Source organism: Pinus tabuliformis, chromosome 7, assembly GCF_031772625.1.
Source record: "Pinus tabuliformis cultivar Carrire ecotype Pingquan chromosome 7, CPIR1, whole genome shotgun sequence".
Classification (NCBI taxonomy): domain Eukaryota; kingdom Viridiplantae; phylum Streptophyta; class Pinopsida; order Pinales; family Pinaceae; genus Pinus; species Pinus tabuliformis.
This window is the reverse complement of record NC_142293.1, coordinates 777,430,709-777,935,069: the sequence shown is the minus strand read 5'-3', so window position 1 is coordinate 777,935,069 and position 504,361 is coordinate 777,430,709. Positions and strand designations below refer to the sequence as shown.

Genomic DNA, 504,361 nt, shown 5'->3' with positions numbered 1-504,361 from the left:
TGTACATATGATACTTGGGCTAGTGGGTTGGTACATGACACTTGAATTGGTGAGCTAGTTATGTTGGGGATTGTATGCCTATGTGTAAATATGCTTTGAGTATAGAGCTCTTATGTGGTTTTAGGCTGTAATACGTAGACACACTAATACTAATAAAAATAACAACACGATTACAGATTAGGAGATGAAAAGAGTATAAGGGGTATAGAACATCATGATTGGGAAAGGTGAGGTAGCTAAGCCACGAAGTTATTATTTATTCCTACCCCAATACAAGGTAATATATTCTTAAGTAAAAATTGTTATATCCTAAGCCAAAAATGTAGAGTGAGATAATGTGAAAAGGCTTTGATATATAATCCTTATTGAAGTGTTAGCCTAAGTTTTAATAAAGGAAAAAGGGATACATGGGTTCCATGTACCAAAGCACACCATAAAACTACCATTTTATAATTAAAAGGACTCGTTGTAACACCAACATGTTTTTTATTTTATTTTTCCATATTCAAAGACAAAAAGTAAAAAAACGAGAAAAGAGAGAAAAATATGATGAAAGAAAAAGGAAGAGCAAAGAAGAAATGATAAAAAATAGAATAAAAAAAAAAGAAATAAAGCTTTTTCTATTTGTTTTGGTTTAATTATATTGCAGGGAAAATAAAAAAGTGTTCCCGCTAAATTATATAGAAGTGAGTGTTTAAAGTCAAAGACTAAAGGTTAAAATGAGCACAATATGAGTGGTGGATTGTCTAACATGTGTACAACCACACAAGGTCCATTTGACGAAATGAGCAATCCCTACCCTTGTCAAAGCTTAAAGGGGGGCTCAAAGGAGTTATTTTTTGAAACCACCAGGGAGCTAGATCAATGGTCAATATTAAATGAGCCCCCCTCCCATTTTCCAAAATTGAGGGAGGGGGGATGCTCAAAACCATAAGTGGTTTTCTCCAAGATGCAAATGATTAATGCGTAGATAAATGACAAGAAAGCGTGACTAATCAACGATTCAAATTCCACGTCATCCATGGTAGACGTTGATGTAATTATCCATGTCAGTGCCACACTAGCATGCCATCATCCAACATAAATGGTTTAAAACAAAAGTGTCGAATTACAAATAGAAAAGGGATTTTGTACCGGAAAAGCAGAACAAGTTTTTTTCTTTTAATACAAGCGAGAAGAAAGAACCGGTCACTAGCTCAAATTGACAAATCCTCTACAGTGTCATTCAATCCTACCACGTCAACTCTAGTTACACAATTACTGTCAAGCAAATTTGTTTCCTCCTATGTAATTCTTCTTTTCTCATTGTTTAGAACATGGTCAAAACCAATGAATCTATGTCAGAGAAGTCCAAAATTTGATAGCCCGCCTTTAGTAGACAGAGAGTCAGATATATATGATAGTCAATGCCCATTTGATTTATTTTCTATCTAGGAGCAAGTCATACACCGAGCTAGCCAGTCAAATGATTTATTCCACATTATCCAGCGAAGGTTGTCTTATGTCATTGTGCCCAGTGTTCATGATTTTCTAGAATATAGTAGTTAGCTTTGCTTTGCATATTTTCTTAAAAAATACTCCATAGTTTCGAAAGAAGGCCATAATGTTATACAAATCACCCCGGAATTAATTCAAAATGATTTTTAGTTTCCAGTCACTGAAAACTTACTACGACTCAATGATGAAACTTTAGCACAAGTTTATAAATGTCTACCTCAAAGTGACAACGAAAATCTGCCAAGGGTCATATTGCCTTTTGGAGCCTCAATTCCCCAACCAGCTATCAATTATCCTCTCTAAATCTTTTTTGAAATTTCCCAACAAGTCGTTTCGCAATTTCATGTATTCTTAGAGAAGATGATGTTGAAACTGTGAATGAAAAAACCTTTGGGTTTCTTAGTTTAATGATACAATTTGGGGTCACCATGGATATTCCAAACTATCTTTCTCAGTCCATCAATTTTTAATTTCTAAACTTCCAAGACACCAAATACTTTAGATATCCCTCTCACCTTGTGCATTTGATTTTGTATCGACATGTGACCAGATTTGTTCATATAGACTTGAGTATATTAAATGCATAGTAACAACCACACCATTTTTTTTATTGGACTGATGTTATCAGAAGAAAATCTTAGAATAAAGGTTTCTCTAAATATATTTACTCTTTCACGTCCACTATCTTCACTGTTTTGAATGGCCAACCTCCACCTAAGATCATGCCTATACCTACAGCTCATCCGAGATACAAGAGATAGAGAATGGTTTTTATTTGAGAATTACACTTAGATTAGATTGTATGGTTCTGAAATTCATCCATATCAATTATCAGTTTTCTTGCCTATGAGGATATTCACACTAAAATTTATTAGAAAAATTGTTCACGTGTATCAGTTTCATTTTAAGTGTGGGCATCGGGAACTAATGCTTAATCTTCAGAAGACAATAGGGCCTTTCCTTGTTAATGCCAGATAGGCCTTCAAAATACCAAAGGATATGCTAGAAGCTATGAATTTCACCAAAGGGAAAGTGTGGCAATATGATCCACATCACATTATTTCAGATAGGCGAGTTCACAGTAGTTCAGAACCTTATGGGCATGACAACCAACCAAATCTTGAGAGGTTGGAAAATAAAGAGTTCTAGATTGACGATCGAGCTTTTTAGAGTAAAACTACATAGATCACAAAGGATCAACATAATATTGTTGTAGATATAGATTTGAGCAAATTGACATTGAGATGACTGATCAACCTAAAGGAATAATGTCTAAAAATGAAGAAGAAGGTGAAATTGATATTACAGAAATTTAGCTAAGAGAACCACCTTCATGGCAACTTGGTTGAGATTCTAGAATGGTCTACTTCTTCATCAAGTGAAATCATAGGGATCTCCAATGAAACTATTCCACAAGGAGTAGAAGTTTTACAAATGGAATACCAAAAGTTAAAAGGAAATTAGTAAAAAAAGGCTAAGGAAGATTTAAAAAATCAGCCTTGGACACAATCAACCTATGATTACCAAACAAAGTTACTTTCAGCGATGGATACAGAGAGAAGTCAACTGAAGTTGTCTTTGATTCATCCTGCTCCTCAATCTATTTAATTTGCTCCAGATTTCAAAGCCATGAATGTATCAGTCAATATAGATGAGATTCCCCTCCCTTACAAAATTGATTTACATAAGAAAACTAGTGAAATGCTTTATCATGATCTAACCAAAAATGCTTTGACTATGTCAAAAGTAGAAAAATTGTTTTAGAAGGTTACTAACCAATTGAAGCAGGAGAAGGTCAAATTCAATCCTAAGCAAATGTAGCTAGAGGAGTATAAGGAGTTGATAATAAGATTCGGAGTTGACCCTGTAGAAAGAGAAGCTACAAAAACTATTCTGCAAAACAAGGAGAAGAAACATAAGCCTTGAAAAAGAGTTGAAGATGCGAGTGTCAGAGCATGTCTAGACATCAAAACTTCTATAGGTAGAAAAAGAGGAGCAATTACTAGCAGAGCTTATGGAAAGAAACAATGGATTTATTAAATTCCAGAAAAGTTTTTAGGATCTAGAGTGATCTATAAAATGTCACATTTGCATAGTTTCCTCTTCTGTTTCTTTAGATATTCAATTCCCCAAGATCCTTCAAAGCATTTGGCTAAATCTCTTTTAGACCTAAAGTTGTCCAAGATTGAATTAAGTAAGGCACAAAAGATTATGCAATGTCAACAAGATGAAATAACATAACTAAAGATGCAATTGTCTACAAAGGAACAATTATTAAGTCTTCGAGAGGAAAACAAAAACAAAATGGTAGTTGACAAATAGACATCATCGAGAAAAACCAATCAATTAAAAAGAAAAATGAGAGGGGATGTGCCCTCAATAGAGGCTAAGTTGCTAATCTGGGATGAAATAATACAAGAGGTAAGAACTATTTGGGGATACATTAACATCATTGCAGAACATAAAACCTTACTCACCAACACTCAACCTGCTAGAAAAGGTTAAAGCTGAACTAGGTGATAAGATTCAAAAGGAAAACCTATTTATTAGATATTTGAATGACTAGGCTATGAATGAATTGAGGGCTTTAGATATAGCAGACATAACTCACACTATTCAGAGATAAGAAAGGTTATAAAGAAGAATTCACTTAGAATTGAGGCCTCAAATTGGTGTAAGGAAATTAAGAAAAGTATCTATGTTTGACAAGATGTTTGATAAAAGAGTAAGAGAATGACTTCCAAGTTGTTGGGACAAACAAGGCAACTTATTCTCCCAGGAAGTATACATAAATTCTTTAGCTGCTACAAAAAACAAAGCCAACAAAGTGCCTAGACTCTCTAGTTCTTTGAAATGTCAAGTCATCTTCAATAAACTACAGAGAGAATTTCAACTCCTATGGTTAGTCAAAACCTTGTTTTTGGCTAAACCAAATTATACAAATTACAAAAATATGAAGATAATGTATGAGGAGATGGTAGCGAGGAATTTCTCCATTATGAACGATCTTTATTGGATCATGAAGAATATAATTTTCATTATTAGAACATTAGAAAGTGTGTTAAACGTATAAAACTTGAAATTTAATTGATTATCTCCACCTTTATCTTGATTCTAGGAAATTTGCCTTAACTTTTCTAGGTATATGTTGTTGAGTTCATCCAAGAGTTGGCGTAAGTCACATAGATTTTTTCTCAAACCATTTTAGATGTCCAATTTTACACTGAGAGCACTTAACCCAAAGTTAAAAATTAGCAAACATTACATTAATATTTTAAACATAGCCTAAATAAAATCTATACCAAGTTATACACACAACCTGAAGGAAACCTATATGGAATTGTCCAAATTATTACACAATTCAATGTTATTCTATGGTGAACATATAAAAAAATTATTTATTCTCCACTTTAGCGTTTCATTGCAAGAGATTATTCATGTTGTTGGGTCTTGCCAAGCATAGGTCATGCACAATTCTTCTTAATGTTCATTTTGTGGTGAACATATCAAAATTTGAAGGAAAGGATAATTGTAGCCAAAATCTATGAGGATGAAGAGTAGAACAGTTTTATGGCCGATGTCATAAAAAATGCTAGGGATTAGCCAAGGAAGCAACCCAATGTAGTGGATGCACCATTATTGTATATGCAACTGTGGTGTTTATTTTGCAAATGTAATGACTACATAAGACAGTGAATTTTTAGAAAAGATTAAATGATTGATAAAGATTTTTAAAAAATTCAAAAACTGTCAAAGAGTAATTTTAAAATGTGAGAATTTCAAAGTTGAACTTGACTAGATTTTGATAAATTTGTATGTTCATGCGCTAGCTTTAATATTGACATATTGATATTAAAATTTATTATACATGTTTGATATAAACATATGGTAAATTTATTATACCATGTGCTTGCATGCAATACTAGGGATGCCATCCATGAATGTGGGAATGCATCCTTTGTGTGTCCCCTCTTAACAACACACCTTCAAACAATTCATGTAAACTGATTGAGCTAACCCAGTTAACTACTCTCTGTCTCGTCAAGTATAATTTATTGTATCCCATTTGTTTCAATCTCTTCAAGTGACATGACAATGACAAAAATCACATGTTTTCTTATAAAACCTTACTCCCTTTAAAATACATATTTTGAAGAACCAAATCTGAATGTGAATATGAAAATTAAATCTGTATTTTCCTTTTCTTCTTTTGAAATATCACCATAATGATAATAAATTCATAAAAACAAAATAAATTTTAGAGAATCACTTTATCTTTAAAACAAAATGATGTCAAGAATATGAAGTGTTTTCTCTTTTCCATTAAAAAGAAGGCAAATATGTTTAACCTTTATCTATTCAACATACAGTTTGACCTTAATTTCTTATTTAGTGTGAAAAAAAATATGTGGAAAAAAATATATCTAATATTTATGTGAATAGCAAATAAATGTGAGCTACTCCTTTGTCCCTTTGTTTGGACTTTGCCTCCTTAATTTCATTCTCTAATCCTTCGTTTCGACTGAAATTCAATAGGCTATCTACAAGCACTTTGTCACCTTCGAGGGTTGATATTTGTGTTTTATTAGGTCCCTTAATGGGACATTCTTTTGTTTGGTGAAATAAAATATTATTATGTAAGAGATTACTGTGGAGAATTATTTACCATGGTATCGATATATAAAAGATTGCTAAGTCGAGTCAAAAATTAGAACCCCATTAATACTACCACACTAATATTTTATGATTGACTAACCTTTCCACAAATCAAGTTGACATAAACGAGTTGCTTACAACACGTAACTGTTGAATACATTTATTTGGAGACATGACAATATGAAATTTTTTGTGCAAAGGTTAATGTCTATTATTTTGAAATGAATATTAATACGAGATATGGTCTCAAGATTCTTTTTGAAAGCAATCCAACCCCTTCTAACTTAAGAATCTCAAAGGAATTCAAAATATAGCTCTTGCTTTAATGCTAGTTTAGAATAATAAATCATGTTAAGAGGTTTATCATTTTGTATACAATTAGATGCAGTTAGACTATTTCTTTGGCATGAGTTAGCTCCACTAATTTGGGAATGAACATTTCCAAGCTGATAGAATAGATTATCTAGGTAGGTCATGAAAATTTAAAAAATGTATGAAACATGTAAGCTAAAATTGGAAAGCATGAAACAAAACATTAAAATTAATAACTAAAAATTAAAGAAAAAAAATAATTGATAGTTGTAGAGTTCAATAATTTAAAGGAAGAAAATGTAAAACATTCAAGCTTTACAAAATGGGCAGATGGAGTAGCTGCTAATAATCTATAGAAGTGTGACATGGCAAGTGGGCAAATATTAATTTTATTATGGCCTAACAACAAGACAATATTCCACAACCATTTACAGTAATAGTCCTCAATAAATAAAAAATAGTACATCTACCAAAAAGAAAAGGTCTAACCCCAAAAGTTGATTAATATTTCAAAAGTTCAGATACGTCAAGTGAAAGACTTCAGATGAAAAGCCTTCAATTGGTTTAAAATATATCATGAAATTTCACTTGTAAATATTTTAGCATGACCAACAATGGTTTGAATAGAGCCAAGCAAGAATATTGGTTCGAGAGGCAAGACAACCACTCAGTAGCAACAATGCAACCTCAATTGCAACATAGAATAAAATTACATCAGTTGCCTCTAGCGAAAGAATAGTGATAGGAAAAGATAGGAAAACAATAGGGTAAAGGTATTAAACAATAAATAATTTTGTAACAAACATAAATATACATTAAATAGTAAATAATTATTGAAGAGGCATGTCCCATATGACATCCCTATTTATGAAAGGGCACCTTGCTATATATATATATATATATATATATATAGTGCCTTTTCTGTACAAATACATTCTAAGTACAAACAGCTATAGTGTTAGTTTATTTAATTAGTATCAAAGTTGTTCAACCCTTTGGTCGTTCAATCACCGCACTAGAGCCACATTAAGACTACCATTATATGCTCCAAGTCTTAAAATCATGGTTGTATGTTTTAAAGAATTAAGTGAGCTTATAGATTCATTACAGGAAACTAGAAAAGAAATTATAAAATTGTTGGGGAATATTGAAACACTGATTCAACACCTACAATACCAGTGCACATTAGTGTCCAAGAGGATGAGTATGAGCCAAGTGTTTGTTGATTTTGGGGTAGCATCAGATGTGCTCTAGCCATGAAATTGGTGGAGAGGCTAAAACACATGAGATCTCCAAGACCTAGAAATGGTTTGGGGAAATTCCACCTGGTTAGAGAGATATTAACATAATTAATATTTTTAATGGATTTCCTAAGTCTAAACTTAAGAAAATTAAAATATTAATGAGTATTAATATAAAACTAGGTGAGAAGGTTCTAAATGACATGGATCAAGCCAAATCTAATATTAGCCGTTGATTAGAAATTTAATCTCAGTTGTTGAAGACTCAACAGAAAAAGTATAAGTGGAGGCTTGAGGGTCAGTTGGAGATACACCAAGTTGATCAGTCAGTTCGATTTTTTGGAGTGGGATTTGTAAGAGAAATCGAACCAGTGATCAGAGTTGTAGCGATGGGTAGTGAGTGCATAACAGAGAGGCAAAGATAGTGCTGAAGGATCAGTGTCGAGGTAGAGAAGGTTGCGCGGAGCTAGCAGGAACCACACAGAGGGCCAAAGGGATTGCGCAGAGACTACCAGGGCCTGCATGGGTGACACAGAGGGCCAGAGAGCCAACGTAGAGCATCAGAAGGCTGACACAGAGGGTTCTAGGTTGACGCAAAGGCTAGGAGGGCTGACGCAAAGCCTTAGAGAGACGTTGGAGATATTTTCATGGAGCATACTTGTCGAATATCTGCTTCGGAAGAGAGGTATTACTGCTAGATTGATTTCTCTGTAGGGTGAGCTAGTTTGGCACCCAGTTGTACTTAAGAAAAGCTACTTAATAATAAAACCCTCAGAATTGTTGCACTGATTTTCCCGCATTGGGTTTTTCTGGGGATGATTGTCCAAAAATAATGGTGTCCCTTATGTGTTTGTCTATTTCTTTCAGTTGATGATCTGTAGATGGTTGAGACTATATTTGTGTTTATTTTCAGTATTTATATGGTTAAATAACTTGTTAATAAATTAAACAAGTGGGTGAAATAAACCAGATAGTGCAGGAATATTTTCTTATGAGTTAGACTTAGAAGTTTCAACATGGTATCAAACCATTACAAATCGCATGAAAACTGAAGGCACCAACTGAATCAGAGAATTTGCAGTAGAAACAACTACCCCAAGAGACAAAAGTTGTTCCGAAGAAGAAAGTAGTAGAGAAGGAGTGACGCAGAGGGCCTGCGTCATAATTTCGAGCCAGAGAAAGGGTCAGTGCAGAAGCAATGAGAGGCAGAAGAGGCTCACAAAGAGCCATGTCATCCCGCTCAGCCAAGCAGGGGTGACGCAATTGGCTAGAGGAGTGATTCAATCACTGTTGGGATTGCGCAGAGCCAAGAGGCTCAGTTTCTTCAGCTGTCGGGGCCTAGGGAGTTGTGGGCAAATTGTGAAGTTGGTGGGGCGATGTTGTTGTCGAAGCAGAACGGTACCTAACAGGAAAAAACTAATGTAGAGGGAACTGTTACGTTCGTGAATTTCTAGCCAAAAAATCCAGATCAGTATTGTAGGTTCAAAGGGATCAGAGAGGAGCGATTCAACAGTTGGCAGGAGGATTTCCAGGAGGGAAATCGAGACTCAGAGGGAGTCTAAGAGAGAACTTCCAGGAGGGAAGTAGAGAGTCAGAGGGAGTCAAAGAGAAGAACAGAGATGGCAATGAACAGACTAGGGGATCATGACAGGTTGGACGGGGCGCCCAACTTTGTCATCTGGAAGGCCAGGATCCTGTCTGTTCTGAATATACATCACATCAAGGCCTTCACCTTGAGAATCGTGGTTATCCCAATCGACCCAGATGATAACGAAAGGTATGAGGATGCAATGGCCAAGGAAAAGTGCATAATCCTTGATGGGGTCAAGGATCATATAGTTCAACATATTTCCGAGAACAATATGGCAAAGGAGATGTGGGATACCTTGACGACAATGTATCAAGGCACTTCCGTGCAGAGGAAGATGCTACTGGAGAATCAACTGCGGTCGTATCAGAAGCAGAAGGGGGAGTAGATAGATCTATTCCTCAACAGGTTGCAGGAAATTCGAGACTAACTTACTTCCATAGGGGCCACGCCAAATCAGGAGTTAATGGTGAGAACTACCCTAAACACAGTCTTCGAGGAGTGGGATACATTCGTCCAAAGCATTTTAGGCAGAGCGACTCTTCTAGGATGGGTAGAATTGTGGGAAGCTCTTCACTAAGAAGAGATCAGACGGATGACCAAGGCGAGAAGTAGCAACAAAGGAGGTCGAATCAAGAAAGAGGAGGAAGAGGATGCGGCTCTGGCATCTGCGCGGTAGCAGGGAAGAGGAAGAAGAAGGACATCTCCAAGATAAAGTGCTTCCATTGTGGGGAGCTGGGCCATTATGAAACCCAGTGTCCTAGGAAGAAGAATAAGGGAGACACTTCTCACTCCAAGGTAGCGCTAGCTAAGGTGGAGAAGGAAGTGGAGCCTGATGATGACTATGCCATGAGTGCTCATGCACCTCTAGAGAAGAGGTGGGCTGAAATCGAGTTGTAGTTAGGAGGACTACAGGAAATGAGGGGCAGGATCCTTGAGGTACCCAAACTCTTGGATCATATCCGGCTACGCAAGCCCCGAGTGACAGTAGTAGGATGATGGATGTCGGTAGAAGTAAGATGCGGATGGAGTGACAAAACAGTGCCAGTGTGTAGAGATCTATAGCAGTGTAGAGAGGGTTGCAGCAGTGGGAGAGGCACATAGGAGGTTGCAGCAGTGCAGGAAGGCGCAGAGGTGTTTGCAACAATGCAAGAGGCACAAAGTTGTTGCAGCAGTGCAGAGGCAGCTGACGGAGCACAAGAAAGCAGCAGAGAGAGCTTCAACATCAGGAGGGTTTCTAGCCTGACCAGGATGTCAGTGGTTGAGAAGATCAATTACCAACTTCTCAATAACTGAGTTGCAGTGCAGCAATAGCAGTGGTAGTGTTATAGGCAACATGAAGCAACACGATGAGAGAGGGCTACAGTGCAGATGCAATTTTGGGAGAAAGGACCAGCAACAACACGAATGCATAGGGAGTTGCAGTACAGATGTAATAGTGGCAGTGGTAGAGCCATGGGCAGTAGTACAGGAGGCAACAGTGTAGAGGATGTTGGGCAACAAGCCAAGCAACAACACAGGTACCAATGCCAGATGATCAGGGTGATGTTCAGTTGTGGAGCATTACTAGAGCACATTCCTCTCTAAGAGGGAGTGTTGATTTGGGGTAGCATCAGATGTGCTCTAGCCATGAAAATTGGTAGAGAGACTAAAGCACATGAGATCTCCAAGACCTAGAAATGGTTTGGGGAAATTCCACCAGGTTAGAGAGATATTAAAATAATTAATTAATAGAGTTCCTAAATCTAAACTTAGGAAAATTAAAATATTAATGGGTATTAATATAAAAGTGGGTGAGAAGGTTCTAAATGACATGGATCAAGCCAAATCTAATCTTAGCCGTTGATTAGAGATTTGATCTTGGCCGTTAAAGACTAAACATAAAAAGTATAAGAGGAGGCTTGAGGGTTAGTTGGAGATACACCAAGTTGATTAGTCAATTCAATTTTCTGGAGCGGGGTTTGTTGAGAGAAATCGAACCAGTGATCAAAGTTGCAGCGTGGGGCAGTGGCTGCATAGCACAGAGGCAGAGATAATGTCAAAGGATTAGCGCTGAGGCATAGAAGGCAACGCAGAGCTAGCAGGAGCCACGTAGAGGGTCAGAGGAATTGCACGGAGACTACTAGGGCCTGCGTGGGTGACGCAAAGGGCCAAAGAGTCAGCGCGGAGCATCAGAAGGCTGATGCAGAGGGTTCCATGCTGACGCAGAGCCTCAGAAAGGCGTTGGAGAGATTTTCGTGGAGCATACTTTCCAAATATCTACTTCCGAAGAGAGGTATTACTGCCAGATTGATTTCTCTGTAGGATGAGCCAGTTTGACAACCAGTTGTACTCAAGAAAATCTACTTAATAATAAAACCCTCAAAACTATTGCACCGGTTTTACCACATTGGGTTTTTCCGGGGATGATTTTCCAAAAATAATAGTGTCCCTTGTGTGTTTGTCTATTTCTTTCATTTGATGATCTGTAGATGGTTGAGACTGCATTTGTGTTTATTTTCAGTATTTATATGGTTAAATAACTTGTTAAGAAATTAAACAAGTGGGTGAAATAAACCAGATAGGGTTGAAAGATTTTCTACGGGTTAGATTTAGAAATTTCAACATGGTATCAGAGCATTACAGATCACAGGAAAACTGAAGGCACCAGCTGAATCAGAGAATTTGCAGCAGAAACAATTGTCCCAAGACACAAAAGTTGTTCCTAAGCAGAAAGCAGTAGAGAAGGAGTGACATAGAAGGCCTGCGTCATCATTTTGAGCTAAAGAAAGGGTTAGCGTAGAAGCAGTGAAAGGCAGAAGAGGCTCATGAAGAGCCACGTCATCCTGCTTAGCCAAGCAGGGGTGACGCAGTTGGCCAGAGGAGCAATTCAGCCACTGTTGGGATTGCGCAGAGCCAAGAAACTCAGTTTCTTCAGCTACTGGGGCCTAGGGAGCTGTGGGCAGATTGTGAAGCTGGTGAGGTGTTGTTGTTGTCGAAGCAGAACAATACCTAACGGGACAGAACCAAGGTAGAGGGAATTGTTACCTAGGCAGATTTCTAGCCAAGAAATCCAGACCATAGTTGTAGGATCGAAGAGGAGCGATTCAATAGTCGACAGGAGGATTTCCAGGAGGGAAATCGAGACTCAGAGGGAGTCTAAGAGAGAACTTCCAGGAGGGAAGTAGAGACTCAAAGGGAGTCGAAGAGAAGAGTGGAGATGGAAATGAACAAACTAAGGTATCAAGAGAGGTTGGACGGGGCTTCCAACTTTGTCATCTGGAAGGCCAGGATCTTGTCGGTTCTGAATAGACATCCAATCAAGGCCTTCGCCTTGAGAAGCATGGCTATCCCAGTCTACCTAGATGATAACAAAATGTATGAGGATGCAATGGCCAAGGCAAAGTGCATAATCCTTGATGGGGTCAAGGATCATGTAGTTCATCATATTGCCGAGAAGAATACAGCAAAGGAGATGTGGGATACCTTGACGACAATGTATCAAGGCACTTCCGTCTAGAGGAAGATGCTACTAGAGAATCAACTATGGCTGTATCAGATGCAGAAGGGGGAGCAAATAAATCTATTCCTCAAAAGGTTGCAGGAGATCCGGGACTAGCTTACTTCCATAGGGGCCACGTCGGATCAGGAGTTAATGGTGAGGACCGTCCTGAACGTAGTCTTCGAGGAGCGGGAGACATTCGTCCAAAGCATTTTAGGAAGAGCAACTCTTCCAGGTTGGGTAGAATTGTGGGCAACTCTTCACCAAGAAGAGATCATACGGATGACCAAGGCGAGAAGTAGCAGCAAAGGAGGTCGAATCAAGAAAGAGGAGGAAGAGGATGTGGCTCTGGCATATACAGGATAGCAGGGGAGGAGTAAGAAGAAGGACATCTCCAAGATAAAGTGCTTCCATTGTGGGGAGTTAGGCCATTATGTAACCCAGTGTCCCAGGAAGAAGAAAAAGGGAGAGGCTTCTGACTCCAAGGCAGCACTGGCTAAGGCAGAGAAGGAAGTGGAACCTGATGATGACTGTGCCATGACTGCTCATGCACCTCTAGAGAAGAGGTGGGCTGATATCGAGTTGTAGTCAGGAGGACTATAGGAAATGAGGGGCAGGATCCTTGAGGTACCCAAATTCTTGGATCATATCCGATATGGGAGCCCCCAGTGACAGTGGCAAGATGACGGAGGTTGGTAGAAGAAAGATGCGGATGGAGCGGCAGAACAATGCTAGAGTGCAGAGATTTGTAGTAGTGCAAAGAGGGTTACAATAGTGCGAGAGGCACAGAGGAGGTTGCAACAGTGCAGGAAGGCACAAAGGCGTTTGCAGCAATTTTGAGCGGCACAAAGTTGTTGCAGCAGCGCAGAGGCAGCAAAGGGAGCATAGTATAGCAGCAGATAGAGCTTCAACATCAGGAGGGTTTCAAACTTGATAAGGATTTCAGTAGTTGGGAAAATCAATTACCAACGTCTCAGTAACTAAGTTGCAATGCAACAGTAGCAGTGGTAGTGCTATAGGCAGCACGAGGCAGCATGATGAGAGAGGGCTACAATGCAGATGTAGTGTGGGGATAAAGGACCAACAACAGCACAGATATAGAGGGAGTTGCAGTACAGATGTAACAGTGGCAGTGGTAGAGCCATGGGAAGCAATACATGAGGCAATAATGCAGAGGATGTTGGGCAGCAGGCCAAGCATCAGCACAGGTTCCGGTCCCAGATGATCAGGGTGATGTTTAGTTGTGGAGCATTACTAGAGCACATTCCTCGCTAAAAGGGAGTGTTGATTTGGGGTAGCATCCGATGTGCTCTAGCCATGAAAATTGGTGGAGAGGTTAAAGCACATGCGATCTCCAAGACCGAGAAATGGTTTGGGGAAATTCCACCAGGTTAGAGAGATATTAAAATAATTAATTAATAGAGTTCTTACGTCTAAACTTAGGAAAATTAAAATATTAATGGGTATTAATATAAAACTGGGTGAGAAGGTTCTAAATGACATGGATCAAACCAAATCTAATCTTAGTCGTTGATTAGAGATTTAATCTCGGTCGTTAAAGATTCAACATAAAAAGTATAAGTGAAGGCTTGAGGGTCAGGTGGAAATACACCAAGTTGATCAGTCAATTTGATTTTCTGGAGTGGGGTTTGCTGAGAGAAATCGAACCAGTGATCAAAGTTGCAACGAGGGGCAGTTGCTGCATAGCACAGAGGTAGAGATAGTGCTGAAGGATCAGCGCTGAGGCAGAGAAGGCAGCACAGAGCCAACAAGAGCCACGCAGAGGGTCAGAGGGATTGCGCAGAGACTACCAGGGCCTCCGTGGGTGATGCATAGGGCCAAAGAGCTAGCGCAGAGCATCAGAAGGCTGATGCAGAGGGTTCCATGCTGACGCAGAGCCTCAGAGAGGTGTTGGAGAGATTTTCGTGGAGTAGACTTTCCTAATATCTGCTTCCGAAGAGAGGTATTATTGCCAAATTGATTTCTCTATAGGGTGAGCCAGTTAGGCACCCAGTTGTACTCAAGAAAATATACTTAATAATAAAACCCTCGGAACTACTGCACCGGTTTTACGCATTGTATTTTTCCGAGGACGATTGTCCAGAAATAACAATGTCCTTTGTGTGTTTGTCTATTTCTTTTAGTTGATGATATGTAGATGGTTGAGATTGCATTTGGGCTTATTTTCAATATTTATAAGGTTAAATAACTTGTTAAGAAATTAAACAAGCGGGCGCAATAAACCAGATAGTGCTGGCAGATTTTCTAACGAGTTAGACATAGAAATTTCAACATTATATTAGAGAATTACAGATCGCAGGAAAACTGAAGGCATCAGCTGAATCAGAGAATTTGTTGCAGAAACAGTTGTCCTAAGAGACAGAAGTTGTTCTTAAGCAGAAAGAAGCAGAGAAGGAGTGACGCAGAGGGCCTACGTCATCATTTTGAGCCAGAGAAAGGGTCAGCGCAGAAGTAGTGAGAGGTAGAAGAGGCTCACGAAGAACCACGTCATCCTTCTTAGCTAAGCAGGGGTGACATAGTTGGCCAGATGAGCGATTTAGCCACTGTTGGGATTGTGCGGAGCCAAGAAGCTTAGTTTCTTCAACTGCTGGGGCCTAGGGAGATGTGGGCAAATTGTGAAGCTGGTGGGGTGTTGTTATTGTCGAAGCAGAACAGTCCCTAATGGGACAGAACCAAGGTAGACGGAATCGTTACCTAGGTAGATTTCTAGCCAAGAAATCCAGATCAGTATTGTAGGAGCAAAGGGATCATAGAGGAGCGATTCAACAGTTGGTAGGAGGATTTCCAGGAGGGAAATCGAGACTCAGAGGGAGTCTAAGAGAGAACTTCCAGGAGGGAAGTAGAGACTTAGAGGGAGTCGAAGAGAAGAGCGGAGATGGAAATGAACAGACTAAGGGATCAGGACATGTTTGACGGGGCATCCAACTTTGTCATCTGGAAGGCCAGGATCTTGTCTGTTCTAAATAGACATTGCATCAAGGCCTTCGCCTTGAGAAGCGTGGCTATCCCAGTCAACCCAGATGATAACGAAATGTATGAGGATGCAATGGCCAAGGAAAAGTGCATAATCCGTGATGGGGTCAAGGATCATGTAGTTCAACATATTGCCGAGAAGAATACGACAAAGGAGATGTGGGATACCTTGATGACAATGTATCAAGGCACTTCCGTCTAGAGGAAGATGCTACTCGAGAATCAATTGCGATCGTATCATATGTAGAAGGGGGAGCAGATAAATATATTCCTCAGCGAGTTGTAGAAGATCCGGGACCAGCTTACTTCCATAGGTGCCACGTCGGATCAGGAGTTAATGGTGGGGACCGCCTTGAACGTAGTCTTTGAGGAGTGGGAGACATTTGTCCAAAGCATTTTAGGCAGAGTGACTCTTCCAGGATGGGTAGAATTGTGGGCAAATCTTCGCCAAGAAGGGATCAGACGGATGACCAAAGCGAGAAGCAGCAGCAAAGGAGGTCGAATCAAGAAAGAGGAGGAAGAGGATGCGGCTCTGGCATCTACAGGACAACAGGGGAAGAGGAAGAAGAAGGACATCTCCAAGATAAAGAACTTCCATTGTGGGGAGCTGGGCCATTATGCAACCCAGTGTCCCAGGAAGACGAATAAGGGAGAGGCTTATGACTCCAAGGCAACGCTGGCTAAGGCAGAGAAGGAAGTGGAGCCTGATGATGATTGTGCCATGAGTGCTCATGCACCTCTAGAGAAGAGGTGGGTTGACATCAAGCTATAGTCAGGAGGACTACAGGAAATGAGGGGCAAGATCCTTGAGGTACCCAAACTCTTGGATCATATTCGGTACAGGAGCCCCGAGTGACAATAGCAGGATGACAGATGTCGGTAGAATAAAGATGCGGATGGAGTGGTAGAACAATGCTAGAGTGCAGAGATCTGTAGCAGTGCAAAGACGGTTGCAACAGTGCGAGAGGCACAGAGGAGGTTGCAGCAGTGCAGGAAGGCACAAAGGTGTTTGCAACAATGCAAGCGGCACAAAGTTTTTGCAGCAACACAGAGGCCGCAGAGGGAGCATAGTATAGCAGCAGAGAGAGCTTCAGCATCAGGAGGGTTTCTAGCTTGACAAGGATATCAGTAGTTGGGAAGATCAGTTACCACCGTCTCAGTCACTGAGTTGCAGTGCAGCAGTAGCAGTGGTAGTGCTATAGGTAGCACGATGCAGCATGATGAGAGAGGGCTACAATGTAGATGCAGTGTTGGGAGAAAAGACCAGCAATAACATAGATGCAGAGGGCGCTGCAGTATAAATGTAACAATGGCAGTGGTAGAGCCATCAACAGCATTATAGGAGGCAACAGTGCAAAGGATGTTGGGCAGCAGGCCAAGCATCAACACAGGTATAGGTGTCGGATGATCAGGGTGATGTTCAGTTGTGGAGCATTACTAGAGCACATTCCTCGCTAAGAGGGAGTGTTGATTTGGGATAGCATCGGATGTGCTCTCACCATGAAAATTGGTGGAGAGGCTAAAGCACATGAGATCTCCAAGACCTAGAAACGGTTTGGGGAAATTCCACCAGGTTAGAGAGATTAAAGTAATTAACATTTTTAATTGAGTTCGTAAGTCTAAATTTTGGAAAATTAAAATATTAATAAGTATTAATATAAAACTAGATGTGAATGTTCTAAATGACATGGATCAAGCCAAATCTAATCTTAGTCATTGATTAGAGATTTAATCTCAGTCGTTAAAGACTCAACATAAAAAGTATAAGAGGAGGCTTGAGGGTCAGTTGGAGATACACCAAGTTGATCAGTTAATTCAATTTTCTGGAGCAGGGTTTGCTGAGAGAAATCGAACCAGTGATTAGAGTTGCAGCGAGGAGCAATGGGTTTATAGCAAAGAGGCAGAGATAGTGCTGAAGGATCAGCGCTGAGGCAGAGATAGTGCTGAAGGATCAGCGCTGAGGCAGAGAAGGCGTCGTAAAGCTAGTAGGAGCCACGCAGATGGTCAGAGGGATTGCGCAGAGACTACCATGGCCTGCATGGGTGACACAGAGGGCTAGAGAGCCAGTGCAGAGCATCAGAAGGCTGATGCAGAGGGTTCCAAGCTAACGCAGAGCCTCAGAGAGGCGTTGGAGAGATTTTCGTGGAGTAGACTTGTTGAATATTTGCTTCCGAAGAGAGGTATTACTGCCATATTGATTTCTCTATAGGGTGAGCCAGTTTGGCACCCAGTTGTACTCAAGAAAAGCTGCTTAATAATAAAACCCTCAAAACTGCCGCACCTGTTTTCCTGCATTGGTTTTTTCTGGGGACGGTTGTCCAAAAATAACGGTCTCCCTTGTGTGTTTCCCTATTTCTTTCAATTGATGATCTGTACATGGTTGAGACTGCATTTGTGTTTATTTTCAGTATTTTATATGGTTAAATAACTTGTTAAGAAATTAAACAAGTAGGTGAAATAAACCAAATAGTGCAGGAAGAATTTCTAATGGGTTAGACTTAAAAATTTCAACAGTGTTTTGGCAAAGAAATATATGACAACTGATGATGAAATCAGGGAGGAAAAGAATGAATTAGAAATTATTGATGAAGTTGATATTTTGTCCACGGAAAACCCCAACAATAATGTTGTTCTAAATTGGATAATGAGCGAGCACAAGCCTCCTGTAAAAACTGAAAAGGAGACCATGAAGCCCACAAAAGTGATTGTTGAGACCCCATTTATAGAAATACCCACAAAAGATGCAGAAAGTTTATTTGAGTAAATCCTTGTAAACCATGTATCAAGCCAACCAACGCTTTTCGTAAAAATAGAAAACAAAAATAATCCTACGAAGATCAAGAAAGTGATTGTGGAGACACTACCTAGAGAGATGCATCGCTGCCAGCAGCAGCAGGAGGTTGAAAGAAACCAACCTAACCTTCCCCATCTAGCATTAGAGGCCCACTCTGAATTGGAATCACTAGATGAGAAAGCAACAATGTCTTACAAATTTCTTGGCAATGACAGAGACACCAAGAGCATAGACACAACTTATATTAACAAATCTGCATGGTCAATAATGCTCATACAAATAAATAAATAAAAAAATTCTAATAAATTACAAAGTATTTTATGAAAATAGTTAGGGTAACTTTATTAAACTATAAAGCTACTTCAAAATTATATATATATATATATATAAAAGAATTCTAATAAATTACAAAGTATTTTATGAAAATTATATCTATATATATATATATATATATATATATATATATATATATATTCGAGAGGGAAATGGATAAACCACGATTCCAAGATGGTACTAATATTGAATTATACATACCAAAGTGACGTGTGCAACTAGAGGGGGATCATTTTCTTCATGCTTTGAAGGCAAAACATCCCTTAACGGGGTGGTAATGTAACAAATATAAATATATATTAAATAGTAATTAATTATTGAAGAGACATGCGACTATTTATGAAATGACACTTTGCATGATATATAAGTAGGACCCTCATCCTAACAACATTCAATTATATATATATATATATATATATATATATATATATATATATATATATATATATAATTTACAATACATTGTGTATTTTGTGTACAAATACATTCTAAGTACAAACAACTACAATGTTTGTTTATTATAAATTTTGGTTATCATTACCAGCAAATTGGTAATCAACACCAAATGTCAACACAACATGTCAATTACCAACTTCCACTGTTTTATACACAACATGTCGATTACCAACTTCTTCCACTGTTTTACTTTAAAAAAAAAATACAAATCTAAAGATCTCACGTTAGAAGTGTTTAATCTAACGATTAGCCAATGTGGTAACTTAGTGACATGCATCTATATTTTAAGCACAAAAATCGCTCATGGCAGATAATTGCTAAATAATTTCACTGTTTGTAGGAAAGTTGACTGATGTCTCCTCAAGTTGATCAAAACAATTATTTTCACAATTTATCTTCTATCTCGTATGCTATCTCTATTACTATCAGGGCTGGAATTTGACGTCCAGTAAGACGTATTTTGGGTTTCAAAATGTATTTGACGGTAATTTAAAAATTTAACCTGTCAGATATGACATCTCTTTTATATCTGCAACTTGTCAAAATGACGTTTGATTTTAAATTTAAACCGTCAAAAATTATAATACCAATACCATTTAAGTGATTTTCCACTTAGCATAAGTTTAAATACAAGTAGTTGGCTGCACTCTCAATCTCTCCGGCGTGCCTGTATTAAATCCACAACTCCACCATAAAGCATAATTGCATTGAATATTTATAACTGGGAATTCAGGTTTCCAACAACTGTTCTGCACTCTCAAGCTCTATAACTAGGATTACTCATAAAATTTTTGGTAAAATATTTTTATTTTTGGAAACCAAATGCAATTGACTTTTATCTATACGATTCATGTTAATTTGTTGTATAATGCAATGTCGTATAACACCCATAATTATTTCTAGTTAGAATTTGTGTGTTTATAAGTAAATTGGTTAAGGGTTCAAACTTAATACAATCCTAATAACCGAATTGTTGTCTCAACTAAAAACTTTTTGGAATAATCTTTTAAGAAGACACCATATGATTATAAGTTTTTAAAATGATTATTATATAATATTATGATTGATTGCATATATCAAATTCCAAATTTGATATGTTATTTATTTGTGTGAGCTTGTCGTATGTATTTTGAAACTTCACATATTCAAATTTAAATGGATTGAGATCGCATTTATACTAATATTACTAAATGCACCCAAAACTTTAAATTTATTAACATAAGCCTATCTATGCACTTCACACTTTCTCAACAGTTGAGAGGCCATCCTCATCCCACTCGCATGCCCAATCAGGGTTTAAAATGTCTATAGTTCACATCATTGCTATCAATGCAATGAAGCACTGAAGTATTTTGAGGTGTTTTTGACTTGTTAAAGAAATGCTAGGACTTACTCCAAAATGTGATTGTTGAGGTTGTACGTTTAATTGAGGCGGCTAGTTTTATGAGTTTTATGAATGTACATGGTTTGAGCTTAATAAAAATTTAGCTATTTCAACGAATGATATGCACTTGAGTAGGAGTATTTGTATGAGTAAGAATAAAAATAAATTATGGATATCTCATTATTATAAATCTTTTAGTCAAAAGCATTAAGTATGAGTCTTAGTAGTTTTTTTCTTTATCAATTCACACACACACACATATACTAAATTAAAATCATATAAAATTTAAAGATATAAAAATTAATGGAATTAAGGTCTAATTATTTTTCATTATATAATCCACTTTGCAAATTGAAATAATTTTTAATGTCAAATATTTTATAACATAAAATAAAATTGAAAGTGAAATAACCTATTCCCTTAATTTGAAAATAAGAGACTATGATTAAAAAGAGAGAGAATTAAACAAAAGATATTACTATGGAATAAAATTGCAACAATTAACATGTTTATGCTAACTTAGGAAAAACAAGGCACTTTTAGAGCAAGATTAATGAAAATTGAGATGCAAAAGTAGTTGAAAGAGAGTTTCGAGTAAGGGGAGGTTGACATTCAGAAATTTGCGTAGAACCTAAAATGAAAGGCATAAAAAATACAAAAAACGTCAACAAATTTTCACTTGACAGGCAGAGAGGATTTGAAATTCCAGGCCTGATTACTATGTATGGCCCAGCGAGTCAATGACCAGAGTCAGAATGTGAAAACTTTGAGGTGGGTTTCCAATTAACCAAACAGCATCATATACAGCACGTTAAACACAAAACGAGAAGAATACAAAGAGTCAAAAATATTGGAATTAAATTGATTCATGTTGAGACATACAATGCTGACATCTACCACATTATATTGGACATGGCACGATGTCCCACTGGAAATATACGTAGTACCAAAACTTTTGCTTTGCTCAACCAGGAAATGATCGAAATAGCCAATAGATTTTCAAACCTATTACCACAGTGGGCCATTATATACAAATTTCACTGTCAATTTTCCTGTAAGGACCCTAGACCATATAGCCACCTTCCAGCAGTATGAGATGGCTTCTTGTTCTGTTGGAAAATGATTTTGGTACAAAAACTATAAAGCAATATAGCTAGAATAGCCCTTAAATACTCTTTCCCAATGTACAAGCTAACTTCGAGACCTTAATGGTAAATCACATTTGACCAAAGAGCAAGAAGTAAGCTTGTCTTGCCTAGACTGTAAACAATAACAAATTTATAAGCTTGATCATTAATTCCACATTTATGGGTTGACCTGAGTTGTACCAAGATCTCAAGAACTTGGAATCTCTAAAAGCGTCCCATGAAGTTCATCAAGAGAACGATTAATTATTCTTACTTCTTGAATAAGAAAATGACAATCTCGATGGATTTGCTTGCAGGAAATCAAAAGCAGCTACTCCTGCAGCTCTTTTTGTTGATGGCGATTCACAGAGTAATGGTTCATATACTGATGCTTTGCTACTTTTTGGATGTGTTACAGAGAGAGGAGACACTTCCTTTTCCATGCTTTTTATAGGTGCCTCCAGGTTGGGGTTAGAGTGAGTATTTGGTTGTGAACGTTCCAGTTGTTGCAATATGTTAATAGCACTTGATCGGTATGTATAACGAAAGTACTTGAGAGCTGTTATAGGGCCCATGCCAAGAATGATTATAGCCTGCATAAGCAACTTCTAGTCCATTAGGTATTATAGAATCAAATATTTGAAAATGTTCATTGAAAAAATCAAAATTCACAGAATGAAACTTAAAGAGAACTAAGAAGTTACCAGCATGGTCAGCCAGTAAGCCGGTTGCTTGCAGACACGGAACATTATCGTGTACATTCCTGCCCATGGAAGAGTGCTCACAATAAAGTTGATCACATAAAATGCAATAAGGTTGCCCCAGATTGCAGCATGCTGTAAAATTGTGAAAGAGCTGAACAGTTGCAGAGGCTAAGTTAGCATAAATTGAAAATGAGAAACATCATATTTATGAAGTTACAAGGTTGAAACAAATACTCTGACTGATGGCATAGAAGAAAAGATCAATTTGGTACAATTGGATATTCCAAGTGATTACTTACTTTGTCTCTAAAGTAATAACAAAAGCCTGCAGCCAGATACATCCTGATAGTGCTACCATGGATAACTCCTCCATTTCACTTTTTTCATTGCTGTATGCATGTATTGTGACTAGAAATACAACTGCTGCCTGCAAATTAGCATAATTCTTAATACTTATCGTCTGAAATTACAATAGAAAAGGGAACAAAAATCTAGAAAACCCCCAAAACATGGGAAAATTTAGCATAGAAGCTTACAAATATTGCTCAGAACAAGTAGAAATCAAAGGCGGTTGTCATTTGTATTTCCATCGCCTTGATGTATCTTAAATATAGAAATATAAATTTCAAAAAATTAATCAATTGCAAAGTATCTGAAGCGAACAAAGTTCCTTCTTAAGATTAATTACTCCAAAAGACTTGGAATATCAAATTATCCATTAAGGATATAAATATTATATTAAATATGTGAATAAGAATAAGAATGATGATGAATTACAATGAGAACGAGAGGCTTGCTTATATACTAAGCAAGTGTCTCTTCATGAAGAGTCATGTCTTATTAGACATGCCTCTTCAGCCTAATTACTAGCTTAACTAATTATTATTTATGATTTATCTTTATTATTTATATTTATATTATTTATATATATTTTATTCATTACATTGCCTTCTTCCTCAAAAAGCTTTGTCCTCAAAGCTTGTCGATGAAAAAGGCTTGATCTCTTTTTCTGCTTCGAAAGTCTTTCTGTCTTGGAACAGTCAACTTCGTCGATACAAGCTGATATGATCTTCTTAGTGACAAACAAAATTGTCACACTGAGAAGGGATCAGCCCATCCCAGATTAATCTTCTGTATAGTATTCTGATCACTGGAATTTTGTAACGACTTGTCAGTGTAAGACTGGATGGATGTTACGTCATTATTCTCTGAAACATTAATTTGTTGTCTTTGGTTTGAATGGTCCTGATACGTAGCTTGGTTGATTTGTCTACTCTCGTGATTCGGATGCCGATATAAAGTTTTTAGATTTTCTTTTGGTGAAGATGTTGTTGAATTGGTTATGGAACATTCACTTGGGATTTCCATTGTCTGAACTGCAACATCTAAGCGTGTCGTTTCTTCAACTGATTTGTCTTCTTGAGTTGTCATATTCACTGGATCGGTATTCGTTCCCTTATTTTCAACTTGAATTGTTGCAACTGGAGATTTTGATACTTCTTCTTGAGTGACTTGTTCCAACTTATCTTTTAATGCTTTCTTATCCTCCTTAAGTTTCTTAGTTTGATTGAGCAGACTTTGATTATGGTTTCTCAGACATAAAAGTTCTTTGGTTTTTGATTCATCAACCTTATTTTCAGTGTTTTGAATTTTAAAATTTTCATCTTTTAGATCTCTGATTTGTTCTAATAAATTTTTATTGAGGTTCTTTAAACGCAAAGTTTCCTCTTCTTGTTCTGATAAGTGCTCCTTGAGTTCCTTCTTTGATGCTTTAGCTTTCTTGACTTGTTCGAGTAGCTTTTCTTGGTGATCTCTTAGGCGCGAAATTTCTTTGTCTCTGCTGCAAATGACTTCTTCAAACTCTTTTTGCTTCTTTGATATAGTTTTTTCGTTATCTTGAAACATCAAATCTGAGATATCCTTAAGGTCTTCTAATGAAGATTTTATTGATTTTGATTTACTTGTTATGTCTCGAAACATGACCATCTTCCCTTTATAAGGAAACGTCAAAACTTGTTTCTTTATGTTTAACATGAATGTACCAAAATCCTTAAACCAGGGTTGACTAAGTATGATGTCAGTGTTTCTATCCATCCTTACAACATGAAATTGAGATATGTAGTCATAATGACCTATTGTCACTTGTAGGTCACTAATTTTATACTTGTTTTGGTCAAAAATATTTTTTTTTACACTAATGCTTAGCTCTGGAATTAATAGTTGATTTGCCAAGTTGATGTTGATATAATTTTTATCATTGCTTGGGTTGATGGCAACATTAACTTCTCTTCCTTGGATATTTCCTTTTAATGTAATTACTCTATGATCTGTAACTGAAAGACCATTATAGGAAAACCTTTCTTCCTTCATCATTTTAACTTTGTATGGAAATTTTTTTTTTTTTAATAACTTATTTTATCTCCCTTTCTTTATATATATATATATATATATATATATATATATATATATATATATTTCCAATATTCTCCCTTAATGTGGATTGTTAAAAACTTGAATACCCTTTTATTAAAAAAAAATACTCCTTTATATTGTTGCCCTCTATATATGTATGTATTTCTTTATATTAAGACCCCTTTTCAAAATAACTTTATTATCTTAAAATAATAATAGTTTCACTTTTCTTTTTTTTAATAATAAATTGGTCCCTTTTTTATATACTTAATTACTCTCTTGATAACTTTTTAATGTCACCCCACTTAATATAAACGTCACGTCTTTTCATATGACACGGTCACGATGTTCACAATACTTTTTAAGTAAAAATAATATTTACCTTTCACATAAGAGCTTTTGTATGCCTGTTTTCTCTTTAACTTTTAAAATACCATGGGCTATTACCATGGGTTGTTTCTAAAACCTCGGTTAATGTTCTCCACGTAAAATGTAAAATGTAAAACTTACTACTGGTTTTTAAAACCACGGGCAATTACCATTGGTTTCTAAAATACCATGGGCAATTGTTTTTAAAACCTCGGTTAATGTTCTCCACATAAAATGCAAAACTTACCACTGGTTTCTAAAACCACAGGCAATTACCATTGGTTTCTAAAACCACGGGTTTCTCCACGTAAATTTTTTTTAATTCCCGCTTATCTTTATTATGCACTTTTATCAATAATGTAAAACCCTTCATATATATATATATATTTTTTTTTTTTTTTCACTTTTTTGTTTGTTTGTTTAGAATATATTATTTCCTTTCCTCTTTTTTTTTTATATACCCTTTTTCTTTATTCTTTATTATTATTTTTTAAAATAATGGCCAAAGACCTAAAAAATGGAGAATCTCCCAATATGTAGCGAAACGCTTCAATTATGACAGCAACGAAGTTGATGATAGGTTGATAGCCAAAGGCCTGGTGATCAGCCAAACGTGGCTCTGATACCAAATGAAGCGAACAAAGTTCCTTCTTAAGATTAATTACTCCAAAAGACTTGGAATATCAAATTATCCATTAAGGATATAAATATTATATTAAATATGTGAATAAGAATAAGAATGATGATGAATTACAATGAGAACGAGAGGCTTGCTTATATACGAAGCAAATGTCTCTTCATGAAGAGTAATTATTATTTATGATTTATCTTTATTATTTATATTTATATTATTTATATATATTTTATTCGTTACAATATCTATATATCAAGACCACTACATAAGAATTGTTTAAAAAAAAGTTGACTCAAACTTGGATTTGGCCATGTTGACCAAGTGAACAATAATCTGCTTTGACTTGGTCAAGCTGACGGAGCCATGATCAGCTGATTTGACTTGGCTTACTATAACAGATAGATGACCAGTTTGGTACTAAACTGGCCAAGTCAGTGTACAATTAGGCCAGTTCGATACAAAACTGATCCAACTCAACCAAGTCAATGCAATTGGGCACCCTAGAAGCCACAGTAGAATTTGATCTTGATTATGAGATTGATTAATTGGCACGGAATTATTTGGATTTGGATCCACTGGTAGAGTAGGTGTAGCACTAGGCATGGTAGGCACTAGCCATGTAGCTCCTGCTTCTACTAGTAATACTACTGCAATCACAAATTCCCTTGTTAATTCCAACGAGTCTTAGAACTATAAACCAGATCTTGTAGTTCATGCCAAGGATCCCACTTCTAGCAGTGACGATGAGTTTGATGATTGATCATGTTGATTAGTGATATACAGTAAGCTAATAGCTTTTAGCATCATGCAACTTGTTTTTAGACTCTACAGGCCATTTAAAGCCTCATTGGTTAAGTATTTTGTTTCAGATATGTATTACACTTGGTGCCAATTTGATATATTTACTCTTACCTGCTAAATACATGATAAATCATAAAACTTTACATATTTTGCCTCTATGGTTTGAAATCTTTAAAATATTAGCATTTTATGTATCTTTTAGTTACCTGAGTCATAAAAATCAAACCAGTCTGATCCCAAGCTGACCTAATATCAATTTTGAGTGGACCCTTGGTCAATTCTGGGTCCAAATCCAAGTTTGAAAACATTGTACTTAACCCCCCATGGGTTATCTTTATTGGTAAATGCTCTTTCTCTAAGTGCACAAAGGTTTCAAGATCATATATCATGGGATCCTTTGGGGAGTGTTGTCGCGCAGAATGTCCAAGCACCGTGACAACTGCTCAGATTGGGGTTTGTCACCCTGATTCCCAATCTCTTCGTTTAAATTGTCTCCCCACATCAGACTAAGAGGGTGGAACCTACGGAAATGGAATGAAGGAGTGGTTGGGAACCAACCAGTCTAGAAGACATAGTTGAGCGACCAAATACTTCTTTAGATCTAGCAAGACTTAAATGATTTGATTTATACAATTGATACCAGTTCCTTGTGGAGTCAACTATCTTTCTGAGAAATTTAGGACTAAGTACATGATGGACAACCGCTGCTAAAGAAAATGTTACTATGATGAAAAGAGATGCAAGATGCGATTAGCAAAGGGATGAGTGAGTAGTCTTGAGGTAAGATCGTTTAAGACTCAAGTACTTAGTATTGATTAACTTTATGACAAAGAGTACTTGATGAATGAAGAGATAATCTTTTACAAGACAAAGTGCCAAATATCTCAAGTGCCAATAAGATACACAAGATATATGCTCTTAACAAAAGGTCACTAATATGCCAAAAAATTATCATAACCACAAACCAATAATGATATTAATGTCAAGAAAGAGAACTAGAGCATTTATCCAATTTATGTTTCAATGACAATTACTTGAAAATTCCAGAACTACTTGAGAGATATTCAAATAGCCCAAGTTTTCTATTAGATCCAAATCGAATGCAAGCCTTTTCAATAATACTTAGCTCAATAGATTTCAAAATATTTACCATTCACCAAACAAGAAAACCTTTGGGCAATTTAAAATATTAGACTTATCTGTTCCAAGTGTGTGAAATGAATTTCCTTTAAGCAATGAGCTTGTGTGTATGTGATTCAGAAACTCAGAAAATAGGAGTTTAAACTTGGATTTTATTGCCAATAATTGTACCAAAAATTTGTTGACCTGAACTTATGCAAACAGTCATCCAAAAGCACTTATTTTCAAAGATTAGATTTAGGACAACAGCAAATTCTCTAATGACAGCAGTAAAATTAAAATGCCAAACTAAGCCAAACATGTCAAACAAATTCTGAATTGTGTTATGAACTCAAATCACTTGAAATTTCAGAATTTAATATAAGGCAGCCAATATGGCTTGGTGATAAAAAAAAACAGTAAAAAAGACTTTACGACAACAGGGGAATGCTTGTTGCAATCAAGAAGATCACCCTTCTAAACTCTTAGGGCAGTTACTCCCACAACGATATTAAAACTCCTAACTTTCAGAGAACTGTTTTTTAGGACAGCAGTGAATTGCTTAGGACAACAGCGAACAAATGTTATGACAACAGCAATATGACAATGAAAATAGTAAGCTATCAATGCTATCTTTATAACAAAAATTTACCGAAAATTTTCCAAACTTGCCCACATGAATTATGAAAAAATTTCAGCATGTTATGATGTGATTTCCATAATTATATGAAATCTGAGATACTTATTACAGTTAGTAATTAATATATGAAATAGGCTTAATGATGGATTCCCAACTCAAAAAATTAATTCCTTAATGTATTAGACAATTTAGGAACTGATTTTAGGCTAACCCACATGAAATTTTGTCACCATTAGAAAGGTATATGATTGTTGTAGCAAACAGTGAGGAAAAAGAGGGTTTAGAGATCAAACCCTTAGGCTCTAGGCCTTCAATATCACTTGCCCAAGTTGCCAAAAAAATTCCAACACCTAAAACACACATATTTACCAATTTTTCTGCAAAAAATCATCAATGATCAGCTTCAGAAAATTAAATATTCAGATCAGAAATGGAGCAATGGGAATCTAAGGCCAATGAGGGCTAGCACTAGGCCCAATAGGGCTAGGAGAAGGCAGATCTGAGCTGAGGAGCCCTAAAACTTGAAACTCTTTTTCTGAAAAAATAATTTTGCTTAAAATCTTCAAATTTGTTGCAAATTCTTTAATGGCTGGCCTTGCAAAAAAATTTGGGACAAGATCTTGCCCTCTAGGGCCTAAATTTGTCTCAAAACCCCTAGATCTCCTTGAAAAAATCTCAGATCTGAAATATTCCTTGAATGATTTCTCAGATCTATTCCTGCAAACAATCTTTGAGCCCAGATCTTGTCCCCCAAGGTCTAGATCTGGCTCAGATCTGAAGATTTCCTTGGCTGATTTCTCAGATCTATTCTTGCACAAGTGAAAAGAGAAAAACCCAATACCCAATATGCAAAACTAGAGAAAATTCCAAAAACCCAAGTGTTAAAATTCAAAATTATGTTATAAAATTTCAGATCTACACAAGTAAATAACATATCTATACAAATAATTTACAGATTTATCAGATCTGAGTATGAGTCCAACTCTGCTCCCAAATCTGATAATCTAAGGCTTTTAATAGTCAGATCTATTGAATTTTAATTAGATTTTTTAAATTTTAAAAGGAGGTGATAACTCGAAACCCTCTGTGTATCACCAACAAAATCTTATGATAAGCCCAAAGCTAATTTAGCTAGGCTCCTTAGAAAACATAGATCGAGAGTTGGTTGGTCCAACTGAAAAGTTCCCCTAATGTCTGAGGATCTGAAATCAAGATTTTCTTGCAAAACTCCATCCAGCAATAAAAAATAGAGCGAGAAAATAATAATAAAATTCAGACAAATAGAGATACCCGCTATTACGTTCAAAATTTAAATTATTATTCAAACCACAGTGACTAAGCAAGATACCTATACTCAAATCACTCTTCAAAAGCTATCTTCAATGGCTTTAGAAAAATATGTGCATGAAAACAACACATCTTACAATATTGCCATGAAGAGTAATACCAGCAGAATTTAACCCCAAAGTCTTTATTTATTATCCAGAAAAAAAGATTACATTAGAGCTTCTTGCTAAGCACACGATCAAAAGATCGGATCAATCAACTGAAAAATAACCTCCTATTTAAAAATAAATCGTCCAATGGCTAGTTCGAGTGATCCTCGTCAAAACAATCTCGATTGTTGATGAATATTTAAATTTCTTTTAATTTCATCTGTCAAAAATATTTAATTCTTGAAGAAATTCAAAATTTTCAATTAAATGCATTTTAATTAACTCAAAAATTAAAATTTTGAGTAAATTTCTCCAAAATATTGACTTTGACTTAACCCCAGAGATCAAAGGTTTAAAATTTATCAAGATAATTATATTACCTTAGTCCCTAGACCTCTTAAAATTTAATTTTTAAGGACCGATGAATTTTGCCTTTGGAGAATTTAAATAATTCTAGGACATAGAATTAATTAAAATTCTAGCTTATGATTTTAATTAATTTTTGGTCAAAAAATTTAATTAATTAACCTGAAGGGATAAATTATTTTTCCAACTCTCAAGACACTTTACATCATGATTTTCATTTTTTTACATCGTAAAGGGGAAAACCCATTTGTAATAGGCTCTCACAGACCACCCATTTCTGCGACACAAATATAATCAAACAGACCAAACAATTTGTAATAAAATAACCTGATCAAATAGTTAGGATTATTCCCAAATCACTTTTACATAGACTCGACCTAGAACACTAGGACTTGCCTAACATCCTAGTGACAAAATCCATTTCAGCTTTGGGGTAAGACTGGAGGGGAAAACTCTACCGAACATTCGAGAATGGATCGGTGAGACAAAAAACCTCCCAGAATGGAGATCGTCACTAGAAAGCTTGGTTTACCTAAGTTGTTACATACATGACACAATTTTGCTGAGATTATTTATATCATATACATGCAGAATGGGTTTACATTATAACATGATGATTAGGCTGATGATGATAGCTAGACGCCACTGACACATCGATCAGGCGCTATCCCTTTTGCGAAAAAAGGGGGTGTACTGCTATGGGCCGTTGACACTAGTGGTCGACTGGGAGCAGCTGGTAATCAATCCACCTTCTATCTAAAAATTCTAGTGAAGAAGGGGGAAAACTCTGCAAGGGCTGGCATGGTTTATTATTATCGTTGTTGTTGTTTTTTTAAATCGTTTTATTACCTATAATTAAGCTATAAAGTTGTTATCATTTTCATTATCATGCTAATGTTATTAATGGAAATATTCATCTCAAAAGGGATTATACTATTTGTTAATATCGTAATAATTAATATAATTCCAATTATTTTAAGATCTAATGTTAGCCTAGATAGTTTTGATATCATTAAAGGGAATACATGAAAATTTATTATTGTTTATAAATATTAAATACGAAAAAGGCCCATCTTAATTCATTTCTGGAGATTGATTAAATAATTTATTTATTGAGCTTATTTATAATTAAAAAATTTAATTTAGCTCACACAATTTTGATTAAACAGTGATTAGGTATACTATTAAGGCACTCGGTGGGTAAATATTTTCATCATTCTAGGCCTTGCAAGGCATTTGGATTTCGTTTTTGCAATAAGTGGTGGACTTGTCTAGGATGTTGTTGTTGTTGTTGTTGCGAAGGCGCATAGATCTTTCTCTTCCTCAACGGCTCTAGTTGGATGTTGTATCTCTGGTTGTGCTCTGCTCTAGATCCTGATCTGGGGTGGCTCATTTTTCTAGTGTCGGGGAACTGTAGTTCCAAGGATTTTTGAATTTTCAGGTGGTGGTGATCTAGAAACTCCTCTTTGAGATGACTTGGGTCTACATCTCATTATAACTCTCTGACATTCGTCATCTGACTACTTGGATTGGGATTCTCGTTCACATGCCCTTGATCAGGAATTGTATTTTTTATTCCCATACTTTTGGTACTTTCCCCTTTTGGATTGATATCCAATGACGATTACTATCTTTTGGCAATATGTGGGTGTTATGTTTTGTGGGTCCTGTACTTCGTGACTAGTGCTCTGCGGATCCCTAGATATTCTTGGCAGATATTAAATTATGACCTACCCCCGTAATAGATTATTAAGATAGTCTTTCAATTCTATTCCTCATCTTTCCATATCACTGGTCCTTTTTCTGCCCAATGATATTAGGGATTTGTTGGAGTCAGACACATCAGCACATGAGGCCTTCATTCATGCCACGTTGGACGCTGAATCAAATTATAGGTTACTTTCTGAGCCGAGCAGATGGGGGGCCCAAATGACCAGGACACTTAGCACACAATACTAGACCCGATGCACATGCCGGATGGTGTACATGCGGCTCCTGGTTTGCATGGGGTATATCACGTGGAAAACAGACAACGATCCCGGTGTCAACAACGATCCATCAAAATTACCACCTCGGTGCTTGCACTGGTTTTTGGTCATGATGTGTTGATCGACCGTGTTACCAGCCTGCAGAAGCGGGCACTTGTTGGTAAGTGGCATTTTGCTAATCTGAGTGAAGTTGATATGAGGCACTGGGTTGACACTAAATGGAAGTCATTGTTGGGCTACATGCCTACGGTGGTGAAATTGTTAAGCGGATGGTACAACTTCCATTTCCTCAGCCAGGAGGACCTAATGAAAATCAAGGCTATTCCTTGGATTAAAGGGAGGAGTTTTCTGGCTTTGCATTCTTGGTATATAGGATTTAATCCTTTGAAGGAAACACCACAAAACAAATTGATTTGGGTAAAGCTGTCGGGATTACCCATTGAATTTTGGACTCGACAAGTTTTTATGGACATTGGAAATGCTATTGGGAAGTTTGTTTATGTTGACCCACGGTGTTTGGGTGCACAGGATAAGCGAGTTGCATGGATTCTGATCGAAAAGGAGTATAGAGTTGGGTTTCCGGACCACATTGAATTACAATGGGGGGACACCCATCTGGTCCAATGGCTGGATTTCTGGGGGGTTCTCATCTGGTGTCTAAACTTCCATCATACTGGACATCTATTGGCGTAGTGTCCTCGTCGACTGGGTGGCAGGCATATGGCACACTAACAACATTGCTTCGATGCGACGGAGAAGGATGATGCAAAATTTGATATTCCACATAACAGGTATGGGGTGACTATTCATAGGTGCAGTGCACAACGGTCATCAGGTACTCCGACTTTCTCATATCCTGTACATTCCACTGCTTTTCAGTCTGGGATTCTAAATGATTCTGCCCCTATCAATGTTCCTTCTCCCCCGAGACTTCTGATGGGTCTGGTGTTCCCTCGACTGATGCCACCTCACCACCCCTGCTAGATAGGATTAGACCCCCTTCCCGTGTCGACCTGCCACATCAGAGTCATGTACCACGCCCTCCGACGTCATATGATGCGCCCTCCTCGCATATTATGTATGTCCCCGTGCCTTCACCTTCACATGTCTCACATCAATCCCCGGGGTCTAGAACCTGTCCTACATCGCCTATTTCACCCCTTTATTCCCCCACCAATTATGTGGATAGTGATCTTGATCTTCTCCTCCAGAAGAAGACTCTGGATCTTTAAACTCTCACTATCCACAAGCCACCTGGCTCATCGTCCCCCCGCATCAGTCCTTCTTCGGCGGGAAATATCATTGTTCATCGAAAGCACAACCGAGATAACAAACATTTCAGAGGACACCCTTGCCCCATTAGTCCATTTGATGCTCATACTCTCATTGATGTTCCTATCACTGCTACTACCTCTCATTGGGCCCTTGGAGCACGGAAGCCCACACCTGAGTTAACATGACTTTTATCCTTTCATTGAATATCCAGGGTCTGGGGGCTGCACCTAAATATCTGGCCCTCAAGGAACTATTCCTTTCTCTTTGTCCATATATCATCCTTCTACAGGAAACTATGCACGTGGTTCCGCAAGTGATTGATTATTTAAGGAAGATGCTTCCTGATTGGCATATGGCTGCCACTGATGTTGTTGGTCTCTCGGGGGGATTGGTGGCTATATGGGACCCTCGATGGGTTAAAGTTAAGGCTTTTTCATGTTTTGTTGGTATCTTCCTTGTTGGTCATATCCGTGGTTTAAAGGGTCGAATACATATTTTAAATGTATATGCCCCATACAGAGATCGAGCTGTCTTCTGGGATAACCTGATTGCGTCGGAGATACTGGGACTTGTGTCTCTTGTCATTGCAGGGGATCTGAACTGTACGATTGGTCTGGACGAGGTATGGGGGAGGTCCAGAAAGGTTGACGCTATGGTAGATCGGATCAAAGATATTATTATTGATTACAACTTTGTTGATATATGCCCTTCTAAGATTGTTCCAACTTGGGACAATGTTAGATCAGGGGATGGATATGTCGCAAAGAGGCTGGACCGTTTCCTCCTACATGAGCAGTTAGTTGAGAGATTTGGGACTGTACAATCCGAGGTGGTGAGTAATCATATCTCGGACCATTGGCCCATTATCCTACACAGTGTTGAAGTTTCTAAGTCTACCAATTAGAAACCCTCCATGCACTTTACTGATTTATTCCTACCTACTTGTTCCGATACTTAACAAGTTATTTACAATGTAAACACTGAAAATAAACACTAGTGCATGCTCAACATATTATAGATCATCCACTGAAGGAAACAGAATCAAGCACACAAAATGACACCGTTATTTTTGGACCAATGTCCCCAGAAAAACCCAATGCGGGAAAACCGGTGCAGCTATCTGAGGGTTTTCTTATTAAGCAATTTCAGAGTACAATCTGGGTGCCAAATTTAGCTTACCCAATAGAGAATTCCCTTGGCAGTAGTACCTCTCAGTCTGAGACAGATGTCCCAGCTAAAACCCCGAATAAACCCTCCGGCAGTTTCTCAGCTCCAATCTGCCCCAAAAACCCCAGCGTCTGCCTTCTAGGATTGTGTCAGCCTCTCTTTGCCCAGCGTTGGCCCTCCGTCACCTTGAATGGGCTTGCGTCAACCTCTCTCTGCCCAGCGCTGGCCCTACGTCACCCTGAATGGGCCTCTGCATCAGCTACGTTGGCCTCTCTAAAGCACTGCGCAACTCTTGGCTGCCTCTGCGTGGCCCTATGAAACCGGATTCGTTCATACCCCCTGGCGAATCCCGAATCGGTCGAATCCGACACGATTCTGGTCGGATTCGTGTCCAAATTGAAGGGCACGTCGTGTCATTTTCTGACACGTCGTGTCACTAACGTGCCGCAATTTTCCCAAATCGTGTCACGATTTTTGTGCGTGTCCTGTCTTTCTGATTCGTTTTGCTAGGTTTTAAACGGCTTGGTTGACGGGTATGCAAAGACAGTTGGTGCGGCAAGTTGTGTTGTTGCGGTGAGACAAGGAGCGGACTCTCAGCGCTGAGCGAGGAGAATCGACCTGTAACCCGAAAAGAATTCTCCTTCTCGACTCTTCCTTTGAACGTAAGAAAGTTCAAATAAGGATGAAGATGCAGAAATAGCGAGACACAGGGAAATTTATAGGCATGGCAACTTGACTGGCCAGAGAGGCCGAGGGTCACTTTTCTCTGTAATCCAACACTCCATCAAACATTTAAATAATATATGCTAGCATGTCCGTCAGTTCCATTAAAGTAACAGAACATCGTTTTCGATTTTATGAAAAATTTACCACGGAACGCGTCATGTCTCTCGAACTATGAAAATAAAATTTAATGGCGGTCTCCTTCGCAATTATGAATATAAAATCTAATGGCGGCCTCCTTCGCAATTATGAATATAAAATTTAATGGCGTTAGTGATTGGGCATCAGCAGCTAAATTTCAGATGAGAAATAGTGAGGCAAGTTGAGTTATGACGTTGTGGCGATAGGAACATTCATATGATTGCAGTGTCGCTGACTGAATGTGGAATCTGAATATTACACGTGACAATTCAATTCAATTCACCGCCCACTGCTATATATATAGTTATATAAACACCCAGGTTCCCAGAACTGCGTGCCAGCAAGGCCTGTGCCAGTTTCACGAACATATTCACTGCCTACGTCATTGACAGCTGGATTATTGGCAACCAGCCATGAACCATCCTTTAATTTTAGTAAAGCATATGTATTGGTTCAACTCTAATTTTAGTAAATATAAAGAGAGTAAGGAATATGATTGTTTTTAGCAACTTTGAGGATGATTTTTAGTTTAATGAATTTTAATGCAATAATTTTTTATTTATTTATAGTTATCTAGTATTTAACTTTATATCTAACATCACATTAGATATAGCATGTGACTCATTATATCATTAATTAAAATTTGTATAAGAAATATGCTAATATCTAATTTTTAATGTACATAGATATATATATATATATATATATATATATATTTTTTTTTTTTTTTTTTTAATAAAATAATATATAACGTGTCCTAACGTGTCTTGTTCCGGGGGTCAGCGTGTCCCGAATCCGACACCACGAATCCCGAATCCTACGTGTCCCGAATCCCCGTGTCAGGTGACTTAGGCGTGGCCCTGCGTGAGCGCTGGATGCTACTGTGTCACTCTCTTTGGCTCCTGTGCTGATCTCTCAGTACTATCTTTGCCTCTCTGTCTCTCTGTACTCATTGCCCCTCAACTGCAACTTTGATCACAGATTCTATCTCTCTTAGTAAACCCTGCTCCAGAGAATAGAATGATTGATCATCTGGTGTACTCTCCAAGTGACCCTCAAGCCTCCTCTTATACTACTCTCATTGACATATCAACGACTGAGATTAAGTCCCTAATCGACAACTAAGATTAGATCTGGCTTGAACCATGTCTTTTGGACCATTCTAACACAGTTTTATATTAATCCACATTAATATTTTAATTTCCCTAAGTTTAGACTTAGGGACTTCAATAAAAATATTAATTATTTTAATATCTCCTAAACTGTTTAGAATCTGCCCAAATCCTTTCTGGGTATTGGAGATCTCATGTGCCCCAATCACTGCACCAAATTTCGTGGCTAGAGCACATCTGATGCTACCCCAAATCAACACAATGGAGGAGGGGGGATTTCAGATGTGGGATGCCTTTTAAGTTTAATTGTGTATGGTTGGAAGACCCAGATTTTAACAATCTTGCGCGATAAGTCTGGAATAGAGTCAAGGTTAGGGACACTTCCCCCATGATGCATATACTGGATAAGGTTCGGGCTCTTAGGGTGGAGTTAAAAGCATGGGAGAAGAGAAAACAAAGTCAAATGAACAAAGAGTTACTTGACATTTTGAGGGAACTGGATGCCATTCGCCCTCATATGCTTATGCATAATCTCCTTGTTGATATCAGGAATCGTATTCATGCCCTGGAACTTAAAAAGAAACATATACTACTTATTAAAGAGTCTACTTGGCACCTAAAGAGCAAGGCCATACGGATTCGGGAAGGGGACAGGAATACAAAAAAAATTCACAGATTTGCCAATCACAGGAGAAAGCTCAACTCCATATGGGAAATCACTGATGCAGCCGAAAAGAGGGCACAAACACAGAGGGACATTTGTAGAGCCGTTGTTCTTCATTTTCAAAAGGCCTCTGCGGAGGACCAAATTTGGGGGGTGGAATTATATCCCTCCATGTTCGACGAGGCTGCAAACTCAGATCTATATAAAGCTGTCTCGAAGGAGGAAATTCAGGGGGTGCTTAAATCCTTTAAGGGGGACAAGAGTCTAGGACCTGATGGGTGGACGGTGGAACTTTTTACACATTTCTTTGACATTTTTAAGCAGGATCTCCTTGATATGGTGGAGGAATCGCGGACCAGGGGATATATACACCCGCATATTAACTCTACATATATTTCTCTCATTTCGAAAAGGACTCCCTCTGACTCTTTCTCAGATTATAGACCTATTTCACTGTGTAATCTTATTTACAAGATTATCTCAAAAACTATAGCTAACAGGATTAAGCATACTCTGTCTAAGTACATATCCCCTGAGCAGTTCGGGTTCCTGCAAAATAGACAAATTCATGATGTCGTGGTGATTGCCCAGGAATGTATGCACTCGATCCATTCTAAAAAATTAAATGCTGCTATTATGAAGGTTGACTTACAAAAGGCTTATGACTGCCTAGACTGGGGTTACCTGAGGTTGGTACTTCATAAAATTGGTGTACAGGCCAGATGTGCCGAGTGGATTATGGCCTGTGTTTCAAATGTCCAATATGTTGTTGTTATTAATGGTTATCCCACAGATTTCTTTAAGGGCGGGAGGGGCCTCATACAAGGTTGTTCACTATCTCCTCTATTATTCATATTGGCTATGGATGGGCTGAGTTTACATATAAAAAAAGAAGTGGCAGAGGGACAGTTTCAAGCACTGCACTTGGGTAGAGACATCATAATTTCACATAGTTTTTTTGTTGATGATGTGCTCATCATGGGGATACTCAATAGGTATGCATGGTTTACCCTTTTTCATATATTTGCAAAGTTTGGGAATGCTACCGAACTGTTCATGAATCTTCAGAAGTCTATTGTTCTACACGGCATATGCGATATGGAGGTTATTGCATATATACATAGACTTTTTGGAGTGGCTTCTGAATTATTGTCGGGGGGCATGAAATATCTTGGCTATCATATTAAGCCCTGTAGTTATAAGGTTAATGATTGGATGTGGCTTGTGGACCATTTCTATAAAAAAATATCATGGTGGCAATTCAGATGTTTATCCTTGGAGGGCCGGATCACTCTAACCTATGCGGTGATCACGCAGTTGGGAGTATACTGGGCACATCTATATCATCTCCCTCTCACCATTATTAAGAGTCTCAATCAGATTATGGCAAAATTTATCTGGTCCAGTATGATTAATAAAAACAAGCTCCATCTTGTCAAGCTGGAGTCCCAATGTTGCACAAAGCGCCCCCCCTTGGTTCCAAGCCTGGAAGCGCATCCTGTGCGGAAGTGCCTAGGAAGCTTCGCCGGAAGCGCGCTTCCGATTCATTTTGCCGCTTCCTGGACTTTTCGGAAGCGTGGCGCTTCGGAGGAGGAAGCGTACGCTTCCCGTACGCTTCCGAAAAAGCGTTTAGAAAATCGTTTTGTTTTCAATTTTTTTTTTAATTTTAGGTGAGTTTGCTTGTTGGGGGGTGGGTCCACCTTGGATTAGGGTGACGAATAAAGGCAAAAAAAATATAAATATAGCAGGCGCTCCCTCATGGTAATGTTAAATTCTTAACATTCTCCTTTATTTTTCATTTTCATTCTTTTACTTAAATTTTTAACATTACCATGAAATGACTCAGGATGTTTGAGAGTGGTTCCAGCCTCATTGGACTTCATATGGAGAAAATATAATTTCATATCCTATTCAAAATTTAGCAGACTTAACAGTTTTCAGGAATTCAGGATCATTGGGATTGTGGCATATCATTAGATTATGTCAAGTATGAAAGCATGTGATTAGCATTTAATCAAGAGCACCAAGCCCTATATGTACCCTAGTGTTGGTGGTGTTAATTGTTGAACTCCTTTGTCACGCGGCACGCCCTTAGCAAAAAATTACCTTTCAATCAAGTCAAAATCATCGATCAAGCATGTTAAGCTTTTTCTACCATATTTTAAGTCTTGAATTAAGTAGTTTGATCAAAATTGGGCAATGGCGACTAATATCCCTAAACAATCGAGGTAGAGGCAAAGGCTAGACAAGAGGAGAAGAATCTAGATTCTAGATGGTTGATGCTCGAATAATTAAGCATTAATGTACAATAGATGTTATATCTATCTTGATTTATGCAAATATTTGCATGTTTTCATGTCTTCTACAACTAATTTGGTATTTGGGATGTTTGTTGAGTATAAATGCAAAAATATATAAATAAATATATATATATATATAGCAAACGCTTCGCTTCCTAGATTTTTGGAAAATGATGCTTCCGCGTCCCCGCTTCCAAAAAACGTCCCTTCTTCGTGCAACATTGAGCTGGACCATATCTCTGCTCCAAAGAAAATGGATGGCTGGGGGATATTCAATATGAGGAGATTCGGTTGGGCATTACTGCTGAAATCACTATGGAGGGGGTTATTCGGGAATGGCACTTAGGGCATGATCATAAGACACAAGTATCAGAAGGAACACGAGTTTCCTGTCTGGATGCGCTGAGGGCATATTGGGATCGCATCGGGCTCAGCCATTTGGCTCAGCTTCACAAAAATTAGTAAATGTTTTTTGCAGAATCTTGCTTGGAAACTGGGTTTTGGACACTAGATTATTATTGGAATGGATCACATACTGGGTACTGAAGATGACTGTCGTATATCAGATGGTTTTATACATTGTATAAACAGTCATGGGATCTTCTTTTGGCACCAAGTCATATCGGAATGGCAAGGTCGATGTCCTATTTGGAAACAGACATGGGTACTGGGCTTGGACGGGCAGATGGCGCGAGAGTGGGAACAAATTGGAACTGGCATACATCTTTTAGGAGTATGTCGTGAGGAAGATAGGGACAATATTGCCTGGATAGGCAAAATGAAGGAGGGGGGCGTTGTGGTCGCTGATATATATTACACACTCTATTGTCAGGAGGTACAACACACTGAGGTATGTTGGTTCTACAAATTTTGGAAATCTAAAATCCCCATTAAGATCATTCTTTTTCTTTGGCTGGTTTGGAAGAATAAAAATCTAACTTGGGAGAACCTCCAGAAGAGGAATTGGCATGGGCCGGGGATTTGTGTACTATGCAGGAAAGCGGAGGAGAACAATTTCCATATTTTTCTAAGATGCCCTATGACTGCACAGGTTTGGAGCAATCTTGTTGGTTCTATTGGTTTTCCCTATAACCAATATGACAACATTATTGCTTGTTTGAGTTGGTGGAGTAATCAAAATTCCACATGGTGGAACATCCCCCTTATTCTCTTTTGGGAGATTTGGAGATGGCGTAACAAAATCATTTTTGAAAATTACAGAGATAATGTTATGCAGGTGTTGGATCACATTATTAAATGGTATTCTATTGGTAAACAACATGACACAAGGCCTAAGAAGATCATTCACAAACAGACTGGCCCGAGGATGGAGTACCCGGCTGGTTTTTTTGATGGGGTGGCACAAAGGAACAGATGTGGCTGTGGTTTCTAGATTGTTATATCACAGGAGCAGGAATTTTGGGTTCACTGGGGAGCTGGCAGAGGCATGAATATGAGGGCTGAAATGATGGCTCTATGGGGCCTTCTTTGGTTTACTAGCTATCTTAACATCACTTCTATTCATATATTATTATTGACCATGTTTTGGGATGTGCAAAAGTTAGCCAACCAATGCTCCATGGCTGGCTCAGTCAAATTGAGAATCTTTGGGCCTCTTTTAGAGACTCAACGATTGAGCATATTGGACGGGACTTTAATCAAAATGCTGATCGACTGTCTAAGAGGGGGCTACAGGATGTTTTGGATGGGATGCACATAGAAATCAAGCTAGGAGATAACATTGTGGACGTCGGGGTGCTTCCTTTACCTGGATAACAACAAATTTTCTAGATGATTACATATGCTGGTGTTGATGTTTTTCTTCCGTGGCTTATTATGTGACTCTGATATATCTTTTTGTTTGTTTTGTTCATAACAAATTTCCAAATATTAGATACCTGGCTGTTGTCTAATTAGATCATTTTGGTTGTATGATTGAAACCATTTTCATATGTTTATACCACTGGCTACATAGACATAAATCTAGATTGTAGACTATTTTTTTTGTGTTGTCAAGTCGGGATGGACTTCATATGACTGTATCTGATGATATATGATGGTACCTCTGGCATCCATCTTTATACATTATGTACTGAATATACTTTGGATATATATACTGCTTTTTTCTTACTGAAAAAAAAGGTCATTGGTTCAAAACCCATGGATAGTCCCACCTGCATAACCAACAAAAAGAAAATTAAAATTAACATTTTTTAATTTGATTATTGTGAAATTGACAAGGATAAAAATAGGAAAATATAATTAAGAGGAATTGAGTTGGTAAAAGTTGTTCTATAAGAAGCTGAAGGGCAAGGAAGAGAATGGAACTACCTAACACATTTCTCATTATCAATCTTCATGCTTTTTATCCTTCCCTAATGATGGGTAATGGAATTTACCCAAAATGTCAAAAACATCAGTCTTACTCCAAAGCATTACAATTGATTTTCCCTATCATAAAGGATACGACCTACAGAAAGTTTTGGAACTACACAATTTGAGCAAGCCAAACATATGACTTTTGTAATGAACTTTATGTTGGGATTTTAAAGGAAGTTTCATCACTGGAAACTGGAAAGAATCAAATGAACATATAGGAAAAGTGCCAATGTCACCTCACACAATTCCTCTTGCTTTGATCTAGAGCTTGCCATCCTCATGGTGGAGTCCCTAGGGGTCTAAACTCAAAAGCCTTCAATTGTACCCTGAAAAAGATTTCAGATTTGCATATATAATTGCTAAAATCTCTGAAGCAGTTCATATTGCTGTGATTCAAAACTTGAGAACACCGAGTACAATTCAGACTTGTTTAGATGTCAAATCAACAATTAACATTTGCAACAAAAGATGCAAATCTGCAAGTAAAACACTCAAAATCTGCAAAATAAATTGTTCATTTTGCACGCAATACACTAGAGAAGACAAAATCTGCAAAATCTGAAAGTTGATTGGGCACACAATACACTAGAGTCCAATCAACTCATAAATCCATCAAACCACTTACAAAAATTCAATGAACACTTGTGAAATTGGCAGGGATAGTGATCATCTATATAACCAAGGAAGTGAATACAAGGTCTAATAGATGATATTAGAGGACAAATCTCGAGGGGATGTAAATCTTGAGTGAAGGTAAATCTTGAAGGGAGGTCGAATGATCAATTTTACATGTCACTAGGGCTTCTAAGAAGCCCGATGAAGTCCATAAGTGCCACAATGACAAATAGGACTCCAAAAAGTAGTGGACAAGGGGTTGGCCCCTTGTTCTCCAAATAATAAACCTGTGGTGCTCCCAATGGGTGTGAGGGCACACAAGTAATCTCATGGGCCTCCAAGTAGGTCAAAGATGCCTGTAGACCATCTATAAGGGCTTAGATGATGGTGTAAGTGATGCCACATCAGCATACAAGTCCTAGTCATCTTCCAAGTGTATGGTACAATTGTGGGGCCGGTTGGGCATGGTGAACCAGGTGCATCTTCTTTGTCCAATAGGTGAACCTTGAGCAATCTCTGAACATCTTTGGGGATCCGTGGAGTGTTTTCTACTGTCGTGGGGATCCATGGTTCTCAACACACACCCTACATGTGCCAATGTAGCCCTTAGGAGGGTTAGGACCCCGTGTAGGGAGACCAAACCCAATATGGAGACCATCTGCAATCCTGCATAAGATCAAGTGCGTCCCCTAGCCTTCCACTATAATAAGTCATTTGAGGAAATCGAGTTAAAGAGCTTACAAACCATGGACAACAGGTGGGCACTTCCTAATAGCATGCCCTTCCATAGTGGGCTTTGGCATGTGCTAATGTCTCCAAGCTCCAAAGGGGGTTAACCACGTATCCTATTAGGTGGTTTCTACATTTAAAGGGGATCATATGTCCAAGATACACCCTTCAAAGGGTGGCGACATGTGATAAATAGATGAATGGAGTAGAGAATGAAAAGGTGCAACCCTGAGCCACATGTTGGGGTACTAGGGTAGCTAGCAAAAGGGAAGGCCCCTTTTGGGTATATAATGTATAGGAGGGAGCAATCATGGTACATGAGGTGCCCTAACCTTGATTTTTCCACCCTTCTTTATATGCCTTTTTGCTTTTATGATTTTTTTTTAATTAACTACTTGGGGCTCAAGGGATAAGAGCATGATGTGTAAGGTATAACAATGGATACCCTCTTTAGGGTAGGGCGGTTCGTTGCCCACCAGGGATTGGGACAATCATGGGTTCCTGAGTGATAAAGGAGGCTCATCTAGGGCCTATAGGAACCAAGGTGATGGCAATGATAATGGAGTAGAACTCATGTATTGGCTTTTGCCCATGTGTTAAATGTGTTTGTCCCAAACATCTTTTGCATTTTGTGGTACATTTTCTTGTTGAATGTGGCCAATTATGCTTTTACTTTTTTTTTTCAACTGCATCAACCTCCGGGGCATTGTTCCAGGTCCAACCCAAGGTGTGGGCAAGGGGAAGGGGAAGGTTAACCCTATGAGGACCCAGTGGAGAAATGTGGACCCAAGTTGGAGGAATGATGAATGGGGTTATAATGAGCGAAAGAGGAGCGATATATGTGGATGAGGAAGCGGGACCATGCAACCAAAATTAGGGTTTCCCATGAAGTACCATCCTAAAGCCCAAAGGCCAGTAAAAGAGATCCCACGGGATTAGGGTCCGAGGTTAACATCCAAAAGAGGTTTAGGGGACAAGAGAATAGACCTAGCCCACTCTTTCTGTCGAATCCCTCCATTAATCCATGCCCAGAAGTTTCCATGATAAGTAAGCTACAATACTCAATTACCAAATGACAAGGCATGCCTTCAGGTTTGGGAGGCCCACCTTCAAACATACAACCATGACAGATGGGTGAGGAATCACATGGCTGGCTCAGGTGGCAGAGAAATGGCACAACGAGCTAGTTGGTGGCTACAAGGGGCTGTTGGCTGCCGGCCGAGGACCTTCTCCTAGAAAAGAAATTCTAGGGATATTACCCACAAAATGGTGGGTAACACTCCCTAGGTAAGAGTGGCTAATAAACAACCTTATTGAGTATTCCCAACCCTTAAGGGGGTAGACAGGTCCAAGGTACACCCTTCAAGTGATAGGGGTCAAGTGAATGATGATGAAGCAAATAGGGACATTGGGGTCTCAAGGCCAAATGCCATGGGTTCAAGGGTGGTAATGATGAAGGATGTCCACATATTAAGGTGTATAGATGTTGGAGGGAGAAATTATGGTAGATTAGTTATTCCGACCTTTGTTTTTCCACCCTTCTTCATTTTCCTTTTGCCTTTTCTTGATTTTTATTTGTATTACTGCTCGGGGCTTCAGGAGATGAGAGCATATTGTGTATGATCTAAGCAATTATTACCCCCTTCAGGTGGGGCAAATCATTTCCCACTAGGGGTTGGGACATGCATGGGTTCCTTAACGATGTGGGGCCACTAACGGGACCCTAGGAACCAAGGTGATGGCCATAATGAAGGGGTACAACTCATGTTTGGCTTTTTCCTACGCACTAATATAATGTCCCAACCATCTTTTGCATTTTATATTCTTTTCTTTTGTTTCTTGCTTGTGGCCATGATATGCTTTTAACTATTTTTTCGGTGCATCAACCTCCGGGGCAACATTTCCGGGCCCAACCCAAACATGTGGACAAGGGGAGGGGGGGTACCAATGCCTTGTGGACCCAAAGAGGGAAGATGATGAAATAGGGCTTGTAATATGTGCAGGAGAGTGAAAATTTTGAAATGGGAAAACAACACCGCACTACCAAAATCAAGGTTTCCCAAGTAGTGTCCTTCCTGAAGCTATAAGGCAATAGGGGAGATCCCACAGGACTAGGGTTTAGGATTAACCCCCCATTTAAGGTGAGGGAACAAAACTACAGTCAAAACCCCTCCTCCTTCCAAGTCACCCAATAATCCATGTCCAATGTGCCCAAGGAAAAACAAGCATAAGCACCCACTGGACAATGAAAAACATACCTTTAGGATTGGATGGCCCACCTTCAAACATATGCTCTCGACAGGGCGAGGGCACATATGATTGGCTCAGGGAGCAGAGATCAAATGGCACAACGTATTGGCTACACTAGTTTCTGTCAAGGGGCTGTTAGCTGCAGGCTGAAGATAAATTTTAGAGAAAAATCCTCCTATGTGGTCACCCACTTTTGGTGGGTAACAGGTACTATATCTCAATTTTTAGGCCTTTTCCAATCACCTTGAGCCATTCACATTGAATATCCTTTAGGTGATCCTTTAGATAAGCCTCCCTTGTGGTGAAAGAACCACTAAATAGCTGGAGACAGGCTCTTAAGGTGACAGTGGTGGCCTTTCTTCCTAAGGCTGGATCTGCCTACCGAGGTTATGCAGTGGGCCTGCTAGATTTTGTGGCAACATTACCAAAAGAAAAAATTCAAGCAACCCTTACAAGCAGCAAACGTAAATGCCTAGACCTCATCCGGACAACTGCCTAGGTAACAGACTCCCTCTGACTAAGAATTATATCCAACCAATGATAAGATAATGATATCCAATGAATGATAATGAACATTACAGCCTTGAATGCGTCAATAATCAAAATGTGTAAAAAACATGTTATCGCTTTACAAGCATATTGGGTATCTCCATGATACACATTCTGCAGGCAGACAAATCTCATTCCACTTCCAGAGATCTGAACTGAAACATTAAAATGCCCAAAAATAAAGAAGAGAATGTTAAATGCAAGGTTAGATATATCACTTACATGAAACAGAGATCGTCCAAACCAACCTGCAAATGTACTGGGATTTAATAATCTGCAAAAGGAAAAGAAATATTTAGATTTCACTTAGCAATGATCAACAAATTCTGACTGGCAGTCATACCTACCCATTGCTATCTGTTCATATAAAGTTCCTAGGAATCAGAAAATAGACTAAATCAGCTATCACAGTAATTGGAAAAATAAATTCTGGCTATACTTACCTCCCTGCTTGACAGTAGAAAAGAATCTGTGGATGCTGCATGACTGTTCTTTCACTTAGATCTTTGTCAAGCACACTCATCAACACTGGAACACTTGTGTAGAAGACATTGTAAGCCATCAAGCTGAAAGAATTGAAAAGACTAGTCCCAGAAACACCTGATACAAAAGAAAAACTACCCACAATTTCCAGAATCAATGCTAAATAGCGATGAACTTTTCAGCATAGTAAAGAATCATCAAATTTGCACTCATTAAAATAAGGTAAGGCATAAGATAAAAATAAGGTGTCTTCTCATACTGAGGGCCTGAATTTTGTGTTCACATCTCCTAATGTGAAATAGTAGTTTAAAACATCAACAAAAGTGAAGATTAATATTTCTCTGAGTCAATTATTAAAGACAACATGGAAAGCCATAACATATTTTAGAAACTTACAAAATCTGAATAAAACAAATCAATAATGATTTGTAGAATGAATATTGGGACAAAAATGCAGTTCTATTGTATGAATATCTTCCATGTACAAGAATTAGACGCTTCAGGAACTTGAATTCTGCAACAAAGAGGACAAAAAGAATCAGATTCTGACTGGAAAAATTTGGCATCTCTTACAGGTCCAAAGACAAGCACCCTACACGATGCAAAGTTAGGATATATGTCATTGTCTAGTGAACAGAAATGAATGTGCATAACAGATTCAACATTATTCTCAAAATCCTGGTTTAGAATGCATACTTGTACACTTCAAATTGCAATATATTTCCATCATATTAAACCTATTGCCACTATCTACATTAGTCCAATTAATTTTGTACTACAAGACAGATTATAGGCGTTAGCTATAGATCCAATAATTGTCAGTATGCAGAGTATGGCATTTGACCAAATTCACAAATTCATACTCAGCATATTCATGTTGACCAAGTTTTGGGTGGTCAATACTCATCATGCATTTCCAACATCAACAATGAACAATTTTTGCATTTCTCCATACCACCAAGTACGTCGAGCATGAGGACTAAGTTCAGACTTTAGGAGAGGTGCATTCCCTGTGCAGGTTATAGAAGCCATCAGAACAAGAATGGGTGGAGATAACCTTTGATAGGGCCACCACATCCAACACTGGAGTGGCAGAGGCAGGAAGAGCAATAAGAGATACAGAACAAAAGATTCTAGTAATCTTCTCGAAATTCCTGGCAAAAGGGAACCAATCACCAAGCAGCACTAGAAGGCATCAAAGTAGTGTTGTTCGATATATTGAGAGGGGGTGAATCAGCATTTCTTAGCAATTAGCACTTATTAATCCTTTTCAAAGAATTAGTTAATCTTCAGCAGTATTATTATTATTATCTTCAGATAATCATAAACATTCACCAATAGTAAACAACACCATACAACAATGCAGAAAGATAGAGACAGTAGACACAAATTTTTACGTGGAAAACTCCCTCCAAGTCAAAAACCACCTAATGCTTCTTGGTAATTTTCTTCTCCCTTTTAAAATAAAATAATTACATCAAGTTCTCAGCCACAACTGAAGGAGACTCCAACCCCCTGAGTTACAGGCGCTAACCTGTAGGATGCTACTACACCCAAATAACCTGCTGCAACCGGAAGGACGCCCCAATGCCCTGAAAGTCAGGGCACAACCTGACAAGTGCCCCAACACTCTGTTTACCAGCTGCTATCGGAAGGATGCTTCGTCGCCCTGTAGTTTATCAGCCCAAACTAAAAGGATTCCCCAACACCTTGTGCAGGCTACGACCTGCCCTAGCACCACCCTGCCACCCTGAAGTGTTCTCAAGCCACAACTTGAAGGTGACTCCAATCACCTTGAAGAGTTGGCGGACCACATTTCACAATTTTCAAAATGGAGCCCTCTGTGATCTAAATCAATATAAGAAAGTTGTAATGAACATAATGTTGCTCTGCATACGTTGCACAAGATTACTAAACTGACCACTACATGTTACTGCTCAAACTGATCACTGCACAAACCAAGCCATTGAAGAAGTTGCAAATCAAATGCTGCCACATCAACTGTCAACTACTCAAACAGACCACTGACAACTGTACTGCTCAAACTGATCACTGCATACACTGTCGCTGCACTGCACTGCTCACGAATGAATAAGCGTTCAAGAGCTCATGAAGCAGTCTAACCAAATCACTAAACCAAGCTGCTAATGCTCCAGCAACTATCGGGGACTAATGTCCAATGATGGCACAGTCCTAGATGCCTTAGGTCATCCCTATGACCCTCTTGCAACTGTCTCAAGCTTTGCCCAAGAAGAGCTACCAACATATGTCTAATTACTGCTACTCAGATAGTCAATGTGCCATCATCATTTACTGTTGTTATATCAAGTAGATCCGTGTCACATAGGAATTCTTATGTCAATGTTTTTGTCTAGCTACTACAAACTAAGGATGAAACAATGAGAGCCCTGTGCATATATTGCTACTATTATAAGGTCACTGTCAATGAAATCATGTCACTATCAAAGTCAACAAAGACTGTTGCATACTGTGTAATAGATCACTTCAAGTTCCTATGCTTCTCATTGTATAAAGATGAAGCCTTTTGACTTCTTCTATTAGTGTACTATAACTGTCTTGCATAAATCAAGTCTCAAGATCACTGTTATAGTCATGAAGGAGTATAGATAGTTATATCAAGGTAAAGAGTCATAAATCATTGTTACTTAAGAAAATTTGTCACCTTCTACAAAAACCTTTCTCAAGATATACTGCTACTTGTCACTGTTAGTGTTACTGTAAATGATGAACACCCTTAGTCATGAACTGTGTAGTTTTTAAATTCTTACTGTGATTAAATATGAAATAACAGTCATTCTTTTTTGTTTATATCATCAAGATGCTTTTGCTTAATGTTGCTAACTTTTGACTTCCAGAGACGACTCCAATTGTTCCAAGTATAACTACAAGATATGCCTTCAACTTTAATGCTCTGAGCTAAAACACAAAACTTAAGTCAATCATTAGCTTAGTGCATTTAATCCTACCAAGGTGTTGAACATTACCATGTTATATATGAGGTCTGTAATGAGGTCACCTGTCGTATATATGACAAGACTATGTGTCAATTTATAGTCAAGTCTATATGTCAATAAGGTCACTCTAGATACAATCAGTTTTTTAGTCAACTATAGTTGTTGAATTGAGGCTTCTGTGATCCATAACAAGTATCTGATAGGGGTTTCGGCGTAAATCACATTATCAATCATTTGTCGACGCGTTTCAAACCAACAAGTGTGGTTCATCGTCAGGACAAGTTGAAGAACCAGATCATGGCTGCATGTTAAATAGAGAGAGAGAAGATCATCCAACGGCTATATTTGACTGGACTGGACCAAGGGACAAGGACAATGGCTATATTTGACTTGACTCGACCAAGGGATAGGGATAGGGACAGGGAGAAATAGTTTCGTTAATTTATAAGTTAGTTATGACTAATATCAATGTATTGTATTTAATTACTAATTGTATATAGATAAAAAGTTATAATAGAATATAAATAATAAAGGTTTATTAAAAGAATAACTAATTTAGCTCATAATCATTTCTACTACTAACCCCTAGGAGAAAGAATATATTGGTTACTAATAAGATAATATTACTAGTTAAGTTAATATTTATAATTAACTTTATTTTATTTAAAGGCGTAAATATTAATAGTATATGGAATAATCAAGTTAAATAAAAGTTTATTAGAAGTATAACTAATGTAGTTAGTTAAATAATCCAATTTATCTAATTATAACCCTTAGGAGAAAGAGTATATTGGTTACTAATAAAATAATATTATTAGTTAAGTTAATGTTTATAATTAACTTTATTATATTTAAAGGTGTCAATATTAATAGTATATAAAATTAAATAATATTATTGATGAATCAAGCCTCCTTTTATACTTTTCCTATTGATGAATCAACGACCAAGATTAAATCCCTAATCAACGGCTAAGATTAAAACAAACTTGATCCTCGTCACTTAGAAGTTTCTCACCCATATTCTTATTAATACCCATTGATATTTTTACTTTCCTAAGTTTAGACTTAGGAACCCATTAAAAATATTAATTATTTTAATAACTCCTCATCCGGGTGGAATTTCTCCAAACGATTTCTGGGTCTTGGAGATATCATGTGTTGCAATCCCTCCATAAAATTTCGGAGCTAGAGCACATCCGATGCTACCCAAAATTAACACTCCCTCTTAGCGAGGAATGTGCTCTAGTAACACTTTTCAACAAAAGTACTATACTGATCCACTACATTGGTCCTCTGTGCTCTTGATTCTTGGCCTGATGCCCTTCATCCACTGCACTGCTGCCCATGACTCTGCCACTGCCACTGCTACATCTGTACTACAACTCCTCAAAATGCTACCTCATGCTGCCCATAGCACTACCACTACTAACTGTTGCACTGCAACTCAGTTGCTGAGAAGTAAGCTACTAAAGATTTCACCAAAAAACTGACACGCTAGTCAGGATGGATGCCTCGTGACGCTGAAGCTACCTCTGCTGCTAATTTGTGTTGACCCTCTGCTGCTATTGCACTGCTGCAAACTACTTTGTGCCTCTCGCACTGCTACAACATCCACTGCGCTGCCTCAGACTTTGGCACTCTAGCTCTTCCATTGTCGCTCCATCACACCTCGCTCCAACCGACACCCGTCATTTTGCTACTGTCATTAAGGGCTCCCGAATCCAAGAGTTTGGGCACCTCAAGCATCTTGCCCTGCATATAGTCCTCTCGACTATAACTCCATGTCGCGCCACCTCTTCTCCAGAGGCGCATGAGCACTCATGGCACAATCGTCATCCTCGCTTTCCCTGTCATATTTCGCTAGAGAAACGTTGGAGTCAGATGCCTCCTCCTTGCCCTTCTTTCGGGGGCACTGAGTGGCGAAATGTCCAAGTTCCCCACACTTGAAGCATCTGACCTTGGAAATATCCTTCTTTCTCTTTTGCTGCCCTTGATGTCTCGATGATGCGAGAGCACCATCCTCCTCCTCTTCCTTCTTGACCCGGACTCCTTTGTCGCTACTCCCTACCTTGGTCAACCTTTTGATCTCTTCTTGTCGAAGAGCTGCCCACATCTCCTCCCAACTGGGGAGAGTCCTTCTGCCCAAGATACTTTGGACAAATGTCCCCAGTCCTTGGTGACTGCATTCAGGGCAGTCCTGGCCATGAACTCAGGATCTGGTGTAGACCCCAGATAAGTCAACTGGTCGCGAATCCCTTGCAACTTGAGGAGGAAGGGATCAATTTCTTCTCGCTTCTGCATCTGACACTATCTCAGCCGGCTCTCAAGCAACATCTTCCATTAAACAGAAGTTCCCTCATACAAGATGGTCAAGGCCTCCCACATCTCCCTGCTTGTTTCCTTTTTAGCAATGTGTGGGACCACATGATCTTTGACACCGTATAGAATCATGCATTTAGCCTTTGCTTGGGCCTCCCCATACTTCTTCAGTGGATCAGCATCAACCAGAACAACAACTACCTTCAAGGCATAGTCCTTGATGCGATTCTTGTCTAGGACTGCCAAGATCCTGGCCTTCCAGATGACAAAATTGGATGCTCCATCCAATCTGTCTTGATCCCTCAATCCATTGACTGCCATCTTTTCTCAACCAAATGTAGAACAGATTCTCTTCTCCCTCTCTTGCTGCTGCCCCAGCAAGACTCGGATCTGGATTTCTTTGGTGCTAGAAATCCTCTAAGGAACAAGCTCCTCTAGACTCCCTCTGAGTCCTGATTTCCTTCACGGAAATCCTCCCACCAAATGTCGAATCACTCCTCTCCAATCCTCTTTCGTTGTTGTTCAACAATTCGGATCTAGATTTCTTTGGCTAAAAATCTATCAAGGCAGTGACTCCCTCTACCTAGGCTTTGTCTCCACAGACACTGTTCTACACCAACAACAACAACATCCCACCAGCTCCTTAGATCGAATTTGCACTACTCCTCCAGCCTAGAGAGCTCATGCAGTCACTGTGTGAGCTCCTCTCGGGTACTGCATCACCCTCTACAGGCTCGAAATGCGGATGCAGGCACTGCGTGAACCTTTGCGTCACTCCTTCAACTGCTCTTCTGCCTCTGAAACAACACTGTCACTCTGAACAGCTGCTTCTCTGCAGCAAATTCACTGGATCTCCTGGTTGATGTCTTCAGTGTCCTATGATCTGCAATGCTCTGATACCATGTGAAAATTTCTAAATCTACACATTAGAAATCCTATTGCAATCACCGGTTTATCATCTCCTACTTGTTATTACATTCAACAAGTTATTTAATTTATAAACAGTGATGAAAAACACTACTGCAGGCTACACTGACATACAGATCATAAACTAAAAATATATGAGACAAACACACAAGAGACACTGTTATTTTTGGACAACACGTGCTCGGAAAAAACCAATGCGGGAAAAAGGTGCAACATATCGACGATTTGTATTATTAAGCAAGCAGAATCTGAGTACAACAGGTTGCCTCCCACACCAGCTAACCTTTAAGAGAAATCTCGGCAACAAGAAATACATTTAAGGGTTTACCTCGTTCTCCAAGTCACAATTGATCCACTGAGTGGCTTGACTCTGGCAAACATTGCGAAATCCCAGCGCAATCCCTGCTTGGGCCAACGTCTTACCTCTAGGAGACTGTTTCACCCCTTCTGCTGGATCGATTTACTAGAGGAAGATTGTTGTTAAGCCCTCCCGGCTTAGAACCTCGCTTCTCCAGCAAAATCTCGAACTTTTGACAAATATCCTGCACTGCCACTGTAAGAGACCCCCTTGGCCTGCGTCAGCATTGCGTGAACCCCTTCCTAGGCTGCATAGGCCTCTGTGTTACTGTTGCCTCTCTACCTAGTACTCTTTGGCTTGAAACTCCTTTTCGATCCAACTCTCTGCTTCTTCCCCTCACACTGCAACTCAGATCACATGTTCGATTTTCTCAACAAACAATGCCCCAGAAAAATCGAACTGACTGATCTCTCAAGTGTATCTCCAACTGACCTTCAAGCCTCCTCTTATACTTTTCCTATTGATGAATCAACGGCTGAGATTAAGTCCCTAATCAACAACTAAGATTAAAATAGACTTGATCCTCCTCACTTAGAAGTTTCTCACCCATATTCTTATTAATACCCATTAATATTTTTATTTTCCTAAATTTAGACTTAGGAACCCATTAAAAATATTAATTATTTTAATAACTCCTCATATGGGTGCAATTCCTCCAAACGATTTCTGGGTCTTGGAGATCTCATGTGTTATAGCCCCTCCACAAAATTTCAGAGCTAGGGCACATCCAATGCTACCCAAAATCAACACTTCCCACATTTCTCGGGTTGTATCTTTGCCCTGCAAGTGTGAGACCACATGATCTCAAACTCCATCGAGTATGAACCTCTTCGCCTTTCCATGCTCGGCCTTGTACCTCTTCTTTTGATCATTGTCCGCGGGAATAACCACAACACTCTTGACGTAAGATTCGAGATCATAATCCTTCAGAACAGCTAAGATTCTGGTCTTCCATATGACATAGTTGGAAGCTCCTTCCAACCTATCCTGATCTCTGAGCCCATGTGATGCCATTTCACCCAAATTGTCGAATTGACTCCTCTAGTCACTGCGCAGCACTGGTCTGCTGCGCAGTGATTGAAAAATTCGAACTATTGGCGAGAAAAGTCCTCTGAGGAGAAAATTCCCCTTCTATGTGTCTTCGCTCTTTTCCGACAGATTTCTGCCTCGGCAGAAACTGTGCCCTTCAAGTATTGCGCTAAGGCTTTGCGTCACTCCCTCTGCGTCTGCAAGCTCACGAATCGGAAATCATACCTCTTTGTCGACTCTCTCAGAGAGAGATAACCTAGGAATCTTTGCTTTCCCGACAAGGACTGCGCAATCCCTTCAAGGGGATTCAAATTGCTACCAAATGCAGCTATTAGCCTCTCTGCTCAGCACTGGATCTGCTCTTCCTGTTTCAAAATCAATTCTTATATACCATATGAAAAGTCCTAATCCTCAAGGAACCCCTACAGCAGCAAATATGAATCTACTTCACCTACTTGATTTTAATATACATTATCAAGTTATTCTCTGAACACTGAAGCAAATTACTTCTGCAACCTACACTACTTAAAATTTGATTACATGAAACAGAAAACTTAGCAAAAAACAAGATACATAGGACACAATTATTTTTGGACAAAATAATCCCCGGAAAAACCCAATGCGGGAAAATTGGTGTAGCAGCTCTGAGGGTTTTCTATTATTAAGTAGTAATTCTAAATACAAATGCTGGTTGCCCTCCTAACAAACCAGTGATAGAGAAATACAATGGTGGAGAACTGAGTGAGTTTTACCTCACTTCGCCCGGTAGATTCTGGCAACAAAACTGGCTAACCTCGGCTATCTCTATGTTGGCCCTACGTCAACCTTACAAGCGCTGCGTTAGCTCTACATTGTCTCTTTTGCCCATTGCGTCAGCTTTCCCGGTTGTTCCGACAGTTCCGGCTTTCTGCATGGAGGGAAGCTTCTGCTTCTGCACTAGCCTATCTGGCTCTGCGACAAGCCTGCGTGGGCCCAGATTGGCCCAACATCAGTCCTCTTAGTTGTTGCGCTGCATTCACAAGATTCTCGCCGCCTCTTTGTCAGTACTCCTGAACTATCCTTGCCCCTCTATTGCAGAATGATCACTCAATTCGAAATCTTAGCTTCGTAGCCCCAGAAATCAAATTCCAGATCAATTCGTTCTCTCTGTGTGTCTTTCTAAATGAACCCCAAGCCTCCTTATACTTTTCTCGTTGAGACTTCAACAGCTGAGATTAAGTCTCTAATCAACAACTAAGATTAAAACTTGACTTCATCCACCTTCTAGATCATTTTCAACCATATTTTGATTAATATCCATTAGTATTTTAATTTCCCTAAGTTTAGACTAAGGAGCCCCATTAGAAATATTAATTATTTAATAAAATACAATCCAAGTGGAATTTCATCAAATGTTTTCTAGGTTCTTTAGAACTCATTTTCCTTAGCATCCCCACCAATTTTCATGGCTAGAGCACATACGATGCTACCAAAAACTAACACCTTCAAGGTCTTATGCTTCCTAGGTAGCAGAGCTATTCTTTAAAGAAGTATTATGGCTACATGGTCTTCCAAATACCATAATCAATGCCTGAGATAGCAGATTTATGGGGGCTTTCTGCAAGAGCTGTTTGGACTAGTGGGGACAGAGCTCACACCCAGCACTAGTTATCACTGCAAAAACTGACGAGTAGACTGAGATCATGAACAAGTGGTTGGAGGGATACCTGCGTAATTATGTGACGGGGCAGCAGAGAGCATGGGTGAAGTGGCTTCACCTAGGGGAGTTCTGCTACAACACCACCTACCACATGTTGATTGGTATGTCTCCTTTCCGAGCTCTTTATGGGTATGATGCACTTTCTTTTTTTGACATGGTTTTTGGAGATAGCAAAGCCCCTGGGGTAAAGGCCTAGGTCCAAGAGATCCAAGAGATTCTCAAGGATGTCAAGGACAACTTATAGGTGGCACAGAACCAACAGAAGTTGTATGCTGACAGGCGCAAGGTGGAGAGGCAGTTTGAGGTAGGGGATATGGTCTACCTACGTCTTCAACCCTACCAGCAATCATCATTAAAGAAGAAGGGGGCTGAGAAGCTCAAGCCCCACTTCTATGGGCCTTATAGGATCGCCAGGAGAGTTGGGGTGGTAGCCTACAAGCTGGAGTTGCCACTCGAGAGGCGGATTCATAATTTGTTTCATGTCTCTTACTTGAAAAAGGCCTTGTGACAGCAGGTCACAGCAGCCACTGAACTGCCTCCCTTGGATGAGGGACATTGGTGTTGATGCCAGAAGCCATTTTGGAGACACAGGAAAGGAAGCTAAGGAGCAGGGTCATTTGGGAATACTTGGTTCAATGGAAGGATTTGCCGGTGGAGGATGCCACTTGGGAGAGTGAACAGATTTTATAGCACCCAACTTTGCAGTTGCTTGAGGACAAGCAACATTTGGGAGGGGAGGACTGTAATATCCCTTCTCAATAAATTTTTCCTAAGGAGGAAATTACCCATTTTTGCAATTTTGGAGGCTAATACAATTTTTGGACACCAACTAAGGAAAAGTGGGTCAAATTATTTTGTTAGTGGAATGTGGGGGCCACACCCACATGGAATACGCACCCCATGAAGAGAAATTCGAATGGCTAAGGAAAATCGACTTGTTGGATGGAGGGACCCACATGGGGAAAGGGGCAACTAGTATAAGTATGAGGAATGGAGCAGCTATTGGAACCTTTTGACATTCTCTCATTTACCTTTGTTGCTCAAGCTGTTTAGCTGGGTTACAAGTGTTGTTGAGCACACGAGTTTTCCAGGGAGAAGACTCAACCTTTTCTTCGGTGGACCTTGAGTGCCACCCTAGGAAGGCATCTCATATCTTAGTGGAAGGATTGTGGGGAGTTCGTGGTACTTCCAGCCAATCATTATTTATCCAGTTCGTACTCTAGAGGGGTCGCAGAGGCCAACTCATACTAGCTAGTAAAGCGAGTTCCTAAGGGTGTTTGGGGATGGAGAAACGTAGATTTGGGGTAGCATCGGATGTGCTCTAGCCACGAAAACTGGTGGAGAGGCTAAAGCACACGAGATCTCCAATAACTAGAAAGGGTTTGGGCAGATTCTAAATAGTTTGGGAGATATTAAAATAATTAATATTTTTAATGGAGTCCCTAAGTCTAAACTCAGGGAAAATAAAATATTAATGTGAATTAATATAAAATTGTGTTAGAATAGTCCAAAAGGCATGGATCAAGCTAGATCTAATCTTAGCCGTTGATTAGGGACTTAATCTCGGCCGTTGATTTGTCAACGAGAAAAGTATAAGAGGAGGCTTAAGGGTCACTTGGATAATGTTTATTTGGGGTAGCATCGGATGTGCTCTAGTCATGAAAATTGGTGGAGAGGCTAAGGCACATGAGATCTCCAATATCCAAAAAGGGTTTGGGCAGATTCTAAACAGTTTGGAAGATATTAAAATAATTAATATTTTTAATGAAGTCCCTAAGTCTAAACATAGGGAAAATAAAATATTAATGTGAATTAATATAAAACTGTGTTAGAATGGTCCAAAAGTCATGGATCAAGCCAGATCTTATCTTAGTCGTTGATTAGGGACTTAATCTCGGTCGTTGATTTGTCAATGAGAAAAGTATAAGAGGAGGCTTGAGGGTCACTTGGAGAACACACTGAGGGAGACCAGTCAGTTCAATTTCTGTAGCGGGGTTAGATGAGAAATTGAATGAGTGGTATGGTGAGCAGTCAGGAGGCAGCAAGTATGGAGCAAAGAAGCGAGATCAGCCATTGGAGATCAATGTTGAGGCAGGAGAGGCAGACACAAGGCTTTTCAGGCAGACGCAGAGGCAGCAGAAAATTGTGCAGTCACTAGCTGGGCCTACGTGGGTGACGCAGAGAGGCCCAGGGCTAACGCAGAGGGTTTGAGAGCCACGCAAAGGTCAGTTGGGCTAACGCTGGGATTGGGAGAAGTGCTGGAGAATTATTTCTCTTTGTGGGTAAGCTAGTTTGACACCCTGTTGTACTAAAGAATTGTTGAATAATAAAATCCTCCCTTGCTGCACCAGTTTTCCCACATTGGGTTTTTCCGGGGACTGTTGTCCAAAATATCTGTGTCAATGTGTTAATGCTTGTGCATATGTTTGTTTTTGTATTACGGTGTGATATCTGCAGCGGTATTTATTTTAATGTTTATTGAAGTAATTTTATAAATAACTTATTGTGGAATAAGTAGGAAAAATAAATCAGTTACTACAGTGATAGAATTTTCACATGGTATTAGAGCGAGCAAGTAGAGACAGAAAGGGAAAATCAGTTATGGGTCGAGACCACAATGTAGAGGCATCCACGTCAGGGGACTCACACAGATTTTCAGAAGATTGCACAAGAGAAAGAGATTTCGATTTCTCTATGTTGGCTTCCAGGCTGGAAGAAAAGTGGCGTGTATGACTAGTGTTGCATCATCAGAAGTATGGTATATAGACAGTGGAGTTTCGTGGCATATGACGGGAATCAGGGAATGTTTCTCAGAATATCGAGAAGAGAAGATGAACTTTTAGATCACCATGGAGAACAAGGCAAAGTGTACTCCAGTAGGGAAGGGTACCATAGTTTTTCAAACAGAATCGGGAGAATGGTTTCGTGCTACAAATGTGCTGCATGTCCCAGGATTGGGGATGAACTTACTTTTCGTGTCACAACTACAAGGCAAGGGCTATGATGTCTACTTCATCAAGGAGAAGGTATACGTCAAACACTCGAGCTAGAAAAAGAAAGTGCAAATCGGGATCAAAAGTAATCGATTGTATAGATTGTAACTAGAATCACCAATGGCACTAATAGGCAGTCATGGAGACAAGGACTTGAATGAACTATAGCACAGAGGAATGGGTCACTTGCACCATGGAGCTCTGAGAATTCTCAGGAGCACTGTAATAGGAGTTCCGAATTTAAGTACGGAACGAGATGATGTATGCAAGGGATATGCTCTAGGAAAGTATGCCAAGGCAACATTTCCTAGGAGCAAACACAGGGCCAAGAGTGTACTAGGATTGATACACTCTGATATCTGTGGACGTATGTCCGTCAAAGCTCTCAGTGGTGCCGAGTATTTCCTTACCTTCATTGATGACCACTCAAGGAAAACTTGGATTTATTTTATGAAAACCAACGATGAGGTTTTCTGTCGATTCAAGGAGTTCAAGGCTATGGTGGAGAATCTGACTGGGAAGAAAATAAACGTTTTGCGCTCAGATAATGGTGGAGAATATGTCGATAAGCATTTCACTGATTTTTGCGCTAAGGAAGGCATCAGAAGAGAGTGGACAACTCCATATAATCCGGAGCAGAATGGGGTAGCAAAATGAAGGAACAGGACTATTGTAGAAGCAGCTAGGGCCATGATGTATGATCATGATATGCCAAAATTCCTGTGGGCAGAAGCATGCAACACAACAGTCTATGTTCAAAACAGGACTCCTCATCGGGCAATGAGCAAGATTACTCTAGAGAAAGTCTTCACGGGGAAGACACCTGAAGTCAATCATTTCAGGATATTTGGGAGTCTAGCATATTGCCACATAGCCAAAGAAAAGAGGAAGAAGCTAGATCAGACTGCGGAAAAAGGATATCTAGTAGGATATAGCGAGAACGCTAAGACATACAGAATCTATCTTCCAGGGAGTGGGAAGGTAGTAGTACAACGAGATGTAAAGTTCATGGAGGACAGGGCTTTCAAAAGATTTCGCGAGATGCCTTCCAAGGAGCAGTGGAAAGAGGAGCCGTTGGCTAAGCCTCTTAAACCAACTGAAGTAAAGAATTCTTCGTCAGGACAGAAAGATTCTCAGGATGAGGAGAAGGAGCGAACAGAAGCACCTGCTGGCAGAGGAAGAACTAGCAGGGAACTTCATCAGATTCTGCGAGATGTAGAGGACTTCATCGGTGCACCAAGAAACAATAAGAGGGAGCGAAAACAGCGAGATACATATCAGGCATTAGTAGCTCAGGATGGAGAGCCTACCAGTTTCAAGGAGGCAGCTCAACATTAGGTTTGGCTAGATGTGATGGTAAAGGAATACAACTCCATAATGGGAAACGATGTCTAGGAGGTGGTGCCAAGACCTCAAGACAAATTAGTGATAGGTTCAAGATGGATCTACAAGATCAAATACGCTGCAGACGGCAATGTTGAGAAATACAAGGCCAGGTTTGTGGCTAAGGGGTATGCTCAAAAAGAAGGGATTGACTATGAGGAGACCTTCACCCCAGTAGTCAAGTATACATCTATTAGGACCGTGATATCTCTTGCAACCTAGATGGGATGGGAGATCCATCAGATGGATGTCAAAACGACATTCTAAACGGGGTAATAGAAGAGGAGGTATACATTGAACAACCAGAGGGCCTTCAAACTCATGAGAAGAAGTCTCATGTATGCAGATTGAAGAAAGCCTTGTATGGGCTGAAAGGCATTGAGAGCATGGTATGGTCGAATAGATGGCTACTTGCAGAAGATGGGATTTGTCAAGAGTGACGCGGATCCGAATCTCTACTATCTGGTTGTAGAGAACGAGTCGCTAATCTTAGTATTATATGTGGATGATCTCTTTCTGACAGGATCATCCAGACTCATTGGGGATTGCAAGAAGAATCTAGCCACAGAATTCGATATGAAGGATTTGGGACGAATGCACTACTTCCTAGGGTTGGAAGTTTGGTAGCAGAAGGGAGAAATCTTCCTTGGGCAAGGGAGGTATGCTACAGAAATCCTGAAAAGATTCGGGATGGAGAACTGTAGAACTATGGCTACGCCAATGATCACCAACTGGAAGAAGATTGATACATCAGAAGACAAGGATGTTGATCCCACCCTATACAAGCAACTCATAGGGTCCTTGATGTATTTGGTCACTGCCAGGCCAGATATTTGCTATGTTGTCAACACCCTCAGTCAGTTCATGGTGGAATTGAAGAGGGCGCATTGGGCAGTAGCCAAAAATGTTCTCAGGTATTTACAGGGAACAATCGATTATGGACTCTTGTACACTAGGAGTAAGGATATCAGAATGAGTGGATGTATTGATGCAAATTGGGCAGGAAGTTCAGTGGATCAGAATGGTACCTCTGGGTACTGTTTCAACATTGGATCAAGAATGACCTCCTGGTGCAGTAGGAAACAAAAGTCTATGGCTCTAAGCTCATCTGAGGCAGAATATATGGCGGCAAGCACAACTTCGTGTGAGGCCATATGGCTTAGAAAACTTCTTGTGAACCTATTCAGAAGGAAAATGGAGGCAACCAGGATCATGTGCGATAATCAGAGTTGCACCAAGCTCTTTGAGAATCCAGTCTTTCATAATAGGTTGAAGCATATTGATATCCGGTATCACATTGTCAAGCATTGTGTCCAACGAGGAGCTGTATAGTTGAGCTACACTACTATAGGAGAATGGGTGGCGAACATCCTCACCAAGGCCCTTGGAAGGACAAAGTTTGACTACTTCAAGGAAAAGATGGGGATGGTAAAGAACCCATTTCAGTAGCAGAAATGGGAGTGATAACAGCAAGGATGCAGAGGGAGTTGTAGTGCGGATGCAGTGTTGGGAGAAAGGACCAGCAACAACACGGATGCAGAGGGAGTTGTTGTACAGATGCAGCAGTGGCAGTAGCAGAGCCATGGGTAACAGTATAGGATGCAGCAGTGCAGAGGATGTTGGGCAGGGAGGCTTAGCATCAGCATAGGGACTGATGTCAAATGATCAGGGTGATACTCAGTGAGGGGTATTACTAGAGCACAATCCTTCGCTAAGAGGGAGTGTTGATTTGGAGTAGCATCAAATGTGCTCTAGCCACGAAAATTGGTGGAAAGGCTAAGGCATATGAGATCTCCAATACCCAGAAAGGGTTTGGGCAGATTCTAAATAGTTTAAGAGATATTAAAATAATTAATATTTTTAATGAAGTCCCTAAGTCTAAACTTAGGGAACATAAAATATTAATGTGAATTAATATAAAACTGTGTTAGAATGGTCCAAAAGTCATGGATCAAGCCAGATCTTATCTTGGCTGTTGATTAGGGACTTAATCTCGGCCATTGATTTGTCAACGAGCAAAGTATAAGAGGAGGCTTGAGAGTCACTTGGAGAATACACTGAGGGAGACCAGTCAATTCAATTTCTGGAGCGGGGTTAGCTAAGAAATTGAACCAGCGGTCTAGTAAGTAGTCAGGAGGCAACAATTACGGAGCAGAGCGGCGAGATCAGCCACTGGACATCAGCGCCGAGGCAAGAGAGGCAGACGCAGGGCTTTTCAGGCAGACGTAGAGGCAGCAAAAGACTACGCAGTCACTAGCTGGGCCTGCGTGGGTGATATTTGCAACAATATTTATTTCTCTTCTTTCTCTTCTTTCCCTTAGCCACAAGAGCAACATTCTCCTCTTCACCTCCCCCACCACTCTTGCTGCCACCCCTCGCACTCCTCTTGATCTCCTCTTGGATGAAATCGTCCCACATCCTCCTCCAACCAAGAAAGTGCTCTCTGGCTACCAAATCGTGGATAAAACCATCCCACTTCTCAATGAACCCATCTAAGGCAATCCTAACCAACTGCTCCTCTAGAACAACCTCTCTAAGGTATCTAACTCATTCTTCACTTGTGAGACTCTGGTGAGGAAGGATGTCACACTATCAGTCTTCGTCATCTTGTTGTTGCGTAGTTTTGGTCTCAACGCCATCTTCTTGTTCTCATTAGACCTCTAGTGTAAGGAGACTAAGGACTCGCACATCTGATATGCATATCTCAACCCTGAAACATGAGGGAATAAATGGTCCTTAATGGCATCTAGAAGGATCCTCTTTTCCTTCACATTTTTCTTCTTGAACTCCAACAATTGAGTTGGATCAGTGGGTGCTTGCATGGCTGCTTCAATAATATCATACACTTTCACCTCCTCCAGTGAAAGCATAATCCTCTCCTTCCATGGGCCAAAGTTTTCAGCCCCTGTCAATCTGTCCTCTACTCTCAACCCAATAGCCATGACCCCACAACCAACAATATGGAGCAAATCTGGAAGCTAGAACCTTCCTCCCCCTAAACCGTTAGTCTTTGGGTTTCTGGCAATGTTTCAAAGGTATTGGTTCACTGTTTGAAGACTTTAGATGCTTGTTGCCCTCTTTATCAACTGACTGAAATTTGAGATTTGAGTCTCAACTTGGCTCAACTTGGCTCCAATACCATGCAGAAAATTTACGATCTACACCCTTAACCCAATTTACAAGTTCGCATGTGTTTGTTTAGGCTCAACCCACATGTTTTGTCATGCTGATATAAATTTCAGTATGCATTTATTGTAAACATTAAAAGAGTACTTCTACTATTTTTCACTTTCCTATCAACTGGTAATTAATACAAAATTTAGGCAAGCATTCACACATATGAGACACTTATTTTTGGTCAAGCTGACCCCAGAAAAACCCCACAGCCTCTTGGGGAAAACCGATCTTCAAAGGAGGATTTTATTGCTTGAGAAATTTAGAATAAGTACATAAAATAAACACAGTACTTATCTCCCTTTTCTGCTGTAGCATTAAATGCAAATTTTTGGAAATTTGTGCCCACTATAATTTTCAGATTTTCACAAAATTTCATGCCTAGAATTTCTGCATTTTCTCTCAGCTCAGCTCCTCAAAATTTGTGGCCAGGATTCTGCCTCTAAAACTATGCTAAAAGGTGCATCGAAATCTGTGCTAAAGGGTGGCTATCTACCTCAAACTTTGTACCTCACTGCTACCTCTAATTTCGCACTGACAATGGTTGTATGAATTTCGGCTCTGACAACAGTGGAATCCTCCTCGAATTTCAGGCTACAGTCTTGTTGTCGCACAAAGTGTCTAGGCACCACGACAACACTTAAAGTAAGGGTTGTCACTCTAATCCTTACTCACTCCGTTTAGACTCTCTCCTAGACAAGTCAAGGGGGTAGTCCCTAAGGTAAATGGATGAAGATAGCCTGTGGAACATAGGCTCTAGGAGATTTTAAGGATGAACAACTTGATGAATTTAAAGCAAGTCTCGGTCAATTGAGATAGATAGATTAAAATAAGACACAATCACAAGATAAAAATGACTACAGACCAATGCCTTTAATTTGAATTAACCAAAGACTAAATAATAACAAGTCACCCAGAGCAATTTATAATGTGGCAAAGCGACGATCATGAACAATTAATTGTAAAATGCCCAAAACTTTAGCATACAGGATAATCTAGCAAAATAATCTTTCTCCAACAGTCAATATGATTTTTTAAACATTTATCGCACCTTGACAATAGAGAAACCATGAAAAATTAAGATTTTGCACTTAACACCAAAAACACCAAGGAACTTTAAATTAGTATTTTAATTATTCCTTAGGCAATTGCTTTAATGTGAAAAATGAAGAAGTAAAACAAATCAAAGGGTTAATAAAATAAAATTTTAATGGGCCATAGGCCACATTAAAAAAAAATTAATGTGAAATCGCAAACCCTTTAATTTATTTCATTCGTAATTCTAAAGTCACCAAAGATTTTTTTTTATTTTTTTTTAAATTTTAGAAATTTTTATGCTTTTTAATGTTTTTCAAATGAAAATAAAAAAATAAAATCATAAGTTAAATTCAAAAATGATAAAATCAAAAACACAAAATCAAAAAATAAAAAATCGAAAATCGAAAAACAACAACCCAAAACAAAACAAAAAAACCGAAATTTTAAACTAAAACAAATTTAAACAAACCAAAAAAAAAAAATCTAACCTAAATCTAACCTAACTCATAACAATACAAATGAAAATTAAAAGGAAAAGTCAAATATGCTAAACAACTTACTAAAACCTAAAAGCGAATACAAAACAAAATATATAAAAAAAGGCAAAGTGATTGTGTATGCCGGTTTGGAATGGCGGCAGTAGGAGAGGGAGGTCTTCGAGCTCGAGAGAGGGAAGAGATGGGACAGATAGCGAGGAGGTAGTTCGTGGGGGAACAGCTGCGGGAGGAGAACAGCTGCAAGTTAAGGGTGCAGGTTCGACAGAGTACGCAAACAGCAAAAGAACAGGACGCAAATGGAGCCGGAGAAGAGTCTAGGACGCAGAGATGGCAGTGGACAGGCAGCGAGAGGATAGCGATGGCAAAGACACAAAAAGCGCGGATTTGATGAGGAAATCGCAGGTTTACAGAGAGGAGAGGTCGAAGGGATTCATAGAGAAAGGTCTTAGAGGAGATGAGAATGCGGTTTTGAAGATCGAAGGAGGAAAGGGCCGCAATGCAAGGTTTATTGCAAGTTTGCGAGGACATGGAGCCGGATTGCAGGTCCAAGCAGCGAGGAATGATGGTAGCAAGCTCAAGAAGCAAAGAATGAGGAGAAACCCCAGGCAGCAAAACTGAAAAACGATTTCGAAATTTTTTAGAGAAAAAGAAATTTCGAATGTAGCAGACAAAGAGGAAAATGGTAGCTCAATGAACCCTTAAAAAACTTTCGAGAAACTTCTTATTAAGTTAATATATTCTGCTTCAAATTTATCAATAAAACCCTTATAAAAGAAATTCCAGAATTAAAAAATTTCAAACCCTTGGACTACAATGTTAATGCCCCTGCAAAAAATGGTTTTGAGGCTAGATCTTACCCTCCAGGGCCTAGATCTGGCTTCAAATCAAACTTCTCTTTCAGATCTACAACCTATACCTGAAAACAAGAACAGCCAAAACCCAAATATACAAAAATAAATAAAACCCCAGAAACCCAAGTCAAAAAACCAAAAAAAAATACAGATCATGCACAAGAATGGTAAAACTATCAGATCTGAGGAGTATGAGTCCAACTTCGCTCCCAGATTTGATAATCTAAGGTTCTCAACAATTAGATCTATCAATTTCTCACAAAAATTACAATTTTAAAATTTTAAAAAAGGTGTTTAAGCTCAATACCTTTCATGTATCACACATAAAATCTTATGATAAGCCCAGAGTTATCTTAACTGGGCCCCACATAAAACACAGATTGGGAGTTGTCTGGTCCAACTGAAAACTTCCCCTAATGCCGAAAGACCTAAAAATCAAGATTTTTCTGCAAAACTCAATTCATCCATCAAAATAGAACGAGAAATAATAATAAAATTCAGACAAATAGAGATACCTTCTATTACATTCAAAATTTAAATTATCATTTAAACCCAACGACTGGGCAAGATACCTGTACTCAAATCACTCTTTAGAAGCTATCATCAATGGCTAAAAAAAAAAATTATGCATGAAAACAACACATCTTACAGTGTTTCCATGAAGAGTAACACTGGCAAAAATTAACCCCAAAGTCTTTCTTTATTATTCAGAAAAAGATTACACGAGTTTTTCACTTAACACATGACTCAGAGATTGGATGGATCAACTGACAAATGACCACCTATTTAAAGATAAATCCTCCAACGGCTAGTTCGAGTGATCCTCGTCAAAGCAATCTTGACCGTTGATGAAGATTAAAATTTCTCTTAATCTCATCTGTCAAAATATTTAAAATATTTGGAGAAATTCGAATTTTTCAATTAAATGCATTTTAATTAACTCAAAAATTAAATTTTTGAGTTAATTTCCCCAAAATTTTGACTTTGACTTAACCCCAAGGATCAAAGGTTTAAAAATTATCAAAATAATTAATTTACTTTAGTCGCCTTTTAAAATTTAATTTTTAAGAACCGACGAATTTTGCCTTTGGAGAATTTAAATTTACCTAGAACCTAGAGTTAATTAAATTTTTGGCTTAGGATTTTAATTAATTTTTGGCCAGAAAATTTAATTAATTAACCTATGAGGGGATAAATTATTTTTCCAACCCTCAAGGCACTTTACATCATGATTTTCATATTTTTTTTATATCATAAAGGGGAAAACCTATTTGTAATAGACCCTTACAGACTACCCATTTCTGCGACACAAATATAATCCAATAGACCAAGCAATTTGTAATAAAATAACCTAACCAAATAGTTAGGATTATTCCCAAATCACTTTTACATAGACTCAATCTAAAACACTAGGACTCGCCTAAGATCCTAGTGACAAAATCCATTCCGACTTTGGGGTAAGACTGAAGGAAAACTCTATCGACCATCCGAGAATGGATTGGTGAGACAAAAAACCTCCCAGAATGTAGATCGGCACCAGAAATGTAGGTTTACCTAAGTTGTTACATACACAACACGAATCTGCTAAGATTATTTACATCATATACATGCAGAATGGGTTTACATTATAACATATTGGAGATTAGGCTGACAACAATAGTTGAATAGTACGACCATATCGATCAAGCACTATCCCTTTTGCGAAAAAAAGGGGTGTACTGCTATGGGTCGTTGACACGAAGTGATCAATGAGTCCCTGGAAAATCATGCCTCCTTGCCTCAAAATCCGTGCTTGTTGTAGCTTCTCTTCTCCTCGATTTTTGTGTTGTTGTACAACCTCCTTCCTCTAGAATTTCGAGCCTCCTCCTTGCTGCAATCTCTCCTCCTTCCTGAACTCTCTCATCTTCTCTCTTCTTCTCATGCTCCCTCTCAAGTGTGAAATGAAGAATGAGATCCCTTTTCTCGCTTTTGTCTCCTTGGAAAAAATTGAATCCCTAAACCTAGGATACAATGGTTGATATTTCATCCTCAAATCTCAAGATGTGTTGTTGAAATCAATTCTCCCAAATGACTCCCATCACACATTGGCTCCATCACTTAAAAGTCTCCTAGTACCTTTTTCAAGTTGTGTACCTTTTTTATTTTTCCTCATAAAGTGATTTTTCACCTCACTTTAATATTAGAAAAGTACAATTAGTACTTTACACATAAAGTCACTTTATAAAGTACAAGTGACTTTAATATTAGAAAAAGAACATGGTACAACACTTCTAAGTACCTTTTCCATTCATGACATCAATTTAACTCATAAATGTCAAGGCTCGGAAATAATCCCGATAAGGCACTTAGCCTGAGCATAGCGAGTGAAGGGTAAGGTCCCGGAGGGGCTTGCGCTTCCTAGTGCAAGGGATAACGTCGCTGGAGCGTCTTTCCAGTGAATGGCCCAACAAGGAAGGTGGGTTGAGACAAAAGTAAATAATGTGTTCACAAGGCTAAAAGGGATAAAAGCTTAGTAACACCTCTCCTTGGTACTATTTACAACAAGACTAGTTTATGTCATATCCCACAACACGGTAATTTTTCACAATTAAAAAATTGTGAACAGGGTTGGAATAGAAACCAAGCATCCAACAATATCATGGTTTTAAATATCATGGTTCTAGATAGAAAGAAAGGATCATTATGTAATGATGACCTGATATGAAACCAAATTCGTCCTTACCCCCTCGTGTCCCGGATCCCACAAATCAAACGTGATTCTCTAGGACACGTGTCCGATTCTCATGTCCAACGTATTCTGGAGCGTGTCCAACGTGTCCTGGAGCATGTCCAGCGTGTCTTGGAGCGTGTCCTCGAGTACACCCTTCTATCATTGTTGAAGATTGCAGATACAGGGTTTGCCTATTTATTCAACATGTTGAAGAGGTTAAGGGAGCTCAAGACCGCTCTTGGGGCCATGGTTATTTAGGGAGTTTTGGTCTTTTTGGAGAAAGACAGATCAAACAGCCTCAAAAAGAGTGAAGGACACAGTGTTAGATGATGCTTGGTGGGAGAGGGTAGATCTCACTATTAAGATCATGGACCCTATCATTACTTTGCTACAATTTGTAGATACAGACCAACCCATCTTAGGAGAGGTTTATGAGGGTGGGATTCCATGATTCAGTCTATGATGACCATTGTTTTACAGAGTGAGTGCCCCGAGTATGAGACATCATCAGAGGCCTTCTTCACCACCATATAGGATATTCTTGTCAACAGATGGGACAAGAATTACACACCCTTGCATTGTTTGGCTCACTCATTGAACCCAAAATACTACAGCCATGAGTGGCTAAATGGTGGACCTTCCCGCAGATTCCATCCTCACATGGATGGTGAAATTTTACAGGGTAGGAAGGATGCATTGAGGCGGATTTTTCAGGATAGAACATCCCTTGATGAGGTGGAGGATGCCTTTGCAAAATTTTCCACTGGCACTGGGCGATTTGCAGGCTATGATGTGATTAGAGATAAGGGGGCTAAGAAGCCCTATTCTTGGTGGGAAACTCATGGGGCAACAAGCCCTCCTCTACAACAGTTAGCCATGAGGCTCCTCTCTCAGGTGACTTCATCCTCTTGTTGCGAGAGGAATTGGAGCACATATGGGAATTTTGATTTTGATGACTTAATGAGAAAACTGCAGTTTCTTGTCTTTCTCCTATTGGATCATTGATGAATCTGTCACAATTGTATTTGTATGCATAATGTTACTTTGTAAAACTTACAAATTTTAAATTTACAATGTAGAATCTAGATCTATGTCTGAATTTGTATCATGAATGAGAATTTGTGTAAAAAAATATCTATTTAGTATAATATATATACATATATATTATACTAAATAGATATTTTTTTACACAAATTCTCATTCATGATACAAATCCAGACATAGATCTAGATTCTACATTGTAAATTTAAAATTTGTAAGTTTTACATATATATAATAAAATAATATATAATGTGTCCTAACATGTCCTATTCTGGGGGGTCAATGTGCCCATGTCAAACACTGGAATTTTTGTGTCCTGCGTGTCCCGTGTCCTTGTGTTAAGTGACTTAGATGACTTGGAGTTCACTTGCTGTCATAAGACTCACATACTTTCTCTGATGTTTCTGCCAAAAAAATGCTCAGCTACAAATAGGGCTCCACAACATGAAATCAGAAAGTGTAATAAAAGGGATAATGATTTTATTTACATTTTGAAGTTCAAGGCTGTCTATACTGCAACCAAAAATACATTCAAACTGGAGAAATATAGGCATGCCTAACTTGTAGACATCAAAATAAGATATCAGCCTGAAAATTATCACTTACATACAGGATAAACATATGATAAATGAATTAAGCTGAAAAATAAAATAAAGATCAAATATCAACATTTCAGAGAAACATACTTCCAATGCTGAAGTCTGCAGCCCTTGCAGCCTGCATGCCCTCCCGTCCACTGATGCCTACCCCTATATGTGCCTCCTGAATCATTCTCACATCATTTCCACCATCTCCAATGGCCAGTGTTCTGTAATCACATGCTTTTAGAAGTTCTACAAGCTGACATTGACGAAAAAGGATTCAATCAGTAAAAGGGTTTGATGTTATTGTGCATATCTGCACAGTTAATTTTGCTGTATAGAACATTTTTCTGTGTTAAGTTGTGATTTCTATATGGGCACTTCAATATGTTTTTATATACACTTTGCCATGTCAAATTTTGTCAAAATTATTTTCCTTTATTACAACTCAGATAAAGCAATTTAAGACAGGTCTGGTCAAAAGCAAACAGTAATAAATAAACTTTAGCTTGAAGCCATGAACTAGTTTCTTGCCTATACTTGGCAAAAGAATAAGGTGAATGAATACAGTCAGTAAGAAGAAAGAGTGGCATAGCATTAATACTAGCACAGCCATATAAATTAAATGGCTGGTAAATGCCCATAGGCATCAATCAATAATAAGCATCAAACAGTGTACTTCATCATACATCTCAAATTGTTAAAACTAAAAAAATCATAAGATTTGAAATAATTATTGTTGTTATTAATGATAAAAATAATATATATATATATATATATATATATATATATATATATATAAGCACGTAACAAGATTCTTAACCATGGAGATTCACCATCACTTTATCAAGGAGATTCTTAATCTATAAACAGGCTTTGTTACAACACCATGGGTCAATACCACAGCTTATCAATACCACATGCCCAGAAAACCATAACTCATTCATATGACAGTTTTTCTAATTATTGAATTTAATTAAATGGGCAAAAAAGGCATAACTACTTTGGAAATAAATCTCAGCCATTGATTTGTGTATACTATAAAAATATTCTAGAATATTCTATGGAGGTTACATCTCTACCATCCACATAATAATTATTGATAAAATTAAAATTCTGGAAGCCCTATTCCAAAATAGACATGCCTATCGGCATAAAAATCAGAAAGCTTATGGAGAGAGTGTTATTGATACCAATCAATCTGGACCAATTCACCACTTGAAGACCTCCAAACAGTTTTTGAACCAGACATGCAATGCAGTTTCATCCCAAACTAACCACTAGTCGAGGGTTTTGAGACACATGAGAAGAAATTTCATGTATGCAAGTTGAAGAAAGCTTTGTATGGGCTTAAACAGGCACCTAGAAGATGGTATGGTCGAATTGATGGCTACTTGCAGAAGATGGGATTCGTCAAGAGTGACATAGATCCTAACCTCTACTATCTAGTTGTAGAGAATGAGCCTCTAATCCTGGTTTTATATGTGGATGATCTCTTTCTAACAAGCTCATCCAGGCTCATCAAAGATTGCAAGGAGAACCTAGCCATAGAATTCGACATGAAGGATTTGGGATGGATGCATTATTTCCTGGGGTTGGAAGTTTGGCAGCAGAAAGGTGAAGTTTTCCTTGGGCAAGGGAGATACGCTACAGAGATTTTGAAAAGGTTCAAAATGAAGGACTGTAGACCTATGGCTACTCCAATGATCACCAACTAGAAGAAGATTGATGCATCTGAAAATAAAGAAGTCGATCCCACCTTGTACAGGCAGCTCATAGGGTCCCTGATGTATTTGGTTAATACCAGGTCGGACATTTATTACACTATCAACACCCTCAGTTACTTCATGGTGGATCTAAAGAGGGTGCACTAAGCAGCAACCAGGCATGTTCTCAAATATATACGAGGAATAGTTGAGCATGGACTAATGTACACCCAAGGCAATGACATCAGGTTGAGTGGGTTCACTGAAGCAAATTGGGCTGGAAGTTCAGTAGATCGGAAAAGTACTAGGGTACTGTTTCAACATTGGATCGGGAATGACCTCCTGGTGTAGTAGGAAATAGAAATACGTGGCTTTGAGTTCAACTGAAGCTGAATATATGGCAACTAGCACAACTTCGTGCGAAGCCATATGGCTTAGGAAATTGCTTGTGAATCTATTCAGGAGAAAGATGGAAGCGACCAATATTTTGTGTGATAATCAGAGTTGCATCAAGCTCTCTGAGAATCCAACCTTCCATGATAGGTCGAAGCACATTGATATCAGGTGTCACTTTATCAGAGATTGTGTCCAACGAGGGGAAGTACAGTTGAAGTACACCCAAACAGGAGAACAGGTGGCAGACATTCTCACCAAGGCTCTAGGAAGAACAAAGTTTGTTTACTTCAGGGAGAAGATGGGAATGGTGAAGAATTCGTTCCAGTAGCAGAAGCGGATAGTATAAGGAGTTGTTGTGCAGCGGTTAGCAGTGGCAGTGATATGGGCAGCATATTCAGAGGGAGCTGCAGTACAGATGTAGCAGTGACAATTGCAGTGTCATGGGCAGCAGTACAAGTTGCAGCAACGCAGTGGATGAGGGGCAACTGGCCGAGCATCAACAACGCAGAGGACCGATGTCGTGGATCAGTGTGATGCTTCTATTGGGAAGTATTGTTAGAGCACATTCCTCGCTAAGAGGGAGTGTTGATTTTGGGTAGCATCGGATGTGCTCTAGCTCCGAAATTTTGTGGAGGGACTAGAACACATGAGATCTCCAAGACCCAAAAATTGTTTGGAGAAATTCCACCCGGATGAGTTATTAAAATAATTAATATTTTTAATGTGTTCCTAAGTCTAAACTTAGGAAAATAAAAATATTAATGGGTATTAATAAAAATATGGGTGGGAAGCTTCTAAGAGACGAGGATCAAGTCTGTTTTAATCTTAGAGGTTGATTAGAAATTTAATCTCGGTCATTGATTCATCAATAGGAAAAGTATAAGAGAACACTTGAGAATCATTTGGAGATACACCGGGCAAATACTCAATAACCCGAGGGAAATTGATTCTCAAGGAGAAGGATTTCGATTTCAGATGGAGAGTTGCAAGGTGAAGGAAGAGGGAGAGCTTTGACGCAGTGATGTAGAGGGAGAGCTCTGATTCAGTGTTGCAATGACGTAGAGGGAGAGCTCTGACGTAGTGACGCAGTGTCGCAGTGACAAAAAGGGAGAGCAGTGATGTAGTGACGCAAAGGGAGAGCTCTGACGTAGTGACGAAGTGTCGCAGTGACGTAGCTCTTAGAGGAGGTGATGCAATTCCAGTGCAGAGCTTGGAGAAGCCATCACTGTCCAGCACTAGGAACAATGCAATCACCTGTGGGGTTTGTTCATCTGTCTCTTGATAGAGGTACTTCTATTGGGTTTATTCTCTGTTGGGTGAGCTGGATTCAGCACCCTAGTTGTATTCAAAAATCTGCTTAAAAATACAAACCCTCTATATGCTGCATCGGTTTCTCGAATTGGGTTTTTTCGGGGACAATTGTCCAAAACAATTGTGTTGATGTGATTGATTCTTGTGCTTGTATATCATTGTCATTTTCTCTATGCAATTATGTGATAAGTGCAGTAGAATTTATTCTAATGTTTACTAAAGGGTTTCGTAAATAACTTATTATGGGAAATAAGTAGGAGAAATAAATCAGTTAGTGCAGTAGAATTTCATGTTAGAAATTTTCACACCCCACATGTCAAACCAAGGGTGAGATGGGTCATCCCCTGTCCTGATCCCACTCACTACGAAGCAGAGTGTCCAATCGACCAACCAAACCCTTGAATCCCACAGCCAAAACAACTGTGGCATAGTCCTAACAATTGATGAAACCAACCTGTACCATGTCTCACGTCCCTGCATGCAATCAATAGATGAACTCCATACATCACGAACCAATCTGGTGCGTGCGACACAACCCTGCACTAGCCATATCACATAGTGGGATCTGTCGCCCTGCCTCCTAAAAGTGTTGCCCAACACTGCCCGGAGTCTAAACATCCACCTGTAAGCAAGGTCCACCAACCGTTGTAGATGCTCCAGAGACACCTCAGAATGTCTCACCAAAAGGGGATCATGCATCACCCTGAGTGTGGGCTCAAGGGTGGTGCAAGTGCTACCTCTGAAGGAGATTGGACTACCCTCGAGCCTGCATCCACCAACTTGGGTCCCGACCATATGCCACAACTGGAAAGCCTCTCTCCCAATGCACAATGTCCCGTCCAACTGTCTCAGATGAACCTCATGGGTCTTGTTGCTTGTGATGAGAGCATCAAGAGATGATATCCAAGTCCCCTGTGTCAGTGTGCAATGTTGGAGAGTGATAAATGGAAGCTCACAGTCGGCCCTGTGATCAACTCGCTCTCCAAATCTGAGTGTGCCAAACCCAATTGTGTGCCTGATGCCCTTGTTGGGATATCTCTCTGGCGGCAACACTCTGACAACCTGTTGTGCATCATCTTGCTCGACTGCACACAAGTACGTACCCCTACACACCTCTGCATAGCATTGAACTCCGTGGCACAACTCCATGCACCCCTAGATACCAACACTCAATGCCATACCCCCATGCACCATAGGGAATCCCATATGTGCCCATGCAACCACCATTTTGCTAGTACACCTGGCACGAAGTGATCCACCTCCTCATGTGCCCTGGTAGACTTGAGCGGCCTAACTCCACACCTGCTAGAGGGGATATCTCTACTATGGCGATCCTTGGTGACTCCTGTCCCCAATACCCCAATGGGAGAACATCATCTCCATACAATGCCCAGTCCGGTAGCCTACCCATGCCACCTACTTCCACCATCTCCTACCAGAGAATGCTAATCATCTTGCGACCCCATGCACAACCAACTTGCCAATACAATCCATGGAGCCTGCTCGCAAACCGCCTATCTGTAATACCGACTGGAATTCCCCTAGGGAATGTATGTGCTCAGTCACTGGGTCGACTACCTCATCAATTCCATAGCCATCCCACATGTCTAATATCGGATAGGGAGCTCCACCTGAATCCCAATGCCAACTTGGGCCTCCAGTGCCCTCAGTGTCTAAGAGCTCCCCCAAGCTTTACTCTTAAGTCCAGACTATGACCATCTCCATGAGTCCAGTCCACTCCACTGGGTATCAACTCAGAATCTCTCGCCATCCAACCCCAAGAGAGGGATTGGATGCATGAACTCCCGCACATAGAACAACACCGACATGCAGATGTTGCACCTTGTACAATTCCGATTGTCTCATCCCGTTATCCAGGTCAACCCATGAGATCTGACTAGGTAGCTTTGTCTCCCTCTCTCCAATGGGCAAAGGTGACTGAATAATGTTGCTAACCTGGTCATCCCATCTAGTATGTCTAGACAACTCCGCCTCGTTCAATCCAATGCGTGGGGGTGGGATGATAACGTTGTAGATCCTGTCAGTGCACCTCTGAAGCGAATTGTGTTGGAATCCCAACGTGTGGTCTTTATGCTGCCCCTCATCAATGGCTAGCCCAAAGGATGGTTGCACATCCTCCTCCATCATGGGCTCAACATGAGCCTCCATCTATTGATTTGGAGTAGCATCAAATGTGCTCTAGCCACAAAAATTGGTGGAAAAACTAAGGCACATGAGATCTCCAATACCCAAAAAGGGTTTGGGCAGATTCTACACAGTTTGGGAAATATTAAAATAATTAATATTTTTAATGGAGTCCCTAAGTCTAAACCCAGGGAAAATAAAATATTAATGTGAATTAATATAAAACTGTGCTAGAATGGTCCAAAATTCATGGATCAAGCCAGATCTAATCTTAGTCGTTGATTAGGGACTTAATCTCGGTCGTTGATTTGTCAACGAGAAAAGTATAAGAGGAGGCTTGAGGGTCACTTGGAGAACACACCGAGTTGATCAAGATTTCGATTTTCTGGGGCAGGGTTTGCTGAGGAAGTCGAGAGAGTGATCAGAGTTGCAGCTGAGGGGCACTGAATACAGAAGCAGAGAGGCAGAGATAGTACCAGGAGGATTAGCGCAGTAGCCGGGAGAGAGGGACGCAAAGCTAGCCAGAGGTTCACGCAGAGCCAGCCAGGGCTCACGTAGAGCCAACCAGGAGTTGCGTAGTGCCTCAGAGAGCCAGCATGGGTGAGGCAGAGGGTCTAAGGGCTGATGCAGTGCCTCCAAAGGTTGACGCAAGGAAAGCTAGGGTGATGTTGGGCATACATTGGGCCAGACAGGGCTAACGCAGTCCCTAGAGGCTGATGATGTGGCTTTCGTGGGGCAGATTGGAGCTGAGGAGCTGTCGGAGTGTTTATTCGGGGTTTCAGCTGGAGAATCTATCTCCGAAGGAGAGGTACTATTGCCGAGATTTTTCTCTATTGGGTGAGCTAGATTTGGCACCCAGATTGTATTCTAAAACTGGTTAATAAATCAAACCCTTTGATAGCTGCATCGGTTTTCCCCGCATTGGGTTTTTTTTTAGGATATTAGTCCAAAAATAACGGTGTCATTTGTGTGCTTGTTTCTATTTCTTTCAGTTGATGATTTGTAATGTGTTGAGCATGTACTTGTGTTTATTTTCAGTATTTACATGGTAAATAAATTGTTAATTAATCAGAACAAGTAGGAAGGAATAAATCAGAAAGTACATGGAGGGTTTCTAACTGTTAGACTTAGAAACTTCAACATGGTATTACAGTGTGGTTGCAGATCACAGAAGAACTGAGGACATCAACCGAGCAGAGCAACAACAGCAGAAAACAGCTGTCCCGAGTGACAAAAGTTGTTCCTAGCAGCAAAACAACAAGGGGTGATGCAGTGCCTGCATCATCAAGTTCGGGCCAAGAATAGGCTGTGAGGGCTAACGCAGTTGGTTTAGGGAGCTAATTTATCGGTGCTAGGACTGCACAGAGCCTAGGAGCTCTCACCTTCAAGTTACTGGGGTTTAGGAGGCTGTGGATAAGTTGCAGAGTGGAGTTGGTGGAGTATTGTTGTCAGAACAGTACCTAACAGGGCAAGGCCAAGGAGGAGGGTTTCTAGCCAAGAAATCCGAATCAGTGGTGCGGTTGCACAGACAATCAAAGTAGGGGGCATCTCGATATCGGCAGAACGATTTCCAGGAGGGAAATAGGGGCTCAAAGGGAGTCACATTGAGAACTTCCAGGAGGGAAGTAGAAGAACAGCGAAATGGCACTACACAGAGTAAGAGACCAAGACAGACTAGATGGAGCCTCAAACTTCGTAGTCTGGAAGGCCAGAATCTTATCCGTACTTGACAGAAATCATGTCAAGCACTTCGCCTTGAAGACGATAGCGGTCCCAGTTGACCCAGCTGACAATGACAGGTATGAGGAAGCAATGGCGAGGGCCAAGAGTATCATTCTTGACAGGGTCAAAGATCATATAGTACCACATATTGCTGAGAAGAATACAGCATAGGAGATGTGGGAGGCCTTGACCAAGTTGTATCAGCATACTTCCGTGCAGAGGAAGATGCTCCTAGAAAATCAATTGCGGTCATACTAGAGGCAGAAGGGAGAATAGATCGACACCTTCCTCGGTTGATTGGAGGAGATCCGAGATCCACCCATTTGCATAGGGGCCACACCAGATCCAGAGCTGATGGTGAGAACTACCCTAAATGCAGTCTCAGAAAACTGGGAGGTGTTTGTCCAGAGCATACTGGGTAGGGCGACCCTTCTAGATTGGGAGGAAATGTAGGCGGCTCTTCACCAAGAAGAGATCAGGAGGGTGACCAAGACGAGAAGCAGCAACAAGTGGATCAGAATTAAGAAGGAAGAGGAGGTGGATGCTGCCCTAGCATCTAAGGGTAAGCAAGAAAAGTGGAAGAATAGAACCTCTCCAAGGTCAAATGCTTCCACTGTGGGGAGCTGGGTCATTATGCAACCTAGTGTCCGAGGAAGAAGAGCAAGGGAGAGGCTTCTGAGACCAAGGCAACGCCAGCAAGGGCAGAGAAGGAAGTGGAGACAGATGATGACTATGCCATGAGTGCACACACACCACTTGAGCGAAAGTGGAGAGACATCGAGTTGTAGTTAAGAGGACTACAAAAGATGAGGGGCAAGATCCTCGAGGTACCCAACCTCTTGGATTATACCTAGCTACGGGAGCCCCAAAGAGGAGTAGCAGGACTGGCAAATGTCGGTAGCAGTGATGCGGGGGAGCGCCCCCCCCCCCCTTCGAACCCGCTCCCGAAGCGCGCTCCGGGCGGGAGCGGGTCGGGAGCGCGTTCCCCAAATCGCTCCCGGACGGGAGCGATTTTCGGGAGCGCGCTCCCGTAAAAAAATTTGCGCTCCCTGGTCTGTGAGGGAGCGCTTTTTAATGCCCGGGAGCGATCGGGGAGCGATCGCTCCCTGATCGCTCCCGGGCATTAAAAAACGCTCCGGGAGCGAATTTTAGTGAACCGGGAGCGGTTCGGCGGAAAAAAATTCCGCGGACCCGAAAAAAACAAAAAATTTAACTAATTTTTTTGGGTTTATAAGCCCAATGGGCCAAAACAAAATCATTTCAATGAGATTGAGCTTGAGTTTGAGAGCAAAGGAGCAAGGAGCAAGAGCTGAGGAGCAAGGAGCCAGAGCTGAGGAGCGTGGAGCAAGTGCCAAGGAGCGAGGAGCAAGCTTGCAGAGGTAAGTAACTTAATCATTTAGTTAGTTTAGTTGGTTAGGTAGTTAGTTTGTTTAGTTTAATTTACCTGTTTGAGTTTAAAGATCATTAATTTAAATTAAATTAATAAATTAAATGAATTAATCCCAATAAACTAAATTAATTTGCAGATTCAAGACTCAAACCCTACAAACATCAAACACGATGGACCTGGGGATTTTTATTGGCATTTTCCTCTTCCTGGTCCCTTTTCTGGTTATTATGGTGGTGGAGAGTAGGAAACGGAGGGGGCCTGAAACTGAAGAGGTGGATGAAGAAGCCGGAGGAAGTCAAATAGGTGAAAACCCCAGTGAGGAGGATGTGGAGGGTGAACATGAGGGTCAAAAAACTAAACAAGACCAAACTCCATTGTGGAAATATGTTCAGAGGCCTGAAACAGGGAGAGGGGGTGGAAGCACTAAATTTCATTGCCCCCATTGCAACAATGATTTCACAGGCTCATACATCCGTTTGAGAAGACACCTTTGCGGGAAAAGGGCATGGGATGGAGAGAAACAAATAGGAATCAGAACTTGCGACGCGGTGTCAACAGCAGATAGAGCCAAATACATAAAGGAAGAGGAGGACGCCCAATACAAAGCAAAAAGATCAAGGGGTTTCTTTGAAAGCTCACAAAGAACTCCTTCAGCATCCTCCCAAGGCAGTGGATATGGACATGGAGGCTCAGGGTCATCATCTTTACGCCGTAGAACCATATCAGATTTCCTTGATGAGGGGTGTAGGAATGATGTGGATTCAAAAATTTACAGGTTCCTCTATGCAAATGGGATACCATTCAATGTTCTACGCTCACCTTATTGGCACGAAATGGTTTCTGCCATAAATGATGCCCCTAAAGGATACAAGAGCCCTGGGTATGACAAGGCAAGAACAGTTGGCCTTGATCATGAAAAAGCAAAAATATCACATTCTTTGAATAAAATGACAAGTTCTTGGACTGACAATGGGGTGTCCATTGTATCTGATGGATGGACAAATGTAAAAGGCAAGCCATTGATAAGTGTTCTTGCTGTGTCCCGAAGTGGTCCCATTTTTCTAGCTGCACATGATTACTCAGACAAGTTCAAGACCGCTATCAACATTGCAGAAGCATTGCTTGAAACAATTGAGCGTATTGGCCCATACAATGTCATCCAAGTCATCACTGATAATGCTCCTAATTGTAAGGCAGCGGGAGCAATTATTGAGGATAGATACCCGAACATATTTTGGTCTGGATGTTTGGTTCACACATTGAACCTTCTGTTGCATGATATTGTCAAAAACAAAAATGAACAATACCAATGGATTGGTGATTTGTACAAGAGAGGAAAAAAAATGATAAAATTTATTACAAATCATAGCAATACCCATGGCCTTTTCCGCAGTCACTCGAGATTGGAGTTGCTGAAGATTGCGAGGACTAGATTTGGTAGCTATTACCTCACCTTCAGGCGCCTTTTGAAGGTAAGAGAGGGTTTAGCTAGCATGGTATCAAGTCCAAATTGGCAGGTGTTAAAGGAAAGGGCTACAAATGTAGCTGACATTGCAGGTTTTGAAACGGTGGAGGCCGCTCTTGATGGGCAGTTTTGGACAACTGTGAGACAGGTATTGGATTTCACCAAGCCAATTTATAACATGATTCGGTTTGCAGATACAAACAAACCAGTGATTGGCGAGGTGTATGAGCAAATGGATACCATGTTGGGGGAAATAAAAGACATTGTTAATAACAGAGATCCCGACTTGTACAATCTGATTCACGATTGTGTGTGTGAATGGTGGAAAAGGCTTAACCTTCCACTACATTGCTTGGCGTATATCCTTACGCCAAAATACTACTCAGATTCTTGGTTGGGCAAACCTGCAGCAGGGGGTGGTGTTAGGACCAAACCCCATTTAGATCGAGAGGTAACTAAAGGATATCTGGATGCATTAGAAAAGTTGGTGCCTGACAGGGAGGAATGTGCAGCTGTGCGCCTTGAAATAGGCAGATACTTCACTGGCAGTGGTTTGTATGGTAACTTCCATGCAATGGACGACAAAGATAAATTTGATTCTCTCACATGGTGGGAAACATATGGCGGCGACGGACTTTTGCGAAAATTGGCATTGAAAGTTCTTGCACAGGTTGTAAATTCTTCTTCTGCAGAGAGGTGTTGGAGCACCTACAGTTATATACATGATGTGAAAAGAAACAGGCTCAACGAAAACCGAGCAGAAAGCTTGGTTTATGTGCACTACAATTTGAGGTTGTTGAGCCATTACTGTGATCGGGCTAATGAAGATCCCACATATAAAATTTGGGACAATCACCCTGAGGACGACAATTTGGAGGATGGCATTGTACATATGGAAGAACTAGAAGATGAGCTTGTACGGGATGAAGCTGAAGCAGCTGCAGCAGCCATGCCACCTCCACCTCCACCATCCAGTAGCAGTTCTCGGGGCCCGAGTCTTGTTCCATTGCTGTCGCCACCTCCATCGACACCCTCGCGTGGAGGCTCTAGTTCTGGTCGTCGGTCTGGGCGGGAGACTCCTAGAAGACCGCCAAGACCTACTTATACTCCTGGAGACTCTCGTGGCAAGGGCCACTTGTAGATTTACAGTTTACTTGTCTTTTTTAGTTTCTATTAGACTTGTCACTTTAGTTTTCATAACTGTTCAGTGTTGAGTTTTGAGTCCTTGACTCTTGACTCTTGACTCTTTCATATCATTATGACATTATGATATTTTTTGTAAACATTATATCACTGTGACAATGAAAATTTGAAGTTTGAAGTTGGGCCTTGGCAATTATAACTCATTGGTAATGATTGTGAATTATGAATATGATGCTTTGTGAAAGACTAAAGTTGTTTCATTTCATCTCATTATTCATGTTTCATTTTATAAATTTTTAACATTTCATATCATGTTAACAGTTAGAAGTTAGGACTTAGAAATATCTTCGATATTACTTCTTGTAATGGTTAAACTTGGCTTACAAGTACAACTTGTTACTTTGGTGATCAATGATGATAAATGTTATTGAATTGAATGTTATTTTAATTTATTATTTTACTAAGGTTGATGACGATTATAATTTCTAGATGATTGATGTGATATGGTTCAATGATCAATTTATGTTTTTTTATGTTTTTTATGTCTATTTCATCATTCTACATGTTTTTGTTGACATATATGTATCAAAAATTAAAAAATATAAAAAATATATATATTTTTAAAAAATCGCTCCGGGATTCGCTCCCAAACCGGGAGCTTCTGAAAATGGTCGCTCCCGCTCCCGCTCCCCGCTCCCGCTCCCGCTCCCAAGTAACACTGGTCGGTAGAGACAGATGAGGATGGAGCGACAGAGAGAGATACAGTGCAGGATTCCCAGGACAACGTGAGGCTAGCAGACTGCAACAGTGCGAGAGGCACTGGAGTGTTGCTCCAGTGCAGGATGGCACAGAAAGGTGTGCAACAGTGATAGATGCAGGGAGTTGTTGCAGCAGCACAGAGGTCAGAGAGGGAGCACTTGTCAGCAACAAAGGGAGCTTCAGCATCAGGAGTGTCTCTAGCTTGACAAAGATGTCAAAGTTGGGAGATCAGTTACTTACTTCTCAGTAACTGAGTTGCAGTGCAACAGTTAGCAATGGCGGAGCTATGGGCAGCACGATGTAGCATGATGAGAGGGGATGCATCAGTGGCAGTCGCAGAGCCATGGGTGGCAGTGTGAGATGCAGTATTGTAGGTGATGGGCAGCAGGCCTAGCATCGGCACAGGGAGCGATGTTGGATGATCAGAGTGATGCTCAGTAAGAAGTATTACTAGAGCACAATCCTCGCTAAGAGGGAATGTTGATTTGGGGTAGCATTAGATGTGCTCTAGCCACGAAAATTGGTGGAGAGGCCAAGGCACATGAGATCTCCAATACCCAAAAAGGGTTTGGGAAGATTCTAAACAGTTTGGGAAATATTAAAATAATTAATATTTTTAATGGAGTCCCTAAGTCTAAACTTAGGGAAAATAAAATATTAATGTGAATTAATATAAAACTGTGTTAGAATGGTCCAAAAGTCATGGATCAAGCCCGGTCTAATCTTAGCCGTTGAGTAGGGACTTAATATCGGTTGTTGATTTGTCAACGAAAAAAGTATAAGAGGACGCTTGAGGGTCACTTGGAGAACACACCGAGTTGATCAAGATTTCGATTTTTTGGGGCAGGGTTTGCTAAGAAAGTCGAAGGAGTGATCAGAGTTGCAGCTGAGGGGCAGTGAATACAGAAGTAGAGAGGCAAAGATAGTACCGGGAGGATCAAGCAGTGGCCGGGAGAGAGGGACACAAAGCGAGCTAGAGGTTCACACAGAGCCAGCCAGGGCTCACGCAGAGGCCGCGACGAGTTGCGCAGTGCCTCAGAGAGCCAGTATGTGTGACGCATAGGCTCTAAGGGTTGACGCAATGCCTCCAGAGGCTGACGCAGGGAGAGCTAGGGTGACGCTGGGCAGATGTTGGGCCGGATAGGGCTGATGTTGGGGTTTTCATGGGGCAGATTGGAGCTGAGGAGCTGTTGGAGTGTTTATCTAGGGTTTCGGTCGGAGAATCTGTCTCCAAAGGAGAGGTACTACGGACGAGATTTTTCTCTGCTGGGTGAGCTGGATTTAGCACCCAGATTGTATTCTGAAACTGCTTAATAAATCAAACACTCAGATAGTTGCATGGTTTTCCCGCATTGGGTTTTTCTGGGGACATTAGTCCAAAAATAATGGTGTCATTTGTGTGCTTGTTTCTACTTCCTTCAGTTGATGATCTGTAATGTGTTGAGCATGTACTTGTGTTTATTTTCAGTATTTACATGGTAAATAACTTGTTAATTAATCAGAACAAGTAGGAAGGAATAAATCAGAAAGTACATGGAGGGTTTCTAATTGTTAGACTTAAAAACTTCAACACCAACTGCTCCTCCATAGACAACCCAACATGCAAGATATGCCCAACAGTTAGTTGTAGGTGGCTGTCATTCTGAAGCTCTGTCATAGATCGGGATGCCTCATCAATGGATGTGTGCTCAATTGCCTCCTCTAATCTGTCTACTGGGGCTACCAAAGAAAACTCCAACAGGGGTGACTCCTACATCACACTAGGTATATCCTCGTGCTCCTCCTGCGTGCCATTAGCCTCATGCTCAACTAGTTGGAACGTGTCTAGATGAACTCCCTCCTCTAGGGGTATGTTCTCTCTCATCTCATCACTACCTCTGCCTCCCATCTTCGTCTCTGCAATATTGCTACTAGTGTTTCATTCAACAATCATGCTCCTCTTATTTTCTTCATCTGCGGGTCGGCAACCACTGTTTCTTCTTGTTGCCCTTGCTGACAACCACTCTTCAAGAAGCCTCGCCAGTCTCTCTATGCTCTTAGTAACATTTTCAAATTTCTCCTACTGAGACATTTTTGGGCATAAGTTCAATTTGGAGAATAATGCAGGACTAGTGTTTTAGCCTCTGGAATTCTAGTCCACAATAGGACTTGAGCATTTGTGTGATTTAGACCCACAGCTGGCCAAAATCATGCTCTGATACCACTGTAATATTCCAAATGGAAATATACCATGCTAAACAAAGCAAACATAGCAGAAACACATACAAAAATTTACAACACATTTAACAACCAGAAATCTCCATGAATTGTGTTGATCTGAGCCATTTTATTAATAAATAAGAGGGTACAATGTGGTGCTGGAAAGAGTGCACCTGGGCTTGCTCAAGGCAAGCTAGCTAAGCTAAGCCCAAATGAACAATAACAAATCCCTCTCAAATGTGTTGTTACTCTCTCCTAGCCCTGCGCTGAAACTACCGAGAAAATATGTTGTTGGTTGCAAAGAATTGTTGCTAGGGCCTCCTCAGGTGCTCAAAATTTTGGCAAATTAACCTTAGACTCTCCACCAATAACCCACAAAGGAATTGGCCATATGTTGACCTTGGAATTTTGGCTCACCCCTAGCTCCTCTAATTGCTTGCTGAGTTGGTGCCTCTCTTTGACCCCTCAAATCTACCCAAAAAATTATGCCAAATTAATCTTGGCCTCTCCTCAATAAACCCAGTAAAACCCAAAAAGGGTTTGTCCTAGTTTTGACACTCCAAAATTTACCCCCAAATGCTTGGCCCTCCTCCACAAGCAGAAGATGTAACCTAAAGCAAATATTGTGTTTGCTGCTCCGCCAAAATGTTGGAAAATCCCCCCAAAAACATTTCCCCTAACTTCACCTAACGTTTCAGCCCCTAACTCCCTTCACTCCACAACCTACAAGCATGCCTCCTCGAAGAGCTGTGCAGTACATATACTATTGCTGCCAATTCAGAGCTGTGCAGTACATATACTATTGCTGCCAATTCTCTCCACAAACTTGCAATCCCTACTATTAGTATGAACTGGTATAGGTAGGATTCCCTCCTTGGGCTGGTAGTCGAAGTCCACCGAAGTAAGGGTCGAGATCTCCACACGAAGACACTCGTGTGCTAAACAACACTGCAAACTTGGCTTCAGCTCAAGCGTGCTATGTTAAAGACACAATTTCTAAATAGATGAATGAATGACCAAAACGAGTGCTTCTTGCTCTAATTATCAAAGAGCCTCCAAGATGCCCATGTGCGCCCAGCTCGACTTTCCCCACCAACTTCCCTCCAATGAGAGTGTCTTCCACATGTGGGTCGTAATTCTCCATGGGGTGGCCCCCACGCTTTACTAGAGCTGCAATATTTCCCTTCCTTCCCAATGTTTGGGCCCCCCTCACTTAATTCCAAAATTCATGTGGAACTTTTGAACCCACATCTCCTAAGTGCAAAAATGAAATAAGACAAAATTGAGCAAGATTGATATTTCCCTTAGCAACATTGCTGAGTGGGAATATCACATGTACAAAAAATTAACAGTTGTTTTTGGTCAAATGACACTAAAAAATCCCGTAAGGGAAAACTAGTGAGAGAGAGGAGATATTTTTATTTCTTCTGATAATTTATTACAGCAGTCAAATCAACAATAAATGCAACTTATCTTCCTTGGAAATCATGCCCAAATTCCTGTAACAAACATAACTATATATTAAATAATAATTAATGTAACCAATCTTTTAAATAATAAATAGTTATTGAAGAGGCATGTCCCAAAAGACATGACTATTTGTGAAGGGGCACCATGCCTAGTATATAAGCAAGGTCATCATAGTAACATTTAATCATCCTATTCATTCTATCAATATATATTATTTACAATACATTGTGTTGTTTACAATTTAAGTACAAACATATTAGTGTTTGTTTACTACATTGGTATCAGATTTGTTCGACCCTCTGGGCATTCAATTGTTGTAGCAGAGCCACGTTAGGCTACAGTAATATGCTCTAAATCATGAAATCGTGGGAACATATTCCCAAGCAGTATTGGATGACCATAAAACTAATCGAGAATTATTACTAGAAATGAGAGAAATACTTGTAAATTCAATAAAGCTTCTTGAAACATTGGATTTAACACTTGAAGATGTAGAGGCTATAAATGAGGCTGAATATGAGGAGGCGAAGTGCAAGACCACTCTTCAATAGGATTCAATTAGAGGCAATTAAGAAAGTGAAGCATGTGATCAATACCTAAAAGGTGTAGGAGCTATAGATAAGATTGAATCTAAGGAGAATATTGCATTCTTCAACTTACCAACATTCAATGAATTGAATGTCATTGTTGATCCTTTACCCCCCATTGATACCCATAACATAAATGATGCATCAGTGTACGGGGAGATTGGGTTAGGCACAAACTACAACTTGGAGTTTCTTGATGTTTGTGAACAAAGTCAAATATTGACATCACCAAGCCATTTGGGAGAGGATTCTATGTTGATTTGGGGTAGCATCGGATGTGCTCTAGGCCTCAAATTTTGCAGGGAGGCTTGGGCACATGTATTCCAAAGAACCCAGAAAGCATTTTGGGAAATTCCTCCCAGAGACAATTATATTAAAATAATTAATATCTTTTAATGGAACACTAAGTCTAAACTTAGGAAATTAAAAATATTAATGGGTATTAATCTAATTATGGGTGTCACTTCTAGAAGAAGTCAAAGATCAAGCCAACATGATCTGAGTCTTTGATTAGGAGTTAATCTAGGTCATTGGTTCTCCAACAGAAAGATATAAGATGGGGCTTGAGGGTCATTTGGAAAACACACCGAGAGATCAAGAGATCGAATTTCTGAAGTGAGAAGTTCTCAAGAGAAAATTCGATTGAGGAGATTTCTTGCAGTCGAGGGGTAGGGATAGCATCCAAAGAGAGAGAGATTTTCTCAGCCAGAGAATCATCAGCAGAGAGAGGTAGAGAGAGTGAGAGTGAGAGAGGGCCACGCAGAGTCAGCACAGAGGGTGAGAGAGAGTCTGAGATTTTGTTGGGGAGCATCAGTTTCAAAAGCCGGGAGCCGGGGTGTGAGACCGGGGGCTGAGAGCAGAGACTCTGGGCAGCAAATCGATCAACGGACTGTGTTACACAAAGCCTAGAGAGGTTGACAAAGAGACTGCATAAGGATTGCGCAGAGCAGCGTAGGGCATGCCAGAGGTACTTCGTTCAGTATCCGGATCAGCGAGGATTTTCTCAGTGATTGTGTGAGATAATCTCAAAAATCTTTCTGCCAGTATTCCTCTCTATAACTGAATAACCTGAGAGATATTCAAAGATGTATTCAGAATTTTCTACTGCTTAATAATAATAAACCCTCAGAACTGTTGCACCGGTTTTTCCAAGGACATTTGTCCAAAAATAACGATGTCTATTGTGTTGTATTTTCTTTTTTGCTTAGTCTCTTGTTTCCACATCATATTTAATTAAGTAAAGGCTGCAGTGTATGTATTACGATATTTGTCATACGAAACTGCAAGTAATTTGTTTAAAGGAATTTAACAAATAGGAGTAATATCTTCAGTTGTTGCAGTAGGAATTTCGGTTGTGGAATTTTCACATGGTATCAGAGCTACAGGTGAAGCAAGAAGAGCAGAGTCGGTAGATCCAGTGTCGAGCAGAAGTGGGAGTTTGAAAAAGTTGCAAGAGGCAATAGTTCGAAAACCCCAGAGGGTTGACGCAGTTCCAAGCCGGGAGGGTATATTTTCGAGGCAGTCTCTCTCTAAGTGGGTTGACGGAGAGGAGGACTTCCAGTATGACTTTTTGTCGGGGCAGAGGGAGCAGCGTTGAAGCCTCAGTGTGAGAGAGCTGGTGGGACGCAGATCTTCAGCAGGCAGATTGTTGGGCTGAAAAATGTCAGAAGAGAGAAGAGAAGCACTTTGAGGGAACTTTTCCTCAACAGACTTCCCGCTGAGAAGTCCATTTTCTCATTGGCTGAGCAGCAGCAGTGAGAAGCAAAGAGGAGATTTTCGACATTTTTGGCAGATATGGCAACCAGTGGCTTGAGGGATCAGGACAGGTTGGACGGAGCATCCAACTACGTCATCTGGAAGGCTAGAATGTCATTCCTTCTAGATGAGCATGCCCTCAAGACATTTGTCGACAGTGTGGTGGTTGTGCCAGCTGATCCAGATCCGCTGAAGAAGTACAGATCAGAAATGGCGAATGCCAAGAAGATGATTTTTTGATGGAGTAAAGGATCACGTAGTGTGTCATGTCGCTAGCAGAGGAACTTCTAAGGATATGTGGGATGCCTTGGCAACAATATATCAAGGATCTTCTGAGCAACGAAAGATGTACTTGGAGTAGAAGCTGAGATCTGTTCAAATGCAGAAGGAAGAGTGTGTGGATCAATTCCTCACGAAGCTTAAGGAGACCCGTGATGAATTGTTTGTTGCGGGGCATACACCTCAAGATTCAAAGTTGGTTAGACTTTCCCTCAATTATGTCTCAGATGAGTGGCAAGTCTTTGTCCAAAGTATCCTGGGCAGAGCAGCATTACTTAATTGGGATGAGATGTGGATAGCTCTAAAACAAGAGCCGCTAAGGAGAGACTTAGTCAAGGTCAAACTTGACAAATGCAGCAATAGCAATGGGTTGAAGCCCAAGGATGAGGAGGATAATGCAACCCTTGCATAGAAGGGACAGCAGGAGCAGTGGAGACGTAAGAAGGACGTCTCGTAGATCAAGTGTTTCAGGTGTGGTGAGATGGGTCACTACATTATTCAGTGTCCTCTCAAGAAGAAGGACAAGGATGAGAAACACGATCCAAAGGTTGCGCCCGCAAGGATGGAAGAGGAGGAGGCTCTAGCATTCATGTGATATCATATTGAACATAGTTAGTTCAATAATTTGGGATGTTTTTCCATTGCTGATGGAATAGTAGCAATAGTTTGCAGTGGAGTAGCAGTTGGCAGTGATAGTGCTAGCAACAGCGCAAATGCAGCACTTGAGAGGGAGTTGTAGTATGGATGTAGTGTTGACAGTGGCAGTACAGTTACAGCAAGCAGCGCAGTAATTGGTGGACAGCATGTCAAACATCAGCAGCGCAAAGGATGATGCTTCAGAGTCAGAGCAGTATGCAACAACAGTATATTGCTAGAGCACATTCCTCGCTAAGAGGGAGTGTTGATTTGGGGTAGCATCGGATGTTCTCTAGGCCTCAAATTTTGCAGGGATGCTTGGGCACATGTATTCCAAAGAACCCAGAAAGTGTTTTGGGAAATTCCACCCAGAGACAATTATATTAAAACAATTAATATTTTTAATGGGACCCTAAGTCTAAACTTAGGAAATTAAGAATATTAATGGGTATTAATCTAATTGTGGGTGTCACTTCTAGAAAAAGACAGAGATCAAGCCAACATTATCTAAGCCTTTGATTAGGAGTTAATCTAAGCCATTGGTTGTCCAACAGAAAGATATAAAAAGGGGCTTGAGGGTCATTTGGAAAACACACCAAGGGATCAAGAGATCAAATTTCTGAAGTGAATTTTTGGGAGACAATTCAATTGAGGAGATTTGTTGCAGTTGAGGGGCAGGGATAGCATCCGATGAGAGATTTTCTCAGCCAGAGAATCATCAACAGAGAGAGGCAGAGAATAATCCACTAGCCCAAACACAGAGTTTGACGCAGGGCCATGCAGAGGCAGCATAGAGGGTGAGATAGAGTCCAAGATTTTGCTGGGGAGAGTTAGTTTCAAAAGCCGGGAGTCGGGGTGTAAGACCGGGAGGCTGAGAGCAGAGACTCTGGGCAACAAATCGATCAGTAGATTGTGTGACGCAGAGCCTAGAGAGGTTGACGCAGAGACTGTGTGAGGATTAGGCAGAGCAGCGTAGGGCCTGCTAGAGGCATTTCGTTCAGTATCCGGATCAGCCGGGATTTTCTTAGTGATTGTGTGAGGTAATCTCATAAATATTTCTACCAATATTCCTCTCTGTAACTGAATAACTTGAGAGGTATTCATAGATGTATTCAAAATTTGCTACTGCTTAATAATAATAAACCCTTAGAACTGTTGCACCAATTTTCCCGCATTGGGTTTTTCCGAGGACATTTGTCCAAAAATAACGGTGTCCTTCTATTTACCTTTTTGCTTGGTCCCACTCGTGGAACCCTTCTTGGACTTCGTCTTGCCCTTTGCTGCAAGAGAAACATTCTCCTCATCTCCCCCATCACACTACCCACCACTCTTGGCATTTCGCCCAATGTTGCACAAAGCGGGGACGTTTTTTGGAAGCAGGGACGCGGAAGCGTCATTTTCCAAAAATCTAGGAAGCGAAGCGTCTGCAAAAGCATCTACTATATATATATATTTTATATTTTTTTGCTTTTGTACTCGAATTAAACATCCCAAATACCAAATTAGTTGTAGAAGACATGAAAACATGCATATTTTTGCATCAATCAAGATAGATATAACATCCATTGTACATTAATGATTAATTATTCGAGCATCAACCATTTAGATGCATCAACCATCTACAATCTAGATTCTTCTCCTCTTGTCTAGCCTTTGCCTCTACCTCGATTGTCTAGGGATATTAGTCAACATTGCCCAATTTTGATCAAACTACCTAATTCAAGACTTGAAATATGGTAGAAAAAGCTTAACATGCTTGATCAATGATTTTGACTTGATTGAAAGGTAATTTTTTGCTAAGGGCGTGCCACGTGACAAAGGAGTTCAACAATTAACACCACCAACACTAGGGTACATATAGGGCTTGGTGCTCTTGATTAAATGCGAATCACATACCTTCATACTTGATATAATCTAATGAAATGCCACAATCCCATTTATCCTGAATTCCTGAAAACTGTTAAGTTTGCTGAATTTTGAATAGGATATGAAATTCTATTTTCTCCATATGAAGTCCAATGAGGCTGGAACCACTCTGAAACATCCTGAGTCATTTCATGGTAATGTTAAAAATTTAAGTAAAAGGATGAAAATGAAAAATAAAGGAGAATGTCGCTTTTACTTTAAGAATTTAACATTACCATGAGGGAGCATCTGCTATATTTATATTCTTTTTGCCTTCATTCCTCACCCTAACCCAAGGTGGACCCACCCCCAACAAGCAATCTCACCTAAAATAAAATAAAATAAAAAAAAAAAAAAAAAAAAAAAAAAAAAAAAAAAAAATTGAAAAAAAAACGATTTTCTAAACGCTTTTCTGGAATCGTACGGAAAGCGTACGCTTCGCCCTCCGAAGTGCCACGCTTCATACTACCGAAGCGTCATATGAAGCGCGCTTCGTAGATTCAAAAGCGTGCTTCTGAGGAAAGCTTCCGAAATTTCCAGGAAGCGTCCAAAACAGGTGGAAGCGCGCTTCTGAATTTTGGAAGCACGCTTCCGGGAACGCTTCCTGGACACATCCACACAGGACGTGCTTCGGGCCTTGGAACCGGGAGGAGGGGGCACGCTTCCTGCAACATTGATTTCACCTTATTTCCCCTTGATGGAAATCGTCCCACATTCTTCCCCAATCTGGAAGATGCTCACAGGTCAATATCCCATCAATGAAAGCATCGCAACACTTGGTAAAGCCACTCATGGCTAATCTAACCAAATACTCACCAAAGATGGTTTCTCCCACGGCTACCAACTCATCTGTCACTTAAGTGATCTTGGTGAGGTATGCAAAACTGTGTCAATTTTGGTCATTTTGGTTTGCTTAGTTTTTCCCGCAATACCATTTTTTGGTTCCCATTAGTGCTTTTGAAAGGATTGATTAAGGTTGCCCACATTTCACAGGCATACGTCTTCCCCAAAACATGAAGAATAAGGTGGTCTTTGATAGCATCTAAAAAGATCCTCTTGGCTTTAACATTCCTCTTGTTAAAATCAGCCAATTGTGTTGGATCAGTGGGAGGGACTACTGCATTCTCAACAATATCCCACAAGTTCAAACTCTTGAAGCACCAACACAAACCTTTACTTTCACGGGCTAAAATTATCAGTGCCATTCAACCTATCAACAGTCAACGTTGTCCCCGTCCTCACAGTATGCTCCAGCCAACAGTCAACGTCGACCCCGTCCTGGCATCGTGCCATCCTTCTCTAGCTCCCTCCGCATTTGCCCCGATCCATCGTGTAATTACAGTGCCGACAAACCATCCTGTTGTTGATCGCTTTGTCCATATAAACCATCACGAGGGTTCGTTCCACGATTTTTCATTGAGTGGTGACTTCCGTTCATGTTATTAACTCATAAAGTTTATATATAGTGAAATTAAAAGAAATTAATTATATAATTCTATATAATTAAATATATATATATATATATATATATATATATATATATATATATATATATATAGTTAAAATAAAAAATAAAAATAAAAATCGGTTCCGCCAAGAAAAAGAAGAACAAAATGGGGAATAATAATGAAGAAGCCGACACAAAAAAAAATATCAAGAAGAACTCGATAAGGTACGATGTCACCTCGACAATGTTGAAAAGAAGCAGGCAGAGTTAGGAGAAGGACAAAATAAGATAATCAAAACTCAAGAGGAATTAGCAAGCGATATAAAAAAGATAGATAACATTGAGAAAATGTTGCAAGGAATGCAAAACCAGGAAAAAAAGGATTTTGATTATCGTTGGCAAGCCTTCTTAAATTGAGGGATGAAAACGAGCGAGAATCAGCTCGTAAGCTTAAGGAACAAGAAAAAAGGATGGATCGGATAATAGAAAGGGTTAATTCATTTTTTGTTAATCCCTTAATCGCTCAAGAACCAACACAAAGCCCCAAGACTTCAAATAGTGAAGATCCCCCAAATCATGAAATTCCACAAATGCCGCAAATACACTTCTCAGGTAGCCAGTGATATACAAAATTTCCAGAAAAATACTATCAACGAATTAAGAAGGAGCTCCCAAAATACGATGGTAAAGACCATAAAGGTGCTATTGTTTGGGTTAATAAAATGGAAGCTATTTTTGAATCAAACCCGCCAATAGAAGAACAAGAAAAGATCATGACCGCATCCAACAATTTGGAAGCAGAGGCATATGATTGGTTCCTATGGTGGTCTGGCAAATGTGACGCCCGTTCCTTTCATTGGAAGACCTTCGTGGATGCCTTGCTAAAAAGATTCTACGACGAAGAAGAAGATGATGTCTATGAAAAATTTGTTCATCTCAAGCAAAAAGGGTTTGTAAGTGAATACACCCATGAATGGGAAGTATTGGCTATGAGACAGATAGGATTTACTAATGAACAACTGCTTAAAATGTATGAAAGTGGACTTAAAGAGTATATTCGCACAGAATTGAAATTGTACAAACCTCAAACTATCGAAGAAGCTAGACATGCCACAAAGCTAATAGAAAGGGTTAATGCATTTTTTGTTAATCCCTTAATTGCTCAAGAACCAACACAAAGCCCCAAGACATCAAATAGTGAAGAACCCCCAAATCATGAAATTCCACAAATGTCGCAAATACACTTCTCAGGTAGTCAATGATATACAAAATTTCCAGAAAAAGACTATCAACGAATTATGAAGGAGCTCTCAAAATACGATGTTAAAGACCATAAAGGTGCTATTGTTTGGGTTAATAAAATAGAAGCTAGTTTTGAATCAAACCCACCAATAGAAGAACGAGAAAAGATCATGACTGCATCTAACAATTTGGAAGCAGAGGCATATGATTGGTTCTTATGGTGGTCTAGCAAATGTGGTGCCCGTTCCTTTCATTGGAAGACCTTCGTGGATGCCTTGCTAAAAAGATTCTACGACGAAGAAGAAGATGATGTCTATGAAAAATTTGTTCATCTCAAGCAAAAAGGATTTGTAAGCGAATACACCCACGAATGGGAAGTATTGGCTACAAGACAAACAGGATTTACTGATGAACAACTGCTTAAAATGTATAAAAGTGGACTTAAAGAGTATATTCGTGCAGAATTGAAATTGTACAAACCTCAAACTATCAAAGAAGCTAGACATGTAGCAAAGCTTATTGAACAAAAACATAAGTTCAAAATGTCATCATTCAAGGAAGACGAAGACCAACAACAATACTTAGGTAAAAAGGAGTCAAACAAATGTAGGTATTGTGGAGACAAATGGACGTCAGGACATAGATGCCTTAACAAGAAATTGTATGCTTATGAAGTTGAGAAAGAGTCAGACACTTCAAGTAATGAGTCAGAAAAAAGGATAAAAATAAAAATAATTGTCGCAAGTGCGGAGAAAACTAGATGCCAGGGCATAAATGTGAAGACACGTCCTTATGCTACTATAAAATAGTAGATGGAAGGCAAGTTGAAGTACAAGAACCTGATGAAGAAATTGTTGTCACACACAATGAAGATTCAGATCCTGAGGAACCATCATTAGTTGCAATCTCATGTGTCCAACAAAATCAGGGTGAAGAGAGCAATTCTTCAAAAGGTCAAAAACAACAAGTCACTGCAAAATACGTTCCACCACACCTTAAAAAGCAGAGAAACCAATCTCCAAGACAAAAGAACATTAAGCCTACTACTCTACCAACAAACATGACAAGGAGAGTACACTCTAAAACTCTAAAGCTTAAAGGGCTAATAAGAGGCACAAATGTCAATATACTTGTAGATTTTGGCAGTACTCACAATTGTATAAACATTGATCTTGCTAAACATATTAATCTTTTTATATGCCCAATCAAGCACCTAACCATGCCTGTCGCTACTGGGCAAAAGTTCGAAAAGATAGGAGAATGTCATAAGGTTTCAATCAGATATAAGAACTAGAGCTACAAATAGATTCATTTATCCTACCACTCAAAGAAATGGATATAGTTCTAGAGGCAAAATGGTTAATACAACTAGGAAGCTATACTACAAACCTTGAAGAACAATTCATGAAGTTTAACTGGCAAGGATGACATTATAAATTATATGGTGTTAACACTTCCAGCTTCAAGGAAGGTACAAATACACATGAGGACTTCACCAAGCACAAACAAGGTCAAGGTAAAGATGTCATTCCATAGCAACGTGTTCAACTAGAGAAAACTCTTCTTGTTATGCTTTGAGGACAAAGCATCTCTAAAGGGGGTGGCAATGTTATGAATAAAATATTCATAAAAAATATCAATTAATAAATAATATTAAAATAATAATAATAATAAATTAATTAATGGCCCATTAATTATGAAAGGGAAAAGGTCAAAAGGTGTGACCACTCACCTTCGTGGACAGTCAATGCCTATATAGGCACACCAGCACGAAGGATAGTAATCACTATTCAGATTTTATCAATAATACAATTACTTACTTACACTACTACATAGTCTACACATAATTACACTTGTGTACAGGCATTTATGTTTGTAACACTAGATTTTGAGGCAACACGTACCATCCATTGTTCTCCAGTGATACCAATCTTTCTATATCAGTTTTTTCACCTATAACTCCTTCCAAAACATTTTATGGTTCTTCTTTTCCATTACTAACAGTTCCTCTTGCTTGGTTTTCACAAATTTGCTTGGCTGGACCTATACTACTTGTTTATAGGCTCTGAGATCCTCATCATTTGGGTTTAGTTTATTGCAGTGTTACTTGGGAGTGGGAACGAAAGCGAGGAGCAAGAGCGAAAACAAGAGCGGGAGCAACATTTTCAGAAGCTCCCAGTTTGGGAGAGAATCCCGAAGCGTTTTATATATATATATATATATATATATATATATATATATTATATTTTGATACATATATGTCAACAAAAACATGTAGAATAATGAATTAGATATAAAAAACATAAAAAAACATAGATTGAATCATATACCAACAACAATCTAGAAGTTATAATCTTCATCAACCACGTCCACAAGTTAGTAACATACAACATATTGAGTTTCATGATTCATCAATCTTAAAGTTTCAAGCTTTCAAAATTCAATATATAACATTTATCATCATTGATCACCAAAGTTGTACTTGTAAGCTAAGTGTAACCATTACAACAAATAATATCTAACATGAAATGAAATGAAATAACTTTCAACTTTAATGAAGAATCATATTCATAATTCATTACTAATGAGTTATAATTGCCAACTTCAAACTTAAATTGTCATATATTGTTTAAAAAAATATCATAATAAATATGAAAGAGTCAATAGTTATAAAAGCTACTAGAAACTAGCAAAGAAAAGTAAATCTATTATCTATTTCTTATGCTTGGGCCTCTTTCCACCACGAGAAATGTCTAATTTTTTAGTCTTGTTGGAAAATCAAGATCTTTGTCATTAATATCACCCTCTAAGCATTAATATCCAAAGGTATCTTTGTCATTACCTCTGTATCTGTATAGGGATCTTTGTCATTAATATCACCCTCTAAGCATTAACATAAGATAGAAAAAGCATAGCATGTCAAGTCAAGATTTTGTTTGAGTGATGTGTTCATTTTTAGGAGGGTCACTAAGTCACAGGACACGTCCCTCAGAGTCTCGTGTCCCGTATTTCACGTGTCGGACACAAAAACTGCCCTAAAACGTGTCGAAAACGTTTTTCTTCGTGTCCTCCAATCGAGACACATGTTCTGGACGTGTCGAAAATGTGCCATAACGTTTTTTGTTCTTAGGACACGTGTCCCATGAAAATTGACATTTAAAACTTGCAACATGGTTTTTTTGGGTTTTTTTTTGTCATTGTTTGCCACCAAAGTTGAGTTTGTTCATCGCTAGAATCCAATTTGTTGTGCAGTGTGAGGAATTCCATCAGATTCAAGTGCAATGCTCACAACTTCACATCGACCTGGACATGGAGATGTAGGAGACGAGCGTTCGCATGCTTTGCTGAGAGTTTGGAGCACTTAAATTTCTTGTAAGTTGTGTTATAGCCTACGGAACTTAACTTAATTATACACGAGTGACCACGTATAGATCGTGTGTTGAAATAAAAATCCCAGCTCCCCGTCATGTGCTCATTGCTCACTACACCTTCGAGGTCTAAAGGGAGGGAAAGCTCGATTAACGCTCTGGTCAACAATGAAGTTTAAACACATATAAATTTATAGTTCATAAACTACCTTATGTGAAGTTTGAACATGATCAAACTTGTTTGAAGTTAATAACAAAAATTATAACATGAACAATGAACATTGAACTGTGAACATCATTGATGTAGTAAATTAATAAACTAACTAGTAAATTACTAAATACGAAATACTAAATAGTGTATACTAAGTACTAAATAGATATCATCATGATTCATATCTATATGGATCAAGCACTATATTTCAGTATTTTTTAATATATATATATATATATATATATATATAAAATGTGTCCCTCGTGTCCTGTTTCTGGGGTCGCTACGTTTCATGTCGAATACTCGTATTTACGTGTCCTCCGTGTTTCGTGTCCTCATGTCATGTGACTTAGGAGGGTCGTGATAGAGGAGTTTGACAACCAATGTCACTAACATCAAGGTACATAGAGGGATTGGTGCTCTTGATTAAATACGAGTTCCATACCCTAATACATGACAAAATTCAATGGAAACATTGCAATCCCCCAATCTTGAAATCCTGAAAAACTGATAAGTCTGCCAGATTTTGAAAGAAATCTAAAATTCTACTTTCTCCATATGAAATCCAATGAGGCTGGAACCACTCTCAAACATCCTAAGTCATTTCATGGTAATGTTAAAAATTTAAGTAAAAGGATGAAAATGAAGATTAAGGAGAATGTCACTTTTACTTTAAGAATTTAACATTACCATGAATAGCATATCAATACTAGGGCCTAGACTTGATCATTAAGCTGCCCCACTCAAAAATTATTTGTTTCCTTCAAAAAAAATTGCATTTCGAACATTACTACAAAACAAAAATTGCAAAAAAGGAAAAACGCTCCCAAAAAGCTAGGGAGCGAAATTTTTTTTAGGGAGCGCGCTCTTGAGTCGCTCCCACCCGGAGCGCAGATTGGGAGCGGGATCGGGGGGGGGGGGCGCTCCCCCGCAACACTGGTTTATTGTTTTCCTGGATTTATTGCACTTCTCATTGAACCAACAATTCATTGGGAAACGGTTGGAAACCCTCTCTATGTTTTGCATACATTTCGGTTTGCAAATTGCTAAACTAGAATAGATAGCTTTCATCAGCTTTGTAAACCTTCCATTCATTTTCATTTCTCCTCTAAGAAATCTCAGTTGCTTGGTGCTTCTCCATATCCCTTTCCTAAATATTAGAGAGAGAGAGAGAGCGTCCATCCATTTGAAAATTGAAATGGCATCATAAAATAAATAGTCTATAGAACCATGTAATAAACTTTTTGAACAATTCTTCTACATCATCCACCTCTTGCCTTAATCTGGAAACTAAACATTAGAGGATACATGTAGACACATGCAATTTGAATTGAACATAAATATATATAAATGCAAGTATCAATAAAAAACTAATAACCATAATCATAAATAAATAATAACTAATATTATTAATGAAATGACACATCCTTATATTCCCTCTAGAGGCCTGAGACAGGGAGCCCGCTCTCTCCCTTTCTCTTCATCCTCATGATGGAAGGACTGGGTAGGGATATCAAGCAGGCTAAAAACATGGGCAAAATTAAGGGTCTTCAAGTAACGGAGAATGGACAGACTCTTACTCACCAACAATTTGTAGATGATACCATGTTGCAAGGTATTCCCACAGTCAAAGAAGCAGTTGCCTACAAGCAAATTATCAATGCTTTTGCGAAGACTTCAGGTATGGAAGTTAATCTCACAAAATAAAAAATATTCTTCTTTAATACTAACATTGCTATTCAAAGGAATATCTCAAGAACCCTTGGCTTCCAAAGGGACTCCCTCCCCTCAAAATATTTTGGAGTACCTCTCACAGACAAACCAAGGCTTAAAAATATTTGGGAACCTGTACTAATTAAGTTGCAGGATAAAGTTAAGAAATGGACCGTTAGAGCCTTGAACTTGGCAGGCAGATTGGTTCTGACAAAGGCAGTTCTTCAATCCATCTCGGTTTTCATGTTATCAGCCCTTCCAGCTCCCAAAGGAGTCTTAGAACAAATAAGAAATATTCAAAGAGATTTTCTGTGGGGTAAGGAGGAAACAAGGAAGAAATGGGCCCTGGTTTCCTGGGAAAAAATCTGCAAACCCAAAAGCCATGGGGGTCTAGGCTTAGATGATCAGGAGATTCTTAATAAAGTACTAGGAGCCAAGCTTTGGTGGCGATGGGTGCAAGAGCCAAGAGCCCTTTGGGCAAGGGTCTAGAAAGAAAAATATGCCAGCTCTTGGCACACCAATGATCTCATCAGAATGTCAGGAGATATAAGGGGCTCTCTCATTTGGAACAGGGCTTGGGAGAATAGAAATATAGTGCAACAACACAGTTTCTGGGAAATCAGAGATGGTGAGCAAGCACTCTTTTGGGAGGACAAATGGCAACAAGAACCGGTGCTGTTAAAGGAGGACTTCATAAGTCTCAAATAGGAAACAGATTCCCAAGGATTGAACAAAGTTAAAGATTTCTGGAACATCCCTCAGGGTCAGGACAAGTGGAGAAACTGGAGTAACATTGATTGTAGAAATAACAACCTCATAACAACAAAAGCAGAAGCACTAAGAAGCATTTTAAAATAGAGGATGATCATGGTCACAGAGGGGCAGGATCAATTGAGATGGGGTAACAACAACAAAGGTACCTTCAATCTCAAAGAGGCAAAGTATATTCTCCTAGGGCTGGAGTCCTGTGTTCCAGAAAAATCTTGGAGGCAACTCTGGTCTCACCAAGGATGGATGAAAATCAAGCTCTTTATGTGGCTGGTGCACCATAAGAAAATTTTGACTTGGGACAATATTAGAAAAAGGGGCATCTTGGGGCCTTCTAAATGTCAGCTTTGTGAAGAGCAAGAGGAGACTATGGAGCACATCCTCAACTACTGCTCTTACACCACCTGGTTGTGGAATTCCTTTTCTAACATTTTCCAACAATCAGACAGGGACAGAGAGAGCATCACAAATACCCTAAATAATTGGAGGAGGAGCTTTTCGAAGAATGAAGCGCTTAATCGGGCATGGGCTTTCACACCAGGATTCATTATCTGGAATGTTTGGAAAGAAAGAAATAAGAGAATCTTTAAGGAAGAAAAAGCCAACCCTCAGAAGCTATATGATTTGATTCTAAAGCAGATAAGGGAAACAGTCAGCACCACAGTGTGCAATATCCCAGAGACTCCTCCCTCAAAAATGGAGCTGAGAACACTCAGACTGCTGGGATTGCATAAGATCATTCCACAAGGGCTTGGAAAAAAGAAAACGACAAAGAATACAGAGAAAGATTGCTGGCAGCCTCCTCCGAAAAACTACCTGAAATTCAATATTGATGGAGCCTCCAAAGGTAATCTCAGATTAGCTAGGTTTGGAGGAGTTTTAAGGAATGAAGAGGGAAGAATCATATTAATCTTCCATAGCCATTTAGGTAAAGCAACCAACAACATGGCGGAATTAATGGCAATGGAGCAGTGCCTAGAGATACTGATTAAAAATCGTAGCTCAAAAGTCATTATAGAGGCAGACTCCGAAATCACCATCAACTCTGTAAAAAGAATCAGCTGTGGATCCAAACCGGAGAAAGTCTCAAATCATTGGAGACTAATCCAGGTTTATCAAAGGATTCAAGCTCACCTTCAAGGTTTTGGTTCTGTTAGTTTCAATCATGTGTGCAGAAATGCTAACAAGCTTGCGGACATTCTAGCCAACCAAGGGGTGAACAATGAAGATTGTAGGATGGTGAAGAAGTGGCAGGATTTGCCCCAGAATCGTTTAAAGGTTCTTTGCTATAACCAAGCGGCAGAGGACATTGAGGTGGTCTGTCATAGTGGGAGGGTTTCTTGCAGAGGGGAAGTGTCCCCAGCCAATGATTCCTCGATGTCTTGATTTTCCCTTTGGGCGCCATTGGTTCGTGGATGGTTTTGAGACAATACTTTTCGCCTCTTCAGATCATTCTACGGTTATGGGTCCTTTGTTAGAGTGGAAGTGGCGGGAGAGTTGTTCCTTCAGTTATCGGATCAGTTTTCCCTGCCGGATTCGTGTGGAGAATAGATCCCCGTTCCCCCTTTTTTATTCCAGTGGCACTGATAAGATCGAAAAAGTCTCAGAGGCTGCAGGTAGGATGGCGGCGATTGCTAGGCGCATCTGGGAGAGAAGGGCCAATGTAGTGTATGGCCGGGAACAGAGGAACATCGGCGATCGCAAAACCAAGGGTCTTTTCATTCTGCTCCCATTTCCGCATCCTGAGTGGTTTTCAGGTGCTCGCGGCCCCAACAGGCGGGAAGTGGTTTTCCCCGTTCGGGAGCAATCACAATCGTTGAGCTCCACGTGGCGGTGGGGTCGGGAGGAAAACCACCCTTATCGCGAGTTATCTTCCGTGTTTGTTGGCCGGTCCGATATTAATATACACCGTCGGATGGCTCATGGGATTTCAACGGTTCAGATCACCCGTGCAGGTTTGTGGTCCCGGGTGTACAGGCAAGCAGCTCTTCAGTACGTTTTGGACCACAGCCTTGGGCTCATGCGTACAGGTTTTTAGATCGAGATTTTCTTTTTGGTTGAATAGGGGAGGCGGGATTTGTCTAACTCGAGAGGTCGTACCATAGTTTGAGAACTCGGGCGTTGGAGCCACCTTTTCTTGTCGACCGCTTTGAGTTTTTACGACTCCATGTCTAAACTCATATATTTTTCTTCTTTAGAAAGGTTTAGTTTGATGGTAGGGAGCAAGGAAAAGTTTTGCTTTAGTTTTTTCCTTAGTCAACGACCTTGAGGGTTGTGTTGTAACTCTATGTACTTTATGTCTTGATTAATGAATGGGAAGGTCCGACTCTTGCATTAGCAAAAAAGAAATGGCACATCCTTATAAAGGACATGACTTGATCAAAGGATGTGTCCCAGCAACCTCGTGACGAGTCAATATATATATATATATATATATATATATATATATATATATCATCATTCATTCATATTTTATGCAATATTTTATATTTAAGTTGCATGAAACGCCGAAACATTATAAAAATATATATAAATAAATAAGTGAATAACACATTATATTTGCAAGAAAAAAGGGAATAAGACCCATAGATGACACTTTAGAACGAAAAACAAGTCTATATTAACTCTCATAGAAGATTACATGATGGTTGAGTTTCGGCTATGTTTTAGAGTTTTAGGTATGGGAACGGCCCAAAACGCCGGGTTCCTAGAAGTTTCGTGCAACATAGTTTTATATATATATATATATATATGTCCCATATAGATTTCTGTTTGCTCTCCTTCTTATCTTGCACATTTTTATAGTAAACAAACATTATCCATTTCATTTGGTATCAGAATCAATTATGATCCCAAACTTTGGCCACACTCTTATCAGATCTTGTCTGATTCCGGATTTTGGCCACATCTTTTACAGACTGTCTAACCTGGCCTTTGGCCACACATATTTTCTGTAGCTTCTCTGAAACCTGGACTTTGGCCAAATCATTTACCATTTACCGCTGCTAGCTTTTAGTTGAACTCTTTCTCCATGCATTGAACAATTATATTCTGCTCCAACGAAATTTGAAAAGAAAAATCAGAAATTTAGTTGAAGAAAAATACCAGTCCACCGCATATTCAGAAAAGGGGGGAAAAGAAATCAGAAAAAGGACAAAATAGAATTTTCAGAGGAATATAAATACTACCATATATCGCATCAAAACAAATTCATAAGTATAGCCATAAATTCCAGTCTACTCCATCTAATTTGTCTAGCCAACTTACTGAGGAATATTAGTTGTCGAGGTCGGAAAGAGATTGGATCACTGAATTGCTGATTTGAACTAGCCTCCATTGGGAATACCAGCCTAGGCTGTGCTACTGTGCCTACAGTAGTTCAACTCAACAGAGGATTAACCACCACTGATTGAGGGTTCCGGTTAACCATGGCAGCCTTTATGTTCATCTGCTGAGGGGTTGAAGATATTAAACGTGTTTGATATTTGAGATCTCAATTTTGATGCCGCCATATCAAGAACACCCTTCTTAAGCATCGTAACTACTGAATAATTACCAAGGCCTCTTTCGTATTATCCCCTTGCAATAGGTTTGTATTATCCCATTGCAATAGGTGTAAATATAACAACGCAAGATAACACTTAGTGATGGCAGAAAAGATAGCACCAAAGATTGTGCCGGTCAAGGTTGTTAAATCATTAACCATCCATCCGTCCTTTCATATCAAATCGAAACATAAGGTTATGTGGAATAGTAGTATCGTTGCCAAAAAAGTTTGGAATCATAGCATCAATTGGGAGAACCCACAATTAGTTAAGACAAGTGTCCCCCTCATTAGGGAAAGGTAACCAAAAGACGAGTGTGATGTAACACAAATAAAAATACATTTAAAAGATGGAACCCCAGGTCTTGCTTATAAGTGGAATTAATTAGACAAGGTACTTTCTTATAAATCGGATTATAATATGAAGTGGACCAGTGGTTAAATAATAATTCTAAATATAATGTGAACTGATATAAATGAAGGGTTATTACCTAAGTCATATTCAATTATACAAAAATAAAATAAAGAGAAATAGCATTATCAAGGAAGTTTAAAAAGGGAGATATAAGTTCAAAATTAAGAGTATCTTTTAATGAAATCTAGACTAAAACAAAATGAACTCTAATAACGAGAAAATAGGAAGATCTCCTAAATCCTCAAAAAATTATCTTTCAGTGTTACTTAAAATCAAAGGGACACTCGCAGGGAAAGATATTACTATTTCCTTTGCTACCATTGAATTTAATAATTATATTAGTATTGAAATCGCTAACCAGATATTGGTTGTTGAGTTAAATATAATTTAAAGATTAGATCTTTTGAACAAGAGACAATATGACATAAGCAATTTACAACTGAACATTGGAGATTATACTTCCATATCACAATTCATTATTAGATCTTTTGTAGAATGATGACAATGACATAAATTTGTGTTCACCCTGGATGAAAAGATTGGGACTTACATCTTAAACACAAACAATTTTTTGACATTCTCCTATAAGAAGAAGAAGACGTCATTGTAGGATGTTAAAATGAACTCCGATTCAATAGCACCCTCATTAAAAGACCTTCAAGATATCTCAATGGTTATGTTTTAGGAATATCAATGGTTAACACCAATGCAAAAAGAATTTGACAAGGTTGTTGTCAATGTAGATGAAGAGATTTTTTGTCTGAAGGATCATAATCAAGAATTACTTGCACAAATCAAGAAGTCAAAATATAGGAAACAAAGCAATCACAAACTAGAACAGGAGAATCAAGATCTTGAAAAGAAATTATCAGAAAAAGATGAAGAAAGTTCCCACCTAAGGAACCTTAACCAAAAATTGCTTGGACAAATCAAAAATATGAAAATTAATTTTGACAAGCCAGAAAATAAAGAAAAACTTTTGCATTTAAGAGATCATAGTCAAGACTTACACAGATTGAAAAATAAAGGATTGATAAGAAATTGCTACAAAAAAAGCTAGTAGAAGGAAGCAACAAAACTTATAGCTTGTTGACTTTTAATGTAAAAATACACAAAGGTATTTGTAATGATAATTTATTATATATATAAAATATACAAGTGATGTTGAATGTTACAATGAAGACCCACATATATACCTAGGCCGGTGTCCTTTTGTGACTAGGCATGTCTTTTAGACATATCTTTTCACTTAACTTAACAACTATTTAACATAACCATCATTTCATTATTTAGTATTTATTTTTATTTATTTATATTTTATTTTATACAATTTATGTTCGTAACATTGCCTTCTTCTTCGAAAAGCTGTCCCCAAAGCTTATTTGCTAATAATTCTTTCCGGTATGTGTAAATCATTGGTACTATTCTCTTGGAATAAAGGGTTTTCAATTCCCCCTTCCATTTTTTTAAATAATATTATTATGATGATATTTTTATAATTAGATTCATGAAATTATATAAATTAATTAATTAATTTAATTAAATTAATAATAATAATAGTACTAATTAAATTATATATTTAGATTAATTAAATTATATAAATCAATTTAGTTAAATTTTATATTTCGTAACTATATAAAATATATAGTTAGTAACTTAATGGACCGTAACGGGGCAGAGTCGCATTGTTTTACTTATCCACCGTTTGACCATACACCACGCCGTTTCAATATGTCCAGGAATTAACATACAGGGAGCGGGTTGAAGCGGATCACGACCTACAGCATTCACTTTATCCGGATTTAATTTGTGTTTCTTTTTTGATTGCCTGTTCTTTCCAGACATTTTAGATCTTGCAAGTGGCGTCAATGCTTTGGCCATTTTGTTTCCATTAGTATTTTCACTCTCTTGTTTTTCTACAGATAGATGCCCTGTTGCATCTTGTTCACTATTATCTAAATCATCATTATTTTCCTCCGAAGAAGAGCCTCGAGGTTCAACAATATCATTTTCTTCCAACGCAGCAATGGTGACTGTCTGGGATTTTTCTTGCTTTTTTGATTTAGAAGCAACATCTCCATTTGATTTCTCAGGTGACAAATCCTTGTTCAAGACTACCTGCCCCTCTCTTATGCCATTGCTATAGCCCTCATGAGATACGGCTACTATTGATTTTTGGTAGCATCGGATGTGCTCTAGCCATGAAATTTGATGCAGAGGCTAAGGCACATGAGATCTCCAAGACCCAGAAATCGTTTGGGGAAATTCCACCCGGATGGAGAGATATTAAAATAATTAATTTTTTAATGAGACCCTAAGTCTAAACTTGGGAAAATTAAAATATTAATGTGTATTAATATAGTATGAGTGAGAAAGTTCTAAATAACGAGGATCAAGCCAGATCTAATCTTAACCATTGATTAGGGACTTAATCTCGGTCGTTGCATCGTCAACAGGAAAAATATAAGACGAGGCTTGAGGGTCAGTTGGAGACACACCAAGACACCAAGAAAGACCAGTCAATTTGATTTTCTGGGGCGAGGTTTGTTGAGGAAATCGAACCAGTGACCAGTTGCAGCGAGGGGCAGTTCGGCAGGAGGCCGAAGAATACATATCAAAGAAGCAGCAGAATACTGGAAGAGGCAGCGCGGAGCCTTGGAGGTCTGACACAGAGGCAGCAAGGTTTGATGGAGAGGCTGAGGAGGCTAGCACAGAGGACGAAAACCGCCAAGAGGCTAACGCAGTGGAAGCAGAGAGATTCAGAGGTTGCGCTGAGGTGATCCAGTGGGACAGACTGAGAGCTGATTGGCTGACGCAGAGCCAGAGAGGGTGATGCAGTTCCAGGAGAGGTGACGCAGTTCCAGAAGAGTGCTTAGAGCAGCTTTCGCTATCCAGCACAAGGAACAACCGCAGTCACTGTGGGATTGTTCATCCGGATGTTGATTAGCCGGAATATCTGTCTCCAGATTGAGGTATTGCTGCCGAGGATATTCTTTGAAGGGTGAGCCATTTCTGGCACACTAGTTGTATTCAAATATATGCTTAATAATACAAACCCTCATATGTTGCACCGGTTTTCTCGAATTGGGTTTTTTCGGGGAAGATTGTCCAAAAATAATGATGTCCCTTGTGTTGTCTCGGTTTATTTCAGTTGTTGATCTGTATATTTGTGAAGGTTTCATTTGTGTTTACTTCGATATTTATGTATTTAAATGACTTGTTAATTCAAAGAACAAGTAGGAGATAGTAAACCAGAAAATGCGGTAGAGCTTTATGATGCGTTAGATTCAAGAATTTTCACATGGTATCAGAGGGATTGCAGATCACAGGAGGATTGAAGGCACTGTTGACCTCTACCGGTCAACTACCCATGCAGTACACCCCCTTTTTCTTTGCAAGAAAGGGGCAGCACCTGATCAGCGTGTCCGTGCCATCCAGCAGTCATCAGCAGCTTGATCAATCTAATTGTAAACCCAGTCTGCATGTATTAATTGTAAATAATCTTAGCAGATATGAGTCGTGTATGTGAATTGCCTAGGTGGACCTAACTTTCTAGTGGTAATCTACGTCCCGAAAGGTTTTTCGTCTCACCGATCCATGGATCGGCAGAGTTTTCCTTCAAACCTGACCCCAAAGCCGGGATGGATTTTGTCATTGGAATTTTAGCAGAATCCTAGTGTGTTGATCTGCTAGATTATAGTTGTGTCGCAGAACTGGGTGATTTGTGAGGGTCTATGTTAAAGGGGTTCGTCCCCTTAAGATGTAAATTTGTAAATGTCATGATGTAATGTGTCTTGAGGGTCGAAAAATGTTTTAAATCCCCTCATGAGTCCTAAGTCCTAGGTCCTAGGTGATGTTTCCGAAGGCTTAGTTCGATGATCCATTTTTGAATTAAGAAATTAAAAAATGAATAAAAATAATAAAATAAATAAAAATTAAAAAATGAAATAAATAAAAAATAATAAAAAATTAAAAAATAAAGCAAAAACCCTAACTAATAAAATAATAATATTTTAAGTGAATAAATCGACGGATGAGATCAAGAGATGTCTTGATCCTCATCAACGGTCGAGATCATTTCAGCATGGATCACTCGAACTAGCCGTTGGAGGCATTTCCTTTAAGTAGGGTGCTAGGGGTCATTTTCAGATCATTCGATCTGTGAGTCTGAGACTGAAGAAGCTCTATTGTAAATCTGTTTCTGGTTAATAAAAGAAGACTTTGGGGTCCATATCTTGCTGGTGTTACTCTCTTGAAATGCTGTGAGATCATTTCATTTTCTGCATATGTTATTTTCAGCCATTAATAATAGCTTTTTTGTAGAGTATTGTGAGCACAGGTATCTTGTTCACTTGCTGGGGTTTGAATGCCGTTAGGGTTTCTGAAGTAATGGCAGGTATCTCCATTACTTTCTGAGATCCAGCAGCATTTTTGCCCTCTTTATTGACGATTGTTTTGAGCTATGCAGAAAACATCATTGAAGGAAATTTTGTGGGCGTTAGGGGAAGTTCTCGGCTGAACCAGCCAACTCCCGCAAGCATTTTTTGCTGAGCCCAGTTGGATTTGATCCTGGGTCTATCATTCGGTTTATTTTTCTAATTTGCATGAGAGATTTTCTGAAGTTCTTCACAGTGAAAACCTAAAATTTCTGTTTCTTTAAAATATTTTCGTGCTTATTGCCGAATCTGGCTGTTAAGGGGCCAAATCTGTACATTAATCAGTTGTTTTAGGGTTTCAAATTTTTGTCCTAGGGTTTCAAATTCTTGTTTTATACAGTTTTCATTAGGGTTTTGTCTTTTTTGCAATTGCAGGATCGCCATCGAGGTTGACACGCCGACACACTGTGCATAACCAGCAAATTTCAACGTGATGCACTCTTTGGTTGCTGGGTCTTGAGGTTCTCCGCCAACGAAAGGAACGATTATTTTTTTTACGTTGGTCTTTCTCCTCATTACACAGACGTTGGATATCAAACACAAATGATTTCAAGCCGCCACTGCCTATGCCCTGCTCATTCTGCCGTCAAGGGCTGGAGATCACAGTTACGTTGAAGAGCTGCCCATTTGCCTGCAACTTTCATCTGACGGCTAGCGTTCCCTGTAAAATCCGAATCCAGTCGAAGTCATTCAACAGAAATTCTTCAGCTCCAAATCATAATTTATCTCTGCGTCTTCACTCCTGTCACTGCTACCGCCGTATGATATCAAGCCATCGTATGCTGGTTTCTGAGCGTATGAGTGATTGCCGTCTGCATATTTCAAAGATGACCAGCAATTTACTTTCATCACGCCAGACATGACTGCACCAGCGTGAAGAAATTTTTTTCGTGGGCATCTTGCGTGTCTGCGTTACCAGTCAGCGAGCTTTGCAGTTTTACGTGCCTCATTCGAGCCACCAACAGGATTTCAGTTCAGTCAAATCCCTCTCGACATTCTTCAGCGTGATCAGGTGATACACATCGAACTCATTCCCATCAAGCGCCAGGTTAATCTTCACATTCAGCGGATGCCAGGTTGGTTCGATAAACCCGTTGTTTGACTGCGATATTCGTATGCGTGCATCCCATTTCCGATTTTTGTTATTCATTTGTGAGTTTTTCGATTTAGGTTCATTTTATTATTTTTTTGTTTAGTTCTAGTTTGAATTTTAGATTTATTACAATAGTTGCATAACATATCGTTGGATTTTATTAACGTATATATAAAGGTTTGTTTAGAACTTAGGGTTTCTTTATAATTTCGTTTTCATTTCCCTTGGTTTCTTTTTTTTTGTATTTTAAACAAAATCAAAAGCATTAAAAAGTTAAGCGTAGTTTTGGTTAAATTTTTATTTAGTTTTTGTTTTAATTAGATTCTAGTTTTTGATTTAATTTTTATATTAGGATTTTAGTTTGTATAAATTTTAATTCAAAAAATAAAAATAAATAAAAATAAATAAAAAATAAAAAATAAAAAAATAAAAAAAATTTGAAAAAGTATAAAAAAATTCTGTGGAAATTTTCTTTGTCAAATCCAGTTATTTTTCGGGAATTATCATGTTATATCTTTCATGCTGAGATCTAAAATTTTTTCAAGTCGAGATACGAAATATGATATCCGGTTAATGGTTTATGACTCATGGTGGTTTAAAGCATTCATTTTTTTTTTAAATTCTCAGTTGCCAGATATCGTTTTGGTCATGTGATTAAGCTGATAACAAATGATTGTTGTTCACGGTTTATGTTTCTATATCATTTAACAAGTAATCATTGTAATAACAATCTTTTAAGGCACTGGTCTGCTAATTTAATCAAATCATTTTAGTGCTTATATTACATCGTATCTCGTGTCTCCCAACCAACTGGTCGACAGTTGGCCTCATCATCTCACAGGGACTACCCCCCTTAGCCGCGGGAGACAGGCTTAAACGGAGGGATCGGTGATCAGAGTGACAGCCCCCGGTCTGAGGGTTGTCGTGTCAATCTGCGCAACAACAGGCACCAACAGAAGAAATCTGAAAATTTGCAGTAGAAGCAGCTGTCTCAAGAGACAACGTTGTTCTAGAGCTGAAGCGGCAAGAGAAGAGGTGACGCAGTGCTTAGAGGGTGATGCAGTTGCTCACGCAGAGCCTGCGTTAGCATTTTGAGCCAAGGGAAGGGCCAACGCAGAGGCAGAAGAGGCTCACGCAGAGCCACGTCATCCTTCTCAATCAGGTAGGATTGACGCAATTGGCTGAAGGAGCAGATTCACCCTTCGTTGTGATTGCACAAAGCCTGAAGGGCTCAGATTCTTTAGTTTCCAAGGCTAAGGGAGTTGTGTAGATTGTGATTTGAGGAGCTGGTGCAACGTTGTTTCCGTCGATGCATAACAGTGTCTAAGGAGACGAAACCAAGGTAAGGGGAATCACTACCTCGACGGATTTCTAGCCAAGGAATCCAGATCTGAATTACAGTTGCAAAGGAGGATTGGAGAGGAGCAGTTCGACAGTTGGCCAGAGGATTTCCAGGAGGGAAATCAGGACTCAGAGGGAGTCCAGAAGAGGAGCAGAGATATGGCAGTGAACAGACTAAGGGATCAGAACAGATTGGACGGGGTTTCCAATTTGGTCATCTAGAAGGCCAGGATCCTGGCAGTCCTGGATAAACATCGCATCAAGGATTATGCCTTGAAAGTAGTGGCTATCCCAATTAACCCAGCTGAGAATGAGAAGCATAAGGAGGCCCACGCGAGGGCGAAGTGCATGATCCTAGACAGGGTCAAAGATCATGTCTTGCCACATATTACTAAAAAGAACATGGCAAAGGAGATGTGGGACACCCTGACCTCCTTAGACCAGGGATCTTCCGTGCAGAGGAAGATGCTACTAGAGAATTAGCTGAGGTCATATCAGAGGAAGAAGGGAGAGCAGATAGATCCATTCCTTCTCAGGTTGCAGGGGATTTGCGACCAGCTTACTTCCATGGGGTCTACACCAAATCCATAGTTTATGGTCAGGACTACCCTAAATGCAGTCTCCGAGGAGCGGGAGACGTTTGTCCAAGGCATTTTGGGCAGGCAACACTCCCTGATTGGGAGGAGATGTGGGTAGCTCTTCGACGGGAAGAGCTCAAGAGATTGACCAAGGTGAAGAGTAGCAGGAAAGGAGTTCGAATCAAGGAGGAGGAAGATGCAACTCTCACTTCTGCGGGACAGCAAAGGCTACAGAAGAGGAAGAAGAAGGACATCTATAAGGTCAAGTGCTTCCATTGTGGGGAGTTGGGGCATTATGCATCCTAGTGTCCCAGGAAGAAAGGCAAGGGAGAAGCTTCTGATTTAAAGGCAGCTCTAGCAAAGGCGAAGCAGGATGTCGAGAATTATTATGATGTTTCCATGAGTGCTCATGTGCCTCTAGAGAAGAGGTGTGGTGATATCGAATGGTAGTCAGGAGGACTACAGGGAGAGGCAGGATCCTTCAGGTGCCCGAACTCTTGGATCACATCCGGCTACAGGAGCCCTTAACAACAGTAGCATGATGACAGGTGTCGGGTGGAGCAAGGTGTGATGGAGTAGCAAGGCAGTGCTAGAGTGCAGAAGCCTATAGCAGCACAGTGGAGGTTGCAACAGTGCGAGAGGCACATAAGAGGTTGTAGTAGCATAGTGGCAGCGGAGGGAGCATGGGTTAGCAGTAGAGGCAGCTTTAGCATCACGAGGCTTCCAGACTGACCAGGATGTCAGTGGTTGGGAGAAGTCAGTTACTTACTTCTCGGTAACTAAGTTGCAGTGTAGCAGTTAGCAGTGACAGTGCTATGGGCAGCATGATACAGCATGTTGAGAGGGAGTTACAGTATAGATGTAGCAGTGGCAGTGGCAATGTCATGGGCAACAGTGCAGAGGATGTGAGGCAGTAGGCCAAGCATCAGCACAAGTACCAATGTGGAGGATCAGTGTGATGCTTCTATGGTGAAGCATTGCTAGAGCACATTCCTTGCTAAGAGGGAGTGTTGATTTTTGGTAGCATCGGATGTGCTCTATCCATGAAAATTGGTGGAGAGGCTAGGGCACATGAGATCTCCAAGACCCAGAAATCGTTTGGGGAAATTCCACCAGGATGGAGAGATAATAAAATAATTAATATTTTTAATGAGACCCTAAGTCTAAACTTAGGAAAATTAAAATATTAATGTGTATTAATATAATATGGGTGAGAAAGTTCTAAATAACGAGGATCAAGCCAGATCTAATCTTAACCGTTGATTAGGGACTTAATCTCAGTCGTTGAATCGTCAACAGGAAAAATATAAGAAGAGGCTCGAGGGTCAGTTGGAGACACACCAAGACACCAAGAGAGATCAGTCAGTTCGATTGTTTGAGGTGAAGTTTGCTGAGGAAATCAAACCAGTGATCAGTTGCAGCAAGGGGCAATTCGACAAGAGGCCAAAGACTACATATCAGAGAGGCAACAAAATACCAGAAGAGGCAGCGCCAGTGTTACTTGGGAGCGGGAGCGAAAGTGGGGAGCAGGAACGAAAACAGGAGCAGGAGCAACATTTTCAGAAGCTCCCGGTTTGGGAGTGAATCCCAAAGCGTTATATATATATATATATATATATATATATATATATATATATATATATATATATATATATATATATATATTTTGATATATATATGTCAACAAAAACATGTAAAATAATAAATTAGATATAAAAAACATAAAAAAACATAGATTGAACCATATCACAACAATCATCTAGAAGTCATAATCTTCATCAACCACGTCCACAAGTTAGTAACATAGTAACATACAACATATTGAATCTCATGATTCATCAATCTTAAAGTTTCAAGCTTTCAAAATTCAATATATAACATTTATCATCATTGATCACCAAAGTTGTACTTGTAAGCTAAGTGTAAACATTACAACAAATAATATCTAATATGAAATGAAATGTTATAAAATGAAATGAAATGAAACAACTTTCAACTTTCATAAACCATCATATTCATAATTCATCACTAATGAGTTATAATTGCCAACTTCAAACTTAAATTGTCATATATTGTTTAAAAAAATATCATAATAAATATGAAAGAGTCAATAGTTATAAAAGCTACTAGAAATTAGAAAAGAGAAGTAAATCTATTATCTATTTTTTATGCTTGGGCCTCTTGCCACCACGAGAAATGTCTAATTTTTTAGTCTTGTTGGAAAATTAGAATCTTTGTCATTAACATCACCCTCTAAGCATTAATATCCAGAGGTATCTTTGTCATTACCTCTGTATCTATATAGGGATCTTTGTCATTAATATCACCCTATTAGCATTAACATAAGATAGAAAAAGCATAGCATGTCAAGTCAAGATTTTGTTTGAGTGATGCGTACATTTTTAGGAGGGTCATGATAGAGGAGTTCGACAACCAATGTCACTAACATCAAGGTACATAGAGGGATTGGTGCTCTTGATTAAATACGAGTTCCATACCCTAATACATGACAAAATTCAATGGAAACATTGCAATCCCCCAATCCTGAAATCCTGAAACACTGATAAGTCTGCTGGATTTTGAATGAAATCTAAAATTATACTTTCTCCATATGAAATCCAATGAGGCCGGAACCACTCTCAAACATCCTAAGTCATTTCATGGTAATGTTAAAAATTTAAGTAAAAGGATGAAAATGAAGATTAAGGAGAATGTCACTTTTACTTTAAGAATTTAACATTACCATGAATAGCATATCAATACTAGGGCCTAGACTTGATCATTAAGCTGCCCCACTCAAAAATTATTTGTTTTTTTCAAAAAAAATTGCATTTCGAACATTACTACAAAAAAAAATAGAAAAACAGGGAAAACCCTCCCGAAAAGGCAGGGAGCGAAAATTTTTATAGGGAGTGCGCTCCTGAAATCGCTCCCTTTTCGGGAGCGATTTTGGGAGCGCACTCTTGGCTCGCTCTTGAGTCGCTCCCACCCAAAGCGCGGATTGGGAGCAGGATCAGTGGGGTGGGGACGCTCCCCCGCAACACTGGGCAACGCAAAACCTTAGAGGGTTGATGCAGAGGCTGAGGAGGCCAGTGCAGAGGACGCAAAGGGCCAAGAGGCTAATGCAAAAGCCGTAGAGGCTGACGCAGTGGACGCAGAGAGCTTCAAAGGCTGTGCTGAGGTGATCCAATGGGACAGATAAAGTTGATTGTCTGATGCAAAGCCAAAGAGGGTGATGCAGTTCCAAGAGAGGTGACGCGGTTCCAAAGGAGTGCGTGGAGCATCTTTCGCTGTCCAACACAAGGAATAGTCAGAATCACCGTGGGATTGTTCATCTGGTTGCTGATTAGCCAGAATATCTGTCTCCGGATAGAGGTATTGTTGTCGAGGATATTCTTTGAAGGGTGAGCCATTTCTGGCACCCTAGTTGTATTCAGATATCTGCTTAATAATACAAACCCTCATATGCTGCATCGGTTTTCCCGAATTGGGTTTTTCCGGGGACAATTGTCCAAAAATAACAATGTCCCTTGTGTTGTCTCAGTTTATTTCAGTTGTTGATCTGTATATTTGTGAAGGTTGCATTTGTGTTTACTTTGATATTTATGCATTTAAATAACTTGCTAATTCAAAGAACAAGTAGGAGATAGTAAACCAGAAAATGCAGTAGGGGTTTCTAATGTGTTAGATTCAGGAATTTTCATAGCTATGTCATTTATCACACTTTTCCTTTTCACCTCTTGAATAGGCACGTTGGAGTTTTGAAGACTAGTCTTCTTTTGTTCTGCTTTTTGTTGAAGATTTAGGTAGTATTTTCAAGGGGGGCTCATTCTAGATACTTTCTCAGCGTGAAGAAATGACGATACAGTGGCATTATCCTTGGAAGAGAATGATATGTCCTCTCATTTTTTATTCACATATGCAACATTGCATTCAACCTGATCTATGAGTTGCTTCACTTGGCGCCGAAATCTATCAATGTTGGTTCTTTCATGGAAACGTCGTAAACGTACAATGACATTAAACGCTAAGTCATGGAAAGCTACATGATAGCTCCATTGAGCCAAGTGTTCAGTGAGGTGATGAAACACAAAATATACACACTCGTCTTGGAAAGCACGAGTGTTCAAGAAAACTTTTAGTAGTGTTGACCACTACGTGTCAATGACCCATAGCAGTACACCCCCTTTTTCACAAAAGGGATAGCACCTGATCGATGTGTCTGCGTCATCCACCTATTATCATCAGCCTGATTGTCATGTTATAATGTAAACTGATTCTGCATGCATATGATGTAAATAATCTCAACAGATCTGTGTCATGTAATTGCCTAGGTAAACCCATTTTTTTGGTAACGATCTACATTCTGGGAGGTTTTTTGTCTCACCAATCCATTATCCGATAGTCGGCAGAGTTTTCCTTCAGTCTTACCCCAAAGCCGGAATGAATTTTGTCACCAGAAGCTTAGGCGAGTCCCAGTGTTATCGATCGACTCTGTGTAAAAGTGATTTCGGAATAATCCTAACTATTTGGTTAGGTTATTTTATTACAAATTGCTTGATCTGCTAAATTATATTTTGATGTCGCAGAACTAGGTAGTCTGTGAGGGTCTTTTGCAAATGGGTTTTCCCCCTTGAGATGTAAAAAATGTAAAAATCATGATGTAAAGTGTCTTGAGGGTTAGAAAAATAATTTATCCCCTCATAGGTTAATTAATTAAATTTTCTGGCCAAAATTAATTAAAATCCTAAGCCAGAAATTTAATTAATTATAGGTCCTAGGTAAATTTAAATTTTCCAAAGGCAAAATTCGTGGGTCCTTTAAAAATTAAATTTTAAGAGGTCCAGGGACTAAGGTTAATTGATTATTTTGCTAAATTTTAAGCCTTTGGTCCCTAGGGTTAAGTCAAAGTCAAAATTTTGAGGAAATTAATTCAAAAATTTAATTTTTGAATTAATTAAAATGCATTTAATTGAAAAATTCGAAATTTCCTCAATAATTAAAATTTCAACGGATGAGATTAAAAGAAATTTTGATCCTCATCAACGGTCGAGATTACTTTGACAAGGATCACTCGAACTAGCCATTGGAAAATTTATCTTTAAATAGGAGGTCATTTGTCAGTTGATCCATCCGATCTCTGGATTGTGTACTAAGCTCTCAAGCTCTCTTGTATACTTTTTTGAATTAATGCAAAAGTTTTTGAGGTTTCAATGTGTTGTAGTGTTCCTCTTCATGAATTTATGGTAACATTGTTTTAATTTCTGCTTAATATTATGTGAAAACTATCAATCAATATCTCTCTTAGAATAATCTGAATACAAGTATCTTATTCAGTTTGTTGGATCTAGGGTAACATTTTTAATTTTGATTGAAGTAGCAGGCATCTCTATTTCTTCATAATTTTATTGTTGTTTTATTTCTCTACTTCATTTCATGGTTGATCTAGTGTTTGTATAAAATCTCTCTGCTTCTCATTGAGCATTTGGGGATAGTTCTCGGTGGGACCAGCGAACTCTCAACACATATTTTCTGAAGAACCTACTTCATATGAGCCTCATGATTTATCTAACGATAATCTTTTTTGGCAGGGTGTTTTTGGGCTAGTACCTCTCTAAAATTTCAAAATCTTTTAAATATTTTGTGGAAATTTTGATAGATCTAGCTATTAAGAGTCTTAGATTATCAAATCTAGAAGCAGAATTGGACTCATACTCCTTAGATCTGATAGGTCTGTAAATTATTTGTATAGATTTGTAAATTATTTGTATAGATCTGTTATTTACTTGTGTAGATCTGAAATTTTGTAACATAATTTTGAATTTTAACATTTAGGTTTTTGGGATTTTCTCTGTTCTTGTACATATTGGGTATTGGGGTTTTTTCTTTTCACTTGTGCAAAAATAGATATGAGAAATCAACCAAAAAAATCTTCAGATCTGAGTTAGGTCTAGACCCTAGAGGGCAAGATTTGGGCTCAAAGATTGTTTGCAGAAATATATCTGAGAAATCAGCCAAGTAAATCTTTAGATCTCAGCTAGATCTAGACCCTAGAGGGCAAGATCTGGACTCAAAAAATGTTTGCAGGAATAGATCTGAAAAATCAGCCAAGTAAATCTTCAGATCTGAGATAGATCTAGACCCTGGAGGGCAAGATCTGGGCTCAAAGATTGTTTGCAGGAATAGATCTGAAAAATCAGGCAAGTAAATCTTCAGATCTGAGCTAGATCTAGACCCTGGAGGGCAAGATCTGGGCTCAAAGATTGTTTGCAGAAATAGATCTGAGAAATCAACCAAGTAAATCTTCAGATCTGAGATTTTTCAAGCAGATCTGGGGGTTTTGAAATAGATCTAGGCCCTGGAGGGCAATATCTTATCCCAAATCTTTTTACAAGGCCAACCATTAAAGATTTTGCAATAAATCTGAAGATCTGAAGCAAAATAATTTTTTTTAGAACAAGGGTTTCAAGTTTTGGGGCTCCTAAGCCCAGATTTGCCTTCTCCTAGCCCAACGCTAGTTCTATTGGCTCTGTGCTAGCTCTCATTGGCACTAGATTCCCCTTGCTCCATTTCTGATCTGAATATTTAATTTTATGAAGCTAATCATTGATGGGTTTTTGCAAAAAATTTGGTAAAAATTTGTGTTTCAGATATTGAAATTTTTTTGGCAACTTGGGCAAGTGATCTTCAAGGCCTAAGGCTTAAGGGTTTGATATCTAAACCATCTTTTTTTCTCACTATTTTCTACAGCAATCATATACCTTTCTAATAGTGGTGAAAACACACATCTAAGTGGTTTAAAATTAACTAAAAAATTGCTAAATACATTAATAAGTCATTTATGTTTGATGTGTATCAAGAATTTGGCCTATATCTACATTTTGGGTCACTATTATCTCTGAATAATTCTATTTCTGAAGTCTGAAATATAACAGTGGAAAAATTTCATGTGGGTTAGCCTAAAATCAGTTCCTAAGTTGTTTAATACATTAAAGAATTAATTTCTTGAGTTGGGCATTCATCATTAGGCTTATTTCACGCTTTAATTGTTGGCTGTAATAAGTATATCAGATCTGATATAATTCTGGAAATCACATCATAACAGGCTAAAAAAATTTGATAATTCATGTGGCCAAGTATGGAAAATTTTTGATAAATTTTTGGCATAAAGATATCATTGATAGCTTACTGTTTTCATTGTCATATTGTTGTTGTCATAAAGTTTTTCTTACTACTGTCCTAAAAATTAATTTCTGAAAATTAAGTACTTTGTCATGGAATTGTGATAAAATGCATATCCTTTGTTTCATAAACTTATTATTTTTTGAGCATCTGTTGACATTGATATCGAATTGCAAAGTTGTTTTTGTTCTCTTTGAGCTAAATTGTATCAAGAAGATTTGAAATAAGCTGGTGTTTTAACTATAGTATCTTCAAGAGTTTATTTTCTAAGTCTTCATCTAAAAAAAAAGGCGAGCATTTCATTTGAGCAATTGAGGGCTTTTGCGGCATAAGTGTTTTCCCATTCTCGTATCTAACTTCATCTCATCTTCCGATGCATTTTCATATAAGTTAACTTTGCATAGATAAAATTTACTTCCAAGCATAAGCTTAGTCAATAGACAGATAGATCTCCATCTGTCTTTTCTTGAGAACCCTGTTATAATAGTACTTAAAATGGCGACCTTGCAGTCATCAAAGCCACAGTTCTCTGCAACGCCGAAGCACTGGGTATGTAGAATTTCAGGAGAGGTATCGTTAATCACACCTCAGTGTGCTTCTCCTGATTTTCTCTCTGCCAATTACTATGAAATCAGGCTCAACACGGAAAGGATTTAAGGGTTCACATTTAAATAGGCATTTAACTAAAATTAACCAAGATTCTTTCATCTCGCATTAGTTTTAGGATCAACATTTCATATAAAATATTCATTCATCTAAGCAGCAGTTGCTAATCGATTACTTGGTCTTAATTTCCCTAGCAAGATCGTTGACTCCATAAGGCACTGGCATCAATCGTTTAAAATCTAATTAAATCCTATAAGTCTTGCTAAATCTTAATCAAGTACTTGATTGCTTCACTGTGTCTCCCGAACTGGTTGGTTCCCAACTAGTTCTTCTTCATTTCACTTTTCCATAGGGTCTACCCCCCTTAGCCTGTTGTAGGGAGACAACTTAAACGGGCAAATCGGGGATCAGGGTGACAGCCCCCGATCTGAGTCGTTGTCGCGGTGCCTAGACATTCTGTGCGATAACATGTAGCTTTAATGCTATTGAAAAGTCAAAAGCTTTCCCATATCCTCTAGTTGGTGCCCTGTCCAGTTCTTTACACTCTAGCATATCAAAAAGTAAAGAAGCCACATGAATAAAAATTCCTCTAGCAGAAGCAAGTGTGTTTAACATTTTGGTACATCTCAGCTTCAAAGGGGCATAGCATGCAGTAGGCACCAAATGAGCAACTCCAATTAAAATCTGAGCCATTGGATAGGAAGGAGGCTAGAAGTTAATATTGTTGGCATTGGCACAAAGAAATTTAACACAGCGTTCAAGGCAATTCATATATTGCCATCTGTAAGCCTTCTCTAGTGCTTCCTTGGTATTTAATGTGAGCACACGTCGTAAAACCATTCCCAACTGATTAATGAATGTAAATACATGTTGATAAGCATTTGATAAGTCCACTCCATAGAGTTCCAACACAGCTCTTTAGGAACTCAATCTCTTGATGGTTTGTTGTGTTGACAAAATATGACTTGATGAGACCCTCAAGGTCCTTCCATCGTGGAATGTCTTTCATTTCTAAAATTGCTTCCCTTTTTCCACCTAACAGAGGCATTCACAGCAATTTCCTAAATATACCATCAATCTCACCAAGAACAGATATCATGATTGTGTTAAAGGTATTGTTGTTTACAATTGTCAAAATTGAAAAAGAGTCGTATCTTCCCCCATCCCAATAGTGACATGCAGTTCTAAAAGCTTGCAGGAGGCAATGAAGAGCTCCTATGTTTTGTCGCTCCTTTATTTCTTGACACCAAGCATCAACATGAGCAGCTATGAGGACCTTTTTTGATGACGGCTTCAAACTTTTCTTGTCACTCTCTTCTAGTTGACCAGGCTTCAGAATACCTTCCCTGAGATTCTCATTGTCTTCTTCAGAGTCAGTGTTATATTCATGATTGAATTGAACAAGTTCCTTTTCATGTTCTTTTAAAAATTTCAAAGATTTAGGATCCTTTTGTTTAAGTATCTCTAACTATTTCTTGTGCTTATCCATCTCTAACTGCAGTGTCTTATTTTGGCCTTGCAAAGCATTACTAGCATCATCTTCTTCTTCTGAATTATCATCCACAAATTCACTTCTAGATATATCTAAGAAGTCATTCTCTTCCTCCAAGGGCAAACCATCGCTTTTTGAGACTATGTCCTCAACGGGAGTATCATCTTCAGTGCTTTGTTCTTCCATCTTGACCTCTGCCACAGCTGCAGCATCTTCGACTATACCTTCTGAAATTTTGGCTCGAGAATCCTCTGCAACATTCTCATCTTCAACATTATAATTCATTTATCGCTTCACCTTGTTTCATTTTTTCACTGTCACTATTATCTTCCTTATTATCGATTCCCTTTATACGTGCTTTAACTTCTGCATAAGATTCTTCCCATTGCTGAAGTTTTTCTTGAATTTTACTAAACTGCTCAATGAGTTCAGGATGTAAACGTAATAGCATATTGTGCGGCGAACAACGTTCAAAGACTTGCATGGTTATATTGTGCAACATGGCTCTGATACCACTGAAGCAACAAAACTTATAGCTTGTTGACTTTAAATGTTAAAATACACAAATGTATTTGTAATAATAATTTATTATATATATAAAATGTGTAAGTGATATTGAATGTTACAATGAGGACCCACATATATACCTAGGCAGGTGTCCTTTCATGTCTACGCATGTCTTTTAGACATTTCTTTTCACTTAATGACTATTTAACATAACCATCGTTTCATTATTTATTATTTATATTTAGATCTATTTTATTTTATTTCATAAAATTTATGTTCGTAACATAGAACTTACCAAGAAAGCATGAATGATTAATAAAGAAACAATCACTGAACCCATGGAACTAGAGATGTCTTTGTACTTAAAAGATGAAATTGTGGAAAAAGGAACTGATACTGACCCAATCAACATCACTATTCAGGAAAATGAAAAGACAATTGAAGTAAGGTTATCTTCAAATGTTGCACAAACAACGGAAAATCCAATGTACTTAATATTGAAAATTCAATAACCAACAAAGTGACAAAGTGGTATTAACAAGACAATGCCAAATGTAAATCAAGAAAAAAGTATGATAATGAAAAAAAATTGCTACAAAGGATGCCTTACCTACATCCAAATCACAAGAGATGATACTTTAACTAATCAGTGTATCAACATTCCTCAGAGGAAGGACAATTTACAAACTACATTTCAAATAATATTAAATCCAATAAAATTCAATCTCAACAAATGTTGTTGGCATCGAATTGTGGTGGTCAGACCCTCTTATAGTTCGACAATTCTACTCAGTGCTTACAAGAGCATATCAACTTGTCTCACCAACCACTATAGCTACAATAAATAAAAAATCATGATACTGCATTACAAGCCAAAACAAGAGATAAGTCTTTCCAAACATATGCTTTGAGAGTAAAGCATTTCTAAAAGGGAAAGCAATATAATAAACATATATATATATATATGAAATGGCACGTTCTTACTAAAGGACATGACATAATCGAAGGATGTGTTCCATCAACTTCATGACCAGACAATGTGTATATATACCATCATGGTGGTCATTGTAAAGCATCTCATTCATTTGTATTTTATTCAATATTTTATATATATTTGTCCTATACATAACTCTTTTTACTCTCCTTATGTTGGATTTTTTTAATAGTAAATGAGCATTGTAATTCTATGGGGCAGAAGGGCTTCTGAAATAAATGAGAGAGAGAGAGAGAGAACCTGGGCTTTCTGTGATGGTGTTACACGACAACAGATGGCTGTCCTTGACAGCGTGGCCAAATCAGTAAAAGCTTCATAACGATGTTTAAGAATGATCTCCAATGTCCAACCATCCACAATAAACGCAACATCCTGCAAACATTTGTATAAAGCAAAAACACAGACTCAATTCAGTACATGATTCCAGTAAGAATAAAAACAGAAAAAAGGATTAACTGTCAATTAATTCCAACTCTTAAATCACGTTTTCCATTAGCATTAAAAAATATACCCATTTATTAAAAATGGTTGAATAGCAATCACAAAATGGGATGTACGCCACTTTCTCCAAAGCTCAGAGTAGGCTAAAGGGATTCCTTGAATCACATTGACACCATGTTTGAGTGGAGCGTGGAGACAGAGAGGCCTATGAAGGAGGCACCTGAGTGGTTACACGAATGGGAGCAAGGGTCACAGGAGGATGAGCCAGTGTCGCTAAGGGGTGAGGAGCAGACTGAGAGTAGGGTGCTGATGTCCAAGCCTCATCACCACCTTCTACACAAACTGAGACACCAATCAGCAGCTGTCCAACTCCAGACATAAGACCTTCTTCTAGAGGAGAAACCATTACCTTTTCCCATAACAGGGGCAGAGGAAATAAATAGCTAACTACTAAATTGATCATTTTAGACGACTCATGATGGTGACATACATCTATTATACATTTGATGTAATTGTATTGTGAATTCAATTTGAGTCTTGACTGGACAGATACCAGTATTGAAAATTTATGTTTGATCCATTATCTGGCATTTTATGTATTAGCCACGGTTTCATATTTCTGTGATAATGTAATTATATGATGTTCACCTTAGTTTATATTTGAAAAAGGTTAAAAAAAATATTTTCTATTTGTTGATACTTGTCATGGTTTGCCAATTTTTTCTCCAATGTTTCTGATGTCCCAAGGTCATGACCCTCTGCAACATTTTGGCAACACCAATGCTTGCAACATTGCTGTAAACATGATCATATTAAACAAATTTTGGTCAAAGGTTGGGTTTAATCTAACTTTCCTGAAGGACTTTTGGCTCTTGTGCAAAGTGCCATCCCTTTTACATTTAACACTTCAAAAATGCCTCATATAGAGGCCATCCTCCATTTCTCATATTTAACATTTCATAAACACAACAAACAGATTCAATGTTGATATTTTTACAGCATCCAATCATTTGAATGGATTTGTGACTATATCCTAGCGCTTCAAACAGATTAAAATCAGCCCAGGCATGATCATCACATTCGAGCCTAGGAGATATCTCGAATCATTAAATGGTTGCTGAGCCATGATAATAACAATCCACAGAACTGTTGCTCACCTGTAAGGACTGACCAAGCACATAGAAACAACAACAACAACAAAAACAGACTAGAGAGTTGAAAATGAAAATTAGAACGCAATACCATGACCAACCATGAGATTCTGATTACTGTTGCAGTTCCTGGTTATTATTCACCTATCTGATTAGATTATTTGTCTTCTGCAATTAACTTCTGACAAATACTCACAGGAACTGAGAAAAATAATAATCATAGGAACTGAGAAAATTATGTGCATACACAAATAATGAACACCAAATTTTCAGACAAATGTCTTCGGAAAAACCCCAAAGGGAAAACTAGTTTTGTAGATGAGGATTTTAATATTTTATTATTAATTCTTCAGCAAAACTATTACAACAGGTTGCCCTAAAATAGAAAACCTCCGGTAAAATATTTTCTTCACTTCTGCAAGTCTATATGACCTCCTGGAAGCAACTCAACCCCTCAGATCAAATTCAGCCTCCCTCTGGCTAGTCGATCTAACTCACACAATCAGCCTAGCAGATAAATCCGGCTCTCCTGGCAACTTGCACTCGTTAGGAAAAGTACTCAGCCTCCACTGGAAAATCTGATCTTGCTGGCAAATCGAACTTACTTAGGAAAATCGACCCTCTTATGGGAATTTCGTCCTTCCTCCAGCCTTTCTACTGGAAATTCGGCCTCTCTACAGAAAATCGATCTCCCTCTGTCATTGAGAATCTGGAAATCACTATGAAGATTTTCTCTCTGGAACTTTGAACTTCAATCTTTGTTGAAACCCTTCTGCTAGTGTCCCTACACTACCTCTGCGCCCTTGCTCTCACTGCAATGTTGTGTCTTCATCTCTCACTGATCTTGTGTGTTCTCCAAATAACCTATCGATCTCCTCTTATGTCATGTCCCTTCTCAAATACATTTGTAACAAAGTGCTGCTACACAATTTTGCACAATTTTGGCTAAGGAAGAGAACCCATCATTTTCGACTTAGGGACGTAAGAGGCAATTCAACTTTATTTGGTTGCTAGTGGAATGTGTGGGCCACCCACATGAGAATTCAAACTGGGCCATTCGAATGGCTTGGAGGGAAGTCGAATAGGTGGATGGAGGGGCCCACATGAGGCAAGGGAGGCCCAAGGAGTCTATAAGGAGGAAGCAGCTCTCATTTTGGGAATCATTCTTGCATCTTGCAAACAAAATTACTTGACTATTTGCTATGTTGTTTAGCTGAGTGATCCTGTTGTTTAGCCACGAATCTCTCAAGCGGGAGATTCAACATCTACTTCGGGGGACCTTCCATGCCCGCCCTAGAGAGGCAATTCCATAAGGATTGCGAGAGTTCCGGGGTGTGTTACAGCACTACCATTCAGCCAGAACAGGGAGTGCGTATTTCTGGGTAGTGGGAGAATACATAGGGCGAGTCTGGAGCCACCAGAGATCAAGTATTTCCCAGGAGAGTTAGTGGACTGAGAGAGCAGCAATAGGCCAACGTTCTTTGTGAGTTTTGGAGCCAGCAGAGCCAGCATCCCAGCAGTTCGAATTGTTGGACTTGGCGACAGCACAAAGGCCATTCTAGCAGTTTTCGTGGAGTTTAGGAGCAGGTGCCATAGGCCAAAAGCCCATCCAGGAAATCAAGGATTTGATAGTAGGGGTTAGCCCAACACTTTGGGACCATTTCCGGGAGGATTTACAGGCAATTTCCAGCAGGCCGAGTTTTGCAGTTGCAGTTGAAGTTGAGCTCCAAAGGGGTCGAATTTCAGAAATCTAAACCAGCCAAAATCCTTCAAGGGTTTTTCTGGGTTTAGGCCAAAGAGTTCGAGGTTAAAAGCCAATAATTTTCTGGGCAAAGGAAGTGGACCTTTCAGCCATTTGAACTTCAGCAGAAAGGCAATTTTCTGGGCAGCACAGTGCAGATTGGTGCAGCAGTTGGACAGCCTTCAGTTTAGCCATTTTCTCACCTTGGTTTGGTCATGCTTGTCCATTAAGACAAGCCCAGGTGCACCATCTTATTATCCATTATAGTTTGCCTTCAAAAAAGTAATAAAAGTGGCTCAACAATTCCTTATTTGCAGCATTTCCATGGGTGTTTAATGTGTATTTCATTTTTATATTCCGCTACACAGATTATTTTCTTTATATCACTTGTCTTCCTATTTAGGATCATTACAGTGGAATTTGAGCCTAGTTCTTGGCTCAACTGTGGGGATTGTCTCCTATGAGAGAAGGGGACCAGCAGAACATCACCTACCAAAGGCAAAGGTACCGAAGCAAAGAAAGAGAGTTGGAAATTGCTCCAGACACGGAGGATAGAGGGAAAGCAGTAGTAGAAGAGGAGGGCATTGTGGAGCCCAAGAGCAAGAAGAGATGGCTTTCGACAACCTCCTAAGGGCCAAGGGTCAGAAAGATATGCTGGAAAAGGTCAAGTCGCAGAACAGAGAGAGGACCACTCCTAGAGGGTTTCTGTTTGGGGAAACTTATGGGGCCTCTCAGCAATTCGAACATCCCTCACCAGCAGCACAGCACCCATCAACCAGTGGGCCAACTCGTGCTACACTGCCTTCTTTTGTACCAATGGCACAAATCAAACCTGCAACGGGTGAAGACCCCATTCATATGGGAGACTATTTCAGAGAGTGGCAGTCTATGGATGCAAACTTTAAGGAAGCCCTCTCTTTCAAAGATTTCTGCAAGCTCAAGCAGAGTGAGAAGAACAAGCATTATGAAGGACAGGGAACCCAAAACTACGAGTTGCAAAGGACCATTGGGAGGATGTACTTCCCTACTTTCGATTGCATTGCCAAATGCACAGCTAGGGCCTGGGTTGAGAAGATGGACACCTACTTCCAACTCAACCGGATGACAGAACAGGAAACCATCAAGATGGACACACTACACATGGAGGGGGAAGCCCATAACTAGTGGTTTCATGGCTTGACCAACCTAGGGCATGCCAATGTGGCTTCTTATGAGGAGTTCACCAAGAGGGTGGTGGAGCATTTTGACAAGAGAGATCCAAACGCCCATTTCAGAGAGCTGACCCAACTACGCCAAACAGGCAAACCAGAGCAGTACATCTCAAAGTTTCTGTGAGTATAAGTGTTGTTTCCGATCTATCAGAGGCTAAGAGGGTGTACACCTTCATTGAGGGCTTACTTGAGCCCCTGCGTGGACTGGTGAAGTCACGCAAACCCTCCATGCTGCAGGAAGCAGTCTTGTGCACCAGAGATCTACAGGGGGCCATCCCCAAGACTAGAGCACCTTTTCCTGCACGGACCCCTTTTCCACAAAAGGGGCATGAGACTAGACCTCCACCTCAGAGGACCACACAAGGGAGGGGGCAGCTAGATGATGAGACACGAAAGGACCTCAGGAGGAGGAAGTTGTGCTTCACATGCAGGGAGCCCTAGGCACCAAGCCATCGGTGCACTGCCGGTAGAGCACACTATATTGAGGTTTTTTCTGACAGTGACTAGGAGGACGAGGTGGAGCAGGATTGTGGTGTGGCAGATGGTGAGAGTCCGGCAGATAGAGGGCCACCACCACCACCTCCACAAGGTGGGGCATCCCTTGCCCCAGCCGGGGGAGTCCTTGCTTCCTTATGCAGGATTCCCAAATTTTTGACACTGAGGATCAGAGGCATTGTACAGGGGCAGAGGGTGTCAGTCCTAGTTGACAGTGGGGCTACCCACAATTTCATATATGCCTAGTTGGTTTAGAGGAGGGGCCTCACCACGGCTGAGTTTGAGGGCTTTTCAGTCCTACTACCAGGTGATTGTACTATACAATGCACTCGATATGTGCCTTCCTTGACAGTAGTTATGGGGAACTACTCGATGACAGATCATTTCTTTGTGGTTGATGTGCCAGACACCAACGTGGTGATGGGTGTCCAGTGGTTGTATTCCCTTGGGCGAGGCACAACAGATTGGAGGAAGCCAGAGATGGAGTTCATTGGGCCAGATGGAAAACTGGTAGTTTTGAGAGGCATGCAACCTTATCCACCTTAGACAGTTTCGGCCCACAGGATGGAGGCAGTTCTGCAACATGGGGACATTGCATGGGCAGTTGAGCTGAGAATTTTACAGGCTGGGGGGCAAGCTCAGTGACCACCACCAGACATACAGGCTTTGCTGGACAGATACGCAGTGTCAGTGTTGCAGGGGAGCGCCTCCTCCCCCCCGATCCCGCTCCCAATGCATGCTCCAGGCGGGAGCGACTGAGGAGCGGGTCAGGAGCATGCTCCCGAAAAGGGAGCAATTTCAGGAGCGCGCTCCTTAAAAAAAAAAACGTTCCCTGCCTTTTCGGGAGCATTTTGCCTTTTTTGCAATTTTTGTTTTGCAATGATGTTCCAAATGCAATTTTTTTCAAAGAAACAAATAAGTATTGAGTGGGGCAGCTTAATGATCAAGTCTATGGCCCTAGTATTGATATGTGATTCATGGTAATGTTAAATTCTTAAAGTAAAAGTGACATTCTCCTTAATCTTCATTTTCATCCTTTTACTTAAATTTTTAACATTACCATGAAATGACTCAGGATGTTTGAGAGTTGTTTCGACCTCATTGGATTTCATATAGAGAAAGTAGAATTTTAGATTTCATTCAAAATCCAGTAGACTTATCAGTGTTTCAGGATTTCAAGATTGCAATGTTTCCATTGAATTTTGTCATGTATTAGGGTATGGAACTCGTATTTAATCAAGAGCACCAATCCCTCTATGTACCTTGATGTTAGTGACATTGGTTGTCGAACTCCTCTATCATGACCCTCCTAAAAATGTACGCATCACTCAAACAAAATCTTGACTTGACATGCTATGCTTTTTCTATCTTATGTTAATGCTTAGAGGGTGATATTAATGACAAATATCCCTATACAGATACAGAGGTAATGACAAAGATACCTCTGGATATTAATGCTTAAAGGGTGATATTAATGACAAAGATCCTGATTTTCCAACAAGACTAAAAAATTAGACATTTCTCGCAGTGGCAAGAGGCCTAAGCATAAGCAATAAATAATAGATTTACTTGAATTTTCTAGTTTCTAGTAGTTTTTATAACTATTGACTCTTTCATATTTATTATGATATTTTTTTAAACAATATATGACAATTTAAGTTTGAAGTTGGCAATTATAACTCATTAGTAATGAATTATGAATATGATGCTTCATGAAAGTTGAAAGTTGTTTCATTTCATTACATGTTAGATATTATTTGTTGTAATGGTTACACTTAGCTTACAAGTACAACTTTGGTGATCAATGATGATAAATGTTATATATTGAATTTTGAAAGCTTGAAACTTTAAGATTGTGAATCATGAGACTCAATATGTTTTATTTACTATGTTACTAACTTGTGGATGTAGTTGATGAAGATTATAACTTCTAGATGATTGTTGTTATATGGTTCAATCTATGTTTTTTATTTTTTTTATATCTAATTCATCATTCTAAATGTTTTTGTTGACATATATGTATCAAAACATAAAACTATATATATATATATATATATATATATATATATATATATATATATATATATATATATATATATAAATGCTCCAGGATTCGCTCCCAAACCGAGAGCTTCTAAAAATGTCGCTCCCACACCCGTTTTCGCTCCTGCTCCCAAACACTACGCAGTGTTGTTTGGGGACATTCCACCAAACAGGGGATTTGAGCACGCTATTGAGTTGGATTCGGGTGTGCAGGCAGTGATCACCACCACTTATAGGCATCCCAAGGCCTATAAGGACAAGATAGCGAAAGCCATTCAGGAGTTGCTAGTATTGGGCCATATCAGGGCCATATCAGGCCAAGTTCCATTCCCTTTGCTTCTTCAGTAGTACTAGTGAAGAAGAATGATGGAACCCTTCGCATGTGCATTGACTACCGGACCCTCAACCGAAAAGAACTGAAGAACCGATACCCCATTCCCCGCATAGATGAGCTGATGGACGATTTTAGAGGAGTCAAGTACTTCCCTAAGATCGATCTGCGTTCAGGGTATCACTAGATCAGGGTGAGGGATCAAGATATCCCTAAGACAGCCTTTCGGTGCCACTATGGGCACTTCAAGTCCCTGGTCATGCCATTTGGGCTGACCAACGGTCTGGCCACCTTCCAATCATGCATGAACCATGTCTTCTGGGGACACTTGAGGAGGTTCATGCTAGTTTTCTTCGATGACATTCTGATTTACAGTCGGAAATAGGAGGAGCACCTCCAACACTTGGAGGAGGTACTCCGCATTCTGGAGGAGCAGCAACTTTATGCCAAGCTCTCCAAGTACGAGTTTGGTTTGACAGAGATGCTCTACCTAGGGCATATCATTGGTGCTGATGGGGTGAAGGTCCATGAGGAGAAGATTTGGGCCATCCGAGAATGGCCAGTATCCCGAGATGTGACTTTGTTGAGGGGCTTCCTGGGCATTTGCACCTAATACAGGAAGTTTGTCAAGGGGTTCTCACAGTTGGCAGCACCCTTGAATGATTTGACCAAGAGAGGGGCTTTCGCATGGATTGATGGAGCACAGGTTGCCTTCGACCACCACAAGGAGGTAATGAGCAATTTCCTGGTCTTGGCACTTCCAGATTTTTCCTAGCCATTCACTGTGGAGTGTGATGCATCCGGGGTGGGAGTTGGAGCAGTATTGTCATAGGAGGGGCATCCCATTGCTTTTGAGAGTCGGAAGCTCCTACCACATGAGTTGTCATATTCCATATATAACAAAGAGATGTTGGCCATCATGCATGCATTGGCGAAATTCCGACAATACTTGGTGGGCAACAGGTTTCGATTAAAGACTAATCACAACAGTCTTTGTCACTTCATGGGGCAGCAAGGCCTCAACAATAGGCAGCAGAGATGGGTCAGCAAGGTGTAAGCCTATGACTTCAACATAGAGTATGTGCGGGGAAAGCACAATGTGGTTGCCGATGCTCTATCTCGAAGACCAATTGGGTTATCCATTATGGGCATCTGCCATGATTGGAAGGCTCAGCTATTGGTGGAGTACTCCAAGGAGAGGAGGGCATGCGAGGTATTAGAGGGTACCCATGCAGATGAGCGTTACCGAGTGATGGATGAGGTCATCTATTACAAGGGGCACAATTTATTAGTACCCAACTCGCAGTTGAGAGAACGGGTGCTCCAGGCAGCACATGGTTCACCATTATCTGGGCACTAGGGGTTCCGGAAAACATATATGGCACTCAGGGAGAGATTCACATGGAAGGGCCTCAAGGGGGGTGTGCTGAAGCACATACAAGAGTGTGAGGCATGTCAGAGGAACAAGGGGGAACTGATCTACCCCACAGGATTGCTACAGCCACTTCCCATGCCTGAGGGGAAATGGGAAAGTATCTCTATGGATTTCATCACAGGGCTCCCCACAGTGCAGGGGAAGGACTGCATCTACATAGTGATCGAAAAATTGACCAACTATGCCCACTTTTTCGCCATCCCCACTAGATACATGGTTGCTTAGGTTGCAGAACTATTCTTGTGGGAGATTTTCAAATTACATGGGCTCCCCAAGAACATTGTGAGTGACAGGGACAACAGTTTCATGGAAGGCTTCTGGCAGGAACTTTTCAGATTGGTCAGGACCGAGCTCACTCCTAGCACCAACTACCATTCTCAGACAGATGGCCAGACCGAGAGGGTTAATCAGTGGTTGGAGGGGTACTTGAGGAACTACGTGATCGGTCAGCAGAGGGCTTGGATTCAGTGGTTGCATCTGGGCGAATACTACTACAACACCACCCACCTAATGTCCATTAGTATGACTCCTTCCTGTGCTCTATATGGATATGATGCAGTAACTTTTGCTGACATTCTTTTTGTAGACAGTCGGGCCCCAAAGGCCAAAGACTAGGTCCAAGAGAGCCAAGACATCCTCAAGGCTCTCAAGCACTCAAGCATAACTTGGTGACAGCCCAAAATCAGCAGAAGGTATACGCATACCGGTAGAAGACGGAGAGGCATTTCGAGTAGGGGCACTTGGTATACCTTCGGCTACAGCCTTACAGGCAGTCCACACTGAAGCATAAGGGGGCCAAGAAGCTACAACCACGCTTCTATGGACCCTACTAGGTGATTAGACGAGTTGGAGAGGTGGCCTATGAGCTAGAGCTGCCTCAGGGGTGCAGGATCCACAATGTCTTTCATGTCTCATGCCTTAAAAAGGTGTTGGGACAACAGGTGACAACAATTGTTGATCTTACCCCACTATATGATGAAGGCCACTTGGATTTGGAACCTGAGGGTATCTTGGAGAGCAGGGAAAGGAAACTAAGGAGCAAAACTATCAGGGAGTTCTTGGATAGTTGGAAGAACTTGCCAGATGAGGATGCCACCTGGGAGGGTCAACACATCTTGGAGCACCCAGCTTAGAGGTTGCTTGAGGGCAAGCAACATTTGGGAGGGGAGGACTGTCAAGTCCCTTCTCAAATACATTTGTAACAGGGTGTTGCTACACAATTTTGCACAAGAGAACCCATCATTTTCGACCTAGGGACTTCGGAGGCAATTCAACTTTATTTGGTTGTTAGTGGAATGTGGGGGCCACCCACATAAGAATTCGAACTGGCCATTCGAATAGCTTGGAGGGAAATCGAATAGGTGGATGGAGGGGCCCACATGAGGCAAGGGAGGCCCAAGGAGTTATAAGGAGGAAGCAACTCTCATTTTGGGATTCATTCTTACATCTTGCAAACAAAATTACTTGATTGTTCACTCTGTTGTTTAGTTGAGTGAACCAACTGTTTAGACACAAATCTCTCAAGCGGGAGATTCAACCTCTACTTCAAGGGACCTTCCGTGCCCACCCTAGAGAGGCAGTTCCATAAGGATTTCAGGAGTTCCGGGGGTGTGTTACAACACTACCATTCAGCCAGAACAGGGAGTGTGTATTTCTAGGTAGCTGGAGAATACACAGGGGGAATTTGGAGCCATCAGAGATCAAGTATTTCCCAAGAGAGTTAGTGGACTGATAGAGCAACAATAGGCCAGCGTTCTTTGTGAGTTTTGGATCCAGCAGAGCCAGCGTCCCAGCAATTCAAATTGTTGGGCTTGGCGACAGCGCAGAGGCCATTCCAATAGTTTTCGTGGAGCTTAGGAGCTGGTGCCATAGGCCAAAAGCCCATCCAGGAAGTCAAGGATTTGATAGTAGGGGTCAGCCTAGCACTTTGGGACCATTTCCGGGAGGATTTACAGGCAGTTTCCAGCCGGCCGAGTTTTGCAGTTGCAGTTGAAGTTGAGCTCCAAGGGGGTCAAATTTCAGAAGTCTAAACCAGCAAAAATCCTTCATGGGTTTTATGGGTTTAGGCCAAGGAGTCCAGGGTTAAAAGCACATAATTTTTCAGCCATAGGAACTGGACCTTTCAACCATTCGAACTTCAGCAAAAAGGTAGTTTTCTGGGCAGCGCAGTGCAGATTGGTGCAGTAGTTGGACAACCTTCAGTTCAGTTATTTCCTCACCTGGGTTTGGTCATGCTTGTCCATTGAGACAAGCCCAGGTGCACCATCTTATTATCCATTGTATTTTGTCTTCAGAAAAGTAATAAAATGGCTCAGCAGTTGCTTATTTGCAGCATTTCCATGGGTGTTTAATGTGTATTTCGTTTTTATATTCCGCTACACAGATCATTTGCTTTATATCACTTGTATTCCTATTTAGGATCATTACATATTATAATCTTTCATTGATGAATCAACGGCCATGATCTTATCTCAATCGATGTCTAAGATCATATTGACCCTATCAACTGACTTTTGTGAAACTCTCTAGAGGAAAATCAATTTACCCTAAATTAATATTGATTAATTAATCTATTTCCCTAAGTTAAACTTAGGAAAATTAATTAATTGCTTAATTAATTTTAATCAAGGCCTTTTCTTGTGAAACCTTTTCTAGATATTGGAGAAAATGTGTTCCTTAGCCTCACAGACACAATCTGACAATAGAACACCTATCCGAGCTACACAAACTTACACCAACAACGTTTAAGAATCTGCAATCATGATGAAAATTAAAGCAACAATAAAAGCGAACCTTTACTCTCAATTTTCAGTGTCTAAAAACATTGATAGAAACTTCTGGGAATTCAATGGAAGGAGATTGTGCCTCAAAAGATTGGATACAAGGAATGTTGTTGATCTGGATTGGAACATTATATTATTTGGCATCCATCTTGATGCTTTCAGAGTGGAAAAGATGAAGGAATCAAGTAACAAGACCATTTTTACTAGTAGGACCCAGTTTAGCGAATTAGGGTTTGAAACCTTTCAAAAGTAGTTTGACGCATCAAACAATGTTTTCTGAGAGTACAGCTTTGTCAATTAAATAGGGCACCCCCTACCACTATTCTACATAGAAATACCATTCTAATGGGAATACATCACCCCAATCGAAGTCTATATGCAAAAGTTATGCCACCCAGAAGCTATGTCACAAGGTTTGTCGAACTTCAACCTTGAGGTACAAAGTTTGGCGAACCTTAAAAAAATTTTGAAATTTGGAAAACCTCATCGAACCTCATAACCATTGACCAAGTCCATGGATCAAAACTCATAGCCTCATGTCACAACAACTCAATCTCGCAATCTATTCTTGCAGTTTCCATATCCGTGATAGCATTTTTTATGTTTGATGATGTTGATTTCTGACTATTTTATCCTATATTTCATTTTAAAAGTTATATATATATATATATATAGAGAGAGAGAGAGAGAGAGAGAGAAACATGATGGTGACCCTCATTTGAACGTCATCAAAAAATTCCAACTTGAGCCAAACCTAATCATTGACAAACTCAAACTCAAACCCGAACCATATGACTTATCATGGAAGTTGATCTTCCTGTTTTGACCACCATCATTCGAGACGATCCAACATCAACCCCCATTATTCATGGAAAAGGGGCTAGCCATGTGATCATGATGAAGAAGACTCTAGAAGAGTCAATATTGTAACTCTGTTTAACAGTTCAAGGAGTCCAACTTAACCACTAATTGGCTATCGGGCTATGTTATAATCAAGCCACTAAGAGGAAAAGGGGTTCCATTCTATTCAAGTGCATTTTGTTCAATAGATGAACAGAGTAGCCAAGGGTGGATAGGGAGAGAGAAACCAGAGAGGATTTGTGCATTGTAGTAGCCCACGAGCCACATGCCTCACTTAGGGGTTCCTTTCTATTCGAGTGCATTTTGTTACATAGATGAGCAGAGTAGTCAAGAGTGGACAGGGAGAGAGAAAATAGAGAGGATTTGTGTATTGTAGTAGTCCACGAGCCACAGATCTCACATCTTTGTACTTGCATCAATTTTCCATTCAAAGAAAGAGAGTAGAGTAGCCTCACCTTCGAGCTGGGTTTTCTCCCAAAAGGGTTTCCCAGGTAATATCTTTTTCCAATTGTGGTATGTTAGTTTTATTTTGTTGTTCTCTATTTTCTGCATTATTATAATTTGCATGCATATGCAATAAACAGCAATTAGCAGATCCATAAATCTAAGGAGAAATAAACTCTCATAGAGTAGATTCCATATTTTCTAATATATTTTGATAGATATGTTGTGATGAACTGTCCAATGAAATATCCATGGTAGTTTACTAATCATATTGCTATCAAAGCAAGTTTCCTTGGGTATATTGTGTTAGTTTTTGATGGATATGGTAGCATTGGACAGGTGTTCTAGTCTCATACGATACTAGGAGGCTAAGGAACACTAGATCTCTAAAACCCAGAAAAGGTTTCGCAAGATAAGCTTGGGAAACACCTTAAGTAAATTAATTTACCATAATTTAAATATTTCCTAACTTAGGAAAAGTGGTAAATTAAAGTTAATTAATTAAGGATGTTCAAAATTTCTCTACAGGTTTCTACTGATGAAGTCTAATTGATCTTAGTCGCCGATGGAGATTAAATCGTGCTCATTGAGACTACAATGAGAGATTATAAGAGTAGGTTGAAGGGCTTGGAGACAATATCAAAGTGAACAATCTTGAGAGGCAAATCGAGCTACCCAGTTTCCAGCCTTCAATAAGGGCACGGTTCAAGCCAGTGAAAGAGCATCAGAAGAGCGAGCAGAAGAGATTTGAGAGCAAACATCCAGAGGAGAGATTCCCAATATTTTTCCATTGCCAAAGTGACAGGAAAAGGGAGGCAGATTTCATCTGTAGAGGAGGTTGTACAAGTAGTGAAAATAACAAGAAACCCCAGTGCGAGTTGCCGAAAGAGCCACAAATCAATCGCTAAGGGCCACATCTATTTCCGGAAGGCAAAGCGAGTGGTTTCCAGTGATAGAGGGAGGGAGGCCGGCTCAATTAGAGCTAGTTTCCAGGTAGTGCGATTGAATCCAGAGCCACCAATGCACATTTTGGGCAGAGATGCAAGTAGCCAACAGGGAGTGCAAGTGGTTGGATAGAGGTCGAGTTGGTTTGCAAAGGAGATCTGAGATCTCCAGTATATTTTGCCAGTTGTGATCTATATTTGTCAAAGGATAGCCAGTTGGGAATCCAGTGGTAATAATTCTTAAATTGTTGCATAATAAAATAAACCCTCATCTACTGCACCGATTTTCTCTTTGGGCTTTTTCGGGTGATTTTAGTCCAAAGATATTGGTGTCATTTTATTGTGTGTGCATCTATTTCTCAGTTCCTATTTTATAATTTCGCAGCGTTTTTATTGTGAATAGTGCATCAGTGATATAATCATTATTTGGCAAAACAAATAAATTAATAATAGTTAGAAGATTAGACTCCAATTTGTGCATTTGTGGAAATTTCACATGGTATCAGAGCATTGAAGATTAGATCAGAAGCTCAGAGGTGGAAGGAAGAGAGATCATGCAATTTCAAAGGGAGATCTGAAGCACTTTCTCCAAATCTATGCATATCCAACCAGGCAATGCGAGAAGCAGACAGGCAAAAATCGATTTCCATTTCAGGGTGAAGGGAAAGTTCGATTTGCCCCAAAAGCAGTAGTAGCAGGTAGTAGGATTGCCAAAGAGGGTTTTCAGTGAGCAGATCTAGTGCAGAAGATTTGCAACAAGGGTTTTGCAGTTGCAGATCAACGCAGGAAGGAAGAGAAAAGAACGCTACAAGGATTTCCATAAATTCTCAGAGTGTTTCAGTTTTCCAGTTGCAGCAAAGGAGGTCGTGATTTCTACCAGCAGAAAGCCACAACAAACTTTTCAGTCCAACCAGTACGAGTTTCAGGGTTAGTAGTACATCACCAGATACTGAAGGACTTCTGAGAGGTAGAGAGAGTTACCCAGTAGAAGCAGCATGCAATGCGAATTCTAGGAAGGGCACCAAACACAAGTGTAGAAGCAAATCTACACATTCCAGGGCAAGTGCATGTAGCAGAGAGAAGGTTGAGTTGTCGCAAGGAGGAGATTTCTAGCATATAGTTCTCCAGCTTATTTGAGTGTCATAGATTTTTGCAGCTTTCTAGAGATGGTAGTACGATATTACCAAAAGACGACATGTGAGTTCGCTAGAATGCAGATCTGAGCAACAAATCGACTTTCAGTTGTTGGAGACAAGTGTCGAAGGAAGTGCGTGTTGCAAAGTGAAGAAGGGTCCCAGCCAGAGACAAGACTCGAAAGGAGATATAGCGACACAAGTTCCAGGAGGAGGGTATGAGCCTCCAGTGTGCCAGGTTGGGCAAGATGCAAGGGAGGAGGAGCAAGGAGGTCTAGATCTACCCATGGAGGGCTTGATTAGTAGATCAGATCCACGTGTTGTGTGTTCCCATTTGGATTAGTACCTATGCTACGGGAGCCAAAGAGATAAAGTAGGAGGAGAAATAGTCGTGATATGGAGGTACATGAGTTCAGTGATAGCAGGGTGCAATCAGGTATTCAAGAGACAATGCAAAGCCAAGGAGGTGCAGTCAGATTCTCGAGAGGCAATTACATAACCAAAACCAGGCATATTTAGTTACTTGGAGACAATTGCAGAGACAGTTGGGCGCAATCTAACACTCGTGAGACAGTTGCGAAGCTAGATGTCGTGACACAGACGTCTGAATTGCCAGTTGCAATTAGCAGACATAGTATCAGCGAAAGAGATTTCCTAGTTATTTTTGGTGGGAGATCAAAACTCAGAGGGAGTCTAGCTTTAGAGGGAGCTTGATCTTCAAGTTCTGGGCAGATCAGTACACAGTTCCAGTGGTTGTAGCAGCACAATCGTAATGCAGGAGCAACAGCGCAAAGGCATCAACACACTGAGATCAAAGTATGCACAGTAGCATGGCTGACAGTGTTTGTCAGTTTGATTACTTCACATTGATTTCCAATGACAGGGAGTCAATTCATCTTGAAGATGTGAAAAAAGGAGGTATAACAAATGTCATGCATCAGCAGCGCGGATCAGTTCGACTACATGTTCCAACAGACCAATACGTGGTTGATATACTCACGAAATCTCTAGGGAGAGCCAAGTTCGTCAACTTCAGAGAACAGATGGGTATAGTGGAGAACAACTTCCTCCCTAAGAGGGAGTGTTAGTTTTTGACAAATATGGTAGCATTGGACAGCTGTTATAGTTTCAGACGATGTTAAGGGACTAAGGAACACTAGATCTCCAAAACCTAGAAAAAGTTTCGCGAGATAAGCTTGAGAAACACCTTAATTAAATTAATTTGCCATAATTAAAATATTTAGAAAAGTGATAAATTAAAGTTAATTAATTAAGGATGATCGAGATTGCTCTAGAGGCTTCTATTGATGAAGTCTAATTGATCTTAGTCGTCAATAGGGATTAAATCGTGGTCTTTGAGACTTCAACGAGAGATATAAGAGCAGGTTGAAGGGCTTGGAGATAGTATCAGAGCAATCAGTTGTGAGAGGCAGATCAAGCTACCCAAATTGCAGTGTTCAGCAAGGGCGCAGTTTGAGCCAAGGAAAGAGCATCGAAAGAGGGAGCAGCTGAGATCTGGAGGAGAGATTCCCATTATTTTCCCAATGCCGAAGTGGTAGGAAAAGGGAGGTCGAATTCATCTGCAAAGGAGGTCATACAAGTAGTGTGAATAGCCAAAAACCCAGTGCGAGCTGCCAGAAGAGCCACAGATCAGTAGTTGAAGGCCATATCTATTTTCGGAAGTCAGAGCGAGTGGTTTCCAATGACATAGGGAGGCAAGATGACACAGTTAGAGCCAGTTTCCAGGCAAAGCGGCTGGATCCAAAGCCACCAGTGCTGCACATTTTGGGCAGAGGTCTGAGTACCCAGCAGGGAGTCCAAGTGGCTAGATAGAGGTCGACTTGGTTTGTAGAGGAGATCGAGATCTCCAGTATATTTTTCCAGTTGTGATCTATATTTGCCAGAGGATAGCCAGTTGGACATACAGTTGTAATCATTTTCAAATTGTTGCATAATAAAATAAGCCCTCATCTGTTGCACCAGTTTTCCCTTCAGGGTTTATTCGAGGATGTTTAGTCAAAAAATATCGGTGTCATTTTATTGTGTGTGCATTTATTTCTCAAATCCTATTTTATAATTCTGAAACATTTTTATTGTGAAGAATGCATCAGTGATTTAATCATTATTTGCCATAAACAAATAAATTGAATAGTTGCAAGATTAAATTCTAGTTGGTGCATTTGTGGAAATTTCACATGCTATCAAAGCATTGAAGATCAGATCATAAGCTCAGAGGCGAAAGGAAGAGAGATCCTACAGTTTCAGACGAAGATTTGAAGCACTTTCTCCAGATCTACGCATTTCCAACCAAGCAGTGTGAGCAGCAGGGAGGCATAAATCGATTTCCAGTTCAAGGTGAAGGGAAAGTTTGATTTTCCCTAGAAGTAGTGGCAACAGGTAGTAGGATTGTCAAAGAGGGCTTCCAGTGAGCAAATCAGTTGATTTGTAGAGCAGATCTAGCGCAAACGATTTGTAGCAAGTGTTTTGCAGTTGCAGATCAATGCAGAAAGGAAGAGAAAAACACACTAAGGGAATTTTCATAAATTCTCAAAGGGTTTCTAGTTTTCAAGTTGCAGAAAGGAGGTTGTGATTTCTAGCAACAAAAGGTCATAGCAAACTTTTCAGTCCATACAGTACGAGTTTCAGGGTTAGCAGTACATGTGCCAGACTCCAAAGGACTTCTGAGAGGTAGAGCGAGTTACACAGTAGAAGCAACAGGCAATGCAAATTCCGGGGCGAGTGCGTGTAGCAGAGAGAAGGTTGAGTTGCTGGAAAGAGAAGGAGATTTCTGGTATATAGTTCTCCAGTTTATTTGAGTATCACATATTTTTGCAGCTTTCTAGAGATTGTCACAGCCAAAAGAGGTCATGTCAGTTAGCTCAAACGCAGATATGGGCAACAGATCGACTTCCAGTTGTCGCAGACAGGTGTCGAAGGAAGTGCAATTTGTCTAGTGCGAGTTGCAAAGCGAAGAAGGGTCCCATCTAGGGACAGGACTCAAAAGGAGATATAGAGGAACTAGTTCCAAGAGGAGGAGGAGTATGAGACTCTAGTGTGCCAAGTCAAGCAAGGATCTGAGGGAGGAGCAACAAGGAGGTCTAGATCTAGCCAAGGAGGGCTTGATTAGTAGATCAGATTCAGTTGTTGTGTGTTCCCAATTGGATTACTACCTATATTATGAGAGCACAAGAGATAAAGTGGGAGGAGGAACAGTCATCATACGGAGGTACACAAGTTCAATGTTAACAAGGCGCAGTGAGATACTTGAGAGACAATGCAAAGCCAGGGAGGTGCTATCAGATTCTCGAGAGATAATTGCAAAGCCAAAACCAAGCGCAATCAGTTACTTGAGACACAGTTGCAGAGCTAGTTGGGGGTAGTCAGACACTCGTGAGATAGTTGCAAAGCTAGTTGTAGTTACACAGAAAGTGTGAATTGTCCAGATGCAATTAGTAGGCGCAGTTCCAGCGAAAGATATTTCCTAGTTATTTTTGGTGGGAGATCAAAACTCAGAGGGAGTCTAGCTTCAAAGGGAGCTTGATCTTCAGGTTTTGAGTTAATCAATACACATAGTTGCAGTGGTTGCAACAGCACAGTGGCAGTTTAGTAGCAACAGTGCAAAGGCATCAACAGTATGAGATCAGAGTATGCGCATCAGCATGGTAAACAGTGTTGATTTTGGAGTAGCATCGGATGTGCTCTAGCTCCGAAATTTTGTGTAGGGCTAAGTAGCAGGAAACGCTGGGCAGGGGTCCGTTTCCGTACGGAAACGAAACGGAAACGGGTTTCCCCGTACCGTACGGCGTGGAAACGAGTTTCCGTCCGTACGGGCGCGTTTCCCGAGATGGAAACGCGCCCGTACGGACGGAAACTCGTTTCCACGCCGTACGGGCCCCGTTTCCTGTAAAAAAGCACTTGTTTTTAAAAAAAAAAAAATTTCCTAATTAGTTTAGGGTTTAGCTTAGGGTTTCTAATCACTTCTAGAAAGCGTTTCTAAAGTTATAAAAGAGCTGTGCCTCTCATTCTCTCATCACACTATTCAGCAGTCTTGCACATATATATATTAATAATTTTTAAATGTTTTTAATATATATATATATATATATATATATATATATTATTATATATATTCGCGTTTCCCCGTTTCCAAAATTCGGGGAGGTCGCGTTTCGTTTCGCTTCCGCGTTTCGTGTCGCTTCCCCGTTTCCCCGTTTCGTGCAACTTAGGTGTAGGGGCTAGAACACATGAGATCTCCAAGACCCAGAAATCATTTGGAGAAATTCCACCCAGATGAGGAGTTATTAAAATAATTAATATTTTTAATGAGTTCCTAAGACTAAACTTAGGAAAATAAAAATATTAATGGGTATTAATAAAAATGTGGGTGAGAAACTTCTAAGTGATGAGGATCAAGTCTGTTTTAATCTTAGCCATCGATTAGGGACTTCATCTCGGTCGTTGATTCATCAACAGGAAAAGTATAAGAGGAGGCTTGAGGTTCAGTTGGAGATACACCAAGTGATCAGTCAATTCGATTTTTCTGGGGTGAGGTTTGCTGAAAAAGTCGAATAGGTGATCTGAGTTGCAGTAGAGGAGCACGAATTGTTGGGGTTAGAGGATCTTCTCTGAGACCCCGAATACTCATCAAAGAGAGGTAGAGATAAGCCAGAGGAGGCAGTGCAGACCAAGGGAGGCTGACGCTAGGCCAAGAGAGCCCATGCATTGCTTGACGCAGCGCCAACGTAGGGGAAGAGTTTCCCTCCTACAGAGGTCCACATTCAACCAAGGAGCAACAGGATCAGTCGAGAAGGCTGACGTCAGAGCTCCAAGAGGCAGAGGAGGCAGCACAGAGCTGACACAAAGTCTCAGAGTGCTCCACGCAAGCCCACGCAACTACTGCGAAGGGGCAACACAGTTGTAGCCAAAGATAATCAGTCCAGTTGCCGAATCGAAGGGCTTTTGCCAGGTGAAGTGAGGTAATCTCACTTAGGATTCTGCCAGTATATTTTGTCTCTGTAACTGGATAGTCGAGAGGGCATCCAAAGTTGTATTCAGAACTACTGCTTAATAATAGAAAACCCTTAGAGCTGCTGCACTAGTTTTTTCGCATTGGGTTTTTCCGGGGACGCTTGTCCAAAAATAACGGTGTCCCTTGTGTGTTTGTCTCATATCTATTTCAGTTTATGATTTGTATGTCAGTGTAGTCTGCAATAGTGTTTTTCATCAGTGTTTAAATAATTAAATAACTTGTTGAATGTAAAAACAAGTAGGAGATGATAAACCAATGATTGCAGTAGGATTTCTAGTGTAGATTCAGAAATTTTCACATGGTATCAAAGCATTGCAGACCATAGGACACTGAAGACATTACAAAGACGCTGTCCAGAGTGACAGCATTGTTTCAGAGGTAGAGGAGCAGCTGAAGGAGTGACGCAGAGGCTCACGCAATGCCTTTGTCAGCATTTCGAGCCTGTAGAGGGTGACGCAGTACCCGAGAGGAGCTCACGCAGTGACTGTGTCAGCTCTCTAGGACAGCACAGAGCCTGAGAGGCTCAAATCAGTCAATGGCAAGGGCTAGAGGAGCAATGCAGATTCGATCTAAGGAGCTAGTGGGATGTTGTTGTTGTTGGTATAGAATAGTACCTGTGGAGACAAAGCCACGATAGAGGGAGTCACTGCCTTGATAGATTTCTAGCCAAAGAAATCTAGATCTGGGTTGTTGAACAGTAGCAAAGGAGAATTGGAGAGGAGTGATTCGACATTTGGCAGGAGGATTTCCAGGACTCAGAGGGAGTCTAGAGGAGCTTGTTCCGTAGAGGATTTCTAGCACCGAAGAAATTCAGATCTGAGTCTTGCTGGAGTAGCAACAGGAGAAAGAGAAGAGATCCAGTCTTACATTTGCTTGAGCAAAGATAGCAGTCAATGGACTGAGGGATCAGGACAGATTGGATGGAGCATCCAATTTTGTCATCTGGAAGGCCAGGATCTTGGCAGTCCTAGAAAAGAATTGCATCAACGACTATGCCTTGAAGGTAGTTGTTGTTTCGGTCGATATTGATCCACTAAAGAAGTACGAGGAGGCCCAGGCGAAAGCTAAATGCATGATTCTAGACGGGGTCAAAGATCATGTGGTCCCACACATTAATGAGAAGGAAATAGCAAGGGAGATGTGGGAGGTGTTGTATTCACAGCTCACTCAGTGTCTTACTACTGGTCAGTGGTCCAGGATGCAGGATAGCAGGGAATTAAAGGCCATTTTCTGAGTCATGGAAGTCACCAGAACTTGATGGGACCCCCTCCATTGTAGAGTGTATAACTTACTACTCCTAAGTTATCATTCCATTATGGGAAATGACCTGGGCTCTGGACCTAAAAAAGTAGCGCAATTCCCGGGGACGTTGGCATGACATTGGTAAATTGGGTCTCTGGACGCTGGCAGGCAAACCTGTGAGAGCGACTTTGGGTTTCGGTCGTTGTCATGCCTATAGCACGAGAGTGACTGAAGCTTAAGATGTCCAGAACATCAGTGGGACCCAGGGACAGGATGTCTGAGTGGCTGACATGTCTCCTAAGGGTTTTGTTGTTGATGTGGATAGGTTGGTTGATGTGTTCCGTCGATTCCACTTCCTTAAGGTCACATAGGAGGTCAAATCCAATCATAGTAGCCTCTCGTCGCATGTTTACCCCAGTTGGTTGGTTACTTGGGTAGATGTGTGAGGAGGGTGTTACATCTATAGCATTCCATCCACAGACAGATGGGAAAATAAAAGTAGCAAATGAGACTTTGGTGTAGCTTTTAAGGGGTTACAATCATAAGCATTTAAAGACTTGGGATGAAAATTTGTATATATATACAACATTCATATAACAGAGCAATCCACACTTCTACTAGTAAGTCACCAATTGAAACTTGTTTTGGATATTTGCCACCTTCACCTTTGATATTGCATATGGACAAGGAGGGGCGAGGGAGGATCTTATAGGGGATGCCTTAAGGGCAAAAAAATTGTTGAGAAGATCAAGCAAATCCATACACAAGTACAAGAGACGTTGCAGAAGTCACAGGGAAAATATAAGGCTAAGCATGATCAGCATAGAACAAAGAAGTCCTTCAAGGTGGGAGACAAAGTATGGTTGCAGTTGAACAAGGATAGGTTACATGGTCCTCGTAAGAAATTCAAGGCTCTATGATATGGTCCCTTTAAGATACTAGAGAAGGCAAGAGATAATGCCTATAGACTCAATCTACCCCCATACATGCACATTTCCTCAATGGTGAATATAGAGAATCTGAAACTCTGTGAGCCTTCTATGCTAGATCAGGAAGAGGAACAAGTCCTAACTTCTGTAGAGGATTTGGCAACAGATGTTGAGGGAGAGTTGGCAGAAGATACAATTTTGTAGAAGAGGTCCAAAACTACAAGAGAGGGGCAACATGACCTTTGGCAGATTGGTTTGAAAGGACAACTTCCAAGCAAAGTTAAATGGTACACCTGAAATGGGGAGGTATAATCTAGATTAGATCATTATATTATTTTTCATCCATCTTGATGCTTTCATAGTGGAAAAAGTGGAGGAATCAGCTCATAGGACCACTTTGACTAGCGGGTCCCAATTTGGCGAATTGGGGTTAGAAACCTTCCAAAAGTACTTTGAGGCATCAAACGAGATTTTTAGGGGGTTAAATTTTGTTGCATAAACTCAGCACCTCTTAGCACTATTTGACATGCAAATACCTTTCTAGCGGCTCAAGAATCGCCACAATCGGAGTTTGTATGCAAAAATTTATGCCACCCAAAATTTGACCTTGTTTTGACCACCATGATTCGACAGGATGTTGACCTTCATGTTTTTACCACCATGATTCGACAGGATGTTGACCTTCATGTTTTTACCACCATGATCCAATGAGATGCCACACCAAATCCCCATTATTCATAGAAAAGGGGCTAGCCATGTGATCATGATGAAGAAGACTCTATAAGGGTCGATATTGTAACTATAGTTAAAAGATGGAATCCCCAAACTGAACCTCCAATAGGCTATTGGGTTGTGTTATAATCTGGCCACTAGGAGGAAAAGGGGTTCCATTATATTCGAGTGCATTTTGTTCCAAATATGAGCAGAGTAGCCAAGAGTGGATAGGAAGAGAGCAAATAAAGAGGATTTGTGCCTGTAGCAACCCACAGGCCACAAGTCTCACTTCTTTGTAGTTGCATCCATTTTCCATTCTAAGAAACAAACTATAGTAGCTTCAACTTCCAGTTGGGTTTCTCTCAAAAGGTTTTCCCACATTATATCTTGAGTCAATCGTGGTTTTGTGAGTTTTATTTCGTTGTTCTCTATTTTCTGCATAATTGTAATTTGCATGCACATGCAATAAACAGTAATTAGCATATCTAGAAAAGTGAGGAGAAATAAACCCTCATAGTTTAGATTTTGAATTGTCTAATATATTTTGATAGATCTATCTTGACGAACTGCCTAGTGGAGTATCCTGTAATGTCCCTTTCTGACTCTTAGAAGCAAAAAGAGATCGAGTCTTTAGCCTAATTTAGATCCCATACACTATTGACAAGAAGAATAAGGGGTCATCATAATAAAATAGAAGAACAATTAAATAGAAGGGGTAGAAAGTCACTTTCGGGGAAATTAAGTTACCCATGGTAGACAGAGAGGAGATTGAAGGGACACCCAAGGAGAATTATTGAGAAAGTGTCAAGGAGTTGTCAGAGTTGCCAAGTAAAAAGGGAAAACCCTAATTATTACCAACTTCAGTATTCAGAGACATACCCTAGCTATAGATCATTAGCTTCGGGGTTGGAAGACATTGCCTAGTCAAATATCTTATTGGCAATGGTTTCGGTGGCTGCAAGCCCCCCTAGCAAAATTATTTGGTGGACACAATGCATCTACAGGATCAAAATTGGCAGTTGGTTGGAAACAACATCAGGAAGATCAAATTCTTAAGGGGTCAAGTGGATCATCTAGCAAGGAAAGTTGATCCCCTATTTTTTAATGTCGAGTTGATGATATTTTCAAGGGATCATAGTCATTGAATTAAAAAGGGGAAAAATTGTTGATTAAAGAAGCCAAGTTTAACTCAATCCTATAGCCAAGTTCATCAAACACAATTTATCCTTGAAGGCCGAGAGAAGGTTCCTAAATCCTATTATGCTGAGCCAATACCGAGATCGAACGCATCCATAAGCAGAAGGGTTGCAATTCTTCCCTAGTCAAACTGACATAATGTCGCTCCCATAATAATACAAGGGTCGAGTACCTCAGTCTATCATATTGAATTCTTTTATGTGGGCCCAACCCAATCACCGGTGTCGATGGAGATTCTCAAAGCATGGAGACAGTATGCTAAAGTATATCATTGATCATCCCTCTGGCCGCATACCACTGTAGATTGGGTAAATGCTAGCTAAATACTACTAGTCGAATTGTATTGAAGCCTATGAGGTGGCCGATTTGTAGTTAACTCAGAGTTGTCATATTATTATTTGTTAAATCATTCCATTGTTGACCACAAAGGTTGGGCATATCAATTGACAAAGCCAAGTTCATCAGATTTGTAAGCCAAGTGAATGGGGCTAAGGTAAATGAGGCCGAGAATGGAATCCCTAAGGCCAAATCTCCAAAACTAGTGTAAAAATCCAAATCCTTTAATTACCAGAGGATCGAATTAAATTAAAATTGAATCTACGACAAATCCTTTGAAGTATTTCCACTACGGTTGTAAGTCTGAAGATTGTCCTACCATGAAATCCTTTTTGCCTAACCATCCTCTCTTTTTCATATATATTTATCACTTAAATAAAGCCATATCTACCAGGTTTTGATGAAGGTATGCAATAGTATGTTTTCTTGTTCATATTTAACTGTATACCCTATTGTTTTATTAAAGTTGCAATTGGCTACCGAATCAGCTTGTTTCCGCAGCTAATCCAGGTTTCCGTAGTTGTCTTCATTGTTCACAAGGTTCCAGAGTTCCAGGTCAGCAGCGAAAGGTGTGGATGGATAGAGGATGACTCCCTCATGGATACCTTCCTATCCACTTGAAACTGTTTGCTAAAAGAAGCACAGGAGATCACGGTCAAACTCCAAGTCAACTGTCAGATTAACGTAGAATAGAACCTGAGATCAATTGAAACCTTATCGTTTTGCTTTCGGAATAGAAAAACAACGGTTTAGCGATATAAGTTTAGATAGGTTAGAGATATTAGGCTTGAAATCTTCATACAGTTATGCCAAGAGACCTGCTATAAAGCTAATGGTCGCACTATTATTTGGGTGCACGCCGAATGATATGTTTATGAACAGTTTGTGAATTTCGTGTGAATAGAATTGGTTTTTGTGTGCAAGCGTTGTGTTGATTTGAAGCTCTGAACTGCTATGTGGAGGGCCCCTACAAACAGTGGCAAGTTTTAATCAAATACAATCTGATTTCCTTTAATTCTTCAATTGCTCTGTTTTGTGTGACAATGTTGCATAATGATCTCGTCAACAAATTGTTATCTGCATAAGAACTTTAATTTGCTTTATACCTAGCTTAGACTGTTATCTAATTTGCTTTATACCTGGTACTGCATAGTTCTTTCCTTTTCTTATTATCCAGCATAATTGAAGTGTGTTCAATTCACAATATAGATGTTGCTTGGGTTACTTTCTTTGAGCAGAAATTGAACAAGCAAGAAGACCTCTCCTAAAACAATTGAGTTCAACAGTATTCCTTCCTAGCTGATAGAATAGGTTTCTTTTTGAACTTAGAGAATTAGGAGTTGCAACATAGAGATTTAAGATCAAAAATCCCAAACAATCTAACATAAGTAAAATCACTCTCACATCATCTACAAACTAATTAGATAGAGATTAATTCCTAGGAAACTTAATCAACATCCCTAAGAATTACGACACTAATACAATTGACAAACACCGCCCCCATCTTAAGTTTAGATCTTAACAAATACATAATGACCTAATGAATAACTTCTAAGCACATATTGTGCACTTGTACTTCATCAGTCTACGCACCTTGGTTGACAATTTATGATTGCCAATTCAAGGACATCGAATTGACCAAACAACGGTCAGTCTCAAAAATTTTGTAAAAGCCCCTCCAAAGATTTCCATTAAATAAATTAGTGTTTGGCTTGCAATATTTTAATTTTTGGTTTATTCACTTGTTCATTTTGTCGGTGTTTCCATTTATAAAATTGTGTGGATCTATGAAACATGATAAAAGTTGAAAAAACTTTGAAAATCTTGTGAATTAAAAAAAAAAAGTTTCATTACATATCCATCACAATTTACTAGATCAATTGCAAACATCGTGTTGGCAAAAATATCGCCGAGGGTCTGGATAGATAAGATAAATCTATTAATTTCTGACTAATGACCACAAAAGTAGGTCAATGCGCCTCAAGAATACCACCAATAAGACTATAATGTGGAATGCAAGCTCATCTCCTAGAAATTGCCAAAAAAAATAAAAAAGACAAAAACAAAAACAAAAAAATTAAATTAAATTAAAAAATTTTAATTTTAAATTTAAAAAAAAAAAAAAAAAGTAAAGGTTAAAAGAAAAAAATTTTAAAAATTAAAAATTTAAAAATAAATTTAAAAATATATATATATATATATATATATATATATACATTAGTACAGCCTCAGAACACATGCATAGAACTATGGAAAAGGTACAATAACACAAAATATCGAGTGAGGTTGTCCAAGACTAGAAAAGTTGATAACTCAAAAGCTAGTGTAGTGAGAGAGTGAGAGAGAGAGGAGATTTGACGATGAAGCCAATGTTGTCAAGGGTGAGGGGGGCGAGTTAGGAACTAGATCATTGTCAAAGTCCTACAAAACCATTAGAGGGTTCGGCTATATGATCCTAGGGAGGATGTACGAACGAGGTATACTCCTAGCATCGAAGATTGAAAGAGAGAAACTCTGAAGGGATCCCTGGCTGCTCATCTGGAACTAGGAGGCAATCTGATGGGTGGGAGGCAATACCAAAAAATATCACAGAAAGAAAATATTGGTAACATCAGGAAAAATCACAAAATATCGAAAAAATTAGAAAAATATTCAAAAAAACAAAAAAAAGGGAGTTTATGCGCCATTGTCCACCGACAAAGGCGCATATTCAAAAAAAACAAAAAAAAACGAGTTTATGCGCCTTTGTGTTTGATTTGGGGTAGCATCAAATGTGCTCTAGCCACAAAAATTGGTGGAAAGGCTAAAGCACATGAGATCTCCAATTCCCAGAAATGGTTTCGACAGATTCTAAACAGTGTGGGAGATATTAAAATAATTAATATTTTTTAATGGAGTAAAATATTAATGTGAATTAATACAAAACTGTGTTAAAAGGGTCCAAAAGTCATGGATCAAGCCAGAGTTAATCTTAGTTGTTGATTAGGGACTTAATCTCGGCCGTTGAATTGTTAACGAGAAAAGTATAAGAGGAGGCTTGAGGGGCACTTGGAGAACACACCAAGTCGATCAAGAATTCGATTTTCTGGGGCAAGGCTTGCTGATGAAATCAAAGGAGTGATCAGAGTTGCAGCTGAGGGGCAGTGAATACAGATGCAGAGAGGCAGAGAGGGTACCGAGAGCATCAACGCAAAAGCCAGGAAAGAGGGATGCAAAGCAGGCTAAAGGCCACGCAAAGCCAGCTAGAGGCCACGCAGAGGTAGCCAAGAGTTGTGCGGTGCCTGAGGAGAGCCAGAGTGGGTGACGCAGAGGCTCCAGAGGCTGACATAGAGCCTCCAGAGGCTGACGCTGTGCCAAAGAGGCTGATGCAATCCCTAGAGGCAGATGCTGGGAGAATTCGTGGGGCAGATTGGAGCTGAGAGCTGTGGGATTGTTCATCTAGGGCTTTTAGCCAGAATATCTGTCTTTGACAGAGAGGTACTACTGCCAAGATCATTCTTTGTTGGGTAGCCGGTTTGGCACCCAAATTGTATTATGAAACTGCTTAATAATAAAACCCTTAGATAGATGCATCGGGTTTCCCACATTGGGTTTTTCCGGGGACATTGGTCCAAAAATAACAGTGTCATTTATGTGCTTGTTTTTTCCTTCAGCTGATGATCTGTAATGTGTTGAGCATGTACTTGTATTTATTTTCAGTATTTACATGGTAAAAAACTTGTTAATTAAACAGAACAAGTAGGCAGAAATAAATCAGAAATTACATGAAGGATTTCTAACAATTAGACTTAGAAATTCCAACATGGTATTAGAGCATGGTTGCAAATCGCAGGAGAACTGAGGGCATCAGTCGAGTAGAGCAATAACCACAGAAACAATTGTCCCGAGTGATAGAAGTTGTTCCTAGCAGAGAAGCAGCAAGGGAGGGGTGAGTTTGAGCCAGGAGGAGGATCAGCACAGTGGCAGAAGGGAGCAGACCTGACCTACGCAGTGCCCGGTCATCTTTCTCAGTGAGGAAGGATTGACGCCTATGGCCAGGAAGTGCGGATTTTGTTAATGCTAGGATTGTGCAGAGCCTAGAAGCTCTAACCTTCAATTTGCTGAGGCATAAGAGGTTGTGGGTAAGTTGTAGAGTGAAGTTGGTGGGGTATTGTGGTCAGAATAGTATCTAACAGGGCAAGACCAAGGAGGAGGGAGTTGCTATTGAGGATTTCTAGCCAAGAAAAAGGATCAGTGGTGCAGTTGCACTAACGATCGGAGTGAGGGCATCTCAACATTGGCAGAGGGGTTTCCAGGAGGGAAATTGAGGCTTAGAGGGAATCACACCGAGAACTTCCAGAAGGGAAGTAAAGGAGCAGTGAAATGGCAGTGAACGGGGTAAGAGACCAAGACAGACTGGACGGAGCCTCAAACTTCGTAGTCTAGAAGGCCAGAATCTTGTCCGTTCTAGACACAAATCATCTTAAGCACTTCGCCTTGAAGACGATAGCGATCCTAGTTGACCCGGTTGAGAACGACAAGTACGAGGAGGCAATGGCTAGGGCCAAGAGCATCAACCTTGACGGGGTCAAGGACCATGTAGTACCACATATTGCCAAAAAGGAAATGGCAAATGCGATGTGGGAGGCCCTGACGAAATTGTATCAGCATACTTCCGTGCAGGAGAAGATGCTACTAGAAAATCAGCAACGGTCATACCAGATGTAGAAGGGAGAACAAATCAACACCTTGCTCGATCGATTGAAGGAGATCCGAGATCAACTAAATTCCATAGGGACCACGTCGGATCAAGAATTGATGATGAGGACAGCCCTGAACGCAGTCTCAGAAGACTAGGAGGTGTTTTTCCAAAGCATACTGGGCAGGTTGACCCTTCCAGATTGGGAGGAACTATGAGTGGCTCTTCGCTAAGAAGAGATCAGAAGGCTGACCAAGGCGGGAAGCAGTGACAAGGGGGTCAGAATCAAGGAGGAAGAGGAGGATGTTGCCTAAGCATCTGAGGGAAAGCAGGAGAAACAGAAGAATGACCTTTCCAACGCCAAATGCTTCCACTGTGGGGAACTGAGTCACTATGCGAGCCAGTGTCCAAGGAAGAAGAGCAAGGGAGAGGCTTCTAAGACCAAGGTTGCGCTAGCAAGGGCGGAGAAGGAAGTGGAGACAGATCATGACTGTGCCATGAGTGCTCATGCACCTCGAGAGAAAAGTTGGGGAGACAGCGAGCTATAGTCAGATGGACTACAAGCGATGAGGGGCAGGATCCTCGAGGTAACCAGCCTCTTGGATTATACCTTGCTACAAGAGCCCCGAAGATGAGTACCAGTACTGGCGGATGTTTGTAGAGACGGATGCAGATGGAGCGACAGAGGGAGCTATAGTGCAAGAGTCCCAGGACAGCGTGATGCAGCAGTGTGAGGTGCATGGAGTTGTTGCAGCAATGCAGAGGTCAAAGAGGGAGCACTTGTCAACGACAGAAGGAGTTTCAGCATTGTGGGTGTCTCTAGCCTGACAGAGATGTCAGAGTTGGGAGATCAGTTACTTACTTCTCAGTAACTAAGTTGCAGTGTAGCAGTTAGCAGTGGCAGTGCTATAGGCAGCACGATGCAGCATGATGAGAGGGGCTTCCGTACGGATGCAGCAGTGGCAGTGCTATAGGCAGCACGATGCAACATGATGAGAGGGGCTTCCATACAGATGCAGCAGTGGCAGTGGCAGGGCCATGGGTAGCAGTACATGATGCAGCAATACAGAGAATGTTGGGCAGCAAGCCTCGCATCAGCACCAAGACCGATGCTGGATGATCAGGGTGATGCTTAGTGAAGAGTATTACTAGAGCACAGTCCTTGCTAAGAGGGAGTGTTGATTTGGGGTAGCATCGGATGTGCTCTAGCCACAAAAATTGGTGGAGAGGCTAAAGCACATGAGATCTCCAATACCCAGAAATGGTTTGGGCAGATTCTAAACAGTCTGGGAGATATTAAAATCATTAATATTTTAAATGGAGTCCCTAAGTCTAAACTTAGGGAAAATAAAATATTAATGTGAATTAATATAAAACTGTGTTACAAGGGTCCAAAAGTCATGGATCAAGCCATAGTTAATCTTAGCCGTTGATTAGGGACTTAATCTCAGCCGTTCAATTGTCAACGAGAAAAGTATAAGAGGAGGCTTGAGGGTCACTTGAAGAACACATCGAGTTGATCAAGAATTCAATTTTCTGGGGCAGGGCTTGCTGAGGAAATCGAAGGAGTGATCAAAGTTCCAACTGAGGGGCAATGAATATAGAAGCAGAGAGGCTGAGAGGATACCAGGAGCATCAGCACAGAATCTGGGAGAGAGGGAGACAGAGCAAGCTAGAGGCCACGCAGAGCCAACTAGAGGCCACACAGAGAAAGCCAGGAGCTGCGCAGTGCCTGAGGAGAGTGAGCGTGGGTGACGTAGAGGCTCCAGAGGCTAACGCAGAGCCTCCAGAGGGTGACACAGGGCCAGTGGGGCTGACGCAATCCCTAGAGGCAGATGTTGGGAGATTTCGTGGGGCAAATTGGAGCTAAGCGTTGTGGGATTGTTCATCCGAGTATTTTAGCCAAAATATCTATCTCTGATTGAGAGGTACTACTGCCGAGATCATTCTCTGTTGGGTGAGCCGGTTTGGCACCCAAAATGTATTCTGAAACTGCTTAATAATAAAACCCTCAGATAGCTGGACTGGTTTTCCAGCATTGGTTTTTTCCAAGGACATTGGTCCGAAAATAACGGTGTCACTTGTGTGCTTGTTTTTTCCTCCAGTTGATGATCTGTAATGTGTTGAGCATGTACTTGTATTTATTTTCAATATTTACATTGTAAAAAACTTGTTAATTAAACAAAACAAGTAGGCAGAAATAAATCATAAAGTATATGAAGGATTTCTAACAGTGAGACTTAGAAATTCCAAAGTCTTGCCAAAATATAGTGATATTTACAATATTATCATGATATTTTCAAGAATGAAAATATAAAACTGTTTACAGGCGATAATGTTGAGAAATCCAAAAATGTGGCAGTTAAATGATTTCTCTTATTATGACATTATCTTGTGATGTTTCTCATTATTACTATTTGTTATTTCGAATTATCTCTTCTTATCATCAAGACTAATGCCAAGCAACAAATAGAAGAGAACACAAGATGTAGGCACGCTGCAAGGGCAAAACCCCACTCTAGGGGAAAACCTCGTCAAAATTATTTCTTCAGTAGATTCAAGATGAGACAACCAAGACCCTTACAAAGTAGACTAAAGACTTCCTCCATCAGGTCATCCTAGTTTGATCTTCCTTTCACTTATCATCGTGTTAACACCAAACTGTGTTTGCACCTTATCCCTATAATGGCACTGAGACCTTATCACTGTAAGAGAACCGAACTAATGTCATTGTGATGTCATCGAACTGAAGTCATTGTGATAGCTCCGCACTGAGGTCACTGTAATAGCATCGAACTGAAATGGCATCCAAACTATGAGACTAAAATGGCACTGAATCACTGTGACATTCCACCGAAATTATGGTTATCGTGGAAGCACCGAACTATGGTAACACCGAAATTGTAGTAGCACCGAACTGTGGGAGCATAGCACCGAACTGTGGTTACTGTGGAAACACCGAAATCATCTGAGCTCTTCCATGTAATGCCATTGAAACATTTAACTCTAAAATGCCTTGTCCGAACTTATTTCAGAGAGATCTGAGCTTATTCTTTTGTGTGATAGTACCGAAAACATTTCACTGTAATCCGCAATAGTCTCTGAGATCTGTTGATTTGGGGTAGCATCGGATGTGCTCTAGCCATGAAAATTGGTGGAGAGGCTAAAGCACATGAGATCTCCAAGACCCATAAATGGTTTGGGGAAATTCCACCCGGTTAGAGAGATATTAAAATAATTAATATTTTTAATGGAGTTCCTAAGTCTAAACTTAGGAAAATTAAAATATTAATGGGTATTAATATAAAACTAGGTGAGAATGTTCTAAATGACATGGATCAAGCCAAATCTAATCTTAGTCGTTGATTAGAGATTTAATCTCGGTCGTTGAAGACTCAACAAAAAAAGTATAAGAGGAGGCTTGAGGGTCAGTTGGAGATACACCAAGAGAGATCAAGAATTTGATTTTCTGGGGCGGGGTTTGCAGAGGAAATCGAGCAAGTGATCAATTGCAGTGAGGGGCAATTCGGCAGGAGGCCGAAGAATACATAGCAGAGAGGCAGCGCAGTGCCGAGAGAGACAATGCAGGCTCTAGAAGGGCTGATGCAGAGGTCGTAGGAGCTGACGCAGAGGACACAGAGGGCCGTAGAGGTTGACACAGAAGTCGTAGAGGGCTTCAGAGGCAGCACTGGGGAGATTCTGTTGAGCAAACTGGAAACAGATCAGCAGATCCTGAGATGGGATAGGGTGACGTAGCTCCTGGAGGAGTGGCGCGGTTCCTGAGCAGTGCTTGGAGCAGCTTTCGTTGTCTAACATAGGGAACAACCGGTGTCGTTGTGGGGTTTGATCATCCGGTTGCTGATTTTCCAGAATATCTATCTCTAGATAGAGATACTACTACTATTGAGGAAATTCTCTATTGGGTGAGCCATTTTTGGCACCCTAGTTGTATTCACGAAATCTGCTTAATAATACAAACCCTCAATATGTTGCACCGATTTTCCCGAATTGGGTTTTTCCGGTGACGATTGTCCAAAAATAACGGTGTCCCTTCTGTGTTTGTATGTTATTTTAGTTGATGATCTATAGATGAGTTGAGACTGCATTTGCATTTATTTTCAGTATTTATATGGTTAAATAACTTGTTAAGGAATAAACAAGTAGGTGAAATAAACCATATAATGCAGGAAGAATTTCTGACATGTTAGACTTAGAAATTTCGACAAGATCTACGAGTTCATCTCTCTGATTTTGGTCGTAGGTTGCACTCCTATTTATAGTAGTTTCCCTCTAGTAATGAGCCGACATAAGTCCTTGAAGAGACGTGTCTTGTAGGCCGTCTTGAAGATGAACTATTTTGATGCCGAGTTGAAGGAGACTTGATGGAGTCGTCTTTGACCGATCAACATGACTTTGACTCAGATAAACAATCCTAAAGCCTACAATGGAGGCTTGACCTATGAGAATTGACCCAAGCATGAAACCCATGCTTTAACAAGTCAATTTAATAATAATAAAAATTATTTTTGCTTTCTTTTGACAAATATAATACATTTTGACTTCAAGTACAATTATGAAGACCAAACCTAATTACATTCTTCAACAGGTAATAACATTTTGGGCGTAAAAATTGTGACATTGCAATAACATCGCAATATTATCATGATGTTTGCAACACCGGATACAAGTAGTCAAATGAGAATTTCAACCAGGAAATCAAGTTGTACTGAGTTGCCACAACAATAAGCCTGTTTGCGCAATAAGCATAAATTTGGGGTGCACAAGTAAAATGAGCTAAAATAGAAAATCATGATAAACAACCAGACCAAAGTTCTAGATTTATGCACTATTGATCATATCTCATTAATGGATGGGCATAGTCACTAGAAAGCAATTCCTCTAGGGCATAAATGGGAGGTCCATGAAAATGAGCACAGATTATAGCTGAAATAAAGTCATGAAGAAGCTTATAATGCAGTCTATGTTGATTCTTGAATCAATATAAGACCAAACACCAATAAATGCACCGAGGGAACAGGGTTGTTACGGAAGTCATCAACATGATATCATTCAGCAAAGCATTATTGGAATGCAATAACAAATTTTTGTTTCTTTCAATAGTTATTATGCCAATATTCAGCAGTTAAATCAAGTATAGTAAGCTCACTGTAACCCAATGTCAACCTGGTTGACTTGAATGCATTGGCCCCACCAAACCATTATTTGAGTCCCATGTGGTTATGGCTCAAAAAGTCCTTTTTCCATGACTCTTGGCCCAATCCTTTATATGGGCTGCTTTTCTTTCATTCCTCTACCATTTCTCAAATATCACATTGAAATGACCCAGACTGTAACCACACTTATGCGGAGATCCATTAATAATGGAGAAAGATATAGTTCATTTGGCAGGTCTGGAAAAATAATTGAGAACTTTTTCTATACATTTTACAAATTCCAGAAATAATTGTAATCTGAATAACCTAATGTACATCACCAGATACATAAGAGAAGTCATAATATTTTCAAGTAGCTCCAAATTTGTATAGATATAATCTGAGCCCATGTCTATAAACAACAATCACATTAGAGCAATGAACCTTAAGTTAAAAGAAGCAACATTTGTTATCCACATATTTTTGTCCATAAAATATAATCAGCATGGGTCAACATTTTTTGTAGAGTTTCTCTAGATAGATTGCAATAACAATAAGTCAGCAACAAACCTTATGTTCAGTACTGCTTATTCTCATGGTAAGCAGCACACGTTCAAGACTTCTGGAGACTTCATCAAGATTCTTCCCTTGAATAAGCAAAAGCTGACCTTCTGGCTCTGCAAGATATTCAAATCTGGCATTGGCTGCTTGAACAATAAATTGGAACATGCTTCAAGTGAAAAGATGGTAATCAATTAGGAAAAAAACGACAAAATTGGCATCCCAACTATAATGCAGCATAGCATTTTAATATCTCCATTTACTTTTCAGTTAATTATTGTAGTGGTTTTGCCAATTATAGATCTAAAAGCTAGTTTGACAAATTCTCCCCAAGAACAAAAGAACTAAAAACAATCAAGAGCAACCCAAGAAAGGATTTTTGCAATAGGCCAATTTAGCTAGGATTTGGATCACTAATCACTAGGAGCTTAAACTGACTGATTCCCTTTTGGAATCTCTTCCATTATCAATGTTAAACAGCTTCCCAGAATCTAAAAAAATGGTTCGAGTTCTTCTGTTTAACTGCAATTAACTTTCCTGATGCTGAGACGGTCACTTCTTCCAAACAAGAGTTGCCAAAGTGACAATCCTTTCTAAGCTGTGCAATCCAGGATGAGAGACTCAGTTTTTCGAGAACCTATGGAAGGAGGGAAGTTACATCCAGCGTATGTGACTGAATATCCAGGATTGTTCAGCATCCATGTAGCTGGCCAGCCTTGAGACTCAGGCATTTTGAAGCCCAAATCAACAGGAAGGATGAAATGAGAAGATCCAGAGACCACTAACAATGACCCTCCTATGATGCTGTTCAAACAGCTACAGTAATTAATCAATTCTGTAACACAGTATCTATCTATGAGAAAATCTGATAATCGTCCTGGGGCAAGAATAATCATCTTGGAGCACAGGCCCCTCTCTCCCCAGCTAAAATTCCTTTGCATTTCAGAATATTCACTGAAATGTGTTTTGACATTTTCCAAGGTTACAACAAAAAAGAGCACCGTCTCCTCAAAACAACCAGAAACATGGTTGGTTTGCAGGGAATAAACCTTAGCAGAGATTTACCAGTTGTATTTTTGTCGCAATTCTCGTAAAATTGCTTCTATGATGTCAATTTTTAAGTTTTTTCACCATCCTATTTTGGGAAGAAAATGTAGATGATTCTTGGCATAGCTTATCCTCAGTTGGGTGTCAATTCTCTGGGGTTTTCTTCAATTCAATTTAGCATAAATTTCACCAACATTTGTTACCCAGATTTTCAGAATTCTCTAGATCAGTGCAGGTCCTTGTCCAAAAAATGTCATTGTTTCTTTCTTTTGAAGGGTTTATCTTGCTTTTCACTGGCTTCACAGGGCATCAACTGCTAGTTATTCCATTCTAATCTTCCTAAATAGCTCACTGGTAAAACCCAACTGAGGAGGGAGAAACAGCAAAAGGCAACTTTTGTTCTACAGGTGAACAATCCAATATAGACTAGCCTTGCTCAAAGACCAATTAGAGGCCTTCAAACTACAGTTCGGTGAATTGATAGTAATTATGAAAGAACAAAAGGGTATCATCAATGAACAACAACAAAAAATCCTTGACCAATCTGCTCAGATCAGCAGACTGGAAATATCCCTTGCTAAACTCATTCTCTTCTCGTGCAAAGTGATTAACACTGAACAGCAATCTAAAAAGAGATAACTTCTCTTTGAGAAGAACTGGACTTTGGTTGCTAACAAACAAGACCAGAAGGATGTTGCCACTAAGAAAGAATCTGTAAGCAAGGCCTCTAGGGTCCAAGCTGTTAGAGGCTCTAATAACTCCAAACCACCCCATTTACTGGATGATTTCATTCAAGAAACATTGGATGAAGTAGGATAAAGACAGTTTAAAGCCCTTAACTTATGAATAAGGGGCTGACCAAACAAAGAGATGTGGTTAAAGCAGCTTAATTTCTTACGTGATTTGGGTTTGACAGATCTTTCTCCTGACAGAGTTGATTCAATCAAGATGACTTACTGGTTATTAATTTTTTCATCATATGTGAGATCAGCAGCCCCAGTTAGATACATCATCAAGCCACTGATATCAGGCATGAGATTTTCAGTTGAGATTTCAATAGGCAACAGTGTTGATTTTTGGAAAGCAAAGTTTTTGTTGTGTAAAGCGAAAAATGATTGAATAGTGTACTCTTCTAGAATATTTTGCCCTGATCTGTTCCCATTCTAAACTATGTAAATAACTCCTGTCCTGCTTCTGCTCGCAAGAAGCAATTCCTCATTGTAGTTGTTGCAACTCCTTTTCCCTGTAACTCCTGAGCTCCCTGCAGTTTTTTTCATTCTCAACTCCTGCTGTACCTCCCAAACTCCCTGCTCCCTATAACTCTCATTCTCATCCAATACAATAAATTCCATTTTGGTTCCATTCTGACCTGCATCTTTAACCCCTGTTATGCTCCAACCTATAACATGTGCTGGCTTCCTGGGGTAGCTCTTGTGATTCCTCCCTATAACTACCAAGCTCCCTACTGCCTACAACTCCCATTTTACTCTCAACTCATACCTCTCATGGGTCCTCTCAAAACCTGTGATTCATTCTCCATATAACTCTCACACTGCCTCCGATTCTGCGCCTCTTAGATACCTACAACCACTATTCTCGCATTTCTATTCTCTCCTTCCTGCATGTTACCTCCCAACTTGTACATGTTGAAAAGTGTAACTAGGTTCGGTCTTCATAATGACATGTGATTGTGACTTTTGTAAATGATATAATAAAATTATTTTTGTAAGCCTTGCTTCACAGGTTTCATGAGCAAGTGATTTTATTTTAGATGGCTCCCATTGAGAGCCTTAGGATTTGTCATAAGGTCAAAGAATTAATGTCATGTATGAAGAGCTCTTCTTGAGTGTATGTAAAATGTATATGAGTCAATCTAGTGTCTAGAAAGCCCTACAAAAGACAAGCACAGTCCTCTTGAATTGATGTCGGCCTGCAATATGAAGAAAATAACTTATGTCGCCTCACCAAAATGTCACACCTATTCAGATGATCAAGTCGGCTTAATATATGGTTGAATCACTATATAAAGGAGGCTAGGCTCCTCACATAAAGACAGAGAACAGACTTCGCATATCTCTGAATTTCGGAAGAGGGAAAAGAGACTCAGGTTACCTCTGTTTCAGTGATGGCTACAAGGATGCGTACTACAGTTCTGTAAGGGAATTCGGATCCCTCTTATCTAGAGATCACAGTAAGAGAAAATAAGAAGGAGAAACTACAGTTAGAATTTCGGTGGCCTCTCACTGTGATTTCAGAAGACAAGGACAGTGACCTAGAGCAGAAGACAAAGGGAAGGCACTAACACTATCTCAGTATTGAGGAGAGTCAACTGTTCATAAGAAGACTATGTTTCAGATCAAGTTCTGTTTTAGACAAAGAATCCTAGGTGCTGCCACAGGAAGAAGGATCCAGTGCTAACCTCACTCAAGTCACAGCCTCATGTGAAAATTCCTAGTCCAACAAAACCCTACTAGAGCAAAAATTGAATTTACTTCTCCTACTTGATTTTAATATACATTATCAAGTTATTCTCTGAATACTCAAGCAAATTACTTCTACAGTCTACACTACTTTAATATTTGATTACATGAAACAAAAAACTGAGCAAAGAACAAAATACATAGGACACAATTACTTTTGGACAAAAGTCCCCAGAAAAACCCAATGCGGGAAAACCGGTGCAGCAGATTTGAGGGTTTTTCTATTATTAAGCAATAATTCTGAACACAATGCTGGATGCCCTCCCAGCAATCCAGTGAGAGGGAAAATACAATGGTGGAAAACTGAGTGAGTTTTACCTCACTTCACCCGGCAAATTCCGGCTGATCCGGCAGCAAAACTAGCTAACCCCGGCTATCTCTGCGTTGGCCCTGCATAGGCCCTGCGTCAACATTTCAAGCTCTGCATCAGCCCTACGTTGTCTCTTCTACCCACTGCGTCAACCTTCCTGGCTGTTCCGATAGTTCCGGCTTTCTACATGAGGGTTGCTTCAGCTTCTACACTGGCCCTTCTAGCTCTGCATCAGGCCTACGTGGGCCCAGATTGACGCAGCATCAATCCTTCTGGTTGTTGTGCTGCCTCCACTAGCTTCTCTCCGCCTCTCTGTCAGTACTCCCGAACTATCCCTGCCCCCCTGCTGCAACTAAACACTCAATTCGAATTCTCAGCTTCCTAGCCCCAGAAATCGAACTCCAGATCAATTTGTTCCCTCCGTGTGTGTTTCTAAATGAACCCCAAGCTTCCTTCTTATACTTTTCTCGTTGAGACTTCAACAAATGAGATTAAGTCTCCAATCAACGACTAAGATTAAAACTTGACTTGATCCGCCTTCTAGATTATTCTCGCCCATATTTTGATTAATACCCATTAACATTTTAATTTTCCTAAGTTTAGACTTAGGAACCCCATTAAAAATATTAATTATTTTAATAAAATACAATTCGAGTGGAATTTCACCAAACAGTTCTGGGTTCTTTAGAACTCATGTGCCTTAGCCTATCTACCAATTTTCATGGCTATAGCACATTTGATGCTACCAAAAACTAACACTCCCTCTTAGCAAGGAACGTGCTCTAGCAATAATGTCCAACTACATGTTGCTCTGTTTCTAAAGCATCTCCTTTCCGCACTGTTGCTGCCACCAACACTGTGTTGTTGTTGCAATTGTACTGCTACCCATGACACTGCCACTACCACTGCTGCATCTGTACTACAGCTCCCTCTCAAATGTTCCATCTGCTATGCTGCTAGCATTGCCACTGCTAACACTGCATTCGTATTGCAACTCAGTTGCTCAGAGAAGCAATTGAAAAATAATCCAAAATTACTAAACTTAACTGTGTTTAGCATAATAGCATGAATGTTGGAATCTGACTACTTCTAGTCTCCGACCCTCTGAATCTTCTGCGTTGCTGCTAACTTCTGCATTGTGCCATCTGCACTGCTGCCAACCTTGCTCTGTGTTGATCAGTCCCTGGTCTCAGGCTACTGCATCTATATCTCCAAACAATCCACTGCATCATCTGACACTAAGTCCATCTCGCTATTGTTGAATCTCGGGCTCCCATAGCAAGGAATTGACCCAAGAGGTGGACTCCTCAAGGATCCTACCCACTTGTAGTCCTCTCGACTACAATTCAATGTCGCCTCATTTCCCTCCTGGAGATGTGTGGGCACTCATGGCAAACTCATCTTTGTCAATTTTTGTTGCAGCAGCCTTAGGATCATGCGTTTCATCCTTATCCTTTTGCTACAAAGGACACTGGGATGCAAAGTGGCCCATCTCGCCATATCTGAAACATTTCACCTTCGGAATGTCCTTCTTCCGCTACTACTTCTGTTGTCCCTTTGATGCTAGAGTTGCATTCTCCCCCTCCTTGGTCTTCGAGCCACTCCCACTCCCTTAATTCTTCATGTTGAAGAGTTGCCCACATCTCCCATGAAGGTAGTCTTTCCCTTCCCAATATACTTTGGACGAAGACTTGCCATTTATTTGAGACTCCATTTAGGGTCATCCTCACCATCGCGATAGACTGAGGAGTAGACCCCACTACAGCAAGTTGGTCTCTGGTGTCCTGAAGATGTTGAAGATAGGAGTTACCTCCTTCTCCCTTCAGCATCAATGTCTGCTCCAACTTTTGTTCTAGATTTATCTTCCGCTATTCGGAAGAGCTTTCATATAGTGAAGACAAAGCTTCCCACATATCTCGGGTTGTATCTTTGCCCTACAAGTGTGAAACCACATGATCTCAAACTCCATCGAGTATGAACCTCTTCGCCTTCCCCTGCTCGGCCTTGTACTTCTTCTTTTGATCATTCTCAGCGGGAACAGCCACAACACTCTTGACGTAGGCTTCAAGATCATACTCCTCTAGAATAGCTAAAATTTTGGTCTTCCTTTGACATAGTTGGAAGCTCCTTCCAACCTGTCCTGATCCCTGAGCCCATGTGATGCCATCTCACCTAAACTATCGAATTGACTCCTCTAGTCACTACTCAACACTAATGTCTAGCAAGTGAGAAATTCGAACTTTTGGCGAGAAAAGTTCTCTGAGGAGAAAATTCCCCTTCTACGTGTCTTTGCTCTTTTTCCGACGAATTTTTGCCCCATCAAAAACTGCGCCCTTCAAGCATTGTGTTGAAGCTATGCGTCACTCCCTCTACCTCTGCAAACTCACAAGCTGGAAATCATACCTCTCTGTCGACTCTCTCAGGGAGAGATTTCCTCAAAATCTCTGCTTTCTGACAAGGACTGCACAATCCCTTCAAGGGGATTCGAATTGCTACCAAATGCAACTATTGGCCTCTCTGCTCACTATTGGATCTGCTCTTCCTGCTTCAAAATCACGCTCTGATACCTGATTTTAATATACATTATCAAGATATTCTCTAAATACTGAAGCAAATTACTTCTATTATTAATTTACATGAAACAGAAAACTAAGCAAAGAACAAGATACATAGGAAACAATTATTTTTGGACAAAATAGTCCCCGGAAAAACCCAATGCGAGAAAATCGATGCAGCAGCTCTAAGGGTTTTCTATTATTAAGCAGTGATTCTGAATACAACGTTGGATGCCCTTCCAGCAATCTAGTGATAGAGAAAATACAATGGCAGAAACCTAAGTGAGTTTTACCTCACTTCACCCAACAGATTCCGGCTGATCTGGTAGCAAAACTGGCTAACCCCGGCTATCTTTGCACTGGCACTACATCAGCCTTTCAAGCTCTACATCAGCCTTGCACTGTCTCTTCTGCCTACTACGTCAACCTTACTGCCTATTCCGGCTTTCTGCGTGAGGGCAGCTTCAACTTATGTGTTGGCCCTTCTGGCTCTGCGTCAGGCCTGCGTGGTCCCAGACTAGCCTAGCGTCAGTCCTTCTAGCTATTGCGTTGCCTCCACTAGCTTCTCTCCGCCTCTCTGTCAGTACTCCCGAACTATCCATGCCCCTCTATTGCAATTGATCACTCAGTTCGAATTCTCAGCTTCCTAGCCCCAAAAATCGAACTCCAGATCAATTCGTTCTCTCCGTGTGTGTTTCTAAATGAACCCCAAACCTCCTTCTTATACTTTTCTCATTGAGACTTCAACGGTCGAGATTAAGTCTCTAATCAACGGCTAAGATTAAAACTTGACTTGATCCACCTTCTAGATCATTCTCACCCATATTTTGATTAATACCCATTAATATTTTAATTTTCCAAAGTTTAGACTTAGGAACCCCATTAAAAATATTAATTATTTTAATAAAATACAATCCGGGTGGAATTTCACCAAATGGTTTTTGGGTTCTTTAGAACTCATGTGCCTTAGCCTATACACCAATTTTGATGGCTAGAGCACATCCGATGCTACCAAAAACTAACATCTCAATGATGTCGCAATTCGAACAAGGTTACAGTACAGTGATGAAGTCCTTAGTGATCTTACAGTGATGGATTTTGGAGCTCTCTCATTACTATCTCGATGAAGATCTCTAGTGATGTAGCCTCAGCGGTGGAAGAAGAATCTAGAAGACAGGAGCAGAAGAGGACTCGTGTCTTGATCATGGAGTGGCTAATAGGTTACGGGTCTTGGTCTTGCAATTCATCAATTCCAATCTCTAAGAAGAATTTGTGCAGGTTTTCCTCTCAAAGAGTGAGAGGTTTTGGCCCTGTCTCATAGCCTACAAGTTGTGTGTCTTGTATATTTATGTTCTTGCATTCGTTACTGTTTGATGAAGAAGAACACTAAGAATCTAACGTAAAGAAGATCCTAATCTAATCATGTAAAAAGCATTCACAAGCAGTCACCAAAGAAGAGAAATCATCTAATACTAATGCCCTAGATTTCTCAACATGGTATTAGAGCTAAGGTGTTGAAGTCAAAGGAAGGGCATCTAATCAAAGAGACAATCAAGGATCAAGTTTTAAGAAAGGCATCAAAGGAAGTTGAAGGTTACCAAAGCAAAAGATCAAGATATACATTGAAGAATCAAACCCTAGATTGAAGTAGTCTACAATAGCAAAAGTTTTAGATCCTCTAGTCATCATCAAGTTATCTACAAAGCAAGGTAGCTTGAATAACTTTAAAGACAAAGATCACATCATCCTGAAAGAAAGTCAAAACCCTAGAAGCAAATCTGATTTTCACTCATTCTCTACCAAAGAAATCGAAGTATCTTGAAGGCTAGAAGGCATTGTCATAATCTTCAAGGTTATAAAGCAAGCAAGGATCCTTGTCCTTATCCTTGAAGAAGATCATCCGAGGAAGCAGCAAATCATCCTCATCAAAAGGAGCAACCTTTTTCTATTGAAAAAAGGTTTTTTCATTTGGAGGAAGATCATCCAAGAGGGAGCAATAATACATCTTCCTCAACCATCATCAAAGTAATCAAGATGAAGATTTCATCTTTACTTGTCAAGTAAGTATCTTTCATTCTTTAAATAAATTTGGTAAAATGACTTCGTGTTTGCAAGATCTATAAGCTGGTTGGGTCATCGAAATTCCTTGCATGAAAAAGGAGGATAGACAGTCCTTGAAAAAAGTGAAGTCATTGAACACATCAATGAGAAAGGTCCCCTCTGAATTTATGGAAGAGATTCGTATGAAAGGTCCCCTCATATAGCAATAGTGGAGACATCAAAGAGATATGATAAGCTCTAAGAATAATCTCTGAAGATGCAAGTCACATGACTTAGATCTGATCTACACAAAATTGAAGGTATCAAAGAATGAAGGGATATCTTCATAATATCTTATCTACAAGATCTGGGAGAGATGATAAGAAGATAAACACCATTGATCTAAAATGCACTAACTAATGATCAAGGTAACAAATATCCATGAGGATAAGGAAAGTTACCTCATTCGACAACTTGTGATTTCTATGCAAGATAGAAGAAGACAAGTTGATGGCAAAAGTGTTGAAGGTTAAGGACTCAAACATTTGTTGGAAGGAAAGGAAGTTTGGAAAATTTGGGTCCTCACAGAAGAAAGAAGAGCATAGCTGAGATTCAATGCTATGGAAGTAAATACTATGGACTTTACAGGAAAGATTGTCCTAATGAGATAATATAAAAAGAAGAAAAGAAGCCCATATCGCCGAAGAAGTGGAGGATGCTGAAGAAAAGACTAAGTGAGAGATCTCAATTGAGATAGTCTTCCTCACAAAAGTTCTTGTCATAGCTCCTAAACCTTATAGGATATGGCTATAATAAGATGCATCGTGGCATCATGGAAGCATTAGAAACAAGAGCTCGTTGTTGATTTGTGGTAGCATGGGATGTGCTCTAACCATGAAAATTGATGGAAAGGCTAAAGCATATGAGATTTCCAAGACTCGGAAATGGTTTGGGGAAATTCCACCCTGTTAGAGAGATATTAAAATAATTAATATTTTTAATGGAGTTCCTAAGTCTAAACTTAGGAAAATTAAAATATTAATGAGTATTAATATAAAACTGGGTAAGAATGTTCTAAATGACATGGATCAGGCCAAATCTAATCTTAGCCATTGATTAGGGACTTAATCTCAGTCGTTGAAGAATCAACAGGAAAAGTATAAGAGGAGGCTTGGGGGTCACTTGGAGATACACCAAGATTGATCAGTCAATTCGATTTTCTGGAGCGGGGTTTGTTGAGAAAATTCGAACAAGTGATATGAGTTGCAGTGAAGGGCAGTGAGTACACAGCAGAAAGGCAGAGATAGTGCTAGAGGCCCAGTGTAGTGATTGAGGAGGCTACGCAGAGCCAGTAGGAGCCACACAGAGGCAGCTAGAGACCACGCAAAGGTTAGCAGGGCCTGCGTGGTTGAAGCAGAAGTCCAGAGAGTTGACACAGATAGGCAGAGGGCTGACGCAAGGGGTTCCTAAGCTACACAGAGGCTAGCAGGGCTAACGCAGATCCTTGGAGAAGTGTGGGAACGTTTTTCGTGGGGTAGACTAGTGCTAAGAAGCTAAATGTCTACTTCTGAGAAGAGTTGTTAGTGCCAGATAGAAATCTCTGTTGGGTGAATCAGTTTGTCACCTTAGTTGTACTCAATAAAGTTGCTTAATAATAAAACCCTCAAAAATACTGCACCAGTTTTCCCGATTTGGGTTTTTCCAGGGACAATTGTCCAAAAATAACGGTGTCCCTTGTGTGTTTGTCTATTATTTCAGTTGATGATCTGTATATGAGTTGAGACTGCATTTGTTTTTATTTTCCGTATTTATATGGTTAAATAACTTGTTAAAGAATAAACAAGTAGGTGAAATAAACCAGATAATGCAGTAGGAATTTCTGATGTGTTAGATTCAGAATTGCTTTGACGAGGTCGAGTGATCCTCGTCAAAGCAATCTCGACTGTGGATGAAGATCAAAATTTCTTTTAATCTTATCCATCGAAATTTTAAATTATTGAGGAAATTCAAAATTTTCAATTAAATGCATTTTAATTAATTCAAAAATTAAAATTTTAAATTAATTTCCTCAAAATTTTGACTTTGACTTAACCCCAGAGCCCAAAGGCTTAAAATTTCGCAAAATAATCTATTTACCTTAATCTGTGGACCTCTTAAAATTTAATTTTTAAGGACCAATGAATTTTGCCTTCGGAAAATTAAATTTACCTAGGACCTAGAATTAATTAAATTTCTGGTTTAGGATTTTAATTAATTTTGGCCAGAAAAATTAATTTATTAACCTATGAGGGGATAGATTATTTTTCTAACCCTCAAGACACTTTACATCATGATTTTTACATTTTTCACATCTCAAGGGGGAAAACCCATTTGCAAAAGACCCTCACAGACTACCCAATTCTACGACACAAATATAATCCAGCAGACCAAGCAATTTGTAATAAAATAACCTGACCAAATGTTTAGGATTATTCCCAAATCACTTTTACATAGACTCGATCTAGAACACTAGGACTCCCCTAAAATCCCAGTGAAAAAATCCATTCCGGCTTTGGGGTAACGTTGAAGGAAAACTCTGTGGACCATCCGAGAATGGATCGTTGAGACAAAAAACCTCCCGGAATGTAGATCGTCACTAGAAAATTAGGTTTACCTAGGTAATTACATACACGACACGGATCTACTAAGATTATTTACATTATACACATGCAGAATGGATTTACATTATAACATGATCCTTAGGCTGACGATGATCGCTGGATGGCAAGAACACATCGATCAGGCGCTATCCCTTTTGCGAAAAAGGGGGTGTACTGCTATGGGTCGTTGACACGTAGTGGTCAATAGGTAGCTTCCAGTCTCCACTCAATCTATGCGTATCATGAGAGAATTTAGCACTCATAAGTCTGCTTAGACCAAAATCTCCAACCTTGAAATGGTTTTCATTGACCAGGAATATATTTCTCAGTTTCAAGTCCTGATGAATAATGGCACATGGTTCATTATGCAGGTATGTCATTCCCCTTGCTATGTCCAAAGCAAAGTTATCACAATCAGTAGTTAACGTACTCAATGCACCTTTTTCTTCAAGAAACTGATGGAGATCACCCCCACTAAGGTACTCAGTTATCGAAGGAGGTTGCCTTGGGACTGCACCCAAAAACTGGACAATATTAGGATGTTGTGACTTGACTAGCAAGTCAACCTCATGTCTAAGGTCCAGAACCACCAACTTATTATTTGAAAGACAAGGCTAAATGATTTTTACTGCAACTGGTGTTCCATGCCAATTAACTATCCTAATCTCTCTAAATGATCCCCTTGTAATGTGAAAACTATTTGTGAAGTACAGTTCTGTTGGATTAAGTTCCCATTCACCCTTGTGTGGATGGAGAGGTGCAACTGTTTCTGCCTACAAAATGGCTTCAAAATAAGAATTCCATTCCATGCATCAGTGTCAAAAAAAAAGTATTACCCAACAAAAAGGGTGGGTAACAGTCCCATCAACCTACTTTGGTCACTAGTATATGTTAACATAATTTCTTTATTTCTCCTCATATCACAATCATAACTATCCAAATACTATCTACCACACAGCACACAACCTTTTCAGCAAAGGCACTTAATGATACTTAGGATTTGGTGTCAAGAACTATTTGGATGTTTCACTCTACCATGTTCCCTAGCAAAAGATTGCCCACAAAACCTCTTTTATTGGAGGTATTGAAGACAGAATAGTGGGAAACTCATTCTATAGCTTATGTGTCAAAGGACCCTTATGACCTTCTAAGACTGTCTCACACTTGAACAAAATGTGGAGGGGAAAAAATCATGAAGCACATTGGCTAAGGAGGTGCCAGGGCATATTTGGAAATATCACAACCTTGTAATATTCTTCTTACATTGTTGTAACTCTCAAAAGGAGGAGTGATCATAACCACAGTGGCCATACTCCCGAATATACTTAGAAGTGTGACAAACACTTGACTCAATTCAGTGACCAAGAATTGACCAGTTGATACTCACCATACACTAAACAGGCAAGTACGCTCTGAGTATCCCATGTCAATATTTTTTGGCATTAAAAAAAACATGATTTTTTATGTGAGCGTATATGTTGTACAAGGATGTCAATTATGTCAAGTCAGCTGCCTTTGCAAGTACAAGTACAGTAACTATGATCATAACTATCATGCAGACAATTTCCTCAAGATACAAGATGGCTGAGAAGATGAACAAACATTATACTATTTTTCATTTTACAAAGCATCCAACAATAAACAAAAGCCAGTAGAATAGAAAACAGTCACATAATAGGAAGTAGAGGAAACTAACATCACCAAAAGGAAAATATCTCTCCCATATATTAGTACATAGAATGACAACAAAATAGAACTTAACCGCAGGTCCATTCAGTCGATAATAGCTATCGAACTATCTGTCAACAAGCACTTTAATTGCATAGAACAAAGAAATATAACCAAGCAGAGGTATTATTGCAGTGTTGATATACTCAATCAAGCAAAGGTGTAATAACCATATGAAGCACCTACAAACATTTAGGCCCATTGTTGACCTTTTAGACTGTCGTTAGTCACTTAGTGTCGTTTCTCATGCCTGTGACTCAAAACTTTACACAACTATTGATTTCATTTAACATCGAATTGCAATTCATCAAATAACTTTGGATGTAACTTCAGGTGTTCCTGGCAATATGATATTAGACAATTTACGACAATGATGTAGTACAATGAAGCAATGATTATCAAATTGTATTATTTATTTTCTTCCATAATGTGGCTATTGCTAGCATTTCTCTTCCATATGAAATCAGAATCGAAAATGAACCAACCAGGAGAAATGAAGTTACACAGAAGCGCAATTTGAATTGCTGTATTCTGTTTGTCACCAGTAAGCATCCAAAAGTTTATCCCCGCTTTTCTTAGAGTCTCGATTGTTTCTGGAACACCATCCTTGAGATCAACAAAAGGAAAAGTTAGACCCAATGTTTTGACTGACAGCATCTACCAAATGCAATAAGATAATCGTTACAACGCTTTACAATTACTAACTGGAAAAAGCTACATTCAAAGATGTGTGCATATGACTGCATCCCAATATAGGAAGGCTGTGCTTACATGGCTTTCAAAAACAGCCGTCAAAGGCAAATCATACATACACTTGTCACTATATATTACACATAACAGAGTACACTGCCATAAGATAGTGCTACTGAGAAATATAGCATGCTAAGAGTATAAAACACCAGAGGATGCAAAGCAAAACTAGTTTTATGATTTGTCTGTGATGTAATCGTTGTAACATGGTGCATCTTAGTACAGCAAATCTATTCTCTAGAGAATCTGAACCTGCGTCATTTTCTAACTCTCCTTGTGCTAATCCAACTACCCAATTTAAAGAATTACAATAGTAAGCTTATGATTGCCAAATGCACAAATATAAACAAACAATTAGAAAAAGAAGCAAAGCCTATGCACAAAAAATAAGGTAGGTTTCAGAAAACCTGCAAACGATCTTCAATGGCAGTAGCCCCAAGTAGTTCAAGATTGTACTCTAACTGCTGGCAAACCTCAGCTACCTTCCACTGAAAAACAAAATCATTAATGTTAACTTACAGAAAACAGCATATGCTTACAAAATAATGCTGTAAAAAACTACAATTGTATCTACAATCATGAGCACGCATTTACAAGAATCCTGATTTCAGCAAGCATGAAACAGTCTGAACATAAAATGATTTAGGATGTGATATTCCTACTTAGTATTTTACTAAGTGAATATCAATTTTGGTTCATTACATAGTTACACTTAGGAGAAGTCGGCTTAGGGGACTCGCATTCAATTTTTGGCATAAGAGGCACCCCAACATTAGAGTTTGATGGAAGATTGCCGCTTTGGTGGAGTGTGGGGGCCACCACAAGGGAATTTCGGCCCACATGGAGAGTACACTCTCATTGGAGTGAAATTAGTGAGAAGAATTTGATGTGGGCCCACATGGAGAGTACGCTCTTATTGGAGCGAAATTAGTGAGAGGAATTCGATGTGGGCCCACATGGGCAATCTTGGAGGCAACTTGACAAAAGGAAGGAGGGGCTCTCATTTTGCTCATCATCTATCATTTTCAAAATTTGTCTTTTGACATAGCACGCTTGAGCAGTGAGCCAAGTCTGCATGTGTTGTTCAGCACACCGGGTGTTTCCGAGCGGAAATCCCAACCCTTGCTTTTGTGGACTTCGAATGCCAGTGCAAGGAAGGAGTTTACTTAGTCCAGAAAACCAGCAGCAGTCAGTTCATACCACAGCAGGGAGCACACTACAGCAGCATAGGGACTGCGCAGTCTTGAGTAGAGACACTCCAAGAGGTTGAGGAATGAGTGGAGTTTGTGGAGGAAACTTGGAGGGAAGGCCTAGGGAGCCTTCTAACCAATGTTCCACCAAGACTCTGGGACGGGGAGACACACAGGGGGGGCGTGTGAAAGGGCAGGGAGATGTCAAGGTATATATATATATATATATATATATAATTCAAATTCATATTCAATAATGAAAGCATAAATATATTGATCAATACATAATTGAATTAAATAATGAAATACATTAGTCCATATTCATCGTTCATACTAGTACATACATCATTCATACTCATCATTCATCCATACACCACGAGATTCAATAATGAAATACATTGATCCATATTCATCATTCATCATTCTAGAATTTACATTGATTTAAAAATTAAATTTATCATTCATCATTCTAGAATGTAAATTGATTTAAAATTTAAATTCATCACTCATCATTTTATAATCTAATTAATACTAAACAAAATAGACTATAGTAGATAACAATGTTATCGGAATTGAATAGGTGATCAAATTAGAAAACCCTCTAACAGGAGAACTAGTCGAAACTGGCCTAGTACCAGTAAAAAAACAGACCAAAAAACCAATCGACCAAAAACACCTAAAATATTCAAATTTTAGAGAAAAACATATATATTCATGTGCATCCATATGAATCCAAACCATTTATACACAAATAAGCAAAAGTTCTCATTTATATGGCATGTAAGGGTGCACATAACCAAACTAACACTAAGTGCAATCCATCAATCCATCATCTCAATTGGAGTTCGTATGCGAAACGACCTTTCTGTTTTGACCACCATGAATAGAGAGGATACCACGTTAGCCCCCATTTATCATGGAAAAAGGGGCTAGCCATGTGATCATGATGAAGAAGAATCTAGAAGAGTCGATGTCGTAACTCTAGCTAAGAGTTGAATGAGTCAAACTTAACCACCGGTAGGCTAAGTATAAAGAAAATATTTGCTTAATGATAAATTCAACAAGAGGATATGCCAAACCTTCAAGATAAGCCCTAGGTTGAAGCTTGCTAAAGATTAGGATTTGGTCGGGCACAAATTGCCTAGGGTTGATGATGCCAACCCTATGAGGGCAAATTTCACCATGGAAAAAACTATATTTTGAGTTTCTAAGGGCAATCAAGGTAAGATCGCACCAAAATATCCCTAGTGTCTTCCCCCAAGAAACCCTAGTTGAATTTGATGCTTGCCCTAGCCTTAGCGACTTGCCTTAAACTTAAAGCACTTGGGAAAATAAAAAGGAAGGAAAAGATAAAACGTTTGATGAATTTTGATCACCACAAGGACCCCAGTGCCTTTCGCTACTTGCGTGATGGAACCTTTAGAACTAAATTTGAAGAGGTATCAAATCTACGCATGGGGTGAGGGGGAAAACCCCAGTTTTCACTTACAAACCTTAATTACCTTTTTATGAGGGGAGAAATTAACAAGAAGAAAGCTCTCTAAGAGGCCTTCTACAACATTCAAGGAAACTAGATTTAACATGCAATAATTAACCAAGATTTTCCAATAAAAATATCCATTTAGACAAGGTACATTATGTAATATCCCCAATTTTGATTTTTCGTGTTAGAGATAATTTTCGAGAAGGGGAGAAATTTCCAACATTGGAGCTTAGGAGGAAAAATGAAAATTACAGCTTTAGTAGAGAGTGGGGACCACAGGGAGAGAAAAATCGACCTAAGTGGCAATTTGCACTAGTGAGAAGAGAGAGAAAGGAAGGGGTGTGAATTAGTGGAAAGTGGGGACCACCAAGGGAGAGAGGGACAACAATTATAAATAGATCTTGGAGGCCTCCATTTGGTATCTTTAATCATTTGACAATTTAAGTAGTTCTCTTGAGTTGATTAGCCAAGACAACCGTGTTGTTTAGCACAAGGAATTTCCGAGCGGGAATTCGACCCTTATTTTGGAGAACTTCAAGTGTCTCCCTAGTGAGGCAATTTGGGGAGCTCAACTCAGAGTTTCCATTGGGCATAACTACATGTTACTTCAGTTAGTATGTGTTCCTTCCAGGGCGTAGAGGTGGCTCGAATTACTTGTGGGGAGATCAATTACAGAGGAGTAGAACATTGGAGGATTTGCAGGTACTTTCCCTTATATTAGCCGGATATTTTTGTGGTGATTAGCAGCGTTGAGTTTGAGGTTGGGCTGGAAATTCTACATTTCTAGAAGTGCGTAGGGGTCTCGAGGTAGGCATTCACAGAGGTTGGAGGAATACAGATTGAGGTGAGATAAGGACCGGAGATTGGAGGTACTCCTTAACAGAGAATTTACCCAGAGTTGGGATAGATTTCTAGTGGTGGATTTGGACCTAATTCAGCAGTATCATTACTGTGGGGCATTTTCTGGCCAAATGGGGTGATTTGCACTTGTTGGGGGTCACCAGGGGTCGATGGATTCAACCCAAACCCTTTGGGTTTTTGTGGGTTTGGTGAGATGAGTCTAAGGGTAATTTTTGAGAATTTTTTGGGCGATATTCAGGCTTGAAATCCTCATTCTTATAGCAGGGCGAATTGCTAGTTCGCTGGGGAATTTGCACCACTTTGTGGGTTCGATTTGGCTTGGAGATAGGTCAAATATTTTCTGGGTATTTTTGGGTTTGAGGAGAGGAGCTCACGACTGCAATTTCAAAGCATTTTGGGCATTATTGTGAGAAAAACGCCCAATTCCATTTGGCAGTTTGTAGGAGACTTTATGGGCAGTGCGTATTATCAATTTGGACTTTGGAGCCATTTCAGTAGTTGGGTCAACGAGATTTCACCTGGGGTTTGCATAGCTTGCTTGGCAAGCCTAGGTTCCATTGTTCTCTCATTTTGTACTCAAATTTCCCCATATTAATAAAATGGCTCATATATTCTGCTCATATTTACTAGTGTTCTAATTTGGGTGCTTGATTTTATATTTTTCTTCTTGTTCCTAGTTCATAGCTCTATATTTACTGTTATTTTGCAATTAGTAATATTACACAATAGACAAATTGAGCAAGCAATAATCACATGTAAACCAATTAAAAAATCTGCAAATATACTCAAAAGTTTTCCAAGAAATTGTTTTCTTTCAATCCCAGAACGATATTTACACTACATAAACTAGCCTTGAATAGAAATAGCTCCAAAAAGACCACATCTCCACAAGTAGCTAATAGAAAAAGGCTAAGTCGAGCTCTCTAAAGGAGGCCAAAATCCACAAGTGATGATGAACAATAAGAATTGAGTGATCCTCCTTTTATAGGAGGTCTATCACATCCATCAATCCAGCTAAAAGCCCTATAACAAGTTTGATTTTGAGTAGACATAAAGTAAATGAATTACAAGCCAATCCAATAGCTCTACAAAATAAAATATGCCAATATTTGCCCAAACGTGAATCAAAATCCCTGTCTAAGTAGGACAGAATGGCCTTTTAGGGCTAATAAGGCTCTAAAAGTGCAAAACAAGGGCTAAATGCATCTGCAACTATCATGCTCAACCACAATTTGGGGAAAGGTCCTCAAACCAAGCCTCAAACATCTCCATGTGTCCAAAATTCATCTCTAGGTGCCATTTAGACAATGCATTGTATTCTCTCTCCAACGTTGGGGTTCCATGAGGCAATGCAAGCCCTCCGTAATCATCCTAGGGATGATCATCATCATTTGGGCTTTGGATCAAGGCATGCCCATCAAGTAGTGTCAAGGCCATCCCGAGGGGATGCTAGGTTAGATGGGAACATCATCAATAATTCTCAGGGCCAAGTAAAGTGAGCTTAGTGTTCTAGCATCTTAGGGTGCTCTGGCATATTAATCAACTATCAGGATCACCAAAGTTCCCAATGCTATGTTGTGGAAGGGCAACGTTGCATCTGCAAGGTCATCATGTTCTTTAGAAGTGTAGCACAACCTAGGCATCATGTGGAATAGGAGTGGAATAGATGTGCCCTCAAGGCCTCAACTACTCTGTGCAAAACCATCTCAAACTTAAGTAAAAGCAACCACTCAATCAAGGCAATGATCATAGATGCATCATAATGGACAATACTTAGTTGTTAAAGGCATAGTAATTGTTCGAATAGGATTACCTTCAAATATTTAACTAGAACACGTCCCATAAAAGTGTTCCCTACCTTGGTAGAGGTGTTTGTGTAATCAACACTATTAGGTGCCTCCAGACCCTAAGGGGAGGTTCCAAGGTCAACCCTTCAATTCATAGGGATTACTGACAATACGTAGCAACAGAGGGCAATGACTTCATGGCTAAGTGCCATGGCTAGGGGACCAGTTGATGGAGGTCCACATCCTAAGTGTATAGATATAATGGAGGGAGCAATCGTGGAGGCATGAGTTACCCCTTTCCTCGGCCTCCTTTTTCCACCCCATTGTCGCACAAATTGTCACGACAACGCTCAGACCGGGGGTTGTCACCCTGATCCCCGATCTCTCCATTTAAGCTTGTCTCCCGCGGCTAAGGGGGGTAGACCCTATAGGAAAATGGATGACCAACTGCGGACCAGTTGGGTTGGGAGACACGAGGGGAATCAAGCACTTAATTAATTTAGAAGTTAACGGACCAGTGCCTTGTGGAGTTAATGATTAAATGACTAAATGTTGCAGAAATATGAACCATGTAAAACAAACATTTATCATCAAATAACCCGAGCGATGTAAGATATCCAGTAAATTCACAATGCTTTAACGATGATCTAGCAATTTAAAACTTCGAAAGATAAAGCTCGATACACAACCACGTAATTTTAAACGCTAACCAGATATTACATTCATGATCATTCAAGCATGCCAAATCACATAAAAGATGATAAACATTAATCCCACATCAAAATTTTAGCCTCAGCAGGAAAAAATAAAACGTGATAAATCCCCGAGCCAAGACTGCATCTGGCAAAATATTTCCAAAATATTTTTATGTTTTTCAGATAAAGCAAAATTAGTCTAAGCAAAAGGCTAAGTAAATTAAAATTAGAACTAAAAAATCTAAAAAAAAGAAAAACTTAAAGATTATTTTTTATGCTCTTATGATTTTTTATTTTTTATTTATTTTTTTGTGATTAAAATCTAATTTTAAACAAACTTGACTAAATTAAAAAATTAAATTAAACTAAAAACCAAAAATAAAAGCCTAAATCTAATTCTAAACTAAAGTCCAAAAGGTAAAAAAAAAAAAAAATTTAACTTTTTATAAATTTTAATTTTTATAAATTTTTTTATTTTTTATTTTTTAAATAGAATTCTAAGATTAAGATAAATCTAAAAAATCTAAACCAAATTAAATCAAAATTTCTATTAAAAACAGAATTGAGCCTTTTATGAAATTTTTTATTTTTTTATGATTTTTTTAATTTATAAAAACTAAATTCCTTTTTTATTTAAATTCTCAATGTTAAAAGTTAAAACTAAAATCTAAAGTAACAAAGCTTGGATAAAATCTAAATAAAACAAAAATCAAACTATTCGCAAACTAAGGCCTAATCGAATGAACTAACCTAAGCTAAAACCATGAAATTATACAATGGAATAGCAATAACCCTAACCAAGCATTAAATGGAAACATAAAAAAAATCGAAGTGTATGCGTTTATTTTTGCAGGTTAGGAGTTTGACGGCAGAAAGGAATAGCAGGCCTCCAGATGAATAGCAGTCGATGGAGGGTTTAGCTTTTGCAAGCTGGAGAATGTACACAGCGAGGAGCACGCAGAGGTTATGACAGCTTGATGGGTTCGAAGCAGAGATGAACAGATCTGAGGTGGCTGCGTAAGGATGCTCGATGACAGGAAAAAACAGTTGCGGATAGCTGCGATGAGAGGTTACGTAGACCTGGCAGGGAGCAGCGTGGGAATGACAACGGTTTGGATGGCTGCGTGATGGATTAGGAAATGCGTGGAAGGAAAGGCTATTACTGCGGGCAGAGAAAGGCATAATATGGTGAGCAGTGAAGGGTAAAAGGGATACACACAGATTTGGACAATGGAATGGCAGATGAGGTATGAAGCTGCAATGGGAGATTTGAGAGCACTACGTGAAGAAGGGAAGGGAGTACGCAGGTGGAAGTGGTAGCATAAAGGGGAAGGAGCTTGCGTATGGAGTAAAAAAAAAAAGCAAAAAAAACATTGGCAGAGGAGGATGTGAGGAGCTGATGAGGGCTGCACAGTTTGCCTTCTTTTTTTAAATTCAAAATCCTCCTGCAATACAATAAATCCCTGAGCAACACTAAATAGATGATCAAACCCTCGAAACTTTTTAGAAAAAAACCTGCAAATTCTCCAGCAAACTTTAAATTGCCCTATATTCAGATTTGTCTTTTGAAAACCCTAAAAAAAAAAGAATTAAGATCTACACCTGCAATCTGCAATGGCAAAAACAGAACACCGGGAAGTGAAATGTGCAAGAAAGAAAACTGAAAATTCTAAAACCCAGCTAAAAAAATTTACAGTATTTACAGATTTTCGACTCTTTGTCAGCTACATTTGTCAATAATCCACAGTAATATTTTCAGAATATAAGTTTAATGTGAGATACTTCAGAAAACCCTGCATGCATTCATAAAAAATTACAGAAGATAAGCCCGGGACTAAAACTGGCTGGGCTCTTGCAGAAAACACAATCCAGGAGTTGGCTAGTTCAGCCGAGAACTTCCCCTAACGCCCGGTACTCAAAACTAAGGTTTCCTTCATAGCTTAAAATCAACCATCAACATAGAAGGAGAAAACAACAGTGATACCCCGATCAAATGGAGATACCTGCCACTATATTTCAGAATCTAAACTATCATTCCAACCCCAAAGATCAGACAAGATACCTGTGCCTAGATCAATCTTCATTAAGCTATCATCAATGGCTGAAAATAAAATTATGCAGAAAAATAAAACAATCTTACAGCATTTCCAGAAGAGTAACACCAGCAAGATTTTTAACCCCAAAGTCTTTCTTTATTACACAAAAAATGACTACAAGAGAGCTTTGTTTAGCTCCAGACTCTCAGATCCAATCTAATCTCAAATGACCCCTAGCACCCTATTTAAAAGAAAAATTCCCAACGGCTAGTTTGAGTGATCCACGTCAAAATGATCTCGACCGTCGATGAGGATCAAGACATCTCTTAATCTCATCTGTCGAATTTTTTAATGCATTAAAATTGAACTTCTGCATTTATTTACTCAAAATATTATTATTTTACTATTTTTAGGTTTTTACTTTATTTTATTATTATTATTTTTTTTTTAATTTTTATTTATTTTATAAATTATATTATTTTTTTATTTTTTAAAATTTTTATTTTTCAGTTATATATTTTTTTTAATTTTTTAATTTATTTTTTAAATGGATCCTCGAACTTAGCCTTTGGAAAAATCACCTAGGACCTAGGACTTAGGACTTATGAGGGGATTAAAACATTTTCTAACCCTCAAGACACTTTACATCATGACTTTTACAACTTTACATCTTACGGGGGAAAACCCATTTGACATAGACCCTCATAAACCACCCAGTTCTGCGACACAACTATAATCTAGCAGATTAACACACTAGAATTCTCCTAAGATTCTAATGACAAAATCCATTCCGGCTTTGGAGTTAGGCTGAAGGAAAACTCTGCCAATCATAGATCGGTGAGACAAAAAACCTTCCGGAACGTAGATTATCACTAGGAAATTAGGTCCACCTAGGCAATTTACATACATGACTCATATCTGCTAAGATTATTTACCATTTACACATGCAGACTGGGTTTACAACATAATATGATCAAGTCAACGATGACTGTCGAATGGCACAGACATGTCGATCAAGCGCTACCCCTTTTGCGAAAAAAGGGGGTGTACTGCTATGGGAAGTTGACACGTAGTGGTCAACATCTGGCTCCACTTGGGGGCACGTTGTTGCACTGTAGAAACATGAGAATCCAGAATCTGCATCCATGCAACACACAACAAAATATAAGTAGCGTCCATCCAGAAATCATCATATAACGTTAAGCACAGAAAGATATATGCTCTTCATTTATTAACTATCTAGAAAAGCAAATCTAATCCTAAAACAGAAATGAAATGCTGAAATGACAAGGAGTAGGGTTAGAAATACAATACAAAGGATGCCCCGTGGCATCAGATGTGTTCAATATAGTGTATACTAAGCATAGTTTTTAAAACCGGAACCGGTGACCGGACCGGTCCACCTAATGAACCGGTTTACCGACCGGAACCAGTCTAACCGGGACTGGTTTGGTCTAAACGAACCGGTTTTAGAAAAATACATTAAATAATTATTTTTTAATGAAAAAACTATTTTTAAGATTTAAAACCATGATTCCAAGCCAATAGAGACAAAATATGCAAAGATTGCTTATTGATATACCATGTAAAGCCTTAAAGGTGAATATATCAAAATGGCACCGAGTGCAATACATATCATCGACAAAATACATAAGCAATGAGGCTCTAACTGGCCACTAGAGTGCAAAAATAAAGCCTACAAACTATGGGGCCAGTGGCCTACTACAAGACTTCAGTCTAGACTCTACATATATGATAATAGTAATACTATAATAGTGATCAACATTATCACTTGAAGTTGAAACTTCTCATGAGTCTCAGTCACAATGATCAAACTCAGTTGGTTGAGTCTCGACTCCCAAACTGTGTAGCCACAAACTTCTCTATTGGTTCAGTGACTTGAGTCTCAAACTTCTGAAGGTATTCTGCCGTAATATGCCCTATTATTTCATTTGGTGCTCCACATGGCTTTACATGGCCTCCTATCCCAGCCAATTGTTGCTTGAACCTGTTAATACCCCCTCCTTGAATGGATTTTTGGCAATATTTGTAGATCATTTTGCCATCAATCATATCACAATGAGCCCATGCAGTATCTTTGGCTTTTGGAGGCATGATGACTCCCTGGATGGTAGATCATAGAAGTGAGAAGTTTATAACACAAAAAAAAAAAATCATGGACAGCAGACTCAAATGAGGAATTATCAAGTGCAAATCCTTACCTGGAAATGCAAACTAGCTCCCTTAGCCTCCTCTTGAAGATGGCAACTCCACTGACAGCTACACACTATCTCCAAAATAGCTCCAACTCCAACTCCAAGATGACTACTTCAGCAAAAACTCCACACTCTCCAAGCTCACAAACAAACTCACAAACACTCCAAATCAGTTGTGTGAGACAAATGAGAGTGAGAGAGGTCTCTTATAGCTTGGAGAGGGTGTTTTTGGAGGGAAAATACCTTTACCTCCCCCCCAAAACCCCTAAACCACAAACCAGCCACGCCTTTTTCCAACATTCGATGGGCATGCCATAAACCGACCAGTTTAGGACGGAACCGGCCGGTTTGATACAAACCGGCCGGTTCCGTCCCAAACCGGCCGGTTTTTACCGGTTAGGTCAAAAAATCGGGCAAGTGATGGGTTAAACCGGGTTTTTAGGCCGGTTCCGACCGGCCAGCTAGCTAACTGGCCGGTTTGACCGGTTACCGATTTTTCAAAACGGTTTTTAAAACTATGATACTAAGCATTTGCATGCTTTCAGGCAAATCTGTCGGCTGCTTGTCGGATGTGCCATGTCCAATTCTGCATATGGTAGGACTTATTCCTATCCGAAAATCAAGCTGCTCGCGGCCGTCTGATGCATCAAATCTTCTTCTCATTTTCTTTCTCTTGCACCGTTTCTTCTTGGTAGGTCGTATCACTGATGGCATGGAACTTTCTACTTCAAAACTTTCAGATGAAGTATGCAAGATATGTGTGACATGTATTTCTTCATTCTGCATCTGCCCTGCCAAGGATGATGGACCAATCTCACAGGTGCCATGAGTTATAACTTGATCTTCAATGACTGGTGGATTAACCGTGTGAGTATCAATCTGATTATTAATTTCCCTTTCATCCAGGCAATTTTCAATGGAACAAAGAACCTCATAACAAGATGGAGCTTGTTGTAACAGATAAGGAGGCTTCTAATCTATTGACATTCCTCGGTTTCTTTCATCTTCCAATTGCTGTTGAAATTTCTGAAACTGTATTTTAATGGCATCCATCTGACTAGAGTGTTCAACCTTTATAGCACTAATTTCCCTGGCATGGTTTTCTTCCATATCTTTTATTACTTTATCGTTCTTTTCCTTTATGGTCATTAAGCAATATTGCATAGAGTTTATCTCTTCCTTATGATTTGCTTGCATGTTTGTCATATTTTCCTCTAAGCCTGATAACTTGCTTTGCATAAAACTAATTTCTGTGTCATGATTAGTTTTCATGGCCTCAATTTCCTTAGCATGCTGATTTTGCATAATTTCCATCTCCTTATTACGTTTTTCCAGGTGGGCGCATAAATTTCTCACATCATTAGCGTAATTAGTTTGATTGACCTCCATATTTTTTACCAGCCGCATTAGTTCTTGTATAATTTGCTTCTGATCTTCCTTTTCATTGTCAACACTGTTTTTACAATTTGTCCCTGCTTTTCCACTATCATAGATTTGATTTGCAATGGTACAGGTGGATGGCACATTCTCATATGAAGAATTGTCTTGGAATCTTTCATCGACAGCTAGACCTTTTACAAGATTACTTTCATTCAGTTGCACAATTTTAGAGGCACAAGGCGAGCTATCTGGATCACCATATTTATCTTTAAAAGCATCGACAATGTCTTGTAAAGAAGTGAAAGAATCTTCAAGACAATTATTAAACCAGTTCAAAGCATCACCCTTTAAAGAATGGACAAATAGACGCATCTTGACATCTTCATGATTATATTGAGGAACTCTACAATATATGATCATTGCACAAGTAAACCTGTTTAAATGCTGTCTAACAGCGACTGAATCACCACCTGAGAACAAAAATAATTTAGAAATGGCCTCTTTTGGAAAATCATGGAGATTATCAGTAAAATGACATGGTTTAAATGAATAATCCATGATGAATAACAAGGGACCAAATGGATGATAGAACGAGATCTCTGCTCAAGAAAATCAATAGATGAAAGAAGTGGAGTCGCCACTTGAACAATGAATCTAATTCTAGGATCCAAAAAGCGACAAACAAGCTGATATGAGGGAGGCTCCTTGTCTGGGAAAAATAGAAGAAATGGAGTCGCCACCCAAACAAGAAATGAACCGAAGAGTAGGTGTTGATATGATGAAAGATAAGGTGATGAAAAGATCAAAAGACATCAAAGAATGTTGGCCGTTTGACAGGCTAATGAATGGCGTAAAAGATGAGATGATGCCAAAAAATTTTGACTATGCCAGCTCAAATGAAAAACAAGAAAGAAGAAATAATGATGAATGTCGAATAAACCAAGGACGGAAAAAACCTTTGTCCCTGGCCACGGCGCCAAAAAATGTTGTTGCACAAATTGTCACGACAACGCCCAGACCGGGGGCTGTCACCCTGATCCCCAATCTCTCCATTTAAGCCTGTCTCCCACGACTAAGGGGGGTAGACCCTATAGGAAAATGGATGACCAACTGCGGACCAGTTGGGTTGGGAGACACGAGGGGAATCAAGCACTTAATTAATTTAGAAGTTAACGGACCAGTGCCTTGTGGAGTTAATGATTAAATGATTAAATGTTTCAGAAATATAAACCATGTAAAACAAACATTTATCATCAAATAACCCGAGCAATGTAAGATATCCAGTAAATTCACAATGCTTTAACGATGATCTAGCAATTTAAAACTTCGAAAGATAAAGCTCGATACACAACCACGTAATTTTAAACGCTAACTAGATATTACGTTCATGATCATTCAAGCATGCCAAATCACATAAAAGATGATAAACATTAATCCCACATCAAAATTTCAGCCTCAGCAGGAAAAAATAAAACATGATAAATCCCCGAGCCAAGACTGCATCTGGCAAAATATTTCCAAAATATTTTTATGTTTTCTAGATAAAGCAAAATTAGTCTAAGCAAAAGGCTAAATAAATGAAACTTAGAACTAAAAAATCTAAAAAAAAGAAAAACTTAAAGATTATTTTTTATGCTCTTATGATTTTTTACTTTTTATTTATTTTTTTGTGATTAAAATCTAATTTTAAACAAACTTGACTAAATTAAAAAATTAAATTAAATTAAACTAAAAACCAAAAATAAAAGCCTAAATCTAACTCTAAACTAAAGTCCAAAAGGTAAAAAAAAAAGAAAATTTTTTAACTTTTTATAAATTTTTTTATTTTTTTTAAATAGAATTCTAAGATTAAGATAAATCTAAAAAATCTAAACCAAATTAAATCAAAATTTCTATTAAAAACATAATTGAGCCTTTTATGAAATTTTTTATTTTTTTATGATTTTTTTAATTTATAAAAACTAAATTCCCTTTTTATTTAAATTCTCAATGTTAAAAGTTAAAACTAAAATCTAAAGTAACAAAGCTTGGATAAAATCTAAATAAAACCAAAATCAAACTATCGCAAACTAAGGCCTAATCAAATGAACTAACCTAAGCTAAAACCATGAAATTATACAATGGAATAGCAATAACCCTAACCAAGCATTAAATGGAAACATTTAAAAAAAAAAAAAATCGAAGTGTATGCGTTTATTTTTGCAGGTTAGGAGTTTGACGGCAGAAAGGAATAGCAGGCCTCCAGATGAATAGCAGTCGATGGAAGGTTTAACTTTCGCAAGCTGGAGAATGTACACAGCGAGGAGCATGCAGAGGTTATGACAGCTTGATGGGTTCAAAGCAGAGATGAACAGATCTGAGGTGGCTGCGTAAGGATGCTCGATGACAGGAAAAAACAGTTGAGGATAGCTGCGATGAGAGGTTATGTAGACTTGGCAGGGAGCAGCGTGGGAATGACAACGGTTTGGATGGCTGCGTGATGGATTAGGAAATGCGTGGATAGAAAGGCTATTACTGCGAGCAGAGAAAGGCATAATATGGTGAGCAGTGAAGGGTAAAAGGGATACACGCAGATTTGGACAATGGAATGGCAGATGAGGTATGAAGCTGCGATGGGAGATTTGAGAGCACTACGTGAAGAAGGGAAGGGAGTACATAGGTGGAAGTGGTAGCATAAAGGGGAAGGAGCTTGCGTATGGAGTAAAAAAAAAAGCAAAAAAAACACTGGCAGAGGAGGATGTGAGGAGCTGATGAGGGCTGCACAGTTTGCCTTTTTTTTTTTTTTAAATTCAAAATCCTCCTGCAATACAATAAATCCCTGAGCAACACTAGATAGCTGATAAAACCCTCGAAACTTTTCAGAAAAAAACCTGAAAATTCTCCAGCAAACTTTAAATTGCCCTATATTCAGATTTGTCTTTTGAAAACCCTAAAAAAAAAAAAATTTAAGATCTGCAATGGCAAAAACAGAACACCGGGAAGTGAAATGTGCAAGAAAGAAAACTGAAAACTCTAAAACCCAGCTAAAAAAATTTACAGTATTTACAGATTTTCGACTCTTTATCAGCCAGATTTGTCAATAATCCACAGTAATATTTTCAGAATATAAGTTTAATGTGAGATACTTCAGAAAACCCTGCATGCATTCATAAAAAATTACAGAAGATAAGTCCGGGACTAAAACTGGCTGGGCTCTTGCAAAAAACACAATCCGGGAGTTGGTTGGTTCAGCCGAGAACTTCCCCTAAGCCCGGTACTCAAAACTAAGGTTTCCTTCATAGCTTAAAATCAACCATCAACATAGAAGGAGAAAACAACAATGAAACCCCGATCAAATGGAGATACCTGCCACTATATTTCAGAATCTAAACTATCATTCAAACCCCAAAGATCAGACAAGATACCTGTGCCTAGATCAATCTTCATTAAGCTATCATCAATGGCTGAAAATAAAATTATGCAGAAAAATAAAACAATCTTACAACATTTCCAGAAGAGTAACACCAGCAAGATTTTTAACCCCAAAGTCTTTCTTTATTGCACAAAAAATGACTACAAGAGAGCTTTCTTTAGCACCAGACTCTCAGATCCAATCTGATCTCAAATGACCCCTAGCACCCTATTTAAAGGAAAAATTCCCAACGGCTAGTTTGAGTGATCCACGTCAAAATGATCTCGACCGTCGATGAGGATCAAGACATCTCTTAATCTCATCCGTCGAATTTTTTAATGCATTAAAAATTGAAATTCTGCATTTATTTACTCAAAAATATTATTATTTTATTATTTTTAGGTTTTTACTTTATTATTATTATTATTATTATTATTTTTTAATTTAAATTTTTATTTATTTTATAAATTATATTAATTTTTTATTTTTTTTTATTTTTATTTTTCAGTTATATATATATATATATATATATATATATATATATATATATATTTAATTTTTTTTTTAAATGGATCCTCGAACTTAGCCTTTGGAAAATCACCTAGGACCTAGGAGTTAGGACTTATGAGGGGATTAAAACATTTTCTAACCCTCAAGACACTTTACATCATGACTTTTACAACTTTACATCTTAAGGGGGAAAACCCATTTGACATAGACCCTCATAAACCACCCAGTTCTGCGACACAACTATAATCTAGCAGATTAACACACTAGAATTCTCCTAAGATTCTAATGACAAAATCCATTCCGGCTTTGGAGTTAGGCTGAAGGAAAACTCTGCCAATCATAGATCGGTGAGACAAAAAACCTTCCGGAACGTAGATTATCACTAGGAAATTAGGTCCACCTAGGCAATTTACATACATGACTCATATCTGCTAAGATTATTTACCATTTACACATGCAGACTGGGTTTACAACATAATATGATCAAGTCAACGATGACTGTCGAATGGCACAGACATGTCGATCAAGCGCTACCCCTTTTGCGAAAAAAGGGGGTGTACTGCTATGGGAAGTTGACACGTAGTGGTCAACACACCCCTCAAGTGCGCCTTTTACTTCTTTTTTTATAATGCTTTTATATGGAGCATATCTCAAGGGTCCAAGCTTGCTCCTTATGATGTAGGATTTATTTACTCCTTTAAAATGAGTGGGATTCTCACTCATCAAGGTTGGGACATGCAAGGGTTCCTTATGATGAGATGGAAGATCTAGTGCTAAAGAACCGAGTGATGACTAATGAGGAGGTTAAAGGTCATGTTGGGATTTTTCCAATGTGCTAATCTTGTCTCGACCATCTTATGCTTTTATCTTTCTTGTAGCTGCATCAACCTCAAGGGAAAAGTTTTTTGGCCCTACTCAAGGATGTGGATATATGAGTGCCAAATCCCAATGAAACAATGACAGTTAACCCAAATTATGGAGGTGGTATCAAGTGAATGATGAAAAATGTTATGTATGGAATGGTTTTGGACACACTACTTCAACCCAAGTTTCCCAAGTAGCGCCCTTCCTATAACCCTAAGACCTTAGAGGAGGCCCCACTAGACTAGGACTAAATATTAACCCTCTGGTAAGGTGAGAGAACAAGTTTACAGTCAAGATCGATCAATCATCCAAATCACCCTTTTATCCATGTTAGAATGCCCAAAACATTAAGTAAAAGCACTTGATTGCAAAATGGTTAAATTACTTGTTGAGTGGTAGCCCATCTTCATTCAAGAGGAATGTCAGATGGTGAGAGGTGTATGACTTGTCCAAATGGCGGAAAAACGTGGCATATCATCATCATTGAGCAATGTGTAGGGTTGTTGGTTGGCTGGCTTGCTGTCCAAGATAGGAGAAAAAGTTTTCTCCTATATGGTTACCCATTTTGGCAAGTAACAAGCCCCAAATCTAAAAATTTGCCTTCATTAACAAAAAACATGATTTGGGTTTCATCCACTTAATTCTTAATCACTTTGCATCTATGTGGATTTGTATGATGAATGCTTGTTTCTAATAAGGCTAAATCAACTTATGTAAAGCATTACATTTCTATAGCATTGAACCATTTATGGTTTACAAAGTATGTCTTTCACTAGATTTGATTCTTTATCATTAAAATAAGTCTTTTCATCTTGTGGTTAATCATATTAGTATGTATTGTCTGAGTCAATGTTATCAGAACCGAACCGGTGATTGAACCAAAAAACCTTGTGAACCAGGAACCAGTCGGAACCAGTAAAAAACCGGTTTACCAAAAACACATAAAATATTCATATTTTAAAGAAAAACATATATATTCATGTGCATCCATATGAATCCAAACCATTTATACACAAATATGCAAAAGTTCTTATTTATATAGCAAGTAATAGTGCATATGACCAAAATAGCACTTACTGCAAAACATCGTTGAACCAAAAAAATCAATAAGCAGGCTTTAAAAGCCCTTTATAGTCTAAAATAACATGATAGTATGATACTACAATCTACAATACTACAACTACAACCTACAAGTGCTAATTGGCAATGTCATCATCAAAATCTTCAATCATCATCCTGATCATCCTCCTCATCCTCATTTGAAGAATGAGTAGCATCCAAGTCTACAATGATTTCCTATATTGGGATCTTCATCATCAATATAACCCTCTAAGCATTAAAATAAGATAGAAAAAGTGTAACATTTCAAATCAAGAATTTGTTTTTAGTACAGTCATGATAGAGGAGTTTGACAACCATTGCCACTAACATCAAAGTAAATAGAGGGATTGATGCTCTTTATTAAATATTAGTTCCTTAGCCTCGTACATGACAAAATCCAATGGAAATATTGCAATCTTCGCAATCCGATATCCTGAAAAATTGTTAAGTCTGCTGGATTTTGAGTGTAATCTAAAATTCTACTTTCTCTGTATGAAATCCAATGCGGTTGTAACCACTCTCAAACATCCTATGCCATTTCATGGTAATGTTAAAAATTTAAGTAAAAGGATGGAAATGAAAGATTAAGGAGAATGTCACTTTTACTTTAAGAATTTAACATTACCATGAAATGCATAGCAATAATAGGATCATAGGCTTGAATATTAGGTTGAGGACCATAGGCTTGAATATTAGGTTGGCCTAGGGGAGAATTAGAAGTGGGCCAACCAAATGAAAAAATTAAAAAAATTAAAAAAAAAAAAAGAATTTTTTTTACACTGACTTGGGAAGGTATAAACTGCACAAAACGAGTCCTAAACCGACCAGTTTGGTGGAATAGGCTAGTTCGGTATTGAACCAGCCTATTTGGGTTCGGACTGGTTTTGGGCCAAAGATGGTCGGACCGGCCAATTCCACCAATTCTGGTCTGGTTCTGATAACATTGGTATGAGTCTCTTATAATCATTGTATAATATGGGGATGCAAACATTGGCTTTTATAGAAACAACCAAAAGTGAAGAGGAGGTTATATGTAATGTCCCTTTTTATTTAATTCACATTTTTTTCTATCAAATTTCTTCAAAAAATCTCCAGAAATAATTTTGCAGAAAATTTTAATAAATTCCAACAAAAAATTGGCCAGTTAGTAAATCACAAATTTTCATTGAAAAATGCCACAGTAAAAAACCTAACCAATTTTATTAATAATGTTGAGGAAGAATTGCACCAATTTATTTATTTATTCATTTTTGAAGAACCTAGAAAATTGACCTGGCAAATTTAATTAGTTGTTGCAATAACACGGCCTCTCCGCAAATAAACTTAATTGCTCCAATAACTCAACCTCTTCACCAATAAATTCAATCAATGCAATAAGCAGCCTCTCCACAAATAAATTCAACTACTGTAATAATTTGACCCCTCTCCACGATTAAATTCAGTTGTTGCGATACTCGGCCTCTGCACAAACAAATTCCACTGTTGCAATATTTCGGCCTTTCCACAAATAAATTCAGTTGCTGCAATATTCGGCCTCTCCACAAATAAATTCAGCAGCTACAATATTCAACATCTACACAAATAAATTCAGCTACTCCAATAACTTGGTCTCTTCACAAATAAATTCAATTGTTTCAATAACTCGCCCTCTCCACAAATGAATTCAGCCCAACAAAATAAATTCGTCCCAGCAGAATGATTTCGATCAACCAAGATAAATTAGCCTGACAAGAGAAATTCAGCCCAATAGTATAATCTAGGCCCAATTAGATAAATTTAGCCAGGCAGGAGAAATTCAGCTCGGAAGAATAATTTAGGCACCAACTAGATAAATTCGGCCAGGAAAGAGAAATTTTGCTAAGCAAGAGAAATTTGGCCCAACAAGAGAAATTCGGCCCAACATAATAATTTTGGCTTCAAAAAATAAACTCGGCCTCACGTCAAGAATCAATACGACCCAAGGGTTTTAGTACGTAATGAACTCATCCCTAGTATATGATAATATTGGCCCCACAATGATCAATTTTGCCTCCAACAAAAGGGTAAACTTTGGCCCTGCATAATGAATCAATTCGGCTTCATACAATTTTTGCCCAAGGGCTTTTCATCCTTAGCAAGAGATGAACTCAGCCTTGCAAACTTTCATGGCAAAACTCTTCAAGAACGTGGCCCAGGTATAAGAAAATCCATCAAACCTCCTTGCTTGGAAGATAACTTGAGCTCCTTCAATTGTCATTGCAGATACCCTTAGTTCCGCAACTTGTCATAACGAATGTTGCCACATACTCACCAAATCCTCAGTAAAACGACTAAATGAAATTCACCAATTCAGTTCGAGTGAAGAACCCAGATGGCTCCTCCTTATTAACTCGCTAGGGTGTATCGTTGCAACACCGAAACCAATATAGATCACTATGGTGGATATTTCACCACCGAAGATGATCCACACTCAAAGTTACAAACCCTCACACAAAGCCTTGTGAGCCCACAAATCAATTTACCGAAACATCAATCACCTCCACAAATGAGCTCTTGCTTTTGTTTTGTTGTGATGGCTATCGAAATACCCTGGGTCATCTAAATACCATGGGTCAAATTTTCCTTCATTAAATAAAGTGACTTTATAATGTTATTTTTCCTTAGTCACCCTTTTAATTAATTCATCCCCTAGGATTCCACAATTTATTTTAATTTGTAGCCTACTGGAATGGCTAGGCTACTAAGCTGGTCTCTACTACCAACATCTGGAAAAAGGGACATTACATTGTATTGAGGTGACAATGATACAACTCCCATTAGTTACTCCAAGGTTGCCTCTATGGATTGGGTTGTTCCCACTTAGATGCTAAATTAAGTGATAACACTCTTAATTAAGAACGTTCCTCTACACCACTTACAATTCAAATTCGGGGAGGATTAGATCATCTAGTACAAAAACCCTATAGAATAAATACAAAATCTTAAATCAAGGGATGCCCTACAAAATTTGACATCATATACAATCCATTTTTCCTAGAAGAAATGAACCTCAGTATACAACAACAAAGCTTCCCTTTATTAGTTGCTCTATTGTCGGTAAAATGTCGAGGTGTGACCATGGGAGGATACATTTTTAACCTCTTATTTGCACATTTAAATGACAATATATACAACGAAGACAAAGGCCCAATGTTGCAAGATCTATCCCCCTAGGCCCACACCAAACCCCAGAACTACACACTAAAAAAGAATTGTGGTTAAAGCATCTCAGAAATAGCGCTTTGGCCTCAATTTACATGGTTCCTAGAAATTTGGAACTACCACGTGTCAAATTGCACTCCTACATGCTAAATCACGTTGTCGTCAGCTTCCTCAATACTCCCTAGTCGATCCCTGGATGCTCCATAGATGCTTCCTAGATGCACCCTAATGGTAATGTTAAATTCTTATGATTTTACCTAAATTTTTAACATTACCATTAATTGTTTCAGGATGTTTGAGAGTGGTTCCAACCTCATCCGAATTCATATGGAGAAAATCAATTTCATCTCATTCAAAATACAGCAAACTTAAAACAGTTTTAAGGATTTCAAGATCAATGGGATTGCAATATTTCACTAGATTCTATCATGTATGAGGGTATGTGATTGGCATTTAATCAAGAGAATCAAACCCTATATGTACCCTAGTGTTGGTGGCGTTGATTGTTGAACTCATTTGGCATGGCCTTAGCAAAAATGTACCCTTCACTCAAACCAAAATCATTGATCAGGCATGTTAAACTTGTTCTACCATATTTTAAGGTTTCGATTAGGTAGTTTGATCAAAATTGGATGGTGTCAATTAATGTCCCTAGAGAATCAGTAGAGACAAAGGCTAGAGAAGACAAGAAGAATGAAGGATGATACTAGGGATGAGGACCCTGATATAAGTGATAGTGGAACAATGTTTGTCAAGGAGTGGTGGAACATGCATGGCAATGCTACCCCACAGCTACAACATTTGGCAACAATGGTGCTTTCACAATTAGTGAACACTTTTGTATAGATGTGTTTAACAATGTGATGTTCCTTTTTCTGGTTTCCCTTATGGTGTGGTGAGGATGGACTTCCAGAGTTGGAGGCAACTAGGTCACAGGAGCAAGTTTACTCCATTAACAGGCCCATGGGTTTTTGGAGGGGCTTTATGGGATTTGGAGGAGTTCGCTTGCCATATTCCATCATCAGGGTCAGTTATGCACAGCTTGTTTTTCATTCCATTGCATTACAATAAGTCCCGTAAAACAAGGTTATTATTGAGCCTGTTGCACTCAAATTATCAAAATTTCGAAGAAGCAGAAGTACCAACTTTTTCAACAAGGATTGGATCACATACCAGCAGTCCATGTGTCATAGTCATCCCATTCTGCAAGTTATATATTGTAAATGATCTTAGTAAACCTTGAGACTATGTAACAACCTAGGTAAGCCTATAATTTGCTGACAAATTCCATCCTAGGAGGTTTTTAACCTCACTGATTACCTGTGTTTTTCGACACGGCTAATCAAGAGAGTTTTTTCCCTCCAACTTAAACCCCCAAATCTAGGGTGAAATTTATTGTCAAATTATTAGCCGAGTCCTAGCTTTTTAGTCGAGTCCGATGTAAAAATGGTTTGAGAGCAATTTAAGCTAATTGGCTAAATTAATTTATTACAAATCACTTAGTTTACTAGATCATATTGAGTCATAGATGGGTAATGTGTCTTGAGGGTCTAAGGCTTATGTGCATTCCCTCTTTTAGTCTTGTAAATGAAAAATCATATGTATTAGAGGGTTGGAAAATTAGTTAATCCCCTTATGTGTATATTAATTAATTTTTCTGGATAATAAAATTAAACCCTAAGCTAGAAAATTAATTAATTAGAATAAAGTTAAATTGTCTAGGAAAATAAATTCTCCAAATGGAAAAATTCATGCATAAATTTTTAAGGTCCTCCACCAAAGGAATATTGTATTTTTCAAGAAAATTTGGAGCCTTGGACCTTGGTGGCTAAGTCAAAGTCAAAATGTTGAGGAAATTAGCTCAAAATAATTAATTTTGAGCTGAAATGATAAATTTGAGAAATTCCTCAAAAATAAAAATTCAAGGGCCAAGATTAAAAGATCTTGAATTGTTTATCAACAACCAAGATTATTTTGACAACGATCAAAGAAACTAGCCGTTATTTTTCCATTTGGAGGATTTATATATAAATTAGAGAGTTGATTGAGTCTCTAGTCATCTTGATCTCTGGCTAGAAAATTTCTGCTGAAACAGCTTTGTAACTACTGTCCCGCTGGGAACTATTTTTTCAATCATAATAAAGACTTTGTGGTGTAATTCAAAGTGTTCTTGCTTATTGATTTGTGGTATGTGCTGACTATGGGAATTTCTATGTTGTGTTGAATATTGGTAAGATTTGTTTTTTCATTAGATAGAGATAGAACCATACTATTGATAGTTTTGGGCTAATCTTAGGTGGTTTGATTCCCCATGTGATCTAACAAATTATTTTGAGATAAATTCATAGTGCTTGCGAGTCCTTCAGTCCTTGGCCTCCAAGTTCATAAACTTAAGCAAGAATCATTGTTGCTTGGATTCCAAATATTTATATGGTGGATTACATCTTCACTAAGGCTATAGTATACATTGGGGTTTCTAAAGTATTTTTAGTCATTCTTTAAAGGGAAAAACTCCATAAAAATATTTTTCTCAAAAATTTAAAATTTTCGAAACCCTTGTATATTGTAGATCTTGTGAATAATTTTGTAGATCTAACTTGTAAATTATTTTTTCTAACTTGGGTTTTGGGGATTTTTAGTATTTTGTATATATTTGAGGTTTGGGTTTTTTTATTTTCATTTTTGCAGATTGGATCAAGGAATCAAGTGAGAGAAGAGCCAGATCTAGGACCTTGAGGGTAATATCTAATATTTAGACAATTTTGCAGGGACATTTACTAAATATTTGACCGCAAAATTCCGATTCGGAAAGAAACAAAAAAAAATATTGAGACACAAGTTCTCAGTTTTTGGCAGTGTTCCACGGGGACTCGCCCCCCCCCTAGGGATCTAGTTTCCTCGCTCCCCCGCTCTCTGGGGACTTGGGGACGAGTAGGGGACGTTTTCCCACGCTCCAAAAAATGAGGAAACTCAGGCGGACGTGCCAGGGGGACGTTTCCCTTTCCTGAGGGGGCGTTTCTATTAGAATATCTCTATTTAGTATTTAATGCTCAGTCTTTTAGCTGTTGCTATTTTTATTCTTTTAGCAGTTTCTTAGATGAAACTGTTTGTTTCTATATTCTACACAGAAACCTGATGTTTCTATTATTGTAAATATTCTTGTATTATCATTGAGCTGTTTGCTCTTGGTTAATAAATTTCATTCACTATTCTTTTACATGAGTGTTTCGCACTGTTTTATGGTATCAGAGCACAGGAATTTTTTTCGAAATAATTTTTCATAGATTGAAAAATTCACTAGTTCATTTCGAAACTGCTCTCAGGGTCTGTAGATTTCTTGATCTTCATTCCTTTCTAAGGTCGAGCCCTCTGTAAGCCAGGTAGCCTTCACTGAGTCTTAGCCTCGGCTTTGCTCATTGTGATAAAAGCTTACAGTCGTCAATCTCGATACAGAAAGGGATTCATCTCCTGCATTATCATTTTATGAGGATTTAACTTTGTGGCAGTGCTCAGAATCGTGAACAGTTTATTTGTTTTGAAGTCGTGTTTATTTTGATTGATTGGCCACCCGATCAACAAATTTGGAAGCCGTGCAGGACCGCCGACGCCTTTGAAGAATCAAGAGTCAAAACAGAGCTGTGGGGTCTGTTCTGAGGAGGGTTCCGGATCCATTCGAATCGAGGCACGCCAGAAACATATCAAAATTCCGGCACTTTCCAGCGGCACCAAAATTCGACCCGAGTTGCGAGGAGAAAACCGGCGAACGCTGTATCGAACCTCAGATTTACTTTGCCAACGAGAACGTGGCAACACACTCTTCGCTCACTCAGTTCGACGCTCAGTCTTCGCTCACGGGAATATCAGTAATCGCATGCCTACGAATCAGTAATCTAAGTTACAGGAATATCAGTAATCAAAGTTACGGCAAACCTACGAATCACGTCCCGTGGAGACCTGACGTCACGTCCCGGCAAACTTACGGCAAACCTGCTCACATTTTTCTCCAGAATCGAGTCCGTCCGAGACCCGATTGTGCCCGCAATTCGTATATATATTTTAGCCAAGACGTGCAGGACGAGATCCGAGCCCCCATTTATTTGCTGAGAAATCACGTAAAGGTATTTTCCAGCTTGCCGAGCCACCATTTATTTGCTGAGAAATCGTAAAGGTATTTTCCAGCTTGCCGAGCCACCATTTATTTGCTGAGAAATCAGGAGTTTTTTTAACAGATCGAGATCCTTCAGAATCACGTGACGGCAGTTTCACGTAAAGGTATTCTCCAGCTTCACGGTTTTTGCTTAGAAATTGGATTAAAGTTTATTGTGATCTTATTTGAAGCGGTGAGACCAGAATAAGCATCACAGTTAATTTTTTGAAGCGTGATCAAACCAGCATCACAGTCATTTTTAAGTAAGCATCAAAGTTATTTTTTGAAGCGTGATCAAACCAACATCACAGTCATTTTTAAAGTGGCGTGATCAGATCTGAGTAATATTTTTCTTTGTGCAAGTCTATTTCTTTCACAACAGAATTTATTAACAATTTGGTACAGTCATCTTGAAAGAAGATTTTTAAGCAGGCAGCTACACTTTGTTGTGTGTCAGACTTCTGTATTAACTTTGGGAAAATGGCCACGCTCACCAATCTGATGTTAGAAGGAAATCAACGCTTTAATGGCAGCAACTATAACATTTGGAAACAAAGAATGCTGACCATTTTTGAATACAGGCGTCTTGATCAGCTCATTTTGGGCAAAGAGCCTCGTCCCGGTACAGCTGGTACCGATCAAGATAAATTTGATGATCGAAATCGGGAGGCTGTTATGCTTCTCAAGCTCTCTGTCACTGATGATCAGTTACCACAGATTCCCTCTGGCAAGACCGCTGCCGAAATCTGGCAATAGTTGAAAGAACTGCACGAGACATCTGACAAAAGCAGAGCATTTTTTTCTCAAAAATCAGTTGTTCTCCATCATGATGGATGAACATATGTCTTTACAGGAACATCTCAACAAAATTAAAGACATTCGAGATCAGCTCGAAGCCATTGGTCGGACCATGGAGGAAGAAGATATGGTAGTCATTACTCTGAAGAGTCTACCAAAATCTTATGAACACTTCATAGAAACACTCAACATTACAACCACAAATGTTGATCTGAAGTTTTCAGATTTATGTACCAAACTTCTGCAGCAGGATCGGTGGAAACAGCAGTTTGGTAGTGGTACTTCATCAGTGGCCTCAGAAAATGCATTTGCTGCAAAATACCAGTCCTCTCAGTCCTTTCAGCAGAAAGGTTCTCCTCAGTATTTTGATCCTGCTAGGAAGAAAAGTGTGCAGTGTAATTACTGTCACAGGTTCGGTCACATGAAGAAAGATTGCCGACAGAGGATTGCTTCTGAACAGAAGAAACAGGGAGGGCCAAATCAGACAGCGAATGTTGCAGAACATTCCGAGCAGACAGATTCTGCCTTTTACGCCTTTATGGCTAAAAGGTCTTCAGAACATGTTCCTTCCTCTGCATGGTACATTGATTCTGGTGCATCACGCCACTTCTCTCACAGGCGTGACTGGTTTATTGACTTCTCACCTTTCAGTGATTCAGTGGTATTTGGTGAAGGTGAAAAGTACAATGTAGCTGGCAGGGGTACAGTTCAAATTCAGTCTGGTGGACGCACACTCATATTTCTCAATGTATACTATGTTCCTGGTATGGAGATCAATCTGCTATCTGTCAGCCAGATTATGAGGAATTCTCCTCAGCTTGATGTTGTGTTTAGTGCACACAAGTGCTCCATCATTGACAGGGAGACCAGTCTAACAGTTGCTGTTGGCCTAGAGGACCATGGTCTATACACGCTGCTTGACACCGGTGACTTTCCAGAAGTGGCTCTAGCAGCACGTGTCTCTCCCATCAGCACTCTATGGCATCAGCGATATGGGCATCTCAATATGCAGTATCTCTCTCAGCTCTCTCGGGAGGGACTTGTGTCAGGATTACCTGATATTCAGACTCAGCAGTTGGGGGTATGCAGCGCCTGTCAAGCGGGAAAGCAACATCGGTCTTCATTCCAAAATAGAGAATCTTGGCGCGCATCTAAGGTACTTCAGTTACTTCATGCTGATATTTGTGGTCCTATGAATACAGCTTCTATCACTGCTTGCAAATATTTTTTACTTATTGTAGATGACTTCAGTAGAAGGATGTGGGTGTATTTTTTAAAAAATAAATCTGATGCTCTTAGTACCTTTCAGACGTTTAAAACCTTAGTTGAAAAAGAATCTGGTTGTAATATCATGACCCTTAGGACAGACAATGGGGGGGAATTTTGTTCCTCAGCTTTTGCCAACTTCTGTGATATTCATGGCATCAAACGTCAATTCACCACACCTTACACTCCCCAGCAGAACAGTGTTGTCGAGCGTCGCAACCGCACGGTTGTTGAAATGGCTCGTTCCATGTTACAACATAGGAGTGTTCCAAACAAATTCTGGGCTGAAGCAGTACTTACTGCTGTTTACCTTCTTAACCGATCACCTACTCAGACTGTTAAAGGGAAGACTCCTGAAGAAGTTTGGTCTGGTCGTAAGCCTAAGATCAGTCATCTCAAAGTATTTGGCTCAGTTGCATATGTTTGGATTCCATCTGCTAAGCGCTCTAAGTTGGATCCCAAAAGTCAGAAACTCATGATGACAAGTTACAGTGATCATCACAAGGCCTATAGACTGATAGATATAGCCACTGGTCGTCTGAGCTTCAGTCGAGATGTAGTATTTGATGAAGACAGAGGATTCTTTTAGTCTTCTTCTTCTGAGCAGCGTTCTGAGGATCAGTCTCACAGTGTTCTTCTTCCAGTCAGTCCATCTAATGGGAGGGATGATGTAGCATCAGTATTTGATAATACTCTATCTGAGCTTCCTCCAGAAGCTAATCCTCCTCTTGCTGTCCCTATTGCTCTTGAGCCTTCTCCACCTCCTCCTGATATTGGTTCCTCTACTCCTGATATAGGTTCTTCTTCTCTTCGGCCAAAATGGTGGGCTAAAACCATAGGTGATCTCCGGGATGATGAGCTCCTTGAAGGTAGAACTTCTAGACATAAGAACAGACAACAGTCTACAGTCAATTTTGCTCTTATGGCTAACCTGCACATTATTTTTGAGCCTCAAACCTATTCAGAGGCTAAGGGTACATCTGAGTGGGAACAGGCTATGGAAGCCGAATTCCAGAGTCTTCAGAAGAATCACACCTGGACACTTTCTGATCTTCCTGCCGAAAAAAAGCCCATAGGCTGCAAATGGGTGTATAAAGTGAAATACAAAGCTGATGGAACCATAGACAAGTATAAAGCTCGTCTTGTGGCTCGAGGGTTCTCTCAAAAGGAAGGCATCAATTACGAGGAGACTTTTGCTCCTACCGCCAAGATGAGTACCATAAGGCTTGTTCTTGCCCTAGCAGCTCAGTTCAATTGGAAAGTTCATCAGATGGATGTAAAGAGTGCTTTCCTAAATGGTGATCTTCAAGAAGAAGTCTACATGACGCAGCCTCCAGGATTCAAGGTTGCTGGTCAAGAACAGAAAGTGTGTCGGTTAGCTAAAGCAATCTATGGATTGAAACAAGCTCCTCGGGCTTGGTACATGAAAATTGATCAGTACCTGACAAATCAGGGTTTCCAACGGAGCCCATCTGATGCAAACCTGTATATCAAGCATACTGGTGATGATATCTTGTTTGTGGTTGTCTATGTGGATGATCTTATCATTACTGGCAGCTCTGCACATTTGATCCATGGGATCAAACAAGATCTATGCAGAACTTTTGAGATGACAGACTTGGGACTTCTTCATTATTGTCTGGGGGTTGAAGTGTGGCAGACTGAAAATCAGATCTTTCTCTCTCAGTCCAAGTATGCCAAAAATCTTGTGGAAAGGTTCAGAATGCAGGATTGCAAACCGACCACGACTCCTATGGAACCAGGGCTCAAACTTTCAGCACAGTCATCCTCTCCCCTTGTGGATGAAACTTTATTCAGGCAATTAGTGGGCAGTCTCATCTACCTTACTGCTACCAGACCTGACATCAGTTTTGCAGTAAGCTACATTTCTCACTTTATGTCAGCCCCTAAAACTAATCATTGGATAGCAGCAAAGCGGGTGCTACGATATGTGCGTGGTACTTCTGATTATGGCCTCTTATACACTCGCAGCTCCAATCCTATTCTCAGTGGCTACACTGACTCTGACTGGGCCGGTTCGGTTGATGACCGTAAATCTACAGCGGGGTATGTGTTTAGTCTAGGATCTGGTGCTGTTACTTGGACTAGTAAGAAGCAACAGGCAGTGGCTCTCTCCTCAACAGAAGCAGAGTATCGGGGAGCAGTTAAGGCATCCTGTGAGGCAATTTGGCTTCGTCGTATGCTTGCAGATATGCATGTTTTCCAGACAGGGCCTACTTCTTTGTTTTGTGATAATCAGGGAGTGCTCAAACTTGCCAAGAATCCAGTCTTTCATGAACGAACAAAGCATGTGGAAATTCATTGCCACTACATTCGACAACTGGTTGAAGACGGCTCAGTTCAGTTGCACTATGTTCCCACAACAGAGCAGCCCGCCGACATTTTCACCAAGCCTCTTGGTCCTGATAAATTTGTAAAATTCCGCGGGTCTATTGGTGTTGTAAATAGATTGAGCATTAAGGGAGGGTATTAGAATATCTCTATTTAGTATTTAATGCTCAGTCTTTTAGCTGTTGCTATTTTTATTCTTTTAGCAGTTTCTTAGATGAAACTGTTTGTTTCTATATTCTACATAGAAACCTGATGTTTCTATTATTGTAAATATTCTTGTATTATCATTGAGCTGTTTGCTCTTGGTTAATAAATTTCATTCACTATTCTTTTACATGAGTGTTTCGCACTGTTTTAGTTTCCCTTTGGTGTGTCTTGACAGCTGTTTTTTTAAGCGACAATGCTATCGTAACTAATCTACAAATGGAGGTTCCATGTTTTTATATTTTCTTCCAGCAATCAATTCTTCCGTGGAGTCACCATGGTTCCGTGGAGCACCTCTGCTTTGGCATTTTGATTTTACTCTTGCGATGAGATCCGAAACATAGAAGTCACGCCAACTAACCTTGTGTCAAAATATTTGAATTTCAGTATGAATGCAACTTTCTTGAAAGAAACCAGGTTTCCATGTTTCACTTATAAATTTAAAATTTTAAATATATTCTACAGGTTTTCATATGACAGCCTTGTCTACGGCCACACTGGTTTTCATATGACGGCCTTGTCTCAATTTTGAATATATTCTGCAGGTTTTATCATTGCACAGTACAACAGCCCTTTCCGAATCATTGGGCATGTGAATGAAGTTTGGAAAATCATCACAGCATCTGTCTCAGAGTAGTGTCAACCAAACTTGACTGTGCTGAAGAGTGTGAGTTGAATGCAGCTTCTCAATGTGTATATATTGTAATGGCCCTTTGCAAGTACTATTGTGGAATCCATGAAAAATAAATTCTCTCGCTCTAGAACTTCGCTATAGTAACTTATAGTTTTAACAATACAAAAGATGGGGACCTGTGTATACTTGCTGGCTTGTTTGTATAATCTCCAGACTCCTGTAGATCCTTACGCGATATTGTTATTTAGAACCTATCTAAACTAGTACCAAGGGCATATATTTAAATTAAAACTTTTCATATGACGGCCTTTTGTCGGAAGCTGTTCAATTTCATCGATGAAATGCATTTGTATTAAAAACACAGCTCTATAAACCAAGATTTCAATGGGATGTAACTTACCAGCCAGTCATTATGTTACTAGTTTTAATTTTAAATCCTTAAAGGAGGTTGAAGGTCTGGATATTTTATTATTTTGGGCATATCACTTACATCTTTAGGATCTGATCTTCAATACAAACTGTGCAAGAGGAAGTTTGTAATGGTCGAGGTCTTCTATACATTTGAATTCGCTTGCTATCAATAGACCTTGTCATGATTCTCGGTCTCCCTTTTAGAGCAAAATAGTGGCATCTTCAGAGATCTGAAGCAAAGTTTGTAACTAATTCAAGGCACGTTGACGGAGCTGAGAGATTTATCATTTATGTGCAGACTACAAAACAATTGAGCATAGGTTTAAAATTTTAAATTATATCCTTTTCTTTCCTAAACGCAGAAGGTATTAGAGTATAGACTATTAGTTGAGTGAATAGATTATAGAAACAGTTTTAACTTTAGGAGCAAAGGATTTTTCTTCATTTCTTTTTTTATCATTATGTTTTGACTCTTTCAATTCAAACCAAATTGTCATAGTGGACTCAATTAATAAATTATATTTTATATTTATAAGTTTTTAAGACCCTGATGCTCCCCCACATTTCCTAAAAAATGGCGGGGAGCTTTTGCATAGGCCGCTCCCTCGCCCCCTCGTCCCGGAACCTTGGTGGAACATTGGTTTTTGGCCTTCTCTTGCCATTTCTGTCCCCGATCTATCATCCTAGCCCATTTATCCCCGCAAATTTGCTTCCCTTAGCCTTGTTCTCCAATTATTGGCCTCTTTTGCCCCAAAATTGACTTGAAACCCTAAACTGAAATTTGAAAGCTAAATACTTGGCAGTTTTGCTGGAGCAAGGTCTCAAAATTTTTATTTTTCAAGCGGCAAAGTGATGCCAAAGTTTCATCGATTTTCAACAGTCGGATCTTCAAGGCTTTGGGCTTGACATCTAAACCCTTGTTTTCGGCAGTTTTATTATGACAAGCGAATTACTAATAATTAGGCCCTAAAATCACAAACTAAATGGTCAAGATCATTTAAAATTGCAAAATCTTCATTTTCACAAATTTTGACCTCTTGGGTATTTGAGTTTTGGCCTAGATCTAACATTTAAGTTTGTTGGATTTTTTTGCATAACTAAAATTTTCTGCAGTTCTGAAATTTCTGAATCAAATACTTAATAAGGGCCAAGAACTGAAATTTTTCAATTTCCAGAAAATTTTACTATTTTTGGAAATATTAGGGCTTGTCTTAAGCATTGTTGGGTTGCTGATCTATCACTGTTTCACTGCTGTAATAACATATCAGTTCTGAAATTTTTGAATCACATCCTCTAAATAACTCCAAAAATTAATTTTTTCAAGTTTGGCGAAATTTTTCTATTTTTGGAAATATTGGGCATCTATTTTTGGCTTGATTAGTTCACTGATTTGTGGTTAACTCACTGTTGTAACAAACATATCAATTCCTAAAATTGTTGAGTCAAACTCTCTAAAAGCCCTAAAATCAAAATTTTCAGGTTCTGGTGCATTTTACTATTTTTTGGCATATAGGTCGTCTATTTTTGGCAGTTTTATCTTGCTGATCTGTCTTTACTTACTGTTGTATGTCAAGAAATCAGATTTGAAATTTCACTGGATACATCATCTTAAAGTGATTTAAGCAAGCTAAAGTACATTTGTTGGTCATTGAAATTTCAGTGTTTTATGTGTTGGGCAAATTTCATCATCTAAAGTGGTTTATGCAGTGTTGTTACAACATTGATAAAATCTGAATTTTCTGTAGTATTGTTGGTAGAAATCTGTGATCAGCATCTTGATTGACTATTTTAAGCATTTGGCACCTTAGGTTACATAGTATCTTGTGAAATACAAATATTGTTGAAATTTACACTTGTATCTCTAAGCATTTTATTTTGTCTAAGGTTGCAATTTGCTATTGTTAGGTACTCTTAAAAGGATTCTAATTAAGTACTTAAACAACTTAAAAAAATCTTAACTCAAGATAAATCTCACTCATAATCTCTTGCATAAGGATATTAGATCTAGATTTGCATTAATAATTTACCTCCTAGCATAAGCTAGGTTGATAGAGGTATAGGACAACCCTTCTTATCTAGCTTGAGAAGCCTTAGCCACTCTTCGGTCATTAACACGGTGACCTTGCAGTCATCAAAGCCACAGTCTCTGCAGTGCTGGAGGCGTCAGGGGATAGAAGCCTAACAGAAGTTATCGTTAATCAAGCCCTAGCTTACTTCCTGTTAGCCTCCTTCCCACAACCTACCTTGGAAGTTGGAGCCCAGCTTCAAAATAGTTAAAGGAGGGTTACACTTAGACTAGGCATTTAACTAAAATTTACCAAGATCACTGCATCTCACATAGGTCCTAAGACTTGCATATCATATAGATTAGTCAATCATTCAAGCAGCAGGTGTCCATCCGGTCATTTGATTCCAATTCATAAGAAGCAAGAATTTGCGACTCCATTAAGGCACTGGTCTCATAATAGAAAATCTAATTTAATCAATAATCTTGCACAATTTCAACCAAGTGGCTAGGCCACTCATCTGTATCTCCCAAGTAAGTTGATTCTCAATTTGCTTTCTTTCACTTCATTCCATAGGGACTACCCCCCATAGCCTATTGTTGGGAGACAGCTAGAGCGGAGTGGGCGAGGATCAGAGTGACAACCTGCGTCATGAGCGTTGTCGTGGTGCCTGTACAATCTGGGCAACAACAGAGCCTAAATTAATTGTGCTTAAGGTGGCATTCTGGGAGGAATAGTTGATGGAACACCTTACTGTAATAGCTCGTTGGAACCGGAATGAGAAGATCTACAAGATGGGATGGTGAGAAGTCACTTTCAATGGCCTAAGGTGGAATGGTGGTTGATTTACCATTTTCCCAAATTAAAAAGGTGTTTTAATTGGAATAAAAGGAGGGACAAGGTACTAATTTATATATATATATATTTTTTAATAAAATAATATATAACGTGTCATGTTCCGGGGGTCCGCGTGTCCCGAATCCGACACCACGAATCCCGAATCCTACGTGTCCCGAATCCCCGTGTCAGGTGACTTAGGTACTAAGTGATTGAAATAATAATAAAATAAAGGCTTCTAGAGGGGTCCATGAGATCTATAAAAGAGTAGGAGGAGAAAACATCTTGGAGTTGAGCTTCTTTCTTGTGGAGAGGTTTGGAGAGTCGAAAGTTCCTAGCTTCAATAGTTGCCCCAAGACGGAAACCCTCAGGTGATTCAATGAGAGTGGGCAAGTACTCATCTCTCACCTTGGAGAATTCATCCAAAATTCACAGGAGAGCTTAGCAATTGCAGTTCAGTTTAGTTTTGGAAGACCAATGTAGCATTGGAGCAGATTCTTGAGGCCATCTTTTCCATCTCAGCTATATTAGTTGTATCAATGTTTAAACCCCAGTTTATCTATTATAATAAAAGTTGAGATTATTTATGTTCATCATATAATTATATTTGCAGTACTTTATTTGTTACATATTACATGGCAATGTTTTGTTAAATGAATGGAAAATTTTATTTGGAGAATCAGTGATTTTGAGATTTAGCCAAATATTCCATTTGAGATATTACAGTGTCTTCTAGCCTGAGTATTTATTGCAGATTGACCAAGAAGACTAGTTTCGGTGATCCACTATAATCACCCTAGCTAGTATCAATCGGTACATCAATTCGGTGATTTTTTGACAGCCGCACTACTTGGCTATTTATTTTCTTGCAAATAATCCTTCAAGGTGTTGAAAGAAAGATTATTTTCTAGAGGAACGTACGGCCAAATTTTTCTATTTGCTAGGAACCAAAATTTTGTTGCAGAAATATATTTATGCTAGAGGGAAGCACACCTTTTATAGGGTTCGAGATCTACTTTTACATCTGAGGCCGAAACCATTTATGGTAAGCAGACTGAGATCCCTTAATCTAGAGGACAAGTTTCCTTATATGGTTAAGATCAAAATCCAGGCGAACAGTCAATTCAAGTCATTTCACTAAAGAATCGGAGCCCCTAACCATGCAAATGCGTGGGCCAAATCACAATAGTCAGATATTCCCTTTATTGCTATTTACAGACCAGTGAGTTTGTTCGCTGAGTCAATCTAAATGGGGTCAAGCCAATCGAAAAGGGTTGAGCGGCATTAGAGCTAAACCACAGTGCAGCCAATGGGAAGACAACGTTCCGTCTAGCAACCGGGTAGCGGAAATCAGCCACATATACGAAGTGCAATTGGGAGAATGTTGGAAGTGATTTCCTAATAAACCTGTGCAAGGTAGCTGCCGCATTCGCTAAGGCCGATTCTTGTTGAGACATGAGACTGTGAAATTGTATGGAACTCGCACAATCAATTCTCCATTGTCGAAACCCCTGAAGTCACATTGCCAGTCAAATTTGATATGCGTGGAAGCCTGCGTATAACTAAGGAACAGAGAGACCTGCGCATGGAATCTCATGGTTGTAGACTCCAAACAAATATACTTGTATACCATATTGGTGGCAGCTAGTGTGTGATCAGTCTGGTGTGTTTCGCGTTGTTCATTGGTAGCAGAATGATTGTGAAGCATAGCCCAATCATCATTGGTTTACGTAGCCATCGACACTGTTAGTACGAGGAACATAACACAGGCAGTCGATTGCGCATCCTGACATTCTCTCGTGAAGCAGCCACAAGTTCGAGGTTCCAGAACACTGACAAACCACGTTAGTGGAGAGACAGGTTACAAATAGCATCTGAATTCACGTTCACGAGTGGACCAATCCAAGTTCTAGATCATGTTGTGCGCTCCGCGTATACATTGACAAAGTTTTAGTGTGCTTGCATCAAATATCAGCGATTGAGATCCTAGCGACAAACTAATGTTTGTACATAAATCGTTGGCCAAGATCAACTATTGGTTTGGTATTCTCATGCGTGGGCAATCAAGAAGAACGCAGAGGCTCCAGTGAACACGAAGTAACAAGTTTACTGAGTTCATGGGCATATAGGAAATGTGTTAATTAAGTATACCTGCGAATTGAGGCGGAGGAAAAGTGTGGGTGTCACTTGTGTGTTTTGTTGCAGAGACATAGCACTGTGAGCTAACAATGTTTGTTGCAAGAAATGGACGTACATGGCTCAAAGTAATACGTTGTTCTGAGAAAAAAATATGTATGCTGCAAGCTACAGTGATAGTGGGAAGCGTCAGAGATATATTTTCTAGTGCATGTTGCCATAGTTAATTCTAATTTCTAAGAAAGTGTTGCTAATCAGAATCATTGAGGTCTAAATTTTTCAGACGCAGAGTTGTATTAGTCTAGGGCCATATTGCTATATTTGTTGTTGTAGCATCAGGATTGAGGATGGTTATGATATCTATGGATTGAGCAAGTTGTGAAATATATGTATGTCATGTTGTTGGGTTATGTGTTGACAGAGCATATTGTTGAGAGCGGACCGTGGCCAGAAGCTGAGGACAACATCCTCTTCAGAAGTTAAATTGATTGCTTGCAGCAGTTCCAATCATCCTATATTACCAGGTTGTATGCAAAAGGTTCCAGGTTCATTAAACTGTATTCCCTCTGAAATTATTCTATTGTTGGAATTCCATATCTTGCTCTCAAAATGATCAAAGAATTATCTATTCATTAACTATTTAGCAAAATATCTCAATGAGTGATTGTATCTCTGAGAGAGGGAGTCTATGATTAATTCTCGGTTTGTGAGGTCAGAGGTATTTAATTGTTGCTAATGTAAGAGGTTTCATAGGTGTGAAGTGTCTTAATGTATGGTTGTACTTGACAAAGCTAGGGGTTTGATGATTCTCATTTGATCAGAGATTTATTGTCATTGAGTGTTGTTGTATGGCAAAAATTATGAGCTTGAAGACTCATGCTATGTGTTGTTTGTCCATATCCATGTCTTGTATCCTACTGTTGGTTGGTGTATAAGAAAGGTAAAGTATATCTTGTCTACCAATAGTTTAGTTGCTACAGGTAAGACAAGGTGTATGTGAGTTGTCTGGTTATATTACTATTGTGTACTATTGTTGTGTTGTTGTCAAAATCTTGTATGAGTCAGATTGATGTACTTGTCATCATTGGGCTAAACTATGGAGGAACTCACAAAACTCCTGAATAAATTGAAAAGATTGAACAGTATAAAAGTAAACTCCTTTAACCATCATGCATCATTGAACCAAAAACAAAAACAAAACAACAGACCTTTCTCAAGAGGGGTCCATGCCATTCTTCAACAAGAGCAACCAAGGGATTGTTGAGAAATCTAGGGCATTAGCATTCGGTGATTTCTCTTTGATTAGTGACTGTTTATGAATGTATTTTTTTTCTTTAGATTAGGATCTTCTTCTTGTTAGATTATTAGTGTTCATCTTCATCAAACAATAACCAATGCATGAACATAAATATACAGGAGACACAGCAGTAGGCTATGAGCTAGGGCCAAAACCTTTCACTCTTTGAGAGGAAAACCCGCACAAATTCTTCTTATAGAGATTCCAATTGACGAATACCAAGACCAAGACCCTTCCCCTATTAGCCACTCCAAGACCAAGACACCAGCTCTCTCGATAGTCAACCTTCTGCTTGACTCCTCTTCCACTTCGACTTTCTTCGCTTATCACCATGAACTGAGATCATCTCCTATCGAACTGTAGTGACATGGAAACTCATCACTGTCATAACACCATACCGAATTTCTATGGCTTCATTAGAACATTGATATGTGGCTTCCAAAAGTCCGAACTTCATGCTATCGAACTCCTTGACTGTGATTATATCTGAGCTCCTTGACTCCTTGTTGTCCCTTGAAAAGTCCTTACATTCCCTTTATCATGAGAGACCTTCGCTGCCCTTTCAGTACCTTCTTTCTGTGATCCAAATCTCAGAGAATCTGAGTTTCTGAACTGTGATTACCCTTAAACATATCCTCACTATCCTCTTAACTTCATTGTAATTATCATCTGAAATTACAGAGATGTATACGAATTCTCTGTTGTCCCTTCCATCGAACTTGTCTATGATATACCCATCCGAAAAACCTAAGAGATCTGAAATTTTTCTATGTAAATGTGAAGAGCCTAGCTGTGTATATATAGTAGTTTGTCTCCATAAATAAGCCGACATGATCTATCGAAGAGACATGTCCCTTTAACTGTGAGTCGACATGAATTTAATTTATTCATTTGGAGGCCGACTTGAAGAGGATGGCTAGTGCTTGTCGTTGAGGGCTATCCAGACATTTTGTAGACTCATATACATTGATATATCCCCAAGAAGGGTTCTTCATACATGACATAGACTCTTTGACTTTTAATGACCAATCCTAAGGCTCTCAATGGGAGACCAATCCTAAGGCTCTCAATGGGAGCCAACTAAAATAAAGTCACTTGCTCATGAAACCCATGAAGCAAGGCTTACAATAATAATTTTATTTTTCTTCATTACATCATTTACAAAAGTCACAATTACATGTCATTATGAAGACCAAACCTAGTTACACTTTTCAACACTCCCTCTTAAGAAGAATCGGATTGGTAAATCTTTTGTATAGCATCACATCAACCAGCATTGTCACATAGCAAGGCCTTGACTAACAGCTCTATCTCTCCACAAGATCTAAGCTCAATGCTGGCGAGACCAATGATTTATAGACACTCTCATCATTGTCTCTCTCGGAACATACCCTACCCGGGTTCTCAGGGTGTGTTCCATGAGGACTATTCTTATCTTGGATTCCCAGTCCTCAAAGAATATCGGTCCTCCATGACTACTCTTATCTTGGATGCCCTATCTCATCCTCAAAGAGTATCGGATGCCAAATGATTACCCAATCCTCCATTCTGTCTTCCCAAGTGAAGACAAGAATGACATGTCTATCTCTCCCTCTTAATTAGGGAGGACATATCTATTCCAATAAAGGAATGTACTCATTCCTACACAAGGAATGTACCTAAGCTCCCTCTTGGCTTAGGAATTTCCAAGTTTCTTCCAAGTAAGAAACTTGTTTCTAGGCTCCCTCTTAATTAGGGACCTACAGCAACTCCTCGGGTGGAGATAATGGAACAACCAGCTGCTTTGAAGAACTCCTTCCTTCGATGTCATGAATTTCTTTGTCATGGAGTCTTCATATTTTGGGACTTCTTCATAGGGAAAATATCATCCATCACTTTCATCCACGAGCTAGTCATGTCATCATTCTTTTCATCAGAAAGTGATCCATCAGTATTCATCTAGCCTTGCTTCATGTCATGTTGCTTTCATGCCATATTTTCCATAATCATCTTACATCCTTCTATATGGTCCTCTTGGAGGTCATCCACAGTTCTTCCCTTTGGCAGTCCTGCATAAGCCCATCCAGATATTTGTTCAAAAATAAGAAATGAACACTTAACTCGAAATCACCTTTGTGATGGTGTTTCATCATGACATCTTCCTATAGGTACCAGCATCTTGCATACATGTTGACACATCTCCCAAATCCATTGTTAAGGGTCTCCATCTTTTTCAGACTTCCATCAGAGCCTTCATATCTTTCTGGGAGATTTCCTAGTCAAATCTTCTTAGTCTTTTGAATGTTGATTGCCTTTATCATGTTGCATATCTCACAATCTCTTCCTTCCTTTCTTCACACATTCCATTCCCGGAAGCTTCCAATCAAAGTTCCTTAATTGTAGTCAACCACCTCATACTTCATATGAGGACATATTATGTTGATTTCATCTAGTGTGACTTATGCCTTCCTGCATCCTTTCAAAGGAGGAGATCATTTTCCCTTGATCATGCTTCTCAAGATAGAAGTAGTGATCCATGTTACCTGCAACCATACAACATGACATTATAATATTAAATACAAGCATACATACCTCATTTACCTTTAGGTCATCTAGGCTTCTTTCAGCAGCTTCCTTGATTGAAAAGATCTTCAACCCCTTGATCTGCTTCATCTCTCATGTCATCATACCATCATCCCATGAACTCCACAAGTTGGAGTTCCTGATGAAACACTTGCTTCCTCTCTAGATCAGTGAACCCTTCGATGAGGATTCCATCAAAGAATCTTAAGGATCTTGCATATCCCTATTTGGCAGATGTTTCCTTTTTGACTTGATGTATAATGAGCCTTGTCTTGGATGACTTCTTCCTTTCCTTAAGTTTGCAATGAGGTTCCCAAGAGCTATATCCTTCATATTTGACTGCCATGGATTTTGTTCTAGACATCCTTCATGTTTCCTATGGTGATGTCACAAGCTCTTGTTTCTAATGCTTCCATGATGCCATGATGCATCTTATTATTTATTATAGCCATATCCTATAACATAAGATTTAGAAGCTATGTCAAGACTTTTTGTGAGGGAGACTATCTCAATCGTAGAAGAGATCTCTTACTGCTCTTTAGACTTCTTCTCTTCATCTTCCTCCACTTCTTCAGTGATATGGGCTTCTTCTCTTCTTTTGATATTGTCCCTTTAAGACAATCTTTCCTGTAATGTCCATAATTTTACATCCATAGCATTGAATCTCAGCTATGCTCTTCTTTCTTTTTTGAGGACCAAAATTTTCCAAACTTCCCTTTCCTTCCTGCAAATGTTTGAGTCCTTTAACCTTCAACACTTTTTCCCTCAACTTGTCTTCTTCTATCTTGCATAGAAACCACAAGTTGTTGAATGAGGTAACTTTCTTATCCCCATGGACATTTGTTACCTTGTTCATCAGTTAGTGCATTTAGAACAATGATGATTATCTTCTTATCATCTCTCCCAAATCTCGCAGTTGAGATCTTATGAAGATATCCCTTCATTCTTTGATACCTTCAATTTTGTGTAGATCAGATCTAAGTCATGTGACCTTTATCGCATCTTCAAAGAATATTCTTACAAGCTTATCATACACATCTCTTTGATGTCTCCAATATTGCTATATGAGGGGACCTTTCATAAGAATCCCTTTCCATGAATGCAGAGGAGACCCTTTTCAATGACGTGTTCAATGACTTCACTTTCTTCGAGGACTATGTCTATCCTCCTTTTTCATGCAAGGAATTTCGATGACCCAACCAGCTTATAGAGCTCCTTGCAAACACTAAGTCATTCTACCAAATTTAATTAAAGAATGAAAGATACTTACTTGACAAGTGAAGATGAAATCTTCTACTTGATCACTTTAATGATGGTTGAAGAAGATGTATTGGTGCTCCCTCTTAGATGATCTTCTTCCAAATGAAAAAGCCTTTCCTTAATAAAGAATATTGCTCCTTTTATGATGACAATGCCTTTTGATCTAGCTCCTTTTGATGAGGATGATTTGTTGGTTCCTCGGATGATCTTCTTCAAGGACAAGGAGAGGATCCTTGCTTTATAACCTTGAAGATGATGACAATGCCTTCTAACCTTCAAGATACTTCAACTTCTTCAGTAGTGAATAAGTGCAAATCAGAATTGCTTCAACGGTTTTGACTTTCTTCAAGATGACGTGATCTTCATCTTTAAAGTTCTTCGAGCTACCTCGCTTTGTAGATAACTTGATGACGGTCCTTTGATCATGACTAGAGGATCCCAAATTTTTGTTGTTGTAGACTGCTTCTTCGATCTAGGGTTTTATTCTTCAATGTAGATCTTGATCTTTTTCTTTAATAGCCTTCGACTTGCTTAGATGCCTTTCTTGAAACTCGATCCTTGAGTGTCTCTTTGATTAGATGCCCTTCCTTTGACTTTAACACCTTAGCTCTGATACCATGTTGAGAAATCTAGGGCATTAGCATTAGGTGATTTCTCTTTGATTAGTGATTGTTTGTGAATGCATTTTTCTTCTTTAGATTAGGATCTTCTTCTTGTTAGATTATTAGTGTTCTTCTTCATCAAACAATAACCAATGCATGAACATAAATATACAAGAGACACAACATGTAGGCTATGAGCCAGGGCCAAAACCTCTCACTCTTTGAGAGGAAAACCCGCACAAATTCTTCTTATAGAGATTCCAATTGACGAATACCAAGACCAAGACCCTTGACCTATTAGCCACTCCAAGACCAAGACACCAACTCTCTTGATAGTCAGCCTTCTGCTTGACTCCTCTTCCACTTCGGCTTTCTTCGCTTATCACCATGAACTGAGATCATCTCCTATCGAACTGTAGTGACATGGAAACTCATCACTGTCATAACACCACACCGAATTTCTGTGGCTTCATTAGAACACTGATATGTGGCTTCCAGAAGTCCGAACTTCATGCTATCGAACTCCTTGACTGTGATTATATCCGAGCTCCTTGACTCCTTGCTATCCCTTGAAAATTCCTTGCATTCCCTTTATTGTGAGAGACATTCGCTACCCTTTCAATACCTTCTTTCTGTGATCTGAATCTCAGAGAATCCGAGTTTCTGAACTGTGATTACCCTTAAACATATCCTCACTATCCTCTGAACTTCTTCACTGTAATTATCATCCGAAATTACAGAGATGTATACGAATTCTCTGTTGTCCCTTCCATCGAACTTGTCTCTGATATACCCATCCAAAAAAACCTCAGAGAGATCCAAAAATTTTCTGTGCAAATGCGAAGAGCCTAGTTGTGTATATATAGTAGTTTGTCTCCATAAATAAGCTCATGTGATCTATCGAAGGGATGTGTCCCTTTAACTGTGAGTCGACATGAGTTTAAAACTTTAATTTATTCATTTGGAGGCCGACTTGAAGAGGATGGCTAGTGCTTGTCATTGGAGGGTTATCTAGACATTTTGTAGATTCATATACATTGATATATCCCCAAGAAGGGTTCTTCATACATGACATAGACTCTTTAACTTTTAATCACCAATCCTAAGGCTCTCAATGGGAACCAATTAAAATAAAATCACTTGCTCATAGTAATTTTATTTTTCTTCAGTACATCATTTACAAAAGTCACAATTATATGTCATTATGAAGACCGAACCAAGTTACACTTTTCAACAAGGATTTGTAGGAGAGGCCGGAAATTGGAAACAAATTTTTTTCACTTGGGACAAGTCTGAAAGACATGAGGGTTACAGTAGAATCCCTTCTCAAATTGAAGGAACTAGACTCACTCCTTTCCAAGGTGAGTTAGTCAGACGAGAAGAAGCTATGTTGGGCTCTAAAACTAGCCATGCTTGCCCTTATACAACACAAGTTCTTGGAGTACCCTTGTGAAGGGGTCAATCTTCTAGTTGCATCTTGTCTCAGTAACATCATGAGGTTGATCGCACCTATCCCGCCCTACAATCATGATATTGAGGGGAGTTTTCAGAATGATAGTAGAGACCTTTCAGGACTTGGATAACACCATGGGTCCTACCTTTGGGAAAAAGCTCGATATTTTAGAATCCATGGCCATGCTCAGATCTTAAAACATCATGTCTGATCTAGAGTGTGATGACTTGATTCTTCAAATGTTCCAATACTTCTTCAGCATCAAGAATCATCAACCTGACATGGTCAAAACATGGTCAAAACACACATGCATTCCATTTTGTCTTCAGTTATGGGAGGCCATGATACCATTTGTAAGAAGTTGCAGTCTAAGTTGTTGGCCATATGGAGGAAGGAACAATTGGTCTCACCTGTTGCTTATGAACTAACCAAAAGGTTAGTTGAGTAGAACATAAACTTGTTTAGAAGACAGTTGACCAGGGAGGAGTTGTTGAGGATTTGTGGATCATGCAATAAGAATGAGTTAAGGAGACAGGGGCTTTGCTTCATTTGCAGGGAACATTAGGGGCCTTACTACTCATGCTTAAGTGACACAGAGGAGATGAGAGAGGTAGATCAGGAGAAGATTCCTTATGACTATTCGGATGAATATTCTTCCCTTATAGCTGAGTCCACTGATTTTCACACGGATAGCTCTGATGAGCATGAGCAGTCACGTGGAGTTGTTGACCGTAGCCCAAATATGCATTCATGTTTGATGGGTGAGTCATTAGTGATGCCTCAGCATGAGCAGCATATAGTGGAGCATGAGACAAATGAGGAGGAGGATATGCACAGTGCAGCGTCCTTGGAGAGTCGGCTGAAGGCTCAAGCTGGAGATCCAAAGGAGAAGGATGAACAGCCATCTTTTGAGCCAACCTTTGATGAGTAGCAAACTGATGCACAGGAAGCCAATAGACTTGCAACACTTTCAGATAGCAGCCCTCTCCAAGCATACATAGACAAGGCTTGCAACATGGTTTGCCCGCTTTGATCCATTATGGGGAGAGGGTCAGGGTCACTTAGACATATCTAGTTGAGTAACCAAGTAGACCTACATGAGTTGGGCACGTCATAGCACAGTGGACTTGTACCATATACAGGTGCCCATGCATCTGATCCTTCCCATAGGATGGATTGGCGAGAGATCATGAGTTGGTATCCTATTGATGGTGCGATATTCTTAGTCAAGGGCATAGTACAGCAGGGATCCTTAGACATGACGGATACTACATGCTCCAGTTGGCAGTGGGATGTAGGCCAACAGCTCTTCAGCGTTCCATCCTAGCATCAGCAGAGTGGGATTGGCATTGGTTTGTGCCAGGGGTTGGATTGGAGAGAAGTGGTGAGTTGGTATTCGATTGATGGAGCAACATCTATAGCCAGAGATAGAGCACAATTAGAGCCATGGAATAGGGGTGTTGATGATTGGCCATGATGGCATTGGAATCCAGGAGGATCTGTTCATGGCGGGGCGAGTCAAAGATTAGTTTGGAATTCGGGCATTAATGGCTCTGTTCATGGTTGGGTAGCACAGAGGCATGGTATCACCCAGTGGTTTGTATGGGATCCGAGTGTTGGTTCTCAGTTGCACTAGACCACCAGATTGGTCGACAGATATGGATTGCTTAAGGACAAGCAATCTTGGGGTAAGAGGATTTGTGACATTCCTTTTTCTGGTTTCCCTTATGGTGTAGTTAGGATGGACTTCCAAGGTTGGAGGCCGCTAGGTCACAGGAGCAGGATTACTCCATCAGCGGGCCCAGGGGCTTCTGGAGGGGCTTTATGGGGTTTGGAGGAGTTCGCTTGCCATATTCCATCATCAGGATCAGTTCCGCACAACTTTAATTTCGTTCTGATGCATTCCGATAATTCCCGTAAAAAGGGGTTATTATTGAGGCTAACTCAATTAATTACGCTTAAGGTGGCATTCTGGGAGGAATAGTTAACAAAACATGTTAGTTTAATAACACATTGGAACCGGAATGAGAAGATCTACAGGATGGAATGGTGAGAAGTCACTTTCAGTGGCCTAAGGTGGGATGTGTTGAAGAAAAGTGTAACTAAGTTCGGTATTTTTCAATGTAATTTTGATCTTTGTACTTGTCAAGAAAAAGAATTATTACTTTTATAAATAATATGAATGAATTTCTTGCTCATTCCATAGGTCTAGATAAGTCAAAGAGTCAAAATTATATTGAAGAGCTCTACTTGAGCATCTATGTAATGAAAAATGGGTCAACCTAGTGTCTAGCAACCCTCCAAATGACAAGCATCATCCTCTTTGTCACGTCGGCTTGGAAATTGAATTAAAAGGTAGTCAAGTCGGCTCAAATAATAGAGACATCGGTTAGAGTGATCCAAAAGACATGGATCAAGCCAGATCTAATCTTAGTCGTTGATTAGAGACTTAATCTCGGTCGTTGATGTAGAAATTTTGAATAATATGACACTTATTCACAGAGAGTATCCCGATTATACACTATTGCGGAATACATGCATAATACATAACCTCCTCTACGTTGATCATCAATTTTGCAGAATTAAAAACAATGAAACATCAATCGCATGTGCACATTAACACAATATGTAATCCGGGGAAAGCATACAGCTGAAAACCCCACACTATCTGTATATTATAATGATTGAGAACATGTAACAATACATAGTAAAATACTCCTCACAAGTAGTCAGTACTATCTCCACCTGTTACACACAAAACTAGCTCAAATCTGAATCAATCACAGGTTCAAATCTCCTCCACTGTCTGCCTGCCTCCACTGCGCAATCTTGCATGAGAATAGATGAGTGTGGCTGATCCAAACTCGTTTTTCTTTGGCTGAACCACGCTATCCTCATTGGCAATACTCAATCCATTGATTGTGCAAATCTCATGCACAACTATAGTCACAACTGATAGCAATCTCAACCTCTAACACCTGTCTCCACTGAACTGTCCATGCACTGAGTTAACTGATGTATTATTTAGTTGCTTTATGAGTTAATAATTAGTGGATTAATTAACAATTAATTCACATCACTCATCACTCATCACTAGTGTATTTGCAGTTAAACTAAATACAACTAGTTCAACCAAGTCAAACTGAACACAACTCCATCAACTCCTCAATCAACTTCACCAAACTCAACCACTTGAGTTCTAACTGAAGTCCATCATGCAATAGCTCAACTGACCCATAAGAAAAGCTTATTTCCTTCTGACAGTTGCATGTGCCACATCTGTAGCTCAAACTGAAGTGCTCCAAGAGGATAAGATAATGTTTATAGTCCAAATATTATTATGAGCTAATAATATTCGACTATTCTATTTTTAGCCTGGCAGTCTAAAAATAGAAATCGCCCATATGTCTAAAAATAGAAGTCCATCTATTTTTACCAACATGACCAATCATCCACAAATAGCATCCTGCAACTCATAGACCATGATCCATATGTCTAAAAATAGACTTTGCGCCAAAAATAGCCTGCGGGCCCACTTAGTGAAGGTGACTTCTTTCCACTAAGCTCCATCATTTTGTTGCATTCTCAACAAAAAAATGGTGGAGAGGCTAAGGCACATGAGATCCCCAATACCCAGAAAGGGTTTGGGCAGATTCTAAACAGTTTGGGAGATATTAAAATAATTAATATTTTTAATAGATTCCATAAGTCTAAACTTAGGGAAAATAAAATATTAATGTGTATTAATATAAAACTGTATTAGAGTGGTCCAAAAGACATGGATCAAGCCAGATCTAATCTTAGTTGTTGATTAGAGACTTAATCTTGGCCGTTGATGTAGAAATTTTGAATAATATGACACTTATGCATAGAGATTATCAGTGATCCTCACTTCTTAATCACTGAACTTTCTCCATGCCATAAAAGATAGTTTCAGGTATATATGTGTGTGTGTGTGTGTGTTGATTTGGGGTAGCATCGGATGTTCTCTAGCCACGAAAATTGGTGGAGAGGCTAAGGCACATGAGATCCCCAATACCCAGAAAGGGTTTGGGCAGATTCTAAACAGTTTGGGAGATATTAAAATAATTAATATTTTTAATAGATTCCCTAAGTCTAAACTTAGGGAAAATAAAATATTAATGTGTATTAATATAAAATTGTGTTAGAGTGGTCCAAAAGACATGGATCAAGCTAGATCTAATCTTAGTCGTTGATTAGAGACTTAATCTCAGCCGTTGATTTGTCAACGAGGAAAGTATAAGCAGAGGCTTGAGGGTCACTCGGAGAAAACACCAAGAGATCAAGATTTCAACTTTCTGGCGCTGGGTTTGCTGAGAAAGTTGAGAGAGTGATCAGAGTTGCAACTGAGAGGCAGTTAATACAGAAGTAGAGAGGCAGAGATAGCACCGAGAGAATCAACGCAATAGCCGGAGAAAGGGACGCAGAAGCAGCCAAGGGTTCACGCAGAGCCAGCCAGGGCTCACGCAGAGGCAGCCAAGAGCTGCACAGTGCCTTAGAGGGCCAACCTAGATGATGCAAAGGGCTAGAGGACTGACGCAGTGCCTCCAGAGGCTGACGCAGGCCAAGCCAAAGTGACGTTGGGCTAACGCTGGGCCAGAGAGAGGCTGACGCAAGCCAAGCCAAAGTGACGTTGGGCTAACATTGGGCCAGAGAGAGGCTGACGCAGGCCAAGCCAGAGTGACGTTGGGCTAACACTGGGCCAGAGAGAGGCTGACGCAGTCCCTAGAGGCTCACGTTGGGGTTTCGTGGGGCAGATTGGAGCTGTGGAGCTGCCAAAGTGTTTATCCGAGGTTTCAGGCAGAATATCTGCTTTCGAGTAGAGAGGTACTACTGCCAAGATTTTTTCTCTGTTGGGTGAGCCGGATTTGGCACCCAGATTGTATTCTGAAACTACTTACTAAATCAATCCCTCAGATAGCTGCACCGGTTTTCCCGCATTGGGTTTTTTCGGGGACATTAGTCCAAAAACAACGATGTCACTTGTGTTCTTGTTTCTATTTCCTTCATTTGATGATCTGTAATGTGTTGAGCATGTACTTGTATTTATTTCCAGTATTCACATGGTAAATAACTTTTTAATTAACAAAACACATAGGTAGGAATAAATCAATAAAGTGCATGAAGGGTTTCTAACGTGTCAGACTTAGAAATTCCAACATGGTATTAGAGCATGGTTGTAGATCACAGGAGAACGAAGGACATCAGCCAAACAGAGTAGCCGCAAGAGAAAACAGTGGTCCCAGGTGACAGAAGTTGTTCCTAGCAGAGTAGTAGCAAGGAAGGGGTGATGCAGTGCCTGCATCATCAAGATTGAGCCAGGAAGAGGCAAAGCAGAGGTTTAGGGAGGCAAAGACAGGCTCACACAAAGGCCAAGAGGGCTGACACAGTTGGCTAAGGAGGTCGATTTGCTAGTGTCGGGATTGCGCAGAGCCTAGGAGCTCTAACCTTCAGTTTGTTGGGCTTTAGGAGGCTGTGGGTAAGTTGCAGAGTGGAGCTGGTGGGGTACTGTAGTCAGAACAACACCTAACAGAGCAAGGCCAGGGTAGAGGGAGTTACTGCCAAGGTGGAATTTTAGCCAAGGAATCCAGATCAATGTTGCAATTGCACAAACGATTAAAGAGGGGCATCTCGACATCGGGAGAAGGGTTTCCAGGAGGGAAATCGAGGCTCAGAGGAGTCATACCGAGAACTTCCAGGAGGGAAGTAGAGGAGCAGCAAAATGGCGCTACACGAAGTAAGAGACCAGGACACACTGGACGGAGCCTCAAACTTTGTAGTCTGGAAGGCCAAAATCTTATCCGTACTAGATAGGAATCATGTCAAGCACTTCGCCTTGAGGACAATAGCTATCCCAGTTGACCCGACTGATAATGACAGGTATGAGGATGCAATGGCGAGGGCTAAGAGTATCATCCTTGACGAGGTCAAGGATCATATAGTACCACATATTGCCGAGAAGAACACGGCACAAGAGATGTGGGAGGCCCTGACCAAGTTGTATTAGCGTACTTCCGTGCCAGTGTTACTTGGGAGCGGGAGCGGGAGCGGGGAGCGGGAGCGGAAGCGGGAGCGGGAGCGACCATTTTCAGAAGCTCCCGGTTTGGGAGCGAATCCCGGAGCGATTTTTTAAAAATATATATATTTTTTATATTTTTTAATTTTTGATACATATATGTCAACAAAAACATGTAAAATGATGAAATAGACATAAAAAACATAAAAAAACATAAATTGATCATTGAACCATATCACATCAATCATCTAGAAATTATAATCGTCATCAACCTTAGTAAAATAATAAATTAAAATAACATTCAATTCAATAACATTTATCATCATTGATCACCAAAGTAACAAGTTGTACTTGTAAGCCAAGTTTAACCATTACAAGAAGTAATATCGAAGATATTTCTAAGTCCTAACTTCTAACTGTTAACATGATATGAAATGTTAAAAATTTATAAAATGAAACATGAATAATGAGATGAAATGAAACAACTTTAGTCTTTCACAAAGCATCATATTCATAATTCACAATCATTACCAATGAGTTATAATTGCCAAGGCCCAACTTCAAACTTCAAATTTTCATTGTCACAGTGATATAATGTTTACAAAAAATATCATAATGTCATAATGATATGAAAGAGTCAAGAGTCAAGAGTCAAGGACTCAAAACTCAACACTGAACAGTTATGAAAACTAAAGTGACAAGTCTAATAGAAACTAAAAAAGACAAGTAAACTGTAAATCTACAAGTGGCCCTTGCCACGAGAGTCTCCAGGAGTATAAGTAGGTCCTGGCGGTCTTCTAGGAGTCTCCCGCCCAGACCGACGACCAGAACTAGAGCCTCCACGCGAGGGTGTCGATGGAGGTGGCGACAGCAATGGAACAAGACTCGGGCCCCGAGAACTGCTACTGGATGGTGGAGGTGGAGGTGGCATGGCTGCTGCAGCTGCTTCAGCTTCATCCCGTACAAGCTCATCTTCTAGTTCTTCCATATGTACAATGCCATCCTCTAAATTGTCGTCCTCAGGGTGATTGTCCCAAATTTTATATGTGGGATCTTCATTAGCCCGATCACAGTAATGGCTCAACAACCTCAAATTGTAGTGCACATAAACCAAGCTTTCTGCTCGGTTTTCGTTGAGCCTGTTTCTTTTCACATTATGTATATAACTGTAGGTGCTCCAACACCTCTCTGCAGAAGAAGAATTTACAACCTGTGCAAGAACTTTCAATGCCAATTTTCGCAAAAGTCCGTCGCCGCCATATGTTTCCCACCATGTGAGAGAATCAAATTTATCTTTGTCGTCCATTGCATGGAAGTTACCATACAAACCACTGCCAGTGAAGTATCTGCCTATTTCAAGGCGCACAGCTGCACATTCCTCCCTGTCAGGCACCAACTTTTCTAATGCATCCAGATATCCTTTAGTTACCTCTCGATCTAAATGGGGTTTGGTCCTAACACCACCCCCTGCTGCAGGTTTGCCCAACCAAGAATCTGAGTAGTATTTTGGCGTAAGGATATACGCCAAGCAATGTAGTGGAAGGTTAAGCTTTTTCCACCGTTCACACACACAATCGTGAATCAGATTGTACAAGTCGGGATCTCTGTTATTAACAATGTCTTTTATTTCCCCCAACATGGTATCCATTTGCTCATACACCTCGCCAATCACTGGTTTGTCTGTATCTGCAAACCGAATCATGTTATAAATTGGCTTGGTGAAATCCAATACCTGTCTCACAGCTGTCCAAAACTGCCCATCAAGAGCGGCCTCCTCCACCGTTTCAAAACCTGCAATGTCAGCTACATTTGTAGCCCTTTCCTTTAACACCTGCCAATTTGGACTTGATACCATGCTAGCTAAACCCTCTCTTACCTTCAAAAGGCGCCTGAAGGTGAGGTAATAGCTACCAAATCTAGTCCTCGCAATCTTCAGCAACTCCAATCTCGAGTGACTGCGGAAAAGGCCATGGGTATTGCTATGATTTGTAATAAATTTTATCATTTTTTTCCTCTCTTGTACAAATCCCCAATCCATTGGTATTGTTCATTTTTGTTTTTGACAATATCATGCAACAGAAGGTTCAATGTGTGAACCAAACATCCAGACCAAAATATGTTCGGGTATCTATCCTCAATAATTGCTCCCGCTGCCTTACAATTAGGAGCATTATCAGTGATGACTTGGATGACATTGTATGGGCCAATACGCTCAATTGTTTCAAGCAATGCTTCTGCAATGTTGATAGCGGTCTTGAACTTGTCTGAGTAATCATGTGCAGCTAGAAAAATGGGACCACTTCGGGACACAGCAAGAACACTTATCAATGGCTTGCCTTTTACATTTGTCCATCCATCAGATACAATGGACACCCCATTGTCAGTCCAAGAACTTGTCATTTTATTCAAAGAATGTGATATTTTTGCTTTTTCATGATCAAGGCCAACTGTTCTTGCCTTGTCATACCCAGGGCTCTTGTATCCTTTAGGGGCATCATTTATGGCAGAAACCATTTCGTGCCAATAAGGTGAGCGTAGAACATTGAATGGTATCCCATTTGCATAGAGGAACCTGTAAATTTTTGAATCCACATCATTCCTACACCCCTCATCAAGGAAATCTGATATGGTTCTACGGCGTAAAGATGATGACCCTGAGCCTCCATGTCCATATCCACTGCCTTGGGAGGATGCTGAAGGAGTTCTTTGTGAGCTTGGTTCAAAGAAACCCCTTGATCTTTTTGCTTTGTATTGGGCGTCCTCCTCTTCCTTTATGTATTTGGCTCTATCAACTGTTGACACCGCGTCACAAGTTCTGATTCCTATTTGTTTCTCTCCATCCCATGCCCTTTTCCCGCAAAGGTGTCTTCTCAAACGGGTGTATGAGCCTGTGAAATCAGTGTTGCAATGGGGGCAATGAAATTTAGTGGTTCCACCCCCTCTCCCTGTTTCAGGCCTCTGAACATATTTCCACAATGGAGATTGGTCTTGTTTAGTTTTTTGACCCTCATGTTCACCCTCCACATCCTCCTCACTGGGGTTTTCACCTATTTGACTTCCTCCGGCTTCTTCATCCACCTCTTCAGTTTCAGGCCCCCTCCATTTCCTACTCTCCACCACCATAATAACCAGAAAGGGGACCAGGAAGAGGAAAATGCCAATAAAAATGCTCAGGTCCATCGTGTTTGATGTTTGTAGGGTTTGAGTCTTGAATCTGCAAATTAATTTAGTTTATTGGGATTAATTCATTTAATTTATTAATTTAATTTAAATTAATGATCTTTAAACTCAAACAGGTAAATGAAACTAACAAAATTAACTACCTAACCAGCTAAACTAACTAAATGATTAAGTTACTTACCTCTGCAAGCTTGCTCCTCGCTCCTTGGCACTTGCTCCTCGCTCCTCAGCTCTGGCTCCTTGCTCCTCAGCTCTTGCTCCTTGCTCCTTTGCTCTCAAACTCAAGCTCAATCTCATTGAAATGATTTTGTTTTGGCCCATTGGGCTTATAAATCCAAAAAAATTAGTTTAATTTTTTGTTTTTTTCGGGTCCGCGGATTTTTTTTCCGCCGAATCGCTCCCGGAAATTTAAAATTCGCTCCCGGAGCGTTTTTTAATGCCCGGGAGCGATCAGGGAGCGATCGCTCCCCGATCGCTCCCGGGCATTAAAAAGCGCTCCGGGAGCGCGGGAGCGATCGCTCCCTGAAGCGCTCCCTCACAGACCAGGGAGCGCAAATTTTTTTACGGGAGCGCGCTCCCGACCCGCTCCCGAGCCGCTCCCGCCCGGAGCGCGCTTCGGGAGCGGGTTCGTAGGGGGGGGGGGGCCGCTCCCCCGCATCACTGTTCCGTGCAGAGGAAGATGCTGCTAGAAAATCGGTTGCGATAATACCAGATGCAGAAGGGAGAACAAATCAACCCATTCCTCGGTCGATTGAAGGAGATCCAAGATTAGCTAACTTCCATAGGGGCAATGACGGATCTAGAATTGATGGTGAGAACAGGCCTGAACGCAGTCTCAGAAGACTGGGAGGTGTTTGTCCAGAGCATACTAGGCAAGGCAACCCTTCCAGATTAGGAGGAAATGTGGGTTGCTCTTCGCTAAGAAGAGATCAGAAGGCTAAGTAAGGCGGAAAGCAGCGGCAAGGGGATCAAAATCAAGAAGGAAGAGGAGGAGGATGTTGCCCTAGCATCTGAGGGAAAGCAGGAGAAACGGAAGAAGAAGGACCTCTCCAAGGTCAAATGCTTCCGCTGTGGGGAGCTGAGTCATTATGCGACCCAGTGTCCAAGGAAGAAGAGTAAAGGAGAGGCCTCCGAGACCAAAGCAACACCAGCAAGGGTAGAGAAGGAAGTGGAGACAGACAATGATTGTGCCATGAGTGCTCAAGTGCCACTTCACAAGAAGTGGGGAGACATCAAGCTGTAGTCAGGCGGACTACAAGCGATGAGGGGCAGGATCGTCGAGGTACCCAGCCTCTTGGAGTAGACTTGCTACGAGAGCCCTGAAGAGTAGCAGTATTGGCGATGTCAGTAGAGACAGATGCAGATGGAGTGACAGAGGGAGCTACAGTGCAGGATTTCCAGGATAGCACGAGGCTAGCAGGCTACAACAATGCGAGAGGCACAGGAGTGTTGCACCAGTGCAAGATCGCACAAAGAGGTGTGCAACGGTGCAAGATGCATGGATTTGTTGCAGCAGCGCAACAGACAGAGAGGGAGCACATGTCAGTGACAGAGGGTGCTTCAGCATCAGGAGTCTTTCTAGCCTGACAGAGATGTCAGAGTTGGGAGATCAATTACTTACTTCTCAGTAACTGAGCTGCAGTGCAACAGTCAGTAGTGGTAGTGCTATGGGCAACCCGATGCAACATGATGAAAGGGGTTGCAATGCAGATGCAGCAGTGGCAGTGGCTGGGCCATGGACAGCAGCACAGATGCAGAGGGAGTTGCAGGATGGATGCAGGAATGGCAGTGGCAGGGCCATGGGTAGCAGTACAGGATGCAACAGTGTAGAGGATGTTGGGCAGCAGGCCTAGCATCGGCACAGGGACCAATTTCGGATGATTAGAGTGATGCTCAGTGAGGAGTATTACTAGAGCACAGTCCTCACTAAAAGGGAGTGTTGATTTGGGGTAGCATCGGATATGCTCTAGCCACAAAAATTGGTGGAGAGGCTAAGGCACATGAGATCTCCAATACCCAGAAAGGGTTTGGGCAGATTCTAAACAGTTTGGGAGATATTAAAATAATTAATATTTTTAATGGAGTCCCTAAGTCTAAACTTAGGAAAAATAAAATATTAATGTGTATTAATATAAAATTGTGTTAGAATGGTCTAAAAGACATGGATCAAGCCAGATCTAATTTAGCCGTTGATTAGGGACTTAATCTCGACCATTGATTTGTCAACGAGAAAAGTATAAGAGGGGGCTTGAGGGTCACTTGGAGAAAACACCAAGAGATCAAGATTTCAACTTTCTAGGCTGGGTTTGCTGAGAAAGTTGAGAGAGTGATCACAGTTGCAGCTGAGGGGCAGGGAATACAGAAGCAGAGAGGAAAAAATGGCATTGGGAGAATCAATGCAGTGGCCGGAGAAAGGGACGCAGAAGCAACCAAGGGTTCACGCAGAGCCAGCCAGGAGCCGCACAGTGCCTCAGAGGGCCAGCGTGGGTGACGCAGAGAACGAGAGGACTGACGCAGTGCCTCCAGAGGCTAGCGCAGGCCAAGCCAAAGTAACACTAGGCTAACACTGGGCCAGAGAGAGGCTGACATTGGGGTTTCGCGGGGCAGATTGGAGATGTGGAGCTGTCGGAGTGTTTATTCGGGGTTTCAGCCAAAATATTTGCTTCTGAGTAGAGAGGTACTACTGTCGAGATTTTTTCTCTGTTGGGTGAGCCGAATTTGGCACCTAGATTGTATTCTAAAACTGCTTAATAAATCAAACCCTCAAATAGTTGCACAGGTTTTCCCGCATTGCGTTTTTCCGAGGATATTAGTCCAAAAACAACGGTGTCACTTGTGCGCTTGTTTCGATTTCCTTCAATTGATGATCTGTAATGTGTTGAGCATGTACTTGTATTTATTTCCAGTATTCACATGGTAAATAACTTGTGTAGGTAGGAATTGTTGAAGTTTCTAAGTCTACCAGTTAGAAACCCTCCATGCACATTACTGATTTATTCCTTCCTACTTGTTCTGTTACTTAACAAGTTATTTACAATGTAAATACTGAAAATAAACACTAGTGCATGCTCAACATATTACAGATCATCAACTGAAGGAAACAGAAACAAGCACACAAAATGACACCGTTATTTTTGGACCAATGTCCCCGGAAAAACCCAATGCGGGAAAACCGGTGCAGCTATCTGAGGGTTTTCTTATTAAGCAATTTCAAAGTACAATTTGGGTGCCAAATCCAGCTTACCCAACAAAGAATTTCCTTGGTAGTAGTACCTCTCAGTCTGAGACAAATGTCCTGGCTGAAACCCCGGATAAACCTTCCGACAGCTCCTCAGCTCCAATCTACCCCAGAAACCCCAGCGTCTGCCTTTCTGGACTGTGTCAGCCTCTCTCTGCCCTGCGATGGCCCTGCGTCAGCCTTCTGGCCCTCTACGTCAGCAACACTGGCCTCTCTGAAGCACTGCACAGCTCCTGGCTACCTCTACGTGGCCTTGCGTGAGCCCTAGCTACTACTGCATCACTCTCTCTGGCTCCTATGTTGATCTCCCGGCACTATCTCTGCCTCTCTGTCTCTCCGTACTCAGTGCCCCTCAGCTGCAACTCCGAACACTGATTCTATCTCTCTTAGCAAACCCTCCTCTAGAGAATAGAATCACTGATCATCTGGTGTGTTCTCCAAGTGACCCTCAACTCCCCTCTTATACTTTTCTCGTTGACATATCAATGGCCGAGATTAAGTCCCTAATCAATGGCTAAGATTAGATCTTGCTTGATCCATGTTTTTTGGACCATTCTAACACAGTTTTATATTAATCCACATTAATATTTTAATTTCTCTAAGTTCAAACTTAAGTACTCCATTAAAAATATTAATTATTTTAATATCTCCTAAATTGTTTAGAATCTGCCCAAACCCTTTCTGGGTATTGGATGTATCATGTGCCCCAACCTCTCCACCAAATTTCGTGGCTAGAGCACATCCGATGCTACCAAAAATCAACACTCCCTCTTAGCGAGTACTATGCTCTAGCAATACTCCTCACTGAGTATTACTTTGATCATCTGGCATTGGTCCTTGTGTTGATACTAGGCCTGCTGCCCACCATCCTCTGCATTGTTGTATCATGTACTACTGTCCATGGTTCTGCCACTGCCACTGCTGCATCTGCACTGCATCTCCTCTCATAATGTTGCATCGTGCTGCCCACTGCAGCACTATAACTCAGTCATTGAGAAATACGTAATGGATCTCCCAACTTTGACCTCTCTGTTGGGCGAGAGACCCTCCTGATGTTGAAGCTCCCTCTGCTGCTGACAAGTGCCCCTTCTATGACCTCTGTGCTGCTGAAACAACTCCCTGGATCTCGCACCGTTGCACACCTCTCTGTGCCATCCTGCACTGGTGCAACACTCCAGTGCCTCTCGCATTGTTGCAGCCTGCTAACCTCGCATTGTCTCGAGACTCCTACACTGTAGCTCTCTCTGCCTCTTCATCTACATCCGTCTCTACCCACATCATCCAGTCCTGCTACTCTTCGGGGCTCCCGTAGCAAGGTGTAATCCAAAAGGCTGGGTACCTCGAGGATCTTGCCCCTCATCGCCTGTAGTCCGCCTGACTACAGCTCGATGTCTCCCCACTTTCTCTCAAGTGGTGCGTGTGCACTCATGGCACAGTCATCATCTGTCTCCACTTCCTTCTCTGCCCTTGCTGGCACTGCCTTAGTCTCAGAAGACTCTCCCTTACTCTTCTTCCTTGGACACTGGGTCGCATAATGACCCAACTCCCCACAGTGGAAGCACTTGATCTTAGAGAGATCCTTCTTCTTCCGCTTTTCTTGCTTTCCCTCAGATGCTAGGGCAACATCTTCCTCCTCTTCCTTTTTGACTCTGATCCCCTTACTGCTGCTTCCCGCCTTTGACTATCGTCTGATCTCTTCTTGGCAAAGAGCCGCCCACATCTCATCCCAAGGTGGAAGTGTCCCTCTGCCCAGTATACTCTGGACAAATACCTCCCAGTCTTTTAAGACTGCATTCAGGGCTGTCCTCACCATCAATTCCTGATCCGGCGTGGCTTCTATAGCAGTCAACTAATCTCGGATCTCATTCAGTCCTCCGAGGAAGGTGTTAATCGGTTCTCCCTTCTTCATCTGATATGACCTCAACTGATTTTCTAGTAACATTCTTCTCTGCACAGAAGTATGCTGGTACAATTTCTTTAGGGCCTCCCACATCTCATTTGTCGTTTCCTTCTCGGCAATGTGTGGTACTACATGGTCCTTGACCCCGTCAAGGATGATGCTCTTGGCCCTCGCCATTGCCTCCTCGTACTTGTCGTTCTCAGCTGGGTCGACTGGGATAGCTATCGTCTTCAAGGCGAAGTGCTTGACACGATTTTTGTCAAGTACGGATAAGATTCTGGCCTTCTAGATTGCGAAGTTTGACGCTCCGTCCAGCCTGTCCTGGTCTTCTTACTCCGTGTAGTACCATGATGCTCTTCTACTTCCCTCCTGGAAGTTCTCGATATGACTCCCACTGAGTCTCGATTTCCCTCTTGGAAATCCTTCTGCCGATGTCGAGATTGTTGGAATTTCTAAGTCTAATCCATTAGAAACCCTTCATGTACTTTCTGATTTATTCCTACCTACTTGTTATGTTAATTAACAAGTTATTTACCATGTAAATACTAGAAATAAATACAAGTACATGCTCAACACATTACAAATCATCAACTAAAGGAAACAAAACAAGCACACAAGTGACACCATTGTTTTTGGACCAATGTCCCCGGAAAAACCCAATGCGGGAAAACCCGTGCAGCTATCTGAGGTTTTTATTATTATGCAGTTTCTTAATATAATCTAGGTGCCAAAACCAGCTCACCCAACAGAGGATAATCTTGGCAGTAGTACCTCTCCTTCGGAGACAGATGCTCCGGCTGAAACCCTGGATAAACACTCTGGCAGCTCCTCAGCTCTAATTTGCCCCACGAAAAACCCCAATGTCAGCCTCTAGGGAGTGTCAGCCTCTAGGCACTGCATCAGCCTCTTCTACCCTCTGCGTTAGCTTTCCTAGCAATTCCAGTAGTTCCCGGGTGTTCCCGGCAATTCCGGCTTCTGCCCTCTACGTCAACTTTCCCTACTGTTCCGACAGTTCCGGTTGTTCCCGGCAGTTCAAGCTTCTGCCCTCTGCGTCAACTTTCCTGGCAGTTCCCGCTTCTGCCCTCTGCGTCAACTTTCCCGGCTATTGCAGTATCCTCCCAACACTATCTCTGCCTCTTTGCTTCCATATTCACTGCCCCTCAGCTGCAACTCTGATCACTCTCTCGACTTCCTCAGCAAATCCTGCCCCAGAAATTTGAAATCTTGATCAAATCGGTGTGTTCTCCAAGTGACCCTCAAGCCTCCTCTTATACTTTTCTCGTTGACAAATCAAAGACCGAGATTCAGTCCCTAATCAACGACTAAGATTAGATCTAGCTTGATCCATGACTTTTGGACCATTCTAACACAATTTTATATAAATTCACATTAATATTTTGATTTCCCTAAGTTTAGACTTAGGGACTCCATTATAAATATTAATTATTTTAATATTTCCCAAACTGTTTAGAATCTGCCCAAACCCTTTCTAGGTATTGGAGATCTCATGTGCTTTAGCGTCTCCACCAAATTTTGTGGCTAGAGCACATCCGATGCTACCCCAAATCAACACTCCCTCTTAGCGAGGATTGTGCTCTAGCAATACTCCTTACTGAGTATTACTCTGATCATTTGGCATCGGTCCCTAATGCTAGGCCTGTTGCCCATCATCTGTACTGTTGCATCTCGTACTGCCACCCATGGCTCTGCCACTGCCACTGCTGCATCTGTACGACAACTCCCTCTGCATCCGTGCTGTTGCCCATGGCCCTGCCACTGCCACTGTTGCGTCTGCACTACATCCCCTCTCATCATGCTGCATCATTCTGCCCATAGCACCGCCACTGCTAACTGTTGTACTGCAACTTAGTTACTGAGAAGTAAGTAACTGATCTCCCAACTCTGACATCTCTGTCAGGCTAGAGACACTCCCGATATTGAAGCTCCCTTTGTCATTGACAAGTGCTCCCTCCCTAACCTCTGCGTTGCTACAACAACTCCCTGCATCTATCACCGTTGCACACCTCTCTATGCCATCCTGCACTAGTGCAACACTCCCATGCCTCTCACACTGTTGCAACCTGCTAGCCTCGCGTTGTCCTGGGAATCCTACACTGTAGCTCTCTCTGCCGCTCCATCCTCATCCATCTCTACCAACATCCGCCAGTCCTACTACTCCTCTTCGGGGCTCCCGTAGCCAAGTATAATCCAAGAGGTTGGGTACCTCGAGGATCCTGCCCCTCATCTTCTGTAGTCATCTTAACTACAGTTCGATGTCTCCCCACTTTCGCTCAAGTGGTGTGTGTGCACTCATGGCACAGTAGTCATCCCTCAAGGCAAAGGCCTTGATACGATGTTTATCTAGAATGGACAGGATCTTGACCTTCAAGACCACAAAGTTGGACGCTTCGTCCAACGTACCCTGATCCCTCATCCCATTCATGACCATCTCTCTACTCTTCTCTGTCAACTCCTCCGAGTCTCTCTACTTCCTGCCTGGAGGTTCTTGGTTCGACTCCTATTGAGTCTCTCTACTTCCCATCTGGAAGTTCTCTGTTTGACTCCTCCAAGTCTCTCTACTTCCCGTCTAGAAGTTCTCTTCTGCACTCCCTCTAAGTCCCGATTTCCCTCCTGGAAATCCTTCTGCCAACTGTCAAGTTGCCCCTCTCCAATTGTTTATGCAACTGCAACACTGATCTAGATTCCTTGGCTAGAAATCTGCCTTGGCAACAACTCCCTCCCCTTGATCTTTCCCTGTTAGGTACTATTCTGACTACAATACCCCACCAGCTTCACTCTACAACTTACCCACAGTCTCCTATACCCCAACAACTGAAGGATTGAGCCACTTGGCTCTGCGCAATCCCGGCACCGGCAAATCAGCTCCCCTAGCCAATTGCGTCAGCCCCAGTGTTTTAAAAGTCGGCCGCCTAAGAACCGACTTGGCCAAGTTGGTCCGAGCCGGTAAAAAAAATTGCGACTCGGTCGTCGAATTGGTTCAATCGGCCGCGTTAAGACTGACAGGGCCGAGTCATGCCATGACTCGGCCAGGTCAGTCTTAACTCGGCCGAGTCCGAGTTCATGCAGCCAGTGAACCCCAAAAACGTAATTTTTTTTTTATGTTTTTTCTCAGTGTGGAGGACTCCAAATGGTTTTATTAATTGGTTTTTTGGTCTTTGGGGTCCATTCCCCTCTCCTAGTATTGATATGCTATTCAAATTGCATGGTAATGTTAAATTCTTAAAGTAAAAGTGACATTCTCCTTAATCTTCATTTTCATCCTTTTACTTAAATTTTTAACATTACCATGAAATGACTCATGATGTTTGAGAGTGGTTCCGGCCTCATTGGATTTCATATGGAGAAAGTAGAATTTTAGATTTCATTCAAAATCTCGCAAACTTATCAGTTTTTCAGGATTTCAGGATTGGGGGATTGCAATGTTTCCATTGAATTTTGTCATGTATTAGGGTATGGAACTCATATTTAATCAAGAGCACCAATCCCTCTATGTACCTTGATGTTAGTGACATTGGTTGTCGAACTCCTCCGGGATTCGCTCCCAAACTGAGAGCTTTTGAAAATGTTGCTCCCATTCCCATTTTCGCTCTCGCTTCCCACTTTTGCTCCCGCTCCCAAGTAACACTGAGCCAAATGATGTTGGCAACTCTAGCAGTGGCCAGTAGTACTGGTCACAGACTTTTGTTGTAGAGGCCATTTATAGCCTCCTTGGTTATGTGTTTTTGTTTTGATCTCTATATCATCATCGTGTATGTATTGGACAGTGCACTGGGTGCCATTTTGATATAATGGATATATTCATGAGCCTACTTTGATCATATGTTGTCTTCTATCTATATTCTAATGTTATGTGTTTGGAAACATGAATGAAAATCTTTAAAATTGTGTGTTTTTATAAAAAATAAATATTTAATGTATTTTTTACAACGACCGAGTCGATGCCGAGTTGGAGTTGGAGTCAAAGTCGACCCTCGGCCGAGTCGGAGTCGGAGTTTTAAAACATTGGTCAACCCTCTTGGCCTCTGCGTGGCTCTGTGTGACCCTGATTCTGCCTCCCTTAGCCTTTGCGCTATATTTCTCCGGCCCAGAATGATGATGCAATCCCTCTACGTCACTCCTTCCTCTGTCGCCTTCTACAAGGATCAGCTCTATCACTCGGGACAGCTGATTTCTGTTGTTGTTGCTCTGCTCGGTTGATGTCCTCAGTTCTCTTGTGATCTGCAACCACGCTCTGATACCATGTTGGAATTTCTAAGTCTAACCCGTTAGAAACCCTTCATGTACTTTCTGATTTATTCCTACCTACTTGTTTTGTTAATTAACAAGTTATTTACCATGTAAATACTGGAAATAAATACAAGTACATGCTCAACACATTACAGATCATCAACTGAAGGAAACAAAACAAGCACACAAATGACACCGTTATTTTTGGACCAATGTTTCCAGAAAAACCCAATGCGGGAAAATCGGTGCAGCTATCTGAGGTTTTTATTATTATGCAGTTTCTGAATACAATTTGGGTGCCAAAACTGGCTCACCCAACAGAGAATAATCTTGGCAGTAGTACCTCTCCTTCGGAGACAGATGCTCCGGCTGAAATCCCAAATAAACACTCTAGCAGCTCCTCAGCTCCAATCTGCCCCACGAAAAACCCCAACGTCAGCCTCTAGTGAGCGTTAGCCTCTTCTGCCTTTTATGTCAACTTTCTCGGCAGTTCCCAGTTGTTCCCGGCAGTTCCGGCTTATACCCTCTGCGTCAGCTTTCCCCGTTGTTCCGGCAGTTCTGACTGTTCCGGCTTCTACCCTCTGCGTCAGCTTTCCCGGTTGTTCCGGCAGTTCCGGCTTCTGCCCACTGCGTCAGCTTTCCCGGCTGTTCCGACTGTTCCCCACAGTTCTGGCTTCTGCCCTCTGCGTCAACTTTCTTGGCTGTTGCGCTGATCCTCCCAACACTATCTCTACCTCTCTGTTTTTGTATTCACTGCCCCTCAACTGCAACTCTAATCACTGTCTCGACTTCCTCAGCAAACCCGCCCCAGAAAGTCGAAATCTTGATCAACTCGGTGTGTTCTCCAAGTGACCCTCAAGCCTCCTCTTATACTTTTCTTGTTGACAAATCAATGACCGAAATTAAGTCCATAATCAACGACTAAGATTAGATCTGGCTTGATCCATGACTTTTGGACCATTCTAACACAATTTTATATTAATTCACATTAATATTTTAACTTAGGGACTCCATTAAAAATATTAATTATTTTAATATCTCCCTGTTTAGAATCTGCCCAAAGCCTTTTTGAGTATTGGAGATCTCATGTGCCTTAGCCTCTCCACCAAATTTCGTGGCTAGAGCACATTCGATGCTACCCCAAATCAACAGAGATGCCCCCTACTCTGATCGTTTGTGCATCGCACCACTAATCTGGATTTCTCGGCTAGAAATCCTCGGTAGCAACTCCCTCCTCTTGGCCTTGCCCTATCAAGTGCTTTTCTGACTACAGTACCTCACCAGCTCCACTCTGCAACTTTCCCACAGCCTCCTAAACCCCAGCAACCTGAAGGTGAGAGCTCCTAGGCTCTACACAATCCTGGCACCAGCAACCCGGCCTCCTCAGCCAATTGCGTCAGCCCTCCTAGCTCTTGTGCGGCTTTTCGTGAGTCTCCCTTTGCCTCTGTGCTGCCTTTTTCTGGCTCACCCTTGATGATGCAGGCACTGCGTCACCCTTCCCTTGTTGCTGCTCTGCTAGAAACAACGTTTGTCACTTGGGACAGTTGTTTTCTGCGACTATTTCTCTGCTCGGCTAATGTCCTCAGTTCCCCTGTGATCTGCAACCACGCTCTGGTACCATGTTGAAGTTTCTAAGTCTACTAGTTAGAAACCCTCCATGCACATTACTGATTTATTACTACCTACTTGTTCCGTTACTTAACAAGTTATTTACAATGTAAATACTGAAAATAAACACTAGTGCATGCTCAACATATTATAGATCATCAACTGAAGGAAACAGAAACAAGCACACAAAATGACATCGTTATTTTTGGACCAATGTCCCCGAAAAACCCAATGCGGGAAAACCGGTGTAACTATCTGAGGGTTTTCTTATTAAGCAATTTCAGAGTACAATTTGGGTGCCAAATCCGACTTACCCAACAAAGAATTTCCTTGGCAGTAGTACCTCTCAATCTGAGACAAATGTCCTAACTGAAATCCCGGATAAACCTTTTGGCAGCTCCTCAGCTCCAATCTGCCCCAGAAACCTCAACATCTGCCTTTCTGGACTGCGTCAGTCTCTCTCTGCCCTGCGTTGGCCTTGCGTCACCTTGAATGGGCCTGTGTCAGCCTCAGGAAGCCTTGCGTCAGCCTTATGGCCCTCTGCATCAGCAACGCTGACCTCTCTGAAGCACTGTGCAACTCCCGGTTGCCTCTGCGTGGCCCTGCGTGAGCCATGGCTACTACTGCATCACTCTCTCTCACTCTTTGCCTCTCTGTCTCTTTGTACTCAATGCCCCTCAGCTGCAACTCCTATCACTGATTCTATCTCTTTTAGCAAACTTTAGAATGGTTGATCATCTGGTGTGTTCTCCAAGTGACCCTCAAGCCCCCTCTTATACTTTTCTCGTTGACATATCAACGGCCGAGATTAAGTCCCTAATCAACGGCTAAGATTAGATTTGGCTTGATCCATGTCTTTTGGACCATTCTAACACAGTTTTATATTAATCCACATTAATATTTTAATTTCCCTAAGTTTAGACTTAGGGACTCCATTAAAAATATTAATTATTTTAATATCTCCTAAACTATTTAGAATCTGCCCAACCCCTTTCTGGCTATTGGAGATCTCATGTGCCCCAACCTCTCCACCAAATCTCACGGCCAGAGCACATTCGATGCTACCACAAATCAACAAGAATAAATCAGTAAAGTGCATGAAGGGTTTCTAACGTGTCAGAGTTAGAAATTCCAACAATATATATATTGCAAAAGTAATCCAAGGAATACCTCTCACAATTCATGATTACATCATTGTCTTAATATAGTTATTACATCAAGACAATTTCGGTGATGAGACAGTGGCTCTATACAGTGCCACCCACAGTTTAGTTATGTTATTCAGTGACAAGTTTGGGCTCTCTAAACATTGCATCTCTACACAACTCTATGCACATATAAATCACTGTCTCAATGCAGTGCCATATCAATATATTTGCCATAGTCTCAAATTGTGTCTATGAATATGATCTCAATAACATGATGCTCGGATCATAACATAGTATCACTAGCATGTCAACAATATGTTGAAGTCAAAAATACCTTAAAGATGAATTGGCAAGGTCATGAAGCAGTTTCGGTGACGTCAAGACCACTAATGTCATGGTGCTAGAAGGTCTCCAAGGAAGTCGTGATGAAAGGATACTAATGATGGGCAGCTCAAGCAAAAGAAGCATCAAGGTGAAGATCTCCTCTTCACACACCATGTAAGTATCTTTCAATTTTATAATCAGATTTGGTTAAATGATTTCATGATTGCAAGGGGATTTATAAATCGGTTAGATAATCGAAAGTCCTTGCATAGAATAAGGAGGATTGTCATAATCCTCATAAAAAAGATAAATCATTGATATCTATGAAAAAGTCTATAAAGGTCAAGCATTGTTTGAATCCATCAAGAGATTCATCGGATTCATATTATATCAGTCAAAAGTCCTCTCATACCTAAATAGCAGAAGAGGAGACATAAACAGAGATATATGAATTGCTAGATATACTCTAGGAAATTAAATTAAAAAAGGTCACTTAGACCTACACAATAGTAAAGGTATCAAAGAATAAAGGAATAACTTCATGAAGATCCAGGAAAGATGATAAGAAATTAGTCATCAATGATGAGCAAGGTAACAAATATCAATGAACAAAGAAGGTTACCTCACCCAGCAATTTGTGGTCTCTATGCTAGAAAGAGAAAGACAAGTTGCAGTCTATAGTATTAAAGGATGAAAGAATTCAACCTTGTGCAGAAAAGATAGGCAAGGTTGGTCCTCAGGAAAAGACAAAAATAAGTATAGTTAAGATTCAATGCTATAGAAATATTTTGGAAGTTCATATCACTGAAAGATGGAGGAAGCTAAAGAAAAGGGCCAAGGAAAGAGGGAGTATCAAATCTCTCCTATGAGTAAGATAGTATCCCTCACAAAAGGATCCTATCATAAGCTCCTATATCTTGTGTTATAAGATATGACAATGATAATAAGATGCATCATGGCATCATGAAAGCATTAGAAGCAAGAGCTCGTGACATCACCATGGATATCATGAAGGACAAAAGGGACAAAATCCATGGCAGTCAAACATGAAGGATATAGCTCTTGGGAATCTCATTGAACATTGAAGGAAAGAAAGATGTCATCCAGGACAAGGCTCATCATACATTAAGGCAAAAAGGAAACATCTGCCAGATAGGGATATGCAAGATCCTCAAGATTCTCTGAAGGAATCCTCATCGAAGGGTTCACTAATCTAGAGAGGGAGCAAGTGTTTCATCAAGAACTCCAACTTATGGAATTCATGGGATAATGGTGTGATGACATGAAGCAAATCAAGGGATTGAAGATCTTTTCAATCAAGGAAGCTGCTGGAAGAAGCCTAGATGACCTAAAGGTAAAATGAGGTATGTATGCTTGTATTTAATATTATAATGTCATGTCATATGGTTGCAGGTAACATGAATCATTACTTCTATCTTGAGAAGCATGATCAAGAGATCTTCTCCTCTGAAAGAATGCGAGAAGGCATAAGTCACACTAGATGAAATCAACATAAAATGTCCTCATATGAAGTATGAGGTAGTTGACTAAGAAACTCTGATTGAAAGCTCCTGGAAATGGAATGTGTGAGGAAGGAAAAGATCGTGAGATATGCAACCATGATGAAGGCAATCAACATCCAAAAGACCAAGAAGATTTGACTAGGAAATCTCCCAGAAAGATATAAAGATTGATGAAAGTCTGAAAATATGAAGACCCTTGACAATGGATATCTTTGGGAGATATGTCAATAAGTTTGCAAGACGTTGATACCTACAAGAAGATGTCATGATGAAGAGCCATCTCGTAAGGTATGATTTAATTTAATATGATGTTTTGATTTCTTGAATAATATATGGATGAGTTCATGTAGTTCTACTAGAACAAGACTTGCAAGTACAAGTACAACCAGCATTCATGCGATGGATGGAACACCTGAAAGAAGCATGGAGAGAAAAGAAGTAGCCATATGAATGAAGTTCCAGATGTATGCCAAGAAGGCCACTTTCCATGAAGAAAGGAATCACATGACGGAATAAGAAGGAGAGTGATCGATGGTTGTTGCCCTACAAGGAAGAAGCTCAACAAAATTTCATGACATCAAGGAGAGAAGTTGATCAAGCACTTCAAGAACCCATGAAGAAGAAGTTGTTGATGTATAAAAGAGTCCCTAGCTAATGTTGATTTTTGGTAGCATCGGATGTACTCTAGCCATGAAAATTGGTGGAGAGGCTAAGACACATGAGATCTCCAAGACTCAGAAATCGTTTGGGAAAATTCCACTTGGATGGATAGATATTAAAATAATTAATATTTTTAATGAAACCCTAACTCTAAACTTAGGAAAATTAAAATATTAATGTGTATTAATATAATATGGGTGAGAAAGTTCTAAATAACAAGGATCAAGTCAAATCTAATCTTAGCCGTTGATTAGGGACTTAATCTCCGCCGTTGAATTGTCAACAGGAAAAGTATTAGAGGAGGCTTGAGCGTCAGTTGGAGACACACCAAGACACCAAGAGAAATCAATCAGTTCGATTTTCTGGGGCAAGGTTTGCTGAGGAAATTGAACAAGTGATCAGTTGCAGTGAGGGGAAACTCGGCAGGAGGCTAAGGAATACATATCAGAGAGGTAGCAGAGTGTTGGAAGAGGCAGCGCAGAGCCTAGGAAGGCTGATGCAGAGGCAGCGCAGAGCCTAGGAAGGCTAATGCAGAGGCAGCGCATAGCCTAGGAAGGCTGACGCAGAGGCAGCAAGGGTTGACGCAGAGGCTAAGGAGGCCAGCACAGAGCAAGCAGAGGGCCAAATGAGCTGGCGCAGAGTCCATAGAGGCTGACGGAGTTGACGCAGAGAGCTTCAGAGCCTGTGCTGAGGAAGTCTGTTGGGCAGACTGACAGCAGATTAGTCGAGAGAGGGTGATGCAGTTCTGAAGAGGGTGACGCAGTTCCAGAGGAGTGCGTGGAGCAGCTTTCGTTGTCCAACACAAGGAACAGCCGCAGTCACTGGAGGATTGTTCATTTGGCTGCTGATTTGCCAGAATATTTGTCTTCGGATAGAGGTATTGTTGCCAAGGACATTCTCTGAAGGGTGAGTCATTTCTGGCACCCTAGTTGTATTCAGAATCTGCTTAATAATAAAACCCTCTATATGTTGCACCGATTTTCCCACATTGGGCTTATTCATGGAGACATATCCACTATATATACCCCATCAGGGTCTACGCAGAAAGAGTGACAAAACTCAGATAGGTCTGAGATTTTTGGATAAGATTACAGGGTTTCAGAACTTCGCATAAACCTCTACTACTTCGGATATATCTGAAATTTCGCTAATAATCTCAGTGATATCTCAAACAAGTAATGGAACAGGAATCTCGGATGAAGACTATGTTGAAGTGTTACAGTTGAAGAAGGAGTCTATAAGTTTTCGGATGGATATTACAGTCTCGGCATAATGAGAAGGAGCAATGATGACAGTGACAAAGATAATCACAGTCTCAACTATTACAGTCTCGGCATAATGAGAAGGAGTAGCGATGACAGTGACAAGGATGATCACAGTCTCAACCTAATGATGATGGAAGGATCGCATAGTGACACATTTTATCTCGACTTACATTAAGGTGCAGTCATGATCCTATTACAGTCATGGTCTCGTTCTTGAAGGTTATGATCTCGATGAAGGTGCAGAGATAATCTCAGTGGTGATCTCAAGGAGCAGTCATGGTGCAGCAATGATGATCTCGATGAAGCAGTAATGATGATGATGACCTTGGCAGTAAGAAGAGGATTGGTGTCTTGGTCTTGGAGTGGCTTGATAGGTCAAGGGTCATGGTCTTAGTGAACTTAGAATCTCTATAAGAAGAATTATGTGCGAGTTTTCCTCTCCAAGAGGGAGAGGTTTTGGCCCTGGCAGAATGCCAACTTCTTGTGTTCTTGTCTCTTTGTTTTGGTAGTAGTTTCATGAAGTAAACACACACACTCATAATAAGAAGAAGATCAAGATAAGATAAATGGTAAAATCATTTCACAAATTGTTATCAAGTATAGAAGAATCTATCTAATGCTAACTGCCCTAGATTGTTCAATAGGATGGTGACCGATTTACCATTTTCCCAAATTTTAAAGGTGTTTTAATTAAAATAAAAAGAGGGAAAAGGTACTTAGTGAATAAAATAATAACAAAATAAAGGCTTCTAGAGGGGTCCATGAGATCTATAAAAGAGGAGGTGGAGACCATTTGAAAACATATTGGAATTGAGCTTCTTTCTTTTGGAGAGGTTTGGGAGAGTCAAGGGTTCCCAACTTCATTAGTAGACCTAGGATGGAAACCCTGGAGTGATTTAGTGAGAGTAGGCGAGTACCCATCTTTCCTTTTCGTGAATTCATCTAGAATTCACAGGAGAGCTTAGCAGTTGCAGTTCAGTTCAGTTTTGGAGGGTCAGTGCAGCATTGGAGCAAATTCTTGAGGCCAGCTTTTCCATCTCAGCTATATTAGTTGTATCAACATGTAAACCCCAATTTATCTATTATAATACAAGCTGAGATTATTTATGTTCATCATATTATTATTTTTGTAGTACTCTATTTGTTACATTTTACATGGCAATGTTTTGTTAAATGAATGGAAATTTTTATTTAGAGAATTAATCCATTTCGATATTTAGCCAAATATTTCGTTTGGGATATTACAAACAACTAGCTCAGTTTATTGTTTTGAACCTTTTAATCTTCATATTTTGGTGTGTAGATGGCCTATCTTGTAAACACAACTATTTGGTCATGTTATTGTTGGCAGTTGCTAAATAACCTATTTCATTCCATAAGTTAATGGTCTACTTTCTATTATATGCCCTAAAAAATTGTATGTTTGCCCTAAAAAATTGTATGTTTGTTTGTAATTGACAAAATCTAGATTCTAGATGGTTGATGCTCAATTAATTAATCATTAATGTATTATGGATGCCACTTCTATCTTGATTTATGTACATATATACATGTTTTCATATACTCTGCAACTAATTTGGCATTCTGAATGTTTTCTCCTAAACATAAATGCAATATAATATATAAATATATTAGACGCTTCCGGGGCACTTTGCTTCCAAGGATTTTTAGAAAATGACACTTTCGACGCTTTGCTTCTCAAAAACAAACCTGCTTTGTCCCCGCTTCGTGCAACATTGCAAAAGCACCAATTTTAGTAGAGTCTAAGAAGAAGAACAAAGCATGGTAGCAGTTCTCTAGTGATTGCTAAAACATTCTACATAACTGGGGTATATATTTTACCCAAAACAATACTCAGTTAGATGACATGAAAATAAATGCAACACTAAGTAGATGGAAAGCTCTATCCACCTTGCATGATAAATGTAGGCATCCAGACTGGGTAGTAACACAAATTATTCCTGGCCTTATAAGTTTTCTTTTACATTCCTGTATCAATCAGGTTACACCGTTACACTCAACATTTGTTTGGGATAATTACAGGCGAGGAATCTCACTTGTTTCTGGAGCTAGGTACAGATTAGACTCAATATTTGTTTGGGATAACTACAAGGCAAGGAATCTTGCTTGTGTCCGTATTCCTGCATAGCTGCAATGAAGTTCTTAGTTGGGCCCATCTCCTTAGCAGTTCTTGACACAAGCATTAACCTTGAACCAATTTTCTAAGTTAATATCTTGATAGGTGCTGCTGGGTAGTTTCAATCCCATTCCTTATGAAGTTTCATTTCGCTGTAGTTACTTGAGATTAAGGAGGGAATACTAAGGGGAATCTTAAGATTCCAGGAAAGAAAAAGTTACAAGAGCACAGGTGGATTATCATTAAGAGCTTTTGAAGCAAAGTTGAGCAGAAAACATGGAGCTTGCTTAAGTATAATCTTTAAATGGATTAAGAACTGGGAAGGGTGAGAGTCAATCTGTCTAAAGCATAGGGAAGAAGTAGAGACTTTTGCACAGAACAATTCAACTACCATTTGTGATAAAGAAATTCAAGAAAGGGACATGAATGAAACATGTGAACAAAAGCTCTAACTAATGGCAAAACTGAGAGGTTAAAATCTGGTGAAGCCAAGAGCAAAATGAAACGAGGGCCATGTGAAGCATGTGATTTGGTATCCTGCCCACTCTCAACACACATGGAAGCAGAGGACATGTGTAAATGTACCATACCTCTCTATCAATCAAAGAACTACTTGCTTCCTTGTACATAATGGACCAATCCCTGTATTCATCTTCCTTCAAGTCCCTCCATGCCAAACATAATGTTCTCAAACCCAACTGTGCAAAATGCTCAACTGCCTCCACCACAGGCCTCACTTGTTGCTCTGTAAAAAAATCAGATAGTTAACACACTTCAGTAAATATTTCTGCAATTACAAGAGAACATCTCTAAGATCCAATTCATAAACATGATCAGCTAACACTACTATGCATCTGCCACACATTAAACACTCTGAAGAATACGCATTGAAACTGAATAGGTATTAAGCATAAGCCATGTATAATAAATTTACAATTCCTTAGAACTACACTAACCTCAAAGAGAACAGAAGGGTTTCCCAACGGAATTCTTTACATAAAAACATATTTTCATTGATATTAAGTGGTTAGGATTTTAACTTCATAAATTTCACAAATAGTAAAAGATGTATACCACAGTTTCCCATGTAACTGTTTCAGACACCAACAAGTTTATAGAAAGGATTGCTTACAGTCGATTTTGCTCATGGTGCATGGAAATCACCTTTTCCCTAGCTTTTACAAATATAAATAAAAGCGCCTTGAGCAGAGATTAATTTATTTTATTTACAAAGTTCTCAACTTAAAATCATTTTTTTTTCTCAATGGTTAAAAACTTCCACCATATTGCATTCTCACAAACATAAATTAATGGATGGTTCAAAAAAATTGTGTTTAAGACTCAATGATGAGAACTAAATACCCACTTGGCTCAAGTATTATTGGGAATTGGTCTCTGTCTTAGTTATCCACCAAAACAAATTCAATTCTATGTGCCATAGAACATACAATTACCTGTACGACTCCTTCCTGGGTAATAGAAAGTAGAGAAGTGAATGAAAATGCAGAAGGGTTGGCCACTAACAAGTCTGTCAACCAGTCAATACGATGTTTGATGTAAACTAAGATGGGAACAAGATATGAAGAACAGACATTTCAATTTAGCTCTAATTTATATTTTTTATGCCTTTTATTATTGTTATCATAGACTATTTATTTGCACCAATTTATGATTTAAAACTCTAGTTAATGACAGCCACATTTAATTTCTTGATTGTATGTGATTGCGAAATTATTTGAGTCTATATTGGTTGACCTAAGCCTCTATTTTGAACCATAGGAAGCCTTGAATTTACATTCTTCGCATATATTGCAAGGGTGATGATCCATAAACTGCCATGGATATTCCACTAGACAGTTCGTCACAACCTAAGTAACCGGATTCATCCGATAGGCCCCACGAATCCCGAATCCATCGTGTCTGACGCGATTCTCTCCAGATTCGTGTCCAAAACCCATGACACGTCATGTCCTTTTTTGACACGTCAAATCCGACTGGGTGTCACGATTTTGGGAATCGTGTCCTGTTTTCAAGGACTCGCTACGCTCAAAAAGTGACCTACGCGGTTATGAAAAGGCCGCATTTGGTCATTACAGCCATGCATATTTTCATTTGGCAAGCGTTTTGGCAGCTTCATGATCAAGTCTAGGCCCTGGTATTGATATGCTATTCATGGTAATGTTACATTCTTATAGTAAAAGGACATCCTTTTACTTAAATTTTTAACATTACCATGAAATGACTCAAGATGTTTGAGAGTGGTTCTGACCTCATTGGATTTCATATGGAGAAAGTAGAATTTTAGATTTCATTCAAAATCCAGCAGACTTATCAGTTTTTCAGGATTTTAAGATTGGGGGATTGCAATGTTTCCATTGAATTTTGTCATGTATTAGGGTATGGAACTCGTATTTAATCAAGAGCACCAAACCAGGAGCTTCTGAAAATGTCGCTCCCGCTCCCAAGTAACACTATTCCTGATGATATGGGTCTGGACACCAGTGTTGAGTTGGCATTGGCCAACATGGATCTCAATTATCCAGTGCTAGAGCCTATTAGATTTGATGACTTAGAGGGGTCATCCTCCACACCAGCAGATGCAGAGGCGACTATGGATACAGGGGAGGAGGAGGATGCAGAGGAGAGCAGTGGGGACCATGATGATGAGGACAATGATGCTGATTCTGATGTTGATTGATGCCTTGAGGCTTGTATACCTGTAGTTGTTTTATATTTTCTATTTCTATTTGCCATTGGCATTGCACCAGCACTACCTATGTAACACATTTTGATTTGATGACTTAATGAGAAAACTACAGTTGTCAATGTGTTTATCTTACTATCTTGTAGTTGTAAGTTGTCTTTCAGTTATGAATTATGAAGCATGATTTATGTGACCAGTACCACTGACATGTATTTGAATTCTGTATGTACTATGCATGCTAATAGCTATAGATGAAGATCTATGGTTGAAATCAATAAATTTGTATCATTAATTAAAATTTGTGTAAGAAATATCTAATTTTTAATATATATATATATATATATATATAACGAATCCTACGTGTCCTGTTCTGGGGGGTCAATGTGTCCGAATCCGACACCACAAATCCTGAACCCCCGGTCAGGTGACTTAGGTCACAACAAATCTGATAAAGTTATATTTAAAATCTGAAATTCTACATTATTACAGTTTTATTAGATTTCTAGATTTGGAGATTTACTGTTTATAGTGCATGCATGTGAATTTAAAATTATGCAGAAAATAGAGAAAAGCGAAATAAAAGCTCACACACACAATTGGCACAAGGTATTGTCATGCTTTGGTGTTAAAATTGGCAACTAGGGCCAAACTCCATGTGGGTCATCTTATTAATGGCAGCTGATATTTTTCTTGGATCCCTCTCATCGAGAGGTGTAGGATTGATATAAAGATCATTTGATTCCGATAAGTATTCATGGAGATATGAATTTATTTGTGTTATAAGACAATTTGTCAAGGTCGGCCAGCGACCAAATAAACCCCTCATGTGCTTCATGATTTAGTATAAAAAGAGGTGACTTGATAGTCATTTCTACACACTTCTATCTTGATTTCTCTCCACTTGTCTTGGGTTTTAGTGGAAGAGAAATCTAGGAGTGGAAGCCCTAGACGTTGGAGGAAAAGAGGTTGCCCTAGCCGCAGTCAAGAAGAAGAAATACGCTGCCCTAATCTAGAGGACGCAGTCATGAAGAAAATCCCTAAACGTTATCAAGAAGGAGCCCTAAACCTATATGTTGGTCCCTACCCTAACGCAGACCTAAAGGCTGCCCTAACGCAGACTTAAAGGCAGCCCTCACTAAGACCTCAAGGCAACCCTAACAAAGTTATCCTAAGGCAGCTCAAGAAGAAGGAGTACATTGATGAGAAGGGTCTGTTTTCGGCAAGAAAACATCTGTAATAAGGCCAAGCTGCTACAGGAGGTAAGCCGCAGGCCTAGAGGCAAATCTGGGCAAGATTTAGGGTGTTTCCCTTCACTGTTTTGGGTCCGAGTTTGAGCAGGTGACAAGGCCAAACAGCAGCAAGGTATAGTGCTGCTAAGATGCATAGGACAGCAGCTAAGATGCATGGGACAGCAGCAAGGTATAGTGCTGCTAAGATGCATGGGACAGCAGCAAGGTATAACAAGTTGTGATGGTACAACAATGACAGTAGCAAAACAATGGGCTAGCAAGCAACCATGGTGTGGCAGTATGAGCAGTGACAACATTAGCAAGATGTCACAATATTGGAAGGTGCAACATAAGTTGCAGCAGTATGATGCATGGTCATGAGGTCCAGCGTTGTGATGATGGGAGCAGCATGGTGCAGCACGATGAGGTGCAGCATGATGACGAGATGCAGCACAATGATAGGTGAAGGAGTCACCTTGGAGAATCAGTTGAAGCAGCATGTCTTCAACTGATCTCATGTATCATCTTCTTAAAGATGATCTAAGCTCTTATTTAGACAAGTCAAAGTATTGACTTCTATTGTAAATGTACTATCTCTCTCTCTGTTGAACTATTGAATAACATATAAGAAGAATTGATCAAGGGTTTCCCCACATTGGGGTTTGTCCTGGCTAGCGCCACATCTTGTGTCCTCTTGCCTTGGCTTGTCTTCTGCAATTTATATTTATGTTCTATCTGCAGTTTACTTTAATGCTGATGTGATTGCTAATCTAGAAAAGATATTGAGCTAACTGTGAAAATTGAAATAAATTTCTCTATGCATAGAACATACATAAATAAATTGTATGTGTTTGGGAAATTATTTGAGTCTATATTGGTTGACCTAAGCCTCTATATTGAACCATAGGCCTTGAATTTACATTCTTTGCATATATTGCAAGGGTGATGATCCATAAACTGCCATGGATATTCTACTAGACAGTTCATCACAACTGATCTGATAGAATTATATTTAAAATCTAAAATTCTACATTATTACAGTTTTATTAAATTTCTAGATTTGGAGATTCATTGTTAATAGTGCATGCATGTGAATTTAAAATTATGCAGAAAATAGAGAAAAGCAAAATAAAAGCTCACACACACAGTTGACACAAGATATGCTTTGGGAAACCCTTTCATAAGAAAAACCCAACTGGAAGGTGAAGTTTCTCTGCTCTCTTTCTCTAAATGGAAATATGGTTGCAATAAAAAAGATGTATGGTATATGGCCAGTGCATTGCTACAATGCACAAAACCTCTTTGTGTGCTCTACCTCTTATCCCTCTTGGCTATTTTTGCTCAACTATGGAGCAAATGCACTCAAAAGAATGGAACCCCTTATCCTCCTAGTGGCCCAATTATAACACAGCCCAATAGCCTATTAGTGGTTAGGTTTGACTACCTCAACTCTTAACCAGAGTTACAATATAGACTCTTCTAGAGTCTTCTACATAATCACGTGGCTAGCCCCTTTTCTATGAATAATGGGAGCTGACGTGGCATCCTCTTGAATTATGGTGATGAAAACAGGAAGGTCAACCTCTGAGTGGCATAATTTGTAATGTTCCTAAACAGGAATTTCAGTGATATACAAAGCATGCAAACAATCCAGCAATCAAAAAAATGAAATAGACATCAGGCACCCATGAAAACTCTGGAAATGGAGAACCGTTGAGCCAGTTTATTAATTCTTCAAGGGCAAATACAAAAATACAACAACAAAATAGAATGGTGCACCTAGGCTTGTCTCAATGGACAAGCATGACAAAACCCAAGTGAGCAAATGTTGAACTGAGCGCTGGCTCAACTCCTGCACCAAAACTGAACTGTGCTACCCAGAAACTACACTATCTGCTGACATAGAAGGGTTGGAATCATTGCTTCCCATGCTCAAAAAATTACGAGATTTCAGCGCCTTGCTCCTTGGCCTAAACCCACAAAAACCTAGGAAGGGTTTGAGCTGGTTCAGACTTGTGAAATTCGACCCCCAAGGAGCCCAACCTCAGTTGCAACTGCAAAACTTGGCCTGCTGGAATGAGGCTATAAATCCTCCTGAAAAGTGCCCCAAAACTCTGAGATGATCCCTCCTACAAATGTCCTGCCTTCCTGGATGAGTTTTCGGGTTGTAGCTCTTCCCCTCAAGACCCACGAATTTGTTGAACTGGCCCTCCACACTGTCCTCCAAGTCTGGAATTCAAACTGTTGGTTTGTTGCCTTCTCTGACCCGAAAACTCTTCTTGAATGTTGGCCCAATAATTTCCTTATGATTCCTTGGCTCCTCCGGCTAATGGTTGACCCAAGGTGGCTCTATCTCCCTCTGCGTGTTCTCACTGCTAGCCTAGAAATACACACTCCATGAAGATAGTTGAGTGAGTATGCTGCAGAAACTCCCCAGAACTCCTAAAAATGTTGTGGAACTGCCTTCCTAGGGTGGCACTCGAAGTCCCCCAAAGGTAAGGTTGAATCTCCCGCTTGAGAGATTCGTGGTTGAACAACCAGTTGACTCGGCTAAGCAGCTCGAGCAAACAGTCAAGTAAATTCGATGTACAAGAGTGAATGAATGACCAAGTGAGAGCCTCCTTCTCCTTATGACTTCGTGGGCCTTCCTTTGCCTCATGTGGGCCCCTCCAATCAACTATTTGAATTCCCTCCAAGCCATTCGAATGGCCTAGTTCGAATTCCCACATGGGTGGCCCCCACCTTCCACTAGCAAACTAATCTGGCCGAAATTTCTCCTAAGTCCCTAAGTCGAAACTGTTGGGTCCTTTTCCTTGGCAAAAATGTGCAAAATTGTGTAGAGATAAACTTGTTACAAATGTATTTGGGAAGGGACATGACAGTCCTCCCCTCCCAAATGTTGCTTGCCCTCAAGCAACTTCAGAGCTGGGTGCTCCAAAATGTGCTCACCCTCCCAGGTGGCATCCTCATCCGACAAGTTCTTCCAGCATACCAAGAACTCCTTGATGGTCCTGCTCCTCAGCTTCCTCTCCCTCCTCTCCAGGATGGTCTCAGGCTCCAAAACCAAGTGGCCCTCATCATCCAATGGGGGTAACTCTACTGCTGTTGTCACCTGTTGCCCCAACACCTTTTTAAGGCACGAGACATGGAATATATTGTGAATCTTGCTCCCCAAAGGCAACTCCAGCTCGTAGGCCACCTCCCCAACTCACCTAATCACCCGGTATGGCCCATAGAAGCGGGGTTGTAGCTTCTTACGCCCCTTTTGCTTCAACGTGGACTGTTTATACAACTGTAACCGGAGGTACACCAAATCCCCCTCCTCGAAATGTCTCTCAGTCCGGTGTCGATCTGCTTACACCTTCTGTTGGTTTTGTATTGTCACTAAGTTATCCTTGAGAGCCTTGAGAATGTCTTGGCTCTCTTGGATCCAATCTTTGGCCTTTGGGGGCCCGGCTGTCTCTAAAAGCAACATTAGCAAAAGATAATGCATCATAACCATACAAGGCACGAAAAGGAGTCATGCCAATGGACATGTGGTGGGTGTTGTTGTAGCAATACTCGCCCAAATGCAGCCATCGAATCCAAGCCCTCTACTTCCCAGTCACATAGTTCCTCAGGTACCCCTCCAGCCACTGATTAACTCGCTATGTCAGGCCATCTGTCTGGGGGTGGTAGCTCGTGCTAGGAGTGAGGTCGGCACTGACCAACCTGAAAAGCTCCTACTAGAAGCCTCCCATGAAGCTGTTATCCCTGTCACTCACAATGTTCTTAGGAAGCCAGTGTAACCGGAAGATCTCCCTAAAGAACAGCTCTGCAACCTGTGCAGCAGAATATCTGGTGGGGATGGCGAAAAAGTGGACATACTTGGTCAACCAGTCAACCACTACATAAATGCAGTCCTTGCCATGCACTGTAGGGAGCCCCATGATGAAATCCATGGATATACTTTCCCATTTCCCCTTGGGGATGGGAAGCGATTATAACAATCCTATAGGGTGAATCAACTTCCCCTTGTTCCTCTGACATGCCTCACACTCCTGTACGTGCTTCAGCACGTCACCAAACAATTTTTGGGTCTTGGAGATCTCATGTGTTCTAGCCCCTCCACAAAATTTCGGAGCTAGAGCACATCTAATGCTACCCCAAAAATCAACAATATGTTTTCGGAACCCTTGATGCCCTAACAATGGTGAGTCATGTGCTGCCTGGAGCACTCTCTCCCTCAGCTACGAGTTGGGCACCAGAAATATGCACCCCTTGTAGTAGATAACCTCGTCCATCACCCAACAACGCTCATCTTCGTGGGTACCCTCCAGAATCCCGCATGCCCTCCTGTCCTTGGTGTACTCCACCAATAGTTGGGCCTTCCAATCATGGCAAATGCTCATGAGTGACAAACCTGCGGGTCTCTGTGATAGAGCATCGACCACCACATTGTGCTTTCCCCACACATACTCTATGTCGAAGTCATAGGCCTGCACCTTACTGACCCATCTTTGTTGCCTATCGTTGAGGCCCTACTGCCCCATGAAGTGACGAAGACTGTTATGATCAGTCTTCACCCCCGAAATCTGTTACCCACCAAATACTGTCGGAACTTGGCCAATGCATGCATGATGGCTAGCGTCTCTTTGTCATATATAGAATATGATTGCTCATGTGGTAAGAGCTTCCGACTCTCGAAAGCAATGGGGTGCCCATCCTGTGATAGGACTGCTCCAACTCCCTCCCCAGATGCATCACACTCCACGATGAAGGGCCGGGAAAAATATGGAAGTGCTAAAACTGGGCAACTACTCATCACCTCCTTGAGGCGATCAAAAGCTGCTTGTGCCCCATTAGTCCATGCGAAAGCCCCTCTCTTGGTCAAATCTGTCAGGGATGCTGCCAACTGTGAAAATCTCTTAACAAACTTTTGGTAATAGGTGCAGATACCCAAGAAGCCCCTCAACGTTGTCACATCGTTGGGTACTGGCCAATCACGGATAGCTCGTATCTTCTTCGCATGGACCTTCACCCCATCTACATCAATGATATGCCCTAAGTATAGCATCTCTATCAGGACAAACTCGCACTTGGACAGTTTGGCATAAAACTGTTGCTCCTCCAAAATATGCAACACCTCCTCCAAAATATGCAGCACCTCCTCCAAGTGTTGGAGATGCTCCTCCCAAGTCCTGCTGTAAATCAAGATATCGTCGAAGAAAACAAGCACAAATCTTCTCAACTGCCTCCAGAAGACATGGTTCATACACGAGTAGAAGGTAGCCAGAGTGTTGGTCAGCCCAAATGGCATGACTAGGAACTCAAAGTGCCCATAATGGCACCAAAAAGTTGTCTTGGGGATGTCCTAATCCCTCACCCTGATCTGGTGGTACCCCGAACGTAGATCTATCTTAGAGAAGTACTTGCCTCCTCTAAGCTCATCCATCAACTCATCGATGCGGAGTATGGGGTACCGATTCTTCAGTGTCCTCCGATTTAGGGCATGGTAGTCAATGCACATGCGCAAGGTTCCATCCAGAGTTGCAGGAAGCGCCCCCCCCCCCCCCCCTGGATCCTAGGCCGGAATCGCGTCCCGTACGGAAGCGTTCCGGAAGCGCCAGCAGAAGCGTGATTCCATTTTTGACGAAGCGCGGTTCCGAGTTTTTGGAGCGATTCCTGGTTTTTAGGAAGCGTTGCCCCCGAAGCGCGCTTCGGAGGGCGCTTCGGGCCTCCGGAAGCGCCACGCTTCGGGCCCGAAAGCGCCACGCTTCAGGCCCGGAAGCGCACGCTTCACGAGCGCTTCGGAGCGCTTCCGGAAATTTCCGCGCGGGCAAGGAATTAAACTTAAATTTTTTTTAATTTTTTTTAAAAGTTAACTTAACTTGCAATGAGGGGGTGGGTTAGGGTGAGTTTAGGGTGAGTTTAGGTGAGGAATGAAAAGCATAAAGCTCCCATTCATTCCTCATTTTCTCACTTTGAGTTTATGAGAGTTGGAGAAGAGAAGAGAGGAGAGGAGAAGAGAAGAGAGAAAAGGAGAGGAGAAGAGAGGAGAGCTTGGAGGAGTGAAGAAGGAGGAGCTAGGAGAAGGAGGAGGAGCTTGGAGCAAGAGCTTGGAGGACTTCATCTACAAGAGCTAAAGAGGTAAGTTCAAACCCCAAACTCCCTTGTTTTTTTGAAAAAAAAATTGTATTTTTCTCCTCCCTCTCCTACTCTTTCCCATTGTTTCTACTTGCTCCTTTATTTACAGGTTGTCCACCACCTATATCCATATTCCAAGATGGTGTTCTTTTGGCTTCTATGTATCATTCCACTCTTGGTTTTAATGATGGCAAGGGTGAGGAATAGAGGGGAAGAGGAAGGGGATGAACTTGGTCCTAATAGTAGTGACCCAATGTATGATGAGGAGGAAGGGTTTGAAGAGGAAGGGGATGAACTTGAAGGGGACACTGAAGCACAAGATGGGAAAGGTACATCAACACCCTTGTGGAACTATGTGACCAAACTTGATGGGGGAAAGGGTGGTGGATCTTACAAATTTGTGTGCCCTCATGGTTGTCATGGAGGAAAACCATATACGGGTTCATATACCCGTCTAAGGAGGCATCTTTGTGAGGTGCTGGACAGTGATGAAAAAAAGGGTTCTGTGGGGGTACAAATTTGCCCAAACATTTCAACTGAAGAAAGAAGAAAATACATCCAAATAGAGATGGCTGTACAACAAAAAAACAAGAAACAAAAAACTCATTCTGAATCAAGTGCAACCTCTAAATTTGGTAGTTGCCCATCTCCTCATGGTACTTCTGCAACCTCTGGAGGTAGAAAAACAATAGGGGATTTCCTTAATGTTGCTGGGAGGGATGATGTGGATGGAAAGATAGTCCGTTTTCTTTGTGCTTGCGGTGTACCATTCAATGTGCTTCGCTCTCCCTATTGGCATGACATGGTAAAGGCCATCAATAAAGCCCCAAAAGGATACAAGGCCCCCAACTATGAGAAAGCTAGAACAGTGTTATTAGAAAGAGAAAAAGCTAAGGTTCAAAGAGCTTTGACACGTTTTACACATGAGTGGGTGGATTCTGGGGTATCCATTGTATCAGATGGGTGGACAAATATTAGAAACCAACATTTGATAAATGTTCTTGGTGTTTCTTCTAGTGGTGCAGTGTTTATTGCATGTCATGACTCCTCCTCCATCAGTGCAACTGCACAAAACATTGCAGATCTCCTATTGAAATCAATCAAAGATGTTGGTCCGAATAATGTGGTTCAAGTGATCACAGATAATGCAGCAAATTGTAAGGCAGCAGGAAAAATTATTGAGCGTACTCATCCACACATCTTTTGGTCTGGGTGCCTGGTTCACACATTGAACCTTTTGATGCATGATATTGTGAAACACAAAAATTGTGGGTGGATTGCTGAGGTTTACAGGAAAGGGAAGCAGCTCATTAAATTCATCACAGGGCATACAAGGGTAAACTACTTCTATGGCACTTACTCCAAGTTGCAATTGCTTAAAATTGCAAAGACAAGATTTGCTAGTTATTACCTCACCTTTAGGCGGCTAGTGAGGGTGAGACAAGCTTTAACTAATCTGGTGTGTGTTGAAACATGGGATGAAATTAACACTGACACAGATGGTGCTAATGCAGTCAAGGACACTGTTCTTGACAGTTACTTTTGGTCACAGGTTAAATATGTTTTGCAATTCACCAAACCAATTTATTACATGATCAAGTTTGCAGATTCAGATCGACCAGTAATTGGGGAGGTGTATGAGCAAATGGATTGCATGTTGGGGCAGATTAAAGACATTGTTGAGCCTAGAGATACCACCTTGCACAATTATATTCGTGTAGAGGTGCAAAACCGATGGGAAATGCTAAATATTCCATTGCATGCATTAGCATATGTTTTGACACCTAAATACTATCATCCATCATGGCTTTCAACACCAGCACCTGGGGGGGGAAGCAGGAAAAAACCACACCAAGATAGAGAGGTTCACGAAAAATATATGGCTGCATTGAGTAAATTAATCCCTGATGAGGAGGAGACTGCATTGGTACGGAGACAGGTGAGCAACTATACGCTCAACACTGGTCCAATTGGGAGCATGCATGCAATTCAAGATCGAGAGACTTTTTCTGCTCTTGAGTGGTGGAACATGCATGGAGGGGGTACTCCACTTCTACAGAGTTTGGCATTGCGGGTGCTATCACAGGTGGTAAACACTTCTTCTGCAGAGAGGTGTTGGAGCTCTTATTCTTTCATCCACAGTGTTAAAAGGAACAGGTTGAATTTAGACCGGGCAGAGAGCTTGGTTTATGTTCATTACAACTTGCGATTGTTGTCCCATTACTGTGAAGATGCAAAGTCTAATAAAGACTTGTTGATTTGGGACAAGAATCCAGAGGAGCCCAATTTGGAGGATGGAGTGTTGCGACTAGAGCAAATAGAGGATGCTCTTATCCAGGTATGTCCATTGTGGTATGAATTTTCCAATTTTCCCTTATAAAGCATTTCTCTAATTCATGTTTTTAATTTTTTTGTTAACTAGTGTTTTTTTTTTTGCATGAATTTTTTGAGCGATTCTAGGATGATGATGACCGTGTTGATATGCCACCACCCCCACCCCCATCTGGTCCCTTGGTTCCTAGGTTCCATGGTTCAACACCAACAGCAGGGGGTTCTTCTTCATCAGTTTCAGTGCCACGACTTACACAGGGACCATCTTCTTCATTGCCACCACGTGGAGGCCCGCCATCACGTTCTATTCGTGGTGGAAGGAGGAGAGATTAGTAGATATATTCACAATCTACTACTTTTTGTCATAGATTACTCATTAGACTTGTAGACTTGTGAATTTGAATTTTGAACCTTTTTGGCTTGGCGGTGACCAAGTGACATATTTTGTAAACATTATTATTTGAATTTTGGACATGACAAATGTTGACAGTTGCTCACTTGCTAGATAAATCATAATATGCTCTATGTTTTATGTTTTATAATATGCTTAAATGTTTTATGTTTTATAATATGCTTAAAAATTTGATGTATGTTTGTAATAGCTAGAATATAGATGATTGTTGTACATACTAGTAACTACAATGGAATCATGGATGCCATATCTATCTTGATTTATGCAAAAATATGCATGTTTTCATGTCTTCTACAATTAATTTGGTATTTGGGATGTTTGTTTTGAGTATAAATGCAAAAAAATATAAAAATATATATATATATATAGCAGACGCTTCCGCGGACGCTTCGCTTCCTAGATTTTTGGAAAATGACGCTTCCGCGCTCCCGCTTCGCTCCCGCTTCGTGCAACATTGGTTCCATCCTTCTTCACCAACACTACTGAAGAAGCAAAGGGACTAGAACTTGGTCTGATATGGCCCAATGCCAACAACTCTTCAATGGCCCTCTCAATCTCATCCTGATAGGCCTTAGGATGCCTATAAGGGGTAGTGATCACCGCCTGCACACCCGACTCCAACTCAATGGTGTGCTCGAATCCCCTGTCTGGCAGCTACCCTGGTGGAATATCCACAAACACTACTGCGTACCTGTCCAACAAGGCATGTATGTCCGGAGGTGGTGGCTGGACCTGTCCAACAAGGCATGTATGTCCGGAGGTGGTGGCTGGACCTGTCCCCCAACCTCTGAAACCCTCAACTCCACTACCCATGCTATGTCCCCATGTCGCAGATCTGCATCCATCCTATGCGCTGACACTGTCTGGGGTGGATACACATGCATGCCTCTAAGCACTACTGACTTGCCATCCGACCCGGTGAACTCCATCTCCAGTTTATTCCAATCAATAGTGACTCGCCCAAGGGAGTACAGCCACTAAACACCCATCACCACATTGATGTCTAGCACATCAACCACAAAGAAGTGGTCTGTCATCGAGTAGTTCCCCATAACTACTATCAAAGCAGGCACATATCGAGTGCACTACATGGTATGGTCACCTGGTACTAGGACCGAAAATACCTCAAACTCAGTCGTGTTGAGGCCCCTCCTCTGAACCAGCTGGGCATCTATGAAGTTGTGGGTAGCCCCACTGTCAACTAAGACCGACACCCGTTGTCCCTATATAGTGCCTGTGATCCTCAATGTCAAGAATTTGGGGACCCCGCATAAAGAAGCAGGGACTCCCCCAGATGTGGCAAAGGATGACCCTCCCTATGGAGGGTGTGGTGGTGGTCCCCTATCTGTCGAATTCTCACAGTCTCCCACACCACACTCCTGCTCCAACTCATCCTCCTGGTCACTATCTGAAAAGACCTCAATATAATGTGCTTTGCCAGCAGTGCACTAATGGCCTGGTGCCCAGGGCTCCTAGCAAGTGAAGCACAACTTCCTCCTCCTGAGGTCCTTCCGTGTCTCATCATCCAGCTGTCGTCGTCCCTGGGTGGTTCTCTGAGGTGGGGGTCTAGTGTCATGCCCCTTCTGTGGAAAAGGGGTCCGTGCAAGGAAAGGCGCTCTGGTCTTGGGGATGGCCCCCTGTAGATCTCTGGTGCACATAACTGCCTCTTGTAGCGTGGAGGGTCTGTGTGACTTCACCAGTCCATGCAGGGGCTCAAGTAAGCCCTTTATGAAAGTATATACCCTCCGAGCCTCCGATAGGTCTGGGACCATCACTGAAACTCGCAGAAACTCTGAAATATATTGCTTTGGGTTGCTTGTCTGGGGCAGTTGGGTCAACTCCCTGAAATGGGCCTCTAAATCCCTCTCGTCAAAGCATTCCACCACCCTCCTGGTAAAATCCTCATATGAAGCCACATTGGCATGTCCCACGGTGGCCAAACCATGAAACCACCAGTCATGGGCTTCCCCCTCCATGTGCAGCGTGGCCATCCTGATGGCTTCCAGCTTTGTCATCCAGTTGAGCTGGAAATAGGTGTCCATCTTCTCAACCCAAGCCCTAGAAGTGCACTTGGTAGTGCCATCAAATGTAGGGAAGTACATCCTCCCTATGGTCCTCTGCAGCTCATAGCTCTGCGTGCCCTGTCCTCCATAGCCCTTGCTCTTCTCATTCTGCTTGAGCTTGCAGAAATCTCTAAAAGAGAGTGCTTCCCTAAATTCAGCACCCATAGATTGCCACTCTCTTAAGTGTTCTCCCAACTGTGTGGGGTCTTCACCCCTTGTCGGTTTGATCTGTGCCACAAGTATGAAAGAGGGCAGTGTGGCTAGAATTGGCCCACTAGCTGATGGGGGTTGTGTTGTCAGTGAAGGGTGATCGAATTGTTGGGAGGCTTTCGAAGTTTCCCCAAATAAGAATCCTCCAGGGGTGGTTCTCTCTTTGTTCTACATCTTTATCTCCTCCAGCATCTCTTTCTGGCCCTTCGATAAATCATTCAAAGCCTTCAAGATGGTGTCAAAAGCCATCTCCTCCGTGCTCTTGGGCTCTACCATATCTTCCTCTACTACCACTGCTTTCCCCCTGTCCTCTGTGTCTAGAGTCATTTCCAACTCTCTTTCTCTGCTCTGGTACCTCTGCCTCTTGTATGTGATGTTTTGTTGGTACCCTTCTCTCATAGGAGAAAATCCACATAGTTGAGCCAAGGGGTTCTCACAATTGGTAGCAACCTTAGCCGATTTGACCAAGAGAGGGGCTTTCGCATGGACTGATGAAGTACAGGTTGCCTTCGATCTACTCAACGAGGTGATGAGCAGTTGCCAGGTCTTAGCACTTCCATATTTTTCCCTGCCCTTCACCATGGAGTGTGATGCATCCGAGGTGGGGGTTGGAGCAATTTTGTCACAGGATGGGCATCCCATTGCTTTCGACAGCCGGAAGCTCCTACCACATGAGCTGTCATATTCCATATATGACAGAGATGTTGGTCATCATGCATGCATTGGCCAAATTTCGGCAGTACTTCATAGGCAACAGGTTTCGAGTGAACACTGAACAGAACAATGTTCATCACTTCATGGGGCAGCAGGGCCTCAATGACAGGTAGCAAAGATGGGTCAGCAAGGTGCAGGCCTATGACTTCGACATAGAGTATGTGTGGGGAAAGCATAATGTGGTGACTGATGCTCTATCTTGGAGACTAGCTAGTTTATCCTGCATGAGCATGTGCCAAGATTGGAAGGCTCAGCTATTGGTGGAGTACTCCAAGGACAGGAGGGCATGCGAGGTCTTGGAGGGTACCCATGCAGATGAGCGTTACCGAGTGATGGATGAGGTCATCTATTACAAGGGGCGCATTTTCCTAATACCCAACTCACAGTTGAGAGAGAGGGTGCTCCAGGCAGCACATGACTCACCATTATCCGGGCACCAAGGGTTCCAGAAAACATATATGGCAGTCAGGGAGAGATTCACTTGGAAGGGCCTCAAGGGGGACATGTTGAAGCACGTACAAGAGTGTGAGGCATGTCAGAGGAACAAGGGGGAGTTGATCCACCCTGCAAGATTGCTACAGCCACTTCCCATCCCCGAGGGGAAATGGGAAAGTATCTCTATGGATTTCATCACAGGGCTCCCCACAGTGCAGGGGAAGGACTGCATCTACGTAGTGGTCAACAGGTTGACCAAATATGCCCACTTTTTCGCCATCCCCACCAAATACATGGACACAGGTTGCAAAATTGTTCTTTCAGGAGATTTTCAGGTTGCACGGGCTCCCCAAGAACATTGTGAGTGACAGGGACAGCAGGTTCATGGGAGGCTTTTGGCAGGAACTTTTCAGATTAGTCAAGACCGAGCTCACTCCTAGCACCAGCTATCATCCTCAAACAAATGGCCAGACTAAGAGGGCTAATCAGTGGCACCTGAGGAACTGAGGGATACCTGAGGAACTACGTGACCGGTCAACAGAGGGCTTAGATTCGGTGGTTGCATTTGGGCGAGTATTGTTACAACACTACCCACCACATGTCCATTGGTATGACTCCTTCCCGTGCCTTATATGGATATGATGCATTATCTTTTGTTGACATTGCTTTTGGAGACAGTCGAGCCCCAAAGGCCAAAGATTGGGTCCAAGATAGTCAAGACATCCTCAAGGCTCTCAAGGATAACTTGGTGACAGCCCAAAATCAGCAGAAGGTGTACGTAGACTAGCACAGGACAGAGAGGCATTTCGAGGAGGGGGGCTTGGTGGACCTCCGACTACAGCGTTACAGGCAATCCACATTGAAGCAAAGGGTGGCCAAGAAGCTATAGCCCCGCTTCTATAGGCCCTACGAAGTGATTAGACGAGTTGGGGAGGTGGCCTATGAGCTAGAGTTGCCTCCGGGGAGCAAGATCCACAATGTAATTCATGTCTCATGCCTTGAAAAGGTGCTGGGACAACAGGTGACAGTAGCAACAAATTTACCCCCACTAGATGATGAGGGCCACTTGGTTTTGGAACCTGAGGCCATCTTGGAGTGCAGGGAAAGGAAACTGAGGAGGGTGAGCATATTTTGGAGCACCCAACTTTGAGCTTGCTTGAGGGCAAGCAACATTTCGGAGGGGAGGATTATCATGTCCCTTCTCAAATACATTTGTAACAGAGTGTTGCTACACAATTTTGCACAATTTTGGATAAGGAAGAGAACCCAGGATTTCCGACTTACGGACTTGGGAGGAAATTCGACTTTATTTGGCTGCTAGTGGAATGTGGGGACCACCCACATGTGAATTCGAACTGGGCCATTCGAATGGCTTGGTGAGAAGTCGAATAGCAGGATGGACGGGCCCACATGAGGCAAGGTAGGCCCAAGGAGTTAAAAGGAGGAAGAAGCTCTCATTTGGATTTTGTTGTAACATGAATAGTTTTGATAATTTAAATTTGTTGATATAATGGTTTTTAGTAGTTTAGAAATAATAAATGGGTCTGCAAGAGTAAATGCGCCCTCAAAAAGTAAATTTAAGTTTCATTAGCTGGTTGATTTAGTTAATCATGCATTTAAACATGATTAAATGATGTAATAAAGTAAATTCAAACTTGTTTTACAAACCGCTGTGAATGAATTTTCAAAAACTGAAAGAGGTTTTTGTTGATAACATCCTCATGTACAAAAACATCTCTCATTTTTGTAACAGCTATTATGGATTGGGAGATGCAAATGCATCTTTGAAGGCATGTTTTCCAGATATTTCCTGTTTTAGTCACCTTTTTGCAGAGGATATTGTGACTAAACAAAGATGAATATTTGGAAACTGGAAGAGGTTTTGGTTCATAATATTCCAAAATACAAAAGCCTATCTCACGTTTCATACAGGTGTCATGGGTTGGGAGATACACTCTCATCATGTTTAGCCTATTTTTCCGACTGTGCACTGTCCTATGTAAGCCACCTTTTTGCATAAACTATTGTGGATAATAAGAGATGAATCTTAGGAAAGGAGGTTTTTGTTCCTAAGATACTATACTACAATAACCTCTCTCAGTTTTCACACAGCGAGCACGGATCGAGATATTCGAAGGGATGACTGGACCCTACTTTTCAGAAATTTGGGAGGAAAAAGCTCAAAGAGTTAGTGACTTGGAGGCCACCTCATCAAATATGAGTTGCAATCAAATTCGAATTTCTCTTCTTTATCAACAAAAATCCTCAAGGATAGTACAAAAACTCTTCAAATAGTTTTAGTTACATTTATTTGTGTTCTATTTTTGTAATACAGTTTTCAGATATTTGTAATAGCTCTTGATATTTTTATCAAGATATTTTGTGAGGAAATTGTATAAATACTTCATCAATTGAAGTAATATGGGTGGGCTTTTGATGCCAAAACTCTTAACTCTGTAATAAAGCTTATGTTGTAGTTTTTCTAATGAAAGCCTTACAGCTCTAGTTTTGACATAATTTTGTGCTTCGAGTATGTTTTTCCAGTTTTTCATATCTTATTTCTACACATGATAAAAGTGTTTATAGGAAGGTTTACAAAATCATTATCTTTAGAAAGAGATTTGTTTATTGGACTGTTTGTTCATCATAACTCCTCTTTAACTGGTTTTTGTTTTGTGCTTTCTGACAACCATTAAAAGAGATTAGCTTATTAGGTTATTTGTCTGAAATAGCTCCTCTTAGAATTGGTTTCAGTCTAGCCATTTTGTTTCCCTTTAAATCTGTTTTGTTGGGCTATAGAAATCTTCTACATGCATCCAAATCTTCCTAGTTGTTAAGTAATCAGTCTGGTTACTCAATTATTAGGAATCTCCTTACATTCTTCGGTCAAATTCTTATACAAATCAAATTGTTCTGTTAGGCTGGAAGCTAACACTTTCAAAGGGAACCTTGTGAGAGAGCCTTTAAATCATAAATAGGAATTTTCATTGATCGTCTACCACCCCCAATTAAAACCATAAATCTGGCCATTGTGTTTCAAAGGCTGTTGTTCAGTGAGGGAGCCCCCTCTGGTTCAAGGGCCAACTTGAGCCTAAAGGCTGGTTGAGTTGGTTTCCTGGCGTAGTTTTTGTAGCCAAGGACTGCCTACAGGAAACAGGTACAACAGATTCATTCTTACACCTTGCAAACAAAATTACTTGACTGTTCGCTCTGTTGTTTAGCTGAGTCAACCGGTTGTTTAGCCACGAATCTCTCGAGCAGGAGATTCAACCTTTCCTTTGGGGGACCTTCCATGCCCACCCTAGGGAGGCAATTCCATAATCATTTTAGGAGATCTGGGAATGTGTTACACCACTATCATTCAGCCACAAACAAGGAGTGCGTATTTCTGGCAAGTTGGAGAATACGCAGGAGGAGTTGGAGCTACCATTGATCAAACATTTGCCAAGACAACTAGAGGATAGGGAGAGCAGCAGTAGGCCAGCATTTCTTGTGAGTTTTGGAGCCAACAAATCCAGCATCCCAGCAGTTCAAATTACTAGGATTGGGGACAGCGCAGAGGGCCAGTCCAGCATTTTCGTGGAACTTAGGAGCAGGTGCCATAGGCCGAAAGCCAATCCAGGAAGATAGAGGATTGATAGTAGGGGTCATCCCAACACTTTGGGACCATTTCCAGGAGGATTTACAGGCAGTTTCCAGCAGGCCGAGTTTTGCAATTGTAGCTGAAGTTGGGCTCCAAGGTGGTCAAATTTCAGAAGTCTAAATCAGCCAAATTCCTTCGTGGGTTTTTCTAGGTTTAGGCCAAGGAGTCAGTGGTTAAAAGCATATAATTTTCTGGGGCACAAGAAGTGGACTTTTCAGCCATCCGAACCTAGCAAAAAGGCAGTTTTTTAGGCAGCGCAGTGCAGATTGGTGCAGCAGTTAGAGCAGTCATCGGATCAGCCATTTTCTCACCTGGGTTTGGTCATGCTTGTCGATTGAGACAAGCCTAGGTGCACCATTCTATTATCCATTGTATTTTTCCCTCAAAGAAGTAATAAAATGGCTCAGCAGTTCCTTATTTGCAGCATTTCCATGGGTGTTTAATGTGTATTTTGTTTTTATATTTTGTTGCACAGATTATTCACTTTATATCACTTGTATTCCTATTTAGGAACATTACAAATTAACAAATGTTGAGTTGGCATTGGCCAACTTGGATCTTAATGAGCCAGTGCTAGAGCATGTCACTTTTGATGATGGTGATACTCTTGAGGGTCATCCTCCACACGAGCAAATGCAGAGATTACATTGGATACAAAGGAGGAGGATGCAGAAGAGAATAGTGGTGGTATTGATGTTGATTTTGATGTTGATGAGCTATAAGCATAGCCTATAGCCTAATGGCAACAACATATGAGATTCTTTCTTCTTGTTCTACGGTTTCGGGTTCTAGTGTCTACCTTGTTTTGTATTTGCTATTTTCCATTAGCATTCCTAGTCAAGAGTCCTCAGGACTCAGCACCTATGTAATACATTTTGATTTTGATGACTTAATGAGAAAACTACAGTTTATGGTTAATTACTTGTTTTAGTCCAATATCAATTTATCGTCATTGATGTAGTAATAAGTGATTGTATGTATAATGTCAATCATGATTGTATGCATAATCATGATTGTATGCAACAATGTTACAATGTACATGTATGAATGAATTTGTATCATCATGAGAATTTGTGTAATATCATAATATGATGTATCTATTAATATTTTTAATATATATAGTATATAATGTGTCCTACGTGTCCTGCTCTGGTGGGTCTTTGTGTCCCATGTTGGACTCTCGTATTTGCATGTCTTGTGTGTCTCATGTCCTCGTTTCAGGTGACTTAGTTTTGGACCTTTTAGTATTCATATTTTGGTATTTAGATGTCCTATTTTGTTAACATAACTATTTGGTCATGTTATTTTGACAATTGCTAGATAACCTATTTCATTCCATATGTTAATAGTCTTCAATAATCATGATTGTATGCATAATGTTACAATGTACATGTATGATTGAGTTTGTATCCTCATGAGAAATAGTGTAATACCATAATATGGTGTATCTATTAAATTTTTTAATATTATAATTATATATATATATGTCATGTTCTGGAGGGTCTTTGTGTCCCATGTCAAACTCTTGTATTTGCATGTCCTGTGCATCTTGTGTGCCCATGTCAAGTGACTTGGTTTTGGACCTTTTGGTCTTCATATTGTGGTATTTAGATGGCCTATTGGAACGAACAAAGTTCATACTTAAGTTAAATACTCCAGAAGACTTGGAATATGTAGATCTCCATTGAGGATATGTAGATCTCCATTGAGGATACAAGAATATATATTATAATGTATGAATGAGAATGATACAAATCAGAGTGAGGACCTGCTTATATACCCTAGGTAGGTGCCTCTTCATGGAAGGTCATGTCCCATTTAGACATGCCTCTTCAGTACTAATTACTAATTAACTAATCATTATATAATTATCATCATTATTTATATTATCTTATTTATATATATTTTATTCATAACATTGCCTTCCTCCTCAAAAAGCTTTGTCCTCAAAGCTTGTTGATGAAAAGGCTTGATCTCTCTTTTTGTTTCGAATGTCTTCTTGTCTCAGGACTGTCATCTTCGTTGATACAAGTTGATATGATGCTCTTAGTGATAAGCAAAAATTGTCGGACTGAGAATGGATTTGACCAACCTAAATCAATCTTCTGCAGAATCTTACAGTTACTGGATACTTTGTGTGAATTTTTATCACAAACTGAATTGCACTGACATTAATAGTCTTCGGAACAAAAGTTTGCTGTTTCTGATCTAAGTGATACAAATATGAAATTTGATTGAGTTGTCTACTCTTGTGATTCCGATGTCGATAGGGAGTTCTTCTGGTTTGATTCCTTTATCATGTATGTGGCAATATTCTGATTTACTTCAGGTTACAGTGTTGTTGAGTTAGTTAGAAAACCTTCACTTGGGATGTTCATCGTCTAGACTGCAACATCTAAGTGTGTCTTTTCTTCAACTGGCTTGTCTTCTTCTTGGGTTGTGATATTGACTAAATCGTTATTTATTCCTCTTTCTTCCACTTGGACTGACGACTTCGACACTTCTTTCATGATAAGTTCTTCTAACTTGTCTTTTAGCAACTGTTTGTAACTTTTAAGCTTCTTTATTTGCGTAAGAAGGTTTTGATTATTATTCCTTAGACGTGAAAGTTATTCGTTTTCAGAATTGTTGACTTTAGCCTTAATATCCTTCTCTTCATCTTTTAAACTTTTGATTTGTTCTAATAAATTTTTATTAAGGTTCTTTAAACATAAATTTTCCTTTTCTTGTTCGAATAGGTGCTTCTTCAGTTCCTTCTTTGTGACCTTAGTCTTCTTGACTTGTGCAAATTAATTTTTCAATGTGGTCCTTGAGGCGAGAAATTTCTTCATCATTTTCCATTACTTCTTTGTAATGCATATCCGCAAGATCTTCATATTCCTGTTGTAATGCTTTCTTGTTTTGCCCAAGTTTGGTTATTTTGTCTTTCTCTCGATCTTCCAACTACACTTTCTCGGTACACTAGATTACATCATTTTGTAGGAGTGATGATGAGCGTTCCACTTGCAATTTGGATTCCACTTTTCTTTGTCTCCTTATTAAAATTTGCATGTTGTCACTTAAATATTACCATTAATTGTTCTATATCTCTTTGATTGATTGTTTTAGTGCATCACTTAGAGTTTCAACTAAGGTTAAAAAATTGTAACATTTTTTGCAAACCAAATTTTAATTTCGGAATGACTCTTGACAATTAGAATATCCCTCTGAACAAAACAGAGATTTTGAAAAAAAACCATTGCTTCTTGGTGACACCACCTTTTTGTTTTTTCCTCACTTTTGCCTTTTAGTGAGTATTTGGCCACATGAATTTTTAGTCACCCTAATAATAACCCTTCAAAACCTTAATAATAGATCTGTAATAATTTTTTCTCCTTTAAAAACCTTCAATTTACTTTTCACCTTTTATTTTGAATAATACTTGCCCTTTTATTTCCTAATATTAAATTACTCAAACCCTTTAGAAATAATCTCAATACTCTTATCTATTTTAGTGGAAGCTTTCCTCATATTTCAAAAAAGGCCCATTTTTTTTATTATAATAATTTTTTTGGCCCTATATATATATATATAACTTTCGACCTTTTTAGTAGCTTAAACTTTCAATTAAACCTTGAATTAAACATGCATAAAAGGTCACAAAAAGAGTCACGACCCTTCTCTTCTCATGGAACAATTTGAAATTGCACGAACAGAGGAGAGAAAACGACAAAATCTGTAACATGATGTCAGCTGCACGATGGCGTTTTGGATTACTGGCAGCAACAACGAAAGGCTCAAGGCAAAAGTAATGGTGGCTGGAAGGTTGAAAGACGGCTAACAAATGACTGTGGCTTGTCACTATGTGTGTGGCCTGTTGTTGAACGACTGCAATGGAGCAGGGTGGGCGACAAGAAATGCAGGGACTGAGTGTGCACAACGAAATGCCACTGGCAGATGGGGGAGGCAGAAAGGTGGCTATGGTTACCTGAACTCAGCGGATAAAGCGGTGGTGGCGTGGAAGAGTCAACGTGTCGTCGCAACGGTGGTTGGTTGTTTGGATAATGTTGTAGGTGGGAGGTGCCTGTTGTTATGAGAGCGGTGGCTGGTGAATGTTGTGGTCGATGGCAAAACTGGCAAGCCAAGGAAGCCACTACGGTTGGGACAGTGGCGATGGCGTTAGTGCTGAGATCTACGAGTTATCGTCGTATCGGGTTGAGTGGCGTTCAACAGATATGGCATGTGCCAGGCAAATGGTCAGGCGACGATGCTATTAGGCGTCAATAACGGAGCGGGGAGTTGTGCGGCTCAACGACTATGTTCCTTTTTTTTCCCTTCTTAAATTTTTTGTAAAAATATATACTCTTTTTTTTCTTTCTAATGTATATTTCTTTTTTAATTTCTTTTTTTCAATATTTAATTTCTTTTTTTTCTTTTATATATATATATATAGAGAGAGAGAGAGATATAGATATTATAAACATTTTTAGACTTTCTTTTCTTGCTTCGGTTTTTTATTTTTATTTTTATTTTTTAACTATATTCTTTCTTTTCCTTTTCCTTTTTTAATATAATATTTCTTTTGAATTTATTTTTTTTGAATTTTTAATTAAATTCTCTTTTTCTTTTTCTTTTTTTAAATGGCCAAAGGCATAAATGGCAATATGGAAAAACTCCAAATTCTTGTAGTGAAATGCTTCAACAGCAACAATGTTGACGAATCTAATGGTCAAAGACCTAGATCGAAGAACACAGCGTTGTGCAGTGGCTAAGCAGCCAGAGGATCGAACAACTCTGATATCAAATGAAACGAACAAAGTTCATACTTAAGTTAAATACACCAGAAAACTTGGAATATGTAGATCTCCATTGAAGATACAAGAATATATATTTATAATGTATGAATGAGAATGATACAAATGAGAGTGAGGATCTACTTATATACCCTAGGCAAGTTAGGCAGATGCCTCTTCATGGAAGGTCATGTCCCATTTAGACATGTCTCTTCAGTGCTAATTACTAATTAACAAATCATTATACAATTATCATCACTATTTATATTATCTTATTTATATATATTTTATTCATAACACCTATTTTGTTAACATAACTATTTGGTCATGTCATTTTGACAATTGCTAGATAACCTATTTCATTCCATACATTAATGGTCTACTTTCTATTATATGACTTGAAAAAAATTAAATTTGTAATTTTGTTTGTAATTGATAAAATTCTCTATTCTAGATGGTCGATGATCAAATAATTAATCATTAATGTACTTTGGATACCATTTCTATCTTGAGTTATGTATAAATATGGATGTTTTCGTATTTTTTGCAACTAATTTGAGATTTTGGATGTATTTTTTTAATATAAACATAATGCCATATATATATATATATATATATATATATATAGCATAGACGCTTCTAGAACGCTTCACTATCGAGAACTTTTGGACTTTTGGGGAATAACACTTCTGATACTTCGCTTCTCAAAAACACACCCACTTCGTGCAACATTACTCTATAATTCATACACAAGTAAAATCGAGCATAGTGGATAACCTTACATGCCCTAGGAGGGCTGACATCACCTTCTATTTTTGCTGTTTCCATAGATCCAACAGCCCTAAAGTTGGTTATGCTAGTTCAGCCATAATCTCTATTTGAAGCCCTTGTTTCTTTCTTATTGGAGACCATTGGAAGGGCTTTTCTTAGGCTGCTATATGCCATTGCATTACCTACTATTGAAGATTCTTCAAACCCTAACTTATAGCAGCACATTCACTGGTTTAGATTAGAGTGCTTGAACCCTAGCATTGAATACCTTCGTCATTGAATACGTTCATCATATTTGGCCTTGCCAAGCCATCTATCCATCCTTAGACCTTCAAAAGCAAATCATCTTGGGCACTAGTATTAGAATATCCTTACAGGGTATATAGGGAAGCATCAGTTGTGGTTGAAATCCCACTAAAGAGCAGAAGGAAGGTTGATGAGGTGACAATGGCAACTCTTCCTCATTGTTGCCATAAGGTTTGGCTCCTCTCCCAATGAGGCTTTGCACCAGGCCAACTAGATTTCGCAGAAACACCTCCCATGCTGAAGGCACAGTGCCAAGAATGAAACCCCCTTTGCAAAACCAATCTAATCCTAACACACCAAATACCATGCAAATAAGTGTATCCTTAAGGCCAAAACCTTAGCCATGATTTTATAAGCAAAGTGATAGGCCACCAACCTCCAATAGAATCTCTAGAGGCATTCTTGGGAATAAGTTTGACCATAACTTGACTGAGAAACTCTAGCAAGCCTTGAATAAGCTTGACCATACCTTGATTAGCAAATTAACACTAATGAGATCTTTATGAAATATTGATTTTTAACTCACTTAATACTCCAATAGTAAGGTTAGGTACAATTTAGCTGAATAGCAAACACAAATATGGATTGAGTTCACAATGATTTCAAAAGACAAAACCAGGAAATTTATCTCCAACAGGCAAATGGATTAGTGGTGGACATTCTTTGTAATGCAATTATTTCTCTAAATTGTTAACATCTATTAAATATGTTTGACCAGTCTGGTCTTTATATGGAGTTACACCTGAGGGCCTGTTCACTCCTATTTGCAATATCCATTGGGAAGAAGAATATGTCAAAGATTGAAAACTAACCTATTTAATTAGCTGCAGAATGAACAGTGAAATATACAGTCAGAAAATGTATGTTTTCATTGTTCAAACTCAAGATATTTTCATAGGAAACAGAGCAAGTAATCTATGGTAAACACACATTCTTAAATTTGCATAGATAGATCAACACTTGGATTGGACATGTGCTCCTGTACCTAAAAGGAGTTTTCTTTATTATAAATCATATGAAAGTTTATGTTTGCTGTGAGCATGTCTACCATACAAGAAGGTTATCTCACCGCTACAAATGCATGGAAAGATTGCTTCATCTGCTCCTTTGGACAGAAGCATTATCCTTCCATTCTGGCAATCCCTGACAACCACCGACATGCGTTTCCTATCGGAAGTGAACTCCAGTGTATCTAAAATCTCATACTGCAGAACCAAGCCATTGAAATTTACATCTGCAAGACATATAATGGAAAAAAAATAAGTCAAATAGTAAGCAGGACTAAGAGTACTCCAGAAAATCCTTGTTTTCAAAACTCTCAGCGCCATAACCTTTCCATAGATCCCATGTTTTCTAGGATAAAAAATCCACAGAATTCCTAACTCCATGAACTAGGGGAACAAGTTTAGTAAAGTCAAGCAAATAATAAGTCATGGAACAGCAGTTATATTCATTTAGTTGAGACATAGGCATATCAATCCATGGAAAGAAAAAATCTGCTGGCACAAGAAATTGGAGGATAACACATTTTATCACTGAAAAATATTACAAATCTGTAAAGTCATACTTTTACCATAAAATTAGAATATACTAATATCAGTGCATACCAAGAAAATTTCCTGTTTTACTGGTAAGAGCCATATGCAGGCAAGAAGCAGCATTCACAAGAGCCTCCTCATCCTGGGACTGTGATTTATAGGATATTGAACCACTAGCACTGCAAAATATCTAAGATACTCAGGCGCCAAATCAACATCGCCAAGCTAAGCCTATCAATAAAGTAGAAAAGAAGAAAAGGCATCCACATTAAATTAACTATGTTTTATAGTATAACCAGAACATAAAAATGGATTGAAAAGTTTACAACTACCTTTTAAGAGGCACAACAGTATTACAAATCGCCATAACTGTGAGAAATTTAACAACTTCAGGGACCTTGTTTGCAATAGCCCGAGCCAAATCAGAATCTGAAAAAAAAAACATTAGAAGGATTGTTATGGACAGTAATTTACATGCACAGTCATTGCAAAAGCCAGTTATTTGAAAATAGCGGAAGTTTTTGTTTCACTCCAATAATCCATTCCTCGAGTTCGCCTATAAGACTCCTTAATACAGGGGATGATGTCAGATATGGAGCATTCATTAAACATAAAAGAACTTGAAAAAAGGAAGGGGGGATCAATGTTCTTTTGGAAAATATAGGACCCTGGTACACCACCTGGATTTGGCATGGAAGACATCCATGTGGTAGAAAAGAAAATTGTTGCTTTTACAGGCATACATCGTTATCAAGTTTCTAATGAGGTGGGGTTCATGGGTGTCAAATTGCAACAGGTGAAAGTCTAACTGGAGGAGAGTCACCTGGCACTATGAACCTTGCACTACAAACCAGATCCCTGAAGAAAAGGCTAGAACCATGGGCTCTAGAATAAGCAATGCTCAAAAACTTTTCTGGGAAAGCCAAGAGGCAGTCAAGGTATTTGCTCTTGAGTCTAAAATGAACATTGTGACTCATAAATGAATAGATTACACAGCTTTCCTGGCCAGCTGCCTCTTTTTACAAAGTGTGTTCTATTTCACTAGACTCAAAAATAAAACATGCTCATACATGATATGACCTAGCGCACGTGCAACTCGTGTTTAGATATACACAGACGATTTTAGTTTTTTTATCATGTATCTTATCAAGCTTTTAAATTAGGAAGACTATTGTCTCAGAAAGCGACCAAGGTCTACTCAGCCGAATGCTCAGTTTGAATGTAGATTTCCCTGTGGATATGAATACATAGTCCTGGTCCTACTCTACAAAGAAAAAAAAGACTATTAAAACAAAAAAGGAATTGGAGAAAATGGACTGAATAGTATTGCTAGTAACTTCAACAGCCGCAATAAAATCAATGCAAATCCCACCTTTTAAAGCATCACCGCTTTCATTTCCATAGCAGACACCATTGATGCAGCATCGCCGGAAAACCATAATATTTTCAGTAAGTGTTCCAGTTTTATCAGTTAAAATATACTCCACTTGGCCGAGGTCTTCATTTATCCCAGTACTGCAAACACCAAACTGCAAGTCATTTTTGGATAAAATAGAAATGCCAATAAAGGACACTAAAAACCAAACTATCTGCATGTGTGGGAACTTGCATCTAAGCTTCTTTGTCCAGTATCAATTATAAAATTATCAGGCTTAAAATGTACTCATATATCTTAGAGGCAGAATGACGTACTTTGCTGCATGTGCTGGAGTATCACTCTTTTCATCATACATTTGCAAATCCCAATCAATGAACTTTGCGTATAAACTCTTCACTAGATCTAAAGATACCTGTGATAGATTCAAAACTGAACATTTTCAGGATGGAGGAAAGAGCAGAGCAAAGACATCAATGCAATGAAGACCATAAAAATGAGAAACATGTGTGCCCTGTGATAAAATTGAGAAAAAACAATTATTCTATGATGTTACATACAAACACAAGTTTCATGTAAGCTGAACCCAGGTAAATATATAACATAAGTGAAAAGAGAATGCCAAATCCCTTTCAGTCCTTGCACAAAATCAATTACCAAGACAATGGTGAATCCAGTGCTTCAAACATATAAATCCAAAAATATGGGCAAAATATGCAAAGGAAAAGGAAACTCTTCCTCATGACTGGAAATGAACTACACATAAAAGCACATATGAATAATAGCACAAACTTCAGAAGAAAGCTACACCCAGAAGTCCAGTCTCACATGATATTTATATTTTCTCTAGAAGAATTCCATTCTGCAGTAGACAGCCCAATTTCTCATAGACATGCAAATTACTTCCCGTTTAGAACATTCTTTTGTGAACCACCCTTTCCTTTATGGCAACATTATGTCACAAGAGCCTTACTTTATAAATATCTAACCTGTTGAAGAATTCCTCCATTTTCTTTTGTAAAGTATTAATGCAGTTAAAGACACTAATAAGATATGTGAATTTCACAACTATAGACCACATTTGCTTGGTCCGAAACATAGATAATAGAAATTTGTTCGTGATTCATCTGGAAGACTCTATACACAAAGATATGTGAAATTTGATTTATCTGCATGAAACAATTGGCTGGATGGGTCTAAGGTATAGAGGAAGAAAATGCAGGGGAATAAAATGTCCAGAATAGAAGGAAAGTTAAGACCTCATACTACAACTTGTCAGCCAGATAACAAGAACAAAGATGAGTTAAAATATTTTCATACACTACTAAACTGGGTATTACATATAATTTCAACGAAAGGCATAAAATATGTAGCTAAAACTAGCAGAGAGCATTGAATCCTATAATCCAAACATTCCTGAGAACAATAACAGGTATATTGGCACTCAACATATTTCCCTCTTTTCATATCTCCAAGGAAGAGAAATCGGATGAAAGAGATGAAGCATATTTGTCATGCCATACTCCACTATAAGGAATTAAGACATAAGCAGATTGACAAGAAAAACAAACAAGATGAAAAATGGAACTTGTTTCAAGATAAATAAGAACCGATGCTTTGGATCAGAGGTTGCCCCATAAAAAACCACTCACAAAATTCTACAAGGACAAGTATGGGGCCCCTTGTCATGCCTGAAACACGTTAAGAAAAGAAAGTATCATTATAGGCTTACCATGAATGCAAGCATATGTAAGCACCATGATATATAAGATGATCATGTCAAGCATTGTGTAACCAATGAACAGTCACACCCTTAAAAATATGTTATATGTCGTGTCAAACATCCAAAGGAGCACCCCTCCTAATTGTTAGCACCACGCAATCCTAGCACACAACCTTATAACAACCATGATGATCCCTAACATATGACTAGATCCTGTGGTTCTACAGATTTGCAGACAGCTTTCGAAATGGGGATGGCATGCTATGCCACTACACAATTTTTTGGCAAAAGATTTTGTAATGTCCCCAATTTTTGCATTACCTTGTCATGAGATTAGGAGAGATTTCCAGAACTTATGTCAACCAGGTCACAGGAGTAGGATTGCATTCTATGTCGCAAGGTTTGTCAAACTTTAACCTTAAGGATCAAACCTCATAGCCATTGACCAAGTCCATAGATCAAAACTCATAACTTCATGTCTCAACTCAAGCTTGTAATTTATCCTTGCAATTTCCATGTTCATGATAGCATTTTTGGTGTTTCTTGATATTGATTTCTTACTTTTTTATCCTACAATTTATTTTATATACACACACACACACACACAAACACACACACACATATATATACGAACCCAATGGCGAACCTCATTCGAACCTCATCAAAAAAATTGAATTCAAACCGAACCTAATCATTGCTGAACCCAAACTCGAACCCGAACCATGTGACATTGATTGCATTACTGGTCGACTCAGAGGGTTTTTAGGAGTTTTACAGGGTGCAACTAGGATCGTTTGCAATTTTTCATCATCAAGATCAGTTATGCACAATTCGATCTTGGTTCCGATGCATTCCGACTATTTCCATAAAACGGAGTTATTAACAAGCATATTTTAATTAATTACGTTTAAGTTGTTTTGGCTGATTACTTGGAGAAACACCTTAGTGCAATAGCTCATTGGAATCGGCACAAAAAGATCTACAAGATAGGATGATGAAAAGGGGTTTTGGGAGGCTGGTGTGATCATGGTTGTAGTTTAAACATTTTCTGAAGATAGAAGTGACTTTAAATTAATAACAAAAAAGTCACTTATTAAATAAATGGAGAAAAAGGGTTTTTATCTAATGGGTAAATAAAAAGGGGCAAAAGCCACTTGGAGAAAACGAGGAAAATGCACTGAGTGGCTGATGAATAAAATAATAAAAGGAGACTTTAAGAAGATGGAGAAGATTCAACGAAAGCTTATAAAAAGAGAGAGAAGGCCATTTCTCAATCATTCTAGTTTAAGATTATTTCTCAATAATTGATTGTGGCTCAGGCGAGTTTAGCTCGTGTAGGAATTTAGAGGGTAAGTTCCTTAGATAGAACACCAAGGGACACCACTCACAAACAGATCACAGATCAGTACACCAGTATTCTTGACGTGGTTAAAGCCCTCAAAGAGGGAAACAGTCCACGGCCTGAGCCAATGCGGCCACTTCAGGCAATTTATTAATGTAAAAGAAAGAAAATTTACATAAGCTTCTCTCATGAACGGCCACCTTACAAATGACCCTCCATGCTCTTTAAATAGAGATCATGGACCAATCGGGTGTTAAGCCACAGATCAAGTGTTGGTAATACCGAGGAGAGAATGAACCATCGGATCACTTCATGTCTAGAACATATTGTGATTGTCAGATTGTAAGTTACAAAAGTACATAGTAAATAAACACACTTTACCTAACTATACACTAGAACAAGTTATACTTAACTATTTCCTATGTGTCGGAATATCCTAACATCCCCCCTTAAGAACAACTTGGGATAGGATTGAAGGATGTACAAATATGACAATAGGAGTAGGAAGGATGCATTAGAGCCTATCCCCCCTTAGTGACAACTTCCTGAACTCCAACCATAAATCAAAGTTTAGTAAACTTCGCCTTTGTGAGAGCCTTTGTAAAGATCTCTGCAACTTGATCATCGGTTGAACAATATTGCACTTAGATTTTAGACTTCTGTGGGCGTTTTTTTGATTCATGATCCGGATTAACCACAGTTCTTAGTTGCACTTCAAGAACATGGTCATGAATGAGCTTTCTGATGAAGTGCATGTGTAGTTCAATGTGTTTGTTGCGCTGATGTTGGACTGGATCTTTGCATAGTTGAATGGCACTTTGATTATACACCAAAGTGTAGTCGAATACTACTGCTGAAAGCCAAACTCTAACAGGATCTGATGAAGCCACAGGGCTTCCTTACTAGCTTCTACGATGCCACGATACTCTGCTTCTGCTGAAAAAAGAGAAATGGCACTTTGTTTCTTGCAAGCCCATGTAATAGGTCAAGAACCAAGAGTGAAGACATAACCTACATTAGACTTCCGATCATCAGGGTCACCAGCCCAATCGAAAACAGTGAAACCAACCAATAGAGGAGAAGCTTCTGCACTATAATGAATCCCAAACTGAATTGTACCTCGAACATAACGAAGTATTCTTTTAGCTTCTTTTCAATGACTTTCATGTGGGTTTTGCATAAACCGAGCAATAAGGCCAACAGCAAAGGAAAGGTCACGACTGGTATGGGTCAGATACAAAATTTTTCCTACAAGTTGACAGTATAAGGTAGCATCAACTTCAGGGGAAGTACAAGTGACTGAAAGTTTGGCTCCAAACTGAAAGGGAGAAGGGGATGGCTTACAATCTTCCATGTGAAAGTGGCGTAGAAGATCACAGGCATACTTGGACTGGGAAAGAGAAGTACCTTCCTTGGATTCCAAGACTTGAAGACCAAGAAAATAATGCAAGTGTCCTAAGTCTGTCATTTCAAACTGCTTTTTAAGGCTGGAATTCACATGGTTTATAAAGGTGGGATCACTACCAGTAAGGATAAGATCATCAACATAAAGAACAAGAATGATAAGAGACTTACCCACTTTCTTAGTGTAGACAGTATTGTCAGAATGACACCTAGACAAGTTGTTATCTAAAAGAAAGCTATCCATTTTGGCATACCAAACCCGAGGGGCTTGCTTGAGAGTCGAGACCATAAAGGGATTTCTTAAGCCAATATACAAGGTTGGAATCGGTCTGTATAAAGCCAGGAGGTTGTTCTATATAGATTTCTTCATGCAAGTCCCCATGCAAGAAGGCAGATTTAACATCCATCTAATGGACTTCCCATTTGAAAGAGGCAGCAAGGGAAAGAACAAGGTGGAAAGAATTTATTTTGGCAACAAGGGAGAATGTTTCAATATAGTCAATGCCTTCAACTTGTGAAAAACCCTTAGGAACAAGACGAGCTTTATGTTTATCAACTTTTCCATCTAGTCCAAACTTGGTTCTATAAACCCATTTGCATCTAACAAGTTTTCGTCCCTTTGGAAGAGGAACAAGATCCCATGTATCATTTGCCAATAATGAACAATATTCTTCATTCATAGTTGTGTTCCAATCTGGATGGCTTGAAGCTTCTGCAAAGGTGTCAAGATCATAATTCGTTGAAGCTTGAGCCAGTAAAGAAGAGGCTCTATCGAACTGAGAACGTGTACGTCGTTGATCTGTAGGAACACCTGCAAGAGCACCTGTTGCATCTTGAGTAGCACAGACCCATTTTGGAAGCTAAGGAGCTGAAGGAGGATCCCGAGAAGGTGGGGGAGGATTATCATCATCTGAAGAAGAGATATTTTTAGAAGTAGAAGGGATAGAGAGAGGTGGCACATCCACCGAACTAGGCTCGTAGGCCGATATATTTTCAGCAAATTTTACATCTCTTCTAATGATAACGTTTTTGGATTTAGGTGAGTCTATATCCTTTGACATCTTCAGAATATCCAACAAAAATACATTCTTCACTCCTAGGTTCTAAGGCTTTATGTTTCTCATCCGGAATATGGACCCATGCTTCACTTCCAAAAACACGAAAGTGACTTACAACTGGTTTAATTGAGCCCCATGCTTCTTCTGGAGTGACATTCTTTAAAACCTTGGTAAGAGTGTGATTTACTATGTAACTTGCACAATTAATTGCTTCTGCCCAAAAATTAAGACTAAGTCCTTTAGATTGAAGCATACAATTAGCCATTTCCTTTAAGGTGCAATTCTTCCCTTTAGCTACACCATTTTGTTGTGGAGTATATGGAACAGTATGTTGCATTTGAATTCCATGCTCAGTGCAAAAGTGATGAATTTGTTGCTAACATATTCTCTGCCATTATCAGATCTTAGCTTAAGAATTTGATGTCCAGATTGTTTCTCAACAAAGGCTAAGGCCAAGAACATGTTAAACACTTCACTTTGTTGGAATTTCTAATTCTAACCCATTAGAAATTCTTCCTGCACTATCTGGTTTATTTCATCTACTTGTTTAATTACATAACAAGTTATTTAACCATATAAATATTGAAAATAAACACAAATATAGTCTCAACATCTACAGATCATCAACTGAAAGAAAACAAGAACACAAGTGACACCGTTATTTTGGACCAATGTCCCTGGAAAAACCCAATGCGGGAAAACCGGTGCAGCTATTCTGAGGGTTATATTATTATGCAGTCTATCTGAGAGTACTATTGGGTGCCTAACCAACTCACCCAACAGAGAAAAATACAAGGCAGCAATACCTCTATATCCGGAAACAAGTATTCAGAAAAATTGTCCCACGAAACCCTCTCCGGCACAACTGAAGCTCAACGCTGGCTCTTCTGGCCTCTACGTCAGCCTCCTGCTGACTTGCATCAGCCCTAGGACCCTCTGCGTCAGCCTCCTGCTGACTTGCATCAACCCCAGGACCCTCTGCGTCACTCCCTCTGCCCTCTGCGTGGATGACGCAGTCTCTCTGGGCTCTGCTCTGCCTGGACTGACTGTTGCTCTCGCTCTCTCTGCTTTTGTGCTGGTCTTCGTGCACAACGAAACGAAGAATCGTGCGGAAGGGCGACTTGGGTAGGGCGCGTCGTGCATGCCAAAATGAAGGATTGTGCAGACGGGCAACCCGGGTAGGGCGCGTCGTGCACGACGAAACGGTGAAAACGGTGAAGTGTTGGAATTGTGAACGGAGGTGTGACTCGTGCGGAGGCGCCTGTGTGTGGCGACTTGGTTACGACGAGGCGCGCCCAAGTTGGGCAAACAACACGATCGTTCGACGAGGTGAACAAAGGGTTGGTGAGTCGTGCAAAGGCGCCAACGAGCTGGGCAACCGAGTTTGCCGAAGTTGGAAATTTGGCTAAGTGTAAATCTGGGGTTTCCCAAGATTTAACTTGTACTTATAAAAGAAAATTATATATATTGATTCGGGCAGACTCTTATTGCAGGGAGTTGCCCCTCCCTTTATACTGTTGTGCATTTGTATATGTGTTATTTGTTGTTGATGATGAATATGTATGGGTTTTCATCTGTATAAAGGATAAAGATAATACTTGGTAACAAAAAAATAAACTAAGTATGAATGTTAGGCGTAGTTCATGAACATAAGTATTGGTGAAAAGAAAGTGTTCAGTGGTGCCGCACCTCGCTATAAGCGGTTGAAAGTTGTCGTAGTTGTCGTGGTTAGAGTTGTGGTGGTCGAAGTTGTCGTAGTTGTCGTGGTTGAAGTTGTGGTGGTCGAAGTTGTCGTAGTTGTCGTGGTCGAAGTGTTGATTTATGGAATTGGACAAATAAAGCTTGTTGAAGTCTTCTCTTTAGAACAGAATAAGGCAGAGTTAGATAACCTTTGAAGAACTTATAAGCTGTCTTTGAAGGAGTATCCTTAGGAATTCCTTGAAGCATAAATTGAAGGCTTGTTGGGCACTTTTGAGGCTTGTTGAAGGGACATTGAAGACCTGGGATTGTGTTGAGATTGAAAGGTTATTTTGAAGGTTTAGTCAAAGCATTGTTGAAGTCCCCTTGAAGTCAAAATTAAGAAGCTTGTTGAGGATATTGTGAAGACATATTGGGAAAGAATTATTGAAGACTTAAGCCAATCTTGAAGGCATCCTTGGAGATCATAATGCACTGATGAAGCCCTCATGATGTGACCTTGAAGAATTTTGTTTGGGTAACATGAAGAGTTGTGGAGATACCTTCTAAGAAGAAAAAGTTGTCATTGATGAGGTAAGTACTTTGAAGATCAATTGAGGGCATTGTTGAAGGTGAAGATATTGCCAGGGCTTGTTGCAAAAAACATTGAAAGCCTTGAAGAACCATTAAACTCATCTTAAAGAATTGAAGTATAGGGTTGGAGCCCTAGAGGATAGGAGTCCTCAAGAAGACCAGGTTGGAGCATGTAGCAGTGAGAGGGTTGGAGCCCTAGTGGTTGGGGCCTCGTGAAGTCCAATTCGGTGTTTGGAAAAGTACAAGTTGGAGCCTGGTGGACTGAAGATTGGTGTCTTCATCTAGGGTTGGAGCCCTAAGCATTATTGTACTTGATATATTGTAAGGAAGAGAATTGGAGTCCTCGTCATTTCTAATTAATAAAATCATTTGTTCTATATTGTTCATTTTGTGTTATGGTTATAAGTGATCTAAAAACTGGTAAAATAACAATTGTAAATGAAACACTGATTCACCCCCCTCTCAGTGTTTCCAACAATTTGTTGCGCCCAATTCCGTGCTTAATTGTTGGAGACAATTTTATCGTTGAGGCAAAGTTTGTTGGAACCGAGTTATCTTTGTAGAGAGGTCGAGTTTATTGTTGGGGGCCAAATTGCTTGTTCAGGTGGAGGTCAAATACATCATTCTAGAAGGGTCGAGTAGTTGACTATAGGAGTGCCGTATTGATTGAGTTATTTGTTGGAGTTGTATTATAGGTTCTCATATTGATATTCTTCATTGAAATCTCCTGATCAAATTAATAAAAATCTAGTTGTGCCTTAAAATATTTCTGATGTAAGTGTTTATTAGTTTCGCATACAAAGTGTTCGAAGAAAAGCTTGCACACAAAGTGTTTGTCAAAATTCCTAAAGGAGAAAATATAATTTTTGCAAGTTGTGTTAGCATCTTTCAGATATGGGATATTACAGTGGTATCAAAGCATGATCTTGGCTAGTTGTGGGCCTAATTCCAAGTGATGTCGAGAAGAAAAATTCTAGGACTAGAATAAGAAGCTTAACAAATCATGGGTTCCAACAGCTATCAATACTATTCAACAGTTAGTAGAGATTGGGAGTTGTGAACTTCTGATTTGGCTGTGGGATTCAAGGATCCAGTTGGATGATAGATCACTCCACTTCTCGATGAGCAGGGATATGACAGCGAGTGATCTAGTTCATTTTGGGGTTGACACGTGGAGGATTGCTAAGGTCTTCACCATGTGTTGATGCAAATTTTCCAATGTTCCACCAAGGTTCCAGGACGAGGGGGCGAGGGAGCGAGGATACGCGGGAGCAGCCTATGCAAAAGCTCCCCACCAATTTTTAGGAAACGTCGGGGGGCGTCAGGGTCTTAAAAACTTATAAATATAAAATATAATTTATTAATTGAGTCCACTATGACAATTGGGTTTGAATTGAAAAGCTGCAAAGCATGATCATTGATATGAATATCATTATCTAATATCATATAAATTTAAAATTCTAATTTATAATCAAACATCATACATTATGATTAAACTTTAAACTTTAAACCATATTGATGTTCCACTTCCTACTATGAACATTAAATATTGAACACTGAACAGTGAATATTGACATAAAATTATAAAAGTCAAGTCTGATACATCATACATCAAGAGTCCAAATTTTATAGAATTATAAAAGATTAAAGTCAAGTCTGATACATCAAGAGTCAAAATTTTATAGAGTCAGAATAACATAGGAACATCAACATATCAAAAGATAAACGAGCATAATGCAAAATATGCCTCAAGGTAATGCCCCAAGGTAATGCTCAAGCCTCAAGGTGATGCCCCGCTAGTCTCTACATCCAGCTGCTACATGAATAAATCAGGATCAACCATATCACCATCTGAATCTGAATCACTAGCATTCTCAAACATGCTAAGTGGCACACCAACCAACCCCATCTGTCTCTCATCAAGTCTCTCCTCCGTATCTACCTGTGTCATCCTCTGGATCAACATCCCATCGTGTTACTGGTCCCTTCAAATACTCAGGTGTCTTCCTATGCTCAAGACGTAGGGCACTGTGCACAGCAACTAACTTCCCCGCTCTTTTAGAGGTAAGCTTGTTCCTCTTGATAGAGTGGATGAAGCTATATGTGGACCAATTCCTCTCTGCGGCAAAGGAACTAGCAATCTGAGACAACAAACGCATGGCTAGATCTTTGAGCTCTGGACAAGGTTGCACGAAACGGGGAAACGGGTACGAGTTTCCGAAACGAGAAGCGATACGAAACGCAACCTCCCCAAATTTTGGAAACGGGGAAACGCGAATATATATATATATATATATTAGGACATTTAACATTTAAGAAATATGTGCAATCATAAAGCATATATGATACATTCTAATTTATTACATTATGATAAAATTGTCAATTGTCAATGCATAAACTATAAGTATCTAAATTTACATCACATTTACTCATGAATAATCACATAATGAAAATAGAAATATCCAAAATCAGCCACGAGAAATTTCTAATTTTTTGTCTCGTGCTTGATTGGGAGTCTCCTCCTACATAGTCGAATGACCTTAGTGCTCTTGATTAAATACAAGTTTCATACTCTAGTACTCTACATTCTCTTGATTATTGGGAGTCTCCCCTGCATAGAGGGCTTTGTTCTCTCGATTAAATACAAGTTCCATACTCTAGTACATGATAAAATCCAATGGAAACATTGCAATCCCCCCAATCCTGAAATCCTGAAAAACAGATAAGTCTGCTGGATTTTGAGTGAGATCTAAAATTCTACTTTCTCCATATGAAATCCAATGAGGGCGAAACCACTCTCAAACATCCTGAGTCATTTCATGGTAATGTTAAAAATTTAAGTAAAAGGATGAAAATGAAAAATAAAGGAGAATATCACTTTTACTTTAAGAATTTAACATTACCATGAACTGCATATCAACACTAGGGCAAAAGTTCACTTTTATAACTTTAGACAGGCATCTGGAAGCAACTAGAAGTCACTAGGCTAACGTAAGAATAGATTAGAAAACAAATTAAAAAAAAACACAACTAAATGCTAAAACGTGGGTCGTACGACCCTGAAACGCATTTCAGGTCGTACTGGCCACGTTTCAGTTTCGTGAAACGTGGCAGTACGGCCTGAAACGCGTTTCAGGGCCGTACCAAACGCGTTTCAGCGTTTCGTACTCGTTTCCGTACGGAAACGCCCTCCTACCCCACGTTTCCTGCAACATAGGCTCTGGAGCACCATCCCCATGCATCTTCCACCAACCAATCGGGTCATCTTGGGCTAGATCTATGCGATCTGCCCGAGCACCACGTGTGTTGAAGGGGCCACTAAGAGATGCAAACTGAACAAACTGTCTTCGAAATCTTGACCCCTCCTCCTCACTGTCCATCTTTGCAATTGTATCTAGGAAGCCATTCTTTACCTCTGGATCATCAATAGGAGGCACCCTCCCAAGTCTCTCAATATACCATTTTGGGTTTAATGCATATGCTGCCATGTGAAAAGTTGTGTTCATGTGATCCCACCTACACTGAATGATGGGTCGAATCTAGGAAGTATAGAACTCTAATGAGGGCTCCCTCTGTTGAATGACTACCTTCACACGACCCAACATGCTATCAAAGGTCTCATAGATTTCTCCAAGACTAGGAGCATCTAAATTAGTGTAACGAATGACCTCCACAATAGGGCCCAAGAATGACACCAAATAAGAACAATCTGCCCACCAATCATTGTCCAACACCTGAAGCCTGACCTTCTTCTTAGTGTCTGTCTTTGATTCTGACCACCTTCCCCACTCTGAACTCACAACCAAGGATTGTAGAGGTGTTTGTACCTCTATCATCCTCTCCAATAAGAGAAAATAACTAGCATATCTAGTATCAATGGGCTTGAGGAATTCCTTCTTCGTGTGAGCCCTGTACATAGCCAAGGAGGTGTGGTGGTTGCTGATAAACCTCTGCACATCTCTTGTCGCTGACACCAAGTCTGATATCCACTGAATCTTGCCAATGTCCTTCGGTGCATTATTGAGTGCATGCACACAACAAGGAGTCCAAAAAATGTGTTGATACCTGTTTTGAATCAATAACCCAGCTGATCTACAAATTGCTGATGCATCTGTCACAACCTGCACCACACTATCAGGCCCAACATCCTCTATAGCTTCTCAAAGAAGTTCAAATTGGAAAGATGCATCCTTGCGCTTTCCAGAACAGTCAACAGTTTTAAGAAAGAATGGACCTTCTAAAGATGTCACTATGATGTTGATTAATGAGCGTTTTCGGATGTCAGTCCATCCATCCATAAAAATAGAGCAACCAAACCTCAACCCTGTTTGTCTCATTCTCTCTTTCTGCACATTGATTTTGGACACTTGTCTATCTAAAATTGTTGTTCGTAGTTTATATTCTCCGGGTGGTACATATGAAGGCCCTATTTTTGCAATTGCTTGGACCATTTCCTTGTAATAAGGAGAACGAACAACATGGAAGGGAATTCCATTAGCAAAAAGAAATTTGCCAATTGCATCATCTGTGTCATCTCGATCTAGAATGTTGTACATCCCAGACACTGTACCACCCATTGCACAAGAACGAGATGCCCTAGTAGAAACCTTTGTCTTTTTTGATGAAGCACTGGATGGAGGAATATTTGTAGATGGATCAACATGTCTACTAGAAAACAATCATTTTCCAATGGTTGCCCTTTCTAGCCTCCAAAGTTGCTCTATTTGAGCTGAATTCAGGTTCTTTGAGAGACACATATTGACTCCTTTACCTGTAATAGCCAAAATGTGTTGCTTCACCCTGGTATAGCTGCCAACAAAGTGATGCCCACAAATATTGCAAACCCAATCACGTGAGCCACCACCAACTTTTGGATTCTTTTTTGGCAGTCTAGTTGCATAGATTAGAAGTGGTTTTAGAGGATTAAATGTCCCCTTTGCAAATTTTTCCAGCTCTCTTGGTGGGCCTCCAGAATCTACACCATGCCTATTCTGGTATCTTGCCCCCTTGTGACCGCTTTCAACTTCTTCTTGTGCATCATGTGGCTCACTACCACTGTAGCTACTGTCACTGTTCTCACTGTTCCCAGAAGAAGTTTGACTCTGACTCATAGTTGTAAGTTGTAAGTTGTAACTTTGTAAGTTGGATGACAAATCAAAATGTAAGTTGCAGCCTATAGGTTGCAACCTGTAATGAAAATAAAAAAAAATTTAGAAGCATTACATAGGCTAGTAGCTACAGCACAGTGGCACACACATTGAAGTTTTGAACACTGATTTTTTTTTAATTTACAAGAAAAAAATAAAAATTAATACAGTGAAAAATTATAAACAATTTTAAAAAATTAAAATTTACAAAAACAGTTTCAAAACTTAAAAAAGAAATGAAAAAAGGAAAAAAAACGCAGCCTAAAAAATTAAAATTTACAAAAAAAAAGGAAAAATTAAAAAACAGTGAAACTAAAGTTTCTAATTTATTTTTTTTAATTTGTTTAGAAATCAAATACATTATATAATAAATTAAAATAATAATAATAATAAGAAATGCAATTACAGATTTCAGAATTACAAAAAAAAATTAAAATGAAAAAAAATTACTAACAATTCTCAGTTTTGGTACTTACAGTGCTCGACAAGGAGGGGTGCTGCTTGCGATGGAACGTTGGACTCACTGTTGCTCGCTGCTCACTGGAGGAACAACGCTGGACTGGAAGTTTGGAACAATGCTGAGGAACCTCCGGAGTCCGAACCAATCCTCCCTGATGATTGCTGCTCGATGGAGGAATTAGGACCGTGGACGTGGAGTCGTGGACTACTACAGCGCTACTCGACGTGCTCGTAGACGGTAGGATGTTGCTCGACAGAGGAAGGGAGGAGTTCGGAGAGTGGAGCGAACGGTGTGAGGGTTTACGCTTTAAAATCAAAACATAAAACAATGAAACATTGAAACACAAATGCTAAGTCCCGAAACCCTACGCTGTTTAAGTGTTAACAATTAATTAAAATAATTAAAGTTTAGTTTCAATTTAAAGTTTAAACCATTTTATTTTTTAAAATCGTGTTCTCGTCCCCTCTCGTCTCGTCCCCCTTTTCGGAAACGACCCCTCAGGGCAGGGAAACGACCCCTTGGCACATCCCCCTGCATACCCTGATTTTTGGGAGCGTGGGGAACGCCCCCTTCTCATCGCCAAGTCCCCAGAGCGCAAGGGAGCTAGAAAACTAGACCCCTGGGGGGAGAGGGGGGGGGGGGCGAGTCCCCGTGGAACACTGAAATTTTCCCTGTTGTCGCTCAGGATCGAGTCTAGTTGTAGACCAGTAGACTCTGACCTCACTAAGATGCCTTGGAAGGATGTGCTTCATGGTTGTGGGTTCAAACCTTATAGATATTTTGGCATATGATTCTAGGTGAGGAGGATTCAATATGAGCGTGATGGGCAGTTACTTATGACTAGAGTGGCAGAACGTCAACATGGCAGTCTCTTTTTGAGATTAGCATGGGACCCTAGCATTACAAGGCTTGGAAATTCAGCTATCATTAGGTATGAGCTAGTTTTTACAAGGGGAGATCACTCAAAACTTCCATTGGCCCTCAGTTTTGCGAAGAGTGTTTCACTTCTCAATGATTCATTGATATTATGGAGCACCTTTGTTATGAATATAATTTATATAAAAAATAATAATAATCATAATAATGATTAATTAAATAATGATTAGTATAGAAGAGGCATGTCTCTAAGGACATGACCGTTCATGAAAGGGTACCTACCTAGGTATATAAGCAGGCCCTCATTTGTAACAATCTCATCATCATATTCTTGTTCATAAATTATATATATATATATATATATATATATATATCCTAAATGGAGATCTTCATATCCCAAGTGTTCTGAAGTATTTAACTTATGAGTGTGAACTTTGTTCGTTACATTGGTATCAAAGCTATTTGACCCTCTGGGCACTCAAACACTGCATTGAGTCAGTTTGATCAAGCCTTTAGCGATCAACTCTCCATCAACTTAATTGTCGTTATGATCAAAGCGTTTCTCTACACAATTTTGGAGATTCTCCATTTTGCCATCAGGCCTTTGGCCATTATATATATAAACAAAAAAGTTTAAGAAAAAATCAAAAGGAAAAACATTAAAAAAAAATAAAAACATAAAAGATAAGTTCAAAGATATTTGAAACAAAAAAGAAAGATTAAAAAAAGCGAATATATAATATTAAAAAAAAATATTAAGAAAAAAGTATATATATAAAAAAAGGATATATATATATTTTTTTTAAAATATGCTATAAAAGAAAAAATTTAAAAAAAAAACAAAACAAAATTAAAAAAAATTAAAAATCAAAACAAAAAACAAAAAAATGGCCAACAGACTATCGCAGGCGACATAGTCGTCGACGCTCAACAAGAGTCGTTGCCACAGCGTACAACGAGCGAACACAGTAGTTGATGCCACCCTACAACTCTGCCATACCACCTGCTCTACACGTTACCACTACCTTGCCAACCACTTTCATTAACCTTTCTGCAGTCCAGCAACTTAGCAGTTGCAACCATCAATCGCTCTTCTGCCGCCCTAATTTTGTGCTTGTTTAACCACCAAACATTGTATTTTTCATTGTGAAATCCTCATCATATAATTTGATCCTCCATAGCCCCACTTCCATATGTAATTTGCCAATGTATTTTTGGTTGTCCAGAAAATTGTTGCTAAATTGGTTATTGTTGCCCATATAAAATCGTATCACTAGTTTTAACTATTTGATTGGGACATCGAATCGATCCATACATCAATTGAAAATTTTGCACCCAATTGATCAGTGCATTGATTTGTACATTCACATTCGTACACGAAAATAAGGTAAATATACATTAAAAAAAACAACTCCAAATTACAATTCAAAAGGTACCAAGTTTAAGTAAAATATTACGGGTGTTAACGAACGCAAAATAAAGTCAATCATTGAAGAGAAAAGAATGGAGTCTATAACAGAAAAGAATGGAAGATTTCCATAAACTTCATATAGCTATGCCTCAATGTTATTTAGAATTAAGGGGAGTCTAGCTGAAAAATATGTTGTTATTTTTATTTCTGCTACTGAAAATAAAAATCATATAAACCCTACATTCGCAAACCAATTGATATTCCTAAGTCAAACAGAATCGAAAAATTAGACCACTGGGATAAAAAACAATATGACATAACCAATTTACATTTACAATTAAACATTGGGGATTATTCTTTTATATCGCAATTTTCTATTCAATCCCTATGGAGCGATGAAGGAGACATTATTTTGGGTTCACCCTCGATGGAAACACTAGGGTCCTTCATCCTAAATACAAAGAAGAAATTTCTAACATTTTCCTACAAGAAGAAAAAAATAACGCTACAGGATTTTACATTGAAACCAGATTCAGTAACACCAAAAAACATAAAAGATATCGCAAAAATAATCTTTTTAAAAAGTCAGAAGTCAATGCAAAATATGCAAAAGAAAGTTGACAAGACTGTCAAAGAGAAAAACAAAGAAGCTTCTCGCCTTAAGTACCACAATGAAAAATTACTTACATAGATCAAGAAGTGCAATGCTAAGAAGCAAAAATTAAAGCAAGAAAAGGAAAGTTCTAAAAAGAAACTCATTGAGAGACTATCAGAGAAAGAAGAAAAGAATTTGTGCATAAAAAACCTTAATCAAACATTATTAGAACAATTTAGAGATTTAAAAAGAGAAGCTTGAGCGTCGAAAGGAAGTTGAATCAGAAGCTTAAAAACTTTCACGTTTAAAAATCATAGCCCAAACCTGCTTACTCACATTAACAAACTCAAAAATGATAAGAACCATTGAAGAACAAATTTGAAGAACTTATTGTAAAAGAAGCATCAAAATATTCAAACGTAACAATCCAAGTTGAAGAAAATGGAACGAATATTGATACAATCAATATCACAACTCAAGAAGATGACAAAACAGTTGAAGTAAAAACGTATTCAGATGTTGCAATTTAGATGATGAAAATTACAAGTGAAAATTATGTAACCAATTCAACAACATCAATACTTGAAGTAAATCAAGAAATTACCACATGCATGATAAGGGTAAATCAAATTACAAGAACTCCTTATTGACACCCAAATCATAAAAGCAGAAATCTCAACCAATCTGCAAATCCATATCACTCAAACCATAAACAACTGACTTATATTCCAAATAATATCAATGTCACCATAATCCAATCTTGTGATAACAATTCATCTCAAGTTTCCAGTAACTACAAGATTTCACAGAAAATTTTTCTCAATTCGACAATTTTATTTATCACTCAAAGGATCCTACATCTTGTATCATCAAAGATGACAACTCGAAGATTTCTGAAGGTTGCGAATAGATTACAAGAGAAAGAAACAAATGACACGCCTTATCAACAATATGCTTTAAGGACCAAGCTTTTTTGAAGAGGAAAGCAATGTTATGAATCTAATTTATATAGAAATAATATATATATAAATAATAATCATAATCATAAGAATGATTAATTAAATAATGATTATAATCATAAGAATGATTAATTAAATAATGATTATAATAGAAGAGGCATGTCTCTAGAGTCTAAGGACATGACCATTCATGAAGGGGTACCTACCTAGGTATATAAGCAGGCCCTCATTTGGAACAATCTCATCATCATATTCTCATTCATATATTTTACATATATACTTGTATCCTCAATGAAGATCTTCACATTCCAAGATTTTTGGAGTATTTAACTTGTGAGTATAAACTTTGTTCGTTACAGCCTCACTAGCATGGCAGTGTGATCAGTAGGAGAAGGTCGTGGTTAGTCCATGTGAGCAAGAATCCTTTTCAGCAAGAGTTGTATTGTACCTTCGAGAGTTCAATCTTGAGGTCCATGGGATTGGTTTTCCGATAGAGCAGCTTCTTGAGCAGTTGATCGGGATTTTGCATTATCGAGATGCTCTATTTATTGGCAGTATGCAAAGAGCCTCTGGCGTCTATGCTTTGTGGTGGAGTGAGCGGAGCGAGGAATGCTTCACGGTGATCAGGATGGTTTGGGACCTTGGTATCATGAGATCCATTCGTGTTAGGGTAGTAAAATGGTCTAGAGTGGCTCAGTGGCACATTTGGGACCCTGGTATTAGTTTGGATCAACTTGTGGAGCGGCAGCATGTGATGACATTGCTTGAGGAAAAGCAATTTTGGGGAGGGGAGACTATAATGTCCCCAATTTTTGCATTGCCTTATGATGAGATAAGGAGAGATTTCCATAACTTATGTCAGCCAAGTCAAAGGCGTAGGATTGCATTATTGGTGAGCCCGGAGGGTTTTGAGGAGTTTGTTAGTTTTTGGTAGCATTGTAGTCTATATGGTATATGACTGCAGGTTGACTGTTTGGCCAGAATTTGAGTAGGTAGAATTCGACTGTTTTGAGGGTTATTTCACCTTGTTGTCTGGAGGCCAAAGTTGACTGAAGTTGACCGAATATTTGAGGGTCAAATCTTCCCTATTGACCAGCATTGAATTTTCTGGTTAGGGCTCTTTTGTTGTTGTTATAAATTATCAGAATTTGTGAATTGTACTATCTCTCTCTGTTGAACTATTGAAGACTAAAAGAAGATTTGATCAAGGGTTCCCCACATTGGGGTTTGTCCCTGGCTAGTGCCACATCTTGTGTCCTCTTATCTTGGCTTGTCTTCTACTGTTTATGTTTATGTTCTATCTGCATTTTACTATCATGTTGATGTGATTGCTAAACTAGATATTGATATTGGGCTAATAAAGAAATTGAAGTAAAATTGCTCTAAAGCATAGCATAGAACATACCATTGTTGCCTGAAATTAACAAGGAATGAGAGTTGAGGTGAAGACAAAGCCCAAGAAAGAGTGAAAGAGCAATCATCAAAGACAGTTGGACAAGGACAAAAGACTCAATGGGTTCCTCATATTCTACTTCCAGAAGACAAGCACCATGAAAAATCTAACTATCATGGATGGAAGATGTCTCTTGATTTGACCTTGGAAGAGAATGAAGTGATGGATTATGTGCAGGGTAAAATCCCTGAGCCTCCTTCAAATGCACCGGCTACTGCAAAGACCAAGAACAATAAGGTTGAAGTCAAAGCGAAGAAGATTATCAGGGATTCTATTGACAAGCATCTGGTGGCCTATATCTCCGAATTGAAGACCTCCAAGGAGTTTACGACAATTTGGTCGACATGTTCAAGGTTAGTAATGCTAATCAAATTCTCTTTCTCAAGAATAAGTTGAAGGATATTAACAAGGGCAAGGACGAGGACATTTAATCCTATTTCTTGAGGATTACTAAGATCAACAATGATCTACTCTCGATTGGAGAAGTCATTCCTGACAGAGAACTTACTCTCACCACCCTTAGAGGACTCCCACCTGAGTGGTATGTATTTAGAACCATTATACTCAACAATGATCGAATTCCAGGGTTTGAAGAATTGATGTCAATATGCATTTAAGAAGAAACAAGAATGGTGGAGCAAGAAATGCCATCTAATAGAAGCAGCCCCACTGCATTCTCCGCTCATGCCAAAAGGAGGAATAATGCAGGATCTAAAGGTCATTTCCATGGAAACCCTGGATCTAAGGGAGGAAGGAAGGGCAAGTGCTTTGTTTGCAATAAGTTTGGCCACTAAGCAAGGAAGTGTCCTAATAGAAGGGATACACCTCGAGATGATGACTATCATAACAACTCCAAGGGCAACTTCAACAACAACGATCAAAGGAATGGCAGATGTGAAAATTCCTAGACTCGAAGGAACCCCTCCTGCAGCAAATCTGAATCTACTTCACCTACTTGATTTTTAAATTACATTCATCAAGTTATTCTTTTGAATATTGAAGCAAATTACTTCTACAGCCTACCCTAATTAAATATTTGATCTCATGAAACAAAAAACGGAGCAAAGAAAAAGATACATAGGACACACTATTTTTTGGACACAATAGTCCCCGGAAAAACCCAATGCGGGAAAAGCGGTGCAACAGCTCTGAGGGTTTATTATTATGCAGGAGAAATATTTGAATACAAATCTTGGATGCTCATCTAGCAATCATTTACAGAGAAAATACTAGCGGAAAATCTGAGTGACTTTTACCTCACTTCACCCGACAGAATTCTGGCTGATCTGGCATAAGACTGGCTAACCCCGACTATTTCTGCGTTGGCTCTGCGTCACCTTTTTTGCCCTCTGCATCAACTCTCCCAACTGTTCCAACAGTTCCCGGCAATTCCAGTTGTTCTGGCAGTTTCGATTTCTACGCGACACGCAGTTCTTCTGTGTTAGCTCTCCTGGCTACTACGATGCCTCTGCATCAGCTCTCCCGATTGTTCCAGCAGTTCCGGCAGTTCTAGATTCTGCGTGACTTGCATCTTTTCTGCGTTAGCTCTCCCGGCTACTGCACTGCCTCTCTGTAAGCTCTCTTCACCTCTCTGCCAGTATTCTCCAGAAATTCCTCCTTCTGGATTCTCACTGCCCCTCTGCTGCAAGATCTCCCCAATAGATTTTCCTCCTAAGAACTTCTCACCTCAAAAAATCGATTTCCTCAATCTCTCTGTGTGTATTTCCAAATGAACCCCAAGCCTCCATTTTATACTTTTCCTATTGAGTCTTCAACTGCTGAGATTAAGTCTCTAATCAATGGCTAAAGATTAAAACATGACTTGATTAGCCTTCTAGATCATTCTCACCCATATTTTGATTAATACCCATTAATATTTTAATTTCCCTAAGTTTAGACTTACGAACTCCATTAAAAATATTAATTATTTTAATATTTTTCTAACCGGGTGGAATTTCACCAAACGGTTTCTGGGTTCTTTAGAACTCATGTGCCTTAGCCTCTCCACCAATTTTCAAGGCTAGAGCACTTCCGATGCTACCAAAAACTAACAACAAGTCCAATGGCAAAAGAAAAAGGAATGCGGTACATCAAGGAAATGGTCGACCCTCCAAGAAATCAAGGAACTCCAAGTATGATGAATCCAATGTTGTTAACAATAAGCAAAAAGAGTATTATCTTATATTGGCCCTCTCCACTGCCTCTCCTCCAAACACTTTGGGAAATTCACTGATTGATAGTGGTGCCTCAAGCCACTTCACCGGATACAAGGAAGCCCTCTCTAATCTGATAGAAAAGGAGACAAACTTGGAGATCATCCTTGGTGACAATGAGTAGGAAATGTTACCCTTAAATTGAATCAAGGTAACACTATTCATTTCCAAGAAGGTACTCAAAGCACGCTTGGCCAAGGCACTAAAACGAAGGAAAAGGCCCGATCCGCTTCAGATTTTGGCTGAAGCCACCTTGAAGGAGCATGGTGCTCAATGATACACCTCCAGCTCAAAATTCAGAAAATTTGGAGCAATTTTGGTCAATTTTGAATTTTTTGTGCCAAAAACAGGTTTTTGCCCTCAACGCATAGCGCGCCGCGCGCTACCCTTAAGTTGGGGAGGTCCATTTCACGAAAACTCAGCATTTTTGGATTTGTCATGACAAAATACACTTGCTCAGCCACTGCCAAGACATTTCATGGAGATTTGAGCCCCCAAAAGGTCAAAAAACAAGCAAAAAATGACCTTCTGCCACTTTTTGGACACACAGGAAGCAGTCTTGGGAGATTGCAATTTTGGAGGGGCAAATGGCCACCAAATTGAGAAATTCCACTTGGGCTGGAGAGTAGACATCCAGACCTTTCCAACAAGCCCACTTGTGCCTCATTTGGATGCCGGGAAGTGCCCCAAAAGTGGGCTGAAAGGCGCGCTACGCATTGAGAAATGGCGTGCTACGCGTCAGGGAAATTTGCTAGTTTTGCACCTTCAGCTCAGGAAACGCAGCATTTGACCAGTTTTGACTTTTTGGTGGGATTTTTCATCCTCCTTGATGTAATTGATGTAATTTTATGTTGACATGACACTTTTTTACCTATTCTAGAAGATTCATTCATAAAATGGCAAAAAATTAATGAATGAATTGGTTTCCTAGCTTATAGAGGCAAGTTGTTTTGATTGCCTAGTTTGTAGTGCTCAGTTTAGAATTGGTTGAAACAGCTCCTAGGATGATGAGCTCGACCCCTAGAGGCAACGAAATGTGTTAGCTTGCCTATATTATGTACTTTCTTAGCCATTTTCATGGTTGGACTCTTGAGGGATAAGCTTAGACTGTATTACTCTTTGTATCTCTGCAATTTTGGCAAAGGAAAGACCAGGGTTTTGCAGCACTATTTGGGATTCCTGTGGTGATTTGTGTTGATGGTGTGTTTCTCTCATGTACTTGTAAGTTTGTTATGTGTATCATTTTCCTACTCTTCTCTTCTGCAAATTAAGTAAATGAAGTGTTAAGGTAGAATTCATGGTTTCTATGCTCTGCCTTTAAGTTTGCTTAATATCTATGTTTTCATCTGTTTAAGGAGAACTCTCGATGGTTTCTTGCTCTCCTTGACTCCTCACCGGTCATATCTATCCATTCACTTATTTCAAAGGCATCAAGACAATCTCCTACCTTGCCCCAAAAAGACCTCTGCAAAAACTGTGTCTCATCCCCGCACCCAAAATTGTCGTGCTCAGTTTTCCAACAAAACCCTAAAAATCTAAAATCAAACTTTCCCTATTAGTTTACTAGCCTAAAATCAGTGTTCTTTATTGGTCATCTCAGCCCTTTGAAGACCTTTTTCCGAGATAGACCCGGAGAGAGCCCTCTCCTGTCCCCGTAGGGCTAGCTACGAGGCTAAGTGGTTTGATGTTGCCTTGGATTTTGTCTTTTTCAGCCTGAGGCCAGATTCAAGCGCTAACAGAACCTACATCAGATGGATGTCAAGACCGCCTTCTTGCATGGTTCAATCAAAGAGGAAGTCTATGTGGAACAACCCGAGGGGTTTGAAGTTCATGATCGAGAATCTCATGTATGCAAGTTGAAGAAAGCGCTCTATGGATTGAAGCAAGCACCCCATGCTTGGTATGAGAGGATCGATAGTTATCTGATGAAGTTGGGATTCACTAGAAATTAAGTCGATCTCAACCTTTACTTTAAGGTTGAAAATGATAAACCTCTCATTCTGGTACTTTATGTGGACAGCCTCTTTCTGACAGGTGCAAACCCTCTCATTCACAAATGTAAGAGGGAGTTGGCTTCTGAATTTGAGATGAAGGACCTAGGACCGATGAACTATTTCCTAGGGTTGGAGGTCTGGCAAAAGCCAGGTGAAATTTTCCTCTCTCAAGGAAAATATGTCGTGAAGATATTGGAAAGATTTGGGATGGTGCACTGCAAGCTTGTGACTACTCCAATGGAACTTAACTTTAAGAAGTTATGTGGTAGTGCTGCTGGACTTGAATTGGGAAATGCTTCTGAGTATCGTCAACTCATAGGAGCACTGATGTTCTTGGTGAACTCCAATCCGGACATATATTTTGCAGTTAACACATTGAGCCAATACATGGTTGAGCCTCATCATATAAATTGGATTGCCGCCAAGAATCTGCTGAGATATCTTCAGGGCACAATCACTCATGGACTGAGATATACTACCGGAAATGTGAGGCTACATGGTTATTCTAATGTTGATTGGGTTGGCAGTGTGGTGGATCTGAAGAGCACTTGTGGATGTTGTTTTTCTTTGGGTTCTGCTTCGATATCCTGGATGAGCAAGAAGCAGAAATCGATTGCCTTGAGCACCGCCGAGGCCGAATACATAGCTGCTAGTATGGCCTCCTGTGAAGTTGTCTGGTTGAGGAAGCTCTTTAGTGAGTTGTTTGGACATGTGTTGGATACCACCGTGATCCTCTGCGACAACCAGAGTGGGATCCGATTATCAGAGAATCTCGTGTTTCATGATTGCTCCAAGCATATAGATATCAGGTACCACTTTATTCGGGATATGGTACAACAAGGAGCAATAAGGCTCCATCACATTGGGACTAATGAGCAGGTCGTCGATATTTTGACAAAGCCCCTGGGGAAGGTCAAATTCTTGGCCTTCCGAGAATGACTTGGAGTCGTGGAGAGACCCTCTTATGAGGGTCCTATATGAGATGGACATTGAGCTCTAGGAGCTCTAGGGGGCTTGGGGTACTTCTTGGAGCAATGAGCAAACACAGGGTGAGTGGTTCAGCCTTCCCTTAGTGGTTTGTTGTGTACAGGGTGAGTGGTTCATCCTTCCCCTGCGATACCGCTTGTTGACATGTGAGCAAGATGAGTGGTTCATCCTTCTCTTGCCGAGATATCCTACCCATGCAATCTGGGACTCATGGGAAGTACCACTCATCTGGCCAATGAGTAGGGAAATGAGGATACGAACCATAGGACTACTGATGGACGCATTGTGTACTATTGTACTCCCTATGCTAGGATGTCCAATATTGATCTAAGATCAATTGGAATTGACTTCGGGTCAGTAAGAGCAGTATGAGACACTCTCTTTTGATTGGGACTGACTTCAGGTCAGTAGAGAATGGTATGATACATTCTCGACCACTTCTTCTTCTTCATAGTTCAGCAGAGCAGTCCAGAGTAGTGCATTGATGGTAGCGATAGTAGAGATTGGCAAATGGATTAACAGGTGGAGTTCTCCCTAGTTGAGAGGGAGTGTTAAAATTGGCAACTAGGGCCAAACTCCACATGGGTCATCTTATTTATGACAGCTAATATTTTTCTTGGATTCCTCTCTTTGAGAGGTGTAGGATTGATCTAATGATCATCCCATTATGACATGTACAAATGAAGTTATGAATTTATTTTGATTATGGACAAATTGTCAAGGTCGACCAGCAAACTCATGTAGGCTCAAAAGCCCAACAGTCGCATCTATTCATCCTCAACGTTAGCCTATAAATACATGGTGCCTCATCCTCATTTGGACATCACTCATCTCCACACATCGTTCTCTCCTCATCTAATTGGGTACGAATTTCTGAGCAACTTCTCTCTCCACATGTGCAAAGGAAAGGACATCAATTTTCTGTTTTGGATGTTGACCAGCGTCGACAAAATTCTAGGAATGGTTTGACCAGTGTTGACATGTTTGGCTGCATTTCTGTGAGTTAAATTTCTGTTTGGGCAGGCCGCATTTTTGGGCACATAAATCGAGGCAATTAGTATTGTTTGACCAGCGTTGACTGTGGTTAGGGCTAACGACAAGTTGACTGTTTGACCAGACTTTGACTGCGCAGAATTCGACTGTTTTGAGGGTTGTTTCATCTTGTTGTCTGGAGGCCAAAGTTGACTAAAGTTGACTAAATCTTTGAGGGTCAAATCTGCCCTATTGACCAACATTGACTTTTCTGGTTAGGGCTCTTTTGCTACTATTATAAATTATCAGAATTTGTAAATTGTACTCTCTCTGTTGAACTATTGAAGACTAAAAGAAGATTTGATCAAGGGTTCCCCACATTGATGTTTGTCCCTGGCTGGTGCCACATCTTGTGTCCTCTTGTCTTGGCTTGTCTTCTGCTGTTTATGTTTATGTTCTATTTGCATTTTACTATCATGTTGATGTGATTGCTAAACTGGATATTGATATTGGGCTAATAAAGAAATTGAAGTAAAATTGCTCTAAAGCATAGAACATACCATTATTGCCTAAAATTAACAGATCTCAAAAACCCAGAAAAGGTTTCACAAGAAATACCTCAATTAGATTGACTGACCAATAATTAAATATTTCTTAACTTAGGAAAACTAGTCAATTAAATTAGACTAATTGAGAAAAATCGATTTTGTTCTAGAGACTTCCAGAAAAGTCATTTGATGGGGTCAAGATGATCTTAGCCATCAATTGTGATTAGATCGTGGTCGTTGGTTTCTCAACAAGATATTATAATAGCAAGTTGATGTGGTTGGAGAGACACACGTGAGCAGTTCGACGTACCCAATTGAAGTGATTGAGCAAGGGTGCAATTGAAGCAAAGGGAGACACCGGCAGCAAGGGTTTTAGTAGTTATTTGGGAGGATAATTTTGGTGAATATTTCCATAGATTTTCTAGTATTCTAGTGACAGAAAAGGAGGTCAATTTTAAATTTAGAAGGAGGTCAAAATAGCAGTGCAAGTTAGCCAGTTTACCCAATGCATATAGTAGGAGCAGTATTTCCTCTTGCAGTTGCCAGAAAAATTGTTGGAGGTGCGAGTAGCTTTAGGAGGTAGAGGGAGGCAGTTCGACTTGCAGGAAAGTTATTCTAGAGGCTGTATGAATTTTAGCAGAACCGTAGTGCGCATTTCTAGTAGGTGGTGCAAATAGCCAAAAGGAGTGTGAGTTGCTTGGGAGAGGACAGATCAATTAGCAGAGGAGACTTTGTGTCTCCAAACCATTTTTGCAATGGAGATTATTTTGTCGGAAGCTTTGCCAATATTAGGCAAGTAGTTGTAATTTCTCAAATTGCTAAAGAATTAATATAAAACCCTCATTTGTTGCACTAGTCTTCCCCACATTGCGGTTTTTCTAGGGACGATTGTCCAAAAATATTGGTGTCTAATCTTATGTGTGTGCATTATTTTCTCAGTTCCAGTATTTAATTTTGTGAAGAATTGCAGCAGTGAATTTATTGTTATTTGTCGTAACATTGCTAAAGACAAATAAACTACATAATTTTGGAGACAAATATGTTGATTTGGGGTAGCATCGGATGTGCTCTAGAAACGAAATTTGGTGGAGATGTTGGGGCACATGAGATCTCCAATACCCAGAAAGGGTTTGGGCAGATTCTAAACAGTTCAAGAGATATTAAAATAATTAATATTTTTAGTGGAGTCCCTAAGTCCAAACTTAGGGAAATTAAAATATTAATGTGAATTAATATGAAATTGTGTTAGAATGGTCCAAAAGACATGGATCAAGCCAGATCTAATCTTAGCCATTGATTAGGGACATAATCTCGGTCGTTGATATGTCAACGAGAAAAGTATAAGAGGAGGCTTGAGGGTCACTTTGAGAGAACACCAAAGTGATCGGTCACTCTATTCTCTAGAGCGGGGATAGCTAAGAGAGATAGAATCAGTGATCGAAGTTGCCGCTGAAGAGCATTGAGTACAGAGAGACAAAGAGACGGAGATAGTGTCGGATGATCAGCGCAATAGCTGGGGAGAGTGACGCAGTAGCAGCCAAGGCTCACGCAGGGCCATGCAGAGGCAGTTGGGAGCTGCACAGAGCCTCAGAGAGGCCAACGTTGCTGACGCAAAGGGCCAGAAGGCTGACGCAAGGCCTCCTAAGGTTGACGCAGACCCATTCAGGGTGATGCAGGGCCAGCGCTGGGCAGAGAGGGGCTGACGCAGTCCAAAAAGGGCAGACGTTGGGGTTTCTGGGGAAGATTGGAGCTGAGGAGCTACCGGAAGGATTATTCGGGGTTTCAGCCGGGAAATTTGTCTCAAACTGAGAGGTATTACTGCCAAGGAAATTCTCTGTTGGGTAGGCCGGATTTGGCACCCAGATTGTACTCTGATATTGCTTAATAAGAAAACCCTCAGATAGTTGCACCGGTTTTCCCACATTGGGTTTTTCCGGGGACATTGGTCCAAAAATAATGGTGTCATTTGGTGTGATTGTTTCTGTTTCCTTCAGTTGTTGATCTGTAATATGTTGAGCATGCACTAGTGTTTATTTTCAGTATTTACATTGTAAATAACTTGTTAAGTAACAGAACAAGTAGGTAGGAATAAATCAGATAAAGTGCATGGAGGGTTTCTAACTGGTAGACTTAGAAACTTCAACAAAATATCCAGTTACGCATTCATGGAAATTTCACATGGTATCAAAGTTGATTTAGCGCAGAGGGTTTGCCGCAAAAGGTTTTGTAGGAGTAAATCAGTGTAGGGCCAGGAAGAGAAAGCACATGGAGTTTTATAGCCCAGTTTATTAATTTCTCTAGTGTATTTGAGTTCTCGGATTTTCCTGATGTGCTCGTAGAAGGATTGAGAGATCATGACAGTTTGGATTTGTCTTCCAAGTTGGAGGATGAAGTTTATCTCATAGCTTGCCCCTCTAGCTTCATGTCCACAAGTGTTTGGTACATAGACGGTGGAGCCAATGTTGCACGAAGCGGGGACGCAGAAGCATCATTTTCCAAAAATCTAGGAAGCGAAGCGTCTGTGGAAGCATCTACTATATATATATATATATATATATATATATATAAATATTTTTTTGCTTTTATACTCAAAACAAACATCCCAAATACCAAATTAGTTGTAGAAGACATGAAAACATGCATATTTTTGCATAAATCAAGATAGATATAACATCCATTGTACATTAATGATTAATTATTCGAGCATCAACCATTTAGATGCATCAACCCTCTAGAATCTAGATTCTTCTCCTTTTGTCTAGCCTTTGCCTCTACCTCGATTGTCTAGGGATATTAGTCAACATTGCCCAATTTTGATCAAACTACCTAATTCAAGACTTAAAATATGGTAGAAAAAGCTTAACATGCTTGATCGATGATTTTGACTTGATTGAAAGGTAATTTTTTGCTAAGGGCGTGCCGCGTGACAAAGGAGTTCAACAATTAACACCACCAACACTAGGGTACATATAGGGCTTGGTGCTCTTGATTAAATGCTAATCGCATGCCTTCATACTTGATATAATCTAATGAAATGCCACAATCCCATTTATCCTAAATTTCTGAAAACTGTTAGTCTGCTAAATTTTGAATAGGATATGAAATTCTATTTTCTCCATGTGAAGTCCAATGAGGTTGGAACCACTCTCAAACATCCTGAGTCATTTCATGGTAATGCTAAAAATTTAAATAAAAGGATGAAAATAAAAAATAAAGGAGAATGTCACTTTTACTTTAAGAATTTAACATTACCATGAGGGAGCATTTGCTATATATATATTTCTTTTCTTTTTTTGCCTTCATTCCTCACCCTAACCCAAGGTGGACCCACCCCAACAAGCAAACTCACTTAAAATTAAAAAAAAAAAATTGAAAAGAAACGATTTTCTAGACGCTTTTCTGGAGTCGTACGAAAGCGTACAGGAAGTGTACGCTTCGCCCTCCGAAGCGCCATGCTTCGTACTGCCGAAGCGCCTTATGAAGCGCGCTTCAGAGGAAAGCTTCCGAAATTTCCAGGAAGCGTCCAAAACAGGCGGAAGCACGTGTAATGTTCCTAATTAGCCTTAGCTAATTGGAATATTCGATTTTGCCAAATTTTGCCTTCTATAGTTATTTTGTAAATAAAAAAGTGAAAAAGGGGGATATAACTCACTTTTAGAATAAAAAGTCACTTCCTAGTAGCACAACATTGTGACTTAGAGGGGGAGCCAAGGGAGCCAAGGGGGACGCAGAAATGGAGCCCAGGCAGACACATGGAGGGACTGCGCAGGAGGGGAGGAACACGTGGCAAAAGGGGAATCACACAGGAGGAGGTGAGCCTTGGGATTGAGAGAGGCAGAAGCTATAAAAGAGAGAGGAGCCCCCTCATTTTGATCATTCAGTTATGTGCATTTGTGATAGTCATTTTGGCTTAGAGCACGCTGGCTGTTTAGCTAGTCTACAACATTGTTTAGTGCATTAAGTGTCTCTGTTTGGAGATCTCACCCATAGCTATGGGGGACTTCGAGTGCCTGCTCGGGTAAGTTATTTTCGTTGGCATTTCAGCAGCAATATCTTCAGCATTTTAGCAGCAGTTTTATTAGTATTCTAGAGGGTTACGCAGTACTGGGAGAGGGACGCAGTTCTTTTTGGGAGCAATTCTGGACTGAGGGTTTGTGAAGGTTTTGAGCAGAGGGATTGATCAAGAGATCAGCTCTTGCATATTGGAGGAGTTTGGCAGAGTTCTGGGCCGAGTTTCGTAGGGTTTTATTCAGCGGCAGCGCAGAGCAGTGAGGAACTGCGCAGAACCCCAAGGGGGTGATTTTCAGGGGCCAGCCATTCCACGAGAGATTTCTGGGTTTTTCTGGGTTTCTCGAGTAGAGTATGATTGCAAAGTTTCAGCTTTTTCTGAGGAGGGGAGCAGCCCCAAATCCTCATTTGATTTCTAGCAGCACAGCAGTTTCCCAACAGCTTGGACGCAGATCAAAGAGGGGCCATTCCTTTGCTATTCTGAGTGTATTTCTTCGCTTGTCTAGTGCAAGTAGAGGTGCCATCTTCCTGATCACCTCCTGTACTCATTTTATTACTCAGTGTAATAAAATGGCTTAGCATTCTCTTTGCATTTCTTGTGTATCTGCTTATGTTTCATTTGATATATATCGTATCATTGTTATTTGTATCTCTTTGAGCATTCTCGGCTATTATACCACTTGTATGTTTTTATTATACTCTTAAACAGAGCCTGTAAAGGGCTAGGTAGCCTCCAGATCTCGTCCTCTTTTTAGAGGCGACATATCTGGTAAACGCCCTCCCAGTCCATCTCTGGTTGGAGTTTGCTTGTGTTTGGGGTATATTCCTGATAAGGGACATTACAGTGGTATTAGAGCATAGATCTAGCTCAGCCTGTGGAGCTAGCAATCTATGACACTAGGGGAAAAACCCTATATCTGTTACAGAGGTCGGAGATAAAGAGACATTGGGCGTAGGTTGGAGAATACCTACGGAGAGGGAGACTGTGTTCCAGTTGTGGACGCAGAACAGAGGGAGCCTGTGGTGGACGCAGAACAGAGGAAGCTTGTGGTGGACGCAAAGCAGGAGGCTCCAATGGCAAATGATGACGAGAAGAGATTTGTGGATATGCTCCTCAAATCAGTGCAGGATCTATCGAGGCAGATTGAGGTGATGGGGCAGAGATTCACGACAGTAGAGGACAGACAGCAGGAGAGCCCACAGGTTTTCCAGGTTGGTGAGGGATCAGGTGCATCCCACCATTTGCCAGAGCAGCGTGATACTGCGCAGCAGGTGGCCTCACATGCCCCTACACGCTCTACCATGCCCACTTTCTTAAGAGCAGACACGGGGGCCATAGCCCAGCAGGAGGCAGAGCCTGGACACATGGGTGATTATTTTGCAGAGTACCAGGCCTATGGGCAGGAGTTCAGGGAAGCCCTCTCATTCCGTGATTTTGTTCAGCTCCAGCGGGATAGTAGACCCCGCGACCATCACAGAGGGTACCGGCATTATCATGATGGTGACACCCACCGTGCAGCGAGTAGATTCCACTTGCCTACGTTTGATGGTTCGACAAACAGTTTGGCAAAGTCTTGGGTGGAGAAGCTGAACATTTATTTCCAGCTTAACCAGATGTCGGAGACAAAGGCCATCAAGGTGGCAACATTGCATTTGGATGGTGAGCAGAGGATTGGTGGTTTCATGGGATGGTTACACTAGGACACTCCATGGTGACAACATATGCCGAGTTCACGAGGAGGTTGATGGAGCGATTTGATCGGAGGGATCCGGAGCAGCATTTTGTTGAGCTGACGAGGCTCAAACAAACAGGGACCCAGAGACCTACATTGCCGATTTCTTGAGGGTCTCGGTGATGGTGACAGATCTATCCACAGCACGGAGGATCTATATGTATGTTGAGGGGATAGCAGAGCCACTTCGGGGTCTTGTCAGATCCGCTAAACCAACCACCCTTCAGGATGCTATCAGCAGGACCCGAGAATCCAGGACGAGTGCAGATTGACGATGATGTCAAGAGGGAGCCGAAGAAGAAGCGGTTGTGCTTCACATGTCAGGAGCCATGGGCACCAGGACATAGATGTGCTGCTATTAAGGCACATTTCATTGAGGTTTTCTCCAAGAGCAGTGGAGAGGAGGATGACGAGGATGGTGTGGAGGCAAGAGATAGCCATGACATGCAGGGACCTTTGCCACCTCCACCGCCAGCAGCAAGTGGTGCATCTTTTGCACCCACCAGAGGGGCCCTTGCAGCATTGCGACGAGTTCCCAAGTATCTGACACTACGCGTACGAGGGACGGTACGTGGCCAGCAAGTGTCAATTTTGGTTGACAGTGGGGCGACCCACAACTTCATCAATGCACAGATGGTTGAGCGGAGAGGCATACAGACAGAGAGCTTTGATGGGTTTTCAGTTTTGGTCCCAGGAGATCAGACCATGGTGTGTGCACGTTATGTACCAGAGTTATCTGTGACAATGGGCACTTACACATTGACTGACCACTTTTTCGTGGTTGACATTCCGGACACCAACATGATACTGGGTGTTCAATGGCTCATCACTCTAGGGAAGTTCACGACAGATTGGAAGACCCTAGAGATGGAGTGGGATGATGAGAAGACAGGGAGGCATGAGAAGATACAGGGAAAGCATACATATCTGCCTCAAACTGTTTCGGCTCATCGGATGGAGGCAGTCTTCCGGAAGGGAGACATAGAGTGGGCAGTAGAGCTGCGTGCATCAGAGGCAGGGACTACAGGGCAAACAGTGCACCCAAAGATACAGCCCATCCTTGATCGGTATGCCATAGTATTTGGGGAGATTCTGCCGGGTCAACCACCGGACCGAGGGTTTGAGCACACTATTGAGCTTGAGCAAGGCATACAAGCAGTGATTACTACCCCCTATAGGCATCCCAAATCCTATCGAGATGAGATAGAGCCGGCTATCCAAGAGTTGCTGGCTCTTGGGCACATTCGACCAAGCACGAGTCCTTTTACTTCTTCCGTGGTGTTGGTGAACATTGAGGATGTGCATCGATTATAGGGCCCTGAACAAGAAGACCCTGAAGAACAGGTACCCCATACCCAGGATCGATGAGTTGATGGACGAGTTGAGAGGAGCACGGTTCTTCTCAAAGATTGATTTGAGATCTGGGTACCATCAGATTCGCGTGAGGGAACAGGACATTCCCAAGACCGCCTTCAGGTGTCACTATGGGCACGTTGAGTTTTTGGTGATGCCCTTCGGGCTAACCAACGCCCCAGCTACATTCCAGTCTTGCATGAATCACATCTTCCGTAGTCACTTGAGGAAGTTTGTGTTGGTGTTCTCTGATGATATTCTCATTTACAGCAAGACATGGGAGGAGCATCTCCAGCATATTGAGATAGTGTTGCGTATCTTATAGGAGCAGCAGTTCTATGCCAAACTCTCCAAGTGTGAGTTTGGGTTGACGGAGATGTTGTATCTGGGACACATCATAGGGGTGGACAGAGTGAGAGTCCACGAGGAGAAGATCAGGGCCATCAGAGAATGGCCAAAGCCGAGAAACGTGACTGAACTTCGAGGGTTCATTGGTATTTGTACTTACTACCAGAAGTTCGTCAAAGGTTTCTCACAGCTTGTTGCACCCCTGACAGATTTGACGAGGAAGGGGGCATTCAATTGGTCAGATACAGCGCAGCGAGCCTTCGACAGGCTCAAGGAAGTTATGAGCAGATGCCCAGTGCTTGCATTGCCAGATTTTACGCAGCCATTTGTCCTGGAGTGTGATGCGTTGAGAGAGGGGATCGGCGCAGTATTGATGTAGGCAGGTCACCCTATAACCTTTGAGCGCCGGAAGCTCCTTCCAGACGAGAGGTTGTATTCTATATACGACAAGGAGATGTCGGTCATCATGCATGCACTGGCTAAGTACCGGCAGTATTTGGTGGGTAACAGGTTCAGGGTGAGGACTGATCACAACAGCCTCAGGTTCTTTTTGGAGCAGAAGCAGCTACAGGAGAGGCAGCAGAAATGGATCAGTAAGATCCAAGCATACGACTTTGACATTGAGTATGTCAAGGGGAAGAACAACGTGGTAGCAGATGCCCTTTCACGTAAACCAGCTACGTTGTCTCTTATAAGCTTGGATACAGATTGGATAGCTTGACTCCTAGTAGAGTACTCCAAGGACAGGTTTGCATGTGAGGTTCTGGATGGACAGGTGGCAAATGACAGGTACAGGGTGATCGATAAGGTCATCTATTACAAGGATCGGATCTTCTTGACTGAGGGGTCTCAGCTCAAGAAGAAGATACTCTAGGCTTCACATGATTCACCATTGGCAGGCCATCAAGGGTTTACCAAAACCTACAAGGCCATTAGAGAGAGGTTCTCCTGGAAGGGCCTCAAGGAGGACGTACTCCAGCATATCAGGGAGTGCGATGTTTGCCAGAGGAACAAGGGAGAGATGAGCCATCCCGCAGGTTTATTGCAGCCTCTTCCCATTCCGGAGGGGAAATGGGAGAGCATTTTGATGGACTCCATCACAGGATTGCCCACGGTATAGGGCAAGGATTGTATCTTTGTCGTCGTTGACCGACTAACAAAGTACATGCATTTCTTTGCCATATCCGCACACTACACAGCAGCATAGGTGGCCGAGCTATTCTTCAGGGAGATCTTCAGGCTACATGGTCTTCCTAAGACCATTGTCAGTGACAGGGACAACCGTTTCATGGGCGGGTTTTGGCAGGAGCTTTTCCGATTGGTGGGGACAGAGTTGACATCGAGTACCAGTTATCACCCACAGACGGATGGGCAGACAGAGATAGTTAACAAGTGGCTGGAGGGCTACTTGCGTAACTATGTCAGTGGGCAGCAGCGAGCATGGCTGAAGTGGCTGCATCTGGGGGAATACTGCTACAATACTTCACATCACATGTCCATTGGTATGTCACCATTCTATGCCTTATATGGGTATCATCCTCTATCTTTTGTTGACGTGATGTTTGGTGACAGCAGCGCTCCTAGAGCCAAGATTTGGATCCAAGAGATTCAGGATATCCTCCGAGCTCTCAGGGATAACATGGCTGTAGCACAAAACCAGCAGAAGTTGTATGCCGACGGGGGTCGAGTGGACAGGCAGTTCGAGGTAGGGGACATGGTCTACCTACGATTACAGCCATACCGACAGTCGTCACTGAAGCAGAAGGGGGCTGAAAAGCGCAAGCCCCGCTTCTATGGGCCATAGAGGGTGATACGCATGATTGGACAGGTTGCATATGAGTTGGAGCTGCCCCAAGGCAGCAAGATTCATCATAACATTTTTCATGTATCATGCCTGAAAAAGGCATTGGGGCAACAAGTGACAATGACAGATGAGCTACCACCCATGGATGATGAGGGGCATTTGGTATTGCAGCCGGAGGCTATCATTGACACCAGGGAGAGGCAGCGGCGGCGCAGGACGGTCCGGGAATTCTTGGTGAGGTGGAAGAATTTGCCGGATGAGGATGCCACTTGGGAAAGTGAGAAGATCTTACAACATCCATCACTTCAGTTGCTTGAGGACAAGCAACATTTTGCCGAGGGGACTGTAATATTCCTAATTAGCCTTAGCTAATTGGAATATTCGATTTTGCCAAATTTTGCCTTCTATAGTTATTTTGTAAATAAAAAAGTGAGAAAGGGGGATATAACTCACTTTTAGAATAAAAAGTCACTTCCTAGTAGCACAACGTTGTGACTTAAAGGGGGAGCCAAGGGGGCCAAGGGGGACGCAGAAATGGAGCCCACGCAGACACATGGAGGGACTGCGCAGGAGGGGAGGAACACGTGGCAAAAGGGGAATCACGCAGGAGGAGGTGAGCCTTGGGATTGAGAGAAGCAGAAGTTATAAAAGAGAGAGGAGACCCCTCATTTTGATCATTCAGTTATGTGCATTTGTGATAGTCGTTTTGGCTTAGAGAAAGCTAGCTGTTTAGCTAGTCTGTAGCACTGTTTAGTGCATTGAGTGTCTCCGTTTGGAGATCTCACCCTTAGCCCCGGGGGACTTCGAGTGCCTGCTCGGGTAAGGTATTTTTGTTGGCATTTCAGCAATAGTATCTTCAGCATTTTAGCAGCAATTTTATCAATATTCTGTAGGGCTGCGCAGTACTGGGAGAGGGATGCAGTTTTATTTGGGAGCAGTTCTGGACTGAGGGTTTGTGAAGGTTTTGAGCCGAGGGATTGATCAAGAGATCAACTCTTGCATATTGGAGGAGTTTGGCAGAGTTCTAGGTTGAGTTTCGGAGGGTTTTATTCAGTGGCAGCGCAGAGCAGTGAGGAACTGCGCAGAACCCCAAGGGGGTGATTTTCGGGGTTCGGCCATTCCACAAGAGCTTTCTGGGTTTTTCTGGGTTTCTTGAGTAGAGTATGATTGCAGAGTTTCAGCTTTTTCTGAGGAGGGGAGCAGCCCCAAATCCCCATTTGATTTCTAGCAGCAGCAGCAGCACAGCAGTTTCCCAGCAACTTGGACGCAGATCAGAAAGGGGCCATTCCTTTGCTATTCTGAGTGTATTTCTTCGCTTGCCTAGTGCAAGTAGAGGTGCCATCTTCCTGATCACCTCCTGTACTCATTTTATTACTCAGTATAATAAAATGGCTTAGCATTCTCTCTGCATTTCTTGCGTATCTGCTTATGGTTCATTTGATATATATCGTATCATTGTTATTTGTATCTCTTTGAGCATTCTCGACTATTATACCACTTGTGTGTTTTTATTATACTCTTAAACAAAGCTTGGAAAGGGCCAGGTAGCCTCCGGATCTCATCCTCTTTTTAGAGGCGACATATCTGGTAAATTCCCTCCCAGTCCATCTCCGGTTGGAGTTTGCTTGTGTTTGGGGTATATTCTTGATAAGGGATATTACAGCGCGCTTCCGGGGACGCTTCCTGGACGCATCCGCACAAGACGCGCTTCGGGCCTTGGAATCGGGGGGGACGCTTCCTGCAACATTGGGTGGAGCATCAGCACATATGACGGGTGTTAGAGACTACTTCCCAGCTACAAGGAGGAGGAGATGGACTTCTGAATATAGATGGGAAACAAAACAAAGTGTAATTCAGTTGGGAGAGGTACCATCCGTATTCGGAGAAAGTTAGGCAAGAACACTAATGTTACAAATGTGTTGCATGTACCAGGTTTGGGCATGAACCTGATTTCAGTTTCTGCACTATAGGATAAGGGATACGATGTCTACTTCGTAGGGGAGATGTTCATTAAACACCAGAGTTGGAAAAAGGTGAAGCAGATTGGAGTTCGAAGAAACAAGCTTTATAGGTTGCAGCTTGATTCTCCAAAGGCACTTGTTAGCAGCAGCAGTAGTAGTGCTAGAAACTTGGGAGAGTTGTGGCATAGGAGAATGGGACATTTACACCATGAAGCATTTAGGATGCTCAAGGAGACTTCAATTGGTGTTCCAGAATTAAGCATGTAACATGATGATGTGTGTGGGGATGCGTACTTAGGAAGTTCGCTAAGGCAACTTTCCCAAGAAGTGACAGTAGAGCAAATGGTGTGTTGCAACTTGTACATTCAGAAATTTGTGGTCTGATGTCCACCAGATCTCTCAGAGGATACGAGTATTTTGTAACCTTCATAGATGACTACTCTAGGAAGACTTGGATCTACTTTTTGAAGACGAAGGATGAAGTCTTCAGTCGCTTCCAAGAGTTTAAGGCTCTTGTGGAGAACATGACAAGAAAAAGAATCAAGGTGCTTCGTACAGAAAATGGAGAGTACACGGATAGTGACTTCACGGGGTTCTATGTGAAGGAGGGCATCAAGAGAGAGTGGATAGCTCCATACAATCCACAGTAGAATGGAGTAGCGGAGCAGAAGAACAAAATGATTGTTGGGGCAGCAAAAGCTATGTTGTATGACCAGGATATACACAAGTTTCTATGGGAAGAGGCATGTAGCACAGCAGTGTAAATACATAACAGGGTTCCTCACAGAGTGTTGAGGAAGATGACACCTGAGGAGGTCTTCACATGGAAGAAACCAGAGGTTGATCACTTGAAAATATTTGGTAGCATAGCATATTGTCATGTGTCGGATGGCAAATGAACCAAACTTGATCAGACTGCAAAGAACGGATATTTTGTTGGCTACGGTGAAACGTTCAAGGCATACAAGATCTATGTTTTGAGCAGCAGCAGGATCATTTTGAGACAAGACGTGAAGTTTCAGGAGGAGAAAGCCTTCAGGGGATCTCACGAGTTGCCAACAAGTGATCAGAGTGAGCCAACAAAAGCTCCAAGGGTTGAGCAACAGCAACAGGGACAGTCGCAAGGCCAACAGAGCACGACTTTAGTTACTAGTATGAGCACTAGCTCGGGTGCAGGTGATCCTACGAGTTCACCGCAGATGGAGCTGCATGGGCGGCAAGAGGAGTTGGAAGCTCAACCCACCACCAATGGTAGAACCAGTAGAGAAGTTCGTCAGACATTGAAGGATGCGCAGGAGTTTGTGGGAACTCCTAGGATGGGCAAGAGGGAGCGTAAACAGCTAGACAAGTACAAGGCATTGGTGACAGAGGTTGTTGACAGGGAACCTTCCAATTATGAGGAGGTTGCACAGCATCAGGTGTGGCAGGATGTCATGGTGGAGGAGTACAACTCCATCATTATGGGAGGTCGTTCCTAGACCAATCGACAAGGCAGTGGTTGGCTCCAGATGGATCTACAAGATCAAGTATGCTGCAGATAGCAGTGTAGAGAAGTACAAGGCTAGGTTCGTGGCCAAGGGGTATGTGCATAAGGAAGGGATTGATTATGAGGAGTCCTTCGCACCAGTGACCAGATATACTTCTATCTGAGTAGTGATATCTCAAGCAGTGCAGATGGGATGGCAAATGAACATCAAGACAACATTCTTGAATAGTGTGATAGAGTAGAAGGTGTATATCGAACAAGCAAAGGGCTTTGAGATGCATGAAAGAGGAACACACTTGTGTAGGTTGAAGAGAGCACTATACAGGCTCAAACAAGCTCCCAAGGCATGGTATGGTCAAATAGATAGCTACTTGCAACAGATAAGCGTCTTGAAGAGCGAAGCAGATTCCAACCTCTACTATCTGATGGTAGGGAGTGAGCCACTCTCCCTAGTTTTGTATGTGGGTGATCTCTTCTTGACAGAGTCATCAGGGCTCATAGAGGACTACAAGAGGGACCTAGCAGCAGAATTTGAGATGAAGGATTTGGGACTGATGCACTACTTTCTAGGCCTGGAGGTATGGCAAAAGGGTGAGGAGATCTTCCTTGGTCAAGGGAGATATGCTATGGAGATCCTAAAGAGGTTCAGGATGCAAGACTGTAGACCCATGTCCATGCTTATGATTACTAATTGGAGGAAGATAGATGCATCGGAGGATGCAGATGTGGACCCAACCTTGAATAGGTAGTTCATCAGGTCACTCATGTATATGTTCAACACAAGGCCAAACATTTGTTTCGCAGTCAACACTCTCAGTCAGTTCATGGTGGAACCAAAGAGGGGGCATTAGACAGTGGTGAGACGTATTTTGAGGTACTTGTGCGACACAATCGAGTATGGTTTGAGGTATACTCGTGGTGATGGTGTCAGTTTATGTGGGGTATGCAGATGCAAACTACGCAGACAGTTCAATGGATAGGAAAAGCACCTCAGGGTGTTGCTTCAATATTGGATCAGGGGTTGTCTCTTGGTGCAGTAGGAAGCAGAAGTTTGTGGCACTGAGTTCTATAGAGGCAGAATACATGGCAGCAAGCATGGCCACATGCAAAACTATTTGGCTTCAAAAGCTGCTAGTGGGTTTATTTGGTCAGCAGATGGATTCGACCAGTATCTACTGTGATAATCAGAGTTGCATCAAGCTCTCTGAGAATTCAGTGTTTCATGATAGGTCAAGTATATTGACATAAGGTACCACTTCATCAGAGATTGTGTGCAACGTGGATTAGCTCGGCTACAACATGTTCCACAGATCAACAGGTTGCAGATATACTCACAAAGGCCTTGGGTAAGGCAAAGTTTGTCTACTTCAGGGATAAGTTGGGAGTAGTGGAGAACACCTCGCTAAGAGGGAGTGTTAGTTTTTGGTAGCATCGGACAGATGTTCTAGTCTCGACTCTCTATGGTGTCTAAGAAGCTAAGGAACACGAGATCTCCAAAACCCAGAAAAGAATTCGCAAGAAATTCCTTAGAAACACCTCAATTACATTAGTTGACCAATAATTAAATATTTCATAAGTCTAACTTAGGAAAATTGGTTAATTAAATCAAATTAATTGAGAAATTTTGATTTTTCTCCAGAGACTTCCGGAAAAGTCATTTGATGGGATCAAGGTGATCTTAGCCATCGATTATGATTAGATCATGGTTGTTGGTTCTTCAATGAGAGATTATAAAAGCAAGTCGATGGGGTTGGAGAGACACACTTGAGCAATTCGACTTACCTAGTTGCAATCATTGAGCAAGGGCACAGTTGAAGCAGGGGGAGACACTGGCATCAAGGGTTTCAGCAAATATTTGGGAGGAGAATTCCGGAGAAGATTTCCACAGATTTTCCAATATTCCAGTGATAGGAATGGAGGTCGATTTTATCTGCAGAAGGAGGCCAAAATAGTAGTGCAAGCTAGCCACTTTACCCAGTTCCTGTAGCAGGAGCAATATTTCCATTTCCAGTCACTGGAAGAATTGTCAGAGGAGGTGCAAGTAGCTTCAAGGGGCAGAGGGAGCCAACTCGACTTGTAGGAAAGTGATTCTAGAGGCTGTACGAATTTCCCGTAGTTGCAGTGCGCATTTCTAGCAGGCAGTGCGAATAGGAAGGAGTGCGAGTTGCTTGGGAGAGGCCAGATCAATTTAAAGTGGAGACTTTGTGTCTCTAGACTATTTTGCCAGTGGAGATTAATATTTGTCGGAAGCTTTGCCAGTATCAGGCAAGCAATTATAATTTCTCAAATTGCTGAAGAATTAATATAAAGTCCTCATCTGTTGCGCTACTTTCCCCACATTGGGTTTTTCCAGGGACAATTGTCCAAAAATATTGGTGTCCAATCTTATGTGTGCATTATTTTCTCAGTTCCATTATTTAATTTTGTGAAGAATTGTAGTAGTGAATTTGTCGTTATTTGTCATAATATTTCTGAAGACAAATAAACTACATAAGTTAGGAGATAAATATCTAGTCACTGCATTCGTGGAAATTTCATAGAGTTTTACGAGGTCTGACTAGGATCGCTTGCCATTTTTCATGATCAAGATCAATTCCACACAGTTCAATCTTGGTTCTGCTGCATTCCGATGATTTCTGTAAAATGGAGTTATTAATGGACATCTTTTAATTAATTATTACACTTAAGGTGTTGTTTCAGGTTGATTAGTTGGAGAAACACCTTAGTGTAATAGCTCATTGGAATCGGGACGAAAAGATCTACAACACAGAATGATGAAAAGGGGTTTGAGGAGGCCAGTGTGATCATGGTGGTAGTTTAAGCATTTTTTGGAGATAGACAGTGAGACTTTAAATTAATAATTAAAAAAATCACTTATTAAATAAAAGGAGAAAAAGAGTTTTTATCTAATGGGTAAATAAAAAGGGGCAAAAGCCACTTGGAGAAAAGGAGGAAAATGCACTAAGTGGCTTATTAATAAAATAATAAAAAGAGACTTCTAGAAGATTGCAGAAGATTCAGTGAAACCTTATAAAAAGGGAGAGAAGGTTATTTCTCAACCATTAGGGTTTATGATTATTTCATGATAATTGATTGGGGCTCAGGTGAGTCTAGCTTGAGGATTTCAAGCAAAGCTCTCTAACTAGTTTCAGTGGGCATCCATTGCCACCCTAGCAGGTTCTTAGCTAATTCCGGTGGACTTTGAGTGCCACCCTAGTTGGCTTGCGGGAAAATCATACAAGTTTTCCCTTTGTGCTTCAATTGCGGGTTATTTGGGAGACATTTCTTTGGTGGGACGAATTGGTTATTATTGCCGAAGTTGGAGATTAGATACGAAGATATTTGTCGGAGCACAGTTTATTTGTTGGGCTGAGTTTATTTTCCAAAGCCCATTTATTTGTTGGTGCCAAATTTATCTGTTGGGGCCGAATATATTTGTTGGGCCAAGTTTATTTGCCAGAGCTCAGTTTATTTGCTGGTGCTGAATTTATCTAAATTTATTGGGCTGAGTTTATTTGTCAAAGCCCAGTTAATTTGCTGGGGCCAATTTTGTGTTTAATTGTTGGAGCCAAATTTATTGCTGAGGTTGAGTTTGCTGAAGCCGAGTTATCTTTGCAGAGATGCCGAGTTTATTGTTTTGGACCTTTGGTCTGAATTGTCTGTTCAGGTGGAGGCCAAATTCACCATTCTAGAAGGGCTAAGTAGTTGACTACATAAGTGCCGCATTGAATAAGTTATTTGCTGGAGTTGTATTATAGGTTCTCAGATTAATATTCTTCGTGTAAATATCTTGATCAAATTAATAAAAGTCTGGTTGTGCCTTAAAATATTTCTGCTGCAAGTGTTTATTTGTTTTGAGTATAAAGTGTTCGAAGAAAAGCTCGCACACAAAGTGTTTGTCAAAATTCCTAAAAGAGAGAATTTAATATTTTTGCAAGTTGTGCTAGCATATTTCAGATACGGGATATTACAGATTTATTGTAAATGAGTTAATTTGAAACCAAACTTTAATTCCATAATATTAAATAATTGGTAGTTCTAGCATTTATGATATTACACATTGTAAAAGGCCATATGGCCAAATGCATATTACTCAGTTAATTAAGGGCTCGTTAACACCCAAAATTGCACCCATGCAATTCTTGTGTTAACTTCCAGATTTGTTCATCAAGCTAGCTCAACAGGGGCAATCCTTCACAGCATTGTTGGTAAAGCAGTTCCCAACCATTCCTTTCAGAGATCAGTTTGCACATGGGGTTCATTTCCAATTTTGCGGTTGAGATTCAGAGGTGATCTAGGGTACATTCAAGGTTTTTTTGGCTCATATTGAATTTGTTGTCAATTTGCATGTTACTTTCAGACACTGCCATTTTTATCTGGTAGTGTTAGAAGGCCTGAATGGAAAATCAAATGGCATATACTTGTTCGTTGGAGGCATGCAAGTTGAATGAACCTATTTTTGTTTGCATGCATGATGGTGTTGTTTTTAGTCGTGCCTATTTTGAGACATGTTTTTTGTACTAAGTATTGCCATAGGGGTTATTTTGGCATTCTGGGGTTCCTACTTTTAAGGAGGGGTCACTGCTATTTTTAGCAGTACATGGCACCCACGAGGAAATGACTAGTCAAAGAGATGCACCATGTGTCAAGGTGTGCAAAACAATCATTTCCCTAATTATAGTTTGATATGCATGAGGGCATTGGCATGTGCCTTGGTACAGACAAAGAAAAAATAAACGATAAATTTAATAGTGTATCTCGCCCAAGATATCTTTGGAAAAGATTTTGCCTTATCCATACAAGCAACAGTTCAGCTGGAGATTACTTATGGAAAGAGAATATTTTCTTACGCACAAGGAGGACAAATTAGTTAAGGTGGACACATGCAGCCTATTTTGAACTGAACCTTATCTATTCAGTGCCAGTCAAGTGCACCTTGCATGAGAGACTACTTCAACTCCAATTCAGTTACCAATAAAATTTTAAACATGCATGTTCTACATAACTCAATAACAATAGCACTTCTTAAAAAATAGGTTCCATAGGCCTTGTCTGAGAGGAGATTAAAACCCAGGGAAAAGAAAGCATAGATATATGCTACAAGAACCTACCAAACATTGGAGTCAAAAATGTTATTACCATTCTTCCCTAATAAAAAGCATATGACATAGTTATTCAGCACAGAGTACATAGATAATATTTGTTATGGTCTGAATGTCAAACCAAAGAGTGAATATTTTATTTTTGAAGAATTGATTCCACATGGTCACCAATTGGGACAAAGGATGTCTGGACTCCATACATACCCAAAGCCATCGAGAGAAGTTTGGAGCCCATTCCTACACAGGAGACATATTGTGTGTCACCCTTTTTAGGGGCAAACATCTAGGGGATGTGGGGGACGTTCACCATATCCCCGAGTATATCAAATGGGGATGTCAACCTACAATATACAGGTTCCCATGGACAGGGTGCACATGCACCACAGGTGGGGACAGGCCCTTATGCATTCTCAAACGTTCTTTCAGAACAGTTCAACATCATACAGTAATAGGAGAGGATTTTCTAAATGGCAAAGCTTCATCAGTCTAAAGAACATTGTTTCTTTAAAATGAGGGATGGGGAATTTCAATTTAACATGTGATTCGAAACATTCACCTTGGAGAAATCAAACCAAGACAATATGGCAATACTGTTGGCCTTCTCTTAGTCTTATTCTTTATCATCTTATTCGAATGGAAGGGTTTCCGCAGCAATAGATTTCCCTATAAGTACTTACAACAGCACTAATAACTTCCTTGAGATAATAATATCTAATGCAATTGATTGACATATATATTTCCTAAAATAAGTCTCTTCTTCAATATTTGCGACTGTTCAAGAAAATATATAACATATAAGGTTAGAATAGATAATATCGCTGCTATTTGTATGTATACTCCTAAACAAGAAAACTGTATCCTTAAAAAAACTTCACATCTCATGCCATCAAAAGAGATCCAAAGTGGAATCACAAGTCGTAAATTCATGTGAAAATTTGAATATGGACCATCATCTAGAGGAATCCTTTTTTGCCTACTGAAATGATGAAATAAAGAGATTGAACTTTTCAGACGAGATGGCAAACCTTAATAGAGATAGGAATCATGATTGAGCAGAGAAGCTCGAAACGCAGTGGAATGACAATAAAGTCGTACCAAGGTCCTTCTTTCGGATATTGCACATACCATTTCTGAAAAGCAATAGCAAGATTTGAATCAATGTCCTCTAACAACTGACAAACTCTGTTATACATAATGCTCCAATTAACTACATTTTAAAGAAACAGCACAGAAGAAAGGCTGTTTCCAGCACAGTAAGATACTATGATACAAACAATATAAATAAGCATCTGAAAAGAAAGATAACAATTTTGATCCTTCAGAAATTTGAAAGTTCAATATAATAATAAATCCCTGAGAACATGCAAAAAGGTTCCAACAGCCAGCCATGGAGTGCACCCTCAAATTCAAGACCAAAATTTTTTGAAGCCAAAAAGAACAAGACATCCAAAACTCAGCCACACTAACGATGTCAGAAATCATTTGACAAACAAAATTAGAAAGGACTGCTCATCTGGGTTAGAAAGTTACAAGTGTCTTTGGTACACAATTTGAATTTCCCATTACATTTCTCATATTACAATAATATAATCTCTAGTTAGCTTCCACAAAACTGACGTGTAAAGGACATGGGATGCCCTTTGAAAACATAAAAGGTGAAGAAAAGGGATTCCCCAGCAAATACTAGAGGTAATCCCCAGTAAGTACAAAATGTAGTTGATATTACCACTCGAGGCCTATATCACAAAGAATTTGGGATACATTATGTTGGTTGAGGGAGGAAGTTGAAATGTTTAAAAAAGGTCATTTAAATTTTAATCTTTTAAAAGAATATGCACCCTCATTGCAATGAATAGCCTTCCAAACAATAGTCTCCATTTTTTCTCATCATCTCTCTCCTTTTTTAGCACACATCCTCTGAAATTTCATATTCAAATGGTAAGTTTATCGTTGTTCAAAGTTACAGGTTGAAGTTACTAACGATTTGGTAGTTTCTCTGGCAATAAAGAAGCAGTATGCTACAAATGAGGAAAGCAAACATGACATGATGTGTGCAAATGATGCCTGCTTGACCCCTGTTATTACTGGCCAGGTAGTTAACATTGAGATTAGCTTAAAGTCTAGATCTTGTTGTGTAGATTTTAAAGGGAGTCCCTATATAAAGATGTAACGACCAAAAGTTGTATACGCAGCGGAAATCATTAAAATACTTCAAAGACGTAAATGTCCATTGTAAGACGTGTAACTATATATTGAATATTGTATAAGAATTGATATGAGATGATTACAAATGAGAATGAAGGTTTGCTTGTATACCCTAGGCATGTGCCCTTTCATGAATAGTCATGTCTCTAAGACATGTCTCTTCATTACTAACTAACTAACCATTAGTTAATTAATTATTATTTATTATTATTATATTTATATTTATTATTTTTATATGAATTATATTCATAACATTGCCTCTCTCTTCAAGAAGTTTTGTCCTCAAAGCTTACTGAGAATATCTTCTCGTCTCTGAACTTTCATCTTCATTGATACAAGATGATATGATGCTCTAAGTGATAAACAAAATTGTCGTACTAAGAACGGATCGGACCATCCTAGATTAATCTTCTGTGGAATCTTCTGATCTCTGGAAATTTGTGATGAATAGTTATCGTAGGACTGGATTTTGCAAACTTCAGTATTCTTGGGAACATAAATTTTTCGTTTATGTTCTGAGTGATACTGGTACGTAGATTGATTGGAAAGTCTACTCTTGTGATTCGGATGTCGATAAATAGTTCTTCTGGTTGGACTTTCCCTTATCATGTTAGTGGTTGTTTCTTGATTTCCTTCAGGCATTGTTGTTGTTGAGTTGGCTATTGAATCATCACTTGGAATTTCCATTGTTTGAACTGCAACATCTGCATAAGTTTTAACTTCTATTGGTTTCTCATCTTTTTGAGTTATGATATTGACGGGATCGGTATTTGTTCCTTTATCTTCAACTTGGACTGAAGGCTTCGATACTTCTTCTTGTGTAAGTCATTCTAACTTGTCATTTAGTGACTTCTTGTCACTTTTAAGCTTCTTTATTTGTGTAAGTAGGGCTTGGTTATGATTCCTTAGACATAAAAGCTCTTCGCTTTCTGGATTGTTGGCTTTATGTTTAGTATTCTCCTCATCTTGTAAACTTTCGATTTGTTCTAATAATGTTTGATTAAGGTTCTTTAAACGTGAATTTTCCTCTTCTTGTTTTGATAAGCGCTTCTTGAGTTCCTTCTTTGTGGCTTTAGCTTTCTTGACTTGTTCGAGTAGTTTTTCATTGTGCTCTCTGAGGCGCGAAATTTCTTTGTCTTTACTAGAGATGACTTCTTCAAGCTCCTTTTGTTTTTCTGATTGGATCTCTTGGAACACCAATTTCAAAATCTCCTTAAGGTTTTGTGATGAGCGTGTTGTTGATTCTGACTTTATGGTCATGTCTTGGAATGTGATCATCTTCTTCTTATAAGGGAACATCAAAACAAAAACAAAAAACAAAAAAATTAATGTTTAAAAAAAAGTACCCAATTCTTTAAACCAAGGTAATCCGAAAATTATGTCAATCTCTTCTCTAAGCATAGTTGCTACACCAAATTGAGATACATACTCATATTCATCAATTATTACTTGCAAGTTTTTAATTTTGTATTCGGCATCGAAATAAGAGGCTTCTTTATTCTCAATTATATCTAATCCTGAAATTAATAATTGATTCGCTAAATTAACATTAATGTAATTTTCCTAATGATTCTCATTGATAATGATATTAATATATTTTCCTTGAATATTCCCTTTTAATATACATAATCCATAACATGGGATCATGCCCCATTTTAGAAGACTCGTTGTCCCCATAGCGGCCAGACTCTTGCAAGATTTTGAGTGTTATTCAACCTTCAAAATGCTCTTGATCTTTCTATACTTGTACTTTGAATCATTGTTCTTGGAATTCTCAGTTTCTCCTAATCATTTGTTATTGAGATGAAGTCATCCGTATTATCCACATTCATGTTTTCTTCCCCTCAATGTTTTATTTCGGAAGGAATAGTGAATTCAAAAGATGGGTTTGATTCTTATTAGTGAAGTTCTCCTCTGCTGAATTTAAAGGTTAGATTCTTCCAATCCTTCTATCCTTAGTGCAGTAAAAGTGTCTGGCTTTGTTACTGCCATCGAGCTTTCTAAGTGTGATTTTGATCCATCAATTAATTGAAGTATTTGATATTTTGACAATGTATGTCATTCGAATGACAAATTTTTTTAATATATTGCTATATTCTTCAATGTCTTTGGTAACTTTTCCTGAAAGAAAGACCTCTACTTTATCACATTCAGGAGAAAATGTTTCTAACATGTATATTATTTCACCAAAACTTAGGGGGTCTTATTGTTTATCTAACATTTGGCCATTCTTTTTCCAGAGTCCAGACCTTGTCAGGTGTAAAACTACTGTTAGCAATTTAGCGTCCATGCTAGTTGAAATAAAATTCTACCAATTTAATCCAACCTAGAAAATTTTATCCAGTCCCTTTTCCGTCAAACTGAGAAAAGGTCGAATTCTTGGGCTTTTATGTTTGGATTATTCATATGTAACAGCATTCTATTCTTCTAGTACTGAAGCTAGGATTTCTGCATTAATGATATTTTAATTTTGTATTAGAAGTTTTTAAGTTTGGATCATAGTTTGAGATTGGCACTGCATAGCTTTACTTGTTGAGATAGTTGATCATTTATGGTATGATGGTCTTGTTCTTCAGCACTAATGGTCTAGCCACTTGCCTTTGTCATTGTGTTAAGATGTGAGCAAAAAGTATTTACTCAGATCTCATACAACCATTATGAACTAGTAAAAATTACCATTTGGAAGGAAGACATTTAGGGGTAACTCCTCTATTCCTTCCTTTGTTAGTTTGATAATAATTTGATCCCTTGCTTTGTCTACCCATTTAGGAACTCTCGCAAGGGCATTGAGTATGTTTATCAAGCTCTAGTTGGTCTTGTTGGTGAGGTACTCCCATGACGACCCCTTCTTGTAGAGCCTTGGTCTTCATAGTTTATCTTGATTAGATAGGGGGCTATTTTGCCTTATTGGTTCTAGTCTCTTCATCCTTATCCTTAGATAAAATAGACCAAATTTTAAGCAAGGTTTTCTTCTCAACCCCATAACCCCTAGTTGGATAAGGCATTTGTCTTCTCCCATCAACCAACCAAAAATTACAAAATACCAAAATCCTTTTCTTTTTTATTTTCACAAAGAAATCTAAGAAAAAAACATTCAAAATCCTATGTCAGATTTTTTTTTCCTAGCCTAGCACAAAGTTAATTGCTTATTGCATTTTCTAGACTAGCTTAAGTTAGGGTTTCATTTTACTTTCCTATCTTAAAGTTAAAACCGTAAGAAGCAAATCTGGCCCTTAGGATTGTGGGTCTAAAGTTCATTCATCAATCTTTGGGTTGTTTTCATATCTTTATGTAAATCTATAAATTGCATAAAGAACCAAATTTACACAATGTATATAAAGAATATCTAGCACTAAACTTAGCATTAATTTCATATACTAGAAGGTTCATTCCAGTATTATCATCTTTCCTAGTTGTGAAATCATCTTTAAATCAGGATTACTTGCATATCTCACACTTAGAGATCTTCTTGGTAAATTCTAAGCTAATCTTAATAAACCCTAAGGTGAATTTACCTTGAGATTCAAGTTCTTGTCATTTCACATTGGTCTACTTATTGTGGACTTGAATCAAATGCAATTTGGCTTATTATTTCATATTACATCTTGAAACCCTAACTCACAATCCAAAACTTGTGCTTTAATGTTGATAATTCATCTTCTTGGATTGATATCTGTTGTCGCGCAGATTGACACGACAACGCTCAGACCGGGGGCTGTCACTCTGATCCCCGATCCCTCCGTTTAAGCATGTCTCCCGCAGCTAAGGGGGGTAGACCCTATGAGATAATGAAGACCAACTGCCAAACAGTTGGTTGGGAGACACGAGACACGATTAAGATAAGCACTAAAATGATTTGATTAGTTAGCAGACCAGTGCCTTGAGAGATTGTTATTAAAATGATTACTTGTTAAATGATATAGAAAAATAAACCATGAACAGTAATCATCTATCGTCAGCTAAATCACAATGCTCAAAAACGATATCCAGCAACTGAAAGTTTTAAAAAAGATGAATGCTTTAAAACACCACGAGAATCGTAAATCATTAACCAGATATCAATTTCGTGTCTCGACTTGAAAATTTTAGATCTCAGCATGAAAGATAATAATCCCCGAAAAACAACTGGATCTGACAAAGAAGAATTCCAAATTTGAAAACCCTAATGAAGTATGCCAGAAAATAAACTAAAAACCCTAAACCCTAAATGAAGACTGCATAAAACAAAATATGAAACCCTAGATCAACTAATTTAAAGTACAGATTTGGCCCCTTAACAGCCAGATTTAGCAGTAAGCACATAAATATTTTTAAAGAAAAGAAATTCCAGATTGTCACTGTGAAAAACTTCAGGAATTCTCTCATGCAGATCAGAAAATTAAACCCGAATGATAAGCCCGGGATCAAGAACTGGCTGGGCTCTTTCAGAAAACACAACCCGGGAGTTGGCTGGTTCAGCCGAGAACTTCCCCGAACGCCCGGTAATCTGAAAAAAGGATTTCCTGCACAACTTAAAATCAACCATCAACGTAGAAGGAGAAAACAATAGTGAAACCCTGATCAAATGGAGATACCTGCCAATATATTTCAGAATCTAAACTATCATTCAAACCCCAAAGATCAGACAAGATACCTGTGCCTAGATCAATCTTCATTAAGCTATCATTAATGGCTGAAAATAAAATTATGCAGAAAAAATAGAACAATCTTACAACATTTTCAGAAGAGTAACACCAGCAAGATTTTTAACCCCAAAGTCTTCTTTATTGCACAAAAAAAATGAACTACAAGAGAGCTTCTTCAGCACCAGACTCACAGATCGAATCTATCGACAATGACTCCTAGCACCCTATTTAAAGGAAATGACTCCAACGGCTAGTTCGATTGATCCATGTAGAAATGATCTCGACCGTTGATGAGGATCAAGACATCTCTTGATCTCATCCGTCGATTTATTCCCTTAAATTTTTTAATTTTTTATTATTTATTATTTTATTTTATTTTTTAAATTTTTAAAATTTTTTATTATTATTTTTTAAAATTTTAAATTTTTTTATTATTTATTATTTTATTTTATTATTATTTTTTTTTTTTTTAATTTCTTAATTTTTATTTATTTTATTATTTTATTATTATTTTTTAAATTTTTAAATTTTTTATTATTATTTTTTAAATTTTTAAATTTTTTATTATTATTTTTTTTTTTTTTTTAATTTTTAAATTTTTTATTATTTATTATTTTTTTTTTTTTTTTTTAATTTTTAAAATTTAATTTTTTATTATTATTTTTTAAATTTTTAAAATTTTAAAATTTTTTATTATTTTATTTTATTATTTTTTTTTTTTAATTTTTAAATTTCTTAATTTTTATTTATTTTATTATTTTATTTCATTTTTTAAATGGATCATCGAACTAAGCCTTTGGAAACATCACCTGAAACCTAAGACTTAGGACTCACGAGGGGATTTAAAACATTTTCAACCCTCAAGACACATTTCAAGATGACTTTTTACAATTTACATCTCAAGGGGACAAACCCACTTAATACAGACCCTCACAAAACACCCAGCTCTGCGACACAACGATAATCTAGCAGATTAACACACTAGGATTCTCCTAAAGTTCCAATGACAAAATCCATCCCGGCTTTGGGGTCAGGTTTGAAGGAAAACTCTGCCGATCCGTGGATCGGTGAGACGAAAAACCTTCCGGGACATAGATTATCATAGAAAGTTAGGTCCACCTAGGCAATTTTACATACATGACTCTGATCTGCTTAGATTATTTACAATTCATACATGCAGACTGGGTTTACAAGCAAGAAGATCAAGCTGCTGATGACTGCTGGATGGCACGGACACGCTGATCAGGTGCTGCCCCTTTTTGCAAAGAAAAGGGGGGTGTACTGCATGGGTAGTTGACCAGTAGAGGTCAACATCTGGCTCTACTTGGGGACACGTTGCTGCTTGCAGGAATGTGAGAATCCAGAATCTGCATCCATGCAACACACAACAAAATATAAGTAGCGTCCGCCCAAAATCATCATATACATTAAGCACAGGAAAGATAAAAGCTCTTCATTTATTAACTAACTAATAACATGAAAAGTAAATCTAATCCTAAAAACAGAAATGAAATGCTGAAAAGACAAGAAGTAGGGTTAGAAATACGATACAAAGGATGCCCTACGACATCAGATGTGTTCAATATAGTGCATACTGAGCATTTGCCTGCTTTCAGGCAAATCTGTCGGCTGCTTGTCGGACGTGCCATGTCCAATTTTGCATATGGTAGGACTCTTTCCTATCCGAAAATCAAGCTGCTTGCGGCCGTCTGATGAGTTAAATCTTCTTCTTATTTTCTTTCTCTTGCGCTTTTTCTTTCTGGCTGGTTGAATTACTGATGATCTGGTACTTTCTGTTTCAAAACTATCAGATGAAGTGTGCATGATATGTCTTTCTTTAGCCCGCATCTGATCTTTATCATTCTTAAGTCTGTCCGGATCACCTTCAATTAACCATCTTTCAATCAAATCAATAACCTCCTCATAATAAGATGGAGCTTGTTGCAACAAATGAGAAGGCTCCTGATCTGTTGATGTTCCCTGGTTTCTCTCATCTTCTGATTGCTGAAACCTTTGAACCTGTATTCTAATGGCATCCATCTGACTAGAGTGTTCGACTTTCAAAGCATTGATTTGTCTGGCATGGTGTTCTTCCATGTCTTTTATCACTTTATTGTTCCCTCCCTTTATGTCCATCAAGCAATGCTGCATAAAATTTATTTCTTCTCTGTGATTCGCTTGCATGTCAGCCAACTGATTATTATGATTGAATGTCATGATAGTCATTTCCTCATCCATAGTGAATAACTTATTTTGCATAGAGTCAATTTCCCTATCATGATCAGCTTTCATGGTCACCATATTTTCCTCTAAGACTGACATCTTGCTTTGCATGCTTCTAATTTCTGTTTCATATTTAGTTTTCATGGCCTCAATTTCCTTAGCATGCTGATTTTGAGTGACCTCCAACTCCCTATTACGTTTTTCCAGATGGGTGCATAAAGTTTTCACATCATTGACATAATTAGTTTGATTGATTTCCATATTTCTCACCAGCATCATTAGATCTCGTAAAATTTGCTTTTGCTCTTCCCTTTCATTGTCATTTGTCCCTGATTTTTCACTATCATGAACTTGATCTACAATATTTCCGGTGGATGACACATTTTGACATGATGAATCGTCTTGGGATCTTTCAGCTGGACCTCTTATCAAATTACTTTCATTTTGTTGCACAATTTTAGAGGCAGAAGGCAAGCTGTTTGGATAACCATATTTATCTTCAAAAGCATTTATAATGTCTTTTAAAGAAGTAAAAGAATCCTTAGGAAAATTGTTAAACCAATTCAAAGCATCATCTTCTAAAGAAAGGACAAATAGACGCATTTTGATATCACCATGACTAAACTGAGGGGGTCTGCAATATTTGATCATGAAACGAATAAACAAGTCTAGATGCCTTTTAGCAGCGATTGGATCACCATCTGAAAAAATAGGTAATTCAGGAATGGCCTCCTCCGGAAGATCATGGAGACGGTGAGTAAAACGACATGGTTTAAATGAATAATCCATGATGAGCAATAAGGGATCATATGGATGATAGAACTAGCTCTTTGCTCAAGAAAATCAAAAGATGAAAGAAGTGGAGTCGCCACTTGAACAATAAAACTGATTCTAAGATCCAAGAAGTAATCAACCAACAGATATGCGGGAGGCTTCTTGTCTGGGAAAAAATAAGAAAATGGAGTCGCCACCCAAACAAGAAACACACCGAAGATATGCTGATGATATGGCGAAAAATAAGGCAATAAAAGATCCAAATGATAACCTTAAAGGTCGAGTCTGCCAGCTCAAATGAGAGATGAGAAGATGAATGAAAAGTCGTTGAAAACACCAAGAAAAAGTATCCCCGGCAACGGCGCCAAAAAATGTTGGTGTTGCCGGGCCAGATGAAAAGATAAGAAATGAGAAAAATGATTGTCGTTGAAACGTCGAGAAAACAATATCCTCGGCAACGGCGCCAAAAAATGTTGTCGCGCAGATTGACACGACAACGCTCAGACCGGGGGCTGTCACTCTGATCCCCGATCCCTCCGTTTAAGCATGTCTCCCGCAGCTAAGGGGGGTAGACCCTATGAGATAATGAAGACCAACTGCCAAACAGTTGGTTGGGAGACACGAGACACGATTAAGATAAGCACTAAAATGATTTGATTAGTTAGCAGACCAGTGCCTTGAGAGATTGTTATTAAAATGATTACTTGTTAAATGATATAGAAAAATAAACCATGAACAGTAATCATCTATCGTCAGCTAAATCACAATGCTCAAAAACGATATCCAGCAACTGAAAGTTTTAAAAAAGATGAATGCTTTAAAACACCACGAGAATCGTAAATCATTAACCAGATATCAATTTCGTGTCTCGACTTGAAAATTTTAGATCTCAGCATGAAAGATAATAATCCCCGAAAAACAACTGGATCTGACAAAGAAGAATTCCAAATTTGAAAACCCTAATGAAGTATGCCAGAAAATAAACTAAAAACCCTAAACCCTAAATGAAGACTGCATAAAACAAAATATGAAACCCTAGATCAACTAATTTAAAGTACAGATTTGGCCCCTTAACAGTCAGATTTAGCAGTAAGCACATAAATATTTTTAAAGAAAAGAAATTCCAGATTGTCACTGTGAAAAACTTCAGGAATTCTCTCATGCAGATCAGAAAATTAAACCCGAATGATAAGCCCGGGATCAAGAACTGGCTGGGCTCTTTCAGAAAACACAACCCGGGAGTTGGCTGGTTCAGCCGAGAACTTCCCCGAACGCCCGGTAATCTGAAAAAAGGATTTCCTGCACAACTTAAAATCAACCATCAACGTAGAAGGAGAAAACAATAGTGAAACCCTGATCAAATGGAGATACCTGCCAATATATTTCAGAATCTAAACTATCATTCAAACCCCAAAGATCAGACAAGATACCTGTGCCTAGATCAATCTTCATTAAGCTATCATTAATGGCTGAAAATAAAATTATGCAGAAAAAATAGAACAATCTTACAACATTTTCAGAAGAGTAACACCAGCAAGATTTTTAACCCCAAAGTCTTCTTTATTGCACAAAAAAAATGAACTACAAGAGAGCTTCTTCAGCACCAGACTCACAGATCGAATCTGTCGACAATGACTCCTAGCACCCTATTTAAAGGAAATGACTCCAACGGCTAGTTCGATTGATCCATGTAGAAATGATCTCGACCGTTGATGAGGATCAAGACATCTCTTGATCTCATCCGTCGATTTATTCCCTTAAATTTTTTAATTTTTTATTATTTATTATTTTATTTTATTTTTTAAATTTTTAAAATTTTTTATTATTATTTTTTAAAATTTTAAATTTTTTTATTATTTATTATTTTATTTTATTATTATTTTTTTTTTTTTTTAATTTCTTAATTTTTATTTATTTTATTATTTTATTATTATTTTTTAAATTTTTAAATTTTTTATTATTATTTTTTAAATTTTTAAATTTTTTATTATTATTTTTTTTTTTTTTTAATTTTTAAATTTTTTATTATTTATTATTATTTTTTTTTTTTTTTTTTTTTAAATTTAATTTTTTATTATTATTTTTTAAATTTTTAAAATTTTAAAATTTTTTATTATTTTATTTTATTATTATTTTTTTTTAATTTTTAAATTTCTTAATTTTTATTTATTTTATTATTTTATTTCATTTTTTAAATGGATCATCGAACTAAGCCTTTGGAAACATCACCTGAAACCTAAGACTTAGGACTCACGAGGGGATTTAAAACATTTTCAACCCTCAAGACACATTTCATGATGACTTTTTACAATTTACATCTCAAGGGGACAAACCCACTTAATACAGACCCTCACAAAACACCCAGTTCTGCGACACAACTATAATCTAGCAGATCAACACACTAGGATTCTCCTAAAGTTCCAATGACAAAATCCATCCCGGCTTTGGGGTCAGGTTTGAAGGAAAACTCTGCCGATCCGTGGATCGGTGAGACGAAAAACCTTCCGGGACATAGATTATCATAGAAAGTTAGGTCCACCTAGGCAATTTTACATACATGACTCTGATCTGCTTAGATTATTTACAATTCATACATGCAGACTGGGTTTACAAGCAAGAAGATCAAGTTGCTGATGACTGCTGGATGGCACGGACACGCTGATCAGGTGCTGCCCCTTTTTGCAAAGAAAAGGGGGGTGTACTGCATGGGTAGTTGACCAGTAGAGGTCAACAATATCAATATAATTTCAAATCTGAAATTCTCCAATAAAACACTCATAAAACAAATTTGAAGGATAAGGACAGCCCAAGTTTCACCTTTGACTTGTCCTCAACTAAGCACATAATTGGTTCACACTTGAAAGCACATTACATAAGGTCAATTGGTGTTAAATGATTTCATCTCTTGTGTACCATTTAGCTAAGAATTGTTTATTTTGCTAGTTACTTCTTGCAAGTGGTTAATGTTACCACAAAATCTAGCACCCTAAGAACTCTAGGTTAAGGGCGACAAAGGAATCCACCACAATAGTCGCCTTAGTAGTGGTTCCGTTGTTTTGTGGGTGGATTTTATCCCCAGAAGGGAGGCTTCCCCAACAAGTCATGGATATTAACCCAAGGATTCTTAAGTTGAATACCCTCCAAGGATCTTGTTATATAGACACTCCAAAACAATCTCCAATAATATAAGGCTTCAAGTGAAATGACCTAGTGAGTTGAAGGAACCTATGGCTAAGTCTAGAGGGCTAAGATAAGTTCTTGAGATGCTCAAATAGAGTCCAAGAACATGCTACTTTGTATTTGATGATTCAAAAAATGGTATAATGTGATGGAGAATTATGTATCAGTTCCTTGGCTTATCAATGAATTTATGGGCATATGGAGTCAGATAAGTAGAGACTATGACTAAAGACCTTGGTTGGAGCAAGTAAGGGAAAGAAAAGCCTCTCAATCTAACCCTAGTGATTTTCAATCAATAGGAAATTTAAGGTCAATGAATCTTATTCTAACTTTGTTGATGGATACTAAAAGACAAATCTTGCAAAGGAGATTTTAGAGCCATAAAATGTTCAACATGTCATGATAATTTAGATCTAAACCAGATTTGGCACTAACCACTAGTCTCTAACTCATAACACGCCTAAGTGGATCATTGTGGTTTATGCTCTTGTTCTTGAGGTATTATCATAAATCATTAAATCACTCATTATTGGAACCCTTGTCTTTATAAATGCTATATATTTTATGGGATTTTGTTATGAATATGAATATGGAATTATACAAATAACAAATATAATAATAATAATTAATAATCATGAATAATTATGAAAGGGCATGCCTCAAAACACGTGACTCCTCACGAAAGGGAACTCATGCCCAATATTTATACAATGGCCATCGTTGTATTCAATCATATCACTTTTGTACGTTCAAAAATTTATATATAAAAATCATTTATCCTATGATAGATATCCTCATATCCTAAATATTTTGTGTGATAGCGAACTTTCTTCATATCATTTGGTATCAAAGACTTGTTTTCTGATTCCGGCCATTGGCCACATAGGCTTTTTAGCCATTCAATAAAAAATTTGGAGTTTCTCCCTATTCTACAGGTCCTTGACCACATTAAAGGGAATTTTCCCAAAATGATAAACTACACTGAAGAAAAGGAAGAGTAAATAAGACAATCTTGATTCCTCATTAATTGATATTGGTGGTTTACAAGCTCGTGGTTTTGGCAATAAATGATAATTGCTCATGGTACTTGCAAGGAAAAGATAAACAAAAGAAATACAATTACCTCTTAAACGTAATGATTTTACATTGAGGAAATTATCCACGAATTTAAAGGTGTGGAAATTTCTAAGTCTGACACATCAGAAATCCCAACCGCATTATCTGGTTTATTATTTCCTACTTTTTCTTTCCATTAACAAGTTATTTATAAATATAAATATCGAAATAAACACAAATGCAGCCTTCACACATATACAGATCAACAACTGAAATAATTGAGACAATCGCACAAGGGACACCGTTATTTTTGGACAATCATCCTCGGAAAAACCCCATGCGAGAAAACTGGTGCAGCAGATATGAGTGTTTTATTATTATGCAGTTTTCTGAATACAACTAGGGTGCCAAAAATGGCTCACCCTTCAAAGAATTTCCTTGGCAGAAGTACCTCTCCTCTGAGATAGATATTCCAGCTGATCAACAACCTAATGATTGATCCCACAACAACTTAGACAGTTCCTTAGCTAGACAGTGAAAGCTGCTCCAAGCTTCTCTTTGGAACTGTGCCACCCTCCAGGAACTACGTCACCCTCTTCTGCTCTGAGTCTGCCTCTCAGCTTTTAGTCTGCCCCACGAAAGTACCTCAACGCTACCTCTTCAGCCCAACGTCAGCTCTACTAGCCTCTGCTACTTCTGCGTACGTCTCCCAAGGCTCTACGCTATCTCTCCGACACTTTCTCTGCCTCTAATACGTATTCTCGACCTTTTGTTGAACTGCCCCTTGCTGCAACAAATCACTAACTCAATTTCTCAGCGAACCCTGCCCCAGAAAATAGAATTCTTGATCAACTTGGTGTATCTCCAACTGACCCTCAAGCCTCCTCTTCTACTTTTCCTGTTGACGATTCAACGGCCGAGATTAAGTCCCTAATCAACAACTAAGATTAGATTTGACTTGATCCTCGTTATTTAGAACTTTCTCACCTATATTATATTAATACACATTAATATTTTAATTTTCCTAAGTTTAGACTTAGGGTCTCATTAAAAATATTAATTATTTTAATATCTCTCCATCTGGGTGGAATTTCCCCAAATGATTTCTGGGTCTTGGAAATCTCATGTGCCTCATCCTCTCCACCAATTTTCATGGCTAGAGCACATTCGATGCTACCAAAAACCAACACTCCCTCTTAGCGAGGAATGTTCTCTAGTAATGCTTCATCATAGAAACATTACACTGATCCTCCGCACCAGTACTTGTGATGATGCTTGGCCTACTACCTCACATCGGTTGCACTGCTGCTTTCTGTATTGCTGCCCATGACATTGCCACTGCCACTGCTACATCTGTACTACAGCTCCCTCTCAATATGTTGCCCATGCTACCCCTAGCAGTGCCACTACTAACTATTGCACTGCAACCCAGTTACCGAGAAGTAGGTAACTGATTTTTCCCAAATACTGACATCCCGATCAGTCTGGAAGCCTCGTGATGTTGAAGCTACCTCTGCTGCTATCCTGTGCTCCCTCTACTGCCACTGCGCTATTGTAAACACCTCTGTGTCTCTCGTACTGCTGCAACCTCTGTTGCGCTGCTACAGACTTCTGCACTAGAGCACTGTCTTGTCGCTCCATCAGACCTTGCTCCGCCCAACACTAGTCATCATGTTGATTTAGGGTAGAGCATCGGATGTGCTCTAGCCACGAAAATTGGTGGAGAGGCTAAGGCACATGAGATCTCCAATACCCAGAAAGGATTTGAGCATATTCTAAACAGTTTAGGAGACATTAAAATAATTAATATTTTTAATGGAGTCCCTAAATCTAAACTTAAGGAAAATAAAATATTAATGTGAATTAATACAAAATTGTGTTAAAATGGTCCAAAAGTCATGGATCAAGCCAGATCTAATCTTAGTCATTGATTAGGGACCTAATCTCGGTCGTTGATTTATCAATGAGAAAAGTATAAGAGGAGGCTTGAGGGTCACTTGGAGAACACACCAGGAGATCAAGATTTCAACTTTCTGGGGTTGGGTTTGCTGAGAAAGTTGAGAGAGTGATCTGGAGTTGCAGCTGAGGGGCAATGAATACAGAAGCAGAGAGGCAGAGATAGTGTCGGGAGGATTAGCGCAGCAGCCAGGAAAGTTGACGCAGAGGACAGAATCCAAAACTGCCAGGAACAGCCAAAATTGCCGGCAACTGCCGGGAACTGCCGGGAAAGCTGACGCAGAGGGCAGAAGCCGGAACTGCTGGAACTACCAGGAAAGCTGACGCAGAGGGCAAAAGTCGAAACTGTCGGGAACAGTCGGAACTGTCGGGAACAGTCGGAACTGTCGGGAACTGCCGAGACCGCCGGGAAAGCTGACACAGAGGGCAGAAGACGCTGACGCTGGAGTTTTCCGTGGGCCAGATTGGAGCCGAGGAGTTGTCGGAGTGTTTATCCAGGGTTTCAACCGGAGCATCTGTCTCCAAAGGAGAGGTACTACTGCCGAGTTTTTTCTCTGTTGGGTGAGCCAGATTTGGCACCCATATTGTATTCTGAAACTACTTAATAAATCAAACCCTCAGATAGTTGCACCGGTTTTCCCGCATTGGGTTTTTCCAGGGACATTAGTCCAAAAATAACGGTGTCATTTGTGTGCTTGTTTCTGTTTCCTTCAGTTGATGATCTGTAATGTGTTGAGCATGTACTTGTGTTTATTTTCAGTATTTACATGGTAAATAACTTGCTAATTTATCAGAACAAGTAGGAAGGAATAAATTAGAAAGTACATGGACGGTTTCTAACTGTTAGACTTAGAAACTTCAACACATCATGCTACTGTCGTTAAGGGCTCCCGTAGTCATATGTGATCCAAATGTTTGGGCACCTCAAGGATATCACCCCACCTCTTCTCTAAAGGCGCATGAGAACTCATGGCACAATCATCGTCAGTCTCGACCTCTTTCTCAGCCTCTCCCTTGTTTTTCTTCCTGCGACACTGGGATGCATAATGTCCCAGCTCCCCACAATGGAAGCACTTAACCTTGGAGATGTCCTTCTTCTTCCTCTTCCCTTGTTGTCTCATAGATGCTAGAGCCGCATCCTCCTCCTCCTCTTTCTTGATTCGTCTTGCCTTGCCACTACTCCTCGCCTTGGTCATCCTCCTGATCTCTTCCTGGCGAAGAGTTGCCTGCATCTCCTCCCAACTGGGAAGAGTAGCCCCGCCCAAAATACTTTAGACAAATGTCTCCCACTCCTCAGAGACTGCATTCAGGGCAATCCCAACCATAAACTTTGGATCCGGTGTAGACACCACAAAAGTAAGCCGGTCGTGAATCTCCTGCAACCTAAGAAGGAACTGATCTATCTGCTCTCCATTCTACATCTGATATGACCTCAGCTGATTCTCCAATAGCATCTTCCTCTGCATGGAAGAGCCCTGGTATAAGGTGGCCAGCGCCTCCCATATCTCCCTTGTTGTGTTCTTTTCAACAATATGTGGTATGACATAATCTTTGACCCTGTCTAGGATGAAGCATTTTGCCTTAGCCTCGGCCTCCTCATACTTTTCAATAGCAGTTGGGTCAACTTGGATAGCTACATTTTTCAAGGCAATGTCCTTGATGCGATGTCTGTCCAGGATTGTCAGGATCCTGGCCTTCCAGATGACAAAGTTGGAAGCCTCGTCTAACCTTTCCTAATCCCTCAATCCATTGACTGCCATTTCAGCTCCTCTTCTGGAATCCCTTTGAGTCTCGGCTCCCCTCCTAGAAATCTCCCTCTAAGTACTGATTTCCCTCCGAGAAATCCTTTGGCCAACTGTCGAACTACTCTTCTCCAATCCTCCTTTGTCGCTGCAACACAGATCTGGATTCCTTGGCTAGAAATCCGTCGAGGTAGTGATTCCCTCTACCTTGGTTCTATCTCCTTAGACATTGTTCTGCTTTGACAGAAACAACGTCCCACCAGCTCCTCAAATCACAATCTGCCCACAGCTCCCCAAGCCCGGGCAGCTGAAGAAACTGAGCTCTTCAGGCTCTGCGCAATCCTGGCAAACGCTGAATTTGCTCGTCCTGGCCACAGCGTCGATCCTTCTTGGCTGAGAAAGATGACCGGGCACTGCGTAGGTCTGATCTACCCCTCTTTGCCTCTGCGCTGACCCTCCTCCTAGCTCGAAATGATGACGCAGGCTCTGCGTCACTTCCTCTCTTGCTGCTTCTGCTCTAGAACAGCGTTGTCTCTCGGGACAGCTGCTATTGTTGCAAATTTCGGATTTCTGCTGGTGCCTTCAGTCCTCCTGTGATCTGTAATCCTCTGATACCATGTGGAAATTTCTAAGTCTGGCACATCAAAAATCCCTACTGCATTATCTGGTTTATTATCTCCTACTTGTTCTTTCCATTAACAAGTTATTTATAAATATAAATACCAAAATAAACACAAATGCAACCTTCACACATATACAGATCAGCAACTGAAATAACTGCGACAAACACACAAGGGACACTGTTATTTTTGGACAATCTTCCCCAGAAAAACCCAATGCGGGAAAACCGGTGCAGCAAATATGAGGGTTTTATTAATGTAGTTTTCTGAATACAACTAGGGTGCCGAAAATGGCTCACCCTTCAGAGAATTTCCTTGGCAGAAGTACCTCTCCTCTGAGACAAATATTTCGGTTGATCAGCAATCGGATGATTGATCCCACAACAACTTAGACAGTTCCTTAGCTAGACAGCGTAAGCTCTCCAAGCTTCTCTCTAGAATTGTGTCACCCTCCAGGGACTGCGTCACCCTCTTTTGCTCTGTGTCTGCTTCTCAACTCTCAGTCTGCCCCACGAGAGTACCTCAGCGCTGCCTCTTCAGCCCAGCGTCAGCTCTACTAGCCTTTGTTGCTTTTGCGTCAACCTCTTGGCCCTCTGCGTCAGCCTCTTGGCCCTCTGCATCACCTGCGCTGGCCTCCTCAGCCTCTACGTCAGCCTTCCAAGGCTCTGCGTTGTCTCTCCGGCACTTTCTCTGCCTCTCTGATATGTATTCTCTACCTTCTGTCGAACTGCCCCTCGCTACAACAGATCACTAACTCGATTTCTCAGCAAACCCTGCCCTAGAAAATCGAATTCTTGATCAACTTGGTGTATCTCCAACTGACCCTCAAGCCTCCTCTTATACTTTTCCTGTTGACGATTCAACGACCAAGATTAAGTCCCTAATCAACGGCTAAGATTAGATTTGGCTTGATCCTCGTTATTTAAAATTAGAACTTTCTCACCCGTATTATATTAATACGCATTAATGTTTTAATTTTCCTAAGTTTAGACTTAGGGTCTCATTAAAAATATTAATTATTTTAATATCTCTCCATCCGAGTGGAATTTCCCCAAACGATTTCTGGGTCTTGGAGATCTCATGTGCCTTAGCCTCTCCACCAAATTTCATGGCTAGAGCACATCCAATGCTACCAAAAATCAACAAAAGGTGTGTTAAGTGGATATATATTTAAAAGCTAAAGGAAAATATATACATATATAAGAGAAGTTTTGAAATTATATATATGAAGGTCATAATTCAAATTTTATAAAGGATTATTTTAAAAAATCTATTTAAGTTCATAGATTACTAAACTACAAAGGAAAAGTAATATATATATATATATATAGATCAGTGTTTTTAAAACCGGAACCGGTGACCGGACCGGTCCACCTAATGAATCGGTTTACCGACCGGAACCGGTCTAACCGGCACTGGTTTGGTCTAAACGAACCGGTTTTTAAAAAATACATTAAATAATTAATTTTTAATGAAACAAAACTATTTTTAAGATGTAAAACCATGATTCCAAGCCAATAGAGACAAAATATGCAAAGTTTGCTCATTTATATACCATGCAAAGGTGAATATATCAAAATGGCACCGAGTGCAATACATATCATCGACCGAAGTGAAAAGCTTCAAATGATGCTAGCACTGTAACATATGAGAATATGGCAGTATTGTGCCACAAGTGTTTTACACCTTGCTACACAAAAGACTCAATGATCAACTTGATGTTAGTTCATGAATTATCACAAGAGTGTAGATAATTGCTTCAGGTTTTGTGTAGATCTGAGAAAAGGTTAACTATACCACACATAACTTTTTGTCAAGGATCAAATAGCTACATAAGTGAGCTTTTTCAACGATGCCAAGTATTGATGAACCTTAACCTCTAGATAGTGCTCAACATTGTTGCTTCTAGGTTTGTTAGGCTTTGAATTGACTTATATATTGCCTTATCAATGACTGCGAGTCGTTCTCAGGATTATTCAAGACCAATGCCACAACAATTAAGCTTCAAAGAATCTAGCAATCAAAAGACTCATAGATATGTCACAAAAACAATAAAACAGAGTCAACGAATCCCCTTCTGATTTACATTAAAAATCTTCAACTGACACTATCACTGCAAGAAATAAGACATTTCCTCAAGACGCCAAACACATGTCACAAAAATTGTCTTTCAACAAGCAAAATTTTCGAAGGTATGACAAGGGAATAGACTGTAATATGTGCTTCTTCAAGCCACCTGCGATACCCTTGTCAACCATTTTAAAAGAAAATAGCCCAATGCAAAATACAATCTCCAAGAAGATAGACGAGATCAAGGTTTGTTGAGATGTATGGTTATTGGAAACCCTAACTACAGTCACAGTTTAGTTTTGAATACGTCACAGGTCTTCACAAGATAGATGAATTGAGGTAACGTCCAAAAATTATTACAGTGAGCAATCTTGTTTTATGGTAAGGTTAACGTTCTTTTGAAGTGAGGCTGAGGAGACTTTGTGGATTAACTTCAGCTAAGCCCTAACCAAATCTCAGAGCCAAAGACAAAAAGAAACTCGCATCCAGAGGAGACCATAAACAGGCGGGCTGTCCATAAACCGGCCGGTTTAGGACGGAACCGGCCGGTTTGCTACAAACCGGCCGGTTTTGACCGGTTAGGGCAGTTTTTTGGGCAAATGAGGTGGCTAACCGGGTTTTATAGGCCGGTTCGGACCGGCCAGGCGTCCAACCGGCCGGTTAGACCGGTTACCGGTTTTTGTGGCCGGTTTTTAAAACTATGATATAGATATATAAGAGGTTCTTTATCAAAGATCGGGAACAGTGTAATCAAGGAGTTCCGTGTCAGGTGGAAGGACTTGCCTGAGGAGGATGCTACATGGGATGGAGAGAAGGTGTTACAGCACCCAACATTGCAGTTGCTTAAGGCCAAGCAAATTTTGGTGGGAAGGATTGTGATATCTCTGTTAGGTTTTGGTAGCATTGGAAGTGCTCTAGCCTTGAAAATTGGTGGAGAGGCTAAGGCACATGAGTTCTCAATAACCCAGAAACCGTTTGGTGAAACTCTACCCGGATTGCATTTTATTAAAATAAATATTTTTAATGGAGTTCCTAAGTCTAATCTTAGGGAAATTAAAATACTAATGGGTATTAATCAAAATATGGGTGAGAATGATTTAGAAGGTGAATCAAGTCATGTTTTAATCTTAGCCGTTGATTAGAGACTTAATATCGGTTGTTGAAATCTCAACATGAAAAGTATAAGGAGGCTTGGGGTTCATTTAGAAACACACAAAGAGATTGAGGAAATCGATTTTTTGAGGTGAGATATTCTCAGGAGGAAAATCGATTGGGGAGATCTTGCAGCTAAAGGGCAGAGATAGTTCGGGAATATTGACAGAGGCAGAGAGAAGCTTGTGGAGGCAACACAGTAGCCAGGAGGACTGACGCCGGGCCCACACAGCATTGACGCAGAGCCAGAAGGGCCAGCGCAAAGGAGAAACTTGCTTTCCACGCAGAAATTCGGAACTGCCGAAACAACCAAGAAAGTTGACACAGTGGGCAGAAGAGCTAATGCAGAGCCTACACAGGGTCACCGCAGAAATAGTCAGGGTTAGCCAATCTTGTTGTCGGATCAGCTAGAATTTGTCGGGTGAAGTGAGGTAAAACTCACAAAGACTTTTCGCCATTGTATTTCTCTGTCACTGGCTTACTAGGAAGGCTACCAGCATTTGTATTCAAAATTACTGCTTAATAATAATAAACCCTCAAAGTTGTTGCATCGGTTTTCCCACATTGGGTTTTTTCGGGGACTATTTTGTCCAAAAATAACTATGTCCTATCTATCTTGTTCTTTGTTCAGTTTCCTTGTTTCATGCAAATCAAATTTAAAGTAGTGTAGGTTGCAGAAGTAATTTGCTTTAGTATTATTCAAAAAACAACTTGATAATGTATATTAAAATCAAGTAGGTGAAGTAAATTCAGATTGGGTGCAGTAGGGGTTAAGGATTAGGAATTTTCACAGTCTCCAACTTCATAAATTTTGCTAAGTATAGCCCATTTTGCAATTTTGGCATTGGACGCACATGGTGACATTTTTGGACATCAGAGAAATGGGAAAAATCAAGTTCCTAGTGGAAAGTGGGGACCACTAATGGAGGCAATTCGACCCTCAAGGAAAAGGAGGTGAGTTAGTGGATTGTGGGGACCACCAAGGGGGTATGCATGGGCCTAGAGTACTTGAGGCGAAAAGGGAGGAATTTGGGGCATCTTTTGACTATCAAACTTCAGAAAATTCAACCTCTCTTGAATTTGTTTAGCACAAGAGATGGAGTGTTGATCAGCACAAGGATTTCAGTGTAAATTCTGCACATTCTTCAGAGAACTTCGAGTGTCTCCCTAGTTGTGACTTAGAGGATTCCACTTTCGGGCTCTTACAGAACTACATTGCAACAAGATTTTCTAGTTTTGCACACTTCCTGGGCACAAAGGTAGTTCATGTGGCACATTTTGGGTCAGCTAAAAAGGGTTCGAGAAGTTGGGTAATTGCACGAGGATTTTCCCATTCGATGCGGGAGTTTTGGTGGTGACTATGCAGGCCTAGAGAGAGGCATTTCTATGGGTTGAATTTAATCCATTTCTTGCAATGTGCAATGGTTCCTGGACAGAGATTACGCAAGTGTAGGAGAAGAGGAGTTTTATAGGGACAAGGGCTAAAGGAACTTGGATTATCAAAGATAGTTTCTAAGTGCAGCATTGGGAGGCCTCTTCAATGGAGGATTTGAGCATTTCAAGAGTGGCATTTCCCAGCAGTGCGTACAGCTGGCCAGAGAGCCACTCACACCACTTAGAGGGCTTTTCCATCACCCGGGATCAGCCTAAACCCTTTCTATGTTTTTGTGGGTATTTGGAGGAGAGGCCATAGCTAAAGTTTCAGAATTTTCTGGGCAGCATACAGGGAAAAATCTTCAGTTCCAGTTGGTAGCCAGCAACAGAATTTTTTGTGCAGTGTGCATTTCCAGTTTGGGGTCATTTCCACATCTAGGTCAACGAGATTCCACTTAGGGGGATAGTTGTAGATCAGACGTACAAGCAAGGGCAAAGTAACAAGCTCAATCCCCTTGAAGTCTCCTCCACATGATCAATTGGAGGTTTACTTTCAAGTGACCCCAAGTACCTTTCGGTACCGTTGTAACATGTGCACATCACTATACCTTGGCTAATGAAGTGGGTACGATCACTTCACCAGATTCGACATGATCTCGTGCTTAACTCATGTACAAGAAGAGCTTCCCAGAGCAAAACTCAAATAATTGGATTTTCTCTCCCTAACTCAAGATTCTAGGCAGTGGATTGCAACAACATAGAACACTGTGGAAAATTAACAGATAAGTTGCCCAACCCATGACGAAAACCACCTACCAATCACACACAATGCCCAGTGTTGCATCTTCTTTTTTTCAGAGGAAAAAAACCAATATAGATTTATATTAAGAAAATATAAAAGGTCTTCAGTACATAAGACAGATGAATGAGCTATAAGATAAAGCCCCCCACTATTTGCTGAGTAACAATAGACAGATAGTCCAAATCAACCAGTGACTGAAACAGGAAAAACATAAGACAGATGAATGAGCTATAAGATAAAGCCCCCCACTATTTGCATAATAACAAAAGACAGATAGTCCAAATCAACCAGTGACTGAACCAGGAAAAACCCATAAAACACATCTATATAGCCCGCTTGTCCAAGATTGCCACAGATAACAAAACTGGAAGAAACAGCCCGCATAATGTAGAAGGATCCGACAGCTTCTCCTTTTAACGGAGATCCAAAAAGACAAAACCATCGATGCCAGAAAATAAGCAGCCGCAGAGTCATGTATCATGAACATTTGGCGAGAGGACATTTTGGTGAGAAGATTCATGGAAAGCCAGGATCTTCTGAAGAATAGCATGTAGGGGTTCCCTTGAACCTTGGAAGATATGTGCATTTCGCCAGATCCACATGAACCAACAGGATATAATAAACAGCGACCTCCAGGATGAGGATTGCCTACTCCACCATATAAAAGCATCCTGAACAGAAGAAAAAATCATGTAAGGAAACCCAAACTGTAAAGACAAATCATACCAGATATTGAGGGTCGAGGCGCATTGAAAGAACATATGCAGATTTGATTCCACTTCGTTGAGGCACATGGGACACCTGCTCGGCCCCTGCCAATTTTTTCTCTGAAGAACCTCCCAAGTAAGATTTTTATTCCAATATAACAGCCAGGAAAAGATGATCATTTTGAGAGGACATGTAGCCTTCCAGAAGCGGGAAGGAAACAACGGAAGAGGACTCCCTCCAATGACAGAGATCAAATCAGCGTAAATAAGCTTCACGCTCGCAGGCTGATTGGTTCTTTTAAGGCTCCAAACCAGAAGGTCTTTAGTGCCCGATCGCATGATTCCCAAGCTGTTGAGACTTGCTTTAACCGAATTCCATAGAGAGAACATCGAAGGAGGCAGATGGAAGTCCTCCCCTTCTTTCCACACCGGGAAAGAACCAGACCATTCCTTTATCAGCCTATCCCATGTAAAATATCCCAGCCTGTGAAGAAAGAGGACCAGCGGCAGAGGAAAAGAGAAATTTCGGGCGCATGAAATTGAATCATAACCAATGAACATACTAGAGCCCGAGAAGAGATTCCAACTTAAATACTGCATAAATAAATGCTGAACTTTCCTGAGACTCTGCCAAATCGACGATCCACTCCTGATGCCAATGGACTCCCTCCTGTACCAGTGTTCAATGCACCTTCCTCTTAGATATTTTCCTTTTATAATCTTGCTCCACGGCCCATCACCGAAGATACCTCGATGGAGAGACTTACATAGGAGAGCATTTCCAAAGATGCGCAGGTCGAGAAGACCCCATCCTCCAGCATATTTTGGTTTTGATATAGCCGCTAACTTAACAAGATGCATTTTGTTCTGAAATGAGCGTCCTCCCCAAAGAAAATTTGCGATCAGCCTGTTCATATGATTAATAGTACTTGAAGGGAGATAGAAGATATGTGCCCAATAGACTGAGAGTTGAGAAAGGACAGCCTGGACGAGAACGAATCTGCCGGCCAAAGAAAGAAGTTTAAACTCCCATCTTGAAATCCTTTTATAAAACCGATCCAAGAGCCATAACCAGTCCGATTTTGTGTTTCCTTTTGCCTTTAAGGAAAATCCCAAGTATTTAAAACCTTGCGATATAGAAACAGGAGCAATACTCATCAGTTCAGCTATCCAAAGAACTATTTCCATATTTGAATCATTATGATACAAGGAGGATTTTCCCCTATTAATAAACAGACCAGTGGCTTTCTGAAAATTAACAAGAATATCATTTATGCACAACCATGAAGCCTTGCAAAGCATAGCCAAGATAAGGACATCATCCACGAAGAGATTATGAGAAAGGGAAACCTGCTTGCAAATCTTTACCGGGCGACATCGCTTCTCCACAACTGCTTTATTCAACTGCAAGCTAAGAGAGTTCATAACCAGAATAAAGAGTAATGGGGACAGGGGACAACCCTGTCGGAGACCTCTCTCCGCCTGAAAAAAAGGAGAGGGGTATCCATTTACAATCACTGAATATTTAACATTCTCAACACAGCTCATAACCCAGTTAACACTTGGGGACTTCAGTCCAATTTTTGCCAGCAGGATTCTTAAAAAACCCCAATCCACGCAATCATACGCTTTTTGCAAATCAATCTTGAGGATGGCCGCGTCCATATTCTTAGACAGCATTGAGAATAGAGCTTCCTGTGTCATAGCGACCGCATCCAAGATAAATCGGCCCTTTAAGAAGGCATGCTGATCCCTCGAGATAAAGGAATTTAGTGTAGGTTTCAATCTTTCTGCGATGATTTTTGAGGATAATTTGAACAAGATGTTACAAAGCGAGATAGGCCTGAAGTCATGAAAGGATTCAGCCCTGTACTTTTTTGGAATCAGAGCAATAAAGGTTGAAGAGGTGGCAGAATGTATGCTTCCAGACATCCTAGAAGCGTCAACCATCCGTAACAAGTCCGTTTTAATAAGATCAAAGAAGTGGGAGAAAAATTCGATTGGCCACCCGTCCGGACCCAGACTTTTATCCTTTTTAAAGGACTTGATAGCGCTCAAGAGCTCTTCCTCGGATATTGGCTTTATAAACTCATCATTTGCAGCTTCATCGAACATTTCTGGAACCAGTTCTATGCCCCACATAGCATCTTGAAAGAGAACCTCCCTTCTTTTAAATTGGTTTTGGAAAAAACTCACGGCCTCCATTGTGATCTCATTCTGTGATATGAGAATATTTCCCATTTCGTCTTTTATGCTCCAGATAGAGTTCCTTTCTCTCCTTGCATTAGCGAACTTATGGAAGAATCTCGTATTCCTGTCTCCTTCTTTGAGCCAAATGGATCTACTCTTGAGACGCCATGTTGCCTCCTCCTTTTGCAAGATCAATTGTTTCCTTTTCTCCAGATTCCTTATCATAATTTTTCTTTCTATAGTTTGACTGTTTGGATCAGCTGATTGTAAAAGGAATTCCAGCTCCCTTCGTGTAATTTCCAGCTCATGTTTATCCAAGCTCCTCTTTTGTTTTTGCCAATCTTTCATCACGTCCCGCAGACTATCCATCTTTACGCGGAAAGGCATATAAGGCGCCATTTCGGCTTCATGGATGGATTTCCATTTACTGGAAATTAATTCATTAAAAGATGGATCTGCCAAATGTATCCTATTGAATTTAAAGGGATAACCAAGCCTTATGACATTTTCGCGCCATTTTAGGAGAATGAGTCTGTGGTCTGAGGTGTGATCACTTCCAATTGATAAAACTGGCATTCCCATATTTCCAATAATGCTAACATGCATAATGACTCTATCAATTCTCTTTTAATGAATTAATTTCTAGTAAATGGAAATCCATCCATGAAGCCGAAATGGCGCCTTATATGCCTTTCCGCATAATGCATCTAAGTGGACCAAGCTTTTTAGTCAAGAGAAAAATGAGACTTCATCTAGGGTTTCCCTTCCAAATTTGGGGCTTTGATCACATAATAGTGTTACTTCCCTAGGTAGGAGTGGCTAATAAACGATCCTATTTATTGCTCGCAGCCCCTAAGGGAAAAGGCAGTTCCATGGTACATCCCTCAATCAATAGGTTTTATGTGAATAATGGTGGAACGGAGGGAGAACAATGGGTCTCAAGGCCATATACCATGGTCAAAGGGGTAGCAATGATGAGGAAATACACATTCTAGGCACACAAATGTGAGGAGGGAGCAATCGTGGATGCATGAGTTACCCCAGCCTTTGTCTTTCCACCCCTCTTATTGCATGTTTCCTTTTCTTGATTTTTCTTTGTATTGTTGCTCGAAGCTCTAGAAAAATGAGAGAATGTTGTGAATGGTGTGTTGCAGTAGATTACCCCCTTAAAGGTGGGGCAGTCCATCGCCCACAAGAGGTTGGTACATGCAAGGGTTCCTTTAATGATGTGGCAAGGCAACATTGGTTCTAGGAACACCATAATGTTAAGGGGTAGAGCTCTAGCTTGGCTTTTGTGCACGTGCTTAATGTTATGTCTTGGTCATCTTTTGCATTTTATACTCGTCCTTTTCTTTTGTTCTTGCTTGTGGCCATGATATGCTTTTCACTTTTCTTTTAGTTGCGTCAGCCTCTCGATGCAAGTTTTCCAAGGTTGACCTAGATATGTGGAGAAGGGAGGGGGTGTGCTAGAACCCAGTGGACCAATGGTTACGTGGACCCATAGATGAGAGGTGGAGTATAGGGCTCATAATGGACAGAGGGAAGTGATAAATATGAAATGGGGAAAACAGAACCACGCTATCTCAATTGGGGTTTCCCAAGTAGTGTCCTTCCTAAAGCCATTGGCCAATAGGGGAGGTCCCACAAGACTAGGACTGAAGATTAACCCCACATTTAAGGTGAGGGAACAAAACCATGATCAAAACCCTTCCTTCTTCCAAGTCACCCAACGATCCATGCCAAACGCCCAAATGAAAAACAAGCATAAGCACCAAATTGCATGATCAATAGCATATCTTTTGGATCGGATTGCCCACCTTCTAACTTGTGCTCTTGACAAATGGACGAGGAAACATACAACTGATTCAGGTGGCAAAGAGAAAATGGCACAACACATTGGCTACTAGGTGGTTGACAGGGTTGTTGGTTGTCGGCTGGAAGAAGATAGTAGAAGAAAAGTTCTCCTAGCGGTACCCACTTTTGGTGGGTTACAGATACTTCTCTCTTCTTGATGAATATTGGTAGAACTTGAATAGATGCATGGTCATTTGAGTAGCTAGTCTTTCTTCATATTGGTTATGTTTATGGATAATGGTTATTAATTATTTACCAAAGTGTTGCTGATATTTTTATCTCATTCTCCCTCAAGCCCTCGATCAAGCTCTTTTGAGATGACCTGAGTGAAACTCACTCCCTTATCCCATCTTCAAAGGTTGGAGGATGCCTAGGTAAAACCTTTATGATAAAGGCGTGGATCTGCCTTGGTCGTTGAGCCTAAATCTACTCCAAGTCTCTTGAAAAGAGTTGCTCCTTGACCCCATATGCCCCCAAAAATATATTGGCAAGATAAGGCACTAATCTTCTATCCTCCATCATGTTGATTTTGGGTAGCATCGGATGTGCTCTAGCCTTGAAAATTGGTGGAGAGGCTAGGGCACATGAGATCTCCAAGACCCAAAAATATTTTGGAGAAATTCCACTCGAATGAGGAGTTATTAAAATAATTAATATTTTTAATGGGTTCCCAAGTCTAAACTTAGGAAAATAAAAATATTGATGTCTATTAATAAAATATGGGTGAGAAAGTTCTAAGTGGCAAGGATCAAGCTAGTTCTAATCTTAGTCGTTGATTAGGGACTTAATCTCGTTCGTTGATTCGTCAACACGAAAAGTATAAGAGGAGGCTTGAGGGTCAGTTGGAAATACACCAAGTGATCAAAGAATTCGATTTTATGGGGCGAAATTTGCTGAGGAAATCGAGTTAGTGATCAGAGTTGTAGTGAGGGGCAGTTTAGCAAGGGATTTTCATCTGAGGCTGAAGAATACATAGCAGAGAGGCAGCGCAATGGCGATAGAGACAGCGCAGGCCATAGAAGGGCCGACGCAGAGGCCGAAGAGTTAACACAGAGGACACGAAAAGCTGACGCAGGTGACGCAGAAGCCATAGAGGTTGATGTTGGGCCTCAAAGGTAGTGCTCGGGAGATTCTGTGGGGAAGACTGGGAGCAGATCAGTAGATTCTGAGCTGGGAGAGGGTGACGCAGTTCCAAAGCAGTGCTTGGAGCAACTTTCGTTGTCCAGCATAGGGAACAGCGGGAGTCACTGTGGGGATTGATCATCTAATTGCTGATTTGCCGAAATATCTGTCTCCGGATAGAGGTACTATTGCCGAGGATATTCTCTGTTGGGTGATCCATTTTTGGCACCCTAGTTGTATTCACGAAATCTGTTTAATAATACAAACCCTCTATATGTTGCACTTGTTTTCTCGAATTGGGTTTTTCCGGGGACAATTGTCCAAAAATAACGGTGTCCCTTATGTTATTGTCTCAGTTTATTTCAGTGCATGATCTATATATTTGTGAAGGTTGCAATAGTGTTTACCTCGATGTTTATGCAATTAAATAACTTGTTAATGTAAAGAACAAGTGGGAGATTGTAAACCAGTAATTGCAGTAGGGGTTTCAGATGTGTTAAATTCAGAAATTTTCACATGGTATCAAACCAATTGCAAATCATAGGCGACTGAAGACACCAGCCAAGAAATCTGAGAGTTTGTAGCAAAGAAGCAGTTGTCCCGAGAGACAGCATTATTCCAGAGCCAGAGAGGCAGAAGGAGGAGTGACGCAGTGCAAAAGAGGTGACACAGAGGCTCACGCAGTGCCTGCATCAGCATTCTGAGCCGAGAGAGGAAGACGCAGTAGTTGGGAGGAGCCCACGCAGTAGCTGCGTCAGCCATTAGGGCTAGCACAGAGGCAGAGAAGGGCAGATCAGGCTCACACAGAGCCACATCATCTTTCTAAGCCAGGAAGGATTGACATAGTTGGCCAGGAGGAGCAGATTCAGCCCACACAGAGATTGTGCAGAGCCTGAAGGGCTCAAATTCTTCAAGTTGCCAGGGCTAAGGAAGTGTGCAGAGTTTGATTTAAGTAGTTGGTGGGATGTTGTTTCTATCGATGCAGAACAGTGTCTAAGGACAGTCAACCAAGGTAGAGGGAAGCACTACCTCGAGATATTTCTAGCCAAGAAATCTAGATTCGGGTTGCAGCAGCAAAGGAGGATTGGAGAGGAATGATTCGACGGTTAGCCGGAGGATTTCCGAGAGGGAAATCAAGACTCGGAGGGAGTCTAGAGAAGAGGAGCAGAGATGGCAATGAATGGGTTGAGGGATTAGGACAAATTGGACGGAGCATCCAATTTTGTCATCTGGAAGGTCATGTTTCAGGCAATCCTAGACAAACATCGCATCAAGGACTATGCCTTGAAGGTTGTTGCTGAACCGATCGACATTGATCCATTGAAGAAATACGAGGAGGCCCAGACTAAGGCCAAGTGCATGATCCTAGATGGGGTCAAAGATCATGTAGTACCACACATTGCTGAGAAAAACACAGGAAGGGAGATGTGGGAGACCCTGACCAACTTGTAGCAGGGCTCTTCCATGCAACGGAAGATGCTATTAGAAAATCAGCTAAGATAGTATCAGATGCAGAAAGGAGAGGAGATAGATCCCTTCCCTCTCAAGTTGCAAGAGATTCACGACCAGCTTACTTCCGTGGGGTCTACACCGGATCCAGAGTTCATGGTCAGGACTGCCCTAAATGCAGTCACCAACTCTCCCCAATTGGGAGGAGATGTGGGCAGCTCTTCGACAAGAAGAGCTCAAGAGATTGACCAAGGCGGGGAGTAGCGGTAAGGGAGTTCGAATCAAGGAGGAGGAGGAGGATGCAGCGCTCGCATCAGCGGGATAGCAGGGGCTACAGAAGAGGAAGAAGAAAGACATCTCCAAGGTCAAGTGCTTCAACTGTGGGGAGTTGGGACATTATGCCTCTCAGTGCCCCAGGAAGAAAGGCAAGGGAGAAGCTTTTGACTCAAAGGCTACTCCAGCAAAGGCAGAGAAGGATGTCGAGACTGATGACGATTGTGCCATGAGTGCTCATGCGCCTCTAGAGAAGAGGTGGGGAGACTTGGAGCTGTAGTCGAGAGGACTACAGAAGGGGGGCAAGATCCTTGAGGTGCCCAAACTCTTGGATCACATCCGGCTACGAGAGCCCTTAAAGACAGTAGCATGATGACAAGTGTCGGGTGGAGCAAGGTGTGATGGAGCGGCAAGGCAGTGCTAGAGTGCAGAAGTCTGTAGCAGCACAGTGGAGGTTGCAGCAATGCGAGAGGCACAGAAGAGGTTGCAACAGTGCAGTGGTAGCAGAGGGAGCACAGGATAGCAGCAGAGGTAGCTTCAGCATCACGAGGCTTCCAGACTAACCAAGATGTCAGTGTTTGGGTGAAGTCAGTTACTTACTTCTCGGTAACTGAGTTGCAGTGCAGCAGTTAGCAGTGGCAGTGCTATGGGCAGCATGGTGTAGCATGTTGAGAGGGAGCTGCAATACAAATGTAGCAGTGGCAGCGGCAGTGTCATGGGTAGCAGTACAGGAAGCAACAGTGCAGTGGATGTGGGGCAACGGGCCAAGCATCAGCATAGAGGACCGATGCGAAGGATCAGTGTGATGCTTCTATGATGAAGCATTGATAGAGCACATTCCTCACTAAGAGCGAGTGTTGATTTTGGGTAGCATCAGATATGCTCTAGCCTTGAAAATTGGTGGAGAGGCTAAGGCACATGAGATCTCCAAGACCCAAAAATCGTTTGGAGAAATTCCACCCGGATGAAGAGTTATTAAAATAATTAATATTTTTAATGGGTTCCTAAGTCTAAACTTAGGAAAATAAAAATATTAATGTGTATTAATAAAATATGGGTGAGAAAGTTCTAAGTGACGAGGATCAAGCTAGTTCTAATCTTAGCCATTGATTAGGGACTTAATATCGATCGTTGATTCATCAACAGGACAAGTATTAGAGGAGGCTTGAGGGTTAGCTGGAGATACACCAAGTGCTCAAAGAATTCGTTTTCTGGGGCAAGGTTTGTTGAGGAAATCGAGTTAGTGATAAGAGTTGCAGTGAGGGGCAGTTCAACAAGGGATTTTCATCCAAGGCTAAAGAATACATAGCAAAGAGGCAGCACAGTGCGGGGAGAGTCATCGCAAGCCATAGAAGGGCTGACATAGAGGCCGAATAGCTGACGCAAAGGACACAGAAGGCTAACGCAGGTGACGCAGAAGCCGTAGAGGCTGACGTTGGGCCTCAGAGGCAGCGCTGAGGAGATTCTGTGGGGCAGACTGGGAGCAGATCAGCAGATTCCGAGCCGAGAGAGGGTGACGTAGTTCCAGAGTAGTGCTTGGAGCAGCTTTCGCTATCCAACATAGGGAACAGCCAGAGTCACTGTGGGGTTTGATCATCTGATTGTTGATTTTCCGGAATATCTGTCTCTGGATAGAGGTACCACTGCCAAGGATATTCTCTATTGGGTGAGCCATTTCTGGCACCCTAGTTGTATTCACGAAATCTGCTTAATAATACAAACCCTCTATATGTTGCACCGGTTTTCCTGAATTGGGTTTTTCCAAGGACAACTGTTCAAAAATAACGGTGTCCCTTGTGTTATTGTCTCAGTATGTTTCAATGCATGATCTGTATATTTGTAAAGACTGCAATAGTGTTTACTTCAATGTTTATGCAATTAAATAACTTGTTAATGTAAAGAACAAGTGGAAGATTGTAAACCAATAATGCAGTAGGGGTTTTTGATGTGTTAGATTCAAAAAATTTCAACACATCATTTTTTCCTTTTTTTAAATCCTTTAAACCATTTTGTTGGGATTTACTCTTTGAAATCACCTTGTAATTTCTTGATTGTGTGTGTTTGGGGACTTCCTGACCCTTTGAACTCAAATCTTGAAATCGCCCTCAAAGCCCTAAAATCCCTAGCAATGATAATGTAGGGAGAACCTCCCTTGAGCCAGAGGAGAGCCAAACAGAGGTGAGAAGAGGGTTCGTTAGGTGACAGTGGCCTCCTCTTAATTACACAAGGACTCACACTTGAAGTTTAGGACTTTATCTTAAGAAATGCAAGATTTTGTTGTACTTGTAACATCCTTAATACTCATAATTTCATGAATCTACTCAGTTAGCTTTGTATGAAAATTCAATTAATTGGATATTAATAGTTGGAAATGGCATTCAAATGTCTTAAAGATGCTTGTACAACATCAACCGAGGAACTTTTCCATCTTCTGGATAAAGAGATATACCTGCAATAGAGGAGAGTATGGAAATGTCCAAATGCTCCTGAAAACTACAAGTCCTAATTAGATAGGTGAAAGTTGCACATATATTTATTTATTACAACAAGAGCTGATTTGATAGGTAGACAGCACCAATTTAATAGGTGAATGTTACACAGATGTATTTACTTATTGAACAGGATCTAATTTGGTAAGTAGACGGCACTAATTTAATAGGTGAATTTTATAGGGATGTATTCACTTATTGAACAAGCACTCATTTAAGAGGCAAACATTACTGGCTTGTATTTAAGTATTGAATTCAGTCTTCTAAGCTTCACATGTAAGGCCAATGCCATTGGAAAATAATAATTCCTTTCATCTTCATAACAGCCTAGTTTAGATAGCCTTCAGCTATGTTTTATTTGGAAACAGTTTATTTTCCTTAAAGAAACACAATCTCTATAAATCACTAAAGTCTAATGACTCAGATAGATGTCATACCTTTCGTGCTTCAGAGGCTTTCCAAACATTCCCAGCAACACCTAGAATCACGACCACAACTAACTGGAACAAAAAGATTGCACCAGTTAACTTGTCAATCATTGCATCTACAGCTGTAAGTTTGGGTTCTGGCAGACCTCTGGTCATACCCAATTTTGTTTCATTCCCTGTGAAGGAAGATCAAGAAAATAGACTGAATCATTGATCTCGATTCTCAACACTCCAATTCTGGAAAAGTTAAAGCTATTTAATCAATGTCAACTTAAGTTTTACATGCCTGTTTCTCTTACTGCATCAATTATACCCTACATCCCTATCTAAAATGAATGCCTTAAGTGTGTGCCTTTAACAAACCTCTGATTCGTATTGTGACACACTCAGCAAGTGTATGCATGATGTAACAGGAATGAAATTACCACCATAAATACATAAGAAAGCTAAGTAAATCATTGCCATAAAGCAAGCTAAACAGTAAAGTGATAAAACTTCGCAATTGTTGAACAAATTTAAAGAAATCAGCCATTACAAATCACCTTAACAGGAAATGGGCCAAAAAGGACAATGAAAAGAGAGGCTTAAGAGGTGCCAAAGAATCTGGAAATCCCACTCTCCCTTTATGACTAAAGTGTTAGTTTTTGTAGCATTAGAGGTGTTATAGGCCGAAGCATTCTACAGCGGATCATGGTATTACATTGACACAAATTATTGAAGAGGTTTGGGAAGACAAAGAAGAAGTATTCTGCTGCTTTGTTGACTTCAAAAATGAATTTCACACAGTCCCTAGAGATAAGTTGTGGCGTAGAATGGAAGAACTTGAAATTCCTTTGCATTATAGAGCCGCTGTCAATAGACTTTATGAAGAGGTGAAAGTCAAAATTGGAACCTCAGCAGGTATTTCAAAAAGCTTTAGAAGTGACATTGGAGTCAAGCAAGGTTGCCCTCTATCCCCACATCATTTTGGTTTATATATTGATAAACTGTTAGAGTAGCTAAATCTACAAGGTGGAGATGGTGTTCGGTTGGGGGAGTTTGTGATAAAGTTTCTTTCATATGTTGATGATCTTGTATTGACATCTAAATCAGCCCATGGATTGCAGACGCGCCTATATGCCCTTGAGCATTTTCGTAGAGCAGTGGGGATGCAAGTCAATACTAGCAAAACCAAAGTAATGATTTTCTCTAATAAAAGGAAGCAAAGTCAGCATACGTTCTTCTTTGAAGGCAACACTCTTGAAGAAGTAAATGAGTACAAGTACCTCGGGATTGATTTCAACAACAAACTTAATTGGGAGGACTGCAGAAAGAAGAGAATTTTAGGAGGGTGGAAAGCATAATTTGCTCTTTAAAACAGATGTAAAGAGGCAGAGTTATGGGATTGGAAAACCATTAAAGTACTATTTGGACTCCTAGTTTGTCCAGTGATGCTATATGGGTGTGAATTGTGGGCTAGCAGCACCCCCATCTCAAAATGGAAACAAATTGAGAAATCCAAAAAAGTTTGATCATGAGCAAGTTCAAAATAAAAAATTCAGTACCTTATGAGATAATGTTAAGTGAAACCGGAGCAACTCCCAACGAAGCAATTGTTGTGGTGCACTCATAAGATATCTATAAAGAATTGAGCAAATGGGAGTAGGTAGATGGCCTGATGTTATCTTCAAGGAAGGCATGAGTGAAAGAAAGAAAACACGGATGAGACAAAATCACACATGGATTCAAAAATGGAATATCTACTTCAATGCTTGTCCCACAAATAGCAAGGAGCTAAAGAATTTTGTTATGGAGAAGTTTCGTAAACAGGTATGGGGAAAAGAGTTGGGTATAAAGAAGTACTACATTGAGGAATTCAACCCTACGTGTGATCTACAACAAAAAGAGTTCATTGGAGCTAGCATTCCATGGAGGGCAAAGTTTCTTATTGCTCAATTAATAACCAACTCGCATCAACTTTGATGTGAAACAGGACAGTGGAAAAGACCTAAAGAAGCTTGGGAAGAACGAGCGTGTACATTTTTCACATCTGGGGCAGTGGAATAGGAAAAACATTTCATTTTGGAATGTGATGTGTTCAAAGACATCAAAGAAAGTTATGGGAATATGTTAGCATCGGTTTCTTGGCATTGTCTTTTCAACGAGGGGATTGTTGGAAGGTTGGGCCAGCTCATCATCAATTTGAATAAGAAAAGGATTGAATTGCAAAAGGCGAAAAGCAGGGAACCAATGGTCCCATAGACTATTTTTAGTCTCGTGGACGTTAAAATATCATTTTTATTATAGTCTCGAAACTTTGTGGAGAGGCTAAAACATGGGAGTTCTCCATAACCAAGAAATTGTTTCTGGAAATTCCACCTAGATGTGTCTCAATTAGATTATTAGCCTATTTTTAATTATTTCTTAAGTCTAAACTTAAGAAATCTGGTTAATTAATCATAATTAATTGAGATAAGGCATGAATCATCTAGAAACTCACACGGATCAACTGTGAAATAATTTGGGTCCTTGATTAATTTTGAATCTTGGTCGTTGGAGGTCCAACAGAAGATTATAAGAAGTTGATGGGTAGATGGAGAACACAATTGTGAGACACACAGAGTTCGATTTCCTTGGAGAGTTTGATTTTCCAAAGAGCAACAGTCAGTTGCAAGAAGAGTTCGAGCTTCAGAAGGGAAGCAAAGACAGAGAGGGGCAGGGACAGTGATCCGGAGGAAGTTTTCCAAATCCAGAGAGGGAGCAACAAGAAGTCAAGTTATTCTGAGTGAGCCAGCGCAGAGGACTGCGCAGTCACCTTCAGAGAACAATTTGATTTAGCTGTGGGAAAAATTGATTCAACTTCCAGAGGCCTAGAAAGTCTTCCAGAAGGCGGAGAATCATTTTTCTCAGCGGAGACAAGCAGAACGACTTGATCAGAGGCAGTTACGGGCTAGACGTCCAAAGGTCTGCGTAAGCACTGCGTAGAAGCCAACGTGAGGGGTCCAGGAGGACGAGTTTCTGAAGTGAAGTTGTGTCGGGTTGCTCGTGGAGGAAGGGAAATTCCCTTATAGATAATTTTGGCCAAATTTCTTGCTATTTGGATTGCCAATTGGGCATCCATAGATTGAACTCAGAATTTCACTACTGCATAATAATAAAAACCCCCAGTTGTTGCACAAGTTTTCCAAAGTTGGGTTTTTCTGGGGACATTTGTCCAAAAAGTCAGTGTGTCATTTTTTTGCTAGTATATTTCTCAGTTTCTAGCACTATTATTTTCTGCAGTTTTATTTGTGAAAGTTGCAGTGTGATTTATTCAATATTTGTCGTAGCAAATAAATTGTTAAATTAATTAACAATTAGAAGAATTAATTCCAGTTGTTGCAATAGGATTTCAGTGGTGAAATTTTCACATGGTATCAGAGTGTGATTTATATGACGGGGAAGCTCAAAAGCGAAGGCAGAAATTCGTTGTTCAGAGGGAGTAGTTTCTAGAGGTATGTAGAGCCTAAGCCAGGCAGAATGAATTGCTTGGGGAAATTCGATTTTTCAGTGCAGGTTCGCAGAAAAATTTGGCTTGCCAGATTCAGTGATTCCAACAAGCATAGGGAGCAGCAACTCAGTTATTTTCACTGGGCAGATTCCATGTTTGGGCGTCAAGGGTTTTGCAGCAGCAAAATCAACATTGGGTGGAAGACAAATAGCACACACAAAGGGAAAGTATCTCAGGGGAACTCGAGTTTTAGAGATCTAATTTTTCCAGTTGCAGATGGCAGTAGTTGTCCCCAGATTTCCTCACTCCAAAAGGGAGTGTGTGTAGCAGAGTTAGCAGCCAAGCAGAATGAAAGAGGGACAATTTCGACCAATTCTAGAGATAGCCACAGTTGGGCTTAGAGATCAGGATAGGTTGGAGGGAGCTTCCAACTATGTCATCTAGAAGGCTAGGACGTCCTTCCTTCTGGATGACTATGACCTGAATGCCTATGTGGAGAATGTGGTAGCAATACCCCAGGATGTCGATCAACTCAAGGAGTACAGAAAAGAAATGGCAAAGCAAAGCGGATGATTTTGGATGGAGTCTGAGATCATCTAGTCTCACATGTGATAGACAAAGGTACGGCCAAGGAGATGTGGGATGCTCTCTCTAAGCTATTTCAGAGTTCTTCCGAGCAGCGGAAGATGTTTCTCCAGGAGAAGTTGAGGAGCATAAGGATGTGTTAATTTTTGGTATGTTCTATGCTTAAAGCAATTTACTTCAAATTTTCATGTTAGCCCAATATCAATTTCCAGATTAGCAATCACATCAGCATGATAGTAAAATGCAGATAGAACATTAACATAAACAGTAGAAGACAAGCCAAGACAAGAGAACACAAGATGCGGCACCAACCAGGGACAAACCCCAATGTGGGGAAACCCTTGATCAATTCTTCTTATATTCTTTAATAGTTTAGCAGAGAGAGAAATAGTACAAATATACAAATCTGAGATTTTATGACAGCAGTAGAAAGTACATCATTATGACAATCTTCAATCATTAAGAGTGTTGTAGCATATCCTAATGCAACATTCCTCCAATTGCTAGCTGCTCCAGCAATTCTGGTTAGGGCACAATATGCAGCCCTAAACTCCCTTGACTGTGATGGATGGTTGATCTGATAAGGGCACCTGAAGTTGACTTAAACTTCCTTCACAATCTCCAAACAATCCAAAAGAGCAGCTCTAAGAAACCCTTGCTATGATGCTATGGCCTATGGCCTAGCACATAGCAACTCTGAAGTAAATGTCCTCAAAACAGTTACATAAACATCATCAACACAACAGCACTTTCAAGCATCTAACTGTGTACATATGTTGATATAAGGAGCATACTTCAACGCTTTCCTTCAATGTATAACTGTGGCTTATCAAACAGTCCTTAAGGCATGACTATATCAACTTCCTTTATCACACAGTCACCTACAGCAAACACGATGTCTATCCATGCATTTTAATGCTGAGATAAGACACTTTCCAGTTGCGTTCAGGGCTTCCCCTTACAGCAAATTAGGGCCTCCCTTTAAGTGTGGATTAAGGCACCTTTGACCTGCGGCTAGATCTCCCTTTAGGACAGTGTATAGAAGCTCCTCTTGGCTACGGATTAAAGCCTCCCCTTGCTGCGTATAAGAGCCTCCTCTTGCTGCATATAAAAGCCTCCTTGACTGTGTATATTTCTCCTCTTGACTGCGGCCAGATCCTTCTCTTTTCCTGTGGCTATGTCTCCTCCCTTTAGGACTGCGTATAGGGCTGCAATTAGGGCTCTTTCCTTTAGACCTCTCTTTCCACCAAAACCCAAACGAGTGGAGAGAGAGATCACAAGAGATGAGTGTATCAAATGACTTGAAGACCTCTTCTATTTATAATGCAACGTTGAGGATAAGTTGGGGTAATTTGGTTGTTGGCCGACCTTGACAAGTTGTCAAATAATACAAATAAATTCGTATCTCCATAAATACATGTTGGAGTCAGATGATCTTTAGATCAATCCTACACCTCTCGAAGAGAGGAATCCAAGAAAAATATCAGCTGCCATAAATAAGATGACCCACATGGAGTTTGGCCCTAGTTGCCAATTTTAACACTCCCTCTCAACTAGGGAGAACTCCATCTGCTAATCCATCTGAAGGTCCATACTATCTCTGCCATCAATGCAATGCCCTACACTGCATTGCTCTGCTCTGCTGAACTATGAAGAAGAAGAAGTGATCGAGAATGTATCATACCATTCTCTACTGACCCGAAGTCAGTCCCATATAAGGAGTGTCTAATAGCACTCTTACTGACCCGAAGTCATTTCCAATTGATCCCAGATCAATATCATCCTAGCATAGGGAGTATGGTAGTACACGATGCATCCATTGGTAGTACTATGGTCCCTATCCTCATTTCCCTACTCATTGGCCAGATGAGAGGTACTTCCCATGAGTCCCAGACTTGCATGGGTAGGATGTCTTAGCAAGAGAAGGATGAACCACTCATCCAGCCTACGTGTCGCCATGGGGTATCCCAGGGGAAGGTTGAACCACTCACCCTGTAGACAACAAATCACTAGGGGAAGGCTGAACCACTCACCCTATGATTGTGTCTCGGTAGGAGAAGGATGAACCACTCATCCTGCCTACATTGCAGACCACTAGGGGAAGGTTGATCCACTCACCCTATGGTTTCTCATCGCTCCAAGAAGTACCCCAAGCCCCCCTGGAGCTCCCAGAAATCAATATCCATATCATACAGGACACTCAGGAGAGGGACTCTCCACGATTCCTAGTCATTCTTGGAGAGTCAATAATTTGACCTTTCCCAGGGGCTTCGTCAGAATATCAGCAACCGGCACATCAGTTCCAATGTGATGGAGCCTTATTGCTCCTCGTTGTACCATATCCTGGATAAAGTGGTACCTGATGTCTATGTGCGTGGAGCGATCATGAAATATGGAATTCTCCCACAATCGAATCCCACTCTGGTTGTCACAGAGGATCACGGTGGTATCCAGCGCGTGTCCAAACAGCTCACTGAAGGGCTTCTCCAACCAGACAGCTCACACAAGGCCATACTCATAGCTATGTATCCAGCCTCAGTGGTGCTCAAAGCAACCGACTTTTGCTTCCTGGTCATCCAGGATATCGAAGCAGAACGCAAAGAGAAACAGCGCACAGAAGTGCTTTTTGCGATCCACCATACTGGCTGCCCAATCAGCATCAAAATAGCCAAGCAGCCTTATAGCTCTGGTAGTGAACCTAAATCCATGAGTGATTGTGCCCCGAAGATATCTCAGAAGATTCTTGGCACCAATCCAATGTGAGTGATGAGGCTCAACCATATGTTGGCTCAACATGCTAACTGCAAAACATATATACGGACGGGAGTTCACCAAGAACATCAATGCTACTACGAGTTGACAAAACTCAGAGGCATTTCCCAATTCAAGTCTGACAGCACTACCACATAACTTCTTAAAGTTAAGCTCCATCAGGGTAGTCTCAGGCTTGCAGTCCACCATTTCAAATTCGGAATCCAACTCCCTCTTATGTCTGTAAATGAGAGGGCCTGCACCTGTCAAAAATAGGTCATCCATATAAATCACTGGTGTGAGAGGTCTATCATCCATAACCTTAAGGCAAAGGTTTGGATCGGCTTCACTCCTAGTGAATCTCAGCTTCATCAAATAGCTGTCAATCTTCTCACACCAAGCCTAGGGTGCTTGCTTCAAACCACGGAGAGCTTTCTTCAACCTGCAAATATGAGGTTTCTGATAATGAACCTCAAACCCCTCGGGTTGTTCCATATCTAAGGTTTTGCTATTACTTGAGGGGAATGGTCCCCTTGTAAGTTTTCCTTCAGTACATCTCGGACATGTACCTTCATTCTTTTCTTTGAATTCAGGTATCCCTGTCATCATCTGTCTTACATCGGGTAGGGCCTTACAATGAAGATGGGCAGACCTTTGGTGCCATTGAAGAGATGTGTCACACGACATGGTCCCCAATGGACTTCCTACAACTTGATACAAAGTGCCAACCCTGAACCCAAGAGTAAAAGCATCTTTAAAATTCCTTTTCCAAACACGTACCTTTCCATCGATGAATGCCACCTTGTAACCTTTGTCTTCCATTTCCGAAATGGACACCAGGTTCTTCTTGAGATCAAGTACATAAAGAACTTCTTGTAAATGAATCGTGTTACCCTGATCCATTGAAGAGTAACATTCTCTACACCCTTTACGGGATAGGTGGCATCGTTCTCCAAGAATAATCTCCAAGTTTGTTTTCTTCTCTATCAAATTAGAGAGCGCTTCCTTGTATCCGGTGAAGTGCCTTGAAGCACCACTATCAATAAGCCAATTTCCCAAAGTGTCCAGAGGAGAGGTAGTGGAGAGGGCCGATATAAGATAATACTCCTTTTGCTTATCAGAAACAACATTTGATTCTTCATACCTGGAGTTCCTTGCTTTCTTGGAGGGTCGACCATTTCCATGATGTCTTGCATTCCTTTTTCCTTTGTCATTGTACCTGTCATTCATTCGATTATTGAAGTTGCACCTGGAATGATTGTGATCATCATCATGTGATGTGTCCCTTCTATTTGGACACTCCCTCGCATAATGGCCAAACTTATTACAAGCAAAGCATCTTCCCTTCCTTCCACCCTTAGATTTGGGCTTTGCATTGAAGTGATCTTTAGACCCTGCATTATTTCTCCTTTTGACATAAGCGGAGAAAGCAATAGGGTTGCCTCTATTAGAAGGCATTTCTTGCTCCACCATTCTTGTTTCTTCCTAAATGCATCTTGACATCAATTCTTCAAATCTTCGAATTCGATCATTATTGAGAATACTAGTTCTAAATATATACCACTCGGTTGGGAGTCCTCCAAGGGTAGTGATAGTAAGTTCCCTGTCAGATATGATTTCTCCAATCGATAGAAGATCATTCTTGATCTCAGTGATCCTTAAGAAGTAGGATTGAATATCCTCGTCCTTGCCCTTCTTAATATCCTTCAACTTATTTTTGAGGAACAAAATTTGATTTGCATCTCTAACCTTGAACATGCTTACCATTCTATCGTAGATTTCCTTGGAGGTGTTTAGATCAAAGATGTAAGCCACCAGACGCTTGTCAATGTAATCTCTGATAATCTTCTTCGCTTTGACTTCGCCCTCGGTGTACTTGTTCTTTGTAGCAGTCAGTGCATTTGATGGAGGATCAGGGATTTTACCCTTCACATAATCCAGCACTTCTTGTTCTTCCAATGTCAGATCAAGAGACATCTTCCATCTGTGATAGTCAGACTTTTCACAGAGCTTGTCCTCATCTGGGAAGTGGGATGAGGAACCCATTGAGCCTTTTGTCCTTTTCTTTCCTTTAGACCTCTCCTTCCACCAAAACCCAAACGAGTGGAGAGAGAGATCACAAGAGATGAGTGTATCAAATGACTTGAAGACCTTTTCTATTTATAATGCGACGTTGAGGATAAGATGGGGTAATTTGGTTGCTGACCAACCATGACAAATTGTCAAATAATACAAATAAATTCGTATCTCCATAAATACATGTCAAAGTCGGATGATCTTTAGATCAATCCTACACCTCTCGGAGAGAGGAATCCAAGAAAAATATCAGTTGCCATAAATAAGATGACCCACATGTAGTTTCGCTCTAGTTGCCAATTTTAACAGGATGCAAAAGGGCAAAAGCATAGATGGCTTCCTCACCAGGATTTAGGAAATCCGAGATTAGCTTGCAGCCATTGGGGAGGCACCCCAACCCACAGAACTTGTACGATTGGCACTGAATAGTGTCTCAAATGATTGGTAAGTGTTTGTCCAAAGTATCTTGGGCAGAGACACATTGCCTAAATGGGACAGGATGTGGTTCGATCTACAGCAGGAGGAGTTGAGGCGGGCTCTAGTAAAGAGTACCATCAGTAGCAGTAGCAGCAAGGGCATGAAGGGTGAGAAGGAAGAAGAAAATGTGGCCCTAGCATCTAAGGGTCCCAATCAGGGGCAAGGGGAAAGAAGAAGAAGAAGGACCTGTCAAAGGTCAAGTGCTTTAGATGTGGTGAGTTCGGCCACTACGATACGCAGTGCCCTTTTAGGAAGAAGGACAAGCAAGAGAAGCAAGACCAGGCATCAACGTCCGCTGACATCGATAAGTTGTCCTCCAGGCTAGTGGAAGACTTCGCAGTGTTTGCAGTTATCCCTCCAGGAGAGAGGTGGGGCAATCTAGAGCTATGGTCCCAGAGCAGCGTAGACATAGGCAGAGTCCATTGAGGTGTCCTCCTCATGGATCATTACCTTGCTACCAGGGCCCATAATATTCAGTAGCAAGATGGATCAGTGTCAGAGATGTTGTCAGATTCCAGAGTGATGGTTGTAGACTAGTGGCAGTCAGATGCTGAGGAGAACAGTGCAGTGTTGGCTGGAGTGCAGAGTCAGCAACAGTGCAGATTCTTCAGTGGACAGTGCAGTGGCTAGTAGCAGTCAGGACTCATGAGACAGTTGCAACAAACATAGATGATTCAATATTTAGGATGCTTCTAAGTTGCATTTGTTCCAGTTGCAGCAACAACAGATGAGAGGGAGTTTGATGGGGTGAAACTTCGCTGACACATAAATTTGGAATTAAATTAATTAAACCTTGTTTAATTAAATTATCAGACCCCGCATCTCTTTAGCGGAACTCAAAACAAGTTAAGAAAACCCCGTTCAAACCTTCAACTTCGTTATTCTGCTATAATAGCAGAATTACTTAATTTACCTAGAATACGACGAAACTTCACTTTTACCACGGAACCGAAAGAAATACAATTGCAGTTAATAACCTTCTCAGGTCCGGAATTGGAATTAAATCACTCGCACCTTTACCACGCGATCACCATCGGATCACGTCCCTTCACAACGAATGGCTGCGATCAATCCGGAATCCAACTAGATTAAACCACAATTGATAACTCATCGGGTCCGAAATTTGTATTAAACTCCGTGCATTTTTCCGAGCAACTACCGTCGGATCTGATCCTTTTAAACGGACAATCCAGATTAACTAGGTTATTAACTCAGTTATATAAACGATTGCGTCTGATTTTTAAATACCGCTTACGGTTTTGAAGCCGCGAGAGAAACCACTTACCATCCACAAATACCACCCTTCTATTCTGATTAACGCCACGCTTGTTGGTACGCAATGATTGTTAGATCTAACGGATCTAATCGATCGGATGGTTCTGGTTTCCTCCTGAGTTTAACACGAATTTTGTCGAGGTTTCTTCATTCCGCCTAACTTAACACTTCCGCCAAGTTTAGATTGGTTCTAAACTATATTCTTCGGGATTTCGAATACATCCAGGCACAGTATTCACGAGATACAGAGAGGTTCAGCCTACGATTTAAATAATCAAATCACATAATAAAATCACGCAGAAACACGTTTTAACACACAAACTCCTTTCTTCATTCATAACAGGATTTACATATATGTACAGAACATCTCGTGCTCTGATCTATTCACTCCACTACTTAGCTTTTTCTAACTCTCTCTAATCTTCTAAAAACTATATCTCACTCTCCTCGCAGGCTTACATTTATAGAAATAAGTACATAGTTATGGATTATTCTAAATCCATAATCTTCTCCATAAATCACTCAACTAATTCCTATTTAAGGATCTCGTAATCCCTAAGATTTCTACGAGATCTACACACATTAATTATCCCTGATATTCTCACATAGTTGAGAATATTTCACAACTGAAAGCCTCACACATAGATTTCCACTCAATTTATACAAAATTCATAAAAATAATTAAAAACATCACCCCCTAAATCAACCAAATGAACAATAAATATTCTGAGCAAGATGCTCCTGCATCAGACTCCCAATGTAGAAAAAATTCATAGACTCTTGTCTATGAGGTCTGTCACTTTTCTGTAGTAATGTGACAGCTACAAGTCTAAATGACTTTCTACCTGCAGGATTCCAAATTATGTTTTGTAGATGGTCCTTCAAAGGAATAACTGGATAGAGGAGAAGAAAATGACTACTGATAGTCACAGTAAGTGAGTGAGGAGCTCATGAAGATAGAGGAGAAAATGACTACTGATAGTTTGATCTCTTCTTGGCGAAGAGTTGCCCACGTCTCTTCCCAACCTGGAAGATGCGCTCTACCGAAAATGCTTTGGACAAATGTCTCCCACTCCTCGGAGATTGCGTTCAAGCGGTCCTCACCATGAACTCTCGATCCGACATGGCCCCTATGGAAGTAAGTTGGTCCCGAATCTCCTGCAACCTGCTAAGGAATAGATCTATCTACTCCCCCTTCTGCATCTGATACAACCACAACTGATTCTCTAGTAGCATCTTCCTCTGCACGGAAGTGCCTTTATACAATGTTGTCAAAGTATCCCACATCTCATTTGTCGTATTCTTCTCGACAATATGCTGAACTACTTGATCCTTGACCCCATCAAGGATTATGCACTTTGCCTTGGCCATTGCATCCTCATATCTTTCGTTATCAATTGGGTCGACTGGGATAGCCACGGCTCTGAAGGCGAAGGCCTTGATGCAATGTTTATGCTGAACATACATGATCATGGCCTTCCAGATGACAAAGTTGGATGCCCCATCCAACCTGTCCTGATCCCTCAGTCTGTTCATTGCCATCTCCGCTCTTCTCATCGACTCCCCCTGAGTCTCTACTTCCCTCCTGGAAGTTCTCTTTTAGAATCCCTCTAAGTCTTGATTTCCCTCTAAGAAATCCTCTCCTCAACTACCTCTGAATCTCAATTTCCCCCTGGAAATCCTCCTGCCAACTTTCGAACCGCTCCTCTCTGATCCCCTTTGCTCCTGCAACACTGATCTGGATTTCTTGGCTGGAAATCTACCTAGGTAGCGACTCCCTCTACCTTGGTTCTGTCCCGTTAGGCACTGTTTTGCTTCGACAGCAACAACACCCCACAAACTTCACAATCCACAATCTGCCCACAGCTCCCTAGGCCCCAGCAGCTGAAGAAACTGAGCCTCTCAGCTCTGCGCAATCCTGGCAAGGTTGAATCGCTCCTCTAGACAACTACGTCAAGCCTACCTGACTTAGTAGGATGACGTGGCTCTTTGTGAGCCTCTTTTGCCTCTCTTTGCCTCTGCATTGGCCCTCTTTCTGGCTTGAAATGATGACGGAGGCCCTCTGCGTCACTCCTCCTCTCTTGCCTTCTGCTTAGAAACAACTCTGTCTCTCGAGACAGTGGTTTCTGCTACAAATTTTATGATTTAGTTGGTGCCTTCAACTCTCCTATGATCTGCAATCCTCTGATACCATGTTGAAATTTCTAAGTCTAACCCATTAGAAATTCTTCCTGCACTATCTGGTGTATTTCACCTACTTGTTTAATTTCTTAACAACTTATTTAACCATATAAATACTAAAAATAAACACAAATGCAGTGTCAACCATCTACAGATCATCAACTGAAAGAACAGACAAACACACAAGGGACACCGTTGTTTTTGGACAATCGTCCCCAGAAAAACCCAACTTGGGAAAACTGGTGCAGCAGTTCTGAGGGTTTTATTATTAAGCGACTTTTCTTGAGTACAACTGGGTGCCAAACTGGCTCACCCTACATAGAAATCAATCTGGCAGTAATACCTCTCTTCAGAAGCAGATATTTGGCAAGTCTACTCCACGAAAATCTCTCCAACGCCTCTTTGAGGCTCTGCGTCAACCCTCCTGGCCTCTACGTCAGCCTGGAACCCTCTGCGTCACCCACACAGGCCCTAGTAGCCTCTACGCAATCCCTCTAGCCCTCTGCGTGGCTCTTGTTGGCTCTGCGTAGCCTTCTCTTTCTCTGTGTTGGTCTTCCGGCACTATCTTTGCCTCTCTACTATGCACTCACTACCCCTTGCTGCAACTCTAATCACTGGTTCGATTTCTCTCAGCAAACTCCGCTCCAGAAAATCGCACTGACTAATCGACTTGGTGTATCTCCAACTGATCCTCAAGCCTCCTCTTATACTTTTCTTGTTGAGTCTTCAACGACCGAAATTAAATATTTAATCAACAGCTAAGATTAGATTTGGTTTGATCCATGTCATTTAGAACCTTCTCACCTAGTTTTATATTAATACCCATTAATATTTTAATTTTCCTAAGTTTAGACTTAGGAACTCCATTAAAAATATTAATTATTTTAATATCTCTCTAAACAGGTGGAATTTCCCCAAACCATTTCTGGTTCTTAGAGATCTCATGTACTTTAGCCTCTCCACCAATTTTCATGGCTAGAGCACATCCGATGCTACCCCAAATCAACACGAGGATCAAGTCTAATTTAATCTTAGTCGTTGATTAGAGATCAGATCACGATCATTGATTTCTCAACAGGAAAAGTATAAAGGAAGGCTTGGGGTCAATTGGAGGATGCACACAGTGAGAGCAACACTTTTGCTAGATCGAAATTCTTGAGCGTGGTTTGCTGAGAATTTCGGAATAAGCTTCTAGTACAAAGAGGGGCAGTTCAACAGCAAGACTTTCGTCCAAGGCCGAGAATACATAACAGAGAGGCAGCGCAGCACCAGGGAGAGACAACGCAGCTCCAGGAGGGTGATGCAGAGGCTGGAGGGTTGACGCAGTCACGCAGAGGCATCACAGGGGTTTCTGTGAGGCGGATTGGGAATCAATTCAGCAGATCGATTTCTAAGCCAAGAAGGCTCACCGAGAGGGTGATGCAGCTCCTAGACGAGGTGATGCAGTCCCAGCGCAGAGATGGGAGTAGCCATCGTTGCACTATTGAGTTTTGGTAGCATCGGATGTGCTCTAGCCATGAAAATTGGTGGAGAGGCTAAGGCACATGAGATCTCCAAGACCCAGAAATCGTTTGAGTAAATTCCACCGAATGGAGAGATATTAAAATAATTAATATTTTTAATGAAACCCTAAGTCTAAACTTAGGAAAATTAAAATATTAATGTGTATTAATATAATATGGGTGAGAAAGTTCTAAATAACAAGGATCAAGTCAGATCTAATCTTAGCCGTTGATTAGAGACTTAATCTCGGTCGTTGAATCGTCAACACGGAAAGTATAAGAGGAGGCTTGAGGGTAAGTTGGAGATACACCAAGACACCAAGAGAGATCAGTCGATTCGATTTTTTGGGGCGAGATTTACTGAGGAAATCGAAAAAGTGATCAGTTGCAGTGAGGGTCAGCTCGGCAGGAGGCCGCGGAATACATAACAAAGAGGCAGCAGAGTACCGGAAGAGGCAGCGCAGAGCCTAGGAAGGCTGACGCAGAGTCTGCAAGGGTTGACGCAGAGGCTAAGGAGACCAGTGCAGAGGGCGCAGAGGGCCAAAGGAGGTGACACAAAGGGCTTCAGACGCTGCACTGAGGTGATTCAATGAGACAGACTGAGAGCTGAGTGGTTGACGCAGAGCCAGAGAGGGTGACGCAATCCCTAAGAGGGTGATGCAGGTCCAAAGGGTGCGTGGAGCAGCTTTTGCTGTCCAGCACAAGGAATAGCCGGAGTCACTGTGGGATCGTTCATCCGGCTACTAATTTTCCGGAATATCTGTCTCTGGATCGAGGTATTGCTGCTAAGGAAATTCTCTGAAGGGTGAGCCATTTCTGACACCCTAGTTGTATTCAGAATCTGCTTAATAATAAAACCCTCTATATGTTGCACCGGTTTTCCCGCATTGGGTTTTTTCCAAGTACGATTGTCCAAAAATAATGATGTCCCTTGTGTTGTCTCAGTTTATTCCAGTCATTGCTTTGTATATTTGTGAAAGTTGCAATTGTGTTTATTTCGATTTTCATATTATTAAATAACTTGTTAATGTAAAGAACAAGTAGGACATAATAAACCAGATATTGCAGTAGGGGTTTCTGATGTATTAGATTCAGAAATTTTCACATGCACACTACTGGGGACAGCGCAGTCACCTGTGGGGTTTGTTCATCTAGTTGTTGGATCTGCCAAAATATCTGTCTTCGGATAGAGGTACTTCTGCCAAGTTTATTCTCTGTTGGGTGAGTCTGATTTGGCACCCTAGTTGTATTCAGGAATCTACTTAATAATAAAACCCTCATATATGTTGCATTGTTTTACCACACTTGGTTTTTCCGGGACGTTAGTCCAAAAATAAGTGTGTCCTTTGTGTGGTTGTCTCATTTATTTTTCAGTACTTGATTTGTATATTGGTGTAGGCTACAGTGTATTTGCATTAATATTTTCTAAATAATTTTGAAATTAACTTGTTAAAATGAAGAACACAAGTAGGTAATGCAAATCAGTATACTGCAGTAGGATTACTGATTTGTTAGATTCAGAAATTTTCCCACTCTGGACTTACAAATGTTTGCTGCACTGTTCATCACAAAACTGAAACAATTAAGCATGTTATGTTGAGGGGTGAAATTGCCAAGGCCTTTTGGGCATGGGTTGCTACAAAATGCACCATTCCATTGGTTACACCCATTAATTGGAAAGGGGTTCTCGAATATCCATTTTATAGAAAAGGCGATGTTCTCTGACCTTAACAGGGCAAGAAATCAATTCCTCTTGGGAGAAACCACAACTTTTATATCTGAGTTGGCTATACAGATTTCAGCAAGGATTCACATATTCGGGAAAGATGCAGAATCTCTTTGAGATTGATGACACATATGACATGTTACCTCTCCTAGACTATTGGGAGGGACAGAATCTCCAATCAAACTTTGGCTCTTTGACGTAATTCTGAATATACTTTTAAGTTCATATTGTTTAGTAATGAAATATAAGATGCACTTTCTATGTGTGTGTGTGTAGTGCTAGACCAAGGGTTTTCTATACATATGTATATCATGCTACAAATGTGAGAAAGCATCCCTCTATATATATATATATATATATATATATATTATGCTTCGTATGTAACAATGAAGATATCCTTAGGATTGTAAAGTGCTGCTTTTGATCAAAACAGGTCTAAAATTGTCCAAGATAAATTCCATACATTTTGTATCTGCAATTTGCTGTATTACAAGTTATTCCATGAGTTTCTAAGTAAGAGTTGACAAACATACCAGTATAAACAGCTACTCCACATGCCCATTCTGTGTTCCTAAGATAACAGGATTGTAGCAATGTGTTTTTTATCGTTAAAGGGCATAAATCATTGTCAATGAAAGGTGGAAACAGTCGTAAGTTTGCATCAAATCTTCTTATATCTTTATCTGGAACTGGACACTCAATGACACCCTGAAAAGCAAATGAAAAATGCACCAAATCAGCTTCAAAGATCCTTCATGTAGCAATTGAAACAATATAACAGTTTATCCAGATTGGAAAGTACCTTGATTTTATGCAGCAGATCTGGAGTCAGACCAGCACAAGGAGGAGGTATAACTCTTGTCTTCAAATCAGTTTCACCATCAAGTGCTGCAGTCTAAGTTCAAGTATAAAATTGTAAAAGCACTACACTAACAAAAATCAGAGCCAGTAAGCAAAAGATTACAACAAGTACAGGAAAAAACAACCTACGAAGATAAACAGCAGTTAGTTCAAGAATTCATATGCTTCTTTGATAGGCAAGATTTTTGTCCATCCCGGACATACATCAATTACATCCCGCCATAAGGGTGGCAAATATAAGTCATGGAATGACACTTGTGAGGGAACCACAACAAATGAAATTGACCAATGAAAATTAAATTATTAATCCACTATAAAGCTTAGATATTTCAACACCAACACAAGAAGGGATGTATTATTGCATATTCCATAAATACACAGAGGCAAAACCACAATGTAACCAACTACCCTGGCCATCACATACTCTGGAAACCCATCCTGGTTGTACTATAAAGGAAAATAAAAATGGAGACATGACAACAGAGCAGGGGTAAAAGATGACAAATATTAAGTATGGATAACACGGAATGCTGCCATCATCAGAGCCTCCCACTTGTGCCCCTCCTAGACAGTGAATGAAAAAGCCCGGAGGAAGTCACACTGGACTAGGGGCAAGGGATAACCACGAAGGTGAAGCAAGGAAACAAGTGTACAACCAATAGCGGTCTATCATCCAATTCAACCTATAATCCACACTAGAATGTCGTTAAACATTAAATCAAAACACTTGAATAGAAAAATGGTTGACGAAACTCATAAATTATAATAGATGAACCACCTTCATCTGATGAGCAATCTAGATGAATGAATGCACCAACCAGAGAGTGGATGAGCGGCATTTGAGGCTGGCTATCTTTAGATTACAATAGGGCTACTGGCTAGCAAACTGCATCCTAGGAGAAAAAAATCTCCTAGGTTACCCAGACATGTGGCAAGGTAACAGGGCCACGATTAGAATTCTGTCTCAAGTATGGACACCCTAGATATTAACTTCAGTACACAAGGTAGTGTTGTCGAGGACCTCCAAACTGCTCTCCTGAAATTATATTAAGGCAATGGGCAGCTGTCTGCAGCACTACATTCTACAATATTGATGATCCATGTTCTTGAAGATGAAACTAAAATGCCAAAAGCTTGAACTAGTTGATCTAAGGAACTGGCAAAAGGAAATTCTCATCCAAGAAGAAACCTGAAAGAAAGGAATTCCAGCTACCCAAGAACTGAGCCAGATAAGATATTTTTTATGTCCATGTTGGCCTAGTCAACAGCTAGTCACAAACATAATGCGGGAATGTAAAAGCAATTCCTGAAAGCTAATAATAAAGAGATACAAGTTAAAATAACAGAAACTGGCAAAGAAGGATGACCTCGGAGGGTGGACCTTATAAAAAAAAAGAGCCACTCCACTACATTCGATATAGATGTAAAGGCAGATGAAGAGGAGAAAGTAGAAACATCTCTGCTCATCAAACAATATGAGGTACCATTGCAATAACTGATGAGGTACTCTGAGGAATGTCTAGAACAAAGCGGCCCTAGACGGCTAATCCTAGGAGGAGCATGGAGTATATCAGGCAAAACTCTCCTAACATTCAGAGTTGAAGAGAAAAATCTAGTGACAAGTATCTGTTATGTAAAAATTAGTTAGGGTTATGTAAAATTAGATTAGCTGTTGTTATTTAGGCAAAAGGGCATGACCAAAGATCATGCCCTTTCACCAAGAGGCACCTAAGGTTGGATATAACCGGGCCTCTCTCTAAAAATGTAATCATTCAATTCAGTATTCATTTATTAATAAGATATATATATATATATATATTTCTGTTTATCAAGAAGTTTCCACTTTATCTGGTATCAAAGCGGTTCGGTTCTTAGGCTGTTCATCCGCTGACACCGCTGTCCGCTTAGTCCAGTTGCATCCCAAACCATCGCCAACCGCTTCTACCCTTGTCAGCCGCACAATGTCGCCGCCACCATAGTCTCTTACTGCAATCGTTTCACAGTCGTCATACCCCCACGACGTTATCCCTCGTGCCCCCATCTGCATCCATCTCTGCATTTTTTGTTTCGTCCGCTTTTCTTGTCCACACCTCGTACCATCTTCGGTCTGCTCTGCTATATCGCTGCACCACTGCAATCTGCTGCTCTCCGAACAGACGAGGGAGTAAAACCACAATCTCGGCGTAGAGTGTTGTTCTAGTCACTCTGAGAATGGGGGAACTGGGTCGATAGCTGATAGCGGCATCAACTGTGCCACGAGCCCTACATCATTGTGGCGTCCGTGTCTCCCAGACGTCTGACCCGCCTGTCATCGACGTCACCACTACGGTCCTTGAGTCTCTGCGGTGATATCCGTGGGTTCCAGTGCGGTGAGCTCAACTGTGTCTTTTCATTGTGGTAACCTCGACAGTGTTATCTACTCGAAGCGTTGGTCAAACCGATCGCGACCTTCCTAGTGGACATGACTGTCTGTATAACACACAAATATAATATATATATAAAAGATATATATATATATATATATAAGTTATATATAATACATAACTATAATTTAATTATAAGTTATAAAGTTATATATAACATTAATTTAATTAATTAAAAAAAATTAAGCTGGCAGATAAATACACGCCCCCACAAACTCGCTCAATGTCGACCATGAAAATGGCAGATTTCCAAAAAAAATTGGTTGACATGGAGCATAAGATAAATAACAACCACGACAAGGTCAATAAAAGATTAGATGATTTCCAGATCAAGCTTAAGGGGCAAGTTGACAATATCAAAAAACTTCAAGATACGACAAATCGAATAGAAATAAAGATGGAAAATAACCATGTCCAAACAGAAGTATATCTCAAAGAGTCCTTAACATTGCTGAAACTTCTGTGTAAAAAGATGAATTGTACACCCGCACAACTACTACAAGAAAATGAAGAGAATCAAGAACACAACTCATCAGATTCAACGAAGTCAACAGACTTATGAAAAAGCTGAATCCCCGAGAAAATCAGCGACCCCCACCAAGAAATGAATAACGCAACTCTTACAAACAAGCAACTTTGGGATACCTTTACCAATCAACACCCCTTTTTCGCTCAACCATTAGCGACATACCAGCGAAGGGCAAAAGTCGAGATGCCTAAATTCTATGGAAACGAAAAAAACAATGTTGCGTGGATAAATAAAGCAGAAGAATACTTTGAGATATATGACATCAATGACGGTGACGAAAATCTCAGGCACGCGTCCATGAAATTGGAAGGGGAAGCATATAATTCGTATATGTGGTGGAAAAAGACAACACACATCATTAGTTGGAGAAAATTTAAGGATGCATTTTTTAAAAGATTCCAAGGTGTAAAGGAAGAAGAGTTCTTTTCAAAACTCATCAGATTACGACAAAAAGGAAGTGTGGACGAGTACACTCAAGAATGGGAGACCTTAGTAACACGAGTACCTGGGTTATTGTAATCTCGTCTAATTCAATCATACGTCTCGGGAATCAAAACCCATTTACAAGTAGAACTTGAGATGCATGACATTACATCAATAGAAGTAGCAAGAAGAAAAGCAAAAACAGTCGAAAAGAAGTTCGAACAAATATTTTGGTCAAAATCAGAAAAAATATATTCAAGACGAAGAATACCCCAGTATGCAGACGCAAACAATACAAGATATGTTCCACCACATCGTCGTGAAGATGAAAAATCTAATGTGGAAACGCAAAGGATAAAAGAGGGTAAATGCAAACGCTATGGTGAGAAGTGGGACCCCAAACATAGATGTGCTAAAGGAAAAGAACCAAAGAACCTATATAATTGTGAAGCAACCAATGATTCAAACAATGAAGATTCTGACCTTAAAGTTAAAAGGACACATAAAGAAGAACAACGTAGTGGTTCTCATCGACTCTGGTAGCACACACAATTTTTTAGATGCAACCGTGGCAAAGAGACTCAATATTTTTTCATTTCCCTTACCAAACATGAAAGTGATGGTAGCTGACGGTAAGAAGATTGAAAAGGTGGGGAAATTCCATAAGGTCAATTTGCAGATTCAAGACTTTAATTTAGAGTCTCCGTTCTTCACGGTACCATAAGGAGGAGTAGATGTAGTCTTAGGTATCCAATGGCTACAAACTTTAGGTACTTATGCCGCCAACCATCAAGTACAATTTATAAAATTCAAATGGGGAGGTCAGAAGTACAAATTACATGGATTCCAAGCACCAGAGAATCAAATTGTATCATCATCTCAGATGATGAAGATGATTCGAAAAGGAGCACCCACTTATGTAGTACAATGTCACCAATTAGAAATGTTATCTACAAATATGATCAGTGAAGAGTCACTAGAGATATAAGATCTAATTCGAAAGCATGAAAAAGTATTTCAAGACTCACCTATGAAATGGTCAAACAGAGGTTGTCAATAAATGTTTGGAGGCCTACCTACGTTGCTACGCTACAGAAAAACAAAATAAGTGGGCTCAATGATTACATCTTGCTGAGTGGTGGTATAATTCCACTTATCATACATCAACAAAAATGACGCCATTTCAAGCTTTATATGGGTATGAACCCCCGAAATGGAAGGATCTAGCTATTGTCCAGACAAATCTACCCACTGTTAAAGATCAAGGAATCGTATGAAGCAACAAGCAGACCGTAACAGAACCGAAAGAGAGTTTGAAGTCGGAGAATGGGTGTTTGTCAAGCTCCAACCATACAAACAATTATCCTTAAAACAGAAAGGAAAAAACAAATTGGCACCAAAGTTCTATGGACCTTATCAGATCAACAAAAAGATTAGCCAAGTTGCGTATGGTTTAAGCCTTCCAGAAACAAGTCGTGTTCACAACGTCTTCCATGTATCTTGCCTTAAAAGGGCACTAGGCAACAATCAATCAACGCAAACAACGCTTCCATCCGTCGATGATGAGGGAAGAGTCATTCTAGAACCAGAAGGTATTTTGTCTACTAGAGAAAGAAAGCTTCGACATTGTACTATCAAGGAATATATGATCAAGTGGAAGGACTTACCCGAAGAAAAAGCTTCTTGGGAGAATGAATCATTTGTCAGCAACATCCGTCGTTACGTATGCTTTGAGGACAAAGCCTTCTTTCAAGAGGAAGGCAATGTTATGTAAAAAATAGTTAGGGTTATGTAAAATTAGATTAGCTGTAGTTATTTAGGCAAAAGGGCATGAGGTGACGTCCTTTCATACTACTACTATTGTGTTTAATTTCTTTTGCATGTTGAATTAATATTAGTTTATGCTTGTCATCTTGCTCGGATTGATGAGTGCAAACTATCTTGCACATATCATTGATTTAGAGTAGTATTCTAGAGATAAGCTTGCTAATTCATTTTAGGAGGAATGTTTGGTTTACTTTATTCATTATATTGCTATAATCTTGTGCAAACTAATACGTGTTCAAGTGTGTAGGAAAGATCTTTTGTATTGTGTGCAAGAATCCATCTGGAAGTCGGAGAAATCTCAATTAAATCAACTCACTCCTAGAGTCACAGCGATCCAAGACAAAGCGATTTTTTTGCTCCAAGTTTTCCATCCAACGAAGAGCAAAACAGAGTTTTCTTAGTCTATAGCTACTTGATCATCCATTTAAATTCAAAAATACTTCTTTGATTCTAGTTCTTTCAAAGTTATATCTCTTATTCAAGAGTCATTTCCAAAGCTAGGCCAGTATGGGGGTTCACTCTCATTACTTGAGCCAGTGCTTTGTAAATTAAATTTTAAGTTTAGTTTTAGTTTCTATTTCCTAATTTCACACTGACAATTGGTTTTTTTTGTGTTTTGCAGCCCATAGGCTTGAGCACTGGGCAGCAAGGAGCTTGAGGAGAAGCTTTGGAAAACTACTCACTCAAGTTTATGCAGGACCCCCTCATGCTATCCAAAGACTAATTTCTAGGGAGAGAGTTGCAAACTCGTCTAGGCTGTGGATCTTTTGAGCTATGTAAATCTCTTTTGGAAGGTTTTTTTCATCTTCAAGTTTGTTGTTGTTATATTTTTTGGGACAGAGTCTAGCTTTGTTAGAGTCTCATCTTTGTAAAGATCTCTCTCGTATTGTGAGTTGCCCTCTTAGAGGCATTTTTACCCGCTTTAAGCGCTAATAAAAGATAATAATAAAAAAATGTTAGAGGGAGCTTGGGATTTTTCCCATGGCATCCCCCTTCCTTATTTAGAGGAGGGATTCTTGTGGGTGGCCTAATCTTGTTTTTAGTTTTTCTTAGCTTTCTAGTTTTTAATTTCATATGATGTGTGCTTAAAATCAGCGCATTTCACTCCACATGCAAATTTTTACTGATCTTGTATTTAAATTCCCACATGCATACGCTCTCAAGTTTTTCAAACTATTTCTCTTTGAAGCATTTGCATGAAGCATTAGTTTAATTTGGGGAATTAACACAATTTCCACTTCATCTAGGCATTTTAGTATAGGAAGGCCCCAAGCTTCACTAAAACTTATCTCCAACTTAAGTTGGTTGAATAGACTTTTAGGGACCCTCTACCTCTATTGACTCCTCATTGTGAGATCCAAATATTTGGGTGAGGATGAGGTCTGAGGACTAGAGTTCAATTGTAACTTTGTCTTAGCATTAATCAAATAAAATGAACCAAGAACAACATTCCATCACATTTGCTTTGGTTTAAAGTCTCACATGCAAATCTTATTTCAAGAGGCACTTTGGATGCAAGCATTGTAATCTCTTTTAATTTTGCAACAAGTTTAATTTTCTTGTACTTGGAAATTGACTCATCTTTTGGTTTAATTGTATATTGTCATAAATGGTTGATTTCACTTTCAAGTTCTATTATTTTGGGTTGCAAACTTAATTGCATGTTGTCATCTTGGTCTAACATTTGAGTTCTTTTTGTATCCTTTTGAGAAAGATAGTTTTCATGCTTTGATTTGTAGACCTATTCATCTTGAAAGGATTTATAATATCTTGTGCTAACAATTTATTGTTTCACTTTTCAAGCTTATTTTGGCTTTCCATTTGAAAGCATTTCACTTCATTTTAAGCAAAATACAATTTCATTTCTTAAAGAGCAAATACTAGGAAGGCACTAGTTGTTTATGTATTTAATGTTTATCTTATGATGGTTATTTCTCATATCAGTTTTTTGCTTATAAATCTTAAAAAGATAATCTATTTACCTCTAACAATTCTCCTAGAAACTCACATCTTTTTTTTTAACTTGACTTTTCATTAGGGACCAACCCCCTAGCTAACCTAGGAGATAGCTCAAACAGAAAGAGTCGAGATTAGTTTGACAACCCCTTCTCTGAATACCCTGCCACCAACCACACCTTGTGGGGTTGAAGGCTTTTCTCACTAACTCATAGGTAGGTGTAGGCAACAGGGTCAACATCTTTGGCACCATTGCTGGGGACAAACTTTCTTGTACCTAGGAAATCGACTAACCTTTTGGTTTTAGCATTTTTGAACTTTAGATTTAGATTCTTGCTCATGTGGCGACTCCACTCAATATAAATTTTGCAAGAGTCTCCACTAGGAGAAATTCAAGTGGTCTAGTTAGCCCCTCTCCTGATCTTGAAATGGTTTTTAGAGAGAGGTTGAATAGACTTTCTCATAGTAGAGCTCTTGCTAGTCTTGGGCAAGAGGCTATTTCTGATATTCATTTGCTTTTTCAAGAACAAGTAAAACCTAGCATCATGAATGATCTTTTTGCTCCTTGTGACTTCACTAACATAAATGTCTATCCTCACAATATCCCTGACAAGGCTATTGAAAAGTTGTCTTCCTTTCAACGTAACAATGCCATTAGTGCTACATCACATGTGAAAAACTTTAATGTTTGTATCTTTAAATGATGTAACACTGCTAATTATGAAGATGTGAAGATGAGGCTTTTTGTTTTATCTTTAGAAGAGGATGCTCTTGATTGGCTCACTAAGCAACCCGCTAACTCATATAACTCTTTACAAGTCATTCTAACTGCATTTTTAGATAAGTTTGGAGAGAAGAAGGAAAATAGGCATTTGATCAATGCCATTAGCAACAAATAAAAATGAGAATGAAACCATGGAAGAGTTCAACAAGAGATTCAATGAATTAGTAAAAAGCATGTCTGCTACTGTTAAACCTCCTGATGAATTTCTTTTATGCTCATATCTAGATGCTTTTGGGGTTGACACTACCTATGAGTTGAGGAGGAAGGAGCCTACGAATCTAAGTATAGCTCAATTTGAAGCCTTGAAGATAGAAAGGGCTAGAAAGCAATCAGGAAAATCTGAAATTCCTGGTTTCAATAGAAGGCCATCAAAATCAAATGATTCCAAAGGTAAGGCCAAGGAAGAGACTACGCATGATCCTATTAAAGAATTAACTCAACTCATCAAGAGCATGGAAGCAAATCACATTAAAGAAATGCAAGCCATGCAAAATAGGTTGGTGGCCATGGAGAGATCACAAGTGCAAAGATTCCAATCTAGGCCAAATGATAGATGGAAAAAGAATAAAGGCCCTCAACAAGAGCATAGGCCTCCAAATCCATTAGAATCCACCAACATGGTAAATCAGATTCCCCCTTTTGTAGGCCATGTAATGAGTTCCATGAAGAAGCCACATGCCCATATGTGAAGAGAATCATGGAAAGTGGCATGTTAGGAGATGAACATGTAGGGACAGCTGGTCAAATCAATATGTTCTCCATGGAAGATCAGATATACACCATTGAGAGAAATCAAGAGATTGACCATAGGCCTAATAATCTTGGGGTTTACAATATGATTGCAAATTTTGACGAAGTCACTAAGATTTTTGGGGAAAAACCTACATCTGGACAGATTTTTGCTATGGCAAAACACAAAGGCATGACTTATCAAAGAAGGGATATCCAAAACCGGAATAATCACAAAAAAAAAATTCCTCCTACTTCAAAATTGAATTTTGACTTGGGCAATTGGGTGAATAATGCAAAGGTTTCTATTCCAGTGACAAAACTTTTAAAGATACCATCTCAACGGGCCAAGTTACTAAGTTCCATTGAAGTTACTCAAAGGGAAGAAAAGCCTAGTCACGAACCAGAAAATGAGGAGATTGTATTGAAAAGTATGAACTATTATGTGGCGAATGAAGATCATCTACCATTTTATGTTTCTTTGATAGTGAATGATCGTCTTTTACACAACTACATGCTTGATTCAGGGGCTTCATCAAATTTCATGACCAAGAAAGTCATGGAGAAACTGAATTTAAGGGTATTTAGGCCCTATCACAACATATGTTCAATGGATTCTAAAAGAATTGAAGTGTGAGGGATAATTAAAGATATACAGGTTTTCCTAGCTGCATACACAGATAGAATAATGACTATGGATATTGTTTTGATAGATGTTCATGATTCATGGGGAATGCTCCTATCAAGAAAATGGGCATCAAATCTATGTGGTAGCCTTCAAATGGACTTATCACACGCCACCATCACCATGCCTAATAATACCTTTATCAGACTTGATCGAGAGTTAGAGAAAATATATCATGTTGAAGATCCAAAGAAACCCAACAGATTATCTACAGATCATGCCAGACAGGAAGTGATGCAGTGTTGACAAATTTTCTTCACCCCTTAACAGAATAGATTCAAAACGAAGAGATTAAGCATAGCTCAAAAAGTTGGGGTACTTCAAATCTTCCATCAGAACATTTTCAAGACAAAGCAATAGGATTGGCAATAAATGCATCATCATCACCATTGCAACTAACCAAGAAAAAAAAAGATATAAAAAATGAACCACCAGTTTTGAGCAGGATCAAGCCTCAACGCATCAATGGTCAGAAAAGGAAAAGGGAGAGGTTTGGTATATCTGATGGCCACAAACATGTTAAAATTGGGGCAAGTCATAGTCCCAAGATAATCAGAATTGGGCAAGGCACATCAAAGAAAGAACCTAAGGACCTCCCTGTGAGTAGACAAGTTCGTTGATTTCACCGAAGACATCTGATACCATGGGGCATCTTTTTGTATCATATTTCTATCCTTGTCCCTTGTCATTTTTGTTTACTTAGTTTTATTTCATGAATAAATTATCATTTATGCTCTTAGAATAAATTTCAATTTCTTCATTTTTGTACTTGATTTCATTTGATGATATTTTGAATGGATACTGGCGATATATGTCTTTTGTTGGTGGATGCAGATACCAGGGTCTTGCACACTATCACTTCATATCTAGCATGCATCCCCATATGCAGCCAAATGTTGACCACTGGAGTGCCACTTGATGATTATATGAAAACTCCATGCCCAAATATGATCCACAGGACACTTGTACCATCAGTTATCATCAGTCAACAGAGTTTTTTAACTCTACTTATATCTTCTCATCATCTTTTTTGTACCCAGATTCTACACCCTATGGGGAATTGTAATAAGTGATACTAGTAATAATGAGTTTTTGAGTCTGTGGCAGGCCTAGATTGTTGGGACTCGATCAACAAACAAATACACCTTGGAGTGTTTTTTTTATCTAGTTAATTTTCCCTTATTTTTCAAAGGCGGATAATTTTCTGGGTTTTTTCACTCACTTTTTACTCCAAAGTTGGGGTAACGGTTTGAAGGTTGAGCCCCTAACACATCTTAGTGTCTAGAGCCGATGTATATTACCATACTAGATCACACAAAAAAAATTGTGGAATTTGGCTAGGTTTAAGTAAGATTTTTTAATAATTAAAAATTTACCGCAAAATGGGATTTTTTTTAATTATTTTCTATGTAATGGTGTAAATAAGTGACCTTAAGAAATGTTTGGGGCGTGTGACTACTCGAAATTCATCCTCAAAGACTCGGCATTATCCTGGGACCCACTTTCGGGGTCAGAAAATGACTTATAGTCCCTCAAAAGCCAATTTTCCTAATGACAGTGGCAAAAATGAGGAAAAAATTCAAAACATGAATAATTGAAAAAAATTATAAATTTTCCCAAAGTCAAAATAAGTCAAATTTTGACATGGAAATTATGTGGAGAGTCAAGGGTGATGTGGCAAGCATGTGGGGCCCACCTCATAAGGTACAACAGGCTCAAGTCAAAAATTCAAGTCAAAGCAAGTCAAAAGGGTGGTCAAAGGCATCACGTAAAGTGCATGAAATGCTACGTATGGCTAAAAATTTACATGTGATTTAATTCAAATATAATGGATTTGATTTAAGCCAAAGTCTAAAGTTAAAAGTGTGAGTGGGGAATGGACCCCACCTCACCCTCCTACTCTACATATGGTTTATCAAAGGCAAATATGCACATGCAAATTAAAAGAGCTCCATGCACATGCTAAAGGGAAACTCCACGCAACAGAAATAAGTGGTCAACGCTGCCAGCAAGGAAATCAATGCTGATATGAGTTTGGTTTGGTGAAAGATTTGTACGCTAATTACTCATAGCAGCATCCACACATTTTACACAGCAGATCAACCAGTGAATAGTCAACACAACTGTCATAAGTATGTTGCCAGCAGGGAAAAATAAGCGTAGATATGGATCAATTTAATGAGGAAATTAATGTGGAGTTTACTTGAAGTATATACCTACACATGTCCAGTTGTACACAAAATCAACGCAGGCAGAGAATTGAAGATAGATTTGGGTGTGAGCATTCTAGTTTGAGGGAATTTCTCCACGTGATTGGCTGCCAAATCAGACTTGTCCACTCAACATGTTATATCAGCCTCTATGCATAACAAACTGCACAGTCACTCAAAGCTCCACGCAGCAAGAAAAAATCAGCGTACATGTGGTTGATTTGTTTGGGTTTTGATTAAGATATTTGAGGAGATATGTCTCCACCAAACTTTACACGTACCAAGCAGCGAACGTCTACAACAGTCAACACACAGTTAGATCTGCCTACACACAGTCTACTTCAGCTTATGTGCAGCAGTTTGGGATTCATTTTTGAGAGGTGTCATCAACATTGTCTATTGTTGAAAATTCGTTGGGAGTTTGTCTCCTATTTACTTCAGTGATATATATACTTGGCAAGCATCTCTCACACTCATCAACAGTTAATAAATATGCGTTGGCCTGAACAGGAGTATACACTGCCACACTTCAGATTTAACCTCACAAATGTTTTGGTCTCTCATACACTTGGAGTTCAATTTGGCTTTGTCAATCTCCACCACTTCACCACTTATCACTTGGTTTCTCCATTGGGATTGGCTCCCATTTGCTTTTTTAAATGAACTTTGGCTCTCATATTTGTATCATGTAATAAGCTATTAGGCTTAAGAAAACTGTCATTTTGTACTTGCATACTTTCTTAATACAATGAAGACTTTGGGGCTATCTCGTTGGTGTTCTCTCGGCGTTATGAGGTGATGTCTTTTCATAATACTGCTATTGTGTTTAATTTCTTTCACATGTTGAATTAATATTAGTTTATGCTTGCCATCTTGCTTGGATTGATGTGTGCAAGCTATCTTGCACATATCATTGATTTAGAGTAGTATTCTAGGGATAAGCTTGCCAATTCATTTTAGGAGGAATGTTTGGTTTATCTTATTCATTATATTGTTCTAATCTTGTGCAAACTAATACGTGTTCAAATGTGTAGGAAAGATCTTTTGTATTGTATACAGGAATCCATCTGGAAGTGGGAGAAATCTCAATTAGATCAACTCACTCTTAGAGTCACAGCGATCCAAGACTCAACCATTTTTTTGCTCCAAGTTTTCCATCCAACGAAGAGCAAAAGGGAGTTTTCTTAGTCTATAGCTACTTGATCATCCATTTAAATTCAAAAACACTTCTTTGATTCTAGTTCTTTCAAAGTTATATATCTTATTCAAGAGTCATTTCCAAAGCTAGGCAAGTATAGGGGTTCACTCCCATTACTTGAACTAGTATTTTGTAAATTAAATTGTAATCAGTTTAGTTTTGGTTTCTTTTTCCTAATTTCACACTGACAATTGGTTTTTTTTGTGTTTTGCAGCCCATAGGCTTGAGCATTAGGCAGCAAGGTGCTTGAGGAGAAGCTTTGGGAAACTACTCACTCGTGTTTATGCAGGACTCCTCATGCAATCCAAACACTGATTTCGAGGGAGGCCATAAGCACTTGGTAGAAAGTTGCAAACTCATCTAGGCCGTGGGCCTTTTGAGACCTATGAATCTCTTTTGGAGAGTTTTTTCCATCTTCAAGTTTGTTGTTGTTATATTTTTGGGGAGGGAGTCTAGCTTTGTTAGTCTCAACTTTGTAAAGATCTCTCTCATATTGTGGGTTGCCCTCTTAGAGGCATTTTTACCCGCTTTAAGCGCTAATAAAAGATAACAAAAATTGTAAGAGGGAGCTTGGGATATTTCCCATGGCATCCCTCTTCCTCATTTAGAGGAGGGATTCTTGTGAGTGGCCTAGTCTTGCTTTTAGTTTTTCTTAGCTTTCTAGCTTTTAGTTTTTCTTGTTTGTCTAGCTTTTAATTTCATATTGAGCATGCTTAAAATGAACACATTTCACTCTACATGAAAATTTTTACTACTCTTGTATTTAAATTCCCACATGCATACGCTCTCAAGTTTTGCAAACTATTTCTCTTTGAAACATTTGCATAAAGCATTAGTTTAATTTGGGGAATTAATTCAATTTGCACTTCATCTAAACATTTTAGTATAGGAAGGCCCCAAACCTCATTAAAACTTACCTCAACTTAAATTGGTTGAATAGACTTTTAGAGACCCTCCACCTCTATTGACTCTTCATTGTGAGATCCAAATATTTGGGCGAGGATAAGGTCTGAGGACTAGAGTTCAATTGTAACTTTGCCTTAGCACTAATCAAATAAATAGAACCAAGAATAACATTCCATCACATTTGCTTTGGCTAAAGTCTCACATGCAAATCTTATTTCAAGAGGCACTTTGGATGCAAGCATTGTAATCTCTTTTAATTTTGCAACAAGTTTAATTTTCTTGTAATTGGAAATTGACTCATCTTTTGGTTTAATTGCATGTTGTCGTGAATGGTTGATTTCACTTTCAAGTACTATTATTTTGGGTTGCAAACTTAATTGCATGTTGTCATCTTGGCCTAACATTTGAGTTCTTTTTGTATCCTTTTGAGCAAGATAGTTTCCATGCTTTGATTTGTAGACTTATTCATCTTGAAAGCATTTATAATATCTTGTGCTAACAATTTATTGTTTCACTTTTCAGGGTTATTTTGGCTTTCCATTGAAAGCATTTCACTTCGTTTTAAGCAAAATACAATTTCATTTCTTAAAGAGCAAATACTTGGAAGGCACGGGTTGTTTATGTATTTCATGCTTATCTTATGATGGTTATTGCTCATATCAGTTTTTTGCTTATAAATCTTAAAGAGATCATCTATTTAACTCTAACAATTCTCCTAGAAACTCACATCTTTTTTTAAACTTGACTTTTCATTAGGAACCAACCTCCTTAGCTAACCTAGGAGACAGCTCAAACGGAGAGAGTCGGGATTAGTTTGACAGCCCCTTCTCTAAGTTTCCTGCCACCAACCACACCTTGTGGGGTTGAAGGCTTTTCTCACTAACTCATAGGTAGGTGTAGACGACAAGGTAAACAACACCAAATGTAAGAAGGGCATACAATGAGCTATTCTTTTTGGTAACAAGTGGACAATAGTATAATTTCTTTCCTTTATAGTATTAGTATAGGAATGAGTCGTTTCTACTGCTCCTCTTAATGTTATACTTATTATTGGGTATTGTATCTCTATTACCATTGGGCCATTTACCTACTTTGGTTGGCAGTACACATTAATAAAATTTATTTCTTTCTATTCATTAGCTTTCAACAAAGGATGCCATGTTTTTAACAAAAATTCCCATAGTTAATATTAGAATTTCTCAACTAGAAAACTATTTATGAAAACAAGAATATATCTCTGAATTTGGTATGTAATCTACTCACTTCCAGGAAACATGCACCCTGAGATTCAGAGGTCCCAAGAAGAACCAAATCACATGGCACTTCATCATTTTCACGAAGCCACACTATGTCACCAACACGGATCTCTTGTGCTTGAATCTGCAAAAATTTATCAGTTGCCAATATCAACTAATGCAAGAGGTATTGGAAAAAATGATTTTTCAATATTCAACTAGTTGATTTAGAATAAGTTTAAAAAATTAAATTAATCTATGTGGAAAATCATGGAAAACATATTTACAGTTGCTATGTATCTCCAACCTGATTAAGAAGCTAGGACTCTGGATGGCTAACAATATACCATTACAAGTTAGAATTTAGAAGTTTCATAAAAAGAAATATGGGGGCAAATAGACACCAAAAATGTCAGAACAAGATCATTAGAAACATATATTGCGATAAGACCCTTGTCATCACAGAGTCATTTCTGTTGAATCGGGAAAAAATTTAAAATATTATGCAAATATGGACTCACATTGTCTCTTTCACAGTTTATCACAACTTAAAATATATAACAGAAAGCTTGTAGGACACAAACTAAGAACTGGGTATGTAATATGCAAAGTAATTTCCTATGCTGCCTGTTTGCCTTGCACACGCCAATGAAGTTCAACTATTTGCCCTAATTTTTCCTGTGGCATCAAATATGAGACATTGGGACGAAATTATACCAATCTCATAATGTCACTATTCTATTCCTTGTTTCTTTCTTAAGAAAACAACGTAAAAAATGTACAGGCTCTGCTTTCTTTAAGAGAGAGTATCATATTATCAACACTTGTATGATCGTTATCAAAGTACACTTGAAGAAGCTACATCAAAAACATGACAAAATTGAGTTCAGTCATATAAAACATACGACACTGTTCAAGCAAGGAGCCTCAATATCTTTATCTGTTGACAGACATAAGTTGAATTAAGAGGTGAGTCTAACTGCTTAAAAGGTGTACGCTATCATAATCTTAAATTAAAGAAATGTATGAGTCAAAGCTACAATTTTACAAACGACAACTTATCAACTATAATAGAAAGCTAAACATGCATGCAAAGCTAGGAAGAGCACAATACATACACGTGTCTTGATGCCTTTCTTTACAACCCACACATTCTTTTCATTTGCTTGCTTGTCAGAAATATATCTATTATAATCATCCCAGGCTTCTTTAGTTGCTGAAACTGCAAAAATAAAAATGAGTGGACCCCATGTACTTGCCGGATTGACAGGTGTAATGAGGGACCATAACTGGAGGCAGGCAATTAGCAAGAAGTATTTATTCATGAACCGGCTGAAACCAAGACAAACAGGTTTAATCAGACTTCACAAAATCCACTCAATTCGGTGCAGCCAAAATTTTTCCTAATATAGCATAAAACTATGTAATAAAAAACATGTTTTTAATCTATAAATACATTATATTGGAACTGAATTGAAATATATCCATGTTAAGCAGCAATTTATAAAGTAAGAGGAAATCAGACCACAAGCATGAATGCGAAATTATTCAATACGAATTCTAAACTACTCTTTTGACAGAATGAGAAAGAAACAAAGCATCCCACAAGCATTAATGAAATTGTTCAATAACAATTCCGGAGTGATAATTTGACAGACAAGTAATTGAAATAAACAACACTCAAAAATAACCTTCAATCCATAGTTTACTCTCTAAAAAGTATGATGCCCATTGAGACACAACTCCCCCCCAGAAACGTATTTTCCAAAATATTTATTATCATCCCACAGATGAAGTTGGTATTAAGTGAGAAGGAAAGCCTAATTATGTTTTCTTGATGATAAAACAACCAACAAGCATGGATGTATACCAAAGGTACTGTGAAGATGAATTTGATTATACTAGGAAATCCAAGATTGCCTTGGTCACGCCAGTGTATCATTTGAACTACAAAATTTCCTTTATGGAAACCTGTGTAGCTATTCAATAACTATATTCCTAAACTACTCGAGCATAATCAGAATTGTGGTGTAGAGAAATTACAGGTTATGATCTGTGAGTCTTATTTATAAGACTTCATACTCTGATGTTAAAATGTATTTCAGTCATTGAGTTTGACAAATTGAATCACAAACCGTTAAGCCTTGAACTTTTAGGGTTGGAGGAAGGATATCTAAGAAAATCAGTTAATGACATCTATGAAACATTTCCCTGCCATTATTATCCACAATACAATCTTTTCCAATAATGCTTTTAGCTTGTTACAACAAAATCTAGCATCCTCGTATGATGTAAAGTCCTAAGCATTAAGGGGCTAGTTTTGTGCACTCAGAATGGTTACCCACTATCACTAGCTCTTCCCACACTTCTAGTTGGCTCTTCTTCAACTCAAGGGGGCTTCCCTAAAGATAAGATTGCTATGGCTATTGAGTGGAAGCACAGGGTGAATTTTGAAGAGTAAACCTTAACATGTATGATAGTAGTACACTGGATTATTGAGTGGTGTGAGAACAAAAGGTGACAGAAACCCAAGACTGTGAAATTCCAAATCCTCAAGGAACCCCTACTGCAGCAAATCTGACATGAAGCAGATTATCTCCCCCTACGTGATTTTAATATACATTCATCAAGTTATTCTCTGAATACTTAAGCAAATTACTTCTGTAGCCTACACTACTTAAATTTGATTACATGAAACAAGGAAACTAAGCAAAGAACAAGATACATAGGATACAGTTATTTTTGGACAAAATAGTCCCCGGAAAAACCCAATGCGAGAAAACTGGTGCAGCAGCTCTGAGGGTTTATTATTATGCAGGAGAAAATTCTGAATACAAATCTAGGATGCTCAACTAGCAATCCTTTACAGAGAAAATATTGGACAAAAGACTGGTGAAATGATCTCACCCTGTCACTGGAGAATCAGTGACTGATCCTCAGCTCTGGGAGGCTCTACGTCACCCTCTGATGGCCTCTGCGTCAAACTACGTCACCCCTCCTGGGTATTACACTGCCTCTCTGCTCTGGATCTTCTGCTAGCTGAGAAATCGACTTTCTTGCCTCCAATCTCACACCCTGGCTTCCGGCAACTAAACTTCAAATTCCCTCTGCAGAAACTCAACTTCCCCTCACTGACTGTGCTGCCTCTACATCAACACTGCGTATGGCAGCATCAGCCCTCCTCTGGACGTCTTTTTGTCCTTTCTCTGCCTTGTATTCTCTGGAAATTCCTTCTCCCGGATTCTCACTGCCCCTCTACTGCAAGATCTCCCCAATCGATTTTCCTCCTGAGAACTTCTCACCTCAGAAAATCGATTTCCTCAATCTCTCTGTGTGTTTCTAAATGAACCCCAAGCCTCCTTCTTATACTTTTCTCGTTGAGACTTCAACAACCAAGATTAAGTCTCTAATCAACGGCTAAGATTAAAACTTGACTTGATCCGCCTTCTAAATCATTCTCACCCATATTTTGATTAATACCCATTAATATTTTAATTTTCCTAAGTTTAGACTTAGGGACCCCATTAAAAATATTAATTATTTTAATAAAATATAATTCGGGTGGAATTTCATCAAACGGTTTCTGTGTTCTTTAGAACTCATGTGCCTTAGCCTCTCCACCAATTTTCAAGGCTAGAGCACTTCTGATGCTACCAAAAACTAACACTCCCTCTTAGCGAGGAAAGTGCTCTAGAAACAATGTCCAACTGCATGTTGCTTTGTCTCTAAAGCACCTCCTTTCCGCACTGTTGCTGCCACCAACACTGTGTTGCTGCTACTCTTGTACTGTTGCCCATGACACTGCCACTGCCACTATTGCATCTATACTACAACTCCCTCTCAAATGCTGCATCTGCTATGCTGTTAGCACTGCCACTGCTAACACTGCATTCGTACTGCAACTTAGTTGCTGAGAGAAGCAACCGAAAAACATCCAAAATTAACTGAACTTAACTGTGTTCATCATAATACCATGAATGTTGGAATCTGATTGCCCGAGTCTTTGATCCTTTGAATCTTCTATGCTGCTACTGACTTTTGCACTATGCCAACTGCACTGCTGCCAACCTTGCTCTGCCCTGATCAATCTCTGGTCTCCAGCTACTACATCTGTCCTCCAAACAATCCACTGCATCATCTGACACTAAGTCCATCTCACTACTGTTGAATCTCTGGCTCCCATAGCAAGGAATTGATCCAAGAGGTGGACACCTCAAGGATCTTGCCCACATGTAGTCCTCTCGACTATAGCTCAATATCGCCCCATTTCGCTCTTGGAGATGCGTGGGCACTCATGGCAAACTCATCTTCGTCATTTTTTGTTGGAGCAGCCTTAGGATCATGTTTCTCATCCTTATCCTTTTGCTTCAAAGGACACTGGTATGCAAAATGGCCCATCTCACCACATCTGAAACATTTCACCTTCAAAATGTCCTTTTGCTTCGGCTTCTGTTGTCCCTTTGATGTTAGAGTTGTGTTCTCCTCCTCCTCCTTGGTCTTCGTGCCACTCCCACTGTTGCTATTGAGGTTGACCTTAACTAGGTCCCTCCTTAATTCCTCTAGTTGAAGGGCTGCCCACATCTCCTCCCATGAAGGTAGTCTTTCCCTGCCCAATATACTTTGGACGAAGACTTGCCATTCATCCAAGACTCCATTCAGGGCTATCCTTACCATCACAGTAGACGGAGGAGTGGACCCCACTGTAGCAAGCTGGTCTCTGATGTCCTAAAGACGTTGAAGATAAGAGTTAACTCCTTATCCCTTCTGCATCAATGTCTGCTGCAACTTTTGTTCTAGGTACATCTTCTGCTGTTCGGAAGAACCTTCATACAGAAAAGACAAAGCTTCCCACATCTCTCGAGCTGTATCTTTGCCCTGCAAGTGTGAGACCACATGATCTTGAACATCGAGTATGAACCTCTTTGCCTTCCCCTACTCGGCCTTGTACTTCTTCTTTTGATCATTGTCAGCAGGAACAGCCACAACACTCTTGATGTAGGCTTCGAGATCGTACTCGTCAACACCAGCTAAGATTTTGGTCTTCCATATGACATAGTTGGAAGCTCCTTCCAACCTGTCCTGATCTTTAAGCCCATGCGATGCCATCTCACCCAACTGTCGAACTAACTCCTCTAGTCACTGCTCAACTACCTAGCAAGTGAGAAATTCGAACTTTTTGGCAAAAAGTTTTCTGAGGAGAAAATTCTCCTTCTATGTGTCTTTGCTCTTTTCCGATAGATTTCTGCCCCAACAAAAACTGCGCCCTTCAAGCATTGCACTGAGGCTCTGCGTCACTCCCTCTGCCTCTGCAAACTCATGAACTGGAAATCATACCTCTTTGTCAACTCTCTCAAAGAGAGATTTCCTCGGAATCTCTGCTTCCTAGCAAGGACTACGCAATCCCTTCAAGGGGATTCAAATTGCTTCCAAGTGCAGCTTTTGGCCTCTTTGCTCAGCATTGGATCTACTCTTCCTATTTCAAAATCAATGCTCTGATACCATGTGAAAATTCCTAATCCTCAAGGAACCCCTACTGCAGCAAATCTGAATCTACTTTACCTGCTTGATTTTAATATACATTCATCAAATTATTCTCTGAATACTAAAACAAATTACTTCTGCAGCCTACACTACATAAATTTTATTACATGAAACAAGGAAACTAAGCAAAGAACAAGATACATAGGACACAGTTACTTTTGGACAAAATAGTCCCCGGAAAAACCGAATGCGGGAAAACTGGTGCAGCAACTCTGAGGGTTTATTATTATGCAGGAGAAAATACTAGACAAAAGACTGGTGAAATGATATCACCATGTCACTGGAGAATCAGTGACCGATCCTCAACGCTGGGAGGCTCTATGTCACCCTCTAATGACCTATGCATCAAACTGTGTCACCCTATGCAGCTTCTACGTCGCCCCTCCTGGGTATTACACTGCCTCTCTGTTATGGATCTTCTGTTGGCTAAGAAATCGACTTTCTTGCCTCCAATCTCACACCCTAGCTTCCGGCAACTGAACTTCGAATTCCCTCTGCAAAAACTCGACTTCCCCGCATTCACTGCACTGCCTCTGCATCAGCACCGCGTATGCCAACGTCAACCCTCCTCTGGACATCTTTCTGTCCTTTCTCTTCCTTGTATTCTCCAAAAATTCCTTCTCCCGGATTCTCACTACCCCTCTACTGCAAGATCTCCCCAATCGATTTTCCTCCTAAGAACTTCTCACCTCAGAAAATTGATTTTCCTCCTAAGAACTTCTCACCTCAGAAAATCGATTTCCTCAATCTCTTTGTGTTTCTAAATGAACCCCAAGCCTCCTCATACTTTTCTCATTGAGACTTCAACAGCCGAGATTAAGTCTCTAATCAACGGCTAAGATTAAAACTTGACTTGATCCGCCTTCTAGATCATTCTCACCCATATTTTGATTAATACCCATTAATATTTTAATTTTCCTAAGTTTAGACTTAGGGACCACATTAAAAATATTAATTATTTTAATAAAATACAATCTGGGTGGAATTTCATCAAACATTTTATGGGTTCTTTAGAACTTGTGTGCCTTAGCCTCTCCACCAATTTTCAAGGCTAGAGCACTTCCAATGCTACCAAAAACTAACAGACTGGTGACCTTCCAATTCTTGGGCAAAATGGGGTCAAAAAGGCATGGATCTAAGAGCGCTAATGCATGAATGTGTGAGGAAAATATGAACGGTCATGCATGTCACAAATCAGCCTTAGCTTGCTGAAAATTGATGAAGAAAATTATCCTTGGAGTGCTAAGAGTGCTACCCCAAGACAAAACAATGTAGCTGATGTTATATTGGTTCACACAACAACCTAGTTTGTCAAATGCAAGTTTAATATAACCAATGTTTTAAGACTCCGACTCCGACTCCGACTCGGCTGAGGATCGACTCCGACTCCGACTCCGAAACGGTAATGACTCGGCCGGCTCGATTTCAATGACTCGGTCGTTGTAAAAAATACATTAAATATTTATTTTTTTATAAAAAAACATAATTTTAAAGATTTTAAACATAATTTTAGAGATTTTCGTTCATGTTTCCAAACACACCTACAACTGGAGTCCTTGCTGGCTGTGAGACTGAGGATGGTGGATTGGGATCTGCATTCAACTGAACAACATGTTCAAGTTCAGTTGATGTCTCGATATCTAAATCTAAATCAAGATCCTCATCAAGATCAAACTCTGCTGGACGACTCTCCACTACCCAATCTCATGTTGGATCAATGTCTTCCAACACAATGGGATCTGAATCAGGTCTTTTGTTCAGCAAATGGTTTCGTCTAAGCCGGAGGTTGTATTGGACATAAACTAGATCATTTAACCGTTTTTTATCCAAACGGTTTCTCTTCTTTGTGTTACTTGGGAGCAGGAGCGAAAATGGGAGCGGGAGCGACATTTTCAGAAGCTCCTGGTTTGGGAGCGAATCCCAAAGGAGTTCGACAACCAATGTCACTAACATCAAGGTACATAGAGGGATTGGTGCTCTTGATTCAATAAGAGTTCCATACCCTAATACATGACAAAATTCAATGGAAACATTGCAATCCTCCAATCCTGAAATCCTGAAAAACTGATAAGTCTGCTGGATTTTGAATGAAATCTAAAATTCTACTTTCTCCATATGAAATCCAATGAAGCCGAAACCACTCTCAAACATCCTGAGTCATTTCATGGTAATGTTAAAAATTTAAGTAAAAGGATGAAAATGAAGATTAAGGAGAATGTCACTTTTACTTTAAGAATTTAACATTACCATGAAATTTGAATAGCATATCAATAGTAGAGAGCATTTGAGTGTGTTAAATAGGGTTTGGGAGGGGAATGGACCCCAAATGACATTTAGCAAATTCATATAACACCTTGGAGTCCAAACCAATCAGAAATCACCTTAAAAATCCATTAAAAATATATTAAATTGTTGTTTAACGTGTTCTGGGCCGGCTTTTTGTGACTCGACCGAGTCATAACAGAAACGGCCGAGTTGGCCGAGTCAGCCAAACGTACCATTTCAAAGGCCGAGTCATGGCTGAGGGTATCGGCTCGGATCAACTCAGCCGTTTCGGTATCGAAACGGCCGTTTTTTAAAACAATGAAAATAAGGGGGATTTAATCTTCACATTACATTATCCCAATGGGTGATGCTCCATTACAAGTGTTAAAATTGACAACTAGGGCACACTCCACCTTAGATAGCTCATATGATGGAGATGATATTTTTATTCGATTCCTATTTCCGAGAGGTGCAAGATTGATCCAAAGATCATCTTGTTTGGATGAGCAGAAGTGATATTTTGAATTTAATTCTCACATATGTGCAAATTGTCAAGGTCGGCCAGAAGTCTAACGTAGGCTCATGAAGCCCAATATATGTGTCTCCACCCCTCATCGAATTGTATAAATAAGAGAGACCTTCTCCTCATTTGGATTATCACTCAACTCATATTTCTCTCTCCTCTCCTCATTGGTTTGTACAATAAAGAAGCAGCTCTTCTCTTCTCACGTTGACTTGGGTTGATCGAAAATTTCACACAGAAATCACAGGACTGTTTTTGGGCTATTAGCAGGGGCGTTGACCAGCATTTACCGAGGGTCAACTCATCTTCTTTGACTGTGTTTTTCAAGCAATTAGTTCGATCTTCTAAGGCCGCATCTCCTGGCACAAAAACCGAGGCAATTGGAGCAGGTTAATTGTAGCGTTGAGTCTACATTTACTATTAATGTTAATTTGATTGCTAATCTGGAAATTGATATTGGGCTAATAAGAAAAATTGAAGTAAATTGTTCTAAAGCATAGAACATGCCATTGTTATCTAAAATTAACATGGGATCGGAGCTAAGGTGAAGACAAAGCCCAAGCAAGAGTGAAGTCATCTAAAATTAACATGGGATCAGAGCTAAGGTGAAGACAAAGCCCAAGCAAGAGTGAAGTCAAGCAATCACTAAAGGAAGTTGTTGGACAAGGACTTGGAACTAGTCCCAATGACGACTACATCTTTCTTCAAATCCGAGGACAAGCTCAAGGACAAATCCGACTATCATGCATGGAAGATGATCTTGGATTTGACTTTGGAAGAGAATGATGCCATGGACTATGTCAAGGGAAGAATAACCGAGCCTCCCTCAAATGCAACCGTTGTTCAAACAAAGTACAAGAAAGGTGAGACAAAAGCTAAGAAGATTATTGTTGATTCTATTCATAAGCCTTTGGTTGCATATATTTCTAATTTAGAAACATCTAAGGAGATGTATGAAAGACTGGTTGGGATGTTCAAAGTGAACAATGCAAATCAAATTCTTTTTCTCAAGAACAAGTTGAAAGACATCAAGATGGATAGAGGAGAATCCATCCAATCCTAACTCATGAGGATCACCGAGATCAAGAATGATCTCTTATCTATTGGAGAAGTCATTGGTGATAGGGCACTCTCTCTTATTGCTCTTGGGGGCCTTACAAAAGACTGGGATGTGTTCAACACTACCATTCTTAACAATGAGGGGATTCGAGGATATGAGGAACTATTGGCCAGATGCACTCAAGAGGAAATAAGGATGACGGAACAAGACAAACCCTCAAATGGAAACAATCCTACTGCCTTCTCTGCTCATTCTAGAAGGAACAATGTTGGTCCAAGGAATCAAGGACAAGGGTTCAAGCAAGGATTCAAAGAAGGAAGAAAAGGAAGGTGCTTCAATTATAACAGGTTTGGCCACTTCGCTAGAGTGTCCTCACAAGAAGGATGCTCCAAGAGATGATGACAACAATAACAACAACAACTTCAAAGGCAATGGCAATCAAAGGAACAACAAGTTCAATAACAAAGGGAAGAGGAATGCACCTGATACTCGAAATGGAGGTGGTCGTCCTCCCAAGAAGTTGAGAAAATCTAGGTATGATTAAGTTAATGTTGCAAAGCAAAATGAATTTTATCTTATTTCTACCCTCTCCACCACCTCTCCTCTAGATACATTGGACCGTTGGTTGATTGATAGTGGTGCCTCAAGGCACTTCACTAGGTATAAAAAAGCTCTCTCAAACTTTGTTGAGAAGAAGACAAATATGGAGATGTTAAATTGGAAACTAGGGCCAAACTCCATTTGGGTCATCTTATTTATGGCAGCTGATATTTTTATTGGATCCCTCTCATCGAAAGGTGTAGGATTGATCTAAAGATCATCCGATTCCGATAAGTATTTATGAAGTTATGAATTTATTTATGTTATAAATCAAATTGTCAAGTCGGCCAGCAACTTGAATAGGCTCAGAAGCCCAATAGACGTGTCTATTCATCATCCACGTTTTAGTATAAATTATTCTTGAGGTGATCTCTTCTCCACGTCTTGGGTTTTTGGAGAAGGAGAGAACAAAAAGAATACGCTGGCCTAGAAGGAGCCCTAGCGCAGATGATGCCCTAACGAATGTATGCTGATCCAACACAGGGTCAATGAAGACTCCTTCAACGCAGTCAATGAATCATCCTTTTGTTGCAACGCATTCTCAAGAGGAGAGCTCGTTGGAGAGATTCTCTTGTGCCCTAGCCGCAGCAAGGAGGAAGGAACAACATGGAAGAGGGACTATCTTAAGGGTCAAAGCTCACTATTTTGGGAGTCCGAGTTGCTGGTAGAGGGGCCGAGGTCTCTTGGAGGAAGGCTGAGTTTGATGGGAAGTATTGTGGATCTGTTTGAGGGCTAGAAGAGGGTTGTTTTGGTGGGCTGTTGGAGGGCCACAGCCAGTTGAGGTAGGCTGCAGGCTAGCATCCCAAAACAGGCCAGCATCCCAAAACAGGCCTGCGTTGAGTTGTTAAGGGCTGCCATATGCCCAAAACAATAGCTCACAAGAAAGGCTTTACTCCTTGCCTAGGCCACAGTAAATTCAAGGCTGATTTGTGGGTTGAATGAAGGGTTGTTGAAGCAAAAGCCCTAACCAGTCACAGTAAAAGACAATAGGTGTAGAAGACTTGGAGGGCAACTTGTGGAGAAAGCGTTGGGTCACAGTTTATGACCAGACTTGGATCAGTTTGATGGGTAGTTGTAGGAGACCTTAGGAGCTGTTTGGAGAAGCCCACGTCCCTAAGCTTCGGTGATGATTACAGTAATAGAGAAATTAATACTCTCCTCCTTGGTGGTATTCATCTCCATGAATGGGATTAATGACAACGTATTCCTGTGGCAAAGAAAAGCTATGAAATCTACAGCATGATGTATGGGCAGCATGAGATCATGGGCAGCATAATGGGCAACGTGATGTATGAGATCATGGGCAGCATGATGCATGAGATCATGGGCAGCATAATGGGCAGCATGATGATGAATGAGATCATGAGCATGGGCAGCTTGATGATGAATAAGACCATGGAAGATGCAACATGATGAGCAGCATGAAGATGATGAACAAGAGGCAGCACTACAATAGGTGAAGTCGTCACCTTGGAGAATCAGTTGAAGCAGAATGTCTTCAATTGATATCATCGTTATAGGAAATGATCTATGCTCAAATCTAGATAAGTCAAAGTGTTGACTTCTGTTGTAAATGTACTATCTCTCTCACTTTCTTCGCTGAACTTTGAAGAACATAAAAGAAAAATTGATCAAGGGTTTCCCTACAATGTGGCGTTTGTCCCTGGCTGGCGCCACATCTTGTGTCCTCTTGTCTTGGCTTGTCTTCTACGATTTATATTTATGTTCTATTTGCAGTTTATCTTAATGCCGATGTGATTGCTAACTGTGAAAATTTAAATAAATTGCTCTAGCATAGAACATACCTAAAATTAACAGGAGGTCATAATTGGGGACAATGCCACCTATCCCGTGAAAGGAATTGGGACCGTTACTCTTCACTTAAATCAAGGTCAAACCCTTTATCTACAAGAAGTGTCATATGTACCTGACTTGAAAAAGAACTTGGTTTCTATTTCTGCAATGGAAGATAAAGGTTTTAAGGTGTCAATCGTTGATGGGAAGGGTCGTCTTTGGCAAACGAATACAAGAGATGCAATCACTCTAGGATTCAGGGTTGAAGGTCTCTATCAAGTTGGAGGAAGTCTGTTGGGACTCAGCATGATTACTCCATTGGTGGGCCCAGAGGGTTTTAGAGGAGTTTTATGGGTCCGACTGGAATCGCTTACCATATTTCATCATCGAGATTAATTCCGCATGGTTTGCTTTTTGTTTCGTTGCGTTCTGAAGATTTCCGTAAAATGGCGTAAATACCAAGCATATTTTAGTTATTTATGCTTAAGGTGTTGTTTCACGCTGATTACTTGGAGAAACACTTTAGTGTAATAGCTCGTTGGAATTGGGGTGAAAAGATCTACAAGGCATAATGATAAAAAAGGACTTTGCGTGGCCAATGTGACAACAGAGACGAATTAAGCATTTTTCAGCATTAAAAGTGACTTTAATTAGTTTATAAAAGTCACTTTATTAAATAAAGGAAAAATGCTTTTAAATATTTAATAAAAAAAGGAGAAGGTGAAGGTGAAAAGACGACCCTAAATTCATTAAATAAGGAAAATGAGGAGACTCTCCTCATTCGTGCATTATGAATTTGGAGAAAGAGCTCTTGGAGAGAGTTTGTAGGAGAAGCTGAGGATTTGGAACCCTAGCTGCCATAGCAGAGCTCGGTGTTGCAACAAAACACCCTAGTTTGGGATTTGTGAGTGAAATCACTCAAATTTCACCGTTGGGATTTGAAAGAGAAAAAATAGCTGGAGACATTGAAGTAGAAAGGTGTTGTCAATTGATTTTATGTTCTTAGTTGGTATTTTCTATCTCCTCTTGACAGGTTGAAGGAGCCCATAAGGAGTCCCAGCTTCCATATCATTCACATGGGTTGATTTAGTGACCAAATCTCATATTGTTGAAGGGAACAAGTTGTGAATTCATTTGGGTCGAGTTTCTCTTGGGTGAAGTAGTTCATTTGCTGGTCAAGAGTCATATCTCTGGCTGGGTGCACTCTGAGCACAAGACTGCATCTACCCTTGCTAAAAAATCAAGCCATTAAGGTGCACACAGACTCACAGAGGTAATTTATCTATCTGGTTGAAGGCAGCACTGTAAGGAGACGCTTCAAGCTTGAAATGAGATTGAACCTCTTGTCATTGTGATGTATTGAGCTGCTGTATACAGAGAAATAAATTCTGAATATATATTTGCCATAGGGGAGCTGATACCCATCATTAAATCGTCTATTGTGCCCAGGTCTGCTTGCTGAAGTAATTACCAGGTTCTAAATCTGAGTTTTGTGCCTTGTAGGAATTGTTTACATGCCTTTGTGCTAATAAATTCATTGCTGTTATAATTCTGGGTCATTTCCTTTAACAAACAACACTCAATCTCTTGTCATATGGGTCATATCAGTGGTGTATTTCTTGTGGAATGTTTTATGAATGATATATGGTTGTCTGAGCTTATTTATTTAGTCCTGAGTTAGTTTATTTGAGGATGAATTGGGGCAAAGTGCAATTACAGCTAATAGTGATCATACTGTTTGAAGAAATGCCTCACTGAAAGTACAAGCAAATCTCAGAAATTACAGTGAAAAGTTGGGGTCACTTTCGAGTGGGAATTTATATCAACAGTCTCTGTTATTTCTGAGCATAAGGTGCCATTATAGTTGCTGGTTACAATCTGATTATACATTCTTATCTCAATATGCTGATGTATAAATTGATCAATCAGAAATTTACACCTACAGCAGTATGCCATTTAAGTGTTTGGTGAAATATCACACAGAAAAAACATACTAAACTCATAAAACTCAGTGACATTTTGGAATATTTCCTAGTTGAGAATATTACAGTGGTAACAAAACATTGATCTTGGCTCAGTCGTGGGTTATCTTTGAGAAGCCATGTTCGAGGACATTATTCTGAAGGTGTCAAGACACAGTTGTTGGGTTCAAAGGGCAGATTATAACAAGGGAACAATGCTACTAAGTCAAGAAGAATTATTTGCCAAAAAAATAGAAAATTATAACAAAACCTTCGCAAAGGTGATATATGACATGGAAGCATGGGTGTCATCAAATGCAGTAAATAGAGAAGGCAATAGCAAATCCAAAGATGAAAAGGTAGTCAAGGACCAGGAAGCAAGGATTGAAGATGAAAATTATGACCAAACCTTCCAGAACGAATTGAGAAAAGTCTCAGCTGTTGAAAATAAAGCTATCACGGATTCACCCCAACACGTTGGAACAAGAGTTTGGAATGAAAGGGAATCAGAAATTGCTACAGAATGCGTGTCATCACTTAGCGAGAGTGTTGAGTTAGATGACGAGTACAAAGAAAACCATGAGACCACAACAGTTGATGATTCCCAAGAGGTGTGCAAAGATGATAACACACAAGTGGTCAACGGTGCAAACTCAGTCCCATCAGTTGATTAGGTAAATGTTGCTCACAAGTCTACTTATGCCTATAACTTGGAAAACCAATTGAAAATGGACTTTGACAAGATTAGGGCAGCCACAAGGCAATATGATGATTCACTGGTATTGGTGACAGATTATTGTTGGAGAAGTGCAGTGGCACGTGACAATTTAGGAGGAGAGCCTTCACTTGCAGATTTTCAGACTCTCAGGGAGGCATTGGTAGAGATGAAATCTAACTACCTATACCTCCTTTCAGATAGAGATCACCTACTCATGTTTACTGAGATATATCATGATGCACTAGTAGGGAAAGAAGAAGTCAATGGGCTTACTTATAAGCTTGAGATTTCCCAGGAGTCCTTGACAAGCACTCAGATGGCCCTTCAAGAATTAGAGTTGCAAGTTGACAAACTTTATATGGAGTTGAATTGTGTACATTCTTCTATGGCAACCATCACACAAGAGAATGTTAGGGACACTCATGATTTGATAGAGGAGCCTCCTGTGATAATGGATCACGAGGAGCACCCAGATGAACTGACACTTACAGAGAGGCATGTTCCAGAGGTTTCTGATTATACACCCATGAGATGTAGATATAGATATATTTCAAATGAGGATACATCCATTTGGGATCCAAGTTCAGTTGACACAAGTCGAGTGGATACAGGAGACCCTGGTTGGCATTGGGATCCAAGTGGGGTTTTCAATCATTTACGGGGTGTAAAGGATGACTATGGCGTTGACAATGTGATCGACCCAATGACCAAACATTCACGTTCCTTCACACTTCCATCAGAGTTATGGTCAGCACTAGTGGCGAGTTGGTTTGACGCAAGAGTGTGCAGACTTCAGGAGATGTCTTAGCACCTTGTTCATGCATGGGTTGCAGGGTGGTTAGCATGCCCCGAGGGGGGTTATTCAGAAGCGATGGCATTTGTATGCCACCAGATAGAGCAGTCTATGGGGATGATCTTCTTCCATTGATGTATTGGGCACTAGAGCCACCGAGGATTAGCACAACAATGACATCCCCATTAGCATGTGAGGAGTCATGTCACTTAGGTCCACCAGGACAAAGGAGATATGGCTCACAGCATGGTGGGTCCACTAGCAAGATGGCAGATACATTGGCGCAAGCGAGATACCAGACAGTACAGAGTGCGTCAGCAGCATGCAATGATACCCAGTGGGGTACAGGGATATGCCATGGTGTGCAGGGGTATGCAAAGGAGTACGATGATGCATGGTTTTATGCAGTGGTGTATGGTGTTGCACAATGGAATCTCAGAGCATTGCTTTTGGGGAGACAGATTGATTGGGACATCGGGCATACCAATGGGCCTGGCTTAACCAAGATTAATGAGTGGATGGATGAGCATCAGGGAGCATTGCATTCCTCGAAGTTTGATCTTCGATTGGAGCATCACCTGATTAGAGTCAGAGAGCAAGATACTCGCAGGACTACCCATGGGTATCCATATGGGTTCTTGATCACGCCTTTGGGATTGACCCATGCATCTATCACTTTCCAGTCCGACATACTGTTGCAGAGGCTTCTGTTGTTGTTCTTTGATGCTCTCATCACATATAGCAGGACACACGGGGGTCACCTGAGACAATTGGGTGAGACACAGTGCATCATGGACAAGATAATGACTTCCCAGCTAAGGCATATGGTAGGAGTGTGAGTTGACAGATACATGATTAGGGATGGCGTGACCCACTGCAGAGGCAGCATATGTCCTGCCCTTGAGTACACACTTAGGGAGATGATCAAGAGAGAGTTGCATGACACACCTTCGGTAGGACATTTTGAGGCATTGTATAAGCATGGGGCACAGTGGATGGTAAGCCTCTTTTAGAGGAAGGCATGTGGGCTCCAGGCAATAATTGGGTACATCACCAAGAAACAGGATAGCATAGTCCAATGTGTGATTAGGCAGGGGCAGGGAAGTTTAGCATGCCCCAGTTTGATTCATGATACATGGTGTTCCATCTATTGGTTGCATACAGGGATTAGTGATGGGGCGCAGATGGGTGCCAACAATTAGCAGGGCTTCGCCGTAGCAATTAGTTATGATCAGAGTGGCGCAACGGCAACTTGGAAATTTCCTTTTAGGATTAGCATGGGACCATGGCATTACAACACTTGACAACTCAACCACCATTATGGGTGAGTTGGTCTTTACAGGGGAAGATCACTCGGATCTTCCATTGGACTTCAATTTGGCGGAGGGTGTTTCACTTCTCAGTGATTCATTGGGGGTATCAGAGGTGGTAGTGGTTAGTTCCTGTGGGCGAGGATCCTTTTTAGCAGGTTTTGGAAGGTACTTTCAGGAGTTCACTCGTGAGGTGCACGAGATTGGTTTTCTGGTAGAGCAGCTTCTTGAGGAGTTGGTCGAACTTTCACATTATCGAGATGCTCTACTTATTGGCAGTATGCAAAGGGCCTCTAGTGTTTATTCCTTGTTGGTGAGTGAGTGGAACGAGAGATGCCTCATGATGACTAGGATGGTTTGGGACCCTGGTATTCACTTGGATCAACTTGTGGAGCGACAACATGCGATGGCATTGCTTGAGGGCAAGCAATTTTGGGGAGGGGAGACTATAATATCACCAAATTTTGGATTACTAGGCAAGGTGGTTATGAGGGTTTTCCAGAGCTTGTGTCAGCCTAGTCATAGGAGCAAGATTACTCCATTGGTGGGCCCAAGGGGTTTTAGAGTAGTTTTATGGGCCAAACTGGGATCATCAGAAGTTCTCTAGCCTTGAAAATTGGTGGAGAGGCTAACACAAATGAGTTCTAAAGAACCCAAAAACCATTTGGTGAAATTCCACCCGAATTGTATTTTATTAAAATAATTAATATTTTTAATGGGGTTCCTAAGTCTAAACCAAGGAAAATTAAACAATTAATAGGTATTAATCAAAATATGGGTGAGAATGATCTAGAAGACAGATCAAGTCATGTTTTGATCTTAGCCGTTGAATAGAGACTTAATCTCGATCGTTGAAGACTCAACAGGGAAAGTATAAAATGGAGCCTTGGGGTTCAATTGGAAACACACACGGAGAGAACAAACTGATCAAGAATTTGATTCCTAGGGCAGGGTTTGCTAAGGATTCCGAATTCAGTGATCATTCTATAGCAAAGGGGAAGTGAGAATCCAGGAAAAGGACTTTTCGGAGAATACAGACAAAGAGGCGGAGAGAGCCAGTAGAGCAGAAAAGTTGCCTATCATGCAGAAGCCTGAATTGCCAAGAACAACAGGAACTGTCGCGAATTGCCAGAACTGTCGGGAAAGTTGACACAAAGGGCAGAAGCCGGAACTGTCGAGAAAGCTGACGCAAATGGCAAAAGTCGGAACTACCGAAACAGCAGGGAAAGCTAACGCAAAGGGCAAAAGATGTGATGCAGAAATAGCCGGGGTTAGCCAGTCTTGTGCCGGATCAGCCGGAATTCTGCTGGGTGAAGTGAGGTAAAACTCACTCAGATTTTCCACCAGTATTTTCTCTATAAAGGATTGCTAGATGAGCATCCTAGATTTGTATTCAGATATTTCTCCTGCATAATAATAAACCCTCAGAGTTGTTGCACTGGTTTTCCCGCATTCAATTTTTCTGGGGGCTATTGTGTCCAAAAATAAGTGTGTCCTATGTATCTTGTTCTTTGCTCTGTTTTCTGTTTCATGAGATCAAATATTTAATTAGTGTAGGTTGCAGAAGTAATTTGCTTCAATATTTAGAAGAATAACTTGATGAATGTAATTTAAAAATCAAGTAGGTGAAGTAGATTCATATTTGCTGCAGTAGGGGTTCATTCAGTGAAGGAATTTTCACATGGTTTCGGAGCATTGATTTTGAAACAGGAAAGAGTAGATCCAATGCTGAGCAGTGAGGCCAAAAGGTGCACTTTGCAGCAATTCAAATCCCCTTGAAGGGACTGTGCAGTCCTTGCCAGGAAGCAGATCCGAGGAAATCTCTCTCTGAGTGAGTCGACAGAGAGGTATGATTTCCAGTTTGCAGAGGCAGAAGGAGTGACGCAGAACCTCAACGTAGTGCTTGAAGGGCGCAGTTTCTGGCAGGGCAGAAATCCGCTGGAAAAGAAAGAAGACACGTAGAAGAGGAATTTTCTCCTTAGAGAACTTTCCGCCAAAAAGTTCGAATTTCTCACTTGCTAAGCAACTAACCAATGCTAAGCAGGGATTAGAGGAGTCAATTCGACCATTGGGTGAGATGGCATCGCATGGGCTCAAAGATCAAGACAGGTTGGAAGGTTCTTTCAACTATGTCATATGGAAGACTAGAATCTTAGATGTTCTGGAGGAATATGATCTTGAGGCCTACGTCAAAAGTGTTGTAGTTGTTCCTACTGACAACAATCAAAAGAAGAAGTACAAGGTCGAGCAGGGGAAGGCAAAGAGGCTCATTCTCGATGGAGTTCAATATCATGTGGTCTCACACTTGCAGGGCAAGGATACAGCCCGAGAGATGTGGGAAGCCTTGTCTTCTCTGTATGAAGGCTCTTCCGAATAGCGGAAGATGTATTTGGAGCTGAAGTCGCAGCAAACTTTGATGTAGAAAGGAGAAGGGGTGAGCCTCTATCTTCAGCGTCTCCAGGATACTAGAGACCAACTTGCTACAGTGACGTCCACTCCTCAGCCAACCGCGATGGTGAGGATAGCCCTGAAAGGAGTCTCGGATGAATGGCAAGTTTTTGTCCAAAGCATATTGGGCAGAGAAAAATGACCTTCATGGGAGGAGATGTGGGTGGCTCTTCAACAGGAGGAGTTAAGGAGGGATCTAATGAAGGTCAACCTCAGTGGCAGCAGTGGGAGTGGCTCAAAGACGGAGGAGGAGGAGGAGAACACAGCTCTAACATTGAAGGGACAGCAGAAGTCAAAGCGAAAGAAGGGCATTTCGAAGGTGAAATGTTTCAGTTGTAGCGAGTTGGGCCACTATGCATCCCAGTGTCCTTCGAAAAAAAAGGACAAGGATGAGAAACATAATCCTAAGGTTGCTTCAGCAAAGATTGACGAGGATGAGATTCCCATGAGTGCCCACGCATCTCCAGGAGGGAGATGGGGCGATATTGCACTGTAGTCGGGAGGACTACATGTGAGTGGGATCCTTGAGGAGTCCACCTCTTGGATCAATTCCTTGCTACGGGAGCCCAAGGTTCAGCAGTAGCGAGATGGACTTTGTGTCAGATGATGCAGTGGAGTGTTTGGAGGACAGATGTTGTAGTTGGGTATCAGAGACTGATCAGAGCTGAGCAAGGCTGACAGCAGTGCAGTTGGAACAGTGCAAGAGTCAGCAGCAGCACAAAAGATTCAGAGGGTTAGAATCAGCGGCAGTCAGATTCCAACATTCATTGTATTATGTTGAACACAGTTAAGTTCAACTAATTTTGGATGTTTTTCAATTGCTTCTCTTTGGGAGGTAGTTGTAGTACAGATGCAGCTGTGTCATGGGCAGCAGTACAGTGGCAGTAACAGCAGCAACACAGTGTTGGTGGCAGCAACAGTGCAGAAAGGAGGTGCTTCAGAAACAGAGCAGCATGCAAGTGGACATTGTTGCTAGAGCACTTTCCTCGCTAAGAGGGAGTGTTAGTTTTTGGTAGCATCGGAAGTGTTCTAACCTTGAAAATTGGTGGAAATGCTAAGGCACATGAGTTCTAAAGAACCCAGAATCCGTTTGGTGAATTCCACCCTGATTGTATTTTATTAAAATAATTAATATTTTTAATGGGGTTCCTAAGTCTAAACTTAAGAAAATTAAAATATGAATAGGTATTAATCAAAATATGGGTGAGAATGATCTAGAAGGCAAATCAAGTCATGTTTTAATCTTAGCCGTTGATTAAAGACTTAATCTCAGTCGTTGAAGACTCAACAGGAAAAGTATAAAATGGAGGCTTGGGGTTCAATTGGAAACACACGTGGAGAGAACAAATTGATCAAGAATTTGATTCCTAGGGCAGGGTTGCTAAGGATTTCGAATTAAGTGATCATTCTGCAATAGAGGGGCAGTGAGAATCCAGGAGAAGGACTTTCCGGAGAATACAAACAGAGAGGCGGAGAGAGCCAGTAGAGCAGAAAAGTTGCCTGTCACGCAGAAGCTGGACCTGCCAGGAACAATCGGCACTGCTGCGAACTGTCGGAACAGTCGAGAAAGCTGACGCAAAGGGCAGAAGCCGAAACTGTCGAGAACAACCGGAACAGCCAGGAAAGTTGACACAGAGGGCAGAAGCCGGAACTGCCAGGAACGATCGGGAACTGCCGAAACAACCAAGAAAACTGACACAGAGGGCAAAAGCCGGAACTGCCAGGAACGATCGGGAACTGCCGAAACAGCCGAGAAAACTGACGCAGAGGGCAGAAGAGGTGACGCAAAAAGGATTGCTAGATGATTGCTAGATGAGCATCCTAAATTTGTATTCAGATATTTCTCCTACATAATAATAAACCCTTAGAGCTGTTGCACCAATTTTCCCGCATTGGATTTTTCCGGGGACTATTGTGTCCAAAAATAAGTGTGTCCTATGTATCTTGTTCTTTGCTCTACTTTCTGTTTCATGAGATCAAATATTTAATTAGTGTATGCTGCAGAAATAATTTGCTTCAATATTCAGAAGAATAACTTGATGAATGTAATTTAAAAATCAAGTAGGTGAAGTAGATTCAGATTTGCTGCAGTAGGCGTTCCCTCAGTGAAGGAATTTTCACATCGTTTACCATATTTCATCATCGAGATCAATTTTGGACGGTTTGTTGTTGGCTCTGTTGCGTTCCGACGATTTTTGTAGAATGGCATTAATAACATACATATTTTAATTATTTATGCTTAAGGTGTTGTTTCATGTTGATTACTTGGAGAAACACCTTAGTGTAATAGCTCGTTGGAATCGGGGTGAAAATATCTACAAGGCAAAATGATAAAAAGGGGCTATGTGTGGCCAATGTGACAATAGAGACGAATTAAGCATTTTTCAGCATTAAAAGTGACTTTAATTAGTTTATAAAAGTCACTTTATTAAATAAAGAAAGGAAAAGTGCTTTTAAATATTTAATTGGAGGGAAAAAGTGAGTTATAGAAAAACAAAAAAAAACAAAAAACAAAAAATGGGAAGGTGAAGGTGAAAAGGCAACCCTAAACTCATTAAATAAGGAAAATGAGGAAACTCTCCTCATTCGTGCATTGTGAATTTGGAGAAAGAGCTCTTGGAGAGAGTTTGAAGGAGAAGTTGAGGGTTTGGAACCCTAGCTGCCATAGCAAAGGAGAAAAAGATTTGCTGGAGATATTGAGGTAGAAAAGTGTTGTCAATTGATTTTATGTTCTTAGTTGGTGTTTTCTATCTCATCTTGACAAGTTGAAGAAGCCCATAAAGAGTCTCAGCTACCATATCATTCACATGGGTCGATTTAGTGACCAAATATCTCATTGTTGAAGGGAACGAGTTCTGACATCATTTAGGTCGAGTTTCTCTTGGGAGAAGTAGTTCATTTGCTGGTCGAGAGTCATATCTCTGGCTGGGGGCATTCTGAGCACAAGACTGCATCTACCTTTGCTGAGAAATCAAGCCATTAAAGTGCATACAGAGGTAATTTATCTATCTGGTTGAAGGCAGCGCTGTAAGGAGACACTCCAGGCTTGAAATGAGATTGAACCTCTGGTCATTGTGATGTATTGAGCTGCTGTATACAGAGAAATAAATTCTGAATATATATTTGCCATTGGGGAGCTGATACCCATCATCAAATTGTCTATTGTGCCCAGGTCTGCTTGCTGAAGTAATTACCAGGTTCTAAATCTGAGTTTTGTGCATTGTAGCAATTGTTTACATGCCTGTGTGCTAGTAAATTCATTGTTGTTATAATTCTGGGTCATATCCTTTAATGAAAAAACACTCAATCTCTTGTCATATGGGTCATATCAGTGGTGTATTTCTTGTGGAATGTTTTATGAATGATATATGGCTGTCTGAGCTTATTTATTTAGTCCTGAGTTAGTTTATTTGAGGATGGATTGGGGAAAAGTGCACTTACTTCTAATAGTGATCAAACTGTTCGAAGAAATGCCTCACTGATAGCACAAGCAAATCTGAGAGATTACAGTGAAAATTTGGGGTCACTTTCGAGTGGGAATTTATATCAACTGTCTGTGTTATTTCTGAGCATAAGGTGCCATTCTAGTTGCTGATTACAATCTGATTATACATTCTTATCTCAATATGCTGAAGTATAAATTAATCAAACAGAAATTTACACCTACAGCAGTATGCCATTTAAGTGTTTGATGAAATATCACAGAGAAAAAACATACTAAACTCATAAAACTCAATGACATTTTGGAATATTTCCTAGTTGAAAATATTAAAAATAGAGTGAAGTCGGGAATCGGGATATGGTGAAGGCAGGAACCATCACTGACCTCAGAAGAATCCCTAATGAATTGTTCAAGCTCATCCATGTAAACCCCATATAGGGTGTCGGAGAGAGGACAACTTTGTTTGAGACCAATAGTAATCCTAATACTCTTGAACAGCCAATAAGATTTGAGGAAACAGCCTACCATTGTCTCACAGATCATTATCACAGTACAAAACATGTCACGTACTATAAGAGCGGGGAGTCGCTCAATGAGTAAGTGTCTAGGAACAATGTCAAAGGTCCCCTCTGAAAGTCAGCAAAGTAACAGTAGAACTCAAACATTTATTATCCTCGTACAGCATTTATTGTCTGGCTTATGTATTTACTTGAAGCTCTGAAAATAAGCAGTTATCACACAAATGGGATCAATTTGTTGTGCTATCTTGTGATATCTCAAAATTAATCCAATCTGGGTGATTTATCCTAGCTAAGGAGACAGCCAAGGCACAAGTCCTGTATAATTTTGACAAAATAGATGCCCCTGGGACATAACCCTAATCAAAAGGTTTCCAGCCCAAGAGGGTCTGCCTGAAAGGGTCATTAACCAAGAAAAAAAACATTTTAGTTACTTCATATATATACAATTTAAACAAATTCCAGGATCCAATAGTCCCTTTGAGTAATTATGTGGCCCTTTTTCTTCTATTTGCCTGATCTGACTAAAACCAAATATTGTCCAATGACTCAATTGCGTAACATAGTCACACATTTGGAAGACCAAAATGAGGAGAAAACCCTTTTTTATGCCAACACTAGCAACCATCGAACAGATTGATATGCAGGAAGGTGTATACAGAGCATTTACAGAACCTTATTCTAGTACAAAGAACTAGAAAAATTGCTAGAATTGACATAGGGCAATCAAGAAACATCAGTAATAGAGAGTGTTAGTAATAAAAGAAAAAGCAAGGAAATGAAGGATTTCTGAAGATAATCATTACACATTCCATTGGATACTTCATTGCCAGAGAGATCTAAATAAATTAACAATATTGTTGACAAATACATGTTCCTTCTAGTACTTACCATATCAATTTTATTATGGAAGTGTCAGAAACAAACAGCATAATGACAATCTTTGTGTACATTTGCAACAGATCATGAGCAGATCAGAGAAAAACATTAGGGGATTGAAACGGACCTGAATTGTTCCCATAGATTTTTTGGAAGGAAGTTTATTATTGTATACTTTGTATTGGAGATTCTATTATCACAATAGAGGTCTGGAGAAGTATCACTGTCATTGATATATACATATCTCTTCATTGTGCAATGCCAACACCGGCTATATTTCTTCCAATGTAATATACAGTAACATGTTCATTGTCCACAACGTAATTTTGTTGTCCAACAACCTGACAAATTATTTCACAAGTTCAAAAATGGAAGCGCTTGCAAAACCTGCTTCAAGACAAAGAAGCTCTTAAGCAGTGAGAAGAAATGTTCCAATCAATATGATTTGATTAAAGTGAAACTTTAGATCAAGCAGATCTGGCATGTGTACAACACTTTTGGAAAGAAAAAGCATAAGACAACTATAAAAACACCACTTAGGCAAGAAAAACATGATATCTGACTTCTACATTTGAAAATATAGCATGTCATACGAAGGGGAAGCCACATATGCAGAAAAGACATTGACAAAATCCCACCAAACAGAACAGTTTATAGACACTTTAGGTTGTCCAACTTCTATCTGCTCAGTAGGTTGAAAAATTTTGAACTTCTTCAACCCCAGTGAAGGTGATTAATCTTGCCATTTGAAGCAAAATTGGAGGCATTATTGTCAAGAGAGATTTCGATTAAAATATTGAAAGAGGAAAACAAAAAGTATAAAATTGTAATGATCCCTTTGGGAAAAATACAGTAAATAACAAAGATGAACTTAAACAACTGAAATACACAAGGAATAACAGCAACAAGAAAATAGACACATATAAGAGCAGCAAAATCACTGAGCCATTTTATTATATCATGAAAAATGAGTACATCAAAGAAGTGATGATGGAACCTGGGCTTGCCGAGCAAGCAGAGCAAAACCCAGAAATACTATCTGACCCAGTAAGCGTATGACTTGAATCTATGACATGCACGGCCTGGTAAATGATTATAACTGATGTCGGTTGGCTTGAATAGTGCCCGGTTCAATGTCATGTCCCTTCTCTGATATATTTGTAACAGGGTGCTGCTACACAATTTTGCACAATTTTGGCTAAAGAAGAGAACCAATAATTTTCGACTTAGGGACTTAGGAGGCATTTCGACTTCTTTATTTGGCTGCTAGTGGGATGTGGGGGCCACCCACATGAGAATTCGGACTGGGCAATTCGAGTGGCTTGGAGGGAAGTCGAATAAGTGGTGGATGGAGGGGCCCACATGAGGCAACGGAGGCCCAAGGAGTTATAAGGAGGAAGCAACTCTCATTTTGGATTCATTCTTACACCTCGCAATCAAAATTACTTGACTGTTCGCTTTGCTATTTCGCTGAGTCAACCGGCTGTTTAGCCACGAATCTCTCAAGCGAGAGATTCAACCTCTACTTCGGGGGACCTTCCGTGCCCGCTCTAGAGAGTCAGTTTCATAAGGATTTTAGGAGTTCCGAGAGTGTGTTACAGCACTGCCATTCAACCAGAACAAGGAGTGCGTATTTCTAGCTAGCTGGAGAATACGCAGGGAAAATTTGGAGCCATCAATGATCAAGCAATTGTCGGGAGTGTTAGAGGATTGGGAGAGCAGCAAAAAGCCAGCATTTCTAGTGAGTTTTGCAGCCAGTAGAGTCAGCATCCCAGCAGTTCGAATTGCTGGGCTTGGGTACAGCGCAAGGGGCCAGTCTAGCACTTTCGTGGAGCTGAGAAGCAGGTGCCATAGGCCTACAGCCCATCCGGGAAGTCAAGGGATTGATAGTAGAGGTCAGCCCAACACTTTGGGACCATTTCCGGAAGGATTTACAGGAAGATTCCAGCAGGCCGAGTTTTGCAGTTGAAGCTGAAGTTGGGCTCCATTGGGGTCGAATTTCAGAAGTCTAAACCAGCCAAATCCCTTCATGGGTTTTTCTGGGTTTAGGCCAAGGAGTACGGGGTTAAAAGCTTATAATTTTTTGGGCAAAGCAAGTGTACTTTTAAGCCATTCGAACCTAGCAAAAAGGCAGTTTTGTAATATTCCTAATTAGCCATGGATAATTGGAATATTCGATTTTGCTCAATTTTGCCTTCTATAGCTATGTATAAATAAAAAGGTGAGGAAAGGGGGACACACTCACTTTATGAATAAAGACACTCCCTAGTAGCACAACGTTGTAACTTAAAGGGTGAGCCAAGGGGGGCCAAAGAACCACGTAGAGGAGGGGCCCACGTAGACACTTGGAGTGACTGCACAGATGGAGAGGAGCACGTGGCAAGAAGAGGCTACGTTGGAGGAGGTGGGCCTTAGGGTTTTGAGAGAGGCCAACGCTATAAAGGAGAGAGGAGCCTCCTCATTTTGGCATTCGATTATGTGCATTTGAGCTAGTCACTTCAACTTAGAGCACGCTAGCTGTTTAGCCTGTCTGCAGCACTGTTTAGTGCATCGAGTGTCTCCGTTCGGAGATCTCACCCTTAGCCCCGGGGGACTTCGAGTGCCTACTCGGGCAAGGTAGTTTCATCAGCTGTTTGTAGGAGGATTGATCTTTGGAGTTGAGGAGGAGCTGAGCATTCTGGATGACTACGCAGTCTTGAGAGAGGAGGACGCAGTCTCTTTTGGTAGGAGCTCCGGATTGGGTTTGTGTGGAGGATTTGAGCTGGGAGATTGAGCAAGGGACCAGCTCTTGCATATTGGAGGATTTTGGCAGAGTTTCAGGCAGAGTCTTGGAGGGTTCTATTCAGTGGCAGCGCAGAGCCTTGAGGGATTGCGTGGATCCTCAAGGGGGTGATTTTCGGGGGTCAACTATTTTAGAAAATCTTTCTGGGCTTTTCTGGGTTTATTGAGCAGAGGCTGATTCCTGAGTTTCCGCATTTTTTGAGGAGGGGAGCAGCCCCAAATCTTCACTTGATTCCAGCAATAGCAACAACACATCAGTTCTCCGGCAGCTTGGACGCAGTTCAGAGGGACCATTTACTTACTATTCTGAGTGTATTTCTTCACTTGCCTTGTGCAAGTCGAGGTGCTATCTTTCTGATCACCTCCTGTACTCTTTCCATTACTCAGTATAATAAAAAGGCTTAGCATTTCTCTCTGCATTTCTTGAATAATTGCTTATATTCCGTGTACACATTATTTTATGTTGCATCACTGTTATTTGTATCTCTTGAACTTTCCGGCTACTGTATCACATGTGTGTTATCTGGTTAGAGTTTGATTATTTGGTTAGAGATTGATTGGGTTTGAGGGATATCCCTGAAACGGCATATTACAGTGGTATCAGAGCATAGATCTGGCTCAGCTTGTGGAGCTAGCAGTCTATGACACCGAGGAAGAAGCCCTACATCTGTTACAGAGGTAGGAAATACAAAGATATTGGGCGTAGGTTGGAGAACACCTACGGAGAGGGAGACTGTGTTCGAGTGGTGGACACAGAACAAGAAGAGCCTGTGGTGAACGCAGAACAGAAGGAGCCTGTGGTGGACGCAGAGCAGGAGGATCCGATGGCAAATGAGGACGGGAAGAGATTTGCGGACTTGCTCCTCAAATCAGTACAGGATCTATCGAGGCAGATCGAGGTGATGGGGCGGAGATTCACGACGGTAGAGGCTAGGCAACGTGAGAACCCACGGGCTTTCTAGGTTGGTGAGGGATCGGGTACATCCCACCATTTTCCAGAGCAGGCTGCCACTCAGCGTGATACTACTCAGCAGGTGGCCTCACATGCCCCTACACGTTCTACCATGCCCACTTTCCTAGGAGCAGACAGAGGGACGGGAGCCCAGCAGGAGGCAGAGCCCGGTCATATGGGCGATTATTTTGCAGAGTACCAGGCCTATGGGCAGGAGTTCAAGGATGCTCTCTCATTCAGAGACTTTGTTCAGCTCCAGCGGGATAGTAGCCCCCGCGACCATAACAGAGGATACCGGCATTATCATGATGGAGACACCCACCGCACAGCTAGTAGATTCCACTTGCCTACGTTTGATGGCTCATCAAACAGCTCAGCAAGGTCTTGGGTGGAGAAGCTGGACATCTATTTCCAGCTTAACCAGATGTCGGAGACAGAGGCCATCAAGGTGGCGACATTACATTTGGATGGTGAGGCCCGCGACTGGTGGTTCCATGGGTTGGTTACACTCGGGCACTCCACAAAGACGACATATGCCGAGTTCACCAGGAGATTGATACAGAGGTTTGACCGAAGGGATCCAGAACAGCACTTTGTTGAGCTGACAAGGCTCAAACAGACCGGGAGCCCAGAGACCTACATTGCAGACTTCTTGAGGGTTTCGGTGATGGTACCAGATCTGTCCGCGGCATGGAGGATCTACATGTATGTTGAGGGGTTAGCAGAGCCACTTCGGGGTCTAGTCAGATCCACTAGACCAGCCACACTCCAGGATGCTATTAGCAGGACCCAGGACTTACAGGATGCCTTACCCAGGACCCGAACACCTTAACCCCAGAGACAGACTTTCCAGCCTAAGGGGAAGGATGTGAGGATTCCGCCTCCAAAGGGGAATCCAGGACGAGCACAGATTGATGATGATGCCAGGAGGGAGCTGAAGAAGAAGCGGTTGTGCTTTACCTATCAAGAGCCGTGGGCATCGGGACATAGATGTACTGCTGGCAAAGCACATTTTATTGAGGTCTTCTCCGAGAGCAGCGGGGAAGAGGATGAGGAGGATGATGTGGAGGCAGGAGGTAGTCATGTAGCGCAGGATCCCTTGCCCCCTCCACCACCAGCAACAAGTGGTGCAGCTTTTGCACCTACCGGAGGGGCCCTTGCAGCATTGCGAGGAGTTCCCAAGTATTTGACACTGCACATACGAGGACAGTACGTAGCCAGCGAGTATCAGTTTTGGTTGACAGTGGGGCAACCCACAACTTCATCGATGCACAGATGGTTGAGGGGAGAGGTATACAAACAGAGAGCTTCGATGGATTTTCAGTTTTGGTTCCAGGAGATCAGACCATGGTGTGTGCTCGTTATGTACCAAAGTTAACCGTGACGATGGGCACTTACACATTGACTGACCACTTTTTCGTGGTCGATATTCCGGACACCAACATGATACTGAGTGTTCAGTGGCTCATCACTCTAGGAAAGGTCACGACAGATTGGAAGACCCTAGAGATGGAGTGGGATGATGAGACGACAGGGAGGCATGAGAAGATACGGGGACAGCACACATATCCGCCTTAGACAGTTTCAGCTCATTAGATGGAGGCAGTCTTCCAGAAGGGAGACATAGAGTGGGCAGTGGAGCTGCGTGCATCAGAGGCAGGGACTACAAGGCAGACGATGCACCCAGAGATACAGTCCATCCTTGACCAGTATGCCACAATGTTTGGGGAGATTCTGCCGAGACGGCCACCAAACTGGGGGTTTGAGCACACCATTGAGCTTGAGCAGGGCATATAGGCAGTGATCACTACCCCCTATAAGCATCTCAAGGCCTATTGGGATGAGATTGAGCGGGCCATTCAAGAGTTGCTGGCTCTTGGGCACATTTGGTCGAGCACGAATCCTTTTGCTTCTTCCGTGGTGCTGGTGAAGAAGAAGGACGGCACATTGAGGATGTGCATTGACTACAAGGCCCTGAACAAGAAGACATTGAAGAACAGGTACCCCATACCCAGGATCGATGAGTTGATGGATGAGTTGAGAGGAGCACGGTTCTTCTCAAAGATTGATTTGAGATCTGGGTACCATCAGATTCGTGTGAGGGAGCAGGACATTCCCAAGACCGCCTTCAGGTGTCACTATGGGCACTTTGAGTTTTTGGTGATGCCCTTCGAGCTAACCAACGCCCCAACTACATTCCAGTCCTGCATGAATCACATCTTCCACAATCACTTAAGGAAGTTTGTGTTGGTGTTCTTTGATGATATCCTCATTTACAGCAAGACTTGGGAGGAGCATCTCCAACACATTGAGACAGTGTTGTGCATCTTGGAGGAGCAGTAGTTCTATGCCAAGCTCTCCAAGTGTGAGTTTGGTTTGATGGAGATGTTGTACTTGGGACATATCATAGGGGTGGACAGAGTGAGAGTCCACGAGGAGAAGATCAGGGCCATCAGAGATTGGTCGGAGCCGAGGAAGTTCGTCAAGAGTTTCTCACAGCTTGCTGCACCCCTAACAAATCTGATGAGGAAGGGGGCATTAAGTTGGTCAGATACAACGCAGCGAGCTTTTGACAGGATCAAGGAGGTTAGGAGCAATTACCCAGTGCTTGCATTGCCGGATTTTTCGCAGCCATTTGTTTTGGAGTGTGATGCGTCGAGAGAGGGGATTGGCGCAGTGTTGATGCAGGGAGGTCACCCTATAGCCTTTGAGAGCAAGAAACTCCTTCCGCACGAGAGGTTGTATTCTATATACGACAAGGAGATGTTGGCCATTATGCATGCATTGGCCAAGTTCCGACAGTATTTAGTGGGTAACAGGTTCAGGGTGAGGACTAATCACAACAGCCTCAGGTTCTTTTTGGAACAGAAACAGCTACAGGAGAGGCAGCAGAAGTGGATCAGTAAGATCCAAGTGTATGACTTTGACATTGAGTATGTCAAGGGTGAGAACAATGTGGTAGCAGATGCCCTTTCACATAGACCAGCCACATTGTCTCTTATGAGCTTGGACACAGACTGGAGGGCTCGACTCTTAGTAGAGTACTCCAAGGACAAATTTGCATGTGAAGTTCTGGATGGGCAGGTGGCAAATGACAAGTACAGGGTGGTCGATGAGATCATCTACTACAAGGACCGGATCTTCTTGACTGAGAGGTCTCCGCTCAAGAAGGAGATACTTCAGGCATCACATGATTCACCATTGGCCGACCATCAAGGGTTTACCAAAACCTACAGGGCCATCAGAGAGAGCTTCTCATGGAAGGGCCTCAAGGAGGACATACTCCAGCATGTCCGGGAGTGCGATATTCGCCAGAGGAATAAGGGGGAGATGAGCCATCCCGCAGGATTATTGCAGCCTCTTCCCATTCCGGAGGGGAAATGGGAGAGTATTTCGATGGACTTCATCACAGGGTTGCCCATGGTACAAGGCAAGGATTATATCTTTCTCGTCGTTGATCGACTGACAAAGTACGCACATTTTTTTTGCCATATCCGCACACTACACAGCAGCACAGGTGGCCGAGTTGTTCTTCATAGAGGTCTTCAAGCTACATGGTCTTCCTAAGACCATCATCAGTGATAGGGGCAGCCGTTTCATGGGCAGGTTTTGGCAGGAGCTTTTCCGATTGGTGGGGACAGAGTTGACACTAAGTACCAGTAATCACCCACAGACGGACGGGCAGACAGAGATAGTTAACAAGTGGCTGGAGGGCTACTTGCGTAACTATGTCAGTGGACAGCAGCGAGCATGGCTGAAGTGGCTGCATCTAGGGGAGTACTGCTACAACACTACACATCACATATCCATTGGTATGTCACCATTTTATGCTTTGTATGGATATCATCCTTTATCTTTTGCTGATGTGATGTTTGGTGCTAGCAAGGCTCTGAAAGCCAAGATTTGGATCCAAGAGAGTCAGGATATTCTCCGAGCTCTCAAGGATAATATGGCTACAACGCAGAACCAGCAGAAGTTGTATGCTGACAGGGGTCGGGTGGAGAGACAGTTTGAGGTAGGGGACCTGGTCTACCTACGATTACAGTGATACCGACAGTCGTCACTAAAGCAGAAGGGGGCTGAGAAGCTCAATCCCCGCTTTTATGGGCCATACAGCGTGATATGCAGGATTGGACAGGTTGCTTATGAGTTGGAGCTGCCCCAAGGCAACAAGATTCACAACGTTTTTCATGTATCATGCCTGAAGAAGGCATTGGGGCAGCATGTGACAGTGACAGATGAGCTACCACCCACGGATGATGAGGGGCATTTGGTGTTGTAGCCAGAGGCTATTATTGATACCAGGGAGAGGCGACTGCAGAGCAGGACGGTCTGGGAATTCTTGGTGAGGTGGAAGAATTTACCGGATGAGGATGCCACTTGGGAGAGTGAGAAGATCTTGCAGCATCCATCACTTCAGTTGCTTGAGGACAAGCAACATTTTGCCGGGGGAGATTGTAATATTCCTAATTAGCCATGGCTAATTGGAATATTCGATTTTGCTCAATTTTGCCTTCTATAGCTATTTATAAATAAAAAGGTGAGGAAAGGGGGACATACTCACTTTATAAATAAAGACACTCCCTAGTAGCACAATGTTGTAACTTAAAGGGTGAACCAAGGGGGGCCAAAGAACCACGTAGAGGAGGGGCCCACGTAGACACTTGGAGTGACTGCGCAGATGGAGAGGAGCACGTAGCAAGAAGAGGCTGCGTTGGAGGAGGTGGGCCTTAGGGTTTTGAGAGAGGCCAACGCTATAAAGGAGAGAGAAGCCTCCTCATTTTGGCATTCGATTGTGTGCATTTGAGCTAGTCACTTCAACTTAGAGCACGCTGGCTGTTTAGCTTGTCTGCAGCACTATTTAGTGCATCGAGTGTCTCCGTTCAAAGATCTCACCCTTAGCCCCGGGGAACTTCGATTGCCTACTCGGGCAAGGTAGTTTCATCAGTTGTTTGTAGGAGGATTGATCTTTGGAGTTGAGGAGGAGCTGAGCATTCTGGATGACTGTGTAGTCTTGAGAGAGGAGGACGCGGTATCTTTTGGTAGGAGCTCTGGATTGGGTTTGTGTGGAGGATTTGAGTTGGCAGATTGAGCAAGGGACCAACCCTTGCATATTGGAGGATTTTGGCAGAGTTTCAAGCAGAGTCTTGGAGGGTTCTATTCAGTGGCAACGCAGAGCCTTGAGGGATTACGCCGATCCTCAAGGGGATGATTTTTGGGGGTCAGCTATTTTAGGAAAGCTTTCTGGGATTTTTTGGGTTTATTGAGCAAAGGCCGATTCCAGAGTTTCAGCATTTTCTGAGGAGGGGAGCAGCCCCAAATCTTCACTTGATTCTAGCAATAGCAGCAGCACAGCAGTTCTCCGACAGCTTGGACGCAGTTCAGAGAGGGGCCATTTCCTTACTATTCTGAGTGTATTTCTTCACTTGCCTTGTGCAAGTCGAGGTGCTATCTTTCTGATCACCTCCTGTACTCTTTCCATTACTCAGTATAATAAAATGGCTTAGCATTTCTCTCTGCATTTCTTGAGTATCTGCTTATATTCCGTGTATACATTATTGTATGTTGCATCACTGTTATTTTTATCTCTTGAGCTTTTCGGCTACTGTATCACATGTGTGTTATCTAGTTAGAATTTGATTATCTTGATAGAGATTGATCGAATTTGAGGGATATCCCTGAAACGGGATATTACAAGTTTTCTGGGCAGCACAGTGCAGATTGGTGCAGCAGTTGGACAGCCTTCAATTCAGCCATTTTCCCACCTAGGTTTGCTCATGCTTGTCCATTGAGACAAGCCCAGGTGCACCATCTTATATCTATTGTATTTTGCCTTTAGAAAAGTAATAAAATGGCTTAGTGATTCCTTATTTGCAACATTTCCATGCGTGTTTAATGTGTATTTTCGTTTTTATATTCAGTTGCACAGATTATTTGCTTTATATCACTTGTATTCCTATTTAGGATCATTACAGTGGTATAAGAGCCTAGTTCTTGGCTCAGCTGTGGGGATTGTCTCCTATGAGAGAAGGGGACCAGCAGAACATCACCTACCGAAGGCAGAGGTATCGGAGCAGAGAAAGAGAGCTGGAGATTACTCCAGACACGGAGGACAGAGGGAAAGCAGTAGTAGAAGAGGAGGACATGGTGGAACCCAAGAGCAGGGAAGAGATGGCTTTCGACAGCCTCTTGAGGGCCCTGAATGACTTAGCCAAGGGTCAAAAAGATATGCTGGAAGAGATCAAGTAGAGATCAAGTCGCAGAATAGAGAGAGGACCACTCCTAGAGGGTTTCTGTTTGGGGAAACTTTTGGGGCCTCTCAGCCATTCGATCATCCCTCACCAGCAGTGCAACACCCATCAGCCAGTGGGCCAACTCGTGCTACACTGCCTTCTTTTGTACCAGTGGCACAAATCAAACCTGCAAGGGGTGAAGACCCCATTCAGATGGGAGACTATTTCAGAGAGTGGCAGTCTATGGATGCAGACTTTAAGGAAGCCCTCTCTTTCAGAGATTTCTGCAAGCTCAAGCAGAGTGAGAAGAACAAGGGTTATGGAGGACAGGGAACCCAAAACTACGAGCTGCAGAGGACCATAGGGAGGATGTACTTCCCTACTTTCGATGGCACTGCCAAGTGCACGGCTAGGGCTTGGGTTGAGAAGATGGACACCTACTTCCAACTCAATCGGATGACAAAACAGGAAGCCATCAAGATGGCCACGCTGCACATGGAGGGGGAAGCCCATGACTGGTGGTTTCATGGCTTGGCCACCCTAGGGCATGCCAATGTGGCTTCTTATGAGGACTTCACCAGGGGGGTGATGGAGCGTTTTGACCAGAGAGATCTAGAGATCCATTTCAGAGAGTTGACCCGAATGCGCCAAACAGGCAACCCGGAGCAATACATCTCAGAGTTTCTGCGAGTATCAGTGATGGTTCCGGATCTATCAAAGGCTAAGAGGGTGTACGCCTTCATTGAGTGCTTACTTGAGCCCTTGCGTGGACTGGTGAAGTCACGCAAACCCTCCACGCTGCAGGAAGCAATTTTGTGCACCAAAGATCTACAGGGGGCCATCCCCAAGACTAGAGCACCTTTTCCTGCACGGACCCCTTTTCCACAAAAGGGGCATGAGACTAGACCTCCACCTCAGAGGACCACACAGGGGAGGGGGTAGCTAGATGATGAGACACGAAAGGACCTCAGGAGGAGGAAGTTGTGCTTCACATGCAGGGAGCCCTGGGCACCAGGCCATCGGTGCATTGTCGGTAGAGCATACTATATTGAGGTTTTTTTCTAACAATGACCAGGAGGACGAGGTGGAGCAGGATTGTGGTGTGGCAGATGGTGAGAGTCTGGCAGATAGAGGGCCACCACCACCACCTCCACAGGGTGGGGCATCCCTTGCCCCAGTCGGGGGAGTCCTTGCTTCCTTATGCGAGATTCCCAAATTTTTGACACGAGCATCAGGGGCACTGTACAGGGGCAGAGGGTGTTAGTCCTAGTTGACAGTCGGGCTACCCGTAATTTCATAGATGCCCAATTGGTTCAAAGGAGGGGCCTCACCACGGTTGCGTTCGAGGGCTTTCCAGTCCTAGTACTAGGTGACTGTACCATACAATGCACTCGATATGTGCCTTCCTTGACAGTAGTTATGGGGAACTACTCGATGACAGACCATTTCTTTGTGGTCGATGTGCCAGACACCAACGTGGTGATGGGTGTCCAGTGGCTGTATTCCCTTGGGCAAGTCACGACAGATTGGAGGAAGCCAGAGATGGAGTTCATTGGGTCGGATGGCAAACTGGTAGTTTTGAGAGGCATGCAGTCTTATCCACCTTAGACAGTCTTGGCCAATAGGATGGAGGCAGATCTGTGACATGGGAGCATTGCATGGGCAGTTTAGCTGAGGACAGATACGCAGTGGTGTTTGGGGACATTCCACCAGGGCAACCACCAGACAGGGGATTTGAGCACACTATTGAGTTGGAGTCGGGTGTGCAGGCAGTGATCACCACCCCTTATAGGCATCCCAAGGCCTATAAGGACGAGATAGAGAAGGTCATTCAGGAGCTGTTAGCATTGGGCCATATCAGGCCAAGTTCCAGTCCCTTCGCTTCTTCAGTACTGGTGAAGAAGAAGGATGGAACCCTTCGTATGTGCATTGACTACCGGGCCCTCAACCGAAAGACACTGAAGAACCGGTACCCCATTCCCCGCATAGATGAGCTGATGGATGAGCTTAGAGGAGCCAAGTACTTCTCTAAGATCGATCTGCGTTCAGGGTACCACCAGATCAAGGTGAGGGATCAGGATATCCCTAAGACAGCTTTTCGGTGCCACTATGGGCACTTCGAGTTCCTGGTCATGCCATTTGGGCTGACCAATGCTCCGGCCACCTTCCAATCATGCATGAACCATGTCTTCCGGGGACAATTGAGGAGGTTCATGCTAGTTTTCTTCGATGACATTCTGATTTACAGCCGGACATGGGAGGAGCACCTCCAACACTTGGAGGAGGTACTACACATTCTGGAGGAGCAGCAGTTTTATGCCAAGCTATCCAAGTGCGAGTTTGGTTTGACAGAGATGCTCTACCTAGGGCATATCATTAGTGCTGATGGGGTGAAGGTCCATGAGGAGAAGATACAAGCCATCCGGGATTGGCCAGTACCCCGAGATGTGACTGTGCTGAGGGGTTTCTTGGGCATTTGCACCTACTACAAGAAGTTTGTCAACGGGTTCTCACATCTGGCAGCACCCTTGACCGATTTGACCAAGAGAGGGGCTTTCGCATGGACTAATGGAGCACAAGTTGCCTTCGACCGCCTCAAGGAGGTGATGAGCAGTTACCCGGTCTTGGCACTTCCGGATTTTTCCCATCCCTTCACCGTGGAGTGTGATGCATCCGGGGTGGGAGTTACAGCAGTATTGTTGCAGGAGGGGCATCCCATTGCTTTCGAGAGTCGAAAGCTCCTACCTCATGAGCTGTCATATTCCTTATATGACAAAGAGATGCTGGCCATCATGCATGCATTGGCCAAATTCCGACAGTACTTGGTGGGCAACAGGTTTCGAGTGAAGACTAATCATAATAATCTTCATCACTTCATGGGGCAGCAAGGCCTCAATGACGGGCAGCAGAGATGGGTCAGCAAGGTGCAAGCCTATGACTTCGACAGAGTATGCGTGGGGGAAGCACAATGTGGTGGTCAATGCTCTATCTCGAAGACCAGCTAGGTTATCCCTCATGAGCATCTACCATGATTGGAAGGCTTAGCTATTGGTGGAGTACTCTAAGGACAGGAAGGCGTGCAAGATATTGAGGGTACCCACGCAGATGAGCGTTATCGAGTGATGGATGAGATCATCTATTACAAGGGCACATTTTCTTAGTACCCAGCTCGTTGTTGAGAGAGAGGGTTCTCCAAGCAACACATGACTCCACATTATCCGGGCACCAGGGGTTCCGGAAAACATATATGGCAGTCAGGGAGAGATTCACATGGAAGGGCCTCAAGGGGGACGTGTTGAAGCACGTACGGGAGTGTGAGGCATGTCAGAGGAACAAGGGAGAGCTAATCCACCCTGTAGGATTGCTACAGCCACTTCCCATCCCCGAGGGGAAATGGGAAAGTATCTCTATGGATTTCATCACAAGGCTCCCCACAGTGCAGGGGAAGGACTGCATCTACATAGTGGTCGACAGATTGACCAAATATGCCCACTTTTTTGCCATCTCCACCAGAAACACGGTTGCACAGGACCACAGGTTTCACAATTGTTCTTTCGGGAGATTTTGCAGGTTGCATGGGCTCCCCAAGAACTTTGTGAGCGATAGGGACAATAGGTTCATGGGTGGCTTCTGGTAGGAACTTTTCAGATTGGTCAGGACCGAGCTCACTCCTAGCACCAGCTACCATCCTCAGACAGATGGCCAGACTGAGAGGGTTAATCAATGGCTGGAGGGGTACCTGAGGAACTACGTGATCGGTCAGCAGAGGGCTTGGATTCAGTGGTTGCATCTGGGCGAGTACTGCTACAACACCACCCACCACATGTCCATTGGTATGACTCCTTTCCATGCTTTATATGGATATGATGCATTATCTTTTGCTGACATTGTTTTTGGAGACAGTCGGGCCCCAAAGGCCAAAGACTAGGTCCAAGAGAGCCAAGACATCCTCAAGGCTCTCAAGGATAACTTGGTGACAGCCCAAAATCAGTAGAAGGTATACGCAGACTGGCATAGGATGGAGAGGCATTTCGAGGAGGGGGACTTGGTATACCTCCGGCTACAGCCTTACAGGCAGTCCACGTTGAAGCAGAAGGGGGCCGAGAAGCTACAACCACGCTTCTATGGGCCCTACCAGGTGATTAGACGAGTTGGAGAGGTGGCCTATGAGCTAGAGTTGCCTCAGGGGAGCAGGATCCACAATGTCTTTCATGTCTCATGTCTTAAAAAGGTGATGAGACAACAGGTGACAACAACAGCATATTTACCTCCACTGGATGATGAGGGCCACTTGGTTTTGGAACCTGAGGCCATCTTGGAGAGCGGGGAGAGGAAACTAAGGAGCAGTACCATCAGGGAGTTCTTGGTGAATTGGAAGAACTTGGGAAATGAGGATGCCACCTAGGAGGTGAGCACATCTTGGAGCACCCAACTTTGAGGTTGCTTGAGGGCAAGCAACATTTGGGAGTGGAGGATTGTCATGTCCCTTCTCAAATACATTTGTAACAGGGTGTTGTTACACAATTTTGCACAATTTTGGCTAAGGAGGAGAACCCATCACTTTTGACTTAGGGACTTAGAAGGCATTTCGACTTTATTTGGCTGCTAGTGGAATGTTGGGGCCACCCACATGAGAATTCGGACTGGGCCATTCAAATGGCTTGGAGGGAATTCGATTCGATCTTTCTCAAAATCCTTAGTCATGGCACCAAAGGGAAAGCCCAATCTTCTAGTAGTAAATCTAAAACTGATGATAACCCTAAGACCTCTGCTACCTTAGACCTAGATCATATGCCATTAGCAGACCAATATTTTAAGATTGCTAACACCGAGTGTGAATTCGACTTGTTCGAATTACATCACTGGTTAAAGCAAAATTACCTAGACCAACAAGATGACATTAATCTTTGGGAATCCCTATTACCTATGTTTATCTTTCCACAGACACATTATTTCCCTGATCTGGTCATGTGGTGTCAAGCCAAATATAATCCACTGCAAAGGACCATTGTGGCTCAAAATGGAGACATTTTGATCTCCATTACACCAGAAACCATAAACCAGATGATGTTGATTCCTCAAAATGACTCCCTCAGCCATTTTTCTGCAACAGTTCTTATGGACCTGTATCATAAGCTCACCTTCCCCCAAGAGCCCAAATTTTCGAGATTTTCCTTCTTGAAGACTCTCAGCTTCCTAAGAAAAATCCCCCTTATCCAGCTTCTATGTTCCCTGAGAAAGCCAAGCAAATAATTGCCTTAGTTTCTTGCCTTTTAGGGTATCCATCAAACCAGTGGGTAGATGAGCCTATCTTAGGTTTTCTATCAATTTTCTCCAATGAGCATAAACCAGCATTCATGTTCAATTTTAGCCAATTTCTAGCTGATAATATGCATGAACAGATGATGAAGATTACTACAGAAGGCATGTTTAATTATGCATTTGTACTAGTCTATATGTTTCTTTTTCAGCAGGGAGATAAGTTTCCAATAACTCTACACATGCAAGATGATCAGGCCATCAATCAAGCAGTGACACAGTGTACTTTGTTAGTCAGGAGAAACTAAACAAAGTTTAAGTTTGCAAAATTCATTGACAGTTTTGTTATAGTTGCAAGGCTTCTTAGCAATCAGAATGAGCCAAGGATTAGTGCAAAAATTAAAAGGGTTTTACACTTGAGTGAGCAGACAAAGACTGGAGACTGGTATTTATACCAAAATTATACAGAAATAAGAGTATATGGATGTGAGCTAGCTCCCTATAAACTACCTAAGTATGTTCCAATGAGGATTTTCTCTCTGGAATACATAAGGCAGATGATCAACATGGATGAAATCCATTTTGTTTCAAGGAAAAGGAAATCACAATTCAAGATCAAAACTCAAGTAGGACCATTCATATGCAATACTAGAACAGCAGGAGATGAGGTAGACTCAATCCTCAGGAAATTCAACTTTCAGCCTAGTTTCACCTAGTCATATGATCCATTCAGCATTATTTCTAAGTTAAGGGTGGAACTCAAAACCACACCTTATAATCATACCCCCAGACCAGAGATCGAAAAGTTTATGAATCAAGACCAGTGGGAGGAGAATACATTACAGGAAGCAGAAGAGCAGATTCTGTCTACAACTACCCTCCACACTCCACTACCTCAAGATAAACAGGGAAAAAGGCCAAGAGAAGAAACTTCATCTCCAGCATGTACAGAAATAAGTGCTCAAGAATTCATTATTCAGCAGAAGAAGCAGAAGACACAGCTCAAAGATGTCACCATTCAAAATGAGGAAGAGCAGCAGACTATTGTTATGAGTGGTTTACAGTTTTCCACAGGGTCAGAAGAACACCTCCCTGACACCCCATCCTCTTCAGCCTCACAAAATCCTTCAGACAAATCACAGTCAACAAAATTGGGTGAACTTGATGATCCCAATATCTTCAACAAGTTTTTGCAGATTAAGCAGAAAAATGAAACACTAAAGGCCAGCACCTATGCTCAGTTTTGGAAGCAGACTTCTACCTCCCAGCACAGGTTGTTAACAACATTTGACAGTGAAAAAGGAAGAATGCAAATGGCATTCTTACAAGCTCAAGTACCATCTCCAAAAAATTATGTAGATTATAAGAATATTTTTCTCATTTGATGCAAAGTTAATACATCCCATTGATCAAATGGATATGCATAGACAGTCTGGAGAAATGATTTTCTCCACCATGACAAATACTGCCATAGAACTTTCAAAGTTAAGGACATCTCTCACAAATGTCCAAACTCAGTTGAAATTGGAGAAAATTTCTTCATTATCAAAGGATACCAAAATCAAAACACTAGAAGATTTAGTGATCAAACTGGGTTATGATCCCAGTGATGTCAAAGCAGTGGAGGAGATCATCAAGAAGAAGAATGCAGACATTGCAACACTTAGGAAACAGTTGAAGTTACCTTCTACAGAAGATCCATTGACAAAAGAGATTGAAGAAAGTGAACAACATAAAGAAGACATGCTCAAACTGATCATTGAGCAAAATATACAGATGAAGGAGATGGAGGAACAAATTGAGAAACTCCTTAAGGAAAAAGAAGAGGTTGCACAATTAATTACAACTCCAGTGACAACCATACCAATCACAGTTGCAGACACAGCAGGAGATTCGACATCAACACCTGATGATTTAAATAAAGTTGTGCAGGACCTGTCTCTTCAGAGACAAGAAAATGACAAGCTCCAACAAAATCTCAAGCATATAGAAGCACAAAAGATAAAAAATGATTCTCTTTTGGTGGAAGAGATGCAGAAATCTCACCAACTGGCCAAGAAGATTGACCAATTGGAAAATCAGTCACTAATGGCTCACACCTTGGCCCAAGCCAAGGAAAGGATCTGGGTGGATATAAATCATGCCATAACTGAGGTTTGGCCATCTATCCAGATTATATTTGAGCAAGAAGAGTTAATCGATAGATGCAAAACAGCTATTGAATAGGTCAGAACAACACTAGGACAAAAACCAGCAGAGGCTACTTCCATGATCAGAGTATTGAATTCAAAGACTAGGTCAAAGTTGGAACAGATTCAAATTGTAGATAGAATAGAGACCATCTTGGAGATCAAAAAGGTATTACAGAAAAGGAATTTAATGACCCAATTGGAGACTGGAAAATGTTGTCCAGAGATTTCATACTAAATTCAATTTGTTGAATCAAAGAGCAGTGGCAGGGCTAGTAGCACCAAATGACAGACTAATTAGCTTGGAAGATTACTATGAGAAGCTTTACAGCATTGCCACAGATACATCCAAATTTGCAGGTATCAAAGGACATATCACAAGCAAAGCTTTCATAGAAGCCTTGGAATTTGATTTAATTATCAAACATGAAATAAAGCATATTTTCATCAACAAACCCACTTTCGAGAAATATACTAAGGTAGATGAAGTGTATAGAAAGCTAATAAATCTTTCTATACCAACTGATGAAAGATGGGATCAATTATGTGATACTATCGAGTAAAAGTTTTATCTCCAACATACAGACAGCAAGACAGCGTTTTGGGGGCCAAGTCATCAACAACTTCCTCAAAGATAGTGCCAGCATCTCAACAATTTAAGTAGTTCTACATTTTTGTACTATTTTTCAGATGTTTCTAGAATCCCTATTTCTGTATAAATAAGTAACAGTTCGATGTATTAAGGGTTGAACCCTTGCATGAGTTTCTCTAAAGCATAATTGTATCAGACTGAAATTACTTCACATTAATGAAAGGATTCTGGATTTGCTTCAAACAGCTTGTTACTTTGTGAGTTTGTCTTAATGTTTTCACTTCATTTTTGTTATTCTACATGTATTTAAGTTTTATGAAGATAATTGGGTAAGAGAAAACTGAATATCAGTCTATCTTAAAGCCCCCTGAAGTTATAATCTATTTTAGGGAATAGTTTATTGGACTATTTGTCTTTATAAGCTCCTCTACATTTATAAATTGTCAACCATCTTCATAAGGTTAAATATATTTTGTTGGGCTGTAAACATTGTTTACTTGCATGCTTTCTTATGATTAACTAAAAATTCAGTCTGAATATTTAGGAAATCATAGCCTCTTACAATTCTGCCTTTCCATACACTTTAAATCAAATTACTGTTTAGAGGTAAAGAATCAGCCCTTTCATAATATGCAGTACTAATAAGGTTTAAGCATCAGACTTGACTTTCTCATCACATTGGTCATCCAAAAAACTTTTAAAACAACAAAACATTTTGGATGCTCTAGCATAATTAATTAACCTAGAATTATCTCAGAGGACAACAGGCCCCGTTGGGGTTAGTTGGGCAGCCAACTTCCCGGGGTCGTAACTTGGTCGTATTATCTTTGTTTGGCGCGTACGATACCTTGTTGAAAATATCTCTCCAAGTATTACAGGATTTGCAGCAGGCCCCTAGTCATAACTAGGGGTCTAGTACGGACCTCAAAAAAACGTCGTTTAGGGGGTCAAAACTGCTCCAAAAGTTCAGGACCCGAAAAACTGCTAAAAATAGCAAACGCTACAATAAACAAGGAAACGAATGAAACCGGCTGGAGGTCTAGGTGGAATAGGCGGGTGGCCGCCAATATCCACCTAGATCAATGAAGAAAAAGGACGAAATATTCGACAAGTTTCAAGAATTTAAGGCTGACGTGGAAAACTTGAAAGGAAAGAAAATCAAGATCCTGAGATCAGATAATGGAGGACAATACACCTACAAGGAGCTTGTTGCCTTTTGTAAAGAGGTTGGGATTAAGAGGGAGTTGATAGTCCCTTACAATCCATAACAAAATGGAGTTGTTGAGAGAAAGAACAAAACCATGAAAAGAGTATGCCAAGGCAATGATGCATAATTCAAGACTTGCCCATGTTTCTATGGAGTAAGGCATCTATGAAAGTTGTTTATGTTTAAAATAGAAGTCCTCATCAAATTTTGGAAGATAAGACTCTTGAAGAAAGATTCACTGGATAGAAACCATAGGTTGGTCATTTGAGAATATTTGGTTGTCCCGTCTATATCCATGTACCTAAAGATAAGAGAAAGAAGCTAGATCCTTCAAGAAAGAAAGGAATATTTGTTGGATACAGTGAGTCATCAAAGGCTTATAGAATCTATGTTCTGTGAAAATTCCTTGAATGTAACAACTAGATATTTATCTTCTAACTGTTAGCAATTTATTTGTCTTCTGAATTATTATTCGACAAATAACGATTAATTCACTATTGCATTCCTCACAATAAAAATGTTGCGGAAATATAAAAATTGGAACTGAGAAAAATATAACACCGTTGTTTTTGGACAATTGTCTCTGGAAAAACCTTGAAGGGAAAACTAATGCAGCAAATGAGGGTTTTATTATTAATCAACAATTTGAGAGAAATATTACAACTGATTGCCAAACTAGCAAACCTATGGCAATCTACTACTGGCAAAATAATCTGGAAGACACCCTTGTCTCCGTCTGCAACTGATCTGGCCTCTCCTAGCCACTTGCACCTCCTCCTAGAATTTGCATTGTCTGCTGGAATGCGCGGATTTGGCTGTGGAGAAATTGTACAGCCCTAGAATCACCTCCAGGCAAGTCCTCTAACCTCCCTCTACCTCTGAAACTCACTCTCTACCTTTGGGACACTGATCTGTCAACTGGCAACTAAAACGTGGCTCCCTCGGCCACTCGTGTTGGGTAAACTAGCTAACTCGCACTGTTGTATTCAACCTCCTCTGCAGATGAATTCGACCTCCTCTTTACAGTGTTCCAGAGATTGGAAAATGCCAAGGAAAATTATTCCAAACTCCTACTCCTAAATCTATGTTGATCCGATGTTCTTTGATGCTTCCCTAGGGTCAATTGTGCCCTTGTTGAATACCAACAACTGGGTAGTCAAACTTCTCAACTCATTAACTATGTCTTCTCCAATCCCTTCAACATGCTCTTATAATCTCTCGTTGGAGTCTCAACAGCCACAATTACATCTCAACTGATGGCTAAGTTCAATTTGACTTCATCAATAGATGTCTCCAGCAAAATCGAACTTCCTTAATTAACTACTTTTCCTAAGTTAGATGTTATGAATAAAATATATATAAAAATAACATAATATATATAATAATGATTAATTAACTAGTGATTAGTTATGAAAAGGCATGTCTCTAAGGACACAGTGGTTCATGAAGGAGCATCTGACTAGGTATATAAGCAGGCCCTCATTGTAATCAATAATCATCTCATGTCCTATGTACATTCAACAATTCTTATATAATATATTACTTGTCCTACAATGGATGTCTTTGTCTTCCAAGTGTTCTAAAGATAATTGTATAAGTACGAACCTTATTTGTTACATTGGTATCAAAGCATTCCTCTAAGTATACGAACATTGTTCGTTACATTGATATCAGAGTTGATTCGATCCTCTGCACGCCCAACCGCAACACAGAGCTAGTGATCCAACCTTTGGTCATTGATATTTGTCAACCTTGTTGTCGTTGAAGCATATCGCTACAAAAATTTTGGAGATTCTCCATTTCACTGAGGCCTTGGCCATTTACAAAAAAAAAAGCAAGATCAATCAGGGAAAAGAAAAAAAAAAACTATTATTTATTAACAAAAAAGAAATTAAAAATAAATAATTTATATATATATTGGGAATAAAAAAAATTAAAAATATATATATAAATAAATAAGTTTAAAAAAAAAAGGAGAAATGAAAAAAAATCATCAGGAAAAGAAACGGTTATATAAAAAAAATATAAGAAAAGAGATTGAAAAAATAATAATGATAATAATTATTATAAAAACAAAAAAAACAACAGTGACAGTTGTTGTTTGCAATCATTTCAGTTGTCGACTGGTTACATGTTCCGCCCAACACAGCTGCTTGACTGCCTGGTTCCTAGCACCCAATCAGTCTCTCCTGCCACAACCACAATAGTCGCAGCTAAAACTGAAGCTGCCCTCTCCACCCGCAAGCTACATTGGAGCTCTCAACCGCTAACACAACAACTTGATACCCCTATTGTTGTCCCCACAAGCTGGCCCGTTGTGCTCTGGCCCTGCCACAACGCTCAACCACGTAGACCCCACACAACACACAGATTGTCGCCCCACAGTCCCTTCAGCGTTGTTGTCTTGCTATCGTTCGACCCGTATCCGTCATTCCTGCCTGCATTGTCATACGCCTATTTGTACACAAATTTTGTTTTCACCGTGGGAATTTTTAGCGTCTATATGCATTTCTGCCACCATAACGACATCTCTGCCATAACCTCCACCTCCATACACTCAAGCCACAGTCGCCTCCAACAAAGCCACCATTCACATTCCCTGTTCACGCAACCACCATCAAACCCCGACACCCTTCGGCCTCTACTCTGCCACTACCACCACACAATCGACACTTGCCCCAACAGCCACTACATTTCACTAGTTAATTTCCCCGACAAGTCTTCGTCGTCTTTTCAGTAGCCTCAACAGTCATGACTAAGCCATTGTGCTGTCAACTTTATTATAGTTACAAATATATCTATATATATGAAGGCCGGTAAATTTGAAGAATATTCTCACTGATTATATATATATATATAGGGTGTTAAAATAGAAAGATTACTAAGAAAAAATATCAGGGTATATTTGGAAAAAAAGAAAAGAAGAAGGAACTGAAGATGAGTTCCGTATATAAGTCAATTACTGAAGACAAAAAAACCCATTTTAATTTGGAAACGAAAGAAGGAAGATTTTCCTACAAAGGTCTTTTAATAACCGATTTTAAACTATTTACATTTAGAGGTAATATCCAAAGGAAAGAGGTTAATATCGTTATCAACACAAACAATGGGCAAAATCACACAAATATTAATTTGGCGAATCACCTATTAATTTTGGAACCAGATATAGGCGAAAATTGAGAACCAATTAACAAAGACAACAACAACAACAACAACAAAAAATTGGTGAGAAAGAATATGAAATTAATAATTTACAAGTGAAAATTGATCATTACAAGTACATATCTCAATTTTGAGTCGTAAATATGTTTAACAGAGTGGTTGACATAATTCTAAGTCAACCTTGGTTTAAATATTTGAGTACGTTCTTTGTAAGCATGGAGAACAAAAATGTTGATGTTTCCTTATATGGAAAAGATGATCACATTCCAAGACATGACCACGTAGCCTGAGGCAATAATGCCCACATCAAAAAATTATAAAGATATTTCAAAACTAATATTTCATGATAATCAAAAAACAATATCAAAAAAGGAGAAAGAGCTTGAAGAAGTCATCTCAAGTAAAGACAAGGAAATTTCGCGCCTCAAAGATCACAATGAAAAACTACTCGAACAAATCAAGAAAGCTAAGGCCACAAAGAAAGAACTCAAGAAGCGCCTATCAAAACAAGAAGAGGAAAATTTACATTTAAAGAACTTTAATCAAACATTATTAGAACAAATCAAAAGTTTAAAAGATGAAAAGGTTGAACATCAAAAATTGAAATAATCATTTTTTTGAGAAACCATAATCAAAGTCTGCTCACTCAAATAAAGAAACTTAAAACTAATAAGAAATCATTGAAAAACAAATTAGAAAAACTTATGACAAAATTGAAATCTTCAAACGTAGCAGTCCAAGTTGAAGAAAAATGAACTAATATCGATCTTGTCAAGATCACAAATCAAGAAGATGACAAGCCAATTCAAATAAAAACATATTTCAATGTTGCAGTTCAGACAATGGAAAATCCAAGTAAAGATTTTGTAGTCAATTCAACAACAACAATACCTTAAGTAAATCAGGAGAGTGCCACATGCATGATAAAGAAAAATCAAACCACGGGAATTCCTTATCGTCATCCAAATCATAAGATTTGACAATTTAATCAGTTTGCCTATCGGTATCATTCAAAATAGAAACAACGAACTTATGTCCCAAAGACCACTAATTATGTTGAGGAGATACCATGGGTCTGAACTATGAAGTACTAACTAGAGTTATGGTGAGGATGTACCATGTGTCTTGTTGTCCACAATTTTGTCAACAATCCAAGAAAGCAGTGTACAAGGAAGTGGGAAAAAATTCCAGAGATCAAAGTCATCTGTCAGCATGAAGTTATCAATGCAAAACCCAATTTTTGCAAAGTCTATTGTAAATGATGCTAGTATGACCATTTAATTATGTAACAACAACTAGGTAAGCCTCTGATTTTGGCAAAGGGTTTCATCCTAGGAACTTTTTTAGCCTCCCTAAATTATGTGTGTTTGTAAACATGCCTAATCGACAGAGATTTTCTTCTAGCTATAACCCCAAAGCTAAAGTGGAATTCGTTGACAAGGTCTTAAGTGAGTCCTAGTGTTTATCGAGTCTATTGTAAAAGTGTGTTTAGGAATAATTCTAGTGCATGGTCCCTCGCAATCAGAAACCATGGCTAAATTATTTTCTTACAAGCACACTTGGTTTCATACTCGATCATATATGGTGGCAAATTGGGTAAATTTTTTAGGGTGTATGTCTAAAGGTGTTTTCCCCTTCTAAGGGTTGATATTGTAAATATTTTGATGTAATATTATATTTTGGTGCATGGTCCCTCGCAATCAAAAACCATGGCTAAAATATTTTATGGTGGAAAAATTATTAAATCCCCTCTAGAGTCAATTAATTAATTTTTCTAGCTAAATTAAATAAAAATTCTAAGCCAAAAAATTAATTAGTTTTGAGTCAAAAAATAATTATAAAGAAATTAATTTCTCTCCAAGTGGAAAAGAATCAAAAATTCATGGGTCAAAAAGACGTCAAATTTTGGAGGTCCTCCACCAAGGGAAAATCAAAATTTTAAGAAATTTTAGCCCTTGGACCTTAGTGGTTAAGTCGAAGTCAAGTTTTTGAGGAAATTAATCCAAAACATTAATTTTTTGATTAAAAAAAAATAGTTTTTAAGAAAAATTCGAATTTTCCCTCAAAAAATAAAAAATCGACAATGGATATTAAAAGATAATAAAGTTATTTTCAACGATCGAGATTATTTTAACGAGAATCAAGCCAACTAGCCGTTATTTTCCACTTGGAGTGGATTTCTCTATATAAGGATTTCTTTGGGTGGAGTAATTTTCTATTGATGTACTGAACTTTTGCTCTACTAGAATTATTTTTCTCATAATAGAAAGACTTTGGGGTTTCAGGTCATGGTGTTCTTCTATCTACTAATATGTGGTATGTGCTAGTTTATGTGTTTATACTCTATATTGTGTTGAATATTACAAACTGTTATTTCATTTTTCGGTGATAAGAACATTTTATTGGTATGAGTTATCTTCGTTGATCTGATTCACTATATGATCTAACAATTTTTTTTTAACATCGAATAGAGATTTACAGGGACGCTAGTCCTTGGGCTCCAAGTTCACAGACTATGGGGAAGGACAGATCTTGTTTAAGCTTCAAGCTTTCATTGTGACGAATTATTTTGCAGGAGGGTTTTGACCAGTTAATTTTTTGAAATTATTCGTCCATGAAATTTATTTAAAAAATTCTCAGAAAATTTATTTGATCCTGGACTACAAAGATTTAATCTGCTAATGAGAGCAAATATTAATTGTGTAAATATTGTGAATATTTGTATATTATTTCTTCACTAACCCTAGCATTTTAATACTAACTTTTTTTTTAAATTGTGTAAATATTTATCTAGGGTTTTGGGGCTTATTTGAAATTTTTTGTATATTGTGTATTTGGGCTTCTATTTATATTTGTTTTGCAGGCATACTTCACCTTGAAGATCAAAGACAATTGAAATATTGGAAGGTTTGGCCCTCACAAACCCTAGACGGCTAGGGTTTCAACAACATTGCATCCTTTAGAAACCGTTTAGCAAAGTTTGTCAAGGTCGCAAGGGGTTTGACCCCTGATCTAGCCTCTCAAGGCTTAGATCTTTAACTTTCAACCCCTTTTCCCAAACACATTACTTTTTCAGAAAGGTCGTAAGCCCTAAAGGGCTAAATTTCATTACAAAACCGGAGTATTGTTAGGAGTTTTATTCCATAAAAAATTTGTAAATAATTTAAGGAGATTTATCTCATTAATTTTGGTTTTGAGTTGATTTATCTCATTAATTTTGGTTTTGAGTTGTTCTTACAGGGTCTTACTAACAAATTTTGAGGGCCGCAGTTAGATCTCATGTTTGAAAAGTGGTTGCATCTGAGCTTGTCATTGGCATGGATTTTGCTCCTTGTATGCCAACAAGTTTTGTTTGCAAAGATAGAATTCATTGATGGGAGGAATTGTTATCTTATATCAAAGCTTGGCATCAATCTTGTATCATTATTCGCCTGCAAATTTTTTAGGGCCTATTACTATTGCGAAGTTGCCAAAGGCTTGTATTGTTGTTGCAGAATTAACACGGGATACAGAGGCCTTACTTAGCCTAGCCACTTGATCTTTTTTTTTTCTCAATAAGACTAATTCTATTATGGATACAAAAAGTTACAGCGAGGCAGTGGCCTTGAGAGTTCAGCCTGACGATGGCTTTTTACAAAAACACATAAGATCAGTGCAGTTCTCCGACACATTACAGTTTTCCATAGTGACTAGACCAGTACATTTTGACAGACAGCACCCTGAGACTGACAGAAACATGGACAGACCCTGCCCAGAGACAAACAGAAACAGTTGATATATGTAGAAATGACACATTAACTTGCAAGAACCGGAGCCAAAACATAGCAACAAAACCAGAATAAGCTAGGCTAGTCATCATCTGTGGTATAGGGCTCCTCAACAACCAGACACCCGTACCGAAGAAGGTCCTCCGAGTCCGAATGAGGAGCAACTGAGCCAGTGGGATCGCCACGCACGGACACACCTGGGCCAGCGGGGTTTGCCAGAATTGGCGACGAAGCATCCTCCGAGACTGAGCGCAGGCGCTCCTCCGGGTTTGCAATTCTTTGCTTCACAGGTTCAACAGCTTGGGCCGCTCCCAAATTGCTGTTGTCTTCAAGCTTTTCAATGGAGACAGAAATAATAAAAATGGCGTTGTCGAACGAGCAAGGGAAGTGATACCGCGCTGTCTGGTGAGCGGCAAGCTCACTTACCACCTCTCCTGATCTACCGCGACCCCTTCCTCTGCCACTCCTCGTTGACGGAGGACTTCGCCGTTCAAGTTCCAGAGTGTCGGAGGAGCGTTGCGAGACAGCTCGACCACCAGAGCCCCCCCTTCTGCTCAATAGCCTGACTCTTTCGCGCCGCATGTTGGCTTGTTGTGCGCTGGGTAATTGCAGAACCTCCCAATAACCATACAATCTCTGCACACTAACAGTGTTGTGAACCCCTGCAACGGGATGCAGAGAAACGCCCAAAACTGCAGGTGAAACCTCGACGGCGGAATGCATTGGAGCTGGAATGCGATGAGCGTTTAAGGAGCAGCAAGACGCGGCGATAATGACGGCAGATGAACACCATAATGGCCGCATTAATGTGGTTATGCAGGCCCGTTCCCTTTCCCAAGTGAACTTACTCGTGGCATATGCGAGCTGACAGATGCCCACATGAAACGCCGCCCGAATGTCCTTCGAACATTTAATCACCCGCATCCGAGGCCTAGCCACTTGATCTTAAGGGTTTGCTCATGCATCAATTGTTTCAGGACTAATATTTTTGGCAGGGTGTCATTCCAGCATTTGGGTAATTTTCTCACCAATTAGTGGCCAGCGTTTTGTCCTTGAAGTCCTGTCTTGACATATCAGTTTTTTCGAGGGAAGCAATAAAGCCCAGAGGTCTTCCTTGCCATATCCGTGAGCAGTTTCAAGGTATGCTTCATATTTTGTTAATCTAGGGCTAACAAATTTTCAATTGCAGAGTTGGCGCTATTCTTTGGAAAGATTATATTATTGACTTGAAGGTAAAACAGTAGTGTGTGGGGAACTTAACTTGATACACCATATGTTGGATATGATCTCTGGAAAGACTGCTTCCAGGACCAACCCATTGTGACTTACTGCATACTGTCGAATTACATTAGGCCTGAAGTGTTGCATACAGTGACTAATTACGTCAGAAAACAACAATAATTAAAGCCTAAAGCACTAGGAAGTCAACACTAAATCAGCACATAATAATTTGGCTTTCATTCTTGCACATTTGATGATTAATTTCACATGACTATCTCGTAATATATGAACCGATCTTAAGCTACAACAGTATCATTTGATTTTGATAGTGACAACACAAAATAATCATGTGTTAATCTTAAGTGTTTTAGTTATCTTTTGTTCACTGATCTTGTCTATTAGAGATCGGACATGGCTGTTGCAGAGGGCTGATACAATTTGCAGAAGTCTGATTTCATTCTACAAAGGTATCACAGGGATGCCTTGGCATTGGTACTTGTTGACCACTCCATGTCAACTACCCTATAGCAGTACACCCTTTTTTCGCAAAAGGGATTTCATCATGTTCCAGTGTTCAGATTATCCAGGATTCATCATCAGTCAACAGTTTGTCAAATTTGTAAACTCATTCTGCATGTTTGTAATGTAAATGATCTTAGTAAGACCATAATGTATGTAACAACCTAAGTAAAACTATTATTTTGATGGAAATTTTCATCCTAGGAAGTTTTTTGTCTCATCGATTCAATTGTGTTTTTAAACACAAATGATCGGCTGAGTTTTTCCCTCCAGCCTCACCCCAAAGCTAAGGTGGATTTTGTCGTTAAGATCTTAAGTAAGTCCTAGTCTTGTAGTCGAGTCTTCTGTAAAGGGATTTGGAAATAATTTTAGCTAGTTGGCTAAATAATTTTATTACAAATCACTTGGTCTACTAGATCATATTGAATCGCAAAATTGGGTAAAATAATTGAGGGTCTATAACAAACGACGGTTCCCCTTTCATGGGTTAAATGTAATTATCTTATGTAAATAATATTTTAGCCATGATACTAAAATATTAGAGGGTTGGAAAAAATAATTAATCCCCTCATGTGTTAATTAATTAAATTTTCTGGCAAAAATAAATTTAAAATCCTAAGCTAGAAATATAATTAATTAGAGACAAATTTAAGCCTTAGAAAAAATAAATTTTCCAAAATAAAATATAAAAAATTGTGGGTTTTAAATAAATTAATTTTCTAAGTCCCCCACTAAGGGAATATTGAAAATTTCAAGAAATTTTGGACCTTATATTAATACATAATGTCCTATGTGTATATTGTTGCTTCTATATATGCGGCAATATACAATGCTTTGGAATTCTGGTTAAAAAGCATTGTCCAAGGACCCTCTGCATATACATAATGTCCTATGTGTATATTGTTGCTTCTAAACTCTTACTCCTTCACTGTCAAATTAATCAAGGTAGTAACTTCAAACAGTGACATTAATTGAACATATTGGCAAGGCAATACCTGACATAAATCTACAATTTGAATGACTGTCTTATGTTTTCTAAGGCCAAAAATTGAAAAAACGTGTCTCAAAAATTTCCAGATCTGAATTTTGCCATTAAATCTTCAGTAAATGGCCCTACAAAATTGTCTAGAGACTAGATTTTACCCTCAAGGGCCTAGATCTAACTCTTCTCTCACTTGATCCCTTGATCCAACCTGCAAAAAATGAAAATAAAAACACCCAAACCCCAAATATATACAAAATAGATCTAAAACCCCAACCCAAGTTAGAAAAAATAAATTACAATTTAATTTACAAAATATACATGGGTTTTTAAATGGATTTTGAGAAAATATTTTTTACTTGAAAGAATGACTAAAATGCTTCAGAAAAATTAATGATTCACTATAGCCCAAGCGAAGATTAAATCCACCATATAAAAAACTAGAGATCCAAGCAACAATGATTCTTGCCCAAGTTTGTGAACTTGGAGGCCAAGGACTAAAGTACCTGCAAACACTATGTATTTATCTCAAAAAATAATCTATCAGATCACATGGGGAATCAAACCACCTAAGATTAGCCCAAAACTATCAATAGTATGATTTTATCTCCATCTAATGGAAAAACAGATCTTACTAATATTCAGCACAACATAGAGATGCCCGTAGTCAGCACATACCACAAATCAATAAGCAAGAACACCTTGAATTGCATCCCAAAGTCTTTTATTATGATAAAAAAATAGTTCCCAACGAGACAATAGTTTACACAATTCTTCAGTAGCAGTTTTAGTCAAAAATCAAAATGACTAGAAACTCAAATGAATCTCTAATTTATAGATAAATCCTCCAAATGGAAAAATAACGGCTAGTTTCTTTAACCCTTGTCAAAATCATCTCGGCTGTTGATAAATACTTCAAGATCTTTTAATCTTGTCCCTTGATTTCTTATTTTTGAGGAATTTTCGACTTAATCATTTAATTCCATTTGAATTAGCTCAAAATTAATTATTTAGAGCTAATTTTTTCAAAATTTTGACTTTGACTTAACCACCAAGGTCCAAGGCTACAAATTTTCTCGAAAAAACAATATTCCCTTTGTAGAGGACTTTTAAAAATTGATTCTTTCAAGGCTCACGAATTTTTCCATTTGGAGAATTTATTTTCCTAAACATTATAATTTTGACTCTAATCAATTAATTTTCTGGCTTGGAATTTAATTTTATTTTGCCAGAAAAATAAATTAATTTACACATAAGGGGATTAATTATTTTTCCAACTCTCTATTACATATGATTTTTCTTTTAAAGACTCAAAGATGGAATACACATTTGTCTTAGACCCTCAAGACACAAAACCCATCTACAACTCAATATGATCTAGTAAACCAAGTGATTTGTAATAAAATAATTTAGCCAATTAGCTTAAATTATTCTCAAACCACTTTTACATCAAGACTTGACTAAAACACTAGGACTCACCTAATAATTCGACAATAAATTTCACCCTAGCTTTGGGGGTTTAACCTGGAGGGAAAAAACTCTTTTGCTTAACCATGTCGAAAAACACAGGTAATCAGTGAAGTTAAAAAACTTCCTAAGAAGGAATTCGTCATCAAATTAGAGGCTTACCTAGGTCGTTACATAGACTCATGGTTTTACTAAGATCATTTACAATATATAACTTGCAGAATGGGATGACTATGACACAAAGACTACTGATATGTGATCCGATCTTTGTTGAAAAAATTGGTACTTCCACTTCCTTGGAACTTTGCCAATTTGAGTGCAACAAGGCCTACATAGGTGTTACAAATTGATAGAAGAAGTGTGGCAAAGTTTTGGGTTGTGCGGAGCAGCTTTTCCCTACATTAAGCCCCATCCGCTGGGAGGAAGACCTCCATAGTGCGATTGTAAGCTTCCAGCCACTGGGAAGCCTTGTTAACAAAGTGGCTACACCCAAGGAATTCATGTATCATCCCTGCAGTTGTGCCTGTAGGTGGTAAAAAATAAAAACCACAAGCGAAACCAAGGTTTTGCCTGTGGAATTTGTGTGCATGGATGGGATTGATATGGTCAATCATCTAGTAAATTAAAACCATTGTATTTGCCTATGGTATTGATGAGATCAAATGCTATAAATATAGGAGCGAGGAGGAGCATTATGTGTGCATTCGTTAAGCCATTCATATGAGATTTCTTTGGAGCAGGAATGCACCAAAGACGCATGGAAGAGATTCAGATCTTAGGGATCTGAATGTATGGAGTTGATGCAGGAGGGAACGATGAAAAATGTGTTTGTCTACTAATTGTTCTGATTGGTGATTGCAGAGATCAATAGATCAGCGTTAGGTAGAGATCAATAAGATGTTTTTGCGTATAGAGATCACTATGTGTTGCAGGTTTTAAATACCATTTTGCAGTGAAGGGTTTTGCAGAGGCAAAGAAGACTTTTGGATCTCCTTTTGTTTAATGTGAATGTATGCTTTAGTTGACATAATTCAGTGTGTGTTTTGACAATGTATGCAATGAGTAGTATTTGCGAATTAGTGTGTTCAGAAATGACAGAGACTCCATGACCTAGCTTGCTTGGCACGTGGATTTTTCAGAACATGTATACAGAGATTGAGAATCTTATTCTCGATGAATTGAATATTGTATGCAGGGATTAATGTATCAGTGTGGCAGAGGCTTAGTATTAAAATGAAGACAAAGGTTCTTGTATGTTGCTTATTTTCTGACATTCAATTTGTTGACTGATAGAGAAATTGAATGTTGAGATTTTTATGTAGAAGTCTTGTGGCAAAGTTTGTTTGATTCCATAAGAGCTTGTCATTCTTATGCTGTGTGTGCCTGTGAATTGATGAAAACATGATGTTGCTTGTCTTCATTACTATTATGCATAGATCCATGAACAATGAGGTATTGCAGAGATTTGAGATTAATGTGTGGCATTAACTTGATAGTGTCAGATCAAAACAAGCTTTGAACGGTTGCTTGTCCTCAAGTGTTTGATGTGTTAACAGGAGTATGTTTATGCAGATCTTGATGTTGGCAGAAGCTCTTTGAGACTTGTATTATGATTGTCATAAATAATTACAGAAATCCTCTTAACTTTGATTTATTGTGACAGTGAGATAGCCTTGGTTGATGTAGAGGTTGTATTTCTTAACTTGATTGATGAATTGAAATCAAAGTACGTAGATATCAGTGATAGAGTATTGTTGACAAAAGCTACAGGGGAGAGGAGAGAGACTTATAGATCTGGAGTGCAGAATGGTGCTAGTCTTTTGTCTCCAGGGTTGCTATTTGAGTTAGCTGCTACTTGTCTTGATTATTGAAGAGCTAATGTTATGGTTGGATCTGAATGTTGGTATTATGCTTGACAGTTTGATCTAGCTAGGTTGTCACGTGTTTGATCTATGGTTGCCTAAGATAATGATTCAGAGATTGTATTTTGAAAAAGGAGGCTTGGCAATATTGAGGGCTTATTGCTTTGCTACAGTGAAGAAGTGTTATGACTTGTTGGGACAGAGATCATTTATGAACTTGATATATATGTTGTTGCTTCTTCTTTTCTCATATTGCTAGAGACTTTATATGTTGAAACTTAAAATGATCTATGTAGGATAAAGGACAAAGATCTATATAATGATGTTGCTTGTCTTCTATTTGAAGATGGTTGTCCTCTAGGCTTATGAGCATGATGATGGAACTTTGATGCGTCTTATTGATATCACATTTACTGTATCAAGGAGTAGCTCAACTTGCTTAACTAGGGTTGATTTGTTGAAGAGAAAGTTTAATTTGGTCCAAAGGTGGCTTGATTTGTACGAGAAGAAAATGATTTCACTTGCAATGGCTAATTTTTGTCAACAACAGGTCCATCCAAGTTGAACCAGGTTCCAACGCTCCACCTTTTGACTTCAAACAACTAGTAGAGGGGGGTCGAATTGTTTCACTAGGCGAGATCTTCGACGCCCTTGGACCTTTTGACTTGATGACTTTCCTATCCTTGAATACTTAAGCATCCTCAATGTTCCACTAACTGTCAACAGATACTTTGACCCTTCCAACATCTCTTTTGAGCCCAACTTGGCACCACAGGAGGACAACACCTTTCATGGAAGCTAGATCTCCAATGCCCTAGGGAATTTGAGGATTTTCCCAAATGGGTTTTGTTCAGATGACTTTTACATAACTTTTAACATCAAGTTTACACCTCCATGCCAAGTCTTCACCCCGTTTGCCCCTTAAAAGCCCTATGTGTCACTAAGCGACGTTTGACTACAATTTTCTAAATGATGCCTTCATGTTTTGCAAAAAAAATCCATATGTCATCTATATTTTATTCTGAGCAATCTGAGACCCTATTGACTTTTTGGCCCTGGGACCACATGCATCGAGAAACATGCACTACCTCAAGAAACATCAACTGTTGTGAACTGTGAGACTACCATGTTGCGAATTGTTTGATAAGTATTGTACCAAAGCCAAGGACACATACAGACTCTATGACACATAGCCATGTGGTATGACACAAGTACACATGACATGGGCTAGACTGGCCCTATAACTGTGATCATCCCTACATAATCAAAGGCTCCCATTAACCATGAGTCTCAATGTGATCCACTCTAATCTTACCCGTTGATTAGGGACTTAATCTCGGTCGTTGAGATGTCAACAGGAAAAGTATAAGAGGAGGCTTGAGGGTCACTTGGAGGGTACACCAAATGATCAGTCATTCTATTCTCTAGAGCAGGGTTTGCTAAGAGAGATAGAATCAGTGATCAGGAGAGCAGCTGAGGGGCATTGAGTACAGAGAAACAGAGAAGGCAAAGATTGTGCCGGGAGAGCAATGCAACAGCCAAGGAGGGTGACGCAGAGCCAACAAGGGCTCACGCAGAGGCAACCAAGTGCTGCGCAGAGCACCAAAGGGGCCAGCGCAACTGACGCAAAGGCTCCCAGAGCTGACGCAGGGCCTCCTAGGGTTGATGCAGGGCCAGTGTGAGACAGAGAGGGGCTGACGTAGTCCAGATTGGGCAGACGCTGGGGTTGCAGAGCATTTTTGTGCTAAGGAGCTGCCGAAAAGGTTTTCCGGGGTTTCAACCAAGAGATTTCTCTCAAACTGTGAGGTGTAGTTGCTAAGGAAATTCTCTATTGGGTAGGCCAGTTTCGGCACCCAAATTGTACTCTGATATTGCTTAATAAGAAAACACTCAGATAGTTGCACCAGTTTTCCCGCATTGGGTGTTTCCGGGGGCATTGGTCCAAAAATAATGGTGTCATGTGGTGTGTTTGTTCTTGTTTATTTTAGTTGTTGATCTGTAATATGTTGAGCATGCACTGGTGTTTATTTTTAGTGTTTACTTTGTAAATAACTTGTTAAAGAAAAATAACAAGTAGGTAGGAATAAATCAGAAAAAGTGCATGAAGGGTTTCTAAACTAAGTAAACTTAGAAACTTCAACATGGTATCAGAGCGTGATTGCAGATCATAGGAGGACTAAAAGACATCAGCCGAGCGGAGCAATAGCAGCAGAAAACAGTTGTCCTGAGGTGACAAAAGTTGTTTCTAGCAGCACAGAAGCCAAGAAGTGTGACGTAAAGCCAGCCAGAGCCACGCAGAAGAAGCCGGGCGCTGCACAGAGCCTCAGAGAGGCCAGCGTTGCTAACATAGAGGGCTAGAGGTTGACGCAGGGCATCCCAGTGCTGACGCAGACCCATTTGAGGTGACGCAAAGCCAGCGTGAGGCAGAGAGGGGCTGACGCAGTTCACAGAGAGGCAATTGTTGGAGTCTAGAAGGCTGCAGAAATATTGCAGAGTGGAGCTGTGAGGTACTGTAGTCAGAATAGTACCTGACGATCAGAGTAGGGGGCATCTCAACAAGCGGCAAAAGGATTTCCAGTAGCGAAATCAAGACTCAGAGGGAGTCCAGAAGCGAACTTCCAAATGGGAAGTAGAGACTCAGAGGAGTCGAACAGAGAACTTCCAGGAGGGATGTAGAGGAGCGTCATGGCACTACACGTGGTAAGAGACCAATATAGACTGGATGAAGCATCGAACTTCGCAACCTAGAAGGCCAGAATCTTATCAGTGCTTGACAGGAATCGTGTCAAGAACTTCGCCTTGAAGGTTATAGCTATCCCAGTCGACCCCAATGATAACGGCAAGTACGAAGAGGCGATGGCGAGGGCCAAGTGCATCCTTGGCAGGGTCAAGGATCATGTGGTACCACATATAGGCGAGACAGAAATGATAGTTGAGATGTGGGAGGCTCTCAAGAACCTGTACCAACATACTTCTGTGCAAAGAAGAATGTTGCTTGAGAACCAGATGAGGTCGTATCAGATGAAGAAGGATCAATCAATTGACTCCTTCCTGGAGGACTGAATGAGATCCGAGACCAGTTGACTGCTATAGGAGCGACACCGAATCAGGAGCTTATGGTGAGGACAGCCCTGAACGTTGTCTCAGAAGATTGGGAAGTGTTTGTTCAAAGTATCCTGGGCAGAGGAACTCTCCTACCTTGGGATGAGATGTGGGCAACTCTTCGCCAGGAAGAGATCAGACCGCAGTCAAAGACAGGTAGCAGCAGCAGAGGGATCAAAGTTCAGCAGGAGGAGGAGGATGTGGCCCTAGCATCTGAGGGAAAGCAGGAGAAGCAGAAGAAGAAAGATCTCTCCAAGATCAAGTGCTTCCACTGTGGAGAGATGGGTCATTATGCGACCCAGTGCCCAAGGAAGAAGAGTAAAGGAGAGTCTTCCAAGACTGAGGCAGCACCAGCACAGGCAGAGAAGGATGTTTTGACAAACGATGACTATGCCATGAGTGCACATGCGCCACTTGAGCGAAAGTGGGGAGACATCGAGTTGTAGTCAGGCGAACTACATGTGATGAGGGGCAGGATCCTTGAGGTACCCAGCCTCTTAGATTAGACCTTGCTACGGGAGCCCCAACGAGGAGTAGTAGGACTGGCTGAGTGGGTAGAGACGGATGCGGATGGAGCAGTAGAGAGAGCTACAGTGCAGGAGTCCCGAGACAGCGCAGAGCTAGTAGGCTGCAGCAGTGCGAGAGGCACAGGAGTGTTGCACCAGTGCAGGAAGGCACAAAGAGGTGTGCAACAGTGCAAGATGCAGGGAGTTGTTGCAACAGCGCAGAGGTCAGAGAGAGGGAGCACTTGTCAGCGACAGAGGGAGCTTCAGCATCAGAGGGTGTTTCTAGCCCGACAGGGACGTTAGTTGGGAGATCAGTTACTTACTTCTCAGTAACTAAGTTGCAGTGCAACAGTGGGCAGCACGATGCAGCTTGATGAGAGGAGGTGCAATGCGGATGCAATGCTGGGAGAAAGGACCAACAGCAGCACGGATGCAGAGGGAGTTGTCGTACAGATGCAGCAGTGGCAGTGGCAGAACCATGGGCAGTAGTACAGGAGGCAGCAGTGCAGAGGATGATGGGCAGGAAGGCTTAGCATCAGCACAAGTACCAATGCCGGATGATCAAAGTAATACTCAGTGAGGAGTATTGCTAGAGCCTAGAGCACAGTCATCGCTAAGAGGGAGTGTTGATTTGGGGTAGCATCGAATGTGCTCTAGCCACGAAATTTGGTGGAGAGGTTGGAGCACATGAGATCTCCAATACCCAGAAAGGGTTTGGGCAGATTCTAAACAGATCAAGAGATATTAAAATAATTAATATTTTTAATGGAGTCCCTAAGTCTAAACTTAGGGAAAATAAAATATTAATGTGTATTAATATGAATCTGTGTTAGAGTGGTCCAAAAGACATGGATCAAGCCAGATCTAATCTTAGCCGTTGATTAGGGACTTAATCTCGGCCGTTGAGATGTCAACAGAAAAAGTATAAGAGGAGGCTTGAGGGTCACTTGGAGGGTACACCAGATGATCAGTCATTCTATTCTCTAGAGCACGGTTTGCTAAGAGAGACAGAATCAGTGATCAAGAGAGCAGTTGAGGGGCATTGAGTACAGAGAAATAGAGAAAGTAGAGATTGTGCTGCGAGAGCAGCGCAGCAGCCAAGGAGGGTGATGCATAGCCAGCAAGGGCTCACGTAGGGCCACGTAGAGGAAGCCAAGTGCTGCGCAGAGCATTAGAGGGGCCAAGGCAGCTAACGCAGAGGCTCCCAGAGCTGACGCAAGGCCAGCGTGAGACAGAGAGGGGCTGACGCAGTCCAGATTGGGCAGACACTGGGGTTGCAGAGCAGTTTTGTGCTGAGGCACTGCCAGAAGGGTTTTCCGGGTTTCAGCAAGGAAATTTCTCTCAAACTGTGAGGTGTAGTTGCTAAGGAAATTCTCTGTTGGGTAGGCCAGTTTCGGCACCCAGATTGTACTCTGATATTGCTTAATAAGAAAACCCTCAGATAGTTGCATCGGTTTTCCCGCATTGGGTTTTTTGGGGACATTGGTCCAAAAATAATGGTGTCATGTGGTGTGTTTGTTCTTGTTTCTTTTAGTTGCTGATCTGTAATATGTTGAGCATGCACTAGTGTTTATTTTCAGTATTTACTTTGTAAATAACTTGTTAAAGAAAAATAACAAGTAGGTAGGAATAAATCAGAAAAAGTGCATGAAGAGTTTCTAAACTAAGTAAACTTAGAAACTTCAACATCTTCTTCACCAAGAAAATTGATGAAGCAAAGGGGCTAGAGTTGGGCCTGATGTGTCGCAATTCCAACAACTCATGAATAGCCCACTCAATCTCATCTCAATAGGCCTTGGGATGTTTGTATGGGGTCGTGATAACTACCTGCACCCCTGGCTCTAGCTCAATAGTGAGCTCAAACCCCCTATCGGGTGGTCGTCCTGGTGAAATGTCTCCAAACACTACTGGGTACCTGTCTAGAATGGCCTAGATGTCCAAGTGCCTGCATCAAATATCCTGAGCTCTACAGCCCACTCTATATCCCCATGCCTCAGGTTTGCCTCCATCCTATGCGTTAATACTGTCTGTGGGGGGTATGAGTGCATACCTCTCAACATAACCATCTTCCCATCTTGTCCCGCAAACTCCATCTTCATTTTCTGCCAATCAATGGTGACACGCCCAAGAGAATACAGCCACTGCACACCAAGCACCACGTTGGTGTCTGGAACATCAACCACAAAGAAATGGTCCATCATAGAATAGTTCCCCATCACCACTGTCATCCCAGGAACGTATCTAGTACACTACATGGTACAGTCTCTCGGCACCAAGACCGAGAATCCCTCAAAGGACTCCATGTGCATGCCCCTCCTCTCCACCATCTAGGCATCTACGAATTGTGGGTGGCCCCACTGTCTACTAGCACCGAAACACGTTGCCCCTGCACCGTGCCCCTGATCCTCAAAGTAAGGTACTTCAGCACTCCCCTAAGTGAAGTGATAACCCTTGTTGCAGGCAAGAAGGGTGCTCCTCCTGGTGGGGGTGGTGGTCCTCCACCTCCTCCTGTCACCTGTGGCTCATCATCACCAACGCCTACCTCCTGCTCTGCATCATCCTCTGGCTCACTGTTAGAAAATACCTCTATGAAGTGTGCCTTGCCCTTGGTACACCGGTGCCCTGGTGCCCATGGCTCCTGGCAAGTGAAGCACAACTTCCTCCTACGGAGGTCCCTCCTGGCCTCATCATCCAGCTGCCCACGCCCCTAAATATCTCGCTGTGGTGGGGGTCTAGTGTCTCTTCCCCTTTGTTGGAATACTGGTCTGGTGGGTATCTATGCTCTGGTCCTAGGAAGAGCATCCTACAAATTTCGGGCTCTACCTACAGCATTTTGCCCTGGCTGAGCTCTTAGGTGAGCCATCAAAAGTTAGAAGGAATAACCTTCCCACCATGCACTGCAAATCAGTGCTAGCCTCCTCTACTCTGCCCCTTGCTCCTATTGTTGCCCTTAAGTTGGCAGAAGTCTTTGAAGGTAATGACCTCTCTGAAATCAACCCCATAGGACTGGTACTCCACAAAATAGTCTCCCATGGGCATGTCCTCCTGCCCCTGCAGCCCTCCAGCACCCGATGCTAAAAATGTAGGGATAGTTGACCTGGGTGGTGTGCTAGAGACATGAGGTGCGTTGGGTGGGTTTGTTGCCTAGTGGTGCGAGGTACCTAAACCCTCACCCAAATGGATGTCTCCCTGAATGCCCTTGCCCTTGTTGTTATTGTTGTTCTGCTGCCTCAACTCATCAATACCCCTAGACAAGTCGTGGATAGCCTTCAAGAGGCTTTGGGCAAATTCCTCCTCTTTACTCACTTTGTCATTTTGATTGTCCCCCATATCTGGCCCCTCAACCTCCAGCTCAAGGGTTTCTGGATCAGGGGTAATCTGTAGTTGTCTTTCCTTGCTTTTGTACCTCTGCCTCCTGTACGTGATATTTTGCTTGTCCTCTGGTGTCATAGACTGAAGGCTTCTCCCACGGGCTGAGCCAAGACTATGAGCTCTGATACCACTGTAATATTCCTAAGGGAAAATTAATAGTGATAAACAGCCATAATAGCACATGCACACAAAAAATTTACACATAAGTAAACACCCAGAAATTCATCCAAAAACTGAGCCAAGTTGAGCCATTTTATTATAAATCAGTGGGGGTACAACAAAAGTATGGAGTGAGTGCACCTGGGCTTGCCAAAGGCAAGCTAAACAAGTCCCAGGTGAAGAAGACAATGGCCCGGATGATGGGAAGACAATTCCCCTCTAAGCTCTGCGCTGGCCCTGGAAAACTGCATTGTTGGCTGATGTAGATCTGCTATTTGGCCCTCCTCTAGTGCTCAGAAAATTCCAGGAAATTAACCCTGGTCTCCTCTCAAATAACCCACCAAAACCCAGAAAGGGTTTGGCCTAGTTCTGACCCCTGAAATTACCCCCAATTTCCACGTATTCCTCCAACTACTGGGTAATTCAGCCCACCTGGAAATACCCTTGTTCAGTGCCTCCAAAATGAGGGTAAATGCTGGCAAAACTCCTCTCTAGATGTCCCACCAAATCTCCAACTCAGTTCAGCCCAATTGTCTCTCCCCCTCAGCTCCCACGTGTGGCCCAAAAACTCCCTCTGCGCAGGCAAGCCCACACAGTCCCTGAAATGGTGTCACTGCTACAGCAAAATCCCCACAGAAATGTGTCTGCCCAACGCTACAAATCTCCAGTAGAAAATGGTCCAAGGCTCTCCTGGAAAACTCAGCAAGTTTGCTGCTCCACAACCCACTCTCCCGGTAGTGCGTATTCCTTTCCTGCACCTAGACTGCTGAGTAAATCCCACAAAATGCATTGATGCCAAGTCTGGACAGCTCCCAAATGGTGTAGATCTTCCTCCTTGGGCTAGCACTCGAAGTCCACCGAAGGTAGGGTGAGAATCTCACCTGAGAATCTCGTGTGCTGAACAGCACTTGCAGACTTAGCTCAACAACTCAAGCATGCTAGTTAGGTTCAATTAGCAAAGGTTCAAAAGCCCCCAAAATGATGCATCTCTCACTACTTATCCTTGAGCTCCCCCTTCTCCATGTGGGCCCCATGCATCGACCCCACCTTGGTCTTTCTCCCTCCAAAAGTGCGAGTTTGCTCAAGGGGTGTGTATTCCTCTTTTGGGGTGGTCCCCACCATCCACTACAACTTCGATTTCCCTTTTTCTCCTATGTTGGGACCCTCCTTAGCCAATTTAATTAAGTGGGGTCCTCCTAAGTTCCTAACTCACTTCCCCTAAGTTAAGCACTCCAAAACATCAAAATTGCCATGACTTAGCCAAAATTGCAAAACTGGTGTGGCTGCTGGGTGAAATTAATTAGAGGGGACATCATAGAGACTCAGATTTAGGCATCTTCCTCTGATGCAAGCCATGTGACAGTTGACCCAGGGCAATCACCCACAATAACACCTTCAGGTTTCACCTTATAAGAAAGAATACGTAACTTGGACATGTGCCATGCTGTCTATTATAAACAAATATGGAGAGATATAGCCAACAGCATAATTTGAATGCAAGGAAGAAAGAGAGGAACAAAATTACATTGGCACTTTGGAATCACATTGCTCTAAAGAGTTGAGCATGCAGTTTTGACACTAATCTATCAAGCATAGAAAATGATTTGCAAGTTTGAAAGCATTTTGTTTGTATTGGGATGGATCCCCGTGGCCAATTATGTTGGATTAATTTTCAGTAGCGTGTATAACACAGCTCATGTGCCAAAATTACTATAACATCATCAATAGCCAGCTTTGGGGTACAAGTCCCTGGGTTGAGGTCCACTTCTCTTCCCTTCTCCTCTTCTTCTCTGTAGCTTAACTTGCATTGAAGGGTAATTAACTCTAGCACTTAATGTTGTCACTCGAATTATGAAAGCCAACAGAATGGGAAGCTCTCTCTGTAAACTTACCCATGTACTGAAGTTCCAGCATGGGTCACAAGACCAAAGACCAAGTATTTTCCAGGATTGCAACAACCTTACCATTCAAGCTACAAAACTTTGTTGATCCTGCCCTAGTAGTGATACTACCTGAAGAATACAGGTCACTGCTTGCGATAAAAACCCTTAAATTTACACATGTTATAGATAAAAGTGCTTATTGTTTTGTCTGGAAACCACAGATTTTTTCATATGCCAAACACTTGACTTTTTTTATCGAAAATAAGCCAAGGACGGACTCTAATTCAGCTCAAAATTATAATTTAGCATAACCACCTCCACGAACCCATACTAATCCTAAAAGTGACAATATAGAGTACTGGAGATTTCATGAAGGTAATCCATATTCCCTTGGTTAATTGGAAAAGGCTGGTAGCCCCAAAAGAAGCTGGGAGATGTGGGTGGAAAAGTATTTACCTCTTTAGTTTAGCACTAGCAGACAAAAGTCTCTGGAGGCTGGTCTACAATGATGACCTTTGGGGAAGAGTTATGATAACTAAGCATTTAAGGAGGATAACTATGGAAGCATGGTTCAGAAACTCAGATTGGAAAGAAAACATGATTCGGGAAACTCTATAGCATGGAAAGCCTTGATAAAAGCTTTCCCCTCAATAGGTAAATGGGCAGACTGGCAAATTAGTCTATGTTCCACCAAGACTCCGGGACAGGGGACGTGAGTGCAGGGAGACGCACTAGGAGGACATGTCACATGTGAGAGTACCTTCAAATTTTAGGGAAATTTAGGGGGGACAGGGAGATGTGGGAATACCCTCAATGATGAAAGCATAAATACATTGATCCATACATAAATGAATTAAAAAATGAAATACATTGATCCATACTGATCATTCATACTGATACATACATCATTCATACTGATACATACATCATTCATCCATACACCACGAGATTCAATAATGAAATACATTGATCCATATTCATCATTCTAGAATCTACGTTGATTTAAAAGTTAAATTCATCATTCATCACTCTAGATTCTACATTGATTTAAAATTTAAATTCATCATTCATCATATTTAATCTGTTTAGTACTAAGCAAAATGGACTATAGTAGATACTTTAGTCTAAAAACTGGAATAATAAATTGATAACTCAAACTCAAAAATAGTAAAGAGTGACGAGAAAAAGAATTAGTCTAAGGTCATCAATATCTAGAGTCAAGACCAGAAAGGTAAAATTGAAAATTAAAAATGGACAATGAGCATTGAAGGAGCATTGCGGGGGAGGAGGGGCAATGGTTAACTAGTAAGTCAGATACCACCACGAGGTAAGCCGAGTAGAGGTAAGCTTGTCAAGTCGAAGGATTGAATTAGGAATTGCAAATTATATTAGGTTTTGATACTTTTTATGTCTTTTTCATTTTAGTTCTAATTTCTTTTTTCGTCTAAAAAAAATAAAAACAAATATATATATATATATATATATTAAAATTTCAAGGCTATTAGACAAAATTGAGGGGGATGCATCTCCCCTCAAAAGGGGTGCTTCTCGGCTTGGCATTCTTGATTAAATGCTAGTTCCAAACCCTCATAGATGATAGAATCTAACGGAAACATCCCTCCAATCTTGAAATCCTAAAAACTGTTAAGTCTGATGGATTTTGAGTGAGATCTAAAATTCTACTTTCTCCTATGAAATCCAATGAGGTCAAAACCACTCTCAAACATCTTGAGTCAATTAATGGTAATGTTAATAATTTAAGTAAAAGGACGAAAATGAATACATTCTTTCATCTTCATTCTTTTAGTTAAGAATTTAACATTACCATTAATTACATAGCATTAGTAGGGCCCTAGGGTTGAATATTAAGCTTCTCCACTCGTAAATTATTGTTTTCAAGCAAAATTAAGGGAGGGAGCCTAGCCCTTTCTAAGGGGAGATGCCCACGAGCACCCCTTTTGGAGAAACGCATCCCCCACGCTGGAGAAATGTTTCCCCATGCATCTCCCTGTGTCTCCCCAAAAGGGGGACGTGAGGAAACATTTCCCCAAGCATCCCCCCATCCTAGGTGTGTGGAAAGTGTGGGATGCATGCACCCCACCTTGGGGGATGTGTCCTCGTGAAACGCTGAAATTAGGAATGGTAGCAAACTGAGGATTGGAGAAGATCCCTGGATGGGGGTCAAAGGCAGATTCAGATTATCAGATGTCTTGTTGGAAGAGCTCCATGACCATAGGATGTTTTACTTAAAATCCACAGACAGGCAATTTCAGATTATCAGATGTTTTGCTGGAAGAGCCCCATTACCATGGGATATTTTACTTAAAACCCGCAACCAAATCTGCAGCCACACAGGTTAACAGAAATGTTTGGCACAAGGATGGAAGACAGCAGACAATCTGAATCTGCAAGGGGATCTAGCCGTGGAACAGGGTCATTATGTCAGCCTACTTCATCATAGTGCTATTAAATTGACTGAAGATGAGGACCAACTTACATGATCCAAGAATCTGGGATATCGCTTATACAATATAAAGCTGGGATATGCAGCAAGAATTGAAAAGGATTTGACTGATGGGAGAATTTTGCAGTGGAGATGTGTTTGGAAAATTTCTTGTCCATTAAAAACAAGAATTCTCCTGTGGTTGGCCCTAGCCAATCAACTGTTCACTTTGGATAATGAACAGAAGAGGAACAGAATAGGGACAGGCAGATGTATATTTTACAAGAGTAGCGAGGAAAATGTGGATCAGTTACCTGTGACTTATCCTTTTTCTAGAGCAGTCTGGAATAAGGTTACTAAAGCCACAGTGGGAAAATCTAAATGGAAAAGATGACTTTGGTTGATTAACTTTTTGACTGGTTATATGATAAGACAATAGCAGCATATAAGGCTCTCCCCTGCCTGTTTGCTTATGGGATTTGGGGGACCAGAAATCAGATGATCTTTCAGGATTTGGTTATCACATCTACAGAGGTAGCTTATGGGATTTGGTGGACCAGAAATCAGATGATCTTTCAGGATTTGGTTATCACATCTGCAGAGGTAGCACGCAAGGTTAAAATGGCTTGAGCTGATAATGAAGTACTTCTCAAATAGATTTCTCCTAGAATCTTATTAACGCCATTTATTGACCATGAATAGATTTCTCCTAAAACCTTATTAATGCCATGTATTGACCATGAATAGGTTTCTCCTAGAACCTTATTAATGCCATGTATTGACCATGAAAGGCCTTGAGGCTTCTTCGACGGAGCAAGTCAAGGAAACCATGGTATATGTGGAGCAGGGGCTGTTTTGACTCTATGCACTACCTTAAGCTGAAGTATGCTGCTGGCCAAGGTTCAAACAATCGACCTGAATTCTGTACCCCTTGGATTTTGTTGAAAATTGCAGAGGAAAGAGGACTAAAAAAAATTCAGGTCTATGGAGATGCAACATTGGTAATTTCAGTCTGCTCCCAATTATGAAGATTGTCCAAGAGATATAAGCCTCTTTTGAAATTACTTCATTTTCACATGTATACCGTGAATTCAATACACAGCCGGATAAGCTGTCTAAAGAAGCTTCTCTATTGCAGGAGGGTTGCTTAACTTGAATTCAGAGGAGACACTCTCGTTTCAGCTACAAAAAAAAAGTTGTATTTAACTGGTCTTTCGGTATTAGATGGTGGTTTTTTGTAGAGGTTTTTCAGATCCATTGTAAGAAATGTGAGTTTTAAATTCACAGGATAAGTAAGATGTCTGGTTGATGTTTTTTGATGGAATAGTTGTCTATAAGACACTACAAGAAGACTTAAAATTGTGGATTTAGTCTTCTGGCTGGGGTAGACAATGCAGAGAACAAGAGAGGCTTGAGTCCGTACAGGATTGAACAATGTATATTCTGATTTCATTCTCAGAAATATCAAATATAAGGATTTTTTATTTAAAGAAAATAATAGTTTGGATTTCCAAAAGGGAAAGAAACGCCGGGGCGTTAGAAGGCAGGAGAAGGGCTTTGTAAAGTGTCATTAATATTAATCTAAAGGTACCACGCAGCTCTGGAGATAAAATCCATTTTTATTGCTAAAAACTAATTACACCCAAATTTGTGCTACTGCGAGGAATCAAATCAACGTAAATGCCAAAAGAAAATGCTTCGAAGTTTATGAACTTACCAGACAGAAGTTATTCCTCCTTGAGGCACTAATGTATGGATGTTATGAAAATTGGTCCGTCCAAGGGCACGAACAGAGCAGTGGAGTAGAAGGAATCGATGACATAGTAGATTTGCATCATGGAAATCGATCCCCGCACCTCCAATTATTCATCTGTGACACTGATATCTGGAGCTCCGTAAGCATTTATGTGATCTCGACGGGTAATTGACTGTAACCGTGTCCTCTGTCGCGGGAATGGTCGAAATTAATAATAGTCAAAATTCATTATGTTTCGGCCGAGTCTACCAAATCAAATAAGACACGATTAATTTTAGTCCCGCCGTTTACATTACGCTAACTTCAACGCCCTTATTTTTATTTTTATTTTTTTAACCACTAATCTCGTTTTAGTTTAAAGCCACTTTTAATGTTGGATGCCCTCTCTCTAGTTTCACTTTTAATGTTGGATGCCATGCTATTTTGGTTAATAATGTGGAAAGTTGTTTTTATTTTTCATCTATTTTCATCATCATGGAGACTAAACTCCATATAAATCGATTTTGTTTATATTTTATGGGTAATTTCAAACTTGTCATTATTAATAATTGGAATCATATCGGGATTTCGAACTCATGTTAAAATTGGGTTGGATTTTTGGTCGGGTTGGGGAATTTTTCATACTTCTTCCAGGTCTAATTAATTTTTTTGGGTGTACAAAGGATCAAAACGTTAAATCAAGTGGTTGATTGAGACTATTCCTCTCTATGGGCTCAGGGTTGGCTTTCACTTGTTGCTCTAAATCTTCCTATAGAATGGCATGAGTCCTGGTTCGTCTATTCTAGACCTCTTAATATGTCTCATGTTAGGATCCAGGACGAACTGTATGATCTTTTGTGGATTTTTTCTTTGATCAGGTGAATATTCCCTAAAGCAAGGTTATATGTATATTTTTGGGGATTGGGAGCCTGAAAATCTGGTGTGGTGGTGGAAGCCTTAGTGGAAATTAAAAAGTCTGGCAAAATTGTGCTTGTTTCATTGGTATCTATTAGAAAACAGAGCTCCTATAGGTGAATGATTGAAGAAGCGCAATTTTGCAGGTCCTACTTGGTGTCCTTTTTGTCGAGCAACTAAAGAATCGATTGACCATTTATTCCTGCTTTGTCCCTTTTCTATCCATATCTGGCAATCGATTAATTATTTTCTTTCCCTTTCGATCCAATAGCAAGGCACCTCTGTTTGTCGAAGCTTGGTCATCTTGGTGGAGGGCGGCTCCAGACCCAAAATTGAGAAATTTGCCTTTGTTAATAAATTGGCCTTGGTCGAAACAGTCCTAGTTTTCAGTAAAAGCATCCCAATGTGAGTCGTATTTTGGGTCAAGTGATGGCCATCTACAAGTTGATCCTAGAAGAGAAGGAATCGTTCACACAACGTCACATCAGAGAGGAGGTCATAGACAGGTCTTTCCCTTGGGCTTTTTTCAACGATTATTACAACAGGGATGGATTGTGCGACGGGGGTGCTATTCTTTTTCTCTCTGATTCTCATTCTTACAATTTAAAGAGTGGTTTGGGCAGAGGTTCAAATAATTTCGTTGAATTCTATAGTCTAATTTTTCCCTAGAAAAGGGATGTCTGCAAATTTTTGGGGATGCCCATGTGATCATAGACTGGTTCAATGAAGCATCTACTTGTCATGTGTATACTCTCATACCTATCTTATATGGAGTTCTTATGATCAAACGATCTTTTGATTATATTTATGTCCATCATATTTTCAGGGAGTGAAATTTTGAGGTTGATGCTCTATCCAAGGAGGGCTCACAATAGGCTTGGTGATGCAAGAAAATTGACTTTTCCTGCTTTGTTCACTTCCACAACCTGCAATCTTAAGAATAACGAACAATGGTATCTTTTTCAGCTATTGCAAAACTAATAATCCACAAATTTTGTGCTAATTCAAAGATCCAAAGTTTATTGGATGGATTGGTATGTCAATCACAAAACAAGTTTCCATACTTTCTTTGAAATCAAATAATCAGATCACACTTCACATAGAGTTCTTAGATTCACAATTATGCATGAACTCTCATTCATTAAATTAGCTTTGTACATACATATGCTCAGAGGCATTCATTCTCTCTATGGCCTGATTTCTCATTCATTTAGTCATTAGCTTTCGCCTCCTGCTTACAATGATTAAATACAAAGTTTAGCTTTCCCCTCATGTTTACAATGATTAAATACAAGGTTACAATAAAATTAGATTTTACTAAATCCATAAATCACTCCCTCATTTTTCCCCTAAAGCTCACCTGATTTATTCACTAAAGCTCTCATGATTTATTCCATAAATCTCTCATGTTTTTCAAGGCGACTTTGCTTTTGCCTTATGGAAAAAATCTCTCTTATCCATTACTTTTCTAAAACTATTTTATAATAATTAAAAGAAACTAAGAATATTTACAATTAAGGAATTATAATTCATTTACAATATTGAAACCTCTTTTGGAGTTTTTCTTCAAAAAACTTGATGGCTTGGAAACTCTAATGCTCCTACATTAAATCAAGACCTCTTGGTCATGTGTCATTAATGCTTGAATCCTCCTGGATCCCAAACTTTGTTTTGTAGTTGTCCACATTCTTTACAATCTTGACTTTGTTTTGTAGTTTTCCACATTCTTTACAATCTTGTTGTTGTTCTTCTACATCTGCTTCTGTCACCTTCCTTCCTCTTGGTTTCCAAACCTTGTTTTGCATTCTTCTATTAATTTTGTTGATGTACACTTGTGCAATCAACTGTATCATGTTGCTAAGTGTCTCCTTCCTACAATAGCTCTTTTTATGTGTCTTCTTCATCGACATCCTTATTTCTTCAATTTCAATGTCCAACTTATGCTTTTGCTGGAACACGCTACTAGCACTACTTATTTGTATTGGTATTTTGGAATTTAAAAATTTTATGGCTGCCATTCTCATTTCATTATCTCCATAATCAAACATTTTTTCAAAGAGGCGTAAGACACTTGAATGCCTTCTCCATAATGGCTTTATGAAAGATTGATTTTCATTTTCTACACATTCATTACAACAAATACTCTACTCATTATATTCTCCCTAGTCTTCCTGTTTACCTTTTGCAGCTTGTTGACTATCCTCTTCATTGTCCTCCAAAACAATTTCCTAGTTTGTATCTTCTTGTTGAAAATGAAATAAAATAAAATTTTCATGAGACAAACTTTCCTAACATTTCTCCTCTTTGGTTGTAATGTCAAGTTCTCTTAATAACCTTTCCAACAATTTTATTTCCTCCTCAAACTTCATGAGCATTTCATCTAAATGCTTCTCTCTATCCTTGCTTTGACTATCTCCATGAACTAATTTTCCCATGTTCTCTTCACAAATAGGTTCTTGCAGTTGTGCACCATCAACTATATTCACCCACTGTGTATGATTTCCATTTTGATTTTCCTTATGAAACAATGATGTTTCATCTTCCTCCATAATAATAATTGTCCTCTGTTATTCTCTCGTGCTTTCAAAAAGCATACCTTTGCTTTCTTTATCTTGTATGACAATTATGAGTGACTATCCAGCTTCATCAACACTTGCAACCATACACAAATCATTAGTTTTAAAATCATAAGACTCTATGGTCTCATTCGATGACTCGGTCATCAATTCCACATACTGCTCTGAACTTTCCATGTGATTAAAAATATCTCTTGTAATCTCTTCTCATCATCCTCATCATTATCCTCACCAAGTAATGGTCCCTACTCTGGTTTACAAAAGCACAAATTCATCTTGGCTTCCTTGAGTTCTTCACTCCTCTGCTGAATACTCAACCTATGTTTTAGCTTTACATGTAACTTGTGCCACTTCACCTTTTCCATAGCACCCATACGCATCTCTGGTCTTCAACATCTTGTTGTAGCAACTCCATAATCACATTCAATTATGCTTTCATTTTAACAAGTTCCCTATTAAACTCTTCATCAATTGTTTTCTTCTTGATGTTTTTTGCCTTGGCATCTTCTTTCCTTTTGTTGTGGCTTCCACTTAAACCTTTGTTTTGACCCTCAGTGGTCATCCTTCTCTCTCTCTTTGTGAGCTTCTCCATGCTCAACAGTGAACTGCAACCAAGCCTCTCCTCTTCTTGTTGACTCAATACCTCATCAAGATTTCTTCACTAGCTTGACGTTTTGTTATTTTCTCTGGTTCTCTCATAAGAACCTTCTTGAGCACTCCTCTACTCCTTTGGTTGTTGCACTTACTTGGTTTACTTCTTTGAGAACTTCTACTTGTTCCTTGCTTCCTCTATTACAAGGTTCTTTTGCCACAATTCTTACTTCACTTGTTCTCTCTATCACAACTTCCAAGATATGATCCACTATCATTCTCCTTCAGCTGTTACCCGCAAACATCAATTCCTCAACACAAATCAATTCAAAAATATAAAGACTAGTTTAGCTATTGCCATGTTGCAATTCTCTAATCTCCTTCTCTTATGCAACTCTCCTCTCTCTTCTATGACTCTCTTCTCGGAAGAGCTAACCAAATCTGATACCACTTGATGTAGGAAAATTGACTTTTCCTACTAAGTTCACTTCCACAAACCTGCAATCTTGAGAATAACGAACAATGATATATTTTCCAACAATCACAAAACTAATAATCCACAAATTTTGTGCTAATTCAATTATCCAAAGTTTATTGGATGGATTGATATGTCAATCACAAAACAAGTTTCCATGCTTTCTTTGAAATCAAATAATCAAATCACACTTCACATAGAATTCTTAGATTCACAATTATGCATGAACTCTTATTCATTAAACTAGTTTTGTACATGCATATGCTCATAATTCATTCTCTCAATGGCTTGATTTCCCATTCATCTAGCCATTAGTTTTCCCCTCAAGATTACAATGATTAGATACAAAGTTACAAGAAAATTAGATTTTACTAAATCCATAAATCACTCCCTCATTTATTCCCGAAAGCTCTCATGATTTATTCACTAAAGCTCTCATGATTTATTCCATAAACATCTCATCTTTTTCAATGCAACTTTGTTTTTGCTTTATCTCTTATCCATAGCTTTTCTAAAACTATTCTATAATAACTAAAAGAAACTAAGAATATTTATAATTAAGGAATTAGAATTCTTTTATAATATTGAAACCCCTTTCGGACCTTTTCTTCAAAAATCTTGATGGCTTGGAAACTCTAATGCTCCTGCACCACTCAGGGTACATGGCAAGTTCAAGAGTAGTTAAATGGAGTCTCGTCGATCTATTATCATCATCCCTTTATGTCCTCAAAATGGTTAGCATGGATTTTGAAGATCTTTTTGCTGTCGGGCTCTTTGAGATTCAAGGTCATTATGCATAACAGTTTTTTTATATACGTGATTGTCATTTTTATCAAAATGAGATGGTAGATGAATACTTTCTTCTTAAGGATCTTTATGCATATGTACGGTCCTCTAAAATGTATTTGCTTTGGGTTGGATAATTACTTGAGGCTTTTGAGCTACTTAGTGTCAGTTTTTTTGATATTATGTAATGTCACAAAATGTGTCTTTCCCACATTTTTTGGAGTTCCACAGGTTGGGCTCAGTTTTTGTCAAATCCTTTCGTATATGGATATGCCTCTTAGCATCTAAAGAATGTATCTTCCATTATATATTAATGGAAAATAAGACTTTTCCTTGGGGGAAAAACAATTGGAATTATATTTTGGTTTTAATTCATGTGATTTGGAGTATGGTTTGTCCTCCCCTCCATCCATATTTAATTCTTGCAAAGTATGTGTTGGTCTTGTATAGGGGTTTGCCACTTCTAGTGCGCTTAGAGATGGCTCCACCCTTGCTAAGTCGTAATTTTGTTACTACATATTAGTTTGTGAGTTGTCAACACTAGCTCACAAGTTATAATTGTAATAATAACAAATAGATTTTAAACCTCAACCTCACCCAAATAATTCCAACATGCACACATACTATATCTCTGTTATGAAACCAGCTCAAGAAAAGATAGAAAAGATAGATCAACGCCTTAGAATTCAGCCTCTTCGAGGGGGCAACCTCCTTTACATTACATAAATGAACAATTTGTTTAGTCAATTTAGTATTCCTAAATTGCTAGTATTAATTGTCAACCCGGGGCTCGTAAGCTGATGAAGTGAAGGTGTACTATATGTACTTAAGCAACCTCTTAGAGCTTTTTGTCGTTTGAGGGTGTTGTTTATGGTTAACTTTTCTTCCTAAGATGGAGTGATGATTATAGACAGATGAGTGCAAGTGTGTGAAAAGTGAGTTCTATATGAGTGAAAGTGTGTGTGATTGGTGATTCTAATTACTTGCTGAATTTGTAAAGGAAAAGAACTTGAAAGAAATGAATAAATTGAAATGACTTGAAAGTAAATGACCACGTTCTAATGGCATTAGTCTCTATCCATATTGCTGCAAATAAAAGAAACAAGAAAATCACTTCAAGGATTGATGATAATGATTATCTCCTCCTAACTCCCTGCTTCTACCACATAGTACTGCGTAAAACACGATTAGGAGGTAGCTGAAGACAAATCCAAGAATTGATAAAAACTCTAATTGACAAATTGTAACACTACTAAGCCTTTTCCATCATACTGCTTCCTACATATGTGATTATGTGTAACAAGTGGAAAAAGTATTAGTGTCACAAGCCAAGACTACTCAAAGACAAGCTGCAATTAATTAGTGTTCTGTTCTCTTGAAATATAAGCCATTCATGATAAAGAGAGCATAAATTAGTTAGCATCCAACTTGTAAAACTAAGCTAAAACTAATCTAGAAAACAGAGTAAAAAGGGCAGCATCATGAACAAGACAACTGCAACTACCATTAGATATTAAAGCAAACACAACACACTCAATCCCGGGTAAAAACCTGCAAAGAAGCAAATCTGATCAGTGAAAATAAAGGCTGCAGCAATGAAAAGAAATCAAGCTGTACATAACTCAAGAAAGGAAATTCTGTGTGTAAAATGAAGAAATTGCAGAAGTATAAACATGAAATACTTTACAAGGCTAATACGAACAGGGGCCCTCCATTCATATTATCCACAGAAAACTCAGATGCTCTAGAACTTCAAAACAGCACTGTTTCCATTACTTTATATGCAGAAATACATAGTCAAAAAGTGCTGGAACAGCTCTTATAAAAACAGAGTTCAAGAACGTGCCAAAATTCTCACAAGTACATACACTACAGCATCTAAAAAGTTAACATAAGCGTACGCAGACGCAAATATATATAGGCATCTGCAAGATGGCCTAATACGTAAACATAAAAACAGAAAATAAACTGACTGTCATGCGTATTAAAGGTGCAGTTAACACGTCATAGGCTTCGTGGTCAAGCTGGAGGTCCTGGTCGATATGGGTAATGAATCCAGCATTAGATCATGTCCCCCACGGCTTTCAAAACACGGACAAGTCACCTTTTCCACCGACGTGATCAAACAGCTTACGTATCAACGTTAAGCTGCCTTTATTTGACCGTAACTTGACCCCCTTTGACCGGAGGTACAAATGACGTGGCCGGCTGAACTGATGGCACAGGAACCTCGAGCACGTATATTCCAACATGCCCACGTGGCTCGTTCTGCAAAATAGCACGTGGAACCTTAAGATCAACAAAATGGCTGCGGGATCATCAGATGGCTGCGGAATACCTGCAAGTATGTCAAAAACTAAACAAAACAATCACCCATTAGCAAAGCTCACTTGATCATGTTTAATGACAACTAATGTAATGATCTGGGTGGAAAATGAGGCAAAAGAGAGAGGAAAGTGATGAAAACAGTAGGTAATGATGGATGATAAGGTGTAAAGTAGGGACTCTACACAATTCTTGGATGATTCAAATGACAAAACCTCCTTTCTATATATAGGAGTCTAAGGAGTCACAATATAATCCAGCCGACCTAACAATAATAATATAAAGCCACAAAAATAACAATAGAGGGATTCTATGGGCACATTAATAACAATATGGGGGCAATGGGGGCACAACAATATAACTAAGGGGTATAACTACAATAGTAATGGGGTAATCACTAGTATTATAAGGACCCAACATGCCCCTCTCCTTCAAAAAAGTGTTGTCCTCAACGCTTGAGTAGTTCTGGATATTTCTACATAAAATTCTCATCCTCCCATGTGGAATCTTCAGCGGATAAGTTCTTCCACTTGATAAGGTACTCTGAAATTGATCGATTTCGTAGCTGTCGAGTTCTTGTTTCAATAACTGCTTCCGGTTCCAATATAATTTTTCCTTCCTCGTCAAGTTCTGGCAATATTGTTTGAACTGGGAGCTTGTCGCCTATAACCTTTTTTAAGCATGAAACATGGAAAACTGGGTGCAATCGAGAAGCTGCAAGAAGCTCCAATTTGTATGCCATAGTACCAATCTTTTGCAACACCTTGTACGAACCATAATACTTTGGTGATAATTTATTATCCTTCTTAGCTTGCTTGAGGGACATTTGCTTATATGGTTGTAGCCGTAGGAATACCCAATCACCTACATCAAAACTTCTTTCACTGCGATGTTGATCTGCCTGTTGTTTCATTCTATTCTGTGCCAACACGAGGTTATCCTTTAAGAGTTGGAGGACTTGTTGTTGATGTTCGATGTGATGTTCCACTGCCTGAACCTTAGAATTTTCTCTTAAATATGATGTGATGGATGGTGGTTGATACCCATAAAGTGCCATAAATGGGGTCATTTTTGTTGCTGTATGAAAGGAAGTGTTATACCACCATTCAGCCAGAGGCAACCATTTGACCCATTGTGTCTGTTTATCAGATACAAAGCAACGAAGATATCCTTCCAAACATTTGTTTACTATCTCAGTTTGCCCATCAGATTGAGGATGATAAGATGAGCTATGAGCTAACTGAGTACCAAGACAAGAAAATAATTTTGTCCAAAAATTTCCAGTGAAAATGGGATCTCTGTCACTTACAATAATCTTTGGGTTTCCATGTAGCTTTTGAATTGTTTCCATAAATGCAGTAGAAACTGTACTGGCTTTAAATGGATGTGATAATGCACAAAAGTGTGCATACTTGGTAAGTCTGTCAACTACCACCATGATGACACTCTTTCCCTCAGACTTGGGTAAACCTGTGATAAAATCCATTGATACCTCCTCCCAACGTTGGCTTGGAATGGAAAAAGGTTGTAATAGACCCGGTGTCTTAATTGTTTCAACTTTATTTTGTTGGAAAACCAAACATTCTGCCACAAACTTTTGAATATCTGATTTAAGGCCATCCCAAAAAAATTCCTTCTTAACCCTGTGGTAAGTTTTTAAAAATCCTGAGTGCCCTCCTAAGGGAGAAGTGTGCAATTCCATACAAATCTTTTGTTTTAGCTGGGAATTCTTACAGAGGTATAAGCGATCTTTGTACCATAACAAATCATTTTTCCAGCTAAATGTATCAGACGTACTGGAATCTTGTTGTAGCTTTCGAATAAGTGCCCACACTTCTTCGTCATTCTTCCATTCCTCCCTTGCTTCATTTATCCAATCTGGTTGGATGATAGAAATAACGCACAACAATGCTTCCACATCCTCATCCTTTCTTGAGAGTGCATCTGCCACCACATTTTGCTTCCCTTTTTGTAGATGATTTCAAAGTCATAACCCAACATCTTTGTGACCCACTTTTGTTGCTCTTCAGAGGATAATCTTTGTTCTAAAAAGTATTTAAGGCTATCATGATCCGTTTTTACCTTGAAGTGTCTTCCCATTAGGTAGGGTCGCCATTTCTTAAGTGCATGGAGTATTGCCAACATTTCCTTCTCATAAATAGCTTTTCTTAAAAACTTTCCCTTGATTGGACGACTTTCAAAAGCAATGGGTCTTTCATCTTGCATTAGAACAGCACCAATTCCATTTCCTGAAGCATCACATTCCACAATAAAGGTTTTTGTGAAGTCCGGTGTAGCTAAGACCGGTGCTTGGCACATTGCCTCTTTAAGATGTTCAAAGGCCTTTGTTGCTTCTGGAGTCCATGAAAATGCATCTTTCTTCAATAATGTTGTTAGAGGTGCTGCTATTCTCCCATAATTCTTAACAAACTTGCGATAATACCCTGTCAACCCAAGAAATCCTCGCAGATGCTTTATGGATGTGGGGATTTTCCATTCCTTAATGGCTTTAATTTTGCTAGGGTCTACCTTAACTCCTTCATGAGATACAATATGACCCAAATATTCCACCTCCTGGACTCCAAAGAAACATTTGGATCTTTTTGCATATAATTGTTTCTCCTCCAATAGTTGTAGCACCCTGTCAACATGTTCAACATGATCCTTCCAAGACTTGCTGTAGATTAGTATATCATCAAAAAATACTAACACAAATTTTCTAAGGAATGGTTTGAAAATTGAATTCATCAAACCTTGAAATGTTGAAGGTGCATTGGTAAGGCCAAAAGGCATGACCAAAAATTCATAATGACCCTCATGAGTTCTAAATGCCGTTTTCGGAATGTCTTCAATCTTCATTCTGATTTGATGATATCCTGAACGAAGATCCAACTTGGTGAAGTAAATTGATCCATGCAATTCATCCAGTAATTCATCAATGACAGGAATGGGGAACTTATCTTTAATAGTGAGCTTGTTGAGCTCCCTATAATCCGGACACATGCGCCATGATCCATCCTTCTTGTGCACCAATACTACTGGAGCAGAGAAAGAACTTTGACTCGGTTGAATTATACCAGCCTCTAGCATTTCTGCAACCATACGTTCAATTTCACTTTTTTGGACATAGGGATATCTGTACGGCCTGATGTTTGGAGGAACACTTCCTGGAATCAGATGAATAGCATGATCATGATCACGCATAGGTGGGAGACCTTTGGGAGTCTCAAATACCTTGGAATGATTGTCCAGGACTTTTTGGAGATCTGGAGAAATAGATGATTCTAATGTGGAAACATCTAGCGAACATAATTGTGCAATTACACCTCTTTGCTCCTTTTTTAGAAGCTTTGTCATACCATTAGAGCTGATTATCTTTCCTGGTTTCCCTGCAATACCCCTTAATTCAACTTCCTTTCCTTCCGTAGAAAATTTGATGAAAAGTTCTTGAAAATTAAAAGCTATTGTACCCAAGGATTGTAGCCATTGGACTCCTAGTACAACATCAGCACCTCCCATTGGAATGGAAAGCATTGGGCTAGTCAATACATATTCTCCCATGGATAGCTTGATATTATGGCACTTTCCAGAGAAATTTATTGTTCCTCCATTTGCAATCATCACTTGACACTCTGGTGCTGGATATAGGAAGCAATTCAATTCTTTTGCTACCCTACAATGAATAAAATTGTGGGTGCTTCCTGAATCAATCAACACTATTACCTTTTTCTTCTTGATTTGTCCTTCTATCTTGATGGTTTGAGGAGTGGTAATTCCCGCCAATGCATTACAAGATATGGTCGGATTTATTTTTTCTTCATCTAGGCTTTGTTCCTGGAGTATATCCTCTTCTTTTGACCTTTCTTGCTCCTTTTCTTCTTCCTCTTCACAATCTATGTAGAATAATTTCTTCTCAGCACACTTATGACCTTTAGTGTATTTGCTATCACAACTGTAACAAAGCCCTTTTGCTCTTTTTTCTTCCAATTGTTGTGGTGTCAACCTTATAGGTTGTGGAAGACTAGGGGCAACAACACTTCCGTCTTTATAGTTGTGAGTGGTATGCTTCCTGGTTGCCATAATTTTGCTTTCCATTTTTCTTGCTAACCTGAATGCCTTCTCTAATGAATCAGGTTCCCAAAGGCGAACATCATGTTGGATATTATCCTTTAAAGACCCTATGAACACATCAATCCTATGCTCCTCTGGAATATCTTTTACCCTTATGTTCAATTTTTGGAACTCCTCAATGTGCTCCATTATTGAACCCTTTTGTTTGAGACTTATCAATTGGCTAAAAAAAGTGTTGCTTTTTGTATCCTCATAATGTGCTATCAATTCTTCCGTAAAAATTGCCCAAGTGATAAATTTTTTACGAGAGCAAAGCCATTGATACCATACAAACTGATTTGGTTCCAAATATAAAGTTGCCATACGTACCTTTTGTGTGTTTTGCACATTATTGAGATCGAAGAACTGCTCCATCTGTAATATCCATGTGGCGGGATCCTTGCCATCAAACTTCCTCATATCGATTTTTGGAATATGGTGGGTCTTCGATCCAACATTAGAGTCTATGGAATCATGATTAACATTTCTTTTGTTCACATCATGAGTTTCCTTTACAACCTTTTCACCATTAGTAAGTATTTCTTGTAGAAAATTTGTCAAATCTGTCTTCAAATCTGTCATGTCTGTCTTCAAATCTGTCCTCAAATCTACCTTCAGATCATCCATCTTAGCTTCCATGCCCTTTATCTTAGATTCCACGCCATTTATCTTAGCATCTGTTAGCTTTTGTGAGCGTGACATTTGTTGCACTTGTTCTTGTAATTTTGATATATCATGTAGCATTTCTTCCTCTTCTTCATGAGTCATGCTAGAGCTTTCAGGTTCCTTACTAGGTGTTTGCATTTTCTTTCCTCGGGGCATCAGTTACCGATAATAATGCTTTACTATGCCCTTTGAATTCCTTCAAACCAAGCTTATGCAAAAATTAAAAAAAAAAAAAACTACACACCTTTTTTTACTTTGTAGAAGCCTGATATTGAATCTGATGTATCTCTGTAATTTCGAATCATCCAGTTCTGAAATTGTGACCTGTAGTAGCCTTCTATGTCCTCTTTCCAATGCCACTAGTCTGATCCAAATTGGATTCTCCAAGAAAGAGTTATGCACAATCTCCCGCAGTGACCTGATTATAGACTAGTTCAGTAGAGCAAACTTGTATGAAGTGCCACGTGTCACTGTTTCAACCTTTGACTTTGAAAAATATATAAAAGAAAACTACAGTCCGTCCTCTTTCTGTACCTTCTTACGAAATTTCAATTCGATGCTCAGAAAGAAAGTTATGACGATTTTCCCCAGGTCACCTGTTTTGAGTGTAATTCAGGAGTCTGCAAAAAGACCAACTTCCTCAGATCATATCTCCAAAAATATCGTGTGAAAAGCTCTAAAATTCGGACCCAAGGTTCAGCGTGATTTCTTCTCAAATGGGTTTTTTTTGCGACTTCTGAAATGTCACAGAAAAAAAGTTATAGCGAAAATTCCACGATGACCTGTTTGGAGCAGCAAAACCCTAGAATCCAAAGCTCTGATACCAAATGTTATGAAACCAGCTCAAGAAAAGATAGATCAACGCCTTAGAATTCAGTCTCTTCGAGGGGGCAACCTCCTTTACATTACATAAATGAACAATTCTTGGATGATTCAAATGACAAAACCTCCTTTCTATATATAGGAGTCTAAGGAGTCACAATATAATCCAGCCGACCTAACAATAATAATGTAAAGCCACAAAAATAACAATAGAGGGATTCTATGGGCACATTAATAACAATATGGGGGCAATGGGGGCACAAAAATATAAATAAGGGGTATAACTACAATAGTAATGGGGTAATCGCTAGTATTATAAGGACCCAACAATCCCCAAATCTAAAAAATAAATAAAATTACGTCAACCTTGTTAAAAGTAATAATAAGGAGTTGGTAACTTGCTTCATGCTTTATTTCGACGATTATGGAGAACATATAATGTTCTTAGGGGTATAAGGATTTCACTATCCATGGTACTGTGGTATGAGCTATATTGTAGGATAGAATACACTCTTCTCCATTTTAAATATTTGTAAAAAGAATTTCATTTTGAATTTTATTGCAAGTGTGTTTATTTTTACAATTAGTTACTGTAATAATAAAATAGTAATTAAAAATATTATTTTGTTTTTAAATTAACTTGATAAATAGTTGCAATTTTTATAATTTTTTAATTATTAAATCTCGAAAAAAATTAATCAAAAAATAAATAATTTCAATTATAAACACTTATGAGATTTGATAATAAAAATTATTTAATTAAAGAGTTCAGGCTTCTGTGATCCATATCAAGATTGTGAGAGATTTTTCAGCGAAAATCACATGGAGTACCATTTGACAAATGGTACTCCATGTGATTTTCGCTGAAAAATCTCTCACAAAAATTATTTAATTCAACATTTTCCAACAAAATAAACTTAAAACCATCATTTCAAATAAATAACATTGCAATTATTAATAAAAATTATATATCAATGTGGTCATATATCTGCCAGTACAAAGTTATCATGGTCACTTCTTATGGCACATTAACCAAGTATTCAATAAGTCAAGTGTATAGCCCAATCCTACATATCGTGATCATAGTATGTAATTTGTATAAGTTTATTATGATCACCTTGGGGACATGTACCATGCAACCATTACAATGTTAAGTTTGTAATTTTACATATAGCTATCATAGCGTGTCCAAGTATGACCTCACAAGAATAAAAAAAAAATGTAAGTTGGGCATGGATGCCTTCATAAATAGAGTGTTTACTCGAAAGATGTACTCTAATTTGAGTATGCATGTAATCTAACAAGAATAAAGAGACATACTCCAATTTGAGTATGTGTGTTTTCCTAAGTGGATACTTAATCAAGAGATGTACTTCAATTTGGGTGTGTTTATTGTCTATACTTCAACGTAGATTTCCCAAAAAAACAATTAGGAAATGTACCCAAAATTGGGTGTGCATTTCTAGACTTGTACTCGAATGCAATTTTCTAAAAATTAAGAGTTTCTTTGGTTTAAAAAATGTTGCCTCAAGTTTGAAGATCTCGGCATCTCATTTGTTAGGCTCAACGTAAATATTATCCAACTCTTTGAGATCATATTTAACTTTCAACATTAACCCCTCAAGTGAATGTTGACATTTACTATGACACCCCTTTCATTACTCCAAATTTTGTAATGCATATACCACTGAGGTGCCAACATTGATGTTATGGTGTCAAACTCTATTATATGATGTAGTGTTTAATTTTTTTAATAAAAATGCTATAGCTGAAGAAATGGGACAACCAACAAATTATGATGCCTCGGGAAAGGAGAAAACTTGACTTAAGAGGAAAAATATACCTTGGGTGAATATTCCCCTTTGATGTGATGGTTAGTCTTCCCAATAAGCTAAAAGGTTGGGAAGATGAAGGGTCAAGGTGTGATTGTAAAAATAAGAGGGGGAGAAATCAAGGGGTTTTTTTCTTCGTTCTTAAACTTCTAGTTTTTCTCTCTTCTATTACTTTCTCATACATCTCTCTCTCTCTCTCTCTCTCTCTCTCTCTCTTACACACACTTTAAAAACTTGAAATCTAAAAAGGATTGGTGACAAAACCTAGAGAAGTTCAGACCTTATGATTAGTTAAACATTGTGAGTGACAACTTATGTGACAGGAAATGAATGTGTTGCAATGCTTTTTCTTTGGACTAGATGGCTCTAAGGACTGGGAATGGTCCTAATTGTATGTGTCACATAGAGCACTAAAGAGGGGAGGGTTGAGGGACTGCAGAGATCAGAGAAGGAATCCCTTGCGTTGTGCATATTCACATGGTGTTTTTGTGCATGTGAGCTTGGTAGAAGATGGAAAAACATATCACTGAGTTATATTTTTTGTGTGTGAAGAAGAATGGCCTTCACTTCTAGTGTTAAAATATAGTTTGAATCTAAGTGTGTGAAATACCCCTGAGTTAAGTTCTCCTCCAGGCATTAAGATCTAGTACAGGGGTGGCCAGTTGTGAGAAAAATTGCAACACAAATAAGCTTATGTTAGGGTGTGTTATGCAGAATTTAAGATTGCAGAGAAAAATATCTTCCCTAGCCCTAATGGATTGGTCTAGAACAACAGAAAGCAAAGAATATAGAGTTTTCCTTAGAGGAATTGAAGAATGGGAAAGCGGCTTACTTGGAATTTGCTGCAAGCTTTACTTTCCTCCTGGATTGTAAACTCCAATTGTAGCTCTAATCGCTATAATTAGAACTTGCACATACAACCAAAACAAGCCAAGGATCCACAACATCTACGTAGCATAATTCAATTACTTTATTCAATGAACTAGTGAGGCATTGAAATACGTGAATGTAAATGCAACATAACACATATAGGAAAACATGATACTCTCTGTATTAATATAAATAGGAGAGAGTTTACAACCAAAAATAGTAGCTTATCTTGCAGCGATCTCCCTAAGTTGTCTTGTCCTTCCTTGTCATAAAAGCACACCTCAATGTCACCCTAATGCATGAAGACGATGACTCTCTTGTATTCAACCCAACATCATGAGGGCATGATCAGTCTCCAAAAGCCAACCACGGTGTTGTGGAAGGTGAAAAATTTATAGGAGAGGGGTGGTAGTTTAGGATTTATGATAATGATCTTGGGACCCACCTATGATTGGAGAATGAGCTTAATGGATAAGAGGTAAAGTCTCCAAGGTAGGATCAGATAGGACTTGAGCTTCTTATCCAAGGTAAATGGTTAAAACAACCTCTGGAAGCTTCAGAATATTTTTTAATTTTTCCAAATTTCTATAATTAGTGCACCTACTCAATTATGCAGGGTGCACTCCAACACACCCTCAAAGAAGGAGAGACTGCACTGCAACACAATTGCTAAGTTATGTAGGGTGCATTGGGCCCAAAAATATGGTTTTTCAATAGATAGACCCTTAAACTAAGGCTTTTTAGAGAGGTCATGTTTAGGGATTTATGTAGGGATGATGACAACATGTTCATGGATGTGGATTGATCTAGTTTGCAGGCATATTGACCAAATGCGACAAAATGGCCTATAACAGATTGCCCCCTAAAGCGCAAAGTCAGAAACAGTAGTTGATGATTGAAGCTCTTTATCTTGTGACAAGTTCGAATCAAGAACAGCCAGTCAAGACCATCATCTGTTACAATACAATTTCATCATGATATCTTTGCTGAGGGAGGCATACCCATGCTCAACACATAAGTTAACATTACATGTACAATAATCAAGAATTTTTTCCATTGATGACAGAGAGTGGACCCATGCTTGGATGACTATTTGTATGATCATGGCGATCATGCTTTATAATCTTTTATTAATCCCGAAGTTGCAGCCTGGATGGATGGAACTAGATCTGGGGTCTTCTATCTCATTCACTCGATTGTTCAATGTACAAGTCTAACCATGTGAATAAAGGAGCTGGAATTGAACATGGCATACACCATCTGATTACCGGCCAATGATGTGAGCTGTTAACAAATGTGAGAGAAACCATCGATGATGTTAATGGCTCTCAAGGTATAATAATACAATTTGTATAGTGTGAATGAATGAGTTGAAGTCGAACACCACACATAATCTTTCGATTAAAGGCCAATGATGAGAACATGGCACCAAGAATGAGGAAACTTTCCATTGATGTATGCAAGCCCCAAGGTACGAGTTTATAAGTCAACTTCCTGGATAATGAGCTAATGTCGACAAGAAGCAACCTATCACAGGATGGCCTTGATGTATCCCACATCAATGACATGAAATGGGTATCAATATTTGAGACAGAATGATGTTGATGTGGAACTGGTTCAAGAACGACAAACATGAATGTAAGTTTAAGAGTGTCATAACAAAGATCAACTGAAGGACTTCTCTTGAACATATTGGCGACATTGAATGGAGTTGGTAGCATTGACCCAAACCGAAAGCAGAGGCTTTGATATGGTGTGATGAGCAAAAAAGACAAGAAAATTTCCCAACCCAACAACAACAAAGATGAAGTTGAAGAGTGTCATGTTCAAGAGTGACTCGCTTCCATTAATAGGTGGAGTACCCCATTTTCCCAATTTCCCCAACCCTTTCTGGTCAATACCTCTTTATTTTTGAGCTTAAGGAGGATAACATATGCTTGATTTGTAAGTTCATCCTTTGGATGAATCCCTCTAAGTATCTTTAACAAACCCTGAGAAGGAGTGGTTTGGTTCCTTTATGTTTGATGAGTCCATCATTGTTTTAGTCTTTTATGAGTCCAACGAAGGTGAAACTCAACATATTTTTCATGTTTAGAGAGTTTGAAAAAGAGGCAAAGGTTCCTTTTCGTAAAGTTGTCTCTTGAGTCTGAAAAGGCAGAAAACAATACTAAGGAGAACCTCTTAGCCATGTTCAACTAAGGTATTGATTTCACATAAATAGTCTATCTCAGTTCGGAAAAGGGTTAAACTTATTCTAATAAGACGTCTTTTCATTTACTTTAACGAGTTTGAAAAGACAAGTGCTCGACAATCTTTTCATGTTTAGGGAGTCTGAAAAGAGATGAAAGAGGACTCCTCCTGGAGGAACGAGTGGTGTAAGGTAGCAACTGGTTCTGGTCATGATGGAACTGCTCAAAATGCATAGAGGTCAAGAGGTTAGATAATAAGATAACTCATTACAATTGTTCCTGAAGAAAGGGTAAATCAACCAAGTGAAAATGTATGATCAGCCAAGTAGATGGTCACAGTGAAATGAGAAAACCAAGGCTCATCTGGTAGAAATAGACTAATAAAAATGGCAATCACGAGAGGTAGGTTGAAAATAGTTTAATTTTTACACAAGCTTGAAACATGTGGAAACTATGCTTGAGAATACTTGAAGATGGTTTCATTTTTTCACAAGCTTGAAACATGAGAAAAATTATGCTTAAGAGTGGTTTCATTTTTACACAAGCTTGAAACAGAGAAAAATTATGCTTGAAATAAGTTTGCATGCCCTCAGCATAATGACTCAATTCTAGGCACATGCCCCCCAAGCTTCATTTCATTCACCTAAGTAGACTACATGTTACTAATAGGTGGATGGAATGAAGGTTCATTTACGAGATCAAGTGAAAGACTCAAATGGGAATTAATGAGATCTAATCAAATACTCGAATCAGAAGGGGATATGTTTCATTTTTTAACAAACCTGACATAAGAAAATAACTATGCTCAAGGGACCTTGTTTCATTTTTTAATGAGCTTGACACGAGAAAAGGAATTATGCTCTGGGAACCTTGTTTCATTTTTTAAGGAGCTTGACACAAGACAATGAACTTTGCTCCTGTGCTTTAATCATGACCTACATGGTTATGATTAGATGGAAGAAAAACACTTTGGAAATGATACATATCAAAGGATCCAAGGGAAAGATTAGGCGCCAGTGCTACAAATACATGATGCACTACATCACCTACTAGATCATCAGTAGACACAAGCACAGAACAAGTTCCCACACAATTAATATGTGTTGGGGGAGATACCACTTGCATATAAGGAACATTTAGGGATGTTTGTTGATTGGAAGTCAAATTATGACCAATGAACGAAAGCTAGTCAATGGTCACAATTATTCCTTCATGCGGGAAACACATCACACGAAAGAGTGAAGAGGCAAGAGCTCCCATGTCATAAACATAGTCATTCCCAAGGAGTAAATTAAAATCCAAAGGGCCTTGGACTACCATTGCATTGATATAGACAAACTTTGCTCCCAAAGTAATAGGCAATTGAGGAAAGGTCCCTGACGGTTGACTATTCCTTTGTTAAAGGGTAATAGGCACAAGTTACGAGGAACTTAAAGCTTGTCAAGTAGTTGAGGACATAATACTAACATACGCGCCTTCATCTATGGTTATGCTAGGTATGATGATATTATAAGCCTATACTATGATCTGGAAGGGCACGTAAGGAGGAAGATGATATTCTGTCAGTTGACTCCAATCAAAGGAAGTAACCATACTACTTGGAGGGGCTATCATGGGAAATGGAGAATTGCCCCCTTGTGCTATGGGAATGTGAGAACTGCTCCCCTATGTTCTGGGAATGGGAAGATTGCCCCTCTGTGCCATGGTAACAAGAGGATTGCCCCCTTGTGCCATTGGAACGAGAGGATTTCGCCCTAGTTTGTTGGAATATGAAGAAACGAGAATAACTTGAGTAGTATGAAGTTCACTCTCTATGGGAAAGGTATGATCAACTGAAGGTGGATTCAAGTCAACCATTTTCTCAACTGATGGTTGGTCAGAAAAGTACTCGTGAGATTCATATTCAGAGAGAGTGGGATTGACTCGAGATAGATTTTGACTAATCACTTCATCAACTAGTGGAGGATTGGGAGAAAGCTTCTAATAACCAACCAGAAGACAAGGTTGAGAATCTGTAAGGTTTTCCAACACTTTTGAGGCTTCATCCACAACAGGTGAAGACAGAAAAGGGTCAACTTGAGGTTGATGTTGTTTAGGTGGAGGATAAGTTGTTTGAGAAGCAATTTGGACATTCGAAACCATATGGTCGAAAACACCCAAACTGGAAAACCAATGGTAAGTCAGGGAAGGGAAAACGTTGCCATATAAGGAGCACCAATATTTCCAAAAGGATAAAAGTGACTAGGATTCCCGTTAGAGGGGTTTCCTTGACTAGTAGACTTGATAAATGTTTCCATTAGTCTCAACCTAAGATCCACTAAGGAGTTGTTCCATTTAGAAATTAAAGACACAAAATAAAACAAAGGGCTAACTAGGAAAAAGGGTTTACCAAGCAACTGTGAATTGCAATATACCACCTTGGAGAACCAAGGATTTACGTACGGGCATGTAATCTCTCTGAATGTTGCATTCAGTGTATCACAGTATACAAGGTGGCTGACTCAGTTACCTATGGTGGGATAGCAACCTTGTTATAGACATTTTTGTGCCTTACAGCATTGAGCATGAAATGTCCATAATCCAAGGGATCCAAAGTCCCTAAAAGAGTTGTTCCTGCCCCTAAAGGAACAAGGTCAACCAATGACAGCTTCTCCCAGAAGTTCTCCACCAGAAACCACTCAGAAACAGTCAATTCAGGATCAATTCAGAGGCTCCACTAGCTGCCTGCGTTGAAATGCAGAGGCTACACTGGCTAGGTGCGTTGCAATGCAGGTGGAAGCACTACCAGGGTGCGCTGAGCGGGAAATGACAAATGGCAAGCTCATTCAACGAGGTGGAAAGACCCTGGAAGCTTCCAGAATCTTCTCCAATGACACTTGCCTCAATGAATTCGACTAGTGATGAGTAAGAGGCTCTCAACCTCCAAGTGGAAACAAGAACTGACAGAGAGAAGCCACAAGTCAAAACATAAGCTGACTCATCCTCTCTGCTTACAACTATATATGGATCTCTCACCCAGAGGTTCAGGAGGCTGGAATTTTGTACTTTGCAGAGAATTGTTGTTGGTTTGAGATTGAGATTAGTACATTGGGTGATTTATGCTTTGTTGGAGGAGAGGAAGGGATTCTTTTGCTGGGAGGTAGATGTTGGATCGGAACTCACTTGGTTGTATCTCCTCTTGGACTTTCTTATTCTATCAATAAACTATTTGAGTTTCTCCTACATGCTGTGTACCAATGATGTTTTGTTATACTTACATGTTTAGCTTAATCTAATCTTGAGCATTTTATGAATGTATATCTGTATCTTCTTGTAGTTTCTCTCTCTTGTGATCTTGCAGGAATTCGGTGAAGCTGGGCCGGTGAGAGAGCTGGGAGCTAGGAGCTACTGAAGAGAGGAGCGATTGGATCAACAAACTAGCGAAAGACACAGGTTAGTCAGATTCTTTCTCCTCATTTACATTTCATAAAGAAGAATACTCAAGTAGTTTGTCTTGTTTGTTGCTAAGGCACTATCACACCTTAGAGTGGGATAGGGGCATTCCGAATGGATACTTTTCCCAACAACAAACCTAGTGGGGACTTCCAAAATATACCCAAAGATACATGGAAGTGCAGTTTGTAGTATTGTGTTGATAGTGCTAGACCCACCAACATTTAGGGGATCTCCCCGGTATGAAGTCCCAACTAGACCTCACACCGTTTGTTGTAGGAGTCCCATTTGGTATAAAGGCTCGATTTCCATATACATAGAGATAAGCCTTGGCTATAGCTATCAGCACATGAGAGCGTTGTGCTGATATCTTCAAACAACAAGGTAAGTGTGCTTAGTGAGTGCGTAATGTAACTTGTGTCTCGGTTCTCTTACTACAAAGAGGGAGAGTAAAGTAAGCCTCTAAGTGACATGTAATAGTACCACCCAGGAAGAGACACACATGAACAAAAAGGGTCTCTTTGACATCTAGTTGAATAGTCCATACTGGATGCGGAAGTTGTTAAAACTGATGTGCAGGGGACAACACGTACACCAGCCAGTGGAGTAGTCCACAAGGATGTGATGGTTGTTAAAACCGAAGTGAAGGGGACAACATGTACACCACCCAGCGGAGTAGTCCACATGGATGCGACAGTCATTGTAAGCAGAAAACAAAGATGGTATGTCGAGTATCCCGCAGAGTAGTCCACAAGGATGTGACAACGATGATAACCAATACATAAGGATGGTTTGTCTAGTATCTTGAGGATAGTCCACAGGGATGAGACAACGGTGATAACCAATACAACACATTCCCAACAATGTAAGTACTAAAACAGCTGAAGTAGCTCAACTATCTTAGTACAGGTGAAACAACTATGCATTACAAATTTCGCAAAGAATAGTCTTACAAACATCTACAAAACATGCATGAAAATGTGTTCGCCTTAATAGGCTTTTGAATTAAGAAAAAGTCCTAAGACACATCTGTATACCATACATCACTAGTCCCAGTAGCGGGACATTGAAGCCACTCCTCGCTCCTCAAAGAACTTATTGTCTACTCTCACAACTATGTGGGAGGAGCCAAGGTGAAAAGTCCTTGATCATATAATGGTAGGGGTATATATAGCCAAGGGCGATGACACTTCAACTTCTTGTGTGCGTCCATTGAAATTTCACTTTACATTACATTCAATTACAATAGATATGGCCCATAGTGGTGATGTGGCCTTGACAACTCATGACACAACTTGACATGACACTGCTGGCATGTGCTGGCTGGTTGTGGTGTCCATGTAAAGTTGTTGCACTACTCAGTGATTGATGTACTCTCGGGTGTGCTTTATCTTCTCCTCCGCATGGCTTGATGTTGCAGAGTCTTCAATGGTTTTGGTCCTGTAAGATGGTTCCATGCATGTGTTCCTTTCGCTTTCTACTTGATGCACTTCATTCGTCCATCTAGTTGCAAGTAAGTCTTCTAGCATGTGTGCTCCTTCATACCGTTTGTCATCTCGCAATGATCTTTTAATGTACATATTCCTACAATTCACTCATGACGGGATAACATCAAATCCAAAACCTCCTAATCTAGCATGATGCATTATTTTCCGTGCTCTGGGCATGGGACAGATGATAGGTTGGGAGAGGGCCCAGTAACTTCGCATTGTGCATTTCCAGGTGATAAGGAGGGGGGATTGGTCATTGAGACTGTGTAAAGCGCAGCTCAGGCTTGGACAAGGAACTCCGGGGCACAATATTCACTATCCAGGAAAACTGTGCAGAGGCCACTTAGAGGCATAATTGCGCAGTTAAGGACACTAGTGGCAGTTGCAAGGTGGGAGCCTGAGGGACACCTCTGCATAGTTTCCAAAGGAAAGATAAGGTAGGACAACAGACGGACCCGAGGGCAGTTTTGCGCAACTTTTGAGAGCAGCGAGTCCCGGTTGAGGGAAGTCATTGGGAGGACATCTCTGCATAATTTATGGGAGCACTGCAGGCTCGAGTCTCTGTGCAATGTGGGGTTCCAGCACGTAGGAAGGAGGCTTGATGAATTTTCTTGCGAAGTACGGGGTTTAGGTTGCGCTGTGAGGCAGCTTTTGTGCAATTCTGGGAAGGAAGACATGATGCTCACCTTTGAGATTGTGCAGTGCAATTGACCTAGAGGACAACCTCAAGTAATGTGCAGTTTGAGACAACAGAGCAACACCACTTAGGGTCGAGAATGTGTAGTACAACTCAGTCAGGGTCCAGTGAAGTGGGGTTGTTCTGTCGGAGAGATTTTCAGGAAAATGGGTAAGTGTGAGAGGCAAGTGAACTTGTGAGAATTTTGACATTATGATCACACACTCAACATACTTCGACAACATGAAAACACTGGCCACCAGGACAACATAGCAAAGCATGACCCTCTGTGAGACTGTCTAGAGTTGAAAGCGACAAGTGTGACACTTGGGATAGACCTTTGGACATTCGTGACAACACTTACATGACAATGCTTACAACTTTGTGTATGAGTGTGATAGGTGTTCACATGGTTAGGGAAACTTGTATACACAAAGACCAACCTTCATGGTCACCAGAACGGTTTGCAAACATGACATAACAACCAGACATGTCAAAAGATGACAATTGATCCAATAGGTGAAAGGGAGCAAGACACGTAGAGGAAACATATGGAATGACTTTCAGTGCTTGCAACCATGAATGTCATTTAAGATAGAATGATATGACAATGATAAGCAGTCCTTCAAGCTATATTAAGAGGGGTATTTCAAAAGATGTGCTTCATTTTCTATACCTTCCTTCCAAAGGGTTGTGCATCAGATGAAGTCTTCATGTGGTCACGATCTTCTATCATACCTTGGGTTCCTTGGTCTGCTTATCTTCTTTCTCATCTCCTTGAGAGTCCTCTAGTATGTCATCCTTCATGTGATCACTGAGAGACACATCTGTGCAGTTTTAGTGGGCAGTGACTGCTATGGGATGAGACCCTGGGAGGACACATCTGTGCAGTTTTAGGACACAAGGCAAATTGAGTATCTGGGGGACAAAACTACGTAGTGTTAGGATGCAAGACACCGCTGTGGGATGAGGACCTAGGAGGACACCTTTGCGCAATTTCAGGATGCAAGGTAGATAGGACAACTGAGGGACAAAACTGTGTTGTTTTTGGAGACAGTGGGTTCCGACTGAGGGAAGGACACTGGAGGAATGCATTGCGCAATTTCGAACACTAAGGGAGGCTGGGCAAATTTCCCCTTGAAGAAAAACAAACTTCCCTTTGCATGACGAGCGATAATCCCCTCCCCAAAGATGACACATGCTATAGAAAGATAAAAGCGTGAATGCCAACTTACCAAATAAGTGACTAAGGAATGATCGATCACAGGATCCATAGTAGGCTCTGAAATTTGAATACAGGCCAACATTTTGGAGGGTGTTGCAGCCGCTACAAAACTTGGTGACGCACTGGTTGAATTCCAACTTCTATGTCTTGGTTCGTTTAGTGCAGGGCCTTGGTCCATCAAGGAGTATTGATTCATCATGCATATTAATTTGGATTTCCCACTTACCCCATGGATAGACATGGTTTTCTTTGCACCAACTCAATTGAACACAACACAAGATTCAACTAGATCACAGTGTTTTGAATTAGGAAGGGTAGTTTAGCTTGCGAGCTTAATATTTTCAGAGTATAGTTTTTCATCTCTGGTGTTTCTCTGGTGTCAGCAGGCCTGGAATGTACCCCGACGGAGTCACGCAAGAACACAAGCATTGCTCCACTGCTAACGATCCTGGACTGTACCTTGGTGGAGTTTCTTACTTCACCTCTCTATGTAGAAAGCCTTTCTCTCCTTTCGCCTTTGTTATTTTTGAAAGAGAATTGTGCATAGGCACTTATTTATTTTTGGGGTGGAAGAGGGATCCCAACTTATTAAGAGCAAGAGAGGTTGTTCCTTCATAGAAGAATGTAAATACCTTTGATTTAGTTTTGATCATTTATATTTTCCCATTCTCCATTTATATTAGTTGGATAAGCTTGAACACACCAAAGCATAAAACTGATTACAAGCATGAGGTTCCCAGACTGGACACAGGCTCATGGTTGGACCAAAGCTCTCCTTATGGATGGATCGTATTTTTCGTCAAGACTTCATCAACTAAAAGTTATAACCAAACATAAGGAAGACGGACATAGGACTAGCCATGGACTGCAATGTCACAAGCCTCTTTGAATGTCAGCCACATACACATTCAGAAACCAGGACGTAGGTCCAGGCACAACACTTATTTGCGTAGTGAAAACAAAAGGAAAACTAACCAAGGAAGGAAACAAAGCAAAAAGAAAGAAGACATAGAACTTGGAAACCAAAATCGAAGGACAAGAAAACAAAATGACTAAAGTGAACTTGATGGGAAGCCAAAATAAGTAAACCAGAAAGAACTACCGGGAACAAGTGCAAGATGAGTGTAAGGAAAGGAAAACTAAGTTGCAACTAATCCTACTCCTATCCTAACAACTAGACGGGCGGGGTTACGTGTAATGAAATTTCCAGTGAAGCCACCGTAGTCATTCTCGACCTGCATCCACAAAGATATGAACGATTAAAACAGATAAATAGTAACGTGCAACAGAAAATACAAAACTTGAGAAACTTTCACATGGGAAGGTAGGTCTTGCATGTGGGCATAAATACGTGTCACAACCACTACTTCTACCCAATGGACATGCTTACCTCTTTGATGGATATTGCTTTTCAACGAACCTCAGAAGCCCCTTGCGGGTGCATCCTTATATGCACCGAACTTCTTAGTAAGTGCGACGAAGGTTTGAAACTTGTTGTTTGCAACAGAGTTTTCTAAGTGAGATTGTTCTAGCCATTCAACAATTGGATCATAAAATTCATGATGGTCATCTTGAAAGCCTCGTGATCTCTTAAAAGATGAATTTTTTATTAGAGAAATAGGATTACGATGGGAATCTTGTGAAGAAAAATATATCTGATCATCCTCAACAGTCATGCCAAGACAGTGCGGACCTTCCATAGCCATCAACAAGGGTTGAAGTGCCTCACCTACTTGACAAATATCTGAAGAGAGAGATGTTAAATAGTGAAGATCAAAGAGCGTGAAGCAACTGTCATCGGGTGTGCCTGATGGGAAAATGATAAGCCAAATAATAGTCACCCAAGACAGAGCAATGGTTAGATGAACTAATTGAGACGTCATATTCCCAATTTGCAATGGACAAAGAAAAATCCATGTGAACAATCTTGCGAATGATCCAAACAGTGGAACCAAGTTCGTTGTGAGCTAGATATGACAGAAAAATTTGCAGTGCAGGGTTCGCAAGAAGTCTGAGGAACTAACCATGAAGGGGAAAATTTGATAAGTATGATTGCGGGCAAAGATAGCCTTTGATATGATCAACTTCACAGTTCCATGACTTCATGATAGACGGACATTCCCAACCCGAGCTTGATGTGCGAGATGTGCATGAAGACGAATGCGTTGTAATAGATTTGTGAATTTGGTTATAAGTGAAATTTTGGAAATTTGATGGATCGCACCTAGAATACCAAACATTTTTCACACGTGAATTCACATTGAGTGCGACCATGCAGATAGACAAATTGTGCGTGAGAAACCAGATATGATTTGGTTTAGGGGGTTTACCAGGGTTGCGAGGTTTGCACATAACCATCAATGGATGTTGAAGTGACTCGAATCCCTGGCACATCCTGAAACTTTCCAGAGTTGTAGAATCACATTTTGAAGCTATGACCATGTCATTCATATCTTGAGGGTGACTGCTGCTACTAATTTCAAAAGTGCTTTCTGGATGGCAACCATCTCTGTCACAGGTTTCAACAACAATCAAATTGCTTAATTGAAGGGGTTATTCTGATGGTACATCCAAAGATAAATGAATTTGTGAGATCGCATGAGCAAGTTGATTTGACGAGTTGTCTTCATGCAACATAAGAGATGATGAGGGGTGGGAAGAGTCCTGTGCAATTAGACAGTTTTCAATTTTATCATGGACAACTTCATTGTCTTGTGTTAATCGAGGAGATAACTCATCAGATGAAGAAGCAAGAGAACATGGAGCATCTCTGCCACATGTAGATGCATTTGCGAATGGTAGGACACAAGGGAAAGTGAGGTGGAGAGGAAGTTTCAATATGGACGTCTTCTTTGACCAGAGCACATTCTAGATTTGAGTTAGAGTCTTCATGAGAAAACAGAAGATCACATGATGTGCTTGGGCATTCGTCACGACATATGGAAGCATGGGAGTGATGACTGCCCAAGAGTTGGGGTTGATCGAAATAATTGATTGTACAGGATGTTCCATCGAGATTAGCAAATTGAGAATCCTTCAAGGATGGAAGCTTATTATTTTGATGCAGAAAATTTTGAAATAGCGAGAGAAGATTGATAGTGTCCTCACCTTTCTACTCCTCTACCTCTGTAATGTGATTGACTTGTGCCTGATCGTAATTTGAGCTAGTAGCTTGAGAATAAAGAGAATGCGAACAACTGGCTGGAGAAGAGGAATGATTAAACGATTCATGGTACAAGGAGTTATGGCTTGTAGATGATAGAGGATGGCAGAGATGCAGATCATATTTGAGACTTGAGATATGAATGGTGGCATCCTCTTGCGGAATGGAGGAGTGAGTCTTCGTTGTAGGCTACCTGAGCCATTCTGAATGTCCTCCATTGAAGCGGGAGATGAATGAGAAGATGAGCTAGGGACTTGATGCACAGACTTCTCAACTTCGTGATCAACACAAGGGGGCACCCACATCGGGACTGAAAAAGGAGGAGGACATAGAAGAAACGGGGTGGTGGGCCCCTCCTCTATTGTCTGAGGGGCCTCATGATCTCCAAGAGTTGGGGAGGAAGGGAAATCAAGAGGTTCACCGTATTGGGAAACATGAACCAAGCGTTTAAACTCTTGTCTCAAGAAATCTGAGTTCAAAAGTTGGTTAGAAATTTTGCAACAGAGGTGAAGGAACCGATCAATAAAGTCCTCAACTGTTTCATCAAGATCCATTCTTAAACGACATAATTTTTCATAGAGATCCCAGTGGCTATACTTATCGAAAGTTTTGACCATCATCTCGGCAAGCTGGCCAAATGAATCGATAGAAGCAATGGGTAGTGTATGACACCAGTGTTTAACACAACCTTCGAATGTGAGGGTGAGTAGTACAACATAGACATCTTTAGACTGTATTTGGTGATGATGGCAAAGAGTCATAAATTGAAGCACATGCACACAAAAAGACGATTCACCCTCACCATTGAACTTGAGCTTGGATAGGTCATGAATAACTTCTGCAGGGATGGTGTAGTTAGGCGTTTTATAAAAACATCCCGACATTCTGATTTCGGGAAGAGCCATTTTAAAATTAAGAGATTCAAAATAGACTCAACAAGCGCAGCTTGTCGTCTAGCCCTCCTTTTAGCGCCAAAAATGTTGACGGTGTTGGACTCGCCAACATTCAGGGGATCTCTCCAATATGAAGTCCCAACTAGATCTCACATCGTTTGGTGTAGGAGTCCCATCTAGTATAAAGACCTGGTTTCCATATACTTAGAGATATGCCTTGGCTCTAGCTGTCAACGCATAAGAGCGTTGCGATGGTATCTTCAAACAACAAGGTAAGTGTGCATGGTGAGTGCATAATGTAACTTGTGTCTCGGTTCTCTTACTACAAAGGAGGAGAGTAAAATGAGCCTCTAAGTGAGAGGTAATAGTACCACCTAGCAAGATACACACGCAAACCAGAAAGGTCTGTCCAACATCCAGCAGAATAGTCCACAATGGATGCGACATCAGTTAAAACTGAAGTGCAAGGGACAACACATACACCACCTAGTGGAGTAGTCCACACAGGTGTGACGGCCGTTAAAACCAAAGTGAAGGGCACAACACGTACACCACCCATCGAGTAGTCCACATGGATGTGACGGTCGTTGTAACTAGAAAACAAAGATGGTTAGTCGTGTATCCCACAAAATAGTCCACAAGGATGTGATAACGGTGATAACCAATACACAAGGATGGTCTATCTATTATCCCGCAGAGTAGCCCACAGGGATGAGGCATTTGTGATAACTAACACAACACACTCCCAACAATGTAAGTACTAAAACAACTGAAGTAGTTCAACTATCTTAGTCCAGGTGAAACAAACCTGCATTACAAATGCCGAAAGAATAAATAGTCTTACAAACATCTACAAAGTAGGCATAAAAATGTGTTGGCCTTAACAGGCTTCTAAATTAAGAAAAAGTCCCAAGACACATCTGTACACCATACATCACTAGTCCCAGTAGTGGGACATTGGAGCCAATCCTCGCTCCACAAAGAACTGACTGTTTACTCTCAAGGCTATGTGGGAGGAGCCAAGCTGAAAAGTCCTTGCTCATACAATGGGAGGGTTATATATAGCTAAGGGTGATGCTTGACCCTTTTGACTCTTGGACTACCCTCATGACTATTCAACTTCCTATGACTTTTCAACTAACATGACTCTTCAACTTCTTGGGTGCACTCATTGGACTTTCACTTTACATTACATTTAGTTACAACAGATATGGCCCATAGTGGTGATGTTGCATGTTGATGAGGAAAATGAAGGAAAATAATTGAAAATGAAGAAAATAGAGGCCTCAGTAATAAAAAGGCTTATGAGGATCAATGGGCAAGACTTGGTCAGTTCAGTGTTGGAGCTCTCTCATTATTCTCTCTCTCTCTCTCTCACATACTCTTGGATACTTTGAGTTTTCTTGGAGCACTCTTGGAGGGTGTGGCATACTTGGATTCTTGGAGAAAGAAGGCAAAGGAAGAGCAAGAAAGCACAAGAAGACATTGGGATCAGTAGCTACATCATATTTGCTTGCACGTACCGAGTTGCGTGTATGATTTCTTCACTAGTTTTGGCATGTATGGCACATGCATGTGGTTTCTTGGTCATGATCTGTCACTAGCATGGTGGATTGCCTGGATTAACAGTGGATTTGCCTAGCCTTGCCATTTTATGGATAACCATGGTGTTGTGGGTTTATTTTCTTTGTTTCTAGTTGGTTCTCATGTTTTCGTAACTTGGGTTGAGCTATTAATTCCTGGAAACCTTGTTTGGACAAACACTCTAGAGCCCTATAATGACTTGGGTTGAGTTACTAGTCTTGTAGCCTTGGTCGGAAAAACGCTCTGGCGCCTTGTAACGGCTTGGGTTGACTTACTAGTCCCGTAACCTGGGTTGGACAAACGCTTTGGGGCCCTTGGTGGGTTGAGTTAATAGTCATGTAGCCCTGGTTGGACAAATAGTTTGGAGCTCAGTAAAAGTTGTGGATTGAGTTGCTAGTCCTGTAGTCTTTGTTGGACAAACGCTCCGGAGCTCGGTAAAAGTTGTGGGTTGAGTTACTAGTCCTGGGAGTCGGGTTGCAGCAAACATTCTAAAGCCTTGGAAGGTTGGGATAGAGACTGATCTGATGTTTGTTTTGTGATGTCCGACTGTGAAGGGGAATCATTGTTTGATGGGTTAAGGTGGATGGCCTATGGAAGCCCTAGATTTGATTTGATTTATGTGTTATATGAGATCCAACATTCATGCTTGGAATATGGCATGGGGGTGAATGACTGAAGATACATTTGGCTCAACCATTCCATGGTCAGGTGCAATGTGGAAGTCCCATCCCGAGTTTGGATTTTGCATCATTAATGAAAGGTTATTTCTCCTTGTATCTCTATGAGCATTATAATGGATTTTATGTGGTTTATATGGTTGTGGTTTCATTTGTATTTATGTCCCTATTGTGTTGGTTACTTACATGTTTTATGACAACATCCATGAGTGGCTCTCATCATGTTCTTACTTGTTATTGAATGATCAATGTATCTATGACCTAATGGATGAAATGGAAGCTAATGTGATAAGGAGACAATGCTTCATGGCGAATCTTAAATAAGTATGAGACCCCTATGCTTAGATATGTTACTTCCACTTGTAGGTTTCATATTTGCTAAGTGTTTGACAAAATGCATGTCATGGCTAGTAGGGGTCTAGTTAAGGTCTCAAACAAGTATTTGCCTTAGTACTGTCATTTCCATGTTATTTTTTAATTTGAAGAGATGGTTCAGTTTTGGGTAGTGACCTAGAACTGACAATTTGGGTCTCTGGTCGTTAGTAGACAAGCCTATGAGAACGACTTTGAGTTGCTAGTCACATGCATGCCTTTTCATGGGAGCGACTTTGGGTTTAATTTATCTAAATGTTAGGTTAAATCAGGGTTTGGGCACCTCGAGTGGTGGATTACCTCCTAGGGTTCCTGAAGCACCCGAGGGAGGTCTGTGTGTTGTGTTTCCATCGATTCCATTTCCTTAAGGTTACCTAGGAGGTTGAATCATATCATAGTAGCCTCTTGTCGCATGTTTACCCCGATTGGCCAGTTGCTTGGGTAGATGTGGGAGGAGGGTGTTACAGAGTGGTATCAGAGCATGGTTGCGATCTCCTTAGGTTGTGTGTTGGTTATGCTTTCATGTTGGTTGCATATGTGTTCCTTATGCACGTAGTCCATGTGCTTGTTGTATTTGCATGGTGTTGATCATGGTGGTAATGATGTCGCCATGTGAAGGTTGAAGGTGTTGTCGTGGAGTATGCCTTCATGTGTGAATGGTTGGTTATGCAGTTGTTATGCATGTATGGCCTTGCTTATAGCTACGCATGAATAGTAGGGAAAGCATGCCTTGTGAAGTCATTATATGCAATTTAGGTCATCATGGTGATATTAGTTGTTATGATGCTAATGTGTTGGCTGAGAGAGATGCGAATCATCATAATGAAGTTGCAGCATGAGACTTTGGGGTAAGAGAAGATCGTCATACACGTATTATATGTTTGGCATGTAGGTATGTAAGTTAAGGATTGTCATATGCGCTAGGTTTATGTAGATGTCTTTTGATGTTATGGTTAGATTCATGATAAATGTTAGTTGAATAGTGTAGTTATATGCACATGTGTCAAATAGTCAAGAATGATAGTAATAAGTAGTTGTATGCATTGTTATTGCTGTTTTATATTAGATAACCTTTTGATTATGTTATATGTTGTTGACGAGTATGTTATAGGTTAACTTCTTGTTTTTATATGACAGTTAGCTTGACGATTAGGTTATATGTTGTTGATGAGCATGATATATAGCTTATTGTTGTTATGTGATATTAAATTGATGATTAGGGTTATTTCAATGAGATCTTGATGTTGTAATTTGGATTGTTCATATGCGTGATGGTTATGTTCATTACATTGAAGATATTGATGTTATATGTATTGTCTTAACCTGGTTTGACCTATGTAGATGGTTATGGTTGCGATATTCAGGCATGAGTTGACATATTTGTGATATGGTGTCGTACTAATCTAGATTGATCGTACATACTTGATTGTTAGGAATCAACGACAAATTCTCATGAGCTTATGACATGAACATGTTAGTTAGTTACTGTTATGGATATCATGATTTATGTTTGAGATAATATGTTGTGAAGTTGTATGGTGCTAACCTATCTTTATTGTGTAGACAAGATAGCCTCCCCTAATATACACTAAGGTATGAGTTTTCTTATGTCATATATTTGGTGCTTGGTTGTTTTTTTATGATGTCTATTTGGTGTTTAAGTGTTTGTTGCCTAGTTGAATTATTCAATGTGGTATGTTTGCAAGTTGATTGAATGTTTGATGAATTTCATAATACGAGTATGTGTTCCAATGATCTTGCTTTAAGATGGTTTTAATAACACATATGTGTTGAGACAATTGATATGTACTTGAGTGTAGTAGGTGATAGCTGTAGCATTATGTTTAATGTATGTGAGTTGACTATGGATCGTGACATGATTGTTTGTAAAAGTTGATCTCAAATTGATAGATATGATTGTCTTGATATTTGGAACATGTGGTTGACATGTGTGAGCAGTTGCAGGAAACATGCTTGGTATTAGCGTGACGATGTAATAATTGATGTGTTTATATAACTAATAGTTGGGTGATGTGATAATACACAGTAAGCTTCGATTGCAACAAGGTAAAAAGGTAAAGGAAAGGAATTGAGCAAGAATTCCTTTGGCTGTGTTTGGAAACCCTAATTCCAAGAGTGCCTTGCATACAGGGAGTCTTCTTAACCTTGAATTTGTCTTACATTATGTGGATAGGTTCTATGGTCATGAACATGTACTTGACGGGTATATTAGCCAATCTCTCGTTACAGGTAGATCTGTCAAGGGAATTGGAGTCCCTTGAGAGAGGATGTGGATGTGCTTAGTTGCAAGCAACATGCTTGGTACAACAAGGTAAGGTAACTAGTGTATTGTTATGTTGATTTATGCACTAACAGTTATGTGTTTATGACATCATGATGTAGGGAGTTGCATGGCAAGAGAGGTTGCCATGAAATCTCGAAGAAGGCTCTCGTTGAGTTTCCTTGGGAACCATGGGGATTGAGTCATGGTGTTTGTTGTTAGTCTTGTGCTTTTGGTTTTTTTTTATTTGCTTGTGCTCGATTTGCAATTTTATTTATGTCTAGCATATGGTTGTACCACTTCGTTTGCGGAGTCTTGTTGTTATTGGTTTTCATGGTATTCTTCTTGTTGTTGTTTCCGCTCTTTCCTTTATGTTTTGAGTCTAGGGAATTAGTTGGGAAAGAGAAAAAGTTGATGGAGCTCTGGGAGAGTTGTGTGGTACTCAACAAGTAATGTAAGACAGGGATGAAGCTTGGTGCATGAGTAAGCCCAACAAAAGGTAAAGACTATGACAGTCGGTTGGACTGGTTGGGTCTAAGGTGACAGTGGTAGTACATACATGAGAAAGCTAAGCAGATAGGTAAAGTAAATGCGTCTGAGTTGCCAGATGCCTTGGTTAAGTTGGGAACTGTGGTTCTCAATGTTGCGCATGTTGTGTACAATAAGAAAGTTCTCTTAACCTAGACCTTATGTTATCTATGTATAATGTCGTTGTCTGACATGATCATGATTGTTTTATTCTAAATGTTTATGTATATGTATCTATGTATCTATGTCAATGTCCGACAGGGTCATCAAGAATCGTCCTTGTGGAGGAATGATTGCTTACACAAGCAAATATCATGAAGAGGTTCCTGGTCTTACAAGGAATCAATTGAGAAGAGTAGTCATGAAAAATATATGAGGTCAATATCATGTGGTTATGAGTTGATATTATGTGATTATATTATGTCTATGTTATGGACAGGTTATACCAAGGGATACACCAGCGAAATGAAAGCAGTGTGGACAAGCATGGATAAGACGTTGGAATCAAGGTTGCTTGGTAGAGGTAGTGTGGTTTCAGATGTGTGATATTATTGTTGTGCATATGTCATACATGTTGTACATGTTGCATCTGTGATGATTGTACGCATGCAATATTGCGCATATTTAGTGTGTGTACATATTGATTATGTAATGTTATGTACATGGTGTTAATATAGATAGTGTTGTATAAATGTTGCATATTCAGTGTTAGGTATATATGGTGCTATCTACATGTTGGATATACAATGTTGTGTACATATTGTACTGTGTGCATGATGGATATGCGGTGTTGCAGGCAAATGGTACTCTACGCGTGTTGGATATACGGTGCTGCGTACATATTGTACTGTGTGCATGATGGATATGCGATGTTGTATTCATCTGGTGCTCTGCGCGTGTTGGATATGTGGTGTTGTGTACATATGATGCTATGTACATGTTGGATATGCAGTGTTAGGTACATGTGGTGCTATGTACATATGGTGTGGTGTGCATGATTGTACAAGTGGTGTTGTGTGCATGTGGTGATGTGTACATGTTGTACAAGTGGCGTTGTGTGCAGGTGGTGCTGTGTACATGTTGTGCATGTGGTGTTGTGTACATGTGGTGTCGCGTACATGTCGCGCATGTGGTATTGTGTACACGTTGTACAAGTGGTGTAATGTACATGTGGCGTTGGGTACATGTTGTGCAGGTGGCGCAGTGTACATGTGATGTTGTGCACACATTTTGCAGGTGGCGCCGTGTACATGTGATGTTGTGCAAGTGGTGCGATGTACAGGTGGTACATGTTGTACATATGGTACCGATGCACATATGGTATTGTGTGCATGTCATACATGTTGTGTTGAGGGCATGTGATACTAGGTATGTGGATCATGTAGGTGCATGTATTCTGTGGTGTTGCACATCAGGTATAGATGTGTTGTGTTGTGTTGTACGCCAAGTGTAGGTGTATTTATTCTGTTATGCGTTGGATGTAGGCGTATGTATTATATGGTATACACTAGGTGTAGGTGTATGTGTTGCATGTAAGGTGTAGGTGCATGCATTGCATGGAGTTGTATGTTGTGTGTGGTCCTATGTGTGTGATGCACACTATGTATATGTGCACCTGGCTGAGGAGAAGGCACTAGGTGTTTGTTAGGTGTTGCAACCAATTCGGTGTGCATACGAAATAAGAACAAAGGTAGAAGTAAGGAATGATTAAAGGATAAGTATCGATATATTATTTCAGTTTATTATGCATATGATTTATGATTTTGGTATATGAAAAATACATGTGAATTATGATTCTGGTTTATGATGGTTACATGTGATTTATGATTTTGATATACGATGGTTATGTTTTGAGCTAACCTGATGTGATTTTTTTATACATGTTGATTTGGTCAAATATGCTAGTTTGACTTGTTGCGACAGGAAGCGAACAGGATTGCAAATGTACCTTATTGACGAGCTACCAATGAGGTATGATGTGAATTTATTTCAGATTTTAAATCTAATGGAAGTTATGTGCTTGGTACAGGAATGCATGAAATGCCTGGTTGGGTGATTGAAATCGACTACAAGAATTTGCAACAACAATTGGAAAACGTAGCAGTATGCTGGTAAAGCATTTCAGGAGTAGGGCCACTATGGGACATTGGTACCCAATAGTGTCCATTGATTTCCATGAGCATGCTATGAACGATATGGTGGTTATGAGGCAGGGATATGTCTTGGTTTTTGTATCTTTCGATGCAAGGAAGGCTTACCAAGGGATGGGCTGCCCGAGATGGGGGTGCCAGCGGAACTTGGAGGGTGAGTGACTACACGGAAGGGGTTGATCGAATTACCCGAGGGACTGTGTAGCAGAGATGGGAAGACAGGGGATAGATTTGTTTTAGTCATTAGCATTTCCAGATGGAATCAAATGCACATTGGGAGTGCACCCTGGAACAATGAGCCGATAATTGTTCACTGAGAGGACAAGTGGCATAGGATTGTGGCACTGGACATTGGATGTAGATTTGAATTTGCAATGGATTTTGGACTTCCTCGGAAGGAGGTGAATCCTGGTATTACTTTGAGGGTGGAGGTGTGAGCCTCTGGATTCCCTTGTTGCGGATGCAGGCGTCATATCTTTTTATTTGCTGGTTGAGAAAATGTATATATGTGTATTTATGTATATTATCGTAAATAATGTATCGAGCTGGCTCCATAGACAATATGGTTATTTGTTGGTTGAAGCAAATGTCTATGTGTATATGTGGTTATTGTAAATATCATAATGAGCTATAATATAAAGCTCCAGTACACGGTATGTTTGTCATGTTTTAGCAGATGGTCATTGTAAATATTGCAACGAGCTGTGTTATAAAGCTCCATGGGCATAATGCTTCAGTGGTCTTGTTGGTTATAGGTGTCATTGAACATCGAGGATGTTGTTCGCCCAAAGGAGAGGGTTCTGTAACAACCATGGTGAAAATTCCATGTAAAAATATATATAAGGCCACGGTGATGGAACACGTATTCCAAGCTGAATGGTGGGGGAAACATCCTAGTGGGTGTTGAATAGGTCTATTATGGCTAAGGAAATTGACAAAGGCAATGGCTAAGGTTTTGGAAAGTAATGAGGCATTAATTGACATCTTATTTATGAAAAATATGGAAATTAGGAGAAAAGGAAGGTGAAAGGTCACAGGTTGCATGTGAGGAGGAAAATGAATCAAAATAATGGAAAATGAAGAAAATAGAGGCCTCAGTAATAGAAAGGCTTCTGAGGATCAGTGGGCAAGACTTGGTCAGTTCAGTGTTGGAGCTCTCTCATTATTCTCTCTCTCTCTTTCTCATCCTCTTGTATAGTTAGAGTTTTGTTGGAGCACTCTTGGAGGGTGTGGCAAACTTGGATTCTTGGAGCAAGAAGGCAAAGGAAGAGTAGGAAAGCGTAAGAGGGCATCAGGATCAACAACTACATCAAATTTTCTTGTAGGTACCGAGTTGCATGTATGAATTCTTCACTAATTTTAGCATGCATGGCACATGCATGTGGTTTCTTGGTCATGATCTGTCACTAGCATGAAGGATTGCCTAGATTGACATTGGATTTTCCTAGCCTTGCCCTTTTCTGGATAGCCATGGTGTTGTGGGTTTATTTGCTTTGTTTCTGGTTGGTTCTCATGTTTCCTTAGCTTGGGTTGAGTTATTAGTTCCTGGAAGCCTTGGTTGGACAAATGCTCTGGAGCCTTGTAACAACTTGGGTTGAGTTACTAGTCTCGTAACTTGGGTTTGACAAACATTCTGGAGCCCTTGGTGGGTTGAGATACTAGTCTTGTAGCCTTGGTTGGACAAATGCTCTGAAGCTTGGTAAAATTTGTGGGTTGAGTTACTAGTCTCTAGCCTTGGTTGAACAAATGCTCTGGAGCCCAGTAAAAGCTACAGGTTGAGTTACTAGTCCTGGGATCTGGGTTAGAAAAAACACTCTAGAGCCCTGGAAGGTAGGGATAGAGACCGATCTGATGTTGGTTTTGTCATGTTCGACCATGAGGTGGAATCACTATTTTATGGGTTGAGTTGGATGGCCTCCGGAAGCCCTGGATGAGTTTTGATTAATGTGTTATATGAGATCCAACATCCATCCTTGGAATATGGCATGAGGGTGAATGATTGAAGAGATTTGGCTCGGGCATTCTACAGTCGGGTGGAACGTGGAAGTCCCATCCTAGGTTTGGATTTTTCATCATTGATGAAAGGTTATTTCTCCTTGTATCTCTATGAGCATTATAATGGATTATATGTGGTTTATATGGTTGTGATTTCATTAGTATTTATGTCCTTATTATGATAGTTATTTACATGTTTTATGACAACAACCATGAGTGGCTCTCATTGTGTTCTTACTTGTTATTGAATGATCAATGTGTCTATGACCTAATGGATGAAATGGTAGCTAAGGTGATAAGGAGACAATGCTTCATGGCGAATCTTAGGTAAGTATGAGACCCCTATGCTCAGATTTGTTACTTACACCTGTAGGTTGCATATTTACTAAGTGTTTGACAAAATGTCTATCATGGCTAGTAGGGGTCCAGTCAAGGTCTTGAATAAGTATTTGCCTTAGTATTGTCATTTCCATGCTATTTTACTGATTTGAAGAGATGGTTCGATTCTAGGCAGTGACCTGGCCTCAGGGCCTAAAAAAGTAGCTCAAATTTCGAAGTCGATGACATAGCACTGACAATTTGGGTCTCTGGTCGCTGGCAGCCAAGCCTGTGAGAGAGACTTTGAGTTGTTGGTCACATGCATGCCTTGTCATGGGAGTGACTTTGGGTTTAATACATCTAAACGCTAGGTTAACTCAGGGGTAGGGCACCTGGAGTGGTGGATTAATTTCTGGGGGTCTTCAGGCACCACAACTCAAAACTCTGACCATTAAATTTCTCAATCTCTATCTTTCCATTGCTCGCCATCTTCTTTCACCACTAGAATCGATCCCACAGATCTCCCACTGAACAAGGTCTACCACAGGCTCGAGCGAAACCCCTCAGTGACAAAGGCATCCCCTTGAAGCCAAAACAACTCTGATACCAAATGTAGGTTTTAACCCCGTACATAAATTACCTGCATACAAATTCTAAAACACAAAAAATAACAATGCGAGAGCATAACACATATACACAGAGATTTTCCCTTGGATCCCAAAACTGGGAATAACATATTGATTTTTTAATTATGTTTCTTTCAATGTTACAATACATATTTATACATGCCGAAGCATCCAATACCATGGACCGAAAACCATCGCGTCCAAAACCATGTGCAAAAACCATGCACAAAACCATAGGTAGGTCCGCCCAACCTAATATAGGGTCCAAATTTTTTTTCCTAGGGCGCTGCCCCGGACCCCATAGAGGGGGGCTACCCGCCCCCCTCAAACCCCCTGGATAGGGGGGATTGCTACCCCTCCATTGCACAACAAAGGCGGGGATCCACCCCCCCTCCCCCGATTAACTACGTGGGCTAGTCGTGGAAAGAATATAACACAACCCAACATTCTCCCATTTGTTGTTTTCTTTCCACAAGGGGGCCACAATAGAGCTTAGTCATTTATCCAGCCCTGCAATGCCCATTGTTTCTCTACACTAAGAGAACTCCTCAGAGCTCACAGATTTTGTCAATGCATTTGTAGTATTCTTCAAAGTGTCCACCTTTACTAGCAAAACCTTTTTGTCTTCTATCATATCCCTCATAAAGTGATACTGAACATCAATGTGCTTTGTCTTTGAATGATAAGCAGGGTTCTTTGCCAAAAAAAATTCACTTTAGCTGTTACAGTCAGTCTATCCTTATAGCTCCTTGTACTAACCCCATACTTGAACACAATCTCTACAACCAATCTGCTTCCTTGCTTGCATGAGTGGCTGCCATGTATTTTGCCTCTGTAGTTGATAGGGCCACTACAGATTGTTTCTTACTCATCCAACTAACTGCACCTCCAAATAGGTTAAACACATACCCACTTGTAGATCTTCTTTGATCTAGATCTCCAGCCCAGTCTGCATCAACAAAGCCATGAATATCCAACACTCTATCCAATCCTAGTCTTCCTTGGTAGCACAAACCATAATCACTAGTGCCACGCAAATACCTGAAAACCCGCTTCACTGCTGTCCAATGCTCCTTTTTTTGGTTTTGACATAAACCTGCTCAATACTCCCACTCAATGTGCAATGTCTGGTCTAGTACAGACCATTGCATACATCAGGGTACCGACTGCACTTGCATATGGAACACGGGACATGTCCTCTTCCTCTTCTTATGTCTTGGGACACTATTCAACAGATAACTTCACACCTACAAGAATAGGAACCTTCACTGATTTACTATCCTGCATATTAAACCTTTGCAATATTGTCTCGACATACTTCTTCTGGTTTAACTAGAGCTTCCTCTTTGCCCGATCTCTTTTAATTTCCATGCCTAAAATATAGTTTGTAGCACCAAGATCTTTCATGTCGAACTTGGAGGAAAATTATGTATTCAAATCCTGGATAATTTCTTTGTCATTTCCAACCAGCAACATATCATCCACATGCAAGACGAGATAAATAACACCGTCACCAATTAATTTAAAATACACACAGTGATCTGCTTTGCTTCTGGTGAAGCCAAGTCCCTGTATAAATGTATCAAATTTCTAATACCACATCCTTGGTGACTATTTTAAAACCCATACAAAGACTTCTTTAACTTGCATACCGGTTCTTTCTTACTCTTCACCGCAAAACCTTCAGGTTGCTTCATGTAGATCTCCTCTTCCAGATCCATGTGAAGAAATGTTGTCTTCACATCCATCTGTTCTACCTCAAAATCAAAAGCAGCAGCAACAAATAGAAGTAATATAATAGAAACTACCTTGGCAACAGGAGAAAAAATATCACCAAAATCAATTCCCAGCACCTAGGAATAACCTTTTGCTACCAACTGAGATTTGTATTTCTCCACCTTTCCTTTTGCATTTTTCTTCTTCTTGAACACCCATTTGCTGCCAATGGGTTTCCTTCCAGCCGACAACTCCACCAGATCCCAAGCCTCATTTTGGTGCAAAGATGCCATTTCATCAACCATGGCCTCTTTCCAGAGTTTTCCATCCTCTGAATCTACTGTTTCCTTCACAATTTTGGGATCATCATCAGTAATAGATAAAGAAAAATTTGAACAGAAAGCAGATGGACTATACCTTTCTAGTTGCCTTCTTTCTCGAATTGATCTTCTCACACTCGGAGTTTGTGGCTCTTCATCTCCGATTCCTCCTCTGCTGTAGAGTTTGATTCTTCCTCCTTTAGCACAAACTCTATCTTCTCAGGTTCCTTTGATGGGACTTCGTGTTTAATAACATATTTCACCTCTCTAAACACCACATCTCCGTTGTACACAACCTTCCTTGTTACTCGGTTCCAAAGCTTATAACCCTTTAAACCATCCTTATACCCAATAAAGATGCACTTTTCAGATTTACTATCTAACTTGGTTCTTTTCTCCTTTGGAACATGTACATATGCATCACATCCAAATGTCCTCAGATGTGAAAGAGAGGGTTTCTTATCAGTCCATACCTCTTATGGAGTCTTATCCTCCAATGCTGATGAAGGTGATCTGTTAACCAGGTAACATGTTGTCTCCACTGCCTCTGCCCAGAATTCCTGTCCTAACCTGGTACCACTGAGCATTCTTCTTGGCCTTTTCGTCAACGTCTTGTTCATTCTTTTTGCTACTCCATTTTGCCCAGGTGTGTATGGAGTAGTCTTCTGTCGTGCTATACCACACTTCTTACAGAATTCTTCAAATTCCTTGTTGCAAAACTCTCCATCGTTATCTGACCTCAACACCTTTATCTTCTTCTCTGTCTAGTTTTCCACCAGAGCCTTAAATTCTTTAAACCTATCAAAGACTTCAAATTTCTTCTTAAGGAAATATATCCATGTATTCCTTGAGAAGTCATCTATAAATGATACATAGTACATAAACTTACCAAGTGATGGAATCTTCACAGGTCCAAACACATCACTGTGCACAAGCTATAATATCTATTTCGACCTCTTACCACCAAAGGGGAAACTCACCCGATTCTGCTTCCCATATGCACAATTTTCACAGAAATCAAAATCCAGAGAGCTATTAATCATACCTTCTACCATACCTTTATCATGAAGTATTCGAAGGCCCTTCTCACAATATGTCCAAGTCTTTGATGCCACACCATGATCTTCTCTCCAGAGACCACTAGATTTTCTGCTCCACTTTCAGGAACCACAGAATTATTGCACCCATCAACAACAGTGCTACCTTGTAGCTTGTATAGAGTTCCAATCTGAACTCCCCACATCAATACTAGTGCTCCCCGAACCATCTTACAGGTATCCTTCTCGAACACTGTTTTTACACCTACATCATCTAGCTTTCTTACAGAAATTAGATTTCTGGCCAATGTAGGAATATGCAGAACACCCTGAAGTGTTCTAATCCTTCCACCTTGAAAATTCAACTTTACTTTTCTGCGACCAACGATTCTAGCCTTCCTATCATCCCCTAAGAAGACATCACCACCATCGTATTTCTCATATTCACAGAACCACTCTCTATGGAGAGTGAAGTGAAAGGATTCACCTTAGTCAATCAACCATGCCTCATGATCTACATGTGCACTTGAAGAAGCCAAGTACACATCCCCACCTTCATCTGAGGTGGTTTTCGCCTTTGCTGAAGGAGCATCATCAGATCCCTTTCCTTTGTCAGGAGCTTTAGATTTACAGTCCCTTTCGTAGTGTCCTTCCTTTCCACATTTCCACTAAACTACCTTTACAGGTTTTCCTGGAGATTTAGATCTCCCACTCGATGAATTATTTTTGTTTCTGTTCTGGGACCATCCTCGTACAGACAAGGCATCACCATTCTGGCTCTCCATATTTTTCCGTCTCATCTCCTCCATCAGCAAGGATGAGACTATTTGATCAAACTGCAAGGCAGTTGCATTGTTACCTATTGCAATAACCAGACTATCCCACGAATTTGGTAGAGAACACAACAAACTGATGCACTTATCTTCATCTGAAATTCTAATATCAACAGATAATAACTGACTTACCACAATATTAAATACCTTCAAATGCTCTGTCACCGATTCTCCATATTTCATCCTCAGGTTATACAGCTTTTTATGTAGGAACAATTTATTCACCAAAGACTTAGATTGGTACAAAGTCCATCTTTCCACTGCTTGCCATCTTATTTCGCCACCATAATCGATCCCGCAGATCTCCCACTGAACAGGGTCTACCACAGGCCCGAGCGAAACCCCTTAGCAACAAATGCATCCCCTTGAAGCCAAAACAACTTTGATACCAAATGTAGGTTTTAACCTTGTACATAAATTACCTGCATACGAATTCTAAAACACATAAAATAAACAATGCGAGAGCATAACACATACACAGAGATTTTCCCCTGGATCCCAAAACTGGGACTACGAGATTGATTTTTTCATTATGTTCCTTTCAATGTTACAATACATATTTATACATGCCAAACCATCTTGTTGTAGCATCCATTGTCATTTGAATTTTCTTAACAATATTACAGAAAGAAAAAACAAAATCCAATATTATGTATGAATTTCTGAAAAATAAAAAAGATCTAAATGCCAGAGTATTATTTTGTTGTTTAAAAAAAATCGACAATGTAAATGGGCCCGACCCATTTACTAAAGTTCATGCAGGTTCAAGAAGTGCGATCAAGTGATAACTCGATAAGCACGTTGAGGTGTGTTGCGGGGAAGCAACAAGCACGAAAATTAATTCAGGCTTAACCCCTGCAGTTGACCGTGACATTGGCATGGTTGACTGCGATCTACAGCCTGAGATTACTGCAAGGGTTCAACTCCGATAAAGCTCCCGTACATTCCTTACCCCCGCGGTGGGCCACCCAAATTGTTCCGCTCCACGTCGCTCACTCCACGTCTTCCGCCACCTTCATTCGTTAATCGCCCACATCACTCACCGTACCCTGTCACCTCATCCACCACTCCATTAATACACAACATTTATTTCACAGCATTTATTGCAGATTTTTTCCCCCGTTTGGTTATTGTATATAATCAAAGTGTAAAAGAGAACATTGTATTAATCATTCGCTTGTAAAATAGAGCAGCTTCCTTTCTAATTCAATATTCCGAGTCAGCAATTGTCTTCAACAACTGTATTCTGAGTTAGCAACTGTCACCCACCAAACGCCATGGCCAAGCAAGTAAGTTCTTCCTCAATCATTCATACCCCATTAATGGATGTCGAACACGATATTTTTGATACCCTCTGTACAATTAAGCATCTACCATTATATCAAGAAGTCATTTTGAACCAGAAAAAGTCCCCTATATCCATGGCAATGGTTAGGTCAGGTGTTTTAGCATCCTTCATCCTTAAGACTCACTTGTGTCCCAAATTCATCCAATGGCTAGCCTCAACCATGTACCCTAAGAAGTGCTTTGTAATGAATCATTATGGAGAAAATGTTTTCCAAGTAACCACTCAGTTAATTCACCAAGCACTGAATTACCCTGTGTTAGGAACATACACTACCTTTACTGAGGAATCTTTGGTCTCCCATTATGATAGCTTGTCACCCCAAGAATTGTCTCATGTCACCTCATTCTTAGCTCCTAAGTCAGGACAATTCTCTCTAGATGATAATCTGTTCTCTTTAGATATTTTCGCAGTTGATATAAGACCAGTCTTACAAGTAATTTCAAAGATTTTAGGGAAAGAAGATTCCAGACAGGTTGATAAAGTGGTGCTGGGATTCTTCTCCTTAATGATGAAGCTAGAGGTTGTGCTAGATATTCCATCTTTTTGGGTAAATGTCATCAATACTTAGTTCATGACTCTACCTCTTACTGGATCTTTTAAGTTTCCTTCAGTCATTACTTATCTATTTTTATACCACAATGTTGAGCACTTCTCAAGGTTGGAATTAAATGTTGTTGATCCGAACAAGAGAAAACAATCAGTGGTATTTTGGATAGACTTGGTCAGAGGTGATCCAGGGGATAGTGGATTGTTTGAGTTCACCTCTTTATTTCTTTCGGTGGTTTACAAGATCTTGAATGGAACCTTACCTCCAACTTTTCTTCCCAAAGCTCAGGAATTCCTTCAGTTGAGTAAAGATGTGAGGTGTGGTGACTGGTATGTTTTTGAGGATCATGCAGAGATTAGGCTTTATGGAGCCTCAGTTAAACCATACAGATTGCCCAAATTTGTGCCAATGAGGCTCTTTGCCCTAGAATTTATCAGACAGGGTTTGAATGTGGATCAAGTCCATTTTGTTCCCATGAAAAAAGGTTATTTGTTTAAGTTGCCCAGAGCAGTAGGTCCTTTCATTGTGAACACTAGACAAGCTGCTCAAGAGGTTGAGAGGCTATTAAATGACATGTGTCTTTTACAGGTGGTTGAGTGGGCCTATGACCCTCACCAGGTTATTTCCAAGAGGAGGATGGAGAATGGGTATTCAACATTTGTACATGAGAGTAGACTAGAAACAGAGAAGATGGAAAATGAAGGTTTACAGGTCACCCAGGGGGTGGAGATTGAAACTCCTGGCATTTCAGAAAAGGGTGCCAAGAGGGCTAGAGAAAATGTTATTGACTTGGATGAAGAAGAAACAAAAGCAGCGAAAAGAGCTAAATTTTCGGATGCAATGACTGCAGCTCAACTTGGCCTAATAATTCAATCAGGAGAAACAAAGGGCGCACCAGCCTCCCAATCTTCCAGAGAGCCTGTTCATCATCAGGTTCCTTTAATTCAAAATATATTTGCTCAAATTGCCGAAAGAAATAAAAAGATGCAAGTAAATATGGAGGCTCAAGCTGAGTCTCAAATTGTTCCTGAACAAACAAGATTTTTATCTGCTATGGACTTGGAGAGAAGTCAATTTAAAATTTCTTTCTCTCATCCTACTGAGATGTCTGTTGGATCTGCCAGCAGTTTCAAAACTGTTAATTTGACTGTTGATACTCACAAGCTTCCCATGCTTGACAAGATCAACTTGCATATGCAAACTGGGCAATTGATTGTTAATGACTTACACAAAACTAATGCAGCTACTGTTAAAGCAGAGAAAATGTTGAACAAGGTAATTCAGCAGCTGAAATTGGAAAAAGCCAATTCTAGGGCCCTGAATGCCCAGGTAGAAGAATTGAAGAACATTATTGTCAAGATAGGTATCAACCCTGATGATCAACCTGCAGTACAAGAACTGTTGAAATCTGCTAAGGCAGAGATTGGAGTTTTGAAGAAAAAGTTACATCTGCCTACAGGAGAACATCCCATTGCTGCAGGGATAGCTAAAGTAGAGAATGAAAAAGAGAAGATATTACAAGATGTATTGCAGAAAACTAAAGAAGTTTCTTTACTTAAAGAATCTTTGGATAAACTGCAACAACAAGTGAGTTCTCATGTTTGTACAATAGTCATGCCAACAAATGTAGAAGATCCAGTAGCATAGGTATTGCAGCTGGCAACAGAGTTGAAAATGGTTGAACATGATACCAAGAAAGTACAAAGGGAGTTGGAAACAACCTGCAAATTGTTAAATTTGACTGAAGAAGAAGCAAGGACAGAAAAGGAGAATGCTAAGAAGTATCGGGAAGATCTATTAAGGATTGAAGAAGAGGTGAAAAGACTGAAAGAAAAACTGAAGGGTAATATGTCCTTAATTCAAGCCAGGGAGATTTTATGGGATGAAATCATTGAGATTATCAGGAACATCTGGGAGTTCCTTGTCATTATGTCTGATGAAAAAGCACTGGTCAGAGATATGGAAGGTGAAGTTATGAAGGACAAGCAGAAAGATCTGGACAGATCAAAATTTGCTAAAAGAATGATAGATTTTATCAATTCCAAGTCTGCTTCAGAGCTTAAAGAGCATGACCTTCCAGACAGGACACTCTATGAAATTGATTTCAACAAAATGATTGTTAGAAATATCTACAGGAATACTGTTGAAAAGAAGTTAAAAGAGATGAAGGAAGCTGTCTCTAAGTTTAGCATACTGTTTGATAAAAGAGTGAGGGTTGGGCTTCCCTCTTGCTGGGATTTACAGGGAAATATGCTGCCATGGAAAACATATGAAACTTTGTTGGTTGAAACAAAGAGCAAGATTGATAACACTCATGAAAAGACAACAGTATTGAAGGGAGCCACTATTGTAAACTATCTCCATAAAGATTTTAAACTTCTGTGGATGGTGCAAACTTTGTTTACAGATAAGCCTACTTATAGTAGGATTACAACATTCAGGATAACACTTGATAAACTAGAAGAAGCACCTAAATCAAATGTGCCACTGTGGAGAAAGTGCAAGGAATGGATGATAGAACAAGCAAAGGGTACACCAACAGATCAGCCTGCTAAAGACTCATATTCAAATAGTGATCAACAATCACCAATCATAGTTTAATTTCTGTTATCTAATTTTCTAGGAAAGAGGTGTCTTTTACCCTCTAATGTAACATTTTAAAATGACTTTTACTTTTAGATAGTTAGATAAGCGGTTTGACAGTTTTGACAGTTACCAACTATCCCATGAATGTATAAAAAGATGAAAAGTTATGAAAAAGGGTTGGATTTTCGTAGAAGGAAAGGCTATACTATTTTGTACTCGATAAACTGATGATTAATAAAAGAATCAAGAGTTTCCATACATGTTGGGTATGATTTTGTTATTTCTCCACTATGTGTCATTTTGTTTATTCATCTCTTTAAATATGGTAATGAAGCTGCAGGTCTTTATTTACCTATGTAAATGAAGTTAAATTCCTTAAAGGGTGCTCCCATATTTAAAACCTCTTTCTATATGTTTCCTCTAAATTACAGAGAATAGTTCCTGTTAAACACATCATATTGTCTTTAATTTCTTTACATATTCTTCACATCACATTCATATTCAGCATCACATGGCATTTTGAGACTTTTTCAGTCATCTAAATATTGGGGTTTAAGGTCAAGTCTTTCAGATTCTTCAAATAGAGATTCAACAGAGATATAAGTGACAAACATAATAAATCATTAATGTCTTAGGCACAATTTCTCCACAGCCAGGAAATTGGTTTCCTAAGAGACAACATTAATTGGCGCCGTTGCCGGGGAGAGAAGACAAGAACACTTTTCCCTGGGTTTTCAATATTTTCCTCTGGTTGTTCAGTGAGGAGGAAATTTTTGGCTGTAGTGAAAACAAGATTAATAATTCTGGCTCCAAAAAGGCCTCATACAAGGTCAGACACCTCACAGCAGAAACTCCTAGCCCTTTTAGACCCTGAGAGGCTAGTTTCCAAGAGGGTTGGAAGGCCAAAAGCTCTACTTACACCAAGTCCTACACTGTCTGCACCTGGCAGCAGTTCGACTCATTTTTCATTCAAACATTCATCTTCTATTGACCAAGAGTCATCTTTTACATCCAATTCATTTCAAGAACCCAACTGTCAAGAACAGGCTCTAGAGTCAGTTTCTTTTTTAATACCTGCTATAGTTATTCAACCTGAACCCATAACTACATTACCACCTTCTCATACTCCATTTACTCCTCAGTCAAGTTCTACATCTGTTGTCAATCAGGGTTCAGTAAGTTCAGGAGAAAATATGGCAACACCTGCATTTTTGATGAATAGGTATGCACCTATTCAATTGCCACCACAGTTGAATCAAATGCCACAAGAATATTTGAAGATTCTTCCTCGTTTCACAGGAGAGGATGAACAAATAGTAGAGAATCATATAGCAGTCTTTTGTAATTTTGCAGAGAACCTAAATGTTGAACATTTAGATGTTGTTCTAAGACTTTTTGTGCAATCCTTGGATGGCGAAGCAAGAAAATGGTTCAAAGGACTTCCTAATAACTCTATCCCTACATGGGAAGAGATGGAGCGCTTGTTCATTCAGAGATGGGGGGAGAAAAGAGACCATGGATATTCACTCACAGAGTTCAATGCAATTAAGAAGAAGCCTGATGAAAGTGTTGTAGAATTCATCAAAAGGTTTAATAAATTGTACAATAGTCTTCCAGTGGAGATTAAGCCCCCTCCTGCTGGTGCAAAAATAACTTTTGCAGGGGCTTTTGAGTCAGATTTTGGATTTACATTGAGGGAGAGAAGATCCCCAACCCTTGATCAGATCCAAACTAATGCCTTAGAGATAGAAGAAAATCTGGTGGCTGCAGGTAAAACACCTGAGACACAACCTATCCAAGATAAGGGAAAATCTAAAGTAGAATCCTCTCAAAGTCAAACATTAGAGGATATGAGTAATGTGATTAAAACTTTGTCAAATAAATTGATTAAATTAGAATTGGAAAGTAAGAATTCTCAAAGGCAAGCACAACAGAATAGGAATTTTAATCCTCAGTATAGAAGACAACCTCTGCAAATTCTGCAGAAGGAGAGAAAAGATCAAGATCAGATTCAAGCACCACTGTATATAGAGGCAGATCCTGATGAAGTACCACAACATTCCAAGGACCATGATGATCAAATTTCCATGTTGTATGCAGTAGATGAAGATGAACTAGGTGTCAAGGGAGAAGAATATGAATATGCTGAAACAGATGTAATTTATGATGAAAATGAAATTGATGAGTATTGGAAACAGTTTACTGATTTTATGCAGGCAGAATTACATAAGAAATATGACTTGAGATCAAGGAAAAGATCTAGAAGTCAAGAGGAAGAAGGTGAGCAGCAAGTCCCAGCCATGTTACCAAAGGTGACTCCACAAGAACCCCAGCCTGCAAAACAAGTAAATAAAGGAAAGCAACAACAGAATACAAATAGCAAGACTCAAATACTTCAAGGTGAGTCTTCTCAAGACAAAAGTGAAAAAATCCCTTTAGAAAAACTTGTTTCCATTCCACAAGAGATTTCAGTCATAAAGAGAGGTGAAGATGAAAATGAAAAGAATACTAAATAGAGTCATGTGTTTAGTCTTACCAAAGAATTGGAAAAAATCAGAATTCAAGTTCCCCTCATAGAGTTGGTCAAAACACCAGTTTATCAAAGAGAGATTGCTGAGTTTGTTAATCTAAAAGAGAATGTGAATGTAAATGACACTGTGAATCTGTAGGATGATAAACCAGTAGTGGTTTTTGGTCCACACGTGGAGGAGGTAGATCCTTCAACACCTCCTTTCTATATTTCCTTATTGATCCATGATTTCCTCTTGCATAATTGTATGTTTGATTCAAGAGCTTCACATAACCTCATGCCATTGTCAGTAATGAAACAGCTAAACCTACAAGTTACTAAACCCTATAGAGACTTGTACTCTTTTGATTCAAATAAAGTTAAGTGTTTAGGGGTCATTAAAGATATGGTGGTGTCACTAGCCTAGATCCTAGCTAGGAGCTTGGTAATGGATGTAGTGGTAGCAGATATCCTTGCTAGGTTTGGAATGTTATTATCTAGATCATGGGGGGCTAAATTGGGTGGTGTTTTGAAGCTAGATTTTACATATGCTATTATACCAACTTTTGGTGGGGAAGAAAGGAGGTTGTACAAAGAACTTAGGTTTGTAAAAATAATTACAAAAAACAGAGCAAGCAATTCACCTGTATATAGCTAGGAGGAAGATGACTTTGCTTGCTTCATGCTGCATGATAATGTAGAATTGGCTGAAGATAACCAGAGGTAGCTTACTTCAGCCAGTGTAAATACAGAGCTACAAACAGAAGGGATGTGGAAATGCTTCTTTGATGGAGCCTATTCTAAGGAAGGAACAGGTGTTGGTTTCCTTCTAATTGCACTTGGCGGTAACATGTTCCCTTTTTCTTTTAAATTGGAGTTTGAAGCAATAAACAATGTGGTAGAATATGAATCCTTGATCATTGCTTTGCAAACAACTAAACAAATGGGAGTCAAATCAATTTCTGTTTTTGGAGATTCAGAGCTGATTATAAAACAAATAAAAAACCACTGCCAGACTTAGGGCATACAAGAATGAAGTGTGGGATTTGGTTGAGAACTTCTTTGAAGCTTTCAACATTCAGTTCCTTCCAAGGGATGAAAACCAATTAGCAGACTCATTGGCTGTGGCTGCTAGTACTTTTCGGCCTCCTATTAATCCAAAGCTAAGATATGAGGTTGAAATGAGACATAGGCCTTTTGTCCCTGATAATATAAAGCATTGGCAGATATTTGAAGATGACCAATAGATTAAAGAATTTTTGGCTATGATTGGAGAGTTTCAGGATACCGAGATTGATCAAGATGAAGATGAAGCAACAGACGATGCAGAAGTAAGTGGTTTGAAAAATTCTGTTGTTAATCAAAAAGTTTTTCAATTGAAAAATAATATTCTGCCAAGGGGACTTGTTCCTCTTGAAAGACTTTTTAACTCTAATGATGTAGCTATCAGTTCAGAAAAAATTCCACAAGATGAGCATATTCAAGATTGTAATATTGGAACTCAGGAAGAGCCCAGGTTAATCAAATTGTTTGACGGAGTTCCACTTAATTATAAGGAAAGATATCTTAAGCTTTTTAAGGAATACATTGATGTTTTTGCTTGGTCCTATGAGGATCTCAAAACATATGATACAAGTATTATTCAACACAAGATTCCTTTGAAAGAGGGGATAAAACCATTTAAACATAAACTTAGACAGATAAATCCACTGCTTTTACCAACAATTGAGAAAGAGGTCAAAAAGTTGCTTGATGCTAAAATAATAGTTCCACTCAGGTACTCTGACTGGGTGGCCAATTTAGTGCCTGTAAGGAAGAAAAATGGAGAGATAAGGCTATGTGTGGACTTTAGAAATCTCAATAGGGCTTCCTTAAAAGATAACTACCCGTTACCTAAAATGGATCATGTATTGCAGAAGGTAACAAGATCATTCAGGATGTCAATGTTGGATGGGTTCTCTGGGTATAATCAGGTGGCTGTGGATAAAGAAGATAAAAAAAAAACTGCATTCACAACTCCTTGGGGAACTTTTATGTACACTCGAATGCCTTTTGGGCTGATGAATGCAGGTGCTACATTTCAGAGGGCTATGGACATTGCTTTTGTGGGTGACAAGTTTGTAGTGATATATTTGGATGATATTATTGTTTTCTCTAAGTCTGATGAGGAGCATCTAAACCATCTTAAAAATACTTTTGAGAAATGTAGAAAGTTTGGGCTTTCCTTGAATCCTAAGAAGTCTATTTTTGCTCTTGAAGAGGGCAAATTGCTGGGGCATATTGTTTCTAGGGAAGGAGTGAAGATAGATCTAGCAAGAGTGCAAGCTGTGCAGAAAATACCCTTGCCTAGGAGTAAGAAAGACATTCAAATATTTTTGGGAAAAATAAACTTTTTAAGGAGGTTCGTGTCCAACTATGCAGAAATTGTAAAGGAAATTACAAATATGCTGAAGAAGGAGAATGAAGTACATTGGACCAAGGGAGCTAGAGAGTCATTCTCCAGGATTAAAGAAGCATTACAAGCAGCTCCAGTCCTAATCAGCCCTGATTATCAAAGGCCTTTCCAAGTTTTTTCATTCACATCACCTAATTCAATAGCTGTTGTCTTGTTGCAGAAAAATGATGAAGAGAAGGAGCAGCCAGTTGCTTTCTTTAGCAAGATTCTCAGGGATGCTGAACTAAAGTATAATATTCTTGAAAAATAGGTGTATGCTTTGGTAAAAGCCCTAAAGGCCTTCAGAACTTATGTGTTGCAGTCACAGATCATTGCTTATGTGCCAAATGTTGCAGTAAAAGATGTATTAGTACAAAGTGATGTAGAAGGCAAAAGAGGAAAATGGATAGCCAAGATCCAAGAGTATGACTTGGACATAAAGCCCACAAAGTTGGTGAAAGGGAAAGGATTGGCAAAGATGTTGACAGAGTCGAACTTTCAAGCATTGGGAATCAACTTGTTGACACCTGTGAATGAAGGAACAATTGAAGAAAGTGAAGAAAAGCCAGATCCAGGTATGAAGATCAGGTATAAATTTTTATGTTCAGAATGGTATAAGCATATAGTCCATTATTTGTGTTTCCTCTCTTGTCCTCAATCCTTGGATAGAACAAAGTATAGAGCATTAAAGATCAAAGCACAACCATATGTGATTGTTGAGGGCAGATTGTATTGGAAGGATCCGGTAGGAATTTTGTTGTTATGTTTAACAGAGGATGAATGCACAGAAACCATCAAGGATTATCATGAGAAGTTATGTGGAGGACATTATAGTTGGAAAGCTACTGCTCATAAAATCCTCCAGGTAGGGTTTTATTGGCCCACTCTATTTGGTGATACATATAAGTTTGTCAGAGGCTGTCAGAAGTGTCAGCTTTTTGCTGAGAAAAAGAGGCTAGCTCCCTTGCCTTTGATCCCAGTCTTCATAGAAGAACCATTCAGACAATGGGGATTAGATTTTGTTGGAGAGATTAACCCACCTTCAAGTGGACAACACAAGTGGGTTCTTACAGCTACTGATTATTTCACCAAGTGGGTAGAAGCTATACCTACTAAAAGGGAAAATGACCAAGTAGTGATGAAGTTCTTAGAGGAGAATATTTTCAGCAAATTTGGATGCCCTGTCAAAATTATAACAGACAATGCTCAAGTCTTCAGTTCAAGTAAGTTTAGTGCTTTTTGTCAAAAGTATAATGTTATTATTTCCCATTCAACAGCCTATCATCCATAGGGAAATGGATTGGCTGAATCCACGAACAAAACATTGATGAAGATCCTTAAGAAAACTATTGCAGAAAACCAGAAGGACTGGGATTCCAAGTTAAAATTTTCTCTATGGGCTGCTAGAGTAACTACAAGAAGGTCTACAGGCAAATCACCTTTTGAGTTAGTGTATGGAACTCAAGCTCTGTTCCCAAGTCAGCTTGTGAAGCCTGTGATTGCAATGATTCAGGAAGCAAAAGAAGAGCCCAATGCCCTGATAAGAAGAATGAATAAGGTAGTAGAGTTAAGTGAAAATAGGGATAAGGTAAGAGACAACTTGATTATGTATCAATCAAAGATGAAGAGTATTTTTGACAGAAAAGCAAAAGAGATTGATTTTAAAGTTGGAGACCTGGTATTGAGGTGGGATACTAGAAGAGAAGATAAGGGTAAACATGGTAAGTTTGATCCTCTCTGGTATGGCCCATTCAGAATTGTAGGAGCCAGGGAAAATAATACATTCTTCCTAGAGAATCTTGATGGTGAATCTTTACAGCTGCCTATTAATGGGCAGTACCTCAAACATTATTTTCAGTTTTGAAGCACAAGCATCCTATCATTGTAGATACCGGAGTGAAATCATTGTACAATTTCCACACAGTTAAATTTGGCAAAGCAATATATGACTCCATGCCCGAGGTGAAGGCACTAATCTGCGGTTCTTAGTACTTCTGAGGTAGAAGCACTATCCCCAGGTGGAGCCAGATGTTGTAGCATCCATTGTCATTTGAAGTTTCTTAATAATATTACAAAAAGAAAAAAAATAATATAAAAACAAAATCCAATATTATGTATGAATTTCTGAAAAATAAAAAAGATCTAAACACCAGAGTATTATTTTGTTGTTTAAAAAAAATCGACAATGTAAATGGGCCCGACCCATTTACTAAAGTTCATGCAGGTTCAAGAGGTGTGATCAAGTGATAACTCGATAAGCACGTTGAGGTGTGCTGCGGGGAAGCAACGAGCACAAAAATTAATTCAGGCTTAACCCCCACAGTTGACCGTGACGTTGGCATGGTTGACCGCAATCTACGGCCTAAGATTACTGCAGGGGTTCAACTCCGATAAAGCTCTCGTACATTCCTTACCCCGCGGTGGGCCACCCAAATCGTTCTGCTCCACGTCTTCCACCACCTTCATTCATTAATCGCCACATCACTCACCGTACCTCGTCACCTCATCCACCACTCCATTAATACACAACATTTATTGCAGATTTTTTCCCCCATTTGGTTATTGTATATAATCAAAGTGTAAAAGAGAACATTGTATTAATCATTCGCTTGTAAAATGGAGCAACTTCCTTTCTAATTCAATATTTTGAGTCAGCAATTGTCTTCAACAACTGTATTCCGAGTTAGCAACTGTCACCCACCAGACGCCATGGCCAAGCAAGTAAGTTCTTCCTCAATCATTCATACCCCATTAATGGATGTCGAACACGATATTTCTGATACCCTCTGTACAATTAAGCATCTACCATTATATCAAGAAGTCATTTTGAACCAGAAAAAGTCCCCTATATCCATGGCAATGGTTAGGTCAGGTGTTTTAGCAGCCTTCGTCCCTAAGACTCACTTGTTTCCCGAATTCATCCAATGGCTAGCCTCAACCATGTACCCTAAGAAGTGCTTCGTAATGAATCATTCTAGAGAAAATGTTTTCCAAGTAACCACTCAGTTAATTCACCAAGCACTGAATTACCCTGTGTCAGGAACATACACTACCTTTACTGAGGAATCTCTGGTCTCCCATTATGATAGCTTGTCACCCCAAGAATTGTCTCATGTCACCTCATTCTTAGCTCCTAAGTCAAGACAATTCTCTCTAGATGATAATCTGTTCTCTTTAGATATTTTCATAGTTGATATAAGACCAGTCTTACAAGTAATTTCGAAGGTTTTAGGGAAAAAAAGATTCCAAACAGGTTGATAAAGTGGTGCTGGGATTCTTCTCCTTAATGATGAAGCCAAAGATTGTGCTAGATATTCCATCTTTTTGGGTAAATGTCATCAATACTCAGTTCATGACTCTACCTCTTACTGGATCTTTTAAGTTTCCTTCAGTCATTACTTATCTGTTTTTATACCACAACGTTGAGCACTTCTCAGGGTTGGAATTAAATGTTGTTGATCCGAACAAGAGAAAACAATCAGTGGTATTTTGGACAGACTTGGTCAGAGGTGATCCAGGGGATAGTGGATTGTTTGAGTTCACCTCTTTATTTCTTCCGGTGGTTTACAAGATCTTGAATGGAACCTTACCTCCAACTTTTCTTCCCAAAGCTCAGGAATTCCTTCAGTTGAGTAAAGATGTGAGGTGTGGTGACTGGTATGTTTTTGAGGATCATGCAGAGATTAGGCTTTATGGAGCCTTAGTTAAACCATATAGATTGCCAAAATTTGTGCCAATGAAACTCTTTGCCCTGGAATTTATCAGACAGGGTTTGAATGTGGATCAAGTCCATTTTGTTCCCATGAAAAAAGGTTATTTGTTTAAGTTTCCTAGAGCAGTAGGTCCTTTCATTGTG

The 504,361-nt window shown here is 40.0% G+C and overlaps 1 protein-coding gene and 1 pseudogene across 2 annotated transcripts; both read right to left on the bottom strand.

Moving 5' to 3' along the window:
* Positions 1-21,572: 21,572 nt before the first annotated feature.
* On the bottom strand, positions 21,573-447,817 carry ALA2 (aminophospholipid ATPase 2). 2 transcript variants are annotated; one of them, XM_089458821.1, is made up of 25 exons: positions 447,591-447,812; positions 402,343-402,602; positions 379,482-379,695; positions 378,392-378,508; positions 363,400-363,492; positions 363,131-363,305; positions 346,565-346,731; positions 313,290-313,394; positions 269,374-269,471; positions 269,054-269,196; positions 268,014-268,110; positions 267,751-267,860; positions 267,213-267,377; positions 241,018-241,172; positions 170,908-170,988; positions 170,236-170,356; positions 156,961-157,067; positions 122,340-122,471; positions 70,400-70,553; positions 47,116-47,233; positions 46,680-46,853; positions 46,459-46,510; positions 22,867-22,994; positions 22,568-22,718; positions 21,573-22,456 (listed from the first exon to the last, which is right to left on the bottom strand). In XM_089458821.1, the coding sequence occupies exons 2-25, from the start codon at positions 402,465-402,467 to the stop codon at positions 22,124-22,126; spliced, it is 3,315 nt and encodes a 1,104-aa protein (XP_089314947.1). In that variant the 5' UTR covers positions 402,468-402,602; positions 447,591-447,812; the 3' UTR covers positions 21,573-22,123. The 2 variants fall into 2 exon arrangements, 1 of the variants encoding a protein (XP_089314947.1); XR_016266798.1 differs by lacking the exons at positions 21,573-22,456; positions 22,568-22,718 and adding an exon at positions 42,330-42,419 and having other exon boundaries at positions 22,920-22,994; positions 447,591-447,817.
* Positions 105,527-120,883, bottom strand: LOC149249886 (nucleolar complex-associated protein 2-like; annotated as a pseudogene).
* Positions 447,818-504,361: the final 56,544 nt, after the last annotated feature.

Coding starts and splice junctions, on each gene's coding strand:
- ALA2 (XM_089458821.1), bottom strand. CDS start 402,467: ATGAAGAGATATGTATATATCAATGACAGTGATACTTCTCCAGACCTC. Junction 267,378..267,750: donor TAAAACAGGAAATTTTCTTG/GTATGCACTGAT, acceptor TATGTCTTGCAG/ATGTAAATTTCAATGGCTTG. Junction 157,068..170,235: donor GTGTAACTTCATTTCTCCTG/GTTGGTTCATTT, acceptor AATATCTTGCAG/AGCCAGAAGGTCAGCTTTTG.